General features: G+C 41.5%; 24 protein-coding genes and 4 non-coding genes across 48 annotated transcripts; 19 read left to right on the top strand and 9 right to left on the bottom strand.

Annotated features, from left to right (window-relative positions):
- Positions 1-6,276: 6,276 nt before the first annotated feature.
- LOC117250727 (sodium channel protein type 4 subunit alpha B-like) lies at positions 6,277-49,261 on the top strand. 6 transcript variants are annotated; one of them, XM_078167673.1, is made up of 32 exons: positions 6,277-6,551; positions 8,311-8,497; positions 12,525-12,662; positions 13,054-13,172; positions 15,143-15,232; positions 18,295-18,423; positions 20,766-20,855; positions 22,696-22,781; positions 22,909-23,115; positions 23,207-23,270; positions 23,356-23,497; positions 24,543-24,746; positions 24,829-24,904; positions 25,108-25,295; positions 26,675-26,746; positions 27,123-27,206; positions 28,139-28,495; positions 30,340-30,505; positions 30,723-30,916; positions 31,681-31,756; positions 31,863-32,017; positions 32,658-32,831; positions 33,074-33,196; positions 34,906-35,190; positions 36,449-36,502; positions 36,615-36,750; positions 37,083-37,177; positions 38,453-38,723; positions 42,265-42,877; positions 44,545-44,689; positions 44,787-44,861; positions 46,494-49,261. In XM_078167673.1, exons 1-32 carry the CDS (start codon positions 6,448-6,450, stop codon positions 46,662-46,664), a joined length of 5,070 nt encoding a protein of 1,689 aa, XP_078023799.1. In that variant the 5' UTR covers positions 6,277-6,447; the 3' UTR covers positions 46,665-49,261. The 6 variants fall into 6 exon arrangements, with proteins under 6 accessions (XP_078023799.1, XP_078023803.1, XP_078023800.1 ...); XM_078167674.1 differs by having other exon boundaries at positions 6,278-6,551; positions 24,832-24,904; positions 36,615-36,746; positions 37,076-37,177; XM_078167672.1 differs by having other exon boundaries at positions 6,279-6,551; positions 36,615-36,746; positions 37,076-37,177.
- Positions 49,262-50,450: 1,189 nt separating this feature from the next.
- LOC117262718 (cadherin EGF LAG seven-pass G-type receptor 1-like) lies at positions 50,451-74,278 on the top strand. The gene is made up of 26 exons (XM_078168313.1): positions 50,451-53,978; positions 61,013-61,663; positions 63,030-63,252; positions 63,796-63,911; positions 64,297-64,385; positions 65,969-66,114; positions 67,145-67,308; positions 67,493-67,618; positions 67,733-67,899; positions 68,050-68,235; positions 68,541-68,651; positions 68,916-69,090; positions 69,184-69,325; positions 69,453-69,573; positions 69,651-69,831; positions 70,370-70,471; positions 70,576-70,670; positions 70,748-70,957; positions 71,194-71,374; positions 71,579-71,716; positions 71,798-72,005; positions 72,154-72,321; positions 73,161-73,281; positions 73,368-73,743; positions 73,920-74,032; positions 74,147-74,278. Exons 1-26 carry the CDS (start codon positions 50,480-50,482, stop codon positions 74,276-74,278), a joined length of 7,941 nt encoding a protein of 2,646 aa, XP_078024439.1. The 5' UTR covers positions 50,451-50,479.
- A 73-nt stretch (positions 74,279-74,351) lies between these two features.
- LOC144463441 (cadherin EGF LAG seven-pass G-type receptor 1-like) lies at positions 74,352-82,501 on the top strand. Its single transcript, XM_078167678.1, has 8 exons — positions 74,352-74,452; positions 74,587-74,709; positions 75,028-75,119; positions 76,668-76,774; positions 77,447-77,575; positions 77,830-78,036; positions 78,120-78,429; positions 81,661-82,501. The coding sequence occupies exons 1-8, from the start codon at positions 74,390-74,392 to the stop codon at positions 81,677-81,679; spliced, it is 1,050 nt and encodes a 349-aa protein (XP_078023804.1). The 5' UTR covers positions 74,352-74,389; the 3' UTR covers positions 81,680-82,501.
- Positions 82,502-86,620: 4,119 nt separating this feature from the next.
- On the bottom strand, positions 86,621-87,566 carry LOC117262479 (gamma-crystallin M2-like). Its single transcript, XM_033635468.2, has 3 exons — positions 87,465-87,566; positions 87,109-87,351; positions 86,621-86,951 (listed from the first exon to the last, which is right to left on the bottom strand). The coding sequence occupies exons 1-3, from the start codon at positions 87,492-87,494 to the stop codon at positions 86,673-86,675; spliced, it is 552 nt and encodes a 183-aa protein (XP_033491359.1). The 5' UTR covers positions 87,495-87,566; the 3' UTR covers positions 86,621-86,672.
- A 6,318-nt stretch (positions 87,567-93,884) lies between these two features.
- LOC117261912 (gamma-crystallin M2-like) lies at positions 93,885-96,815 on the bottom strand. The gene is made up of 3 exons (XM_033634503.1): positions 96,739-96,815; positions 95,207-95,449; positions 93,885-94,214 (listed from the first exon to the last, which is right to left on the bottom strand). The coding sequence occupies exons 1-3, from the start codon at positions 96,769-96,771 to the stop codon at positions 93,936-93,938; spliced, it is 555 nt and encodes a 184-aa protein (XP_033490394.1). The 5' UTR covers positions 96,772-96,815; the 3' UTR covers positions 93,885-93,935.
- A 2,308-nt stretch (positions 96,816-99,123) lies between these two features.
- On the top strand, positions 99,124-119,514 carry nup160 (nucleoporin 160). Its single transcript, XM_033635796.2, has 34 exons — positions 99,124-99,241; positions 100,674-100,782; positions 101,113-101,323; positions 101,518-101,740; positions 103,448-103,641; positions 103,824-104,060; positions 105,026-105,123; positions 105,483-105,567; positions 105,858-105,926; positions 106,007-106,090; positions 107,088-107,258; positions 107,362-107,461; positions 107,621-107,786; positions 107,923-108,056; positions 108,155-108,315; positions 108,453-108,589; positions 108,789-108,859; positions 110,421-110,571; positions 110,727-110,796; positions 111,116-111,214; positions 111,301-111,420; positions 112,162-112,257; positions 112,434-112,528; positions 112,714-112,810; positions 114,430-114,535; positions 115,283-115,443; positions 115,573-115,633; positions 116,129-116,239; positions 116,598-116,721; positions 118,063-118,164; positions 118,356-118,497; positions 118,612-118,737; positions 118,972-119,067; positions 119,258-119,514. The coding sequence occupies exons 1-34, from the start codon at positions 99,151-99,153 to the stop codon at positions 119,339-119,341; spliced, it is 4,182 nt and encodes a 1,393-aa protein (XP_033491687.1). The 5' UTR covers positions 99,124-99,150; the 3' UTR covers positions 119,342-119,514.
- Positions 119,515-132,401: 12,887 nt separating this feature from the next.
- LOC117261649 (fibroblast growth factor receptor substrate 2-like) lies at positions 132,402-142,620 on the bottom strand. Its single transcript, XM_033634043.2, has 7 exons — positions 141,743-142,620; positions 138,196-138,284; positions 138,012-138,103; positions 136,175-136,361; positions 134,555-134,689; positions 134,255-134,418; positions 132,402-133,873 (listed from the first exon to the last, which is right to left on the bottom strand). Exons 3-7 carry the CDS (start codon positions 138,075-138,077, stop codon positions 132,827-132,829), a joined length of 1,599 nt encoding a protein of 532 aa, XP_033489934.1. The 5' UTR covers positions 138,078-138,103; positions 138,196-138,284; positions 141,743-142,620; the 3' UTR covers positions 132,402-132,826.
- A 2,545-nt stretch (positions 142,621-145,165) lies between these two features.
- On the bottom strand, positions 145,166-187,287 carry ptprbl (protein tyrosine phosphatase receptor type B, like). 2 transcript variants are annotated; one of them, XM_033635364.2, is made up of 34 exons: positions 187,133-187,287; positions 182,758-183,159; positions 175,901-177,936; positions 173,336-173,600; positions 169,893-170,204; positions 168,965-169,228; positions 168,610-168,873; positions 168,251-168,526; positions 167,827-168,093; positions 166,974-167,240; positions 164,759-165,022; positions 164,271-164,534; positions 163,860-164,123; positions 163,468-163,731; positions 163,109-163,378; positions 162,342-162,605; positions 161,883-162,149; positions 161,458-161,748; positions 160,187-160,465; positions 159,951-160,100; positions 158,119-158,389; positions 157,590-157,696; positions 156,259-156,364; positions 155,661-155,738; positions 152,313-152,330; positions 152,153-152,234; positions 149,253-149,343; positions 149,102-149,178; positions 148,805-148,939; positions 148,599-148,721; positions 147,119-147,282; positions 146,778-146,913; positions 146,281-146,398; positions 145,166-146,184 (listed from the first exon to the last, which is right to left on the bottom strand). In XM_033635364.2, the coding sequence occupies exons 1-34, from the start codon at positions 187,182-187,184 to the stop codon at positions 146,162-146,164; spliced, it is 8,511 nt and encodes a 2,836-aa protein (XP_033491255.2). In that variant the 5' UTR covers positions 187,185-187,287; the 3' UTR covers positions 145,166-146,161. The 2 variants fall into 2 exon arrangements, with proteins under 2 accessions (XP_033491255.2, XP_033491257.2); XM_033635366.2 differs by lacking the exons at positions 175,901-177,936; positions 182,758-183,159; positions 187,133-187,287 and adding an exon at positions 175,118-175,478.
- A 6,444-nt stretch (positions 187,288-193,731) lies between these two features.
- LOC117261972 (leucine-rich repeat-containing G-protein coupled receptor 5-like) lies at positions 193,732-212,185 on the top strand. Its single transcript, XM_078168312.1, has 15 exons — positions 193,732-194,126; positions 196,947-197,018; positions 199,111-199,182; positions 200,668-200,739; positions 201,817-202,032; positions 202,842-202,913; positions 205,129-205,197; positions 205,321-205,392; positions 205,541-205,612; positions 208,187-208,252; positions 208,354-208,425; positions 208,851-208,916; positions 211,085-211,207; positions 211,286-211,338; positions 211,568-212,185. The coding sequence occupies exons 1-15, from the start codon at positions 193,732-193,734 to the stop codon at positions 211,756-211,758; spliced, it is 1,683 nt and encodes a 560-aa protein (XP_078024438.1). The 3' UTR covers positions 211,759-212,185.
- A 1,641-nt stretch (positions 212,186-213,826) lies between these two features.
- zfc3h1 (zinc finger C3H1-type containing) lies at positions 213,827-235,788 on the bottom strand. Of its 2 annotated transcripts, none has more exons than XM_033634939.2 (35): positions 235,078-235,788; positions 233,273-233,707; positions 232,200-232,411; positions 230,596-231,052; positions 230,136-230,365; positions 229,605-229,728; positions 229,120-229,217; positions 228,670-228,861; positions 228,282-228,443; positions 227,408-227,545; positions 227,182-227,300; positions 226,955-227,104; positions 226,616-226,790; positions 225,645-225,773; positions 222,329-222,973; positions 221,889-221,998; positions 221,166-221,297; positions 220,936-221,057; positions 220,756-220,857; positions 220,544-220,675; positions 220,058-220,235; positions 219,429-219,615; positions 218,976-219,164; positions 218,454-218,691; positions 218,220-218,325; positions 217,834-218,032; positions 217,645-217,739; positions 217,442-217,546; positions 217,098-217,202; positions 216,733-216,892; positions 216,536-216,636; positions 216,269-216,370; positions 216,098-216,137; positions 215,786-215,848; positions 213,827-214,633 (listed from the first exon to the last, which is right to left on the bottom strand). In XM_033634939.2, exons 1-35 carry the CDS (start codon positions 235,637-235,639, stop codon positions 214,496-214,498), a joined length of 6,432 nt encoding a protein of 2,143 aa, XP_033490830.2. In that variant the 5' UTR covers positions 235,640-235,788; the 3' UTR covers positions 213,827-214,495. The 2 variants fall into 2 exon arrangements, with proteins under 2 accessions (XP_033490830.2, XP_033490831.2); XM_033634940.2 differs by having other exon boundaries at positions 230,154-230,365.
- A 2,040-nt stretch (positions 235,789-237,828) lies between these two features.
- tbc1d15 (TBC1 domain family, member 15) lies at positions 237,829-250,155 on the top strand. Of its 2 annotated transcripts, none has more exons than XM_033635958.2 (17): positions 237,829-237,900; positions 239,030-239,131; positions 239,269-239,343; positions 240,546-240,687; positions 241,202-241,409; positions 243,604-243,706; positions 243,950-244,144; positions 244,354-244,482; positions 244,657-244,760; positions 245,147-245,241; positions 245,335-245,451; positions 245,591-245,691; positions 245,833-245,932; positions 246,425-246,522; positions 246,688-246,804; positions 247,519-247,605; positions 249,257-250,155. In XM_033635958.2, exons 1-17 carry the CDS (start codon positions 237,877-237,879, stop codon positions 249,434-249,436), a joined length of 1,977 nt encoding a protein of 658 aa, XP_033491849.1. In that variant the 5' UTR covers positions 237,829-237,876; the 3' UTR covers positions 249,437-250,155. The 2 variants fall into 2 exon arrangements, with proteins under 2 accessions (XP_033491849.1, XP_033491848.1); XM_033635957.2 differs by having other exon boundaries at positions 243,947-244,144.
- Positions 250,156-254,455: 4,300 nt separating this feature from the next.
- Positions 254,456-266,237, top strand: tph2 (tryptophan hydroxylase 2 (tryptophan 5-monooxygenase)). 2 transcript variants are annotated; one of them, XM_078167671.1, is made up of 11 exons: positions 254,456-254,762; positions 258,124-258,258; positions 258,349-258,532; positions 258,796-258,896; positions 260,045-260,112; positions 260,403-260,599; positions 260,739-260,874; positions 261,169-261,295; positions 262,073-262,168; positions 262,628-262,761; positions 265,385-266,237. In XM_078167671.1, exons 1-11 carry the CDS (start codon positions 254,601-254,603, stop codon positions 265,557-265,559), a joined length of 1,515 nt encoding a protein of 504 aa, XP_078023797.1. In that variant the 5' UTR covers positions 254,456-254,600; the 3' UTR covers positions 265,560-266,237. The 2 variants fall into 2 exon arrangements, with proteins under 2 accessions (XP_078023797.1, XP_078023796.1); XM_078167670.1 differs by having other exon boundaries at positions 262,574-262,761; positions 265,385-265,687.
- Positions 266,238-268,454: 2,217 nt separating this feature from the next.
- On the top strand, positions 268,455-271,624 carry LOC117262863 (uncharacterized). Its single transcript, XM_033636026.2, has 2 exons — positions 268,455-268,521; positions 270,197-271,624. Exon 2 carries the CDS (start codon positions 270,207-270,209, stop codon positions 271,188-271,190), a length of 984 nt encoding a protein of 327 aa, XP_033491917.2. The 5' UTR covers positions 268,455-268,521; positions 270,197-270,206; the 3' UTR covers positions 271,191-271,624.
- An 11,385-nt stretch (positions 271,625-283,009) lies between these two features.
- On the top strand, positions 283,010-357,212 carry LOC117262070 (carbohydrate sulfotransferase 8). Its single transcript, XM_033634726.2, has 4 exons — positions 283,010-283,265; positions 313,471-313,664; positions 350,518-350,558; positions 350,954-357,212. The coding sequence occupies exons 2-4, from the start codon at positions 313,544-313,546 to the stop codon at positions 351,989-351,991; spliced, it is 1,200 nt and encodes a 399-aa protein (XP_033490617.1). The 5' UTR covers positions 283,010-283,265; positions 313,471-313,543; the 3' UTR covers positions 351,992-357,212.
- Positions 357,213-360,245: 3,033 nt separating this feature from the next.
- LOC117262329 (BTB/POZ domain-containing protein kctd15-like) lies at positions 360,246-369,311 on the top strand. The gene is made up of 5 exons (XM_033635227.2): positions 360,246-361,109; positions 363,499-363,674; positions 364,562-364,706; positions 368,156-368,458; positions 368,705-369,311. The coding sequence occupies exons 1-5, from the start codon at positions 361,083-361,085 to the stop codon at positions 368,864-368,866; spliced, it is 813 nt and encodes a 270-aa protein (XP_033491118.2). The 5' UTR covers positions 360,246-361,082; the 3' UTR covers positions 368,867-369,311.
- A 63-nt stretch (positions 369,312-369,374) lies between these two features.
- On the bottom strand, positions 369,375-398,837 carry LOC117262328 (transcription initiation factor TFIID subunit 4-like). Of its 2 annotated transcripts, none has more exons than XM_033635225.2 (15): positions 397,661-398,837; positions 394,713-394,879; positions 391,471-391,545; positions 390,404-390,595; positions 390,185-390,307; positions 389,752-389,841; positions 389,313-389,495; positions 389,086-389,161; positions 388,891-388,996; positions 386,979-387,148; positions 385,688-385,818; positions 385,414-385,539; positions 384,485-384,541; positions 380,973-381,095; positions 369,375-373,842 (listed from the first exon to the last, which is right to left on the bottom strand). In XM_033635225.2, the coding sequence occupies exons 1-15, from the start codon at positions 398,799-398,801 to the stop codon at positions 373,681-373,683; spliced, it is 2,922 nt and encodes a 973-aa protein (XP_033491116.1). In that variant the 5' UTR covers positions 398,802-398,837; the 3' UTR covers positions 369,375-373,680. The 2 variants fall into 2 exon arrangements, with proteins under 2 accessions (XP_033491116.1, XP_033491117.1); XM_033635226.2 differs by having other exon boundaries at positions 390,404-390,592.
- Positions 398,838-400,280: 1,443 nt separating this feature from the next.
- On the top strand, positions 400,281-418,356 carry lsm14aa (LSM14A mRNA processing body assembly factor a). Of its 9 annotated transcripts, none has more exons than XM_033634534.2 (11): positions 400,299-400,584; positions 404,980-405,143; positions 405,230-405,389; positions 407,238-407,357; positions 408,082-408,300; positions 408,812-408,892; positions 409,389-409,571; positions 412,702-412,876; positions 413,108-413,146; positions 413,517-413,757; positions 416,354-418,356. In XM_033634534.2, the coding sequence occupies exons 1-11, from the start codon at positions 400,464-400,466 to the stop codon at positions 416,375-416,377; spliced, it is 1,527 nt and encodes a 508-aa protein (XP_033490425.1). In that variant the 5' UTR covers positions 400,299-400,463; the 3' UTR covers positions 416,378-418,356. The 9 variants fall into 9 exon arrangements, with proteins under 9 accessions (XP_078023794.1, XP_078023795.1, XP_033490425.1 ...); XM_033634529.2 differs by having other exon boundaries at positions 408,082-408,429; XM_033634530.2 differs by having other exon boundaries at positions 408,082-408,429; positions 416,357-416,458.
- Positions 418,357-423,753: 5,397 nt separating this feature from the next.
- Positions 423,754-441,852, top strand: gpia (glucose-6-phosphate isomerase a). Its single transcript, XM_033635486.2, has 18 exons — positions 423,754-424,099; positions 427,167-427,257; positions 430,833-430,901; positions 433,338-433,457; positions 433,547-433,630; positions 434,738-434,884; positions 434,995-435,066; positions 435,209-435,253; positions 435,880-435,933; positions 436,240-436,300; positions 437,340-437,383; positions 437,825-437,977; positions 438,673-438,802; positions 438,912-438,988; positions 439,166-439,294; positions 439,923-439,998; positions 441,162-441,228; positions 441,493-441,852. Exons 1-18 carry the CDS (start codon positions 423,981-423,983, stop codon positions 441,614-441,616), a joined length of 1,662 nt encoding a protein of 553 aa, XP_033491377.2. The 5' UTR covers positions 423,754-423,980; the 3' UTR covers positions 441,617-441,852.
- Positions 441,853-444,271: 2,419 nt separating this feature from the next.
- Positions 444,272-448,358, top strand: mphosph6 (M-phase phosphoprotein 6). Its single transcript, XM_033635823.2, has 5 exons — positions 444,272-444,458; positions 444,893-445,005; positions 446,697-446,787; positions 447,093-447,196; positions 447,974-448,358. The coding sequence occupies exons 1-5, from the start codon at positions 444,408-444,410 to the stop codon at positions 448,107-448,109; spliced, it is 495 nt and encodes a 164-aa protein (XP_033491714.1). The 5' UTR covers positions 444,272-444,407; the 3' UTR covers positions 448,110-448,358.
- hsd17b2 (hydroxysteroid (17-beta) dehydrogenase 2) lies at positions 448,152-466,167 on the bottom strand. Its single transcript, XM_033635822.2, has 5 exons — positions 462,557-466,167; positions 462,126-462,338; positions 461,049-461,234; positions 449,685-449,822; positions 448,152-449,419 (listed from the first exon to the last, which is right to left on the bottom strand). The coding sequence occupies exons 1-5, from the start codon at positions 463,083-463,085 to the stop codon at positions 449,079-449,081; spliced, it is 1,407 nt and encodes a 468-aa protein (XP_033491713.2). The 5' UTR covers positions 463,086-466,167; the 3' UTR covers positions 448,152-449,078.
- A 139-nt stretch (positions 466,168-466,306) lies between these two features.
- snx20 (sorting nexin 20) lies at positions 466,307-472,699 on the bottom strand. 2 transcript variants are annotated; one of them, XM_078167665.1, is made up of 5 exons: positions 472,567-472,699; positions 472,366-472,442; positions 471,755-471,897; positions 470,581-471,248; positions 466,307-470,541 (listed from the first exon to the last, which is right to left on the bottom strand). In XM_078167665.1, the coding sequence occupies exons 2-5, from the start codon at positions 472,427-472,429 to the stop codon at positions 470,532-470,534; spliced, it is 885 nt and encodes a 294-aa protein (XP_078023791.1). In that variant the 5' UTR covers positions 472,430-472,442; positions 472,567-472,699; the 3' UTR covers positions 466,307-470,531. The 2 variants fall into 2 exon arrangements, with proteins under 2 accessions (XP_078023791.1, XP_033491686.1); XM_033635795.2 differs by having other exon boundaries at positions 466,307-471,248.
- A 1,559-nt stretch (positions 472,700-474,258) lies between these two features.
- LOC117262041 (uncharacterized) lies at positions 474,259-478,748 on the top strand. The gene is made up of 3 exons (XM_033634668.2): positions 474,259-475,786; positions 476,961-477,078; positions 477,204-478,748. Exons 1-3 carry the CDS (start codon positions 475,005-475,007, stop codon positions 477,648-477,650), a joined length of 1,347 nt encoding a protein of 448 aa, XP_033490559.1. The 5' UTR covers positions 474,259-475,004; the 3' UTR covers positions 477,651-478,748.
- A 2,659-nt stretch (positions 478,749-481,407) lies between these two features.
- On the top strand, positions 481,408-496,426 carry rbl2 (retinoblastoma-like 2 (p130)). Of its 2 annotated transcripts, none has more exons than XM_033635731.2 (22): positions 481,408-481,748; positions 483,838-483,968; positions 484,476-484,676; positions 484,828-484,892; positions 486,221-486,349; positions 487,539-487,699; positions 488,014-488,078; positions 488,394-488,565; positions 488,670-488,833; positions 489,183-489,295; positions 489,392-489,495; positions 490,051-490,188; positions 490,482-490,646; positions 490,822-490,930; positions 491,061-491,324; positions 491,397-491,596; positions 491,706-491,882; positions 491,973-492,044; positions 492,601-492,700; positions 493,086-493,333; positions 493,646-493,819; positions 494,255-496,426. In XM_033635731.2, the coding sequence occupies exons 1-22, from the start codon at positions 481,611-481,613 to the stop codon at positions 494,420-494,422; spliced, it is 3,258 nt and encodes a 1,085-aa protein (XP_033491622.1). In that variant the 5' UTR covers positions 481,408-481,610; the 3' UTR covers positions 494,423-496,426. The 2 variants fall into 2 exon arrangements, with proteins under 2 accessions (XP_033491622.1, XP_033491621.1); XM_033635730.2 differs by having other exon boundaries at positions 493,083-493,333.
- Positions 496,427-506,122: 9,696 nt separating this feature from the next.
- On the top strand, positions 506,123-516,251 carry sall1b (spalt-like transcription factor 1b). The gene is made up of 3 exons (XM_033634581.2): positions 506,123-506,201; positions 507,685-510,866; positions 514,543-516,251. The coding sequence occupies exons 1-3, from the start codon at positions 506,132-506,134 to the stop codon at positions 514,807-514,809; spliced, it is 3,519 nt and encodes a 1,172-aa protein (XP_033490472.1). The 5' UTR covers positions 506,123-506,131; the 3' UTR covers positions 514,810-516,251.
- On the top strand, positions 512,280-512,351 carry trnae-uuc (transfer RNA glutamic acid (anticodon UUC)). Its single transcript has one exon. It is a non-coding gene; the product is annotated as a tRNA-Glu (tRNA).
- trnae-uuc (transfer RNA glutamic acid (anticodon UUC)) lies at positions 512,837-512,908 on the top strand. The gene has a single exon. It is a non-coding gene; the product is annotated as a tRNA-Glu (tRNA).
- trnae-uuc (transfer RNA glutamic acid (anticodon UUC)) lies at positions 513,274-513,345 on the top strand. Its single transcript has one exon. It is a non-coding gene; the product is annotated as a tRNA-Glu (tRNA).
- trnae-uuc (transfer RNA glutamic acid (anticodon UUC)) lies at positions 514,303-514,374 on the bottom strand. The gene has a single exon. It is a non-coding gene; the product is annotated as a tRNA-Glu (tRNA).
- Positions 516,252-543,409: the final 27,158 nt, after the last annotated feature.

Genomic DNA, 543,409 nt, shown 5'->3' with positions numbered 1-543,409 from the left:
GCCTGGGAATGCCTCGGGGTTCCCGCGGAAGAGCTGACGGAAGTGGCTGGGGAGAGGACTGTCTGGGCTTCTTTGCTGAGGCTGCTGCCCCTGCGACCCGGACCTGGATAAGCGGAGGACGACAAGTACGAGTAAGTTCACAGATTCAGGAAAACATGCACATGAGCATGGAAACAAGATAATACATAGGTGCATTAAATGTGCATTAAGTAAATAAAAGGGGGGTAAATTAATAAATGAAATTTAAATAAAGGGTGGGACCCATTTTAACCCAGCCCTAATCAGGTCAGTTCAGGCTATGTGCGGGACTTCCGGTTTGGAGAACATGTGAGAGCGGCGTAGTCTCCGTCTCCCGTAACACAACTTTGCAAAAACCCGATTTTTTCTTGTACCCTCAACGACCCAAGTAAGAACTGACACTTTACAAATTCAGAAGAACATCTTGCCATCCGGAATAATGTCAAAAGTAACGAAGTCGTCAAAGAAGAGCGAAGGTGAAACTCTGGGTGCCTGCGCTAACACATGCTTAGCTAGCATCGAAGGTCTGCTGGAAAATCAGAGCTAGCATAGCAGCAGATATTAAAAAAATCCTTCGCTGCCCTGGAGTCAAGCCTGGAAAAGACGCAGACCACGGTGTTAGATCACGGACAACGTATCATCTCGCTGGAAGCCAGTGCCGAGTCAGATGATCAGCGTATTCATACTCTGGAGGCGAAGTGTCTGGCTTTAGCCGATAGCAACAACAAGCTACTAGCGAAGACGTCGGAGCTCGAAAGCCGGAGCCGCAGGAATAATATCCGAGTCATTGGCCTCCCAGAATCAACTGAGGGGCCTACACCCACCATCTTTTTCTCTAAGCTGTTAGTTGAGCTTTTCGGGGAGGAGACCTTAGAATCCCCTCCCAAGATTGACCAAGCGCACAGGGTGCTAACTGCCAAGCCACAGCCAGGTTCGCGGCCGCAGCCTGTGATTATCCGCCTGTACCACTATCGGATTAAGGACCTCATCATACGAGAGGCCCGCAAAAGAAGAGGGAAACTACAATATCATGGAGCCCCCATCCAGATCTTCGAAGACTATGCTCTTTAGGTGGTTGAAGAGCGCGCTAAATATCGGACTGTGATGGCGGAACTGTACAACCTCTCTCTCAGGCCCGCACTACTCTTTCCGGCTCGCCTTCAGGTAACACTCAGTGACGGGACAAAGAAAAGGTTTCCCTCTCCAGAAGAGGCCGCGGTGTTCGCTTCAAGCTACAAGCAGAGCCCGAGGCCTAACTACCTTAGCCGGCTAGGCTAGGAATACACAACACATACCAAGGCAGCTCCAGTAAGACATAAGGTCACCATTAGGTATAATTTTGATCACTAATGCACAAGTCGAAGGTATACAGCTGTTACTGAATCGTAGCCATTGGGATATAACAATTAGCCATGGCTATCGCGCTAGCTGTGCCACTGCCTTGGGCTCCAAAGGGTTAGGCTAACTCACCCAAAGACGATTTCCTGCAGCAAAGCGAGAGTTAATTTTGCATTCGCACAATTTATTTTTCGCTGTTTTTACATGATTTTGCAAACCTTCAAATGACTTATTGCCTTATCCTTTCTTTTTATTTTCTTAAAGCTGCACTTTTTACAGAGAGCTAATACTCTCCATTTAGATGAAGAAACACACAGTAATTTTGAGTTTGACTAAAGTTGAGCTTAACCAAGCTTAGGACTTGGTTTGTTTTGTTCTGAAAGTTTACTTAATACAGTAATAGTAAATAATCATATTTTATACTTTTACTTGGGTCATAGTTTACTATGGAATGTTCTACATATTACATAGAATGTTTTATTTTATATATTTCCTCATCCATGTTGGAAGGGTACACTGATGTATTTTGTTAAATGTCATATCACTTGACGCTGAGAAGGCCTTCGACAGGGTGGAATGGCCCTACCTTTTCTCTTCCTTGCAGCGGTTTGGGTTTAGCACCAGTTTTATTTCCTGGATCAAACTGTTGTACTCCTCTCCCCAGGCGTCAGTGTGCACGAACACACAGCGCTTGGATCCTTTCCCCCTCTCCCGCGGCACACGCCAAGGGTGCCCCCTTTCCCCACTGCTTTTCGCGCTTGCCATTGAACCATTGTCCATAGCATTAAAATCAGAAGGAGGATTCAAAGGAGTATGGAGACATGGAGAGGAACACTGGGTCTCGTTGTATGCCGATGACCTACTTCTGTATGTAAGCGACCCCTTGTCAAGCCTTCCACCTATTCTCTCACTTTTGGAATCTTTCAGCATATTCTCCGGGTATAAATTGAACGTCTCCAAAAGTGAGTGTCTCCCAATAAATCACATGGCTACAGAAATTCCTGCACACCTCATACCATTCAAAACTGCTGTGGTGGGCATAAAATACCTAGGAATAATGGTTACACGATCTATGCGCACACTGAAGGAGCAAAATTTCTCTGTACTGACGGCAACAGTCAAACAAGATCCTCAAAAATGGAACCGTTTACCACTGTCCTTAGCGGGTAGAGTTCAAACAGTAAAAATGAATATCTTACCGAGGTACCTTTACCTCTTTCAGTGCCTACCAATTTACCTTCCTCAATCATTTTTCAATTCTATCAACAGCATCATATCCACATTTGTCTGGGCAGGTAAACGGGCCAGGGCAAATAAATCCTTGCTCCAGAGGAACAGATCATTGGGTGGCCTGGGATTGCCCAACCTCCTTGGGTATTATTGGGCGGCTAACGCTCAAAAGATTTTATTTTGGTTCACGTCACCTCAAAGTAGTTGGTGCCAGTTAGAGGCGAATTCATGTTCCACGTCCCTCCAGGCACTAGTATGTAGCACCCTCCCCCTCTCGCTCGCAAACTTCACATTCAACCCCATTGTAACTAACACATTAAAAATATGGACGCAAATCAGGAGGCGGTTTGGATGGCTCTCCCTTCCCCAAAGCACCTCCCTTTGTAACAATCATTTGTTTGTACCAGCCAAGATTGACTCTCGCTTTGCAGCTCTGGAAGATAAAGGCCTGAGATGCCTGGGAGACTTGTACATAGACGGACTCTTTGCTAGTTTCAACCAACTATGCTCAATCTACAGACTAGGTAATACAGACTTTTTTCGCTTCTTCCAGCTTCGCAACTTTGCAAGAACCTACTCCCCTCAGTTCCCCCAGGCTCCACCCCTCAATGGTATAGACTTGGTGCTCCAGACTAAATCTATGCCTAAGGGCCATGTCTCATATCTCTATAATCTCTTATCACCAACAAACGACTCAGCTGTAAATAAGAGCAGGGCCAACTGGGAAACCGAACTCCAAATAAGCATTTCTGATGCTCAATGGAAAAAAGTGTTGGAAGCAGTTAACTCCTCCTCTAGCTGTGCCAGACTTTCAATTATTCAATTTAAAGTACTCTTTAGACTGCACTATAGTAGAGACAAACTCTTCAAACTTTATCTAGACAGAACTACCGAAGCTTGTGACAGATGCTCCCAGACGCCCTGCAATCTGACACATATGTTCTGGACATGCTCTAAATTGTCTAACTATTGGCATTCATTTTTTAAATCTATTTCTGAGATCCTGGGTATTTCTGTTAGTCCTTCGCCACAGATAGCTATTTTTGGGGTGCCTCCTGATGAACTTGTAACCACATCTATGCAGGACAATGTTATAGCTTTTGCGTCCTTGATTGCACGTAGGAAAATTCTTCTCTTATGGAAATCCTCCCAGCCACCTTCCTTCAAATCCTGGCTACATGACCTACTATTTCTATTGAAGCTGGAGAAAATCAAATTCAACCTTAGAGGCCATCCCGAAAAGTTTTATTCACACTGGAAACCACTACTTGATTATGTCATTAAACTCCCTGCTACCGAAACGTCCCCATGATTCTATGCCTACACCTTGCACGGTCCACCGACCCCCTAGGTATGACCGTCTACACTCCGACTGGTTTAGGAACAGTGGGCAGATCTGTTGAACAAGGAGAGACGCAGGCAGCAAACAAACAACCTATGTGACCCCCTCTTTCTTTCCTTCCCTTTTTTTTAAATTCTATTTTATTTTATTTATTAATTTATTTGTTTACTTTTTTTTTCTTACTATTTAACTGTGTGTATTTTTCTACTCATTTTTTTTATACAAGTACTCACTATTATTTAAATTGATTTGGTTACATCAACCTGTTGATACAAAGATGTAAAGGTCTTTGGGATGGGTGGGGTGGGTGTGGGGATATGCAGAAAAATGAAAATGTAACTCTCTGCAGATGTATCGTTTACTGGAACTGTGAATCAATAAAAAAATATATTAAAAAAAAAATTGCTGTGTGCTCTAAGAATGATAAAAAAAAAAAAAATCAGTTCAGTTCAACTTTATTATCCCGGTGAAGGCGCGCAGCTCAGCAGCCAGACCAACAGATGAAACACAGCGAGGTGGGACAGGGAAGAAAACAGGGTTAGTCACATAACTAAAAACAGTCACAACTTTCAGACACAAATGGTTTGTTGTTGTGAATCAGTAAACATGTTGTAGGTCTTGGAGTTTTTCAGAGGGTTTATTGTAGTTTGAGTTCCTGTTTATTTCTGTGATATAGTTTTACAGTGTGACACTGTTACACTGCAGCAGAATGTGGACCAGTTTTATAAAGAGTCCCAGCAGACGGTCTGACAGGGACTCACAGGCCTGTATGGGGGGCTCAGGATGGAGGGGGCTTTGGCATTCTCTCAGCATGTGTCACCATGGCAACAAGGAGCAGCTCCATATTTGGAACATGTTAAAGAAAAGGGGAGCGTGTGTGTGTGTGTGTGTGTGTGTTACATAGTGTGCGTGTCTGTGTGTTGTTCATGTTGCATAGACACAAATGTGTGTGTGTTTACTACATAGTACGCGTTAGTGCTGGGCGGTATACCGGTTCGTACCAAAAACCGGTATTATTTCGTTATGATATGACTTTTTCACATACCGCAATACCGGTGAATAGCCCAAACAATGTCCGGAACGTGCGCGGCGGGAAGGTGTTTCAGCGGGGACCCATTTCACCGCATTACACCACAGGCGCGCTTGAGCAGGCAAGAGTGAGAGCATATAGAAACGTTTAGAGGCGAGAATGGCTGCCGGAGAGAGTCCTGAAAGTGAAGCAACTGTACACAATGACCCAGAAGAACTCATACCAAAAAGAGCAGTGTTTCCCTATATGCAACTAACAGCGGCGCACCAACGTTTACAATTCTCCTCTGCCCTCTGTATCGCGTACAGCGGCGTTTCACCCCGATGCGCACACACCCACAGACAAAGCGCACACACACAGACAAAGCGCACACACACAGGTGAGCACACTAGAGCACGGCTCGGGCCGCATTTTCCTGACCGAAGACGACCCGTCCTGAGTCCGAGACAGATATAAGCGAGCACAGCACTAATGGAGCGGAGCGTGTGTTGCGTTCAGGCGTTGTCAGATAAATAACAAATTCCGGCACTTGAAAAGGCCATAGCACAACACAGCAGCATGTGAAGTTGGCCGAACCTGAGCAAAATACCGTGAAATACCGTGAAACGGGTATGATTTTTTCTTAAAACTGTGATATGAAAATTTTGTCATACCGCCCAGCCCTAGTATCTGTGTCTGTGTGTGTGTGTGTGTGTGTTAAATAGTGTGTGTCTGTGTTCATGTTGCATAGACACAAATGGCTGTGTTTGTATGTGTGTGTGTCTGTGTGTCTTAGTGTGTGTGCTTGTGCCACAGTGTGTGTGTTACATAATGTGTGCATCTATGTGATGTGTGTTTGTGTTGTTCATGTTGCAAAGATACAAACGTGTGTGTGTGTCTGAGTGTTGTTCATGTTGCATAGACACAAATTGGTGTGTGTGCTTCTGTCACATCGTGTGTGTGCATGTGCATGTGTTGAATATTGGCAGTGAATTAAAGTGTTTTTTGTTGGGAGTCGAAAGCAGACCAAAGTTCTCATTAACAATCAATCCTTGTTTCTTTTCTCTTGTGTGTGTGGGGGTGTGTGTGTGTTACACCATACTTTCACTGTTTCCAGGAAATCGTCGCAGTATTCCGATTAAGACGTGGACAACAGGAAGTCTGTTCGTGTGAAAACAATCTGCTGGGACACTGTGTGTGTTTGTGTGTGTGCGTACTACGATGGTGAACAGATGAATGTTGTCAGTGATATAATGAAATCTGTAAAGCAGAGACATGTAGAGCTGCAGTTTGATCAACATGGCTGCACACATACACACATACACACACACACACACACACACACGCCCCAGCCCTGCAGACAGATGGCTCTGGATGAATGACCTGCACATAAAACCAGTGAGGGAGTGGCATCAGACTCTACAGACAGACAGACAGACAGACAGACAGTCAGACAGAGAGGACGGCTGAGACAGAAACAAGTGGATGCAGAGGACAGTCAGCTGCAGCCATGGGGAGCAGAAAAATGTCCTTTTTTGAGACATGGAGGAGCAAGACGGAGAGAGGAGAACTTCTGCAGAGAGCCAGTCAGCTGAGACTTCTTCCTTCACAGCTGTAAGTCTGATTCTTAGTGATCAATAACATCCATTACTTCAATGGAAACATAACCAGAGCACATGCTACTGCAGGAGAACACTCAGGAGACAACAGTCCTTAAAGTGGTCAAAACAAAATGTATATTAATGGCTGCTGGGTGAATGTTATCAGTTGGTGTTGTGTTCAGATGCAGAAGGAGAAGATGGAATCATAATTTAATCTTAATGCATTCAACATAAAAACAAACCTCCAATTCCAGAAACGCCCTTGCTGCTGTACCCAGTCATGAGGTAAAATTACTCTAAATACTAACAAATAAAAGACGACTCACCAAACAACCAGTGAAGGGTGAAGTGCTGTCATCCTTAGATTTAGGAGGATCTTGAGGTTGTGTTTTAGGCAGTTCATTTCTGTGAGTCAGATCCCGCACTCAGAGGTGTGATGGCATACCCTTCACAGAGTGTGGGGCTGCAATTACCTATTTCACATTTTGAACCATTTCCTCTATCCACTATGGGGCGCTGGAGAATGCACTAATGATACATCATGTTTTTGTAAATCAAATATAGACCACAGCATGTAAATTTCAGGGAAATCAAAAGATGAGTGTCTGATAAGGCGTGCTTCCTGTCGCCACTAGGTGGCGCTATGACTATCACGGAATATTGTCACATGGATGTGTTCAGGGTGGGACTGTTATGAATCATGTAAAGTTTGGTGGACATCCGACCATTTACTCCAAAGACACAGCAATTTCGTATCTCATGGTGAGACATCTAAATTCAACACTCTGCAGTGGGCGTGCCCTTCAATGTGAGAGAGATTTTGTAATAACTTTTGATCACAATTTAGTCAAGCTCACACAAACCAAGTTTGAAGTCAATCTGATTAATTCTGTAGAAGTTTGTTAAAATACAACACGTGGGAAATGCCAAAAATGACCAAGGAATTCAAAATGGCCGACTTCCTGTTGGGTTCAGGAAATAGGTCCAAGAGGCTTTTTTGTGCATCTGGGCATGATACACGTGTGTACCGATTTTCGTGCATGTCGGTGAAACATGCCGCAGAGGCTGCTCCTTAAAGGGGCGAGGCCAAGCCATTTTGTCCCGCCCACTGACGAAAGCCATATCACACGTAAATTTACATAACAACTCATACGCACGCAAAAATTGGCGCGTTTTCAAATATGTTAAAACCCCCAAAACGCCAATTTACTTCTAGGAAAAATAATGATAATTCCTTTAGTTTCAACAGGGCCTTCGCCCGCCAATGGTCGGTGCTCGGGCCCTAGAAATGTGAACTATTAAGTTAGTAACCCGAGACCAGTGTTTTTTAAGGTCAGAGTCTATTTCTGTCACATTTAGTGAAGAGTAATCTGCACAGACAGATGTTTTAATCACACACATATCCTGCTGTGTATGTGTGTTTAATTTATTAACCATATCTACATTGATTGATCAGCTCCCAGTCCGTCTGTGAGCGGCAGATTCCCCTCACTCACTATGATGTGCTGGCAAATAAAATCATTGACCCAATAAATACAAACTCTGTTGATTTTTTTCCATGGAGCTGACATGAAAACTATTTAGGTTCAGTAAAGTCTGCTATCAGTCACCCTGGTGAAGACAGATGACCGGCCGCTGTTCTTTCAACTCTGTGGGAGCTGCTGCTGTATAGTGTATTCACATTCTGTGATTATTTCTCTGTGAAGTAGTTGTTATTGTTAGAGATGTGGCTCGCCATTACTGCACTAGTATCATTCACTATTTCCCCACAGGGAGCAGTTGCTAGGTGACAGTGCAGTTCGGGCAGAGCTGCAGAATACCAGGATTGCGTCTCTGCTGCCCCCTGTTGGTACAGAGGTCTTCAGACGATTGACACCAGCTTCACTGGAGGAGATACAACAACGGCATGAAGCGGAGGAGAAGGAGCGACCGAAGAAGAAGAAGAAGAAGAACGAAAAGGTTCAAAATACCTTTCAGTTGTCAATTACAAGAATCAGATGGTGTTTACATTCTAACCAGCTCACAAGTCAAAACTTTTGACCAGTTGCTGACCAAAGTGACCTGCTGCAGGCTTACAAATGTCTGAAGAAGAAAAACCTCAAAATTAAACCTGCGAGCAGCGATCAATACCTTCCAGCACGTCTGTGGTGCTGACAGGACAATGGTCCTTTGGTCATTTCTACGGCCGCAGCACAACTTAGATGATAATGCCAGTGTGGAGTGCGTGACACTAGAAAAAATGGATTGCAAATGTATTACCATTTCCTGTGTCCACTACCTGGTGCAATTTATGTCATGTTGCTGTATATCAGATGTAGACACACCACGTACATTTCATGCAAGTCGGATATTCTTTAATGTCACATAAGGTTGACTTCCTGTTGTCAGTAGGTGGCGCTATGACTCAGAGTCAGTGCTGGTCTGTAGATGTCCTCAGAAATTTGGGGCTGATATGACAATGTAAAGTAAAGTTACAACAGCTTCCTGTGTCATGTTGAAACAACGCAATTCACTGTTTCGCCATGGTAACAGCTTTACAATAAAGCATCGTCAAGGTCTTCAGGCTTTTCTGAACACATTTGAGGAGGATGTGGTCAACCAGCTAAGAGCAGTACATCAAAGTATGACACATGTCATTCCCTGGTGTCAGTAGATGCAGCTATGACTATAACTCAACACTGGCATGTAGATAGTTTCAGACTCTTATCAGATTTGACCCAATCTGGAAATCCATCAGTTAAAACAAAACAAAACAAAACAATTTCTTCCTTTACCTCTGGAGGCACTGCCCATAGTTTTTCGACTAACAGAAGTGCAGGGGCCTCGGGGGTCGCTCATCCCCTTCACTTCCGGCGGTGCCCCCAGGGAATCGCCTTGTTGTTTACAAATACTTCCAGGTAGAAAACCAGCAGAGTTTAGCTATATATCTATATTTATATATATATCTATATCTATATATCTATATCTATATCTATCTATCTATATATATATATATATATATATATATATATACAGTACAGGCCAAAAGTTTGGACACACCTTCTCATTCAATGCCTTTTCTTTATTTTCATGACTATTTACATTGTAGATTCTCACTGAAGGCATCAAAACTATGAATGAACACATGTGGAGTTATGTACTTAACAAAAAAAGGTGAAATAACTGAAAACATGTTTTATATTCTAGTTTCTCCAAAATAGCCACCCTTTGCTCTGATTACTGCTTTGCACACTCTTGGCATTCTCTCCATGAGCTTCAAGAGGTAGTCACCTGAAATGGTTTTCCAACAGTCTTGAAGGAGTTCCCAGAGGTGTTTAGCACTTGTTGGCCCCTTTGCCTTCACTCTGCGGTCCAGCTCACCCCAAACCATCTCGATTGGGTTCAGGTCCGGTGACTGTGGAGGCCAGGTCATCTGCTGCAGCACTCCATCACTCTCCTTCTTGGTCAAATAGCCCTTACACAGCCTGGAGGTGTGTTTGGGGTCATTGTCCTGTTGAAAAATAAATGATCGTCCAACTAAACGCAAACCGGATGGGATGGCATGTCGCTGCAGGATGCTGTGGTAGCCATGCTGGTTCAGTGTGCCTTCAATTTTGAATAAATCCCCAACAGTGTCACCAGCAAAACACCCCCACACCATCACACCTCCTCCTCCATGCTTCACAGTGGGAACCAGGCATGTGGAATCCATCCGTTCACCTTTTCTGCGTCTCACAAAGACACGGCAGTTGGAACCAAAGATCTCAAATTTGGACTCATCAGACCAAAGCACAGATTTCCACTGGTCTAATGTCCATTCCTTGTGTTTCTTGGCCCAAACAAATCTCTTCTGCTTGTTGCCTCTCCTTAGCAGTGGTTTCCTAGCAGCTATTTGACCATGAAGGCCTGATTGGCGCAGTCTCCTCTTAACAGTTGTTCTAGAGATGGGTCTGCTGCTAGAACTCTGTGTGGCATTCATCTGGTCTCTGATCTGAGCTGCTGTTAACTTGCCATTTCTGAGGCTGGTGACTCGGATGAACTTATCCTCAGAAGCAGAGGTGACTCTTGGTCTTCCTTTCCTGGGTCGGTCCTCATGTGTGCCAGTTTGGTTGTAGCGCTTGATGGTTTTTGCGACTCCACTTGGGGACACATTTAAAGTTTTTGCAATTTTCCAGACTGACTGACCTTCATTTCTTAAAGTAATGATGGCCACTCATTTTTCTTTAGTTAGCTGATTGGTTCTTGCCATAATATGAATTTTAACAGTTGTCCAATAGGGCTGTCGACTGTGTATTAACCTGACTTCTGCACAACACAACTGATGGTCCCAACCCCATTGATAAAGCAAGAAATTCCACTAATTAACCCTGATAAGGCACACCTGTGAAGTGGAAACCATTTCAGGTGACTACCTCTTGAAGCTCATGGAGAGAATGCCAAGAGTGTGCAAAGCAGTAATCAGAGCAAAGGGTGGCTATTTTGAAGAAACTAGAATATAAAACATGTTTTCAGTTATTTCACCTTTTTTTGTTAAGTACATAACTCCACATGTGTTCATTCATAGTTTTGATGCCTTCAGTGAGAATCTACAATGTAAATAGTCATGAAAATAAAGAAAAGGCATTGAATGAGAAGGTGTGTCCAAACTTTTGGCCTGTACTGTATACATATATATATACATATGTATATCACATTTTTCACATCATTATATCACCGATTAGACTAATCTCAGTGGCTGCAGCTGACAGGGACAGCTAACAGCCTAACAGCAGCAGCAAAGCTAACATCAGGATGTCATCTGTTAAAAGCCTCCCGTTGTCGGATATGACATGAAACTACTCCAGTTAGCTCAATCATGTTGTAACTAAGACATCCGCTGGAAAAAAAATGTTTGACGAGACGACGTTTTGGGTGGAGCGGTCGCTATGGACGCGGAGCTTGCTGTTTCTGTAGGTACACATTTCCTGGGGACACCTGTGCGTCTCTGCCCTGCCCCCTTCATTGTGATTGGCTAAAGCGCAGCATCGTTCAAACTCAAAGCCCCGCCCTACTCCCCCCCCCCCCCCCGTAGTCGTCTTTCACACAGGGCTGCCGACAGATTCTACAATGTAACTTGAAGAATCTGTCTTGAGAGATTAGATTTGACCATGTAAGTTGAGATACAAAATGGGTAACTTTCTGTTGGGAGGAGGGTATGGCTCCAAGAGACTTTTTTTTTTGTTTAAGCCTTGGGATGTTTCATGTGCATCCCAAATTTTGTATGTGTAGGTGAAACGAATCATGAGGGCTACTTTATTGAAATGTTGTATGTAGCCATTTTGTGACTCCTGCTCACAAAACCCATAAAAAATCCAATTTACACCAGCTCTGAACTTGCTGATTTTTGTGAGTTTTCAAAAATATGAAAATATGTTCCTCGTTCTTTGGTGTTAGGGCCCTAAGGCCCTGACACACCAAGCCATCGGTCGGCCGTCGGTAGGTGTCTGTGGCCTAAGTCTTTGCTGTCGTAATGTTGCATTGTTGGCCCTCATTGGCCCTTGTCAGCATTTTTTTCAACCAAGTCAGCATGTCGAATCAGCGTCTGAGACAGCAGAGCCCATCAGTGCTCTAAATCACAGAGAGCAGCTGTTCAGCTTGGTGCAGGAGACGAGAAGCGTGTAAACAAACACTAACACTGGCTAACTAGCATCATGACAATTTTCTGGTTCCCTTTTTGAATGACGACTACATACTACTGCCATCTGCTGGTGTAGAGATTTATTTCCTCTCACAGTGGTGCAAAACGTACGTGCTGGTTGGCTGCTGTAGTCTGTGCAGTGTGTTCATGTGCAGGTTTTTGGGAGACACAGGCAATGTGAAACGGCACAACAGTCTGCTGTTGTCACTGTTAGTTCTTCAGTGACGGTTTGGTGTGTATGGGCCATTATACCTGTCTGCACATGACACATACACGGTTTACACAAAAGCCAGATCCTCCTCTCTGTTTGTCTCTCTCTGTGGTTGACAGGTGGCGAAGAGTGACCTGCCCAAACCAGCCAGTGACCTGAAGGCAGGGAAGCAACTCCCATTCTTCTATGGGGACCCGCCCCCTGAGCTTCTGAACACCCCACTGGAGGAGCTGGATCCCTACTACCAGTCAAAGAAGGTCTCTTTCTTTCATTCAAAACAGACTTCTGAAACATGTCATCACTTTAAAACCAGGTTTATAAGATATTCTCATTAAAGTATGAAAACCTGATAAGGCAATTTTCAGAAGGTTTGTGAGCTGTTGCAGAGGGTCGGGGTCACAGACACAACATCACAGTTAAAGATAGACTGTTCTGTTTGCAAACAGTTTCACCAGTGAAAGTGAAAGTCAACCCCAGCTTTGTCCATTTGATGTTTCGCTTCTCTATAATTGTGGTTACTGCTGGATGAGTCTATACATTTGTATTTTGTTTATTTTTTAATCCTACAAAGTATATTTTTGACGAAATGTACTCCTCACTGCCCGTAAGAGACAGGAGTCACTCTGACACCTGTGTGTCTCTCTGCAGACATTCATCGTGCTCGGTAAAGGAAACATCATCCACAGGTTTAATGCTGAGTCGGCCTGTTACCTGTTGAGTCCATTCAACCTGCTGAGGACCGCCGCCATCAAGATCCACATTCACTTATATCCTTTATGATGTCACACTCTGCTCCTCCCTAGCCCAGTAACACCATCCTGATGCCTCGAGCTCAACATTCTGTTTTTGCTCTCAGTATCAGTGTGGCCCCGCTGCCACCCCAAACACTTTCAGTGGGCGGGAGTTCTCGCCTTGACAGACAAACACCTTCAGCAAATCAGCGTAACAAAACACCAGGGAGCAATCTCTTGTTCTTGTATTATTGTTTCTGCAATAACTTCACTTATTGCTGTGTTTACTCCTGCACAACGTGATTTTGCCAAGCAGGACATGCTCCTGGATCAACATCCCACATCACATTCCTGGACCAACATTGCAATCAACCAATTACAGCCCTCTGACATCATCAGTGTGCTGCTCCTATGCTTCTTTTAAAATTTCTTTGTGCTTCTTCAGAGCTAAGCTAATTTTCCAAATTCAAGTTAGTATAAATAAACAAAATCCTCAGTAACATTAAACAAAACCTTTATAAGCTACGACGTTGTTAATGAGTTAGCTTCCTAAGCAGGTAGGCTATGCTAACTAGCTTGCCAATAGGCTTTGTTCACTAACAAAGATTGTGAATATAATTTTCCAGTTGCAAATACCTTTTTATAGCCTATAAAAAAACTCTTGCAAAAATAGTTTAAAATAGGCATTGAAAAAGGAGGGAAAATGTGTCCAGGTCTTTGAAACTGCAAAATGACATTATCTTTACTCTTAATGTTATTAAACAATATTTTAGCCTACTGGTAAGCTTACTCGTTAACATAGCCAACCTACTTTGTAAGCTAACTTGCTAACCCTGCAGTAGCTTATAAGGTTTTTGTTTGATGTCACTGAGGATTTTGTTCATTTGTACTAACTTAAATGTGGAAAATTAGCTTAGCTCTGAAGAAGTGCATAGGAATTTTAAAAGAAGCACAGGAGCAGCACACTGATGATGTCAGAGGGCTGTAATTGGTTGATTGCAAAGTTGGTCCTGGAAGGCATTGTGGGATGTTGATCCAGGGGCATGTCCTACTTGGCAAAATTACGTTGTGCATCAGGCGCTTGTTGCGTTGAGAGCTGCCATTACTGTTCAGCAAGTGGCCTGCATTTTGCGTCATCAGCTACTAAGCAGTCCCTGATTGGCTGCTTACGTTGTCAACTACAGTGCAGATCCCTGATTGGTCCAGATTGGATTATAATTTCTGGAAAGTGTTGGGGTCTGCTCATAATTCCGACATCCCATTATTCCGACATCCCATTGTTCTGAAAATGACCCATTGTTCTGAAATCTCAGTGTTTCGACATCCCATTGTTCCAACCATATTAAACCCATTGTTACGAAGTCCTGTTGTTCCGAAATCTAATTTTTCATTGTTACAAAATAACTGTTTCATGGTTAAGGTCTAGTTAAGTTTAGGCATAAGAAGTATTTGGTTAAGGTTAGGAAAAGGTCATAGTTTGGGTTAAAATTATAACTTTCAACATCGTTTTTACTTCCTCAAAACAGGGCGACCGTTGTCGTCATGGCAACAACACGGTCTCTTGCTGCTTTCCCTTGCTGCTTGCTTTTTCAACTTTTTGCATTGCAACATTGAGATTTCGGAACAACAGGACTTCGGAACAATGGGTTTAATATGGTTGAACCAATGGGATGTCAAAGCATTGAGATTTCGGAACAATGGGTAATTTTCGTAATAATGGGATGTCGAAATAATTGGATGTCGGAATTATGACATGGCACCAAAGTGTTTGGGGTGGCACCGAGTCCAGACTGACACAGAGAGCGAAACAGAATGTTTGGCTTAAGATAGTCTTACCAGGTAAGCTCCTCCCTGACTGGTTAGTGAAACCATCAGACTCTCATATAGTCTTTTCATTATGTCTCTGTTGTCTGGTTTGGGTATACTGCTCTTCATGTATCACTGCTACTGCTGACAATCACACTGTTTGTTTAACATGTTAGTGACTTTTTCCTTAAAACCAAAACTTTATTCCGTTTGTTCATCCTGGTGACGGTTCTGACCAACTGTGTGTTCATGACGATGAGTAATCCTCCAGAATGGAGAGAGATTGCGGAGTGAGTAAACACTCACACACAACACACACATTGGACCTCATGCAGGGAGTGATACTACCCATAGATTTCTGGGATTCACCAATGTTTTCTGATTTTTGCTCTTTTCTTCTATAAGAGAACATTTACGAAGGTCCAGAGCACTCTGACCAAGCTAAGAGGAAAACATCTCGTTTTCACAGTCCACAAAATGTTATGTTTTTGTGTCATTATAATGAATGGATTATTACATTTGTGGGTAGTAGGGAAGTAAATACTGCTATGGTTGGTCCATTGATCCCAATTACTGTAAATTCAGTTACTGTGCGTCCCTTTGCTGTCCAGGGCCAGGGCCCCATTCGCAAGGCTTCCTTGTACTGGGAGTTGCTCCTAGTGACAAAATTCCATGAACATTCTTAGAATTGTGTCATTTTCTTAGAATTTCCCCTTCAAGTTAAGACTAGGTCCTCCATAAAGATAAGAGTTATTCCTAACGACTCTTAAGCCTTAAAAGAGCTCCTAAGGTGAAAAACTTAGCAGGCTCACAAAGGGGCGTGTCTGTGACAACCAATCACATTTGTTAAAAGAATTCATCACACCTAGCAGTGGGGTCAACCACACCTCCTCACCAAGGTAAAAGTTTCTGTCACTTCCTTGCTCGGTGTTCTCTGAACTTTCCTAAATCACTCCTAAGCTAGGACTCCTTACTAAAGTTTGTCACTGAGAGTTTTCTCAGAATGTTTCTGAATACGGCCCCTGACGTTTAGTGGAGTAGAAGTAGAAAGTTGCATGAGATAAAGATATTCAAGTACAGTAACAGTACCTTGAATGTGTACTTTAGTGTAGTACTTGAGTAAATGTGCTCAGTTATACGTCAGGGGCCATTTTCACAAACATTGTGAGAGCACGCTCAGAGAGCTTCTAACTTTGCCTAAAAAAGTTTAGTAAGGAGACTTAACTTAGGAGTGATTTAAAAAAGTTCTCAGAGCAACTCTGACCAAGGAAGGGACAAAGACTTTTATCTTAGTGAGGAGGTGTGGTTGACCTTGTTACAAGGTGTGATGAATTCTTTTAACAGATGTGATTGGTTGTCACGGAGCCTTTGTGAGCCTGCAAGGTGTGGACACCCAGTGGAAATGAGATAAACTGCTGACTGTGAAAGTGTTGTTATTGTGATCACTCTGCTGATAGAAGGTTGAGACAGACTCAAGTCATCACTGCTGCACTGTTGTGTTTTTACAGTTTTCCAAAAATCTCAGTGTTGTGATCATTTTGTTTTTGGCCTTACAGCTTTATTGCATTGGGCAGGAAATGTGTACGTACTCCTAATGAGATCAACCGCAAACATTATTCCTGCACAATCTAATTAGGGACCTCGGCCAAAGGACGAAGTCCCTATTGTTTTTTGTAGCATGTAATTTCTTCACTGTCATCCAGTGTTTGCAGAATATTTTCTCTTCGTGTTTCCACCATATTCTCATCTAATTAAGAAACTGTTAAAAGTACTCCTCCCTGCTCCTAACAGTTTTTCACCTTAGGAGTTCTCTTAAGGGCTAAGCTGCTTTGTGAGTAACATTTATCTTTACAAATACCTAGTCCGAACTTTAAGTAGAAACTTTTAGACTCATAATTCTAAGAATTTTCTTAGAGTTATGTCACTAGAAGCAACTCTTTGTATGATGCAGCTTTGTGGATGTGGCACCAGATGTAAATATTGTACTTTTAACTCCACTGCAATTCTTTCAATTCCACTGCACCATACTTGCCTTTATATAGTGTTTAAGGGGCGTTACCTTTGCTAATGGATTCCCTATGATCATTCAGCACATCTGGTTAAGAGCAGATTGGGATGGTTAAGAACATTTGGTACATCTGAAGTTGACTTCTCTTGTTTTTTTTTCTCAACAGAAACTTACGAGAACATATAACAGAAATTTAAGAGAATGTTGCTGCATGAGGCCCATTAACACACACACACTAACACATACACACACACTCACACAGCATTGATGTGACCCCACAACAAACAAGAAGAAGATGAAGCGTTAAGCAGCTGCTGTCTGGAAATAATTGAACCGATTCACAGAATTAAACTGGAATTTGAAGTAAAAGTCAAAAACAGGCTCAGAAACAAAGAGTCAGTCTGTCCTCAATGTCAGATGGGCGTGATTCACTACGCCGTCATCTCTGAGAAAAAGCAGATTAAAGGTCATTTAAGTTCAATTCAGCTTGAACTGTGACCTCTGTGAAAAGTTTGAGCTCTGACTTGAATCTCTGTCCTCAGGAAGTGAAACACTCTTTTGTCTGTGATGAAGTCTCACAAGACTATAAAATCCTCTTTAAAATTAGTTAGCGCCCGTTAGCACCCCCTACAGGCTGCAGTATTCATCACAGCCACAATCTGAACAAACAACATCCTGGGCCTGGTTGTTCAGAAGTAATCTGATCAGATTTTGGATTGGATCAAATCTTCATAATGGGTTGCTCAGAAGAAAAAAAAAAAGATTCTGAATTCAAATAAAATAATGTAATCCAGTCTTGGTTTTGATCCGGATCAAACATTCAGTGTGTGTTGTTCAAAGCATTTTGGTAGGATTGGGATTTTGATCCAAGAAATCAGGATTATCCTGATCCTAGAATGCTGGATTTAGGGTGGATTTTAGGAACAAAGTGTAATAAAACTTTCAAATTGTTCAATTAAATGTACAATTATTTCAACACATTCTCACTCCAACCTCGTCACTTAACGACATTTTGGTCATAAACATTCCACGTCCACATACGACGTGCAAGGTACCCTGGGTGCGTTGGTTGTTTTTCTGGGACACCATGTCAAGTTCTGCCTTTTTCATGCATTGTCTTCTTTCAAAATACATTTCTGTTTTTACAGGAAATTTACTGTTTACATACAGTCTCTTTCAAAATAAATGCACTATGTTGGTAGCAACTGTTAATCAATTATTAAAATAATTCCTGAATAAACATAAATTGATATTTTTGTTGTAATGGTGTTATATTTGAAATGACTCTCACTGATTAATGTTGTTTTGAAGTGTTTCAGTGTTTTTGTTTTTGTTTTCAAACAGACATGTGTTCACAGCCATCTACACGCTTGAAGTCCTCATAAAGATGATGTCCAGAGGCCTCTGTTTTGGAAGCTTCACTTTCCTCAGAGACCCCTGGAACTGGCTGGACATCCTGGTCGTCCTCACAGGGTAATGTAATATCTCTTACCTCTTCTATGTCTCTATGTATCTTTTAATTTCTTCTACATCTCTTTGTATCTCTTCATCTCTTTCACGTCTCTTTGTATCTCTTCATCTCTTCTATGTCTCTGTCTCTGTCTCTTTGTCTCTTTTACACCTTTTTGTATCTCTTCATCCCTTTCACATCTCTTTGTATCTTTTCATCTCTTTTTGCCTCTTTTTATCTCTCCATGTCTTTGTATCTCTTTTTATCTGTGCTATGTCTCTCTGTATCTCTTCATCTCTTTTTACATCTCTTTGTATCTCTTTTACACCTTTTTATATCTCTTCATCTCTTTATGTCTTTGTATCTCTTCAACTTTTTACACCTCTCTGTCTTTTCATCTGTTTAACGCCTCTTTGTATCTCTACATCATTTTCACATCTCTTTGTATCTTCATCTCTTTATCCCTCTTTTTTCTCTTTGTATCTCTTCATCTCTTTTGCGCCTCTTCATATCTCCATGTTTTCTACGTCTGTGTCTGTGTATGTCTTTACCTCTTTCATGTCTTTTTGTATCGCTTCATCTCTGTCATGTCTCCTTGTAGATCTTCATCTCTTTCGCGCCTCTTCGTATCTCTTCATGTTTTCTGTCTCCCTGTGTATGTCTTGACTATAACTTAATATAACTATATATAACTATATTAGTATAACTATATGAATATGAGAGTATATATGATAATATGACTGTATATAACTTTAAGAATAAAACTATGACTATACAGTCATTCATTCTCTGTAACCACTGGTAAAGGGTTATGAGGGGGAGCTGGAGCCTATCCCAGCTGACATTGGGCAAGAGGCGGGGTTCACCCTGGACAGGTCACCAGACTATCACAGAGCTGACACATAGAGACAGACAACCATTCACACTCACATTCACACCTATGGCCAATTTAGAGTCACCAATTAACCTGCTTGTCTTTGGACTGTGGGAGGAAGCTGGAGTACCTGGAGAAAACCCACACTTACACAGGGAGAACATGTGAACTCTGCACAGAAGGGCTCCCCTTCCCCAGGGTTTGAGGTTGCTGTGAGGTGATAGTGGTAACCACTGTGCCACCATGACTATACATAACTATATGAATATAACTTTATGACTATATAGAACTGTATGACTCTATGAAATCATACAACTATTTATAACTATATGACCATATATAACTGCACAGATTTATATGTAGCTCACATATATACATACAAGTCTGATGCCAAAGAAGTTGAGATGCCATGTAAAGTGTAAATATAAAAAGAATGCAGTGATTTGGAAATCTTATTTGACCTATATTTAATTGAATATTGATATGCCACAAAGACATATTTAATGTACAGTATATGCATGCATTCTAAATTTGATGCCTGTATTGAGTTACAAAAAAGTTGGGACAGAGACAACAAAAAACTGGGAAAGCTGTGAAATGTTAACAAAACATCTTAAACATTTCACAGGTAACAGAGTCAAGTATCATGACTGGGTATGAAAGGGGCATCCTCTAAAGACGCAATTATTCACAAGCAAGGATGGTCATTTACTGAGAAACTGTGTGGTCAAATAGGCCAACAGATTAAGAACAACATTTCTCAATGTACAGTTTCAAGGAATTCATGGATCTCACCTTCTGCAATCCGAATATCACCCAATGATTCAGGCAATCTGGAGAAATCTCTGCATGTGAGAGACCAGCCTGAAAACCAACAACCCAGCACAGCCCTCAGGTGGCACTACATTTGAAACTAACATGACTGTATAAAACATATTTCTACATGGGCTTGGAAACACTTTGGGAAACCATTGTCAGTGAACACAATTTGTCTCTACAAATGCAAGATAAGACTCTACCATGCAGAGTGAGAGCCATATATCAGCAACATCCAGAAATTACACCAACTTCTCTGGACTTGTGTGCTGTGGTCCGACGAGTCCATATTTCAAATTGTTTTCAGAAGTCATTGACGTCGTGTCCTGCGGGCTAATGAGGAAAAGGACCATCCAGATTGTTACAAGCACTGAAGTCGAATATCAAGCAAGAATGGGAAAGAATTTCGATTTTTAAAACTTCAGCCATTAGTGTCCTCAGTTCCCAAACACTTACTGAGTGTTATTAAAAAAAGGTGATGTAACACAGTGGTAAACATGACACTGTCCCAACTTAGTTATAACGTGTTGCAGGCTCAAATTCAGTATGAGAATAAAAACATTAGTTTATCAGTTTGAACATTAATGATATTTTCTTTCTTCTGTATTTAATTGAATATAAGTCACAAAGGATTTGCAAATCATTGAATTCTGTTTTTATTTACATTTTACACAGTGTCCGACCTTTTATGGAAGCAAGGTTGTATTACTTCAATTTCTTCAGAGCCCCCAAGAAGTGGCTGAACTCCATGATCGCTGGCAAGATGTAATAATTAAGAAATCTGATATATGTGTTCATAACAGAGTTCTTGTTCAGAGTCAGTTATTAACAGTTGTTTTGTCTCCCTTTGGTGGTATGGCGTCTCTCTGTATCTCTTAATCTTCTCTATGTCTCTTTGTATCTTTTCATCTCTTTTATGTCTCTTTGTATCTCTTCATCTCTTATTTCTCTCTGTATCTCTTCATCTCTTTTATGTCTCTTTGCATCTCTCCATCTCTTCTATGACTCTTTGTACATTTTCATCTCTTTTAGGTCTCTCTGTATCTCTTAAAGGAGCTGTATGTAAGAAATCTAAAGCAAATAGTCATAAAATCCTTCTAATATGTCACAGAGACTAAGGAATAATGTTCATATAAGATACTGATCTCACCGACAACAATAGTACAGCCAGAATATTTGCATCTAAAAAATTTTTTTGCAGTCCACAAATCATGTTTATGTTTTGAATTTGTGTTTTGGTCTGTTGCGCCACCCACCGCCGTCTACCAGTCACACAGTCAGTAGAGTCTCAGCATCAGTTACAGTTGCGACTGAGCTACAGCAGCACGGCAAAAGCAGCATTAGCAGTGTCCCAGTACATAGCATTAGCAGCCGGCTTCTCCTCAGCTGTATCCCGGCAGCAGTGTTAGCAGCAGAGAAGCCGGACTTGCTCGAACGGTCCGCTGGAAAACCGAAGATCAAGGACGCGGCGACGCAGCCCTGCCACAGCAGCCGCCCGTGAGCAAACAAATCAGTCTCAAGCGTGCTGCTGTCCAGCAACCTCGAATCTGTAGGGGAGGGGGGGCGGACACGACTCGCGGCAGTATTTTGAATTTGAGTGCAGTAACTGTTTTGGCCACATTCTTACATACAGCGCCTTTAAGTCTCTGTATCTCTTCATCCATTTTACATCTCTTTGTATCTCTTCATCTCTTTTCCATCTTTTCCATCTCTTTTACATCTCTTTGTATCTCTTCATCTTATGTCTCTCTGTATCTTTTCATCTCTTATGTCTCTCTGTATCTCTTCATCTCTTTTATGTCTCTTTGTTTCTCTTCATCTCTTTTACCTCTCTTTGCATCTCTTCATTTCTTCTACATCTCTTTGTACCTTTTCATCTCTTTTACATCTCTCTGTATCTCTTAAGTCTCTGTATCTCTCCATCCCTTTTACATCTCTTTGTATCTCTTCATCTCTTTTACATCTTCTTCATCTTTTACGTCTCTTTGTATCTCCTCATATCTTATGTCTCTCTGTATCTCTTCATCTCTTTTATGTCTCTTTGTATCTCTTCATCTCTTTTACCTCTCTCTTTACGTCTCTTTGTATCTCTTCATGTCTCATGTCTCTCTGTATCTTTTCATCTCTTTTAGATTTCTCTGTATCTCTTAAGTCTCTCTGTATCTCGTCATCCATTTTACATCTCTTTGTATCTCTTCATATCTTATGTCTCTCTGTATGTCTTCATCTCTTTTACATCTCTTTGTATCTCTTCATCTCTTTTACATCTTCTTGATCTCTTTTACATCTTTTTGTATCTTATGTCTCTCTGTATCACTTTATCCCTTATGTCTCTCTGTATCTCTTCATCTCTTTTATGTCTCTTTGAATCTCTTCATCTCTTTTACCTCTCTCTGTATCTCTTAAGTATCTCTTCATCTCTTTTACGTCTTTCGGTATCTCCATCTTTGTATCTCTTCATGTCTTATGTCTCTCTGTATCTTATCATCTCTTTTATGTCTCTCTGTATCTCTTCATCACTTTTTCATCTCTTTGTATCTCCAACTGTTTTATGTGATGATGATGATGACAGTGGTGGTGATGCTGATGTGTTTCTGTGTTTCAGATATTTGACATGGATTGTATCTATAAAGACACTTTCTGTGTTGAGAACAGTTACTCGAGTACTGAAGATCATCACAGTCATCCCAGGTGTGTGTGTTTGTGTGTGTGTGAGAGAGAATCTCTATCTCACAAAGAAACTCAAAGAGTTATGAGTTTGTTGTTTTGGAATTTGATTTCTGATGCAGTCGGTTTCTTAAACTCCACCCACTCTCAGGTCTGAAAAAGACTGTCGGAGATGTCGTCCAGTCGTTGAGGAAACTGGCTGATGTCATCACTCTAATGGTGTTCTGGCTCTGTCTCTTGGCTCTGATCGCTCTGCAGCTCTTCATGGGATCTCTAAAGCACAAATGTATTATTTCATCGTGGCTGGCGCCAGCAGGAAGCACTGAGTTTGATTTCACTGAGCATGTTCTCAACACTGGTATGATGATGTAGATTGCTACATTCAGCTGTTGCCCCTCAGCCAGAGGTTGAAGCCTGTCTGTCTGTCTGTCTGTCTGTCTGCCTGGTAGAGAACCAGTACCACCTGCCTGGTCAGTTAGATCCTCTGCTGTGTGGAAACTCCTCTGATTCAGGGTACGTTCACAGCTCTTCAATACAGACACTTCATTATCATCACAATGATAATAGTAAATGATGATGATGATGATGATGTCCTTAGGGCCTGTCCTGAGGGTTACACCTGTCTGAGGGCGGGGAAAAACCCAAACTACGGCTACACCAGCTACGATTCGTTTGGTTGGTCTCTGCTGAACATGGTCCGACTGATGACCCAGGACTTCTGGGAAAACCTGATGCAGCTGGTCAGTAACAGACTGGTCCCAGTAGACGGACAGGCTGGTCCCAGTAACAGACAGACTGGTCCCAGTGCAAAGACTGGTTTAACTGAGTTCACTGATTCCACCTGGAGTCACTTTAAGTTAATATTCTAATTGTTCTCATAGATCTGTCAGGAGAAGGACGGTGTCTTGCTCTCACCTGTCTGTCTTTCTCTCCCGTCTGTCTCGCACCTGTCTGTCTTTTGTCTGTCTGTCTCTCTGGCCCATCTCTCACCTGTCTCTCTTTTCCCTCGTCTGTCTCTCTCACCTGTCCCTTTTTCTCACCCATCTGTCTTTCTCACCTGTCTCTTGTTTTCACCTATTTGTCTCTCACCTGTCTGTCTCTCACCTGTCTGTCTCTTACATGTCCCTTTTTCTCACCTGTCTGTCTATCACCTGTCTCTTGGTCTCACCTATCTGTCTCTGTCATCTCTGTCTCTCAACTATCTGTCTCTCTCATCTGTCTGTCTCTCACCTGTCTGTCTTTCTCTCCTGTCTGTCTCTCACCTGTCAGTCTCTCTCACCTGCCTCTCTTTCTCCCATCTGTCTCTCTTACCTGTCTCTCTCACTTACTCTGTCTCTCTCATATATCTCGCTCTCTCTTACCTGTCTCTCACCTGTCTGTCTGTCTCTTTCACCTGTCTGTCTTTCTCACCTGTCTCTCTTTTCTCACCTTACCTGTCTCTTTCACCTGTCTCTCTTTCTTACCTTTCTCTCATTCTCTCCTACCTGTCTTTCTCACCTATCTGTCTCTCTCTCTCCTATCTATCTCTCTCATTTGTCTGTATCTCACCTGTCGGTATCTCTCACCTGTCTGTCTCTCATCTATCTGTGTCTCTCGCCTGACTCTTCTCACCTCTCTGTCTCTCTCACCTGTGTCTCTTTCTCACCCTATCTGTCTCTCTCTCTCCTATCTGTCTTTCTCATTTGTCTTATCTCACCTGTCAGTATCTCTCACCTGTCAGTATCTCTCACCTGTCTGTCTTTCTCACCCTATCTGTCTCTTTCTCACCTGTCTGTCTCTCTGCAGACGCTCCGATCATCAGGTTCCCACTTCCTGGTCTTCTTCATGGGTATTGTCTTCCCAGGCTGCTTCTGCGTCCTCAGCCTCATCATGGTGATGGTTGCCATGGCCGCTGGTGAGCGGGAGGACGCCGGTGTCGTTGAAGCCAGAGAGGGAGAAGATTTGTTCACTAAGATCGTGGAGGTGCTGAAGAGGAGGGAGGAAGAGGAGGTGAGATTGTTTCACTTTTCAGGCATCGTTCATGTAACTGGTGGATTTAAATGAAGCATTTAAAATGTTATTGTTGTTACAGAAGGCAGCCTGCAGGGCGGCGCTCTCAGAGAAATCAGAGGGTGAAAACAAGAGCCACAAACACACTGATGGAAAAGGTACACACACACACACACACACACACACACACACACACACACTGGCCCATCTAACCCTGAACCTGATCCAGAAGTCTGTAGACAGCAGATATGATTATGAAAGTGTGATTTCAGTGTGTGAAGCTGGTCTCACAGTCAGCGGTGTGTTTCAGGGTTTGATGAGGACCACGTGTCGTTTCCTCTGTGCTGTTTTGTTTTTGCAGACTTCTGCCTGAAGTTGGTCTGTTGTGTCTGTTGCCCGGGGCTCCAACAGTGGCTTCACACCTTCATCACGAACCCATTCTTCGACCTTGGGATTGTCATCTGCCTCATCATTAACACCATTTTTATATCTATGGAGCATTATCCAATGACGGCGGAGTTTGAAGAGCACCTCGCTATAGCACGTCTGGTTAGTGTTAAAGATAAGTTTTGAACAAAACAAGACAGACAGACAGTCAGTGACTTTTACTAACACATGATGCAGGCCTGAGCGTCAAGCTGATTCGTTGAGCCAACACATTTTATTAAAGTGTTTCTACTAAAGTTTTCTTTGTTTTCTTTTCAAGTTACATTGAAGATACACTTAAACAATGTACTGTCACAGTAATCTTTAGGCAGAGCAGGAAACTATGAGATAACTATACAAATACATGTAACTATAAAACTATATGTAACTATAAATTATTTGTAGCTTTACAAATATATTTAACTATATGACTATTTGTAACTATAAGACTATATATAGCTATAAAACTACATGTAACTCTATGACCATTTGTGACTATATGTACACTATATGTACTTATGCAATTATACCTTTAAAACTATATGTAACTATAAAATGATATGTACAAATATTTTATACTATAGGATAATATCTAACTATACAACTATATGCAACTATATCAACTTTACGACTATATGTAACTATCTGATGACGCGTAACTATAAAATTATAGATAATTTTACACCCACCTGCTTACTAGCTTAGGAGAGCTTACCAGAAAATATCAGAGACTATAAAAAGCTATAAAACAACAACAGCTGATGTTGGACTAAGAGTCTCATCCTACTCTCCAATGTGCTATGTGTGAGCTCAGTCCTGCGTGTTCTTTAATGAAGCAATAGGAGAAGATATTCGGTCTCAGTTAATGTAGTTTATTAAGCAGTAAAGGAATAAAATTACAGAGCTCTGGGTCTCAACTTCACGTCCCTGACGAACAACAAAGGTGTGTCAGTTCACGAAGTCTGACCTCCTGTCCTTTCCCTGACCCAGTATATTTGAGCGTAACAGAGTGTCATTGTGCACGCAAGGCGTTGTCCTCTTCTCATTGGCAGTTCCACTTCCTCCTTCACCACACCACGCCCCTGCCTCGTGTTAATCTGACTCCTTCCCGCTGGCGGTGGGGGCGTGGTTCCTGTTTTGAAAGACAAGAGAACAACACAACTCCCTACACGTGCTGTACCTTACTATCTGTATATCACTTTCTATTCTTTTTACCATATATGAAACTAATTATCTAAGCATTGTGGTATGTGCTCCTCAGACTTCATGTCTCTTCCTCTCCTGTACTTCTCCACTTCTGCAAAGCAAACACATTCAGATCAGCTGAAATCATCTCAGTATTCTCATTGTTCACACATCTAAAACTTATATAGTGAAACACAACTTATAGTAAAACACATAAAATCATTCTATTCCCAACACTGAGTACGCTCATAGAGAGTTTACAGATGACCCCTGTACTCTGAACTTTGACCTCTAAACTCACCTCTCACCTCTGCCAGGTCTTCACAGGCATCTTCACAGCTGAGATGATCATCAAGCTTGTTGCCATGGGCCCATGCGGATACTTCAAGGTTAGACTTCCCATTTGTTAAAATGGAGCACATAAAATGAGGAACGGTTAAACGACAGCGACAGCGTTTGAGGAGCCAGACTTGACTTGACATTACATAATGGTGACTGACATCTTTTGTCTAAATATGCATGTTTGTTTTCCTTGTAATTTCTCTCCAAGCAGATCATGGCTGTGTGGAGCAGCTGCATCTCAGCCTCTGCGAGACAGAACCGTGATCAACATCATTAACTTCGATAGAACTGAGGCCACAGTCTGGCTCCTCGAACGCTGTCAATATCGTCATGACTGTTCCGTCTTTTATAATTTCCTTGCTTGTTACAAGCTCTGTGTTCATGACTGACAGCAGTGCGGCTGTTGTGTTGCCATGGTTACAGGTGCCGTGGAACATCTATGACAGCATTATCGTCATAGTGAGTCTGCTGGAGTTGGGATTAGCTGACGTTTTTGGCATAGAACTGGTAAGTGTGACATCATCACTTATTGCAAAACAACCAATCCAATCACTGTCTACCTGTCTTTTATTATTTGTCTCCGTACTTCCTGTCTACATGTCTCCTTACTTTGTGTCTACCTGTCTCCTCACCTGCCTCCTTACTTTGTGTCTACCTGTCTCCTCACCTGCCTCCTTACTTTCTGTCTACCTGTCTCCTCACCTGCCTCCTTACTTTCTGTCTACCTGTCTCCTCACCTGCCTCCTTACTTTCTCTCTGCCTGTCTCCTCACCTGCCTCCTTACTTCCTGTCTACCTGTCTCCTCACCTGCCTCCTTACTTCCTGTCTTCCTGTCTCCTCACCTACCTCCTTACTTCCTGTCTACCTGTCTCCTCACCTGCTTCCTTACTTCCTGTCTCCTCACCTACCTCCTTACTTCCTGTCTACCTGTCTCCTCACCTCCCTCCTTACTTTCTGTCTACCTGTCTCCTCACCTACCTCCTTACTTCCTGTCTACCTGTCTCCTCACCTGTCTCCTTACTTCCTGTCTACCTGTCTCCTCACCTTCCTCCTTACTTTCTATCTTCCTGTCTCCTCACCTGCCTCCTTACTTCCTGTCTGCCTGTCTCCTCACTGAACCTACTTACTTCCTGTCTACCTGTCTCCTCACCTGCCTCCTTACTTTCTATCTTCCTGTCTCCTCACCTGCCTTCTTACTTCCTGTCTACCTGTCTCCTCACCTGCCTCCTTACTTTCTATCTTCCTGTCTCCTCACCTGCCTCCTTACTTTCTGTCTACCTGTCTCCTCACCTGCCTCCTTACTTTCTGTCTACCTGTCTCCTCACCTGCCTACTTACTTCCTGTCTACCTGTCTCCTCACCTGCCTCCTTACTTACTTTATCTGTACCAATACTTTCTGTCAACCTGTCTCCTTACCTCTTTGTCTGTCTGCTGTGCAGTTGCGAGTATTCAGGCTGTCCAGGTGGTGGCCTTCCTTCCACCTGTTGTTAAAGATCATCTGGATGTCACTGAGCGCTCTGAGGAACCTGACTCTTCTTCTGCTCATCATGGTCTTTTTCTTCACCGTGGTCGGCATGCAACTGTTTGGGAGTGACTACAAAGACTGCGTCTGTCGCATCTCAGCGGACTGTGAGCTTCCTCGCTGGCACATGAACGATTTCTTCCACTCCTTCCTTGTTATCATGAGGGTCCTGTATGGAGAGTGGATTGAGCTCATGTGGGACTGCATGGAGGTCTCAAGTCAGGCCATGTGTCTGATCTTCTTCATGATGGTCATGGTCATCGGAAACCTCTTGGTGAGTCTCAGCAGGTTGACACTTTCTGAGCTTAACCTGGTTCCTGTACGCCATTAACCCTCCAGTCCAGCAGGTCAGCTATAGCTACAAACAGATCCAAGTCTAGGGTCAAATGAGTTCTGGGGTTCTGCCTTGAATCTGGCTGACTGGAAACAATAAAGCACTTAATCACGTATGAAATCTTTACACCAACATATACTGTTTCAGGTTTTGAATCTGTTCCCGATTTTAAGTCCTGAATCTATTCCAGGCCTTAAAGGATAACTTCGGTATTTTTCAACCTGGGCCCTATTTCCCCATGTGTATGTGTGCGTATGATTCATAGGTACAACTCGTTCTAAAATTGGTTCAGTATTGAGGGAGGCGGATGCAGCCGGCAGCCGCGAAACGAGCTAAAACGGTAATGGGGGCAAATGTGTCCCGTATAAGTTTGCGCATTAAAAGTGCTTTTTTTCGCCACTGACCGGTTCAGATCGCCAGTGCTAACTCTGTTAATAGCATACTAAGCATTTCCCTTACTCTTCACTTCCTCTGGACTGTGTGACGTCATCTTGAGAGAGCTTTGCTTGTTGCTGGAAGAAAACAGAGAAGCCATGCTGAGCGCCACTCAGAGTGGCGCTGGTTGTCCTGGAGTACAGTTGAGAGTTTTACTGCATTGATTGAAAACAATGGTTCGTGTTTGTGCTTATCCGTATTGCAAGAACAGGATGTCGCGCAACACCCCGTACAGCTTCCATAGGCTGCCGTTGTTGGATGGCGAGATGCTGAAGTTGTGGCTAGTTGTGCTACAAATGGATGCTAACACTCCTGTGCGCCTTGCAGACCATCGGGTCTGCAGTGCTCACTTCTCCCAAGATGACTACTGCTAGCCGAAGACATCCAATCCCGAAACACCTCTTCCTCAAGAAAACGGCTGTCCCACGAGTAGAGAGAGCTACAGACACAGTGGAGCAAAGCTCTTGTGAGATGACATTACACAGCCCAGAGGTAAGGGAAACGCTTAGTATGCTATTTACAGAGATAGCACTGGCGATCTGAACCGGTGAGTGGCGAAAAAAAGCACTTTTAATGCACAAACTTATACGGGACGCATTTGCCCCTGTTACCGTTTTAGCTCGTTTCGCGGCTGCCGGCTGCATCCGCCTCCCTCAATACTGAACCAGTTTTAAAATGAGTTGTACCTATGAGTCATACGCACACATACACATGGGAAATAGGGCCCAGGTTGAAAAATACCGAAGTTATCCTTTAATGCATGACCTGTAGTTGCTCCTGAATCTGTTCCTGAATGTGTCCCTTGCCCTGTTGAAGGTTCTGAATCTGTTCCTGAGTCTGCGCCCAGCATTGTTGCACATCCTGAATCTTTTCCTAGCTTTGTTCCTGGCCTTGTCTCGGGTCTTAAATCTATTCCTGGTCTTGTTGCAGACCCTAAATCAGAGAAGTGCTGACAAAATTAAATGCTGAGGTAGTGGGTGTTAGCAACTTCTTCCAGGTAAAGGAAAGGACTGCCAATGGTTTTTTTGTGCTGTATATTACCCTCGGCAGAGCCTTTTTGTTTGGTGCTGTACAGCCTGCAGAGCCCTGGCATCACTGCAGGTCTTGACTTTGTTACTGGCCTTGTTTTAGGTCCCTGATTCTATCTCTACCCTTGTTGTGGGATGGATCTGAATCCATTCCTGGCTTTGTTGCAGGTCCTAAACATGATCCTGGGCTTGATGCAGATCCCAAATCTGTTTGTTGGCCTTGCTGTAGGCTCTGAATCAGTTTGCTTGCCTTGTTTCAGGACCTGATTCTATTCCTGATGTGGTTTAAGGCCCTGAATGTGTTTCTCTGTCTTGTTTCAGGTCCTGAATCTGTTCCTGACCTTGCTGATGAGCTCCTTCAGCAGTGAGAGTCTGGCAGCTCCAGCAGTAAAAGAATACAACCACCTGCAGACTGCTATAAGTCAGATCAAGAGGGCTGTGTGGACTCTGCTGGGAAAGAAGACCCATATGAACCCAGACCACACGGGTAGGACCAGATCTGGAACTAGACCAAGGACTTCATTATTTACGTATTTTTTGTAGCCTATGTGTTTTTATAGTTCAGGGTGTTTACAGTTTCTGGCTTTTCTGGTGTGTTTTTTTGCTGCTGTTTACTGTGTCTTTAATCTTTTAGATTAAAACTTATAATAATGGATGCAGATCTTAGACTTAATGGCTGGTGATTTACTGTAATTTATTGTTAGCAATCAACAGCAAGGAAGACAAGAAGAAGGATTACATGGCCTTGACTGTTGTGACCTCGGAACAGCCGATGTCAGAGGTCAGGGCCCTCAGCAGTGATCACGACAACCCGACCAGCAAAGACCATAACACCGACTCCCAGTGCGTCCTGGTTGCCGTGAAGATGTCTGAAGATGAAGATGAAAAAGAGAAAAAAGTAAGTCCTATTCTACTCCATTGTAGTATGTGTACTGAAGAAACCAGTTTGAGATGATTTGAGCTTTGTGACATGGTGCGTTATCCTGCTGGAAGTAGCCATCAGAAGATGGGTACACTGTGGTCATAAAGGGATGGACACGGTCAGCAACAATACTCAGGTGGGCTGTGGTGTTTAAACCATGCTCAGCTGGTACTAAGAAAATCTCCCCCACACCATTACACCAGCAGCAGCAGCCTGAACTGTTGATACAAGGCAGGATGGATCCATGCTTTCATGTTGTTTACACCAAATTCTGACCCTACCATCTGAATGTGGCAGCAGAAATCCAGACTCATCAGACCAGGCAACGTTTTTCCAATCTTCTATTGTCCAGTTTTGGTGAGCCTGTGTGAACTGTAGCCTCAGTTTCCTGTTGTTAGCTGACAGGAGTGGCACCTGGTGTGGTCTTCTGCTGCTGTACGGTCTGAACTTCAGCAGGTCGTCTTCACCATGTCTACATGCCTATATGCATCAAGTTGCTGCCACGTGATTGGATGATTAGTTATTTACGTTAACAAGCAGTTGACTAGGTGTACCTAAAAAAGTGGTTGGTGAGTGTATAACCAAGTTATCTTCAAAAACACACTCATATATACAAATAAGTTCCCTCTGTGATACAGACCAGTGGTTCAGACCTCAGCATGTATGACACAGACTGATGATGATGATAATAATGGTGAAAAACTTTATATGTATAAAATCTGTTGAATGTGTCTGTTTAGAAACATCCTGAAGTCCAGCAGCGCAAAGACGATGAAGATGATAAAGGAAACCCACCTGAGGACTGCTGTAGTGACAGTATGAGTCTTTCTGTATAAGTGATGAAGAACAGGAACTGATCAGTGATCAATAACAGCCCTGATAAATCTCTGTGCGTGTGTGTGTGTGTGTGTGTATATTTCAGAGTGTTACCGTTGCTGTCCATGCCTGGACATAGACACATCCCAGGGTGGAGGAAGGGTCTGGTCCAACTTCAGGAGAGCATGTTGCTCCATCATTCAACACAAATACTTTGAGTACTTCGTCATGTTCATCCTCCTGCTGAGCAGTGCAGCTATGGTAAACACAAACATACTAACACTGAGCCTCATTCACCAACTGTTCTCAAGAAGAAATTTCTACTTAGAACGCACTTGTGAAGCACCAACTAGTTCACCTGGTAGAGCGGGTGCCCCATGTACAAAGTAGGGCTGGACAATATATAACAAACAAGACTTTCACCCAAGAGAGCAGTGTTCATGTCCCGTAAGATTCTTAAGCCAAACCCTGTTTTTGTTGCCTAAACCCAACCCAAAAAACAATGCATGCAACAGGCAGAACTTGACATGGTGTCCCAGGACGTCAACAGCTAACGCACCCACAGTACCTTGCATGTTGGATGTGGACGTGGACAGTCCATGACCAAATGTCGATTTGTGACAAGGTCGGAGTGTGAGTGTGTTGCACTCACAAGTTCCCCAGCAACACTAAGAGACACAGAGCTGCTCCTCTGAGTGAAGTCTGGTGTATGAAGTTCAGACACAGTCACACTGGTGTGACATCACAGGCTGCTGCAGGGGACAGGAGCAGCTGTTGAATTCATTTTTTTGTTTAATTCAACTTGTAATAAAGAGTTAGCAACACTTCAGTTGTACAAATCAACCTGTAGAGTGACCTCACACACCTGGTCAGGTGCTAACAAGGCTGTTGGTGTGAACAGATGTTTGAGGACATTTACCTGCATCAGCGTCCGGTCTTAAAGGAGATCCTGTTGAGAGCAGACCAGGTGTTTACCCTCCTGTTCCTGATAGAGATGCTTCTCAAGATCATCGCCTTCGGACTCAAGAAATACTTCACCGACACCTGGTGCTGGCTCGACTTCCTCATCTTAGACGTAAGAACCAAACAAACAACACGATCAATAAAAAGCTGATTATTGCTAATGTATAAATAACTGTCTTTTAATAGCTGCTGGTTTAACAGGTTTGACCTCAAGGTAACTTAACGTGATGGTAACCATAGCAACAGAACCAGTGCTTCTATTGGGAAATAGACAGGTACCAGTGTTGTTTATGCCAGTTAGTACTGGGTAAACTGGTCCCAGTCTTGGTGTTAACACTGTGTTGTGTCTTCCAGGTATTTCTGGTTTCTCTGGCAGCTGACACATTTGGATTCTCTGAACTGGGAGCCATCCAGTCTCTGAGGACCCTGAGGGCTCTGGGGCCCCTGAGGATCCTGTCTCGCGCCAAAGGCCTGAGGGTGAGAATCAATACAAATATCAATAAGTTTACATATTAATCAATACAGATATCACTTTGTTTACATACTAATCAATACAGATATCAACACAGTTATCTACTAATCAACACAGTTATCAGTACATTCACATACTAATCAATACAGATATCAATCAATCAATCAATCAATCAATTTTATTTATAAAGCCCAATATCACAAATCACAATTTGCCTCAGAGGGCTTTACAGCATACGACATCCCTCTGTCCTATCAAAACATTAATATACAATCAATACAGATATCAAGTCATTTACATAACTTATAAGTACAGATATCTATATGTTTACATTCTAATCAATACTGAAATCAATACATTTACATTCCAAACAACAGAGACATTTATACATTTAATTACTAATCAATACAGCTGTCAATATGTTTACAAACCCATCAATACCGACATCAATTAATTTATTTAATAATCAATACCAATATCAATACATTCATGTACATTCTGAATATCAGCATGGCAGTGATGTAGTCGTAGTCTCCTTCTCTACCTGTCTCTGTGTAGGTCCTTACCTGTCTCTCTCTATGTCTCTGTACATGTCTTTACTTGTCTCCTTCTCTACCTGTCTCTGTGCAAGTCTTTACCGGTCTCCTTCTCTACCTGTCTCTGTGTAGGTCCTTACCTGTCTCTCTCTATGTCTCTGTACATGTCTTTACTTGTCTCCTTCTCTACCTGTCTCTGTGCAAGTCTTTACCGGTCTCCTTCTCTACCTGTCTCTGTGTAGGTCCTTACCTGTCTCTCTCTATGTCTCTGTACATGTCTTTACTTGTCTCCTTCTCTACCTGTCTCTGTGCAAGTCTTTACCGGTCTCCTTCTCTACCTGTCTCTGTGTAGGTCCTTACCTGTCTCTCTCTATGTCTCTGTACATGTCTTTACTTGTGTCTCTCTCTACCTGTCTCTGTGCAAGTCTTTATCTGTCTCCTTTTTCACGTGTCTCTGTGCAAGTCTTTACTTGTCTCCTTCTCTACGTGTCTCTGTGCAGGTCCTTACCTGTCTCCTTTTTCACGTGTCTCTGTGCAGGTCCTTACCTGTCTCCTTCTCTACGTGTCTCTGTGCAGGTCCTTACCTGTCTCTCTCTATGTCTCTGTACATGTCTTTACTTGTCTCCTTCTCTACCTGTCTCTGTGCAAGTCTTTACCGGTCTCCTTCTCTACCTGTCTCTGTGTAGGTCCTTACCTGTCTCTCTCTATGTCTCTGTACATGTCTTTACTTGTGTCTCTCTCTACCTGTCTCTGTGCAAGTCTTTATCTGTCTCCTTTTTCACGTGTCTCTGTGCAAGTCTTTACTTGTCTCCTTCTCTACGTGTCTCTGTGCAGGTCCTTACCTGTCTCCTTTTTCACGTGTCTCTGTGCAGGTCCTTACCTGTCTCCTTCTCTACGTGTCTCTGTGCAGGTCCTTACCTGTCTCCTTCTCTACCTGTCTCTGTGCAGGTCCTTACCTGTCTCTCTCTATGTATCTGTACATGTCTTTACCTGTCTCTCTCTACCTGTCTCTCTCTATGTATCTGTACATGTCTTTACCTGTCTCTCTCTACCTGTCTCTGTACAAGTTTTTACCTGTCTCTCTCTACCTGTCTCTGTGCAGGTCCTTACCTGTCTCCTTCTCTACCTGTCTCTGTGCAAGTCTTTACCTGTCTCCTTCTCTGCCTGTCTGTGTGCAGCTGGTGGTGCAGACGATGGTGCGGAGCTTCCCGTTCCTGTTTGACGCGCTGCTGGTCTCTCTGGTCGTCTGTCTGATCTTCAGTATTGGTGGAGCGACACTGTTTGCTGGAAAGTTTTATTACTGCTTCAATGAGACATCGGAGGAGTTTTTCACAGCAGACGTTGTCAACAATCGTACCCAGTGTTTTGAACTGATAATGATGAACTTCACCGAGGTCAGGTGGAAGAACGTGCACTTAAACTTCGACAGCGTGGCAAATGGTTACTTGGCGCTGCTGCACCTGGTCAGTCTGTAGACTCAACACACACACACTGACACACAGGAAGTGAAAGTCTGAGCCACACAGTTTATAGATGAGTCCAGGTTGTAAGTGATCATTACTGTAAAGTCACGTAGAGCACTGTGATATTTATAATAACCAGTTATACGTTGGAAATAATGAACTGTAGTTGAAATAAAAACTAAATTCAGTTTTAACTGGTGACTTAAACTCTTTGGGTCTCATTCAGGAAATGTTAAACCTGTGAATAGATTTGCACATAAAAATCCTTGGTACTAAAAACCTACTGTGGACTCATGAACGAAAATTTGGATTTCATCGTAGACACGTGTGTATGTTCGTTCGTGAATGCCAATCATTAACTGTCACTACCACAGAAGGTCACACCACATTTAGGTCCCCAGATCATCCAATTGGACAATGGGAAAAAAGATGACAAAAGAAGAGATGACATGGGGTGTTTTTCCACTCTGAGTTGAAGCTTTTTCAACTTGAGGAGTTCAGAGTGCTGCCCTTCCACATGCAAATGAGGAAAGCCTGAGGCAGAGGCCAACCTCCCTGCCCTTCCATGCGCCTACATGGAAAGCTTAAGGCAGGGAGAGCAGCAGCAAAGACCCCCCGGGAACAGAACAAAGCAGCATCAGTGACAAACAGAAATGACATTGATAAGTCAGACACAACATGAAAACGAGGAGCTGGGGTGGAGGCAGGTTGCAAAGTGGCTTGCAGAGGGAGTAGCAACAGTAGGCAGGCCAGAGCAGTTTAAATAGGGCGCCCTGAATGAGACTTGCCAATTGGTTGCACAGACAGGAATCATGTGATCTATCAGCTGACTCCCTTCCATCAGTCAGCTGCTCCATCAGTTGATTGGGCTGTTTGAGATCGGCTGATGTTGCTGGGATGTGAGCAGAGCTTGACACCTTGTCCTGCCTGAACTAACACTATGCTCAGTGTCTTTAAACGTTACAGTTACGACTGAAAATGACAACAGAAATAAACAAGTTTGCTGATTTTGTGTTTTCACAGTTCAAACCCATTGCCAGACCATACAGGCAAAAGTTCCCATAAAAAGCGTCATGAGTAGCTCAGTTAAAGTTTGAGATTTCTCCTCTCAGAGATGATCTCTCAGTTTAAAACTTTGTACTTGATGTTTGGCATGAAACCAGTTTAAATCTGAGTTTAGCCTGATAACAGTCCATGTGAGCTGACAAACTTAAATTCAGTGTTTTTACTATGAAGTTCTGTGTCGTTTCTCTGTCAGGCGCTGTCATCAGACTTTTATGATGTCATGTACGCGGCTGTGGACTCCAGATGGGTTGGTACACCAACTGTCAGCTTTACTCGTACCATCACTGATACTGGGACTGATACTGGTCTGTGTGTGTGTGTGTGTGTGTGTGTGTGTGTGTGTGTGTGTGTGTCTGTAGGTGGAATCTCAGCCAGTCTATGAGAATTCGCCGTACATGTACATGTTCTTCATCTTTTTCATCATCATCAGTTCTTTCTTCACCTTAAACTTCTTCATCAGAGCCATCCTGGACAACCTGCAGAGAAACAAGATAGGTCTTTACACTCACTGACACACAGACAGGCTCAGAGACAGACAGACAGGCTGAAAATGGACAGACAGAGACAAACAGACAGAGAAACAGGCTGAAAGACAGACAGACAGACAGACAGACACACAGACACACACAGAGAGACAGCCTGAGAGACACACAGAGAGACAGACACAGACAGACACACACACACACACACACACACACCCACACACACACACACACACACACAGACTGAGAGACACTTGATGTTTATTTTGTGTCTTTACTTGGTGTTTACTTTGTGTCTTTACTTGGTGTTTATTTTGTGTCTTTTTTTCCATCTTTACTCTGCAGGTAAAGATATTTTCATCACTGAAGAGCAGCATAAAGAGTGGATGGCTGTGAAGAAACGTCTGCGGACCCCTCCGAGACCTGTTCCAAGACCTCAGGTGGGTTCACGTCCTTCCTGTCGCTCTGCGTCCACAGTAGAGTTCACATTCAGCCAGCAGTCCTGTTACCATGTCAGCAGAAACCAGGTATCTGTAACCACCTGATCCAGAGGGGTATCCCAGGTAGGAGGTTCAACAAACTCAAAATCCTCTCCCGGCGTAAAGCACTGCGAATTAATTCTGCCTCGATATCGATGGGATTTCCTACATACGGACAGTCCATGTCTGTCTGACAGCTTGCTTCAGGGTCGGCAGTAGGGAGGAGACAGGATGAAATCAGGCTTCTTAACCTGCCAGCGAGCAGGTTAGGTTCACAGTGTCAGTTGCCATGGTGATTGACTCAGAATTTGACTTACCTCTCTTTCTGGAACTGAAAACCCAGAGTTTCCCTCATTTCAGGGTTAACATACTCAGAGTTTTCACTAAACCTGCTTTCTGGAATACCCCCCAGGTGTGTCATCAACTCAAGTTAAGTAGTCATGAGTGTCCTTGCCATAACAGGCAGCAACAGAAGTTACAGAAAAACAACATAGAACAAAAGTCGGCTTTTGTGAATAACATGCACTTTGTTTTATCAGCATTCAAGACGAGCTTTGGATTGTACAGGAACTGTTGAACAGCACTGAATGATTGTTGAATCTCTGAGAGGGCCTGAGTCTGAGCCACGGGGACTTGTCCGTAGTCATTAGTTCAAGGTCCACACAGTTTGATAGATTCAGCGTCATACTTGTGTTTGGCCATGTCGTCGAGCTAGTGTGCTGTCACTGTTAAGTTGCTGTCCATTAGTCACTCACTCTACAGCAGGAAACAGCACTTAAATAAAAGCTTTGTGTCAGAAATTCACTGCACTTAAAAACAAAGTCACTTGCTGTCCATTCAGAATAGACCCGCGACCCACTTTTGGACCATGAACAATTTGTGGACAGTAAATACAAGATGTTTTTCTCTTATCTTGCTAAAAGTTCTCTCAAAAAAAATCTGTTACCTAAGAGAAGAACAAAATGTCACAATGGGCACTTTTCAGCCTCCATACATGCCATCTCTCTGCTTTTCTAGAATCCGCCAAGCGTTGCTAGAACATGTTGGAATGAGTTCTCGAGAGGGGTAAGAAGTTGGAAGGATTTTAGGATATAATGAGACAGCATGAACTGAAGCCCATTGAGTCTCAGCTTAGTGCCTCTTTAACACACTCTTCAGTGTAGGCTGGTAGTGGTCAAATAAACTCTGGTTTCTAAGTTTCTCTGCTCTGATGTTTTCTGGTGTTTTCTTTTTCAGAATGCTTGCCAGGCTTGGCTCTTTGACCTGGTGACTAAACTACCATTTAATATTTTCATGGCGATTGTGATCTGCCTGAACATGGTTCTCCTGATGGTAGAGACAGACCAGATGAGCATACAGGCGGAAATCATCCAGTACTGGTTCCACCTGGTCTTCATCCTCATCTTCCTCATTGAGTTCATTCTGAAGATCATTGCGCTCAGACAACACTACTTCGCCGACGGATGGAATGTGCTCGACTTCTTAGTGCTCATCTTCACCATCGTAGGTGAGTCAGAAAGGTTTCCTGTGATGATGTCATCATCTCCTCATTGCAGAACACTTCGATTCATTTAGATTCATTAAAATTTCCTTTAATTCAACATACAAATTAATCTTGGATCTTAGGAACAAGATCAAATAACATTCTCTTGTTTGGTCAGCGTTGTTTTTAAGGGTCCAAGCAACGAAACTAGCTGCTGGACACAAATGTTTTTGTTCTCATTATTAGGGGTTTAAGCCTGAAGGGCTGAAACCCTGTTGTTTTTGTATGAATTTATTAATTTTTCTTCAGAAATGTTTCTGCAAATTCCCGTAAGATGGTACATCACATGAAATTTTCATCAGTGATTGCAAGTTGTGTGGGAACGCTGCTCGTCAAATATGACCCCAATCGGCCAGATGGCCCTAATTATAGCGCCCAAAAATTAAGTATTGGAAAGGCCACGCCCCTCACACTGTAAGTCCAGTTACCTTGAAATCCGACTTACAGTTCCATGCTTCATGAGCATGTCTCTGAAATGTTTATCAAATTGGTCAACAGGAAGCAACGGTGTTACCAAAGGAGGGTGTAGCCCGGTGGAGATTTGGATGTAAATGTATGAGCATCTGTTCGATTGTCATAAAACATGTTGAATATTTTCAGTGGAGGTGTTGTGAACTGTGAAAGATCTTGATCCAAGCTAGTGTTCAAGTTTTTATTGCTGGCTTGAACCCCGGAGTTGCTACTTGCGGCTTTATTTCTTCTTCTTCCTTTCTTGATATTTTTCTCTGCTGAAAGTGTTTGAGCAGCAAAAATTGGCAGGTTGGTTTCAAATTCCACCCACTTCCCAGGCACAAAAAATGTCACTCAAGGTGGTGCTCTAACAATCAAGGTCATGATTTTGCAAACCGCTTGGCGTAGGGTGCTTTCACACCTGCCCTGTTTGGTTTGGTTCAGTCAAACTCAAGTTTGTTTGCCCCTTATGTGCGGTTCGTTTGGGCAGATGCAAACACAGCAATCACACTCGCTTCCACACCAAAACAACCTGACCAAGACGTTCTTGAAGAGTTTGTCTCGGTCCAGTTACAAACAAAGTTTGGTGCTGTTTGTTTGTGGTGAGAACGTGTTCCGACCTCACAGTCAGATTAAATAAGTAGTTTCTTAATTTCTTATGTTCTTGGGTATTTTTTATGTACAGATATGCACTGATGACTGGTGGGCAATATGTATGTTGATGTAATCCAGTGTCAGTTATCTGATCATGAGATGAGAAGTTAATGTACACTAGGGCTCCTCATAAGGGGTCTGCCCATTGGTCCAACATCCCATTGTTCCGACCATATTAAACCCATTGTTCTGAAGTCCTGTTGTTCCGAAATCATCATGATGCCCTGTGGTTAAGGTCTGGTTAGGTTTAGGCACAAAAACCACTTGGTTAGGGTTAGGAAAAGATCATGGTGTGGGTTAAAATGAAAAAGAAAGTGGCAAACACATAAGCCGTGAGCCTGCTCCGCCTCAAGCCTTTCCCAGCTGACCCAGAGCCGCCGGGAGCCGTTCAGCAGCGCGGAGAGCTCCCTACACAATCCGGAGCCCAGAGTTAATAACAGGACGTTATGGTGTTTCACTCTCTTCTCTCTATGGCACTTGTATCTTGACCAGTAGCCTACTTTTGTTGCATTTGCTGATCCTCTATGGTACACAATACAGCATAGCCTAGTATAATCACATATCGGAACAATGGGACACCGGACTAATGGGATGTCGGACTAATGGGATGTCGGACCAATGGGCTGTCGGACCAATGACATGGACCCCCTCATAACAGTGTGCACTGGAGCCCATTGTAACCACCTTATGCCACTGGCCAGGAGCCATGTCTTCCTGGTGGTGCAGTGCTGGGAATACAGAGGTTTAAGGTTCGAAGCCCTAGGTGGGCATGAAATAAAAATTCTATACAAATTCAATACATTTTCACTGAAGGTCATAAGTCACATCAAATGTTTTGCTTATTGTCAGTTGAAAAAGACACAAGCATTCAAATGATTGCAGTTTGCTCCGACCCCGATAAATGCCTCTTGCAGTATTAATACTTATTTAATTTCTTTTTAACCCAGAATAGTGACCGTTCCCTTTTTTACTTGTAGACCTTTTCCACTCCAGACACTTAAAGACCTTTGGCTGAAGGAGTAAAGCGAGATTTATACTTCTGTGTTAAATTGACACCGTAACTATGATGTAGGCTCAGCGCTGACACAGAGCCTACACCGTAGCCTGACATGCACCTCCCCAGTAACCACACATGGTGGCGACGCAGACCTCCTGTCTGTTTCTGTCAGCTGAAACCTTTTCCCTCAGTGGAAACTAAGCTTTTGTTTAATTTCACAGTTAAGAAACAACAAAATGTGAAGACAATAAAGCCTCCACAAAAATAGCATTTTACGTCTTGTGTGTGATTTATCTTGGCTTCATAGTTGAGGAATGATTCACTCGTTACTAGACTAATTCACACAATGTGAAATGCCATAGGCTTGTGCTAATAACGTTAGTGTGATTTATTTGTTTGGAAAAGGTGTTTAGTATAAGACAGTTGTTCTGTTGGTGAACCTTGTGAGTTGTAATGGAGCTGAATTTTATAACGTTGCCTCTGTTAAATGTTGCTGTTGTCCCTGGTTTCATATGAGAAGAGGAAAAGTCTGCTAGCCGCTAGGATAATTTATAAAATATAAAATGCCATAGGCTTGTGCTAATAATGTTAGCATGTTGTATTGGTGGGGAAAATATGTCCAGATAAAGACAAGTGTTTGTCTGTGAATGCTGCGAGTTATAGTGAAGCTGATTTGTGTACTTGTGTTTGAAATTGTCTCTATTAAGCCATGTTTAATGTGTGTTTAATGTGTATTTTGAATCAACTAAACTTCACAGCACTTCACAGAAACCTTGTTGCCAACCACTGTTTTGGAGGTGTAACTGCAGAGTGACACAGACACACCACCACACAGGTATAAATGCTCACAACGGCGTAGGCGACGTGTATAGGCTACTGCATAGGGTCTGCACAGAGCTGACACACAAGTATAAATCCCACTTTAGTCAACACCCTGGAAATTACATGGAAACCTGGAAGTCACATGGAAACAAGCAGTCAGTCCTAATCCCTCCACACTGGTAATACAGTGATACCGATGGTTAATAGTGGAGCAGCTGTGGCTGTGTAGGTAGAGTGGGTCATCTCTTCCCAGTGGTTCCTGCCCACATGCCAAAGTGTCCTTGAGTAACACACTGAATTGTGGTAGCTTGTGTAATACCTGTGTGAGTGTGTGTGTGTGTGTGAATGGGTGAATGAAATGTGCTTTGGATAAAACTTTGATATAAATATTTAAATGCATGTTGTCCACAGAGCCCACGGGAGAAGTGGTCTGCAATGTATCATGAAGTTGACCCGAGCTGTGAAAACTGTAATGCTGCCTTACTGTGTACTGTTTATTGTAACCATGTCTTTGTCTCCATCTGTCTGTGTCTCCGTCTGTCTGTGTCTCCGTCTGTCTGTGTCTCCGTCTGTCTGTCTCAGGCATGTTCTTGGCTGATTTACTTGAGAGATACTTCATCTCACCTTCTCTTGTAACTGTGCTCCGATTGTTTCGTGTTGGACGTATGCTCCCTCTCATTCGCTTTAGCAGGGGTATCCGGAAGCTGTTATTTGCCTTCATGATGTCACTTCCTGCCTTCATCAACATTGGCCTCCTCCTCTTCATTATCATGTTCACCTCCTCTCTCTTTGGCATGTTTAACTTTGCCTACGCGAAGAGAGGGGCAGCGATTGATGACATTACGAACTTTGAAACATTTTGGAAGAGCATGAGCTGTTTGTTTGTGATGACCACGTCAGCGTCATGGGGCGGTCTGCTGCTTCCACTGATGACCACACCGCCAGACTGTGACCCCCACATGGAGCACCCAGGATCCACGGTCATAGGGGACTGCAGCAACACAACAGCCGCCATCATCTTCTTTGTCATCCACATCACCCTGTCCATTCTGCTGGTGGTCCACCTGTTTGTCGCTGTCGTCCTGGAGACCCTCAAGTCAGAGGACGGAGAGCCACTGAGTGACGATGAACTCCAGATGTTTTATGAAACCTGGAGAAAGTTTGACCCCGAAGCCTCGCAGTTCATATCCTACAGGTGAGTCCAAACTACTACTATGGTTAAATGTGATAAGCCCAAAGGACTGGACGGAGCCCATCGTCAAAACATGCTCACATGTGCAGCACACACTTAATATCAGGTTATGGAAAAAGTATTTCCTTTTGTAGGGATGAATAACCATGTGATGTGTATTAAGGGTTATCATGTCCACCTCATCAGAAACTGGGGAGGGAGGAATATTGGATTTCTCCGCAACGCTAACTTTTTAGCGCATTAGCTTACGTTAGCTTCAATAGCAAAACAAACTGGAGGAAACTGTTCAAGTGTCCGACACTTGAACAAAGACTATCATCAGTCTTTGAGACTGGCAAAGTGTCCTGTGACAAGAGCATACGGGTCGGCCAGTCTGGTCCCATTGGTCAGTGTTTACTTGTATAAGTAATACTCACGGTCTCGGAGAGTGAGTGACCTGACACGGTGCGTTCATGAATTCAGTCTGACGCGCCACACTACAATGAGATCTCTATTGGTCGAAGAAACACAGCGTTATATTTAATAATCATAATATTAATAATAATAATACATTTTATTTAAATGATATGTACTGAAATTTCTACATATGAATTAACCAACAGTTAAAGGAGAAGTCCGGTATTTTGCACTATGAGCCCCATCTCTGAGTTGTTCATGATGAAATAGAGTGGCTAAGACCAAAATTGTGACGATGGCTCCTTTTCTGAGAATTTGTCTTTCCCCTGCCTGACTTAACACTGCTGCCTATGGCCATGTGTGAACCTGTCCTAAACCACCCTAAACGTTCGTTTTCAAAGCCATGAAACTCACCGAGTGGTCAGTGGTGTTTGTTGATGTTCTGATATAAAAATCGTAGCAAACTGTGGTTTCCGTGATGATGTGTTTGACATTTTGTCTAATCCATTGGTTTTCTATAGAAGCCTCATTGTCCTAATCCGCCACTGGAAACAGAAAGGGGGTGTTTACGACAAGGTTGTAGTCATTGTAGTCTTTTAGCTCAGCAAAAGTGCCGGTTCGACAGTGCTGTGTGCGCTCCTGGAGGAAGAACGAAGTTTTGTAATAAGTTTAAACACCTGCACAATGGATTACTCGCTTGTAAACAACCTTCGCAGTACGATGCCTTTGAACACAATACCAACCTTCTTCTTCTGCTTCTTTTCTGTGTGCCATTACATTGCAAAAGTTTCGTGCTGGTTGGCGACACGCACGTAAAGGAGCATTATCGCCATCAAGTGGGCTGGAGTGTGTAACGTTTCAGGGTCAAACAAACGATCAAGCGGAAGTTTACACACGGGTGTGAGGCAGCTGAAAAAACAGTTCCACAATCCAGATGAAAAGCGAAAACACAGATGGAAACCACAGTTTGCTACGATTTTTATGTCAGAACATCAACAAACACCACTGACCACTCGGTGAGTTTCATGGCTTTGAAAACGAACGTTTAGGGTGGTTTTAGGACATGTTCACACATGGCCATAGGCAGCAGCGTTAAGCCAGGCAGGGGAAAGCCAAATTCTCCTAAAAGGAGCAATCTGTTTGCCTCCAGCTAAGCCCCGCCCACCAAAAAACATCATACTGTTGTTTACTAACAGTAAAAGGGTCTGTTGGGTTCTATTGGATTGTACAGTAGAGTCATATTAATGAGTACAGATCTGTTCTGTGTTCCACAGTAAGCTGTCAGATTTCTGCGACGCTCTGAAGGATCCTCTGAGGATTCCAAAACCAAACTCCATTAAACTAATCCACATGGATCTGCCTCTTATGCCTGGAGACAAAATCCACTGTGTGGACGTCCTTTTCGCACTCTCCACGCAGGTAACATCACCTGATAAATCATTATTAGTATTATTATTATTATTATTATTACTGTTGTTGTTGTTATTAATGTTATTATTATTCTATATGCGTGCAGGTGTTTGGTTACTCCGGACAGGCGGACACTCTGAAAGCCAGAATTGAGGAAAAGTTCGTAGACAACCCATCCAAGGTTTTACACTATTCTATTCTATTCTATTCTATTCTATTCTATTCTATCCATTTGAATTGTGTTCTATCCTGTAGCTGTTAGCAGATACCTTAACTGAACCCCAGAGTTTGGCCCCTCACATCCTACTTGTGCATGTAGAGGGTGTTGTAATGTGCTCAGTCAAGAATTATGATAATGAGTTTAGATCTGTCGTCACAGTCAGGACAGTTTTATGTTTATTTTCTGTATGATCACAAAAATCAGTATCAGTCCCTGCAGCTCTGAATTTTGTCTGTTAGGCAGAAAATCAGGTGTCAAGTCTGAAGTTTATGGGAGACAGTTTCAGGGGAGACAAAGACTTCCAGGCATGACTTTATCTGGAAAAACATTCGGGAAGAACAGTGTTAATTCTGACTGCTATTTTGCAAAAATGTTTATTTGTTCTAGTCACGTTTTTGTCATTTATCCTTCATAGTTTTAGTTGACGAAAATTCACAACATTTTAGTCATTATGTTTTTTATCTTCAAACTTATCCAGTTTAGTTGATCAGAAATTAGAATCAAGGTGTATAATAATTTCATTTAGACAAATTTTTCTACAACTACTAATAATTTCTGAACACTTACAAACTGTCATTTCTCCAGCAGAGTTTGACACGTTTAAATGTTGATTTACCAGCACACACTTGCTGATCGTCCTTTGAAAAGCTCAACATCTCTTTATTTAGGTTTTCAAAAACTTTGACACCACAGATATCTAATCTGAGACAAATATTTGTCCCCAGGTTCACTGTAAACTCAGACTTATTGATCTCACTGTTAAGAGGCAGTAAAATAACTTAAGTGAAGCCTGAATTCTTTCTTCATCTGCAACATGTTAGTCTGGAGGTTTAAACTCGTGTCCTTTCACAGAGTTGGTGATTAAAACTAAACTTTCATCTCTGTCAGAGAAAGCTGATCTGAGTTCAGACTGTTAACTTACAGCACAGATAACTGAGCCTCCTACCTGCCTGTCAAACACCATCAATCCATAAACCTTCCCCAAACAGTGAGGACTGAGTGGAGTCCTGTGGGGTCACACGTGAAGTCCGGCAGCTGGTAGCTGCTTGCTCCGCTGCCATTCATCAGCTAACATGCGGAGCTAGCTGCTAACAGCCAGCGCTGCAACTAACAAACTCCACAAATCCATTCAGCAACTCCACCATCCACAGTCAGACACACACAGCTGACTATTTGCTGTTGAATTACAGCTCACAGTTGACACTGCTCCAGTGTGAATGTTTTTGCTAGAGAAACATCCTGGTGCAGACTATTTACTGGAGTTCACCAGCCTGTTGCTCATGCTGCATTTGAAGATAATTGTAAGCACGGTTGTTCTCAGCTTTCAATGTCCAATAGTCCACCATGAACATCTCTGTCTTGTCTTGTCAGTGAAAGAGAAGCATAGATTTCGTCTTGGTTTTTAATATCAAGATCTATTTTTAACACGTCATCGTCTCATTTTTGTCATGGAAAAAAGGTAACTGACAAAAAAACGTTGCCATAGTTTTCGTAATAAACACAGGAGGAAACATCATTATCGTGTCCCCCCACCTTCTGACGCCAAACCTGCACCGCCCCTAACATACAGTTATTGATTATCATTACCTCCAGGTGTCACATGAACCAATCAGCAGCACCCTGCAGAGGAAACAGGAAGACGTGGCGGCAGCAGTGATCCAGAGAGCGTACAGGAAACACATTTTGCAGCACAGAGGTGCAGAGGAGCCGGCGGTGGCGTCTGTGAACGGGGGTGGTGGTGTTTCAGGTGGAGCCTTACAGTAAGTCTCTCCCCCACGCTGCTCTGACTTCCTGCCAGATGAGAACCTGAGGGAGTCTATCATCAGTCTGGACCGCACCTGTGGACCGAGCTCTTAGGTCAGAGACAACACAACTGGAGTTGAAGTTTGCTGCGGACAGCTTCGTTCTGTGCTCTACTTCTGTCTCTAAGAAAACTTTTTATTACTGCGTCGTCACTTCCTGTGTGTCCTAACAGAGCTCAGTCTGTGTTGAGACATCCCAGATGATATTAAACTTTACAATCAACTACTAATCCAGGTTACTATAACATGTACACAACATTTATTATTAATATATCTCAAAAATGTATGATTGTAGACGCTTGGTCCAGGACCAGGTGATATCAGAAAAAAATTCTGACACTGATCGGCATCTCTGTTGATCCCACATTCTTTGTTTTCTGCCTTTATGTTTCCACACTGCTTACTCACGTAATTACACTGTGGAGGGAGGAAAGATTACAGATGTTTCTTAAAAAAATGCATTTATACTTTTTCCAGTGTCAGGGATTGGCCTCCTCCTGATGTTTGAAAAAGTCATCTTAACTGCTGAACTGCCATTCTGAAAATATTTCCCCTTCATACTGGAAATATTACAACTTTGCTCTGGAAATAAGATTTTATTCTGAAAATATTACAACCTTATTATGGAGATATTATGAATTTATTCAGAATATATTATGACGGTACTCTGGAGGAATTAAAACTTTTAAGATTTTTTTATTATAAACTAACTGCACAAGAAAAAGGAACAGTAGCATTAATTTTAACATCAGCATATCAAACTAACATCATTATTAAAGTAATATAAGCATTAAAAAAACACGCATTTCTTTTAAAAGTGATGTTGGCGGGAAGAAAACTAACAGTAATTCAATAATATAAGCATTAAAAAAGGAAATTAATGTTAAAAATAAAATGTTAGCACAGGTATCGGCAACCTTAGCCTCATTTCCACCAAACACTTTGGGTATGGTACCTTTGGAACCAACAGTAACCCTTCAGACATGGTACCTAGACCCCAGTGTTTCCACCACAAACAGTACTCTTAAATGTGGTTGTTGTCACTCACTGCTCTGTCCAGCACTCACTGTATTTCCTCATCACCGGTGACACAGAGGGAAGTCTGCACCTCGTTTATTGTCCACAGAACGAGGCTGCACGTCAGGCTTTGAATGAATGTAGGTATTGCCCGTCTCCAGAATGCAGGAAATCACATCTAGCACATCCAAAATTTTCTGGGGGAGGACAGCCAGACCCCCACTATACCACCATTATCTCTCTCTGTATGGTATTTGTATGTAAGGTATTAGGCCCTATCCATCTCCAGCAGGCGCCCCAGAAATCCGTTAGGATGCGGGGGATCAGGATCACATCTACCAAATTAGTTGACAAACAAAAATTTTATGTGTCGGTCTAAACGACAAAATTGTGGTCGACCCCGCTGAATCTCACTCCAAGGTTTTTTGAAAAGTTGACAGCCCTGCAGTTTACCAATAAAACTCTCCGCAGTATGAACAGTGGTTACATGAACCTCAAAACCAGCCACAACTCAGCCCTGAGCAGAGTGACCGTCCTCTACTGACCAATCAGACTGCAGTGTTCACAGCTCCACCTTTTAGTACCAGATCTGTGTGCTAGGTACCCCAACAGAGGGGGGACCAAACATGGGGACGGTACAGAACTGTTCCATTGGTACCATCCACAACTTTTCACAGTGGAAACAGAAAAAAAGCAACTGAACTGAACCGTACTGTACTTCTCAGTGGAAATGGGGCTCTTTGCTACCAAAAGAGACTTTTAATGAAGGGGAAACAGCCTATTAAGTCTAAATTAGCCTGTACTGATAGTGTAAATGAGCATTTATTCATGTTTTACAACAAGGTGGTGGAACTGCACAGGGCAATGATTATTATGATCATTTGGTGCTTTAACTTTGCAGAGCTGATAGTGAAAGCAAACCTATCTGTCCATGTGATACTAAACTCTCTATTTTATTCCAAGACTTACTTTTTTGGATTTGGCATCCATAGCTAAGCAGCTACGAAGACTCGAGACTCACCACTGCTATCAAGGTTCGGCGAAATTCCAAGGAATAGGTGCCGGGCAGTCGATGTGTTACACACATTTTAGTTGTTGAAAAGTTAAGACATTTTTTTATTTGGTATAGAGGCTTCTTTAGGCCTACAACACTGATATATGATATATACCTGGATTAAACACCTGAGTGGTTCTTTTCTTATTAAAGTAGCTCCCAGTGAGGCCACCAGCTGCTGAACATGCATTAACCACAACATTAATTGTCTCTAGCTGATCAATTGATTGATTATAGGTTATTAACGTCATGCTCTGACAATGTTTAACACGTCATTTAACCAGATACCCTTGCACTACTGTCAGCGTATCATGCAGAAACCCTGTGTCCCCATGTAAGAGATGAACAACTGAGCACTTCTTTTATACTTTTTTATTTGATCTTTTTTACTGTATCTTGTTGTAGCCACAGTGTTGGTATATCGATGCTGTTTCTCTTTATATATAACTTCATACATTACACAAACTCAATAAATGGAGCTCAAAACATTTAATGTTGTCTGATCTTTATTTTACGACTCTAGTCAAGATATTTATAATTACGATTTTGTCTAGTCATTTGATTAACTTTCATTGTATATTACAGAATTGTTTGATTTTATGATCTACGGATCCATTGCTGCTTGATTTTTTTTAACTGTCTCGCAAGGTGTCCTTGAATGTCCTGAAAGGCGACTATAAATATGATGCATTATTATTACTATTATTATTATAATAGAATTTTTACAATTGACATTTTCTGCAAAAATATTGTTTCTGTCACAAAAGTTGTACATTACCTTCTAATAACATAAATCAATTGATTTATGGCCAAAAAAAGTCACTGCATATTTAGTATTTTCAAGAACAATAAAGTTGCAGTAATATTAGTAGTTGAAATATAGCCAGTGATGCATGATGTCCAGCTTAGTGGACAGATGATCAATTGTAATTTCCTCACAACATATAATCAATATTTGGAAAATTTAACTTCTGTACTACTCCTTAGATGTTACTTGATTTTTCCAGATTTTATTTACCTGTCAGGGTCTCCTATTACAGAAGGATTGGCAAGGTATTCTAGAGGGGCGCAACACTATTTGCATTGGTTTTGAGAGATTTGTGTTGCACTGACAACATTTGGCCAGTGGGTGGCAGTGTATGACATCATGCATTTCAGTGGCAAAAATGCAGCGATTTCATTCAACCCCATGCATACACAAGAGAAGTGAGCACAAGAGCTCCATCAGATGAAGTGATGCAAACCATCCTGCTCCCTGTCATTTCAATGACCATCTCCTCTACGATTTCAGGGCATTAAATTGCCAAGAGGGGGAGGCATGAAAAGAAAGATATGCCAAAGGGCGCTGTTCACATTCTCACATTTTCTGCTCTTAAATGGATACCATTATGTGCTGTTTTTTTTTTGTTGTTGTTATTAGTAGTTTGTTATCACTTGTTTTTTATAATGTATTGGTCCTGATCTTTCTGTTCTTCGAGTTCTTAACAATTTGTGAAAAATTTGTGTTTTAATTGTGCAAAATAAATAAACTAGGCTAGAATAATCATTAGGCCATGATAACCCCCCTCAGTGGCCCTAGGCGGGGCCCCGGGCCTCTGATTGGCTGGTCTCGGCCCTGGTGAGCAGCAGCTGGTGGGAGGATGAAAGTTTGAATCAGTGTGAGTGAACCATGGAGAGGAGGAGGAGGAGAGTTAAGTGACTCGGTCATGGATTTCTCTGTGAACTCTGCCTGTTTTTATTGTTTCTACTATTTGTTTCTTCCTCTGCTGCTCGGACCGCCGGACCTTCGGCTCTCTGACGCACTGAAGCCCGGCTCCAGTGAGACCGGCACCGGGTCCATTCTGCTCAACGCCTCGGTGGGACCTGGTTGGATCTATCACATTGACCGGAATTTAACGCCCGTTTCTGTGCGCCGCTTCATCCACATCCACAGACGAACCGGGGTCATTTCTCTCTCTGGAGAACCGGACCGCGCGTCCCGGAGAGGAGACACCGCTCCGCTTTATGTTCAGCTGAGATCCCAGACTGACCCACATGAGTCCATCCTGATCCGCCTCAAGCTGATCCTCCACAGCCGGGGCGCTGTGATCCGACGCGGTGGACAGTCGGTGAGTGTTCACATGAGGCTCCGGTCCTCCCCGGTGCCCCTATGTCTCTCCACACACGACCTGCGGAGCAAAGTTCAGCATCACCTGCCGCACTTCCTGCGCAGACACAAACATTTTCAGATTTCCTGCGCAGTTAAAGGACATAAGAAAAGTTTCTCCGGTGATGTGAGTGCTGAATGTTTGGGGTCTGAGCTGGATGCTGTGTGCGCGCTGCTGGACGTACACGGTCCCCACACCTCCACCCCCGTGCTCCTAAAGCTCCGCCCTGCCTCTCCAGCTTCTGACGTCACTCAGGTGTACTCTGAGCGTAGCAGACGTGCAGCCGTGAACTCAGCTCCTCAGTTCCAGCTGCCCAACTACCAAGTGTCCATACCTGAAAATGAGCCGGCAGGGACCCGAGTCATCACACTAAAAGCTCTGGACGGAGATCTTGGAGCCGCCGGCGAGGTGGACTATGACATCGAGGCTCTGTTCGATAGCCGGTCCAATGACTACTTCCAGATCAACCCGCACACTGGCAGCATCTCCACCCTGCAGCTGCTGGACAGGGAGTTCAAGGACACGCACATTTTCAGGGTTGTCGCCACAGACAATGGCGAGCCAAAGAGGTCATCCATTGCGTACCTCACCATCATGGTCAGCGACACCAATGACCACGGGCCGGTGTTTGAGCAGACAGAGTACAGGGTCAGCCTCAGGGAGAACGTGGAGGCGGGGTTTGAGGTGCTCACGATCAGGGCGACAGATGGAGACGCTCCGTCCAACGCCAATATGATCTACAGGATTGTCAGCGAAGAGGACGCCTTTGAGATCAACCCCAGGACCGGGCTGGTCCGCATCACGGAGCGGCCGGACAGGGAACATGTGTCTCAGTACCAGCTAATGGTGGAGGCCAGCGACCAGGGCAGAAATCCAGGACCCCGCAGCTCATCAGCCACCGTGTTCATCAGCGTGGAGGACGAGAATGACAACTACCCACAGTTCAGCCAGAGACGTTACGTGGTCCAGGTGTTGGAAAGCATGGCGGTGAACACCAGAGTGACTCAGGTGGAAGCCACAGACAAGGATGAGGGCGACAACAGCAAAGTCCACTACAGCATCATCAGCGGCAACGTCAGGGGCCAGTTCTACATACACTCTCTGACCGGTGTCATCGACCTCGTCAGTCCTCTGGACTATGAGACCGTCAGGGAGTACAAACTGCGGGTAAAAGCTCAAGACACGGGCCGCCCTCCGCTCATCAACAGCACCGGGCTTGTGGTCATCCAGGTGGTGGATGTGAACGACAATGCACCTATGTTCGTCAGCACACCGCTCCAGGCCACCGTCCTAGAGAGCGTGGCTGTGGGTCACTCTATAATCCACATCCAGGCCATTGACGCTGACTCTGGTATCAACTCTCACCTGGCGTATCAGCTGACAGACACAGCGCCGGGTTTCCCCTTCATCATCAACAACAATACCGGGTGGGTGACAGTCAACTCAGAGCTTGACAGGGAGACAACTGAGTTTTACACGTTCGGGGTGGAAACGGTAGATCACGGAGTTCCTGCGATGTCATCCTCTGCCTCCGTCAGCGTGACCATCCTTGATGTGAATGATAATGTTCCCACGTTCACTCAGACGCTGTACAACATAAAGATCAGTGAGGACGCTGCGGTGGGAACCAGTGTGCTGCTGCTTTCCGCCACTGACCGTGACACCAACAGCGTTGTGAGCTACCAGATCTCCAGTGGAAACACTAGAAACAGGTTTTCCATCACCAGCCAGAGCGCTGGCGGTTTGATCACCTTGGCGTTGCCGCTTGACTACAAGCAGGAGCGGCAGTATGTCCTGATGGTGACGGCGTCGGACGGCATACACCAGGACACAGTGCAGGTTTATGTCAATGTCACTGACGCCAACACCCACCGGCCAGTGTTCCAGAGCACCAACTACCAGGTGATGCTGAGCGAGGACCAGCCCGTGGGCTCCATCGTGGTCGTCATCAGTGCCACGGATGAAGACACAGGGGAGAACGCTCGCATCACTTACATCATGGAGGATAACGTTCCCCAGTTCAAAATCCACCCAAGCACAGGCGCCATCACCACACAGACCGATATTGACTATGAGGACCAGGCCTCCTACACCCTCGCCATCATCGCCCACGACCATGGCGACCCTCAGAAATCAGACACCACGTATGTTGAGATCATTGTGTTGGACGCTAATGATAACAGTCCACAGTTCCAAAGAAACCTCTACCAGGGCTCTGTGTTCGAAGACGCTCCCGTGTACACCAGCGTCCTGCAGATCTCTGCCTCCGACCGAGACTCAGGGGCCAATGGCAGAGTCAGCTACACCTTCCAGAGCGGTGATGATGGAGACGGAGACTTCTTCATTGAGCCGTACTCCGGCATCATCAGGACAGCCAGGAAACTGGATCGAGAGAATGTGGCGGTGTACCACCTCCGAGCGGTCGCTGTGGACAAAGGTGTCCCCCCTCTCAGAGCAACAGTAGACGTCCATGTGTCCATCCAGGACATCAATGATAATGCTCCTGTGTTTGAGAAAGATGAGATGGATGTATATGTGATGGAGAACAGTCCCGTGGGCTCTGTCATTGCTCGAATCATCGCTACGGATCCTGACGAGGGAATGAATGCTCAAATCCTGTTTCAGATCGTGGATGGGAATATCCCTGAGGTCTTTCAGTTGGACATCTTTAATGGGGACCTCATCGCTCTTGCTGACTTGGATTACGAGTCTAAATCAGAGTACACCATCATCATCCAGGCCACCTCGGCTCCATTAGTGAGCCGGGCCGCTGTTCACATCCACCTGCTGGACGTCAACGACAACATCCCCGTCCTGCGGGACTTTGAGATAATCTTTAACAACTATGTCACCAACCGGTCAGACACCTTCCCTGCCGGAGTGATCGGGTCGGTGCCGGCCCGGGACCCTGATGTGGCGGATAAGCTGAGGTTCAAATTTTTGGAGGGAAACGAGCTCAACCTGCTGATCCTGAACCAGGACAGCGGGGAGGTGCAGCTCAGCAGAGACCTGGACAACAACAGACCTCTGGAGGCCTCAATGAAGATCCAAGTGAGTGGTAAGAAAACTCCCAAACACCTCAGATCAGTTGTAGGGCTTGGGTAGAATTATCGATTCATGCGATTCAAATCTATCTTTATCTGAATGACCCGATATCAATCAATCAATTTCAATCAATTTTATTTATAAAGCCCCCCAAAAAAACCCTTTAACAGGGAAAAAAAAACGGTAGAAACCTCAGGAAGAGCAACTGAGGAGGGATCCCTCTTCCAGGATGGACAGACGAGCAATAGATGTCGTACAGAACAAATCAACATAATAAATTAACAGTATATCGTATGACACAATGAGACAGAGAGAGAGACAGAGAGAGATGCAGGATAGACGGTAATGGCAGTAGCTTACAACAACATTAATGAAAGTAATAATATTGTAATTAATAATAATATATTAATATCTGATAGTATACATGTGTGACAATAATCATATGTGTATAATAACAGTAGAAGTATGACTAATGACTAATGATGGCAGCAGCAGCAGGAGGCATCTGGCAGGACCACGGCAGCAGGACAACCACACACGTCACGCTGTCCAGGCACCACTGCGATATGAGTTAACCTGCGAGACAGTGGAGCACAAAGGCTCCGGAGAAGAAGCCGAGTTAGTGACATGGAGTATAGCCGAGTTAGCAAGATGCAGTAACAGGACACGAGAGAGAAGGAGAGAAGGTGCCCGGTGTATTATAGGGGGTCCTCCGGCAGACTAGGCCTAAGTCAGCCTAACTAGGGGCTGGTACAGGGCAAGCCTGAGCCAGCCCTAACTATAAGCTTTATCAAAGAGGAAAGTCTTAAGTCTAGTCTTAAATGTGGAGATGGTGTCTGCCTCCCGGACTGTAACAGGAAGATGATTCCACAGGAGAGGAGCCTGATAGCTGAAGGCTCTGGCTCCTGATCTACTTTTGGAGACTTTAGGGACCACGAGTAACCCTGCGTTCTCAGAGCGCAGTGTTCTGGTGGGATAATATGGCACTATGAGCTCTCTAAGATATGACGGAGCTTGACCATTTAGAGCTTTATAAGTTAACAGTAGGATTTTAAATTCAATTCTGGATTTTACAGGGAGCCAGTGCAGAGAAGCTAAAACAGGAGAAATATGATCTCGTTTCTTAGTTCCTGTTAGTACACGTGCTGCTGCATTCTGAATTAGCTGGAGAGTTTTTAAGGACTTACTAGAGCTACCTGATAATAGGGAGTTACAGTAATCCAGCCTTGAGGTAACAAAAGCGTGGACCAATTTTTCTGCATCTTTTCGGGTCAGGATAGGCCTAATTTTCGCAATATTACACAGATGAAAAAAATGCAGTCCGTGAGGTTTGTTTTAAATGAGAATTAAAAGACAAATCTTGATCAAATATTACTCCGAGGTTTCTTACAGTAGTGGTAGAGGCCAGAGCAATGCCATCTAGAGAAACTATGTCATCAGATAAAGAGTCTCTGAGTTGTTTGGGGCCAAGAACAATAACTTCAGTTTTGTCTGAATTTAACATCAGGAAATTGGTGCTCATCCAGGTTTTTATGTCTTTACGGCAGTTATGAAGTTTAGTTAATTGATTACTTTCTTCTGGCTTCATCGATAAATACAACTGTGTATCATCCGCATAACAATGGAAATTTACAGAGTGATTTCTAATGATGTTACCTAAAGGAAGCATATATAGAGTAAATAGGATTGGTCCGAGCACAGAACTCCAAAACAAACTTTGGTATGTAAGGATGATTCATTATGAACGTCAACAAACTGAAAACGATCAGATAAAAGATTTAAACCAGCTTAGTGCAGAACCTTTTAGGCCAATTAAGTGATCCAGTCTCTGTATCAGAATTTGATGGTCAATTGTGTCAAATGCCGCACTAAGATCTAATAAAACAAGTACAGAGACAAGTCCTTTGTCTGAAGCAATCAGAAGGTCATTTGTAATTTTAACTAGTGCTGTCTCAGTGCTATGATGCACTCTAAATCCTGACTGAAATTCCTCAAATAAATTATTATCATGGAGAAAATCACACAGCTGGTCTGCGACTACTTTCTCAAGGATCTATCGATTCATAAAATCTGAGATGTGTGAAGCTTTAACCCTGTTAACTAGCTGGTAGTAAATTAAATTATTAATGACCTTATTTGAGAAGCTTTGACATTTCCGGTTCTTTTATCTTTAACCGTTTGGTTACTGCTTTACGTTATGGTGTATTTTGTTACCATGCTGCAGCAGTCGCTCCTCCTGCTGTCTCTGCATCACACAAACACAAAGTAGAGATGCTGCGGTGGAGACAGAGAAGCAAAATGAGGAATATTATTTATTTTATTTAACATTTTAGATTTGTCTCCAGTGAGATATTGATTTTTTTCCTCGTAAAACTTCCAGTCGTAGTTCTCTGAGAATCTCTCTCAGATACTCACAAAAATTGGTGTCCCAACTGAAATATCCTCAATTAAATCAAGTCACATTTAATTGGAAATTGAAGCGAATTGGAACCCTGTGAATCAAAATAGAATTAATTCAGGAAATCAGTGGCGATTTTTTCAAGTATTTCAAGTATATTAAGAGTTTTGAAATAATAAGTTCACAGATTCAGGAAAACATGCACATGAACATGGAAACAAGATAATACATAGGTGCATTAAATGTGCATTAAGTAAATAAAAGGGGGGTAAATTAATAAATGAAATGTAAATAAAGGGTGGGACCCATTTTAACCCAGCCCTAATCAGTTCAGTTCAACTTTATTATCCCGGTGAAAGCACGCAGCTCAGCAGCCAGCCCAACAGATGAAACACAGCGAGGTGGGACAGGGAAGGAAACAGGGTTAGTCACATAACTAAAAACAGTCACAACTTTCAGACACAAATGGTTTGTTGTTGTGAATCAGTAAACATGTTGTAGGTCTTGGAGTTTTTCAGAGGGTTTATTGTAGTTTGAGTTCGTGTTTATTTCTGTGATATAGTTTTACAGTGTGACACTGTTACACTGCAGCAGAATGTGGACCAGTTTTATAAAGAGTCCCAGCAGACGGTCTGACAGGGACTCACAGGCCTGTATGGGGGGCTCAGGATGGAGGGGGCTTTGGCATTCTCTCAGCATGTGTCACCATGGCAACAAGGAGCAGCTCCATATTTGGAACATGTTAAAGAAAAGGGGAGAGTGTGTGTGTGTGTGTGTGTGTGTGTGTGTGTGTGAGTTGGGGGGGCATTTGGAGAAACAGCCTGACACAGATTAGGAGGGGGGGCAGCAGTGTGTTTGTCTTTTGTCCTGATGCAGATTAGAGTGAACTGATCTGTCTCTATGTCAGGACTCAACAACAACATGACACACAAAACAACACACATCAACATGGCATACAACGCACAAAAACGCATACAGTAACACCACGTACAACACAGTCGCTCACATGACTTCAATTTCACTTTGAGCAAATTTCAACCTGACTTAAATTGAGCACTTTAACCAGACATTAACTCAACTTCAACTTGACTTAACCTTTAACTTGAACCTTGTCTTAATGTAACTTTTCTCCCTAATTTAACCTCAACCCATCCCTAAGCTAACTTTTAATCTAATTAAAACCTCAATTTAATGTAAGTATAAATAAACCCTGGCATTAATTGCAACCCAATTTAGATTTTTTACCTAACTCTGTAACTTTAAAGGGGAAGATCACTTAAATTAAGAATTCCAAGATGTTATTTCCATGGCCTGGGAAAGTCCAATCAGTATTTGTGAACATGAGCTGCTCTCTCTCAAAGCCAGGAACCAGAGAAGTAAGGGATGGACAATAACGTTGGCACGTCATTAGTATCAGAATCAGAATCAGCCAACATGCTTTTTCTTAATTTCCACAATAAATGAATATTATATACATTGAAATGCTTTGTATTTCATGTCTCCATCTGCTGGTGGACCATCGTGAGAGCATGCATGCTTAATATGATAAGAGACTTGATGATCACTAAAATTAGGTGGGAGAAAGTGGATATATTATATATATATGTATAAATATATACATATATATATATATATAATATACCCACTTTCTCCCACCTAATTTTAGTTTATTTATATATATATATATATACATATATATACATATATATATACATGTATATATATATACATATATATACATATGTATTATATACATTTCAGCATATCGTTTGAATTTGGAAGAGAGTTTTTCATCTTTACAATATTTTCGGTCTTAGATCATAGGAATGACGTATGAATTTTGAAAATTTCCCCTTTAACTAAACTTTTCTAAACTTTGATCTAATTATAATGTAATTTTTTTTGCCAAAATCTTTAACTTTGACTTAACTTTAACTAAAATTTGACCTAATTATAAGAGATTTTTTTTGCCAAAATAACTAAAATTTGATCTAACTCTAATATTCTTCTTTTTTAATCTAAATATTTAACTTTAACTTAGCCTTAACCAAAATATGATCTAATTGTAACTTATTTATAATAGAATGTTTGCCCAACTCTTTAACTTTAACTAAAATTTGATGTAATTTTGATATTTTTTAATCAAAATCTTTAACTTTAACTTGGCTTAACTACAATTTGATCTAATTATAACTGAATTATAATAGAATTTTTGCAAAGATCTTTAACTTTAACTTTTGCGAAAGTTTGATCTAATCGTAATCTTCCTATGATATAATTTTTTGTCTAACTCTTCAACTTAAACTTCAGCCTAATCTAAGCTTATATCAATTGATCACCTGCAGTGAAAAATGAGCTGCTTTAAAGGTTCAGCTGGTGAGACGTCAGACACCGTCAGACTGGTTTAACTTTGTTTGTTTGTAGTTTGTTTATTTCTGTTTAGGGATGTGATTTGTGATTATTTTCACTGCAGAAACTGGAGCAGCAAATGTTTGATAACGTAATCAAATAAAATATTAAAAACATCGAAGAAAGAAAAATAAATTACAAAAAAACCTCACAACTCAGACTGGTTCAGTCCAGAACACAAAGAGGGAGCGGTTCAGTCCCACAGAGTCTGAAACAGGGTCCAGAATTTAAACAAACTGGTTCAGTTTGGAGACAAAAATCTCTTCTGACGGTGTCTCAGTAAAAATGTTGCGTTTTATGTAACATGAGGACATGTTATCAAACACTTCATGCTGCATTAAAAGTTTTTTTAATGTATATTTAACGGGTTTTTTTTATGCCGACAAACTTTGTCTTTACATTGAGATACTTTTTAACAGGACTTTTTTGTCACTGAATCAAATTCACATTCTTAAATTTGAACTGCTTTTATTGCCTCACTTAAACTGACACTTCAACTGCTTTCAGCCTCAACTATCACTACTGCTCTTCAACTGACAGTTTAACTGCTGTCACTAACTTCAGCTTCCTCTGGCACTTAATTTACACTTCTACACTACGTTCTAACACTTCATCTGACGCTTCAAACCCTCTCGCTGCTTCAAGTTATTAACGTCTCATGCAAACAGTTCACTTTTAGCATATTTCAACTTGTATACTGTGTTTAAGCCTCCGAGTTTCAGTGTCCTTCAGAGAGCGTATCCTTTTATCATTACATGTTGATTTTTGATCGGTGTACAGACTTCATGTCAGATAAACACAGTTTCCTGTCACAGGTGAATCTCAGGTTTCAGATAAATGTTTAAGAACAGGTCACAGGTCAGCGTTTTGTTCTGTAATAACAGAGAGTTCGATTCCTGCAGCTGCTTCAGTCGCATTCATACAAACACAGATTCAGTTTCTAATCCTCCAACTGCAGCTGCTGCTTTGTTTCTGTGTGCGTGTGTGTGTGTGTGTGTGTGTGTGTGTGTGTTAGACATTGATATTAACGTCCTCATAGTGCATGTAGACATGTACAGATTTGCATCGAATGCTTGGACATTAAGAGGGAATTTATTTTCAGGCTGTAAACAGATGCTTTCGTCTTACAGGACCACACTGAGGTTTTTATACAGATTAAATAGAAGATAAACATTATCACTGAAACCTTTTTTTTTGTCTCATGAAATATGTGTTTTAAGACAGAGAGGGGAGGGAGAGAGAGAGACCATTGCAGGGAGAGAGAAAAGCAAACTAAAACTAAAACTAAGTCAGATGTGACAGCAGTCACTCAAAAATCCTTTTTTGTGATTCTTCACTGGACTCTTTACTCTACTGTGACATCATTGTTCACCTCACGTGACATCGTCGTTCACTTCGCTGTGATGTTGTTTGCTAGACTGTGAGGTCTTTGTGTCGCTGTGACATTGTCGTTTACTTCACCGTGAAGCTGTTATTTACGTCACTGTGATGTCAATGTTAACTTCCCTCTGATGCTCACTTCACTGTGACGTTGTTTACTTAACTGTCACATTGTTTACCTAACTGCAACATTTTCTTCACTGTGATGTCATCGTTTACTTCACTGTGATGTTGTTTACCTCATTGTGTCATCTTCATTAGCTTCACTGCAACATTTTCTTCACTGTGACGTTTACTGTGATACTGTTTACTCAACTGTCACATTGTTTACTTCACCGTGACATTGTCGTTTGCTTCACTGTGATGTCGATGTTTGACTGTGTCGTTGGTCTGCTTCTCTAAAACATGACTGTAACCAATCAGAGGCCTCCGTCAGTCACTATGGAACATGTGTGTTGACGTAATGTGAACTGACAGTGTAACAGAGCGGAAAGTTTCTATTGTTCAGTCATTACAGGCGCGCGCGTGTGTGTGTGTGTGTGTGTGTGTGTGTGTGTGTGTGTTGGGATGTGGAGACTAAAACATTGACAAAGACTCAATAATCTGTTGTGATGTTTCAGACAAACTGAGTCTCCTCCGGTCGAACTCTCCTCCTCCTCCTCCTCCTCCTCCTCCTCTTCCTTCTCCTATTATTATTATTACATGAATTCATGTTGGGACTCCTGTGTGTGACTCTTGACAGAGGAGACGTCGGGACTCTGTTTATCTGTCTGTCCTCTGGAGGACTCTGTTGGGACTTTGTTTATCTGTCTGTCCTCTGGAGGACTCTGTCAGGACTCTCTTTGTCTTTCTGTCCCCAGATGGTGTCCACCAGGTGACGGCTGTCTGCTTACTGCGTGTCTCAATCATCACAGACGTCATGTTGACCAACAGTGTCACCGTCCGGTTGGACAACATGTCACAGCAACACTTCCTGTCCCCTCTGTTGTCTCTGTTTGTGGACGCTGTGGCCTCCATCCTTTCCACCCGCCGAGACCATGTCTTCGTCTTTAACATCCAGAACGACTCCCAGGTGGAGGGAAACATCCTGAACGTGACCCTCTCCGCCCTGCAGCAGTCTGAGAACCATGATGCACCTGGAGGAAGTTTCCTTCCATCTGAGACGCTGCAGGAGCAGATTTACCTGAACAGGACTCTGCTGACGCTGCTGTCCAATCAGCACGTGCTGCCGTTTGATGACAACATCTGTCTGCGTGAGCCCTGTGAGAACTACATGAAGTGTGTGTCAGTGCTGAGCTTCCACAGCACGGTGGCGTTCACGGTGTCCGACACGCTGCTGTTCAGGTCCATCCAGCCGGTGGGGGGGGTGAGGTGTCGCTGCCCGCCAGGTTTCACTGGAGACACCTGTGAGACAGAGATCGACCAGTGTTACTCCTCACCATGTCTGAACGGAGGGACATGTCACAGCACAGAGGGAGGATTCAACTGTCAGTGTCCCCACAACTACACCGGTCAGTTACCTTATAAACTGTCAGTGTCCCCACAACAACACCTTTCTGTCAGTGTAACCACAACTACACAGGTCAGTTACCTTATAGACTCACAAGTCAGTCTTTAGACACTTTGCTTAACTAAAGACTGATGACTTTCTCCCTGATTTTGTGTTTAGATGGGCGGATACAATTTCAGAGTTTAAAAAAACTCCTTACGTTGCAGAACCAATAGTAAATCCGCAGGGCGGTCCTTTGGTGGCTCACTGAACTCTTGTGCTCGTAAAAATAGTCTGACTAGAAACATGTGTAGCGGTACAAAATGGCTCAGCCGCGCTCGCAGAAAACACCATCAAAGTTAGTGGATGTTTGTCGCATTTGCGGCGACACATTCTCGCCAACCAAAAGAAACAAACATAATCTTTTAGGGCCATGACTCATCTGTCCGGCCAGACTATAGAGGGAATCGCCTTGTTGTTTACAAATACTTCCAGTTAGAAAACCAGCAGAGTTTAGCTAACGTTACATATATATATATATATATATATATATATATACACATCACATTTTAGACATCATTATATCACCCTTTAGACTATTTTGATGTTTGTAAAGTCTATAAACACAATGTCTGAACAAAGATTACTATTTCTGTGTGCACGTTTTGTAATTATCGTAGATTAGCTGGGCTAACCGTTAGCTGTTAACATTAGCCGTTAGCGGTGTCTGTAATAACTCAGTAACTCAATAAACGATCCGGAAAAAAAAAAAAAAAAATTCCAGCGGATATCTTAGTTACAACATGATTGAGCTAGCAAAGCAGTTTTGTGTTGCTATGTGTGGTATTTATTCAGTTTTGGGAAATCACGATGTTTAGAAAGCATCAGACTGCAGCTGACAGGGACAGCTAACAGCAGCAGCAAAGCTAACATCAGGACGTCATCTGTTAAAAGCCTCCCATCGTCTGATACGACATGAAACTACTCCAGTTAGCTCAATCATGTTGTAACTAAGACATCCGCTGGAAAAAATATTTTTTTCACGGATGAGCACACATTTGATAAAACAGAGTTAAATCACTCGGCATCCATTTTCAAGCTCTCTGTGTGTTTGTTTCCTTGCGGACAAGAAAAGCGGGAGCGCACATTTCCGGGAGGGCGTGTCCTTTTCAAAAATGCAAGAGGCGTTGCTTTGTTGCCGGCCGTTTTCGCCGGTGTGTTAAACACACTTTAGAGAGGAGTGTCCCCAGACTAGTTACCTTATAAACTGTCAGTGTCCCCACAATTACACCAGTCAGTTTAAAGTAATTTAATAAGCTGTCAGTGTCACCACATCTGTTTTAAGTTTAATGATTTGGAGGGAAAATGTCTCTTCTGTCTCTGTCCAGGTGAGCGGTGTCAGGTGGACTCTGGGTCTGGACATTGTGTCTCAGGTGTGTGTAAGAATGGAGGCAGGTGTGTTGACCTGCAGGCGGGTGGATTCATGTGTCGCTGTCCCGATGGAGACTTTCAGACCATGTACTGCGAAGAGACGAGTCGAAGCTTCCCGCGACGATCCTTCGTCACCTACAGAGGCCTAAAACAGAGATTCCACTTCCACATGTCCTTCAGGTGAGACAACCTGTGCTTCCACCTGTCCTTCAGGATAATGGACAAATAAAAATGCATAAAAAGTGACTTGAACTTAACTGATTATAAAAACTGCTGCAGAGTAATTTTCTGTCCATTGACGGAATCATTAATAATTTCAGGTTAGAATATAAGTTTTTATTTTATTTCGTTTTTAGTTTTTATTTTTAGATTGATTGAACTGGGAAAAGCCTCAGCTACCCGGCCCCAGACAGATAATTACTGTATCAGTGAAAGATAATCCACTCTGTATCTGTACTTTAATAAAGACAGACATGCTAAGCTGCGTCCGTTTGTTTCAGGAGGATCTGATCTGAGGTCAGACTCACCTCAGAGACAACAGGAAGTGATGTGGCTCTGTGCTGTCTGACCTCTGACCTCTCTGTCCATTTATCTCTCTCTTCCCTCCATCCTCCTCTTCCTGAACTTTACAGGACATTTTCCTGTGTTGAATAATCACATTCTGTTTGGTTTTGTTATTTTACATGTTGTATGTTGTGTCACATGTGTTGTGTGTTGTGTCAGGTTTGTGAGCAGGGACCGGAATGCTCTGCTGTTATTTAACGGTCGCTTCAATCAGAAACACGACTTCATCGCTCTGGAGATCGTCAACAAACAGATTCAGCTCACCTTTTCTGCAGGTAGAAACTCTTCTTCATCACCTTCACTGGAGCCGAAGATCTTTTATTTCGGTCTACTACCTCAGCACACAGCACTGTATGTCTAATCTGGAATCAGTCCTCACCATCCAGTGTCCTCTTGTGCACACACTGAGAGGCTAATGAGAGGAATTATTGCGGCATCTCGAGATAACAAGGCTCGTTTTCTCAAGATGACTAAATAATTAGCCCATTATCTCGACATTACAATAAATCAAAATTGCGTTAAAATGTAATTAAAAGCATCCTCGGCTTCTGTACTGAGATACAGTGATGAGGTAAATGTGCTCATTTCATCTCCACCAGTCGTTACTTATTAAGCACCTGATATCAGTTTGTTTATTGTTTACTTCTGTGTGCTCTGCAGGAGAAAACAGGACCTCTGTGGAGACGTTTGTGGAGGGTGGAGTCAGTGATGGAGAGTGGCACACAGTTCACCTGCACTACTACAACAAGGTCAGTACTTTACAAGTTCTGTATTAATGCACAGAGATGCCTCCACCATCATATTCACTCTGCAGCTGTCTGACATCTGTCTGACTCAAAGGGATCAGTAAACTGAACCTGAGTGGTCCGACTCAGAGGGATCACTATACTGAAGTGGGGCATCCGACTCAGAGGGACCAGTGATTCAAAATGGAGTGGTCCAACTTGGAGGATTCACTGAACCGAACCAGAGCAGTCCAACTCAAAGGGATCAGTGAACCAAAATGGGGCGGTCCAACTTGGAGGGATCAGTGAACCGAACCTGAGTGGTCAGACTCGCAGGGATCAGTGATTCAAAACGGAACATCTAACTCGGAGGGATGAGGGATTTGAACGGGAGTGGTCCACCTCGAAGAGATCACTATACCATACTGGAGTGTCTGATTCTGTTTGGATCACTGAACCAAATTGGAGTGGTCCGACTCAGGGGGAGATTGGTGGTTCAAAACGGTGTATCCAACTCAGAGGGATCAGTGAACTGATCCAGAGCGGCCCAACTCAGAAGGATCAGTAACCAAATGGAAGCAGTCAGACTCGGCCAGATCACTAAACTAATCTGGAGCTTCTGTCTTGGAGGCATCAGTGAATCGTACCATAGCAGTCTGACTCAGAGGGATCATTGAACCGAACCAGAGCAATCCAACTTTAAGGGATCACCTTACCAAACTGGAGCATCTGACTCGGTTCGGATCACTGAACCAAACCACATCAGTCCTCTGAGGGATCACTGAACCGAAAGGCTGAAGGATTTCCTTTGATTATGAACTCATCGCTCTCTTGTGATGAAACGCAAATAATAAGGAATGAATATGAAGTAGTTTTCTGATGTAGAATTGTACTCTCAATGTTTTAATCAGCAGAGTGTCTCTGGGTGCTGGTGAACTGTTCGATGTGTCTTCTGCAGAAGTGTCCGAGTTCTGTTGTTGTTGAATGTTTAGTTGTAACGTTTAGATGCTGCAGCTCCTATCAAATCACAGTTTACGTACACAGCCTTGGCTCTCCTCTCTGTGACAAAGTTTCTTTCAGTTATTATAATCTTCATTAGTCTGCAGGTATTTTTCCAGGAACTTGGGGCAGGAAATACCAATATGTAAATTCCATGTGGTCGAGCCTTATCTTTTCATCGACATGACTTTAGTTTTACTGTCTGTGGGGAGATTTTTGTCCTCACTGACAGGAAGTAGGAAAACATCATAGGCGTCACAGAGCTGCTGCTTTGGGATGTGGTGAAGGTCTCATCACTCACCCCACTGAATTCTGGGAAGCACCTGCTGACCTGGCAGATCACACACTGACCCTGCAAACACCAGAGGAGAAAACATTGTCATGTAGTCTGACAACATCAAACACCGGATGTTTCACCTCTGCAGCGCCCCCTGCTGGTTTAACATCTTTCATCTCAACAGTTTGTGTTAAATACAGAAAACAGCTGTTGTTTACATGAATGTATTTAATGATCTCTGTTGTAATAATATGAAAGCCACATTACATTTGTACGCTCCTGAATGAAACTTTGCTCCATCACCTCCTCCCTCTGCTCTGTCTCTCTCCAGCCAGCTGTCGGGCGTCTCGGCCCGTCTGCTGAGAAGGTGGCGGTGGTTGCTGTGGACAACTGTGACGTGGAGGTGGCGATTCGTTTTGGCAGCCGGATCACAAACTATTCATGTGCAGCTCAGAGAGCTCAGACTGGACTGAAAAAGTGAGCCAGTGTGTGTGTGTGTGTGTGTGTGTGTATTGTTATGTAAATGATCTCTGACCTCATTCAGTCGCTGTTTTTCAGTTTTTTTTGTATTTTAGTTTCTGGGTCAAAGGTCAGATCTTTTATATTGTGAATATCGACTGAACAGATAAACATCACATCTCATAGTGTTTATAATAAATGTCTCATAGACAATACATGTACATTATACATATCATACATACATTAAGTGTCAGGTCTTGACCCGCAAAGTAATATTAAGATAGATTTGAATATGTAAGTTGATAATTCTTAGCTTTGTATTTGTTAATTTATTTAAATGTTTTTGCCTAATTATTATTAATTAATTATTTTATAAATATATTTTAACCTCCTGAGAACCCAGCTTTTCTTTGGTATGTATTTTTGTTCGAGTATAAAGCCCAGTTCAGACCAAAGATTTGCGAGGAGACTAAACTGTTTTAAACCGTTGCAGAGAAAAGTTGCAGTGGTGTGAACTGGCCGGTCCCGGCCCGAACATGGCTGTGCAAAGGCAAATCATGCAACATATCTTTGAGCCTTGGGATTTGTTTGTTTTGTTACTCTGGATGAATTTTCCTTGCTCTGTAGTCCAAGCTAGGAATGTCCTTTTTGGTTATAGGAAAAGTCTGTCACACCTAATTGGCCTGTGTGAAATGCTGAGATAATACAGTAATAAAGTCCCAATGTCCTCAAATGAGTACTTCCTAATTAACAGCATCTTAGCCTGTTTTATTTACTAAAATTGGTTACATTTGTTGCAGACTGACTTGACAGAAATGACTGCCATCTTATTTGTACATGGATTATTGTAGTGTGCTCTTACTACCACTAGATGTCATCTAAGAGTGTCCACGAACGACGACAACAGATCTAAGTCAAGCAGAGGTATAAGGTGCAGCAGTTCCAAAATGCAATGTCCTCATATGAGGATGCAGTTGTCACAGTAGGTGTGTGTATTAACATCTTGAAATGTGTCTCTAATGCGTGTCATTGTCCCTGTGTCCTGCAGGTCGTTGGATCTGACTGGTCCTCTGCTGCTTGGCGGCGTTCCCGACCTGCCAGAGGATTTTCCCGTCAGGAGTCGAGACTTTGAAGGCTGCATCAAAGATCTGAACATTGATGGACAGCAGGTGGACATGGCTCGATTCATCGCCAACAATGGCACCAAAGCAGGTACAAGATGGAGGAACTCTGCACAAGAACCAGAGACTGTTCACTGACAGGTTCCCTCTTCATGTATGAGGTTGTATCCACGTGGTTGAATGCACCTGTAATTTTCCTCAGTGAAATAAATGTCATGTAGAGTAATGGACAATAAAGAATATTGTATCTGTCTTTTATTGACTGTCTGTCTCAGGCTGTGCAGTGAAGCAAGATTTCTGCAGCAGGACGTCATGTCTGAATGGAGGAGTCTGTGTCAACAGGTGGACATCTTACAGCTGTCAGTGTCCCCTCGGCTTCGGAGGAAAGAACTGTGAACAAGGTAAGACAGGTCCACAGTCATGTTACTTTAACATGTCCACAATCGTGTCCCCTCTGAAGTTTATCATGTCCGCAGCTGTGTCCCCTCTGAAGTGTAACTTTAACATGTCCACAGTCATGCCGACCCCTCTGAAGTTTAACGGCAAGGCGTTGGTGTGGTGGGCGGAGCCACAGGTGACCATCAGTGTGCCGTGGTATTTAAGTCTGATGTTCAGGACGAGACACAGAGCTGGAACTCTGCTGAAGGCTGATGCTGGAGAATCATCCAGGATTCATCTGCTGGTGAGAGGATGAACTGAATTGAATATTAGACCTGGAGCTTCTAGCCTTGTTTTTGTTTTTTTCTTTAATTTTAAAACTGTAAAAAGTAAAAAGTGTGTCTCAACCAGGTGAATGTCCTCTTCTTCTACTCCTCTACCTGTCCTCATCCAGCTCAGCAGCAGTCACCTGAGTTTCCAGGTGTTTGTGGGTGTGAAACGCTTTGCTCTGCTAGACTTCCGTCAGACTCGGGTTGACGATGGAGAGTGGCATCATGTCCTGATGGAGCTGAAGAGCAGCAAAGATGGAAAGGACATCAAATACATGGCGGAGGTGTCTTTGGACTACGGCTTGTTTCAGGTACAAGGACCGAAAACTTAGCCCTGTAGCCAGTTACAGATGTATATCAAAAACTGCTGCAGATTCTCTACACAACACACACTGAGACACTTGAGTAAAATACTGCAATGAAAAGTGGCTCCAGACAGGTTCCCTGTGGCACTCTATGGAGTTAAAATCAGGGTTAGAACATCACATTTAACTTTTCATCCATGAGACAGAGTTGTTCTGTTTGCTGTGAAATCAAAGACCTGCTGGTTTGTTGTTTGAAAACCTCCTGATGACTTCATCGCAGGATGTTTTTTAAACTGTTTCCTGTCCCGCAGTTGTCGGTGGAGATTGGTAACGAGCTGCCAGGTCTCAGGCTGAAGAGTTTATTTGTTGGAGGACTGATGAAGAATGGCTCAGTGGTGAATGGATGGAGAGGCTGCATCCAGGTAAGACTCACCTGTCCACGTTTCATCACAGTAAATACTCTGTACAGGAAGCTGAAGTTTATACACATTTATCAATCCCAATGGACTCTATGGGCCTGTTCTTCGGCTTATCTTCGGTCTGATTATTAAATTATCATGTTGTTAGTTCGTTAGATTTCTGTTTATGGTATAAACATTCAGGCCAGGTGTCCCACCTTGGACTCTGGGTACATGCTAATTATCAGATCCAATCACTCATTCAGTCACTGATCAATGCCTCCTCAGGGTGTGAGAATAGGTGAGACGTCCATGAAGCTGGCTAACATTGACTTGCGGGGTGGTCGGAGGGTTGGGGTTGAGGACGGCTGTGGCACGGTCAACTCGTGTGGAGACGCCGTCTGTCCACCGCATAGTCGCTGCAAGGACCTCTGGGGAGATCACACCTGCACCTGCCAGCCAGGTGATTGTTATCAGCCTGATTATTAGTGAACTGATTGATTGACTGATTGACTGATTGATTGATTGGTCTGTGTCATGATCCATTATTTCCCAGGATTCTTTGGGAGGGACTGTGTGGATGTTTGTCTCTTAAACCCCTGTTTGCACGACTCCACCTGTGTCCACCACCCGAGCTCTCTGCGTGGATACCTCTGTCACTGTGGAGATGGTTACCATGGAGACTATTGTCAGTACAGGTAGGTTAGTTTCTGTACACATATGACCGTATGAGATGATCATCTGTCAGTCTGACAGAAGGATTGATGGATATTTCATTAATATCAGTATTGGTCACTGATGATTATTGTTTTGTGTGGATTTCAGATCAAACATGCCGTGTTCTCGGGGCTGGTGGGGGGGGCCAGTCTGTGGTCCCTGTAACTGTGACGTCTCTAAAGGATTCACCAGAGACTGTAACAAGACTACAGGAGAGTGCGGCTGTAAGGTAATAACTCACACACACTGACTGAACTTGTGTTTTAATTGTAAACTTGTGTTTTCAGTGTGAACTTGTGTTTCCAGGAGAATTACTTCCGTCCAGACGGAGGTTCCTGCCTCCCTTGTGACTGTTTCCAGCTGGGCTCTATGTCTCGGACCTGTGACTCTGAGACTGGTCAGTGTCTTTGCAGGACAGGTGTGGTCGGACGTCAGTGCAACACCTGCGACAACCCATACGCTGAGGTGACACCCAGAGGCTGCGTGGGTATGAACGAAGATTTGATGTTCCAACAGTTTAATCCACTGTGGTTTTATAAGAACAGTTTATGCAGGGATGCAGAAGCTTCCTGGTCACTGACTCAGTTTCATGTCTCCTTCTTTGTCTCCTTTCTTTTTTCTGTGCCTCCTGTCTTTCTAATTTCTAAAATGTCTTTCCTTCTTCCTTGCCTCCTTCCCTGTCCTTCACTTTCTATTCTTATTGTCTTTCCTGCCTCCTTGTTGCCTTTCTTGGCCTTCCTTCTGACCTGTTCCCTTCACTCTCTATTTCTCTGCCTTCTTGGCTTTTTGCCTGAGTCTGTCCTTCCTTCCCTCCATAATTGCCTTCTTGTCCACTCTGCCTCATTTCCTATGTCCTTGCCTGCCTTCTCTCCTCTTTGCTTCCTGACCATATCATTGCCTGACTTTGTGGCTTCCTTCCCCCCTTTCCTGCCCTCTTCCCCCTGTTCAATCCCTTTTCCTTCGTTGACACCTTGTCTCCTGACTCTTTCCTTGGCTCCTCACTGGCCTCCTGTCTCGTCTTACAGTTGTGTACGACGTCTGTCCGAGGGTGTTTGAATCGGGACTCTGGTGGCCGAGGACTAAATTTAATCATCCTGCAGCTGTGAGATGTCCCCGAGGCGCCTCAGGTCAGAATTAACACAAAATACACTGTTAATTAATGTAAAGTGTTTGTTTACAATCAAACTGACCAATCAGAAGCTCTGTCATCTCTTTGGCCACGCCCCCACAGGTACAGCTGTACGTCACTGTGATGAGCACCATGGCTGGCTCAAGCCTCTCCTCTCCAACTGCACCTCACTGAGCTTTAGACACCTCCACATCCAGGTACATTAATGACTGACTGTTTGTTCTTCGCGTATCATGTGCATTCATACTCACCTCTCTGACCTTTGACCTCGCAGGAGGAGGAGCTTCAGAGAAACGAGACAGAGTTGGGCGGTGACAGGTCACGCAGGCTTGCTGCGATGCTGCAGGAGGCGACCAATCAGACGAAAGCTCCTTATGACCATGACCTACAGACGGCGTTTAATCTGCTGAGTGTGGTGCTGCAGCACGAGAGCCAACAACACGGCTTCAAGCTGGCCGCCACGCAGGACCGATACTTCCACCAGGTTACACTTTTATTTCTAATATTTCATTTAAGTTTTAATTAGTACAATCAATCAATCAATCAATCAATAATTCAATTAGTTATTTAAGTGATTTCCTCCAGTTTCCACTCTGTCAAAATGTCATCGTTCAACTGGACGTCTAGATTCTATCTTCTGTTTGATTCTATCTGTTCAGAAACAGTTTGTATTGAACATATTCTGATCCGTCTGATTCCTGTTGAACACCCGGTGTGTAGAATATCGTACAGACCGGTAGCATCCTGTTGGAGCGGAGTGGCGAGCTGCAGCATCAAGTTCAAAGGTCAGAGGGCGGTGCTTTGCGTCTGCTGAGAAGCTTTGAGCTTTATGCCCAAACCCTCGCCATGAACATGAGAAAGACCTACCTGAAGCCCTTCATCATCCTCACTCCCAACATCAGTGAGTCTGACGGCAAAGCTCAACAGTATATGTTATCTACATTAGAAACACAAGATCTTTATATTCAAATTACAGGATATTCAAAAATATAAATGATGATTAATATAAATAAAGCTGCAGGCAACATGGGTGGGTTCAAGCAGACTTGTTATGACTTCAATGAACGCACTTATTCAGTAAACTGTTCTCTGTTTCTGTCCTCAGTTTTCTCTGTGGACTTCCTGGACAGCAGCACAATGAAGCCCCGCCTCTCTGACGTGCAGAGAGAACTTCCTATTGACTTCCAGGCTGCTGTCCATTTCCCACATTTCACTTCACCGGCTGATGTTAACGCTGCTCCAGGTATCAGAAACAGAGTCACTGGGGAAAATAAAACATTTAGTTTCATTCAGTCAAATGTAAATCTTTCCTTCTGATCTGTAGTTTCTACAGAGACACCGGCTGAGCAGCCTGGTGATGTCATTGGTCATGGCAGTGGTGGTGTCAATCAGACTGTGTCGTCTCCCTCTGAGTCTTCTTTTAAAAAGAAGCGTCAGGCTGAGGCACCAAGCTCGCCACTGGTCACTGTGGTGATCGTCTACAGAACTCTGGGAGACCTGCTGCCACAGAGCTACGACCACCAGGGCCAAAGGTACAACACTATCACTATGGCAACAACACTGACAACCACAACAACAAAGATAGCATGATAAAACAACAATAAAAACCACCACAATGGCGACAACAATCAACTACATGTCTGTTGACACAAAGATGTTTTATTATTTGTGTGTGTTCAGAGCGCCAAGTCGATCCGTCATCAACACTCCTGTTGTCACTACAGTGATGTTCAATGAAGGTGTATCCTGGCTCCGACCTCTGGACCGCCCCGTCATCCTGCAGCTCCGCCTACTACAGACAGAGGGGCTGGTGAACCCACGGTGTGTCGTCTGGACTCACTCAGCAGGGTGAGCTATGCTAAGCTAGGCTAACAGTTTCCCCCTGCTTCCAGTAAGTGTGCTAAGCTAGGCTAACAGTTCCCCCGCTTCCATTGTTTGTGCAAAGCCTGACTAACATTGTTGCCCTGCTTCCAGTGTTTGTGCTAAGCTAGGCTAGCAGTTTCCTTCTGCTTCCAGTCTTTGCACCAAGGTAGGCTAACATTGTCGCCCTGCTTCCTGTATGTGCGCTAAGCTAGACTAAAACTTTCCCCCTGCTTCCAGTGTTTTGTGCAAAGCTAGGCTAACACTGTCCCCGTGCGTCCAGTGTTTATGCTAAGCTAGGCTAACAGTTTCCCCTGCTTTCATTGTGTGTGCTAAGCTAAGCTAATAGTTTCCACCTGCTTCCAGTGTGTGTGCTAAGCTAGGCTAACATTTCCCCCTGCTTCCAGTGTGTGTGCTAAATAAGATTGCTAACATTTCCCCCCTGTTTCCAGTGTTTGAGCAAAGCTAGGCTAACAGTTTCCCCTGCTTACAGTGTGTGTGCTTAGTTAGGCTAACAGTTTCCCCCTGCTCCCAGTGTTTGTGCTAAACTAGGCTAACATTTTCCCCTTGCTTCCAGTGTCCTTGCTAAGCTAGGCTAAGATTTCCCCCTTGTTTCCAGTGTCTTTGCTAAGCTAGGCTAACAGTTTCCCCCTGCTTTCAGTGTTTGTGCTAAGCTAGGCTAATAGTTTCCCTTGCTTCCAGTGTGTGTGCTAAATAAAATTGCTAACATTTCCCCCCTGTTTCCAGTGTTTGGGCGAAGCTAGGCTAACAGTTTACCCCTGCTTTCAGTGTTTGTGCTAAGCTAGGCTAACAGTCTGATGTTTCAGGGTGAACGGGTCAGGCGGCTGGTCTTCCACAGGTTGTGATCTGATCAGCAGGAATCAAACTCACATCACCTGTGGCTGTGTTGATGCGTTGAGCGTTGCCGTGGTGATGTCCAGGAGAGAGGTAGGACCCACCTGAGACAGACAGTTTTTGTCCACCCTGAAACCTGGAAAAAGTCTAAATAAAGTTTTATCTGTTTGTGTCATCAGCGTGTGGTCGCTCTTCCTCTGAAACTCGCCACCTTCACTTCCCTCTCCTCCTCGCTGCTCTTCCTCCTCGTCACCTTCGTCCTCCTCTTCATCCTCACAAACCTGCGCTCCAATTTAAATAGAATCCACCTAAACCAGGTGACCTCCGTCTTCCTGTCGCAGCTCATCTTCCTGCTCGCCATAGAGCGAACACAGAACCAGTCTGCCTGTACGCTGGCAGCCATTTTGCTGCATTACTGCTGCATGTGTTCTTTCTGCTGGATGTTAGTGGAGGAGCTGCACGTCTACCGCATGATGACCGAGATCCGCAACATCAACCACCGTCACATGACCTTCTACTATGCTATTGGCTGGGGTGTCCCCGCTGTCATCACAGGTGAGAAGACGACTTACACGTCCAGAAAACAGCCAACATGCAGCCTCACACAATGTCCAAACTGGACTGTTAGAAAACAGGACAGTGAAGGACACAAGGTGGGAGGACAGCAGATGTGAGGACAGCAGGTGGAGTGTATTCCGTGGTTGATTTGTGTCCTCCTGCTTGTCCTGCAGGTGTCTCTGTGTCTCTGGATTCTGATGGTTTTGGGAGCTCCGGGTTCTGCTGGCTGTCTCTCCAGGACTCTGTAATGTGGAGTGTTGTTGGACCCTTCACTGCTGTCCTCATGGTCTGTCCGTCCCTTTACGTCTCACAGTATCACATTCTGAAGGTTTATTTTGTTGTTATTTTCATGGTGCTGTTCTCATCATGGTTTTTAATTGGTTGTCTCTGTCTCCTTCAGGTTACCATGGTGATGTTTGTCCTGGCAGTTAAAGAGTCCAGAGGACAGAGACAGACGAGCTCTGAGACGGCTGAACTCAGGTCAGTTCGATTTTTTAGATTTGAATCTGTTGGCTTTACAGCAGATTGCTGACAAGTGATTCCTCATCTCCTCTTCTCCTTGTTTCCTCTCATCATCTCTTCCTCTCTTTGTTTCCTCTTCTTGTTGCTGTTGCTCCTCAGTGCCTCCTGGCTGTCAGGTGTGATGGCAGTCAACAGTGATGTCATTGCCTTCAACTACCTGTTCTCCATCTTCAGCTGCCTGCAGGTATTTGTCTTATTGTTAATATTATTAAATTGACTGGTGTTTAGCGACCAGGTTACTCAGCGCTTCCCGTCTCTCTTGTCTGTCTCTCACTATTTCATGATATTAACCTCTCCACCCTCCTCTGTGTGTCGCAGGGCGTCTGCTTCTTCTTCTTCTACTGTGTGTTCAACAGAGAGCTGAGGACGAACCTGAAGGAGATTTTCATCAGGAGGAAGAGAAGCAGAGAGCTCAGGAGCCAACACACCACCGGCCTTTCTGTACGTCATGTCATCACAGTAAACACAACAACAATAGTAGTTACTGACACCTATAGATGGGTGGATTACTGAACGGGCCTAGCGAGTACTGGCATGTCAGGAGCCCCCCACCTCCATCCCTGGCCTTCACCTTTAAAATGTCACTCAAATTGACATGTACTGATCAGGAAGAGATTCAGAATAACAACACAGAGATGCAAAGAAACTGCAAAGCCACACTAAGTAACTATCAATCTGTTAACAGATGTCACCTGAGCAGCTCACCTGAGTGTAACTAACTAAGTAACTAACTCAGTCTGTTCACTTTTCTCTCTCCAGCGCTCTCTGAACAGGAAGCAGTCATTCTCTGGAGATGAAGGTCTGTATCGAACCACCATTGGAGAGTCGACGGCATCTCTGAATAGCAGCAGGTGAGCTGATCCTCACCTGGCAAGAAACTTTTTTTTTTTTTGGTTAATATCACAGTTGAAAACAATTTGAACGATTTCAGTGGCAAACAGGAGGAGCTGCCAACAGCCACCGCTGCAACTAACAAACTCCACAAATCCATTCAGCAGCTCCAACATCCACAGTCAGACACACGACTGCTTATTTACTGCTGAATTACAGCTCACAACTCGCACCAACAACTGACGCTGCTCCGGTGTGAGTGTATTTGCTGGCTAGTGAACATCCTGGTGCAGAATATATACATTTACATTTCATCACATCTCGTCTCATCAGCGAAAATGAAACATATGCTGTGTCTCAAATCACGTACTTCTGTACTTACACTTAATATTTTGAGTGCATAAGTGCGTTCACACTGAGAAGTATGGAAAAATGCAGTGCACTATGAGTACCCGGATGATGCACTCAAAACGGTCAAGAAGTTGAGTGTGGAACTATGGACACTTCTTGCCCTCAGTGGTCGCCATCTTGGCTAGGGATGGGCAGCACAAGCAAAAACAATATTCGAAAATCGTGGCAACTTTTCGACAATTTTTCGAATAATCGCGGGGATTTTTCACGGACATTTTTACAGGAAACTACAACGCGGAAGTGTGCTCGACTATGAAAGCCCGAATGACTGTGGACATTCCTCGCGGAGTAGTAGTCTCTGCATGTTTCTCCTGTTTGTAGAAGAGCATCAAACTAGCTGTTAGTCTATCTCACACCGCTGTAGCAATCCTATACTGCCCTCGTGCGGTTAGGAACTGAATTGCATGTCAAATAAAGGGGGGAAATAAGACGGCGAATAGTAATAGTCGCATTAAAAAAATCGATTTTTTAAAAATTAAAACGAAATTCAAAAATCGTGACCCATCCCTAATCTTGGCTACGTAGAGGAATGGGAGGGACCACTTTTCAAACTGGAAATGGCGGCTGAGGACTGTGCGACCATGAACGTCGCTGCATTGTACAAATACATCTGTCTTTTGCACTAAACACCACTATACTGTTGTCGGGTATAAGCCAGCAGTATGTTTATTGGGTTCATTTAGCAGGCTGTAATGATTTCGCATTGCGAACGATAACGCGAATGCTAATGCTAGTTTGCTAACTAGCTAATTTGTCATTTCCGGTAAGTGCACAACAGCTGTGTTTTGGTTGAGACAACACCACCCTGTTGAAATTTGCGCACTACACCAATAAGTACATAGTGCACATAGTATACTACATGGAAGTGCACTAATGGAAGTATGTGATTTGAGACACAGCAATAGATTTCATCTTAGTTTTTATGATCAAGATCTATTTTTAGCTTGTCATCGTTTCGTTTTCATCATGGAAAAAAGGTTGACAAAAAAATTTTAGTCATAGTTTTCGTCATTGAAATTAACACCGGAAGGAATTCCTACAATGCTCCAGGTTTTCACACCTAGGTATGAAAACCTACCCATGGAGCCGGTCTTCAGTCACTATCGGTCACTTCGGCATATGACCATGTGATGTCACTGTTGTATTCTGTTCTGCAGGAACGACTCAGGACTGAAGTGCCCCTCCTCTTCCAGCTCCACCAGGAAGTGTTTCCATGGTAACAACAACTCTGCCACCTTAACCCGAAAACAGTTCAGAAGAAAAGGTTTGTACACTTTTTAACTCTTATAGAAAGAAAAACAGAAACAAAAACAGCATCAGGTGGACTGTATTCATAATCACTACACCACTATAATGTAAATAACCAGCACTGACCAGTGGACTTCACTACAAGCTGATTGGCTGTTGAAACAGGTGACGTGCTTTACGTTCTAAAACTAGCTGCCAGCGATTTGACCAGCTGAGTTGCAGGTGACACCATAAGCCGGCTGAGTTGCAGGTGACACCATCAGCCGGCTTGAGTCAAGGTCAGACCGGCCAGTTCACACCGCTGCAACTTTTCTCTGTAACGTTCTAAAATAATTTCATCTTGTTGTGAATCTTTGGTCTGAACTGGGTTTAAGATAAGGAGCTCCCCGCAGAGAAATCTTATCAAATGGGGGTGTGTGACATAATGTGTATCAGTTTAGGGTCCTTGACATGACAACAGTGACTTAGACAGACATAAAAATTCAGAGAAATCTGAAATGTCACATTAAACCATCTTGTAATTTCACAAACAAGACAGCAGGGGGCATCAGAGAGTTCAAATGAAAACAGCAATCACCAAAACAGGACACTGGGGTTGATACCAGATCACTGAGACGTGACTTGTCAGTTTAATGAGGTGCAGTGTGATCCAGGTCTGATCCTGATCCAGGTGTTTCTGTGATTCCAGACTCTGACAGCAGCTCAGACAGCAGCTCCGACGCTTCCTTTCATTCGTCTGACAGCGAGGATGAACGATTGAAACATCTGCGGAGCAACCAGCGACGACAGGAGGAGAAGAAAAACACCACAGTGCAGGGTAACATACAGAAACAGGAAATCAGTTCATAAAACAGAGGGTGATGGAAACAGTAATCTGTCAATAACAGTTTTTATTGATCAAATTGATCAGGGATTTCAGTCCGAAGAAACTTCCTAAAATCAACAATCAACAATGTTTTATGTTTATTTCCAAACATAAGTTTCTTTTTTATGGTGTTACAAGGCGTTTGATGATATTCATGATGTCACTTCATTACAACAAGTGTAACTCCTCCTCCTCTCCTGTCACAGGTCAAACTCTGTCCAATCACGTGCAGCCTTACTGGCTGGTGGATCCTCCCACAGTCACTGACAGTGAGCGGCACAGTGAAGGAGGTGGAGGAGGTGAAGGTGCGGAGGTGAACCTCAGTGTGGAGACCAGAGTCAACACCGACCAGCTGAACAACAGAGACCTGCCCAGCTCACCTGATAGTAACCAGCAGCCAATGAGACGACGAGGTGAGGATCATGCGAGCTGATGACCAATCAGGACGCTCCTTCTCTGAATGTAACTGATGTCCACCGTGTTTGTTTGTCTTCAGGGATCTTAAAGATGAGGACCCCCTCTCCCCTCAGTCCTCCTTCCGCCACAGTGACAGACATGAACAGAAAGAACCTCCTCATTGAAGCCCCACCCCTCTGCTGCTCCGCCACCTCATCTCCAACCAATCACAGCCTTCGTCAGGCTGTTGCCGGGGGAAACAGAGTTTGCGTTAAAATCGTTCCCCCTCTTTCCCCGCTGCTGCAGACACGCCCACCTCTGTCACCACGGCAACAACACAGTGGAGTCACCATGTTAACCAGGACGAGGCTGATGACTTTGGACAGGAACGAAGAGAAAGACAAGTCAGAGTGAGTTTTTTTAAATACAACTTCAACTTCAGAGTTTCCAGTTGGGATGTTTCGGTGGTATGGGGAGGGCTGTAACTATGGGGGATGGGGCTATTGGTCTTTAATGTTGTTTGGGTGGGTGGAGTGTCTGGTGGCATCGACGTGAACACCAGAACCAAAGGTTTCCCAGCAGAACATTGGATTGTGATTCTGATCATTGTGTGTTTACATGTACAGTATAAACAGCCCGTCCTCATTAAGAATTCATCAAATACCACTGATCTGGACATTAAATATCAATGCACAAAGGCACCTTTAGCAGCGAAGTGATATGCACTGGGCGGCAGCAGCTGTTGACTGCAGCCACCAAATACCAGCACTATGTCAGTGGACGTCAACATAAGATACCGACGCACAAAGGAACCTTTTGTGGCTTTCTCAGCCACACCACCGGCAACTGCTCAGTATAAAGCACAACAAAATACCTATAGGTTGGGCTGGTGGGCAGGTGGATGTTGAGCTTATAGGACTTGTTGTTACAATCCTTAACAGTAATCGCCAGTTCCCTGGTAACTTGTATCTTGAGTGAGACTGCGGTAAGCACTCCCTCCTTCATTGGCTGGTTGGCCCACGACACGTCCAGAGGGCTAGATGACAACACTTGGTGTCCCAGGTGTGCCCACCTCCGCTTTTACCCCTCACGTTGGACATCTTGCAGACCAGTTGGAGTCCTTCCTCTTCATCCCAAAGCCAATTGCTGGTTTGCTCAGCAGCCTCTGATAGTCACTTGATGGCTTGTCAGAAGGCCTGTCCTCAAACCCCCATACTCTACAGAAGCCTGGTTGATGATGTGGCTACAAATCCTCTACACCCAACCTCAACAGGGAGCACCTGGGTACGCCAGCCATTTTGTTCTGCCTCAGCTGCTAAGTCTGTGTACTTCAGGCTTTTGCATTTTTAAGCTTCCCCAACTCCAGCCTTCCATGGTAGTGTTAGTTCCATGATGTACAAGGACTTCTGTGAGGTTGACCACAAGATCAGGTCCGGTCTGAGATTAGTTGTAGTCGTCTCTGGTGAAAAGCTTAGTCTCTGATCCAGGTCAACTTGCATTTTCCAGTCCTGGGCAGTATCCAGGAGGGTTGCTTCCACTTTTGCAGATGGTTATACAGAGTATTGTCCTGCTCTTATGAAGGGGGTGGTGTTTAGGAGTCCAGGCACAGGGGGAGGGAGGGCATTGGTGGTAAGTCTGCGACCTTCCAGGATGATTGCCAGTTGACGTAGGACCTGATTGTGCCTTCATGTGTAGCAGCCTGTGGGATGCAGCTGATCCTGAGCCTGCTGGTGAGGGACCACATGCTGCTGTTGAGCAAGTCTTTGAATACTTAACCAGTTGGTCTGCATACACCTTGAGAATTTGGCCAGAGATGCCATCAGGTCTAGTTGTCTTTTGTGAATGAATCCCTTCAAAGGATCTGCAGATATCGGCCCTGGATTTGACTCATGGGGCTTTTGTAATCAGCTGAGGAGTCGTTCTACAGAGAAGATGTTCAGCTAATCTCTGAGAGATGCAGAAATCACTTCAGCACTGCTGGTTTTTCCTCTTGTAGTCTGTGATGGTTTATAGTCCAGCCTAGGGATGTCACGATTACTTGAAACGCCACGGTTTATTGTTCGTAAAGATTCCTCAACACTGTCACTCTCCAAAGATTATGCCAGGACGCGGAATCATATACAGTAGGTCAGCGCAACTCGCACGGAACGAAAACAAAGTTACATAAGCGGCGTCTCCGAGTGATGAAGTATGGATGAAGAAGACTTCCCCCCCCCAAAAAAATGGATAAAGTCAGCCGTGTGGTATCATTTTGGCTATCGCAAAATGACCGAGGGATCATTGTTGACGACGGCTTTCCAGTTTGTAATACATGCCGCAAAAAAGTCGCGGCCAAAGGATCAAACACGAGCAACATTATACAACACCTGCGGGACAACCACCCGGCTTTACATGCGCAAGTAAAGGTAAATACACAATAACTGGGTTAAAATACGTCAGTCTCAATGTATGTAATGTAACACTGAATTAAAAATTATGTTAGCGTGTCATTTGCAATTAATGGAGTAGTGGTATGATATGAGTTGGGCTTACAGTGCAACGTGACAAGCTAAGGCACGTCTCAAAAACTTTTTTGATGGATAGTGTGCACACAGCGTGAGGTTGTAATGGTTTTGGGTCTGTGTAGTATACGTCCGACCAGCGTTGGGTGTGCTCAACAGACTCAAATCATAACAGGCGCTGCTTGATGACGTTGCTGCTAGGCAACACAGTATACACCATGTTAAAGGCACATTTCATACATTCGACTGTTACAAGTTCAAATCCTTTTTTTAGTCGTCAGACTGTTTCAGTGTCAGTGTGCAATGTGGAAGATATACATAATGTCTTCTAAAGGTCCTCAGTCAGTGAATATTTAGCATTAGTATTACCTTCTTTTGCTTCCTCCCATCTGTGTTGAGTAAATATTGGACTTGTCCTTCCAGCACGATGTCTGTTTCATTTATTATTAACACTGCACGAGATATGCTCTCAATTTATTTGTGTAATTGGAATTTAAAGAGAACAAAAAGCACATCCTAGAAAAAAACTTAGACTGCTGGACCACAAAGAGGCATGTAGTAAACTTTTTGGTTACTTTTCTTTGTTGCTATATTATTTTTGTTATGTTGGCATGGAAATAAATGAAACTTAAAGATCTATAAGGAGTGTTCATGTGATTTTACACATTTATAGTGTGAAATTAATTAATGCATAATAATCGTGATAATCGTAAAACTGTGATTATTTCTCTGACAATAATTGTACCAAGAAAATCTATAATCGTGACATCCCTAGTCCAGCCCACGCTTCTGGTATTGGAGCCCTGGTAGTTGACTCCAGTTTGTCCCTGTATTGTCTCTTTGCACTGCTTATAGCTCTCCGAAGCACATACCTTGACTGCCTGTACACCAAATCACCAGAATTGTAGGGGTCACCCTTGCTATAAGTTTGGCTCTGACTTCCCTGTTAACTCAGGGACTTCTGATTCATGAATGTCAGTACAGTATTCCTTGTTGTGACATCATCAATGCATTTGCTAATGTAGCCAATGACTGGACCCAGGTCAGGGTCTATGATGATGTCCTAAAACACAAACACTGCTCCACCACTGATCTGTATCTGAAATTCCTCTTCATTGATCTGACTTCCTGTCGTTGCAGCGATGAAACTTCCATCTGAAGACTTCTCACCTCTGAGATTTACCTGAAGCTGTGGAAACAGGAACCACAGAAGAAGAGGAAGAAAAAGAAAAAGAAGAACCTGACCTAGATGTTAAAGGTCATGAGGTGAAGGAAAGGTGTGAAGGAGAATTCATCAGGAGTCAGGAAAAGACAGCTGACTGTAATAACGTCATAGACCCTGTAATGATGTGACGGAGGATGTTACTGACATGGGTCTGCTGTGGCCAAACTGCAATGTTCTGAAGATGGACAACTAAACGATTATCTTAGATACTAAATATTGTTATTATTATCATTATTATCATCTTCGATACTTGGCCTCATGTGCGCTTGTGTGTTCTATAAGCATATTGTTTGTTTTCATCAACAGCTGAATGATGCGTCGCTTTAAATGTTGCTGCTGCAGAAACTGTGAAACGTTATGACCTCCTTTCCTTTGGTAAAGGATGCTTCAGTGTCTCCTGTGCTAACGGAGATTAAAAAAGGAAGCGCTGAAGCCCCTAACCTTACCAGCTCCTATCACAGCTGACACTGAGAAATAAACTCTGCTCCACAACAGCTAATGTTGCTATGAAGCTGGAGGTCATTGTTTTGTTTCAGGACAGATATTTTGTGTGCTGACTCTATGCCGGGTTCAAAAGTTCAGGGAAATCTAATGTTATTTTGAAATGAACACATCGGACTGTAGATATTCTGCATATATGTATTATTGCTGTAGATATGTTATATTTTTTATACTTCTGTAAAGCAGACAACTAATGTTTATGTATACATTTTTTACTTTGTTTGGAATTTAACATAAAAGTTTTTGATAAATTAATCATCAGGTGTTCAGACTATGATTTTACACTTAATCTCTATATATTTATATTTATTAACCAGAGTAGACTTTGTTACAGCCGTTTAAAGTTAGTCCTCACTGTAAAGAAAGAAACCAGAAATAAATAAAATAAAGTAAGGAGACTTTAAAAGGCATCGAACTGAAATCTCATCAGGTCAAAACTAATGATATTAATAATAATAAAACATTTTTTATATTTAAAAATTGTATACAAAAAGATGTCACAAAATGAGCTTCACAAAAGATAAGAAATAATGCAATAAATGCAATCAAAAAACACAATAAAAGAGATTTTAAAAATTAATTCAAAAATGAGAAAAATAATAAAAGACAAAATAATAAACAAATCATGATGTTTTATAAGAGTATACCTTAAACTACCAAGCAGTATACAAAGTCTTATTCAGAATGGTGTGTTACTACACTGTTGTAGTTTTACTGCATCAAAAGATACGAGTACTGCCTTTATATGTAACATTTTATTGTTTATTTTCCTTAACCTTTTATTTTTAGACTTAAAGAGTCCCGTAAAATGTATTAACGTAGTTCTTGTTGACATTCAGTTTCTCAGTATTTTCTTTTTTCAGAAAAAAACACTTGAAAGGATTTATTAAGTAGACAAAGGTACATAAGCTGACAAATGTAACAAAAGTATATTAAGTATATAAAATTAATTAATTAATTTAATTAATTAATAAAACAAACAGGCCAACAACATAGGTACAGGAACAGGTTTCAGGGTAAATGGTTCAGGGTCAGGTACAGATACGGGTTTCAGGGTAAATGGTTCAGAATCAGACACAGGGACAGATTTTAAGATAAAGGGTTCACGGTCTGGTACAGGAACAGGTTTCAGGGCAAAGGGTTCAGGGTCAGGTACAGAAACAGGTCTGGAAGTAAAAGGTTCGGGGTCAGTTAAAGGTACAGGTTTCAGGGTAACGGCTTCAGGGTCAGGTAATGCCACATGTTTGCGGGTATAGACTTCAGGGTCAGGTGCAGGAAAAGGATTTGGGGGTAAAGGCTTCGGGTTCAGATACATGAATGGGTTTCAGGGTAAAGAGTTAAGGGTCAGGTAAGGGTACAGGTTTCAGGGTAAAGGGTTCTGGGTCAGGTACAGATATGTGTTTCAGAGTTAATGGTTCAGGATTGGGAACAGGAACAGATTCAACTGTAAAGGGTTCAGGGTCCTGTACAGAAAAGCATAAGGGTATAGTCTTCAGAGTCAGATACAGGAACAGGTTTCAGGGTAAAGAGTTCAGGGTCAGGTAAAGGTATAGATTTCAAGGTAAAGGGGTAAAGCCGTCAGGGTCAGGTACAGGTACAGGTTTGTGGATAAAGGGGTCAGGGTCAGGTTTAGGTTTCAGGGTAAAGGGTTCAGGGTCAGGTACAGGAACAGGTTTTGGGGTAAAGCCTTCAGGGTCAGGTACAGGTATAGGTTTGGGGGTAAAGGCTTTAGGGTTAGGTATAAGAATAGTACGCATAATAAATGCCTGTTGTCATATAGAGCAGTGTTGTTAGGTTAACAGCTCGGGCTGCCCCCGAATTTTCCTAGTCTACTAATAGTTGCGGCCACTTCCTGTTGTCTATCCTTTCAAATTAAATTACCACATGCTCCAGTCATAAAGGTTTGGATTTGTATTGACAAGGCGCATTTGTTTGTTTGTTCCCTTTTTTTTGTGTGTGTGACTAAGCGACCAGTAAAATCTTGCCGACTAATGACCTTTCTGGTCGACTAACATTTGGTCAATGACTGGGGGCAGCCCTAGTATTTACAATATGACATAAATACTTTGTAAAATTCTGTTTCAAATTCTGTAGTTATTGATCTGGTACCCTGCGAATTATTAACAGGGTTTTGTTTGTTTTTTTGTTATCAAATATTTTCTTTTTATTGGAAATCTTGGAAACATGGGCAGTCGTAAATTATATTTTACAAAATTGGGAAACACAAAAAAAACACAAAAATACCACCTGGATTCCTCGATGTGAGTGGGATGTTCGACCAGACTGAGTCCCAGCTGAACTCTGGATCTGGATTCGGTAGGTAAGTCATTCCACCACCTGGTGTCGACAGTTAAGGGTCCATAGGTATGTTCTAACAAATGTAAGTACAGCAATGATACCAGACCCCTGGATGGCCTAACGCTGTTGATTAGCTTATGTAAAGGGTGCATTGCAAGGGGAGTCTGCCAAGGGACCCCATAGGCTTTCATAGATGATCTCAGTTGCAAATAGAAAAAAAGAGGTACCAGGTAAATTAAAACTAGCCCATTCTCACCAAATAAGTCCCCCAGTGTGTGAATCCCTCTAGAGCTCAAACCCGGAAACGTAATAGGACGTCCACCTACTAGAAGACCAAGATTGATGAATGCAGGGGATAGTACATTCCATTTTGAAGTGATCTTACAAAGTTTTTCTGCAGCTCTCCAGACAGTTACTAGCTGGGAGATAATAGGCCCAAAACGAACCCTACATTGATTAATGGTTACATTTGAATATAGAAGATCTCTCAGCTCAATTGGATGAACCAAACTTTTCTCAAGTTCGCGCCATGACACACTGGCTGCTGGGTCAAACCATTTAAGAAGTGGACGTAGTGTGAAAGCCCAGTAGTAAAGTTTGAAATTAGGTAGCGAAAGGCCACCATCAGCTTTAGCTCGCTGTAACAAGGAAATCTTGAGATGGGGGCACTTCCCATGCCAAACAAATTTAGAGACAGCATCATGGAGTTTATTCCAATATTGGTTTGGAGGTGGCAAAATTACAAAATTGACCCAGGGTAGGATATTCATTTTTACAATCTACACTCGGGCTTGGAGCAACTTGGGAAGAGATGACCATCTGTTTAAATCAAGGCAAATTTTGTGGTGGGTATTCTCAAAATTGTGTTTTATAATAGATTGAATGGAGGGGAAAATGTCTATACCTAAATATTTGAACCGTTTCACAATTGGAATTAGAGGTGATAAAGTGGTGGATCTCATCACATCATTCAGTGGCATATTTTGACCAATTTATTTTATAGCCCGAGATGCCACTAAACTGGTCGAAAATAGAAAGCACATGGGCAATCGACTGGGGAGCCTTCTCAACAAACAATAAATTGTCGTCAGCATATAAGCTGATGCGGTGTTGAGTGCCATTAATCGAGATAGGGGAGATCAGAGAGGACTCCCAAATTGTCTGGGCGAGTGGCTCCAGGGAGAGGGCAAATAGGAGTAGACTTAGGGGGCATCCCTGACGAGATCCCTTGCCTATCCTAAATGGCGAGGAGCAGATCTTCCCAGTTAACACCATGGTGGTTGGATTATAGTACAGCACTTTAACCAAACTAATAAATGTGGCACCAAAACCCATTGTTCTAAGCACGGACCACAAATAGGGCCACTCGAGCCGATCAAATGCCTTCATGGCGTCTGACGAGAGCACAGCAGTTGGGGTCAGCAAGTTCACCGCACCATCAATAATTTGCAATAGTCTTCTGACGTTATCGGATGCTAATCTGGACTCAGTAAAACCAGTTTGATCACAGTGGACCAGTTTAGTCATATACCCTTGCAACCGTCGCGCCAGCAAAAATCTTCAGGTCTGAATTTAGGAGAGATATAGGTCTATAATTCGCACAGTCCGTGGGATCCTTGTTCTTTTTTTTAGTAGTAGGGATATAACAGCCGGATTAACATCCCTAGAGAAGGCCCCTTTTTCAATAGCATGTTGGAACATATCTAGCATTGGTGGGCCGAGGCAATCTCAAAATGTAAGATACAATTCAGGCGGTATCCCGTCGAATCCGGGCGACTTGCCTTTACTCATAGCTTGAGCTGCCTCTCTTATTTCCTCCAAGGAAATAGGCACATCCAGGGCTACAGCATCAGTACTGCTGAGCTTTGGTAACTGGATCCTAGACAGGAACTATTAACAGGGTATTAAAAACATTAGTATATGAATATATTTATAGTCCCTCTTCGGTACAAAGTTGTTACCATGTTATTCCCCTACCTCTTGGCTTCTTCCCTGTCGCACTTTTGTCTCTAAGTATTCAGAATTTTATCAAAAATAAAATCAACCTCGATGCAACAGAGCAGGCAGTAAACTGTGTTAAGTCAAACAGAACTTTATTGATACAGCTTTGGTGTTTTCCATGGTGACTCTAATAGTAAGAGTCCATGATGCGCCTCATGCTCATGAACCTCATGTTGTTCATGCCCATGTTCATGAAGTTCCTGTACTCTCCAGGCCTCATGTACATCATCCTGCCTCTGTAGTGGGGCTGCTCGTACATCAGCCAGTGTCCGTCCATCACGTGACAGGACATGCAGTTGGACATGCGGTAACGGTCCATGACGTTGTCGCAGTCATCCATCAGCTCATGCATGTGGCCTCCGAAGTTCTCCCTCTCATAGATCCTCATCCTGTAGGAGCCACGGTGCTGAAACATACAATCAGTCATCAACAGTTATTGCCTGACTGTTGCTATGGCTGCCAGCAACAATACACATTTTTGGTAATATTATAAAGATGAGGTCATGTGTTAGAAGAGACTGGAGTCACATCGGTAGAATGAAAAAGACTGGTTGTGTGCTTACCATGGGGATCATGCGGCAGGACCTGATGCAGTCGTTCATTCCCATCATGCTCTGGTAGTCAGAGTACTCGCCCCTCCTCAGGAAATACTGGTTGCCCATGAAATTGGTGCGATCATAGACCATGAAGCAGCCTCTCTCCACCCTACAGGAGTGACACCTGCTCAGGTAGGAGGACATGTCGGCGCAGTCGCTGCTGCACTCATAGGAACGACCCTGGAAGTTCTTGTCCTCGTAGAAGATGACCTGAGTGGGAGACAGAGAGAGACAGCCGTGAACGTGATATATATATATTTGTATGATGGAATATAAGTTAATAAACCATCTAAATAGCCTGTTCCTTGTTCTAATGTTCTCACCCTGCCCATGTTCATGCTGCTGGAAGTCATGTTGCCTCTCTGGTTGCTCAGCTGGTTGCTGATGCTGCTGTTGTCAGTGGTGGATGTGTGTTACCTGTGGAGCAGCTGCTGCTCTTTATAGCACCTGAGCAACTGAAGCCTTTTGTCCAAACAGCCTGAGCCAGCAGGGCGTCATAAAAGAGACGCTCAGTGTTCGGCATTTCTCTTAGAAACTACAGACAAAGAGCTACAGACAGCAGCTGTGTGTCTCCTTCAGTCCTCTGTTCACTCTGTGCACGATGCTTTCTGGAAACCGGCAGATTGTGTTTTTAACATACGTATATGTCAATATACATACACATACATATACAGTGATGTAAAGAGAGATATTTTAAACATTAATTTTGAAATATAAAGAATCTGAAGACAATTAAACTGGCAGACTGTGTCATATACACAGTTTTAACATTGTTCTCTAAAAAAATAAACAAAAAATTAACTGTTATTTAACTCTCACACCACATAAAGTACAGAACATCAGAATAATTATGGCAAATAACCCTAATATTTGTGTTGAAATTTTGTGTCAGACTTTTAATGAAAACAGGTGGCAGCTATTTACGCAAAAAAAAAAACCAAAAAAAAACTTTCTTTCTTTTACTTCTGTAAGTATAAATATTTAAAAAACAACAGACAAACAGCTCAGTACTGTATTGATTTCATAACTGAACAGAAATGTAAAAAACGTATGAAACAAAACAAGTGTTACTTAAAAGAGAACCATAAACAAAACTGTTAAGTAAATACTAGTCATACATCAGATTACCAAATTATTTATGATGAGAAAACACCATTTTTGACTTAACAGACTTAAACTATGACACATTATAATGTAGTCGTTAATAAACATAAGCTAAAACACATTATAATATAGTCCTAAACAGACATAAACTGTAACTGTAACTCAATATAATGTTGGAAACAGATATCAATCCATTCTAATTAGTTGTGTTATTAGCCATACTCTGATTGGTTTGTTTTCTCATTGATTTGTTTTCTCATTTGTTGTTGTTTATATGTATTCTGGTTGGTTTGTGTTCTAATTGGTTGGTCTGTAGACATTCTCTGATTGGTGCGTATTCTGATTGGTTGCCGTATAGATGTATTCTCATTTTGTGAACTCACAGTCACATCTGGGACCACCAACCACAGATTTCACCAAGTTCCTGCCCTCAGCTGCATCTAAACTCACTAGGGGGGCATTTCATCATACTAGCATGTGTCCTTGCTTCCTTAGGGTGGCTGTAGCTCAGTTGGGTTGACCACTAATCAGGGTCAGATACAACAACACACAAGCCAACAGTTGGCTGTTGGTCAAAGTTGGGCAGTTGGTGAGCGCCTGTGTGGCGTGTCCCGTAGCGTTGCTCCTCGTCACCCCCCATCGTCTTTTTTCCCGCCAATTCAGCATGTTGAATTGCCGTTAGCGACAGTAGACCTGTCTGTGAATGAAATCACTCTGATTGGCAGTTCAGCTCAGTGCATAAGATGAAAAAAAGAAATGAGGAAAGTAAACAAACAGCTACAATCAGGAGGGAGTGAGACCACAACCAGCTTGTTACATAGGTAAAATTAGCTATTGAGCTCTTTTGCCCAAATGTTTCCAGATGGTTTGAGTTATTTTTCACTGGCGGACGGTAAATACGCTCTGTTCTTTCAACACTGGATTGCGTTGTTAATGTGCTAATTCACTAACTAATGTCAAAACAGTGTTCCAGTTTCCCTTTTTGAATGAGGAGAACAGACAACTGCTGGCTGCTGGATTATTTCCTCTCATGCAGGCCCAAAATGTCCATGCTGGTTGACTGTCAGCTGTAGTCTTTGTAGTGTGTTCTTGTGCAACTATTTTGGTCAAAACACGGCGACATCAGGCGATGCAGCAGGGGGCCTTCACAGCCACCAGTTTTCTGAAGTTGGTTTGGTGTGTCAGTTACTTATGATGTGCTGCACAACTGTATCACCTGTCAAACCAAGTGAATATACCCCTTATGTAACATCAATTTCAAAGCCTTCCAGTATCTTTCATAGATAGATAGATAGATAGATAGTGATTGTGATGTGGGAATAAATTGTGTTAATAAAGACTCATGGTGAAGGTGAATCATTATACGTCATGGAACCATAGGCTGTACTGGATGTAACTACGATGATGTCACCCATTGGTTTGTGGACTCCTGTTTTGAAGCGTAGAGTTCAGAATTTCGGCCATTTTGTTTTGGGGAGTTCTTCTGGAGCCAGACATGACAATATTTGGGCGAGAGGGTGGAGCTGCAGAGGAGCGAGGGATGAATCTGACTCAGACTATGGTGACACCTCATGGTCCTTGTCTCCTTGTGGTGCTTTAAGTGATTGGAAGACCCTCCATGATGGCAGAGGGGGGATGATTTCCAGGTAACAGGAGGACTGACCAAAGGATTGGAAATCACTTCAGCTGGTTCCTGAGAACCCGAAGCTCTGCAGTGAGGAACAGGCAACATTATGTGGTTATCGGAGCAGGTGACCTTAGGCTGGAAGAAGGGATTTATTATTGAATCTGACTTGAAACACTTCTACCAACGAACCTTGCAGAGGCTTACTGACTGTATCAGGGTTCAGGACCAAAGCACACTTTTAGGGCTCAGTTATGCTCAACGTTAGATATGTATACACACACAGACGGATGCCTCATTCCCACTTATGTATGTGTATGGAGACGAGGCACTGGGAAGTCCATTCATTCCTACATGATAGCCGATGTGCCTGTGAAACTCCTTTTCTTAGATTTCGGTCAGGGATTTGCCTTGAGTGCGTTAAAAAATTGAACTTTTGTGGTGGACTTTGGAGAGACTGTATGACAGTGTGCTAACTTAGCTAACAGGCTATTTCCTTCAATTCAGTTGCCTGTGTTGATTGTAAAGTGAGTTTGTATGATTGAAAATAACTTGTTTATCTAGTTTTAACACATTGTGAATCTGAGTAATGCTATTTTGCTAAAATATGGTTATACATTATATACAGTCAGAGTGTCATTATGACTTGTTCAGCCGTTCACACATATTTTTGATTAAATATTTTGCAAACATGCCACATACCTGGCAGGTCCTGTTTCTGTCCCGATAATGTCCCAACTGCATATTCCAAACTACTGGTTGGTGAAAAACCATAAACTGTGAAAAACAGAACAAATTCTAAGACAGACAAATTCTATCAGGTTTCTATCCATCTGTAAAGAAATGCACTTCCTTGCGTTGGACACTAGAGGCATCATGTGTATATTTATGGATCTACAGACACCAGTCACATACAGTACAGGCCAAAAGTTTGGACACACCTTCTCATTCAATGCGTTTTCTTTATTTTCATGACTATTTACATTGTAGATTCTCACTGAAGGCATCAAAACTATGAATGAACACATGTGGAGTTATGTACTTAACAAAAAAAGGTGAAATAACTGAAAACATGTTTTATATTCTAGTTTCTTCAAAATAGCCACCCTTTGCTCTGATTACTGCTTTGCACACTCTTGGCATTCTCTCGATGAGCTTCAAGAGGTAGTCACCTGAAATGGTTTTCCAACAGTCTTGAAGGAGTTCCCAGAGGTGTTTAGCACTTGTTGGCCCCTTTGCCTTCACTCTGCGGTCCAGCTCACCCCAAACCATCTCGATTGGGTTCAGGTCCGGTGACTGTGGGGGCCAGGTCATCTGCCGCAGCACTCCATCACTCTCCTTCTTGGTCAAATAGCCCTTACACAGCCTGGAGGTGTGTTTGGGGTCATTGTCCTGTTGAAAAATAAATGATGGTCCAACTAAACGCAAACCGGATGGGATGGCATGTCGCTGCAGGATGCTGTGGTAGCCATGCTGGTTCAGTGTGCCTTCAATTTTGAATAAATCCCCAACAGTGTCACCAGCAAAACACCCCCACACCATCACACCTCCTCCTCCATGCTTCACAGTGGGAACCAGGCATGTGGAATCCATCCGTTCACCTTTTCTGCGTCTCACAAAGACACGGCGGTTGGAACCAAAGATCTCAAATTTGGACTCATCAGACCAAAGCACAGATTTCCACTGGTCTAATGTCCATTCCTTGTGTTTCTTGGCCCAAACAAATCTCTTCTGCTTGTTGCCTCTCCTTAGCAGTGGTTTCCTAGCAGCTATTTGACCATGAAGGCCTGATTGGCGCAGTCTCCTCTTAACAGTTGTTCTAGAGATGGGTCTGCTGCTAGAACTCTGTGTGGCATTCATCTGGTCTCTGATCTGAGCTGCTGTTAACTTGCCATTTCTGAGGCTGGTGACTCGGATGAACTTATCCTCAGAAGCAGAGGTGACTCTTGGTCTTCCTTTCCTGGGTCGGTCCTCATGTGTGCCAGTTTGGTTGTAGCGCTTGATGGTTTTTGCGACTCCACTTGGGGACACATTTAAAGTTTTTGCAATTTTCCGGACTGACTGACCTTCATTTCTTAAAGTAATGATGGCCACTCGTTTTTCTTTAGTTAGCTGATTGGTTCTTGCCATAATATGAATTTTAACAGTTGTCCAATAGGGCTGTCGGCTGTGTATTAACCTGACTTCTGCACAACACAACTGATGGTCCCAACCCCACTGATAAAGCAAGAAATTCCACTAATTAACCCTGATAAGGCACACCTGTGAAGTGGAAACCATTTCAGGTGACTACCTCTTGAAGCTCATGGAGAGAATGCCAAGAGTGTGCAAAGCAGTAATCAGAGCAAAGGGTGGCTATTTTGAAGAAACTAGAATATAAAACATGTTTTCAGTTATTTCACCTTTTTTTGTTAAGTACATAACTCCACATGTGTTCATTCATAGTTTTGATGCCTTCAGTGAGAATCTACAATGTAAATAGTCATGAAAATAAAGAAAACGCATTGAATGAGAAGGTGTGTCCAAACTTTTGGCCTGTACTGTACGTAATTGGAAACAAGACGGGAGCCTTCTGTCCGTTCCGCGTTCATTTCAACAGTATTTGTGCACATTTTCTGAAAGCTTACAGATAGGGACGAAACAGAGACGCACCACCGGAGATCAAGGAGGCAGTGTAACATAATTCAAGCAAGATATGACGGTAGGAGACGACAAAGACATTTTTAAAATGGTGGAATGGAACAAATCGGTAATATAGTGAAAAGAAATCTCCATTCACATGTTGTTAGGTATTTAATGGCCTCGCAAACCACCATGGTCTACTGCAGGGGTGTACAAACTTTTTTGAATGGGGGCCAGATAAAATAATGTGAAAATACCTGGGGGCCAACTGATTCTCGCATCAAATGGGTTTAAAAAAATGTGAGAGAAATGCAACCATTTTTATCTTTTAATGATTTATTACTACTTGATGCCTGTCTACAAACAAACGATAGTCCTATCATTGTGAGGTGAAAGGTAAAAATGCAAAGTGATCTTGCTCGATTAACCATTATTGTGTAAGGGCCACATATGGTATATTTTGAAAGTCAAGCCGAGGGCCAATTAAAATTGGTCTGTGGGCCACAATTGGCCCCTGGGCCAGACTTTGGACATGCCTGGTCTACTGCCTCCTTTAAAAGTTACATTATTTTGACTTCCTCCACCCTTGCCTCATTTTTTTGTTGTCTACACCTTTGACTTTGCCCTCTAGTGCCACCTACTGGCTGTATATACTATCATAAAGGACTCATGGAAGTATTACGGCAGTCACATTTACAATGTTCGAAACTGACGGATCTATTTGTACGCAAAGGGAGAATTAATGAGCCCTTAGTTAGCCCTGAGAATAAAAACTGAATAAAATTTGTGATTTTAGGTGATATAAATAACAATGAGTTTTTATTTGAGAACATGCAGCTAACTCACAACTTCAATTCACAACTCATATTATTTATTTATTTACAGTAGTTCTTAATTAGAGTCACTCTCATTGCTGATTGGATTTTATTGTGAAACATCTGTCAAAGAGATGTTGAGTTTCAATAAGAGTTTAACAATAAAGAAACAGTATTACTGACTCATTATAATGCAGATAATAAAGACCACCTTTAAGTAAATAATGTTGAGGTAAATGAGACAGACAATAAACTCCTGTACTGGAGGCCTCATGTACATCATCCTGCCTCAACAACCAATTGTCATAAAGGAAACTATCACCAATTACATCGCCAACTGTAACCCCATTTTACCTATTTTCAATATTTCTGTACCCTGCAAATTATTTATGAGGTACTTTACTTTTTAAAAATACTGATATATAAATATATTTATAGTCTCTTCTCAGTACAAAGTTGTTACCCTGTTATTCCCCTACCTCTTGGCTTCTTCCCTGTCGCACTTTTGTCTCTAAGTATTCAGAATTTTATCAAAAATAAAATCAACCTCGATGCAACAGAGCAGACAGTAAACTGTGTTCAGTCAAACAGAACTTTATTGATACAGCTTAAGTGTTTCCATGGTGACTCTAATAGTAAGAGTCCATGATGCGCTTCATGCTCATGAACCTCATGTTGTTCATGCCCATGTTCATGAAGTTCCTGTACTCTCCAGGCCTCATGTACATCATCCTGCCTCTGTAGTGGGGCTGCTCGTACATCAGCCAGTGTCCGTCCATCACGTGACAGGACATGCAGTTGGACATGCGGTAACGGTCCATGACGTTGTCGCAGTCGTCCATCAGCTCGTGCATGTGGCCTCCGAAGTTCTCCCTCTCATAGATCCTCATCCTGTAGGAGCCGCGGTGCTGAAACATACAATCAATCATCAGCATTCATATTGTGTTAAGGTTAAAGGCTTGGCCAAAATTATACGGACAGCCAGATAAATACCTGATATAGAGCTGCATTTTAACAATATCATCCTTTAAAATGCAAACAGATTAGCGATCCTTAATGTGTAAAGAAATCATTAAGCTCAAATCTAATTAAATACATTTAATTACATAGTACAATTTAATGAGTGTATGGCTTCTGTCTTAATTTATATTTAATTTGAATTTTTTGACAAATCCATTATTTATCAGTATTATTATAAAACTAATTTCTTTAATTTTCCTCATAAATAAGCTGCTGCTGACACTGACACCTGTCTCTGATTATCTGCTGCAATGCCCTATTTAAACTGCTCTGGCCTGCCTACCCCCTCCACCCCAGCTCCTCCTTTTCATGCTCTGTGTAACTTATCAATGTCATTTCTGTTTGTCATTGATGCTGCTCTGTTCTGTTCCTGGGGGGTCTTTGCTGCTGCTCTCCCTGCCTTAGGCTGTCCATGTAGGTGCGTGGAAGGGCAGGAAGGTGGCCTCTGTCTACCTCAGGCTTTCCTCATTTGCACATGGAAGGGCAGAGAGGTGTGCTCTCTCTGCCTTAGGCTTTCCATGTAGGCACATGGAAGGGCAGCGGGGTGTGCTCTCTCCATCTTAGGGTTTTTGCATAAGCCTAAGAAAGGCAGAGAGGCCCCAGAACAGAGCCATACAACCAAATATAATACTGCAAATGGAAATAAAGTTTTCTTTGACTAAAGTGTTCCTGACTGAACTGATGTTCTACTCAACAACTTAACTTCAGTGTAACTACATGAACTCTGTTTACGCTATGCAGACACACCTTAACACTACAGGTGATGTCATGTGCTTCCTGTTACTTCATTTCTGTCTAATGTCAGTGTTTTTGTTCAATAAGGTTGTATCATCTGATTGTCCTGATCCATAGTAATGAAGAAGACTGGTTGTACGGTTACCATGGGGATCATGCGGCAGGACCTGATGCAGTCGCTCATTCCCATCATGCTCTGGTAGTCAGAGTACTCGCCCCTCCTCAGGAAGAACTGGTTGCCCATGAAGTTTGTGCGATCATAGACCATGAAGCAGCCTCTCTGCACCCTGCAGGAGTGACACCTGCTCAGGTAGGAGGACATGTCGGAGCAGTCGCTGCTGCACTCGTAGGAACGACCCTGGAAGTTCCTGTCCTCGTAGAAGATGACCTGAGAGGGAGACAGAGGACATGTTTTAATGACTGATGGAGATCAGACTCGGTTGGGCTGCGAGAACCTGCAGCAGGAGTCCTGCTAATCCCTCATGTCCATCATGAATCCAGATGAACAGCTACAGATAATGTGTACAGTAACAGTGTTTCTTCATTAAAACAGCACTTGTTTGATCTTAAAATCAAAGTTCTTTGTTGCTCCTCTGCAGCTGCTTCATTATTTTAAAATCGAGATGTGTTACTCATAGATATAATACAGACTTACTGTCATGGTTTCAGACAGCTCGGGATGTTTTATGGACACATTTAGGTTGTTTTTAAAACAGCTCTAAGGAGGAGTTTTTAATTGGATGTCTCTATAAAACCTACAGAAACATCGAGATATGTAATGTGTCTGTTTAATATATGAAATACATTGTGAGACATATTCAATATCTGAATGTATGCTGGTGACTAAAAGAAAGTTGAGTTTGAGAGTCACAAATAGAGGCATGACTTAATCACTATGCATTCTGCAAACAGTTGTGTTTAAAATTGAAAATAGTATTAATTGCTTGTTTGTATGGGTCTATGGATATGTATATATACAGTATGTGCGTATGTGCGTATGTGTATACGTAGATTAATAATACAGTATATGTGTATGTGTCTATGTATGTATACAATATATGTATATGTATGTTTGGATATCTACACTTATCTATATATACATGTACATACACAGTATATATACATATGTGTGTATGTGTATATGTATGTCTATGTGTCTGTATATTTACATATACAGTATATATGTTTGTATATGTATGTGTGTGTGTATGTATATATATATATATATATATATATAACATATACATATTTGTGTATATGCGTCTATGTACATTTATATATACTGTATATATGTATATTCACATTTACAGTTTATGTACATATATGTGAATATGTGTATAATTATATATATACTGTATATGTGTTTGTGAGTGTGTATATGTGGGTGATGTTGATCAGAAGCCTTTGGAGGCAGATTTCTGATTTCAGATTTTGGTTGCAGAAATATAAATGTCGTGACAGAGTTTATAAATATTATGATCCACATATACATGATCCATGAAATAAAGTTTTACCTAAAATTATATTTTTTACCTAGTTATGTGTCAGGTGAAAACCTCATATCTCCAAAGGCTGAAGCTTTGTTCGGAATACTGTGTGTTATCGATCGTCATGTCATGTCTTTCTGAGTGATGTGTGTGAGGAAGTTTGGAAGAAATAGTGCATGCTGGGACTTACCCTGCTCATCATGTTCATGTCGGTGGCGGACATGTTGGCGTGTTGTTGACGTGCTGCTCTGTGCTGACGGAGGTGGAGTGCCTTCCCACCTGCGTGAGCTCATTGCTTTTATACACCTGAGTGTCCCTCACTGCACTGTGTGTCAGAGTGCTGAATCAGCACACACACACAAAGCCTCTTTGAAAGGGTTAACAAAGACTGTGTGAGGCCTTCAGCTGCTGGTTTCATCAACAGCAGCACTTTGTTACGGAGAACAACACACCTGTCTGCACCTTTAACCCATTTTCACCTGACAGCATCATATATGAACTGGTGTGTCATAACACATCTACAGAAACACACTGATGACCATTAATCAACAGTAATAACCTATAGTGAAGTATGAGGAGTCATTCAAACACAAAGGAAACTGTGTCAGAAAATATTTGCCACTCTGTCTGTGGACATGCAAGCTTTTAGGTAGACATTTACTACGATTCCCACAGTGCATTTCTCTAATAAACTTCCAATCTCAGAGCTTTAAATTCTGTAAACCATGAGCTCAAATTAGACTCAAATTACTACACCTACAGTTCCCTTGACCAGAGCTGTACCTGAACTCTAAGTGCAATGTTTGCAAAGTCGAAATAAAGAAAATATTTTAATCTTTGCAGATGATTCTCTTACATGAATAGAAGTTCTGCTGTGTTTTTAACTGACTCCCCTTGACTTTATCATAAACACATGCTTAACACGATACTCTATTATCAGTATAAACATGTTTAACACAGATGCAACTTTATTATAAATATAAACATGTTTAACACGGATGCAACTTTATTATAAATATAAACATGTTTAACACAGATGCTACTTTATTATAAATATAAACATGTTTAACACAGATGCTATTTTATTATAAATATAAACATGTTTAACACGGATGCAACTTTATTATAAATATAAACATGTTTAACACACATTGATCATATTCTTCTTGTTCGTTGTAGTTTGTTTTACTTTATTATAAATATAGCCACACTTTTAACACATGTGTTACATTATAAATATAAAACACGTGTTTAACACACATATTACTTTATTTTATATATATATATATATATAAAACACGGTTTAACACATGTTATATTACGATTCAAAAACACACATTTAACACACGTTACTTTATTATAAATATAAACACATGTTTAACTCACATGTTACTTTATTATAAATATAAACACACGTTTAACACACATGTCACTTTATTATAAATATAATCATATGTTTATCACACGTTACTTTATTAGAAAAATAAATTCACGTTTAACTAACATTACTTTATTGTAAGTATAAACACATGTTAAACATACATGTCACTTTATTATAAATATAAACACATGTCAAACACACATGTTGCATTATCTTAAATATGAACATGTTACATTATAAATATAAACACATGTTTAATACACATATTACAGATATAAACACACGTTTAACACACATATTACTTTATTATAAATATAAACACATGTTTAACACACGTTACTTTATCATTAATACAAACACACATAAAACACACATGTTACATTATAAATATAAACACATGTTTAATATACATATTTATCATAAATATAAACACATGTTTAACACATGTTACTATTACAAATATGAACACATGTTTAACATATACATATTACTTTATTATAAATATAAACACGTGTTTAACAAACATGTGACTTTATTATAAATATAAACACATGTTAAACATATATGTTAATTTATTATAAATACAAACACACAATAAAATACATGTTACATTATCATAAGTATAAACACATGTTTAAAATCCATTTTACCTTATTATATCACATATGTTTAACACACGTTATATTAAACATATAAGCACATGTTTAACACACATATTTGTCATAAATATAAACACACGTTTAACACACGTTACTATTACAAATATAAACACATGTTTAACATACATGTTACTTTATTATAAATATAAACACATGTTAAACATACATGTTATTTTATTATAAATGCAAACACACATTTAACATACATGTTACATTATAAATATAAACATGTTGAACACACATATTACTTTATTATAAATATAAACACACGTTTAACACACGTTTCAATTATCACTAGTGTAAACACATCTTTAAAATATATATTACCTTATTATATCACATACGTTTAACACACGTTATATTATACATATAAGCACATGTTTAAAATAAATGTTACTTTATTGTAAATACATGTTAAAACACATGTGTAACATACATGTTGAGCTTGATCTTCTACATGTGTTTTCCTGCCGGTGTCTCGGTGTCTTGTCTCTTTAAATGTTTGAAAGGCAGCGCGCGGCCTCTCTCCCCCTGACGTCACTCTCGCACGCGGTAAAGAAAGATGGCGGCTGTGTTGGAGCGCAGCTTCATGGAAATATGTGGCTTTGAGAGGGAAACTCTGCACAGGTTTCGAGAAGTGACAGTAAACCTAGGTAACGTTTCTCCTCCGTACAGCTCTGTGTCCTCTGATATGTTTATATTGTAGATTATATATATTATTCATCTGTACTCTGTCCCAACTTGTCAGGACATGCTAACAACAGCTAGCACTGCTAACTCTCTGGCTGGGTAACGTTAGCCGTACATGCTAATGTACCTGGGCTTTGTAAACTGTCAGTGTGTTTGTTGTTTGTGTCCAGAAAACACTCGAATATGTCACATTCACCGCCGTTAGCTCGTGAGCAGGTGACACACCTGTCTGTATGTAGGTGTTCTGTCATTAGTTTCAGCTAACGTTACTTAGCCGGTAGCGTTACACTCGGCAGAACTACATCACGTTAACTAACGATAATAAATGTAATAGCAATAGTAGTAGTAGTTGGTTAATGAGGAGCCAAGTTTAGATACTTTGTACAGGACTGAGTAGATTAGTACTGTATCATGTCTAGCTTAATGTGGGCTGTAAAGTAACTGAAGCTGTCAGATAAATGTAACGTTAGTGCAGTAAAAAGTACAGTATTTCCTGCTTATATGTAGAGGAGTAGAAGTATAAGGTAACGGAAAATGAAACGCTAAGTTAAGGAAGTGTGTCACATTTGTATTGAAGTACCTGAGTAAATGTACTTAGTTACTTTATGGAAACTTCCCAGGACCATTATCTTTGATCACACACATTCTCTGAAACAAGCATGAACACACACCAAACTCTGTGTAATATTAGAGTAATGTAACTGGGTTGGTGAAGCCTGTCTTGTTCCTCTCAAGGCTATTATTAATCCCAAAGGAAATTACACCCGGTTTTGTAAATCTGATGATAAGATATTATTTTTTAGTTACATATTTTAGGGGTGGGCAGAATGGTCCTAAAATAATATCCCAATATTTCAGGGTATTTTTGCAATAACGATATTCTTGACTATATGACAAATAAGTGAAACAAAATAAACAAATAATTTCGGTAATTTTTTTCACTTAAAGCCATGCTTGTTGTTGCTGTGGGTAACAGTATGATGTCAATATAACAAGTCAAAATATCGCAAGTATCACGATATGAATTTTTCATATGATATTACAATGATGGTACATTGGTGTCTTATCTACAGATATTTTAGATAATTTTCAGCCCTCTAAACATTACACATTATTACTGATGATTCCACTTGAATACACAAATAAGAGAAATATATAATTGCAGAGGAAAGAATTTTACAACATGAGATTGACTTGAGGGTTTGTGGACTGTATCGATGGTGCTGATAGCGATTGCAGATTAATATTCAGTGTATTGATTTCATTAGCCCATCACTTGGTTTAGGTGGAAGTTCATTGAGTCTATTTTTTAACTGTCACATGACCCAGTCCTCCTGCTCAGAGTGACGCATTAATATAAGTGTGTGTGTGTGTGTGTCTGTTACCTGTTTGCAGGTGTGAGTGCTCTTCCTGGTGGTGTGAAGTTTCCTGACAGCGCTGGAGCATTTCATTATGAGGAGAGCGGGAAGCTGCTGTCTGTCGCCAGCAACAGATTCATTCACTGGTGAGGATCATCGGCGTCCACACACACGCCCCCCATTTAACAATAACGATCATTATTATATTGTATTACAGGGATTTGTTGAATACTCTGTCCTGATGGATCAATTATGGCACTCAATGATATGTTATACCTGAATAACAGGCGATTGTTATAGACACCACTCTGAACAGAAACGGTTGACAGTTAATTTATTTTTTAATCACTGACCTCAAATTCAGCATTTTATCATGTTGGGAATACTAGAGGAATATAAGTGTCCATGTAAATGTAGTAATGGTGTGGGTCATGTATAAATGTGTGTGTGTTGACACTGACTGTGTGTGTTTGCAGGTCTACGTCAGGTGACACGGTACAGCTGGTGGAGCAGTCTCTGGACACCAACCTGCTCAACAATGCCGTCAGACTCAAGTTGTCCAACTGCACCGTGCTGCCTGGAGGAGTCACCATCCAGGAGACCCTCAACAATGTCATCATCCTCATCAGCACCAATCAGAGCATCCACAGACTGCTGCTGCCCCATCCCACACGCATGTACCGCAGTGTGAGTAAGCCATGACCCCCTATCAAGAATGTTTATCGCCTAGCACTACTGATCGTATCTTGTTATTTCTGTTTTCACTTTTTTTCAGCTCCTTTTTTTTCGTGTTTTCAGCTGTTTCGCACTCATTTGAGAAACACTGCATTAGATAACAGTTGTAATGACAATAGATGCGTTCCTGTGTGTGTCCTATTCAGGAGTTGGTGACGGAGCTCCACATGCAGTCCATCTTCACTGATGTAGGGAAGCTGAGTCTGGAGGACCCGTCTCACAGTGCCATCATCCCCAGCTCAGTGGGACAGACGGGGAGTCCCAGCACCGCCACAGCCTGGATCAGTCAGTCTGGAGAGGCTCACTATGCCCTGGCTTCACCTGCCGGAGGCATCATGGTGCTCTCTCTGCCACCTCATGACACACCAGGTAAAGACCAGTGAGCTGCTCTGCCATGGTCACAACGTGGTCCCAACATGGTCAGAATAAATTGATGTTGGTGAATTTCCATTACCGGGGTGATTGGAATATGATGTCTAGCAGCACCCAAAGAGACTGCTGGGTAGCCAACAATAATAAACCAAAAATAAGATGCAAAAACAGGCTGCATACACACAAACTTAAAAATCACAAAGGATCAGAATCATTTATTGGAATATTTCATTTCATCATGAATCTCAATTATTTTGGCCAGGAGAATCATGACGTGACATTTTCAGATTGTCCCCACATGGTCTCACATCTTAAAGCTCTGGTGTGTTGTGTTGAAGATTGCAAATTGCAACAAGCTGAAACTTCTCCTGGTTAAAATGGAAAAAAAAAAATGGTTTACCAGGTGCCAAATTATCACTAGAAGTCTCTCCCTCTCCAAAATAAATGGACCAGTTTAGGGATGTCAATTTCAGTTAATTTTTCTTTTGTTAGGCCAACACCCATTCACCCGTGACTAACTGGTTAATTTTTAAGGAAACAAAAGACACGAAATTGAGCCACATACTCACTGGGACGGGCTGGGGACAGACCGGAGGATGGACACAATTTTTGGCGTTACTAGCAGTAATGGCTGAATGCACGGTGCTGCTAGCTAGCCACCCTTTTTAACTGTGCGCAGTGCAGTTAACTTGAGAGTAGCAAAATTGACCTGTAGACTGATGTGTAATCGGCAAAAAATATTCTTGCTGGTTAACCGATCAATGGTTAACTTTTGACATCCTTAGAACAGGTGATTAAAACAGTTGAAAACACTAAATAAATAAGTTTAACGTTACAAAACAGTTTCTTTTACACGGTTTGGCTCTTGGGAGACAGACTGATAGCTCAGCATCTTTAGTGTGTTCTGCTTTTTTCTCTGACAACTTCATGTATGCTCACCTTATTTTGGATCCTGGCATTCATTAGGTTTTTTCTTGGAGCTGAGTTATCCATAGAGGTCTCTAACTCTCCAAAAAAACAAACGGACCAGGTGATTTTTAACCAGTAAAAACATTTCAGTTTCACAGAGAAACTGGTGGATGCTGCTTGTTGCAGAGGAGCTGCTAACTACGGTGACCGACATGAAAACATAAATGTCCCTATCTAGAGCCAGTGTTTGAGTTGTCTGTTATGGGCTACTGTAGAAACATGGCGGGTTGCAATCTCTGTAGCCGAGGACATGCTTCCTAGGTAGATATAAACAGCTAATTCTAATGTCATAAAAACAATGATTCTTATTCTCATGGACATTGAGCAAGTTATTCAGGGTTCATATGATCATTAAAACCCTTTTAAAGTTGTGGAATTTGATAAAAAGGAATCTCCAGGCCTGGAGAAGATTTGGAAACATCCATAAACCTTGAAGGTTTTGGGAGAGTCATGGAATTAGCTTTACCAGTGCCTGTGTAATGGAGTATATGTGGTTGAGTTAAGATGGACTGGGTAAAACAAACTAATTTTCTGGCAGATTAGTGATGTTGATCTCAGTGTCTCCAACTTGACAAGTTTCTCACTAGATGTAGTAACTCTCCAGACCTTCTCATGACTTTATTATAAAGAGGTGTCCAGCGACAAATTTACCGACTTATTCATCATCATCATTCATCATAAGTCACTGTTTATAAACTGTGTGTGTGTGTGTGTGTGTGTGTGTGTGTGGTGCAGGCAGCAGTGTGTCGGTGGTGGAGCTGAAGAGGAGCTCCATGATGCAGAGGTTGTCCGGTTGGATGCCCACAGCAATCCGTGGGGAGCAGAGTCCGGCTGACCTGGCCCTCAGTCTGGCTGTCAGAGAGCTGGAGGAAGACTCCTTCATCTTCGCTCTCTGTCACGACCACAAACTGCGTATGTGGTCCTTCAGGGTGAGATCACATAGACATACAAAGCAAAACAATCACTTAATTCAAAATTAACTTTATATTTTTCTGCTGTACTGAACCATGATCCTGTGTTCTGTTGCTCCTCTAATAGATAAAGGTGATGTCAGAAGTACTTGATGTTAATGATATTAATAATAAGTGCTGCATCATTATTTCCCCATCAGGATCAGGCGTGTCTGCTGGAGGCCGACATGTTGGAGTACATGCCGGCCTGCAGAGGAGTGAAGCGTCTGTCCGGTCAGGGTCACCGTCTAAGGCTGGCCTTCTCCTCCAACACTGGCCTCTGTCTGTGCGTTTACCTGGCCGTACCTCAGAGAGGACAGTTCACCGTCCTGCAGCTCGTTGCCACCGACAACAACCGCTACAGCCTGGACCACATCTCCTCTGTCTTCACCACACAGGTTAGAAACTACAGTAAATTAATATACTGAAGTACTTCAGCAGAGTTCACATTAAAAGAATTTACAGACACTTTCGATCAGTGTTGACATTTGACCTAGACTCACAAGTCAGTCTTTAGACGCTTTGCTTAACTAAAGACTGATGACTTTCTCCCTGATTTTGTGTTTAGATGGGCGGATACAATTTCAGAGTTTAAAAAAACTCCCTACGTTGCAGAACCAATAGTAAATCCGCAGGGCGGTCCTTCGGTGGCTCACTGAACTCTTGTGCTCGTAAACATAGTCCGACTGCGTTAAAAGTTTTAAACAAAGTCGCTGTAAGTCCTTCATTTCCACAATCTTGTGGACTGAGCACACGTTTCATAAAACAGAATTAAATCTCTCGGCATCCATTTTCAAGCTCTCTGTGTGTTTGTTTCCTTGCGGACGAGAAAAGGGGGAGCACACATTTCCGGGAGGGCGTGTCCTTTTCAAAAATGCAAGAGGCGTTGCTTTGTTGCTGGCCCTTTTCTCCGTTGCGTTAAACACACTTTAGAGAGGAGTGTCCCCAGACTATCAGAAGGCGGAGATCTCTGATTGTCTGGTCGCGAGACTACATTTGACCAACTTCTGAGAGGTGGAACAGTGACAGTGACATTCACATAACGTAGGAAACAAGCTAACTATGCTAACGATGGGTTTGAAATGTAACAGTAGAGATCAAACAAAAGCCAGAGACTGTATCATAATGTGTTGCTCTAAGCCTCTTAGCAGAAGGCGTAAGATGATGTTATCTCAGAGCGTGACCGGGCAAAGCCTCTCGTCCTCCAGACTCACTGTGGAAGAGAGGAGCGCTCACTCTGCATCTGGACATGAACACCTTTTGACTGAGACGTTTATGACTCATGATTTAAATCTTGGACTTTCAGGGGGCAGCCCTGACTGAAGATAATAACTATATTAAACTATGGCGTGTCTGTCAACAGGAGACTCTGGTGGATTTCGCTCTGACCTCCACAGACATCTGGGGCGTCTGGGTGGACGACTCCAACTCCACTGTGGTCAAATACATCAACTTTGAACAGTAAGTCATCACATGAATGGTTTCCAAACTGAAGTGTTGATGGTCATTACATGAAGCAAGCTCACTAAGACTTACGCTCCATTCACACTGGACTGATGCCTCTGGGCAGGACGTAAGACATAGACCTCAATAACTGTGTGTCCCTTTAAGACTTATACCTCACCAGGAGCAGGAAGTTAAAAGACAAAATAAAAGAGTCGGATGCATCCTTGTTGTTTGATCAGCTGACAGTGAGCTGACAGTCAAACACTGAGCTGTGAGCGTCGTACTGTCGCAGCAGCCTGATCCAGATTTAAACTGTCTGTTCATCATATTAATATTATAACTAATACACACTCTGTTGGCGCGTGTGTTTGCAGTAACACAGCAGGTCAGTGGAACCAGGTGTTTGTTCAGCCTCCACCTGAAGAAGAAGTTCATATCGGAGAGGACCAGGACCCCAGGGTAAGACTGTGACCTCTGACCTCCTCATGGGGACAGATGATAAGTCAAGTTTCACAATAATCAGTGAAATGATTTGATGCAGCTGAGAGCTCGAACCAATTATCAGGTAATCAAGTAGATGTTTGACAGAAAAATGATCAGCGACTAATTTGATATTCATTTAAGTTCGGTAGAAATGTTTAACATTCTGTAGTTTCAGCTCCTGACGTGAGAAAGATTTGATGACGTGTTGTCATGGTTACTCAGCTCTGACTGTTGGATTAAATAAAGTATGTGTTTTGTGTTAACAGGAGACATACCTGGAGGTTCTCTTCTCTCCTCTACGCTTCACAGCTTCAGCCATAGTTAAAGCTCTACAGGTGAGAAACTACCTGCTGTAGTTAGAACATTTGTGTATTTAGTTGTAGCTGATGAACGATGTGTGTTTTGTGTGTTTCAGATTTACCGCAGAGGCTCAGAGAGGATCATCGATCCATCCTGGGACAGTCTGAAGAAGGAGGTGACGGTAGCTGTGGAGAGTGAGGTAATTTACCTCCGACATGGTCTGTTGTTATTACAGCTGTTTTAGAGCACTAAAAGGAAACAGTTCAGTGTTGTGTCGTCTTTTAAAAATCTTAAATATGATTAAGCGGTGACAGTTCAGACCGTGATCTCTGTTTCCTCTTGTCTGTCCTCCTCCTCCCATCTGTCCTCCTCTTGTGTGTCCTCCTTCTATCAATCCCCTCCCGTCTGTCCTCCTGTCTGTCCTCCTGTCTGTCGTCCTCCCATCTGTCCACCTGTCTGTCCTCCTCTCATCTTTACTCCTTCTGTCTATTCCCCTCTTGTCTATCCCCCTCCTGTCTGTCCTCCTTCTGTCTTCCTCCTCCTGTCCGTCCTCCCGTCTCTCCTCCTGTCTACCTCCCTCCCATATTTCCTTCTTTTCTCTATCCTCCTCTTGTGTGTCCTCCTTCTATCAATCCCCCTCCCATCTGACCTCCTGTCTGTCCTCCTCCTTTCTATCCTCCTCCTTTCTATCCTCCTCCTGTCTATTCCCCTCTTGTCTATCCCCCTCCTGTCTATCCCCCTCCTGTCTGTCCTCCTTCTGTCTTCCTCCTCCTGTCCGTCCTCCTGTGTCTCCTCCTGTCTACCCCGTCCCATCTTTCCTTCTTTTCTCTATCCTCCTTCTGTCTGTCCTCCTCCCATCTATCCTCCTCCTGTCTGTCCTCCTCTGTTCTCCTTTCATCTTTCCTCCTTCTGTCTATTCCCCTCTTGTCTATCCCCCTCCTGTCTGTCCTCCTTCTGTCTATCCTCCTCCTGTTTGTGCTCCTTCTGTCCACCCCCTCCCATCTGCACTCCTCCTGTGTCTGTCTTCCTCCTCTCTATCCCCCTCTTGTCTGTCCCTCATTTTATCTATCCTTCTCCTGTCTTTCCTCCTTCTGTCTATCCCCCTCTCGCCTTTCCTCCTGTCCATCCACCTGTTGGGACTCCTCCCCCTGTTTACCCTCCTCCTGTCTGTCCTCCTCCTGTCTGTCCTCCTGCAGCTGCAGAGCAGCGTGACGGAGTTTGAGTTTTCTCAGGAGGAGTACCGTCAGCTGCAGGTGGAGTTCTGGTCCAAGTTCTACGCCTGCTGTCTACAGTACCAGGAGGCTCTTTCTCTGCCTCTGGGTCTGACTGTGAGTCAACACACCAGCATGGTCTGTCTGCTGAAGAAGGTGAGTGTCAGTACCTGCTCATATCGACAGTGCTCTGGTCAGGTGGTGCTCCTACACCTATGGAAACTTAAATAAGTGAGTGTGGAGTCTGTCTGTGTTTCAGGGTTTCGTGTCGTTCCTCCTTCCTTGTTTTGCTGTGGACCATTTGTATCTGTCTTATGATGAGTACCTGTTCTCAGAGGAGGAGACGCCCATCGCAGAAGGTAACTACATCCTTTATAACAGCACAGCTGCTGCTGGAGCTTTACACAACCTTATAATGTTCATTTTACTGTAGTAACCACTGTGAGAGCCGTACTGAGACTTTATGTAAATTGTGTGTGTTATCATTGATATATATGTTATTTAACTGTTGTCCTCAGACCCTGAGGTGGGGCGGGACGTGCTGCAGCTGGTTCAGTGTCTGCGGCTGGTCAGTGATGCAGTATCTGGAGAGATGGCGTATGAGATGGAGAAAGCTCTGGAACACCTGCAGTCACCTGAGAGGGCTGCTGATCTCGTCCTGGAAAACATGCTCTCCAATGACAAGTCAGTCAGCTCACCTGCGACACTCACTTTACCATAAACAATATCGTATATGATGAAGTTATTTCAGAAGCTAACAAAGGGCTGGCACAAACATCAAAGTGGTGTTTTATTTAACGTGACATTGTGTTTGCTGCAGTGACAACGTGATCGAGGACATCCAGAACAAACTACAGGACATTCGTAACCCCATGGCGGCCATGATGACCCTGCTCAGGGAGATGGACCTAGAGACGGAGACAGAGGTCGGAGGAGAAGCACCCCTCACACTTGGTAGGAAACAGCTGATTCACCTGAGAGATGACCTCACACACTCCTGGTTCAGATCATAGACCTGTTTGTGTTTGTCCTCCCTGCTCTGTGTCTCACAGGTCCGAGTCTGAACGTGAGGATCAGCCTGTCTCAGCTGTATGGCAGCAGCTCAGCGGTGTCTGTCGTCTGTCAGGCCGTCTGTCACATGGCCATGACTAGAGCTCTGTTCTGTAGAGACCTGCTGATCCTGCAGAAACTCTACCTGCGCTTCGGAGACAACGTATGTACACACACACATACCTTAACACGCACGAGCATGCTTTGTAATTTAAAGTTTAAATGAAGACCGTCACTGTTTTACATTAAAATTGTATATATATTTTTTTTACTGTGTGTGTGTGTGTGTGTGTGTGTCAGGTGTTTCTGGGTGGGGGAGCTCAGCTGCTGCAGCTCCAGCAGGACCTGATCCCCCGGAGCTCCCACCTCCTCTCCTCTTATTACCTCCTCAAACACATCAGTCAGAGCCTGGCCTCCTCTGTCCCCATGGATATCATGTAAGTACACACAAGTACACAAGCTGTGTACTAGTACACACATACGATACAAAGCTGGTTGAAGCCGGCAAGGTATCACTTTAACTGTGCACCTAAAAGTGGATTTTTGTAAAATAAAATGTGAGCAGGAAGTAACACAAAGTTGAAACACATGTATAAATGTAGAGATGTAAGTTAATTGACCTCTGACCTCCTGCAGAGACGCCAACCTGCAGCACCTCACAGTGTTGGAGCTGTCCGACTCTCCAGCCCTCTCCACCAACAGATCAGGTCAGAGACACTGAACTCACATCGGCATCATCACTCCTGATTTCATTCACTTCTAATTAACTAAACTCTAAACAAGACAAAAAAAAAATAACACATGAATATATGAGGTGATAATAGTGCCTCACATTATGGCCACTGTTTGTATACAGTGATAGTAGTGCCTGAGATGGTGTTCAGTATGTATGAGGTAATAAAAGTACCCAGAACGATGTTCAGTAATTATATTGCCTGATAGGATTTTTAGTGGGTATGAGGTAATAATAGTGCCTCACATGATGGTCACTGTTGTATACAGTGATAGTAGTGCCTGAGATGGTGTTCAGTATGTATGAGATAATAATGTCTGACGTGAAGTTCAGTGTGTATGAGGTAATGATAGTACCCAGCATGGTGTTCAGTGTTTGTATGACGTAATTATATTGCCTGATATGATGTTTAGTGGGTATGAGGTTATAATAGTGCCTGACAAGATGTTTGGTGTGTATGAGGTAGTATTAGTACCCGGTATGATGTTCACTGTGTATGAGGTAAGTTTAGTGCCTGATATGATGTTTAGAGTGTATGAGGTAATAATAGTGCTTTGCATGATGTTCACTGTGTGTATGAGGTAATAATCGTGCCTGATATGATGTTTGGTGTGTGTATCAGGTAATAATACTGCCTGACATGATATTCAATGTGTATGAGGTAATAAAAGTGCTGGACATGATGTTTGGTGTGTGTATGAGGTAATAATACTGCCTGGCAGGATGTTTAGTGTTTATGAGGTAATAATAGAGCCTGGCACTAGGTTTGGTGTGTGTATGAGGTTATAATAGCGCTTGACATAATGTTCAGAGTGTATATAAGGTAATAATAGTGCCTGACATAATGTTAAGAGTGTGTATAAGATAATGATACTGCCTGACATAATGTTCAGAGTGTGTATGAGGTAATAATAGTGCCTGACATGATGTTTGGTGCGTATGAGGTAGTATTAGTACCCGGCATGATGTTCAGTGTGTATGAGGTAAGTTTAGTGCCTGCTATGATGTTTAGAGTGTATGAGTTAATAATAGTGCTTCACATGATGTTCACTGTGTGTATAAGGTAATGATACTGCCTGACATAATGTTCAGTGTGTATGAGGTAAGAAAAGTGCGGGACATGATGTTTGGTGTGTGTATGAGGTAATAATACTGTCTGACATGATATTCAGTGTGTATGAGATAAGAAAAGTGCAGGACATGATGTTTGGTTGTGTGTATGAGGTAATAATACTGCCTGACATGATGTTCAGTGACTATGAGGTAATAATAGTACCCAGCACGATATTCACTGTGTGTATGAAGTAATAATAGTGCCTGACATGATGTTTGGTGTCTATGAGGTAGTTTTAGTACCCGGCATGATGTTCAGCATGTATAAGGTAATAATGGTGCCTGATATGATGTTCACTGTGTGTATGAGGTAATAATGGTGTCGAACATGATGTTCAGTGTGTGTATGAGGTTATAATAGTGCCTGATATGATGTTCGGTGTGTGTATGATGTGATAACAGTACCCTCCGTCTCTCATCAGTGTTGAGCCCTCAGACGGTGGTGGAGCTCTTCTACCAGACTGTGGCCAGGAAGATGATCATCTCTCAGATTTACTCTCAGCAGCAGAGTAACTCTATGCTCCACTGGAGTCACATGATCTCCAACGTGGTCAACCTGCTCGCTCAGCTGCTGTATCCTTCATACACCTGACAACACACTGAACAGATGTTTGTTTTTCACACACACTTGGGATGGCAGTAAATAAACGTTTACATGTGTTTTTTCCGGTGACTTCCTGTATTCATGAGTGCTCTGTGGTTCTTGAATCTTAACCGTTGTCTCCCAGTTGGCCCAGTAACCCTGGTTTCCAGTTTCCTGAGTGTCTGATGACCAACTGTCAGTACACACAGCTGCAGGTGGGTTTGACTGTGTTTATTATATTCTTCATCACAAGAAGCTGACGTCTTCATCCTTGTCTCAACACTCAATCAGGAATAAATCTCTGCAGAAAGGACACACACGATAAATCTGAAGCCTCAGATTGGAGGAGAGCTGCCACAGAGTGCAGTGACATCACAAACTGTTTGCTGTGTTTACCTTCATTACATCACACATGAACAGCTGGCTGCTACAGAATAACCACACACACCTGTGCACACATCAGACTGGTCTGTTATAAGTGTTGTTCAGAAGGAGTGTCTCAGGTATATCCCACCTGTGCGTCTGTGTTTGCAGGAGTACGTGCGGCTGATTGGTCCCTGGTGTCAGGTGAACATCGGATCCTGTCGCTTCGTGCTGGGTCAGTGTTACCTGGCCAACGGGGAGGGCCAGGAGGTGAGTCAGCACAAACCACGCCTGTATCTTGTATCTGTGTTTGTGGCTCTACACATCTGTTGACTCTGTTGTTGTTTTGTCTTCAGGCTCTGCAGTGTTTCCAGGAGGCGGCGACGGAAGTGGAGAAGGAGGAGTTCCTGATGAGACTGACGGGCACTGACGAGGAGGAGGCTGCATCCACCCCCAGATTACAGTACTACAACAAGGTACCCCTTGGGTTCATCCTGATACCTGATCTCGCATCCACGTGTCCTTCAATTGCATCTTAGCTTTGCCCTCATAAGACGCAGGGGAGAGATGTGAGGATGAGACGCGAAGAGAGAAAAAAAAGGAAATATGCCTTTAGAGAAGTGCTATGACGTGCATTCCAGGTGATGGCGGTAGGTGATTACAGTTGGATCCACTGTCAGTCAGCTTTATTAAAACAAAGCTGAAATTATGAAACCCACCAACCAGGCACTCAGGAATGATCAGCCTCACGTGTGACTGAATGGAAATGATGATCGCTAATGTAAAAGAGTTTCTAGCAGAGAGACAGACATTTAATTGTATCAATAAAAAAGTTGACGAGGGAAATAACAGATCATGAGGAGAAAAATCTTTCTAATAAATGAAGAATGTTTGTGGTCCTTTTGTTGCTCAGGTTTTTAAATAAATGGCGAGTGATTGACTTGAGTTTAATCTCTTATCTGTCTGTCGGTAAAAGACTTCCACGAAGGCTGCACTCGTGTATCCTCGCTTCCCTTCCCTCTGTAAGCCTCCTCCCTACTTGACTCCTTGACTCTTCTGAGCCCATTTAACGTATTGAGACGTCCTTTTAAGATGGAGAGTCTCAATCAGTTTCTGGGTCAAGTGATCGAGGATGGAGGATACAGGAGTCAAGGAGGGATATTGGGATAAACCCCTGAAGTAGTCATGTTCACAGCACTAAAACTGTGTGTGTTCAGGTGCTGCGGCTGTTGGAGGATGTGGGTCTACCTGAGCTGGTTATCCAGTTGGCCTCTCTGGCCATAACGGAGGCTGTCAATGACGTCAACAGTCAGGTAACATTATCATGACCTTTATAGTGTGTTTGTGCCTCTGACACATAAAATACCTCGTCCCTCTCAGGATCATTATGTACACATGAAAACTATATGTGTGTGTGTTTTAAGCTTATGTTGTTTGTTTCTACATATTGCTGTTTTAGTTCAGTATATGAATATGAATCTGTCTTCAGGCGGCTCTGTGGACTCGAATATTCAAGCACCACCTGGATCTCGGACACAACAGTGAAGCTTACGAAGCGCTCACACAGAACCCAGACGGCAGCATGTATGTACATGTACACTCATACATTTATACACACACACTTACACACATAAATGTAAGTATGTTTATATGTATTTAGACATGAGCAATATAAAAAATGAGAGTTTGATACATTTTCATTCTGGTCAACAGTTCTTTCTCCTCCGTATAGAATAATTGTATTTACATGTTTCATGTTGTTGTCACAGGCAGCTGGATTGTCTCCGTCAGCTGGTGGTGGTTCTGTGTGAACGTTCCCAGCTCCAGGATTTAGTCCAGTTCTCCTACGTCAACCTGCACGATGAGGTAAAACCTTCACCTGACACTTATACGATCAGATTACAATCAGATCATACAGTCAGATTAATAGTATGGTCACACACACACACGTGTCAAACTGAAATCTAAAATGTGTCAACCCGTTCAGAACCCCATTATGTTCCAAACACACAAAAAAATATTGTAATAATAGATTTCTGCTCTAAATGCCAATTTATTTATGTGTTTATTTTTATTAGGATTCTAAATTATGTGTCCATTATAATGGATGAAGAATATGAACGCAGAAACCACCTGATAGTAAAAATGACAATAAATGGTCTTAACAAATGAACACGAGTTCATTCATTTTCAATAATGGTTAACTCATGTCAACAAATAAACACATTCCACGTACAATTTGTATTGTATTTGTCATCATGAACCTCAAAACCTCTTGAGATGAATATTCTGTGTACATGATCAATAGGATGCATCATAAGCTGATTCTATCATTAGAAAATCAAATCAGAACAGTATTTCCTTATTTTAACAGTATTTGCCTGTTCATTATCGGACATTCAGATTCACCATCCGTTCCAGTCAGGGGCGGCTGCTGGTCTTTCACACAGGGGAAGCTTACTTTAAGTTCACATCATAAAATTTGTCCTATTGTAGCGAGGCAGTAACTTATAAAAGGAACATTTAATTGAAGCCGTTTTTCAACCACACTCATGCCATAGAACCACAGCAGAACACACCTCAAAGGCTCTCTGTCAGAAGACTCCACTCGCAAATATCCACATGGGACTGAGCTCGAAATGCGAAGCGCTGTCAGTCACGAAGGGGTTCAGCCTTTTAGGCAGTTCCTCCAATCATCATGCACACACCGAGCGTCCTCTCCCGCCTACCGCTCCATTAGGTCCCAGGGAAGCTGAGCCTCCCTGGAAGTGACGATTTTGTCGCATTTATCCAATGACCGTCTCGCTTTGCTGCATGAAAAAAAACCTGCTCAGCGCTGTCTCATAAGAATGCTTGGAGGCTCCGCGTCCACCGTGCTGACACGAGAATGTATGACAGGGAGGTCGCGTTTGAAAGCTGGTGATAAACAGCTGACGTTTGATCATAGTCATGATGTGAAACGCATCCTAGCGCACGTTAAATGCAATGTAAATTCTTATTTTAATGTAAATTCAATAGTGCACATTTGACCATTTCTTCTATGAAATTTTAGGGAAGGTTCAGCCTCCCTTGTTGTCTCAGAGCAATCGCCCCTGGTTCCAGTGGATAGATATTTTTTAAATAATCCTCAGTAAAGGCTATGAAAAGTCTTTTATATGATTTTTTTGACATGTATAAGTAATATAACATCTCATGTTTACTTTAAACACATTACTGAAACGTGCCTTGTACTTCCTCTTTGCCTCACTGTCGGCCATGCTTGTAAAAAAAAGTGGGCGTGGCTCTACGGCGGTCCACTTTAGATGATGTGGAACACAGTGATTGGCCTATAGACATCCCACTAATCTTTGAAAGTTTTGTCCATTGATTCGGACAGGGGATCTGAACGGGTTAAAATTTTCAGACTGTTGTATCATTAACTGTTGTGTCTTTGTCGTTAACTGTTGTGTTGTTAACTGAAGGGTTAACTTTCATGTCACCATCAGGTCGTCAGTATCATCGAGTCTCGAGCCAGAGGTTTGGACCTGCTGGCTCATAACTACTACGAGCTGCTGTACGCCTTCCACATCAACAGACACAACTACAGGAAAGGTAAACAAAAGGGTTAATGAGGAACTTTTTAAGTTGAGCCCTAAAGGAGAAATTTGGTGTCTCCTCAGGGACCCAAACTTACATAATACATCATGAATTTCTATAACATCTCTACTGATTAAGAACACATCAAACTATACAGTTAAAATGTGTATGAATAGTTCCCTTTGGAGCAAAATAATGTCTGCAGTCGTGGCTAACGCTGACAAGTAACATTATCTAGCAGCAACACACAAGTCAACAACTAACAGACATGAGAAACAAATGATTCAAATGCTGCACAAATAAACATGACTGACTCTCCGCAGTAAAAACACTCTCATGCCGCTCCTTTGCATTTCAAATGTCTGTGGTGAAGCATCATCTGAGCTGATCACACCAGCGCAGCAAAAACAGCACTCTGCTTCCATTGTAATGAGGAAATAAATTTTCATATCAAAGCATTAAAAAACGTTCCGTGACCTGTTTTGTGTGGCGACCCTAACTTAGGTAAAGACTGCTGTAGATGAACAAACGGAATCTCAGAGTAAATGTGACAAACTGCAGAAAGTTTGATTTAATTTAATTCATCTTTAATTTATTTGATTATTCACAGAAACAGGAACTTACCAGTCCTTATTTAAAAAACATTTGCAGTTTATGGAAAAACTCGAGTTTAGTTTGACGTCATTTTACATCGGTCACACAGGAAATAAACTTTGTGTGTGTCTGTGCTTTGTCTGTGTGTGTGTGTGTGTGTGTGTGTAGCGGGGACGGTGATGTTCGAGTTTGGGATGCGTCTCGGTCGAGAGGTTCGGACTCGTCTTGGCCTTCAGAAGCAGGTGAACTGTTACCTGGCTGCTCTCAACTGTCTCCGCCTCATCAGACCTGAGTACGCCTGGATCGTCCAGCCGGCCTCAGGAGCTGTGGTACTTACACACACACACACACACACACACACACACACACAGTATATGAATCTATATACACAAACGTGTTAATATATATTTTGTTCTGAGTCTGCTTGGTGTAAGTGAAGCTGTGTTTGTTTGTTGCAGTATGAGCGTCCAGGAGCGTCTCCAAAGAGGAACGCTGACGGAGAGTTTTCTTCTGAACCAGGTGACATCATCTGTCTTTAACAAAGCTTTATTAGCAAACCGATGGTAGACAGACAGTGACTGCTCTTCTGGATCATCAGAGCCTTTATTATAACACTAATAATAATTCTTATGATGCTTTTCTAAACAGAGTCACAAAGTGATTAAGCGTAAAAGAAGCAGGACGGTAATTAGCTTACAAGAAGTGTTTTTAAAGTATATTTAAAAACAATCACAACTAAAACAGTTAAAACAAAGTTTATAAAAGGTTTCTGAAATCTAGTTATTAATGACCATTAGTCATAATCATAATAAAATCTAAAAAGAGTCAAATTTTAAACAGTTAACTGGACTTTTCTGTTGAGTTGACTCATGTTAAACAGGAAGTCCTCAGTGCATGTGGTTTACAGTGAGATGCTGCCCCCTACTGGACGAGGACGTAATGTGTCCTAATGATTGAATTGAAGTGGACATCAATTGACCCTTCTTCTTCTGCTGTTTGTGTTTCCTCCTGCAGTCAAACATCAGGTCGACATCCTGGAACTCAAGGACCTTGAGAAGGAGTACATCCTGTCTCGCAGCCGCCTCACCCTCGCCCAGCACCACCCCCCCTCTGCTGCCATCGCTGGTGAGCCAGGACTCCTTAATCACCTACACCCACACCTTCTACACCTTCAACACAACAGTCTCTCTGGAGGAGGGCCTGGAATTTATAAATGTTGTTTTCCAGGCCTGGAGAAATCTGGAGAAAATGATTTTTTTTTTTTTTTTTTCAGTTGAATGTTAAATATTATATAAACGACGTTACTGTTGACTGAGATTATTTAATACATTTTTCCTTTTTTCCTGCCAAATTGAACTTAATCAGCAGATAACTGATAATATAAATAATGTCTGTTGCAGCTGTTCAGATGTTTATACATACTGTATGTAAGTACATTGATATACCAACCCCCCTCACTGTCTGCATGTGTGTGTGTCTGCAGGCAGTGCCTCAGCAGTGGAGATGGTGGCTCTGTTGGTCCAAACAGGACTGTTTGACTCGGCTCTGTCCGTCTGTCAAACCTTTAAACTGAACCTGACTCCAATCTTTGAGGGTCTGGCCTTCAAGTAAGTCATTTTACAAACAGACACACGGACAGGTTTTTCTGTTTCGTTCAAAAAAACATCCCATTGACACACATTATTTTTAACAAATCTCTGCCCAGAGAAAAAAAAACAAAAACAGTGTTTAGATAGGGGATAGGAAGTGGCTGCCTCAGGAAACACTATGTGACTGTCTCTGCGGAGTGATGGTCAGAACACGGGAGGCAGGAATGTCTGTCTACGAATTTATTGCTGAAACTCTCATTAAAGGTTACAGGAACAGGAAGGTGTGGGCTATAGAGAGCAGAACAAATAAGAATGTACGCTGTCAATATTGGTACATAATTGTCATACAATAATAATGTTACAGCTGATCATAATGTTTTTTTTCCCCCGTTAAAGGGTTTTTGGGGAGTTTTTCCTTATCCACTGTGAGGGTCCAAAGGACAGAGGGATGTCGTATGCTGTAAAGCCCTGTGAGGCAAATTGTGATTTGTGATATTGGGCTTTATAAATAAAATTGATTGAGTGATTGATTGAACAACAGAGTGGGAAGATGTACAGTAATAGAATAGATAAACTAGTAGATCAGCAGGATTTAAAGGCACTGCAGTAGATTTCTTTCTGAATGGGAACAATTACCAGGGTGATAGTGCCCTCTTGTGGTGATGCACCTAATATAAAATACACTCCCACTCGCATCAGTTAGCGATATATTTGAACCACCAAACAAAACTTCAACCTGTCTCAGTACGAAGATTAATCTCATCCACAGCGTTGTTCCTGTGGGCTACGGCAACACTAAACCCCTGAGCTTGTCTGAGAAGGACTAAAAGCACAAACCTGCCATTTTTAAATATCCCATGGAGAGAGACTCTCACTGCAGCCTGTTCTATTTTGTTCTGAAAATGTCGGCGTGCAGCCTCGTTCTGTGGACGATAAACAAGGTGCAGACTGATAAAGGAGGAAATCCAGTGAGTGCTGGATGGAGCAGTGAGTGACAACAACCCTGCCCACATTTAAGAGTACTGTTTAAGGTGGAAACGCTAGGGTCTAGGTACCATGTCTGAAGGATTACTGTTGGTTCCAAAGGTACCATACTTAAGTGTTTGGTGGAAACGGGTCTTAATGCAGCAACTGACGACAGTACCAGTATCTTCATAGGCTTACGTCAAAGTTGCCTTTAGGCTGAAGCAGACAGATGTGGTGAACAAAGTAGAGCTCTTGTAGCACCTCTGGGACCCAAAGCTGGATTTGGCCTCTGAAACATATTGAGATTAAAAGACTCAGCTGCTGTCTGATAAAATGAATAAACAAGAAGTGACTTTGTGCTGAAACATGTCTTTTTTGTTGTTGTTTTTTCAGGTGCATTAAGCTTCAGTTTGGGGGGGAGGAGTCTCACAATGAAGCTTGGAGCTGGTTGGCTGCTAATCAGCTGTCATCTGTCGTCAACACCAAAGAGTCCAGGTTTGATTTTTATTCATCTGTTTATGAACTCATTTATATTCATCTCATGGTAATGTGTCATCAGGAGGACTCAAACATTAAAAATCAGAGAAGAAAGAATCATCATGTTTTTAAGTTTTCTTCAGTATCAGAGTAATCCAGTTTCTTCTTGTCCTCTTTGGTTTCTTACCTGTTTCTTTGTCTGTGTACAGTGCCACAGACGAGGCGTGGCGGCTGCTGGCCTCTTACCTGGACAGGTATCCCTCTGCTAACGGACAACACCACCGATGTGTCATCAACAAGCTGCTGTCACATGGCGTCCCTCTGCCTGATTGGCTCGTCAAGTCTTACAAGGTGAGAGTTCAATCAACAGGGAAGAGGGACGGTTTGGCGTAATTTCCCATCAATGCAGCTGTGTTTGTTGCCTGGCAAGGTTATTTTTCAATGATGCAACTGTGTTTGTTACAGGGTGTGGATGCCGCGTCTCTGCTGCGTCTCTACCTGAACTATGACCTCCTGGACGCTGCAGCTGAGCTGGTGTTGGAGTATGTGGACGCTCTGCTCGGGAGAGGACACCAGTATTTTGGAATAGAGGTAAGAACTTTATTTTTATTTATTACCTCTTGAGATTTAAAAACTCCTGACCAAGACAGGCGGCAGCATATCTAAGAGACACATAGAACAAAAATACGATTTCAAAAATATTCAACTCCAAAACAAGCAATATAAAACACAGAAAGAACAAAAGGAGATGACCACAAAGAAAAAAAAAAAGTATGTTAATACAAGCTGTAAGTGAATAATTTTGTGTGTGTGCATGTGTTTCAGAGGCCTCTGTCAGCGACATCGTCTTCAGTCTGGCTGCCGTACACATCGATCGATCAGCTGCTGCAGACTCTGAATGAGACGCAGACCAACAGTAGCGTGAGTCATCTTTACTTCCTGTTACATCTCACTGCATCACTTCCTGTTTACACTTAGAGAAGCTTGTGATTGCTCCATGTGGAAACGTAATTAATACTAAGTGATCTTGGGGAGCTGAACCTGCGACCTGCCGGGCAGCAGTGCCTCGCTCCGTCTGTACTAATGAAACCTTGTCGTTGTCTCGTTTCAGATTTATAATAAAGTTCGAGACAAACTGGACGATTATCACAAACTGGTGGAGCAGACGACCAAACGAAGACTTGTGGCTCGATAATCCTCATCAGGTCACTCCGATCAATCAGGGAGCTGAAACATTAAAACTGATGATGTAAATAAATCCAGTGTTTTGTGGTCAAAGATGTAAATCAGCTGTTTGTGTTAAGTTTTTTATAATAATTTGTACTCGTCATGTTTTCCATCAGAATAAAATTAAAGTGTTTTCTTGCATTTCATCGAGTCTGTCGTCGATTTACATGATTCACTGATTTGTGGATACGAGTGTTGAGTTAGACAAAACAAATCTCACCTCAGAGTCCCCTCAGTAGCTGTTCTGGAGCTTTTGACCATATCACACGATCTTCGTCAGCAGACTCAGTTGTTTAATTTCCATTTTTAGGAGCACTTTCAGGACTTCACGTCAATGTTGGCATCACAGTTTAAACATTTCTAAGAGCACCAACACATCTACTGAGGAAGATCATGTGATACATCCAAAAGCTCCAGTACAGCTACTAAATGCACCGACACATACACACATGAACAGTAGACACACATGCACATGTTCAGACTTTAGATCCTGGGATCTCAAAGTTTTAATGAGTGCCATCTTATATAGCCAGGATATGACTGAGGTAAAAAAAAATTGCACACATAAAACAAAATGTCTTTTTCATTTTATTTTCACATCAAACTTCACAGTTCTCCACTGAAATTGGCAACAATATGTTTTAATTACGTATACAATGTGTTTATGTATTTTTATGACATTGCACTATGACTCTTTTGCATAATGTTTTATGACAGTAAATTATGACTAATTTTTGATGCGCTACACAATGTTTTGAAGTTCTTTCAATCTAACTTTTTTATTCTAATTTGATTTACTTCTATACATACTAAATTGTAACAAATGTTATGTGACATACATGCTATGACTTTTTAAAACGTTTTTATGATATACTTCTCCATGACTTTATGTAAATTCAAGACAACAGAAGTAAAGTATTTCTTAAAATATTGAGATAAAATGGTCAGAATAGTGCATCAACAAAGATAATTGAGAACTACGTCTTGAATGTATGATAAAAAGTCAATAGTAGAGAATAAAAATATAGTATGAAAATTTTAAATAAATGAAAAAAAAGTCAGTATAGTGTGACCGAAATTTGAAAAAAAAAAAAAAGTTCTACTTTGACCCCAAGAAAAGGTCACAATATAGTAAGACCTTGATTTATATAAATATGTCATATGTAACAAGAAAGTAATGGCGTAGTATGACTGCAACTGAATAAACAGAAACAGTCATAGTATAGTATGTCGTCCAAAATCAAGAAAAAAAGGTCAAAGTATAGTATGTCGTCCAAAATCAAGAAAAAAAGGTCAAAGTATAGTATGTCGTCACAAATAATGAAAAAAAATCATGGTATAGTATGTTGTCCAAGATCATGAAAAAAAAAATCATAGTATATAGCATGTTGTCCAAAATCACAAAAAAAGGTCATAGTATAGTATGTCGTCACAAATAATGAAAAAAAAATTATAGTATAGTATGTCGTCCAAAATCATGAAAAAAATGTCATAATATAGCATGTTGTCTAAAATCATGAAAAAAAATCATAGTATAGCATGTTGTCCAAAATCACAAAAAAAGGTCATAGTATATAGCATGTCATCCAAAATCATGAAAAAAAACTCATAGTATAGTATGTCGTCCAAAATCATGAAAAAAAGTCATAGTATAGTATGTTGTCCAAAATCACAAAGAAAGGTCATAGTATAGTATGTTGTCCAAAATCATGAAAAAACGTCATAATAAAGTATGTCGTCCAAAATCATGAAAAAAAGTCATAGTATAGTATGTCGTCCAAACTCATGAAAAAAAAGTCATAGTACAGTATGTCGTCCAAAATCATGAAAAAAAGTCAGTACAGTATGTGGTCCAAAATCATAAAAAAAATGTCATAGTATAGTATGTCGTCCAAAACCATAAAAAAATGTCATAGTATAGTATGTCTTCCAAAATCATGAAAAAAAGTCATAGTATAGTATGTCATCCAAAATCATGAAAAAATGTCATAGTATAGTATGTCGTCCAAAATCATGAAAAAAAGTCATAGTATAGTATAGTATAGTATGTCGTCCAAAATCAGGAAAAAAAACTCATAGTATAGTATGTCGTCCAAAATCATGAAAAAAAGGTCAAAGTATAGTATGTCGTCCAAAATCAAGAAAAAAAGGTCAAAGTATAGTATGTCGTCACAAATAATGAAAAAAAATCATAGTATAGTATGTTGTCCAAGATCATGAAAAAGAAATCATAGTATATAGCATGTTGTCCAAAATCACAAAAAAGGTCATAGTATAGTATGTCGTCACAAATAATGAAAAAAAAATTATAGTATAGTATGTCGTCCAAAATCATGAAAAAAATGTCATAATATAGCATGTCGTCTAAAATCATGAAAAAAAACTCATAGTATAGCATGTTGTCCAAAATCACAAAGAAAGGTCATAGTATAGTATGTTGTCCAAAATCATGAAAAAACATCATAATAAAGCATGTTGTCCAAAATCATGTTAAAAAGTCATAGTATAGCATGTCATCCAAAATCATGAAAAAAGTCATAGTATAGTATGTCGTCCAAAATCATGAAAAAAAAGTCATAGTATAGTATGTCGTCCAAAATCATGAAAAAAAAGTCATAGTATAGCATGTCATCCAAAATCATGAAAAAAAGTCATAGTACAATGTGTCATTAAAAATCATGTTAAAAAGTCATAGTATAGTATGTCGTCCAAAATCATGAAAAAAAAGTCATAGTATAGCATGTCATCCAAAATCATGAAAAAAGTCATAGTATAGTATGTTGTCCAAAATCAGGAAAAAAAACTCATAGTATAGTATGTCGTCCAAAATCATGAAAAAAAGTCATAGTATAGTATGTCGTCCAAAATCAGGAAAAAAAACTCATAGTATAGCATGTCGTCCAAAATCATGAAAAAACGTCATAGTATAGTATGTCATCCAAATTCACAAAAAACCATCATAGTATAGCATGTCATACAAAATGATAAAAAACGTCATAGTATAGCACGTTATACAAAATCACAAAAAAGTCATAGTATAGCATGTTTTCCAAATCACAAAAAAAGTCAGTATGTCATACAAAATCATGTTAAAAAGTCATAGTATAGTATGTCGTCCAAAATCATGAAAAAAAGTCATAGTACAATGTGTCATTAAAAATCATGTTAAAAAGTCATAGTATAGTATGTCGTCCAAAATCATGAAAAAAAAGTCATAGTATAGCATGTCGTCCAAAATCATGAAAAAAGTCATAGTATAGTATGTTGTCCAAAATCAGGAAAAAAAACTCATAGTATAGTATGTCGTCCAAAATCATGAAAAAAAGTCATAGTATAGTATGTCGTCCAAAATCAGGAAAAAAAACTCATAGTATAGTATGTCGTCCAAAATCATGAAAAAAACTCATAGTATAGTATGTCGTCCAAAATCAGGAAAAAAAACTCATAGTATAGCACGTCGTCCAAAATCATGAAAAAAACTCATAGTATATAGTATGTCGTCCAAAATCATGAAAAAAAGTCATAGTATAGCATGTCGTCCAAAATCATGAAAAAACGTCATAGTATAGTATGTCATCCAAATTCACAAAAAACCATCATAGTATAGCATGTCATACAAAATGATAAAAAACGTCATAGTATAGCACGTTATACAAAATCACAAAAAAGTCATAGTATAGCATGTTTTCCAAATCACAAAAAAAGTCAGTATGTCATACAAAATCATGAAAAAAACGTCATAGTATAGTATGTCGTCCAAAATCATGAAAAAACATCATAGTAAAGCATGTCATACAAAATCATGAAAAAGTCATAGTATAGTATGTCATCCAAAATCATAAAAAAACATCATAGTAAAGCATGTCATACAAAATCATGAAAAAGTCATAGTATAGTATGTCATCCAAAATCATGAAAAAATGTCATAGTATAGCATGTCATACAAAATAAAATAAAAAAAGTCATAGTATAGTATGTCGTCCAAAATCATGAAAAAAACGTCATATATGGCACGTCGTCCAAAATCATGAAAAAATGTCATAGTATAGCATGTCATCCAAAATAAAATAGAAAAAGTCATAGTATAGTATGTCTTCCAAAATCGTGAAAAAAATGTCATATATGGCACGTCGTCCAAAATCATTAAAAAAATGTCATAGTATAGTATGTCATCCAAATTCACAAAAAACCATCATAGTATAGCATGTCATACAAAATCATGAAAATAACATCATAGTATAGTATGTTGTCCAAAATCATGAAAAAACGTCATAGTATAGTATGTCATACAAAATCATGTGTATCATAGTGTAGCATGTCGTACAATTTCACAAAAATACATCATAGAATTCAGAATTGGGCTTTTATTGTCCCCAAAGGGCAATTCTTAATCACAGCAATGTATTTGTTTGACACAACAACAAACATAAAAACAACAGCAACAACAGCGACGAGTACGACGTCCCGACAACCCAACAATAAAACTGAACAATAAAAAGACACAGCAAGAACAACACTACGACACACAAACAGTTATTACACTCAACAGGGTCTGCTGTTAAGGGCCGTGATAACTGAGGGGATCAGGCTTCTTCCAAAGGGGGCCCACCTGCACCTCAGAGTCCTATACCTTCGTCCTGAGGGCAGTGGGGCTATATGTCATTAAAATGGCATGCAAACGGTCATAGTATGGTATGGCATCAAAATGATGATAATGATGATGATGATAATGTTGATGATGATGATAATGCCCCCAAAACTTCATAGTATAGTATGTCATGAAATGGCATAAAAATGTCACAGAATATAGTATGAACTAAATTTAATTTCCAAAAAAATGTCAGTATGAATATTTCTGCTGTGAGGGTCCAAAGAACAGAGGGATGTTGTATGTTGTAAAGCCCTCTGAGGCAAATTGTGATTTGTGATATTGGGCTTATAAATAAAATTGATTGATTGATTGATGTAAAAAAAAAAAAGTCATAGTATAGTATGACCTGACTTTATATAAATAGTATAGTATGCCCTTAATCTTTGAAAAATATGTAGTAAAGTATGTAAAAATAAACACGTCATAGTTCAGTATGTCAAAAAAGTCATAGTGTAGTATGACCTTAATTTATATTTAATTGTCACAGTATAGCATGTTAGAAAGATGTCATAGTATACTGGTATGTAAATTTATATAAAGGTCATACTATAGTATTTCAAAAAGCCATAGTACCATGTTTCTTCAATGTACAAAAACAATGATACTAGAGTATGTAATAAAAATAAATATATAGAAGTCAAAGTACTGTACATCAAATTTATTTAAAAAAAAAAACATAGTACAGTATGCTGTCATACTACTGCACTTAAAAATAGTGAGAAAGTCATTGTATCGTATGAAGTAGATTTACATAAAAATCATGTATTACAGCATTTCAAAAAAAATAAAGTTATACTGTAGTATGTCCCAAGTAATAAATAAAAAGTCAGTATATCATTTAAAATTAATATGAATTACTCATAATACAGCACTTATATGAAAAATTCACAATTTATGAAAAAGTCATAGTATTTTTAAAAAAAGCATAGTACAGTATATCATACAAAATGAATGTAAATAAATCATAGTATAGTAAATAAAAAATTAAGTAAAAAATCATCGTCAACAAATATGTGAAAAAGTCATACTAAAGTGTGTCATAAATTTCTCTAAAAATTATATAGTATAGTATGGAATAAAACACAACACAGGTTTAATGCCCCCCCCCAACACACACACACACACACACACACACACAAACACATCCTCAACAACAACAACAAAAACATTTTACAAAGCAAATAATTGAGGGCAACAGAACATATATACTGGCTGATCAGGCTGAATTAAACACACAGGGTACAACTACAACAACTGAAACCAACAAAAGAAAAACCTAACACCCCCCCTTTGATGTCCAAGCTCGTAGTTTGGTCCATGGGATGGTCCTCAGCATAAAGGAAAGCTCCGTCCTTAGCTCCATCATTTGCCAGACTCCAACCAGGAAGTGAACACAGCTTCAGGTCACTCAAAGACAAGGAGGAAGGAATTAATAACTTACAAAATAAAATAGCAACATGACAAAACAATGTAAACTAAATGTGCGCTCTTCATCCAGGAAACAGTGTGGTGACACTGTGCTGATTATTTAATTTTAAACCAAACCGGGTGTCATTTAAGTGCCTGCAAATTAAAGGTAACTGTAATAGTGTCAGCAAATGTGTGAATCATTCAACCTTTTATTATGTGACTGTGGGCACGGCCATCACATACGTCAAAGAAAACTCTATAAAAATGTCATAATACAGAATGGCATTAAAATGATTATAAAAAGTCTTGGTATAGTATGTTGTAAATTTGTATTAAAACAATCAGAGTATATTACGTAAAAAAAAAAAAGTCATGGTATATTATGTCAAAAATTTATATTTAAAAAAATCATAGTACATCATAAAAATGAATATGAATAACTCAGAGTAAAGCTTTTTTTTTTAAATATGTGACAAAGTCATAGTCTAGTACGTCAAAAAAGTCATAGTATAGTATGTTGTAAATTTATATGTATATATGATATATTTATATTTTAAAAAATCATAGTAAAGTATATCATAAATAGTATCAACAAAACCAGCACAGTACACTACAGAATAGCATGTCATAAATTTAAAAAAAAAAAAAAAAAATCAGTGTAGCAGTACCACTCGGTACTGTATAATAGGTGAAAATAATTACTAAAAAAGTCATAATATAGTATGTTGTTAATTTATAATTTAAAATTAAAATTGCACTAAAGTATGTTATAAATAATTAATAAAAAAGTCAAAGTCAAAAAACAAAAAGTCATGATATAGAATGTTTTATGGAATGAATATGAATATCATAGTACTTTTTGTAATGTGGGAAAAGTCCAGTCTAGTACATCAACAAAATAAAGTCCTAGTATAGCATGTTTTAAATGAATATATATATATATATATATATGTATATGAAAAAAAAATCATAGTATAGTCATGGTATAGAATATAAACTAGAAGGGGTATGTCCTAAAATGAATGTAAATAAGTCATAGTACTGTAGAACACTCAAAAAAAAGATTATATTAATCATAAATAATTATTATAGATAAGTATGCCACAAATATAGTATATAAAAAAATCACAGTATATTTTGTCATAAATGATAAATATAAAACAGTCATAGTAATGCATGTCGTAATTTTATTTTAAAAAAAATCATACTATAGCATGTGTGTTTTTTTATTTACTTTTTATGACATTCTACACTGTTACTTTTTTACATTTTTTAATGCTATACTATGACTTATTTATATTGATTTGTGATGACATACTATACTATTACTGTTTTAAAATTGTATATGGCTTGCTATACTTAGACTTTTATATTTATTTTTTGACATACTATACTATGATTTTTTTTAATTAATTTGACATATTTTTAAATACTTTCACAACATGCTATACTATGACCTTTTTATAATTTTTCAATGTACTATACAATTACTTTTTTTCACATAATTATTTTCTGAAGTGCTGCACTGACTTAATTATATTTATGTTTATGACATACTTTACTATCATTTTTTAAGATACGATGCTGTAACTTTTTTATGTTTATTTTTTATGACATACGGTACTTTAAGTTTTTGTAAAAATGTATATATGACTATTTCCACATATTTTTTAGGTGCTACATTATGACATTTTTATATTAATTTATGACATACTATACTATGACTTTTTAAATACTTTGTTATGACATACTAAACTATTACTTTTTATATACATTATTAAATGGCATATTATACTATGGCTTTTTCATGTATTTTTTAATCACATGATGTTATGACTTTTTAAATTTATTTTGTTTTCACATTCTATACTAACTTCATATTTATATTTTTCATGACATACTATGACTGATATGCCTAATTTCACAGCAGTGTTTCTAAAAAAATTGCAAAGCATGTTGCAATATTTACAGCTGTTTTTTTTTTTTTTTTTCAATAACATTGAAATTTTTCAATTGAAACCTGCGAGGTCACACAGAATTCACAGTGATTGGCTGAATTTACGTCAATTTTTGAAATCGCAACTTTTCCACATTCCAGAGACACTGACTAGAACATGATTTTTTTTCAAATAGTTTTTTTATGACACTATACTAGACTATGGCTGTACACTTTTTAACATTCTATACTATGACTTTTTATATATTTTTTGTTATATCCTAGTATTACTTTTTTTATGTAAAATTTTTGAGAAACTATACTTTGACTTCTTTTTAAACTGACACAAGATACTATGGCTTCATAGTTTTATTTTTATGGCATACTGCAATTTGTTTTTCCATATATTTGCTGACATACTATAACTTTTCTATATGTTTTTTACTACATACTCTATTAACATACTATCCTACAATCTCTTCTACATACATATCACTCTGACATGATTTTTTTTATGACTTTACACATGACATACTTTGACTTCTCTTTTTGTGTGATCAAACTTAAGTGTGTCCTAGCTGTATGTTCTGTAACACTGCACCGTCATTGTGAGGACTGTTTACATACCTTGTTTACTGAGCGGAACTCAGAGAATTGCAACCTTAACCTGGTGGAGGGATTTGCATGTTCCTGTGACCCTGGGAGCTGTGTTATTCGGGCTAAGTAGCCCCTGGTAGGGTCTCCCAAGGCAAAGTGGTCCCATGGGAGAGGCTGGACTAATAGCAATTAAAAAGACCTTGTTGACTTTGGCAAAAAGGAGCTGGAGTACCTTGCTCGGAATGAGGAAACTGGGCCGCAGGGGCAGGAGCAGGGGCAGGAGCAGGGGCAGGGGTAGGGCCTGGCGCAGGGGCAGGGACCCACATGTGTTAATACCTGGTGTCACAGACTGGCTCTAGGGACGTGGAATGTCGCCCTCTGGCAAGAGAGGACGTGGAGTGGTACCAACTAGAAATAATTGGACTCACCTCTACACTTTGCAACGGTTCTGGAACCAAATTCCTGGAGAGGTGCTGGATGCGTGTGAGCCCCCAGCTGAGTGCCACTGTGTTGGAGCTCTCCCCAGGAACACAAGGGTCGATTTGATGCGAGAGGTCTTGAGCTTTTGCAACAAACAGCAGTTCAGAGTACCCGGCCTACTTGGAGTCTCTGGGGTTAGTCCTGGAAAGGGTTCTTTTGAGGGACTTCAGTGCTCACGTGGGCAACAATGGAGAAACCTGGAGAGGGGTGATTGAGAGGAACAGCATGCCTGATCTAAACCCGAGTGGTGTTTTGTTATTGGACTTCTGTGCTAGTCATGGATTGGCTGTAACAAACATTGCAGCACAGGGTGGTTCATAAGTGTACTTGGTACCAGAAGACCCTAGGCCAAAAATCAGTTATGGACTCGTGGTTCTGTTGGCTTCATCACACTGTGACCTCCAACATGCACTGGGGCGGTTTGCAGGCAAGAGTGAAGCGGTCGGGATGAGAGTCAGGGCCTCCAAGTGTGAGGCAATGGTTCTCTGCCAGAAACCAGTGGATTGCCCCCTCTGGGTTGAGCAAAATGTCTCAGATTCTTGTGCACAAGTCAAGGTAAAGAGGAGCGTAAGATGGACAAGTAGTTTGGTGCAGCCTCAGCAGTGATGGAGGTGCTGCGCTGGACTGTCACTGTGAAGAAAGAGCTGAGCCTGAAGGCGAAACTTTCGATTTACCGGTTCCTCAATGTCCCAACTCTCAGCTATGGTCATGAGCTTTGGGTAGTGACACAAAGAATCAGATCACTGATACAAGAAGCCAAAATGAGTTTCCTCTATAGGGTGCTGCTGCTCCTGTACGTCAAAGGGGGTCAGCTGAGGTAGTTCAGGCACCTGACCAGGATCCTCCTGGGTGCCTCCCATTGGAGGTTTTCCAGGCTCATCCTATAGGTGGCACTGTGGCGGACCCAGAGCACGCTAGAGGGATAACTCATCTGGTCTGGGAACACCTTGGGATCCTGCAGGGGCTGAAAAGCATTGGTGGAGAGAGGGAAGTCTGGAGTACTTTGCTCAGCCTGCTGTCCCCATGACCTGACATCAGATAAAAGAATGAGAATGGATGGATGGATTTTGGCATTAGTGAGATGTTAAAGATGAATATGAAGTTTCAGTTCAGGGATTCTTCAGTGGGGTGGATGCTTGTTGTCATGGAAACAGCATCCCTTCTCTCTGATCCAAACCGCTCCCCTTAAAATAAAATCTGAAATATTTCATCATAAAAATACATTTAATACCTTCAAGGTTAAATTTTGGAGATAGATTTGGGTTTGTTTGTTTTTTACCAGATTTTCAGAAGTAACATGATTATTTCTTCAGTAGTTCCAATAAAAAACATTCACAGTGAGGCAGTTTATGGGAAAACAAGTTACTGCCAACATTTGCAAATGTAATTTTCAAACACTGGACAAACTCAGCTCTCAGCTCCATGTTGTCCTCATGGTTGAGACAGACTTCAGTAAAACTGGAAGTATAAAAACCAAAAACTATCTTCACAGATCGACAAGAAATGTTTCCTGTAACAACAGCTGTCTACTTCACCAGTCAGACTGTCAACACACAAGATTACCATCACTTGCAGATCACCACTTATCCATTCTGTCACTTCGCAAACAAGTTCCTCAAATGACGCTGTGTTGAGGTTGTATCAGTTAAACTGTAATTACAAGCAGCTGAGTGGGAAAAAAACATCCCGCTCAGCCTTGACTTGTGATTCAACTTCAGTCAAAGACAATTTCTCCCACTCAATGAAAACTACAGATACATTAACAGACAGCTGCGCATGTTGCATCCAAATCCAATATTAACACTAATATAATCAATTCAGCCTGTTCCACAGCAGCTGGCATCTGGTTTCACTTGATAACAAACTGCAAAGAAGCTGATTCACGCTGTTCATCTAGTGTGGCTTTTTATCGTATTCCTTCCCTTTCTGCCGACATCCCCTGAACGCACCACCTAGTCTGGTAATCTGAGAATTTAAACATCATGATGATTTTCAGAGTCAAGTATTTCATTGCTATTCATTTTCCATGACCATTTATCCTGTTGGGGGTCGCAGGGGGCTGGAGTCTATCCCAGCTGACACTGGGTGAGAGGCAGGGTTCACCCTGGACAGGTCACCAGACTATCACAGGGCTGAGACAGAGACAGACAACCATTCACACTCACATTCACAGGCAAAAAAAAAGCTGAGGTACCTGGAGAAAATCCACGCGGACACAGGGAGAACATGCAAACTCCACACAGAAGGGCTCCCCCACCCTGGGTTCAAACCCCCCAACCCTGGATTTGAACCAGGAACCCTGTTACTGCAATCTCAAGGCAACTGAATCGAACACAACTGGACTTGTGTCCAGTCCAGTTGTGTTCGATTCAATTGCCTTGAGATAACTATGACCTGGATGAATGAGAATATCCACAGGCCTGTTACTGCAAGGCAACAATGCTGGATGTGAGACTGCAGGCAGAGCAGATTAAAATATTACTGTTCTACGTGTTTATGCTCATTTAACAGGGGTATTGATTAAGTATTGGCTTTACTCAGAAAGGTTGCATTGCACTACAACAAGCTTAGTTGTCATCAACTCAAGTTATCTTCACTTCTCTGCCTCCATAGCAGCCTCTCTACTCTGCTGGTCACTCGGTTTGTGTGTGAAGGAGCAGCCCCAACACACAGATACCCTCTTTCCGTTGTTACTCCTGGCCACGACGATTAAAGTCATACAGCACCTATTTGCGTTTCCATTGTCAGTTTAAGCACGTTGTGCCATGCCAAGCCGCGCCAGACATGGACCTTTTCAGGAACAGGCCCAAAAGCCAGGCCGCCTGCCCTTAAGTGGGTAGCAGTGACGCCTCACTAACCCCCGACGACCCCTGTTCTCCCCCTCTCTCCTCACCGCTATCTACAGGAGACCAGAGAGAAAGGCACTTTTAAAAGTCTCTCAGTACTTCTTTAACTTCTAACTGAATCTCTGTGGTTTGGAGTTTAGTTTCTCTCCTGCGTCCTGTTTTTCCTTTAGATATCTGCTTTATTTTACTGTTTCATGTTCCCTTTCAGACATATTAGAAGATGTGTGAAGTTGCTGCTGGAAAGCTCAACATCTCCTTATTTTGCTGCTTCACGATAAAAGTTTTTACATAACAAAATAATGTGGGGCTTTTATTGTGAAGAATCTATAGGAAATGAAATGTGTTATTACTGAATAAGCAAAACTTTGTTAGCAGCTTCTTTTCAATAAAGACAAGTCTAATAATACAGCAGGGAGGAAGAGTATGATCAGAAACAGCCACAGTGAGATGTTGAGGAAGAGCTTCAGACAACAGGCTCTTACTGCACCTCTGCAAACAGCTCACCTCCAACAGGTAAACTTCTTTTACCTGCCCTGCTGTGGAAAAACACATGTAGCAAAAATAACAGGGGACTTTAGCTGTGGATCAGCCTGCTGCTTTAAAACGTCAGCCGTCATCAGTTAAAGACACACCTTCAAGGAGGTAGCCATGTTGTAATGGAAATGCAAATCCCTGTTGTGCTGGGCTGACAGCCCAAACCAAACCAACCCAAACCGAGCCAAGCCAAACCAAGCCAGGCCATGACTGTCGAAAAGGGACGAGAGAGCAGGGGAGAGGCTGCAGTGTGATAATAAATTACACAAAAACATTCAAAAGTACAGATAAAAGAACCGGTATCATCGACCAATACTGAAGTCTTTTACTATTTCAGCTCTAGGACTGGTTTAAAAATATTTTAGAAGATCGAGCTCAGATTTTAAGAATCCGGATCATTCAAATTATCAGTTTGAAATGAATGAATCGATTATTTTAACCCAGCCCTATTACTCAATATATCTGACTAATCTGAAAAGTTAACAATGCAATGCTGAGATTCTGGATACGTGTTGTTGTGACGTGTGTGTCTGATCACTGAAGTGAATGATGACCTGAGCCTCTTCTCCACGAGTACAAATAAAAACAGAACAGACATTTATTGTGCCAGAATCTACTGTACATATTCAGAAACATAATGTGGTGTACCATGTCATCCTTAGATACTGAATTACAGCAGCATGTAGTGAATCATATAAAAAGGCTAAATGGAATGCTTTGTTCAGTAATACTGATTTGTACCATATAAGGAGAGGAATGCAGTCCAGTCTCATTAACATCAACCCAACAGAGGTATTACATCACCGTAGGAAGAAACCGCTATATGGCAAGTACCTAGGTTCATTTGTGACAGCCCACTTGCGAAGGTGGCCGCACAGGAAGTCATTAAGTCATGTAAGACTTGGTGGAGTCTGTCACTGTCTCCTTGTGGGAATATAAAGAAGCTCCGTCCGTCTTATCAAACAACACAAATGGTTAACAGGAAGTGGAAGGTGCGTGTCACGCAGTGCTTTTGGTGGGCAGCTCCGTGCTGTTGTGTCGCGTCTTGCGTGACGTGCCGTCGTCTCGCGGCCGGGCCTTCTGCAGGTTGGACATGGCGGCAGTGCGCTCGATGTCGATAAGGGCGTAGAGCTCGGTGCGGCGGGTGGGGGTAGTGGGGGGCAGCGGGGAGGTGGGGGTGCGGGGCGTGTGGGGGTTGCTGCCATCTGAAGCACCCTTGTTCCCCGCACTGTTGTCCATCTCCACCTCGATGTAGTTGAGCGTTTTGGGCGGCTCTGGGTGACCCGGTAGCGGCGGCCGGCGGAAGTCGAAGTTGAAGATGGTCGGTCCATCTGTGCGGCGCCGTGCCGTTTCAGGCCGGTGGGCACTGAGCGGCGCCGTCACATTCTCTGTGTTGACGTAGTTGTGTGAAGACTCAAGGGCAGCGGACAGAGGGTGGGAGTAGGAGTGGTGCAGCAGGCCATGGTGGGGGTGGTGATTGTAGCCATTGAGCGATGGCGTTTTAAGGCCGCTGCAGCCGTTCTCCTCCTCCTCCGAGCTCGGCTTCCTTGCCTCCCACACCGGCGGCAGTGCCGGCAGGTTCTCGTAGTCCAGCAGGGCGGTGCGCCGCTGGGCCGAGTTGTTGACATTCTGCAGGTCGGGGGTGAGGGGGGGCGGGCGGTGGCGGCGAGGAGCTGTGGAGGGATTGGAGGAGGAGCCGTTGGAGAGCTGGGGGGCCGGCTCAGCCTCGGCGGGGGCCTCGGTGTGGCCGTTAGTGTCTCGGGGCTCCTCGGCCTCCTTGGCCTCCTGCTGTCTTTTCTCCTTCTCCATCAGCTGCCTCTGAACAGGGGTGGGGCCCAGCACGAAGCGAACCCCCTGAGGCTCCAGCAGCACCTGGGGCTCCGGCTGAGCAGGCGGGGCCGGCGGCTCGGTGCGGACCCTTGGAGGAGGCGGAGGGGTCGGAGGACACTGAGACTGAGGAGAGGTGGGACTCTCCAGAGGGGTGGTGACAGTTAGAGGGCTGGGCTGGTCCTCCAGGAGCCCCGTGGTGTTCACGTAGGTGTGAACCTGCACGGAGGAAACCACAGCGGGGTCATTACATCATTATGAGAGCATCATTAGATCATTAGATGAGACATTCACCTTGATATTTGTTCTTTGTTTCAATAGAAGTACATTATTTACCGTTACTAATTTTTCAGAGTAATGTTACTGTCTCATCTAAATCTATGTATTTTATTTTGAAAAGCTATAGTTTTGTTGTTAAATAAATAAACACATCCAAGTACTGATTATGTTTCTTCATCTGTGGTTTAACCTTACAGACTGGAGTCAGCTGATAAAAGATATCAACCTGTTAAATCTGATCCAACAGACCAAACACTTCTTGTCTGGATGATTAGTAATGATCAGTATTAATATGGCGAACAGGAAGTGTGTGTGACTCACTGCTTCATCAGCCACCAGCAGAGGGTGAGTGGACTCCTCTCCCACAGAGGGCAGACGGGTGCTGGCCACAGATGGGTGACGGGTGGAGGGGTGAGACGGTGCCTCACCCACAGACGGGATCCTGGTCACACCGTTAGGCACCGTGGGCACAGAGTAACCCAGAGCTGACCACACACACACACGCACGCACAAACAGACACACATGGAGATACGTGCAATTTAATGACTGTAAAGTAATTTCAGGATGCCTCATGTAAAGGGTGTGTGTGTGTGTGTGTGTGTGTGTGTGTGTATGTTTACCTGCAGGAGTGTGTGCTGCCTGGTGGTTGGGCTCCAGCACCGCCTCCTCTACCACGCTGATGCTGTGGCTGTGCATCACCTCCTGCAGCATGTTGAAGATCTCTTCAGCTCGAGAACATTTGAAGGCAAAAATACCTGAAAACACAGAAATAAAACTCAGCTGTCTGTTTGTGTTCATGTTGTTCAGCCTGTCTGGGAGAGCAGGTTAGTGAAAACTCTGAGTTTTCAGTTCCAGTAAGAGAAGTAACTTGAGCCCCTTTTACACAGTCGGTTCAAGGCGGGAATATGGCATCGTTATGCCATGTCACTGTCCTGTATAAGGAGTATAATCGTGGGATGGGGGGACAGAGTTGTCTCGCCTTAAAGCCAGCAATGGAGGTAGTAACAGCACTAAAGCAACATCTGTGTAAAAGGGACAGCCAGCAGGACGTGATCATGGGCAGCAAGGGTGTGATGTATTGACAACATGTTATGTGTGACCCACTGCAGGAGATTTAAAAAGCAGCTGGTGGCAGTTAGCAGATAACTCAAAGATGAACAGCAGCCGAAATTGGGAAAACAATGAGGTAAGGGAGCTCCTTACCCTCCGAGCAGAGCATGAGATTGTTGCCATATAACAGGGACGGTTAGTGATTGTTATGCCATTATTAATGTTTATAAAGAGCTGCCCACGCACACTTAACACATGACTCTAGAAGCTGACAGTTACGTGTCACACCTGTCATGCCTCTTTTGTCTCTGAGATGCTAGCATGCTGTCTAAAATCACACACTGGAGCAGCAAGATGCTCATTGATTCAGTCGGTATCAAAGTGTGGATCAAAGCGGGTTTAGTAAAAACTCTAATTAAGTTAACCCTGAGATGAGGGGAACTCTGGGAACTTTCCGTTTCACAAAGAGGGGTAACTTTAACTCTGGGTCAGTTACTGTGGTACTACGTGAACATTACAACAACTAGCAGGTTTTCTTCAACAAACCCTGAGTTTCTGTCCGTCTCCTCTCTCTGACAGAACCAGACACTGTTTTATTTCCTCATTGATTCAGTCCAAATCAAAGCACTGTTTACTGTATGTCACAATCAAAATCCTGGCTGGATATTGATTTGTTACTCAGGACAATTTCAGCATCAAGTCATAAAACTGTGTTAACTTATTGACACATTTTCCTGCTCTGACTATTTTCTTAAAGATAAATGTGCACGGTCCACATATAGGCCTTAAAATAATCCTGACGAGCTCTGGTGACGTAGCTCACCATCCTAATTATTATCATCTCAACACCCATTGGATTAAAATTAAGGCCCGGCCTATTACTGAGCTGTTGCCATGGTGAATCGTAATATGTGATTGATGATGGCTTTTCTCATTCACCGCAAATGAGCTTAACCCAGAGTGAACATCTTAGAGCTGATTGAACTGACTCTGGTCAGCTGTTTTGGAACCGAAAACACTCAATTTGCCAATCGCAGGGTTCATCGACTCAGAGTTCAGGATCAGACTCAGAGTTAACTACACCTGCTTTCTGGAACAGACCCCTGGACACAGATGATGCAGCAGAACGCCAGGCGTAGTGAAAGTGAAACTCAACCAGACAGTTTTATCGAGTGTCATGTGACACGTACCTTGACCCGTCTGGCAGCGGCGGCCGCTCTCAAATGAGAACAGGTTTGAGTCATAGCCATAGCGCCGTAAGCACAGGTAAGGCCACCGGACATCATCACGGCGATGGGTGTGGAGGACGAGCTCAGCATCGGTTAGCTCCATCACACCTGAGCCCAACTCGTTCCCATCGTCGTCCACGTTTATCACCTATACAGGTAAAATACAATGAGACACAGTCAAAGGCAGGTAACTACAAGAGCAACACACAGTCAGAGACATGTAAACAACAACAGCTACACGCAGTCAGAGGCAGGTACACAACAACAACAACAACACACAGTCAGAGACATGTACACAACAACACACAGACAGAGCCATGTAAACAACAACAGCTACACACAGTCAGAGGCAGGTACACCACAACACACAGTCAGAGGCAGGTACACCACAACAACACCACCACAGTTGGAGGCAGGTACACAACAACAACAACACACAGTCAGAGGGAGGTACACAACAACAACAACAACAACAACAACATCACACAGTCAGAGGGAGGTACACAACAACAACAACAACACAGTCAGAGACAGGTACACTACAACAACAACACAGTCAGAGACAGGTACACAACAACAACAACACAGACAGAGGCAGGTACACAACAACACAGTCAGAGACAGGTACACAACAACAACAACAACAACAACAACAACAACAACAACAACAACACCACCACCACACAGACAGAGGCAGGTACACAACAACAACAACAACAACACCACACAGACAGAGGCAGGTACACAACAACACAGTCAGAGACAGGTACACAACAACAACAACAACAACACACAGACAGACAGAGGCAGGTACACAACAACATCACACAGTCAGAGGGAGGTACACAACAACAACAACAACAACACAGTCAGAGACAGGTACACAACAACGACAACAACAACAACACACAGAGGCAGGTAAACAACAACAACAACACAGTCAGAGACAGGTACACAACAACAACAACAACAACAACAACATACTGTCAGAGAAAGATACACACCACTACCACGACCAACAACAACACAGAGTCAGAGACAAGAAAACAACAACAATAATAAAAATACACAGTCAGAGGCAGGTACAAAACAAATTAACAGTCAGGGGAATGTATACACCGCCAACAACAACATCAACACAGAGTCAGAGACAAGTAAACAACAACAACATACAGTCAGAGGCATGTACACAACAACAACACCACACAGTCAGGGGAATATACACACCACCACCAACATACACTCAGAGACAAGTAAACAACAACAACAACACACAGTCGGAGGCAGGTACACAACAAACGCACACAGTCAGGGGAAGGTACACACCGCCAACAACATACAGTCAAAGGTACACAACAATAACATCACACAGTCAGAGTGTGTGCACAACAACAACACACAGTCAAAGACAAGTGCACAACAACACAGTCAAAGACAAGTACACAACATATATACAGTCAGAAGCAGGTACACAACAACTGCAGCAACAAACAGTCAGAGGCAGGTACAGATCATCAGGCCACGACAGAATAATCCAGGGTGTATGCCGACTGTGATAATACACACCTTGGATTATTCACTGTGATGGTAAATAATCCAGGATGTGTACAGACTGTGACTGTGATGTAAATGATCCAGGATGTGTACAGACTGTGACTGTGATGTAAATGATCCAGGATGTGTACAGACTGCGACTGTGATATTGAGTAATCCAGAATGTGCACCAACTGACTGTGACGGTGAATAATGTGGGTGTATGCTGACTGACTCTGAGGATCCTGCAGAGGCATGAACTCACCTTGAATTTACTTTGATGATTATCTGGAATTGACTCTTTCTCTGGACAGCTTAAACAGCTACCCATGGCTTCTTCAGAGCACCATCTGATTTCTGGGAAACAACAAACACACGTTTAAAAAACATAACAACAACAACAACAACACTGTGATATTGAAGAGACATTTCTGTTGAGGTGTCCTCACCTAGATCCTGCCTCCAGTAGCCCTGGTTCCATCCTCAGAGCCCGAGGGACTCTCATGCTTAAGTTTATCTGTAAACATGAACAGCAGCTCTGCACAGACAGAAAACATCAGAGGTGACATCGTCAGTCATGAGCTACATCGAGTTCATATCACACCTGAAACTGTCAGTCAATAGGGCTGCGTACTGCTCACATCTGAAGTGATACCAGTACTAGCACAATGAATTCTGTACTGGCACCCAACCCTACCTTTTATCCGTACTTTAATCTTTCTGTGGGCTAAAAACAAAACTGTAATTTCTTTATCAAGCTGCAGTCAACAAGCGATTCTTCTCCACTGCTCTTTTCTAATCACACATAAACCTAAGTCTGTCAGTCAGTCTGCCTGCTCCCTTGTGTGTGCATATATGTGTGTCTGCTTGTCTCTTTCACTCTCTGTTAAGACACAACTGACAAATATGTGGATTAAGTATGTAATTTACAAACATCAGTGACACTAGCCTGTTTCTAAAATAAAACAGAATAGAAAACAAACCAGATAGACCCAAACTGTCTGCACTGTAGCAACTGTTTCGACTTGCTGGGAAGCCGACAGAGCTCTGTGGCACTGAGCGGTGCTTCCACCTTATTTCTCAACCCGCCCGGTATTTTTTATGAAAATATTGGCCCTTTAAAGATGTGTCCCAGATTTTTGTCAACTCTCAGATTTCTACGAATACATCATTTAATCAGGCATAAAAAGGGTGAGCTATAGCCTGTGGACTCCTGTCTCACTTCCTGGTTTCCAAAAAGGTGGGACTGCTGCTCAAGTCCTGGTAAACTTTCTACTTTTTGATAAATTAATTAAATAGCATTGCTATCGGGTGTGTCTTAACCTTAGTAAGCCCCTCTAAATCAAAACTAAATAAGAACTGTGGTAAAAATGAGTATTGTCATTTGCATTAGGAGAACTCTTAGCAACTTAAAAAAAAGGCTACTCACTATGGCTGCTGTGAAATTAATAAATATATAACTTTTCATCAACTCCGTCAGATATTACCTCTGACATCCACGCTGACAGATGTAAAATTTCAGTATTTTGTCTCATTCCTGGTTCTAACTGATGGTGTCTGTTGAATTCTGACAGAGGGAAATAGGTCTTTCACAGTTACTGGGATTTTGTTTGAAAGTTTGTCAGGTTGGTTACAGTCTCCCATCTTCTCAAATTTTTTTTAGTTGTCTACGTAACAGCTGATTTCTGTAAAAATCTTAAATAATCCAAAAAAAGGAGAGAAGATTCATGGTCAAAAATGGCTTTCTGTGTTATTCCAGGGTTTTTTTTGTGTACTACTTTATGTTTTTTAAGACATCAACCGAGTTCAATCATTAAATAAATGTTCGTGATGATCTGTAAAAAGTTTCAATAGTGTATGTTGTTTATTGCAAAGCCAAATTACAATATTGGTATTTATTTTCTTAATAAAAAGATTTCAAACATTTGATTATGTTGTATTTAACAACAATTAATAAACATTTCCTTCATATTTTATAATATGATGCCATGACTTTTTGTGTGTCTGACAGAGTTGATAAAATTCATGTTTTCAGCTGCAAAAAAATGCTGTTTAAGAACAAATAAAATCATCACAGGGATTAATAGTCAAGACTTTGATCTTTTAAAATACATTATCCCAGCATAAATTAAGAGTAAAAAATATATATATAAAAAATAAGGTTCTGTCCCAAGTCTCCAGTGTATATCAATATTATTCTAATTGTCATGAAATTATCATATACCTATTATTTCAATTAATATTTTAAAAGGGTTCATATTCTTTATGCCGACTTCTGTTTATTTTTTTTTTGTTTTGGTCAACTTAAAGTCCCAAACTTGACTCGCTATCAAAGAAATAAAACCAAATCATTGCAAGTGTTTTTCATGTTTTTCCTTAAAAATGACAAATGATTGATCAAAACAGTTTCAGTTAATTATCTATCAACCAACTATTTTTTTAATTAACTAACTGTTTCAGTGTGTGTGTAAAGAGTGAAGACCAGAGCTGTTAGTCAATCCACAGAAAATTAAAATCAGTTATTTCTATAATGAATTAACAGTTTCAGTCATTATGCTGAAATGCTCACTGTATCCAGAATCTTAAATGTGTAAACATTCATTATATTTCGCAATAAACTGAATATATCTGGGTTTTAAACATGACAATGTCACTCTGACCCTGGGGGACTGTGAATGACATTTCACTAGATTACAACATTTTATAGTAGGACTCACTTTTCTGACATCTTAAACAGTGATCAGTTTATCATTTGATGAAGAAATCAATTATCAGAGATTATTCCTCAATGAAAATAGTCACTGACTGCAGCTGTGCTCAGTTTTTAAAGGTATAATTCACTCTGACATGTCAGTCCAAAAATCCAAAATGTCCAGTTTATTGTGAAATAAAACAGAAACTCTGACACCAGAAGACGTTTAGTATTTATGCTCATTCATTTGTGTTTGACTAACATTTATATACTTTAGGTTAAATTATTATGAAAATATTCCACAACTAAAAAACACACAATTTATTATTTAAAGCTTCTGAAATATTAGATTGTTGTTTTGTTTTATCGGATGTTTTAGAGTTTTTGACTTTTGCACAGAACAAACAAACATTACTTTGACCTTTGCTGACTTGTGTCATTAATTCAGACACAGACTATATTTCACTTTGCACTGTTCTATATATATTTATACTTGCATTGTCATTGCCCACTGTATCAGCTGCACATATCCCAGTGTATATATCAAACGCTGCTCATGCTGCTTGCAATGTATATGTCTAGCATGTTCATATCTACCCTGTACTATTTATTATTTATATAACCACAACACAGTTGTATATTACTCTGCACATTACTGATTTATACACTTCTGGTTAGAGGCTAATCTGCATTACGGTGTCTCAGTCAGTTCCTGTACTCTGTTCAGTGAAATAAAGTTGAATCTGTTTTAAAATGAATTACAGAAAAGTTAATTCATAAACTTAGTAAACAATGAAAACAGTCATTAGTTAGAGGCCTGCCTGTGATTTCAGGTTTAATGAAGTGTGAGTGGGATACAATGGGACAGTGTTAAATGTTCACTATCACTTTCTGTTAAAGGTCCATACACACTGTGAGTTCCCAGTGTTCCCAGTTAACCGTGTCTGGGTGTTTACCAGCCGAATAAACAGATCCCACGAGCAGCAGCTGGGTTGCCCGTAACTAACTTAGTCACCCTGCTAATTAACTAGCTAACTAACTATAAGTTGGTGTAACTTTACGTTAACATCAGCTCCAGTCTGAATAAGTTAGTAATTAGCCGGAGAGTGATGATAGTGTAATGGCAGCTAGTTAGCACAAAGCTAACTGACCTCTCTGCTGGTTCAATAAGCTAACACTGATTTCAGTTACCTAATTAGCTCCGAGGCTAACTACAGTTAGCGTCCCGACAACACACCAACGCATTCCGCTCCTTGGCCTTGCTCCTACTGTGAATCTGTAACATTTAACAGAGACATACTTACACCGTCAGTGCGTCGGATTACAGCCTCCAAACTTTCCGGACATCCACTCAGTGGTGAGGCAGCTCCAGTAAACCAACAACCAGCTAGCGTTAGCCCGCTGCTACACCAGCAGATCCTCCATCTTTCCTCTGCGCTGCTAGAGCGCCAAAAAAACAATCACAACTTCTTTCAGACGGGTCTAACGCTCCTGTTCGCGCAGATTAAACGACGACAAACGGTTTAAATCCATCGGTAGTACTCCGGGGTTCACTGCGGGGGAAGAGGTTCCGTCCAAAAGCACTTTTTTCTCGGGGAAAACCAAGTTTTGTGCGGTCGGACCGTGTTTTCTGCTGCTAGCCTGTTGGGCTAAATCAACTTGGCTAAACTTCCGAGAGTTCAATGTGGTGGAGAGCCGCAGCTCTGCGCATGCGCGGGTCCTGTGGTTTGGGACAGCCGGGCCTCTCCCAGCAGAGACTTCATAATGAGTGACTAACATCTGGAAATATACATAATTACTCTTCTTTATTATTATTACACAGGGGTGACTCACAACACTTACCAAACACATAAACACCAACTGCTCCTTTTCTCATCAATATTCACTTCAGCTCAACTTTACATTACTGTAGGAAAATATGCTATTTAGTTTCTTACAGCCAAGGCAAGGCAAATGTATTTACATAGCACATTTCATACCCAAAGTGCTTTATAGATTAAACCCTTTCTCCACCAAAATTTGGAGACACTGCAGGTGAATAGGGAAACATTTTTAACTAATACATTGCACAATGAACTTAGAGTAAAGACGGTAAAGATATTGAAATGGCAAGCTCTTTCAGTATTTTTTAAAAGTAAAACCGATTAAACCTTTTTAATCTGTTTTTTTTAATTTTGAGGTGAATTACAGTCTTCATTTAAAGTTTAATCATTGGTTTTTACCTTATCTTATCCCTGCCGTTATTTTTTATTTATCTATTTATTTATATATTTATTTTTATTCTATAAACTTTTAATTAGAGGTTTTTTCCTTAACTTAATTCAAATAGCATCTTTCATACAAACATGCATCTCAAAATGCTTCACATGGCAAAACTGTAATGATACAGACAATTTAAAGGATAAAACAAACAACTATTTCAGTTTTGCTTTGTGAAGCACTTAGAGCTACATGTTTGTATGAAGAGTGTTATATACATGAAGCTAAGTTGAGTTATAGTGAGACAACTATTTTTATATTAAAAGTTTGCTGAAATGTTAATGTTTAAATATTACATGAATAAATGTTTAAATATAACTTTATATGATGTACATTTTGCCATATATTTAGTACTTTGTTGTTCACTTTGAGAAAATGACCTTTAAAGATAGGTATTGCATTGTATTTTTAGACAGAAGACATTAGGGTACAAATTTTAACTAATAGATATCACCATGAAACTTCCCTAGTTGATTACTTACACTAAGACAATTATTTTCTATGTTACAAGATCTCTGAAATGTTATGTTTACATATTCCAATGAGGCATTATCTAGTCAATAATGTGTTTTTCAATACATTTCCACTATAGAAATCTGAACATAAATATGTGTTCTGGACATTTTCTTTCCACTAGTCTGACGTAAGATATGTTATGGAAATATATGGTCAAAATTACGTACAAATATTTAGTTTATAATAAATTTGATAGTGATTCTGACATTATTTTTATCAATAAATGTGAATTTAGCAATAAAAAAAATATTTTGTATTTATCCTGAAGGACGTTGAGCTCTAACTACTTTCTAATTCAACGAACAAAAAAGCAACCGAGACACTTAATATCTTTCTGTTTTATAGTATTTTTGTTTGGTGTGATAAACCCCAGGCTCTTTTCTTATTATTCTATTTGCATGTTCTTATGTTTTATCAAATAAAAAGAGTGACTAACAGAGAGTCATCTCTTTTTTATTATTATTGCATATCTAAAGTACTCAGATCATTTACTGCTGTAAAAGTAGTAATGCCACTCTGTGGAAATACTCCACTACAATTAAAAGTCCTGCATTTAAAACCTCACTGAAGTAAAAGTATAAATAATCAGCAACTTACAGTAGTTAAAGTAAAAGTATGTACATTTTAGTAATCTGTTCCACACTGTCAGTGTTTTGCTGTTATATCTGATGTTCCTGGATTAATATTACTGCAGGCTGTTTTCAGCTCTGTGACGATACATTTTCCAGCTGATCCAAGAGGGTTTATAGAGATTATTTAGCTTAAGAAGGAGGACTATTTTTTCAACACACAGAGGAACACTTCATCCTTCTGTTCATAACAAACATTTCAACATCAGTGCATCTGGAGATACGTGGTTTTCACTGGACAGGAAGTAATAATATTATAACATTAATATAATATTCAACCCTGAGATGGTGTGGAAGTTTAAAGTAACATAATATGGAAATACTTAAAGGGACAGTGCACCCAAAAATGAAAATTCAGCCATTATCTACTCACCCATATGCCGAGGGAGGCTCAGGTGAAGTTATAGAGTCCTCACATCACTTGCAGAGATCCAAGGGGAGAGGGGGTAGCAACACAACTCCACCTAATGGAGGCTGACGGCGCCCCAGATTCAAACGTCCGAAAACACATAATTGAAACCACAAAATATCTCCATACTGCTCGTCCGTAGTGATCCAAGTGTCCTGAAGCCCCGACATAAAAAGTTGTTTGGAAGAACATCATTTGAACTCTGTTTTTAGCCTTATGTTGGGGCTTCAGGACACTTGGATCACTACGGACGAGCAGTATGGAGATATTTTGTGGTTTCAATTATGTGTTTTCGGACGTTTGAATCTGGGGCGCCGTCAGCCTCCATTAGGTGGAGTTGTGCTGCTACCCCCTCTCCCCTGGGATCTCTGCAAGTGATGTGAGGACTCTGAAACTTCACCTGAGCCTCCCTCGGCATATGGGTGAGTAGATAATGGCTGAATTTTCATTTTTGGGTGCACTATCGCTTTAAGTAAAACACAAGTACCTTTAAGCTGTACTTGAGTAAATGTACTTAGTTACACTCTAAAAAATAAACCATAGGGTTGGTGGATGCTTAAAATAAAGACGTTTTCAGCATAAATAATTACTGTTTCAGTCAGTCGAAAACATGTTTGACATTTTTAAATAGAAAGGAATTAAAATAAATTAGATCATCTTAAATAAAATAGTTTGACCATTAAAAATTGCCACAACTTTTCACTACAACATTTTTCGAGGTTGAAGTAAATTAGTTTGTCAGTTAGAGTTGGAACTGCTTTAAAAAGTGCATGCAAATTGTTGCCTTAATTTTTTAAAGTTGAACCAGCGGATTATTTTCTGGAGTGTAGATTCCACCATAAAATATAATAAATGTGACCGTCAGAGCAGCTATGTGTCATTACGGATAAATAATGAGAGAAATAACATATGTCTACTTCTTCTTTGGTGTTTAATTAACCGCTCTCACACACAGCATGTTCTTACAAAATAAAATACAGTTAAAGTGGTAAAAAATAAAATACATTATGCACATTTAAAATGATATCTTACATACATTTATGATTAAAACACACATTTCTCTTGACCCTGCCGAATCAACACTACAAAATTAATGCACTTCTTGAATATTTAAAAGAACATTTTCGTTTTAGCTTCTTTTTAAAAGTGACAGATGTAAAGCTTTTGTGTGTAGTTAAATGTTTCAGTGTAAATGTTTCAGTTTGGGGTATTTTACATGACACGTTTCTGCTTTTCTCACTGATTTAGAGTGCAGTTAAAAACAACATGTGAATCAATTTGTTGTCAATTAAATCTAATAAACAAAAACACTTTCAGAGTGTTTAACTGTCAATAAATAAAACCTGCACATGTGCTCATGAATATTTACTGTCACAGAGGACATCATGACATGGATGGATCATGAGAAGAAGCCACAGCAGACCCTGAACAGTCTGTCCGCCCCTTCACTGACTCATTCATTCATCATCAATCACTTATCATCATATATTAAAAAAGATTAGCTGCTGATTCAGCATGATGCATCATCATCATCATGAATCAGAAAACCACAGCAGGCCTTCAATGTCAAACAGAGTTTACAGAAGCTTGTGATGTTCTCTATGATAACTGCAATGTGCAAATATTAAAGCTCATAAAACACAAAGACGATACATAATTTAAAAAGCAGCAGATATAGAAATATATCATATATATATTTAAAATATATACAAATACACACAGATATAAAGTATATGTACAGTTCTGTTGATATTAATCCTGCATGTTACATAAATAAAGTTTTACTCTGTTTGGAAACATCTGATGTTTCAAATATAAAACACTGATATAAAAATAGAAATTGGGTTTCCCAGTAGTGCTCAACATATTGATCAGTAGTCAAACATATTGATCAGTAGTCAGTACAATCTTTAACGTCTGGTGCACAGCGTCTCTGTGGAAGAAGATCAATTTGTTTATTTATATATATGAGTTATTTTAACTCTAATGTCTCTAGGTGAGCTGCAGGTGGAGTCTGATGGTCACTCACCTCTTTGGGAGCTGTAGTTCACATTTTCATAGATGGGGCAGAGGTTCTCCTGCTCACTGCGGAGCTTCCTGGCTCTGATGACGTCACGAACACACTGATGGAGGTACGCATACTGACCCTGAGGAGGTGGAGGAGAAACTATGTCACATTAACACTGATGGAGGTACACATACCGACACCGAGGGGGTGGAGGAGAAACTATGTCACATTAACTTGTATCAAGGGAATGATGGAATGGCGGAAATGACTCCATAATAAAATAAAATGAAATAAAATAAAATGAAATAAGATAAAATAAAATTAAATTAAATTAAATTAAATTAAATAAAAATAAATTAAATAAAATAAATTTAATTAAAAAAGATAAAATGAAATAAAATTAAATTTAATTAAATTAAATTAAATATGTGTACTGTAGTCCACACATATTTGAGTTTTATCACTGTAAACACACACACTAAAACTCCCATAATCCTTTGCTGACAGCGCTGTCCTACCTCCGTCTGCACCATGTGTGATCGGTGAAGTCTCAGGTCAAAGACAGCGCCGTAGATATCCACCGTGTCCTTGGTGTCCAGCTGCTGCAGAACTCGATCCAGAACGATGAAGGTTCCCGTACGACCCACTCCAGCACTGACACACACACACACACACACAAACACACACACACACACACACACATATCAAACTCCAGTTAAAACACACTGACTGTAACACATAATGAATAACGAGCAGGACTCTGTCTCAGGGACGAGATCAACAGATGATGTAATAAAGTGACTCTACATGTCATGTCGCCTACTCATGTGAAGTTCCTGTTTGAGTCCTTGTTGTGTACCTGCAGTGGACCACAGTCGGTCCCGATCCAGGACTTCTGTTGACGTAATCCCGAACAGTCCGGACGAACTGGATGAGGGACTGCGTGGTCTCTGGGACGCCGTGATCCGGCCACACTGTGTAGTGAAACTGACGGACCAGCCGAGTGAAGCTTAGCTGCTCCTCCTGACACACACAGAGGGTTACAGCATTAAAATGATCCTTCACGTCACTGTCTCAGTTAAACGCCTTGTTTGGTCACCAAGCAGTTAATTTTTATAGAAGTTCTTTGGATATAGAAAACTGGATTGCTGTTTAGATCACATATCGTCACTTGGTCATGGACTTTTCACGTCTACGCACGACGTGCAAGGTACCCTGGGTGTGCTGGTTGTTGACGTTCTGGGACACCGTGTCAAGTTCTGCCCGCTACATGCATTGTCTTCTCTCAAAATACACTTCCATTTCACAGGAAATGTACCATTTACATACAGTCTCTTTCAAAATAAATGCACTTAGTCAGTACAACACCACAAATTTGACCTTTCTTTTCCATCAACAACAAAAACACGTTGTTAGGTTTAGGAAAAAAGAACAGGGTTTGGCTTTAGAATCTTACAGGACACAAACACCGCCCTCTTGGGTGAGAGTCATTGTTTGTTGGACCCATCCATCACCCCTCCCGCCAGCCCCAGTGGGACCTTTGCCACCTTAACTTTCGTCCTTGTCCCGCCTTGTTTCTCCCTGAAGCCGCCGGACGCCGTTAAACTATAATGGCAACCAGCCGCGTATCATATCAACATTATAGAACAGCTTTTTTCTGACGCCGCAAGTCACCGCCCAAGTGTCAGATTTCAACAACTTCAGAATGAGGAACTCTTAAAAACGTTTAAACTTTTGTCATTATGGAGATGCTACATATCGTTAGCTTCATTGATTTCATTTTACTGAAACTATGAGCACCAGAGAAGACCGTGAGTCATTCGCATTGTCCAGCATGACGAAAAAACAAGTGGTGACTCCCTTCCTCTGAAGCTGTCATAAAGTGAGAATATGTGTCAATTCCTCGATTACCCCATAAGTTACTTATATTCCTTTAGGCCGCAAGTTGTGAGCGTTGTTTTAGCAGGATAAAGTGGTGTTGTTTCGGTATGCAGGGTGCCATAAAACAAGTGTTATAACACATAACTGATGTTATATACTTACTTTTATACCAGTAATATACATACTGGTTCAAATAAACGGTCTGATTGTATTTCCCGATCTTTGCTGAGCAACAGTTTTGCATAAAAGAATTAAAGGCCTGTCCCAAATATAAGCCATTTATGCATATAACAGCCTGGGCAACAAACTGAAGTTTTACGGTAATGGTTCCTCTCAAAAACTGGTGGAAACGTGGGCTGGCTCGCCAAATAGCACCAAGGCTCCAAGAGTCCTGAACAGAACCGGTTCAACACCCAGAGTTAATTTGGTGGAACAACTGATGACTGAACATGACGTACGCTGCAGATGCTGAACTCTCGTATGGTCCACTCAGGAAGGACAGACTCCGACAACATCTGGACGATCAGGTCTCCGTAGTACAGAGGGTCGTGATCAAAGGGCCAGTAGTGGTCACACTTCACCTGGACACAGGTGAGGAAGAGGAGCACAGGTTAAGTACCGCTGAGGCTTCACACAGATGACAGGTGGGGCTGTTTACACTCACCCTTCCTTTCTCCACACACTGAGTGACCATCACCATGTTGTGGACATTCTGCTCCCAAACCATCTTCCAGAAATCATCTTTAGTTCCCGGCAGAGGACCCTGCGTGGCGATGTACTCCCGCCGGAAGTTATTCCCCTGAAACACATCATTAACACAGTTGACGGAGCTGACGGAGGTGATGGAAAAGCTACATCATAGGTTTAAATGTGGCTCAGAACAGAGAACAGCTTCAAGTGATGCAATAAGTAGATACAGAGTTTAAAATGATGAGTCGAAGAATGACTGTTTGGATCTTACAGGCATGTAGCTGGCATTGATGTAGTCAGAGCATGGATCATCATCCACGTAAGACAGCTTCACCCTCGTCGAGTCGTCTGAACACAAAAACAGAGTCAGTAACACAGGACTACTTCTGCTTCTTCTCTGTGTGTTAATGTGTGTCACTCACAGGGCAGGATGTTGTTGTAACGGTTCTTGCCACGGTTCTCCGGCAGCAGAGCCGAGTCCAGTGGCTGATTGCGACCGACGTCCTTCAGATCCTGACAGGAGGAAAACAACGACAGTGTTTAACAAGTGGTTAAATCAGACCTAATACACTCTCACACACTCACACCTGGTGGGATGTTCGATTCAAGGTCTGGTTTGGGTCACAAAGAAGTCAGAGGTTCTTTGGTAAAAACGATATACAAGTAAAATAAATGTTATTTTCTTATAGTTCTTTATGGTGAATGTACCTGCACTTGTATAACACCTTTCTAGTCTTCTGACCATTCAAAGCAGTTCACAATTTGGGGTTCAGTATCTTTCCCAAGGAACAAACCGCCGATCTTCTGATTGGTAGATGACCTGCTCTACCTCCTGAGCCACAGCTACCCCATATATACACACCAGCCATTTTATTAGGTACACCTTACTAGTACCAGGTTGGGCCCCTTTTGCCTTCAGAATTGCCTTAATTCTTGGTGACAAGGATTCAACAAAGTGCTGGAAACATTCCTCAGAGATTTTGGTCCATATTGACATGATGACATCACACAGTTGCTGCAGACTTGTTGGCTGCACATCCATGATGAGAATCTCCCGTTCCACCACATCCCAAAGGTGCTCTATTGGACTGAGATCTGGTGACTGTGGAGGCCATTGGAGTACAGTGAACTCATTGTCAGGTTTGAGATGATTTGAGCTTTGTGACATGGTGTGTTATCCTGCTGGAAGTAGCCATCAGAAGATGGGTACACTGTGGTCATAAAGGGATGGACACGGTCAGCAACAATACTCAGGTAGGCTGTGGTGTTTAAACCATGCTCAGTTGGTACTAAGAAAATCTCCCCCACACCATTACACCACCAGCAGCAGCCTGAACCATTGATACAAGGCAGGATGGATCCATGCTTTCATGTTGTTTACACCAAATTCCGACCCTACCATCTGAATGTGGCAGCAGAAATCCAGACTCATCAGACCAGGCAGCGTTTTTCCAATCTTCTATTGTCCAGTTTTGGTGAGCCTGTGTGAAGTGTAGCCTCAGTTTCCTGTTGTTAGCTGACAGGAGCGGCACCTGGTGTGGTCTTCTGCTGCTGTAGCCCATTTGCTTCAAGGTTGGACGTGTTGTTGGTTCAGAGATGGTCTTCTGCACACCTTGGTTGTAACCAGTGGTTATTAGGGTCCGGGCAGCTAAGCTGCCAGGACACTATTGTAATCCTAGGTATTCTTCTTTCTTCTTCCGAGGAAATCATACTTCCCATGGGTGAAAACTCACCAAACTTTGCACAAAGGTCCAGTCTCATGCCAGATATCCTCAGCTGTAAACTCAAGCCAATAGTCCTGATGGTGGCGCTACAGCAAGCGTCTAAAGTTCAAAACTTCATAACAAATCAACCATACGTGCTACAACTTCACAACTTTCATCAAACTGTAGCCCCAATACTGAAGAAACTTTTGTACCTTTAAACCTATTAAAAATTATGAAGTTCATCACTCTGTTTTTTTCAAAAACTGTAAAACTTCTTAAACCTATCTCCTCCCACAATTTTTGCTCAATTGACACCAAACTTGTGACAGAGCATCTTCAGACTGTCCTACAAAAACTGCGTTTCTCAGATTTTTGATTTATCAAAAATTGAGCCTACAGTGCATCAAAATGTTTGACTGTAAACGGTACTGTAAACATATACATGCAAATTCTTGCTAAATAAATCTTCAATGTTCATGAAAAAAATGACAAAAGTCTAGAGTCATGGTAGATGATGTTTGGCAAATTTCAGAATTTTATCTCAAAAACTGAATTTTTGACAGCATTTTGAATTTTGCTCTAATGTGAACAATTGGAGTCAATGTAAAAATGGCATTTTTAAACATCAGTTTTTCACTTATGGAGCAAATCAATCATTGTTACAAACAAATTACCAACATCTCCATGCTGTCTAGATGCAATATGTGTATTTTCAGATTTTTGTTTCGATAACTGAATTTTTTACAGTGGTTTGAAATCTGCTTTTCCATGCATGGACGGCTGCTAAACCTGCACGTCTGGTTTAGTCAATTTGTGAAGCTACACATGAATTGACACTGACTAATTAGCTCAGTGAGATAGAAATTGATTCTTAGTCTCAGAGGTTGTGAGTTCAAGCCTCAGCTGATGCAAAAGGCAGATTGTGTTGCTAAATTCCTAAATGTCTTCCAATTCTTCTGCTTGTTGCTCAGAATTGCCTAAAAATGCCCGGACCCGACCCATCGCTGCGCAGCAGCTATAATTTGAGTTACTTTGCCTTTCTATCATCTTGACATTGGATATTTTCTCTTTCTGGGTCCATCCTCTGTAAACCCTAGAGATGGTTGTGTGTGAAAATCCCAGTAGATCAGCAGTTTCTGAAATACTCAGACCAGCCATGTCTGGCACCAACAACCATGCCACATTCAAAGTCACTTAAATCGCCTTTCTTCCCCATTCTAATGCTCAGTTTGAACTTCAGCAGGTCGTCTTCACCATGTCTACATGCCTAAATGCATTGAGTTACTGCCACGTGATTAGCTAATTAGCTATTTGTGTTAACAAGCAGTTGAGCAGGTGTACCTAATAAAGTGGCCAGTGAGTGTATTTGTGTATTTCTCTTTAAAATATTATTAAATATTATATTAAAAGGCCTCCAGAGGCCACAATACCATTGGAACACTGTGTAATTTAACATGTAAGAACTCTGCTCTGTTTATTTTCATCTCTGTGACTCTTTACTGCAGTAAATACATTCATCCGTCTCATTCTGTTATTATGTGTATTGTGTCACTGGATTGTTTCCACAGAAACAGTCTGACAGTGTTTCATTAGATTGATCTTCTATAATAACTGACCTCGTACTCCTCTGACAGCAGGTAGTTGGAGTCGGCCTGCAGTTTGTTGTAGTGAAAGTCAAAGTTCAGGACCTTGATGGGGCTGAAGGACAGAAACCAAACGTTTTAATAAAGAGGACAAACAGCTGAGTGTAACAGAGGAGACATTTGGATTTCTCACCTTGAGACTCGGCGGTTGCTGGGGAGCAAAAGGAGGAACAGAAGTTAAACATGTGTTCAAACATGTTGATGAATAATGATGATCAGTGTGAGACAAACCTGACACACCTCAGTCTGAGCTAAAGGATTCACAAAGTCAACACAAAGAACCACAAACTGTCTCAGCCTGCAGGGACGAAGGAGTGGTCTTAACTGTTATTAATGTCATTACAATCTGCTCTGTCAGCACAAACAATACCAAACTGATCAATAATCACCCGTTGGATCACTGACTCAAGTCGTTTACTTTAACTTATTTATGATTTATTGTTTTTACTGGCAGTTATTGTTAGTGGTAGTACAGTGTAAGTATACATCTCAGAAGTAACATACCCATTAACATAATAAGTAGTGTTAGTGTAGTATTACACTGTCAGCATTAACTTAAATCTCAGTAATAGAAATAGCATTAGGATTACCTTTGATATTGTCAGTATTAGTTAGTAGTGTTAGTATTAGTATCTGTCCTAGTGTTGTATTATTAATACTCTCAGCATAAGTGTAGTAGTAAACTATTACTGTTAATATTAGAAGTAGTTTCTAAATGTATTAGTGACAGAACTAGATTTTTATTGTTAATACTCTCAGTAGTAGTAAAGTATTACTGTTAGTACTAATAGTTTATAAGTATATGGAAGTAACATAACTAGATTTGTATTATTAATACTCTCGGTATCAGTGTAGTAGTAAAGTATTTCTGCGAGTAATACTATGGGTTTATAAATACATGTAAGTAATAGTATTAGATTTAAATTATTCTCTCAGTATTAATGTAGTAGTGGAGTATTGCTGTTAGTATTAGCAGTAGTTTATAAATATATATTAGTAACATTACTAGATTTTTAAAATCAATATTCTCAGTATCAGTGTAGTGGTTAAGTATTAATGTTAGTATTACTAGAGGTTTACAAGTATATGTAAGTACCAGTATGAGATTTGTATTATTAATACTCTCTGTATTAGTGTAGTAGTAAAGTATTACTGTTAGTATTAGCAGTAGTTTATAAATATACATGAGTAACAGTACTAGATTTGTATTATTAATACTCTCAGTATTAGTGCAGTATTAGTTAGGGATGTTAGTGTTAGTAACTGCACTACAGTTGTATTATTAATACTCTCAGTATTATTGTAATAGTATTACTGTTCATACTAACAGTTTATAAATACATATAAGTAACAGTACTACATTTATATTATTCTCTTAGTATTAATGTAGTGGAGTATTCCTGATAGTATTAGCAGTAGTTTATAAATATGTATTAATAACATGACTAGTTCTGTATTATTAATACTCTCAGTATTAGTGTAGCAGTGAAGCATTGCTGTTTGTATTAGTAGTAGTAAATATATATTAGTAACTGTACTAGAGTGGTATCACTGTTAGTATTAGAAATAGTTCGAAAATATATTTGTAACAGTACTAGAGTTGTATTATACTTACTTTAAGTATTAGTGTGGTAGTAAAGTATTACTGTTAGTACTAATAGTTTAGAAATATATTCAAGTAACGGAACTATATTTATATCATTAATACTCTCAGTATTAGTGCAGTAGTAAAGTACTACTGTTAATAGTAGTTTAAAAATACATTAGTAACAGTACTAAAGTTGTATTATTAATACTCTCAGTATTACTGTTAATGCTCATAGTTTATAAATATATGTAAGTCACAATACTAAACTATGAGCATTAACAGTAATACTGAGAGTATTAGTAATACAACTTTAATAATACTGAGAGTATTAATAATAATGCTCATAGTTTATAAATATATGTAAGTCACAATACTAAATTTATATTATTCTCTCAGTACTAATGTAGTAGTGGAGTATTGCTGTTAGTATTACTATTACGGCACGGTGGTGTGGTGGTTAGCACTGTCGCCTCACAGCAAGAGGGTTGCCAGTTCGATCCCGGGCGTGGGAGCCCTTCTGTGCGGAGTTTGCATGTTCTCCCCATGTCAGCGTGGGTTCTCTCCGGGCATGCCGGCTTCCTCCCACAGTCCAAAGACATGCAGATTGGGGACTAGGTTAATTGGTAACTCTAAATTGTAGGTGTAGGTGTGAATGTGAGCGTGAATGGTTGTTTGTCTCTATGTGCCAGCCCTGTGACAGTCTGGCGACCTGTCCAGGGTGTACCCTGCCTCTCGCCCGATGTCAGCTGAGCTAGGCTCCAGCCCCCCCGCGACCCTCAAGAGGATGAAGCAGTTAGAAGATGAATGAATGAACATTACTAGATTTTAGATTATACATACTTTAAGTATTAGTGTGGTAGTAAAGTATTACTGCTCAAACTAATACTTTATAAATATATCTAAGCAACAGAACTATATTTATATCTCAGTATTAGTGCAGTAAAGTACTACTGTCAGTAGAAGTTTACAAATACATCTTTTTAACATCATGCAGAGGACTGCAGTTGAAAATTAGCCTTTGGCTAACACCGGCACATTTACAGCAATGTTTATTAATGTGCACTATCCTCTAAATAAATAAATAAATAAAATAGTAACAGTACTAGAGTTGTATTATTAATACTCTCAGTATTAGTGCAGCAGTAAAGCATTGCTGTGTGTATTAGCAGAAGTTTATAAATATATACTAGTAACTGTACTAGAGTGGTATCACTGTTAGTATTAGTAATACTAGTATAGTAACACTATATATATTTGTAACAGTGCTAGATTTGTTTAATTAATACTTTCAGTATCAGTGCAGTGGTACAGTAATACTGTTGGTATTAGATGTAAAAAATATAGTAGTAACAGTATAGAGTTGTATGATAAATACTGTAGTAGTTAAGTATTACTGTTAGTATTAGCAGTAGTTTATAAATAAATGTTAGTAACAGTACTAGATTTGTATCATTAATACTCTCAGTATTATCCATCCATCCATCCATCCATCCATTTTCAACCGCTTATCCAAAACCGGGTCGCAGGGGCAGCAGGCTGAGCAAAGTATTACAGACGTCCCTCTCCCCAGCAACACTTTCCAGCTCCTCCTGTGGGACCCCGAGGCATTCCCAGGCCAGATGAGATATGTAATCCCTCCAGTGAGTTCTGGGTCTGCCCCGGGGCCTCCTACCATGTGCCCAACGCTCAGTATTTGTGTAGCAGTAAAATATTACTGTTCATATTAGCAGTAATTTAAAAACATATGTTAGTGACAATACTAGATTTATATTATTACTAATGTTAGTTTGATTAGCAGTTTTAGAGTGAGTATGACTGTGAAAGTAAAGTGGAGTAGTCTTCCCACTTTTAGTACCACCGCACAGTATGTAGTGTAATATGCAGTATTTTTACCCTCTGACTCCCAGGTGGACTCCTGATGTCGATCTTTCTCTCCTCACATTCATCCTGACCGTCGCTCTCTCCTGAACCCTGAAACACAGCAGCATCACACAGGTGTTGTTACCTGTTATTAATCCAGGTGAGGAGGTGAGGGTGGAGGTGGAGCAGCCAGTTTACCTGCTCCACACCTGCTGCACCTTCACATAGTAAGAACACACCTGCACTGTCGTACAATCAGAGCCTCAGACCAGCCTTCATCAAACAGGTAACACAACCTTTAATCAATATAACAAGTTTGATCTTTGTGTCCTAATAACTGGATAAATCGTTTTACATTGTGACAGCTTACATTGAAATCAACGCAAAGCAAGGAGGTGTGTTGTGTTTTCAGTCCAGCAGAGGGCAGCACAGACCTGACAGCTAGAAACACTATAGACTGTGGCTGGACTGAAGGTGCAGACAGTTTGATGTCAGGAGAACTCTACTATGGAGCAGGTGGTGAATAAATGTTTGGACTGCTCTGATGAATTATTTTATTCTTCGTGTTGTGAGCAGTAAATACGGCAGCTGGAGAGTTTGTGTTGAAGTCAGTGTGTTTGCTGATACTCACACTTTGCGAGCCTTCTGTCTGCAGACCAGCAGAGCGGTGACTCCCACCACCATGAGGACGAGGAACATGCCAGCACTGATTCCTTCGATCACACCGCTCAGAGGTTCTGAGGGAGAAAACAACATGTCACTTAAAGGCCTTTAATTCTCCTCAAACTTGAATCCACATGAGAGTTTCATCTGTTTCTATCATGAAGAGAACTGTCAGTGTCCTCCTCATTCAGGAAGAAGAAACTAATTAGCCAACATTCGGCTCATCTACAAATAATATAAATACATAAGCAGACGCATGGTGGATCCTTCGAGAACTGTGAGAGTTCCCTTAATAAATATCCAGGATCAACATGTGGAACTCAACATGGATTGTGACTGGGATCAGTTTAAACAGTGGAAACTGTTTGTAAAGATCAGTCACGAGTAAAGAGAAATCATCTTGGAGTTCTAAGGTTAGCTGTCTCTTTGCTTGTGTTTTAGTTTTGTGTATCTTAAAGGTCCATCAGAGACACAGAGTACAGACTAACTCAGGCTATAAATACTGTAATATGTGGTCTTAGTTTATCATATTTGTCCCTGTAAGAAATGATATTAAATAACTAACATAAATAATTATATTTGTCTGTCTGACTTTTATTTTCCCTGCCTCATCAGTGAGTTTTTTCAATTTCCTTTACTGTGTTCACCACTTGTCTCTTTTTCTGACTCAGAACAACTTAAACATTTGAACCACTTGAAATTTTTGAAACACTTAAAAATTTTCAAGGTGTTTTAAATGCTTCAATTGTTTCAAATGTTTCAAATATTTAAATTGTTTGAAATATTTTTTTAATCTGTCAACCACAAAAAATCGTTATGCACAGAAACCTTGTACACTGATTGAGATGCATTTTATTGGTCTATTCATTGTGAAAATTTGGACTACGTGACAAAATGAAAAGACACATTTCCTCCTTTGCTTCTCTCCTCTACCTATATGACTGTCACCACTCCCTGCCTGTCTTTCATTTGGCACCACAGCTGCATGAAGGGGTGGAGCTGTCTACATTCTGTGCGGTCCACATCCTCCTCCTTTTCATCATTGTCCACCTGAATATTACTATCTGACCTGTTCAAAGTAACTGTCTGAGTCATGAAATGATCCTGTGCGCCCCTTTCCTCTGTCTTGTCGCAGCTGTGTCCCGCCACATTGTCTTCACTGACTCTCGGTCAAACGTCTCTCAAGGCTCTGACAGTTAAGACTTATTTTTAGACTTAGGACAATTTCAGATGAAAAAACGTGTTCGTTTCTGTGTTCACCACTTTTCTTTTTTTCTAGACTGTGTATGTTTGTCTCACCTGGCTCAGTGACCACAGGTAATGACAGGTAAGTGTCACTGTACAGCGGACTGCTGAAGTCTTTATTCTCCTCATCAAACAGCTGAGTGAACGCTCGAACACTGAGCCTGCAGACACAAACAGAGGGCACACAAACCTTCACTTAATAATAATTTCATTAATATATAATTATTATTTGATATGAATGACATTCAGAAACATTTTTAGTGGAGATATTCCGGATCTCTGTCAGTGCTGATCTTCATTTTCCAACATCCGAGATAATGAATAATTTGCAGAAAAGTGGATTTTTACCTTGAAACACAATAAAACAAAACATCTTACTTCTGCTTTCACACCTTCTGACATGTTTACATGGGATACAGTTTGTAAATATAGTAAATATAACAAATAAAAATATGGTTTGTGTTGTGTTGATGATGATGTCATACAGTGATGGTAACATTTATCATACTCGTTGTTGTTGTATTTTCCTTTTGAAAGAGTTTCAATATCACTGGCTGAGTGTCTGCTGTGACGTGTTCAGTACCTGTAGGCAGTTTTAGGTTTTAGCGGTCCGTCACAGAAATGGTTTCGGTCTCTGCTGGTCTCTGGATCCAGGTCTGTGCGCTCACAGGAGCCCCCCAGTGAGTCCATCCCCGTCCCCACAGTGATGTCAAAGCTGTGAGAGCTGCTGTCGGGGCCCTCGGTGCAACGACTGGGGAAGTAACTGGTCTGGTAGGATTTAATGGAGCTGTTGGATTTATACTCCAGGTACGAGGGCAGAGGGTGCTGCTGGTCCGGCTGCTCTTCATCAGCACCTGCAAATATCAAAACACACCTACATTTTAATCACAAACACATGTTTACAAAGAAAACTTTGGGAGGAAGCCAGAGAACATGGAAAAAAAACTGACACTAACACTAGCAATTTTGAGACAAAAAAAAAAATCTCTTAATGGAAAATTTAAAAATAGTGGGTTTGTGTATTTAGTCCTTGACGAGCAAGAGCAGGGGTAAAGAGCTGCCGGAGCGCACAGGATCAACGCTCTGCTAGGTTTATTTTTCCAAGAAAGGATTTGAACATAGAGCATGGCAGCTGAAATTCATATACATTTTTAAACAATCATCACTAAAGCATTTCAAGAGAGACAATAAAAACAAATGGGATGGTCAGAGCTATCATACTGATATTTATAGTAATGCATACCAAAGCATAGCACAGTATAGTAGTATAGTATTGTATCGCATAGCATAGTGCAGTATAGTATAGTATAGTATAGTATAGTATAGCATAGCATAGTGCAGTATAGTGTAGTAACACATAACATAACATAGCATAGCATAGCATAGTGCAGTATAGTGTAGTATCATATAGCAAAGCACAGTATAGTATAGCATAGCACAATGCAGTATAGTATAGTAACACATAACATAACATAGCATAGCATAGTGCAGTATAGTGTAGTAACACATAGCATAGCACAGTATAGCATAGCATAGCACAATGTAGTATAGTATATTAACACATAACATAGCATAGTATAACACAGTGCAGTATAGTATAGTATAGCATAGCATAGTGCAGTATAGTATAGTATAGTATAGTATAGTATAGCATAGTATAGCATAGCATAGTGCAGTATAGTGTAGTAACATATAGCATAGCACAGTATAGTATAGCATAGCACAATGCAGTATAGTATAGTAACACATAACATAACATAGCATAGCATAGTGCAGTACAGTGTAGTAACACATAGCATAGCACAATGTAGTATAGTATATTAACACATAACATAGCATAGCATAGTATAACACAGTGCAGTATAGTATAGTATAGTATAGCATAGCATAGCATAGTGCAGTATAGTATAGTAACACATAACATAGCATAGCATAGTGCAGTATAGTATAGTAACAAATAGCATAGCATAGCATAGTGTAGCATAGTAATGTATAGCATAGCATAGCATAATGCAGTATAGTATAGTAACACATAACATAGCATAGCATAGCATAGTGCAGTATAGTGTAGTAACACATAGCATAGCACAGTATAGCATAGCATAGCACAATGCAGTATAGTATATTAACACATAACATAACATAGCATAGTATAACACAGTGCAGTATAGTATAGTATAGTATAGCATAGCATAGCATAGTGCAGTATAGTATAGTATAGCATAGCATAGCATAGTGCAGTATAGTATAGTAACAAATAGCATAGCATAGCATAGTGCAGTATAGTATAGTATAGTATAGTAACAAATAGCATAGCATAGCATAGTACAGCATAGCATAGCATAGCATAGCATATTGTAGCATAGCATATGCATACACATATAGTGTAGTATGTATATGTAGTACATATCCTACCTTCAGACTCCGTCACCACCACAGTGAAGAACTTGATGGCTCCGTTCACATCACTGAACCAGCTGCAGTTAAACCTGAAGAAGATGGAGGACTTGCTGACCACAGCAGACTTGTCACTGACTCGTGTACTGAGGGGGGGCACCGGAGGACCTGAAGGAGTCATTAACATGTCAAACACAGAAGATAAATGTGTCCTTTATGTCATCACATATGAGAACACGTCACATTGTCCTTACGGTCGATCATGGTGACCACGCTGTACTGAGCCTCCTCACTGGTCGTCTGGTTGGAGATCACCTTAACGGAGATGGTGTAGCGTTTGTGGGGCTCCAGCTGGGTGATGAGGTAGGAGGTGGAGTCTCTGCCGGTGCGTCTGGAGTAGACCAGCACCTGGGAGTCCTGGTGGAGACACTCAATGGTGTAGGAGTCGTAGTCAGCCTCAGGGGGCCCCCAGGAGCAGGAGATGGAGGTGGAGCTCTGAGGACGACAGTGGAGGCTGTGGACTCGCTCCGGTTCTACAGCAAGAGACATAAATACAAATATTCACAATGCAACATTAATACACACAAACTCTGTGAACTCTATGGTAAATCTATCCATTTATCTGAGCCCAGAAATAATTTGACAATGGCAACAGAAAATAATTAAACACAACAGAAGATATTACTGACACACAGGAAACACATTTTTTTCTTTTATTTTCCATTGTTTATAAATACAGTATACATATCTCATTTTACCTTCTTTGGTTTGTTAATTTTTTCTTTAGATTCCCCTTTTTAATTTGATATTTTTTTCCAACTTGTGAACTTGTCTTTTCAGACTTGTGAACGGTAAAAGGTGGTCTCTGGTGACCATACACTGTATAAAAAGATAGAGGATATCACAGCTCCCCAAAACTGAAGCCAAAACATCAGGATCGCCCCCTGGTGGCTGGTTGCAGTATAGGTTATAAACCCCACCCCCTCCATGTTAGTGGATGGGACATGGGCCAAACTAAAACCTCAATGTACACATCAAATAAATAATCCCGAAATATGGTTTCTGTTATTTTAGATAGTTCAGTAAGTTTAGTTTAGTTTAGTAAGTTATTTAATGCTATAAAAAGGGCATTTTACATGATGATTAACAGCTGTGTGTGCCATTAGTGTGTTCGCTGCTAGTAGTGCTGCTCGCGATAGGTCGGACGGGTCTATTGGTGGGAACCTGATATCGTGGACCAGACCACTACTGTGCAGACTCTGGCTGCAAATGACATCACCAGCACAAGATGGCAGCAGCCGTATTCGAGATATTTTGGCTTCATTTTTGTACAGTGGGAGTAAGTGGAGATCCATTGTTATAAACAGTCTATGGTTCAGACTGATGAAGACATCCTAATATTAACAACTAACATTATTTAAATATATTTTGTATTTTCAGTTTGTTTATTCGTTTTAATGTTCTCAGGCCATCTTGAATTTAGAGGGACAAACAGAGCATTATAAATTGAAGTGCTGCCACCTACTGGTCCGGATGCTTTTGTAGATGGGTGTGCTATAGGTGGGTGTGGCCCCGGGCTGCGTGGCCCCGCTGACACTGCGGAGGCTGAAAGTGTAGAGTCGTCCGGGGAACATCCCTCTCAGGATGCGGCTGCCAGAGGTTCGGCTGTGGTACGGGTTGATAACGGACAGTCGGTCCCGAGGGGTCCACTGCAGGTCAAAGTCGTCATAGTCGGAGTCGATGGGGCCGCTCCAGGTGATCTCCAGGGAGGTGTTGGTGATCCCCGCGAACAGGAAGGAGGTGGGAGGTTTGGGAGCTGAGGAGGAGAGAAAGAACGAACAGATCAGATAGAAACTCTGATGATGGAGGGGACTCTGCACCTTAACTTCATGTCTAAGACTTCCATGCTATTCCATGATATTCCAGGACCATCATGCTGTGACGTCTCACCAGTCCTTCCCAGTGTGCTGGCTCTGTTGGTAAGTTCTCCGCTGACACTCAGCACCTCGGCCCGGTACAGTCGACCCGGTACCAGGCCTAAGAAGACAAACTCTGTGACCTCTGAGCCCAGCTTCTTTTCGGCCCGCTGAGAGCCGTCAGGGTTGTAGAGAAACAGCAGGTATCCGCTCAAATCACCACCGCCATGATCCCAGTTCACCCGCAGAGCATCAGACTGGTTTCCAGTGTGAGCCTTCAGAGACACCACAGCTGCAGGGACTGAAGACGAGATACAGGGCAAAGGGTTCAATTACAGCCTCTTCATAAACCTGTAAGTCCAAACTGAGGAAATACTGCTACAAATGTCTCAGCTTAATAATTATAATAAAAATAATAATAAAAGCACAATAAAAAGAAGGAGATTATTAAAACTATAACAAGTTCCTCCAGTCTTAATAGACAAACTCTCACCTGTCCTGGCCCAGACAGCTGACTGGTTGCTCTGCTCTCCGCTGTGGGTCACCACCACCATCCTGTACGGAGCTCCAGGTCTGAGACCCTGGAAGGAGCACTGCTGACTGCTGGGCTGTCCACGCCGTTTCTCCTGCAGCGCGTCGTCACTCTTGTACAAGAACATCTCATAAAGGTCGAACTCTCCGTCAGGTGGGGACCAGCTGAAGGACAGACTGGTGGTGGTGTTGGCTTTGACGGAGAGATCAGTGACGGCGGCAGGACCTGACAGGAAGGACATGAGACTGTTTTAACCATCACCGTGTTCTTTAACTTTTAATGGAAATGTCAGCACTTAATTATCAACTGTCAAAATATAAAAACTAATTTTCTCTACAAATTATTGCTTTTTTGACTTTTTAATTATTTTTTGTCTTTTTAAAATTAAATTTTCAATTAAAATTATGACTTCATTCATGATCAGCTTATTAACCAGAATTTATTCATATTATTACCTTTTTTTCTGGAAATAGTGCAACTTCTTTTCTTAATAAATTACCTTTTTCCCCTAGAATATAAAGTTTTTATTTGTCAAAATATTTCAACCTCTTTTTGTGACAAATTCTAAATTTATTCTCAAGAAAAATTGACTTAAATTTGACTTCTGAAATATTACTACACTTTCCTGTCTTTAAATATTCCAGCTGTTGTTTTGTTGACTGACAGCGACTCCACTACTGATCTAGAAAAGCACCTGTACCTTCTGAGTAAGAAACAGGAAGCCTTACGTGTCTGAGCCTCAGCGCTGACCCCTACGCTGTGGACCCCTCCGCTGGTGGTCTGAACCAGGACTCTATACTTCTTGCCCGGGGTGAGGCCGTCGAACCTGCACCTGGTGTGTCCGGACAGCTGAGAGGAGTTTGTCACCAGACTTCCTCGTTCATCCAGAACCTGCAGGACGTATCCGTCAGACACACCCAGAGCTTCCTGCCAGCTCACCTGCAGGCTGCAGGTGGAGTGGAGGTCCTCCACCTGGAGACCCGTCACTGCAGAGGGAACTGAACACAGGTATACAACTCAGTATACAGCAGTTACAGTATCAGTATATCATATTATACGTGAAGAGCAGTGCAGTACAGTGTCGTACCTGTGCGTCCTGTGGCCGTGTTGTTGTTGAGCAGCTCTCCGCTCACAGACTGAACCGTCACTCTGTACATCTGTCCAGGCTGCAGGGAGCCAAACATCACCTCGTTGTGGTGTTTGAGGACGGGCCGGACGTCCAGCTGTCTGTCCTGTCGGTAAAGGAACACCGAGTATCCGTCCACATCGCCCTGACCGGGAGTCCAGCTCACCTTCAGACTGCTGCTGTGTCCGCTGTTACTGACGTGGATGTTCTTCACTTTACTGGGAACTGAGGAGGGAAGAAACGCTTTAGACCACGGCAGCTTCTGTTCTGTTATGACCTGTACGATTAAAGAGCTGTAACACACTGTAACACCAGAAAGATCTTGTCCCCCTTCACTTGCGTCCTAATCTGACCTGTGCGGCCCTCGATGAACTGGGCCTTCTGGTTGGGTCCGCTGAAGGTGGAAACCAGGATCTTGTAGAGCCGTCCAGGTGTGAGCGATGACAGCACACATTCGTCCACACCACTGCCAAGAGTGATCGGGGGAAACACCTTCATGTCGTTGAACAGCAGCTGCACCTCGTAGTGATCCACGTCACCCGGAGGAGAGGACCACGTCACCCGCAGGTCCTCGGTACCCTGTCCAGCTAAAGCCAGGGACCGGACCGCCGCTGGGACTGCAGGACGGACAGCAGAGGAAGTGTTAGTCTGTCTGCAGACAACTGCCTCGCTTCTGAACTCAAAAAGTAATAGTTTCAATGTCATGGTCAGAAAATCATAACTTTACATGTTGTTATATATGAGAGGGGTCAAAGGTCACTCACAGGTCCTGCCGTGGGTGGAGGCGCTGGTTTCATACTTCCCGCTCCAGGTGCTCACCAGCACCGTGTAGAGTCTGCCGGGCACCAGGCCGGTAAACACACACTCGTTCTGCGTCTTTAGAACCGTCTTGTTTTGCAGGAACATGTTGTTGTGTTTGATGAACACCTGGTAGAAGTCAAAGTCTCCAGCGGCATGACGCCAGTACACCTTCAGGTAGTCGTCACGAGCGGAGTGGGTTGCTGTCGGGTTCTGGACCTGCGACGGCTCTGAGAGAGGAAGGCGTTAAAGCAAACCATTAAATAATCGATAAAGTTTGTAATGTTGTGTCATGCGCACATCCAGCCAGCACGGGGTTAATGAAACACCACATGTTCATATAAAGCTACACTACTGTTTTGTTCACTGTTATCTTCAAAGTCAGTTTGACCCTCAGTGGCAGCTGTACACAGACCGACCTGCAGTCAGCAGATACAGTAAGTGATGTACATACGTGTTCTCTCCTGGATGAAGGTGTGGTTCAGGTAGGTACCGCTGCGGGAGGTGATGGAGATGTTGTAGAGACGTCCGGACACCAGAGAGTTAAACACACACTCTGGACTGGATTTAGAGACAGAGACAGTGTGAAGTGTCTTCTGGTGGTCACTCAGCGTCACCAGATAACTGTCCACGTCACCTGGAGCCGCACGCCACGACACACTCAGGAAGTCCATGCGACCGTTGTTACTGACTGTGACCTCACCCACTGCAGCTGGGACTGAGGGGAGACAGGAGGGGAGACAGAGAGTTTTATTATTATTTACATTTTAGATTTCAAAACTGGATCTTGTTCACAGATGAAAGGTAATCAATATTTTATTTAAAAAAAAACACCTGAAGTGTCTCATCTATGAAGGCAGGACTTGTACCAGAATATTTCTACACTGTGGTGTCACTACCTTTTCTGAAGTAAAATATCTGAGCAGCTTTCTTTTCCCTCCTCTGTTCTTTATGGTATTTTATGGTTTTGCGTTTTCTGTGAAGTTACTAATTCTGGTTTTGATGAAAGTCATGTTCATTTATTTATTTATTTATTTATGGTAGGCCTACCAAGAGTAAAGAAACACTGAGTAACATGAACAGGTAAATCTTCTTGTTCTTTTAGAGTCAGATGTTTCATCTCAACTGGTTAGTTTAACTTAGCAAAAAGACTGAAAACAGGGGGAAACGGCTAGGTTAGCATTAAGACACGAAACAGGGAAACTGCTAGCTCAGCTTAGCAAAAAGAATGTAAAAAGGGGAACAGCTAGCTTATCATGAAGACTGGAAACAGGGGTAAACAACTAACTTAGCATAAAGACTGGGAACAAAAAAAAAACAGCTATCCTAGCTTAGCATAAAGACTGGAAACAGGGAAACTGCTAGCTTAGCTTAGCATAAAGACTGGAAACAGGGAAACTGCTAGCTCAAGTTAGAATAAAGACTGGAAATGGGGAAACAGCTAGTTTAGCATGAAGATTGGAAACACGGAACCAGCTAGCTTAGCTTAGCTTAGCATAAAGACTGGGAACAGCTAGCTTAGCTCAGTATAAAGACAGGAACTAGAGGTAAACAGCTAGTCTGGCTCTGCAAACAAGTGCAGTTCCCGAAATGTTAAACTATGTCTTTAGAGATCAAGACTTTGTTCTTCCGAAATGAAGAGTAAAACAAGAAATAAATATTAACATCCTCTTTTAATAAAATGTTTAAGAACTTCTTAATTTTTCTTTATACAAAAAATCTCTTTGATCCCACTGATTATTTTTTGATGAAATTTTATTTTTTGGACCTGCTTCTTTTACTGCAGGTATAGATGAGTGTATGTCTTTATTATATTATCACAGGTGGAAAAAGAAGAAGAAGAGGACAGAGTAACAGTGATGTGAAATAAAATGTAAAATAAACCAGTTTCACAATCATCAGAGATAAAGATGACATTCCTCTGAAGAATAAATCACACAGAATCTAAAAATGTTAATATCCAGTGTTGGTCCTGCTCTTCAACTAAATATCATTTATCCTCAGTTTGATTTTAATAGCGTTTACTACAAAGTTTTAGGATGAATCATTTCAGTCTAATAAAAACTCTCTCATGCCCTCACATTTTATTTTATTTTGGTTTCTTTCATCTTTAAAGGTCCTCCATGACTGAGAAAATATTTTCCAGCAGTAAAATGTTAAGCGTTCGTCTTGTAATTTAACAATGAAGCTCGTCCTCGTCCTAACAGGAAGTCTCTAACGGACGGGAAGTCTCTGACTGACGGGAAGTCTCTGACTGATGGACCTTCACAGGTTTTTTTGTGTTGCTGTCGACACTTCCTGAACATTCCAGACAAATTCCTGCTTTTCAATAATATCCTGCACACACACACAAACGCACGCACTCTCTCTCTCACACACACACACACACACGGGGGGGGGGGTCTCAGATCAACATTATATTATTATTATTATATTATTATTATTATAACGGTGTCAGATCAACATTAAACACAAGGCCATTGTGTTGTTGTGATTATATGTTGTTATATAATGTGTTGAACAAACAACAAAGATAAATAACTCAATGTCTTTTTAATCTGCAGACAGCAGTGAACCTGAGGAGTCTAATCTGGGGATAAATTATGTAAATAATGTATGGTGTATGTTGTCCTCCCAGCTGTCCCCAGATGTGTCCCCCTCAGTCTTACCGGTGCGGCCCTCTGCCACAGCCTGTCTGGAGATCTGTCCGGCTCTGATGGTGGTTAACACCACCTTGTAGAGAGCTCCGGGTCTCAGAGTGTGGAAGGTGATGCTGGTGGCATCAGCCTCCACGCTCTCGTTCTTGATGACACTGCTGTCATGGACCAGCAGGACACGGTACGAGTCCAGGTCTCCGGAGGCTCGCTCCCACTGCGTCTGCAGGCTGTCGGTGCTGCCGAGGTTAGAGACCTGCAGCGTGGTGACTTGAGCCGGACCTGACAGGAACCACAGAGAGACTTAATGAACTGACAGAAGAGATGTCATGTAAATATTTTACGGGGTGTGTTGTCGTATCCTCCTGAGACTCAAACCTTTGTTTGGTATGTTTTTTAATTTCTCCTAGTTATTTGGGATCAGTAGGACCTGATAAGCATAAAAAATAAACATTGTCATTCTGTAATTAAGTCCCAATGTCCTCAAACGAGCACTTACTGATTAATAGCATTTTTAGCTTGTTTGCTAAAATTGGTCAAATTTGTTGCCGTATCAAACTACAAACATTATTAATCACAAATAAACAAGTTTCAACCATAAAATGTGATCAGGTTTTGGACCTTGTCACTTTTGTGTCGGGATTGGCTGCAGACTGACTTGGCAGAGATGGCTGCCATCTTGTTTTTACATGGATTAGTGTATTGAGCTCCTACTACCACTAGATGCCACTGTCCCTGAACGAGGACAACAGGTCTAAGTTAAGCAGAATGAAGTATAAGGTCAAGTAAACCCAAAATGTGACGACGACACAGGGTCTCAGGACGATATGGCAGAAAAAAACATATAATGTGAATAACTCAGACGTACTGGTCCGTGCGGTCACAGAGGCAGAGCTGGTCAGATTGCCAGAGTTGGTTGTCACGGTGACGGTGTACAGGCGTCCTGAGGTGAGGATGTTAAAGGTGCAGTCTCTAGCGTCCCAGGGGAGAATCCTCTGAGCCACGACGGTGGCGGGGTCCGCCTCTATGACGACTACAGTGAAGTCGTCCCACTCACCGACTGGTCGACTCCACTTGACACTCAGAGTGGTGTCATCAGTGTGACGGATGAGCAGCTGCTGCACGGGACGAGGGGCTGCAGCAACAAATCAAATAATAATAAACTAAATATGTTGTTGTTTTTTTAATCTTTATGTTTTTTTTTCTTTGACGTTCTAAACATGTGGCGGTCAGACTCTGTGACAAACACACTCTTAACATGACAGTGACAGAAGGTGAGGATGTGAACTGACCCAGTCGTCCTTCGCAGCGCACCGTGTTACTCAGACTGCCACTGTGAACCGTGACCTCTGCCCCGTAGAGTCGACCCGGCACCAGGCCGAGGCCGAAGGTGGAGAAGGCGTGCTGTCTGCTAGGTTTACTGATGGTCCGGTTCACCAGAACCTCTGAGCTGTTCCTCAGCAGGATGCTGTAGTTCTCCCAGTCTCCTCTGGGGGGTGTCCAGCTGAGCATCAGTGTCCTGCCATTACCCAGAGGCGTCATGGAGAGAGACGACACCGGCTGAGGGACTGACACACGATGGGGAACTGTCATTAAAACACAGACCACAGACTGATACACCTGTCAGCTCATGTTGATCCTGAACACGTACCTGTCCTCCCACTAGTCCTGGTCTCTGAGCTCCGTCCTCCAGCCATGGTCTTTACACACAGCTGGTAGCTGCGACCGGGGGTCAGACCCTCAAACACCACCTGAGTGATGTTGGCAGGCAGGAGGCGCTCCTGTGGCGTCCACCCCACAGCGGTCAGGGTCACCAGGTAGGCGTCCACACCTCCTTCAGGTGACAGCCAGGAGGCCTGCAGACTGTCTGAGCTGCCATTGTTGTCCAGCTGCAGATCTGAGACCAGTGCTGGGACTGAAAGGGTTAAAGAAAGATACAGATTATAAACTTAACTTTATTCTATCTCATGTCTTACAAAGCTGCTTCTGCATCCCTTAATATCCACCTGTGACAGCCTGTATGGAGGCAGAGCTCTGCAGGCCGACAGCCTCCGTTACCACGGTGACGTTGTACAGAGTTCCTGGCTGCAGGCTGTCCAGCTCAGCGGAGGTCACTGAGTTTGGCAGAGTGATGTTCTTCAACAGAACGGCTTCCTGATCTGTCAGCAGAACCCTGAACTGCTCAGCTCTGCCCGGACCGACCTGCCAGGAGACACTGAGGCTGTCTGCGGACAAGGACGCCACCTGGAGGCTGCGGACAGGGGACGGAGCTGCAGGACAGAGACAGGAATACAGTTTATGATGAGTCATAGAGGGATGTGTCTGTGTGTCTGCAGATGTTCGAACGCAGCAACAACTGTTCATGTGATTAAAATAGAAGATAATAAAACTGATCTACATGCAGAGGAGAGATACGTTTTTTAATTTAAAATGTAGATTGACACAATCATAAACATTAAAAAAAAAACACAATCTGAAGAGTAACAGTGTTGATGTTATGTATTGTGTTGCATGACGTTGAGTAATGGCCAGAAAACATTAATATGTTGACCTTTGACCTATTGGATATGAAATGTCATCACTTTGGTATTTGATTTGTGCCAAATTTGAGAAAACTCCCTCAAGACCTCCTCAGATATCACGTTCACAAGAATGAGACAGTTGTAAGATCACACTGACCTTTGACCTTTGAGCACCAATATCTAATCAGTTCACTGCTGAGTCACAGTGGATGTCGGTGCCAAATCTTTAAAAATTCCCTCAAGGTGTTCTTGAGATATCGCATTTACAAAAACGGGACATACAGACCGACGGACAACCGAGGCAACATTAATGCCTCCAGGCGCAGCTATCACCAAGGTGGAGGCACTATGAATGACAGTGTTCAGGTGTGAGAGGAGCATGATGGGTACTGTGGTGAGGACTGTGTCTCACCTGTAGCTGCTGTCCTCTGAACAGGTGGAGCACTCTTGTTCCCGGCTGTAGCCACCACGCTGATGGTGTACAGAGTCCCAGGGACCAGGGAGATGAAACCAGACTGGGGAGCTGCAGAATCCATGATTCTGGTCCTGCGGGTGGATCTGGAGCTGGAGTCTGCCAGAGTCACATCATACCAGTCCACATGACCAGCAGAACGAGACCAGGACACCCGCAAACCTGGAGCACCTCTGTGAACCACAGACTGGCTTCTGTACTCAGGCTGAAGCTTGTCCAGCTGGACGTCCAACCAGGCTGGACCGACCGGCTCTGAGTGAGGACAGAGGACAGGGTCAGAGGACAGAGGTCATCGATCCATCTTTATAATCTCTTAAACCAACAGAGAGATTTCATACACATCTAAGATCATCATGAAGTCTGAGTGACACATGTAAAAAGTAAGGAATCCCACACTCTGTGCATCACCTGAACTCACCATATAAACACCACAGGGCTACAGTCAAATTATTATTTATTTAGATTATATTAGATAATCACATTTCAGCAATTATAATTCCATAACTCATTCATCATATTTAATCCCTGCAAATAGGGATTAAAGGCAGAATAATTAATAATAATAATAATAATAATTCTTATCTATCCAATAATCAGTGCAATAATTTAACTGTGCGTTATTCTTTTCAGTATCCCAAAATGTATTCTTACCAACACCACACTTGAATGTATATTTAAATTGTACAAAATATTGTACATATTATTTCTTTTTCACACATATATATAGTAGTACACTGCAGCATAATACACATATTTTTATATCTTTACAAATTTTTCATACTATTATACAAACGTTTATATTTTTACATAATTCTTATTTTTATACTTCTTATTTCTACTTTCTTATAAACCTCTATATTTCCCCCTGGGGATGTTTTTCTGATTCAAAAAATTGTCAAAAAACAAAAAGAAATAAAAAATAAAAACAAGAAAAAGAGGCATCCTGTGATTTATCTGAAACACTTTTACTTGACTTGGATGTTAAAGGTCATGAGGTGAAAGAGAACTCATGAGGAAAAAACACTGATCCACTCAGAAAATCTCACTACACACACACACACACACACACATACACACACACACTATATCATTATATAATGATAATCAATAATCCAGAGTACAAACAGGTGACATGAACTCTTCTGTAAAATCTCACACTTCACTGAAGTTGTTGTCACACTGAAACTGAACTCCGTTCTTGTGTGTGTGTGTGTGTGTGTGTGTGTGTGTGTGTGTATCCTGTGTTTGTCCCGCAGCTGAAGGCCAACAGCAGCAGAAGATGGCTGAAGGTCGATAAGATTGTTTTAAAGAATGAGACGTTTTCATCGAGCTGGACAGGAAACAGAAAAAAAACAGAGAGGGTGGGGCCGGATGAGGAGAACGACCCCCCCCCCCCCCCCCACCAATGCTGAACTGTGACCTGTTCTTAATAATGCTTCCTCCCTGAGGAGACTTCACTGCTTCCTGTTGGCAGCTCAGTGACACCCTGAGGACAAAATGTCCGACTCTTAACGCCACAAATTCAAACGCCTCGAGAAACATTTTGTTCCAAAGTGAGAAGTGAAATCAGAGGCGGAGGAAGTGTTTACATATTTACATCCTAAAAATACTCGCCTACATGTAAAAGTCCTGCATTAAAAAACCTTGCTGATGTGAAAGTATCTAAGTATAGTCAGCAGATTAAAGTTAAAGTCAGCATGTTGCAGTAAACTGTTCCATACTGTCAGTGTTTTTTTTTTGGATTAATATTACTGCTGCATTATTGTGTATGTGTCATTTTCCTGATGTAGATGTTTAAGTGACGATGCATTTACAGATTGCAGTTATCATCTGATCTGACATCTGTCTGACAGCCACATCACCTCTGTGCAATCTGTGTGTGAAGAGGAGGAGGAGGTCTGTGAGCTGAGATGAAGAGCACTGACTAGCTGAGGTCTCATTTACAAAACAGTGTGTAGGATCCATACAAGAAATGTACGCACAGAAAAAAGCTAAAAACGGTGTGCGACCAAGAAATATTCGACAGTTTCTACAATCAGGCTTCCACCTCACCATCTGCATCGCAAATTTCCTGTCACCAGAATCTTCATAAGCATGGGTCAAAGTCTCTCACATCAAGTCTGTTTTTATAGATCACAACTTTTGCATGGGAAGTGACGTACGCCACTTTCAGGCCTCGTTTTGTGCATACGCAATGTTTGTAAATAAGACCCCAGGTCAGGGTTTATACTGTAAAACTTAAAAATACAAGCCCAGTCCCTTTTAATAGCCCGCTGTGGCGACACATTTTGGCCTGTCTTAATTAGAGGCCTGGTCTGGTTGCTAAGCAGTTCCTTTTTATAGAAGTTCTTCGGATGTATAGAGCCAAGTTGTTGCCTACCCACCTGAGCTAATGTTACTTAGCTGCTTAGATTGTACATACAAATATAACTGTTTAAACTTTTGTCAGTATGGAGATGCTACACATCATTGGCTCAGTAAAGATTCTCCACAATTCAACTGTTCAGTTTATTTTACCGGAACAATGAGCACCAGAGATTTACTGGCACTATGAAAACAAAGGTGACTCCTTTCCTCTGAGGCGACCATAAATTAGTAAGTTATTTATATTCCTTTAGTCCGTAAGTTTCCACTGATGAAAAGAATCAAAAGGGTTTCTCATAAAGATTAATCCAAGTTGTGAGTATTGTTTTAACAGGATAAGGTGGTGTTGGGTCTGTATGACGGGTGCCGTAATCCTCGAGTGCTGTAACTCTCTCTCTGATGCCTTGTCTGTTGGAGTGAGATTAAATGAAAGACGGACAGTTTGAGTCTGATCGTTTAAAAATAATAAAGTCATGAACCTGTTTTATTAAAGCCTAAGTCAGTGGTTCCCAACTGGTGGGTTGCGGTCCAAAAGTGGAACACTGGTCCATTCTAAATGGACCGTAATTGACTTGCAGACCTTTTCCTGAAGTGCCGTTTGCTGCTGTGTGAGTGACTAATGGACAGCTACTGGACAGAGACGGCAAAGTAGCTCAATGACATGACCAAATGCAAGTATGACACCAAAAAAGCCTTTACCAGGAAAAAAAATGGTAGAAACTTCAGGAAGAGCAACTGAGGAGGGATCCCTCTTCCAGAACGGACAGACGTGCAATAGATGTTGTACAGAACAGATCAACATAATAGATGTACAGTGATCCATGTGATGATATGATGCATTAAGAGAGACAGAGACAGAGAGAGAAAGGGAGACGGAGACAACTAATGACTAAGGAGAAATCTGCTCGATCCGTTGGGAACCGATGGCCTAAGTTTCAGTTCATGTTGAAGGAACAAAGTTTACAGAAGCAGAAACTTGATGTCTAATAATGCAAATATACATGTGAGCTCTGTCTGACCTGTGCGCACAGACGCATCGCTCCTCTCTCCATCAGTCCTGGAGATGACCGTTAAACCGTACAGAGTCCCAGGATCCAGTCCCGTGATGTGACAGGTGAAGCTGCTGCTGTTCTCTCCATCCGGGTCACAGTGAGCAGGCTGAGGCTGGGATGCGTTGTCAGTGGACAGGCTGAAGTCACAGGACAGGCCGGCGGTGATGAACGTCACCACGACAGAATTAGAAGTCGAGCTGATGTCCGTGAAGTTTACAGAGCAGAGGGAGGCCTGAAACAGGAAGTGACATCATCACATGTGAGACTGGGTGATTGTAACTGACTCATTGTGTTAGTATTACTAAGTAGGGCTGCCCCCTAATAGTCGAACCATACCGTAGTCGACCAGGAAGGTCATTAGTCAGCAAGATTTCATTGGTTGCTTAGTCGCAGAAAAAACAACAAACATGAAACTCTATTAGGAGTTGTGCCTTGTCAAAATAAATCTAAACCTATATGACTGGACCATTCAGGAATTTAATCTGAAAGGACAGACACAGGAAGTGTCCACACTCAGCAGTCAGACAGGAGTCAGGTTAATTTCCAGGGCTGGTACCTGCGGTTATTCCACAGGCTAGTTAATAACATGTCGGGCAGGAAATCCAAAGTGTGGGATCATTTTGAGAAGGTGAAGGACGAACCCAAGGTGATATGTAAACTCATCTTCATTGGTCGACTACAAACATGACGTATCATCTGAAACATGGAAGTAGCTACATGCCCATTAGCCCACAGCGTCATTAACAGGCGGCTCGCTCAGTGTGTGACATGGACTTGTAGATAAAATATAGGCCTATATTAATGAAGGTTCATTAGTATGCTTTTGTATTTCTCTGTATTGTAGCACAGTGTTAACAATGTTACTGATACTATTCTTTCTCACACCTTCAACTCAAACCATTGTGTTGCCCCGCCCAAAATATATCTTTTAATTATTAAATTAATATCACAAACATGCAGGCGACTAGTCGACTAATGGCCCTAAATGACGACTATTGGTCAACTAGGAAAATTATAAGTCGGGACCAATTGAGGTTACTCTGGAGAATGCAAATTGGATGGTATTTGTCATTGTTTTGTATTGTTTCAGTAATAATAATAAACATACATTTGGATAAAGCGAGCATATTTGTCCACTCCCATGTTGATAAGAAGGTAAATTAGAACGCATAAAAAAATTTGCAATTAATCGCGAGTCAACTATGGACAATCACGCGATTAATCATGATTAAATATTTTAATCAATTGACAGTCCTAAAATTAATATAAAAACATTAGAAAAATATGTGTTATTAAACAAAGAAAATCAATGAACTCAAAGTAATAGACAAACTCGGGGGGGCAGCATGATGATCATTAATCAATGACGTCACGTTAGCTCCTCTGCAGCACTCCAGTGATTACATCATCATGTGAACACGAACAATCGGAGCAGCATCTGAAATTTGTTTCCTTATTACATCATTTCATATTTAATGAGTTAAAGGTTGCATTAACATCTGCACAATAACTAGAATTATCATTATAATCATTGTGTTTTAATTATGAGAGATTTAAGTGCATCTCAGCAAACATGATCTTCAGGTGTTTCGAGGAAACAGAGACAGAGTCTATAGACAGCAGGATTCATGTTACATGACATTATATTCTGCCTCTCAGGGCCCCCTGTGGCCCTTCAGGCCCCTGGTGCCCCACACATCAGCCTGTTCTGCTCTGACAGACTCCAAACACACAGATCTGGTGACTCACCCCGTTTACACTCCAAAATAAAAGTATCCAACACGTGGTGGCGCATGAGAACATCGCGGCCTCTGATTTAAATCCGTCCGGTCAGTTAATGAAACATGAAGACGTTTCATCCCCACAGGAGCTGACATACCGACAAGTTTCACTTAGAAAACTGCGCCTCTGGACCAGACTCCAACCACATCTACACCTTCATCCTCACAGCCTGCAGCTTCTCCTCGACTGATGGGGTTTGGTTTTATTAACAAAAAGATCTGGAGTTTTTCTTTTTTATAAATCACGCATCGTCCTGCAGATTTTCCTCACATTCATCACACAGTGTGGACCCTTCTCTCTTCATCCATCAGTGAACTCTCAGAGGCAGCAGGCCAGTCCGGCTCCCTGCAGACCCGCACCCCGCCCTGCCTTCCTTCCTGCCCGCCTCGGACTTTCTCTGACGACCTTTAGCATCAAACTGAGCTCCATCAATCACAACGCAACTATTGTTATAGTTATCCAATCAGGAGGCGGCCTCAGATCCTGTGCCACAAAGAGGCTCCAATAATAGAAACATCTGGAGGAATAATCTCAGCAAAGATATTTAATAAACTTATATTTTATAGGAGAGGCAGTGTGAACTGACCTGATGCGGCTTTGTAGGATTTAACTCTTGGTTCCTGATGTACAGTCTTACACACACTCAGGGTGTAAAAACACAGTGACATCAGGTCCTGATTCAAATATCTACACCTTTAAAATGAAACATTTAGCAAACAGATTCAAATGTAAAGCAACAGCAACACTCACAGGTGAAGAGGTGGTTGATCCTGAAGTCGTAGGTGCAGGTGTAGTTGGAGGAGGAGGAGCAGCTGTGGTTGTTCTGGCTGTTGTTGTAGCAACAGGTGTCATACTGGTTGTGGTTGTGGGTTGAGTGGTCTTGATGGTTGTTGTCATGGCTGCACTTTCTGTTGTTGTAGGTGTGGTAGTGGGCGTGGTTGTCGTCGTAGGAGTGTTTGTTGGACTTGTAGGTGGGACTGTTAGAGTTGAGGTGGTGAGCCATCCAGGAGGCACTGCCCCGGCTGTTGGAGACATCGTGGTGCTCACTGAGAGTGTTGTATGAACTGTAGAGAGCGTTGGCAGTGTCGAGGTGACTGTGGACGGAGTCTGGGAAATGGTGGATGGAGGTGGAGGGGTGGATGGTGGCTGTGTCTCCATGATGGATGTAGAGGTCTTATCTGTTGTTGAAGGTATGCGAGCAGTTGTAGGAAGAGGGGTAGTTGTAGGTGGAGGGATAGTTGTAGGAGGGGTTATCGTTGTAGGAGGAGGTGTGGTCATAGGAGGAGATGTAGTGCTGGTGGATGCAGGTGAAAGGTTGTTGTTAGTAGTTGTACAAGTTGTGTCAGAAACAGCAGATGAACCAACGTTAGCACCAGAGGTCACCTCAGAGGTGGTGGTGACCTCTGTGGTGACATCAGCAGTGACCTCAGAGGTGACGCCAAAAACTGTGGAGGACACCAGTGTCACAGCTGCAGTTTCAGACTCAGGATCATTTCTAATAGAGGAGGAGGACATGGTGGAGGAGGAAGAGGAGGAAGAAGAAGACATAGTGGAGGAGGAGGAGAAGGAGGAGGAGGAGGAGGAGGAGGAGGAGGAAGAAGAGGACGTGGTGGAGGAGGAGGAAGGGGAAGACACCAGAGTCACAACTGCAGTTTTTGACCCAGGACCATTTCCAATGGAGGAGGAGGAGGAGGAGGAGGAGGAAGAAGAGGACATGGTGGAGGAGGAGGACGTGGTGGAGGAGGAGGAAGGGGAAGACACCAGAGTCACAACTGCAGTTTTTGACCCAGGACCATTTCCAATAGAGGAGGAGGAGGAGGAGGAGGAGGAGGAGGAGGAGGAGGAGGAGGAAGGGGAAGACACCACAGTCACAACTGTAGTTTTTGACGCAGGACCATTTCCAATAGAGGAGGAGGAGGAGGAGGAGGAGGAGGAGGAGGAAGGGGAAGACACCACAGTCACAACTGCAGTTTTTGACGCAGGACCATTTCCAATAGAGGAGGAGGAGGAGGAGGAGGAGGAGGAGGAGGAAGGGGAAGACACCACAGTCACAACTGTAGTTTTTGACCCAGGACCATTTCCAATAGAGGAGGAGGAGGAGGAGGAGGAGGAGGAGGAGGAAGGGGAAGACACCAGAGTCACAACTGCAGTTTTTGACCCAGGACCATTTCCAATAGAGGAGGAGGAGGAGGAGGAGGAGGAGGAGAAAGGGGAAGACACAACAGTCACAACTGCAGTTTTTGACCCAGGACCATTTCCAATAGAGGAGGAGGAGGACATTGTGGAGGTGGAGGAGGAGGAGGAGGAGGAGGAGGAGGAGGACATGGTGGAAAAGGAAGAGGAGGAGGAGGCAGTGGAAACTTCTCGGTGTTCTGATATTGTCTCTGCTTCAGTCCTGAGCTGAATCACTGTATCTGGCGAGCTCTCTGATTCATGTGAGGATCGGTCTGTGGTGGACGCAGCTGGACTGGAGGAGACAACATGGCTGCCGTTTAGAGCTGACAGCTCCGTGACCGCAGTCGAAACGTCAGGACTGAAGTCTGTAGTGACGGACCTCCTGGTTCGAGGGTTGGTGATGTCGTTCTTGTGCGTTGAAGCTCTGTCGGTTATTGAACTGTGGGCTTGTGAGGCCGTGACTTGTCTGGTGGTGCGGTGGGTTTTTACCGTGTCTGATACTCGGTCATTAGTGAGGGTCACTGCAGGACCTGTGATGGTGTAGACGGTGCTGGAGTGTCCCAGGGGTTTATGTGTGGAGGAATAAAAGATGGTGGAGACAGAAGTAGTGTCTGAAAAACAAGGAGTAAAGATTGTGAGTGAAATGATTATAAAAACATAAACAAAAATATTTACAGAGCAACTTAACTTCATTTTATCATCACACATTTTTACGCATATGAACCCGACACACACATCTCTAAATTTCTCTTTAACCTCCTGCAGCCCTATGAGGACACTAAGGTTTACGTCAGCTCTACGCAGACCCTACACTGTAGCCTACGCTGTTGTGAGCATTTATACTTGTGCGGTGTGTCTGTGTCACTGTACAGTTACACCTCCAAAACACTGGTTGGCGGTGGAGGTTTCTGTGAAGTGCTGTAAAGTTTAGCTGATTGAAAACACACATTAAACACACATTAAACATGGCTTAATAGAGACCTTTTCAAACACAAGTACACAAATCAACTTCACTATAACTCGTAGCATTCACAGACAAACACTTGTCTTTATCTGGACATATTTTCCCCACAAATACAACATGCTAATGTTTTTAGCACAAGTCTATGGCATTTTACATTGTATAAATTAGCCTAGCAGCTAGCAGACTTTTCTTCATCTCATATGAAGCCAGGGACAACAGCAACATTTAACAAAGGTAATGTTACAAAATTCGGCTCCATTCCAACTCATAAGGTTCACAGACAAAGTAACTATCTTATATTTAACATGTTTTCCAGACAAATACAACATGCTAACATTATTAGCACAAGCCTATGGCATTTTACATTGTATAAATTAGCCTAGCGACGAGCAATGATTTCCTCTTCTCATATGAAGTCAGGATAAATCACACAAGACTTGAAATGCTATTTTGTGGAGGCTTTATTGTCTTCATTATTTATTGTTTCTTATCTGTGAAACAAAAGTAAATAAAAGCTTTGTTTCCACTGAGGGAAATGGTTTCAGCTTACAAAAATTGACTATGTTGAATTGTCTGTGTTGCCGTGACATGTAGTTACATTTCTGGGGAGGTGCATGTCAGGCTACGGCTTAGTACGGCGTAGGCTCCACATCAACGCAGAGCCTAAGCTGTAGATGCAATGCCGAATTGACACAGAGGTATAAATCCCGCATTATACTTAATCTGCTCAACTTAGATCTGATGTCCGAAATAAGAAAACCATGGTGCAGATGGGTTTTCCTTTTTAAGGACATACATAGCAAATGGCATCGTTTTAATACTAATAATATTCTCTGTTTTTATTATTCATCTTTGAATACAGATATATTTCCAAGGTGGCAATCTGAGACAATGAAATGCAAATGCCTGCTCTCTCCAGGGGCCCCAGTGCAATCACACTGCCTGCACTGTCTATATTTAACCCCCTGGTCACCATCACTAAATTCTTGACTCAGAGATGAGACAAACTGCACGCTGCTTCCTGACCAATCACAGTCTGCGGTCTCTCAGGAAGGGGTTGCCAGGGACCAACATCCACAAATACAAATAAACAATGTAAACAAATAATAGCATATGAAGTTGTGTGTTTGATGCTGGCTGTGTTCAGAAAAGCCTAAAAGAAAAAAGACAAACGATGGTCACCTTTTCTCTGTTCCACCCAGAGCTACTCAGCGGTACGTAGTACGAGCACTTCTACATTTTACTGTTTGGTGCACTGTGACTTTTTCTTTTCACCAGCTGCTGGTGCTCTTGGGCTCTCTGGGCCACTCATAATGTCCCTAAATTAACTGCATTACCCAGGGGGCTTGGGGCCACTATGTGGTGCACCTCCTTGATTCACCTGTTAGCCAACTAATGTAATGTTAGCATCAGCAAAACTACCTGCAGCTTTCACCACCGCAAGTGATGGTTCACCCGCCACCAGTGAACCAATTTATGAAACGACTTCAGGTCCCATTATGGTTCACTACAGGGGATAAAACCGTCAACTGTCTAATAACAGTTAGCAATATTTAAATTATTTTCCCACTGTTAATGTCTGTCGGCCTCAGACTGCGTCCACACTGGTAAGCTTCATTTTAAAATGACACACACAAGCATTTTAGATCCATTACGGAAATAATCTCCATGCTAAAAATCCCTCAACAACAAACAAACTGTAGCAGCATACAGTATGTGCAAATTTGCAAATTTCTTTTCCTTCTTCTCTTTCTTCTTCTTCTTTTGTTCTGTGCCCAGGATGGCTGTTGCTTTTCATTTTCTCTTACTCTAGCGCTCTCCAAATACACTCCACTCCATCATAACCATCAACGCTCATGCATGTTCTGACTGTGATGAATTTAGGAGTCATTTTTTTCAGAGTGATTCTCAACTGATGATTTCAGCACTACTAAAGTGCAGATGTAGATGAGAAAGGTATGCAGGTGTTCAGTATGTGAGTGCCACCAAGTTTCTTCTTCTTATTTGTCAGCCTGGCTGAGACTCCGACAGGAAGTACAGAGCTGCTGACGTTCTTCCTATTCTTCTGAGTGAACCAGCAGACAGCAGCAACAAACAATGTGAGGAGGGAAGTCTTGGACTCACACTCACTTCCTGTTTAACAGGTATCACACCAGGTAAACTTCAGGAACACACTTCATTGTTTCGCAGAACCTTGACAGGAAGTGATGTCACGACCTCAGCTCTCCAAACAAGATTTATTAAAAAATGGATTAAACTTAAACTTTAATGACTCTCTGTCATCTCAGCAGCAGTGGAAGAACTACTCAAATCTTTTACAGCAAGAGCGAGTCAGTCCCTGTCGACTTTCGTGTTAAAATGACTAACTCTACAGCAGAAACAAACAGTTTCAGTCTGATCTCTGTAATTCATGACTTGTCATTCGTGATTTTAAATGAGACTTGTAAAGAGCATCCCATCTTATTCGACAGCAAATATTCTCTAAACATAACCTTGAAATGAAATAGCTCCGTGGAAGTACACAAATGGCAACGAACTTGCCAACACAAGACCCAATGCCTCCTTGGACCAGAGTACTGCCAAGAGCCCAGCTGAGAAGACCCCACTCTCAGCAGATTCAGGAGAGATGGACATTCCTGGTGTGAAATCAGATGTCCTTTTCTCACTTAAAGTGGACATTTCAATGGGGACAAAGTCAGAGCTTAAAAGCGACCTCACTTAAGATTTCAACTCTCAAGAATGAGTTGACAGTTACACATAATTAGAGGTAAGGATGTTGAGTGACTCGCTGTCTACAAGACATCACTACAGTTTACAGCCTCTTTTACACTGCCTTTTCAAGGCGGGAATATCACACCATTATTCTGCCTCACCATTCTGTGTAAAAGGTACAATCGCAGGATGGGAGGACGGAGTTGTGCACTTTCAAGCCAAGTAGAGGTAGTGACAGTGCCAAATTAACGCCTGTGTAAAATGGACGGCTAGCAGGATGGGGCCATGGACGGGACCAGTCTGAAGTGTTGATGACGGATAATGTGTGCAGCCAACTGCCAGGTGATTTACAAAACAGCTGGCCAACACATTCTCACTTTGACCTCGTAACATTTCGATGTTTGGTCATAGACCTCCCACGTCTACATACGATGTACAAGGTACCCTGGATGCATTGGTTGTTGAAGTCCTGGGACACCAGCTCAAGTTCTGCCTGTTACATGCATTGTCTCAGGAAATTTAACATTTACATACAGTCTCTTTCAAAATAAAAGCACTACATCAGTACAACACTGCGAATTGAAGTTTTTTTTTTTTTTCCCTCCAACAACTAACACATGTGGTTAGTTTTAGGAAAAAAGAACAGGGTCTGGCTTTTTAATCTTACAGGATGAGAACACCACTCTCCCGGGTGAAAGTTGGTGTATGTTGAACCCATCCTCCACCCCTCCCACCTGCCCGACTTGGACTGTCACTGCCTTAACTTTCCTTCATGTCACTGTGCATATCCCCCTGACACCGCCAAGCACTATCAAACTACAACAGCGACCGCTGTGTATCGTGTCGATGTTAAAGGACGGCTTTTTTCGTCAGTGTCTGATGCTGCAAGTCACCGCCCAAGCGTTAGATTTCGACAACTTCAGAGTGTGACCGTCTTGAGCTGGCAGCAGTTAGCAGTTTGCAGCTAACTCAAAGAAGAAGATTAGAAACCAAAAATGTCAACAAACTGGGAAAACAACGAGGTCTGGGAGCTCCTTACCCTCCGAGCAGAAGACGAGATTAGCCGCCATCTAACAGGGACAATAACTCATTTTTATTGACCTGTTATGCCATTGTTATTGTTTAGAAAGCACTGCTGCCGCCATTGTTTGGTTCTGCGTAAAAAGTATGGCAGTCAAATGGATGCATTAATTTCAATTAATTAATCACAAAAAAAAAATAATGCGTTAAGAAAATTAACATTGATTAATCACGTTCCGTGGTGCCCTTTGACCAGGTGCGTCATTGAAGGCCACAGTGGCTTTGTCACATGATGGAGGCAGCCGAGACGATGCTGCTTGGCCCCATGAATGAAACATCTAAAAAAACGTCCAGATGGAACTGTTGATAGGAGCACTGTTCTCTGCAAATTCTGCAGTCAGGAATTTTCGTACCATCGGAGTACCTCAAGCCTGAAATATCACCTAAACGGCAAGCATTTAGCAGAATCTGTAAGTCCGAGCTAGCACAGCCTCTGATGCTAGCACTAGCAGACAGCCTTGTCGAGCCACACTCGACCTACCTGTGACCGACTAACTAACTCCCTTACAAAATGGAATGCAGGCCAGTTTCAATGGTAGAGGACAGGGGGACAATTGTGTCCAAAATCAATGATCATTTGTGACATCACACTGGGTGTGGCTACAGGTGCAACACCTGTGACCTCACCCTGGTGTTGAGTTAAAGTTAAGGGCAGGTGTGTCGTGGTTCCTCTCACCTGTTTGGGGACATAAAGACGTCATCAGCTCATTCCCTCCTGAGTCAACTTCATACTTCCTCCACTTTGAAGCCTGCAGGTTTTCTCCAATCGTGACGCGTGATCCCATTTTCCTCAGGTACATGTGAGTGTCAGCCAATCCAAATGCTCTGGTGGTGTTGTAGCACCTCCACGCTGGCGCTGTGCTGCAGTCGCTCAGTTTAGCAAGGCGGGCATGGCGCGGCAGCTGGGAGCTGGGGTCGGCCCAGAGACACCGGGAGGACTGAGTGTGAAGCAGCCTGGCTCCGCTCAGCCACGCCCACTGCTGGCCGGGGTTAGTGGCATCACAGTGTCCCAGGAAGACCACGTGATTTCGGGTGAAGAGACACAACCTCTTTGGGGTCAGCACGATGAGGAAACCAGCTGAGGAGAGACGAGTTCATATCAGTTCATCAAAAGATCATTTCATAATAATAATAATAAAGTGTCAGTGTAACTAAGACGTGCAGACAGTTTTGCTTTAATGTTTCAGATGATACTTTCTGACTTTGGCCTCCACCTAAACACAGAAGAGGTGATTGGATTTTTGTTTGAGGAGCAGCTACTTGTTGTACATCTAATTTCTGCTGAAGAACAGGGAAAGTTCTTCAGCAGAAAGCAGTTGTACAACAAGTCACATCTGTTGGTGACGTCTTTGGATCATTCAGAGTGATCAGGATGATGGATGGATCATCTTTAGGAGCGCACACTGACTTGATTCACCTCTATCATATCGGATGGCATCAAAAGTTTCTGTCTAGATGTATAGGTTCTCTATTCGACTATGGATTCATCACCCTCATTAAATCAAACCATCTCTACAGGGTCTAATCGCCAAAGACTTTCCACATTCTTATTCATACGTTCACATGTTAATAAATATTCTTTTACCATAAAAACGAGTCTCTACTGATTGAAATAGCAAAAACCTCTCTATACTGATGTCACTTTTAGCTCAGTCATACCTACATGTAAGTTAAGTCATGGCTGACGGTGAATTTTTGCATAGTATTTACAATATTTCTACATTTTCCGTTGTAAGATTATTGTTTAAAGCTCATGCCACTGACATTTCACTGTCTCACAGTCCGAAACACTTCTGGTCCTGTTTCATCTCATATGATATGAAGTACTTCATTCATGGTTCTGGTGATTCATTTTTTTCCATAACCACGTATCCCACTGGGGGTCGTGGGGGGCTGGAGCCTATCCCAGCTGACATTAGGCGAGAGGCAGGCTACACCCTGGACAGGTCGCCAGACTATCACAGGGTTAGGTTCTTAGTCACTCATAATTAACACCCCCGCCTCGTTCACATGAAGGTGCTTGTGGCTGGATAGGAAAACCCAGAGTTGACTCAGCCGGTTATCCAGACGACCAGTGTTAGGGTTAGTCAGACCAGATAACAAGAAGATATCCTGGGTAAGTTGGACTGGCTTCGTAATACAGGCCTAAAGTAAGGGGGAAAATATGTTTGTTTGTTGTAATGTCTATCTTGTTTTATATATATTATATTTTATTCCCATATTTTAACTTCTACACATTTCATGTTTGCAACTGAGATTTTCATTTTGACCTGCGTGTGTTACTTTTTATAGATTTCAGATAAAAATGATCTGTTGGAGGAGCCTGAGAACAAAGAATTGCCAATTGACTGCTTCACTGTACGTCACTTCCCACGCAAAGATGTGATCTATAAAAACAGACTTGATGGGAGAAACTCTGACCCATGCTTACAAACATTTTGGAGACGGGAAATTGATGACACAGATGGTGAGGTGGAAGCCTGATTGTAGAAACTGACAAATATTCATTGGCACACGCCATTTTTGTTTTTCTCTGTATGCACATTTTTAGTGTGGATCCTACACACTGTTTTATAAATGAGACCCCAGGTTAGACTCTCATCGCTCTGATGGATGTTTATCACAAGCTCTGTCGCATTAAAATCAGCTTTAAAACAAGCAGTCAGATGTTTTTATGAACAACAAAAGACTCATAAATGAATGAATTAAAATGTTGGACTTATCTGTTTGTAAGATCAGCACTGTGGCGTAACAGTAGGAGAAAATGTCAGATTTCCCCTTTCATGCAAGAATTATGATGACTTCAGTCAAGATTTTTTTTTCCTAAGTGTTTTTATTCCTCTTTAGGCATTAAGAAAAGGAAGTTAAATTATGATAAATATGCATTTTTCTAGGAGTTTTCCTTATGTCCACTCAGATGGACAGTGTGCACTCGAGTTTAACTGAAGAAACCTAAACCCATGAATACATGGATATTTTAAGTGAAACTATAAAATACATTCTTAATGCTGTTACACAAGTGTGTTCACATGACATTTTAACATACTCTCTACTCCTCCCTTCTGTCCTTCCCTTCCTCACTCAACAGTAATAGTATTAACTGTAGTTGAAGTGCAGCCAGTTTAGTGGACAGATGATAAATTGTAATTTTCTCTCAACATAAAATCAGTCACTTGAATTTTCTACACCTGTGTTACTCCTTAGATGTTACTTAATATTACCAACTTCTGTTTACCTGCAAGGGTCTCCTTTTGTAGAAGGATTGTCAAGATATTCCTGAGCTACACAACATTTCTTGCATTCTGTCGGCCATTTTGGTTTTGAGAGATTTGTATGGCACACCTGGCCAGTGGGTGACGAGGTGTGGCGTCATGCACCAGGGTCCCCTGTAGTGACTTATATGCAAGTATTGCATCAAAACTCATTCATGCACATTGTGTGAAATCCTCTTCATGTCATCTTCAACAGTCACAAAACTTTCCTGATAAAACTGGTTCAAGTTCAGTAGATATTTAATAGTGACTATAGGCCAATAATAATAATTAATCTTCTACACAGTCATGTTTCAACACTTTCAACAAACAGAAATATGTTGGAGCACAGTTAGCAGGTTTCATGTCACGTCCGGTTGCAAACAAAAACAGCTCAACGTGTGACTTTGATTTCTCTGTGAAGCTGAAGGTTCTTTTGTTAGCAGTCATCACAGCACATACGTGTTATGGTTGATAGCTGTTAGCGTCATCTAATTTATTCCTAATCTTGAAAGAAGAGGACATTGAATTATGGTTATGATTATGATTGTTATGATTTTATTTATCACATTTATTATTATTTATCACAACTTAAAGGACAAGTTCACCATTTTTCCAGTCATGGTCAGGCATTCATGTGAACACAGCAATATTATTATTATCACTAAATATTGTATATTACTTATCATCTCCATTTTCTACATTTAATAATCAATAATAAGTGATGGCGTATTATTATAGATGAAACCAACCAGCAGTTTATAAAGTCATTAAAATTAATTGAACTGATACACACATTAATGCATCTATAATAATAATCCAATATTATGATATATTATCATGCATAATGGGTACTTTTAGTACTTCAAGTATATTTTAATTCTAATATAGATAATTATATAGAACTTTAACTTGTAACAGAGTACTTACACACTTTGGTGTGATAACTTTTACTAGAGTAAGCGAGGAAATGATGTAAAAGTACTTCTTACAATAAAACCCTCATTTAGTTAATTCATTTATATATTATTAATATTGTCAGTTTTGATTTCATGTTCACATTCAGAAAACACAGGCATCATTATTATTATTATTACTATTATTATTAATAACAATAATACTGTGTGATTATTTAGTTTATACAGGGTATCAATAAAACATTTGTTGGGTAGTAGCTGTACCGTGTGTACAAGAATAAGAATTAAAAAATAGCAACACTTTAGAAATGACCCTGCATTGAGTTTTTAATACGTTTTTTTCCGGGTACAGTGTTAGATTATTACTGTATATTATTACTAAAGATGCAGTAAAAGACTCAGTACTGAAGTACTATATTATGATTTATTAATAATATAAAAAGTTTGTAAAATGGTATATTTTTATTATTCTTATTCTTAGTCTTATTATGGTTTTAACATTTTGTGGATGCCTTTTAATGAAACATCTTTTGGCTGCTGGCTGCTGTTTGGACTTCTTCAATATGTTCTGTGTATTTTAAGAACTTACAGAGTCTTTTAGTTTTTGCTCCTTCAAAGGTTTAATTTGTTTCCTGGACTTCTTCTTGTGTACCCAGTAAGACCACAACAAAGTATTAGTATATAGTGTATAACTAACCTGGAGCTTCTCACAGAATCTGAATTCAAAAACCTTCATGAAAGAAGTTTGAGGACGTTCATAGTCAGTCACACAGATCACATCCCATGCAGTACATGTTAGAGTGTCAAAGAGTTCTTTATCTATCCTGATCCTGATTCTGACACCGAACCACCACCACCAACACAATATCAGTGCAGTACTCACACAAGCAGCTGGATCTCAGGAGAATGAATAAAAGCAGAATCAGGGCGTTCATGTTTCTTCGTGCGTCCTCCAGCTTCAGATGAGCAGAATAGAAGAGCTGAAGGGAAGTGCGTCTTTGTGAGGAGGAAAAAGTCAGCGAGCAGCGCTTCCTTCTATTCAACTGCTGTGGAGGTTTGGTGGTGAACAAGTCGTCGGAAATACCAGAGTGCATCCCACATGTGCAGTTGTTCTAATAAACCTGCAGAAGAAGAAAACACCCAGCAGGGAAAGCTCCCACAAACACTATCAGTTATCTAACTTTAGACAACAACAACAACAACAACAATAACAATAACAATACACAAAGAGCTCATGTGTTGTTTTTATTAAGCTTTAACAACATTCAACACAGATCTAATGATTTCCTGTTTAAAGTCTAATCATCTGCATAAAGTCTGACAACAATAATTTAATATGTAGAATTATTTCACATTCAGAGCAGACAGAGCAGTAAAAACATGGCAGTTTGTTTTCTGGATCATATTTTCAGCAGATTGCTAGAGAAACAAGGAAATGTTTAGAATGTCAGGAGTGCCAGAATAAGTGACAATAAATACAAAAATATTGCAAACTTTTTTCCTGTCCATTATTCTGTACATATTCCACAAAGTCTGGAGATTACTAAGGCCAAGATATCCCTTAGGAAAGTCACATTAAAGTTAACCTCTTGCTGGGGCAGCAGCTAAAAATTCAAAATGTTTGTAATATAAAAAAATAGCCAGGCGTCTGCAGTGATGCAGGCACTGCATCGGACTATCATGGTGAAGAGGGAGCTGAGCTGGAAGGCAACTTTTGATTTACTGGTCCATCTACGTCCCAACCCTCACCTATGGTCATGAGCTCTGGGTAATGACTGAAAGAATGAGATTGCGGGTACAAGTGGCCGAAATGAGTTTCCTCCGTGGGGTGACTGGGCTCAGCCTTAGAGATAGGGTGAGGAGCTCGGACATCCGGAGGGAGCTCGGAGTAGAGCTGCTGCTCCTTCGTGTCAAAAGGGGTCAGTTGAGGTGGTTCGGGCATCTGATCAGGATCTTCCTGGGCGCCTCCTGTTAGAGGTGTTCCAGGCATGTCCCACTGGTAGGAGGACCCGGGGCAGACCCAGAACACGCTGGAGGGATTACATATCTCATCTGGCCTGGGAACACCTCGGGGTCCCCCAGGAGGAGCTGGAAAGTGTTGCTGGGGAGAGGGACGTCTGGGGTGCTTTGCTTGGCCTGCTGCCGCCACAACCCAGCTTAGGATAAGTGGATGATGACAGATAAAAAAATGATATCATATCATAGCATATCATATCATATAAGACAAGTTGAGTACTTCTTTATCACATCATGTGTAAAATTACTAAGTGATGAAAATACCATTAAATATAATAAAATAAACTTTGTGGAGAAATTGACTTTTACATGAAAACATTAACATGATCAGTGAGTGAGGAAACATAACCTGTAATATAGACAACTATGTTACTGACCGTGTCCATTATGTTAGCCTTTGTTAACCCTTTGTTATCATCTAAAAGAAAAAGGGTACGTCTTTCTATTCTTTGTTTTTCGTATATATGCCTTTTTTTATTTTAAAGACTGAAATAACATTTTCTAATGACACATGTTCTTATTGTGTAATTTTTTAACAATCTTTAGTCTTTGGGGGGGTTGAAGTGTTTGAGTTCAGTTTCTTTAGATCTTCACCAGCTGCTCTAACATCAGCCTGAGGTCCACATGATGGATTTATATTACCTTGATAAAAAAAATTAAACAAAACAACATGATACACATTGTGAGTGAGTCTTTGGATTTTAAGTTTTGTTTTTGAAAGAGAAACTTTTCAGCATTCAGTCATTATAAAAGACTAAACTCTCTCTTTAGGTTTCATTGTTCTCTGCAGTTTCGTTATTGTCTCAAACTTCACACGCTCACCTTCTTCCTGCTCTTATCTTCAGCCGTAATGCTCCTTTACTACCTCCCCTCCCCCGCTCCTCCTCTCCACTGACATCCTGTCCTGGTCAGGAGGAAGAGGAGAAAAAGAAGGAAGAGGAGGAAGAGGAGGAAGAGGAGGAAGATGTCCTCCACCCTCCACATCCTGACTTTAGCCTTCACACTGAACCAACACACTGACTGATTCTATTTGAAAAGAACAGAATACCTTCAGTGTCTCTGCACAAGTACAACAAGTCAGTTTGCAACTTCCACATCAATTCTGTAATAAATTCAAAAAGTTATGACAATAATATAGTGGCAATGAAGTTAAAACATTAGAAACAGTGATTATCAGGTAACACTGAAACATTAAACTGACGCAAACAGTTCAGAGGTGAAATTCAGTATTAAAACCTGAACAGTGCAAATAGCAGACACAAAGTAAAAACAGTTTATCAGCCCGAGTTCATCACAGTCAGCCGTCACTTCTAATGAAGTCAGCTTGTATCAGACGAGTTACGGGCCAGACAGTAATTAGATTTCATGGAATTCAACTTTATATTTTTATTTCAATTGTAATTAATATAGTTCAATTTCATCAAATTCAAGTCCTTCTCCATAAAGTTAAAGTCTTTTTTTAATAAGTTTGTAGTTTGTTTAATCCGTTCATAGTTTGTTTAATAAGTTTCTAGTTTGTTTTTCAGTATGTAGTTTGTTTAATTATAGTTTGTGTAATCAGTTTGTAGTTTTTTTCATCAGTTTGTAGTTTGTTTGATTACAGTTTGTTTAATCAGTTTGTAGGGTTGTTTTAAAATCAGTTTGTAGTTTGTTTAATTATAGTTTGTTTAATCAGTTTGTAGGGTTGTTTTAAAATCAGTTTGTAGTTTGTTTAATTATAGTTTGTTTAATCAGTTTGTAGTATGTTGAATAAGTTTTTCCAGAAGTTTGTAGTTTGTTTAATAATAGTTTGTTTAATCCATTTGTAGTTTGTTTAATTATAGTTTGTTAATCAGTTTTTAGTTTTTTTAATCACTTTGTAGTTGGTGGTTTATTTAATTAGTTTGTATAGTCCTGATACATGTGTGATTATACTGAGCTTTGTTTTAAATTGATTTTAATATCAACTGTTAGCCAAAAAAAAAGACTGAAAAACAGGACCTTCGTTAGCTACGTCTGATCACAAGACTCAAACTGAATCTGCTGATTTATTTAATTTTATTTTATGTTATTTATTTATTTATTGTTACAGTTTTCAGTGGTGATCTAGAATGAAAATCTACAGAAATTCTGCTGCTGCAGAATTCATGTGGGCCTGCTGCTGGTCACACATTGTTAATGATCAAAGAACAGACATGATACAGAAACTAGGAGCACAGACCTCCCCCAAGGCCAACAGTCCCTATGCCTTCTGTGATATACAAATCTGCAACAGCAACCACTGTATATGTCTGGATATATTTACAAAAGTGGAACCTCAGCTGTGCAATGATTATGTACTTCTTCTAAACTGGAAATATTTCATGTACTTAAAAGGTAGAGTCTGTGATTCTGGAGAGAGACTGTTGATATTTGAACTCAACAACCCCCCCCCCCTCCCATCATTTACATCATTTACACAACTTTCACTGCCTTTGTCTCTATCATCCATGACCTCTCCCCTGTCCCGTGCACGACCACCAACACACCATGTTGCTGATTGGCTGGAATATTGTTGTGTGTTTTGGTTCAAACTGCTTTGTTTGTTTCCAGTTACAGGGACAAAGACTGCACACAGAATGGACAGCCGGTGGACTGTGAAGAAATATTCACTGGATTCTGGAGTAAAACCACTCACTGCACCTTTAACATAAATTTGTGAAAACCAGAAAACACTTTATTACCATGTCAGTATGTACAAATATCAAAACTTGGACTGAAGTAACATCATGAACACAGTAGCTTGTTATCAACAACAGTCTGGTCACAAGGGAGACATTTTTACATTGAGTCAGATTTAATGTATTGTCTTTGGTGGAGTTTATTGCAGTTTCATTATATGTTTATGTTTCCACAGCCACACCTCTATGAAAACATTGTTACAGAGCAGCTTCATGTGTCGTCTGCCTCAGAGGATTACTGTTACCTGTCAGTGTGGACTGTGATATGGAGTGCGTGTTTGGTCTCTACTGAACTTTACTACCATCTACTGGATTCTAACATCGATGGCATTTATTCCACCAAATCTCACAATGCTAACCAAAGTAAAAACTATTTTGATCTGTTCCAAAATTTACTGGGTCCCTCTCTTCAGCCCCTGCTACATACAAGTTTCATGAAAATAGGGTCAGTATTTTTTTTCTGCTGACAAACAAACACACAAACAAACAAACTGAACTGAAAACTGAATTTTAACATCACTGCATAATGACTACATTCACCTTTGATACTTAAAGTACATTTTGCTAATAATAACTTCAGTACGTTTTCATTAAGTAACACTTTGAGGTGTGTGTATTGTGTGCAGTGTATCGTGTCAGGTCCTCACTTGTGTGTTTAATCTCTGATGAAAAGTGTTGTGTTGAAGGAAGTTCCACCCTCAGCAGGAAGTCGTGCTGTTTAACCTTGACAAACCCAGAGTATACACACATGTATACACATTTTTGCTACATTGTGAGGACTCCCGACTAGGAGGGGACACATGGGGACACACACGTGACGCAATTATGATTGTGATTATTATGAATACTGTCTATAAGAGGCTCTTACCTGCTTATTTTTAAGCTAGCATAACCATGTCATCATTGTTTACCATATTCAATGGTCTAAAAATGACACCGGGCTGCTACAGTATAACCATTCAGACCTCTACACACATCAAACTGGTGGGATATAACTCAGATACTCATCACAGCCTCTTTTCAACCTACTTTTTATCTTTAACACACATTGCAGTGCAAATGCTGTTGTGTTATCTTAATTACCAAACTATGTGATCATGTACAAGGTTGCAGATTCATCAGCGTATCTGTCCTGCTGCCTTCAGATGCTGCAGAAATGTCATGAACTTAAGAAGAGGCTTTTGCACTGCGTTCTGGCAAAGCCTACCTTTTTCTTTAGCGTTAGCATTTAGCAATTAAAGTTATTTAGCCCCCATCCTCAACAGTGTTGGGGCTAGTGTGTTGCAAAAGTAACAAAAGTTGTTACGTGTTACTCAAGTAACACCACCTGCAAAAACTGTTGACTGCTGAGCCAGAAAATGGAGTGTTAACTGTTCTCTACCTCCTCATCAGACACTTCAGAGCATCCATCGGTCCCCACAGAGGTCAGAGGTCACTTCCATCTGTCCTCAGAGATCTGGGTGTGTTCAAGGTCCTCATCATTGGCTGAGGAAGTGTCTCACTGCAGAGGGAGAAGAGGCTTCCTGAATAGAAAGTCAACCTGCAACGAAAGACGAAGAGGAAGAGCTTTATGACTGTGCGTGTGTATGCAGTTTTTTTGTGTAAACTTTGTTGAGCTTCATCTGAACAGTTTTTAAATGATTATATTAAATGTCAGACTTTGATTAATGATCAGATTAAAGTTCAGTGTGACATTCGAGCAGCTTCAGTCAGATTCTGAACGATTTTCTGTTTCTGTTTGTTTGTTTCAATCTTTCTAAGTGTAACACCAAAGTTCACTTTTAACAACCAGTGTGGGTCAAAATGCCATAACAGGTTTTTATTAAATTCAGTGTTGCCGTAGCCCACAGGAACAACGCTCTGCAATGCTTTTTCCCCCCCAAGTGAGGATTAGATTATATGCAGTTCACATGACCAGGCCGAAATTAATACATATAAACGCTTAAAGATCCACTCATTACTAAAAGTATATGTCATGAAAAAACTAAACTAATGGTCAAAGTTGTCACATTGAAATTTAAGGTGTTTGATGGATTCACGTCATCAACTCATGCACTGAGTAACATAACAAGTAAACATTCCACCTTAAGTTGCTGGCAGTCGGCCCAGTGATTGAAGTTTCTTTTCTCAGTCTACAGCTGCTGTGAGAGGCAGCAAAACATCCTTTCATTTTATAGTTACAGTCTACTAATAAAACTCCATGGCATTAGCTTCTAGCTCTATTCACCAATCAACAGACTGCAGTGTTCACAGCTCCACCTTTTAGTACCAGATCTGTGTGCTAGGTACCCCAACAGAGGGGGGACCAAAAATGGGGACGGTACGGAACATTTCCATTGGTACCATCCACAACTTTTCACAGTGGAAACAGAAAAAAAAAATTGTACCAAACTGAACTGAACTGAACTGTATTGTGCTGCTCAGTGGAAACAGGACTTTTGCTGTTGGTGGACCCATATTTTGAAAATTTCATTTTTGCAATCAGAAATAGTACAACTTCAATATTTACTCTTAAAAACCAATACCTCAGGGTGTGTTTGCTACCTTTACAATAAAATCTATTTAGAACACAAGGTTTGTTCGGCTTACCAGGCCAGCATGTGCACAGGACCACACACCTGTGGTCCATGAGCCTCTTAACAGCTCAGGTGCTCTCACTTTGATTGGCCAAATTTCACCTGGGTCCTAGTGTCCCCGTTTGATGATGCAGACATCAGGATACACTTTGACTCTGATTGGACGGTCCAGGAGGCTATAATAAAGTGGGATGATCCTCGAAAGTGCTCTGCAGTACTCATCAAACACCAGAAGATGGCGGCACAGCATCCCAAGTATCGGCCCCCCCACACCCCCACCGTCATCCCCACCGTCATCCCCCATCACATCTGTCTGTAGCTGCTTCACTGCAGCTACGGCCCAGACCAGACAGGAAGCGGCTGTGCTGCAGTTCAGTTCCTCTGCAGGTACAATGCACCTTCTGCCTCTGGTTCTCATGTTGGTTGGGATTGTTGAAGGTGGGGGGGCGGTCAGAGGTGGAGGTGTGAGCAGCGACTGTCCAGCTGTGTGCAGGTGTGAAAGTGTCGGGATGCTCCAGAGAGTCGACTGTGTGGATGTTGGTCTGAGATCAGTTCCCTCCAACCTGAGCAGCTTCACGTCCTCTCTGTGAGTACAAACTTTACTCAACTATAGTAACAGTAATGTTGTAAAGTCTCCGTCCACCCTGTCATCACTGTTCACTCTTTAATTTATTTATGTTTTATAGTGAGTCAGGAGTCTGTTGATTTTTTTCATGACAACAGGTTTCTCTTTATTTCTTTTCCTTTATTTAATCAGCTCAAAGTTAAAAAGACACACAGGTCATTTATGATATTTATATTTTTCCTTACATTTAAGTTTAAATTATACACATATATGTATATATATATATATAACAAGAGAACTACATTATTGAGTATTGTGAGTATACTGTTCTCGGCTCCAAGTAGAATTTCACCACAGGTAAGTTAAAGTTAAACTACACTGATGACATTCAAATTATTGTTTGCTTAATGTAAGTGTGTTAAGTGACACATGTATGAAGAGAGCAAAATAGAGTAATCAGCACACAGTGTGGGGTACAGGAAACACACCAACACACTGTTTCACTGTTTTTTAAGTCACAAGCATTGACATTTTTTGATCTGGTCAAATTTAAAACAGCAATAATCATGTTTAAAGCAAGAAATAATTCACTTAGGGGCAAAATTCAAAAATGTTTTGTGACACAGAGGGGGGTTATAATCTAACAGGAGAATTTAATGAAAAAAAAAACACAATGTGTTCGTACAGCTAGACGAGCCTGTGTATTTCAGTGTTTGGGGTGGAACAAAGCACAAATATAAATCAATTTAAAAAACTATACTAACAAGATATTTTGGCAGATATATAGATGAGGAAAGGTTGTGCATATTTATTTTGTAACACTAGGTGGTACTTGGACTGTAAATAAACTGGGTTTATTACTTATTTATTTAATTAGGTGGTAAATAGACTGGGGATAGTTGTATATTAGTTGTAAATACATTTTGGAATTTGTTGAAATAATATGCGAATTAAAAGAAAAAATGTAAGAAATGGGTAGGGACATATATGTTTTACTTCTGCCTACTCCTTTTTATCTTTGTCTTGTTTGTTTTTATTATGTTTTTTCATTTTTGACATAAAGTCATCTATTCATTCATTCATTCAGAAAAGTGTTTGCAGAGTGAATAATATATAATAATATATAATACGGGGTAAAATATACTGAAACACTGAAACAAATACAGTTTAATGTTTATGTAAAATCTATGTTTGGCAGTAAAACTTTCATTGCAGTCTTGTGTTTGTCTTTATTAACTTTAAAACTTTTTTTGGTTCTGCTAAATTTATTGCAACACAAAATCACTTTTTTTATTTTGATTTTATTATTTATGTGAAAGATGTTTTCTTCAACAGATGACTGATGCAGATTCATGTTTTACTGAAAGTACGACAGACAACTTGATTCCTTCAGTAAGATTTATTAATCATAATTAAACTTATTTTTACTATAATTTAATGTAGTTTGAAATATAAATATAGACATGTGAGGGTGATGGTTTGTTTTGAGAATGTTTGAAATGTTTGAAATGTGTTGACACAATAAAATCTGGTCTTCACTCGAGATAAATAAAGTTCTATCTTTAGTTTTAATGCTGAACTCTTTGTATTTTCAGAAAAGATATTTTTTTATCATTTTATCACTGGGTTGGTTTATTAAAATAAACCAACCCAGAAAAAGTCAGAGCTTACATTTAGTTTAAGTTAAATAGATTTATTATCATTAAAAAGAAGATGCACAAAGATGAAGAAAAAAACAGAAGTGCGCGTCGTCTTCAGATCCTCATCATCTGCATCATTATCTCCCTTTTAATGGACATTCCTGAAATATTTTAGAATATTTGATGGAGTTACAATAAAACACAAACTAATAGAAGAAGAAATGGGATAAATAGATAATAAAGAAAACAGACCACCAGGCTGTAATCATGTCAGTAACAATCAGAGTAACTCAGTCCGACACTGTTAACGTAGGCCTATATATATCATAAATATTTTTATATAGCAGTTAAATATTTGAAACATGTCATGTATTTTTTGTAGCAAACAACAGTTAACAGCTGATTAGTTTATTACATTTTATCAATTTAAGTTTAGTTACATTTTAGTGGATTTTAAATTCAGAAAATACAAAGTGAACTCACAGAGAAAAAGAAAAGACTCCAAAGATAATATTCAAAAAGTCTCACACACAGTGAATTTATCCAGGTTTGTAAAATGTAATAAACAGTTTAGTGACGTATTGGCTCAAAGGTAAAAAATAATAATTATAAAAGATTAAAAAAAAAGGAGAGCAACTGAAAAGCATCTTTAACGACACGGACAAAATGAAACACATCGTTTGTCTGTTAAAGGTTGTTCCAGTCGTTTATCTTTATGAATAGTTTTTATTAAACACTGAGAATAAATAAAATGAGCTGTTAGTGATTATTTTATTTATTGAGACTTTCAAAGAAAAACTGAAAAATGTGTTGTTTACAAAATCAGTTTCAGTTCAGAGATTTTATATATTCTGTTATTTTCTCATTAAATACACAAAATACACCCACAAACTAATGATTTTATTCATCATTATTATTATTATCATTACAATCAAATGTATAAGTGGTGTTTTAAAGACAATTAATGAAATTCTTTGATTTTGTGAAATTACAATTCCTGACAGAAAATTAAAAAAATGAACTGCAGCTTTATTTATTTATTAATTCTTTACTTTTGTTTTTAACTTTACTTCTTCATGATGAACTGATGATGATGATGATGATGATGATGAGTCCTTCACACATGTATAAACCAGTATAAACCAGTGTTCTCTGACCAGCAGACAGCAGAGTGTGATGATACGTGTTTTTGTTGTTTCAGAGATTTGAGTATGAACGAGCTGTCGGAGCTTTCAGCCCACACCTTCACAAACCTCCACCTCCTCCATGAGCTGTGAGTAAATCTCCTTTACCCTTACCTCCACCTCCATCTTCACATCCCCTTTCATCCTTACCTCCACCTCCATCTTCACCTCCTCCTTCACCCTTACCTCCACCTCCATCTTCACCTCCTCCTTCACTTTCACTTCCACCTTCACCCTTACCTTCACCTCTACGTCCAACTTCACCTCCTTCTCCACTTTCACTTCCACCTCCACCTTCACCCTTACCTCTACCTTCACCTCCACCTCGTTCTCCTCCACCACCTCCACTTTAACCTCCTCCTCCACTTCAACCTCCTCTCCCACCTTCACCTCTACTTTCTCCTCCTCCTTCTCCACCTTCACCCTTACCTTCACCTCCACCTTCACCTCTTCCTCCACCTTCTCCTCCACCTGCACCTTCCCCTCAGCTTAGGGAACATGTACCGTCATGTTGTTTCATCCTGTTCTGGTTCACAGTCTGTTCACATTTATCAGTGTTCTTCTTCATCATTTACTGAATTCAAGTTTCATCCAAGATTTCAACAGAATCTACGGAAACTATTGAAACTAAAACACAACTGGGTATATCTAAAGAGCTTCAGTCAAACATGATGGAAATGTCTCCTCGTCATGTTTTAATCATTTATCCACTCAGTCTGTTTCTGATTTTATCCCCACAGATACTGTTATGGTTTAGTTTTAATTTCTGTGTTTCCACTCTGATTTTTTTAGGCACAAATTGAGACTTTTTTTTGTTTAAAACAGTCTGGGTCGTGTCACTGTTTTCAGCCTTTTATTGACTCACTGATTCCATTATTGGTAAAAGCAGATGAAGCGACAGTGAAAGGACTCGATGTTCGTCCCTTTCATTACTGTGAGGTGATGACAACATGATGATGTCATTTTTGGGTTGTTTTACTTTAATCATTCAGTGTGTGGATATACAAAAATGAGAAGCACAAACATGATGAACTGACAGAGAACGCTAAATGTGTGTGTGTGTGTGTGTGTGTGTGTGTGTGTGTGTGTGTGTGTGTGTGTGTGTTTTATAGATGCAGGATATTAAAACAACAGCATGATATAAGTTTGAGTCGTGGTGACTTCACTTAGAGAGCCAACACAAACACAAACACACACACGCACACACACAGGAGGAAACAATGAGAAAGGATAATAAATAATATGAAAATAAATAAATCCACAAAACTAAACTGAAAACACAGAGAGACTTTAACAAAGACAAAACAAGAGGGGGACATTGTGGGAAAACCACTTTCAGATGGGGTGAGCGGGTGCAGAGGAAGCAAAACACAAGAACGAAACCTATCAAATCAACAGTTTGTTTCTGACTCCATATAATGATAATAATAATACTAATAATACTAATACTACTACTAGTAATAATGATAATAATCTGGTCTGTACACACGATGTCTATTGCACGTCTGTCCATCCTGGAAGAGGGATCCCTCCTCAGTTGCTCTTCCTGAGGTTTCTACCATTTTTTTTCCCTGTTAAAGAATTTTGGGGGGAGTTTTTCCTTATCCGCTGTGAGGGTTCAACGGACAGAGGGATGTCGAATGCTGTTAAGCCCTCTGAGGCAAATTGTGATTTGTGATATTGGGCTTTATAGATAAAATTGAATTGAAGACTTTCAACTAATCAGAACAAATGTTAGTATAGTAGTAAAGACAACAGAACTGAAGAGAAGACTAAATTTAAAAATGTGCTTCTTCATTTAGAAATTAATCATTTTAAAGATATTAATAAACTTATTGGACTGTTCTTGTTTCTGTAACTGAATGTAAATGAGCAAAGAGGTCAACTTAAAGTGAAAGAGTGGGAAATGACAAAACCAGGTGTGTGTGTCTGTGTGTATTGTGAGGACATAAATCTGTTAATACTGTGGGGACTCGCAGTCATTTGGGGACAAAACGCAAATAATTGAATTTTAGTGGAAAGTGGGTTAGGGAAATTCTCCAGGAAATGAATGTAAGTCCATTTAAAGTCTGAAGTGATTGAAACACGACTGTGTGTGCTTGTGTGTGTATGTGTGTGTGTGTGTGTGTGTTTTATCAATCGGCATTAACTGTGTTTAATCATGTCGGTGTCGTTCTGCAGTCGGCTGGCAGGAAACAGCTTGACGAAGATTCCAAAAGATTTCTTCAGAGGACTTCTCAGTCTGAAGCTGCTGTATGTAAACATATATTCATATATAAATACTATACAGCCTTCTGTTTACATAATTCATATGTCGGGTTTTGCTTTCGCTTTACTTTAAAATATCCTCATGACTTTATAAAATGACAGGCTGCTGCAAACACTCGATATTATATTAAAACAGAATTAAACTAAAATTAATTGTTCTGAGAATTTTCCAACACTACAGTTTAATGCTGTTTTTTTATTGTAATGACTTCAGTTATATGAGCTGACACATTTTGTTTTCAGTAAAAAGTAAAACTGTACGTAACCTATAAATTTATTTTATAGTCTGTTCATTAAGTTACAGCAGTGACTGAAGAGTTGTGGAGAAAAGTTTCTTGTTTTAATTAGGTTCATTGATTCTGTGAAAGAACGAGAAAGTTTCACAATGTAAAAAATAAAAATGTGAAAAGAAGAAAAGTTTCTTGCGAAATAAAAAAGGGAATAAACTGGAATGTGGTAACGATGAAAAAGTATGCAAAATATTTTCTTACGGCATCTCATTAAAACACAAAATGTTGTAAACATGTTTAACATCAGTCCAACTTACTATGTGATGACGAGAAAAGTTTCTTCTTATCAAGTAATTCAGTCAATTAATGATTCAGTCAACAATTTGTTTTAATGAAATTCTTTACTTTTGTGACAAAACAAGAAACAAAATAAAATGTGATAAGAAGAAAAGTTTCTTTTAAAAAAAGAATACATTGGTGTAAACTATTAATGGTACAGAGCATATCAATATTTTGTAGTAAGGTCTCATTAAAACACAATATGTCTTAAACATATAAACATGTTACACAATATTATTATAGGATGAGGAGAAAAGTTTCTTCTTTTAAAGTTATTAATCAAATTAATATTTCACTCATCGACTAGTTGTTTTATGGAAGTGTATTGCTGCAATGCCAGGAAAAAAAAAAAACACTGATCAGTATCAGGTAATAATGTAAAATGTTTTTTGTTATAACCAAACAAATAGTATATTGTTATAACTAGAAAAGATTCCTTCTTTCTTTTCTTCTTTCTTTCTTTATTTTATTTTTATTTTTTTATATTATAAAAAGAAATGTTTCCTTCTTTCTGTCTTTTATTATTATTTTTATTTCTTATGCTATTCAAAGAAAACTTTCTTTTTCTGGCATGGCAGCAATATGTTTCCTCTTTTTTTTTTTAAATTGCAAATCTTTTATTTTGTGAAAAAAAAGAAGGTTTACACTACTGGTATAATAAAACTCTGATTATTCTTATGTCTGAACAACATTACATCATCATTTCATAAGATTATCAATAAAATCATTTTCATCATGTTCATATTTCATCATATGATAAATGTTGTACATGTTTAATAAACATCATTTAGCTTTCAAGTTTATTAAGAACAAGTAGAGAGTGATGGTTTTACTGAAATATGTTTGCTGAGATCTGTATGTTTTTGTTTATGTTTTGGTTGTCGGTCTGGTCTCGTCACAGAACTCTGCAGAACAATGGACTGAAGAGAGTTCCCTCTGAAGCTCTACACAACCTCAAGAACCTGCGCTCTCTGTGAGTCATGAGACAATCACACAATAAACAATGGACATGATTTTAATCATCTTATCATTTATTGTATCAGTCTAATACACAGACCAGCAGAGATCACATGAGTTACGTTGTTTACCTGTCAGAAATGAAAACAGGCTGGACAGAATACTGGAGACCTCTGACTCTCATGATTGAGGATTATGATGATTATCAAGTTGTCCTTCTGCCGAAACCTGAACAAACCAAACTGTAACCATAGCTGCCTCTGATGAGAAACAATGGAAACATGTCATTTCTAACTAACCGACAGTTAACACCTCTCTGTTGTTCAGAAGTGCCAACCTCTGCTTCACACTTCACAGCAGCAGCAGCAGGAGGTGGTGGAGGTGGTGGGTGGTGGTGGGAGGTGGATGGTGGGTATCGGCCACATGCCAGCTGCCTGTTTGTGGTTGTGCCAGGAGGCTTTGTCAGACTGTCAACACCATAAATGACTACCATGCTGCCAAAGAATGTGTGGACCTCCCTGATCGACAGAGACCAGTGTTGTACTGTTCATCTGAACAACAGCAGCGTCACACAACAACAACAAAAGATCCAACGTGACAACAATAGAGTCTGTCTGCAACGTCACACAACAACAAAACATCCAACACGACAACAACGGCGTCTGTCTACAGCGTCACACACAGAACAACAGCAACAAAACATCCAACATGTTCACATTTAAATACACATTGAATTTATTCTTCAAAATATTTTGCCAAGAAGTAAAAGAAAATTTAGCCCCTAAGAAAAAGGTGAAAATAATATGACACCAAGTGAGTCATTTAAAGTGTGTGATATAAATATTAAAATAATAAACTTAATTTCTTTAGCACAATTCAGGCACAAAATGCAACAGAGTGCTCCACATATAAACAAATAACCATGACATTTACAATGAAATAACAATTAAATCAAATTAAAAACAAAAAGTCAAAATAAGATAATTGAAGATGAAACCCCCAACAGAAAATCAAAAACTATAATATGTTTATTCATATTGCATCTTTGAATACAACATTACAAAATGCTTTACGAACATCTTGTCTTTTCCAGACGTCTGGATGCTAACTCCATCTCCCGCCTGCCGGCCACCTCCTTCAAAGGTCTGTGGTCTCTGCGTCACCTGTGGCTGGATGATAACGTTCTGACAGAGGTTCCCGTTCTGGCTCTCAGGGATCTGACGGAGCTGCAGGCTCTGACTCTCGCCCTTAACAACATCAGCTACGTCCCTGACGGAGCGTTCAGCTCCCTCAGCCAGCTGCTGGTGCTGTGAGTCTCTCTGGGTTCACGAATATCCAGAACAAATTATTATTATCATTATTATTATCTCTATCATTATTATTATTATTATTATTATTAATGTCCTTATTATTATTATTATTATTACTATTATTATTGACTCTGTACAAGGTCACTGGATTCATTCATTTTAGCAGAATGTTAGTAGACTATTACACTACATGTTATTTTAATAATTAATGATGAATAAAAAAAATGTTCCTCCAGCTTGGTCATACAGTCATAATTAGCTGTGTTTGCAAGTGGGAAGCTGGGTAGTTATTGCAGGGACTGTCGTGCCAAAGGAATTGATTGATAGATTGATTGAGAACTGTAAAATCAATTTTGCACAAACAGCAGAAATTAATGAGGGAGGTGGGAAATGAGACAAAGTCCAAATTGTAACCAAGAATCAAAACTGGACAGAATTAAATATAAAAACAGACAACAGAATGAAATAAAAGACTGGAGAGCACCACCTACAGAAACTAAAGATAGCAGGACGTCCCAGTGCTGATCACATTATTTGACTGATGAGTCATCACTGGGAAGTTCAGTGTAGAAACTAAGAAAAAAAATACAAACAAGCTAGTTTACACGAGTATATTCTAAAATGTTAAAAGAAAAAGAAAAAAAGAAAGACATACATTTTTAAGGGTATTTTTGGTCATTTTATGTCTTAATTAGACAACAGAAGAGAGATGACAAGAAATGGGAGGAGAGAAAATACGTTAGTTTTTTGTGATCAGATTCAAACACATAATGTATTATATTTTGTACATTTTGTTATTTTTCTAAAGGCATCTCCATGACAACCGCATCCACTCTTTGGGCCAGAGGAGTTTTGATGGACTGCACAACCTGGAGACGCTGTAAGTCTGAAGTTAATTAGAGTTTAATTAGAGTTAAATAATAAGAGTATTATTAGATTTCTTTATTCACATGTTAGTCTTTTTCCCTATCATTATTATTATTATTATTAATATGTTAAAAATAATTCAATTAATATAGCTTTATTGGCATGAACAAAGATGTGTAACTGCCAAACATTTCATAAAAAACAATAAATGAATAAATAAACAAAAATAAAAACAAAATAAATAAAAATAGAAAATAAGTTAATAAATAATTAAATACAAGTTAAAATAAACTTTAAATAAGATAAACTTTCCTTTTGATTCTGATATTTTAAACATTAACGTTGGATTATTTGTTTCTGATTTAAATTAGAATGACCGAAAAGTAAACTGTTTAGAAACTTGAATCTTTCAGAAACTGAATCTTTCTAATTTTACAACTACTGAATAAAGAACTTTAATAACTTTGAATAATTCATTTTCTCCTGATATTATTTGGAGTTTTTAGACAAGATTAAAGATTAACTGACTTAATATTTAAATGAATCAACAACATTTCAGGACGGCTTCGTGGGAGGCTTTTTGAGGCTCTGTAACTTTAAAGAATTTGAGCCCAGATGTCAAATGAGTGGTAATGTTGATTTCTGACTCTGTAAATACAGTATCTGGAGAATTTAAAAAAAAAAAAAAAGCTAACAGTACTCAAGTAGAAACAGAAATGAAAGTGTGTAATACACACCACAGAAAAAATATTTAAACACAAGATGATCAACAAATATAAAACTGAAGTATGAACACCAGAGTGTACAGGTAATGTATTTGGGATATTTGTGCAGACAAAAGGTCTATATGATGTTTATATACTTAGTTCTGTCAGTTACTTATTGCTCTGTATGATTTAAAGGGAGTTGACAAAAACAATGAATGTTAAAAGGCTTCAGCCTACCCCTAGTCGGTCATGTTTTGTTTTGTTTTCTTTCTTTTTTTATTATTTTCATCACGCTAAAAATATCATTACCTTAATGTTTATGTATTGTATCTACCAGTATACTTGTGTTTTATAGGTTTGAAAATTAACAAACCAAACTAAACTAAACTAAACTACAAGTACACCCCTATATTGAAAATAAATTACAAATAATCTAGTTGAATCTAGTAGGTTTTGAAAGACAACATTTAACCAGAATTTAAAGTCGAGTATATTTTGTATTGTGGAGTCAGCGGGTGCAGCCGTCCTCGTCTTAACATGTAAACTCTGTGGGTTAATCCTTTAATTGAGCCACCAGTGCAGTTCAAACAACATCACAGTGTGTGGGCAGAGCTCGCAATTACCTCCAACTCCTGCACTCTGCACGTGCTCCCATCACTGGGAGGATAACCAGTAAGGAAGAGGAGGAGGAGATAAAATGATAAATATAAAGACATGTTACAGATTAAACTTCCCAACAATATAATCATTAAGTAATATAATATTTTATATGATTATTAAATGTCATTGAATGCAGGACTTTAACTTAATCATGTATATTTATATTGCAATGTTGCTACTTCTCCTGGATCTGTATCCTTCCTCTACCCCTGTTCAACACTAAAAAAGGCTTTTATTTTGAAAAGGCTAGTGTCAGACGTAGATGTGACGGTGTGAACTGGACTGAACTGAAGTCAGTCTGCGTACAGTGTGTAGGTTACTGTGGCATCTTTACAGCAGAAATGCATCTGGCTGGCATTTATCTAGATTGGTCTATTACTACGTAGAGCTGTACGAGATAGATCCGCCTGCGGTCTCTTTGTTTCTCTGCAGACGTACACATAAAGACACTGTAGCCCGACACACACCAGTCATTTTATTTCATCAAAGCCTCTGAGGTCACTATAAAAAACACTTCCTCTATATCTCCATTATCAAAAGTTCCATATTGAATTTTAGCCACGTGTACAGGAGCGCACGACAGACACAATTTAAACAATAAAATTACTTTGAATCAATAGCATTACGTAGAAGATTAATACTGAATATGTGAGTTTAAGCAGATTTTAATTGAAATTATCCTTAATGATGTTACAGCTTAACATCACATAAAAATATAAAGATCTGATACTTTTTAATAGATAATAATAATTTTTGCAGTTTTACTTCGAGAGCACTGGCCATGTCTATGATTGATGACATTTACACTGAATATTAATTGTTCTGATTGATGACGCTGATGTAAAGTTTGTGTTTCTGCAGAGATCTGAGTTTTAACCGGATCAACAGTTTTCCTACAGCCATAAAAACCCTGAACAACCTGAGAGACCTGTGAGGACACTACACACACATACACACACACAACGAAATTTTAAATTTAATTAATGCAGTTCATCGATTAACTACTAACGCTACATATAAAATAAAAGATTGTTGTATGTTTTTTTTCTACAGGAATCTTCAGAACAACAACATTTCAGTCATCCCCGAAAACATTTTCTCTGGAAATCCTTCCATCGAGACCATGTGGGGACCTTCAACTTCATGTTTGATCACTTGTTTAAAGACTTTAACACTCAGACCATAATTATTTATACCTGGAATGATAAAATAGTTTAAGGTTCTTGCTGCCACTAAACGGTGAGGATGTGTACTCTCATCTTTTTCTTGACAGAAATATTCAGAACAATCCTCTTCACGCTGTGGGACACTCGTCCTTCCAGCTGCTGCCGGCACTCCAGACACTGTATGTACACATGGTCCTCATCATGCACTCTATACCTGTATGTATGTATGTATACACAGCATTCATTATACACCCTACTCCTGGATTCATACAACATACACAGTACATCTGCTGTATGTATGCTAATGTATGGTCATTATACACACTATAGCAGTATTTATAGACCATACACACCACGTGGATTTATACATCATAGACTTCCAAATAAGTTCAAAAACAGACACCACAAAGGGAGATATGATAAACTTGCTGACTCACTGTTTGATGATCCAGGGTGTTTTGGTCGATTTAAGAGTTGACTGATTTGCAGGATGTGTGGAGAGTTGCAGGGGAACGCTCTTGACATTCCCCAAATAAACAGGCCTTTACAAAATCAAATTTCAAGTCAGTGGGCTATTAAACGATTTCATCAAACAATAGTGGTTAAAGACCATAACCCCGTGGCATCTTCCACACTCACTTCAGCACACCTGCATTTAATTACAGGTTCCCAAGATGCCAGGTGAAGTGATGCATTAAAGCGACTCAAAAAGTAATAGGCAATTATAGCTGCTGCGCAGCAATGGTCGGGGCAATTTTAGGCAAAATTAGGCAATTCTGAGCAACACACACTGAAACAAAGCATATCACAACATAGAAGTTACATCATATAATTATGGCATGCCCTTCAAACTGTGCATGAGTGGCTGAAGTGATCAGACTCATAATATACAAAGGAAAGAAAAAAACTCAAGAACAAGAAAGTAAGAATAACATTAACTGCTAGCAATTATGAACAAACTGGCCTGATCTAGCTTAAAGCTAAACATTATTCATGGTGACAAAGATGAAAACATTTTTTAAAATGTAAAAGTAGCTACTGAATAGACTCTGCATATTGACTGATAGCTAAGCCAAATAACAGGGAAAAGAGATAAGGGATAACAGGGAAAAGTGTTGATAAAGAGTATTTGTCTCTCCGCAAAACTGCCTGGATCATAATTATTTTAACCTTGGTAGTCTCTAATCCACATAGCATGATGCCTGAACATAGGATTTTCACATTAGAATGTCCATTCTGCCTTAGCTGAGGCTTGAACTCACAACTTCTGAGACTGAGGACCATCTTCTATCTCACTGAGCTAATTGGCAAGTGACAGTTCAGGTGTGGCTTCACAAATTTCAAAGTGAAAGTTCCAAAGCTGTAGCACGTATGGTTGATTTGTTGTGAATTTTCGAAGTTTTGACATTTAGAGGCTTGCTGTAGCGCCACCATCAGGACTAGTCTTGTGTTTCCAGTTGAGGACATCTGGCATGGGACTGGACCTTTATGAAAATTTTGGGTAGATTTCTCATATGGAAATGTTGCACAAGCTGAGGCTTGAACTGACAATGTTCAACACCAAGAACCATCCTCTATCTCAATGAGCTAATTGGCAAACATAACTGTCACATGTAGTTTCACAAATTGACTAAGCCAGTCACCTGTGTGCAAGACAGCAGCTGTTAGTGTGTAAAGGCAGATTTCAAACGGCTGTCAAAAATTCAGTTATTAAGACAAAAATACGAAAATACACAAATTGCATCTAGACAGCATGGAGATGTTGGTAATTTGTTTTTAACAATGATTGATTTGCTCCATAAGTGAAAAACTGATGTTTAAAAATGCCATTTTTGCATTAACTCCAATTGTTCACATTAGAGCAAAATTCAAAATGCTGTCAAAAATTCAGTTTTTGAGATAAAATTCTGATATTTTCCACACATCATCTACCATGACTCCAAAATTTTGTCATTTTTTTAATGAACATTGAAAATGTATTTAGCAAGAATTTGCAAGTATATGTTTACAATACCATTTACAGTCAAACATTTTGATGCACTGTAGTCTCAATTTTCGATAAATCAAAAATATGTGTGGATCATTTGTGTAGGACAGTCTGAAGATGCTCTGTAGCAAGTTTGGTGTCAATTGAGCAAAAATTGTGGGAGGAGATAGGTTTAAGAAGTTTTACAGTTTTTGAAAACAAACAGAGTGATGAACTTCATAATTTGCAATTGGTCTAAATGTACAAAAGTTTCTTCGGTATTGGGGCTACAGTTTGATGAAAGTTGTGAAGTTGTAGCACGTATGGTTGATTTGTTGTGAATTTTGAACTTTAGAGGCTTGCTGTAGCGCCACCATCAGGACTATTGGCCTGTTTTTGCAACTGAGGCAATCTGGCATGAGACTGGACCTTTGTACAAAGTTTGGTGATTTTTCACGCATGGCAAGTATGATTTCCTCGGAAGAAGAAGAAGAAGAAGAATACCTAGGATTACAATAGTGTCCGGGCAGCTAACTAGGACTTGCTAGAAATGGCTCTAACAGTATTATACACAGTCCTCATTATATACACTGTACCTGCTGTATGTATCTACAGTCCCCATTATACACTCTATACTTGTACTTTTTAGCAGTAATGTAATTCAAAGTGATTTCAGTCATTTTATTTTATTTTTTAAATATATAGGAATGCTTGCAAACAGGAGGTATAACTAATCATATTTCGAATAACACTGAGAAAAACCAGTTGTTTGTGTTTCTTGCCTCAGGTCTCTGAGTGGAAGCAGCATCACAGAGTTACCAGACTTCACTGGGACCAACAGACTGGAAACCCTGTGAGTCCAGTTAAATAAACAACCAAATCGCATTTTAGTCTTTGAAAATGCTCTGAGAATTACAGGCTGGGTGAATTAAATTGAGTGTTTGATTTGTTCAGCTCCATCACAGGCAGCCACCTCTCCACCTTACCTGACAACATGTGTGAGGAGCTGCCCCACCTGCACAAACTGTAAGAGTCGTCTCACCTCATTTAACTTATTTATTTATGTATATATAGAGGGCAGTGTATCTACATTAATACTGTAACACTGATGTTGCTTAACTGCAGAGTTTTATCTGACACAGCTAAAAACAAAACTGCTAAATGATGAAAAGCTTCAGTACAAAGTGAGGTTATAATAAAAATACGAGAGAAAGGAAAATAGGAAATGCATCACACCACGCTGTCTAAATAATCTTTTAAAAAAACAACAATCAGACCAGGCTTGTTTTATTTTGACCCAGTAACGCCAGTAAGATGTGAATGTGTGAATGATGTGACAGTGGTGACAATGTAACAGAGTATACGTTTGTGTTTAGGCCATAAACTTTAATTTCAGGGGTTTATTTTATGCTTTTATCTATTTAACTGTCTGTCTGTCTGTCTGTCTGCAGTGATCTGTCCCACAATCTGATCCAGAGTCTGCCAAACTTCAGCAGCTGCAGAAAGATACAAAACATGTGAGAGTTTTCATTTTTCCGGTTTTCTTTTGTCTGTGCTCCACATCAGACTCTATGGTGATCTGTGATTCTCAACTCTGAAAGCAGATGTTTTTCAGCCCCCCTCCTGCCACTCACTCTACCCTCACCAACTGCATCACTGAAATAAAATCCTGGCTGCAAACCAACTTCCTCAAACTTAACTATGACAAATAAGAAGTCATCATCATCAGTCCCAAATCTCTTCTTAAATCCACCCATAACTTCTCCCTCTCCATCAACGTCTCCTCTGTGCTAAACTCCCCCCTTGTCCGTAACCTTGGTGTCATCTTTGACCAAACCCTCTCCTTCCACCAACACATCAAACACATCATCAAAACAGCCTTCTTCCATCTCAAAAGCATTGCCCACCTCCGTCCATCCCTCTCCTCCTCAGCTGCAGAGACTCTCATTCACGCATTCATCACTTCCAGACTTGATTACTGCAACAGTCTCCTCTATGGTTCTTCATCCAAAACACTCAAGAGACTACAGTACATCCGGAATTCAATTGCTTGTCTTCTCGCACCACATCGCCCCCTGTCCTCCATAACCTCCACTGGCTCCGCATCCCTTAGCGTATCCACTTCAAACTCCTCATCATCACTTTCAAAGTCCTCCAACAACCTGGCTCCCCTCTACCTATCTGAGCACCTCCACCGGCACACTTCCTCCCACACTCTCACTCAGGTCTGCTGATGCCAACCTCCTCTCCCTCGTCCCCACCAGGACTAACAACCACACCTGGGGGGACAGGGCCTTCTCCATTGCTGCTCCACCCTCTGGAACTTACTCCCTAAAGACATCAGAGACTCCCCCTCACTCTCCACCTTTAAGAAAACCCTCAAAACACACCTTTCAAAACTGCCTCCTCTTAAAACTGTTCTTGTCCCTCTCTATTATTTCATCTTTGTTGTTGTTGTTGTTGTTGTTGTTCTCTGTACAGTACCTTTGGGTGTCCAGAAAAGTGCTATAAATCTAGTGAATTATCATGAGGGTCCGGGCAGCTAAGCTGCCAGGACACTATTGTAATCCTAGGTATTCTTCTTTCTTCTTCCGAGGAAATCATACTTCCCATGGGTGAAAACTCACCAAACTTTGCACAAAGGTCCAGTCTCATGCCAGATATCCTCAGCTGTAAACTCAAGCCAATAGTCCTGATGGTGGCGCTACAGCAAGCGTCTAAAGTTCAAAACTTTGACAATTCCTAACAAATCAACCATACGTGCTACAACTTCACAACTTTCATCAAACTGTAGCCCCAATACTGAAGAAACTTTTGTACATTTAAACCTATTAAAAATTATGAAGTTCATCACTCTGTTTTTTTCAAAAACTGTAAAACTTCTTAAACCTATCTGCTCCCACAATTTTTGCTCAATTGACACCAAACTTGTGACAGAGCATCTTCAGACTGTCCTACAAAAACTATGTTTCTCAGATTTTTGATTTATCAAAAATTGAGCCTACAGTGCATCAAAATGTTTGACTGTAAACGGTACTGTAAACATATACATGCAAATTCTTGCTAAATAAATCTTCAATGTTCATGAAAAAAAAGACAAAATTCTAGAGTCATTGTAGATGATGTGTGGCAAATTTCAGAATTTTATCTCAAAAACTGAATTTTTGACAGCATTTTGAATTTTGCTCTAATGTGAACAATTGGAGTCAATGTAAAAATGGCAATTTTAAACATCAGTTTTTCACTTATGGAGCAAATCAATCATTGTTACAAACAAATTACCAACATCTCCATGCTGTCTAGATGCAATATGTGTATTTTCAGATTTTTGTTTCGATAATTGAATTTTTTTACAGTGGTTTGAAATCTGCTTTTCCATGCATGGACGGCTGCTAAACCTGCACGTCTGGCTTAGTCAATCTGTGAAGCTACATATGAATTGTCACTGACTGATTAGCTCAGTGAGATAGAAATTGATTCTTAGTCTCAGAGGTTGTGAGTTCAAGCCTCAGCTAATGCAAAAGGCAGATTGTGTTGCTAAATGTCTTCCATTTCTTCTGCTTGTTGCTCAGAATTGCCTAAAAATGCCTGGACCCGACCCATCGCTGCGCAGCAGCTATAATTATTATTATTATAATAAAGAATCTCAGATCCTCCTTTCACTAACAAACTGTGTCTCCGTCAGCGATCTGTCCTCCAACCAGCTCTCCTCCGTCTCTCTGATGAGTCTCACTCACCTGAAACTGTCTGGACACCTGCAGCTGAGAGTCGCCCACCAACACGAGCACCAACACAGACTCAGACTCAGGTAACAACACACACTCAGGTAACAGTATTCACTTCCTGTCTTCACGTGCTCTTGTTTGATTGGCTGTGTTGTTCACAGGTCAACCAATCAGCTGTTCACCTGTGTGTGTCTTCACTGTGAGGACGGCGGCAGTAAGAGAACTCTGTTTCATTCTAGTCAAATGCAGTCTGTAGCAACATTTTTCTCCAGATATGCTAAGCAGTAAATGCAAACATACAACAACCATGGAGGGAGAAAAACGCCAGAGAAGAAGAAACACTTCCTGCTTTTAGACCAAATAGTTCCAGGAACCAAAGAGTCAGTTTTATGTTCATTGTCTCTTTGATAGACATCACAGCTACTTCCTGTCTCCTCCTGCAGGTCTGTCCACATGTTGCCTGGACTCGGTGTCTCTCTGGCTGCTTCATCTCATCTTCATCATCTCCATCTTCTTTAACCTGCTGCCCCTGGTCTTCCTCCTACTTCTCCTCCTTCCTACTCCCAGGACCTCCTCATTGCTCTCTGTGGATTCAGCATGGACACTGATCCAGGATCTGGACTCTGTCCTCTGAGGTCTTCATCACAGCGGAGAACAGACCTGCTCTTTTATCATCTCTTCTTGTGATGGTCATTTCTGCCGCCTCTCCTGAGTCACTGTAAAAACTACAGGAAGTGAACTGCAGCTGGAGATATGGTGACATCCAGGTGGACTCTGGGACACTGTGACGTCACTGCAGTGATGTGGGGAGAGGGCTTTTACAAGTTTCTACAGTTCCCATTCCTTTATTGGTCTTCAGTCCATGTAATATTTAATATCATGTCTGATTTATACTTGAATTGCTATATGTGTACCCCTTTGCATTTGTTATATTTTTCCACATAAAATAAAGAGGGTCAATCAGTATCACTCTTATCATGAAAATCTGGCAAGCAGACCAGATAGACACCCATATTGTTGGGAAAGCTTTGTTTAGCATGTAGCATTGTGCTGATACTGTATAAACCATTTCAAAATATACAGGTGTCATATTTCTTCTTATTCATTGTAAGCCTGTGGTCAGTAGGTACTCATCATGATCATTTAAGAGGATAACTATAATATCTGTTTTTATTCTGATATTAAACTAAAAAAAAAACCTCAATGTTATTTGGCTCTCAACAGGCAGGACACAGTGGCAAAGTATCTGTCCACTGTGACCAATCAGAAACTGAGAAAGACTTTAACTGCGTACAGACTCAGGCAGACCTGGCTGCCGAGAGAAGACAGGCTGTGTCGACTCTGAGAATTACAGTTCTTTACAAAAATTAAATGTAAAATCCAGGACTTTGATTCACTCTCTGATCAGACTAAAAATGCAACGTGTACATGGAGAAAATAGTGTCAGCACTATAGATGCAGCAAGATATGTCAGTGCATGTCACAGCCGGAGAGACAACCAACACAACAACATATAACAGCATCAAAGCTGTTTCTTTATTGATCCTAAAACATCAATTACTTATATACACACAGATTAGTTTGGTCTTGCGCAGTGGTTTCCAACTGATGGGTCATGGTCCAAAAGTGGGTCACAGGCCCATTCTGAATGGACCTCAAGTGACTCGCAAATGTGTGGTTTGTAAAACAAAACAACACACTTTACATTTAAGTGCAGTGAATGTCCAGCACAGAGCTTTTATTTTGAAGTGCAATTACCTGCTTTAGATTGAGTGACTAATGGACTGCTACTTGACAGACAGCAAACTTCACTATTTCACTACAAATATACGTCTATAACACTTTTAACTGTTGAATATTGGTATCTATTTCAAATGTGAAATTTGTTTTCAAAAAAAGACTAACATACAAACAAGCAGATGGACAGAAAAAAATATTTACAAATAATGAAAAGCATTATGAAAAGCAATTGTCAGTGTATACTTTGATTTACAAATTCAAAAAGGAATGGAAGTATTAACTTATTAAAACCCACCCCTTTTTCATGAGTAATTGAGTGAAATAAAACAGCTTCCTTATATAAATAAACTTATACCTAAGACTTTTCTAAATATACCATTGTTAATTTGTTTAATTTTGTCACACAAAAATAACCAATGTATATGTTAAAAGTTCATGGTTTTATCCACAAACACAGCTGCTCCTCCTCCAGCTTCGTTTTGTCCATTTATGTACCTGTGTTCATAACCAGCCAGCTCAAAGTCCATCCCTTTTTCCATGTTGACCCACGTAGATATAGCAATTATGTTGAATAGTAGTGAAAATTGATTTAAATATTCTTTGATGTTATTGAAATTTGCATACAGGCTTCTGCTGTTAAAGTGGATAATTGATTATTTAAATCTGACTTGATGTTGTGGTTATACTATTCATAAATGAAGTAACAGCAGTTATTGTTGACTGTTACTGTCAATATGATGCCCTCTAAAAAAAAAAAGGCAGCACCCACTATGACATTAAACGTGTCAGATTATTATACACTATAATATTCTTTAATCTTTTTTAACGGTGTAGTTTTTTCATGTGATGTCAGAGGCACAGTTGTAACATCTAACTTGACATGTGACATTTCAAAGAGAAAACGATTAATGTGTGAACTGAAGGAATAATTTAAGACACAATAAAAACTCCAGAGACGTGTCTTTAATCTTTAGAAAATAATTTAATAACATTTGAATGCAACATATAAAAAACAACAGTGGAAGGACTCCTCTCCTCTCTAATACTCTTGAATCATTATCATGTGGTAGAAGTCTGACAAAAAGAAAACATGGTGGTGCGGCAGAGTCCTGCAGCGGATCAGTCTCTGGGGCTCAGAATGTCTCTCAGACGGACGAAGCCAAATGGAAAAGATTCAGTTTGATCGCGTTAACAAAAGAAAAGTCTTGTGTTTCCTCAGGAGACAAAGAAAAGACAACGTGCAGATGTTGCAGCATCACTACAGGAGGGAAAACTTCCTTTAAAAACACACACAGGGGGTCAAACACCACAGTGAGATGTCCCCTCCCCCACCTCCCCACCCCACCCTCAGGTAAAACCAAATCAAAAGGGAGGAAATGAATCCAAATGAAAAGTGACAGAAACAAAACAGGGAGGACATGAATCAAAGAGAATGTCACTCAGCAGCAGGTCGATACTTACGTCCATGATGTCATATAAGCAGCTCCAGACATGGTGTCCCCGAGGAGGTGTGTGTGGGGGGGGGGGGGGGGGGGGGGGGGGGACGGGGCGTCTGTCTTACCTCGTCTGATCTGTCTGCTCTCACTTTATCATCTACATCACTGTGTTTATTTATTGTGTTTGAGTTTGAGTCACTGATGTTCAGTGTGCTCTGCACACGTCTCTACACTGAGCGGCTCACTGAGACTCACTCCCACCTGCTGACACCTGTCCACCAGCGTCCTCAGTCTGTCTGAGCTCCGTCCTTCGGCCGCTTCAAACAGTAGGCGCTGCACAGGGGGACAGACAGGGAGAGGGAGGGGTGGGGGCACAGAGAGAAGGGGGAGGACAGAGAGAGAGAGAGAGAGAGAGAGAGAGAGAGAGAGAGAGAGGACACAGGGAAAGAGGGGGACGCAGAGGGAAGAGGGGATAGACACACACATGGGGGGGGGGGGGGGGGGGGCAAAGAAAGATAGGGGACAGACACAAAGATGGGGACAAGCACAGAGAATGGGAGAGGGGGCACACAGAGAAAGAGGGGGACAGACAGGAAGAGAGGGGACACAGCAAGAGAGCCAGGGAGAGAGGAAGGACAAAGAGGGACAGAGAGAGAGAGTAAGGGGATAGACACACGCATGAAAGGGGGACAAAGAAAGACAGGGGACAGACACAAAGACAGGGGTACATGGAGAGAAAGGGGACAAGCACAGAGAATGGGCGGACAGAGAGGAAGAAGGGGGGCACAGACAGAGATGGGGCAAAGAGAGAAAGAGGGGGGACACAGATGGAGAGGAAGGCGACGGACAGACGGAGAGAGGGGGGAGAACAAAGAGAGACAGAAGGACAGAAAGAGAGGGGAGATGAACAGGAAGAGAGGAGAGGGACACAGAGGGACAATAGAACACAGAAAGAGGGGGACAGAGACACAGAGAGAGGTGGGAGAGACAGAGAGATTGAAGAGAGGGGGACACAGGGAGAGTGGGGACAGACAGAGAGAGAGAGGGGTGAGGACGGGGGAGGGCAGCAGGTGAACATGCATGTATACAGGTGAGGTGCAAAGAACATGAAGGCCTCGTCACACGTGTCACTTCCTGTGTCTCATGTGAAGATTAAAAAAATTCAGAGTAAAGGAAAATAAACAAATGTGTTTGTGTTTGTCAACCTGAGGCACAACTAAAGATGTGCCTCCAAAAGGCTTTCTGTGTGTTTGGAACCTTAAACTGGTGAGTCCCTACAGGCGGGACGTGATGAACTGATCTGAGTTCAGGAGGAGAAACATGAGCTTCAGTCTGCTGACAGTTGCACAATGTTTATGATACACTCTGCACAGATTTAAGACTCAATCTGTCTCCACACAGGAGCTAGATCCACCTTTAGACACAGGAAGTGACCGTGTGTGTGTGTGTGTGTGTGTGTGTGTGTGTGTGAAGGGGGTGTATTACATGTTTCCAGAGGGCAGCACACAGTGGAAGGGTTTGGAGAGCCTGCTGATACAGAAGTCGAACCTACAATAGAAACACAGTGACATGAAAGAGAAAGAAACAGCAGACGTCGGAGCATCGAGTCAGTTCACAAACAAACAAACAAATACACAGACAAACAAACACAGTGTGAGAAGTCAGAGGTTTTGTCCTGTTGAAACACATAAAAACTTTCTATAAAACCTGCAGGGAAGAAACAACATCATCATCAGACACGTCCAGCCAAACTTCACTTTCATGAGGTTTTCACAGCAGTCTGTCGGACTGACTCACCTCAGATGGCTCCTTCAGCTCCCTCTCCACTGATATCGCTCTGAGAGAAACAGCACACACACTCTATCAGCTCCTCAAGGCTTTGTCATCATCGTCATCATCACACACGCATTCTGTCTGCCGGTTTCACTGTTACACTGAACTCATCTGTTTTTTGTGTGTTTCACTCACATGTTCCAGTAGGTCAAACACTTGGGAGCAAGACTGCTCAGCATCCTGACCTGGAACTTCAGGTGTTCAATGTTCCCGTCCTGCCACTCCTGATACAGCAACCTGTGGAGCAACACAGCAACTCAGGAAGCAACAACAACGACAACACATCAGTAAACCACCAGCCTGTATACTGGGACAGCTGGACTGGTTTCTTGGTGTTAGACGGCAGAGTGTTGACCTGCTGTTACAGACTGTGTGTGTGTGTGTGTGTGTGTGTGTGTGTACCTCAGGCCCAGTTCAGTGTTGTTGGGCATGGCATATCTTAATCTCTCCAGAACAAGTGCATGCTGGGACTGCGGCAGACAGCTCAGGTAGAGCATCACCACCTGAAGAGCCAATCAGCACAGAGCATTTACATCTTTAACAGGTCAACTGTCTCATGGTACAGACAGACAGACAGACAGACAAGACAGGTGTCTCACCTTGTTGTGGAAGCTGTAGCAGCTCCAGAACTCTGCCGGGTTGAAGGGAACCTCCAGTCGAGATGGGACGGTGCTGAGACAGCGGTAGACCAGATCTGAGAACAGTTTGGACTGACTGTTGGACGGACCTTGGACCTGCTGACTGCTGAACACCAGGTAACTGAGGACAGAGACACAGCGAGACATCACAGGTGATTCAACACCAGGTGACTGAGGACTGACACGCAGCGAGACGTCACAGGGGTGATTGACAGGGGAGACAAAGCAGGTTCAAAGCTAGAAAATGTTTAAGTGACAGAAACTGGACCCTTAGCTGTAACAGCAGGTCAAAACTGAACATGAAACCATCAACAGGTGACACTCACTCCATCCAGAGTTTGTGAAGCTCCTCCAGTTTCATGGCTGAGCCCAGCGCTCTCTCGAAGGCGTCCACCGTGTCATCCACAGAGCCGTGCAGCCACTGCCAGCGACTGAAGCAACAAACAAAAACAATTCAACATATCATAATAACATTATTTAACATGTCATTTACAGACTGCAACTAATACAGAAGATTCTGTTCTGTAGATTTATATTAAAAAACAAAAAAAGGTTTTCAGTCAGATTTAAAGCAGCTGTGAAAAGTCTGGAACAAAATCCTCCCTCACATGTCTGCTGTATACCTCCTGATCAATCAAGATGATTCAATAATAAGAAGATGAAGACCCACCAGTGGATGAGGTGGAGGTATGGCATCTGTTCACTGAGCTGCTCCTGAAGCTCCCTGATGACGGGACCTCTCAGCAGCCCCTCAGTGGGGAAACCAAGGATATGTCTGATTGGAGGAAAACACCAGACTGTAACTCCTCTACAGTCCTCGTTGTGTTCAACATTCATATCTATTAAATATAAACATCATCACAGTTCACACACCTCAGAACGTCCACGGGTTTCCTCTGACTCTGCTGGTCCTCACACAGCGACAGGATGAACACTCGAAACAGAGGAGCGATGGCACTTGACTTCTCCTGTCACACATTTACACAACACTCTTCTCAGTCATGCTGTCTGTAAAGATCTCCATGGCAACAGCAACATGTGACAGTGACCAGCTGAGCTCACCTGAGCCATGAGGAACTTGCAGGAATGGTAGAAGACCTCCGCGTTGTTGGGACACTCTGCCAGAGCCTGCAGCCACATGTTGACCGCCTGATTTTCATCTCCCCTCCTGATGTGGAGCTCAGCCAGAGCGTCTCTCATAGCGCACGACTCGGGACAAGACTCCAGCAGAGACTCGCACAGAGCCACGCCCTCGTCCAACCTCAAGGGACACAACATAAACATAAAGATGGCACCAATTTTGTCCAATCACTGCCAACTTACTGCAAATTTGATTATTTAAAATGTGTAAACTCTCATTTCATCGTAGAGCTGCGTGCAGCACGTTGATTCATTCACTCCCCCTCTCTCTTACACCTTGTGCAGATGTAAGAAAGTGATGAGCTTACCTGTCCAGCAGCTTGTTGAGGAAGATGAGGTTGGTGTGGAGAGGAAGGCAGGCCAGCATCCTCTCACTCTGAGACAGAGACTCATCGCTGCACTGATGGATGGCGTCTGACAGGGAACCGTCACACATTTATCATCATTAATATCATATCAATAAAACAGCTCAATGTTGTCATTAACAAATGACACTACACACACCACAGTTCTGTTTGTGATTTACGACATCACAGTTGTACCTTGGAAGAGAGCGATGAGGATGTGGAGCGGCGTGCTGATGTCCTGTGGCGTCCTCCAGGGCAGCAGGAAGGACTCTCTGCTGACCAGTCTGGAGGGGCCGGACTCTGCCGGGTCGAACAGGCTCAACGGCAGCCGGTCGAACTCTGTCAGGTGGATGTAGGAGAGCCAGAGCAGTGCCCGGTCGCTGGCCGTCAGGTGCTCAGCGATGCTCCTTTCGTGGGCCGACTTCAACGCATTCTGCACACAAACACAAACCGTCTTTAGTTTTTAATTTTAGTGGTCATTTAACTGCTCTGTGCTTTGGTTTGTGGTAGTGCACCCCTGAATGAAAGACCTCCACAGCTAAAGAGAAATCTTCATCTCACACATACGGAGTTAAAGCGCCACATTCAGAGTTCATATAAATTGTTGAAGGTTTCTTCCTCTCAATAACTGTGTACAGACTCACAGCTGATGCAGAAACAGAGCTACAGCCTATCGGCGCACCGTTTTTGTGTGTCTAGTCTGGGGTGATGCATCACCTGGAGAATAGCTAGGGCGCTCTCCATGCGGCCTGTAAACAGGTTGAGGTTGACTCTGTAAAGCAGAGCCTCCATCAGCTGGAAGGACAGCTTGTCTGTGACACCAGAAGAAGCTTCAGAGAGGAGGAACTGCAGCAGACGATCACATACGTAGTCCTTCCCCTCGAACGAGCTCTCCAGGTTTAAATACTGTCAGAGGAAAACATCAACACATAAACAGCTGCGAACTGCACACAGACCAGCTTTGTTTCACTTTCAGATCAGATTCTTTGGCAAACAGTAAACCATGAGCATAAGACCTGTAAAACTTTAAGTAATGAGTCTTGGTTGTGCAAACACGGATTTACATACATGAAACTGTCAGCTATGTAATGTCTGCAGCTGCTAATAAAAAACTCACTAGTGAAATATTCACAGTCAACACGCTATCGAGCCGTGATCCTGGGGACTTACTTTCCACCACACTAGGTAGTGGGGCGCGTGCTCCACAGCCATCTCACACATCTCCTGCACCTCCTCCCTGCTGCCCCGCCTGGAGAACAGCGACAGATAGTGGCTCCACACCTCCGGGTCATCACAGTTAGTCTCCAGAGAGCGAGACAACGTGTTCAGGGCGGCTTCTAAACACTCTGCTGCAGACCTGCACAAGAACATCATACTGTCAACTACAGGAGTGTTCCTGATGTATTAGAATCCAAACATACAAATTTAAAATACACATTTGTTTAGTCAAACAGCAGGAAAGCTGTAGCATCACACACAAATACCGTCATATTCTGTACACCCAGATGAAATATCAGAAAGGTACCACCACAACTTAACGCCACATACGTTCAGATTCACCAAAGTCACACATAACACAAACTGGCTGACCTAGGTAGCTCCTGTGTTCTGACAGGTAAAATTCAAAAGCTCTTAACTGTCCTCTTCAGTTGTTATTATTATCACTCCAACCTACGTCACTGCTTTTTACGAACAGCTGAGTGGGTGTTTCCATTTGAAAAACCCTGAAAGAGGCAGATGAGTCAACCTTTGAAGCAGTTAAGATGAGGTGATGAAGCAGCAGCTGGTGTGTGACCTACGTTTCATTCTGACTGAGGTATTTGAAGGCTAATTTGATCCACAGCTGAGTGTCACAGGGACTCTCCAGGACACTGCTCTCCAGGTTTGATATGTCGTCCGTCTCACTGACAAAATAACGTTTGTCCTCTGATGTGACGCAAACGTCCAGAGCAGACATGTTGGTCCTGGAGACGCCATCTGGACACAAAGACAGACAGGCAGCTGATGTTAATACGGTATAACATATATAATTTCAAGTTATAGTGACAGCCTGCGTTTGAAGTGTGTCTATGAAATACAAATTTAAAGCACCAACTTTAATCTGGAGACCAACAAACACGACATGACTGGAGGACACGTTTGTTTTTTCTCCGTCCGGCTTCACTTACAACAGTCTGTGACTCTGAGCGTCTCATCAATGGGATCACTTTCATGACTTCATAATCACGTTCATTAAAGCTCTCGTTCTCTGAGGAAACAACCTGAAAGCTGTTCCTCTTCCTCACCAAGTCTCCCTGGCGGCGTCATCTCTCCTCCTGCAGACTCGTCCTCGCTGTCATCCTCTGGCCTGAAACTGCTCTGCGCAGACGGCTTCGGCCTCCACGTCCTCGTGTCTTTACAGGTGGTGAATGGAGGGACTGAAGGAGGACACAGAGGTCAGAGGACAGGACACACTTTCTCTGATGATGATGACGATGAAAGTTAAAAGTTCACTCACCGTGTCGTTTGCTTTCGTTGACCTTGCTGACGAGGAGGACGGCCTTCTGGTCGACCCCCATGCGGTCTTTGTTCGTGCCAAACAGCTTCTTCATGTACTTTTCTACAGAAGCACAGAGAACAAATGAATCAAGTGTCCACGACTGTCTGAGACACACTAACGTATTACTGTGAGGCCAACCTGTGGCGACACTGATGTCCTCGTCTGAGCTGGTCTCAGAACAGCCGATCAGAGACAGATTGTATGACAGGATGTCCTGGAAAAGTTGGTTTCCAGTCAAAGTGCAGTTCCTCATGTGCTGCCTGCAGTGCACAAAGACAAATACACAGATATATGTATATCATAAAACCATAAAGGACACAGTAATATCAATAATAATGACAATAATGATAATAATGATATGTTTTCACCATCTGCAGTCGTCGTCGTTGCAGGTTCCTGTGAGATCAAAGCGACAGAAACACTTTTTTGGTTCGATGGTGTTGCTATATGTGACGGAGCTCAGAGACAACTTCTCCTTGGTCCTGTAATACGGACTGAACCTGAGACACACACAGGATAGACATTATACAAAACAGGCAAAACAAAGGCACAAAACATGTGGATTTAGGGTGGCTGTAACTGAAACTATAAACACTGCACAAACATACAAACTTTGCACAGAATAAGCCTTAGTTTTAATTCCCCCGTCATCCCAGTCACACATCCCCATGACTATTAAGTTTACACTTGTGAACTTCAAATGTGTCATACTAATCTTCTACTTCTAGTAGTCTGTAAAAATATGAAGACATATACATGGGCTGCCCTTACAGATTTGTGTGTATCATAGCAGGCTGGACTGTGACTTCCTCTCTACTTCCGTATATTTTTATTGCAGCTGTTTGTTTTCTTTTATCAATTTTATTGTTTCTATTAATACGGAGGCCCAGAAGGTCACACTGGGATGTTTTGGTTTCAGGCTGAGCTGTGTTATGATGCAGTATTATCTATCATCAGCACAGTGTCAGTGGGTGACTGCTTAAGTGACAACTCTGAGTTGCCCTATATAATGTAATGTAATACAATATAAAACTATGCAATACAATATAATATAATAAAATATAACATCACACGATATGATGTAAATGTACCTGTATGACCTGAAGACCAACAGAGGGCTGTGATATGACCCAAAGGGAACAGGCTTCAGCTCAGAGCTCCCTGATTGGTTCGTTACTGTGTCGACCTCCATGGCGACCACCTGCACAGAGACGGAGAGATCATGTAAACACAGTGAGACATATCTACATGAAAACTTCAGATTATTTTAACACTTTGTTTCAAATATAGAAACTAAAATATGATGTGACAATAAAAACACTGAAACTGCATCTATAAAAACACCATCATGACATCTGTTTGGACTCAAGTCTGACCTCACGACCTCCTGCAGAAGCCACCAGACCACGTTTAAGACTTTTTTCAAACTTAACTGAACTCTGTGCTTTTCAGGACTTTCCCACACCTGTAGACATCCTCACAGATCAAATAAACTGTTTTAGGAAAAGCTGTTTAAAGTTGTGCTAGTCACCTTTTTATTGGCGGGGTTGTGGACATGTCCACCCACTCTCTGCAGCTCCCTCTGCAACAGCTCTCCCAGTCGGGGCTGCTGCTGGTACCTCAGCTTCAGAGCCTCCATGTCCTGCCCTGCAAACACCTCTGCAGGCAGCGTGCAGCTGGCTGACATCTTGGCGGAGGTCTGGGCAGAGGTTTTGGCAGGTTTGGAGCTGGTTTCTTTCGCTGGAGGGGAGCTCAGCTGCTCCAGGTGGGGTTTGGTGAAGGAGCAGCTGGACTGACGGAGGGAGTTTCGGCGGCTTCCTCTTGCAGTAGGTGCCGATTCTGACTCATGATCATCGGCCTCTGTGACGTCTTCGCTGTCCAGGGTGAGTTTGTCCTGGGTGAGGTCGTGCAGGGAGGGCTGGGGCAGAGAGAAGGGGGTGGAGGGAGGTGGGATCTGGGTCTGACGCTCAGGAGGGGTGGAGGCTCGTAGCAGTGGCTCCACAGGCAGCTCTAATGTCAACCCTTTGTTGTGTAGAGCCTGAGCCTCCTTCAGCTTCTGGATCTTCAGGGCGTACTCTGACTCCAGCTGCTGCAACCGCTGCTTCTGAGCGATCAGCTCCGCAAAGTGGCGTTCCGATCCACGAGGAGCTCCGTCCAGACGCTGCAGCTTATTGGGCTGAGAGGGGAAAAAGAGACATTAGTGTCCACACGCCTTTCTGAATTTAGAGCTGACAAAGACACCTGGTGTGACTAATTCAAACACTGTTTTCTGTTCATGTAAACAGAACAACAATTGTACAACAATAACTCTGCCGGACTACAAACTGCAGCATCATTTCATATACTGTCTGTAATCACTCAGATCAAATTGTTTTTTAAATGCAGTTTCACTGCTCAGAAAGTTCATGTGATCATACATGAAGGTTACCCTGAAGACTTTTTGTTAACACATAATTTCAGTGTTCGTACAGGCACATATTTGTCTTTGTTCAGTAAATATTGAAATGATCTTAATACATCTTTGACTTCATGTGTGGGAGCTGTAGATTTGAATCCACACATCAGCTACCTGCTCAGGTAAACTTGAGATTTTTATGAAGTCATGTTAGTAGGCTGTTAAACGAGTTAAGCTAACGTAAGCTGACTGTGCATTCACTCCATCAACTGCTCAATGAGGCTAAAGCTAACAGTCGATTATAGAAATAAGTGTTTAAACTAACGAGTCAAGAACACCTAAAACGCCATTTACCCTTGTCACTGACCAAACACCACAGCAAGGTAATAACAGACAGGTATAATAACAGACAGGTACACAGCAACTAACGCTAACGTGTTATTAACGCAGAGAACTAACGTTAGCTAACTGCGCGTTTACTCCATCAGCTGCTCAGTGAGGCTAAAGCTAACTGTCGAATATAGAAATAATACGTGTTTAAATAAACGAGTTATGAAGACCTAAACCGCCATTTACCTTTGTTGCTGATCAACACCTCAGCAAGGTAATAACAGACAGGTGACGTTATAATAACAGACAGGTATACAGCAGCTAACGCTACTCGTTAGCAGAGAACCAATGTTATCAAACTATACGTTAGCACCGAGCTAACGTTACCGGGTTATATCTAACGGCGGCTCGCTGTAACTTATTACCGTTTAAATGTGCCGTTAACACATCAGTTACGGTCACGATAATCTCCTCTCGGGGTCAGCCGGTGGAACAACAGGCTGTCCGGTAACGGTAACGTTAGTAAATGTTCCGTTATTATTCCGTTATTATTAGGGGTGAGAGCCAGTGGCTAACAGGTGTGAGAGCCAGATGCTAACAGGTTGAGAGCCAGTGGCTAACAGGTTGAGAGCCAGTGGCTAACAGGCGTGAGAGCCAGATGCGAACAGGTGTGAGAGCCAGTGGCTAACAGGTGTGAGAGCCAGTGGCTAACAGGTTGAGAGCCAGTGGCTAACAGGTGTGAGAGCCAGATGCTAACAGGTGTGAGAGCCAGATGCTAACAGGTTGAGAGCCAGTGGCTAACAGGTGTGAGAGCCAGTGGCTAACAGGTGTGAGAGCCAGTGGCTAACAGGTGTGAGAGCCAGAGGCTAACAGGTTTAGAGCCAGTGGCTAACAGGTGTGAGAGCCAGTGGCTAACAGGTGTGAGAGCCAGAGGCTAACAGGTGTGAGAGCCAGATGCTAACAGGTTGAGAGCCAGTGGCTAACAGGTGTGAGAGCCAGTGGCTAACAGGTGTGAGAGCCAGATGCTAACAGGTTGAGAGCCAGTGGCTAACAGGTGTGAGAGCCAGATGCTAACAGGTTGAGAGCCAGATGCTAACAGATTGAGAGCCAGTGGCTAACAGGTTGAGAGCCAGATGCTAACAGGTGTGAGAGCCAGTGGCTAACAGGTTGAGAGCCAGTGGCTAACAGGTGTGAGAGCCAGATGCTAACAGGTTGAGAGCCAGTGGCTAACAGGTATGAGAGCCAGTGGCTAACAGGTGTGAGTGCCAGATGCGAACAGGTTGAGAGCCAGTGGCTAACAGGTTGAGAGCCAGATGCTAACAGGTTGAGAGCCAGTGGCTAACAGGGTGAGAGCCAGTGGCTAACAGGTTGAGAGCCAGTGGCTAACAGGTTTAGGGCCAGTGGCTAACGGGTGAGAGCCAGATGCTAACAGGTTTAGAGCCAGTGGCTAACAGGGTGAGAGCCAGATGCTAACAGGTTGAGAGCCAGATGCTAATAGGGTGAGAGCCAGTGGCTAACAGGGGTGAGAGCCAGAGGCTAACAGGGTGAGAGCCAGTGGCTAACAGGGGTGAGAGCCAGATGCTAACAGGTTGAGAGCCAGATGCTAACAGGGTGAGAGCCAGTGGCTAACAGGGTGAGAGCCAGTGGCTAACAGGGGTGAGAGCCAGATGCTAACAGGTTGAGAGCCAGGTGCTAACAGGGGTGAGAGCCAGAGGCTAACAGGTGTCTCTCAGTCAGGTGTGAAATGACTCCTGAGACATCACAGATACATCATGAGGTATAAATCAGCATTTTTCAATAAAACAGTCTTTACTTACAAGTCATTTCACAAAGAAATCAGGTCAAAGACTAATATGGTGCTGCCTGATCCCTGAGCTCAAAGACAAGTTTATTATGGACCCAGTCAGAGTTTGTTCCTTTAGATCGAGTCCCTCACTGTCTCCAGAGAGGATGAAGCTGTTGTGATCATCATTCCCTTTGCATAAACAGCAGCATGTAAATGTTATTGTGTCACTGAGCTGTAGTTCTTCATCTCTGCCTGCCTCATTATTGAAACAACACTCAGTCAGAGAGCTGCAAAGTAACACCATCAGTCTAACTTTAAAATCAGTGTTCTTCTCACCAGAGTCTGGCTGGAATCTGTTCTGCGTTTTGGTCCTCTGCCTGCAGCCAGCTGAGCCTCAGTCAGCTCCTTCTCCAACCGTGCAGCCACAGACTTCTTTATGGACACCCGATGTTCAACACGATGCACCTGCACAGGAGGAGGAGGATGTCAGGTGGGATATGAACAAGCAGGACTCAAGTACCAGTACAGATGTGTTTGTAAAGTTTCCTCACAACAGCAACATGTTTGGTTCAGAGCTTCATCTCAACGTGTCCACAGGTCAAAGGCATTGATATCAGTAACTACATATAATCAGTGTTGGTGCAAATGTCAGAAAAAACAAATAATGTGGAGAATGTCTTTCATATTTCTTTGATTTTAATTTCCCATCACGCTCTCTTGTTATTTCCAGTGTGCATTTTGTCTGTGTTATTGGCATTCATTCAAGTTTGCACGTGCTGATAATCTGAGGAGGTCAACACTGTTGCACCGCTTTATGTTGTTATCACTAATGACTACACCAGGGGCACGGTCACACATGAGCTAAATTAACATTGGTAAATATTTGCCTGCCATTCACTTCCATTCAATGCCAGCAGAGCAGCAAATAAAGCATTTCCTTCCAGTGGCAAAGCAAATTCTCATCTTCATATCACAGAGTTCAACTCTGACCGGCAAAGTCGCAGCCTAACCAACAGCAATGATGTATGTGTGGAGGAGACAGGGATTGTTGCTGTGTTTAACCAGATAATATTGTATGAGAAAAGGAAAATGCTCCACAGGAGAGATACTGCCTGGCTGGCACTGAGTCAGGAGACAGGCAATGCAAGAAAATGGAAAATGTACCAATAATATCATAGCTAGCTAGCTAACACTGGCTAGAAGGGCTAGCGTTAGTTTATATTTCAGTCCAGACCTGTATTGATTATGTGATATGAACTATTTCTAACAGTATAAGTTCACAGCTCAGACTGTGAGGCCACTCCCACCTGCTCCTGCAGCTTCTTCAGCAGCGTCTTGTTGGCACTGACGATCTTCTCTGACGCCTGCAGCTGCTCTCTCAGTTTGGACACTTTGGTCTCAGCAGCCTTCAGAGACTCTCTCTTCTTAAGCTCCTGGTGGAGCAGCTGTCTGAGGATGGCCTCGTCTCGCTGCAGCAGCTCCCTGAGACACACATGGAGAGACTATGATTTAACATTGTTACCTGACAACAAACAGGTTAATTTACAGACCAGCATGAAGCAGCATTAGACTGATTGTTCCAGAGCCACAGTGATATTGATCTCTACCATGCTGATCACCTGGTCGCCCTGTGATGAAGCTCTCACCTGTGTTTGCTGAGTTTCTGCTCTGCTTCAGACACTTTCAGCTCTGTGGAGGACTTCACTGATGGATCCAGCACAGATTCAGAGACAGCAGGAGAGCCGGAGCCACGAGGACTCGGACTGTGATCCTTCAGCATCTTCTGCTTCTCCCGGCTGCAAAGAAAAGGTTAAACATCTGACATGTTCCCACAGCAAAATGTGATGCTGTCTCTGGTTGGTGTTGTATTTACCTGGCGATTTCCTCTTTGAGCAGGCGGTACTCTGCTCTCTTAGCTTCAGGTAAAGCCTCTGGAGTTCTGAGTGGGTTGTTCTCCTTCTCAGAGCCCGACGCTGCTTTAGGCTTCGCTGCCTGGACCACACACAGACAGCAAAACTAGGGTCAGTGATTAGTTATCCACACGTGATACACAATAGTGTTTGTGAGAGCCACATGCAGCAGCAGAGAGTGGGACTGACCTCCACTGTTCTCCGGGCCTCCTTGATCATGAACTCCAGTCCTCCAAACGCTGACTGAGAGGAGCTGCAGGCATCCATGTCTGAGTCACTGTCATCAGAGTCTTTGAGAGAAACCACCACTGACTTGTGTCGAGGCAGCTGGAGGGGGAAACACAGCCAGGTGAGACACTGATCATCATCATCATTAATGATAGGAATGGATGAGCCTGAGGTCTCTGTAAAGTTGGATTTATACTTGTCCACCAGCTCTATGCAGAGCCTTCGCCGTAGCCTATGTTGTTGTGAGCATTTATACTTTGTGTGGTGGTGTGTCTGTGTCTCAAAACACACCCAAAACACACTTTAAACATGGATTAGTAGAGACAATATCAAACACAAATCAGCTTCACTATAACTCTCAGCATTCACAGACAAAGCATTTGTCTTTTGCTGGACACATTTTCCCCACAAATACAACATGCTAACATTAATAGCACAAGCCTATGGCATTTTACAGTGTATAAATTAGCCTAGCGACCAGCAGAGATTTCCTCTACTCATAGGAAGCCAGGATAAATCACACACAAGACTTAAAATGCTATTTTTATGGAGACTTAATTGTCTTCACAATTTATTGTTTCTGATCTGTGAAATTAAACTAAATCAAAGCTTTGTTTCCACTGAGGGAAATGGTTTCAGTTTACAGAAATAGACAGGAGGTCTGCATCTCTGTGACACGCAGTTGCATTTCTGGGGAGGTGCACATCAGGCTACCCTGTAACTTAATAGGTATGGCGTCGATCCAACGCAGAAGTATAAATCCCATATAAGTCTATGAATGAACACTCTGTGTGTGTGACTGTGGTAACTGAATATGAGAGTGTGAGGCTGTTACCATCAGCGGAGCTCTGGCAGCGTGATGTCCTCTACTGAACTTGTTGCTTCTTGACTGAGTGACGGTGTTCAGACTGACAGTGCTCAGGTTGCCTCTGATTGGCTGCTGCATGCCTGCAGCCAGCGGACAGCTGGGAGACGGAGGACCGCTGGAGGTCTTCTCCTGCAGAGAGAGAGGAAACACATCATGGACTTAGCAGAGGTATGAATGCACTGTGATCTGTATTTATCAAAACAGAACATCAGTCCTGACTGACTGAAGACTGCTGGTGTGTTTTACTTCATTTCATCGGCTGTGTGAATGGACTTCAGGCTGTCAAACACTGACTGACTCTGAAATACTGATCAGGCTGATGGAGTAACACCAGCAGCAGCAGCAGCACAATCACCTCTGTGGCTGTCACTCTCTTGTTGGCCATCGACATCAGACAGGTCTCTCTGAGTAGCATCTCCTCCTCCTCTTCCTCATCAGCAAAGGGAGGTTTGGGAGGAGGCTCTGGCTCGTCTGGTGGAGGGGGGAGAGGTGGAGGTGGAGGAGGAACACCGGACAATATGGGGGAGAGGAACGGCTGAGAGAAATCCTGACAGAGAGAGAGAGAGAGAGAGAGAGAGAGAGAGAGAGAGAGAGAGAGAGAGAGAGATTGTTCAAAGAGGGGCAATCAGACAGCAGTGTCAGGTAAGGGACATTTATGTCAGCACTTTTAAACACTGGCAGTTTGTGACTATTCCTAAAAGTAAAAAAAAAGCATATTTTCTATTTATACAGGAGAGAAGTGAACAACTGCAGTGTCACTTATTTGGAGCTCAGTGACATCACAGAGATGAAGCAGAGAGCGTACCGGTCCAAACTGAAGAGCGTCGCCGACGTACAGAGACATGGGAGGGAAACACACTGCATCGTCTGCAATCAGCGGGTTGTTGTGTGTCGGAGACGAGACTGAAACAACAAACAGGAAGAGCTTTTTTATAGATTATAATGTAAACAGGAAGTCTGAACAGCTGTGTTGTGTAGACTTATGATGAAGAGGACATGTGAACCTGCTCTCCACACAGTACTCATGTGACAGTGAATGAATGACATATTATTGATCTGTATATTTAAGTATATTTAGTAGTAAAGTTACTACTATATTGCTATTACTATTACAAATAGTTTCTACAACTTGTAAATGATGTGAGCAGCACAGTAGTATCTGATAAACCATAAATGTTTCTGACACATCGAATAAACAACTGCAGCTCCTGATTTGCGACATGAAGCTGATCATTTCTTTGGAGAACAGTCACCAGACAGACAGTCACAAGACCTCGAGACTCTTCTCACCTGGTGATCCCGTCTCACTGTCCGTGTCCATGGCAACCTCATCGTAGTTGTCGTATTGGTAGAGGTTCCCAGAGGCATCCAGTCCCTGTTTACCTGCACTTTTCCTGTGTTCTCCATCTCTGGACTGAACAACACAAACACACAGCCTGTCACTCTTCTTATGTGGTGTTTCTTACAACTGAGAGCACACGAAGAAGAAACTTATGGACCAGTAACTCTTTAAAGGTTCAGTGTGTTTGATTTAGGGGAATATATTGGCAGATATGGAATATAAGAAGTATGTTTTCTTTAGTGTATAATCACCTGAATATGAGAAGAGCCGATAACTTGGTTCCTGGTAAAAACCTCCTGACAATGAAAGCTATACATATATATATCTTATGACAAGGAGAAGTTTCAGCTTGTTGCAGTCTGCAGTCCTCACAGCCATTAAATCCTCCTAAATCTTACACACTGGACCTTTAAATTGAGAAACTAACAGGCAGAATATTGATGTGTACTTGTCTCTGAGACTGAGGCGATAACACTGACCAGTTTGTGCCGTCTCACCTGGCTGCGCGTCCTCGTCTTCCCTCCCACCAGCTTCATGAAGCGGTTGTACTGCTCGTCCTGATTGGACAGATCCCGGATTCGTCGGATCTCGTCTTCTCGTTTTCGTCGCTCCTCCTCTTCCTGTCGACGTTTCTCCTCCTGCTCTCTTTGCTGCTGCAGCTTCCACGTCCTCAGCTGTTGTTTCCTGAACGCTTGCTTCGCCGCTGAGCCTGAGACACAATGTTTTTATTATTACTATTAGTCATGTTTCCACTGTGTCCATGGTTGCTGGTGAAGCCGTAGTCTGCGTGCAGGACTCAGGACACAGCCTATGCAGCAGCTATTATCTACATTAAGTTATAATAACTACCTTGACCATGTGTTAAGTATTGTATTATATACAGTAGCCTGGCCTGGTTGCAGATGTGAGCATGTGACTGCAGGTTTGGACCCGTCTCACCTGGGCTGATCATCTTCTTGGCTGCGTGAGGTTTCCCTGGAGCTCGCCCTCTCTCCGGCGGAGCTTTGGGTCCAGGTTTAGGACTGGCTTTGGGCCTGTCTCTCTCCTGAGGCCGCTCTCTGTCTCTGTCTGCAGCTCTGGACCCACTCTTAGTTCTGTCCCGCTCCCTTTCCAGAGGTTTGGACCTGGTTCTGCTCCTGTCTGCAGTAGCAGCGGCGGCAGCAGCAGCAGCTGCAGCAGTGGAGGCAGACCTGGTGGTGACTCTCTGCCTGCTCAGAGGAGCAGCAGCTCCAGAGCTGGAGCTCTTCTCCTGAACCGCTTTTGTGATCCGGTCTTTGCTCTTCTTCATCACCTGCTGCTCCTTCTGCTGCCACTTCTTACTGGCCGACTGCAGAGCGAGGAGGCGCAGCTGCAGCTCTGACAGCTCCTCCTCCTCCACTCGCACCACTGGCTGCTCCTAAAACACATTCAAATACAGAGTTTCAGAGATTCATTACATATTAAAAATATTCTTTATAATTAAAGAACATATTTTGGTATATTTCAGCCAGGTGCAGATCCCTGAGCAGTCAACTCCCTGTGTTTACTTTGAGTTACAAACAAGAGTGAGAAAATGGAGCAGCTCGTTCTCATTTCTCTGAATCTCTACAGCAGAGTGACACAGCAGACCTTTAAAGGGACAGTTCATATTTTTTAAAGTGGGGTTGTATGAGGTACTTATCCACAGACAGTATATTACCAACAGTAGATGTCTGTCGGCACACCCCTGGTTTGGTGAAGCAGGCAGGAGCCCAACACAAGAGCTAAGGGATGTGCTGCTGGGACAGGGGGCAGCAGCATTGTAGTCCTTATACTTATTATCAGTTCAAGTGCGCGCTACATCGAGAGTATTTTCACTGCTTTACTTTACAGCCAGGCAGTGACTTCCTATGGGGAAATGAAGTCGTCAGGTCGCTTTCTTCAAAGCCAGAATCCATTGAGAAAACAGTGATTTAACATAGCTGAACACAGGAGCTATTAGTCTACCACTACCTCAACCACTTAGTTTGTTTGTGTTATTGTGTGACTTTGGTGTTGTAAAGGGTGAGTTTAGACTTACCAAAGTCACACAATGACACTAACTAAGTAACTGCTCAAGGTAGCAGTAGACCAGCAGCTCACGTGTTGAGCAATTACGGTTTTTGTCAACAGAGTCTGATGGGTCTGATGAAAGCAAAAATGGGCTGCTAATCGCCCTCCACAGCAGTACATTGCTTAGCTTCCATGTCAGACTACAGCCTGTTTCTCCAAACTGGGTGCTATGAATTAGTACCCCATATAATCCCACTTCCAAAATTCTGAACTATTCCTTTAATAACAGCTGTGATCTCTGAGATACAATTAAGAGCTCACAGTTATACCCAGGACACTCATAAATGTTTCACCTCTTAAAAAATAACTTTTCAAATGTGTTTGCTGCTTCACAAAATCATTAAAGATGAAGAAAACTAGAAGCTGCCACACCAACTATCTCAACTATGTAATTCCTTGTGCGTTTCCTTCCAGTAACACAAATATCACCTCCTCCTTTTTCTGCTCCTCCTCCTCCTCCTCCTCCTCCTCACCTTGTCTATCATGACAACAGAGTCCTCGCTGGAGGTCGATGATCTCCGACTCGAACACGTCAGCTTAGTTTCCTCCTTATCGTTTTTAAGCATTTCCTCTCCACTGCACTCAGACGTCTCCGTCTTTTTCTTCGTGCCCTCTGACTCTTCTTCAGCTTTTTGTTCCGTTTCTGCTCCATCTTGTGTCATTCTTTCTTCTCCTTCTTCACCACCTGATGACGCACACAGGAAGTGAAACCACACTTATTATTTGAGCTTCAACAGTTCACTTTAAATACAGATTTTTTAAATTATAACTTTCAATTTGTGATTGCTCTCTTATTTAACTTTGTGTCTGTGAGAATCTGTTTGTGATGCCTGAGAATTATCTGACATTAAAACTACAGCAGTAAATCATCACAGCTGAGCAGCTTGAAAAGTGACACACATGGCTCATCAAATACCACAAATTCATTGGATGTTAATCAACTTATCGACTCTTTTCTCTTCTTTTGGTTACTGATTATTTCTCTGATTGTTTGGTCGATCAAATCTCAGATCATAGTGACAAACAGACAAAATGTCACTTCTGTCTGAACTTGTTTAACATGTCAACAATTTGTTTAAGTTGCTGCACATGACTTTCTGGCTTCAAATATTTATTCTTTGGAGACTTTGACACTGAACGAACACTTTCCATCTTACACATATGTTGTAACTACTCCTGTTCTACTCGATCTCTTTCTAATGCACCAATCTAAGGTGCCAATGGGATGGCGTTTCACTGGAGTGAAAAAAAAATGAGTGTCAAAGATCTCAGAGGTAAATATAATAAGATATTCTGACTGTTTTATTTTCCCAAGAAGGATTATTCTAACTTCCATTCAACTTTTAAATGGGAAAATGTTAATATTCATTTAAGATGTAAAAATAAAGCTGTTGTATGATGTCTTCATTATTTAATAATTTTTAGTAAGCTTGATTTTTTTCAGTAATATATCCATGCCATGAACTGGGAGGTTCTTGTGAGTTGGTATGGATCGACCCATGTGACAAATAAAACTGACTGACTGATTAACTGATTGACTGCTCACCCTCATCCTCAGCGTGGCTTCCTCCCTCCTGCTCCACCCACTTCTTCTTCAGCTCCTGCAGACTGACAGGAGGAGGGAGTTTCTGACGGAGTGGTTTAATGTTGAACGCCTGGAACACTTTCTTCTCTGATGCTTCCTCTGCTGCTGCTACTGCTGCTGCTGCTGCAGCCTGAGCTGGATCAGGTACTGGTTCAGATACTGTTTCAGGTACTGGTTTGGTCTCTGTGATACTGGCAGTGTGGTCTGGGGTCTGGTCTCTGGCGGGGGACACTTTGGGCTCCAGAGCCATCGTCTCCTCTTTGCGGATGCACTCCAGCTCCAGCTGGATCTGCTTATACTTGGAGAGTAAGTCCTCGAAGGACTCGTCAACACTGTTCTCTGGTTTGGAAACACTGTGAGCAGCTTTCCTTCCCTGGTTCCTCCCCTGCTGCTTCTCTGAGGCCTCGCATTAAGGAAAGATTATCTGAACATCTTTTTTCAACGCTTTCATTGATGTCACATTCAGTTTGCAGTCACAGAGGAAACAGAAAATATTCATTAGTGATCTTCCTGAAAAAAAGACTCAAATGATTAATCCATTATCAAGATTACTGATGTTATTTCAACAGAAACAGTTTCATAGTAAAACCTTTGGCTGTTACAAAGACACATGGATCCTGTTTAGGGACTGTTTGTTACTTTATAATGGGGGAGGGGGTGGTGCAAAACGGGGGAGGCATGTCAAGTAATTTTTTAAGCACTGGGAAGCTTGTGTTTTATATTTTGGCCAAGGAAAGGGTCATACAATTTTAAATGGTTGTATTTTGTGTTAATTCTAAATACCCTCTGAACCCCTAAACATGCCAGCAGGTTAGGAAGGTTTGTTTTCTTTAAAAATTGCCAAAATCACATTTTTCATCACAGCATGAAACTGTGAAAACAGAAATTAACAATCAAGTTTTGATGGTCCTTGAACATGTCGTGCATAACGAACACTTCTGTCAGGAAACATAACCAAATCAAAGCTTAAAATAGCAATATTTCATTAAAAAAATCACTTCATCTACATGTGTCATCATACAGTTTACAACCAAGGCCTTTTTAATTCAACTCCAGGGTTTCTATTCAACTTCTGTCCGCCATGTCAAGCTGCTGATCTTATTCTAGCTGGCCTGTTGTGTACAGTTTATTTGGGAAAATTGTCACTGTTCACATGTTGCTAATGTCAGCTGTGTGTGAGCTGTGTGTGAGCTGTAATGAGCGCGTACCCGGAATACATTTTGTTGCTTTTGTGTTGAAGCACAGGTGGCTGTCATGCACCATTATTCTGCTGAAGTGCACTCACAGCTTGTGTGATCATGATGCAATGTGTAGGGAGGATTTGCATTTTGCTGAAGAAGTTTCCTGTTTGTTCTAGTGATTAGTCTCTCACTCCCTCAGTGCCGTTTGCTCGTTGTGCTGGCTTAAATTCCAACATTTGGTGTAAATAATAAAAATGTTTAGGGCCTACTTAGGGTGGGGGATAAGATTAAAGGAACAAAACAATAACAGTCACACCCCAGCAACTCCTCTCCTTGTATAAATAAAGAACAGTCCCTTGATGTTACAGAGAATCAGTAAGAAGGCAACCTTTGTACTTTTATATAAGATTTTAAATGCAGTACTTTAAATAGAAACAGCATTAATATGGAAGGTTTATAATTATGACATTAATGTCTCTGGTTGTGTCTCATCAAACATTAAACAGTCTGGCCTGTAATCAGATAATTCAATCACTGTGTGTTTATGTTGTGGTAAATCAATTAGCACACTGAATGAGAGGATACGTTTTCTCATGGGAGAGTCTTTCTTGTTACCGTGGCTCTCTCCGGGCCCGTAACGACCGGGGGGACCTCTGGTGTTACCACCGCCCCGGTTGCCACGGTTCCAGCCCCCGCGTCCACCGTTCGGCATGGCTCGGTGCCTGAACCGGCCCAGGGCGCCGTGGCTCCGTTCCCAGAAGCTGGTCCTCGGGCTCGGCTCGCCGTGAGGACCGAGCCCCGGGGGCAGCAGCAGCGGAGGAGGCGGCGGAGTGGACGGAGCCGGAGGCCGGTCGGGCCCGCTCGGCCCGCACTGCTGCCGGTGGCTCGGGGGGAACGGGCCGTGTCCGTGAGGTCCGCGGTTGTACGGCATCATGAGGCGAAAGTCTGGCGGCTGGTGACCCAGGTGTGGCGGCATGTCGTGCGGGTGTTGGCGAGGTTTCCGTGTCCGTGGAGGAGCGCCGCGGCCGGGCCTGCTACCATCCCCCCGCCGGAGTGGCACACTTTCCTCGGTTTCATCATCGCAGATCTCTCCGTCCTCCAGCTCGCCCTCCTCTCTGGGAGAACCGCTCCTCGTGTTTAGATCCATCTTTTAATAATGTCCAATGTGACCAGCGAGCTGCCGGCTGTAAACTCACCGGGCTGAAACCGTTAGATTCATGTTTCACCGGACACACAGTCGGTCCGTTCTGACGGTTAGCTAACAGCTAGCTTCTTCTCTGCTGCTCTCACCCAACTCTCACGATACACCACGAGACTGACGAGAAAGGAAGCTGCCCATATAAGGAGAAGTGACTCATTATTCCCAATGTGGGAAAGTTTATGCACAGTAATAAAATAATAAAACTAGAATCTTAAATGTTATATTATATTATATTATATTATATTATATAGATTTCTTTCAGGGAGTTCCTTCAATTTTTTTCACAAATATTAATAATATATTTCTCATTATACATCCAGGATATTACCCTGCCAATCACTATATGGAGGGTTTTTTTTTTTCATTTTGTTCTCACGGCAACAAGATGGTCATGATCTTTAATGACTTTATATGACTATGGGAAAATGTGGTTTTTGGTTTCTTCTTTAAGTAAAGACATTTGATAATGATGTGGGCATTTTAGCTATGAATAAAACTTTTTTGAAGGATGTTGAGCAAATGTGAAACTACAACAAAAATAACGGTGAATAACGGTTTTACAGTATTTTTGTCTAGTGTGATATACCCCTAGCTCTGTTCATACTGTTCTTTTGTTTCATCTTAAAAAAAGAGGAGAAAGACCAGTCTGAGTTTTAATTTAGAGGTACTTGGTCTTTACTTGTATATTTTTTTTTACTGTTGCTTTGTACTTCTACTCCACTACATCTCAGGGGAAAATATTGTACTTTTTACTGCACTACCTTTATCTGACAGCTTTAGTTTCTTTACAGATTCAGAATATCTATACAAATATAATCAATTATAAATATTTTAATATATATAATATAATAAACTACCCAGCAATATAAAAAGTCATTAAAATGTGCCTCACCTTTACCAGCTGCAACATTTAAGTGATAAACAAATAAACACATCAATGATTATAATACAATAATATTAATCTGCAGAATGAGTACTTTTAGTTTTGGTACTTTATTTTGATGCAAATTTTACACTTTCACTTATATAAGATTTTGACTGCCGGTCTTTTACATGTAGTATTTCTGTACTGTGGTACTTCAATATGGCGTCTGAGTACTTCTTCCACCCCTGCTGTTTTAATCAAGGATGTTTGACTGGTGAGGGATCTGTCATTGCACTTTCAGTCAGTCTGTCAAAACAACTGCTGCAAAACTATTTCTCTCAGGATAACAAGGATTTATGTTATGTTATGTTATGTTATCTAATCTAATCTTATCTTACCTTATCTTATCTTATCATAAGAGCAAAGAGTTGTTTTCTTCTCTATGGCTTTATTTTAGAAGCAGAAAAAGACGTTTCTGGCACAGCTCCACCTTCCATGGTGCATGAAGTAGAGAAAAAGTAGGTAAGAGCTAAAACACTTGTAGTGTGCAAAACAACTTTATTATTAGACCAACATGTTTCAGCTTGTGGCCTTCAAGATAACCCCGGTGAATAATAAGAGATATAGAAGAGCAGACAAGCTAAATTAATAAAACAGCTAAAAACTTCACAAGAGGCACTAAAGATAAAATTACAGTAGTGCTTAATATGTATGCAAACAAACAGAGTCCACCAGAATAATGTATAATGTGATTAAGTAATGATATTCACTGTTGATTTTCACTGGCAACAACTGCTCTTGTAATTGTTGTTCATTTGACAGTAAAGAACCTTGACCCTTAGTTCAAGTTCAAGTTCTTTATTTAGGCTTCCGAGAAGCAGTCATTGAGCTCAGGCTCCCTCCAAAAATACTCGTTATGTATTAAAAAGTATACATTTTATGTATCAAGAGAAGAGGAAGATCTCACAAGTGAAAGCAAAAATGAAAATCAAAGCATAGTACAATAGAAATAAGTATAACATTAATAAGATATAGAAAAAAGTAATATAAACAGAATGTAAACAGGAGGGTATAAGTAAATAGATAAATACTTTATTAATCCCAGTGGGTGGGGGGAAAGTTACACTTAATAAAATAAAATAAAAAAGACGAAGAATGAACTACAAGTGATATGTTTTATCTTTAAAGGAAATAAAAATAAATAAATAACTGAAGATGCAGTGCGCATGCGTACCGGAAGCTGACTTGTCAGTTTTGTTTTGGAAATTGACAGGCACGTGAGACGCTGACGTCACTCGGAGAGATCGCAGGAGGCGACATGGCGGCGGATTCTGCTCCGAAGGTAAAAAAACATGTTTAAGAACTGGTTTAAAGACTCTGCCACAGGCTGTTAGTCTCAGATCTCACCGGGGTTGCATATCTGCGTCAGTCCGTATGGCTGTTACCCAGGTTACAGCTGCGGGTTCGCGAGCTAAGCAGCGGAGCAGTTAGCTGAAGTTAGCTCGAGTTAGCCGCTGTGCTAACGTTAGCTATATTGTAACGACATCATCACAGCAGCAGCAGGAGGAGGAGGAGGAGGACATGCCACGACAGCATTACAGTGAACTGTATATTTAGTTTTTGGATGCATATCGCGGCCCGTGAGCTCCTACATGACATGCTAAAAGCTATGCTAGCATTAGCATGTTGCTAACAAAGCCAGCTGACGGTTGTTGACACAGTGGGCCCCTGAGAATTGGTCAACAGTTATCTTGTAGGTGTGGAGACAGATTAGTTTCACTATTGTTTGTGTGAACAGCTGACAGTCTGTGTGTTTATGTATAATCTGTAAATATAAAACAACTTCCATAAATACAAAAAGAGATTTGTAAACTCAGAAAACTAATTTGCAAGTATGATAGTGTTCTGTAAATACACAAATATGGAAATAAGTTTGTCTCAGTGTTTCTGCTGTGGGAGTTCAATAGGCTCTGTGTAAATGATTAACCTATACATTTAAAACAGATTTGTATCTTTAAAAAACATTTTTGCAAATCTAAAACTGATTTGCAAATACACAAACTTATTCTAAAACAAAAGAAAGACTCAGTTTGCTTAAATTGGAAATATGCAAGCCTAGAATTAAGACTCACAAATAAAAATCTGATTCTGAAATATCTGTTTGAAAGTTGTAGATGTTAGGGAGATATTCACATATGTTTTTTTTTGTATATTTGTAAAATCTTTTTTAGATTTTATAAATCTTTTTTTGTATTTGTGAAAGGTGCTTTATAGTTACAGATTACACATTAACATGTGGATTGTCAATCTGTTCACACAAATACCACTGAGATGAATCTATCTTGATGGTAGGCTACAGAGTTTTAATGATTCTCTTGTGTTTTACAAAAAGTGTAAAGACATGACTGTTATTTCCTGCTTCCTGTTCAAACTGAACTGAAGCTAATGTCAACATAACATCTGTCCCGCAGGTTCTATTTGAACTTGAAGGAGTCTTCATCCATCCGAGCAGTGATGAAGACGGCATCGAGCAGGATTTACTCGTTTCGGGGTCACTTCGGATTGTTGACAAAGTAAAACAGTTCATAGATCACACATTCCTCTCCATGTGTCTTATTACTGTGTCATAATAATACTGTGTGTTTTGGCTCATGGCTCCTGGTTTGCTGGTTGTAATAACTTGAGGACATTTTGTGTGTGCACATGTCAGGATGCTGAAATCATGGTGGAGTACAGACCTCTGGAAGATACAGTCGACCCTTCAAACATGCTGTGTGCTGGAAAGGTTTGTCTCACTGTTTCTCTTTTCATTTTCATAACACATATAACTACATACTACTAGGGCTGGGCAACATAACTACTCCGTGCAGTATATCAATATATTTTAAAACAAGATACAGATTTAGACAACACTGTTTATATCGATATTGGGTCAAGTTGCATTACATAACGCTCACCAGTGTCCATCTCTCCTCTCTCACACTTTCCACACAGCTCCACCCCACTCACTCACTCACTCACAAGTTCTACAGCAACGCTAAGAGAGACGCAGTGCTGCTACTCTGTTTAATATGTCTGCGAATTAGTCAACAGCGCGACATCAGTTGATATGTTGCACATGCTACCCTAAATCAATCTGTAAGATAAATAAAATGGCCGCAGTAGCACAGGTGCAGTACAGCGCTTTGCTGCATGTGTGGGAGACAGGGCTGCTTGACTGTGTCAAATGAGCGTTTGTGTGTGAGGTGGATCATAGCGTGTCCCCGTTCTCCTTGGACATGGAGACAGCACCTGGATGGAGGCGACAGATCTATTTAAAAAAATGCAGTGACAACACAGACGTTTCATATACAAGATGTATATAATGAGGGCAAAGTGTCTCTCGCTCCTTCCCTCCCTCGGCCTCTCTGTTGATGCTCTGTGAATAACTAAGATTAATAGCCTGAATAAATATCTCAAATGTGGCTTTGACTTGCAACTGAAAACATGTTGCCCATTTTGTAGAAAGTACTAAGATATATATCGTGTATCGCCAGTCAGCCCGTAAATACAGAGATGTGAATATTTGTCCATATCGCCCAGCCCTATATACTACATATATGACTACATAGTACACATTTAACAACATATACACTACATATATACACGCTATATATATATAGCTACATGCTTCATATTATACTACATAAATAACTACAGATAATCTACATGTATAACTACAGGTACACCTAATATGTAACAGCGGATACACAATCTTTATAACTACATACTACGTATACCTACATAACCTAACATACATAACATGAAACAGAGGTCCGCTGGCTCCAGCTGGGATCAGTGTGGTTCATGCTCAGGACCTCAACACTCAGACCACCAGGGAGTACCAGCCCTCCACTTTCTTACTGGTTCAGTTCATAATTTCCATCCACGATGGAAACTAGAAGCAGTTTTACATCTGAGAAAATGTGACTCTATGTGTTTCATCAGGACTCCAGTTCAGTCATGGAGTGGGACCAGTGTTCTGGTGAGAAGTCCCACCAACTGTTAGAAACACAGCAGAGCTACGAGACAGAGTGGGACATGATCAACGCCGTGTCCTTCAAGAAGAAGACCTGCACGAATGGAGAGGGTGAGTTCTCTTTATCTACTTTAATATCCTTAAAAAAACAGATGACGATACCAGTTTCGTTTATTAATTCTGTTTGTTAATATCATGCCAGCTGTATGTTCAGATGTTCATGTGGTGAATGAGTTTATTCAAACATTAACAGTAAATTACTGCGTCATTTATTTTAGGGCATGTTTCTGTATTATTTGGACTACGTGTTCTCATAAAACATCCTGACAGTAAAAGCTGAAATCTGTTTTTTATTGGAGGAAATGAAAGTGTTAGTGTCACCTGACAGACACGTTTCACTGCATTTCACAACATGTGAATGCAGCTGAGCAGTTAACTCTTTCAGTGCCACGCTGTTTATACTAATTTACATACAGATGTCCTGATCTGAGTCCTGTCATATTGATGATGTGATCTGATATTTCTATTTACCTCTCAGTCTTGGTTAAATATACTTATAGTAGAGTGCGGTAAAGAAAAGCTGCAGCACCAGTGTAGGGTCTGATCCCTGCTCCTGGTCTTTCAGGCTCTCTAAACCACAGCCATGAGAAGAGCAAGTGGGCGTTCAGCTTCAGTGTGGGCGACCTCAGGTCCATCACAGTGAAGGAGGAAGGTTGGACCTTTCTGCTCCTCAGACTGAAGGAGTCCCACTCTTCCCTGCCTGCTCTGCACTTCCACCAGGGCGGCAGCAAACAGTTCCTGGACTGCCTGAGGAGGTTCGCCCTGCTCACAGAGTAAGTACACAATACCACCAATGTATGAATGGCTGGGCTCTGATTGGTGAAGTGTACTGGTGCTGTGAGGTAATTGGTGGTGCTAACATGGCTAACAAGCTAACAACAACATCAGTGTGATATATCTGATGCTATTGATTATATGTTTGTTGAAATATCAAGGACATCTTTTCAGTGTAAATCCAGTTAGTAATCAGGAATATTCTGATAATAATGATTGAATAAAGACAAAACAGAGCACAACATAAGTTTTGCACTTTGACAAATGTAACTGTGATCACTGAAAAAGTGCAACTCCTGCCTATAGGGTAAAGTTTTAAGGTCCAGTGTGAAGGAGTTAGGGGGATAAATTGGCAGAAATTAAATACAGTATAATAAGTATCTTTTATTAATTGTGTAATCATCTGAAAATACATGTCATGTGTTTTTTTTGCTCCCTCAAATTTATTGTTTTGAATGCAGACGTGCAGCAGGCAGGCTCAAATGCCAGAGTGATGTTGTCATGGCACGCACACCTTCCCAAGCGCCTATTTTTCAGGGCGTGATGGTTGCGCCCTAAGATAAACAGAGTTTTATAAACAGAACTTTTGGAATGTAGCTACACGCACTGCATGTCATGTGACAAGGAACAACCAATCACAGGCAACAGATATCTTTCCCTTCTCCTGTAAATATGGAGAAGAAATTAATCATTTTAGTGCAGGACTACCTGGAGGTTCCAGAGCTTGATCTGTCCCCTGGCCTAAAACACACTTTCAAAACAATGCCAGGAAGAAGATCAGCTCTGCACTCGCTCTGGCACAAACCAAACACTGGCTCGATATAGAACCATTTGAATTTTTGCGTCGGCCATTGTAGTTAGCAGCCCCTCTTTGACAAGCAGTGTCAGCGAAACAGATTTTTTTAACATAAAACAGCTTTGTTCAGCGATTCTACCATTTTAAATCACCTGGTTCATTTGTTTTGGAGAGGAAGAGACCTCTGTGGATAATTCAGCTGCTCCTGATCAATGACCACTGAAACTTCTCCTAACCAGGAGAAGTTTCAGCTGGTTGAAATCTGCAGTCCTCATCACTAGATGCTACTAAATCCCCATAAACCTCACACACTGGACCTTTAAGTTTAAAGCATCGAGGGAAAACCACAAAAAGACCAAACAACACACTGGATCAGTTTGATCTGCAGATTACAGCATTTATTAATGTTTTATGTATTTTATTTCTAGCTGTAATACAAATTATCATAATCAACTCTATTATGTCTTTATTTCACTTTAATGGAGAAAATTCTCTGCAGATTGTTTAAAGTGAGCTTTACTGTAGACGTGGGTCTCTACAGTTTGAGAATAAATAAATAAATGTCTGTTGTCATCGTCCAAAGGAACCATGAAACAACAACAACAGTAAACTAACTGTTTTCCTGGGTGAGGCCTTTATATTATTGTCTTAGTTACTGCCGCTGTGTGCTGTGATGTTAAAGCCTCAGTGGACCCAGTCTCACATTCAGGACACATTGTTCTCTCTGAACCAGATATCATGTGACATGACTCTGCTGACGACACTCACTGTGTGTCTCTATCTCGCTGCTGATAGCTGTTATTAAAGTTCTTATCGAAGCCTTTCATAATGAAATCGTCCGGATTAAGTGCCAGGTATTTTCTGACTCAGAGCACCAGTAACACCAGCAGCACCAGTGTGACGTCCTGCTGACTGTCTGTCTCTTGATTGGCTGTTAAAGTCTGCAGAGATCAATGAAAAGGTTGAGTCACTGTTTCTGGGTTTTGTTTTGAAGTAACCTGCTTCCAGAGAATTGCATACATTCAAATAAAATATGGTGTTAAAAATTAATCGTAAAGTGAAATAAAACTCAACAATCAAAGCTTTAAGAAAGAAAGAAAAAATATTAAAAAGCTATTTTTTTAAAAACAAATTATACATTTTTGATATATTTTTAATTTTAATTTTAAAAATAAGTTTAATTTTCTTTATTTTAGATAAACTTGTTCTTATTTATTCACACTTTATTTGCACAGAAGCTAAAACCAGGTAAAAAATTGCTGATTCATTTTCTGTTGATTAATTGAGACACTGATGTCAGTTAAGTAGTCTTTAATAAGTCAGTGGAAACAGTGAGAGGTCAGATCACACTGACTACCTGTGTTTATCTGTAAACGTACGTGTGTTATTGTGTGCAGGTCTACAGGAGATGAAACGTGTCTGTTGGTCAGCACTCCAAACAAAGCTCTGTCTCAGTCCTTTGAGAACCTTCTGGATGACAACAACTTCGGCCTCGTTCATGTAAGAAACTAATTCTCTCTAAAACACAACGTAGGCAGGTTTTTGATTCCTCCTCATGTCAACATGAGCTTTATATTTAGTGATATTTTCTCCAGATAAATCCAGGTTGGAGGGGGTTGTAGGTGGTTGAAGGTGATAGTGAGTGGATGGAGGTGGCTGTAAGTGGGAGTAATCTGTGAAACACTGTGATGATGAAGCATTAAACATGAGTTGGATACTAAGAGAACAGTTATTTTCCAGCAGAAATTCAGGAAGGACCCGTACGTCACCACATTGGGCGGCTTCTCCAAAGTCACCAACTACATCTTTGACGCTTTTCGGGGGACAGAGGAGCAGCACCAGCGCCCCCCGGAGGAGGTGGCCGACCTGCTGGGTGAAGTCATCCCGGGACTGGAGATCAACCAGCAGGAGGAGCCCGGTTTCGAAGTCATCACCAGGGTGAGACGAGGCTCACACTCACACTGCTGTTCATTATTGTTAGATGTATGTCATCGTCCCTGATGTTTCCACAGACCAACAAACAGTCATGAAGGTGGAGACAGACACTCTACATCTGTTTGTCATGTGTTCTTTGTTTAACAGACACAACATGTTTGTTTGCATGAAGCACCTCTGATTCTATGTCCGTCTCACCTTTGTCCCTACAGATCGACCTGGGGATGAGGCCTCAGGTGACGAGGAGGGAGCCGCTGTCAGCAGAGGAGTGGGGCAAACATCAGGATCCAGAGGGGAGGATGATCAACATCCCACTGCTTAAACAAATCATCTTCAAGGGGGCAAGTTGACTTTATTATTATCATCTCAGTCAGTCTGAGTACTGTTACTTCACCGTCAGTCTATTCTGTTTAGATCAGCAATTAGCGATAATCTCTGATTGAAACGACTCCTCTGACCACATCATCAACATCCACTGTGTTGGTATGAGGTCTCATCCTGTCCTGTCTCTGCAGGGACTTTGTCACGCTGTGAGGAAAGAAGCCTGGAAGTTTCTTTTGGGATACTTTCCGTGGGACAGCACGCTGGAGGAGAGGAAAGTCCTGCAGAGGGCCAAAACGTACGACTGCTAACACTTTATCACTAGCTTCCTTTACACTTCCTGTTCAAGTGGGAAATTTTATGCCATATTCTGCCTCACCGCTTTTTATGAATGGGGAATGGGCGGGACAGAGTTGTCTCGCCTTTAAGCTGGCAGCGGAGGTAGTAACAGCCCCGAATAAATGTCTGTGTAAAAGGGACAGCCATTGACGAGCCCGTGGGCAGGAATGATGTGACGTAAATTTGAATAGCAGCTAGCAGCAGTTAGCATTAGCATTTAGCATTTTTCTTTATTTTATAGATGAACCTGTTGATCAGTTAACAGGTTGATATTAATATCCTGTATATACATACACTGAATATGATGCTGATGGAAGATGTTGATATGCGTCTTTTCGCTGACAGTGACGAGTACTTCAGGATGAAGCTGCAGTGGAAGTCAGTCAGTGAGGAGCAGGAAAGGAGGAACTCCAGACTGAGAGACTACAGGAGTCTGATAGGTGACTGATCACTCCTCCCTCTCCTCTCAGTTCATTTTATTTTATTTTAAATCATGAAACATGATAATAAGACTGTGTGTCTGCTGCTTGCAGAGAAAGACGTGAACCGGACAGACAGAACCAACAGGTTCTATGAAGGCATTGATAACCCCGGGCTGGTCCTGCTCCACGACATCCTCATGACCTACTGCATGTTCGACTTTGACTTGGGTGAGTTCATCACACTCACTCCTCCTGTGGATCAGTGACGAATCATAAGAGACTTTTCCATCGTCTTCTCTTCTTCTTCTTCTGCACTGACCACCTGCTTCTACATATGATACTAATATTCATGTTTGTGTGTCGTCAGGTTACGTTCAAGGGATGAGCGACCTGCTGTCTCCAATCCTCTACGTGATGGAGAACGAGGTCGACGCTTTCTGGTGTTTTGTTTCCTTCATGGACCAAATGGTGAGTTCACTTTTACTTTGAAGGCCTGACGTCACAGAACTAAAAGACTCACACTAAGATGAGACAGACTTCAGCATCTTTCTATATAACGTATATATTTGGATGTTTTAGATTGACTTGTGTGTGTTTGTTGTTTTGCAGCACCAGAATTTTGAGGAGCAGATGCAGGGCATGAAGACTCAGCTGATACAGCTCAGTACTCTGCTCAGACTGCTGGATCTGGCCTTCTGGAACTACCTCGGTATGTCCAACTCTGCAGTGTGTCAGATTAGACTCGGTCTCTTAAAGCTCTCAGATGCTCAACATCACATCACACCTTCCTACAGGCATTATACTGCTCTGTTCATTTAGGAGGCACGTCTGTCTTTAATATAATTATTAGGTCAGTGATGTAAAGATTGATTATGGGGAGCACTCAAAACAAAAGCCGTATTTCAGTTGTGTATAACCACCTCTTTTAAGACACATAAAAGCTTTTAAATTCAGTTTCTCCAGCTTGTGTGAACCACAGACATTATTTCAGACGTGACCAAAAACACATTCAGAAACCCACTGACTTTGAAGAGGGAACTGAGAGTGCCAACATGCTAACTCATTTCTGGTTTTTAGGACTCCTTCCTGTAACACTATGTTGGTAAAGTTAAAGTGAAACAGAGCAGCTGTGGTGGGACTGTATCCAAGAAGGAGAACAAGCTAACATGAGAGTGTGACTGTGTTTCTGTTTTGTCTGCAGAGGCTCAGGATTCAGGTTATCTGTACTTCTGTTTCCGCTGGTTGCTGATCAGATTCAAGAGAGAGCTCAGCTTCCAGGACGTCTTGCGACTCTGGGAGGTGAGTTTCTTCTTCTGTGGTGGATCTGGATCAATGCTCACTCATGTGGTTGATGTCTGTCACAGTTAAGTTGTTACCATTATGAAGTTCTGTGATGCCTGCATGTAACCGTAGCAACATACAGATAATAAACGGCACCTGTATCTACCTGTGTGTCGTCCTCAGGTGATGTGGACCGGTCTGCCCTGTGAGAACTTCCATCTGCTGGTCTGCTGCGCCATCCTGGACTCAGAGAAACAGAAAATCATGGAGGAGAACTACGGCTTCAACGAAATCCTCAAGGTGAGCTGATGCTGCTGCTGCATCCGACGTAAGGCTGTTGACTAAAAGTGTTTTTGTCACTGACAGGCTCAGATTGTTATTCTAAGCATGTGACAACATTATGGGAAAGGATCCCTACAGAGATAGATGTCTGTGTTACAGAGTAAGATCCTTTTTGTTTAACCAGAAACAGCCGTGAAATCACCATCACCAAACCCACTGGACTCTATTTGAAAAAACAATGATTTTAGCATTGTAAAACACAAGTCATTTAAAGTTGAGAGAAACAAAAGAAAATTCAGAGAAACCACCTTGGTTCATCTCTCTACTGTTCCAACAATCACCAACTCTGGTTTGGTTAAAAGAAACCCTTAATCCCTCCAGCTGGATGTGAGAATGTGTTGGCACCATACATGCTAAAATTACAGTGTCTGGTGGGTTTGGTGATGGTACTTTCATGGCTGTTTTCTAGTGGAACAAAAAGGATCCTCTTCTTTAACAAAAAGAATAACGATCTGAGCCTGTCAGTGGCAAAAACAAACACTTTTAATGGACTTACACTAAAAGTGCGAACGTTCCCCGAGTGGTTCCATTCCAAAAACTGTTCCTATCATTCACTTAGACACAAAAACATGGAGAAATTGGGTCCAGGTTAAGAAGGGACCCTCTCAGTGTTTCTGTAGAAAGAAACATTGAAATCTAAACTGAACTGACATCAGTTTGTTTGTGTTGCAGCACATTAATGAACTTTCCATGAAGCTGGACATCGAGGAGATCCTTCAGAAAGCAGAAGGCATCAGTCTGCAGATAAAGAACTGCAAGGTACGTTCAACAACAATTATTCATTTAAATAACACCAGAACACACACTTATTATCACAACTTTATTTGTTTGCGTTCTGGAAATTCAGCCAACCCCTGTGAATTATGTGCAACTTTGCGATTTTGTCCAATGACTGCAACTTTACCCCAAATTTGACTCTTTAAAACAGGTAAAATCTCATTTTATTGTCGAGCCATATTGTTATATATATTGGTTTTGTACTTTGTCCAATTTTGTGTCGGGATCAGCTGCAGACTGACTTGGCAGAGATGGCTGCCATCTTGTTTTTACATGGATTAGTGTATTGTGCTCTTACTACCACTAGATGACACAAAAAAGTGTCCACGAATGAGGACAACAGGTCTAAGTTAAAGGGAAATTTCGGTTTATTTCAACCCGTCTCCTATCGTCCTAAATTTGGTTCAAGTGACTAGTGACATACAAATAATAGTTAGCATGTTAGCCGTTAGCCTAGATACAGCCGTAGCGTCAGACCTGTTAAAACGTAAGTGAACGGGCATCTCTTCAAGTGCAAAGTTAGTCCACTAAACAAGCTTTTTTTCCACAAAGACCGCCTCATATCGTTAGGATAAATGTCAGAGAACATATAGAAAACAACATGTAAACGTGTTGTCTTACCTTACCGGTGTGCTGCCATGTTTGTTTACCATTTAACTCTGCTTTCCAAAGCGCGGCCAAAATATCGCGAGAACAAGCAGCGATCTCATAGCGTGCCTAAACAAGCAGCAACAGCTGGAAGGCAGAACCGGACGGTCGCCTGAACGGAGGAGAGAGAGAGAGGCGCAACAGGTAACGTTAGAGGACGAGAGAGGAGGAATGGCTGCCACAAGGCTGCATAGCTCTGGAGATTGGTGGTGTACCTGTGAATGCTGTGCCCCAGTGCCCACAGAAGAGGAATGCCTCTGTTGCAAGGAATGAGACCAGTTGCAGCCTTATTTTCAAGGTCTGGATGTGACCGAGGACGAGACAGACTCCACCTGGAGTAGTATCCAGCTGGGCTTTATCTAGAGCTGGTGAGATATATTTCGGCTGCGCTTTGGAAAGCAGAGCTAGAGGGATAAATAAACATGGCAGCACACCGGTAAGGTAAGACAACACGTTTACATGTCGTTTTCTATATGTTCTCTGACATTTATCCTAACGATATGAGGCGGTCTTTGTGGAAAAAAAGCTTGTTTAGTGGACTAACTTTGCACTTGAAGGGATGCCCTTTCACTTACATTTTAACAGGTCTGACGCTACTATGCACCCCGGCTGTATCTAGGCTAACGGCTAACATGCTAACTATTATCTGTATGTCACCTGTCACTTGAAACAAATTTAGGACGATAGGAGATGGGTTGAAGTAAACCGAAATTTCCCTTTAAGTAGAATGAAGTATAAGGTCAAGTAAACCAAAAATGTGACTTAGAGGACACATGGTCTCAGGAGGACTCTGAATCTGTGGCAGCGTTAAAACTACTTTTGCAATTTTCACTTGCCCCCATGATTTCATTGCAAGAAAACCTGTCTAAAAACATCACAACATTCATAGCAACTCTTTAGAAAAGCAAAACAAAAACAGCCTGCGAAATCCTGGAATGATTGAAGGAGTGTAGCAGTAACTGTGTATGTTGTGCGTCCCCTTCAGGACTTGCCCCAGTCCGTCAGCGTCATCCTGGGCCTGGACTCGGAGCTCAGTGAGCCGACAGACTGTGGAACTCCTCCGGCTCTCAGACCCTCACAGCGAGCCTCACAGGATGCCTGCTCCAATGGACTCTTGAGACAAAGCAGCTCCCATAACGGCTGCAAAGTTGCCTTCATATCGTAGTGAACAGCTGATCCGACCAGAGACTGACTCAGTGTGTCAGCAGGAGGACGCACGTTGCCACGACAACAGAGACGAGGAGGAGGAGGAGGAGGAGGAGGAGGAGGATGTAAAAAGGATTTAAGATTATTCAGAATCTTATTTTTGTAATTTCTTGTACCATATTGTCTCTTTCATTCAGATAGTCATTCCTTCTCTCCTGATAGTGATGTTTTCTAAAGCTCCATTCACACACGCTTTAACCATGTGACAGGATATTATGGTCTGTTACAGATATGGACATTCAGCAGGACAGAGACAGACAGATTAAGGAGAGCTGAAGGGGAGGCAGAGAGCCTGCAGAAGGTGAATCAAAACTCTCCCTCCTTCATAACTCAGACATGAAACATGATGATATCACTCAGTGGGACTGATCATTAGAGCGAACGTCCATAAAACTCAGAGATCCACTTTAAAAATCAGAGGACAGGATTTAAACAATAAATAATTCTCACAGCAGGTGTGTGTGGGCGTCACATGACCCTCCTTCAGTATTAATCATCTCATATGAAATTGAATAAAAGCAAATGTTCATGTTGATTTCCTCTGATGGGATGAAAATGTGTTTTTATATTCTCTCATTTTAGGGAATAAAAATGCTGCGTTGTTGTTGGGAGTTAAATGAGAAGAGAAAGATTGACGGGTTTAATAAGGTTCACAGATTAAAGGATTATTCTGCTTCATCACAACTTCAGTCTTATTTCCACAGCCTCACGTCTGATGACATCACACACAGTTTCATCCTCATGAGCTGCACATGTAAAAACACTTGTAAGATAACCTGTGCAGGATTTTTCTGTAAACAACTGGTGTTTCTCAAAGTCAAGGATCCTTCCTAGGTAGGACGAGTCCTTCCTAGGAAGGATCCTACAGAGGCAAGGCAAGACTCCTTCCCTAGCATCTAGTGAACACATACTGGAGCAAGCTAGCGGGTGTCCTCAGATATATGTCATCAATGCTCAGCAAACTGAGGAGGTTTCAGACTACTGTGATTATTATGGCACTCTCTAATGTTGTTTTACAATTTGAACAAATGTATCTATTGTCAGTCACGTGACTTTTAGGGAGAATATATTTCTGGATTAAATTTTATAAACCAAACAGGTAAATGAAACTTTTGTGGCACTTAGCGCCCCACCTTTAACGTCACAGAGTCATGTGATCACAGCAGGGACAGTGTAAGACTCAGGTTGTAATACTACTTATCTCTTTACAGTCCTTCAGATCTCAGTCCTGGCTTGCTTGTTGACACCTGTGGTTCCCAATGAAACAGCAGGTGTGTTTTAACACTGCAGTAGACACCCCCTAACCCTAACCCTTACAGAGCAGCCAAACAAACTGAGGCTGCTTTAATAATAAATTTCACCCTGCACTCAGTGACAGGTGGAGATGGAGATAAAGGTGTGCACCACCACCATCACCTCTGACACTTTGAGCGTCCTGTGGCTGCTTCACAATAAAAGCCAGTTTTAAAGTGTTTAATGTGAAGCAGCAGTGATGAGAGTCCAGGGTTTGATTTCATCTGACGCAGCTCACACATTGATGATGATGATGATGATGATGACGACGCAGAGCTCTGTCATGTTTCTGCTGCAGGTTTAAACTTTGTGTAAATCAGTCACTTTGGGCAATGAAAGGATTTCAGGAGCTCTTTTACTTCTCATTGTTAAATCATGTCTAGCATCTCAGCTCCTTGTTTTGTATGTTTGTTTTTGATGAAATTCACAGGAACAACTTTATGATCTCAACAATAATCTTTGTTTTGTTTTCATCTCGTGTTGCTATAAGGTCACTGAACAGGTTTAAATGTGACAATAGTTGAATTCAGATAGTCAGTTCATGATGACACAGCGTCTTTATGTAAGCTGTATTTAAACTCTCACATTTACAGAGCTCCACTATGGTGCCTGAGCAAAATATGTCCGCCTCAACACAGCCAAAGAATCCAATGTCCACCGAAAAATATTCCAGGCCCCGGGGCCTCCTACCTGTTGGACGTGCCCGTAACACCCCTAACAGGAGGGGCCCTGGAGGCATCCTGATCAGATGCTCAAACCACCTCAACTGACCCCTTTCAACACAAAGGAGCAGCAGCTCTACTCCGAGCTCCCTCCGGATGTCCGAGCTCCTCACCCTATCTCTAAGGCTGAGCCCAGCCACCCCACAGAGGAAACTCAGTCACTACCCAGAGCTCATGACCATAGGTGAGGGTTGGGACGTAGATGGACCAGTAAATCGAAAGCTTCGCCCTCCGGCTCAGCTCCGTCTTCACCATGACAGTCAGGCGCAGCACCTGCATCACTGCAGAAGTCGCATCTAACCGCTGATCCATCTCGCGCTCCATTCTACCCTCACTCACACACCATTATTTCTGAACCTGACCTGAGGTCAGACTGATGCCACTCACATCTCCTTCTTCAGCCATCATCACGATACATCCAAAAATCATCACACACAGAAAATCGTTAAAGAAACATTTACACTCTTTTACTAATGATTCACATCCTGACAAACATCAACAGATAACCTCCCTCCTGCCCATTCCAAAAACAACAAAACAAAGACAAACAGACAAGATGGCGATGACCAAAATGACAACCTTGAGGCTTCAAAACAAGAGTCCACAAACCAATGATCCCTTAAACCACATCCAAAGCCCCCAACAGTCTGTGGAGTCCGTCAGTTTCAGAGTGTGATCCGAGTGTGAACTGACACAGACGTACAAACATAAAACTCCAGACACAGACAAAATGTTGATGCTGTCTTTTTACTGCAGGAGACAAACAAGTGAAGTTAAAGGACCCGATGGTGTGAGCTGAAACTCCTCAACATTAAATATACATACTAACATGAAACATCGACAGTGTTAGAGAAGATAAAAGTCAATATTAAAGAAGACAAAACAATCATTAATATTCACATGATTTTGTTTGATTTAAATGTCAGACTGAGTGAGGAGCTGCTCGTCTCCAAATGTCACTTAAGCTGCTTTCATGTGTGTGATGGACGAGTCTTCCTCCTCTTCCTCTTCCTCCTCCTTTGATGGAAGACATTTGGCGTTGCAGGCCGAGGAGACGGAGGAAAGGTATCACCTGCTATCTGCTCATAAAGCTTCTTCATCAGAGCAAGAAGAAAGCAGCCGCAGCTCCTCCTGCCCGCTCACCGCTCTTTCATTTCCTGTCTGACAGGAAATTGAGTGAGCAGGCAGGTGATAGCAGCAACTTATCCAGTCTCCATCTCAGAGGCTTTTATTGAGGTGGAGGCTGCTTTGTGAGGAGGGACTGTCACTCAGCTCCACCTGCCCACAGTGAGCTCAGTGAGGCGAGGTGGAGGCTCAGCAGAGCAGCCGTCTGACGCTCATTATAGAAACAACACAAACATGGTCATGAAGGAAAAACCACAGAAACAGGCTGAAAAACATCAGCAGAGAAAAATCATGAAGACAGATCCACATCAGAGCTCGCTGAGGAGAACTCACACACACAGCTCACTGTGAATGAGGCACATTAAAAAACAGCTCTGAAAAGTTGCTTCACACTTTACAGCTACAAACTGAGCTTTTATCTCATTTTAAAATCATATTTTTTGTGTTTAAATCTGGTCTGTTTGCTAAATGTCATGTGACACAATAAATGCAACATCCTTTTAAAATTTAGGCCACTTATCTGTCAATAATTTGACAGTAAAATTTGTGCTGAAAAAGAAAATGATTTTCATAAAACTTTTTTTTTAGCTGTTACTGTTAACAAAAGTCAAACCAAAATATAACATATTAATCAGCTTTAGAGAAGCTGGGAGGTTATCTTTGGACAGAGCTAGGCTGTTTACAGTCTTCATGCTAAGCTAAGATAGCTTTTTCCATCTGCTTACAGACTTTATGCTAACATAAGTTAGCTGTTTGCCCCTGTTGACAGTCTTTCTTGATTAGCTAAGCTAGCTGTTTCCATTTGTTTCCAGTCTTAATGCTAAACTAAGCTAGCTGTTTCAAGTCTTTATGCTATGCTAAGCTAGTTGTTTCGATCTGTTTCCAGTCTTAATGCTAAACTAAGCTAGCTGTTTCAAGTCTTTATGCTATGCTAAGCTAGCTGTTTCGAGCTGTTTCCAGTCTTTATGCTAAACTAGCCGTTTCAAGTCATTACGCTAAGCTAAGTTAACTGTTCCCAGCTGTTTACAGGCTTTATGCTAAACTAAGCTATCTGTTTCAAGCATTTATGCTATACTAAGCTAGCTGTTCTCATCCCCTTCCAGTCTTTATGCTAAGCTAAGACCTTTGTTTCAATCTGTTTACAGTTTTTATGCTAAGTTGAGCTAGCTGTTTACAGTCTTTGTGCTAAGATAGGCTAGCTGTTTTAATCTGTCTCCAGTATTTAAGCTAAATTAAGCTAGCTCTTTCAATCTGTTTACAGTCTTTGTGCTAAGATAGGCTAGCTGTTTTAATCTGTCTCCAGTATTTAAGCTAAATTAAGCTAGCTCTTTCAATCTGTTTACAGTCTTTATGCTAAGATAGGCTAGCTGTTTTAATCTGTCTCCAGTCTTTAAACTAAGCTAAGATAAGCTAGCTGGATCATTCTGTTTACAGTCTTAATGCTAAGCTAACTAGCTTCATGTTTAGTGTACAGACATTACAGTGTAGTTGGTGTGATCATGTGACTCAGAGAGAAAGAGGGAGGATTGAAGTAAATGTTGAACTGTTGAGCTCTCATGAATCAGCTGTGTGTGTGTGTGTGTGTGTGTGTGTGTGTTACTTCTCTGTTGTTTATGGTCCTGTCAGATGTCAGCATGATGCCAACAGGTGAACATAGTAAACATTATATACCTGTTTTACAGTCTGTTTATTTTTAATGTCTTTTTTTAATTTCATCATAATATCTGTATTTTTATTCTGCAGGTATAGAATGAATGTTTATAAAGTTTATTCAGGAGAGAAATCTTCAGTGTATCAGCAGCAGAAGGAGGAGCTGCTCCTCTTCCCACCTTCCTCCCTCCCTGTGTCAGTATTTAAGAGGAGGCGTGCCAGTGTGGGGTCGGCGTCGGGCCGACACAGTGTGTGAGTGCAGCATCGTTGTGAGGAGCGTCAGAGTGAGGTGTCAGGCTGGAGCCCTGGTACTCCTACACCCACTGGTTCCCCATGGCCTCGTCCCATGTGATGAAGCCCGGCCCCATGGAGCCGGTGCCCCGCATGCAGCCAGCCATGATGATGTTCTCCAGCAAGTACTGGTCCAAGAGGGGGCTGTCCCTGGACTCGGCCATGTTCCACCAGCAGCAGCAGAGACACACCGGGGGGCAGATGGTGAGTACCCCTCTTCATCATCATCCTCTTCCTCTGCAGGTTTTCTTGGTGTTCAGACTGAAGGTACACAAAGTTTGAGATTCTGTCTTTCTACTCTCTGTTTGGATTCATTTAGAGTCACCAATTAACCTGTACAGTCCAAAGACATGCAGGTTAATTGGTGACTCTAAATTTGACTCTAAATTGTCCGTAGGAGTGAATGTGAGTGTGAATGATTGTCTGTCTCTATGTGTCAGCCCTGTGATAGTCTGGTGACCTGTCCAGGGTGTACCCTGCCTCTCACCCAATGTCAGCTGGGATAGGCTCCAGCTCCCCCGCGACCCCTAACAGGATAAGTAAATTAATGAATGAAAGACGTTTCAAGTCATTTAATAGCTTTACATAGAGGTCGTAAATGCCCCAAATATTTGATCTAATTTCATTTCTTTTAATTTCTTTTTGTCAAAATAAGTAGAGCTCTTCTGTATAAAAGTCCACTTTAAATCTTTAAACCTTCCGCTGTACTTAAAACTGTACTCGTCGTCGTCCTCCGCTTATGCGGGTCCGGGTCGCGGGGGCAGCATCCTCAGCAAAGAAGCCCAGACAGTCCTCTCCCCAGCCACTTCCATCAGCTCTTCCACGGGAACCCCGAGGCGCTCCCAGGCCAGCCGGGTGATGTAGTCCCTCCAGCGTGTTCTGGGGCGGCCCCGAGGTCTCCTTACTAAAACTGTATTTTTACTTTATACGTTCATTACCTGTAGAGGAACCTTACTCACTCTAATGACCATGTCACCTACAGAAAATCTCTGACTGCACAGGACCACATATAAAATACTGACCTTTATAGTCAGCTGCAATGCTTCAGTCAGCAGAAGATAATGTATCAAACAATCAGTGTTAAATTTTGTTAGAAAATATTTTGAAAAGGTTTTAAAAAGGCTTAAATTTAAGTGTGGTATTTGCAGACACCCTGATACACTTCAAAACAAACAATTGATGTTCAGCTGAAATAAAAAACATCTAAAACTTGAGGTTTAAATTCCTGTCATAATTTTAAACCTTTTCTTTTGTAGCACAAAATCATTTATTATTTCAGCAATCAACAGCTGACGGTATCTTTTCCTTCACGCTGATGAAACACGTAACGAACATGGTTTCAGCTCTGAGGAAACAAAGTGTTTGATGATCCCGTCGATATGAGTCACACCGACGGACGTCTGACAGCAGCTGAGAGGAAATTAAAGTGTGTCCACAGCAGATAACAGCTGATTGATGCTGAAGCTTATCAATACATCAGCTCCATATTTACATTCATGAAGCTTCGCATATCACACTGTGTTTACGTTTACAGTGGAAACTTTAGCAAACCAATGATTAATTAATAACACAACCTGATACACAAATATGATTTACATAAAACAATAGAAACAAAGATGGAGGAAGAAAATCAACAGAAGATAAAAACATATAAAGAAAACAGTATTTTTTTTGAACAGGTTTTAGGGTTTATTTATTTCATATATTCTTCAGAGAACCTTGTGATTTGTTGTCTGCATTTACGTTTGTTTACAACATGTTGTTTGTTGATGTTGTGTCTGTTTGTCCTCTCTCTTTTGAAGACTGTGTGAAGACAACATGGACAATAAACTGACCTACATCAGCTGTCATTTCAATATATTTCTTTATAATTCAAATGGTTACAGCTTTCATCTTTGGTCAAACATTGTTTCACATTACGAACCTTTTTTCTGTCGCTAACAACAGGCGACATTTAATATCAGTGTCATGAGAAATGGAAATTAATAGTATGAGGTTACATACTGATAAATGGTAAAATGGACTGCACTTGAAAGTGCTATTTACACTACACGCCACATTCACCCATACACACACTGGTTGCCGAGGCTACATGGTGCCACCTGCTACTCAGTAACCATTCCCATGCTCTCACAAACCGATGGAACAGCCATCAGGAGCAATTTGGGGTTCAGTATCTTGCCCAGGGACACTTCGCCATGCAGGCTGGAGGAGCCAGAGATCGAACCACACATTTTCTGATTGCACGAATAACCAGGCAACATATTACAATACTAATAACTATCAGGAGAAGGTCATCATGCTGCAGGTTCATCAGTCAGTGTGAGAGAAGAGCTTCACTCTGGTTTCTGTTATTGAGCTTGACAAGTGTCACCTTACATGAAACTGTTTATATGCTTCTGCGCTGGCGTAATGTTTTCAGGTTGTCCATCTCATTCATTCTACAATGCAATGCAATCCAAATTTGGCTTCAAATTCAACGTCTACTTTACTCAGCAATGAACTGATTAGATTGTTGTGGTCATAGGTCAAAGGTCAAGGTCACCTCACCTATCTCATTTTCGTTGACTTGGATTCAAGTATGAACCATAGACTGTGTAAATAATGGCTGTAGCTTCCATGACACCAACAACTGGTTTATGGACTGCCATTTTGAAGCGTTGAGGTCAGCTTCTCAGCCGTCACCATCTTGGCTTTTTGGAGCCAGAAGTGACCATATTTGCACAAGAGGTTGGAGCTTTGGAGCAGCGAGGGGTGGGTCTGACTTTTACAGACCGTAGCCTCACAGACAGCTTGTCACACAAAACAGCCATGCCCTTAAATATGTGTAACTTTGGGCCTTGATAAAATGTAAACCGGTGAGTTATATAAAAATAAATCCCGCTGTACAGCTGTCATGGATGTTGAAATTAGCTGTAAGACCAAAATCTTTTTTGTACCAGGCTGTAAACATGTTTATTTCTGCTGTACAGTTGGGCATTGTAACATGGGGGTCTCTGGGGATTGACTCTGTGTTGGAGCCAGCCTCAAGTGGCCGTTTGATGAACTGCACTTTTTGGCACTTCAGTGTTGACTTCATTTTTCAGCCTTTGCCACTTGGGATGAACTGATCAGATTTTGGCGGTCAAGGACATCTGTCTCCTTTTGAGAACGCAATATCTCAAAAACACCTTAGAGAACTTTAGAATACCTTAGAAGATTTGGCACAGTTGGACCTTAAGCCCCTCTTCAGAATCTCCTCTGTGCCCAATATGCCCAAGACTGCACAACAAACCCTTGCTTTTACCACCTTACTCACCAGGAGACTTGTTCTCCTTAAGTGGACGCACTCCTCTCCTCCTATGCACAATAGATGGGCTCATGAGACACTGCATTAGGCTCAGATCAGATTCTCTGTGAGTGGATCCCTTAATTAAGATGTTCTACTTAATTTAGCAACCCTTTTCAATACATATAGAGACTCACTGACTATCAGTGAAGTTACTGATGACTAACTGAGCCCTCCCAAAAGTGTTTGTTTAGTCTGTTTACACTATGTGTTGTTGTTGATGTTGTCTGTGTTCAGTCGAGGCGTCCGTCCTTCTGTCCCATCAATGAGACACCGGACAAAGAGGGCGCTGAAGAGAGTGGGAAGACGGCGGTGGTGTTCTCTCTGAAGAATGAGGTTGGCTGTCTGGTCAAAGCTCTGCGACTCTTCCAGGTGACACTTTTGCTTCCTGTTTCCTATTAACACCTTCCCTTATTATTGATTATTGATTATAGTGACGTCTGATGTTGATTTAATCTGCAGGAGAAGCGAGTGAACCTGAGCCACATCGAGTCTCGGATGTCAAAGCGAGTGTTGAACGAGGTGGAGATCTATGCCGACTGCAACTGCAGTAAAAAAGAGTTCAACGAGCTGCTGCAGCTTCTCAAAGATCACGTCAACATCATCTCCTTCAACACACCTGCACACGTGTGGTCAGCTGAGGCAGGTAGGAGCACCTGAGCTGTACCTGTGCACACTTTCTGATATTTGTGATCAATCAAACCCTCTGAGGTGTCCTGATGTTCAGTCATTATTATTCTCATTTCACTTTTATCATAAACACAAACATCCAAACTGGACCTCAGAGATTCTCACTGAATATATTTAACTGAACAATCACCATAAACTTGATGTAGTTTGAGGACCAAAGTGCAGGAGTTAACTTATATCTGTGTTATTGTTGTTGTTGTTGTTGTTGTTGTTGATCAGATGGAGACGAAGTTCCCTGGTTCCCCATGAAGATCGCTGAGTTGGATCAGTGTTCTCACAGAGTGTTGATGTACGGATCAGAGCTGGACGCTGACCATCCTGTGAGTTCTCCTTAACATACCATATTATATATACTGTACATTATATTATATACGTGTTACATGTTTCATATGCGAGAGCTGAAGGTTGATTGTTTGTCCAGCAGAACACACAAAACATTATAACAATATATAACAACATATTATCAAAGTATAAAGAACCAAAGCAGACAAACTGAAGGAGGATGCGAGAAGGTTATGACTCCATCAGTCTGATCCAGGGGAAGGCAACTTGCAGCTCATGAGCCACATGCAGCTCTTTAGCCTCTCTCCAGTTGCTCTATGTGGCTTTGACAAAAAAAAAATTATGCAAATGAATAACGGTTATTTTTTTAAACACTTTGATTTTTACTTATTTTGTAGGCCTAAATTGATTCTTACATTCTTCAACTGTAAAAATGTGTTGCCTGTACACAGCCTATACACTATGCCAGTTAAAATGTGCATCATACGTCTGTGGCGTGGCGTGGCGCCTTTTCCTCTAAAAACATCACTAGCAATGGCTACAATAGTCTTGAGTCTCTGTTAGGGTTTTGTTTGCTTTCATTGGCAATGCTGCAAAGTTAAAATACCGAATAATCATAAATTACCCACTGCAGAGCAGCCACCTTGTGCTCATTTAGATCTATTAGTAATCTCTTTTTTGGCCAAAATGGCTCTTGATTGTAAAGGTTGCCGACCCCTGGTCTGATCAACCAGCAGATTATAAACTCTGTCTCTCTTCTCTCTGTAATGAGCTCCAGAGTGTTTCTTTATTTCCTGACTCTGACATTAAGGTGAAGAAATACTGAGTCCTTCTTTTTTTATATGTTTTGCTAAAACTGGAATAATCTATCAAATATTCACTGTGGGTTTGCAACTGTGGGAGAAAAGGTCAGGACCTCAGTGTCTGCTCGTCTGGTTAATGCTTAATATCAATCACATTAATTACTGGTGGTTATTTTATTTTAATGTGGTTCTTTAAAGACTCCAACAGAGGTGACTCTAAACTGAAGGAGTGTGTCAGAGAGGAGTAAGAGGAAGGTTGAAGACAACATTCATGACTCTGTGAAGCTGAAAATATGACACGTCTTCTGTTAATAAAGGTTAAAATGGTTGGATGAGTCTTTTATGTCTCTAGCTGACCTCTGTGACCTCTTCCTCCCTGTCAGGGCTTTAAGGATGAAGTTTACCGTCAGAGGAGGAAATACTTTGTGGAAGTGGCCATGAACTATAAATTGTAAGTATCATGAAGTTTTCCCAGGTTTTTAATGGTTGAAATTTCTGTTCAGGTGACGTCTCAAACACGTTTTTAGTACTTCATGTAGAATGAAACTCAGTGAACACATAAAGGACCAAAGTTTGACTCAAAGTGACCGGTCTTCGTCTAAACGTCACTGTAAACAGTTTGAACAAGAGAGTCTGTGGCCTGAAACATGAGTGGCAGGCAGACAGTACATGGTTGAGGTGACACAGCATAAACATGTAAACACATGTAAACATTCAGCTGCGTATGTGCGTGCTCCTCAGCGGGCAGCCCATCCCTCGAATCGAGTACACCCAGGAGGAGGTGAAGACGTGGGGGGTGGTGTTCAGAGAGCTGACCAAGCTGTACCCGACTCACGCCTGCAGAGAATACCTGAAGAACCTGCCGCTGCTCAGCAAACACTGCGGTTACCGTGACGACAACATCCCCCAGCTGGAGGACGTGTCCCGGTTCCTCAGAGGTTTGTCTCAACATTAATCAGAGTCTGCAGGACGTCTGTGCTCTCAGAGGGACTTTGTTTAATGGAAATGTGAATCTATGTCAGTATAAATAATCTATAATCAATAATAACAACTGATGACTGTCTGTGTGTGTTTCAGAGAGGTCTGGTTTCACGGTGCGACCGGTCGCAGGTTATTTGTCTCCCAGAGACTTCCTGGCTGGTTTGGCCTACAGAGTGTTTAACTGCACTCAGTACGTTCGTCACAGCACCGACCCGCTCTACACACCTGAGCCGTGAGTACACCTGCACACACACACTCTCAGTCAGTGTTCAAACAAAAATAAAGAGACCTTCAGACAGCTATCAGGACGTCTTAAGCTGTCACATGGAGGCTCCAGGCACACTACTGCAACTGTTTACATTACATACACTGCTACATGTAGCTACATGCTAACGTCAGGGAAACATGTCTTCTTGTTGCTGATGTTGGTTAAAAATTCATATTCCTGATGTTCTTCTGACGTTGTGTCGATGTTGTACTGATGTTCTCATGATATGCTTATGCCATGCTGATGTCATGTGTGCAGGGACACGTGTCACGAGCTGTTGGGTCACGTTCCTCTGCTGGCTGATCCAAAGTTCGCTCAGTTCTCTCAGGAGATCGGTCTGGCTTCTCTTGGAGCGACTGATGAAGACGTTCAGAAACTGGCCACAGTGAGTCACAGCTGCTCCTCATATTAATGATAATATCAGTGTCTGATGGTACATCTGGTCACGTGACTCTCCTCAGTTATTCACACTACAAGCAACAACACAACAGCATGACTAGCTACGTTGACGTAGTTTCGTTGTCACAGGCTTTTGTGTGCCTGTTATTTGCCTCAAAGCACCTCAACCGCACATCATCAAATGTTCATATCTGGTCAGAAAATATCCTTGTTTTTGATCAGTGTGTGAGCCCCCTTTTAACACCACATGTTCCTGCCCCATTGCATCGCTGTCTGCACATAAAGCTAGCATAGCATCAGCTAACTGAGCTAAATAACACAGCACTACAGCTAAAAACATAAAAACAAAAACATATGATTGGTTGACGCTTCACTGCATCACTGGAGCACGTCAGACGTCAGTTTGCAGCCTCATGTCACCGACTTCCATCGAAAATGTCTCGTAGCCTGTTGCTGTGTTGCTAGTAGAGTGAACACAACATTAGAGCCCCATCAGCATCAGTTTAATGATGTCAAATCCTTCAACTCCATGCTGGTTTTAGGATGAAGACAAATGTCAGTTTCTTCCAACATAATGTCATTTTATGTTTCAAATAATGTGCAGTTTTATAGTTTGTCTGTTTTTGCAGATTTTTACCCCAAATAAGGCAAATTAAACTTCTTTACAACTATAAACTAACTATATATTACAACATGTTACTGTACTCCTCCTCGGTACTCTGCTCTTCAAATGAGTGTGTTGTGTGTTGTGTGTTTTGAACAGTGTTATTTCTTCACAATCGAGTTTGGACTCTGCAAACAGGATGGTCAGCTGAGAGCTTACGGAGCCGGTTTACTGTCGTCTATAGGAGAGCTGAGGGTAACACATGCACACGCACACTAACAAGTTATTCTTTATCGATTAATCTGTCAGTTATTTTCTTTTAAAATGTTGAATTGTCTACAGAATGTCACAAAATAGTTAAAAATATGTACATGTGTAGATGTATTGAGATGTCTTGATTTGTTGATTTGTTGGACCAAATGTCTAAAACAAAAAGATAATAATTTACTGTAAAAGAGAAGAGAGAAAAACCCAAATTCTTCACTGTTGAAACAATAACTAATACAAATCATAAACTTTATTTATATAGAACGACATTACAGAGTTTTTTCACATGGGGAAATATGATGAAAACGTTAAAACACTGTATTAAAACCCCACAGATAAAAGTACAGAGAATGAAACTTTGGACCAACAACAGACTTTTTAACATAAAAACAGATTTCCAGAGGTGATGTCAGAGATGCTGCTGCTGTTTGGCTGTTTGTTTCCCAGCATGCCCTGTCAGATGAGGCCTGTGTGAAGATGTTCGACCCGAAGACGACCTGTAACCAGGAGTGTCTCATCACCACCTTCCAGGAGGTTTACTTTGTGTCTGAGAGTTTCGAGGAGGCCAAAGAGAAGATGAGGTGACGCTCGCACAGAAAACATCCTGTAAACTGCATGTTTACATGTTCATACTCAGAGTTATTGTCTCATCAACACATGATGAAAATTATTGGTATTGGTAATACAGTTTATCCACTAACCGCGCTGAGGTCTTAACAACAACAGACACAACACGTTCAGGTGACCCGTAGGTCCCTGGATCAATCACAGTCTGACTGTCTGAGGGACAAAACACATCAGAAAGGGCAAAAAGAAAATTGTTACACAAGAACAAGTTCTATCCATCCATCCATTTTCATCCGCTTATCCGGGGCCGAGTCACGGGGGGGGGCAGCGGGTTGAGCAAAGTACCCCAAAAAGGTCCCTCTCCCCAGCAGCACTTTCCAGCTCCTCCTGGGGGACCCCAAGGTGTTCTCAGGCCAGATGAGATATGTAATCCCTCCAGCATGTTCTGGGTCTGCCCCGGGGCCTCCTACCAGTGGGACGTGCCCGGAACACCTCTAACAGGAGGATCCTGATCAGATGTCCAAACCACCTCAACTGACCCCTTTACACGTGAAGGAGCAGCGGCTTTACTCCGAGCTCCCTCCTGATGTCTGAGCTCCTCACCCTATCTCTAAGGCTGAGCCCAGCCACCCTACGGAGGAAACTCATTTCAGCCTTCTGAAATGAAGCCTTCTTTTGGTCACTACCCAGAGCTCATGACCATAGGTGAGGGTTGGGATGTAGTTGGAGCAGTAAATCAACAGCTTTGCCTTCTGGCTCAGCTCCCTCTTCACCACGACAGTCCGGTGCAATACCTGCATCACTGCTGACGCCGCACAACACCACCTGTCCATCTCATCCTCCATTCTACCCTCACTCATCAACAAGATACTTAAACTCCTTCTGTTGGGGCAGTAACTCCCTCCAAACACAGAGGCGGCAATCCAGCGTTTTCTGGCAGAGAATCACGGCCTCAGACCTGGAGGTGCTGACACTCATCCTGACCGCTTCACACTTAGCTGCAAACTGCATCACCTGATAACCAATCAGCTTTTTATTAATCTCTCAAGAAAGATTCTGCAATTTACATTGTAAAGGATTCCAGATTGGCTTTTTATTAGTTTTTTGTTTTAGCTGATCTGCCTGCAGATATCTGCCGATAGAGATCAGTAATCAGTGAGCAGTGCAGATGAAGTCTTGCCTCAGATATCTGCTACACCAACGCAACACATTCTCACTCCATCACATATCGACATTTGGTCATGTTCTGCCTGTTACATGCATTGTCTTCTTTCAAAATACATATACAACGCAAATTTATGTGTTTTTTTTTTTCCTCCAACAACTGATGCTGATGGTTGGGTTTAGAAAAAAAGAACAGGGTTTGGCTTTCTAATCTTGCGGGACGTGAACACTGCTCTCCCGGGTAAAAGTTGGACCCATCCACCACCCGTTCTGCCCTACCCTACTTGGACTTTCGCCACTTTAACTTTGGTACTTGTCCCACCACGTTTCCCCCTGACAAAGTTAAAGGACGGCTTTTACCGTCAGTGTCTGAAACCCCAAGCCACTGCCCAGGCACCAGATTTCGACAACTTCGGAGTGAGACCAGGTTGGCAACACTGAACTCCTGAAATATCAGCTGTTGCCTTCAGAGGCTAAATTATCATCAAACCGATGGGTGATGGGTTCAGAGATCTAAGGATCGTCGGTCTGATCCCTGTCTCCTCCTGTCAGTGTCCTGGTCTACAACAGGAACCTAACCTGCAGACTGGGGCCTCTCAGAACCTGGTAGAACCAGATGTTGTCAGCTCCACTGTGTGGGAACCAGAACATTTAATAATCAACCTCATTTAAACCACCAACTACCAGCTCAGTGGCCTTGTGGTAGAGTGTCTGCCCTGAGACTGGGAGGTCGTGGGTTCGATCCCCGGCCGGGTCATACCAAAGACTATAAAAATGGGACCCATTGCCTCCCTGCTTGGCACTCAGCATCAGGGGTTGGAATTGGGGGGTTAGATCACCACATGATTCCCAAGCGCGGCACCGCTGCTGCTCACCGCTCCCTCAGGGGATGGGTCAAATGCGGAGAACAAATTTCACACACTCAGGTGTGTGACAATCAGTGGAACTTTACTTTAAACCTTCAGTTTGTCAGCAGAGCTGCGTTCAGCTGTGAGAAGATGTGGAGCTCATGCATGTGTTAACATCAGTATGGTTAGATGAACAGAACATTAGACTGACCCCAGATCAGCTCTCAGAGCCGGCTGTCAGCTCGCCCTCTGTCTGCCCCGTCAAACTAAAACATCCTGCTGCTCCATTTCCTCCTGAAGAGAAGACGAAGAAACATCTGTTAGAGAACAGACTGTCGGACACACTGCGCACATGTCTGAGCTTTAGATTCTTCAAGATTAAATCAAATGTAGAGATGCAGCATGACTGAGAAAGTTACTGAGAGATGTAATTTAACATTTAACACTCTGAATATCTGAATCAGAATATCACCTGTGCACTAAAACTCTCATGTTTGATAATGAACCTGCTATTTCCTGCTGAGAGTCCCTGAACTTGGACTCAGTATCAGCTCCTGACCAGAGGTCAGGTTCAGGAACCTGTCTCGTGGTCGTGGTGCTGACGGTGTCTCCTCTCTCCTCACAGGGAGTTTGCTAAGACGATCAAGCGTCCGTTCTCGGTGTACTACAACCCATACACTCAGAGCATCGACCTGCTCAAAGACACCCGCGGCATCGAGAACGTGGTGCAGGACCTGCGCAGCGACCTCAACACCGTGTGTGACGCTCTGGGCAAGATGAACACCTACATGGGCATCTGACACGTCACACCTGAGTCACCGCTGAGCTCTGATTGGTTTAAAACATCACATCACACCTGTGTTTGTTTCTCTGAGCTCTGATTGGTTCAAAACATCAGTGACACGTACCTGTAACAGAAACGTGTAAATAAGATTTACTACATTCCACATGACAGTGTTGCTGTCTAACTGTGGAGGACAGAAGCTGCCAAAATTGTAAATAAATAAATGACTCTTAACGTGCCATTAAATGTAACAAAAATAATATTATAAAGAAACATAGACATTGTATTAATTCCTCTATTTATTTACTTTCCTAATTAGTTTTCCCTTTTATTTATTTATTTGTATTAATGTTGTAATTTATTTATTTGTTGATTCTGGCAGGTTCCATCCTCCATACCTAATCAATCAGCTGTAATAAAGGGGTGATAAACTGTCAGTAAAGGCTGTAATCATGCTTAATAACGTCATTCACTGATGCTTTATAGATAGTATTATTATTATGAACAGTTACTTTTGATCCAGGTTGTGAAAAGCTGCTGCTGTAAATCCTTTCTTTCAGGTAATAATAATAAATGTTTTCCGTTGTGAAGAGAGCGGAGCCAAACTTTGACGTGAGCAGCTTTCGGTCATGTTGCTTCAGTTTTGTGCTGTCAGTTGGTTTTTCAAAATAAAACAGCATAAATGTGTATTTAACCCTGATGTTGTGATGAAGATAAATGGTCGTCTTCATCTCATCTCAAGACTACACAACACCATTCAAATCCTTTATATGTGTGTGAATATATACATATATTAAAGGTCCAGTGTGAAGGATTTATAGGGATTATGTTGATAGAAATAGAAAACAATAATATAATATAATATAATATAATATAATATAATATAATATAATAATGGTTCTTTCTTGAGTGTATAATCACTTGAAAATAAGAATCCCCATGTTGCACCACCATGTTTCTACAGTAGCCTAGAACCGACAAACCAAACACTGACTCTAGATAGAGACATTCAAGTTTTCATATCAGCCACCATAGTTTCATTTCTCAACCTCACTGCTAGCTGTCACTAAATCCTACAGACTGGAGCTTATAAGAAGTTATGATATATAGTTTAAATAAATTATTATATATATATTTAAAGAAGTTATTGTAGATATGTTTAAAAAAACTTATTATATATATATTTTTTAAAAGTTATTATATATTTAAAGCCCCTACAAGGAACTTTCATTTTGAGTTGATTTTGGCGACCCTGTGGACAAAAGCGGTAGTGTTTTGCCGGAATGAAGCCTACATTTCCCATGAGCTCTAGCACGTATTGTCGTAAAGACGCTTACCTGGCTCGCACATGTGTTTGCTTTGGGGATGAATGAAACAACAAGACGGGAAAACTTTGCCCCCGCTCCTATCGGGGATCCCAGCTCCACCTCTGCCACGCCCCAGCTCCACCTCTGCCGCGTCCCAGCTCCACCTCTCCGGCGTAAGCGCCACCGCTGCCGGGGTAAATGCAGCGGTTGGCTGGTAAGGCTGAAGGCCTGTTTGGCGAGCACTTCCACGGCTTCTTGGACTGAGTATGGAGCGGTGCCTCGCCTCTTTATTTCTCGGCACTTGCTGGACCCTGTCGACGCCTGGCTGGTACCTGTCGTCGGCACACCGATGGTCTCATTTGCTGTTGTAGGTCACGCACAGACATCAGCAGAAACAAGAGACTTTTGCATATCCAGTTAAAAGTTCCTTATAGCGGCTTTAAAGAAGATGTCATATATGTCTTTAACCCTTTGAAATTGGAGTGATATCTCCTTTCTTGTGCTGTTTTCAGACGCCATTCATAAGTATTCAAACCTTTGACCTCTGAGCAAACTGGTGCAATGTCTTTGAAAAACATGGGAAAAAAGGAAATGAGCAACTTGCCAAAAAAATTAAGAGATTTAGTAAGTTATTTCTCAAAGGCTAGGGAGGGGAAAGATAGGGAAAAACTATATTTCTAAGTATCATTATTATATATATTTAAAATTATGTTGCAGAATTATACTTTAATTTTCAAGCTTTTTTCCAAGTCATTTCCTTTTTTGTTTGTTTCTTTCTTTTTTCTTTCTTTTTTTTTAAACAAATTTTCCCGTTTTTGATTTTCTCTTTTTGCTAACTCATTTTTTGGCTCATTTCATCTTTTGTTGCTCATTGCTTTTTTCCCATGTTTTTGAAGGAAAAAAAGGCAATTTGCTTCAGTTTCAAACGGTTAAAGAAGTTATATGTTTAAAGAAATTTTTGAGCAAATACATGCTGACGAAAAAGGGAAACAGACAGTTACAATTCACTAATGTTTTCTGTCAAGGTTTGTATATAGACTCCAGTAAGGAACAGAATAAAATAGATTTACTCTGAGGTTAAGGGAGAATGGAGATGGGCTGCGGCAGGGAGCAGGGAGTGTTGGCTGATGGGAGGTGTGAAGGGAACGGTGTAGTCGAGTGCAGAGAGAATAGCAAAGTGATAGAGCAGGCAGGTAGATGAAGATGAAGATGAGGATCTTTGAGTGTTGATTATAGAGTATGTGACACATGTAAAGTTGTGTTTGACAGACAGCAGGTCCGTCATCATGGCGTCCTGACTGGTTATAAACTGAACATGTTCAGAGTGTAGAAATCAAACAACATGCTGAAACCAGTCCAATAAAACAGGAAGTGATCATTCTGTGTCTTTTAGAGTCACTGAGATAATTGATGATCAGCAGTAATCATCAGGCCTCGTCCCTCAGAGGGAGCTTCAGGTTAACACTGACGACGTTCAGAAATATGAGGTGAGGACATTTGCATGCTGGACGCAAAGATTGTTTTGTAACAAATGCGTCTGTATGCAAACGTCCTGCGGGGCGGTGGGAGGGTCTGCTGCGTCTTTATAAAGGATGAAGAGGAGCAGAGAGACTCCTCACTGAGCTGCAGACATCTATCTTCATCATCATCATCATCCTCTGCATCCTCAAGGTCAGTTCAATCAACACACAGAACAACATGAAATACTCTCCACTTTACTCTGTTCATAGCAAATATAACTTATTGATCATCATTGATAACAACCTGTTTAACACATCAGACAATAGAAAACAGTAACAGTATTTACAATGTGGAGTTTTTGGAGGGAAAACTTAATGAAATGTGACGTACATGTTTCTAATCAGAGTTTGAATTCGCACATAAAAATAACATTTAACTGGGCATGAAGTTCCACAGAAAAATAAAACACAGACACTAAAAATTCTATTTTATTTTGGGTTTCTGATGGGTTGTTCAGTGACAGATTTCAGATTGAATCTCTTTTAACTGACAGGATTTTTCAGTCTCAACTTTCTTTGTTTTAAAGAAAATCAGCAGAGAGTAAAAACAGATGTCACGCACTCACAGTTTGAGGGTTTCAGGGGAAAGTATGCAGATCATATGTAAATCACTCTCTCCTCGTCCATCGCCTTCAAACCTCCTCAAACCTCCACACCAAACTGGAAACCACCGACACTGAGAAAAAAGAGTGACGTGTAGAAAACATCAGAATGTAAAACAATAATCTCATAATCAGACTTCAAAGTTTTATTTTCAGTGATTGAAAGTGATTTTCCTGCCCCACCAGAAACACCAGAAACTTGGATTAAAAAGTCTAAGGCTGTGTCGGCAATCACTAACTACCCACTATATAGTCCACTATAGTGAGGTCGCCATTCTGTAGTGCTGTCCAAATGTATAGTAGGAATTATTATACCCTATACAGGGGACTCTGAGTATCTGATTGTCATTAACGAAGCATTATATCCCATCATGCATTGCACCAAAGAAATGGACAGGCTATATGGGATGGACAATGAAATGGTTCAACCTATGATGACATGTTGAAGTTTGTTTTACCAGTTTCCTTGTCATGTATTTAAACCAGTGGTTCCCAACCCTTTCCTTGAGGGACCCTTATTTCAACCATTGTAGACTTTGGATCAACCACAAACATGATTCTGTAGCATTTCACTTACTCACTGTCATCCAGAGTTTGGAGAATATTTCTCCGACCTCTTTGTGTTTCCACCATTTTCTCCTCTGATTAAGAAACTCTTAAGCCTCTGAAAAGTCTTCCTCCCTGCTCCCAACAGTTTTTCACCACAGGAGCTCTTTTAAGGTCGAAGAAGTTTTGTGAATAACTTTTATCTTTACAAAGACCTAGACTTAACTTCAAGGGGAAATTCTAGGAGCAACTCTTTGTACGAGGAAGCTTTGTGAATATGGCCCCTGATGTCCTGAGCTGTTGGACGCCTCAAAGGCATCACAGAGATGAAATGAAATGAATTGCAGAGCACCTGATGCTCCGACATTAATAATTCATGCTGTCAATTTATCATAACTCATCACCTTCATGCCTTCAGTGTTTGTTCCCTTCACTCTGTCACTGTGTAAACATGACGGTGTGTTTTATCTTTGATATTCCTTTATAATGTATTTGTTGTGGAGGATCATGGACGTTTTCTTCTTCTTTAGCTGCACTGAAAGCACTGAAGGCTGTCCTCTACAGGAGCAAAGATGATGATGATGATGATGATGATGATGATGATGAGAGTGTGAATGAGTTTAGTTTTTTGGTGCTAATTTCCTGTGCAGATAATAACTTTTCTTCCTCCGTCCTCAGACTGGTCGTGATGGGAAACAGCAGCACAACGTCTCCTCCATCGTCTGTCAATGACTCCAACATCAGCTCCAACCACTCCATCAGCGGGAGCCACTCCTTCAGCCACTTCTGGTCTATGCTCTTGTCCTCTATGGACAGTTACACTGAGATGATGACCCAGTGTCATCTGGAAACTGGTAAACTGGGCTGGTTAGTGGTGAAGATCTTCATACTGGTGACGGCCCTCCCAGCTAATGCAGGTTTGATGTGGCTGCTGCTGAAGAGGAGGCGAGCCATGACAGCGTCGGAGGTGCTGGGACTCAACGTGTCCCTCATGGACGTCCTGTACTCTCTCTGCCTGCCTCTAGACATTTACTCCACCCTACATGAGACCTCTCAGATGACCAGCTCCGTCAGAGAGGCCCTGTTTGCACTCAACCTGTTTGGCTGCCCGCTGCTGTTGACCTTCATGTGTTTGGAACGCTACGTGGCGGCAGCTCGGCCTGTCCTCTACATCAGGCTGGGGAGGTGGGAGTACCGGGCCATGCTGTGTGCCTGTGCCTGGCTACTCACCCTGGCCGTGGCCCTGTTGGGGTACTTCGTCCAGATGTTCACCATGGCTCTGTCCATGTCCCTCACCATCTCGCTGCTCTTCCTGCTCATGCTGCTGTGTCTGCTGGGGATCGTGTGGGTGTTGTGTCAGAGTGGACCGGGCGAAGCTTCAGGATCCAGCGTGCCGCTTAAGAGACGTGCTCTGAAGAACATCGTGGTGGTGATGGTGCCGTCAGTCGTGGCGTACTCTCCTCTGGTGGCTCTGGTCCCGTACGTGTCTGTGATCGTCTCCCAGTCCACAGAGAACGTCAGCCCCACACAGTGTACCGTCCTGCAGGTCCTGCTGCTCTTCCCAAACTTCGGCCTGTTCATCGGCCCCATGTTCTACCTGTCCCGCTTCAGACGGGCGAGCTGCTGGGCCAAAGTGCAACAGAGCCCCAACTCCAAAACACAGACCGAGTAGATCACCTCTTTATGTAGACCCTTTAGCTGTTAGTAAACCGTATGATGTTTTTTGGTGGGCGGGGCTTAGCTGGAGGCCAAACATTTCTCCACAGGCATTAGCTAGAGCTAGCTAGCAAGTTCTGTTGGCTTGTTTTAGACAATGTAGGAGGATGATGTGAGTGGTGCATTTGGAAATATTCATGTCGGAGCGCACTCAACAAGACGACATTTTAAGACTCCTATGTAGCCACAGCCCTGTGGGGGGAGTCGTGTTTTGCCTCCAACTAACAAACTGACGTCACGGTGATGTCAGCCCTGAAAGGGTCGGTAGGATAGAAATGTGTTTGAACATGTAGGTCTGCAGCTAATGATGATCTCATTATTTATTCAGTAGGTGTGATTGTATTTAAATCTGTGCAGAATAAACCTGAGTGGAAAGTAAACTGTAAATGTTGTGGCATCTTCTTCTGTGGTGCTTTAATTAAAGAAACCTGAGAGTAGTTTTAACATTAGAATCAGGAGAAGACGAAGAGTCCATCTCCACCAGCTCAGCTCACAAAACCACTCATGCAAATAAACGTCAGCTGCGGATGCTGTGAACTTCCTGTCATATTGTTCCTCTGTGTAAAATACAGATTTATTTACAAGTTTTCTACATGAATCAAACATGTTAAGTCAGATCAAATATTTCTGTGACCTCCACACTTCCGTCCTCGCCGACCGTCTCCTGCAGCCGAGGTCGACTCAGCGCCATCCACAGACTCTGCTTCAGCTCCAGGACCTGCGACACGTACTCCTGCAAAATGAGACCACATTAAACTTTTATCATGTCTCATATCAAACTGCTGCAGGAAACATCACACACATTATTATAAGAGGAAGAATCTGAAAGGTGGGTGTTTGATCCAGAGCAGGTGTTTGTGGAGTAGAGAGAAATCAAATAAATAAATGAATGAATAAATAAACAAATAAATAAAGAACTATAATATCAAAATATACTATTAAAAAGAGATGTTGACATGTTGCAGATGTTGACATGTTGCAGATGTTGACGTGTTGCAGATGTTGACATGTTGCAAATGTTGACATGTTGCAGATGATGCTGTACATGTTGCAGATGTTGACGTGTTGCAGATGTTGACACATTGCAAATGTTGACATATTGTAGATGATGTTGCACATGTTGCAGATGTTGACATGTTGCAGATGTTGACGTGTTGCAGGTGTTGACATGTTGCAGATGTTGACGTGTTGCAGGTGTTGACATGTTGCAGATGTTGATGTGTTGCAGGTGTTGACATGTTGCAGATGTTGACATGTTGCAGATGTTGACGTGTTGCAGGTGTTGACATGTTGCAGATGTTGACACATTACAAATGTTGACATGTTGCAGATGCTGTTGCAGATGCTGACGTGTTGCAGGTGTTGACATGTTGCAGGTATTGATGTGTTGCAGGTGTTGACATGTTGCGGGTGTTGATGTGTTGCAGGTGTTGACATGTTGCAGATGTTGACATGTTGCAGATGTTGATGTGTTGCAGGTGTTGACATGTTGCAGATGTTGACACGTTACAAATGTTGACATGTTGCAGATGCTGTTGCAGATGCTGACATGTTGCAGGTGTTGACATGTTGCAGGTGTTGACGTGTTGCGGGTGTTGATGTGTTGCAGGTGTTGACATGTTGCGGGTGTTGATGTGTTGCAGGTGTTGATGTGTTGCAGGTGTTGACGTGTTGCAGGTGTTGATATGTCATAAGTGTTGACATGTTGCAGATGTGGATGTGTTGCAGGTGTTGACGTGTTGCAGGTGTTGATATGTCATAAGTGTTGACATTGTGCAGATGTTGATGTGTTGCAGGTGTTGACGTGTTGCACATGTTGACAAGCTGCAAAAGTTGACATGTTGCAGGTGTTGACGTGTTGCACATGTTGACATGTTGCAGGTGTTGACGTGTTGCAAATATTGACAGGTTGCAGGTGTTGACGTGTTGCAGGTGTTGACATGTTGCAGGTGTTGCCGTGTTGCAGGTGTTGACATGTTGCAGGTGTTGACGTGTTGCAGGTGTTGACGTGTTGCAAATATTGACAGGTTGCAGGTGTTGACGTGTTGCAGGTGTTGACATGTTGCAGGTGTTGATGTGTTGCAGGTGTTGACATGTTGCAGGTGTTGACGTGTTGCAAATGTTGACAGGTTGCAGGTGTTGACAGGTTGCAGGTGTTGACGTGTCGCAGGTGTTGAGGTTAATAAAATGTCTCACAGCAGGACTGGCAGAGGACAGGTTAGCGAGGACAGACGGCTGCAGCACTGAGTAATAGATCTGTCTGTAACGCTCCACACTCAGACCGTGGATCCGGATGGACTCCTGATCAGCTGATGTCTCATCATCATCATCCATCAGCTGGTTCCTCTTCCTCTTCTTCTCCTGTTTATCCTGCTGCTCAGCTTTAAAGCTGCTGTTCCCACATGCTGACATCACTTCCTGTTCAGAGGGAGACACAAAGGACAACCATGAGTCAAGGCAAATAACCTGCTGCTCTTTTTACTCAACTACTCAGTGATGGGAAGGTTACTTTTAAAATGTAAGAGGTTACAGATTACTAGTTAGCCTAAGATATATATCTATTTTAATTACTTATTCAAAGTAATGTAACTTATCACATTTGATTACTTTTCTAACAAATCATTAGAAGTGAGAAGAAGTCATTCCTGCACAAAGCAGAGACTCAAAGCAACAGAATGAATGTCAAATCCTACGTGTAAACCTTTTACTGAAAAGAATAAATTCAGATAACCCCCTTTGTAACCGCCATTTTGATCAGTAACTGTAATTTGTGATGTGTCTCACCTGTGGACCAGAGGACTCTGGTTGTGACTGGAGATCAGGTTGAGCTGCAGCAGGTTGGACCTCACTGACTGTCTCCTCACACTCACACTCTGACATCTGTCTCTGTGTGGAAATGTTTCACTTTAACATACTTTTGATAAGTTTGTAATCAGCTGTTATACTGATATTTTTCTCTCCTTGTATTATAACTGTTTGATACACTCTACTATCACATACTCATACAGCCTGGCAGCGATCAGCAGCTTCACTCTACACTTCCATGTGTTTTAATTTGTTGTGATCTCACTTCATTACAACTGACACTTATTTAGACCTTCATTATCAAAAGACAAAATATGTTTTTAGTGAAGTTTAACATGTTTCTTACCTTCTCCATCTTTGGATGCTGCTCTCTGCAAATGTAGCTGCTGGTTTGAAACTGATTTCAATTTGAAAAAAGACAAAAAAAACATTCTGTATATTCAGTCCTGGAAACTTTCAGAACTCTGAGGTAAAAACACAACTTAAAAAATAACATTTCAACCTGATTCATTACATTAAACTGATAAGATGGAGCACTCTGACCGTATCCAGGACGTAAATGGGGATCAAGAATAACGTGGTTATATATATATACAGTACAGGCCAAAAGTTTGGACACACCTTCTCATTTAATGCGTTTTCTTTATTTTCATGACTATTTACATTGTAGATTCTCACTGAAGGCATCAAAACTATGAATGAACACATGTGGAGTTATGTACTTAACAAAAAAAGGTGAAATAACTGAAAACATGTTTTATATTCTAGTTTCTTCAAAATAGCCACCCTTTGCTCTGATTACTGCTTTGCACACTCTTGGCATTCTCTCCATGAGCTTCAAGAGGTAGTCACCTGAAATGGTTTCCACTTCACAGGTGTGCCTTATCAGGGTTAATTAGTGGAATTTCTTGCTTTATCAATGGGGTTGGGACCATCAGTTGTGTTGTGCAGAAGTCAGGTTAATACACAGCCGACAGCCCTATTGGACAACTGTTAAAATTCATATTATGGCAAGAACCAATCAGCTAACTAAAGAAAAACGAGTGGCCATCATTACTTTAAGAAATGAAGGCCAGTCAGTCCGGAAAATTGCAAAAACTTTAAATGTGTCCCCAAGTGGAGTCGCAAAAACCATCAAGCGCTACAACCAAACTGGCACACATGAGGACCGACCCAGGAAAGGAAGACCAAGAGTCACCTCTGCTTCTGAGGATAAGTTCATCCGAGTCACCAGCCTCAGAAATGGCAAGTTAACAGCAGCTCAGATCAGAGACCAGATGAATGCCACACAGAGTTCTAGCAGCAGACCCATCTCTAGAACAACTGTTAAGAGGAGACTGCGCCAATCAGGCCTTCATGGTCAAATAGCTGCTAGGAAACCACTGCTAAGGAGAGGCAACAAGCAGAAGAGATTTGTTTGGGCCAAGAAACACAAGGAATGGACATTAGACCAGTGGAAATCTGTGCTTTGGTCTGATGAGTCCAAATTTGAGATCTTTGGTTCCAACCGCCGTGTCTTTGTGAGACGCAGAAAAGGTGAACGGATGGATTCCACATGCCTGGTTCCCACTGTGAAGCATGGAGGAGGAGGTGTGATGGTGTGGGGGTGTTTTGCTGGTGACACTGTTGGGGATTTATTCAAAATTGAAGGCACACTGAACCAGCATGGCTACCACAGCATCCTGCAGCGACATGCCATCCCATCCGGTTTGCGTTTAGTTGGACGATCATTTATTTTTCAACCGGACAATGACCCCAAACACACCTCCAGGCTGTGTAAGGGCTATTTGACCAAGAAGGAGAGTGATGGACCTGAACCCAGTCGAGATGGTTTGGGGTGAGCTGGACTGCAGAGTGAAGGCAAAGGGGCCAACAAGTGCTAAACACCTCTGGGAACTCCTTCAAGACTGTTGGAAAACCATTTCAGGTGACTACCTCTTGAAGCTCATGGAGAGAATGCCAAGAGTGTGCAAAGCAGTAATCAGAGCAAAGGGTGGCTATTTTGAAGAAACTAGAATATAAAACATGTTTTCAGTTATTTCACCTTTTTTTGTTAAGTACATAACTCCACATGTGTTCATTCATAATTTTGATGCCTTCAGTGAGAATTTACAATGTAAATAGTCATGAAAATAAAGAAAACGCATTGAATGAGAAGGTGTGTCCAAACTTTTGGCCTGTACTGTATTTAAAATGATGTTACAGAAAATAGATATAGATATTATTTAATTTAATCATTAGCAACGTTCTTCATAATTTTGTAATTATGGTGCAGACTTCATAATAAAAGCCTCTCTGTAGTGTAGACTTCATAATAAGAGCCTCTCTGTAGTGCAGACTTCATAATAAGAGTGTCTCTGTAGTGTAGACTTCATAATAAGAGTGTCTCTGTAGTGCAGACTTCATAATAAGAGTGTCTCTGTAGTGTAGACTTCATAATAAGAGTGTCTCTGTAGTGTAGACTTCATAATAAGAGTGTCTCTGTAGTGCAGACTTCATAATAAAAGCCTCTCTGTAGTGTAGACTTCATAATAAGAGTGTCTCTGTAGTGCAGACTTCATAATAAAAGCCTCTCTGTAGTGTAGACTTCATAATAAGAGTGTCTCTGTAGTGCAGACTTCATAATAAAAGCCTCTCTGTGGTGCAGACTTCATAATAAGAGCCTCTCTGGAGTGTAGACTTCATAATAAAAGCCTCTCTGTGGTGCAGACTTCGTAATAAGAGCCTCTCTGTAGTGTAGACTTCATAATAAGAGTGTCTCTGTAGTGCAGACTTCATAATAAGAGCCTCTCTGTAGTGCAGACTTCATAATAAGAGTGTCTCTGTAGTGTAGACTTCATAATAAGAGTGTCTCTGTAGTGCAGACTTCATAATAAAAGCCTCTCTGTAGTGTAGACTTCATAATAAGAGTGTCTCTGTAGTGCAGACTTCATAATAAAAGCCTCTCTGTGGTGCAGACTTCATAATAAGAGCCTCTCTGGAGTGTAGACTTCATAATAAAAGCCTCTCTGTGGTGCAGACTTCGTAATAAGAGCCTCTCTGTAGTGTAGACTTCATAATAAGAGTGTCTCTGTAGTGCAGACTTCATAATAAGAGCCTCTCTGTAGTGCAGACTTCATAATAAGAGTGTCTCTGTAGTGTAGACTTCACAATAAAAGCCTCTCTGTGGTGCAGACTTCATAATAAGAGCCTCTCTGTAGTGTAGACTTCATAATAAGAGTGTCTCTGTAGTGCAGACTTCATAATAAAAGCCTCTCTGTGGTGTAGACTTCATAATAAGAGCCTCTCTGTAGTGCAGACTTCATAATAAGAGTGTCTCTGTAGTGTAGACTTCATAATAAAAGCCTCTCTGTGGTGCAGACTTCATAATAAGAGCCTCTCTGTAGTGTAGACTTCATAATAAGAGTGTCTCTGTAGTGCAGACTTCATAATAAAAGCCTCTCTGTGGTGCAGACTTCATAATAAGAGCCTCTCTGGAGTGTAGACTTCATAATAAAAGCCTCTCTGTGGTGCAGACTTCGTAATAAGAGCCTCTCTGTAGTGTAGACTTCATAATAAGAGTGTCTCTGTAGTGCAGACTTCATAATAAAAGCCTCTCTGTGGTGCAGACTTCATAATAAGAGCCTCTCTGGAGTGTAGACTTCATAATAAAAGCCTCTCTGTGGTGCAGACTTCGTAATAAGAGCCTCTCTGTAGTGTAGACTTCATAATAAGAGTGTCTCTGTAGTGCAGACTTCATAATAAAAGCCTCTCTGTGGTGCAGACTTCATAATAAGAGCCTCTCTGGAGTGTAGACTTCAGAATACGAGCGTCTCTGTAGTGCAGACATCTGTAGTGCAGAGTTCATAATAAAAGCCTCTCTGTGGTGCAGACTTCATAATAAAAGCCTCTCTGTAGTGCAAACTTCAGAATAAGAGCCTCTATGTGGTGCAGACTTCATAATAAAAGCCTCTCTGTAGTGCAGACTTCATAATAAGAGCCTCTCTGTAGTGCAGACTTCATAATAAAAGCCTCTCTGTAGTGCAAACTTCAGAATAAGAGCCTCTATGTGGTGCAGACTTCATAATAAAAGCCTCTCTGTAGTGCAGACTTCATAATAAGAGCCTCTCTGTAGTGCAGACTTCATAATAAAAGCCTCTCTGTAGTGTAAACTTAATAATAAAAGCCTTTCTGTGGTGCAGACTTCAGAATAAGTGCGTCTCTGAGGACATGAGAGGACAGAATAATTGAGTCCCCTGTTGTGACGGAGGAGCTGTGGACAGTGCTGTGTCTCATTAAATCAATGGTCCATTGTCAGCAGGAGTTGATTACTCTCAGTACACAGCGGTGAAATATGAGGCTCCACTAATGTGTGTATTCTCCCTGCAGCCGCGCTCGATGAAGCCCACCACAGAAGAAGAAAAACAGGTGAATTAGCCGTTGAGTCGGATCAATAAGTGCCACCACAGAGGAGAACACTATCTGTTATCTCTGCCCTGTGGACACGTCTTCATCCAGGACTTAATGAACTCAGCTGCGTCTCCTCACAGACCAGCAGCTTCTACTGCACATCACTGGTTTCCACTTCCACCAGTATCTCACAGCACCACCAGGGGGAGACAGAGGACAGAGTGAGACTGGCTCTGTCTCATACTGACACACAGAACACACTGTCTAAAAGTATGTGGACAATATTTTTATGTTGACATCTATCTATCTATCTATCTATCTACACTAACCATCCACTTTATTAGGTACACCTGTTCAACTGCTTGTTAACACATGGTTTGACTTGACTTTGAATCACCTCCTCTTCTGCTCCGACCAGCTGCTTCTATATATGATACTAATATTCACACAACCAGACAAACTTGGATGAAGCTTTGTTATTGTCATGCTAAAAGAGGAAACACAAACTGTTGACATAAAGTTGGAAATAGACAGTTGTCTAGAATATCACTGTGTGCTGCAGGAAGAGGTCCGCACCCTGAAGAACAGACCCAGGACTGAGAGTACACAAAAGAATACACACAGTGGGTGTCCACATACTTTTGTCCATATAGCAAAGTGATTCGTGAGCAGAGTGGTAACTTGACTCCTCAATGTTTACAGTTCCTGAGCAGCTGTCTGCAGGTCTGAACAGGTAAGGTGCACCCATCTGTACCTGAGCAGGACTTCATGATGTGTTCATGGGACTCTCACAGTAACTGTTCCTGAAGGCCACACTTATGCTGCATGTGGGTCACTCATCATCTCACACACAACTTTTAAAACTTGCTTTTACCTTACCTGCATAACTAACTTTTATTTAATCTCGCTGTCCAATTTTTAAAGCTCCTGTGTCTTGCATCAGTCTTTATTTTCATCTTTCATGAATCACAATGTCTTACTGCTTTTGGTATAAAATGTACTTTAAGAAATAAGTTTTCCTTTTCTTTATCTTGCATTTCCAGTTTACTGATCTTGTATCTGTCTAGACAAACAGTGAACCATTTATCTGCCAATCACTTCTGTGTAGTATCTCTGCTGGTTGCCTAGCAACCTCATGGCCATGACAAAGTAGTAACTGAGTCCAGATGCTGTCCAGCAAGAAACATTTACCGAGCCAGCTGTCTTCTTCTGTTTCCAGTCTTGATGCTATGCTGTTTAGCTATTTCCCCTTTTCCAGTCTTTAGGTTAAGCTAAGCTAGCTGCCCCCCATTTCCCGCCTTTATGCTAGGCTAAGATTGCTGTTTCCCTGATTCTAGTCTTTATGCTAAGCTAAGATAGTTGTTACTCCCTTCCCAGTCTTTATGCTAAGAAAAGCTAGCTGTTTCCATAGTTTCAAGTCTTTATGCTAAGCTATTTGTTTACCCCTGTTTCCGGACTTTATGCTAAGCTAAGAAAGCTGGCTCCCTGTTTCCCGTGTTTATGCTGAGTTAAGATAACTTTTTCATCCTTTATGCTAAATTAAGCTATCTGTTTCCCCATTTTCAGTCTTTTCGCGAGGCTAAAACAGCTGATTTCCCTTTTTTATGGCTTTCAGTCTTCATGCCAAGTTAAGCTAGCTGTCTCCCTCTATTTCCTGTTTATATGCTAAGCTAAGATAGCTGTTACCCCTTTTCCAGTCTCTATGCTAAGCTAAACTAAGCTAAACTATCTGTTTCCCTGTTTCTAGTCTTTGTGCTAAGCTATCTGTTTCCCTGATTCCAGTCTTCATGCAAAGAAAAGCTAGCTATTTTCACAGTTTCCAATCTTTATGCTAAGGTATTTGTTTGCCCCTGATTCCAGACTTTATGCTAAGCCAAGCTAGCTATTTCCCCAGTCTCCATTCTTAATGCTAAACTATCCATTACCCCATTTTCAGTCTCTAGGGTAAGCTACATAGCTGGCTCCCTGATTCCAGTGTTTATGCTGAGTTAAGATAATTTCTTCATCCTTTATGCTAAATTAACTGTTTCCCGATTTTCAGTCTTTTTGCTAGGCCAAGACAGCTGTTTTCCCATTTCAATTCTTTTATGCCAAGCTAAGCTAACTGTCTCCCCAATTCTAATCTTTATGCTAAACTTAAATAGCTCATACCTCTTTCCAGTCTTTATGCTGTTTCTGTTTCCCATCTTTATGCTAAGTTACGCAAGCTGTTTCCCCCGTTTCCAGTCTTTACGCTAGCTATCTGTTTCCGCCTGTTTTCTGTCTTTTTGCTAAACTATAGTAGTTGTTAGCCCCAGTTTCCAGTCTTTAAGCTAAACTAAACTAGTTGTTTCCCCTAGTTTCCAGTATTTATGCTAAGCTAAGTGTTTCAGCCCAGTTTTCAGTCCTTTTTTCTAAGCTAAGAAAGTTGTTTTCCCTTATCCAGTCTTTATGCTAAGCTAAGCTAGCTTTTTACCCTTTTCCAGTCTTTGTGCTAAACTAAAATAGCTATTACCCCTTTTCCACTCTTTATGCTAAGCTTAGATAGCTGTTTCCCTCTGTTTCTGGTCTTTATGCTTTATGCTTATTTACTGAGGATAACCCAGTTTATAATGACATGACCCCCCTGTGGCGCCACCATCGGGACAGTCTGTGTAACGAGCTTTAGAGGCTCACAGAGACTTCACCTGTCAGTCAGAGTGATGTTCCTCTTCAACACCTGTTCATCTGACTGAAGCCACAAATCAAACTGACACATATTTTAACATGCAGGAGGTGAGCTGCAGGTTACAGCTGCTGAGTAACAAACAGATATGATACATGTGATGTATCTGAAGCTGTGGCAGTGTGAACATATCAGATCACACAACAACAACAAGCTGCTACAACATGTTTGAAATCAATACAACAGCAAACATGCTGCTAACACCCAGCACAGACAGCTGCACACAAGGTCACCTACTGTACCAGGCTACTATATATAGTGGAGGGTACATGTGGGCACACTTACTTTAGAAGAACTTTTCATACTTTAAATACATTTTGTAAGCACAGTTTTGAAAGTGGGACATTTCCTTGTAATAAAGTATTATCTAGACCTGAGTAGTTTCTGAAGCACTGCTGGTGTTACAAAGTGTGCACGTCAATGAATGAAACATGAGAGTTTTTATCATACTGCCGGTGATGTGTCGGTGTTCCTCTCCGGTGCACTGATCTGACACCTGCCCGCCCGCCTGCTCTCATCCCCGGCTCTCTGAAGCTCTGAGCGGCGCCGTTGCCTGGCAGAGGCGGCGGTGCCGGCGGAGTCCCCGGGGACCCCCCTCAACACCACCCCCCTCCACTCTCCCCCGGTAAACAGAGAAGACACACACACACACACACACACACGCGCGCGCGCGCGCCACTGCTGCTGGTTCATGCGTACAGTCAAGTCACCACAATAAGAGCTGCTGTTTCCGGTGAGATGAAAATAAAAGTCTTCTTCTGATATTAAGTATTTTAGATGTAGTTAAAACTAACGACGAAACAACATTGTTCTATTATTACCAACAGGCTTTTATGATAACTATAAAAATATATTGTCTAAATAATGTGAATATTGTATACATATGTTTTTTAATGTCACCACTCTAATTTATTTAATGTATTATTTTTTTTATTACATTTAAAGAGTTATTTTTATCTTTTCTTATCTCTCTCTCTATTTACTGATCTACTTTTTTTTTTAAAAAAAGGGTTCTACTTATTGTTTATATGTTTACCGTCGTTGTTTTGAATGTATTTCATCTGTTTCCTCACATTTATTATGAATATGATATAAATTATATTTATATCGCATATATTTAAATTCACATTATGATTGATTTTATTTATTTTGCATAAAAACACATTTATATACAAGAATATATTTAGAAATAGGCTGTAGCCTATCTACTATTCTATAAACATTTCAGGACTGCAGTCAAATATAATCTGACAATTACCATAACAATAATTTTTTTTTATTTAAAGAGCACTTTTCATAGTACTCATAGACACTTTACATTAGTTAGAAAGTTAGAAATTATCATAAAAAACACTAACATATACACATTATTCACATTCATAATACAAAAATAAAATTTAAATAAAATACCCAAAACCTACAAAAAAAGCAATAATGTTAAAATATAAGATGTCTCGGAAATATTATAATGTTCTCACAATAATAAAAAGCTTTTTAAAAAAAGATCAGTTTTGAGAAGTAAACCACACCCCTTTTTAAACTATAAAAAGTCAATACAATACATATATATATATATATATATATATATATATATATATTTCGGAAAAGACAAAAATGTTAATGTTAATACTATTATTATTATTATTATTATTATTATTATTATTATTATTATTATTACTATTAAAATCACATTTTAATACGGAGGTACTCACATTAAAAACAAATATTTTATTCAAATTTTATCACATTTCTGAATGGCTAACGGACTAGTGGACATGCTATTGGACGTTTATTGTGAAGGTCAAACAGCTGAACTTCCGGTTTCTTCCTCCTTCTCTCCCGTGAACTTGACGCTCCATCTTGTCCGCTCCCCTCGCCCGTCCACCGGGAACACACTTCAGCTCTCCGTCCGCCGCAAGTTTGGGCGTTTTCCCTCCCGGTGCTCCGCTCTCATCACACACACCGGACATTTCACCGGAAAAACTACAGACTAACGGTTTTCACGCGGCCTTTTTGTCGCCGTTATTTTTCTTCTTCTTCTTGGAGACACGGAGGTTGAACAGAACCGGAGAAGACGACTTTCCAACGGACCGGTAAACTCCGCCGACAGCGTCCATGCTGGTCCCCACACAGGTGAGTGGAACCGGGGGAATGATCCGGTTTAACGGGCGGGTTTCTGTGTTTGATTTGTTTATGTTCACTTTATCTCAGCTAACGTGTCTCTGCTGCTTTCTGCCTCCTGCACCGTTTATTTTAACGTCTCTTTAGTTTTATATTTCAGTTTATTTATTCATATTTTTTTATCTTTGTATTATTTTACATACTTAGAGTCACATTTCTCTTATATATTCCCATCCTGCTGTAATATTATGTTATCTAAAATAATATTTTTATTCTTTATTGTGATTTTATCAAAAAAAAATCATATTGACCTGATGGTGTTTGTAATATAGATATATAAATATATAAATATATGAACCTGTGCTGTAGTGACTGACACATGTTGGTATTTAATTTTTGATGACAAGTTGAACTTGATCTCATGACAGTGTAAAAACCCACAGGTGATTTATGTTTTAATTCTGTTGAGTTTTTCAGAATATTTCTTATTAATTAAAGTATATTGTCTGTGTTCTTGGTGGGTTGCAGTCTGTGATTTTCATCCATTCATCAGACGTGGAGCTTTGATAAAACTATTATTTAAAAAAACTATAAAGTTAAGTGGACTTGGGGGAAAACAGGTTAGATCCAGGAAACAATCTGTTAAAGAGGAATAGAAAACTGCTGAAGAGGAATTTGATATGAAATCTAAATATGGGGAAATGAAATTGTTTGCAGCAGATTTGGCAGGTCTGAGAGCAACAGTTTGAGTCTTTTCGCTGTGTTTTATCAGTCTTGCAGTCTAAACTTAGTTCTGCCTACATGCAGCGGAGGTGCCGACTCCACCTGTCTGCTTTTAAACCAGTTGTTTGTGATGGTGTGCACCTGCTCAGCTGGCTGTTTGAACACAGTGTGGATGTTGGTGTTGTGTGTTGAGAGGAAACACAGGTGGAGTTACTGATGGGAAATGGAAGAAAAGAAGGTTTTTAGCAGCAACACACACAGGTTTGTGCTGTAATGCCAAAGCGTCTTGGATTTTATTTTTGTCTCAAGCTTGTAGCTTCTGGTTTTATTCCTCCACACAGGCGATAGATGTGGCCGGAAGCATTATGTTCAGGGTTGGGTTGTCCGTCTTACTCTCATGACCGTGATATCCTTGAGGGAGCCGTGCGTGAGGGAACTTCTTCAAATTTGTCTACTTGGACCTAACGATGAATTGGTTAGATTTCGGTGGTCAAAGGTCAAAGGTCAAGGCCACTGGTACCTCCTCCATGTCATTCTTGTGAATGCGATATCTCAAGAAAAAACAGAGGGAATTTCGTCAACATTTGAGTCAATGATGAACTCATTTTGTGAATACAATATCTCAAGAGGGCAGAATTTGCTCAAATTTGGCACAAATGCATGCACGGCGGCACGATGGTGCAGTGGTTAGCATTGACGCCTCACAACTAGACGGTTTCTGGTTCACACCTGGGGTGGGGGAGCCCCTCTGCGCAGAGTTGGCATGTTCTCCCTGTGTCAGCGTGGGTTTTCTCCAGGTACTTCGGCTTCCTCCCACAGTCCAAAGACATACAGGTTAACTGGTGACTCTAAATTGGCCGTAGGTGTTTAAAGCTGTGCTCATTGTAACTCATTTATATACTGTTATGTAGGTTAATCTACAGCAATGCATTAAGAAGTCAACCTTTCATGGTGTCAGAAAAACAACCCTGTTTTCAGCTGTGTGACGATGCTTTTTGCAGCTGATCCGAGATGGGTTTTAAACAGTTTATTTAGGGCTAGAGAATAGGAGAATTTTCTCATCACAGAAAGGAACACTTCATCCGTCAGATTATCACAAACATTCAACATCAAGGCATCTGGAGATACATGGTTTGCACCAATGATCTGAGTGATGGATGTTTAGGGGCCATAAGATGTGAGAACTGTGTGGAGGCATTAAAGGAGAGAGATAATGATGTGACAACAGGCAAAATGTAGTAAGAGAGGAGCTTCATCCATTCATTCTGTATTCAGAGCAAATATCTCTGTTTCTTACTGGAGGATCAGACAGATATCATACCCCACCTGTCACACACTGAGGAGGAGGAGGAGGAGGAGGAGGAGGAGGATCCATCTGCTGGTTGGTCTCCTCTGTCAGAGAGGAGGTGAACGAGCTGCTCTGTGATCGTACTGAATTATTTCTCTCCTCGCTGCTAAAAATAACCAACTGTCCTGAACACCTCGCAGCGCACGCGCACACACACACACACACACACACAGATTGTAATTCTATACTTGTCCCCTCAGTGACATAATACATCCCTGATTCTAACCTTCATCATTAAACCAAGTCTTTAAATCCACCTCTCTGACCTCACTTTAAAAAAACCTCCTCACTCCACCTGTTTAAACTCCTGTGGTCCTCACAAAGAGGAGTCATTTCCTGACACATAACCCCCTCACACAAACCAGATATAACATGTTAATCAGCTTTAGAGGAGCTGGGAGGTGGATGTTACCTGTAGACAGAGCTAGGCTAGCTGTTTCCATCTGTTTCCAGTCTTTATGCTAAGCTAAGCTAACTAGCTGTAGCCTTATATTAAGTGTATAGACATGAGAGTGGACTCAATCTGAACATGTGACTCTCAGAGAGGACGAGGAAGATTTAACTAAATGTTGAACTGTTCCTTTAAATGCTTAATAAAGACAGCAACTGTTTCATGTGTAAAAAGGGCTAAAGATAGACACACACACACAAACACACACCCCATGTGAATACTTTTAGAAGTAAACATACACAAGAGAAGAGTCACAACCACAGAAGGTCACTAACACACATTGCTGCACACACTCACACACACACACACACACTGAGGATGGACATGTTAAACCTATTGATCACTAAAGGATTACTAAATAAACACTGTTTTGTTGTCAGTAAATTTATGTAAAGAAAACATTGACAGTGTTTTTGCGTTTTATCCCGAGTTCAAACCTCTGCCTTTCTGACACGTAGAAGAAGAGTACACTTGCAAGATAAATGTGACACTTTCTAATGTCACAATGGAGGGACAACTACGCAGGTTGATTTTAGTGCTGCTCATCGTGGACTATATTGCTGTCATTGTTCATTTTAGTCAAACCATACAGTTTGAAAACGAGGCGCGGCTCCAACTAGAAAACAATGTTTTGATGCATTGGATGTGCTGAATGTGCATATTAAGGCAGTACAGGAGGAGATGCACATTAATAATCCTCCAGGACTGTAACATGCTCATGTTTAACCCAAACAATGTGTCATGTGACTGCAGTTGCTTCAGATCCAGGCCGGAACACGTTCTCACCACAAACAAACTGCACCAGAGTTCATTTGGAACCGCACTGAGACCACCTCTTCAAGAAGGTCTCTGTCCGATTGTTTTGGTGAGCACCCTAAGAGATAGGTCTGTAACAATACATTGCATCACTGATCCAATATCATTGATGCAAAAACATGAAAACATTAATACATGTTTTCACCTTTAAGATGCGCCTTTACTTTGAAATCCCATGACGTGTCTGTGTCACCATTTACATCCAAGCACACCTGCTTCATAAACATTTAGACAGTGTTACCCAGTTAGCACCGGGCAGGTGATGGTAAACAGACAAGAATAATACAATGAGGATATTTATTGATATTAGCTCATATTGATCAGGCCTCTGAATTAATTACAATCGAAATTTTATAGTTTGTGATATTAGCAAATATTGTTTTGTTGTCCAGAGAATCAATATTGTTGTTTCCTAACGATACACCTGCACTAAGTGTATTTACAGGGACATAAATAAGCTGTTTATGATCAGGTTTTTGAAGTTTATGTGTTTGAGCATGCAAACACCATGTCCTGTTTTCAGGGAGCAGAATCCTATCTGCAGTACTCAGACAGAAATGGGGATACTGTTGCACATATACATCTTACCCTGGATACTGAGCCCTGCCAGCTACCTGTGCAGGTGTGATTTCAGCCAGGTGACGTCAACACAAACGATGGCTGTAGCCAAAGTGTCTCACATATCTGAGGAGATGAAGAGATTTGTCTTTAATGAAAGAGGCTGTTTATCTTCATCCACTACTCCCCTGTCCGTGGTCACAGTGACAGGCTGACTCTGGTGTGGAGGACAGTGTCATAATATTTCAGGAATAGCTCAGTGTGTGTGTGTGTGTGTGTGTGTGTGTGTGTGTGTGTGTGTGTGGTCGAGAGAGAGAGAGAGAGAGAGAGAGAGAGAGAGAGAGAGACTGACTGTGTGTGTGCCCAGATAAGAAAGCTGTTAGCGATGGTAGCGGGGAAGAAATTAACAGTAAAGTTGCCAAGTGAAGTAAAGTTGCATGAACAGACTTTACAGAATTTAACCAGGATACTCGTGTCCATATAAACACATTCGATGCCAATAAATAGTAAAATAAGTTACATGAGCAGTGATATTTTAAACCATCACCATGTCACATCCAGTAAACTGAAAATTTCTACTCATGAAGTCTTAAACATTATGTGATGAGCGTGTTAAATATGAGCTGGCTTGAAGGGCACCATGAAGTGTCCCTGTATTCAGAGGTGATTATAGTTGTGTCCGCTGTGTGATGGCTGTGGTGACACGATGACAAACTGTAGTGATGTCAACAGCAGCCTCATCGATGATAGTGTGAGTGTGGTCAGACCTCCATCACGTCTTACAGGTGAATCCTACCTGTTACAGAGTCACTCAGTCATCATGGTGGTTCACACAGAGCAGGGTCACCTAAACCAGGGCTGGGTGTCATTTAAATAATTATAATACAAGTGTTCACCCACAAAATGACCATATCAGTTAGTCAGTCAGTGATTTCATTAAGGAAGATTTGTTTTTCTTGCATGTCTCCACGGAAAACAGCCAACATATTGATTGGTTGATTGTAGGGCTGCCACGATTAGTCGACTAATCCATGACTAATCGACTATTAAAATAATCGGTGACTATTTTAGTAGTCGACTAATTGATTTGCGTCATTTTTCATAGAAAAGTTTTATAAAAGTACTCCAAAATACTCATACTGCAGCTTCTTACATTCAGATATTGGCAGCTTTACACACTCTCCCGTGACAGTGAACTAAAACCCTTTGGCGTGAGTACGAAACAAGACATTAGATGACGTAATTTTCGGGTTTGGGAGAGACAGACTGACATTTTTCAACATTTTAACACATTTTTCGATGAAATGATTAGTCGACTAATCGAAGAAATAATCGACAGATTAGTCGACAATGAAAATAATCGTTAGTGGCAGCCCTAGTTGATTGACAGGGGACCATTAATAATGACAGCATAACTATACTGAAACGTCTTTTTACACCCTTTCACACAACTCGTGCAGTATAATCCAAGTCTCATTTATCCAGTCAGATACTCAGGACTTCACAAACACATGACTTTTACCTAGAAAACATTATGATTTAAAACTGAACTGAAATTGAAACCTATCTAAGCTCTCATCAGAGCCAGCAGACTCCAATACTAAGGCACCGTATCATTACCCTCTCATGCCAGAGTTGTCGAGCAGCCGGATATGCTCTCTACTGTTGCTCCAGGACTAAACATGTCATTTGTCCTCATAACAGGGAGGATCTGAGGGAACAAACCATTGTATCATTTATTATATATACACTGATCTGGCAAAGCATTAAAACCACTGGATGGTGAAGTCAGTAACATTGATCATCTTGTTACAATACAATGTTCTGAAGGGAAACGATTGGTTCTGCCATTCCTGTGGATACCACCTGACACGCTCCACCTACCCAAACACCATTACAGACCAACTACCCCCCTCCCAATATATCAATCAATCAATCAATTTTATTTATAAAGCCGAATATCACAAATCACAATTTGCCTCACAGGGCTTTACAGCATATGACATCCCACTGTCCTTATGACCCTCACAGCGGATAAGGAAAAACTCCCCAAAAAAACCTTTAACAGGGGAAAAAAGAGTAGAAACCTCAGGAAGAGCAACAGAGGAGGAATCCCTCTTCCAGGATGGACAGACGTGCAATAGATGTCGTACAGAACAGAACAACATAATATATTAACAGTAATCTGTATGACACAATGAGACAGAAAGAGCGAGAGTGAGAGAGAGAGAGAGAGAGAGAGAGAGAGAGATGCAGGACAGATGGTAATGACAGTAGCTTACAACAACATTAATGAAAGTAATGATATAATAATATTAGAATTATAGTTCTGGCTACTGTGGTACAATAAGTTGAAAGTATATATTAATATCTGATAGTATACATGTGTGACAATAATCATATGTGTATAATAACAGTAGAAGTATGACTAATGACTAATGATAACAGCAGCAGCAGGAGGCATCTGGCAGGACCACAGCAGCAGCACAACCACACACGTCACGCTATCCAGGCACCGCTGCGGTATGAGTTAATCTGAGAGACCGTGGAGCACAAAGGCTCCGGAGAAGAAGCCGAGTTAGTGACATGGAGTATAGCCGAGTTAGCAAAATGCAGTAACAGGACGAGAGAGAGAGAGAAGGAGAGAAGGTGCCCGGTGTATTATAGGGGGTCCTCCGGCAGACTAGGCCTAAGTCAGCCTAACTAGGGGCTGGTACAAGGCAAGCCTGAGCCAGCCCTAACTATAAGCTTTATCAAAGAGGAAAGTCTTAAGTCTAGTCTTAAATGTGGAGACGGTGTCTGCCTCCCGGACCGCAACAGGAAGATGATTCCACAGGAGAGGAGCCTCATAGCTGAAGGCTCTGGCTCCTGATCTACTTTTGGAGACTATAGGCCCGTTTCCACTGCAGGAATTTCGAGGTAATTTTATGGGTCCGGGGCCGTTGGTGCGTGTCTCTACCACAGGAACCACCCCCGAAGGACAGAGTTCCGGAACTTTTACAGGGGCTAAACAAGTCCCTGCCTCGGAGTAGGTACTCAGGACGGCCCTGAGAAACTCCTGGCTGGGGCTTGGGGATTACTTGGTGCTGACTGGATATACTCAAGGCAGGATGTGACGTTTTGTAATTAATAACATGGTTATCGTAGATTAGCTGGGCTAACTGTTAGCTGTTAGCGGTGTCTGTAATAACTCAATAAATGGTCCGTGAAAAAAATATTTTTTCCAGCAGATATCTTAGTTACAACATGATTGAGCTAGCAAAGCAGTTTTGTGTTGCTATGTGTGGTATTTATTCAGTTTTGGGAAATCACGATGTCTAGAAAGCATCAGCTGACAGGGACAGCTAAAAGCAGCAGCAAAGCTAACATCAGGACGTCATCTGTGAAAAGCCTCCCGTTGTCGGATACGACATGAAACTACTCCAGTTAGCTCAATCATGTTGTAACTAAGACATCCGCTGGAAGAAATATTTTTTTCACGGACCGTGACTGGAGTTATTACAGACACCGCTAACGGCTAACGGCAGCCCTACATCGCCCCGGTCAAAATGGTCGCACAACGATTACGTCACATACACAGCCTGGTAACTTTACAGGAACCTTCCTCCTACTCCGCTCTCTCAGTGGAGACACGGCGGTTGAGAGGGCCGAGCGAGAGGACGTTCCTGTAGTAGTTCCTACCCCCCAAATTGTACCAGGAACTTCTTCAGTGGAAACGGGCCTTTTAGGGACCACGAGTAATCCTGTATTCTCAGAGCCTAGTGTTCTGGTGGGATAATATGGCACTATGAGTTCTTTTAGATATGACAGAGCCTGACCATTTAGAGCTTTTTAAGTTAACAGTAGGATTTTAAATTCAATTCTGGATTTTACAGGGAGCCAGTGCAGAGAAGCTAAAACAGGAGAAATATGATCTTGTTTCTTAGTTCCTGTCAGTACACGTGCTGCTGCATTCTGAATTAGCTGGAGAGTTTTTAAAGGCTTACTAGAGCTACCTGATAATAGAGAGTTACAGTAATCCAGCCTAGAGGTAACAAAAGCTTGGACCAATTTTTCTGCATCTTTTTGGGTCAGGATAGGCCCAATTTTCGCAATATTACGCAGATGAAAAAATGCAGTCCTTGAGGTTTGTTTTAAATGAGAATTAAAAGACAAATCTTGATCAAATATTACCATGCTACACCACAAAAACTGCTCAGTAATGGGCCGAAGCTCGATCAAATTGGGATCTGGGGAATTGTAAGGCATAATGGACGCCTTGACCTGTTTCTCATGTTCCCCGGGCCATTCCTGAACAGTTTATGTAGTGTGACATGGTGCATATCAGGGATATATACACACATAGATGTGTATGTGGCTATAAATATCAAAGTTTCCTACTTGTATAACAGTTGGACCACTTCTTGGCTCTGACTGGAGTTACCTGGTGTCAGTCAAACCTGCCAACATGAAGACAATCACATTAAAGAAGAGGAGGACATGTGGAGGGAAAATCAGATGATATATAATAAAAAAAGTAAACTCATCAGATTTAACAGTTTGACTTAATTGAATTCTGTCAGTCAATCTGAAGAAAAGATTACAGCTGTCAGATTTTAGTCAAGTGATTATTCAATATGATTTTAATATAATAAACTCTCATGCAGTGTAGAGCAGCCACTCAGACAAAGATTTTTACCTCATTACACCCATAGACTGTAAAAATAATGGACATAGCTACTGTGATGTCACCCATTTGTTTGCGGACTTTGTTTTGAAGCCTCGAGTTTGGCATTACAGCCATCGCTGTCTTGGTTTTTCGGAGCCAGAGGTGATCATATTCAGACAAGATGGTGAAGCAGTGTAGGAGTGAGGGCTGGATCTGACTGAGTGGCCTGAAGTTACAGAAAAATTCAGCCCCTGTACAGTTATTATGAATGTTGAAACTAGCTATAGAGACCGAAACCGTATTTTGTACCAGGCTGTGAACATGTTTATTTCTGCTGTAAAGTTGGACATTTTAATATGGTGGTCTGTGGGGATTGACTCGCTCTTGCCTCAAGTGGCCATTTGAGGAACTGCAGTTTAGGGACTTCAGTGTTGACTTCATTTTTTAGCTGCAGAGTTGCTGCTTGACACTTTTTAGCCCTTTTTACACAGAGATCGAGCTATAAAGCCAGTATGAAGTCCCTTATTCATGGCGCCTTTGCATTTTTACACAGAACCAAACTACGGTGGCATCATGCCGCTCTCATGTGTGACTTTAGACCGCATGCCAGCATCACAGAATCAAAAGAGACCTGTCGAGCATGACATGTAACTCAACAGCGTTGGCCTGTTGTGTGACATATAGCACACACGTTTGTGGTGCTTAACAATCATTTATCGTCCCTGTTATGTGGCGGCTGATCTCGTACTTTGCTCCGAGGTTGAGGACCTCATTGTTTTCCCAATTTGCGGACATTTCCAGCCACTGTTCTTCTTTGAAATAGCCTCTAGATGCTGCCAGTTACCTTTTAAATCTCCCACGGTGGGTCGCACACATAACACATCATCAAAACGTCACACCTGCTCATGATCTGGTCCTGCAGGCTGTCCCATTTATACAGAGGTCAGGAACAACTCTGTCCCCCTTATTCTGCCATCATACCTTTTATACAGAAGGGCGAGGTGGCATAACAGCGTGGTATCTCTGCCTTAAACAGGCAGTGTAAAAGGAGCTTTGGTCTTTGAGTGGATCTGAGTGAACTTCCTGTGAGCTCTCAGTAACATGATGTATCACAGTCACATAAACACATTACTGCTTTGACTGTGGCTGCTCTGTATCCATGGAGCATCAGTCTTTATTATCCATTGCAGTGTCTCAGAGCTGACATCTAACAGATCCAGGTCTTGTGTTAACACCAGGTTACAGCATCATGGTTCAGTGCTGACCTGCACCTGAGGTGATGGTTTAATTTTTCCTAATTTAAAAAAATGAGTATTTACACTGTGAATGATGTTGTATCACAGCACTGATGCATTAAATTGTAATGATTAATTTAAAACCTCATTATGTTCATTTTTAGCTGAAGTACCGACTCCACATTGAGATGGATGTTTGTGATTCTCAGCTGTGCTTCACGTTTGTGTGCTGCAATTTCCTTTGATTCGCAGAGAGGTGGTAAACATACATTTTTCTCTTTAGAGGAATATGAAGCGTATGATTTAACACAGTGTCCTCGTGAGCTGCAGCAGCTGCTCTCTTCCTCCCTCTGAACTGTTCTTCACTGAATCACTATCAGGATTCAATTACCATAAGCACCTTTAATGTGAACATGCAGAGGAAACACTATCCCTCCACCCACACTAATGAGAAAAACCACACTCCTCCATCCTCCGCCTGCCACCTCAAATAATCTACAAAGGCCAGTTATTTATGGGGCGGGACACATTAATAATACATTAAAGAAGGAGCTGTCTGTCTGTCTGTCAGTGACCTTTCTATCTGTCTCTCTGCCTCGTGTTGGACTGAAGTGAACGCTCCTGTTACAGATGGATGTTTGTAATGACTTCCTCCATCTCCACTGAAACAAGACTCCAGGGACCAACATGCATCTTTTAGTGTTATGCTAATGGAGACGAGCTTCCACACACAGCAGCCCCCCTCAGACAGAACTGAGACTGCTCCTCAACACTGATCCTTTGTCTTACTTCTGTTTGGGGAATGATCATGCTCAAGGTTTAGAACTACAGTTCCCATATTTGGGGATGTAAACAGGAAGTGTTTTGTCTCTCTTTGCTGTAGTGAACTGCAGGATATCCAGAACAAACCGTACTAACAAAATGATCACAATGATAATCACAAGAAATCATCGTACAACAATTATTTATGATTTGAAATAATATATAAAAAAGACAAAAAGTAAGATAAAGTAAGGGCTTAAAAGTAAAAGAGACAGAAGTGTGTGTTTCTGATTCAAGAGGATTTATTAGTCTGTTTTTAAGGGGGCTGTGAAAGGAAATATGATGTCACCATGGAGTCAGTGAGTTAGCTGTGAGCACTGTTTTTATGCCTCCACACCATAGACTGTAAAACTAATGGATGCAGCCACAGTGACATCACCCACAGGTTTATGGACTCCTGTTGGCTGTCTCCATCTTGGTATTTTGGAGCCAGAAGTGATCATATCTTGGCAATAGGTTGGAGCTGTAGAGGAGTGAGGGGTGGATCTGACTGAGAAGCTCAAAGCAGCCGCGACCTTAATTATGCGTAACATCGTTAAGCCTTAATTAAATGTAAATGAGTGAGTTATAGGAAAATTCATACCTTTTAAAGTTGTTATTGAGGAGGAATTTAGCTATAAAGACCCAAACTGTTTTTTGGACCAGGCTGTAAACATGTTTACTTCTGCTGTAAAGTTTGGCATTTTAACATGGGCGTCTAAGGGGATTGACTCACACTTGGAGCCAGCCTCTAGTGGCCATCAGAGGAACTTAAAGGGATAGTGCACCCAAAAATGAAAATTCAGCCATTATCTGCTCACCCATATGCCGAGGGAGGCTCAGGTGAAGTTTTAGAGTCCTCACATCCCTTGCGGAGATGGGGGTAGCAACAAAACTCCACCTAATGGAGGCTGACGGCGCCCCAGATTAAAACGTCCAAAAAAACACATAATTGAAACCACAGAATACCTCCATACTGCTCGTCCGTAGTGATCCATGTGTCCTGAAGTCCCGACATAAAAAGTTGTTTGAAAAAACGTCATTTGAACTCTTTTTAGCCCCATCTCCGCAAGGGATGTGAGGACTCTAAAACTTCACCTGAGCCTCTCCTTGCCACTTGCTCCATGCTGACAACAGCAGTGGCCAGGGACATTATGTTCTTGGCAGTACATCCATCCATCATGTTTTTTTAAAAAATTCCGTGATAACGTTATACAAATATAATTGGTTCCAACGGGCAGGTCAAAAAATGACAAGGCAGCATTCAGAGTAAGTTATTTATTTATTTTTTTAAAGATATTTTTTTGGGGCATTTTTAGCCTTTATTTGACAGGACAGACAAGTGTGAAGGGGTAGAGAGAGAGAGAGGGAGTTACATGCAGCAAAGGGCCACAGGCTGGAGTTGAACCCGTGCCGCTGCGGCAACAGCCTTGTACATGGGGTGCCTGCTCCACCACTAAGCCACCAACGCCCCCAGTTATTAATACTTAGGCCCACAGAAATATGCATGCAGTCATCCATCTTAAGTGGGATGTATACTTCTGCGTCAAATCAACGTAAGCCCCGCATAGACATGAATCCACCCCTGATTTTTCTTTTCAAAACGAAAATATCACTTTGTTTCATAACAAGTAGTTTGCTTTAACGTGTTGATTTTGAGGAACGGGCTGACTGTGCCTGTGTCAGGAAGGATTTGACCCCTCTGTTCCCTTCTCTACAGCTTGTCTCACATTGGAGACTCTTGATACAGACTTGCACTGATGTATGCATTTCATTAAATGTGCATATAAATCCTTACGTCTCAACTTTGCATTTGATAATCTGCTCATTTTAGTTAGGCCTATATCCATATCTTTAATATTCCTTTCTGTATACATCTATGTTTTAATTTGTTGTAGTTGCATTATAATCATACGAATTGTGATTAGCTGCAAATAGGTTTTGTTTTATAGGCCATTGGACATAATGAGTACTTACTGATACTAATGCTTTTGTACCTTTATTTTAATAGAATATTTCAACAGTGTGTCATCAGTCTTTTTTATTTATTTGCTGTGTATAATCATATGATACGAAAGACAAATATATGTTTGCACAGGCTTGTGGATCAAAGTTTATACATGTTTATGATGTTTGACTTGGTTAATACTGTCCGTTATTCATTTCATAGTCTACCAAAGGATTATCTTCTCATAAGAAGTGCTTGGTATCGATCAGCATTTTAATCTTTAGGAAGAAATCCTAACTAGATAATTAAAACAGTAGATGATAAAGAGGAGGAGTATGTGTGGACCCACTTTAACAAACCTTTATGATCAAGGAGAAGTCAGGACACTGCAGCTGCTTTACTTTTTGCCTCCTCTGTGACCTCACCCATCGCTCTCCTTCATCTTTTAAACCAGTTCATGTGCTTCTGGGGCACAATTTTGAGTTATGAATGATAGTGAGTCATAGTATTTTGGTATTATTGAGTTATTAAAGCTACTACTGTAATCGCTACACTATAAACATTAGCATGTTGTGGTTGTGGGGAAAATCGTGTTTGATAGTGTTGCTATTATTCAGCCTTATTTATTTGTTTTGGTGTGTTTTGAATCAATCAGACTTTACAGCACTTCACAGAAACCCCTCCGTCAATTAGTGTTTCAGAGACTTAACTTCAGAGCGACACAGACGCCACAGCACAAGTAAACATGCTCACAGCTTGTAGGCCCCTTGCGTAGGCTCCAGGTAGAGATGATACACAGCTATAAATCCACCCTTACACTCATTATTTTCCATTAAGGAGTAAAGTAGGCTGAGAGGATCCAGGACGCTCTGGGCGGAGAAGACAAAAAGAAGCTGTGCAGTGAAAACAGCCCGAGTCATTTTTCTACCTGTGAATGTGTTGTGATGATTCAGCACTGAAGGGCACAAAGTGAAGGTGCTGCAGCGAAGCTCCTTCTAATATAACGTGCAGGAAATACAAAACTCCTCCAGCTACTCTGTTTCTACACTCGCTGATACGTCTCCAGTAACATCCTCCGACTGCAGCTGCGGAACACAGAGGGCTGCGAGGACCCGATCAGTTTCGTTATTGATTAATCTGCAGACTGTTTTCTTTATTAATTGATTAATCGTTTGTTATATGTCTGAAAATAGTAAAAAAAAATACTCATCATTATCTCTCAGAGCAGAACACAACTTATTCAGAATATAACCTCAATGATTAGTCTATGAATTGATTAGTCGATCAATGGAAAATGAACAAGCTTTTCTTAGTTTATTGATTGAAATTGTTAAATTTGTGCTTAAAACAAACGATTAATCAGTGATTAAAACAGTAGCTGATTAACCTTCAGTTGATGGACTGTATTAGTGAATAATAATCAGAGTGATGGGACGTCAAATCCTCATAGAGTCAGACATGTTTCCTGTTGACCTTTGACACCTGAGAGTCTCAGCTGGGCCGAGGGCTCTTTGATCAGATGAAGCGTCCACAGCTCAGGGACCCGCGGTGGAGGATTAACATGACAGATGGAGAACTCACTCAGAGATCAATATCTATCTGTGTCGTCTGCAGACAAACAGCAGCATCCATCACACACTCCGTCCACCAGCACCGCTCCATGAGCTGCCTCCCTCCGCTCATCAACGCTCTGAAACAGGAAACGATTGGTGATATTGAACTGTTGGAGACGTGTTGAGCTGTATCAATATTGTGACTCTTTATAAGAGACTGAGTCAGGCGGGAGAAGTGTGAAGATTCTGATCCAAGAGTTTAACAAGAGAGACTAAAAGTTAAACACTTCTCGTCTACATCTGGAGCCCCAGAAATGTCAGAAAGGATTGTAGCTGATCTGGTTACATCGAGGCAGCAGGCTGAAGGTGTGATGAAGAGGAGGCACTGAGGAAGGCTGAAAAGCTGCTTCAAACAGGGTCATTACAGAGCTCCTACAGTCAGACACTCATTCATCACAATATGTCTCTTTGTACATCACACAATGTACACAGTGTACACAATATACACTTGTCCACTGGGTTCTGACTGAGTAGGAGGCTGAGGTTAAACACACTGCTGCTACACACTACACACAGCAACAACTACCACTGCTAACACTACTAACTCATCCCTACTACACACTCTCATCCCTACTACACACTCATCTCTACACACTCAGCTCTACACACTCTCATCCTACTACACACTCTCATCCCTACTACACACTCATCTCTACACACTCTCATCCTACTCCACACTCTCATCCCTACTACACACTCATCTCTACACACTCATCCCTATTACACACTCTCATCCCTACTACACACTCATCTCTACACACTCATCCCTACACTCTCATCCTACTACACATTCATCCCTACTACACACTCATCTCTACACTCTCATCTCTACACTCTCATCCTACTACACACTCATCCCTACTACACACTCTCATCCCTACTACACACTCATCTCTACACACTCATCCCTACTACACACTCATCTCTACACACTCATCTCTAAACTCTGATCTCTACACTCTCATCCTATTACACACTCATCCCTACTACACACTCTCATCTCTACTACACACTCATCTCTACACACTCATCTCTACACACTCATCCTACTACACACTCACCCCTACTACACACTCTCATCCCTACTACACACTCATCTCTACACACTCATCCCTACACTCTCATCCTACTACACACTCTCATCCCTACTACACACTCATCTCTACACACTCATCCTACTACACACTCATCCCTACTACACACTCTCATCCCTACTACACACTCATCTCTACACACTCATCCCTACACTCTCATCCTACTACACACTCTCATCCCTACTACACACACTCATCCCTACTACACACTCATCTCTACACACTCTCATCCCTACTACACACTCATCTCTACACACTCTCATCCCTACTACACACTCATCCCTACTACACACTCTCATCCTACTACACACTCATCTCTACACACTCATCCTACTACACACTCATCCCTACTACACACTCTCATCCCTACTACACACTCATCTCTACACACTCTCATCCCTACTACACACTCATCTCTAAACTCTCATCTCTACACTCTCATCCTACTACACACTCATCCCTATTACACACTCATCCCTACTACACACTCATCTCTACACACTCATCCCTACTACACACTCTCATCCCTACTACACATTCATCTCTACACACTCATCCCTACTACACACTCTCATCCCTACTACACATTCATCTCTACACACTCATCCCTACTACACACTCATCTCTACACACTCATCCCTACTACACACTCTCATCCTACTACACACTCTCATCCCTACTACACACTCATCTCTACACACTCATCCCTATTACACACTCTCATCCCTACTACACACTCATCTCTACACACTCATCCCTACTACACACTCTCATCCCTACTACACACTCATCTCTACACACTCTCATCCCTACTACACACTCATCTCTAAACTCTCATCTCTACACTCTCATCCTACTACACACTCATCCCTATTACACACTCATCCCTACTACACACTCATCTCTACACACTCATCCCTACTACACACTCTCATCCCTACTACACATTCATCTCTACACACTCATCCCTACTACACACTCTCATCCCTACTACACATTCATCTCTACACACTCATCCCTACTACACACTCATCTCTACACACTCATCCCTACTACACACTCTCATCCTACTACACACTCTCATCCCTACTACACACTCATCTCTACACACTCTCATCCCAACTACACACTCATCTCTACACATTTATCCCTATTACACACTCTCATCCCAACTACACACTCATCTCTACACACGCATCCCTATTACACACTCTCATCCCTATTACACACTCTCATCCCAACTACACACTCATCTCTACACACTCATTTCTACACACTCATCTCTACACATCCATAACTACACACTCTCATCTCTACTAGCTCGTCTACTACACAGTAATGTCTACACACTCATCTCTACACATTCATTTCCATTAACTCATGTCTACTACACAAATATCAACACTCACCTGTACACACTCATTTCTACACACTCATCAGTCAGTGCAGGTTGACCTCACTGTGCTTCAGTGACTCAGGACTCTCCTGGTAATTTACCCATCATGCTGCGTCATCTTCTGACCACCAGTTTGAATTATTTTTACTTTGATCTTTTCTGTCTTTGAATACTACGATTCCCATGATCCTCAGCTGCTGTTGCTGTGATGAAGAAGACTGTCAGAGGTGTGAATCAGAGCGACAGTCCATTTAAAACAATTTGTTTTTTTAAATTGTTAATAAAACACATCGTCGTGGTTACCGAATTAATTCAGGCCTGATCCAGATGGAGAAAGTGAAATTGATTTAATTCCTCATTATGGTAAAGAGTATTAAAGCTGTTATTGAGGCTGCTGATAGCCTGACTTTATTATAAGACACTTCCTGTTGGTTTCTCCTCCAAACTGTCACCAATCTGTCTTTTTTTTTTTTTTTTTTAAGTAAAGTAGGGACAAAATGAGGGAAAGATGGCCTGACGATGATTAAATATTAAAAACCAGTGAGCTCAGACTTCATTTAGCTGCTCAGGACCAACACATTCAACCTCTGCCCACCTCAGCACACAACACGATGATGATGATCTGAATAAACACAGATAGACGTGGAGTTTTTGCAGTATATCCCATAAGATTACAGTCTCATCAGGGAATGAAGGATTAATCTACTTAGCTCCTGTTGAAGAGGCTACAGGCCCTTTATTGTGGCGGAGGAGGTGGCTTATCAACTCATCGGATTTACAGATTATATTCCTGATTATATTTACGGTACTTTTATATTTCTGTCCGTTGCAATCATCCAGCTGGATTTACAGAATATTTCCCATGAGGTGTTTGAGTTAGACAAACGTTTGATTAGAAACTCCAGTGAGCAGCTGTTTGAAATGAAACTGTGTTTGTGAGGTGTTTTTAAAGATCTTCAGTGGGGACCAATGGGATTGGAGCTGAGAGCCACAGACAGGAAGTCAGACTGTTGAGAGACAGACGGACGTGTTGTTGGTCTGAGTCCAGACGAGTAACAGCAGACTGATCCTTTAATGCATTTAAACTGTATCTGTGTTGACCTACAAACTAAATTTCTCTCAGGAGGACACACTCCGCTCATTATTATTATTATTATTATTATTCTTTAATGAAAAATAAAGAAAACAAAGAAATGAACAGCTGACTCTGATTCCAGGCTGCAAATTAAAACCAACTGATGTGTAAACTCCAGTTTCCAAATAACCCAAATGACTTTATTAATGAATTCGCCACTATAAAATGAGCTAAATGTTTTTCATTACTCAAAAGTTAATTTCAGAAAGCGGTTGTAGGCAAATGGAGGGAGACTAAGTACACATACAGTTGTTAAAAACATCGAGAGCTATAAATCTGTAAAGTTAATCATGCTGTGACTTGCAGTTTTCTGCTCGGTCACCTTAATTTCAGGGACAACAAGGGACGTTTGTGTCCCCGAGCTCTCGGTACAATGTCTCACCCTGGACGCTGCTGCTGCTGCTGCTGCTGTGTGCATACATGATTCTCCAGAGTGGAGGCTTCACAGAAGGAGAGGAGACAAAGTGTCCTTGGCCTCCTGCTGAACTCTGAAGAATTAGTGCCAAATGATTTCTGTGAGTTGAGTCCAATCTGTCGTTACACTGAATAGAGCTCGTTTCTGTCCTCCTTCCTCAACTCTTTATTGCTGCGCAGAGCAAAGTGAAAGACACAGTTTTTCATTTCCAACTGTAAAGACACCACAAAGCATTGTATTGATGATGATGATGTTGCTGCAGAAGGATCTGTGATTAGAGACTTTCTATCTGAGAGGATAAAAACAGATCAAATGTCTTTAAGACGTGTATTTGTTTAAAAATCAATTTGTACTGTCAAGACTCTGAAGTGGCCTTAAATTAAATACTCTATACTTTAAAGAACACTTTTCATTTCATTTATTTGACTCATGACCTCCCCCAGTAGCCAGTAATTCTTTTTAACTGCAATACAGAGCGGATATCTTCCTAACTCCCCATACACCTGATTATTGCAGGTTATAGATATCTGTTGGTAGTATCCGAGTCTTGAAAAATACTGAAAGGACGTCTTCCAAACCTTATCCTCAATCATCAACTTTGGCCTGCAACCCAACCTTCTGGTTGCCCTCTGATGATGAGATGATGATGTACTGTATACTTGACTCTGATCCAATGGCGTACACTGTCTTTCGCCTCTCTGCTGGCCAGACAGGCAGTTCTAGTCAGATGGAGGGACGCTGCCCCGCCCACTCATGCCCAGTGGCTGACGGACATTACGTCTTAATCTTGAAAACATATGTTACTCAATTGGTAACTCAGATGAAAAATTCCAAAAGGTGCGTGGCCCCTTTCTGAAGTACTTCCAGAGCTTGGATTTTGTGTTTGTCTCTTGTTCTTGTTGTTTTTTGTCAGTGTCTGATAAAGTACCCCATTATTCTGAACCTGCCTTTTACATAGGCATCTCTCCTTCTCTCTTTTAATATTAAACCTGACTTTCAGCTGTCATTTCTGCACTAGTCAGGAGATGGAGGACCGTCCTATTGACGATCTTCCGGATGTTATTTGGTGTTAGTGAGAATGGGGAGGATTGTGACTGGATGTCATGCTTTGTTCCTCGTCATATATATGGGCTTCGTTGAGTTTGATTCTTGCTGTGAATATACATTGTGTAAAATATTCTCGATTTTTTTTTTAAAAAGTACAGATATTATACCAGGAAATGACTTTGGTAGAAGTTAAAGTTGAATGTTAGAATAGTAAAAGTCTTTAAGTGTCTGATATTCACTGTACTTAACTATTAAAAATAATTTTATGATCTTAAAAGTACTTAAATATTAAAAGTATAAGTATAAGTTTGTTAATGTTTGTAATAGAAAAGCAAGTTAGAATAGTTAAGATTATTAAGTATATTTCTTCTTAACATGTACACAACCCAAAAAATGGAGTGCATATTACATGTAAAGAAAAATGAGGTCCGCTTCACAACTTAAGGGATTTAAAAAACAAAATCCAGTTTTTCCTGCCTCCTATTCCTTCATCCGTCCATCCATCTCTTCCTCCGTCCTTCATCCTTTACTTCCCTATATTGTATGTGATGCAGATGCTTTGGGTAAATGTGTGCTTTTAGTAAAAGTATGCATTTTATTTAGGAAATATAGTGGAGAAAAAGTGGACAGTTGGCAGAAAAAGTACAGACACTCCCACAAAATACTTGCATACTGTAAAGAAATATAATTACTTTGGTACATTACACTACTGAATATGTAACACCAGTGACTCAGAGAGAGAAGAGGTCCACCTGCACATCAGCTGGTGTTAATGCAGAGACAGGTGACAGGTGCACACAGGCGTTCTCTAATAACAAGAGGAAGGTAGTTACTGCAGTTATCCTGTAGTCAGCAGTGACTGAGACAGCGGTTCATGCATCCAATTAACTGACTTTAAAACATGAGGTCTTCTTCACAGCCTCGAGACAGATTCATTCAGTTTGAGTCAAAACTTTACCTCCTTCTATTGTCCATATATAATTCACTGTTACTTCTCTTTATCTCTGATGTCCATTCAGAGTAAAGGTCCAGAAATCCACATAGAAATCATAGAAAAAAGAACCGTAATGTTTTTAAGTTTTCTTCAGAATCAAAGTATCCAGTGAGTTGTCTGTACATCCATGGGTACGCTGCAGACAGGTGCTGCTCACACATCATTCAGCTCACTGTGAATGGACAAACATTGATTATATGGAAACTAATATGGGATAAACGTGGCTCAATGTGCAGGCAGGATGGATTCATGCTTTCATGTTGTTTGCGCCAAATTCTGACCCTACCATCTGAATGTGGCAGCAGAAATCCAGACTCATCAGACCAGTCAACGTTTTTCCAATCTTCTATTGTCCAGTTTTGGTGAGCCTGTGTGAATTGTAGCCTCAGTTTCCTGTTGTTAGCTGACAGGAGTGGCACCTGGTGTGGTCTTCTGCTGCTGTAGCCCATCTGCTTCAAGGTTGGACATGTTGTTGGTTCAGAGATGGTCTTCTGCAGACCTTGGTTGGAACCAGTGGTTATTTGAGTTACTGTTGCCTTTCTATCATCTTGAACCAGTCTGGCCATTCTCCTCTGACCTCTGGCATCAACAAGGCATTTTGGCTCACTGGATATTTTCTCTTTTTGGGACCATCCTCTGTAAATCCTAGAGATGGTTGTGTGTGAAAATCCCAGTAAATACTCAGACCAGCCCGTCTGGCACCAACAACCATGCCACGTTCAGTCACTTAAATCACCTTTCTTCCCCATTCTGATGCTCAGTTTGAACTTCAGCAGGTTGTCTTGACCATGTCTACATGCCTAAATGTATTGAGCTGCTGCCACGTGATTGGCTGATAAGCTCTTTGCGTTAACAAGCAGTTGAACAGGTGTACCTAATAAAGTGGCCGGTGAGTGTATGTTACTATACAAGTGAAAAATGTCCGCCCAGAAGTTCCTGAGTTTGAGGCAAGACCAGAAGAGATAACCTAAGGTCCCCATGCCTGTTTTACACTTGTCACAGCAGACAGAGGGGAATATTCTGTTCAGTTTAGCCTTGGAGAAATGCAGGCGACGAATGACTGTAACTGAATACCTTGAAGTCTAGCATTAATGGAACATTTTTTAATTCTTTGTAACCCTCTCGCCTGTATCCTTCGACCAAGTCTCTTTAATACGGAGAAAAAGGGTTGCCAGAGTAAAGAGACAGACAAAATTGGAGATCAAATGTTTGGACGTGGGAGCTCTAGTCATGAGGTCATAAAAGTCGTGTTGTGTGGGCAGTGTGTCAAAATTAGGTACTCGCTGTCTCACCAGATTTGTAATTTGGAGGTAACTGAAAAAGTGACCAGGAGGGAGATTTAATTTGGCCTGGATACTGGCAGCAAAAACATTTTTCTGTCCACTATTCAACGCCATAACTCAGGAACAGAAGGGGAGACATTTGGTCAGATACTGAATTGGTGACACTGATCTGGAAACTGTGCCAATTGTATAGATCGTCTCTTCTGCCGGGGAGAAAGATGTGTTTGAAGCATCCATGTTTTCACAGACATGGATGTAATCTGTAACTGCAACTTGACTGGTTCACCGAGGCATTCAGCCGCGAGGCGATAATTCTAGTTTCCTCCCCGAAACCTTTTGATGCAGCATCAGAAAACTCTTTTCTGATCCATGACAGCGTTAATTCAGACTCATGTTCCACTGAAAACAGACAGACTATGGATCTGTGTCACTTTATTATGGTGCTTTTAGTTTCAATACAAAGAAAAGAGGCTGGAGCTTCTCTGCCTTCACTCAGACTCTGAATCCATTTCAGAGCAGAACAAAAGCTCAGAAGCTTCATCTGTGCAACAAAAGAGCTGCTGTATGTCTGATTCTCTGTGACTGAGGACCCTCAAACTTCATCTCATTAAATATTCTGAACCGACACACAAGCTTGGCCGATCACATGAGGAATATATATCATATACTCAATATATGGACGTTAATAATTTAGTGCAGCAGCCAGTTTACTTAGGCAAGATTAACAAGCTTCACACATCCACAGGGAGAAGCGTATATTAAAAGATCAATGTCGGATTTTATTAACTGATATTGATCGATATGAATCAATTATTTTAGCCCAGCCCTGATCTACATACATATAAACTGAGTGTCAGATGGAGACCTGTGGTTCTGCTGTAACATCAGAGACGAGCAGGGGTGGTTTGAGGGTTCAGCTGACGTCCTGTAGAGCTGAAACATTTGATTTATCAGTCTGTTGTTTAACGGGAAAAAAATAATAATTTAAGTGGTGTTCTATTGTCTTATTTGTCAGCTGTGAGGATTTGATGCTTTTCTTTGTCTCTTGTGACAGTGAACTGAATATCTTTGTGCTTGAGAATATTAACAAAACTTGATTTATAAAAGACATCTCATACAAAAAGCTGCAAAACAGTGAGCTTCACAAAACCTGAAGACATCACAGAAAGACGTAAGAGCATTACAAACAACAGAAAGGATAATTTAAAAACAAAAATAAATTATGTAGGCTACTAAAAGTGTTTAAATTTCAAGGTTGTCACACACTGTGGTGGAGCAGACAAGACTAATACAGAACAGGTGTAAAGGGAAGACTCTGGGAACAGGGAAGGACTAACGAGACAGGTGTGATAGAAAACAGGCGGGAAAACACACAAAGACAGAAAGTAAAACCAGACACAACACATGAGGAGAGAATATACAAAATAAAAACAGAAACATGAATGAATAAAACAAGGAACACAAACAGAAAACTCCAATGTGTGTTTTGAATTAAAGCTGCCACTGTATTCTATAATATTCTATATTCTAACATTTTATAAACCAGACGTTTAATCAATCCATTAGTCGATAATGAAAGGAATTCACCTTCAGAGCTTACCCAGTGGTCCGGGGCAAGTATAATGCCATGTCAGGCTAATAAATCATGCAGCTCACTGCCCAACTGGGGAAGTGATGGAAAAGGATTAAATTATAAGGCTGGAGACGAACAGCCTCCCGTTGTCTCAGGGACAATAGAAAATGTGTGTGGGATGAACAGAGTTCTTCTCTGGAGACGCCTTCAGGACCAAAGGGAGCGTTGTGCATGAAGTGATGTATAACTATGGAATAGCAGTGAAGTGTAAAAATATGAAAGGATGCACGATGCGGTACACTCACAGTTATTACTGAGCTGAATTTAATGCTTGTGTTAAATGATGATGCATGATTTATGGCTGTTGGGAGGAGTTTGTCTTCAGAGCTTTAAGCCATGGTTTAGGTTAAACTGAAAAGATTTCTCACAGAAAGGTTGCTCTGACAGAAAGCCCTTATGGTTAGCTTATCCCATGAGCTATTTTATGTGTTAGTGGAGTCAGTTTCAAGTTAACTTTACTGCACTTAGTATTTATGTGTTGTTTTTATCTTTTATGGCCCAAAGAAGACAGGGGTGGCAGCTTCCTCTGTAACAGATTGTGTTAAATGGCTGTATTATATCGTCTCATATTGATCACAGGCCCCTAAATCGAATCGAAACTGTATTGTGGCAGACTTTGTAATATCGACAAAGAATCAATATGATATTGCATCATGATGAAACTGGTGATTTACACCCCTAATAATAAAGCTACATTATGAACAACGTGTTGAAATCAGAAATCAGAGGAAGAGCTAGTTACTAAACCTCAGTGATAAAACCTTCATTAAAGCAGCTGTGCGGAACTTTTCGTTTTCGTTGATTATAGTGCTCCCTTTGGTCGCAGCGGTATGACACCCACAGCCTGGTGTCATAAAATCTTGACTGCAACTGGCAATTACCGCATGCATTTGTTTTGGAGAGCGAGATGATTAACTAACGTCAGGTCAGTCCAGTCCAGTCAGTGGAAAGAGCAAAATGACTCAGTAAATTCTCCTGTCGTGTTTCTGTTCTGATCTAATCCTAATACAGCAAAGCTGTTACCTGCAGCCTTCGCTTGCGCTACTAACATTAGGTCAGTCCAAGTAATTAGTGGAAACATGCTAGCATGCTAACGTTACACAAGTTAGTAGTAAAGTAAGACCTGTTCATAAATGTTCTGGTGTAGCTCTGAATTTCTTATAAACTGAGGACATCTGCCTGCTGTGTATTTGTGTTCATGGTCACAGTCACAGATAATTTTGTGGCGTTTGTTGTAACGTTACTAGACAAAAGCGGCTCACATCAGCTAACGTTAAATTTAGCTTGCTTATAACTTCCATGTCGTCATATATTGAAGTGAAAAAACGTCTAACAAGTTGAGGTATATTCTCTAAATAAAAACAAAAATTACATAGCTGTCGATTAGGAAAAGGGCCAACTCGGGATCAGTTTTAAAACCTTTCAAATCTCTCAGCTCTCTCCACTTGGTGAATGCCCGACCGAGGTTTACACGCATTTGGGCTCGAGCCCTATCACTGTCCCATTTAGCCTTCTTCTGTTCTTCTGTTCTTCTTTTTCTTTTAGATGGTGCTCCTTCTTTATCCGCCATGACATCGAAAGTACAACCAAGTCCTTATAGATACATCTGGTAAAACTGTTATGTGTTCAGCAATGCCGGTTGCGTACCGCTTACTTGGAGAACACTCTCTGTAAACATGGTTCCTTCTTCTTCTGTGGTTTATTGACTGCGGGCCGCTGCGGGCGTGCAGAATCACTTCCGCCTCGGGTGCCATATACTGGTTTGCTGACTTCCGCTGTCCGTCCGACCCGCACGAGGCTACGCTAAATAGCCATATAGAGAAAGGCTTTTTTGTCGCTGTTGGGTTCAAATAAATATGCGGATTTTCAAGGAGGGGTGATACGAACTAGGGGAAGTTTTATTAATGGTAAAAAGTTCCGCACAGCTGCTTTAATGTGTTTCTTTAACTGGAAAAACTGGATCAGATTTCAAGCCTCACCAGTCTCTGAAACATCAGACCAACACAGCAGCTTCTGCTGCCCAGTAAGACCAGTGAGACCAGTGACGAGTCCTTCAACATCAGTCAGAGCAGGAACACCAGTTTGTCTTCTGACTCCAAAGACTGAAGAAGTTTCAGAGACTCATCAGTCACTTCCAAATATATTTTGGTGTTACTTACCCTGACCTCAGGTCAGCCAGTGTTTTATACTTAGTTCAGCAGCTGCTGCACGAAATAGACCTCAGTGTCACAGAGGGGGGAGGTGAACTCAACTTTGTCAACAGACACCTACAAGATAATGTGGAGAAGTTTAGTTGTGAAAATCACCTGAGTTATTATTGTTGTTGTTGTTCTTTTTTATGACAAAGAGAGAAATTAATTTACCAGCTGACTCTGATTCCAGGCTACAAATTAAAATCAACTTATTTTATGTCCAAAAGAATCTGAGATTATGTTCTAGCTTCTTGAAAATTTAAACTGATTCTGCAGTTTTGAGTTGTTTGTCGCCCAAAACAAGATATTTGTATACAATTTCAATTTATCACCCTAGAGACCAAATGATTAATAGAGAAAATAATGCACAGATTAGTGGAAGATTACTGAAGGTTTCCATTAGATGCACCTCTACACAGATTTAAACATAAAGGAGTTTAGGTCTGACACAACTTATAAAAATGTAAATCTTATTATGTCAACACCCACCACCTGTTCATCAGAACATAAACAACTATAAAACAGAGACTTCTTAACTGTTGGTGTTAAACATGGATTTGTTTTCTTAATAATAATTCAGTATAATGTTGTGGTCCAGTCAGATCTCCTGAGCTCTTTAGTGATTGATGCAACTATAATTAAATTCATTTATCAAACTGAAGCCATCTGGACTTTCTGTCTGGTCACAAATCATCTTTAGCGCAATGAGGTCAAACTCTGAGACCTGACTGACAAACACACTAATAACTTTATATCAGAGGTTTTTATCTGCTTAAAGCAGCTGTAAGGTATTATTATGACAGGGTGTTGAGTGTCGCTGGTAGAGAAAGATCAGCTGAATCTTCATAGAACTTTATGGTGACTTTCAGCTCATTGTTTACCTGTCCGACCACAACTGTACTGTTCTGGTTCACTCTCAGGGTGCTTTCACACCTGCCCTATTTGGTTCAGTTCAATCAAACTCAAGTTCATTTGCCCCCTAAGGGCAGTTCATTTGGGCAGGTGTGAACACAGCAATCACACTCAGGTGCGCATCAAAACAACCAGACTGAGACCTTCGTGAAAAGGTGGTCTCAATCCGGTTACAAATGAACTCTGGTGCGGTTGGTTTGTGGTGAGAACGAGTTCCGACCTGGATGTAAACCAACTGCAGTCACATGACACATTGTTTAGGTTAAACATGAGCATGTTACAGTTCTGGAGGATTATTAATGTGCACCTCCTCCTGTACTGCCTTAATATGAACATTCAGCACATCCAATGCATCAAAACATTGTTTTCTAGTTGGAGCTGCGCCTCGTTTTCAAACTGTATGGTTTGACTAAAATGAACAATGACAGCAATATAGTCCACGATGAGCAGCGCTAAAATCAACCTGCGTAGTTGTCCCTCCATTGTGACATTAGAAAGTGTCACATTTATCTTGCAAGTGTACTCTTCTTCAACGTTTGCTTTACTTCCTGGATTTTTATCACAATGAGGTATTGAAGCCGTGTTCGGCGTGATGATGTTCTGTAGTCTCATGTAGCCACTTGTTAGCAACCGCCAACACCTAAAGGCTTTAAAATATATATGAGCAGGGTAATTACTGATGTATTTTATGTCGTAGAACAAAATGTTAAAGTCTCTTCAGCTGTGTGATCTTATTTCAGGCATCTAACCAAAAAATTCCATTCAAAAAACCTGTTGGCTTCAACAGGACGTACTAACATACTGGCTCATCTCTGGGTTTGAGGACTCATTCCAGCACCACTTTGTATTGGACTTTCATCAAGTGACACAAACACAAAGACTCCTGATGAATCATCATTTTAATCTGTAACCGCTGGATGTGGAAATAACGTTCAACACATCAACTTAAAGGTCATAATGTGTTAATGTTGACTTCACTACAGAAACATAAGTTGGTGACGTTTTAAGGGCCCTTTAGCTGTTTTATTGGAGGTGCTCTGGTATCTTTCAGTCCTCATCGGCCAAAAGTAATTTAGAGATTCAGTTAAATTAGACATTTGTTGGTGTTTACTCCCATCATGGCTGCTCAGTGAGCTGAGGTTGGAGGAAAGCAGGAGGCTTCATCAATCCTCTGAGCTGCTGTTTCACGAATTAATATCTGCTCAGCCTGCAGTGTGAACCTGTGTGTGTGTGTGTGTGTGTGTGTGTGTGTGTGTACCTGCATAGGTTATTTCCATAGCAACCATAGAGTCGCACCTGCTGAGGGAAGCTGTTTGAGTGCACTCCAGAGAAACAGATGTTCCTGCATGGCCCCATGGGAACAGGAAGCGTGAAGTCAGCAGATTCTTCAGCAGTAAACACACACGCACGTACAGTCAGTGTACAGTGTGTCCAAACACGGTTTTATTTAGAGACTGTCCTCGCCCCAAAAAAACAGCCGAATCAGTTGTTTCAGCAAATGCCCCTAAACTACATCTGTTAATGTCACAGTGAGAGCGCCCTCCAGTGGTCGGAGGAGTTATGACTCTTCAGAAGAAGGTTATGGTGTTAATTCTGCAGTTGTTCAAACACTCAAACACACCTCTGCAATGTGGAGAGAGCCTACAGGTGTATCTGTCTGTGAACGATTTGTCACCTGCAATTTGATTTTTGGAGGCTTTAAACTGAAAACGGTTTCTCACGGTGACGTCATTAAATGTCCTGTTTAAGACAACAACAGTTTAAAACTCTAAAGAGATTTAGTTTAATGTGAAATAAAGCAGACAACAAGAAAGAAATCCAGGAAATACACTCAGTTAATAAACGAATCGTTTCAGCTCTGTATCATGTTTCTCTAACTTTAATAGTGTTAACTTTAACCCTTATGAGTAGAGGTGAGTCCAGAGTCACTTGCCATGTTTCCATCAGCCTGTTTAGATGCACATCTAGAAGTATCGTATCGAAAAATTATGATGGAAATGCCAAAATTCGAATTAAAATCCCCTGTTTCGCACAAACTAAAATACACTCGCTTTAGCCGGGTTTTGGTTGATTCGAAAAAATGTTGATTTGCAAAACGGGGGATGGAAACAGTTATGTTCAAATTAATGGTAATATCCACACTCCAGGTCAGGAAGGCGGTAATGCATTTACAAGCTGGTTGCCAACCGCCAGAAAACGTAGAAGAAGAAGAATGCAAGATTTGTTTTGTTTCAGGTTCTGTGGAAAACTCACAAAAAACTAATGCGCATTTCCCAATGATTCTAATCACTTTTGGATGGAAACATAGCTACTGTTCAGTGTGAGTTTGATACAGCAGGAAAAAATAACTCATCAGTATCTCCTAGTTATTGTGTATGTAGAACAGACGGTAGAACAAAGTCAGACACAATCCTCCCTGTGGGAACATTTTGTTAAACTATTTCCATGATAAAAATAAGGAACATTACAAACACTTGTGTATCGTAATGTACTAACATTGAACAAACACTTTCCCATAATGCAACAGGTCACAACAGGCTGTAACACTGAAAAGCTTCCCTTGTGAAATCAAACTGAAAATACTAAATAAATAATAAAAACTAAATTGTGCATTAGGAGGAGTGTTTCAGTTGTTCCACCTTTGTTTAATCATTCGAAACAACAAAATATTTATCATCCTGGTGAGCGTCACATCTGGGTGAGGATGTTAAATGTGTGTTAGCATGTTGGATGTGTTTCCATTTACAACGCAGACACGCTGTCCTCGCCTTACACAACTGTCTCTTCGTTGTTCTTGTAGCTGACCTGCAGGAACCTGTCTTCCAGCTCCGCCTTTTCATCTGTGTGACTGACTCACAGCCAATCAAATCGTTGCGCTAACCTCAGCACATTTTGCAAACAGCGTACGGCTAAAACAAAAAACAGCCACACTGCTACAGCCTTACTGTGACAATTCGGTTCAAATACAGGAATCCTTACACTTGTACTGTTAGAGCTGCACTGTAAGAGCCGTACCATGACAGCCAGAACAATACAGCTGTACTTTTACAGCCGTATTGCTAAAGCCGTACTGTGACAGTTTGGTTCCAATACAGAAATCTTTACAGCCACACTGTTACAGCAGTACTGCTTCAGCCAGACCACTACAGCTGTAATGTTATAGCCGAACTGTTACAGCTGGACATTGACGGTTTGGTTCAAATACAGAAATCATTACAGCCGTGGTTATTATGATCGTCTCTCTAAGCAGGTAATGTGCGTGTCTGAACATGCTACCAACAGTGTTCAAATAAACACAAGAAATGTGTGCTCTAGAGAAAGGATCAGCACTCAGTGAATAACCTCCTAAGCCCTATGATAAGCTGTTATGGCAAGGCTTAACTATACAGACCAGTGAGCAGTGATAACTAACACGTATTTGGAGTCATCAGGTGGGAACCTCCTTTCACCAGTGTTTCGTCTAGTTGGTCCCACGACACCTCCAGGAGGCTAGACAGTGATCTCTGGCGTCCCAGAGACACTCCCCTAATGCCAGCTCTCACTGCTCCCCACACCAACCCAACAACCTCCTTTACCTTACTTACACGTGGCTTTCTCAGCCCAAACAGCACTGCCACCTTCAACAACCCCAGAGATATAACAAGTCACAGACAGATGATGATCCTGCTGAGGTCAGATCATAACGTTACAATCGCTGTATGTTGTGTTTTAATTTGGAGGAGCTGTTGACTGTTTGTGTGTCGTGGTCTCATCTTCCTCCTCACAGTGTGAACCTCGCAGCTCATGCAGATGTTAACAGATGTTAGTGTCTGAACAGGAATGTGACAACTTCTAGTTTCTCTGCAACATTTTAATGATCAGTCAGCTGATCTCAGTACAGCAGAGCCTAACTGGAGTCATGTTCCCTCCTCAGCTGTGAAGCCTCACATGTTGATACGTGTAACGAACAGTTTGTTCCCTCCTCTGTGTCTGCAGGCTGTGCAGTGGTGGCTGATCTGGGGTCAGCCTGGTGGACTTTAGGCTGCAGGACTGTGCGCTGCGAGTGGTCATGAAGCTGCCCTGCTCCCTGTACGGCTCCCTGTGGTTCCTCTTGCTGCTGGGAGCCGGATCTCTGCTGCTGCTCGTCCGCCTGCAGGACCTCACCGAGGTGGTGCTGCAGCAGACCCCAGGTCAGTGCTGCCTCTGAGCTCCGCTGGCTGCTGATCAGTTTGAACTGGAGGCAAACACAGTGTTAACCACATTCTCTCACATCTCTCACTACATTTCTGTCTCTCTCCCTCTTCCTCCTCCATTTGACGATCACAGTTCTGACTTGTGAGCATAAAAATGATTAAAACGCCTGCAGTGCTGATGTTCTGTTCTGCTGTTGATGTTGGTTATTTTGATGCTTTTAGCACCCGCCGTGGTGTCTGCAGCTCTCTTTCTCTATCTGTTTTTTTTAATTAATTGTCTCTTTTTTGGTTAAAGCTTGTAGGTCTGCACTGAGGAAGCAATTTTAAGTTGTGTTATTAGTTATAGTTATATAGTTATACACACATACTGCAAAGTGTTTGTGGAGGAGATTTTGAAACTGTGAGGGGTTTTTACAGGGGAGAGGTGGGAGAGAGGTGAGGTAAAGTTACTGTGTGTGGTGAAAGGGGCAGGTGCATGCAGGTGTTCTGTAATGTCAGCAGGATGTTAGGTAGTGGTGGGCAATACCACAAAATTTGGTTTCAATCAGATACTAAATAAAACAGGGCAAGAACCACCAATATCAATACTCATACAATACTTTTTATTATCAAAAGTGGCTTTTTTATTTTGGGCTGGGAGTGGTATGTCATGACTTATGAGGTGAACCAACCAACGCTGAAGACCTGATTGGACTAAAATATTAATTCACTAGGCTACTATATATACCTGGAATATTCCTCGTCTAAGCTGCTCGAAAGAGACTCTCCCAGTGAACTCTGTCTCTGTGTCAGAGGTCTGGACGCTGAGGCATTTCTCTTCTCCTCCCTTGTTTTTAGTTGCAGCTCCAAGTTCTGTTTCTCATGTTTTTTTCCTCTTTCATTAATCCATCACTGCTATTATGTGTCGGATAAAACTAGTCAGGCTCGAACATACTATCCTCATTGAATGTCCTACTGTAACGTGGATGCGCACGCCATTCTATTCACAGTACAATTACGGTCCATGTCTACCCTGGAAATCCAGAGTTCTTGCAAGAGCATAATTTGAATTTGCTCAGTGAGTCACTCTGACAATCAGTAATGATGCTCATTACCCATGCCGTTGGAGCCGAGTTGCACCAATCACATCGGTGTATCTTATAGGCGGGCCAGAGGCAAGCTAAACAGATGACGACGCTGAGCGCTGCGACGAAGAGGTCCTTAATCAGTCAGTAAACACTGCAAGATGGCTACGGATGAACACCAGTTGTTTGAAACAGCTTTGGCTGCTACAATGAACGAGTTAGACTTGGCTTTTTCTCTAAAAGAGGAACAGAAGACGGCGCTCTTTCCTTTGCAAGAAGGACGTTTTTGCTGTTTTGCCGATGGATATGGCAAGAGTCTAATCTACCAGTTAGCTCCGCTGGTAGCTAAGCTCTGGATACGTCACCCCGTGTATTGTTCTGATTGGTCGTAGTGTTATCCAATTGCGTGCAGTGATATTTTCTAGGGATGCACTGAAATGAAAATTTTTGGCCGAAGCCGAATAATATTAAACGCTTGGCCGAATACCGAGTACCGAATATCGTTGTTTAGTTTTTCATTAGTTTTTGCAGATGAACCCCCTCCAGATTAGTGTTGTCACGGTACCAAAATTGGGACCCACGGTACGATACCAGTGAAAATATCATGGTTCTGAGTAGTATTACGATACCACGGCAAAAATGAGGCAGATGTGCCTTTTGTCATTTATAAAAAGATAAATCACTTTTCTATAATACATCAATGATATTTCAGTGGAATAAATTACTTACTGACTTATTCATACTTCAAAAACAGCATCAATCAGTGATGAACATAGGGGGGATCAAAATAAAATAAATAAATAAAATAAGAATCAACCAGCCACCCTCCTCCCCTGACAGTCCCTTCATAAGTAATGAACAGTCCCTAAAGTGCGGTGAGGTTTGTGGACCGTTACTGACACAAAGACAGAAATGTGAAAGGCTCGTTTCTCCTCTGACATGTCACATACCTGTGTGCCGCCACGGCTCAGCTGTTCAGGTACTTCTGGGCAGTCATCACGCCAAGAAGAGGATATTATTGGAGCCGACTTCTCCGTCGCCGGTAAGCCGATGGCCGCCGTATTTGACAAGAATGCATTACTGTCTGTGTCTGTGACCCCGTTCAACCCACAACCAGTTAGATTCGCCTTTCGTTTCTGCTGCTGGTTGAAATCTGTAGGCTGCTCGCACAGCGTGCTGAATGATTTAAGCCTATTTTGCTCGCTCAAAACTATTTTTAGTCGCAAATGCGAGTGCCGTCACGGACGGATCGCCACACTGCCGACATTTTACTCCGCCTGTCACAGCACGCTGTTTGATTGCATTATCAAAACACGCCGCTATTATTCGGCCTTGCTTTTCACTTATTCCACCGAATACCGAATGTGTGTTTTTTGCAATATTCAGTTACCGAATATTCGGTGCATCCCAAATATTTTAAAATGCATGCTTGGTGCTGCCCCTCGAGTTGGGTCATTTGCATTACTCATAGCCAGACCCTAAATCTTTCTAGATTTGGGTCTGGATTTCCAGGCTAATCAGCCCCCAGCAGTAAACAGGAGGGCTGGGAGGTGGCGTCATGATCCTCCTACTGCCGGTATCTGGTGAAACTAAAAAGATGCAGCAGGAGTGAATCGTTTAAGTGCAGACAGCACAAAAGCAGTGGAGAAGCAAAGAGTACATGCACTAGATGTGCTCGGTTTTACTTTTGAAATACAAATATGTACGATGTGGAAGAGATTAACTAATCTCTTTTTTTGGTATTGATCCTGTTCACCCTAAGATCGATCTTCTTGTATCAAGAGTTTCAGTATTTTAGGATCAAGCCACCCATCCCTTATGTGAGGTATCTTAATCAGGTGCTGCAGCAGAGATGTACAGATCATGGAGGAGGTAAAGAAACTTCTTCTCCTCACTGATTGAAATGTGAACACAGACATGAAGCACATGTTGATATCATTCAGTGTGACCGCTCATTATCTCTGATGTCCATAAAGAATAAACGGCCGTAAATCCACTTAGAAACATAATGATTCTTGTTTCTATGATTTCTAAGTTTTCTTCAGCATCAGAGTAATCCAGTGACAGTTGTCTGTATGTCCACTGGGACACTGCAAACAGGAGCTGCCCACACGTCCTTCAGCTCACTGTGCATGGACACTCTTTGACACAGTGTCAGACTTCATATCTATGTACAGTTTATAGAAAATGAGTTAGTATTTGATGGTGAAGTGAGATGTTGTTCTAGTGGGAGAAGTCAGAATCAAATTTCGATCAGGAGAGACTTGTTCTGAGAGAAAAGAATATTTATTTACATGTGCACATAAGTATGAGAAATGTGAAAAGTCTTGTGATTTGACCCCATGGTGATGTTATCTATTCCAGGAGGGTGGTAAAGATGTGGTAGATTAGGGAACTCCCCATATGGAGTCTGGATGCTGGTGGTGGTAACTGTGATGATGAGATGAAGAGGGAGCTGAGGATCTGGATGTAAAGAGGAGTGGGCTTTGAAGAGCTTGTCCTGGGCTCTGGATAAGGTGACTGGAGGTGAACGGGGTGGATTGACGATTCCACCTAAAATGACAGCTGACAGGAGCAGAGAGGAAAACAGATTTAAAGTTTAGCAGCAGCAACATGAATGACTGAAGGAGATTGTGGCAAAGTTTGACTGGCTAACCAATATCTGCTTTTGTTCTGTTATTCTCTAAGAAATGCACATTTCTGCACAGACCACTAAAGAAATGTGTGATAATATTATTATTGAATAACAATGTGTCTGAGAAGTGAGAAACGAAACCTGCTTATAAAATAGACCCTTCAGTTAGTGTTTGTGTCAGAGCTGACCTGAGTTCAGTGGTGTCTCAGTCTATTGGCTCTCCTCTCTCATCACACTAACACGTCTTTTCTCCAGCTCGCAAGAAGCTGCAGAACAGGCCGTAATTGTTGTGTTGTGTCTCAGCGTGTGTTCGGTAATAAAGCTCCCATCAGGCTGTTTTAATGTGTCCATGTGAAAACACTGATGATGTCGGCAAATCACACACGCAAACATTTACAAGACTCAACTCTTTATTAACACACCGAGTTTGTTCTGGTTCATGTCGGACTTCTGATTTCACTAATTAGTCCCTACAGAGGCAACATGGAGTAATCATTATTCTCAGCACCAGTCAGTAAAACAAACACAGTGATGATGTTTGCATGCACAGAATATTCTGATTTCTGCCCTCACTCTGTAAAATACAACATTTTAACTAAGCTGTTTACATGGCTAATGAAAATGAATATTCCACTAATACTCATGTTTACATGCATCCGTGCACACTCTGATTAACGTACCCTAACGTGTCGTTTATCACGTTAAAATATACATAAGTAGAACGGCTGGAGCTGTATGTCATTTTGCTTCTTTGCATTGAAATGGATTATTTCAGTTTTCCACCAGTGGTTGAATTATTGGGCCGTGTGAACACAGCTTTTCGCTTTCATTCCTTCATCCACCTTCTTTAAAAAGGTCGGCGTTGTGATATTTGTGCATATCTAAAAACCTGTTGATATACAGGTCTTTCATAATGTTTAAAGTGGGTGTGTTTCTCCTTCAGACCAGAAATACGGGCTTCTCTTCTGGATATACATCTCTATCTCACAGGGCTGGGTGATATGGAGAAAATCAAATATCACGATATTTTTGTCCACCTTAATAATCATTAGTAATGTGGATATGATGACAAATTTTGTAAAAGCAAATACCAGAACAGTTAAAACAGTCCGGTAAGTTCAGATTATTGCATCACTTGTGTAAAACCAGGAGAAGACAAAACTTGGGATGTTACGATATTCAAATCTAAGACGATATCTAGTCTTATATCATGATATTGATATTATACCAATATATTGCCCAGTCCTACTACCCCAGCCTTCAAACTGTTGGTGAGTTGGTTTTTGTAAAACATTTCCATGACCATGCACAACACGCAAGAGGCTGTGTGTGTCACAAACTGCAGTAACAACTCCAGTTACAGCTGTATAAAGAATGCTCCTAAAACCTGAACAATATCATCAGACCCCACACATCTTCATCAGAAAATGCTTAATTCATAAAAAGGCCTAATTCAGAATATCCAAACAGAATATGCTGTTTACAAGAGCTGCATTAAATTTAGAATATTGTCATCATGTCGGAATGATAGTGAACCATGCATATAAACGTAGCCAGTGTCGCCTGATAGTGTCGTACAGTTTGTAGTTCTTCTACACACAAATAAAAACAACTTCAGGATCCTATGGTGACATCTCAAAATAAATATTCTGGTGAAGTCAGAGTGAGCCTCGCTGCTGTTGCTGGTTAGTTAACTGTTAGTGGGATGGAGATATGTGACAACAGGTGACGACAAATAACAGACCTTTAGCCTTGTTAGCATGTTAGCTAACGGTGAGCTACATAATATATATAATGAAATCATAAATATTAAACTGTTTATGAATGAAACAACCGGACAGGAAGCTTATATGAATCAATGCATACATGATGAATCATATCAAAGTCATAAAGAAGTTTATTGATTATCACAGCAGAGATATTAAAGATAATGATCCTGTTACATAATGTGTGTATACTAGTGACATTTTATACAAGCAGAATCTTAATGTGACTCTTCAGTGTTTGAGTTGTAGAGCTGAAACAATCAGTCGATTCATAAGATAAGATAACATTCGCCTTTATAGTCTCCCTTTGTCTTGGACATTTGAGAGAACACAGGCGACAAAGCCACACACAACATGATACTCAGTTAATGATTTTCAGTCTAGATTGGTTATCACATGATCAGTTCACTGTTGCCAACTCCTCAGTAAGAAAAGTAGCTATTGGCTGTCCTAAAAGTCGCTAGAAGTCGCTAAATGACGTCATTGCCTAATTTGCATAATTATCCATATGCATGTAATTGTAATGGCTGCTGTAGGAGAGAGGAATAACGTCGTGGGAGAGACAAAAACTGAGTAAAAAAACCACCCTGAATATGTTTAGAACTACAAATGAACCTTCTTTCAGTGATTTATATTAGACAAAGAAAATTTTACATTTACATCCCGCCCTGACTGTAAACCAGGTCAGGATCAGAGCGATAGATCAAACAGCGGCGGTTCCTCGCATGCGCGATTCACTTGCAGTCTGGACGTGGAGGGGTTAACGTCTCCTGCTCTGACTGCTGCTGGGAGGGAGGACTGGGCCGTCTGTGAGTGATTTGGGGCGAGAGAGGAGCCCACGGCAGCATCCGCTGCCCATTGAGAAGAATAAGAATGATACGTGCTCTCACAACAGGGTCTCCAGAAGTCTTCAATAACATCAGAAAAAGTCGCTAGATTTGTCGCTAGTCGCTTTTTTGAAAAAGAGTCGCTAGAGGGGTCTGAGAAGTCGCTAAATATAGCGACAAAGTCGCTAAGTTGGCTACACTGGATCAGTTCAGTTATTCTCTGAGTCCAGAGGTGACAATCTGCTGCTTTTCTTGTCATGTAGGTATTTATTTGTGTTGCGGACTGTTGGTCAAATAAAAAATGAATCTTAGGACATCAAGGGTCTCATTTATGAACATTGCATTCACACAAAATGAGGCCTGAAAGAGGCATACGCCACTTCCTACGCAAAAACTGTGATCTGTAACAACAGACTTGATGGGAGAAACTTTGACCCATGCTTATGAACATTTTGGAGTAAGGAAATTGGCGATGCAGTTGGTGAGGTGGAAGGTGTTACTATTATTATTATTATAATCATTATTATTTCATGAAACAATTGCGTGTTTCATAGTTCGATTATTTTGTTTCCTGTTGGTGTTGAAACTGTAAAGTAAGTTAATTTCTGTGGAAATGAGGAAAGTGAACTTCATGAAAACGCGAAGCAGAAACCAAACAAAGAACCATCAGTTTGTTTTTACAGTGAAGCATCTGTTCAGTCTCCGTCTTTAAAACCGGCAGCAGCAGAATAATTCCTCCTGACCGCGACAGATGGTTCTCTGTGTGTCATCACTGAAACACTTTCCGCTCCGTGCACTGAAGGTTTACCTGATGAGGTCTGTCACATGTCTGTGAAGTGGTTGTAAACTCAGTGTTGAACCTGAAGGCAGCACACAGGAAGCCATAGATCCATCATTTTAAATATATATCCTGAGTTTTAGTGATGACATTTTGTTCTGAAGAAGCTTTAAATTGACAGATCGAATGTGTACGGCTGCTTGGCACTTACTTAAATCATATGTGAACTAAATGTCTGCACTGTGAGTTCTTTATTTTCTTCATCAGATGAACATTTACCTGTTTATAAATAATGAACCACATTTATTGAGATGTTTCAGTTACAGACACAACCAACATGTTTCTGTTTTTGCACACTGATCAGATAAAATTTTTACAGAGGAAACATTTGATGTGTCAGATATTAATTATTATTTATTCAGCTCTGGTTAAAGCAAAGAAACAAGCTGTTGTTTGTTCTGGATGCTGAGTCGATGTTTTAAAAGAGCAGCTGCTCCTGCAACATGTGACTGTATGAGCTCATGTTCAGCTTCAGGACGACAGTGATGAGAAGGACCAGAGACGGATCGATACTTTGATCAGCCAGTGGACTCACTCAGCCTCGCACCTCATTAAGGTGCCCTCTTGAATCTGCACAGTGAGTGTGGAGGAGCGGGACAGTGAGGCTGACGCATTGATCAGACGATGACCTGATCAGAAACACTGTGCTCTGACTGAGCTCTCTGTGATGAACTTCACCAGCAGCATTTTATACTCTACAGTCTTACCACAGAAAGAGCCAGTCCTGTCATCATGTTAGAAATCTGCAGTAATCCATGAATGCATGGAAAACCTGACAGACTGAATGATTCTGTGACTTCCTGGAGCAGCAGATTCATGAAGTCTTTCATACTCTTCTGCAGAGACATTCAGAACTCAGAGTTTCAAACACACCTGGTGATGATCCTGAGAGGAAGACTGTTGTTTATATCTCTTGATCCAGCAGCGGCTGCAGCAGCAGGTCTGTGTTTCTGTGAGCTGATGTATCGTCTGTGTCATCGTATTCCAGTCGTCCTCCCACAGACATGAAAATGTCTTGAACTGATGAAAAAATATCACCCTCACACTCCAGCTGCACAATTCATCAGAAAACTCCTCAAAGTCAAAAACTGACCGCAGCAAAATTTTATTATCACCAACAAATCAAGTCACATGTTGGAATTTTATTTGTTAATTTATTTGCAGGGTCTCAGTTCGTTTCAGAGCCTGGAGGGTGAGGTGGGGGGTGACGGCAGCAAATGTACTTGTGGCCATCTGTGCGCCCATGGGTGTGTAGGTCTTAAAATGAGGTGTGGTCAGGCACTTTGAAGCAGCAGAAAGCAGTTAATCCAAAGTCAGGATGGTGCAGTATTTTCCTGCTGTTTAAAGGGCACATTATACAGATAGTAAAACGCGCCTACATAGGCAGGTTCACAACACGTGTACACTCTGCTTGTCACACACATGGGGACGCATGGATGGGTCGCTGGTGGGTGAAATAATCCATCATTAATGAGGGAAATGTGAATGACATTATGTAAAATGTGAACGTAGCAGAGAGCAGAGCAGAGCTGCCGTCACGGTCCACATTAAGAGAGATACTATGCACATTTACACACGGGAAGCAGCGACACTTCGTTGATTATTTCAGATGCTAAAAGTGTAGTTATGCTTCCTTCATCAAGTTTGTAACTACAGTTTTTAGTTTTGATATTTGCTGCAGTGCCGATACTGCTCTGACTGCGTTACTCTCTGCAGAAAACCACAAAGAAACATTAACAACCACAGAGACACATTAACAACCACAGAAGGCATTTAACAACTACAAAGAGACATTAAACAACCACAGAGACATTTAACAACTACAAAGAGACATTAAATGACCACAAAGAGACATTTAATGACCACAGAGGGACATAAGGCAACCACAAAGAGACATTAAACGACCGCAAAGAGACATTAAACGACCACAAAGAGACATTAAATGACCACAGAGAGACATAAGACAACCACAAAGAGACATTAAACGACCACAAAGAGGCATTAAACAACCACAAAGAGACATTAAATGACCACAGTGACATAAGACAACCACAAAGAGACATTAAACGACTATAAAGAGACATTAAACAACCACAAAGAGACATTAAATGACCACAGAGAGACATAAGACAACCACAAAGAGACATTAAATGACCACAAAAAGACATTAAATGACCACAGAGGGACATAAGACAACCACAAAGAGACATTAAATGACCACAAAGAGACATTAAACGACCACAAAGAGACATTAAATGACCACAGAGAGACATAAGACAACCACAAAGAGACATTAAACGACCACAAAGAGACATTAAACGACCACAGTGACATAAGACAACCACAAAGAGACATTAAACGACCACAGAGAGACATAAGACAACCACAAAGAGACATTAAATGACCACAGTGACATTAAATGACCACAAAGAGACATTAAACGACCACAGTGACATAAGACAAACACAGAGACATTAAACAACCACAGAGACATTAAACAACCACAAAGAGACATTAAATGACCACAGAGAGACATAAGACAACCACAAAGAGACATTAAACGACCATAGTGACATTAAACGACCACAAAGAGACATTAAACGACCACAAAGAGACATTAAATGATCACAAAGAGACATTTAACAACCACAAAAAGACATTTAACAACTACAAAGACACATTTAACAACCACAAGGAGACATTAAACGACCACAAAGAGACATTAAATGACCACAGAGAGACATAAGCCAACTACAAAGAGACATTTAGGAACCACACACAGATATAAAACAACCACAAAGAGACTTTTAAGAACCACAAAGAGACAATAAACAATCACAAAGAGACATTAACCAACTACAAAGAGACATTAAATACTGTCAATGAGACATAAAACAACCACAGAGAGACATAAAACAACCACAAAGAGATATTAAACAACCACAGAGAGACATTAACCAGCTACAAAGAGACATTAAATGTCAATGAGACATAAAACAACCACAGAGAGACATAAAACAACTACAAAGGGATATTAAATAATGTCAGTAAGACATAAAACAACCACAAATAGACATCTAATAACATTGCAGAGACAAACAACCAGAAAGACACATTTAACAACTACAAAGAGGCATTAAACGACCTCAAAGACAGACAGACAGACAGACAGACAGACAAAGTGGTGTCTTCATGTATCAGAGTTTGACGGCTGCAGATCTCAGTGTGTGTTTGTTCTCAGGATGGTTCCAGCCTGTTAGTTTGTTTTCTGTGATAAATATATCAGGTATCACATTGATTAGAGTATTATGTTCTCTGTCAGCCGGCCTCACCGTCCAAACACAAACTAAAATTAGAGACAGTCTCCTCCGTCATTGATTGTCTCCTCGTTTCTCTCATGAATGATCAGATATCACTAACACCTGATTGATCAGTGAGTCATTGATTCCAGCGTGCTCACAGAGTGTCCAATCAGATTACAAACAGCTGTCATCGTTTACACATGATTGTTTTTCTTTAATTGGATCGACGTTTCTCAGTTAAAGCTGTGAAGCTGGAGCACTTCTCCTCCGTGACGTCCAGCAGATATTTATGAGAGAATACTTTTGCTGCTGATACTTTAACGTCATGAAGGAACAGTTTATAAATGCTGCTGTAGCCCTTCAGGAAGCTTTAGTGTGTTTAAATTAAAATGCTTCAGTCTCAGAGAGCATCACATGTAAATGTTTGTTTAGTAAAGACCCTCAGCAGCTCCAATGATAGATAAGTTGCAGTAGTGTGTGTGTGTGTGTGTGTGTGTGTGTGTTCACGGTAAATGATGTGTAGGCTCCCTCCCTGCGCTGCAGATTCAATTTCCTCCCGTAAGTGACTTAATGTAATTTGAAAGTTTGTCTGCAGGAGTGTGACATGTGATGAGCGGCCTATTTCAGTCCAAACAAAAACATGTCACAGCACGCCTCAGCCTCATTTCAACTGTGCTCTTTAATTAATGTTCTCACACAGTCGCACACACACATTATTCTGTTTAGTGTCTCCAGTCGAAGCTTTGTGTTGTTTTGTGTTGAATCCGTCAGATGTCTTAATGCAGAGGTGTAAAAATCATACGCACACTTCACTGAAGTTGGAAACACAGAGGAGCTGCGGACGTTTGTCTCGTCTCACTCTCTGTTTCCCACACATCCAAACCATGGTGTTTATCTTTGTTTTAACTTAAAGCACTGTGACATCATCGCAGTATAAACACGTTGGTCTAACATGCGATCATCATGTGATCAGAGGAGAGAACACTGACTGACAGTTTCTTCAAAGATGAAGCGACAATAAAGCAGCCGTGCAGCGCTCAACAACACTGATGATGTTTCTGTAAAACTTTATGAACAACGTCAAACAGGACGGAGTCTGAACATCAGGCAGAGAGAAGGAGGCAGTGGACTGTTGAAGATTATAATGACTACACATCAGTCCACCATGTCTGTTTGTAGCTGCTTTGTGTGTCTGCTGTTGTTTTTAGGGTTCGGACTCAGAATTTTCCTAGTCGATCAACAGTCGTCATTTAGGGCCATTAGTCGACTGGTCGCCCGCATGTTTATGATATTAATTTAATTATCAAACTATATATTTTGGGCGGGGCAACACAATGGTTTGAGTTGAAGGTGTGAGAAAGAATAGTATCAGTAACATTGTTAACACTGTGCTACATTACAGAGAAATACAAAACCGTACTAATGAACCTTCATTAATATAGGCCTATATTTTATCTACAAGTGCACGTCACACACTGAGCGAGCCGCCTGTTAATGACGCTGTGGGCTAATGGGCATGTAGCTACTTCCATGTTTCAGATGATACGTCATGTTTGTAGTCGACCAATGAAGATGAGTTTACATATCACCTTGGGTTCGTCCTTCACCTTCTCAAAATGATCCCACACTTTGGATTTCCTGCCCGACATGTTATTAACTAGGCTGTGGAATAACTGCAGGTACCAGCCCTGGAAATTAACCTGACTCCTGTCTGACTGCTGAGCGTGGACACTTCCTGTGTCTGTCCTTTCAAATTAAATTCCCACATGGTCCAGTCAGATACGTTTTGATTTATTCTGACAAGGCGCAGCTCCTAATAGAGTTTTACTTTTTTGGGTTTGTTTTCTGCGACGAAGCAACCAATGAAATCTTGCCGACTAATGACCTTTCTGGTCAGCTAATGTTTGGTCGCGTATTAGGGGGCAGCCTTAGTTATTTTTCATTTTTGCAGTTGTTTTGCATCTTTGTAGGTGTGTGTCTATTTGCAGTTAGGCATCTTTGCAGTTGATTTTTGCAGTCATTTTGAGTCCTTTTCAATTTTTTGCATCTCTTTGTGGTCAATTTTCTTTTACTTTCTGGTCAATTTGAGTCTTTGCAGTTGTTTTGTGTGTATATGTGGTTGTTTTGAATCTTTGTGGTGGTTTTGCGTGTCTTTAAAGTCATCTTACATTTCTTTTTAAACATGTTTTTATTGTTTTTGTTTTATTGTTTTGTCATTTTTGTCTTTATGGTTAATTTGTGTCTTTGTAGTTGGGCTTTTTTGTTCTTTACTGCAGTTTGTGCCCTGTGGTCTTATATTTTTGTAGTTTGCACTGACACATTTTCAGTTCCATAAATGATGTAGCTTTGCAGTTTTTCATTTCAAGCATTTAGACTTTAATGGCAGTGTGACTTTTGCAGAATCTCAGGACAATTAAGTGGCTGATTTCTTAGAAAACATGAGTCTTGTGTTGTGGTAACAGAGGATGACATTAAAGCGTGTTGTTAATTTGATGTTTCAGAACAGACATTTACAAACCGATCGTTCGCTGGTCTGACCTGGTTTCATCAGCGTGAGTGTTTTCTCACTGTGCTCATGTGTGTGAATTATACAACACACATTTGAACAGGTAAATAAGTAACCATGGCAACCATCAATTGAAGTTGAAGGAAAAGAAACTCACGGTTACATTAATATGCGAATCAGAAAATCAGTGCGTTGGAGTATTTCTTTTCGAGCAGAGATCAAAAGATCATCAACACGTCGCAGCTGCCTCCACTTTATTCTACATCTCATATCTTTGTATTATCTCTCAGGAGCGTCTGTGATGGAGCCTCCTGCTCTCACACATCAACAACCACCAACAACATACATGTGTCATCTCTGATCAGTTTAACACAGACATCTGCAGCTGAGAGGATGAGCAAGAGATTAAATATAAGATGGAACTTTATAATAAAATGTTAAGAGGATCTTCTGTAAAGTAAATTTTAATGAGTTGAGATTTATTCACATGTTAATGATCCTTTCACCTCAGCGTTATTAATGAATGATTGATCATCTACCTGATGTTTAATAATGATGGCAGAGATATCACAGCTGGTGATGGTTTACAGAAATGTGATGAACTAATGAGACGGTGCTATAAATAACACCAGAACCCAACTGCCAGAATAAAAGTTGGCATTGGAAATTTCTGCAAACCACAGATATGTTACATGTGTACATTATTATGCAGTCATAATAATGTACATCATGTTTGTGCTGAGGATTAGGGCTGAATGCAATGCAATGACACACCGTCACAGAATACTGTCCGTCTCCATCCAAGCTGCACTCAAACATTGTTCCAAAATTAGTCCGAGTTTGAGAGAGAGACTGAATAAGTAACAGATAATGTAAAGAAGTAACCCCGTAACATTTTCACTGGCCTCCATGCTGCTTTCTGCTGTTTACTAGCATGATTTCCGGCCTGACTGTGACATTTGGTGACTGTGGCAAGAAGTTTGTGCTCTAGAGAAAGGATCAGCGCTCAGTGAATAACCTCCTAAGCCCTATGAGCTTAACTATAAGTAATAATGAGCTATATTGGCAAGGCTTAACTATACAGACCAGTGAGCAGTGATAACTAACATGTCTTTGGGGTCATCAGGTGGGAACCTTCTTTCACCAGTGTTTCGTCTAGTTGGTCCCACGACACCTCCAGGAGGCTAGACAGTGATCTCCGGCGTCCCAGCGACACTCCCCTAATGCCAGCTCTCACTGCTCCCCGCACCAACCCAACAACCTCCTTTACCTTACTTACACATGGCTTTCTCAGCCCAAACAGCACTGCCACCTTCAACAAACCCAGGCTCCGCTGATGTGAGCTCCAGGTAGAAACAGTGCTGATACTACCTTTCCTAACACATTCACCACACTCTATTTCACACGCTACATGTCATAACTCCAATATAAGCTAAAGTTAAAGGAGATAGAGAAGATAAACTCACAGAATCAGCAAACACACTCACCTTGCAGCATGGTCTCAAACAAAAGGGATTCAAATAGGCCACTCCCACACTTACATAACCTTCCTCTTCCTGGATTCCTGACGAAAGAGCGGGTCGTCCACTAATCGGAAGATCCGTGGTTCAATCCCCTGCTTCTCTAGTACACATTAAAGTATCCTTTGGCGAGATACTGATCCCCAAATTGCTCCCAATGGCTGTTTCATCGGTGTGTGAGAGAGTATTAATGGTTACTGAGTGGCAGGTGGCACCATGTATGGTAGCCCCGGCCACCAGTGTGTGAATGTGACATGTAGTGCAAAAGTGCTTTGAGTGGTTGGAAGACTAGAATGGTGCTACACAAGTGCAGTCAATTTACCATTTTACCTGCACAGGCTCTGGACCTCTGGCAATAGGTAAGCAGACTATTGCCTGTTTGTAACGGGTTTTCCCGCACTTAAAAAACCTGCTTACATGCACTAATTTTGGTGGCAAAGGGGTGTATTTTTGGCACCCATAAGCTCTGATAGAGCAGGGGCCCCATCATGTCCTTGCCACAACTGTTGCGGGTTTTTGGTGGCTGTGGCTCAGAAGGTAGAGCTGGCTATCCACTAATCGGAAGCTCAGCTGTTCGATCCTCAGCTCCTCCAGTCTGCATGTGGAAGTATCCTTGAGCAAGATAGTGAACCCCAAATTGCTCTCGATGGCTGTTCTATTGGCGTGTGAGTGTGTTTATAACCAAGTAGCAGGTGGCACCCTGTATGGTAGCCTCAGCCACCAGTGTGACTCATAGTGTAAAAAGCACTTTGAGTGGTTGGAAGACTAGAAAGGTGCTATGCAAGTGCAGGTCCATTTACCAACCCTGGTCTTTGGCTGCATGTCATCCCCTCAACTTCAGCGTTCCTGTCTAATAAGGGATGCACCGAATATCGGTAACCGAATATATTCGGTCACCGAATATATTCGGTAACCGAATATATTCGGCCGAATATTGCAAAAAACCACACATTCGGTATTCGGTGGAATAAGTGAAAAGCAAGACCGAATAATAGCGGCGTGTTTTGATAACGCAATCAAATGGCACTCACATTTGCGACTAAAAATAGTTTTGAGCGAGCAAAATAGGCTTAAATCATTCAGCACGCTGTGCGAGCAGCCTACAGATTTCAATCACCAGCAGAAACAAAAGGCGAATCTCATCGGTTGTGGGTTGAACGGGGGTCACAGACACAGTATTCCTGTCAAATACGGCAGCCATCGGCTTACCGGCAACGGACAAGTCAGTTCCAATAATATCCTCTTCTTATTGTCATGACTGCCCAGAAGTACCTGAACAGCCGAGCCAGCCAAACACAGGTATGTGACGTGTCAGAGGAGAAACGAGCTGTTCACGGCCCACAAATCTCACTGCAGTTTAGGGACTGTTCTTTACTTATGAAGGGACTGTCAGGGGAGGAGGGTGGCTGGTTGATTCTTATTTTATTTATTTATTTTATTTTGATCCCCCCTATGTTCATCACTTATTGATGCTGTTTTTGAAGTATGAATAAGTCAGTAAGTAATTTATTCCGTTGAAATATCATTGATGTATTATAGAAAAGTGATTTATCTTTTTATAAATGACAAAAGGCACATCTGCCTCATTTTCGCTGTGGTATCATGATACTACTCAGATCCATGATATTTTCATTGGTATCGCACAGTGGGCCCCAATTTTGGTACCGTGACAACACTAATCTGGAGGGGGTTCATCTGCAAAAACTAATGAAAAACTAAACAATGATATTCGGTATTCGGTACTCGGTACTCGGCCAAGCATTTAATAATATTCGGCTTCGGTCACAAATTTTCATTTCGGTGCATCCCTATGTCTAATAAAGGCAAAATAATCTTTAAAAAGGAAAAAGGAGTGCATTCAGTGTTCATTTGAGCCACTCTATCTGACGTCATCACATGTAACAAGTAGAAAATACAATTAATCATCACACACTGTTTTTTGATACAGACTTTTTAATGACTTCTGGCAGAGCAGATGGTCTGTTCGTCACAGGTTCGATCCCCAGCTCCTCCTGTCCACATGTTAAAGTGTCTGTGATCACAGGCTGTGAAGCTCTGTGTGTGTTTGTTATGCTCGGCATCACACGGCTCATTAAAACATCATGTTGTTTCAACATCCTCAGTAATAATGTCTCCGAGCTGTTTCCTCTATCTACACACACACACACACACACACACACACGAGCACACACACGCACATTGACTCAGCAGTGATGATGATGATGAAGGTGAAGGTGAGCAGGAATGTATGAAGACTCCTCTCTGACCTCCGGCAGCAGCTCGTTGCTATCAGGACGCAGCTTCTTATTTTATTACATTATGAGCAGGAGGTCATGTGGTGTGTGTGTGTGTGTGTGTGTGTGTGTGTGTGTCGGGGAGGTCACATGTCCCCCTGAACATGATTAGATATGAATATTAAACAGACATCAGCCTGTAGGTGTTTGTTAGTGTCATGTTATGATGTGGACACATAAAGACTCGGTGACCTCCTGATGATGATGATGATGATGATGATGATGATGAGGAGGAGACATCCAGCAGCACACTGTTGATCACACACTGCCGTCTTTGTGTGAGGGCGCCTACACACGCACACACAGACAGAAGGAACATTGAGATGCCAGTTCAGACATCTCGTCTTCTTCTTTCCTGCTGCCCACACTCTGCTGCTGGGCGGGGGCATTGACTCCCACTTCCTGCTCTGAGCTGCATGCTAACTATCTGTATGGACAATACATGTCAGTGTGTCCTGAGTCCGTTCATATCAGAGCTTTATCTTCGCAGAGGAAGAACTCTGTCCAACTTCACTGAACTCACCGCAGCCATCAGTCCATTCATTCATTTGTTGACCCACAGAAAGCAATCTGCATCTTCAGAGACTAAGACACAGCTGCAGCTAACCTTTATCTCTATTATTGATAATTGATTGATCATTAACTTTATGTTCAAGCAAGAATGACCCAAATATTAGTGATGATTTTCTAATTTTCTCTGTTTGATTTCACAGTAAACATCTGAATCCCTCTTCTAACTGTGCACTACTCATTTCCTGTTTGACTGGGAACTAGTACACAGTACAGAAGCGAAAGACGCTCTGACGTCTGTTTCTGCACTTCTCTTTTTTTTTTCTTTATTAAACCAGGTAAATAAAATCTGTCACACACGTCCCATTTTCCTTTAAAACAGACATAAACTCAGAGATGGTAACGGCCTCTGACAGTTTGTGTCTGTCCATCAGGAGGAAGACAGCAGCTTAACTTAGAAACCATCCTACAGGAAACACATTGACTTGTACAGCTCTGAACTTTAAGGCTAACAGCCTGTTTACTTCCCTTTGATGGATCCACATCAATAAAAGATGTGTTAGCTTTATAACAAACGAGGCAGCAGCTGCTGCAGATGGACACACAGGACGACACAGAGCCGAGAGCCAGGTTCATTCACATTCACACAGCAGCACACACAGACAGAGTGGTTGCAACAGGACGCCGCACATTTTAACACCACCGCCCACAAACACACACACACACAGACTCACACGGCAATAACAACAACAACAACAGCAACAACAACAACAACTCTTCACACTATAACACCCCCCACACACACACATGCAGCAACAACAACAGCAACTCTTTACACTGTAACACCCCCCCACACATACACACATGCAGCAACAACAACAGCAACTCTTTACACTGTAACACCCCCCCACACATACACACATGCAGCAACAACAACAGCAACTCTTTACACTGTAACACCCCCCACACATACACACACATGCAACAACTCTTTACACTATAACACCCCCCACACACACACATGCAGCAACAACAACAGCAACTCTTTACACTATAACACCCCCCCACACACACACACGCAACAACAACTCTTTACACTATAACACCCCCCACACACACACATGCAGTAACAACAGCAACTCTTTACACTGTAACACCCCCCCCCACACACACACACACACATGCAACAACTCTTTACACTGTAACAACCCTCACACACACACACGCAACAACAGCAACTCTTTACACTATAACCCCCCCCACACACACACACACACACGCAACAACAGCAACTCTTTACAGCATAACAACCCTCCCCCCCCACCCACACACGCAACAACAGCAACTCTTTACAGTATAACAACCCTCCCCCCCACACACACACACGCAACAGCAACCCTTTACAGTATAACAACCCTCCCCACACACACACACACGCAACAACAGCAACTCTTTACAGTATAACAACCCTCCCCCCCCCACACACACACACACGCAACAACAGCAACTCTTTACAGTATAATAACCCCCCCCACACACACACACACACGCGCAACAACAGCAACTCTTGACACTGTAACAACCCCCACCACGCGCGCACACACACACACACACACACACACACACACACACACTCACACACAAACAACAAAACAACAATTCTTAAGACCCTCCCCCAACACACACATGCATGCAATAGCAATGGCAATAACAATGGCAACAGTATGACAACAACAACAATAACAACAACAAGGAGACATTCTGAGCCTCAATAAAGTCTAAATATTAATACTTTAAACATGAAAAAATGTTTATTTTAATGGATTTTTCTCTCTTGTTATTTTTCTTTGTCTTACTTCTTTTTGGGAGATAATGACACTTTAAGGTTTGAACTACAGCTCCCATGATGCTTTTTTGGATGTACAACCTGTGTGTCCATTCACAGTGAGCAGAACGATGTGTGAGCAGCTCCTGTTTGCAGTGTACCCATGAATGTACGCACAACTATCACATGATTAATTTGATGCTAATGAAAAGTTGTAATTCCTCCTCTTCTGTGATTCCTAAGTGGATTTATGGAGGTTTATTCTGGATGGACTTCAGACATAATGAGAAGTCACACTGAATGATATCAACATGTGTTTCATGTCTTCACTGAGTGATGAAGAAGTTATGAAAAGGAGACTTTTGGCCTGAGCTGCATCAGTCTGCCTCTCAGTGTTGTAAAGTATCTGAACCTTCTCCAGGATCTGTGTGTCTCTGCTGCAGCTCCACCGGCTGACAAACTACAATCACCAACTTCCTGTTGTTTTCACCTGTGCCTTTCACCTCGTACAGTGTCACCTCTCCTGTGCCTCTCCTGCGAGGATGGGAAGGACCCTGTTCTTCCTCGTTCCCTCTGGATCCTCCTTTTCCTTGTGGTTCTTTGGGCCCTCCTGAATAAAAGGAGTTCAGTGTGAATTCAGTAGGCAGGGGGATGAGGAGAACATTGTTCCTCCTGGTTCTGTGGTTCCTGACAACTATAGGGAGTTCAGTGTGAGTTCAGCAGGTGGGAGGATGTAAATCTGTCTGTCACTCGTCTTTAAATAATTCTGCTGAGTCAGACGAACATGACAACAGCAGCTGCAGCACCCTGACACCTCAGCAGGATGTGTGTGTGTGCTCCTGTGATGCTAACACAATGCTAACACAATGCTAACAGCTCCTGCGGGTTTACAGTATTAATGTAAGAATGGATGTGGAGTGTGGAGCCGGGAGATACAGAGAGGCTTCAGTGTGTGTGTTACTGATGACTGAAGAAGAAGTGTGTGTGTGTGTGTGTGTGTGGGTGTGTGTGTGTGTGTGTGTGTGTGTTGAGGTGTGTGTGTGAGCAGAGTTGTGATGTATTGTTCACAGAGCAGCAGCGACTGCAGTATCAGCTGATTAGACAGAAACAGTTTCTACAGGCCGACCTATAAACACACCTTCGCTCTGCTGGATGTTCATTTCTCTTTCAGATGTGTTTTTGTGGTTTGATTCTGTCATAAAACAACAAATATTCCTAGACAAACATACAGATATAATCCTACATGAAGACGCAGAGAAACTAAACAAACACAGTTTAACAAACTATCAAACTAACTGTTGTTGTTCTGAGTTCAGTTTAATTGATCCAGATCAAGAAAACCTCTGATCCACTTTAGTCTTGGTTCATGTTCACACTGAGTTATTGTGTCTGTTGTGGCAGGTGATGGGGGGTCAGTGTACTGGGAGCAGCAATGGAGAAGGCCCTGTCCCCCCAGGATTTGTGCTTGGTCCAGGTGGGAGAGGGGCAAGAGGTTGGCATCGGCACAGCGGAGTGTGCAGGTGGGAGAGTGACGATGGGGGAGCTCAGACAGGTAGTGTAGGGCCTGGTTATTCAGGCTTTGTATGTTATGAGGAGGATTTTGAAGTGGATTCTCTGGGGGATGGTGAGCCAGTGGAGGTTATGGAGAACGGGGGGTGATGTGGTCACAGGTGGACGAGTAGCCGAGCAGCAGAGTTTTGGATATACTGGAGCTTATTGAGGATTTGTGAAGATGAGCCATAGAGTAGACTGTTGCAGTAGCCCAGACGGGAGGTGATGAAGGCGTGGATGAGGGTTTGTGCAGCTGAGAAGGAGAGGGATGGACGGAGGCGGGCGATGTTCTTGAGGTGAAAGAAGGCTGTTTTGGTGATGTGTTTAATGTGAAGGTCGAAGGAGAGGGATTGATCAAGAGTGATGCCAAGATTTCGGATGGGAGGGGAGGTGGATACTGTGGAGCCGTTGATGTTGAGGGTGAAGTTATGGGTGGATTTGGTTAAAAGCTTTTAAGTTTTGTCAACATCACTTTTTTAAACGGTCATATTATTTGACAGTGGACACATTAAAAAGCATAAATTAGGAGGTTTCTATCGATATTTTTTTTATGCTTGCATGATAAAAACTCCTGGAGATATTAATCCAAATAAATGACATATTTATCAAAATCCTGCCGGGCTCCGCTGGCGCAGATTTCACTGAAGAGGCCCCAACTTTCACTTCCAGCAAATCATGCACAAAGAATTGTGGGTACTGTATAATTGTTGAGGATACACACATGCATCTGAATGAAGGATTTAGTTTAGAAATTGAAGGATCCTTGACACTGGAACAGTCCTAAAGCAGGATTTGAAGACGTAGCATCCTTGAAATTCAGCCATATAAGGATCTGTCCTTGACTTTGAGAAACAACCAGTGTCTCAGGACCTCATGGAACCAGAAGGACACAGAGAGACTGAAGCGTCCTCTGCAGGACAGACAGACAGTGTCTCAGTAAGAGGATCTCACAGAGCAGTAAAGACAGACATGACATCATGATATGAATACGTAAAACTCTGAGCTGAGGACACGTCCTGTGTTTATTCTGCAGACGACTTCTGATCATCAGACAGTGAATCGTTTTTATCTGTCTGCTCAGTGAAGAGTCCCAGTACACTGTAAAAAATGTTTGATTCAGTCTCACGTTCGGCCTTCAGGACGTACAAACAAAACAACAAAGAAATCAGTTCAGACTCAGTGAAACTCTTCATCTTGTTCCCACCGAGAGCTGCACAGATCCGTCCGTCAACAGAAAACTAGATTTTAATCATCAGTGAATCATTGAAGTCTTTTGTTAAAGTCATTTGTTGTTTGCAGCTTCTTTTTATACAGTAACCTGAAAATCACACTGAAACATATTTGATTCATAAATATATGCATATAGTGTTGTGAGGTGTGACAGTTTAGTTAACCTCAGATGATAAACAGCAGGAGAAAGAGTATCTCTCACACACACACACACACACATATGCACACTTCAGATGAGGTCACCTGAATGTTTTTATGACCTCAGATCAGTACTTGTCTTTTTGCCGCAGTAAAAACCTTCCTGCAGCTCTGAACCCTTTCTATTATATTTTTTATATCTGATATTACTGTGTGATGAAGACGTGTGTGGAGCGTCTGTGTGAAGATATCTGTTAGAATGACCTCATGTTTGCAAAGCCTCATGGGAGCCAGGTGATAAATCCAGGTGTATTTTTAGAGGCTTACCTCAGTGCTGCCGCTGCGGTGGGTGTTAATGCGATCCCCTTCTTCATCATCTTCATCCTCCAGATGTGTGAGTCTGTGAATAATCTCCTTTAATGAGAAGCAACACTAATGAGCTGCAGCGACTCTTATACAGCAGGATTTATACATCTGTAGGACACACAGTGAACAGCAACATGCAGCACTACTACATACATGCAGGTACTCTCAGGTTTGAAGTATTCTTCCAGATATTGTCTGCCTCTCAGAAATGCTCACTGTTATTTCCTACAGTCTGAGGTGACGTCTTCAAATGTCTTAATTTGTCCAAAACTCACATTTGTTCAGTTTACTGTGAAATAAAACCAGAGGTGAGGAAAGATTTTCATCTTTTACTTATCTAAAAACAGCAGCATCACACTGTGAAAATACTTACAATACATGCTGTGTTCAAAATCAGCAACAAAAAGTACTTAAGAAAAGATAAGGCTTTCTTGGTCCTCAGAGGGGAAACTGAGGTGTGGAGGAGGAGGAGGAGGAGAAGAAGGAGGAAGAGGAGGAGGAGGAGGAGGAAGAAGCTTAATATGTAAATACTCAAGCAAAGTACAAGTACATCAAATTGTACTTAAGTGCCATCTTGAGTAAATATATAAGAGGCGAGCAGAAGGAGTGAGGTGAGCTGTGGTGTCATCTTAATGTTGAGCAGCACGCTGCGTCTCCTCTGGTTCATGCTGTTCTTCATGTTGACTTTTTAAATGTCCTTCAGAGGAAGTGATGCAGTGACTCACTGTCTGTCCTCATGTTTACTTTGAGAAGACATCAGCAGATCAGAGTCCCTCAGAGAGTTACAGTCAGCTCGCACACATTAATATCACTGACACGCCAACCATCACACACACACACCCACATAACAGCCATCAAAACTGTATGTACAGCATGGTCAGTACAGAGTGGTGCAGGAATGAGTCCTAAAGCCCAGAAATAACTTCCTGTTCCCTCGTCTTGAGGTCAGTGGGGTTTTGAAAGGGACTTTTACATTTTGTTCTGACATTAAATACATAAGTAACGGCATCACGCCAAACACAGCTTTACAGCCTTGTTGTAGTGATTATAAAGTCATGTGACTGTGTACTTTGTTTATAGCCTTACGTTAGCTTTTTACCTCTGGCGATTGCATTTAGACTTCAAAAATCATAAAAGTGGTTTTCATCAGTGAAGATTATCTTGCCGAACAAAATGTGTAAGTATCATAAACTTTTGTTTCCCACTGCGCTTACTGTCTGCAGTAATCCAAAATCCAATGCAGAAATCCTGCAGACTTTTTGACGAGGGAACCAGGGTAACACTTACTTCTGTGTCCGCCTATCAAAAAGCATCACCCCTGCACCACTCTATTATGGGATGGTTTAATCACAGATGTGTCGTGTGATCTGATGAGAAACAGAGATTCACTGAGATGATTCAGGTCATTTGTCTTTTACCTCACTGCTCACAAGTTTTTAAAATAACTTGAAGGGATCAGGACTTTTTGTTTATTTATGATTTAAAGGTCACATATTACGCAAAATGCACTTTACCATGGGTTTCTGACAAAAGTGTGTGTCCATAGCCTGTCTACAGAGCCCTCAAAAATGAGAAAAGTCCATCCTCTCCCTCTTTTGTTTGCTCCACCTCTCAGAAAACTCACACAGGCAAATCTGAGATTTTCCCTGCATAACATCATACGGGGAAATAACACCTCCCCAGGATGGGTAACACTTGCTCTGCTAGGTGTTCGTTCTGCCCACTGAACATGTCTCACTGCCGGCCTTGTTCATCACCTCACAAACGGCGGCTCTGGTAAAACAAAGACGATGCAGGTGCGAGCAAAAGCCTTTTTCTCACTCCCTGCGTCTGAGGATCTGAAGACCCAGCGGATTAATTTTTTTTATGTAAATATTCCCACAATAGTGTTGAATGTGTGTGCTAAACCATTTCATTTCAAACTGCTTTCTCAACAAGAGCCGGTACAAAGCAGGATTCACTACATTCCTGAAGATAAAGCATGGATCAGTACTGACTGTCTGTGACCTAACTTCAAATGTGGGAGCTTTAGGTTTTACCATTTTCTGTTCATCTATTGATGAGCTCTTTTTTACTGTCTTCCAACATTTTATTGAAGACATGATGAGCTGGTGAATTGTTAAGTAATAAGCAGATTCATTGATAGTGAAATAATAGTTAGTTACAGCTCTCATAGTCACATATTATTCCATCAGTTTTCACGGTACAATAAGCATCTCAGAAAATATTGCGTTTTTTATGGTATCACACTGTTACAGCATTATTATTGTTCTAATTCAAAATGACGCTTAAAGGAATGAAAACAGAAGGGTTATCTTTGGTTGAACAAACATTTTATTACTATTATTGAAACTTAAAACCATTTTATAAGTAAAAGTTTGTGTAAAAAGTAAAATAAAGTTGAGATTGATTGCTTCAACCCTGTTTGAGACCATTTTTTAAAATGGAAGTTTGTGTAAAAAGTCTCTCCTTTGAAAATAACTAAAATAAAGCTGAGATTCTTTGTCCAGTTGCATTTTTTTTTTCAATATCATAGATAAGCAAATGAAAACGGTATGATAACCGTCAATTAGGTTTACCAGTATACAGTTGCAACCCTAGTTCCTGTCTTTGGTGTCTTAGAGTTTCTGTTTTTTGTTTGAAATCCCAGTGAACTGCAAATTTTAACAAGACACTTTAAGACATCAGCTCTAAAACTGTTTCAGTGATTTCTGACATTTTGATGACCAAGTTATGAATCCATTCATGGAGGAAGTAATCACTGATGACTAAAGGAATGAATTGTTGCAGCTCTGTGACATATTCAGACAAATACCACTTCATATGTCATGTCTATATAAATTTAAAAATAGAACTTCCTGCTTCTTCTCAGAGTAAACTGATTACATTTACATTTAAATAGGTCAACTTGGATATTTGATAACACAAATAATCAAAGAAGTGATTGAGAAAATGTTCTGCAGATGAATCTGTAAAGAAAATAATCCTTAGTTGTAATTTAAAACATTTTTCTGTCTATATTAAGAACTGAAATCAGTTATTAAATCTAAATTGAGTGCAGTGTGATGCAGTGAATATGTGAACATGTGTCTGGCTGCTGCAGGCTTTATTTTATTGGTCCTGACCTCTGTGCACAGGATCAATACAGAACACAAAGACATGTTTCATTTGGAGACAGTCTTAATCTTTCCAAACTGTGCTGCTGTAACGTGGAGCTCATTCATGGCGAATGCTCTGACACTAAACCTCCAGTGAAGATCACAGTTTAATCTGACTCGTCTCACAGGAGGACTCGTCTCTCTGAGGACCTCTTTATTTCCACCGGCTGATAAAAAGCAGTGAAGCCCTGAGGCCGAGCTCAGCAGATCTGAGGCCAGCAGAGCCGAACTCAATACAGAGGAAGGAGAGATATGTGGGGACTGATTATGGACTCATGTCTGAACAGGATCTGGTAACTGATGTAAGATTTATGTCTCATAGAAAGATGAAGAACCAGGTGTGTTAATCCCTGTGACTCCTCCCTCTGCTTCACACATTAGAAACAACTCACGTGTCTGTCGCTGCATTAACAAAATTACTTGTGTTATAAATAAACAGATATTAAAGTGGACTATCAGTATACTGCTCAAACACAACACATGGCTTCACACTTTTAGTTTCAGTGTTTCTGAGGTTGAGAGCTCGAGCTGATCTAAAGGCTCAGACACACCAAACCGACTTCAGGGAACTACAGAATCCCCCTGCTGCTTCGTCTACACAATGCCTGTGTCTCGGCCAAAAAGTTGCACATGAACACACCGCAAAGACTTGAACCGCCGAACTTGGCAACAAATAACTCTCCACACCAGCAGATGGCGCTCATCTGTAATCATACAACAAGGGAAACTGGAGGTTGTCATGACCCTTCAAGCTGCCTAAATTCATGTTTATTTGTCATCCCTGTTTCTTGTTTTATTTTGAAAACCATTGTCCGAACCATAGTCTCGTTTCAGATCCCACGTCCTGTCAAGTTTCCCTCCTTTATGATTAGTTGCCCCGCCCCAATGTGTTTCACCTGTGTCTCATTGTCTCCCTTGTCTTAGTTTGTTTAAATCCCTGTCTTCCCCTCCTTTGTCGCCAGATCGTCTTTACTTTTTTGGGAAAGTTAGAGCGTTGCCCTTGTGTTCCTTCTGAGTATGTTTTTGACTGTTTTTTACCTTTGCCTGTGTAACTGATCACCTGTGTACCGACTTGAGCCTTATCGAAGACCTTGAACTTTTATCCAAGTCTGTGAGTCTACTTTGTGAGTCCATCGGCAGTTTGTAGTTGACAGAAGACCGTCTTAATGCTAGTTAGCCAGTTTGGACATTAACAAAACAATCTGATGTTGAACGAACAAAGCATATATGTCATGCGCCAGTTACGACAACACAAACCATCAGGAAATTTTTCTGCTTACCTTATGTAACAAGTTTGTTTTGGTCTCACTCCCTCTTGATGTTAGCTCTTTGTTTACTTTCCTCACTTCCGTTTCTCTTCTTGTGCGCTGAGCTGAACTACCAGTCAGAGTGATTTCATTCACCAATGGGCTCCGCCGAAGCCAACGCTGATTCAACATGATGAATTGACAGAAAAAAAGCCAACCTAGTGCCAACAAGGGCCAATGGTGTGGGACACGCCGTAGCAACAAGGGCCACAGACACTCACTGTTGGCCGACCGTTGGCTTGGTGTCAGGGCCACAAGAGAGTTTGCTGTTTCCTGTTTGAGAGCTTCCTGTGATCTTTTTGATGGTGTCTCTGCCCGTTTGATGTGTGACGTATCATATTTTACTTTTCTTTGTGAATCCTGTTTTGTTATTGTTGAAAATCATGTTAAGGATGTCACCTCATTTAAGGATAAAAGTAGATGGTTTTAGTTCTCCTTTGCTTCCTTCAGACCTGTGAACAATTTATAAAACACTGACATGAAATAAACCTTCAGTTGAGTCTGAGCTCCTGAAAGCTCACTGTGGAGATACGAGCTCTCCCTGTGACAGCGATGATGCACAGTGCCATCATTAGCGAGCTGCGTTCTCAGGTCAGCGCGGCCTCAGCTGTGCTATAGTACGGCTGAGGCTGATTGGCTACAGCAGGTGCTGAGCTCCGTGAAAATGCGGCATGCTGGGTAATTAAGTGTAGTCCTGTGGGAGGCGGGGTCAGGAGTCAGTAAACACACCTGTACAGCCTCAGCTGCTGTTCGGCTAGAGTTAGCAAAGTTAGCACTTCTCTGCAAAAGTTGTTGCTGCAGCAGTTTGTGGAGTCACTGTGTGTGTGTGTGTGTGTGTGTGTGTGTGTGTGTGTGTGCTACAGTGCAGCACCATGTGACTGAATACAGAAAGTGATGTCAGTTTAACAGGATACAGGTTAATTAACTGATGTCAGAGCTGGATCAAAACATCATTTATGACAGGACAGTTGGATCAGTCTGAGGCAGCTGTTCCTAATAAACTGATTACATCAAATAAATACTATTACGTATTAAATCCACAACAGACACTAACCTGCAGGGTGCCCAGTAGCTCAGTGGATAGAGCGGGCACCCCATGTACAAATGCTGTGTCCTTGCCATAGTGACCACGGGCTCGATTCCAGCTCGTGTCCCTTCGCTGCATGGCGCCCCTCACTCTGCCCCCTTCACGCTTCAAACTGTCCTGTCATTGAAGACAAAACAGGCCAAAAAAATAGCCTTAAAAAATGTACCTGCTGTATTCATCTTTAATAATAATTCACTTCAAATAATGAATTCAACATAATGTTAACTACAGCGCTGTTGAAACATAAAGGTTTGTAGAAACATCCAATGCCAACATTAATTCTGCTGATTGAGTTGAAGAGGAAGCTACGAATGTTGTGGTGGAAGGGCTGAGAAATGTCAAACATAGCGAGGCAAACGGCAAGGGGACAAAGCTGGGGTTGACTTTTACTTTCACTGGTCATTCTGTAAAAAAAAAACAAAAAACAAAACATCATCCTGCAGAGTTTATCTTGAAGATTAATAATGATACTGATTAACAAACCATATTCTGTGACCTTCATCATCAGTTGGTCTCTCAGGACCTGAACTTGCATTTTGGGTGATCCGATCACAGGTGGACAGTACTAAATACAAGTGTAAACAGCCACCAAGACGCATTGTGATCCGAACACCACTTGCCGAGGTAGTCTGGGATGCATTTGACCACATGTCTTTTGCAGTGTAAACACTGATGCGTCCTGATGCGTCCCCAACATGGACTGCATCATCAGTACAGGACATGGAGGTTCTTTTGGTGACAGTGCACTAAGGAGCCGCACTCATGTAGCGTTTTTTGTGCCCTCCAATCCATTGTTTTCAATGTAGACGCACGGCAGGCATGCTCAAACACCAGAGCAACACTGTCACGGTGTGCATGCGTTTCCGAGCATCTATTTTTCAGGTCACGATGGCTGCACCCTGAGAGTTCAACCAATCACAACTGGCAGATATCTTTCCCTTCCTCTGTAAATAACAGTCTGTGATAAATATGGAGAGGTTAATCAGTTTAATGCAGGGCTGCCAGAGCTCAACATCCTTCCCACAGACTGTATTTTTGGCCTAATACACACCTACAAAACAACACCTGGAAGAAGATGAAAGCTGGCACAGAAAAGGCACAAGAGTAGCACCTAACACGCGACCTTGTTAAAGGCGGATAAAGATGTGGCATGTGTACGGGCCCTAGTGCTTTACTGTGTAACAGCCATTTTGAGATCCATCGTTTTGCCCTGTGGAACGAGATGTGTTGAAGTCTGCCGACAGTGATTATCCCAGCTGTACTGACACAACCACTAACGTGACTAATGAGCATGCTACAGAGCAGCTAGCAGCTAGTGTTGACGTAATAACTGTGCACGGGGCAGTAAAGAGTGGTCAGCTGGAGACGCATTACAGACACAGGTGTGAAAGGCGATGTGTCTCAGCTGTCCACTTGTGATCAGATCACTCACTCATGTTAATAGCAGGTCTAAACAGGGTCTCAGGTCTTCTGTACCGCACTCTACACTGAAAACTAAAAGTGATCGTGAGATAGTGGCTGTAACTCTTCAGAAGTGTTTTCGTCAGCAAGTCTTTAAAATCAGTTGAAGACCTGTCCTATTAAAATGTCCTTTATCCCTCAGATGTCTGCTGTTCCTGTCTGTGTTTGCTTCAGACTGCTCAGCTCAGTTTTCTTTTACTTTGATCTCTTCTGTTTTTATTCTTGAACGCTTTCCTTTTAAATTGCCTTTGTTTTTATTGACTGTGTGTTTTAATGGTCTTCTTTGGTGAAGTACTTTGTGGATTTTATCTCTGTGAAAGGTCCTTTACCACATAAATGTATTATCATTATTAATACTAATCATAGACGTCTTCTTTGTCTCTTCTCAGTGACGTAGTTTGAACATTCAGACTGATATTAATGTTGTGTTTTTATGTGTGAACAGTAAAGTTAACTCTGACTAATAGTAATACTAACTGATAAATGAGTAAACAGTGTTTGAGTGTTTCTTAGCTTCAGTACCACTCCAGAGTAAATCCTCTGTGCAGGAACTTTCATCAGCTCTGAGCGGACACTGGAGGAGTGACTGTGATGTATCACCAGCTGCTCCTGCAGACCTCCTCCTCCACCTCCACCTTAGCACCATCTGTGGGGGTGTACTTTTTTATTTATTTATGGTTTATCTGATAGGCACAGATACAGAAAACACAGACAAACAGCTATGTCATCAGAGTATCTAACGACACTTCGTTTCGGCTCCAGGTCGTCTGCAGAGGAGCTGGTGGTGCTCGTGACCCCATGACGCTGTGCTTTCCTCCTCTACTGTCACTGCGACAGACAGTCTGCGTCCGAAAAGTGATTTTAACCTTTAACACTCAGGAAATCTGCACATTTAATGTTCAACAACCTGCTGCAGTTTGTTCTAAGTGTTTGTGACGTCCGTCATATCACACAGTCGCTGTGTTTAGAGTTCAGCTTTAATAATAACTCACACACTGTTTATCTTAATATGATGTCATCGCATCACACACATGCATGATGTCTACAGCGGTGGACACGAAGATATACACAAACACATGAACACACACACACACACACACACACCTTCTCTCTGTCAGCTGGACTTGGCTGCTGTCTGAGTTCAGTCCGTCAGCAGCAGCAGGTTCTGGCACCTAATCGATGGTGGACGACCTCCGTGTAGGTCAACACACACTGACACACACACGCACACACACACACACACACACACACACACACACATACACATTCTCACATATCAGACTTGATTGAGGAGGTCAGAGGAAGTCTGATGAAGAATAAACAACTACAGGTCCAACACCAATAAAACCAACAACACATGCACACGCACACACACTTTACTCAGTGACTTTTAAAGGACCATTACAGTGTTTTTAAAATTTTTAACCCCACAAAGAAAGAGCTCAAACAGTTAAACATAAATCTCTGAGAGTTGCATGATCAGATTACTTCACCTCTCATGTCTGTATCCTAACTGTGAAGCTACGCTAAATTTCATGACTGTCCCTCGCACTCGCCTTAAGACCTGTAGAGATCGTACCTTTGCAGCCGTGGCACCTAAATATTAGAATGCTTTGCCTGTTTTCTCACGGTCTGCTGACTCTGTGATTTCTTTTAAAAGCCAGCTATTAAAATAGCAATATCCTGGTGTGTAAGTCCGACTTTGAGAAATTCCATTTCATACAGTTTCAGTCAGACTAACATGTTAACATCTATTTTAAAAGTCCAGTTTAAGTCGGATTTACACAATAAATCAATCTTCTCTAATGTCGTGAATGTACTGACTACTGATGAACATGTTATATCTTGTGTGTTTCATCTATAGTGTCTACAGGCTCATAGCTGGTTGCCTGGCAACTGGTACAGTTGGCTGTTGTCCCCAACAACAGATGAAATGAGCTCATTGAGAATTATTAACAGGGTTTTTTTTTCAGTCTTATAACGTCAGTTTGTTTTGGTTTGACAGTTTTAGAGAGGAACAATCTCAGCAGGAGTTTTCCGACTGACACTTTATGATTCTACATTTTAATCAGACGACACTCATCATTTAAAACCAGTTTGAGACACATGATGTGTTTGTGAATTGGCTCAGATCTCCATGTCGTGCAGAAGTGAAAATTTAATGTTAGTAGTTAGTGTTAATTAAAATAAGTCATTATTGACTTTGGTAGTTGTTTAATATGTTTTCAGGCTGTTTAATCAAATAAAGGTGAGTGATTTCAGTCCATCAAAGAGTCAAACTCTGCAGTCAGGTTACTGTGTTCGTTTCATCAGCAAACAGTGTTTCACGTGTAGTTTAAAGAGACGCTATTAACCCTTTGTGTCCCATTATCACTCTGTAACCTACAGTACAACATCCTGCTGAGAACAGATTCAGATCCACTCATGATAAGATAAGATAAGATAAGATAAGATAAGATAAGATAAGGTAAGAGAAGATAATCCTTTATTCGTCCCAGCAGGGAAATTTGCAGCATTACAGCAGCAGAGGGATAATGCAAACAGGAAGCAACACAAAAGCAATATATAAGTACATATTTGTAAATAGAAAAGTACAGGTTGGTGTAATTAGCAAACAGTACAAAACACAATGCAATATAATAAGAAATCCATCCATTTTCATCCGCTTATCCGGGGCCGGTTCACGGGGGTAGCAAGCAAAGAAAAGCACCCCAGACGTCCCTCTCCCCAGCAACACTTTCCAGCTCCTCCTGGGGGACCCCAAGGTATTCCCAGGCCAGATGACATATGTGATCCCTCCAGCGTGTCCTGGGTCTACCCCAGGGCCTCTTACCAGTGGGACTTGCCTGGAACACCAGCAGGCACCCAGGAGGCATCCTGATCAGATGCCTGAACCACCTCAACTGACCCCTTTCAATGTGAAGGAGCAGCGGCTCTACTCTGAGCTCTCTCTGGATGTTTGAGCTCCTCACCCTATCTCTAAGGCTGAGCCCAGCCACCCCACAGAGGAAACTCATTTCGGCCACTTGTATCTGCGACGTCATTATTGCAGTCACTACCCAGAGCTCATGACCATAGGTGAGGGTTGGGACACAGATGGACCAGTAAATAAAGCTTCATCTTCCAGCTCAGCTCCCCGTTCACAACAACAGTCCAGCGCAGCACCTGCTCCACCACAGATGCCGCCCCGAACCACCAATCCATCTCATGCTCCATTCTACCCTCACTCATGAACAAGACCCTGAGATACTTTCACAGCACCATAACCGTCTCAGATTCTACGTCTACTTACATTTTTTTTCAATATCTTAGATAAGCAAATGTACACGGTATGATAACAGTGAACTTATATATCACAGTATACCTTGAAGCCAGTTAATCACTCCAACCCTACTTTGACCAATCAGAGCTCAGACAGCTGTATGCAGTAAACATGGTGAAGAGAAAGAGGAGTGAACAGAGTCTTTTCAGAATCTATTGTTTGTTTATGTTCTTGTTCCCAGAAGTCTGTCTTTAATCGACATCATGCACATTGTGAAAGTCGAGGACCGATGTGTAGTCTGTCATGTCTCTCAGCACAGTCACGACAAGAAGTTATGACTCTATAATCTCCTGATCTGACACAGTGATCATTGAAACAGACAGAGACATGATGCAGCCTGAACCTGATGTCAGATATTGTTACATTAAATTAATGAATGATGATGTGGATCAGTCAGACACTGAATGTGAACACGACTGTCGTCATGGAGTCAGGTTGTGTTTTTGCTGCTGCCACGTTCAGCTGTGATCTCAGGATCAGTCGGATGTTTGCTTTGTGTTGTGCTCACGGTGAGGTGCAGTCTGGGTAATAAATAACCAGGAGGAGCATGATGCCGCTAACCTTCAGAGTCAGGAAGCTGCTGAGAGGCCATCTGGAGCTCTGTGTCAGTGTGTGTGTGTGTGTGTGTGTGTGTGTGTGTGTTTCCTAGTTAAGATTCAGTGATGCTGCCAGAGTTATTTAGAGCATCATCTGCCTCCTGTTGAGTGTTGTCAACAGAGTGTGTGTTCACTTCGTCTGTTCAGAGAAACTCACACACTCATTACAGGAAGGAGGTTCCTTTCAAAATAAGACAACATCACACTGTCACTTAACATGTGAACTTATGGAAACACGTGACTGATGCAGTGTGATGTCAGCTCAGTAACTCATCAGGTTCTGAAACATTTTAGTTTTTTAAAGCGTTAAAAAAACAGGTAGAGTACAGCGTACCTGAGCAGGTAGAGTACAGAGTACCTGAGCAGGTAGAGTACAGAGTACCTGATCAGGTAGAGTACAGAGTACCTGAGCAGGTAGAGTACAGAGTACCTGAGCAGGTAGAGTACAGGGTACCTCAGCAGGTAGAGTACAGAGTACCTGAGCAGGTAGAGTACAGAGTACCTGAGCAGGTAGAATACAGTGTACCTCAGCAGGTAGAGTACAGTGTACCTGAGCAGGTAGAATACAGCATACCTGAGCAGGTAGAGTACAGTGTACCTGAGCAGGTAGAGTACAGAGTACCTGAGCAGGTAGAGTACAGCATACCTGAGCAGGTAGAGTACAGGGTACCTGAGCAGGTAGAGTACAGAGTACCTGAGCAGGTAGAGTACAGAGTACCTGAGCAGGTAGAGTACAGAGTACCTGAGCAGGTAGAGTACAGCATACCTGAGCAGGTAGAGTACAGGGTACCTGAGCAGGTAGAGTACAGCATACCTGAGCAGGTAGAGTACAGCGTACCTGAGCAGGTAGAGTACAGAGTACCTGAGCAAGTAGAGTACAGTGTACCTGAGCAGGTAGAGTACAGCGTACCTGAGCAGGTAGAGTACAGAGTACCTGAGCAGGTAGAGTACAGCGTACCTCAGCAGGTAGAGTACAGCGTACCTGAGCAGGTAGAATACAGCGTACCTCAGCAGGTAGAGTACAGAGTACCTGAGCAGGTAGAGTACAGCGTACCTCAGCAGGTAGAGTACAGGGTACCTGAGCAGGTAGAGTACAGCGTACCTGAGCAGGTAGAGTACAGAGTACCTGAGCAGGTAGAGTACAGAGTACTTGAGCAGGTAGAGTACAGAGTACCTGAGCAGGTAGAGTACAGAGTACCTGAGCAGGTAGAGTACAGCGTACCTGAGCAGGTAGAATACAGCGTACCTCAGCAGGTAGAGTACAGAGTACCTGAGCAGGTAGAGTACAGCGTACCTCAGCAGGTAGAGTACAGGGTACCTGAGCAGGTAGAGTACAGCGTACCTGAGCAGGTAGAGTACAGAGTACCTGAGCAGGTAGAGTACAGAGTACTTGAGCAGGTAGAGTACAGAGTACCTGAGCAGGTAGAGTACAGAGTACTTGAGCAGGTAGAGTACAGAGTACCTGAGCAGGTAGAGTACAGAGTACTTGAGCAGGTAGAGTACAGAGTACCTGAGCAGGTAGAGTACAGAGTACCTGAGCAGGTAGAGTACAGAGTACTTGAGCAGGTAGAGTACAGAGTACCTGAGCAGGTAGAGTACAGAGTACCTGAGCAGGTAGAGTACAGAGTACTTGAGCAGGTAGAGTTGCAACTAGTTTATCAAATCAGTCATTTTACAGCCTTTGAACTGAGATGATTTTTTAATCAGGCTGCACCTAAAGATCAGTGTCATTGTCAGTTTGTCTGATGATTGTTTTCTAAGTTTAGTTGTTTAGTCTGTCAGATGTCAGAAAATGAAAACATCCAGTGAAAAACATACACCACAATTTCTGAATTCATGATAGTTGCCAATTATTTTTCTGTCAACTGATTAATCGATTAATTTAATCATCACTGCAGCTCAAACTCATAATGAAAATAATTTGTTTCAGCCACAGTCTGAAGAAGAAGAAAAAGAAATCCATGGCGGACATTTTATCAGTAATTTCTGACATTTATTTAACAGTGAATGGATTAATTGAGAAACTCAGCAGCTGATGAATCAGGTTATAAAAGAAGAGCTGCAGAAGGTTCAGGTGAGGGATGAGTCTCTGTGAGGACGCTGTCAGACCTTCACCTGGATTAAAGCATTTATTATTCACACACACACACACACACACACACACACACACACACCATCAGTCTGTCTTTGTCTGGCGCGTGCGCACACACACACACACACACACACACACACACACACAGCTCCATCTGTAATACACTCCATCTCTCGTGCTGCCTTTGGGGCAGCTGCCTCTCCACAATGTTTCAGCTCCACTGCACAAACATGTTTCCTGTAAGACGACGCTCAGCAGATAAAAACCCATCATCACAGACATTTGTTTATTCATTTATTCACTTTAACCCATTCATCCAGACCACAGTGTCCACAGTGCTGCCGTGTGTCGGTCCTCAGGAGGAGCCTCAGGCTGTGGACTAACTGACTCATCCTGCCGTTTAACAGTGTAAAGACACACCGGTGGTCCACACACACTCGGGTCACGTCAGGTGTTCCCTCACTGTTAGCTTTAGCATTTAGCTTTCTGTTACAGTGGAACAAACTACACGTTCATCTGTGTCATGACTGTGTGGGGGGTTACATCACATTCATCCCAGCATGCCTCTGTGCACCTTCTACCTGAACAGACGTTACAATAAAAGCACCTCTGGGAGATTTACATCCTGTGAGACTTATTTCATTGTAAGTTGTGGGAAAAGATTAAGTTTTTTAATTTTTCCACTGTAAATATTTAATGTAATGTATTTCGAAAATGAAAAAACACATTTAGGTGTGAAGACAAAACTTTAGATGAAAACATTTATCACATTTACTTGTTTTACTTGTACATTTAAAGTGTAAATAGCTTTAACTCCTCATTATGACTGCACAGTATAACGTCTATAGAATAAAGAACATCAGTGTTGTGATTGGTTCCCTATGAGCCTCACTGTCTCTGTGAAGTTCCGTCTACCACCGGGTTCGATCTCCCGGGAAAACGAAGGCTCCGTTAAGGGCACAAAGGAAGTAGGTCAACCACTGAGCAACTAAAACAGGAATAAGATGGCGCTTCAGTTTTCCCCTGGTAGCTATTAGTAGCTATCCTCCGATACCAAAGAGAGTCACTGTCAGATCTCTACACGTTCTAACATCAGTAGGAACAAACTGTGTTGGTGGTAGTTAAACTCAAACAGGAAGAGATCCGGTCGTCTTGGTGATGTCAGCACCAATGATAACACCACTCAGAGACACTAGAGGCTGTAAAAGTTGAAAAGTTTCTTAATAAACTGTCTGCTCCTGCTGATAAACATTTAAATATCACAGTTTTGGATTCAAATAACTGGTTTGATTATCTTTCTGCTGCTTTACTCTGATGACGTGATGTAAATGTGAGGTTATTGTCCAGGTAATGATCCTGCTGAAGGTTAATCTGTCTCCAGATCTGTCGTCCTCTGGTATCAGCAGCTCTCATTATCAAAGGTCTCATGTGTTGTTTGTCTCTGTGTCTCTGCAGGTGTTAACGTGCTGGTGGCTCCCAGGTGGCCTGTTGAGAAGGTGAGCCAGCTGCAGCTCTGACTCCTCACACTGGGGACACACAGGCTGAGGGCATACAGACAGGCTGAGGACACACAGACAGACTGAGGACAGACTAGCTGGGGACACACAGACAGGCTGGGGACTCGCAGTCTGAGGACCAGACAGACTCAGAAGGGGACACAAAGGGGGACAGCTACACCTGCTGGAAGCTCAGAGCATTACAGCACATGCACACTGTACAGACGGTCCTCAGTCAGTCTTCAGGTCAGAGACAGAGATTCAGGTTCATGTCGGCACTGATCTTTCAACCGATCTCAGATCAAACTCCACACTGAGCAGGTGTCACTGTTATTATAATGACATAATTTACATCATAATTGACATAATAATTAAAGTGTGTGTGTGTGTTGTAGGATGTGGTGACGGACAGCGCAGCAGCTGCAGATCAGCCTGCAGAGAAGTTTGAAGTCTCCTCTGAGTCTCTGTCGGAGCTTCAGGACTCAGTCGGCTCCAAACAGCCGGTCACCAAACGTCACAGGAAGTTGCTCCTGAAGAATCCCAACTCTTCCAGCGCTCCTGCAGGTGGAGAGGAGAAGCTACAGCTGCTGCAGCATCAGAGGCTGGCAGAGACGCAGGCGTCCCGGCGCCGCCTGCTGGCTGACGTCTGTGCCAAATACCAGCCAGGCGTCACTGAGCGGCGTGTGTCTCAGCGGCAGGTGTCCCGGGTGTACGTGGAGGACCGGTCCAGGCTGCTGTACTGCGAGGTGCCCAAAGCCGGCTGCTCCAACTGGAAGCGGGTGCTGATGGTGTTGGGTGGCAGCGCCACCTCCACACGAGACATTCCTCATGACGCGGCGCATTATGCCAACCACCTGCGGCGGCTGGAGAGCTACGACCGCGCTGGCATCGCAGAGAGACTTCGCTTCTACACCAAAGTGTTGTTCGTCAGGGAGCCCTTTGAGCGTCTGGTGTCGGCCTTCCGGGACAAGTTTGAGAGTCCAAACTCGTACTACCACCCAGTCTTTGGACGCCCAATCATCTCCAGATACCGCGCCAATGCCACGCGCACTGCCCTGCGCACAGGTGCCGGTGTCACCTTCAGGGAGTTCGTGCAGTACCTGCTGGATGTGCGGCGGCCGGTGGGGATGGACATCCACTGGGAGCCCATCAGTCAGCTGTGTAACCCCTGCCTCCTCAGGTACAACTTCATCGGCAAGTTTGAGAACCTGGAGGAAGAAGCCAACTTCCTGCTGCAGAACGTCGGCGCACCGAGGAACCTCACGTTCCCCGACTTCAAAGACAGGAACCCCCGAGCTGAGAGGACTTCCTCCAAAATCACCCAGAGGTATTTCTCACAGCTCAACGCCACCGAGCGGCAGAAGGCCTTCGACTTCTACTACATGGACTACCTGATGTTCAACTACCCCAAACCGTTCAAAGACCTGCACTGAGGACGGGACTAGACCTGGGGGGGTCACTGAGGACAGGACCTGGGGGAGGGGTGGGGCCTGAGTCCATGACCTGGGGAGGGCGGGGTAATACTGGTGAAGCTAAGTGACTTAATCAAGTTATTGTTTGTATTCTTTCTGTTCCAGGTGCTCCGTGTCTCAGTCGCTCAGTTTAACTCTTTGACAGTCTCTGAATCGTGGTGATGACTTTTTTTTTACCCACAATGCAGCAGGTGTGACAGGAACAACAACACTCTGACATGTCTTATATGCTGCACATCACTGAGACTTTAAATATGCACTATGGTTAACGTGTGTCTGATCTGTTTGTGAAACTGTTTTTATTTTTCTGTCGCAGAATCAGAGGAGTTCAGGTACAGACTCATCAACTGAACACCAGCTCTGATCCACAGTTTGACGTCGCGTCTCTAAAACAAACATCACAATCTCTTTATTTGTCATTCTTTATATAAACACAAACCAGACGTGACCGACTGTCAGCTGGAGAACATTTCTCTATCAGTTCTTTCATAAATATAGTTCATAACCTCAAATTATTTCAAAAATATTCAGCTTACTTTGATTCAAAAAAATTCAAGATGCTGAAACATCAAATGTTTTGTATTTTTGTTGAGAACTTTCCGAAGTGATCAATCAGTTATCAGAATAACTGTCAGTTAATATGTAGGTATGAAATATAATAAACATAATAATATGTTAAAGCAGTGGCTCCCAACTGGTCATTAGTTCAAAGTCCACACAGTTAAATATACTCGGTGTCATACTTGGTTTGGCGGTGTCGTCGAGTTAGCTACTTGTCAGAGACAGCAAACTGTCTGTTAGTTTCTCACTCTACAGCAGCAAACGGCATTTCAAAATAAAAGTTCTGTGCTAGAAATTCAACATGACACATCTGTAAGTCGCTTGCAGTCCATTCAGAATTGACCCATGACCCACTTTTGGACCACGACCCACCAGGTGGGAACCACTGTGTTAAAGTATCTGCTGTTAATATACTGTGTGTGCTGTATGTAATAATATACACACACTATACCTAATAACACAATGAAATATAGGTATATAATAAAAATAAAAGAGACCACTCTGATATAACATATAATATTATATAACACTATATTAGTAATATAGTATTTTCATATACTTATATCAGTAATATAATGTAAAATAAAATAGTGTTATATGTGCTACTACTCCTTATACTACTACTATCATAGTAATAATGACAATGGTGATAAATAATCAGGGATACAATAATCATAATGAGCAAAGGCTGAGCTTTTATTTTGACATTTTATTTTGTACAGATGACAGGAAGTCACATACTAACACACTGCCTACTACATACTTAGTCAGCATGTGCTGCATACTGCCCACCAAATTAACCGTTAAAGATCCGTGTGTAAGATTTAGGAGGATTTAGTGGCGTATAGAGGTGAGGATTTCAGATTTTAACCAGCAATCAGTGATCATTGTTGAGGAGGTTTTTACCATGAGCCAAATTATCCTCTGAGGTCTCTTCCTCTCTAAAACAAACTTCCTACTTAGAGCCGGTGTTTGGTTTGTCTATTCTGGGCTTCTGTAGAAACATGATGTTGCAACATGGTGACCTCTGTAGAAGAGGACCCGCTCCCTATGTAGATATAAACGGCTCATTCTAAGCTAACAAAAACTCAAAGATTCATATTTTCAATTGATTACATGTAACACACTGGACCTTTACGTACGCAGACTGTTCAGTATACTCTAATTACATGACTGCATCACATGACTGGTGGCCAGTCTGACCCGGCCAGCAGCTCACACACCTCGGACAGTTTTCTATCATTACGTAAACTAAATGACTCCTGAGTTAGAGACATGTTTTATGGATACTTCTTATTATATTCAATGGATAACAATAATAATAGAGAACAGCTGATAAACTGGAAAATTAGCCCAAATGTTGAACCCAGTAACTGCAGGATGTTTGAGTAAAATGCATCAGAGATGAGTTTTCCTGATATTTTTAGGATTTTTTGAATACGTTTTTATGATTATATTGTTTTTTTGTTGTTTGTTTTATTCTGTTTTTGACAGAATGAGTGTTCTATGAACTCTTTGTTTTAACTGTGTATTTTTCTAATGCAGGATGAGGCTGTTTAACAGAGACAGAAGGCTTTCTGTATATGTTGTGTGTTCAGGTCTTCACCCTGTCCTCATCCTGGGCGATCTTATTTTAATTTTCTAAACTTAAAAAATAACAATTTCATTTACTGTAGAACTTAAATTAGTAGCCCGGGCTATTATTGTCTTAAATCACTGACATCAAGAGGCCTATATTTGGGACAGGCCTTTAATTCCCTTTCACACAAAACTGTTGTTCAGCAAAGATCAGGAAATACGATCACATTTTTTATTTAAACCAGTATGACTTTTACTGAGTTCTGAATCATTCATTTGATCTAGCTTTGACAGGCCATAAGAGAGAGTGAGAGCTACAGCACTCGAGGATTACAGCACCCAGCATACTGACACAACACCACTTTATCCTGTTAAAACAATCCTCACAACTTGGGTTAATTTTTATGTAAAATCCTTCTGATTCTTTTGATCTGACGACTCTTACGGACTAAAGGAATATGAACAACTTACAGGGTAATCAAGGTATGGACACATAATTTGAGGTAGCTAACAACCTGGTTTTAAACATCCGAAGAACTTCTATAGAAACATGTACTCCTTGGCAACCAGACCAGGCCTCTAATTGAGACAGGCCTTTATTTGTCAAAGTGTATAGCTACACCGGGCTAGTAAAAGGGACTGGGCGGTTAATTGGAGTTTTACAGTTTTCTTCACAGAAATATATATATATAAAAATAACTGAAGTTTTGGTGACCCCTGGTGGGAGTCGGGACCCCCATGTTGGGAACCAGTGATTTAGGTGTTTTCACATATGGTCCTTTTAAAGCAAACTGACCTCAGTCCTCTTAGGATGTTTTCACACTTGGACTCAGAGTGGTGACTCAGCATTTTTGCACATATGTGAACACTACAAGAGAACTCAGACCCCTCTGAAGCAAACAGAAGTCAGACCCCTTTGAAGCGAACAGAACTCAGACCCCTTTGAAGCAAACAGAACTCAGACCCCTTTGAAGCGAACAGAAGTCAGACCCCTTTGAAGCGAACAGAACTCAGACCCCTTTGAAGCAAACAGAACTCAGACCCCTTTGAAGCGAACAGAAGTCAGACCCCTCTGAAGCGAACAGAACTCAGACCCCTCTGAAGCGAACAGAACTCAGACCCCTCTGCAGCGAACAGAACTCAGACCCCTCTGCAGCAAACAAAAGTCAGACCCCTTTGAAGCGAACAGAAGTCAGACCCCTTTGAAGCGAACAGAACTCAGACCCCTTTGAAGCAAACAGAACTCAGACCCCTTTGAAGCGAACAGAACTCAGACCCCTTTGAAGCGAACAGAACTCAGACCCCTTTGAAGCGAACAGAACTCAGACCCCTCTGAAGCGAACAGAACTCAGACCCCTCTGCAGCGAACAGAACTCAGACCCCTCTGAAGCAAACAGAACTCAGACCCCTTTGAAGCGAACAGAAGTCAGACCCCTTTGAAGCGAACAGAACTCAGACCCCTTTGAAGCAAACAGAACTCAGACCCCTTTGAAGCGAACAGAACTCAGACCCCTTTGAAGCGAACAGAACTCAGACCCCTTTGAAGCGAACAGAACTCAGACCCCTCTGAAGCGAACAGAACTCAGACCCCTCTGAAGCGAACAGAACTCAGACCCCTCTGCAGCGAACAGAACTCAGACCCCTCTGAAGCGAACAGAACTCAGACCCCTCTGCAGCGAACAGAACTCAGACCCCTCTGAAGCAAACAGAACTCAGACCCCTTTGAAGCGAACAGAAGTCAGACCCCTCTGAAGCGAACAGAACTCAAATCCATCTGAAGCGAACAGAAGTCAGACCCCTCTGAAGCAAACAGAACTCAGACCCCTTTGAAGCGAACAGAAGTCAGACCCCTTTGAAGCGAACAGAACTCAGACCCCTCTGAAGCGAACAGAACTCAGACCCCTCTGAAGCGAACAGAACTCAGACCCCTCTGCAGCGAACAGAACTCAGACCCCTCTGAAGCAAACAGAACTCAAATCCATCTGAAGCGAACAGAACTCAGACCAGTTCACTTAACATGTGCCTTGTGAACACAAAGCGCTCCAGGTTCACTTTGCTCTCTGCCGTTGTATTGAGCCCTCTAGATCACATCCTGTTGACCTGGGACTCTTGAAAAACAGATGAAACCACATCGGCCGTAACGCTTGCAAGGATGCAGGACGAGGAGTGGTTTGGTGCACAGAAGATACTGCACGTCTCCAGATGTGGACTGTAGAATACATCAAACAGCAACAGTCTACAGCACAGAAACACTAAGGTTTCCCTCCAATATTAAGTTAATTTGAAAGCGAGGGGCTTCATAGCCGCACTGCAGCGCCACATCAAAGTAAAAACCAAACTACATCAGTATATTAAATATAGGCTTTAGTGTGAGCACAAAGAGGACTGAGTCCCTTTTCTGTTGGTTCGCTTTAAGAGGACTGAGATCTGTTTGTTCTAAAAGGACTATGTGAAAACACCCAAAGAGACCATGTGGATAGGAGTGGGTATGGAGGGGTTAATCATCACCAGAACAATAATCATGATCATTTTAAATCTGTCCTCGTGTAGTGGACATCTATCGATCCAGCTGTGGACAGTTTGAACATCTTGTCTTCTGTTTTTTTGCTTTAATGACTTCTGTGAAGTTTGTTTTAGATTCTTTTCTCTGATACTTTGTCCACATGAACATGTCTAACTGAGACACACCTGACACGACATAAAGACAGCTACGTCTCCTTTTCTTTGTCTCTTTACAGGAGAGAGACACATGACGTCGTGTTTTATTACAGTTCAGTTTTCTCTGAAACAAACTGGAGTTTAATCCTCAGTGTGACACAAAGGGACAAAGATGTGTTTAAATGTGGACGCAGTCTGTTTCTGTACCTGAGACTGTCTTTAAACTTCCAGACTGAGTGGACGTGATGGAAACAGGTGACACGTTGTGCCTCTGTGAGAGTGAATCAGCTGACGTCAGATGGACATACGGAGACGACCTCAAAGCCTTAACACTGCCATTTCACCTTCATGTGAATATTAATAAATGTGTCTTTTTATCCACAAACTGAGACCTGATGGTTTTTATTTGTCAATGACACTAAGTTTATCATCAGATCAATAAATGTATTCTGTCTTTAATGTTTCAGTTTCCCTCCAGGATCGAGCACATGACGAGGATCAAACACTGACAGTCACACTGAGCCTTTGAATTAAAGGCACTCCAGCTGAACTACACTCAGTGGCCACTTTATTAGGTACACCTGTATAATGTAATCCTACAGCTCAGCCACGAATTCTCCCTTGACAGAGATGATGATGTCACTATTTATTTATTATGTTTAAATAAGGAAGAGGTGACTTTGTTGGGGACTATTTTCAGCAGCGGATTAATCTACATTTGGTGCTGTAGAGAGTACAAGCAGGACGATGTGTGTGTTGATGGTGATGAAGGAACATGTCAGTGACATCGTGATGTGATTTGGAGGAGGAGGAAGAAGATGGGTTGATCAGCAGACTCCTCTTCATCACTAAAATGTGACTCTTCAGTGACATCTAGCGGCAGCCGCAGGAACTGCAGGTGAAACCTTTAATATTTAACATTCAAAGTTTCACCCACGTTTTTAAATTGTGTTAAACTGGAAACATTTCTGTGAACTTTTTTATTCCCTCCTCATTCTTCCCTCCTCTTACTCCTTCTTTATCCTTCCCTCCTCTTCCTCCCCTCCTCCTCACTTCATCTTCCTCCCCTCTTCATCCTCCCCTCTTCGTTCTTCTCTTCTCATCCTCCTCTTTATCTTCCCCTTCTCTTCCTCCTTTCCTCCTTATACTCAAATTTCTCACCAACCTTACTCTTCCTCCCCTCCTCTTCCTCTCTCTTCATCCACCTCTCCTCTTCCGCTTTCCCTCTTCTTCCTCCCCTCTTCCTTCTCCCCTCTTTATCCTCCTCCCTTGATCCTTGTCTTTCTCCTCCTGTCCTCTTCATCCTCCCCTCCTCTTCCTCCTTCCCTGCTCTTCCCCACTCTTTATCCTCCCCTCCTCTTCTTTCCCTCTTCCTCTGGTCCTCCTCCTCTTCCTCCCCCTCCTCTTTCTCCTCTCTCCATCCTCCCCTTTTAATCCTCCCTCCATCTTCCTCTCTTCTTTATCCTCCTCTTCTTCCCCTACTCATCCTTCCCTCTTCGTTCTTCTCTCCTCATCCCCCTCTCCTTATCGATCCCTCCTCTTCCTCCTCTCTTCTCAACTCTTCCACCATTCCTCATCTTCATCTTCCTCTTCCTCCCCTCCCCTTCTGTCCCTTTTCCTCTGCCCCTCCCTATCCTACTCCCTTGATCCTCGCCTCCGCATCCTCCCCTCTTCCTCCCCCTCCTCCCCTGCTCCTCTTCCTCCCCTCCCCTCCTCCCCTCTTCCTCGCTGTATACAGAGGAGTCACAGAGTAGGAGCCTGGTGGTGCCTCTGGCGGGTTTAGGAGATATTTAAATCTTTAAATTCCAACACGCTCCTCTCGTTCTTCGTCTAATTGAAGTAACTGCAGGCTTCTTTAATTAGAGACAGAATCAAGTCAGTGAAGGAGCTGCTGCTGCGGGCTGTGTGTGTGTGTGTGTGTGTGTGTGTGTGTGTGTGTTCAATGTAACTTGTTCAGTGTGTCTCAGTAACACACATGAGTTTCCCATCAGCCCCTGTTGTATCACAGAGTGTCACAGGGAAACCCCTCACACAGTCCAGCACCAGGTCTTCAAACCACAGATATGGTTTCGAACCCAGGGTGGGGAGCCCTTCAGTGCGGAGTTTGCATGTTCTCCCTGTGTCAGCGTGGGTTTCCTCCAGGTGCTCCAGCTTCCTCCCACAGTCCAAAGACATGCAGGTTAATTGGTGACTCTAATTGTCCGTAGGTGTGAATGTGAGTGTGAATGATTGTCTGTCTCTATGTGTCAGCCCTGTGATAGTCTGGAGACCTGTCCAGGGTGAACCCTGCCTCTCACCCAGTGTCAGCTGGGATAGGCTCCAGCCCCCCTGTGATCCCAAACAGGATAAGCTGTTACGAAAAATGAATGAATGAATGAATTTGATTAACTCATGAAAAACAGAAATGTCTTGTTATCAGCTGTGGACCCTCAGATTTACCTGGAGACCCTCTGAGGGAGCGCGAGCCTCATGGTGGGAACCACTGGTTCCTCTGCAGGGGGCGACAGTGAGCACAAAGTTACAGGTTTCACAAAGTCTGAAGGTTTCTGAAAGCTCAAACTCTTTTAATCTGCGCAATATGTTTATTTGTTGTATTTATTTCTTCAATTATTGGCTCGTCTGTCCTCAGGGTGCAATGATTAGCTATGATTGTATGAACATCATGAACATATGTTTTCTGAACTGTGTGGTTTGATCATCAGTAGTTGTGTCTCACAGCTCAGTGCTGCAGCTCATGTGTTTGATATCTCAAGTTTTATTTGTGTTGTATGTTTATTGTTTCTCTGCATGTGTCAGTTATTGTTTATTTGCTGTTCTGTTTCTCTGCGTGGTGCGTTCACTGTCTTCAGAGTGACTGTTTTGTTGCTCTCTTGTACAATGATTAGTGCAACTTTAACTTCACTTGATTTAAAACCACAGGGCATTTAAAGAGAAAAAAAACTTCCTGACAACATCAGAATATTTCACATATGAATCAGAGCCAAGCTGCCATATTCATGAAGGTTTAAGTATGATACTGTGTCAGTTGTAGCCGTGACAGAAATTCTGCACACTGAAAATGTTTGAGCCTGCAGGATCTTCATCAGACAAACAGGCTGAATTACTGACAGGACATCACGTGACATACAACATGATACTCACAGACTATCAGTGAGTGATGTACAGAAGGCAGAGTGATGGAGGTGAAACAGTTTCATCTGTACTTCACCTTAAAACAAGACAAAAGCTTTTTTTATATCAGTTGTGACATTAATTCATTTAATTCTACAGATTTAAATCAGACTGATTGTGTGTGTGTGTGTGTGTGTGTGTGTGTGTGTGTGTGTGTGTGTGTTTAGTTGTAGCTGCAGCAGTACAGGTGATGGGAGTCTGAGTGGATGGATGTGACAGCCAGCAGCCACACGAACACATCACATCCCGGCTTGGTGTCTCTGCGTAAAGCAGCGCGCACCGCAGCACAAAATGGTTCCTGCATATGAACGGACCAAAGCTTTGCTGACTTTCAGCCTTCTTCCTCCTCATCGTCACAGACACATCAGCAGCTGCAGCTGCAGCTGTAGCAGCACGGAGACGCTTCAGACTGAGCCGAGAGATGAGGAGAATTAAACGGATCTGTGTGCGCAGCCCCCCGGCGCACATCTCCATCTACCAGTGCGCAATAATTGAAATGGCGCATTTGGCCGCAGGCTGCTGGAGGGGCATAATGCATGACGATAGACGTCATTTGGCTCCAGAGCCAGAGGGATGTTTGATGTTGCTAAAATATATGAGAGGTCGGCAGAGAGACGTGGATGTGCAGGCAGACAGGAGGAGGAAGAGACAGCAGCTCCAGACTGAATCCAGCGTGAAGACAACAGGACGGATTTATGTTCACAGCCTCGCGTTATTGATGGATATTTAATTCTTCTGATAAATCATCTTTCTGTCACAGCAGGCGGAGGATCTATTTACTGTCCTTGGTTGACAGAAACGAGTTGGGGCGAGAGAAAAGAACAAACCGCCCCGCGTTATTGTAACCTAATCCTGCCCCCGGGGGTCTGAAGGGCCCCGGGCTCCCTGCTCCTCTTTCAGCCCTCCTCTTTATTCTTCTGGAGGAGACACGGACAGGCTTGTTCACCTCCTTCTGCTTCACACACACACTCTCTCACACGCACACACACACCGGAGAAGACAGCCTGGCGAGGACGTGAACTGAAGACCAGCCGGTATCCGCACATTTCAAACCACGGGACGGAGCAGACAGACGCCGGTCTCCATGTCGTCTGTGTCGGTGTCCTCTCAGGTAAGAGCACGCTGCTTTACGCCGAGCACGCCACGCACATCTTAACGTGAGATTTACACGCAAAATTTTCACGTTTACGTTGTAAAACCCCGAAATCCCGAGGACATTCCCCGGGGTTTCGACTGGCCCCGATATGCGCTGTTTCACCAAACTCCTTTTAAAATACCACCATTTTAAGTCTTTGTTGGTATCTGCACACTTATGTACAAGAAATACAGCAACGCTTGATATTTTCTATAATGGCTTCAAACAGTATTTAATTCGGCATGCATTATTTGTTCCAAAACAGAGCCAGTTTCAATAAGACGTGAACTTTTGCTGCTGGCTAGCTTGTTTTTCCGGCCATCTTTCCCCCGCGAACACGCCGTTTTAAACGGCAGAGATCAGTGTGGCTCTGCGGTAAAAGTAAAATATATCAAAACTAAGCTTTAATTCGTAGTCTAGTCATATGCCGAATTGACCAGAAGGCCGTACACTACAGAAAAACACTCTTAAATCGGGTGAGGCCACACTCAACGTCTGCTTATTAGCAAGGCCGCGTTAAATGTTGAGGTTTCAAGATGGAGTCTGGCGTGTGGCGTTGTTCCCACACAAGCTCGAGCGGCGTTCATTAGGACCAGGTGTGCAGGACCACAGACGCTGAAGCAGGTCTCTGTGTGTCCCACAGGCAGCATGAGTTGATTGATAGTTCAGAGGTTTACTTTGAAAACTTGCTTTTTCATCAGCTGTTGTTTTCCTGAAACTTAATCTCATCAGCCGACTGAGCTGTGTGTGTGTGCGCGCGCGCGTGTGTTCACAGAACTGTCCATCACACTGAGTGACTGCAGCTTCCTGTTTGTCTGTCTGCTGTCTTGATTTATTTGCTGTGTGCTGACTCTTCAAGATGTGATGGCCTCCTGCAGATCACTCAGCTGATTGAAATGTGTCTCAGCCCTGAGATAATTTATATAATAATTACACTGTGTGACTTTATATGTGGAGCCTGTAATCAGCATAAACCTGCACTCTGTTATTTCCTGTGATTTTAACATTGAGCCTGGTGCAGCTGAACGGCTGCAGACAGACAGACAGACAGACAGACAGACGGAGGAGAGGAGGGGGGGCAGTGTTTGTCAGTTTGGCCCGGGGCAGCGTGCCGGCCGCAGGGCAGAGACACTGAAAGCTGCAGCCGCCTCCTGTTCACCTTTCATGCTTCAAAGCTCCTCTTTACAACCCACAAACCTACTGTGAGGAGGAGGAGGAGGAGGAGGGGGGTTCAATTAATCCAGAGTAAGGCAACCCCCCCACCCCCACCTACCCCAGGTCATCCTCTGTTTCATCAGTCTGCTGCACCCTCCATTAACATCACATCATCCACCACTTCACTGATACTACAGTACAGCACTACCACTGCAATCTCTCAGCTTCATGTAGTTACAGTATCATTGTCATGTGACCAACAGGTGACCTCTACATTTACTGGACTGGTTATAGTAGGACATCATTGGTTGCCGTGGTGATACTTTATTTGTAAAGTCTCAGGTTGTTGTATTTCTGTGTGTTAACAACGGTCGTTAACCTTGTAGTGTCCACAGACTTTTTAGCTGAACTGTGAGTTTAGTCTGTTTCCTGGTTGACTGTAGTGAAGCTTCACTGATGGAGGAGGGTTATATTTATTATTAATAATCAGCTGTATGACAGTAAACATGTCGGCACAACAATGTTCACTCCAACTGCATGTTATAGACCTGTGATTGGCCAACGTTTCCCATCAGAGGATAGATCTTCTGAAGCCTGAAACAGAGCCAAGAGGAGGTGCAGACATCTAGTGTTCTCTCAGTCCACTTGAATTATAATGTGCTCAAAGGTTATTATGGGATATGGCAACACCTGCTTTAACTGACCTATGTTTGACTTTTATCTGAGTACATTTTTACTCAAGTACTTTTACTTAAGTAAAATTTCTTTAAACTAGCAGTACCTTTACTAGACTAGAGGAGAGCTGCGTTTAAAATTCTAAATGAAACGATAAAACTCATTCAGAGGCCGTTTCCAGCTTCGATCTGTAGTTCTGAATGTGAAACTCAGCGAGGACCAATAAGAGGATTTTGTTTCACTGACACTTCAGAGTTCAGACCAGTCGATCTGCACCAGGGGCTTCTGGGAAATAAAGTTTAAAAAGAAACTAGCAGAGTTCAGAGCAGTGAGGTGACTCCCCAGCAGTGTTACACCCTGCCTGGCTTAACACTGCTGCCTATGGCCATGTGTGAACCTGTCCTAAAACCACCCTAAACGTTGGTTTTCAAAGCCATGAAAGTCACCGAGTGGTCACTGGTGTTCGTTGATGTTCTGACAAAAATCATAGCTAACTGTGGTTTCCATGTAATAACCCTGTTCTCACCTGTCGTAGGAGGGGCGGAGCATGTCCAGGATGTCTCTGAGCCGCTCACCTGTGTCCCCCATGACCGCTCAGGGCATCCCGTCCCCCGCCCAGCTCACCAAGGCCAACGCCCCCGTGCACATCGACGTGGGAGGGCACATGTACACCAGCAGCCTGGCGACACTCACCAAATACCCCGAGTCCAGGTAAGACCAACTTTTAATTTGTGACATGACCAGGTGTGAACAGCAGCAGGGTTCAGAGTCACTGAGTCATGTGACTGCTCTGAAGACTTGAAGTTAACTTTCTGTTTCTGTACTCTGAGATAAATCAGCTCCACTCTAGCATGCTCACGTCACAGCTGAAACAGTTATCTGGAAAATGTAGTTTCCTCTCACTGCTGCTGTCTGAGCACAATGTGTATTTCTGTTTCTGTGCGCACAGACTCACCGTACACGAAGAATGTGACTGTTCATTTATAATAAAAGCACTAAAGGCAGCAGAATAGTCTCAGCTTATTAACTTCCTGTCCCTCGTTCTTTGTGTTTCCACTCTGTGAGGATAAAGACGGAGTCGTGTTAGAGACAGGAGGAGAAAAGGGAGAATTTAATTGGGTTTTGAAGGACAGAGACAGAGAGAGGAGGTGATGCGGAGGTCTGCAGGGAGGACTGACCTGAGGTCAGAAACTCCTCATCCTGCAGAGTCTCTGTGCAAACAGATGTGTAGACGTCAGCACTTCGCTGAGTTTAACTGAGACATTAAGTGTGGAACATTTTCCTCTTTAGAGGAAACAACAGATCCTGCAGCTTTAACAAAGTCCTCTCACACAGTCAACTGAATTATGAGCTGATGAATGATGAGACATGAAATGATGTGTGTTTAGTATTAATTGATTTTTAGGGCTGTAGCTAAAGAAAGAGATTATTTCTCTAATTTATAAATTTGCAGATTATTCTCTTGATTATTTGATTCTGAAAAACAGAACAGTCATGATTACAAATGTCCATTTTCAAAGAGATTCATATATATATCCAGTATCTTGAGGTTCTTGTATAGGTTTAGCCCTCAGCTCTGTGACTCTGTGTCTCTGCAGGATCAGTCGTCTGTTTAACGGCACCGAGCCCATCGTGTTGGACAGTCTGAAGCAGCACTACTTCATCGACAGAGACGGAGACATCTTCCGCTACATCCTCAGCTTCCTGCGGACCTGCAAGCTGCTGCTGCCTGAAGACTTCAAGGTACTTTCACTGGAAAACTGTCACAAAGAAACCATGAATATGATCGTAATAATCTGAAGCTGTTTAACATCTAAACTTAACATATCAAAGATTTATGTCTTCTGAACCGAGACATTAAACTGATAATGTTCAGATACTCTAAAGAGAGTTTCATTAATGTTACTGTAACATGACTGGTACAGTGTGAAGCTTTACGCATCTGAACTTTGACCCATGTAGTCTGACCTCTTGTCTGACACACATGAAGCTGGGCATATGGATTGATTTGGGGGTTGATGGATGGATTAATGGATTGATAGATGGATTAAGGTTGATGGATTGATTTGGGCATTGGTAAATTCAGGGAAGGATGGATTGATTCAGGGATTAATGATTTGATGGGAGACAAAAGATAAGACGGTGATAAGGTGGAAAGGAGGTTTCTCTCTAATTCAGTCAGAATTTAAGTATGAGCTGCTCTTTATTTAATGTGCCACTGATGCATGTTTGGTTTGAAACACACAACGGCTGTTGGTGCTGGCAATGTGCTGAATGTTTATCGTCGTCTTTTCCTCATTTTTTTTTACGTTCTTTCTTCTTTTGTTTCCCCAAAATAATGCCCAAATATGTGTGCTGAAAAGTCGATCTCAGGTCAGAGGGTCACAGACAGACAAACTCATGAAGTTTATTGTTATTACTCGAGGATGCCTCTCGTCTTTCCTGGGGTCTTGCACACTGAAATACAGTAGAAAGAGTCAGAATGCTAGCGTGACAGCTAAATAATATAAATTAAGGATGATGTAATGATAGACTAGGCAGTACAATTAAACACAGCAACAGAAAGAGAAAGACACTTGCAGACATAAAGTGATAATGATGCAAGACCCTTCACTAAGCCCCGCCCCTTTGTGATGCTCCAACAAGCTGTCGCAGTCCGTATGGAGCCCACACTGTAACTAACTGAAGAAATATTATCATATTTTGGAAAACGGAACCAGTGATTCCAGAGAGAAGCAGACAGAGGGGTCTACAGTCTGTGTTTGAAGGATATATCCAGGATGTCAAACTGACTCAGCAGCAACAACAGGTTAAAAAGACAAAGATAGTTAGAAGCTAAAGCCGAACTATAGGCCACAGATCACAGTGTAAAAGTGAACCACCACATCACTGCTGATCGCCACACAAGACAATGAATATAAAGGGAAACTTCGCTGATACTGAACCAGCTGTGTGGCATCACAGTGTGTGCAGATGAACTGTGATTGGCTTCACTCCCGTGTTGCTGCCAGCACCCGAATGTTCATCTGCACACACTGTGATGCCACACAGCTGGTTCAGTATCAGCAAAGTTTCCCTGCTTCCCTTCACTGGTTCCTGTACAGCAGGGTCGGTCTTTGTTTCACTGTTATAATCATCAAAAAGCAAAAGCAGCATGTGTATACATTCAGTAGGCTATATCTTCAGTAGCTAGCTAGCTAACCCTACACTTTAAAGGGTTTGAGTTTGGTTTTGGAACAGGGAAGAAACGTTTATCTTTTTCCAACCTCTCCAGGTAACGAGTATCATTAATACACGACGTGCCCCAGGCACAACATTTAGCTCCAAATCCTCAAAACCAGCCTGAAAATGAAGGAAATCTAAACAATTGCATTAGAGTCAATGTTGAACCCTGGTCTTAGCCCCCCGTCCATATTTACCATATTTTTACCAACAAGAAAACAAGCTAATGAGAAACACATTTAAACAACTGTTATCATTTTATCTTGTGTGTTCTCCACCGTACCCGTCAATGCTCCAGCATGTTCTGACTGTGAAACCTCTCTGATGAACACATGAAGGTGAACTGCATTACCACGACTAGATGTAGACCCCCGAATACAGCCCAACCGTTAGCATCAGATCTTTTGGAGGCGCCTGTCGCCTTTAGGAAGTTTCAGCACTGTGTGTAATGATGAGTTGTAATCTGTGTGTGTAATAACGAGCTGTAGTCTCAAAGATGTAGTTAAAAAAAAAAAAAAGAACGACCTTCAGGTCAAACATCTGATTTGTGTTCGTTAGCTTTAACAAACAGCAGCGAGTCTTTGAACACATTCTGACACTTTAATCAGCACCGCCGGCTGCAGAGATCCATCCAGTGTCGCTTACAGCACAGTGTGTGTTTTACTAAATTAGTGTGTGTGTGTGTGTGTGTGTGTGTGTGTGTGTGTGTGTGTGTGTGGGCATATTGCATCCCTCTCATCATCCTCCCTGTAGTTAGCGAGTGCTGCCTCTGTTATTCTGCTCAGAATGACTAAAAAGCCCCGCAGACACAACCCCTCTTTATAAAACACATCTATGCCTCGCTTCCAGTCTGTGGTGGGGGGGTGAGGAGGGGGTGAGGAGGGGGTGAGGAGGAGGAGTGAAGGAGGCGAGGCTTTGATACAGCGTGAGGCCTGGGGCCAACAGCAGCTCTCTGTCAGCAGCAGTGTGGAGTAAAAAGCTTCTTCTCTTTCTGTGTTTCACCGGAGGAGGAAGCAGCAATCAGCTCAGTGAGAGGAGATATAATGACACAGAAGTGACGCTTCCTTACAGCTCAGGTTTATATCTGTTAACAAGTCACTGATGGTGACTAGGAGCAGAGGTCAGCTCAGGTTTATATCATGGTTACAGTGTGTGTTGTCATGGTTACTGTGAGTCTTGTCATGGTTACGGTGAGTGTTGTCATGGTTACAGTGAGCATTGTCATGGTTACAGTTAGCGTTGTCATGGTTACAGTGAGCCTTGTCATGGTTACAGTGTGTCTTGTCATGGTAACATGGTTACAGTGAGCGTTGTCATGGTTACAGTGAGCCTTGTCATGGTTACGGTGTGCGTTGTCATGGTTACAGTGTGCGCTGTCATGGTCACAGTGAGTCGTCATGGTTACATGGTTACAGTGTGCTTTGTCATGGTTACAGTGAGTCTTGTCATGGTTACATGGTTACAGTGTGTCTTGTCATGGTTACAGTGTGCGTTGTCATGGTTTCATTGAGGGTTGTCATGGTAACATGGTTACAGTGAGCGTTGTCATGGTTACAGTGAGTCTTGACATGGTTACAGTGAGCCTTGTCATGGTTACAGTGTGCGTTGTCATGGTTACAGTGTGCGCTGTCATGGTCACAGTGAGTCTTGTCATGGTTACATGGTTACAGTGTGTCTTGTCATGGTTACAGTGTGCTTTGTCATGGTTACAGTGAGTCTTGTCATGGTTACATGGTTACAGTGTGTCTTGTCATGGTTACAGTGTGTGTTGTCATGGTTTCATTGAGGGTTGTCATGTTCACATGGTTACAGTGTGTGTTGTCATGGTTACATGGTTACAGAGCGTCTTGACATGGTCACATGATAACAGTGATCATTGTCATGGTTACATTGCCTCTCCAGGGAATGACTGTAAGTTGTCTTCAGGTGGTCCCATCTCTAACCCCGTCCCCTGGCTGTGTCTTTGTCAGGACTTCCCCCAGCTGTACGAGGAGGCTCGGTACTACCAGCTGACTCCGATGGTGCGGGAGTTGGAGCGCTGGCAGGCAGAGCGAGAGGCCCAGCGGGCGGTGCCCTGCGAATGTCTGGTAGTTCGCATCACGCCAGATCTTGGCGAGAGGATTGCTCTGAGTGGAGAAAAGGTCCTGATTGAGGAGATCTTTCCAGAGACCGGAGACGTCATGTGTAACTCTGTCAACGCCGGCTGGAATCAGGACCCCACCCATGTCATCCGCTTCCCACTAAACGGATACTGCAGGCTCAACTCTGTGCAGGTCAGTGCTACACCTGGACTACATCAGCTCACACCTGTACTGTACTACTGATCTGTACTACATCTGTACTTCATCTGTATTACACCTGTTTTACATGTGCAATACACCTGTATTACAGGTGTAGTACACCTATGCTGCATCTGTACTACATCTTTAATACACCTGGACTACTATACTACACCTGTTCATCTATATAACACATGGACTACATCTGTACTCAAACAGCTGCTCACCATCTGTCTGCAGGTCCTGGAGCGTCTGTTTCAGAAGGGCTTCACCATGAAGGCGTCCTGTGGTGGGGGCGTCGACTCCTCCCAATTTAGCGAGTACGTCCTGTGTCGGGACCTGCGGCACAGCCAGTCCATCACCAGCACCCCGATCCGGATCAAACAGGAGCCTCTGGACTAACAGCACCACACTTTATTAACAGTTTACTCGCACCTGGATCCTGCAGACGTCTCCAGCAGCTCAGACCTGAAAACTTGAAACTTGACAGGAAACCTCTGACCTCTGCAGACATCTGGAAGTTAAAATACACTTTGAGAGAGTTTCAGTTCAGATTGAATGTTTTTCATTTTGAGCCCGATGATGATGATGATGCAACACGGTAACAAGTCAAATGTACATAAAACTGCCAAATGTAAATATTTGTAAGAATAATTTGATCCTCAGCTTGTTTGGTGAATATCGTTCTGTGTATAAAATGATTGCAAAGGTCATTTTTATAAGTGTGTACGGATAATTTAATTCTTTTTATAAAAACTGCCATTTTGAAAATGTATATTTAATGTGTTTGTTAGCTCGTGTCACTATTTTTCATTTGTACAGATGTATTGATAAAAAGATAAAAAGCTCTCCATGTCTTCACTTTTAATTTATGAGGATCAAATTCTGTTCAAAAACAAAGCAAACCAGGTTCTTTATCATTTTCTTTATTTAATTTTTTTTGCAAAGGTACAAACAACTGTAAAATTGCATTGCCTGAAATGCGTCAGGATTGAATACAGAATGTAGGAAATATAAATAGTCGCAAAAATTGTGTCCTTCCAACAGATGATACTTTAGCCGGGTGCTCTGAAGACTCTGACTGAATATACAGTACATACACCACAGCTGCAATTATCAGTTAGAGCTATAGACTATACAAACCAAATGCCCGATATGAGGGGAAAAACATTTAAAGCGTTAAAAACCTTCAATGTACACACCCTTTCCAAAAAAGTCATCTTAAAAACTTTCAACCGCAAACCGTGAAGCGAAACTGCATATTCAACTACTCTGACAAATGTATGTGTCCAACAGTACGAGGATTTTCAGACTGTCATTTGAATTCTAACATTTCACCTTCGCACATTGAGCTAAAAGTGAAATCACACGTCAGGCGGGATGAAGAAGAGGAGGAGGAGGGTATTGCAGGAATGTTTGATGTGAAGTTATATGGTTGTTAGCCTTCATGAACATAGCCTGAGTGAGTTTTCACTGTAGGAGAACCAGCTCCCTGTGATGACTGTTAACTTCAAAACTGTGAATCATTGTTAAAGGGACAGTTCAACATTTAGTGAAATCCTCTTTCTCTCAACTGTACTCTAAATATGAAGCTACAGACAACAGCTTTAGCATAAAGACTAGCAACAGGGAAACAGCTAGCTTATCATAAAGACTGGAGACTAGCTTCACATAAAGACTGGAAATGGGGAAACAGCTAGCCTGGCTTTGTTCAAAGGTAAAAAAAAAAAAATCCACCTACCAGCTCCTCTGAAGCTCACTGATTTAACAATCTCATCCTTTAATAAACAAACAAATCAAAGTGTCAAATATATTTCTTATTTAATGTATTAAACTATACTACAACTAACAGTTTATTTAACAAGGCTATGTGCAGTTTTAACGTCTGACCAATCTCTATAAACAGATTCTGCACTTTTATGCGTAATCTGTAGGCAACAAGACAAGATTTTGGTATCGGAGGCATTCTGGTTGTCATTTGTAGTCTGAGTAATATTGACCAATCACATGTGAATGAGCTTTGGTGTCATGCGGCTAAACAGGATGTGTGGAGAGCAAACCAGGCCAAATGCGTTGGTTGAAAAGCAATCTGGGAACCCATCGACTAACACATGACTAACAGAGATTAGTCCAAATGTTGCCTGGACCTACAACACCTACACTTAAGTAGCCTAGCTAATCAGACTATAAACAATAACCAGTACACAGAAAAAGAAGTCATGGCCTGGATATCTGCCAGCAACACCAAAGCCCCCTAAACATGCCAATTGGTTTTGAGATAAACGGCTGATCTGGGTATGTGGGTATGTGGTGGCTTGAAGTGATGACACCTATTAAAAACAGGAAATTTACTTATTTATCAGTTTAGGTGGGTTTTGTTACATTTAGACAGAACCAGGCTAGCTGTTTCCTCCTGTTTCAAGTGTTTATGCTAAGCTAGGTTTGCTGTTTCCCCTAGTTCCGGTCTTAACGCTAAGCTAAGCTAAACTAAGCTAAGCTAAGCTAATCTGTTTCCCTGTTTCTAGTCTTGATGCTAAGCTAAGATAGCTGCTTCCACTTGTTTCCAATCTTAATGAAAAGCTAAGCTAGCTGTTTGCACCAGACCCCCAGAAGTGCACCAGGCTCAAACAGACACAAACAGTAATACTGTAATTTCTGGGGTCCGTCACACGATGCTATTGGGCCCCAAAAAATTTTCCCCCAGAGACTTCAGTGTATACATTTTTTTTTTAACGTCACAACCCCTGTGTAACATTTGAAAAGTCTAAAAGAGCTGCAAGATTAAGCTGTTTTTTCCCCATTCAAGTTAGCAACATGCTAAACTGGAAGTCAGCCACTTGGGCGTGCTCAGCGGCAATAAGTCTTAGGTGCCCCTGCTCCATGGGCCCAATGATGCGGAAGCAGTGCTGATCATCCGGGTGATTTTAATACCATGGAAACGAGCTTTTTTCGCTTCATGCACCACTGAACAACTTTTATGGGAATGACTGGGGGCCTGCCGTCAATGCTGTATCCTGGACTATTAATATATCCAGGGTTTCCTTCCCGTTAACAATAGTAATGCTAAGCTAAGCTAACTATTTCCCCTGTTTCCAGTATTTATGCTAAGCTAAGCTAAGCAGCTGTTGGCTGTAGCTTCATCAGAGTGGTATCAATCTGAATATGTGACTCTGAGAGAAAGAGAAGAAGAGGATTTACCAAAATTCGGAATTGTTCTTTTAACCTTTCATGTCTGTCGGCTGTTACCACGATGACCATGATTAACACTGACTCTACTCGCACACACGCACACACACCGAAACACACACACACACATTAAAATGATCTGGCAGCTGTTTCACCTCCGTCTGTCGACCATCGAAGCTTCACAGTTCTCGCGGTTCACTTTCCTCTGACAACACGACGCTCAATAAAACTCAGGATCCTCGACTTAAAATGCAATAGTGACGGCTGAATGTGTGACAGATCTGAGAGCGGAAAAAACTTTAAAAAATAAACTGAAGAGCCCATGAGCACGGCGGCGTCCTGAGTGGGCTGCAAAGAGAAAGATGGGACTCTAAAGGCACCTGTTCAGGTACAGCGCTGGAGCCACACACTGACAACGATCCTGTCAGTGGCGGCAGCTCGCTGACAGAGTCGAGCTTCAGAGCTGCACATCACTCACTGCAACATGTTCGAGATCAAAGATGAACTCCAGTGATTCTCCAGATCAGCTCTACGAATTTTAAAAGTGGTATTAAGTCTTAAGTGTCTCCAGAGGGATCTGTGAGAGTCTGATAAATGTCCAAACGTGCATTGTGGGTAATGAAGGTGCAAGGTCTTGACCAGGGAGGAGAATGTGTGGAATAAAAAGAGCATATCTCTGGGTCTGCTGATCTGACAGAGTTTGAAGCTGAGAAATTATAAACTGCTCCACACAGACAGTGTTTACAGTCAGGAGACAGGACGACGTCATGGTAACACTGCATTCAAGAGTCGGATCTATTGAAGTGGGGTTGTATGAGATACTTATTGGAGAAGCAGGCTGGAGTCTGACATGAAAGCTAACCAACATACAGCTGTGGATGGGAGCAGCGACAAAACTTATTTTAGCCACTTCAGAATATCAGTATCAGTTAAAGGGTACGCTATATTTAGAATATTTTCACTGCTTTACCTTTCCATATGACAGCCTGTTCCGACAGGGAAGCTGTTAACGGCTTCAATTCCTCATTTATGCTCTTGTCAAAGCTACCAGACTCCACTTAGAAAAGCATTCATTTTAGTTTGGTGAATATGGGAGCTGCTGGTCTACTGCTGCCTTGATTAGTTTGTTAGTTTGTGTTAATGTGTGATTTCGGTGAATCCAAACTAACCCTTTAAGTTCCCAAACTTGGAAAATAGCACAAACTAACTGACTGATTGAGGCAGCACTACACCAGTAGCTCCTGTGTTTAAATGTGTTAAATCACTGTTTTTCTCAATGGAGTCTGGCTTTTAAGAGAGTAATATAGCGGCTTTATTTTCCTTTTGGAGATCACTGTATGACATTAAGGTAAAGCAGTGCAAATATTCTAAATATAATGTACAATTAAACTGATAACGATTTTTTTTAGGTGGAACTTTTTTTAGGCGTCTTAAATGTTTTGTTGCTGACCCCTCCACAGCAGTACATTCTTTAGCTTCTGTGTCAGACTCTAGCCTGCTTCTCTAAACTGGGGCGTGCCGACTTACATCTCCTGTATGTAATATACTGACTACGGGTAAGTACCCCATACAACCCCACTTTAAAAAATCTGAACTAACCCTTTAAACCATAACGAGCAGCCAAGTGGGGAAAAATGTTCATGTCAGCCTCAACAAGAAACAACAGAGGTGTCAAAAACCTAATTAAGAAACTCATTCAGAGCCAAATATTAATTCTACTGCTGCACTTCCTGCTGTGACCTGGACTTCAACGTTAAATCAGTGGAGTTCTCTTTAACAAACACAGAGCTGAGAGTGATGTGCAGCCTGACAGAAGATACCTGAAGGAGCTGAAGATGAGACTTTTCAGAGAAGTTGTAGAAGTGGCGGTTCAGGTGAAAGAGGACAAAGTGAAGGTTGAAAGATGCTGCAGGGACTGACAGAGGGAGTGTGAAACACCTCTGAGGACGTGAGGACATGAGGACCGGAGGTTGAAGTGTAATCCAGTTTGTGATCTGCAGTGGGCCGAGTGCTCCTCCAGGAGGGACTCCTCATTTCAGCAGCGCCTTGTAGAGCATTAGAGAGCGAGCGGTGGAGCGGTCCTGCTCCAGACAGAAGATGAAGTCCCTGAGGTTAACTCGTGTGATCCGCTGACGAAGCTGCTGCCGGGACGAGGTGGCCGAAGAGGAGCCTGCACCCGAGCCTGAAGCCACCTGAAGGGAGGGACAGAGCGGCATTAGATACCTGAGTGTAGGTGGCGGGGTCCGACATTCAGTGAGGCAACACAGGACATGGAACAATTAATCAATCAACTAATTAATCAACAGAATATTTTTCAGCAGCCATTTTGATTATGTTATTGTCCAGGTTGTTTTTGGAGGATCTATTGTTTTCCTTTTTATACATCACAGAAAATTGTTTCGTGTTGATCAGAAGTTTGATTAGTCCATTAATTGATTGCTCTTCAAAATGCCAGATATTTCCTGAAGTCACAGTGACGTCTGGGGCTGGAGACTGTTGGTAATTCAATTTCAATTCAAATGGCTTTATTGGCATGAGGTAACAGGAGACTCTTACGAACACTGTGACAAAGCTAACTGTTAGCAACACTCGGCGAGCATTAGCTGACGGTTATAAACAAGTTTAATAAAGAGCTGTTTCGGTGTTGGTATGAGATTCACGGCTCGGTGTCGGATGTTAACCGCTGCTGTGGGGTTTCAGACAAAGCTGCAAAACATGACAAGTAGGATATGAGGTCACCTTGTGCACAAAAGTGTCCTACAACGCTGCATGGAACATTATCAACAGCTGATTGTCAGCGATTATCTGCTGCTGTTTGTAAAGCTGATGAAGAGTTTCGATCAGTGTGGGAATAGTTGGTTCAACTCTTGGGTAATATTTGGAGCTGCAGGTGTTTCTATTATTTTGTCCAGCCCTGATGCACATGAAAGCCTCTCTCAGGACTTCCTAATCATCCGTAAAAACATTAGCTGAGATCTCCCACACTGTTTAATCTGTCAGTGAGTCCAGACCTGCAGGAGCATCACCACACCTTCACGTCTCAGGTGTGTCTGCAGCCTGCGGCCAGGTAACGCCCGGCTCCCCTCCGCCTGCAGCTATTCCTCCTGACGTTGCTCCAACAAGCCCTGTTTCCCAACACAGCAGTACGTTATACAAACACTGACTCAGGCTTCTTCCCACACTGTTTGAAGACATGCGAATGAACCACTTCCTGGATTAGCCCAGAGGAGATTATGGGACAAAACCAGTTCACCTGATGGTCAAAAACAAGTCTGTAAACTGGTCTGTGGAATAACCACCGGTTCTCTACGTGGCACAGAGAGATGTTAGAGCTTCTGTTTTCTCCATGAGCAGAGCCGCAGGGCCGAGACAACACCAGACTGACCGAACACCAGACTCTCTGTTACTTTTAGATTTTATGATGTCAGGAGGTGATCACAGCGCTCTACTGTCTGTCGACGTCATCTACTACAGCACCAACAACACAGAGGAGGACATTTGGGCACTTCAGCCATTTTGAAGTTTTTGAAAAACACCTTTTTGACATCTCCGACGAAACTCAGTTTATGTCTACAGAAGCACTTCAAACATATCCTGGAAGTTTTATCTGAAGCCACAAATAGTTGGTGCTCCAGATGGCATAACACAAATCAGACTATAAATCGGAAATAGTTTGTCCAATCACTACAAAACTCACAGGATATGTTCCATAACAGTGTTGAACCACGTGTGTAAAATTATTTTGTAATCACTAAATGGGGGGGGTCCACCAGCTCCAAACAAGTGCATTGACCTTTCTCAAAATTTGGCCATAAATCAGTGAGAGTTTGTCCAAACATCACCAAACTCAGTGGATATTCATGATTAAACTGTTGAAGCATTTCCCAGGAATGTTTTCAAAACTGACCAATAGGGTGTGATGGTACTGCTGAACAAGGGTGTGGCCTGGTAGAGATCTAGGCGTAAAAAAATTAGTTCAATCGTTATAAAACCTGCAAGTTATCTTTAATGCAAGTGTTGTGAACTGTCAAAGGACTCAATCCTTATTAAGGTCTAATGGTCCATGTTGGATAGAGCCCTAGATTCACCACTTGCAGCTGTATTTTATTTGTTTTTCTTCAGTAACTACATCTCTGAGTTTTGGGTGGTTGGCAGAACACAACAAGACATTTAAAAACATCTCTCACTATTTTCTGTCATTGTATAGACCAGGGGTAGGCAACCTGCGGCTCTGGAGCCATATGCGACTCTTTAGCTCCTCTCCAGTGGCTCTCTGTGGCTTTGACAAAAAAAAAGTCACATGAAAATGAATATCTTTTTCATCATTGTTGTAGGCCTAAAGAAATCTTTAAATTCTCCAGGTGTAAAAATGTGTAGACTATGTACAGAATTTATATATATATATATATATATATATATGAATAAAAAGAGTAAGTTCTAACATTTCGACCACTAAAATGTGCGTCAAATGTCCACAGCCTGGAGCCTTTTCCCAGGGTTCTTACACATTTGGAATTTCAAAATTCCATACTTTTCCAAACCTTAATTTCCAGACTTCTCTGCGTTTTTTTTTTCCTTCAGAGAATATGCGACATCTGAGTAAACATATTAATGTATCATATTTCACATCATATTTAATTATTCTTAATAGGCGATTGTAGCCAAGCACCATAATGGCATGCAATAAAAACTCAGGTAAGTTCAGTGTCTGGGCTGAGGCAAAAAGGTTGGGACTCTGGGTGCAAGTGATGCAGTAACGAGATGTCGGTGTTTTTTCCTTTCATGTGGCTCAGAATCGCCTTCTCCCCATGTTGGCGATGTCAAATGATTTCACACAAAGCTTGCATCTAGCTCTGTGTGTGAGTTGGGAATCCTTGGCCAACCAGTATTTATATACGGTATTGTCAAGCCATCCATCCAAAAACTTGCATCTACCCATTGTGAACCACGTGAAACTCGTCTTCTTGTCAAAGGTGCAGTGTTGGAGTGAAACTTGATACCTGGGGGGCTGGAGGAGGGTCATGGGGCAGCAGACTGGACATACCACTTGTCAATCAGGTAAAAGGGGCGGTCTGTTTTCTGAGACGTTTGCTCTCACACTAACTGTGCTTGGCCCGGCATAAAACACGATCCGGATTGATTAAATTATTTTTGGAAATACCTAATTTTCTATTAATCTATTTATCTATTTATCTATTAATTGAAAACAGTATTTTAGAACAGTGGTAATAGTCTGGAAACATAAATATTTTTCCATACTTTAATTTTCATTTTCCATACTTTTTAATACCTGGAAATTGATCAAATTTGTTTCCATACTTTTCCATACTTTTCCATACTTGTGTAGGAACCCTGTTTTCCTCTAAATTTTGCCAAACCTCAGTCTAGTCTTGAGCCTCCCCATCTAGGCTAGCAATGGATTCCAAATCCATAAAAGTCTCAGAGGAAAAAGTCAAATTTAATATTAAGTGGACAGATTTGTTTGCTTTCACCGCCAACACTGCAATGTACCAAATGATCATAAATAGCCCACTGCTGAGGAGCCATCTTGTGGTAAAACATATTTCTGAATACTAATTTAGACTTATTTTCATTGCTGATAGGCTAATTCAGACCTAATACACAGTGTTACCATGAGGCTCAAATATGTTTTGCGGCTCCAGGCAGATTGTTTTAAATTTTATTTGGTCAAAAATGGCTCTTTTGATAGTTAAGGTTGCCCTTAGTTTCTTGGTTGACTAATTAATCATTTAATCTATACCAGGGGTACCAACTGGCTGATTAACTGATAATGAAAATATGACAGAACCACTGATTTATTAGCTGACGATGAGTATCGGCCAATATTCTCCTTGTTGACTGCCACTGCCCTGTCTGCAAACAAAATGACATTCACCCTGACAGTGGTCGATGTTTTTCTGTTGTGTCACAGGCTAAAAAGCAGAGCTCCACACTAATGGCGTCCCACTGTCCGGGGGACAATAGGAATTCATTGGTATTGGTTTCAGCCCCAGAATGTCACAGTTGGTGCGTCCCTTGGAACTACAGCTCTACGTGAGTCAGGTAACTAACTAAACCTGACCTGGTTACTGAGGCCTGAGGTTTAAAGCTAACAGGCTCTCTCTCTCTGTAGTTAATGTGTGTGTTTTAAACCCAGTGCAGTGAATGTAAGGTTCAGCGTGAGCTGCTGCTGCTGCTGCTGCTCAGTGCAGGAGGACAGCCTGCAGGTAGAGCTGACAGCACAGGATAGGAATGAAGCTCCAGGTCCACACAGGAACACAATCAGAGCATTATGAAGCCACACGGCCTGCAGGCACACATACACACGCACAAACACACACACATACTATACTGCTACTGACTTTAACATCACTAAATATGCAACATAACATGGTCAAATATCCAAATTTGGCTCAAATTTGAACTGAATTTTAACAGAAAACAATCAAACTAAAACCAGACTGAAGTCTTGTCTCCATCCTCAAGTCTACTGTGTGAATATTAGTGTCATATACTGAGGCAGCTGGTCGGAGCAGAAGAAGAGGAGAGAGTCAAAGAGCTCCAGTAAAAGCTCTAACAATGGTGGGAAGCACTGAAAGAACAGGATATATTAATAAATAATTCTGGGTCATATCGTCCCGCCTAGTTTCCCATCACACTGTGGTCAGCATGACAGTGGAACAGGTGATAAATATTATTCTCTCTGGTTTTAAAAAGTCTCAAATCTCACTGTGTGAAAGCCACAGAGACTCTGCTGGAGACCTGAGGAGGTAAAAAGGTGATGCAGGTTATTTGTTGTTTCTTCAGTGAGGATAACAGAGCTGCTGCGTTGTTACTGTGTATTCATAACAGGCTGCAGGCCCGGGGCGATGGAGGAGGGTGGGACTATCTGAAGCCTGATCGGGCCTGCAGTGTGGAGCTAAAGGGCGTACTGCAGCAGCCCGAGGGCAGATTAGATAGAAGGAGCTCAGACAACACATAACACTTTGTGCTGCTGCTGCTGTGTGGATAAAAGGAGAAACAGACTGAGTGGATAGCTGATGAAAACGTGACGAGGAGACTGTAGAAACATTCCCATCTCGTTCTCCATGGTTTGAGCTTTGACTGGAGCTCTTTGAATCACCTCGACCAACTGCCTTTATGTATGATACTAATATTCACACCACAGAATCCAGTCAGGGTTTAGTTTCAACAGTTTCTGGTTTCTGCCCCCAAGTGGACAAAAAAAAAATCACTTCCTGCAGGTTTAAGGTGTGTGGCCCTTGTCTGTTTTTCTGCTGACTGTCTTAAAAAAAACTGAATCAAAGCTCTGAAGACTTTTAGAGACGAGCAGAAACTCTGAACTTTACCTCATTATAATTATGTTATACACAGCTGTAACGACAGAGCGCTACGATCCAGACAGAAACCATCACTCACTGCAGGCCAGCACATAGCTCACATATCCCAGAGTTCATTGCCCCCCATCAGAGGATTAAGCGACCCCCAAAATGTTGGATTTCTCCGCAGGGCCCCCAGACCCCCCCCCTCAACCCCATCACTCTGCCGTCTTTGTCTGGGCCTGCCGGAGGGCGAGCCTCTGGCAGGATGTGTGGGGAGAGAGAAAGAGCATGTGGGTGAGGGTGGGGCGAGCACGAGGCAGGCACCCCCCTGAGGCCATGACCCCCCCCACCACCACCACCACCTCACCCATCCAACACCCAGCCCCGAGCTCATTTCTGCAGAACTCAAATCTATGGCTGCCCTCAGGGGGGAGACGGGGGGTGGGGGGTACAGGGAGAAATGGGGGAGGGAAGGGGGGGAGTCACACCCACAACAAACCTTCAGGCAGACACTGACCCCCTTCACTCAACTGTGGTCACACTCACTGCCTGGATTACAGACTGTGTGTGTGTTGATGGAAAAGGTCATGAGTGTATGTGTGTCTCTGCACACACACACGCACACATGCACACACACAGTGACATTAATGTCAGACCTCTGACAGACAGACAAACAGCAGACCTGACTGACCCTCTCTACTATAACCTTTTGGTAATTTAAAGTCACTCTAACTTAAAGTCACGACTTCAGTCTGAAACATTTCTGTTTCACGTTCAGCCCGACACTCTGATCTGAAAGACGTCACATTTTAACATCACTGATTTCCTGCTGAGCATCAGAGGACAGACGGGGCTTTTTACACTGTCCCTTCTTTATGCCACCTTTGCTTTTTTACACTGAACCAATCAACGATGGCATCATGCCACTGCCGGTATCTCAGAAGCAAAAGGGGCGTGACAGATGTGACATGTAACACAACAGCAGCAGGCTCTAGTGTGACATATAACTGACATGTCAGCAGCGCTTTCTAAACTACAACAATGGCCTTAATATGGCAGTAACAATCATCTACCGTCTCTGTTATATGGAGGCTCATCTTACCCTCTGCTGGAGGGTTAAGAGCTCCCTTTCCGAATTGTTTCCCCAATGTGTGGACATTTTTCAGCTGCTGTTCTTCTTCTTTGAGCTAGCTGCTAACTGCTAACAGCTACTTTAAGAGAGTCATAGTTACTCGCGCCATCTTATCTGGTGCTTATCTGGCGTGGCCTCAAATAAGACTCTGCAAATGCCATTCACTTCAACTAGTAGAGTGCCTTCACATGCGGCCTGCCCATAGGGTGGAAACCCTAGGTACTACCATGTCTGAAGCAACCTCATTGGGAAGATGGGAGTAGTGGGGTACGGGTACCCCTACTCAGTGTGTTTCCCTTTGAGACCCAAGGACAGCCAGGACCATTACCACACGATTGACACACCTACATGCACGCCAGTGCTCTTAGGTCCAGCTAACTAAGACATCTTGTCTGTCGTACATCCCCTGAACGTGGGGTCTGGAGATCAGGCAGAACACCCTACACTATGAGCAGCCTCTAGATCCAGAGTCTGGGAACCACAGTTAATTACGCTGTGGGCGGGTGCTACCAGACAGCCACCCAAAGTAAAGCACATACTTTTTAAACCGTTCATACTGAGGTCGTTTCGGCGCTGATACTACCTCTGTTCCCAGCTAAGAGGCCAGACAACTTTGTCACCCCATTCCATGATTGTACCTTTTATACAGCACGAAAAGGTGGCATAACAATGTAAAATTCCCGCCTTGAAGAGGCAGTGTAAAAGGGGCTTGTGACACAATCACAATCTGTCCTGAAGACATATTTTCAATGTAGATTACTGTATGTCCTCCATAACGAAAAGGAGTCCAGTCAGTGTCCAGTATGACCAAGATGATAACTGCTATATGATGGGACTGCTTCCTGTAACCGTTTCTCTGATGTCTTACCTCTGTGCCGGACGTGGAGCCTCCTGGTGAGTCCAGCTTGCGTTTCTTGCGAGGCCCGATGGCAGCGAGAGCCGTTAGGTTGGCGTCTCGCTGTCTCATCTGAGCCAACTCCTGCTGCTGCATCTGTGGAAAAAGACAGAGCAGAGAGACGTCACCTTAACAGTTAACATTTGTTCATTAACAGAATCAGCCATGATGATGACATTTTATAGTGTAGATGTATAGTTAAAAGCATTTATACGCAATTAAAACAAGATCTGAAGTTTAAGGTCTTTTGCAGATTATTCCATGTATAAGGAGCACTGTAAGAGGGCGACATTCTTCATAGTTCAGTTCTGATCAAATGACTGTGAAGCTACAACCTATTCTGTGAGCGAGTACCAAGGTTAATTTTCTTTTAAATCACACATCTTAGATCTCAGTATACTGAATGTTTTTAGTTTTGGTTGAACAAAACAAAACATTTGAAGACATTAAGTTAATTTTTTGGACATTTTATATTATCAGATAATTCGTAATGAAAATAATTGCTAGTTGCTGCTTTACTCTTCACAACTACTCAGACTAAAACATATTAATGTTGTCCTTCAGGAACAGCAGACAGGTCATTATCATCACAGCTGTTTGAATTCAGTGTGTGTGTGTGTGTGTGTGTGTGTGTGTGTGTGTGTGTGTGTGTTGGACAGAGGATGTAATTAGAGGCAACATTTACACTCTCATTAACACACTGTAAAGATGATGAGAAGAGAAGGAGGGCACATGGTGTGTATACACACAAACACACATACACAGCTGTCTTTTTATATTTGTGAGGAACCCTCACTGACTTGGTGCATTCACTGACCTTAACTATCACAGCCACATGTCTAATCCCATACTACTAAGATTGTTTTATTTCCCTAAAGCTGAACCAGAATCCTTTTAATACCTTGTTTTAAGACTTTTATAAGGATGTTTTATATTATTTTAGCTGTGAATGACGAACTGCACCCTCAGGATGGAGATCACCTCTGTAAATCGAACCTGAACCTTTAAACAAACTCTGGGAAAAAAAAAACTTTTTCACTATTTTTCTGACATTTTATAAACCCAACCATGACATCAGTTCACAAAGAAAAGAACCAGCAAATTAATTAAAAATGAAAATAATTGTTAGCTGCAGCGCAAGATCTGATTACACAATTACTCACATCTGATTCAAATCAGTCAACACGTGTTACATGTGTTAGCATCATGCTACACGTTAGCTTCATGTTACATGTGTCATTTCATATTACATGTTAGCTTCATGCTACACATGTTAGCTTCACGTTACATGCGTTGGTTTCATACTACATGTTATCTTTATGCTACATGTGTCAGTTTCATTTTACATGTGTTTGATTCATACTACACTGAGGTTCATGCTACACGTCTTAGCTACATGACACTCGTGTTAGCTTCACACTACAAGTATTAGCTTCATGCTACATCTGTTAGGTTCATGCTACATGTGTTTGTTTAATGCAACGCATGTTTGACTCATACTACACGTTAGTTTCATGCTATCTGTGTTAGCTTTATATAACGCGTGTTAGCTTTATACTACAAGTGTTAGCTTGATGTTACATCTGCTAGCTTCATGCTACATTTGTTGGCTTCATGCTATGTGTGTTAGCTTCATACTACACCTTAATTTCATTTTATGCGTGTTAACTTGGTAATACACGTTAGCTTCATATTACGAATGTTAGCTTAATGCTTCATGTATTAGCCTCATGCTTCAAGTGTTAGCTTCATGTTACATTTGTTTGCTTTATGTTACATGTGTTAGTCTCATACTACACGCGGGGTCATCCCTATGTTTCCCGGGTTCTATGTTCCCCGCTTACCACCCAAAAAGGTTCTATGTTTCCCGGGTTCTATGTTCCCTGCTCAACCAAAAAGGGTTCTATGTTTCCTGCTTGGTTGAGTGGGGAACATAGAACCCGGGAAACATAGAACCTTTTTTGTGTAAGCGGGGAACATAGAACCTTTTTTGCAGGGTTAAGTGGGGAATATAGAACCCGGGAAACATAGAACCCAGGAATCATAGATACGCTCCCCTACACGTTGCCTTCCTGCCACACGTGTTAGCTTTATGATGCACATGTTACCTTTATGTTACACATGGCTTCATGGTACATGTGTTAGCTTTATGCTACAAGTTTAAGCTTCATGTTACATGCGTTTGGTTCATACTAAAAGTGTTTTAAGTTTAATCCTACACTTGTTAACTTCATGTTACACCCGTTAGCCTCAAGCTACATGTGTTAGTTCCATGTTACTGGTTGTGCAGTTTCTATGAGACAGCAGAAGTTTGTAATTTAGTAAAACATGGCCGTGTGATTGTATCATCACAGTCACAGTCATACATGACCTCTTCAGGCTCAGACCGCTCTGACATGTCTCCACCTGGCTCTCACTGCTCCTTCCCTCAGGCCGCAGCAGAGCACAGTCTTATGGGTAATGACCTCTGACCTCAGCAGGCCTCAGGGTCTGCCTAAGGTCTGAGCAGTGACTCTGCCGCCGCCTGGCTGTGGCCTCGGGGCGTCACTGAGGGAGGACAAAGCCTCCACACAGAGAGGATGTGTCAGCTGGGTTCATGTATGAATATAAAAAAGGGCGGGGGACGGGTGGAGCTGCAGAGTTTACATGCACACAGTAAAGAGACAGACAATACTGCCGGTTAAAAACAGGACTGACAGAGTGTTTTCAGAAGCTTTTGTTCAGTCGTCTCTTATTTTAATCGACCCAGCTGTTCACACAGTCCGAGGAGCAGCTCACACTGTACTCACTTGAATATATATTTCTACACCTCAGGTCTGTTTTCTTTTGTTTTACACAATAACGTCAGTGACTGTCTGTTTACCTACACTCAGTATTGAACCTGAACACATCCTGAATCTGTAGCTTCAGGCGTTAAAATATGAGGATGAAGTTTACCTGCTGAAGAGAAGATGAGCACACAGGTGAAAGAAATAGTGTTTGAATAATTAAATCTATTTCTGCTCGTCTCTGTTGGATTGCTTGATTCCATCCAGACTTTATTTCTTTTCATGATTTATTGTATTGTATTTAATCATTTTACTACATATTCTGATGTTGCACTTGTAAGTGGCCTCAAATTCTGAACTATACAAGTTTCTAATGGTCATTTTTTGTACATTTTTTCCACTTAATTTCATCTTTACTTGTTTATATAACTTTCTAATTTTAGATTGATTTTTTAGAATTGTTTTAATTAAATTTATGTTTTGGCTGTAACACCCATTGTCTCCTCATGGGGATCAATAAAGTTTTATTTTTAGTCATTATTATTATCTATGTTTCCAAGACAGGTGGACAAACTCCAGCTGCTGAAGGTCATGTCATATGACTGAAAGCTCTTGAACTAAATATTAAAGGGACCTGGAGGTGAACCAGCTTCAAACAGTGAACACTTTTTGACTGATGTGTGTATGCAAAAGAACACTTTATACGAGGGAACAAACCTCTTTAGCTTTCTGCTTCAGACGAGCCTGTTCAGGATCCTCCTGTCTGGCACGACTCTGGAAATAAAACACAGGCTCAGTTAGAGTTTTAGGACATGAAGATGGAGAACACAGGGAGAGCACATGTGACTATAAAATGACTTCCTGACAAATTAATATCAAACACATTATCATCACTGAACTGAGGTTGAAGCCATAATTATAATCATGTTGTTATTGAGAGACAGTTTAATGTGAATATAATGAAGAAAATTTCTATAATAGAAACACGATCACCTCCTCAATGGCACCTCTGTCATTAGCTCTGTGTGTGTGTGTGTGAGTGGGTGTGTGTAATGATGTCTGCAGAAGGTCAATTCAGTAATTAACTATGCTTTCATGTGTCTCACACACGCACAGACTGCACTGATGATGATGATGATGATGCTTTCTCAAGACAGTTTACAATGACTTCACAGAGCTTCATTCACTCTGGTTCATTTTCTCTCTTTTACTCGTGTTTATTCACTCACATGCTGCGGATTTATTAAAATTAACTACATTTATATTTATCTTTGCTTTATTAAAAAAACCTACGCTGGTTTTTAAGATTTTTAAATCTTTTAAATGAAGCAATAAGTCAAAAATCCAAACTCTGATCCTCAAATAAATCTGAAAATGTTGTTAAATAAAATATTAATTTATTACATTTATTTATTACATTTATATTTATTAATCAATTTATTAAAAAATTAAAAACATTAAAAATTAATTAAATATTTATTTATTCTAATTTTTTTTTACTGTATTTCAATTTACTCTTTTTAAAACTTTCAAGACTTTTTGTTAAAAAAAGTGATCACTGGACATTTTTATGACAGAAGTTAAGAGATCATAAGTGTGTGTATAAGTGTGTGTGTGTGTGTGTGTGTGTGTGTGTGAGTGTATACCTTGGCAGCCTTGAGCAGAATCTCTCTCTCTTGTTCGTCTTTCCTCTGTTTCTCCATCCTCTCCAGCTGCTCGAAGAAACGAAGCTGTGAGCGAACGTCTGACGTCTGTTCGTGATTCTCTTCATCCTGGAGGAGGAGGAGGAGGAGGAAGATTAAGAAAGGAGAGCACGTTGTTTCTTCCTGTTTTGTGTGTAATCATGGTCATCCTGTGCATCACTCTGTAATAAAGGTGAGGTTTCCCTCTGTGACTCAGTGTGAGACAGCTGGTTCTCACCTTCCCTCCGTCTGTGCGGTGCTGAGCGACGGCTGAAACCTTCTCCAGCAGGGAGCGCAATCTGGACTGGGTGGCGTGGGAGATGAGGTTCACCACCTCCAGAGGCACCTCGCTCACGCCCAGCTTCTTAGCTGAGGACCAGAGGAGAGAAAGTCAGATAAGAGGACAGATAAACAGATAAGCATGCCTTTCAGGTATCAGGAGTCTAAACTGTTCAGATTTTCTCTGATGTGTTTGTGCAGTGAGTCCAGCTCTGACAGGAAACACAGATGAGTGCAGAGGAGCTGGGCCGACAGAAAATTTGCTTGAAACATGACACAATCAATTAATGATTATTAAAATAGTTGCCAATTAATTTCCCGACACAATTTCCACTGACTAATTGCTTTAACTCAAAACAGTTCCCTCTACATTTCTGTCTCACTACAGATCTGCTCTGCTCACTGTAACTCTTTCAGCTCCTCTCCTTACTACCACCACTCCTCCTCCTCCTCCTCCTCCTCTCTGGAGAGGAAGATGTAAATGTCTCCGCAGGACTCAGTGTCCCTTGAGGCTGTTTTCCCTTTTAGCTTTGTAATCAGGGAAAATACCCTTGCTGATGTCGATACATGTTACCATGGTTACACAGAAGCCTTAGCATAAATAGATTTTAAGCCGTACAAAGACCATTTTTAAGATCGTGGACAGATTTCAGAATCAGCAGATGGATTTATTGGTAGTTTAGCTTTTTAAAGCACATCACATCACATATCTGCTGTCATAAAATCATCTGGTTCATTTGCTTTCACACCACAAACGAACCGCACCAGAGTTCATTTGAAACCAGACCGAGACCACCTCTTCAAGAAGGTCCGGCTGTATTGGTGCCACCAGAGTGCGACTGCTGTGTTCACACCTGCCCAAACGAACCGCACATATGGGGGCTAACAAACTTGAGTTTGAATCAACCGAACCAAACAGGGCAGGTGTGAAAGCAATCTAATAGGCTGTGTAATTACTCACTACCTCTATATAGGCAGTAGTGAGTAGTGAATGAGTGAATGATTTCGGACACAGCCATACTGTCACTGTGACTGTTAGAGCTGATCTTTGTGAACAGGACTGTGCTTGCAGTGAGCCTCATTTGCATAGAAAGGGGACAATGTGCAAATAGCACCTTAGGGCTACATTTCACTCTATGTGGTGCACTGAGTATTATACAGTTTACTTTTTGTCTTATTTGTGAAGGTTTAGAGGCTGCAGACGCTTCTCCCAATACTGATGTCACAAGCCAGGCGTCAGGTGACAGTACCTGTGTCCAGGATGCGGCGGTGCAGCAGGCCAGTGGGCAGGAAGGACTCGTCTTTACAGGAGCGGATCTTCGTGCCCACGAGCTCCGAGCTGGTTGCTAGGATGCGGGCGTTTTCCTCGTTAAGGTTGACGCCGGCCATGGACGCCACGTCGTTGATGTCGTCGTCATCTCTGTTGGGAGACAGTCAGAGAAAAGACTTGTTAAAGCTCACATCAAACAGCAGCAGAAAGTCTCCCAGTTACCACAATAACCAGCTGAAGGTAAAGTCTCCCACTATGTTAAACTTCCAGTCTTTAAAATATTGATTGGTTAAAACTGTTCAAAGGCTGCATCACATCTTTCAAAACTTTATTTTTCTGTCACACAGAATTATGCAGCCTTGTTTGTGTTTGAAAAACTGAACTATGAGCCATTTTTATTCTTCTTTCGTTGAGAGTGAGTTTATTTATTTCTGTCCCCAGAAAGCTGGATCTAAGTTAGAAATAATAACCCAGAGGTTCCTTTAAAAGTTGGTTCTTATATTGGTACATGAAGAAAGCTTCATCACTTCATCCTCTTGTAGATCTAAAATATCAGGACTGACACTATGGAGCCTCCAATAAAAGCATTTCAAATGCTTGAATGTGTTTAATGTAGATAATTCAGGTGTAGATGAGCTCTGTGAGGAGGAAGCTGCAGTAAACTCAGTCCTGCAGAGGGTCAGTCACACATCATGACAGCTGGAACACTGCTGAGATATTAATGTGTCTGCATTTATCAGCACTGTGTGCACATGCTGCCCTCTTCTGGCTGATCTCTGAACTACACCACTGACCAAATGCTTCTGTCGGGTATGGAGGACATAAGTGCCAAAATAAAAAATATATAAAGAAATACATATATGTATGTAGAAAATAGTACAAAAATAAATGAGTTTGGGGAAATAAATAGGGGCAAATGCAAAAGGAAAGTAATACAGAAATAAATCAATAAATACTTAAATACAAAATTAATTTATTTAAGAATGAATAATTTAAAAATAAATTTAAAATAAATCAAAAAGTAAATGTGAACATGTAATATTAATATTAATACTTAAAAAAATAATACAAATAATATATAAATTGGGGAATTAATACGAAGACGAATAAATAAAAATGCAAATTAATACAGAAATAGCAATTTAAGTCATGTTTTATTACTTAATGGCTACATTTATTTTTAATATTATTTTTGGTACATGAGAAAAGAGTTTCTAGCCTCCGGTAGACAGCAGGTTTCACTATATTAAAGTAATAATCATGAGAACATTTATCAATCAGTCTGTTGTCACAAATGTTATGAAGCTCAAGACAAACTCAGGTTCTATTTATCTGACCTGCTCCAGTATTTTCATTTCATCTACATTTTTTCAAAGCATTTACTTCCATTTTAACTGATTTTATTTTATTTTTTTATTGTTTTATCTTGCTTTAATTGTCTTATGTAAATCGCTTTTAATTGTTTATGTGTTTGATAGAAGCACATGATCCTGATTTAATTAGGTCACCAAACTTAAGGCCTTTACACACAGGGGTTGTGTGATTAATTTGCACGTCAGTACACTTTTTAAAACTGTTTTCTTTGTCTTGAGTACTTACATATGTGAATACTAGCAGGGGGAAAAGAGATGTAATTATGGTAGAGAACGAGGTCAATTTTTCTGAGCTTTCACACCGGCATAAACCAATCCAAACTGTGCAGAATGGACGTCATGTCACGGACCTGTTACAACTGTTGTAAATTTGCATCCCTGGCAAACTGAAAAGTTCTGGTGCGACGTACTCGCAGGCCAGTATTTTGCATTTTCATGTAATTTATCTGTCCCACCCTTCGCTGTGTAAAGAACCTCATCTGTGCAAAACTAATTCCAGCCAGTGAGTGTATACTCCACCTGAATGTCCCGCCCCCCGGGTCGCTCAGCTTCCTCTGATTGGCCTGAGCTGCCAGGTTCACAGGACTTTTGCCAATTATAGTTGTGGGTCCTCTGACAAGTGTACCTGAAGAGAAACGCATGTAATATTAATGACCTGCTGACATATGAGCATAATAATGTTGACTGTGATGGAGTCAGAGAGAAGACACTCACCTGGAGTTCTGAGAGTCTGACTGAAGACTACAGGCGTACGAGTCTGAACCGTCTGGACTCCTGCTCTGCCCACAGCCTGAACAAACATTACAGCAACATTAAAATAACATTAATGTCAGGGTTTGAGGTTCATTATCATTATTATTATTAATTAACTGAAATGTTGCCGGGGTATTAGAGTGTAAGTGTCTGTCGGTTGTTGTTTCAGTGTGACTGTGTGCTGGTACCAGAGTGTTTGTGATGGGTGTGTTGAGTCTGACAGTGCTGCCGGCCGGACTGATGGGCAGCCGCGGCCTGATGGTGGCGGTGGTGACGGAGCCGGGGGCAACAGGTGGAGGCACCGAGGTGCTGGGGGTCACCAGAGACTGCTGGCTGTTGAGCAGAGACTGACGCAGAGCGGGGAGGCTTTTCTGTGGGCAGACAACATGTCAGGGATGAACAGCTGATGGTGAAGTCAGTGTGAAAGAGTAGTCTGATCTTTTACTGAAGTGAAAGTACAGACGCCATGGTGTAAATATATTATTGTAAATATATTATTCATTAGCTGATTATATTTTGTATAAATAATCTGGGGTACAGGTTACTTCACAGACTGTAGTAGTGTAAAGTAGCACCAATGATACAGTAGCAGCAGTAGCAGGAGTGACAAAGTAGTAGTAGTAGTACCTTGAGGAAGGGGATGAGGTAGGGCTGTGGAGAGGACTTCAGCTCAGCCTGCAGCCGAGTGGTGAACTCCTCAGGCTCAATCTTTGCATCCTGAAATTACATTATAATAAAACATAATTACACACACACACACACACACACACGCACAATAAAATGTATTGTATAACAATAAAATAATTATACACACAGAAATTATAACTTATATTATGACACAATAATAAATAAATTAATAAAATAGAGATAAAAAACATAATAATAAAGACTAGAGCAGGTCCTGCACCAGGGCCTTATGCCATAAAATAAAACAATATAAAACAAAACAAAACAAAACAAAATAAAATAAAATAAAACAAAATAATAAAAGTAATAATAAAAAATAATAACAACAAAAATAATAATATTAATATTAATATTAATATTAATAGAGACGTACGAGCAGGTCCTGCACCAGGGCCTTCACATTCTTGGAGGTATCTGGGGAGGGCGAGTTGTGGGACGCTAGCTTGATGAGCGTGGCGAGGAAGTTCTTACACTTCTTCACGTTTTCCTGCATCTCCTGTTAAAAACACACGGATGAGTCAGCCGCTCCACACAGAGTCACTGTCATTGTTATAATTAAGAAGTGCATGAGCACAGAAAACAGGAAGTGGACCTGTGACACAACGGTGACTCTGGCAGGGGGTGTGGGGGTCGGAGCAGGCGTGGTGCTGGTCAGGGGGGTGGACGGGACACCGGCGGGTTTGGCCACAGGTGTCCCCCCAGCTGTAATCACCGTCTGGGCCTTCTGAGGCGGGGTCATCTTCACCGACACCGCTGCACCGCCGGGGGCCACTGTGATGGCCTTCTGGAGGCAGAGGAGCACCGTCAGGGAGAGAAACCATCGGACAGATCAGATTTAATGATAGTAGTTATTAATAAGAAGCTCTTTCTTCCACAGAGGGATGTACGACAGGATCAGAGACTGTTTTTATATTTAATGCTGCTGTATTAGAGGTTGGATGAAGGGTAGTTGGTGGTGGAAGTGCAGAACAGAAGTGGGAACTTTCCTACAGTGAGTATCAGTGCGTTCATTACTGAGAGTTCCTCTGACTCCTGTTTGAACTCTTTGCAGTCACTTTTCATCGATCTTGTACTTTGTATTAACTCTCACTACATGTTTAATCCTCCTCTCTGTAGGAACAGAAGCAGAGACATTTACACTCACGCTGTACAGATCAACTAAGTGACCACAAGCTCACATGTTCCATGACTGTGGGAACCCTGTAAATATGATGTCATCACATAGTTTGTGTAAAGTGCCAACACTCCACAAGCTGTCAGTCATCATATTGAACCTGCTCCTTATCAGATAAACAGTTGTGATTGGTCCCAACCGGAGTCAGGTCTGCTGATATCTGTCTCAACAAAGGAGGACCAGACACATCTGTCAGAGTCAGGCCTGCAGCTCATGTTGTATTTACTCATGATAATTCATATGAACAGTGAAACAGGTTTTCCCTGCTGTAATTACTCCTGCTGTTCAGACTGGATATTAACATGTCTCTTCATAATGTGAGTTAATAAAAAAGATGGAGGTAAACATCGTCGTTAACGTCATCTTTCATCAGGTCAGTCGAGAGGTCAAACTGCAGAAATGCAGCGTTCATGTTTCAAAGTGTTAATGTGTGTGAACGCAGCCTGAGAGCAGCTAAATGTATGACACAGACAGGTAACACACACCTGTACGGTGGTGGTGGAGGGAGGCTGAACCATTCTCGTCTGAGTGGGGGTCGCCAGGCGGACGGTCTGAGGAGCCTGCACACAACAGAGAGGGAGAAAACATGAGGTCATGTAGCAGCAGAGCATCATGGGAAACCTTATGATGGTCATTTAAATTCATATATAAACATTAAGGATCAATGACCAGTAAAATGACATCAGCTGGTTTTTAGACTGGGACATGATTTTCTTCTGATCTGCTGATTCTGTTTCTGATTCACTGATTCATCATTGAAATAAAATGTCCAAAACAACTTCCTAACACCCAACAGGATCATATCACATGTTCAAAAAATCAGAAATATCCAGTTTACTGTGAGATCAGATAAAATCCTTACAGTTCAGATGATGGAAGCAGCAAGTATTCGACATGTTTGTATGAAAAATTACTCTGATGATTAAGTGATTATTAAAAGTTTCCTGTTGATGAACTAATTCAGAGGTAGACAAATATTTTTGATTGCAGGCCATACATACAAAAATAAGGAGTCATAGGCCAAACAATAGTAAATGCCTAGCTTGAGACCAGTTACACAGCAAGAATTTCAGAGTTTCTAACCCAGTACACTTATTCATTTTCTATTAAAACTACTGCGCAACACTACTAACAGTTTGATGTTTGCCACTGCAGTAGTTTATTAGTGTGCACATATATTACAAAAAGTAAATCTGCTGCCATGTTTACTCAAGTAAATGTATCTCATGACTAGTAATCAATCACTGTAGGGGAGGTAGTGACATCTAGTGTTCAAATTAAGAAGTGCAATAACAGGGCTTGCTTATATTGTGCGTTCCAATACCCAAACTACCATTACTATATAGTTCACCAGAAAAAGATGTAGTGTGTCCCAAAACAAAGTATGTCAGATGCAGTACGCCAAAAATACCAGGATGTTCTACTACACCCGGTGCAGGCTGCAAGCCAGCATGCTTTTCTGGCTATTCTGACCCACAATCCTCTGCGCAGCGGACGACATGTCACATTGACTGAGCTGCAAACTAATGACAATTGATTGACAGCTGTCAGAAGTCACAATGACGGACGACAGCAAATTCAAGTAAATGATAACCAGCTGACTAATAATAACAGGAATATTAATTGTTTAAGTGAACAAAATAATCATACATATTAAAAACAACACTAGGACGTAACTATAAAAACGACAGAGAACTGCAGATATAATTTCACTGACGCAAATATAAAATGTTAAAATCTACAATCTGTGCAGTTACAATTTTACAGTTAAACCACACACATCGCAAAGTAACAACAGCAGAGCTCTCCGGGTTGACCTCCATCTCTGGTGAACTCAGTAAGTGGCGTTTTATTATCTCCAAGGTTACGGATATAAAAGCAAGAGGGTCAAAGTTCAGGGCATAATGTTATGAGGAAGCGGTATGTCCCAATTGTGTGCATGCATACTGCATGCAACAGTACGTACTTTTTGCGATTTGGAACGCACCCACAGTAGTTGTTCAAGATGACAGTGACATGTACATATGATACAATATATTAGATGCTCAAGCCATATTCAAGTTTATTTTTAAAATTTGGTCACAAACCATTTAAAAAATGGGTTTGGCCATCCCTGAACTAACTGATTAATCACTGCAGCTCTTTTTTGCACCAAAACTCCCAAATAACATCATGAAAACAATATTTGTACGTGAAAGAATGCAACAGGTGAAACAGTACAGATGTCCCGATCCTGATCCCAGTCCTTTAACTCTGAGTCCCATCAGATATTTAAAGCTACAGTAGGTAACTTTTGAATCTGAAGCCGTCACTACATTCACACAGTAGCACATGAGACAGATAGTGTGTGGAAAAATCTTGTCCCTCCTCCTCAGTTGCCTCTGGTGGCCTTACCACACATGAACACAAACAACTGGTCAGACCTGAGGAGTCTCTGACGCAGCTGTCAGTCCTGTCAATCACTGCTGGTGAACTGCAGTCAGGCTGTCAAACTAGGCAGCGGTGTGATCAAATATGAATCACGATTCTGAGGAAAAAATAGGGAGTGCTACACTGGGTTAAGGTTCTATGTAGTTAGCTTTGAAAAGGTCAGGTTCACATAAAGATAAAAAACAATGACTGTGTAAAAATCCATGGCACAGGCAGGCAGTCCAAAAAGGTACCTGAGGCACTCTGACTGTTGTTAAAAATCCTTTACTAATACATAAATGAACCAACGTGTGTGATGAAGACTCTCCAGTCGAAGTAAAGGGTTTTTAACTACGCCTGCCTGTACCATGGACTTTAACACTGAGTGAACTGACCAGTCTTTGTTTTTTATCTTCATGAATCAAGATTTTGCTGCCTATTTCTCCCCTCAAATGTTTTCAGAAACATATTTTAGTGTTACTGTCCAGCTGTCAAATGAGAACGTTTGTGATCCGGCCACTTCACAGCTAAAGAGTCACTAACATATATATCTGGAAACATCCGAGATGAGAGATAGGCAGTACAGTAACAGACTTGATTCATATGTGATCAGCGCTGCATGGTTCGACAGTTTCACCACAGTTCACGAGACATGACTGAAAGCTGCGTTAGAGACTCCTTGGCTCTGACTGGTTGCCTGTGGTCAGACACAGTGCAGCAAAATCTAGATAATGCCATTAGACGTGCAATGAGCAGGAGAAGGAACATCATTTGCTGGTTCATCAGCTGGTTATCATTGAAAAAAATATGACTCCATTATAGAGTACTTCATTTGATACCCATAATGTGAACATGGTGGCATGTAGTAAAGCCATACTTTCTTGTCTTGGTGGCATCTCACATGAACTGCTGCTAACTCTGTCAATAGACTGTGTGGGTTTTAACTGCTGCTGTGGGAGTGTAGGCTCAATGCTTGGGGACAGTTGTGAGAGTTCGCCCAGCTGCACACACTGTGACAGGGCTAACTGTTAGCATCACACAGATAACATTACTTCACGGTTGTTAATGGGTTTAATAACAGAGAACAGAGTCGTGCCCCATTGGTGTCAGAGTGAGGTATCATTTGACTACAGACATTTAGATACTACTTGGTCCTGGGTTGTTTCAGTTGATACCTTAAAGCAGGATTTCCAACACATTCACATTCTGTGCTCTGATTGATGAAACCAGGATCCTCTTTGTAACAGTGACAAAGTTTCCTTTCCATCAGCATGGTGGCACCCTGAGACCTTCAGACCCTGATGGGTAGCAGACTTACCGTGGTGGCGGTGCTGACCCGGATGGCAGTCCCAGCTGTCGGCGTGGCGGGTCTCTGTGTGATGTTGGCCACCGCTTGTCCCTGCTGCGTCTTGGCCTGAGCCTGGGCGAGAACCTGCTGAGGCACCATCACCAGCTGACCCGTCTCCGTCCGCACCAGGACCATACCTGAAGGACACAGGAAACAGGAAGTTAGTACCTTTACCTGACAGAAACACCAGAGAGCTACAGAGCTGAGATCAAGTAGCATATAGCTATTCGTCTATTTTGATAATCAATTTGATGTTTTAGTGAAGAGGTGTCCAAAATTTTTTGAATCGGCACCAGATGCTTCTCGCATCAAGCAAGTTATTAAAACAAAAAAAAAACAAACATACAAATTAAATTAATCTCAGTGAAAATGATTAAATTTTCCACCACTCCTGAGAGCAGTGGCCCTGCCCGGTCGACTTTGTTGGTGTTTGTGTTGTTACCATCAGTACATTTCACTGCAGAATAAAGTCAAATTAATAAACCTGCACACGTCGACTTCAGAGCTCCTAAAAGCATTTTGTCTGCTAAACTGGCTCTTAAATTTCTCCAAAATCTCACACAATAAACACTTTGTGTCACCAGTTGCTCTCTGGAGCTGCCACACAGCTGAAACTACATCTTCATCACCGCAAAACTACAAACTACATTTAACCACACAATGCTTTTTCATCTCATCATCAGCCTTCTGGTGTTTGTGTCAATTCTAGGGATGCACCAGTTCATCACCTGAACACTGGTATAGGCTGATATTCACCTTGTTGACCATCTTATTCTTATGGATGGAAGTGGCAGAGTTTATCTGTTGTGTCACATCAATTTTGCACCGGATAAAAAGCAGGACGCACGACTAACGGCCACAAAATTAAATTAGTAAGCAGGTACAAGAAGAATACAGCGACCGTTTGACAGATCGGCTCTGTGATCTCACTGTTGTGTGATGAGATGGCTAGTAGCAGTCAGCATCCTGTCGTCCCAGAGACAATAGAAAACGTGTTTGGGATGAACAGACATCGTCCCCAGGATGTCTTCAGGACGAAAAGATAAAGTAAACTCACTATTGACACGTCAGAAGACTCACTCTATGAGCCCTTTGAATTTGTGCTCATTCAAAGGTAGTGTAATGCTCTAAAACTAATTCAATTCATAAGGTAGATTTGTTGTTTCCCTGGCACAAAAGGTGGAATAAATAAAAACAAAAACAAGATAAAAACATTGGTATCAGCCCAGAACTTCAAAACCGGTGTACCCCTAGTTAGTTTTTGTCCTTGATCCATTTGTAGATGTGTAAAGTCACGATTTTTTTAATATCAGCTCACCTACCAATTATTTTCTTAATATCTGATTAATGGTTTTGTCAATAAAATGACAGAAACTTGTGAAAAACTTTGGTTACAAATGTCCAGTTGTCCAAAGTGACGTCTTTAGAGCTGCAACTATCAGTGACTTAATCTATTATTCAATTAAAAAATAATCGGCTGCTATTTTGATCATCATTTAAGTCATTTTTCAAGCAAAAATATTATATTTCCAGGTTCTGCTGTTTTCCTTGGTTTCACATGATAGTAAATTCTATATCTTTGGGTTTGGAAATGTTGGTTGGACAAAACAGACATGATGATGTCACTGTAAGCTCCAGGACATTGTAACTGGCTTTTATCACTGTGCACTAAAGTTCTTTATAGACCAAACTATTAATAAAGAAAATAATCTCCAGACGAATCAGTAAAAAACATCATCATTAGCCCTACAAGTCTTTCAGTGTCTTTGCTCCGTCCCACCAACAGTCCAAAACTCAAATACATTTAGTTTAATAAGAAAAATATACAAAGAAAAACAGCAAATCCTGATATTTAAGAAGCTGGAATCAGGGACTGTTTGTTATTGATGATAAATTAATGAAATAAAATGACAACAACAACTATTTGATTATCAAAATAGCTGCTAATTAATTCTCTGATGATCGACTGATCAGTTAAACGATTAACTGTTTCAGCTCTGGTCACAGCAGCTGTGACATGACGATAAATTTGTCCTAAACTTTCAGATTCTGACAGTATGTTGCTGCAGTTTGTCTTCAGGTACACGACCACCATTTTGGATAAATGACCAAATATTTTATCACAATACGCTCACGACTCTGGGACCCAAAATCTCAAAAGGGTAAAGAGTCCTCTGGTCCCAGTTTGTTCCTCTCAAGTGTTCCCATCACATTCCAGCCACAGAGACAGAGAGGTAAATATTCAGTGAAGGTGTCTGACATCACGTCCTGCTGCTCTGAAGGTTTCAAATAAATCCTCAAAGACACTGTAAACAAAATATTCAGTCTGCTGCAACATGAACAACAGTTTTAACATGTTGTGTATTTGTTTTCTGAACTAAACAAAGATGGAGGCCGGAAACAACACGTCTCTCTCGGCTATTCCTATGATGTGGACCAACATTTATAAATCTGTTGTCAGTCATATAGTGATGTTTCTTTTGAGTATTATACATTTTTATAGAAAACACATGCTCATAGTTGGCTTGTGCTTTACATTCATTGCTGTGTCATTTCCATTTACCCTGACAGGAAACACAGTCACAACTTAAACTCTTGTTCATGTTGTAGCAGACAGATTGTTACAAACTATTTTTACAGGGCATATTTTCATGTCAGCGGCCATCTTTGTTTGGAAGAAACAGAAAAACATGTTAAAAGTGTTGTTCTGTTGCAGCAGATGTTTGAGGAGTCTTTGAGGCTTCAGTAGGAACCTTCAGAGCAGCAGGACCTGATGGTAAACACCTCCACTCTGACATCATCTGACCTGAGAGTGACAAACAGGGACCACAGGGACCTGAGAGGAAACACCACCCAACAACAGGTGAGTCCTCTCAGGTGGAGGTGAGGGAGACTTATCCTTGTGTGTGTGTGCTCACCGGGAGGCATGGAGAAGCCAGGGGGCAGCTGGATGGTGGTCTGCTGCTGAGGCCGGACAGCCAGCGGCTGCTGAGGAGCTGCCGCCCGGGTGGAGGTCGCCACCAGCCCGGGTCTCTGCTGCTGGATGGAGGTGGCCACCACAGGGGCACCAGGTACCGGCGGCCTCACCACGGCTACCCCGTTCACTGTAGGCTTCAGGGTGACCGCAGCTGTAGTGGTCCCAGCCTGGCTGATGGGGGACTGGGCTGCAGCGGGCGGAGGGGTGCTGGCCAGGATGACAGAGTTTCCAGAGACAGGCTGGCTGGGCACCAACATCTTGGTGTGCATCAGAGGGGTGCTGTGGTTCACGACCTGAGGGCTGGAGGCTGACGGAGAGGGCGCACCCTGGGTCACCAGCTGGGCACCCTTGGGGTCCACTCCGTTCTGGGCCACCGGGCTGGGGTGCCTCTGCAGAGTTACAGCGGGAGACGCCACTGAGGGCTGGGGGAAGTTAGGCTGTGAAGCCATGGGGGCGATGATCGCGGAGCCCCCGGCACTGACAGTACTTATAACCGTGCTGGCCCCGGTTTGTGGAGGGACCACGGGCGAGTTCACCAACTTTACAGCTCCAGCGCTGCCGTTTAAACTTTGTAATCCGGGAGAAGCGGTCCCGATAGCCTCCGCCGCGGGGGCGATGTTAGTGCTGGGAGCCGCGCTCGGACCCAGGACGGCAGCCCGGTGGAAGCTAGCAGCGGCGGGCTGAGTGGTCAAAGTTACGGGTCCCGGTACCGGGGAGATAGTGGGAGGAGATGCTCCAACTGTTTGCAGACTAGCTCCAGCGGTGATCACGGCCCCGGTGGCGACAGAGGAGGTAGAGGAGGTGAGGGCTTTGCCGGGCTCATTAGCGCCGGGCTCCCGGGTTAACCCCGCTTTTGGATGCCCTTGTTGCGGCTGCTCCAGAGACCCCACTTGATCGCGCACTTTCCCTGAGAACTGACCGGCAGCCGACGGAGCTCCCTCCCGTTTCCCGTCGGAATAAGAAGCAGCGGGAGCCTTTCTGTCGCCGAGCTGTGATTCCAGAGAGCCAACTAAGTCGCTAACTGCTTTCTCATCCACCTCATTGAAGAGCATGTCCTCCAGTGGGTCGGAGGCTCCCGCCATCTTTGATGTTAGACCGTTGTGCAAATCGTATTTTAGAATGTACGCATGCGCGGAGGATCCGACTTGTTTTCGAGCATAGAAACACTGGAGATAGATTGTATGTGTGTTAGCGGTGGCGCCATGTACAGGTGTGATCTGCAGGTATAACTCACTTTGACCAGTCTTTACTGTCAGCCACCAGCAGTGGAGGACGAAAAATCATGTAAATATTAAGAAATAAATTAATACAGTCATACACAAATAAATTAGACTAATAAATACATACGGTAATAAATTAAAAAATGCTGCAACAAAAAAATAAATATGGAAATATTTAGAGACATCAATAATAAAGTTGATAATTATACGGGACATAAATCATTTTTCGTCCTACATAACCAGTGGTGAAAGAAGTACTCAGATATTACAACAAAAAGTCCTGCATTTAAAATCTTACTTAAATAAAAGTACAAATTATTAGCATCAAAATACACCACCAACAGTGACAGTGCTCATTATGCAGAATTGCCCATTTTAGAATAATATATGTTATATTATTGTAATGTAACTATTGATGCATTAACTTATTAATCATTGTAATTTTGCAGCCGGTAAAGGTGGAGGGTTTTTTTTATTACTTCACAAGAGATAAGCGATAGGACAGACTTTGTTGTCATCCATCTATATACTGTGCAGTAGAGGAATGAAACTATGTTTCCCTGGCTGTGAAGCAAAACAAAAGAAAAAACAAATGGACATTAGATGCAAAAATTATATACAAAAACAGGTATAAACATTTAGTGCAATACAGAAAATGATAGAAACGTATTAATACAAGAAGTGTCAATTTAGATACGGGTAATGTCAGTTAATACAAACATGTAAAGTGCAATATATGCTATTTTAACACAAACACATAGGCTATATAATACACCATTATATATTAGTTATTAGTTGGTTTATATTTTGTATTAATAATCTGAATCTGTAAAGGAACTGAGGCTGTCAGATCAGATAATGTAATGCAGTAATAAGTAAAATATTTTCCTTTGAAATGTAGCTTAATGGAGTAGAAGTATAAAGTAGGCCTACCAGAAAATGTTCTGTTTTGTAATTGTATTTTTAATTCAATAGTATCTTTTAGCAGATAAATTATTCTCTGTTTCCGTCGCGGGGACTACAGATGAAAATTAGCCTATTGTTAACTCTAGTGTAGCTAAGTAGCTGTGCACTGTCCCTGTTAAATAAAATAAAATAAAATAAAATAAAAACACTTAAGTAAACTACAAGTGGCTCAGAACTGTACTTAACACATCACTTGGATATATGTTCTTAGTTACCTTTCACAACGCTATTAAAACCATAGTAATATAAACACTTATTGTTGGTATGGAGGATGTATGTGATGATGTTGATGTGGAGCTCACACACTGGTCGTGTTTGCTCTTCTATCCCACACAGATCTAGATCTCGCGGCGGAGCGTAAACGCGCGAGATTACGAGTTCACGTTAGCCCCCGCGCTCTCAGCCATTCGATGGAGGGTAAGGTAGCCATGTTGTAGTCGGTGGAAAGAAAGCACAAACCGGACAAACTCGGTGCAGACTCCGTTACTGTCGAACACACGGCTCGTAGCGGCCGTCCATCCTGTTTTCTGATCGGACTGCCTACCTGTAGCAGACACCATGAGCGGCGGGACGCCTTACCTGGGCAGCAAAATCAGCCTGATCTCGAAGGCCGAGATCCGCTACGAAGGGATCCTGTACACCATCGACACCGAGAACTCCACCGTGGCTCTGGCCAAAGGTAGCAGCTAGGCTAATGCTAACACCAGCTAGCATCCGCCACTGTTGTTGACGTGTGTCTTCATGTTTTTAAAGTAACAATTAAAGTGTCATTTAGTGCCAGACCGACGTCAAACAGTCGGGCTAGTAAACTTATATTTAAGTTAAATTAAAATTAAATTACAGGTTCAAATCCAGAGCGTGAACAAATCAATCACGTTAGCCAAGTGACTAGCGTTAGCTCGCTACGACAAGCTAATAGCGTAACCATTATGATGCAGTACGCTATGATGCTAAAACTAATTAAGCTAATGGCAACGTAACTTCGTCCCGTTTTATGATTTTATTACAGAAACGTATATTATCACTTCAACATATAATTAAACGACTTTCCGATAACTTTTGAAGATACGTCTAAGCTCTTAATATTAACCCGTGTTTGCAACATGAGTCAGCTTTCCAACTTGTCTGCTAGCATAACTTAAACCCAATGGCTTTACTATTAATATTCATTATTTTTATTACATAACACATTTTAAATACACGGAAGGTTGAATACAGTATTGATATACTTACGTGTCCGAGTAAAAAAAACTAAACTGAAGCAAAACAGTAACAAATAAAAAAGCTAAAGCGAACGAAATGTAATAAGAAAAAGACATTTATATTTACATGTTCTTGGTTTTCAAATAAAATTTAAGGTTAGTACATTCAAGCTCTATAACTTTCTAAAATCTTACATCTTTACCTTCACACCATTATCAAAAAAATGCCCTGTATGACATCTCAAAACTCAAATAGCTGGCAAATAATTTTTTATTGATCAATCCATTACTTGTTACAGCTTTAGGAAAATGCTCATACACATATAGAAAACATGTTGTTCAAAAGTGCTAAGGTCTGATATGAGGGTGGGTTAGATACTATTAAAAATATATTAAACAAAGGTTTAAAGGAGGTTACCCAAAAGCAGCTGCAGTGATGACAGTCATGATAGTGGGATATTCTCGTTTTTGCAACATGTGTCAGCTTTTCAACCTGTCAGCTAGCATTAGCAAGTTGGCTAGCTGCATGTAATTAAAATGTGGTCTGTTCACAAATAGGTTTTCACATAACGTATTAGGAATTAGCCTTGGTGTTTTGGTGTATAACAGTAAATACAGTAAGAGAAAATAAAAGAAATAACAAAATGCTGCAACATTTAAGAAACATAATAGAATATGTTTCCACAGCGAAGAGATACACAGTTTTGTGCAGGTATGTGCAGAGGTTCACAGCATAGACAATATATGCAATGTACAGAGATGATTACTTGCAACCCTAAAATGAAGACGTAAGTGTAATGTCCACTGACAGCGGCTAACTTTTCTCTCTTACATGTGCTAAGGAAGAGGCTTAAGTGTCTGCGTGTCTGGCAGGCCCAACACCTTACGTCATTCACTGTGCACTCACTTCACCTGGTTCACCAACAACAGATTATGATGACGACAAACTGTTTAATTACACTTCATCTCAGCAGCCTTTATCCCTCTGATGAGCAGCCAAATACAGCACATTGTGACAGTAAAGTACACATCATACCTGGTACACTGAGGATTAGAATACTTTACAAATCGGGTAATTCAAGTTTCAAGTTCTTTATTGTCATCTGCGAAACACTTACAGAGCAACAGTTGTTGGCAATTAACATCTTAGATCTCAGGCTCCCTCCAACGAAGCTCATTAAGTATTTGTAAAGAAGAAAATAACACAAGTTAAAAAAAAGAGAGAATCTAAGACATGAAATAGTGCCCATGTTCAAATATAGGGATGAAATATAAAATAAATTAATAACTCATGTTGTCCCTAAATGTAAGAGGGTTAGCATATTTGATGAAGTTGATGTATTTGTATGATTCTTGCACTTTTTTGGCTGTACACACATGGTTGAATGCACTTAATGTAAGTTACGTTGGTTAAACACATTAGCATTGAATTGATGTGATGTAAAAAAAACAAAGTATTAGAAGAAAGTAAAGTGAGAGAAATCTGGGACACATTCACAAACTATAAGTTAGGGATGTAACGATATGGAAAATTTGATATCTCGATTATAGTGACCAAATTATCACGGTAAACGATAATATTGCAATATTTTTTTAAGCACTGTAAAATGTCCAATAAATAGATACATTGAAATAACTTCACTAAATCTTGTAACTTCTTTATCATACTAAAATGTTAACAGCCAAAATCTTATATTAAAATGAAACTTTCACATTAAAGGGGCAAGGGATTGGCACAGCAACAGAAAATTTTATTTTAAAAAATTAACAAAATATGTAAACACATTACAGGAGCAAAGCTTATTTGTCTGGTGCATTTTACCAGTCAGCAAAATATGTAAACAATTTATATATTAATTATTTATTTATTAGCACGAGAGGAAAAATATATATAAAACAAAACAATGCAAGAGTAGAACAAAAAACATACAATATATAGAATAGATATCACAAATGTGCAGGAGAAACCAAAAAAAACCCTAAGGGCAATGGTCATCATTACACAGAATAATTCACACATTAGAAGTGTGCATGTGAGTCAGAGGATTACCTGTAAGTTATGAGAAAAGGAGTGCATGCTCTCGGTCAAAGGTTAACACGGCAGCGTTTTATGTTGTTTCCTTGAGCTTATGTCGAGAAAGCATAACTGGCTGTCTATATTGATTCTAGCTCGCCATACAATAACCATAATCACAGTGATTCAATCATAGTTGATCTCAATTAGCGTTACGTTACATCGGTTTATATTCTGTCGGCTCCGCTCAGTGTTTACAGCTCCGTTTAATTTTGAAACACCTAACAACATAGCTGCTAATATGGCTATTAGCTAATCAGCTAGTATTAGCTCCTAAGTGTCTTAAACGAAAACGGAAAACCTAGTCGCTGTTGAGGAGGACAGATACGGCTCAAATGTCCCGTATACATCGAGAGTTGCACATTATGACAATCTTAGTAAAACCGAAGTCCCTCACACAATAACTGACGTTTGCATAGCATAAATTGCATTGGCTGTAAAAGCTGTGGATGATGGTCACGGAGATGAGCCAGCAGATTTCTAGTGTTGCTACCCTTCGCAGCAACTTTCTTTCTGCATGTTCTGCACACGGGATAGTTGTCCTCCACCAGCTGTCCCTCGGCATTCTTCAGAATCCCAAAGTACGCCCAGACCTCAGACTGTGTGCGTTTAGTTGGGGGGAAAATGTCCTGAGTGCCGCTTCCGCCATGTTTTCATTCTTTGTGTTTACACATGCTACGCATTCACGCAGCGCCTGCATCGCGAGACTTGAATGAGGCTGTTATTACATATCCTGATAATCCACCGCGATAATGCAATTAATTTAAACATAAACGGTCATTCTTACCGTGTAAAAATTAACCGAAATTTAAGTTTAAGTTTATTTACTTTATTAATCCCCTGAGGGGAACTTCAATGTTTTCACTCTTGCTTGTCAATTACACACAGGTCTGAAAGACACACACATGCACAAACAGGACCTATACATGCACAAAGTGGAGAGATGTCAGAGTGAGGGGGCTGCCCTTTGGTCAGGCGCCCCGAGCGGTTGGGGGGTTCGGTGCCTTGCTCAAGGGCACCTTGGCAGTGCCCGTAATATCGGTAATCGTTACATCCCTACTATAAGTAGACTGGGGATTAAATTAACTGTTTTCGCTAGAGATTAAGAGACTAAACTAATTGACAGAACATTTTCAACTAATTTGTTCATTAATTAATTGTTTAAGTCATTTACAAGCTTAATATTTTCTACTTCCAGCATCTTCTCTGCGAGTATTTGCTGCTTCTGTTTGTCTCATGAGATAGTAAAATGAGCATTAGTGGTTTTGAACTGATTGTCAGAGAAAAACAAGCAATATAAAGACAGTACAATGTGCTTTGGGGAACTGCAGTGGTTATCCATGACAGTTTTGTGATACACTCGCATATCTAAACATATGATACCTCTAGGGCTGCTACTAACAATAGTTTCCAAACTGTAGCCTCTGCTCATGTCTTCAAATGTCTTGTTTTGTCTGTTCAGCAGTCCAAAGCTGAACATTCAAATTTAAGAATTAGAAATACTGCAGTAGCACTCTTTATGAGAGCAGCACAAGCACATGTTGTCAGATGTTATATATTTATATGGTAGTGATACTTTTCACCAGAGAGCCGCCATAATTGAACATTCCTCAATTTAGATTTTGTACAGTCTGACACACAGTGTGTGAGTATAATTTAACTTAACTCGTCCATATCAGATGAGCACTAAAGAGCGCTCAATGAAATATAAGAACAGCTTGGTGGAGTGAATGTTTTGTTGACATGTCATTGTCCTTTGACCCGTGATGCTAACTGGAAGCTCCTTTCTCCTTGTCAGTGCGTTCATTTGGCACAGAGGACAGACCCACAGACAGGCCCATCCCTCCTCGAGATGACACCTTTGAGTACATCATCTTCAGAGGCAGCGACATCAAGGACCTGACTGTGTGTGAGCCGCCCAAACCAACATGCTCTCTTCCTCAGGACCCTGCCATTGTTCAGGTACATCTCCTTCACACAAACACCAGTGTTACTAGGTGAAGACTTTTTAAAGCTCACAGTGTAACGTGAACTGTCTTCTCCCTCAGTCGTCCATGAGCTCCAGCTCCTCGTCTTCTGCTGCCGCTGCTCCAACCCCGTTCCAGTCCGCTGGTTCCTACGGCCTCTTCAACCGAGCTCCAGTTCCTGCCTATAACCAGTTCAGCACCAGCCCCCTGGTTTCCCCTCAGTTTGGACCAGTTGGTGTCGGTAAGTTCTTCTCTTGTGTTTATGGGTCGAACTATAAAAGACACTAGGGGTGCAGGGCCCCAGCTGGGCATGATATCCAAGGGTTCAGGGTCTCTCTGTGGCTCCTGTACCACGTCAAGCATGCCAGAGAGACTGAGGAGGGTTTGTTCATGGCATCAGCGTGACTTTAAACAGTTGAGGCCTCACGTTCCTCCTCTACATGTGTAGTGACATTGATTAGTCGTTACTTTGGGTTGTGTTGGTTACAGAATCTTGATTTTAAATTTGCTGTCTGACACATACATACTCTCTGTAAGTTAAAGAAGCTATATGTAAGAAATCTAAAGCAAATAGTCATAAAATCCTTCGAATATGTCACAGAGACTAAGGAATAATGTTCATATAACATACTGATCTCACCGACAACAATAGTACAGCCAGAATATTCACATTTAAAAAAAAATTTTACATCCCGCAAATCATGTTTTATGTTTTGAATTTGTGTTTTGGTCTGTTGCGCCACCCACTGCCGTCTACCAGTTACGCAGTCAGTAGAGTCTCCACATCAGTTAAAGTTACGACTGAGTTACCGCAGCACGGCAAGCAGCATTAGCAGTGTCCCAGGACATAGCATTAGCAGTCTCCTCAGCTGTATCCCGGCAGCAACGTTAGCAGCAGAGAAGCCGGACTTGCTTGAACGGTCCGCTGGAAAACGGAAGATCAAGAATGCGGCAACACGGCCCTGCCACGGCAGCCGCCCGTGGGCAAACAAATCAGTCTCCAGCGTGCTGCTGTCCAGCAACCTCGAATCTGTAGGGGAGGGGGGGCGGACACAACTCGCGGCAGTATTTTGAATTTGAGTGCAGTAACCGTTTTGGCCGCATTCTTACGTACAGCGCCTTTTAATACAAGCTTTATTGAGGGGTTAATTGATTCTATAGTTTAAGAGCAGTAGCAAGTGTACAATTATTGCTTATAGTATTAAAATTCTCACGTTTATTGAAGACACTCCAGAGGATGCAACTGTTACTGAACTGGAAGTTTTCTGCAGCTGTTTCTGTAAAATTATATTGACTGTTTGGAGACAAAGTCAACAGCTTAACCAGCCACAGTAGACTAGTTTATTGTGGAAATGTTCTTGTTCTTCAATGTTCTTCACAATAAAATTGAGCTGTAACAGCTTGGGAATTTTAAGATTTAATACTTACGGTTTTCTGAGATCTTTCTGGAGGCATTTGATCGCTAATGCCAATAATTTTAATTTTTCATATTTGAGCAGCTCCTACATTTGAGTGGTGTCCATCAACAACTCAAATCTACTGAATTTAATCTGCATTAGAGCTGCTTAGTTTATTGACATAAATTTAATCTTTTTATTCATTTTAAGATAAAAAGTCCAACATTTTCTGCTTCCAGCTCCTTAAATGTGAGGATATTATACTTTTCTGTGTCACACATGATAGTTTACTGAATATCTGTGTAGCTTCAGACAAAACTGACATTCATTTTTCACTGTTTTTAGACAGTTTATTGCCAATTATTAATTGTAATGACAGTAATGATTAGCTGCAGCTGTAGTCTGTAAACTGTCTGGTTTGAGTTTACTTTATTCTATCAGTTTTAAAACACACTGCAGACTCTGAACCTGTTTAGATTTAGTGTATTGTCTGATTTTTGGGACATGCTGACAGTTAAGACACTTAACATCATTGGTTAGTTGATGGTATTATACCAGGTGTGGTTTACACTCCCACAGGTGGGTTAGAGTTAGGGTTTGGTATACAGCCATGCAGAACAGCAAGGTGCATTTAAAGGAACCACGAGTGTTGTTGCCCTCAATGGTCTGTTCCTGCTGTTCCTCCCATACAGGACGATCAGTGCCCTCCTTTGTGAGCAGTACGAGCACAGCCTCGACCCAGTCTCAGAGCACTGCTATTGGCTCTGCTCTGTCCTCTGAATATCGCTCTCTGGGTCCGTTTGTAACCGAAGGTAAAGACCTACAGGAAGCTGTTTGAAAAGGGAATCACAGATCTGTGTGTCTACTCACCACACCGGGTGGTACTAAATTACTCCTGACTCTATCATTTACACAAGTGAAAACTCTGCACTAATAATATCTGGTGAAATACTGCTTTACTTACAGACACAGCGTTTGATGGGTTTTCACTGTAAATGTATGAACTCCTTCTTTCTTCGTATGTTTAAATCAAGAACACTCTTACTGACATATTGTGTTTCCACTTTGTGATAGAAAGTAATGACTGAAATTAATCTTTGCAGAATGCTTCCACTATCAGAAGTAGTAAATTGAGACTATTGGGCTTGAATTTAATAGCATGCTCCTCACAGTAACGTGCATGTCCTGTTGAATCAGTTCTGTGTCAGATTAAAGCTCGAGACTTTGATGGGAGCGTTTGTAAAGTATTGAACTGTTATCAGAGAACCTTCCTCAGTGAGGTGGTCTCACACATGTAGCTCAGTTCATCTGGTTCACACCAAGAAACAAAGGAGCATCCAGAGGTTCAGCTCCTGCTGGGTGTAGTTTGAAATGAACCCAGCTAGCTTGTTTCCCTTTAAACAGTGAGAATGACCTCTGTCTCTGAGCTGTTTTTGGTCCGATCAATGCTGACTAATGATCAGGTTGATTTAGTTAAGTCACTGTGAGCAGTGTGCACCACTAACCCCAATCCCTGCCCTGGTTTTCCCCCACCAGGCCGCAGCAGCCCCACCCTGGACCCTTTGCGGAAGAGCCCCACCCTGGAGCAGGTGATCCAAACTTCCCCGTCGGCTCCGTCAGCCCCGACCACTACCACCACAGCCCCAGCCCCTGGCCTGGGACGCAGGAGCCCCACCCACGGTCGCACGGCCCCCTCCAGTGCCGGTCAGGGCATCCAGAAGGTCCAGCACCAGGAAGGCGTGGACACGAGGAGGGGTGAGACTGTCAGGGGAGGCCGCAGCAGCCAGGGCTGGTCTGCACCCCGAACCATCTCCGCCTCTCACATCACTGCTGTAGATAGGGCTTCCACTGCAGGGCTTACCCACTCTATCTTTAGCCACCCAGGTGAGAGCTCAGACCAGAGATCAGCACATAGTGTGATCTGTGCTGCTGTCTTATATAGAGTTATATTTATTATTCATTTCTGAGAGCACAGTGGATATTTTCAATAGAAGAAAATGATTCAAGACGAGCAAACCAATCTATTCTCTGCTCATTTTATTTAAAATGTCCCTGTACTTGCTCAGGAGTGAGGCACAAATAAAACTCTGTAGTTATCTGGTAAAGAATCATTTCCACGTTGTGTGATATGTTAACATTTTGTTCCAGAGGTCCCACATTTGAAAGCGTTGTGCCTTTATCTGAAGGTAGGAGACTAGTGGCAGCAGGACTGTTTCTCTTGACTGTTGACGTTGTTTTGGAAGACTAAAAGACTCTGCTGTTCCAGGCACAGACGTCCAGAAAGCCCCCAAACCAGAGTCTGAGCAGGCGCGAGGTGAAGGCAGGGATACCAGTAAACGTTCCACAGGTTAAACCCTCCTCTGCTCTGACACCATCCTCAACAGCCCATTCAGACTCTGCATGCCTGTACAGCTTTCCTTTCAGACAGTGGAGCCCATAAACTCATCGACCCCGATCATCCCTCTTTGACGTGTTTTTCTTTGCTAGTGAACGTGTGTGCAGATTGACATGCTGTTCATGTCAATGGACTCGAGGCGATGAGACACAACGGTGTTTTCATGCTCAGCGAATACCTGAGCATGCTATCTGAATTATTTACTGCATTTCCTCCATGTTTGATGTGACTGGTGTAAAGCTAACCTCTGAAGCCAAGCTGCGTTCATGCCACTTGGCTCTTTGCTAACTCATTTTGAAAGACTGAGAACTCTTTTACCATAGTGGATGTGTGCCTTGGTTTACTACCTCATGTGTTGTCATGAAATTAGTTTGTGTTTACTGGTGTTTTTATTCTGCACCACTCTTTTATTATGAAAGCTAATGTATCCTGTTATTGTGTCATTTAGCGGCTGCTGGAGCACCGGCTAACCGGCGTGGTCGAGGGGGTGGACACCGTGGCAGAGGGCGCTTCAATGTTCGCCGAGACGGACCCATGAAGTTCGAGAAAGACTTTGACTTTGAGAGCGCCAACGCCCAGTTCAACAAGGAGGAGATCGACAGGGAGTTCCAGAGCAAGCTCAAATTAAAAGGTATTTGCTGGAAATATATAATATTTTAAACCATGTTAGCAGCGTCCAGGCTGAAGCATGTCAACAACTGTTGCTCATATTTTTCCTAGGAGTGAGGTATTGACTGACTGAAAATGTACATGAATGAAGTAGGGTTGTAGTCAACCAAAGAAAATCTTGGCCGCACATAATCTTCAACTAATCGATTAGTTGTGGGAGAAAAAAAAATCTGCACGTTATTTTTATTTCTGCGATGTTGTCTGTGTCACTCTGCAGTTACACCTCCAAAACACTAGTTGGCGGTGGAGGATTGTGTTAAGTGCTGTAAAGTTTAGTTCAAATCAACCTTTATTTATATAGTTGATTCAAAACACACATTAAACACACATTAAATATGGCTTAATAGAGACAGTTTCAAACACAAGTACACAAATTGGTTTCACTATAAATAGCAGAATTGACAGACAAACACTTGTCTATATCTGGACACATTTCCCCCACCAATACAACGTGCTAAAGTTATTAGCACAAGTTTATGGCATTTTACATTGTATAAACTAGCCTAGCATCTAGCGATCTTTTCCTCTTCTCATATAAAACCAAGGACAACAACAACATATAACAAAGGTAACGGTACATAATTTGGCTCCATAACAACTCACAACATTCACTGACAAAAAAACTGTCTTATGCTAAACACGTTTTCCAAGCAAATACAACATGCTAACGTTATTAGCGCCAGCCTATGGCATTTTACATGGTATACATTAGCCTAGCGACAAGCGGAGATTTCAGAGTATAAATCCCTGAAGGATAAATCACACACACGACTTAAAATGCTATTGTAGTGGAGGCTTTACTGTCTTCACAATTTATTGTTTCTTATCTGTGAAATACAAGTAAATACAAGCTCCGTTTCCACTGAGGTTTCAGCTTACAGAAACTGACAGGAGGTCTGCATGTCTGCGTCACCGCGACGCTGAGCATTAGGGTGGGCGAGTCCAATTTTCTGTCAATCACGGGGGTGTTTTGAAAACACCCCCATTTTCACAGGTAACTTAGCCTGCCCCCCCCCAGGAAATAATGGATTAATCCTGGAAAGCTGTTGATGTAGCACTTGAAAGTAACACAGCAATTATTTGACTAATGAGAATTTGTTCGGATGAGAGCATAGCGACCAAATAATCGACTAGTCGGCCAGGAGACTACAGCCCTAGAATGAAGTGCTGCTAAATTAGATCTGATGCCAGCAGGGCCACCCTCCCCGAAAGTCCAAGTCTCAAATTAGCAGTTGAAGACTCCCGAGTCAGCTAACTTTCTTTAAGTCAAGCAGTCTATTTTGTTTGCTTGTTTGTTTATTGTCAGTCAGTGTTCATTGTACAATTTTGCTGCAGAGTGAGCGCTCCTCTTCTCACGGTGCTGTTCGGTAAAGGCAGCTGTTGACCCAGACTCGGGTTGAGTCTGAGTAGTCCCTATCACAGTGCCTGTTCAAGGGAGGGATTTTGCACAATTGTTATGCCTTCCTGCTCTGTGTGAAAGGTACAATCGCAGAATGGGGGGGGCAGAGATGTCTTTAAGCCAGGAGTGGAAGTCGTAACACCAAAACAATGTCTGTATGAAAGGGACATACAGCAGGATAGGACCGTGGACAGATGGGTGTGACGTTTTGACAATGTGTTATGTGTGTGACCCACTGTGGGAGATTTAAAAGTAGTAGTTAGCAGCTAACTCGAAGAATAACAGCAGCCGGAAATGTCCGCAAATTGGGAAAACAATGGGGTTTGGGAGCTCCTTACCCTCTGATCTGAGGATGAGATCATCCGCCATATAACAGGGACAGTAAATGATTGGTATTGCCATGTTAATGCCATTATAATTGTTTATAAAGCGCTGCTGTCGCATATGTTATGTCACATTAGAGGCCAATGCTGTTGTGTTACACATCACAACCCCCTCTTTTGCTTCTGGGGTGCCAGCATGCTGTCTAAAATCACACAGTGGAGCAGCCTGATGCTGCTGTTATTTGGTTCTGTCTTAAAAAAAAATAAAAAATGCAAAGACAGCGTAAAGAAGGGACTTTGTGGCGGCTCTATACTGCGACCTCTGTGTAAAAAGAGCTAGTGAGACGGAGGCAGCTGCCCCGAGGAAGCGAGGCTGGTCAGGCTATGAGATAATGTTATCTTCTCTTTTCTCCTTTAAAAGTGGTAAATTTACAGCGCACAGCAACTTAATGTGTTAATCGGCTTTCATTTGTTATCTAGTGGTGACAAAAAATGTTGTTGCATATTTCTGAGCCATCACTTTTGTTGTTAGCATACATTAGCACTGAGGGCTAACCTGGTTTGTTTACTGCATTACATGAATGTCTCTGTCACCCTGAATGTCCTGCTTAATCCTGTTCAAACTCTGCATGGGAAAAAAATAAATAGTCGAATATTCGTATTTTAACAGCCAAATCTGATTCAACTGACATAACTCTGAGTAAGGTGCAGCTCTAGATTCCAGACTGTTTTGACTTGTGTTGATAATGTCAAGTAAAAGAAAACAGTTTTCTGTTGAACTTTGGGAAACATGAGCTTTTATTCATACAGCAAAAATGACAAAACGTCGGATAAATATCCTGATGTTGTCAGCTCAACAAAAAGATGGGTGATTGAGTGAGAGATGAAAAAGATCAGTGTGAAGGATTTAGAAACCTTCAACTTCCCTTGGGTGGATCATCGCTTTGAACAGATTTTAAAAAAAGGCCAAAAGTGTGTGGAAAAACAACCGTTTGTTGTTTTCATCCTATGGGGCTGAGAGTTAAAGTAACTCAAAAGTAAATTTTAATTAGCGTTTTTTTTGTGTGTGTGTTGTGATCTCCACTGTGTCCCAGTGTGTCTGATGAATCAGCTGCAGCAGATGTCTGTATTAATGTTCATTTCCTTATGTCATATTTTGGGCTTGTAAAAAGGAACGCAGAAGAGTACATATTAATGAGACCAAACATGCCGTTTTCTTTCATGTCATTGGTCCAAAACTTCAGTGTTGTCCTTAAGTAAATACAGACAAACACAATTTGACATATCCTCCGTCTTGTTTCCTCATGTTAAATTCTCAAAGCTCGTTATCACGTCAGAAGTGTGACTGTGTTCATTCTGTCGTCTCTCAGATGAGAAGACTGAGAAGTCGGAGAAAGCGGTGAACGGAGAGGATAAGGGCGACTCAGGTGTGGAAACCCAGAACAGCGAAGGTAACGCTGATGAAGAGGGTGACCCACTCGGCCCCAACTGCTACTACGACAAGTCCAAGTCCTTCTTCGACAACATCTCCTGTGATGACACCAGGTACAAGTCCCAGTTGGTCTTTACAAGTATCAGTCAGTCCGTAAGAGTCCCAGTCAGACACCTTGTGGTGTGGGCTTAAATTTAAGGACACATTGAGACATGTGACCGTCTTCATCATTTCACAGATGTCTCCATCATTGTTTCTGACCGTCCTCTGCCTCCACTGTGAAAGTGATGATAGATGTTTCTGTTACAATCTCATGACTCTGTTGTCTGTTTTCTTTTCACCAGGAAAGCAAATGAGAAGTCTGGAGTCTCAGGTTTCCCAAGGTGAGTGTTCATCTTGTCAAGGGGCTCTGGGGGCTCTGGGGGCTCTGGCAGCCTCCTCATAGGTGGAGGAATTCATTTGAGGTGCATTTGTAGCTGATGGTGTCTGTGTTGTATTGGTGAGTGATGGAGATTTCTGTTTGGAGTTGATCTCTATTGATTCTGACAGTGACAGATAATAAAGCAGAACCTCCATGTAAATATAATAAATCATAAATTAGCAGCATTCAGCTGTTAAAAATAACTTTATGGAGGTGCAGTTCATAGTCTCATTGTTATGCAGCTCTACATGATGCAGAATATGAGTGAGTTTTTAACACCACCCATCTGTAGCTGCTCCTCATCACCTCCTCTTCACCTCCTCATCCTGCAGGGAGCGGAGGCAGACCTGGGCAGAGGAGAGGAGGATGAATGCCGAGACGTTCGGCATCCCCCTCCGTCAGGGCCGAGGCCGCGGAGGTTACCGTGGACGTGGAGGTATGGGCTTCCGCGGAGGTCGGGGTCGTTCGGCTAGCCGAGGGTCCTTCGGGCCGCCACAGGGAGGCGGCGGCTTCAGGGGAGGATACAGAGGAAACCAGGCTGGACGAGAGTTCGCCGACTTATCAGCATACAGGGTAAAGTCTACTGAACCGTTTTTTTCTTTGTGACGTCATTGTCGTGAGGTAATGCAGAGCACACCACTGAAAATCTACACTTTAACTGCATCCCCAGACAATGATAATGCACTAATATGTTTCATACTGTACTGTGAATAGCATCGTCCACGGTTTGTAGCGTAAGAGATGAAACTGTGACTAAAGATTGTTGTCAGGATCTTTTTATTTATTTTGACACTATTAATGAATCATTTATTTTACAAAATATCTGAAAATATCTGTCATCATGAAGTCTTAGAATCCATCGCAGTTAACCCAACAACCACTGCCACTGTTACACTGATCAACACTGAAGTAGTAATAATAGTAACTAGTAGTAGTACAGCTCTCAGGGTACATCGTCAGGTTTTGGGGTCTCGAGGAAAGAATGACTTTCTGTGAAAAAGTAAAATAACTTTGAAACACTATTAAGTAGATGAGTAGATGCTGTAGTAAAGAGATTCTGACTCTTTTAATATTTGGGTAACTTGTTTTGTCTGAAACTAAATCATTTTCAATCCACAATGATAAAAGCAGCAAATCCTGATATTCTGAGAAGCCGTAGAAATAGACAAATGTCCTCTGATGACCTGAACCATTAATCAATAATTAATGTCATTTGATTAATAGCAGGGTCTGTAATTAACACCTGTCAAGCACCAAATGCAGGTTGATTTTCCCCTTGACGAGTAAATTTCTGAAGGCTATCCACCACACTGGAGGGTAAATGTATGTACCAAAATAGTCATGTAACTGATTACTATGTTGAGAGTCTACAGTGTTTTGGTGTCATTTACGGGCGTGCTGCTCTGCTGTCAGTGTCAGAGTTTGACACACAATCACACACACAGATTACAGATTTGTCTTTACGCATGTTACCTTTCACAAGAAAAGCCCTAGACCTATGCACTGCATCACTGCTCACCAGCAGGACCTTATTCACAAGCTGAGACTGTGGAGATGGGTTAAACAATATATTGAAAATGACTTGCCTTCTTTAAAGGGGAAATTTACCTAAACTCAGAATTCCAGTGTGTTATTTTCAAGGCTTAGAAAAGTTCAATCAGTATCTGTGAACAGTAGCATCTCTCTCTCTTTAAGCCAGAAACCAGAGAAGGAAGTCTCAAATTTGTGATGTCATTGGGAAGGGGTGTCCAAACTTTTTTGACTGGGGGCCAGATTAGATAATGTGAAAATACCTGAGGGGGCCAGCTGCTTCTTGTATCATATGGGTTATTAAAAAATGACAAGACAAACGCAACTGATTAATCTTTCAGTGAAAATGTATTCAACTCTCCTCCGCTCCTGAGAGTGGTGGTCCTTTATACTTATTTGCTGTGGCCATATCTGCTACTTAGCAGGAAATGTCTACGATTAGGTATTTGCTTGTTTACCATCGATTTACTAAAACACATTACTTTTACCTGTGTAGTTCCTACTTGATGCATGTCTACTGTACAATAGTTTTGCCATAGTGAGGTGAAGGGAATATGATCTTGCTTGATTAACCAGTATTGTGTGACGGGTTAGGGTTAGTATAATATGAAAGTCAAGTCAAGGGCTGGTAAAAATTGGTCCGTGGGCCAAGATTGGCCCCTGGGTAGTTGGCTTTGGACATGCCTGTCATAGGGTATATAAAGTCTGAAGCTTCTCTATAGACAATAAATGGGACCCACAGAATGTTAGTTTTCTTTTTTTATAACTAAATGATCTTTATAATATTGTATTCATCATTCATTGTCTGTGCAGCAGCTCCAGACTTTGTTCCCTGACACCACAAGTTAGAGTTTTGGGAGAGTCTGTATTATCTCTCTGTCTCATTGTGTCATACGGATTACTGTTAATTTATCATGCTGATCTGTTCTATATGACATCTATTGCACGTCTGTCCGTCCTGGAAGAGGGATCCCTCCTCAGTTGCTCTTACTGAGGTTTCTACCCCCCCCCCCCCCCCGTTAAAGGGTTTTTTTTGGGGGAGTTTTTCCTTATCCGCTGCAAGGGTCCTAAGGACAGAGGGATGTCGTATGCTGTAAAGCCCTGTGAGGCAAACTGTGATTTGTGATATTGGGCTTTATAAATAAAATTGATTGATTGATGACTGTTGTAGACCATAGGAATAACATACATGAATTTTCAAAATGGGCATAGTTCTTACTCAACATAATACCTCATTATGTCAATGAAATGCACCAAATCAAATGAAATTTCTTATTTATGCTGTTAATTGGTCATTGGATTTTTTCATTTACCAGTCCTCTTGGCCGGTCACTCAAAAAGTTAATTTCGGACACTAGAATCAACCCAACCCATAAAATTAATTTTTTTAGAGCAGTATCAAGGACTATAATAAGAGTATTACGTTAAGTATTCATCATCCTCAGAATATGGACTGATGATAAATATTTTGATATATTTAAATTCTAGGAGGTGGTCAGGTTTTAAAAATCAAAGTCAAAATCTTTAAGTCTTTAATGTCTTCCTGCCTGAACACACATTTGCTCAGTGAAAAATATGTGATGTATAAAATGTGTTTTAATCCTAAATGTCTTTTGTTTTTATTTCCCTTTTGTTCCAGAAGGACAACAAAGTGGCTGCGTAGTGTCGACAGGAGGAAGCTTCTCCAGAAAGGTGGAACTTCTTCACGCTTCAGTGGAAAACAAATAGTTTTGGTTGACTAAAATAATGAAGATTGTCTACTAGTTGTATATTTGTCACCAGCACTGGGGGTAGACTGCTCGAACACAACGGTGGAAACAACAACAACAACAACAACAAGAAAAACATTCTAAAAAAAAAAGTCCAGATCTCAACAAAATAATTTCCAGGTGGCTGAAATAATTATGTATAAATGTCATATTTCAGAGGGATGTTTTTTGTTTTTAATGAATTATGTCCCCGGCCCCTTTCCTAAACCTGTCTTTGATAATATTTTGTTAGCTGTCAGGGGTTGTTTGACTGACACATAGCTTTATTTGGGGGGTGGGTTCAACATATCCTGTAAGTGCAGCACCGGAACAGCCCACAGGATCTCAGTCACACCTTTCTAACATGTATTTTTCTACTACTACATAGACTCTTCATCATCCTGTTGTCACTGTCACGTCTCTCCCACCTCTTCAGTGCTCGTGATCTTTCACCTCAAACCTCTCTCACAGTCGCTTTCAGCTCCGCAGCTTCCTTTCCTCTCTCATTCGATCTTTAAAGTGTTGACTCGTGTTTCACATCTTGACATTAGCGTAGGGAGCAACATGTGTACTCAACTGGTTTTTGTGGTAGTTTTTACTCCCAGTCCACAAGCTAACTGGGTCACAGATGGATCATAGGTCAAATTTCAGAAGTTTTCTTTGGATATTTTTCATTTATTTCTCTGTGATTTGCTTCATTCATGAGTTGCTGGTGCTTAAAGGGGCTTCGGTTAGTTCGAGCTGTAGTGTAAAATCTTAATATTAACTAGCTTAAAGCCTCTCAGCTGATAGGCCTCATAGATATGGAAGATTTAAAATGCCCAAAGTAAAACAAATCAGATTAACTGGGTCATAAAAATACCATTATTGAACTTAACTCTTTAATGAGTTGTTTTTTTATTGTAAAAAATCCAATCACAACAGAGGAGTGTAATGTTTCAGTGATGTCCAGCAGAGAGCAGCACAAACCTGCCAGTACTAGACAATATACACTGTCATGAGGACGAGAGAGTTTGTTTTTAGAGATGGAAAACTGCGTGGGTGCTTGAAGAGATAATTTATTAAGTACAATTGCAACGTTTCCGCAGTTTCATCAAAATCTCATGTCAGTTGACTTTGTAATAAATACATCACTTTGATTTCTGTGTTGTGATTTGATTTTTACGAAGATAAATTTGTCTCAAATTGTGTGAATGGACCAACAATCGGTATGTTAATGTGTAATCTGTGAATATAAGACACCCTCCAAGAAGACAAAAAAAGATTTGTAAACTCAAAACTATTTTGCAAATATAAAACGTATAAAAAAAAATTCAGTCAAAGGCCACAAAAAAACTGCAAATTTGCAAATATAAAATTACAAAATATATAAAACATAATACATAAAAAATAACATTTGCAAATATAAAATGGACATGGAAATACACAAATAAAAAATCTGTGAAAGCATTTAATTAACAAATAAACAAAAAGCATAGGTGAATATTTTCCAAACAAGTTTAAAAAAAGATATTTGTGAATCTCAATTCAAAGATAGCAGATTTGTATTTCACGCACACTCTGTTTTTCCATTTTATATTTGCAATTTAAAAGATATATATAATTTTCGGGAATTTGTGTATTTGTACATCTGTTTTATATCTGCAAAATAGTTTTTGGTGTTTACGAATCTTTTTTTCATTTGTGGAAGTTGTACAGATTACACATTTACACACAGACTGTCAGTCTGGTCACAGCTATTGAGACAAATTGATCTCCATAGACTAGATGTGGAAAATTCATGTCACAATGAAAAACATTTCTTCCAGTTATTAAAGACAAAAACGCCAAACATGTTTTCTTGTAACATGTTTTTCTTTGAATTATGACAGTAACTGCACACATATAAAAGAAATACAAATATTAAGTAATATTATTATTTAACTTACTTGGTTAGATTTATTTTGGGCATTTAAAATCTTCCGTAGCCGAAGGTGTTTGCACTTTTCCAGGTGATATTACTCGTTCATACGGTCTGTACGTTCAGCTGCTGCTGCTTCCTGAGACACACTAATTTATACATTCAAGCTGAATAAAACCCACAGGTCCCATTTCATCCACCTGTTACAGTACAACTTCACGTTTAATGCCACTAACTTTGTCCCGCGGCACTGCACGGTGGTGGACAGCCCGCTAAAGCTACAGGAAGTGATGTCAACTATAAATAGAAAATAAGCAGAGTAGAAACAAATGCTAGCTGTCTGCGTGTAGCAACATAGTTTTCTAGCAATACTCCTACTTCTCTTTGAGGTTACGAAAGATTGGGTCTGATGAGTTATGACTGAATAATCTGACGCCGTCTCGGCCTGGCATGATTTAAGTACTTTAAAACTCTTTCAGAGGGTGTGATGTTTTTTGTTTTATTTTTTTTAAATCTGATTTGGCAGGAAATGTATAGAGTTGCACTTTTAATGCTGTTTTCTGTTCATTTGTCCTGAGATTGTATTCAGATAACATAGACTCTGTAGTGTCATGATAACTGACTCCACTGAGAATCAATAGGCTAAAAGACACGTGAATATTGTTGTCAGCAGACCTGGGTCAAACACTGTCAACAAGGATGGCTAGGTCTGTTTGGTTTGGGCTATTTTCATAAGAGAAAAGCCGTAAAACTGACTTTCCAGCTGATCTTCAGCATCTTGAACACTTGCAGTAGCTTAAAATGTATAAAGTAAAATGAAGTTGTGTGTTGACCCGGGTCTGCTCCCCTAAAGTTGTGTCTGCTTCATGGCTTTGACTCCAGAACAAAAGAAATTCTAATGAAAAGATGTCAGGCTGGCATGCAAAGCTACCTTTAAAGTACTTAATTGTGCTCAGGAAATGTAGAGAAAATGTTTTCTTGATTCGCCTTAATGCTCGAGATTAACAGCTAACATCGCATCAGAGAAGAGACAAATGTAAAGACAAGAGATTTAAGACTTTATTGCACACGGCTTTTTAAAATCTTGACAAGTGGAATTGAACTTTAACGTGTTCCCTCACTGCTGTAGAAGCTGTTCCTTCGCATTAAGGCACTAAAACTGTTAGTTTCACCCGTGTGAGAGTTTTTGAGAGCTTTGAGAAAAACTGGAGCTGGACACAAGAAGAAAAGCTGCAGCTCTCAGACAGATATGACATGTTCTCGTGTTTCACCACAATAAATATAAACTCTTACTTTGTTTGACTCTAAGTAATACATTTAAATGATGTGTTATAAAACTCAAAGTAAAATAAAATCATCTTGCAAAACTTTCTACTTCCTTATTTTGGCTTTTAATAATGAATTAGAAAGTAAGATATTCACTCTCACTCTCTCAATGTAACTATCTTGTCATTATGTTTTTACATTTGGCTTCAAAATGCATCATTTAAATTTGATTAATGCATTTAAAATAGCTTTTTATCAGATTAATGCATGAATTGATTCATAAGTAAGCACTGTAAATGTCTATAATTATTGTGGGGGTACAGTCGAGGCTCTGTTACGATATATTTATCTTCAGAAAAATCAAACCGCAGCAGACGGACGCTTCAGTTTTGGGATACGTTGGTGTCAAACGTGGCTGAAAGCTGCAAACTTTTCTTCATGTGTCCAAACTCATTGTGTATCCAGGTGTCCAGTGCAGGACAGAAACCCTAATTTGTTTTACTTTGTTTTGGGAGACATTTCAGAGAGTCGTCGATCACAGACAGCAGTGGTTCTCAGACGTTCAGGTGTCACGTCAGAGCTGGAAAGAAAGGACAAATGTCAAAGCTTCTGTCAGAGCTGGATTACAAGGGCCTGAAAGCTCTCAGCTCACTGTGGCCAAGTAGTTTGTGGTAACTTGATCAATAATGCTGACAAAGAAAGCCCATTATAAACTGAAATGACCAGAGTCTCAAAGGGACAAACCAGATATAACATGACCCAGAAACGGAAAATACAGTGAAGACCTTAAAAAAAAAAAAAGAACAACCTCTAAAGATTTTAAGGCATGTGGCTGGTTATGACAGATGCAGGTTAGCAGTGTTTTGTGACAATAAAGAGTGAACATATCAGAAACCTTAAAGTGAACAAAAACTCTTGGTAAGGGTGGTGGAAAAAACAAAAATCCAGAACAGCTTGAGATCATCAACACCAACCTTTAACAATCTTAATTTAAGAGCACCATGAGCTTTTGTTACAGCTGTTTGTATGGTTTGTGTCTTTATGCTAAGCTAAGCTAGCAGTTTCCCTGTTTCCAGTCTCTATACTAACTTAACTAGCTGCTGGCTGTAGCTTTGAGTTTACCGTAGACATAAAACAAGGTTTCACCCTAAAGCAGGATTTATATTTATTTACGCTGCTGTGAGCATTTATACTTGTGTGGTGGTGTGTCTGTGTCACTCTGTAGTTACATCTCCAAAACACTAGTTGGCGATGAGGTTTCTTAAGTGCTATAAAGTTACATTGATTCAAAACACACATTAAACATGGCTTAATAGAGACACTTTCAAACACAAGTACACAAATCGGCTTCACTATAACTCGCAGCATTCACAGACAAAGCACTTGTCTTTATCTGGACACATTTTCCCCACAAATACAACATGCTAACGTTATTAGCACAAGCCTATGGCATTTTACATAATACGAATTAGCCTAGCGACGAGCAGACTTTTCCCTCTTATATGAAGCCAGGGACAACAGCAACATGTAACAAAGGAAATGGCACAAGATTCGGCTCCTTTACAACTCACAAGGTTTACTGACAAAATAACAGTCTTACACCTTACACATTATTCCCCACAAATACAACATGCTAACGTGTAGTTTGATACAGAAGAAAATCGCAAAACTCCCTTCAAAAATCAGTGATTTTAGGTTTCCTTCCTGTGTCTGGACATTACATGTTGATACTGAAACGCCATCTTAATTTATTCAGAATTGTTCTAGTTTTTTATTTAATTCAGCTAAGGATTTTCCGTTAACATTCTTGATGCTAAGCTAAACTAACCAGCTGTAGCTTGAAATTGAGCGCACAGACATGAGAGTGGTACTAATGTGAATGTCTGATTCTCAGAAGGAAAGAAAAGAAATGTTGAACTGTCCCTTTAAATTATTTCAGTTTATATTGGTATTTCATGGTGCATTTTACTAATTTGTGTGTTCTTTATTATGTTACCACAAACTATTTACTGACAGGTACATCCACAGCGTACAGAGACTGGGAGAAATGGGGGAGCTGGGTCAGTAGAGGTGCCTGGTGTTAATGCTGCTCTGCATATTGGGAATAAATATACTTATAACTGATTCACTGTCCATGTTTTGTAAAAGTTAAAGGCACATTTGAGGCTCCTCTGATACAAAGTTGAGAACCACTGAGATGTAAGGAGTGTGTGTTATTGTCTGATTGGAAAGATGCTGTGGGAGGAGGTGATGGAGGGGGGGTCATGTGCCTGGATATTTAAAGGAAGCCCTTTCACGTGAGGTTTTGACCAGTGATGTAAACAAACGCACACCAACACTACACGATGCTCGTATTTATCCGTGGCCACAACAGCGGGTGGAATAAAAAAAATAATAGTTTTGAGGTTGTTGATGCAATAACTGAAGTGGCGGTTTGAGCATCAGGAGGTTGCGTTTGCTTCTGGCTTCTGGCTTCCTGTAACACTCTCTGGAGTCACAGCCACCTGTTTTTGTCTTTGAGCCCAGCATGACGTCCTCCTCTGTGGGCCTCAGTGGACTGGGGTTTTTATTAAGAGCAAATAATAAACAGTTGTTCATTAGTTTGTGTCGGCCTCAGTCTCGTCTTTACAGGTGTGGAGGGGGAGTGACAAAAGACACGTAGATGCCTGAAGGTGGGCGGTCTTCTTCCTGAAACATAATCACCTTAAGTATGTCAGAGTCTACTGTCCAGTCGCTCTGTCTGCAGTAAACACTTCCTTCAGGCTCGGATTAACATTCCCTGCATGACCAGAGAAAGAACCTGAGACCAGCTTTTATACCAAATGTAGTCTACATACTGGTCTCACTTTCTGACCACAGCAGCCTGTACTATACACTCACCAGCCACTTTATTAGGTACACCTTGCTAGTACCAGGCTGGACCCCTTTTGCCTTCAGACCTGCCTTAATTCTTGGTGTCATAGATTCAGAAGAAGAAGGTGCTGGAAACATTCCTCAGAGATTTTGGTCCATATTGACATGATGACATCACACAGTTGCTGCAGATTTGACCAGTTTGAGATGATTTGAGCTTTGTGACATGGTGCGTTATCCTGCTGGAAGTAGCCATCAGAAGATGGGTACACTGTGGTCATAAAGGGATGGACATGGTCAGCAACAATACTCAGGTCGGCTATGGTGTTTAAACCATGCTCAGTTGGTAAGAAAAAGTAAGAAAATCTCCCCCACACCATTACACCAGCAGCAGCAGCCTGAACCGTTGATATAAGGCAGGATGGATCCATGCCTCCAAATTCTGACCCTACCATCTGAATGTGGCATCAGAAATCCAGACTCATCAGACCAGGCAACGTTTTTCCAATCTTCTATTGTCCAGCACTAATCTGCCTCCATACAGAGTCCCATCAGTAATTCCCATTTTACATATATGTATTATTACTGGCATTAATCTTTCTTCATATGCATTTTATCAGCCATGTACACTTCCTCTTAAAATAATGAAGAAATAGTCTGTTGCCATTAATTGTCTTCCATATGCATATATGCAGTCATTTCCAATTTACTAAGCCATTATAGGTCTGTGTTACTGGCACTAATCTCTCTCCAAGTCCCCACACAGTCCCTGTATAGTGAGCATGATCACTTTGAGTTCACATAATTAAGATATGTTCTGTATTATTGCCACTTATCCGCCTCCATACACATATTCAGCTGAGTCATATTAAGCAGGCCTTCCTTCAGTTTACAAAATTATTATGCAATCTGTATTATAAGCACTCGTTTTAAGAAAAATGAAAAGAAAAAAAACACTAAAAGCTGACAAATGTCATGAATTGCATCAGCTAAAAGTAGACTAAAACTATGAAGGATGAATATGACTAAAATGTAACTAAAACTAATTAGCATTCTTTTCTTAAGACTAAGACTAAATCTGAAATAGTTGTCAAAATTAACACCGTTAAAGAAAAGTCTGTATTATCTAATAATCTTCCTCCATAATCTTCCTCCACACATACATACGGTAGCATCAGAGATTGTAATTCCCACCTTACACAACTGAGCCCCAGGTCTATATTACCGGCACTGATCCCCCTCCATACAGCCCCATACAGTCCCAGTATCAGCACACTGGGTGGAGTTTCAACTAGCGGGGCGGAGTGAGGCCTCATTGGTGCAGACTGTCCCAACCATCCGGCCCCTGTCAGCTGTGCAGCTGCACCGTCTTCATCTCCTCCTTCTCCTCCTCATCACCGCTACCACACGGAGACAAGTCCACCGCCTCTGAGGTCGGAGTAACACGGAGGACCAGCCCGCTGCCAGTATCACCAGCACCACCAGTAACAACCACCATCATGGCGCTCACTAACGACTCCAACTACAAGAAGCTGGAGCAGTGGTACAAAGCTAACGCGGGCAGCCTCAGCATGAGGGACATGTTCGAGTCCGACAAGGACAGGTTCAGCACATTCAGGTGAGACACTTTATTAGCACCTGAGAGTGGAGACATGATGAGGAGCGTGAGGAGGAGGAGGATGATGATGATGATGATGATGATGATGAAGAAGGAAGGTGGGCGTGATGCCCATAGAGTTGCACTTTGCAGCAACGTGACAGGCCTTCACTACAGCACCGTAAATCACAGTTGTAACGTTACAAATAAACCTGCTCCTTACATCAGCATTTTTATGTATTGACTTTGGCGTGTTGCGTTCAAGTGTTTCCCTACAAACAGAGTTAAACCTGTGAACACTCCTCCTGTGTTTGACTCACAAGGTCATCCTCTCATATCGGTACTTTTCCGCTTCAGTCTCCAAACCGGAATCGTTCCCAGACATGATATTCAGACCTGTTCCCACACGTCAGGTAAACTCACTCACCTGTGTGTCGCAAAGAGTGTAAAACAGCTCGCAGGCCTCATGCCGACAGCCAATTAAACCACTTAGCTAATGTTAGCCGACGTGCTAATGTCAACTGCGTCCATTATCGGACAGATGGCTCCGGGGATATTTCCGCGTTACAGTTTTCTCCATAAACGTGTTAAATGTTTAATAAAAGCACCGTGACATTAATGTGTAGTATTAATATATGTTGTCTGCTTATAGTTAATGTGATAAAGGATGATTTATACGCGGCTAACGCTAGCTAAAACTAAAACGCTAGCTTAAAATGCGTTATTTGACAATGATGTAAAACTGCAATAAATTAACCTTTTAAAAGCAGGTTTTATTAATTAATGTCTTATTTTTCTTAATTTAAACGTTAAACATGTCACACAATACCTTAAAAGACATATATTGTTTAATATGTGTTAAACGTGATAGGTAAAAGTGGCTAACACAAGCTAGTTTAAGCTAACGCCAAGTTTGATAAACCTGTTGAACTCCAGGTGTATTAATTTCAAGCTTCCGGTGTGTTCATGTCAACCTGTCCGCTCAGTGTGAGCTGCATGCGGGGCAGGAGGTGTCCGATAATGGATGCTGGACGGTTCATGCAACAGTTCGGCTTCTTCTGTTCAAACCACAGCCCAGAGGTTCATTCATAATTTAGACTATTAACACAGCTCGTTGATTTAAACATGGATACGGTGTAAAGGTGTTTATCAGGCGGGGTTATAGTGCAGCTGCACGAGGCTGGATGTCTGCTGGGTGTCTGCTGCGGTCACCGGGGAGTCTGCCTCCGTCCTGCGGCTCGCTGTGCCTCATTTACGGAGGCTACGTGCGCTGCGGCACATCCTCCAAGGATGCATGAGTCATTTAGTGTCTTAGAGGGGAAACTATACTGTAATAAATGCAACTGATAGTAATATTGCGGCATCCATAAGGCCTCGTGCATCAGTCTGTGATTTGTATTTATCATCCATTTAATTAATGTTTTAGCAACCTGTTGTGTCCTGCCTTCAAAATTTATCTTAAATATACTTAAAGCATCAAAAAGTAAAAGTATTCATCATGCAGAATGATATATATGATATTATTATATTATGATTATTGATACATTAATTAAATAATCACTTAAATGTTGCAGCTGGTAAAGGTGGAGCTCATTTTAATGACTTCATATACTGCTGCATAGTTAAATCTATCATAATGCATCATCATTTAACATTGATTATCGTTGGTATTCATAATCTGAATCTGTAAAGTAACTAAAGCTGTCGGATACATATAATAAAAAGTACAATATGTACCTCTGACATGTAGTGGAGAAGTATTAAAATGCAGAATATGGAAATACTCCAGCAAAGCACATGTACCTGAGTGAATGTACTTAGTTACATTCCCTCACTGGTAACTGCTTTGGTTCATCTGTGTTTATATTTAACAGTGTAGAGATCAATCTGTAGCAAGCACTGGGAGTATACAGTATTGCATGTTGTGTAAAGGTACACAGTACATCGTGTACTTTTATGCTGGATTTATAAATGTCCACACTGATTGCAGTAGTTCTCAAAACCACACCCAAAGTATGCAGTCATTTATTGTCGCCAATGAAGCTGCAGCAGTTAGTCAGTTAATGGATTGATTGACAGCTGTAAAGTGTAAAAAATGAATGCTTTTCTTTGTAATTTATAATAACAATAAATTTGAGTTTAGAGTATTGGTGGAATATAAGCCTTCTTAATTCATCACCTTGGATTTGTGTGATTATAATATAATAATAATAAATGTTATTTCAGCTCTACAAGCAGATAGAGCGTCAACTAATGACTCTTGATTAATCTGCTGGTCATTTTCTCCATTAAATAATGAATCATTTTGTCTGTTGTTTGAGATCCACTTTACTGAGGTATGAAACAGTTAAATTTTTTTTTTTTTGCGCAATAAAATATTTAAATAATTAAACACTTCTCAAAATAATTCATTTTTTAATCAGCTAATAGTCTTAGCCCTCTGCGTGTCCTCCTGTCTTGGTAGCTGCACTCCTATTGATCGATAGGATTTAAAAGCTGCAGGCTTTCAGAGTCGCTTCATCTCTGACTGGCCATTTTCAATTTTGTACATTTTGTTCTAGGTTATTTATATGATTTCTCTTTCAGTCGGTGATACGTTTTCTCTGTAAACGTACATTATTCGTTAGAAAATAACACATGCAGCCATCTGTTTTCTGTCTTTTCTTTTTATGATGAATTGATATATTTTTAGACTATAGATTGAGAGAAATTTCCATCACACTTTCCCACTTTGTTCTCTTTTGTGTGATTAATTGGTTATTTCAAATATATAAATATAAATAATAAGCTGGGAGCATTTATGTTATCTGACCAACCGTCCAAAAGTCAGAGATATTTGAGTTACATGAATAAAAGCAGCAAATCAAAACATTTGAGAAGATTAATCAATGACAAAAACAGTTTATTCCTTATGGAAATGTCTGATTAATTAGCTGTTAATTGACTCATTGTTTCAGCAGATGCAGATGTGTATATAATGACTGTAAAACTTCACACACAGACGTGCTGGATGCTAATGAAATAAAAGTCGTTCTTATAAATATAGTTATTTATGTGCTAATAGTTTCTCTGACTGTGTTTCTGACAGCACAACTCTAGAGACGGACGATGGAGAAATCTTGCTGGACTACTCCAAGAATCTCATCAACCAGGAAGTGATGGACATGCTGATCGCCATGGTAGAAAACAACACACACACAAACAAACAAACAAACAAACACAAACACACACTGTGCTACATCTGTCTCTTCTAATAAGCCTTAAGCCTCTCCTCTCATTGTAACGCAGCCTGAGCTTCTCTTAAAGATGTTAATCAGCTGTGACTCTGTAAACATGCTGCTGGTTCGCTGCAGAGGCACACAGGTGTATATGTGGGGACAGGTGAGGTTACTGGTGAGGTTATAGGTGATGTCTGGGCTCATGTGTATCAAGCTGAAAGTTATCCTCAGTCTAAAACACTCAGACAAAGAGTGAAAGTTACTGATGAAGCTTCAGCACTGACTCTCAGCAGGAGACAGACAAATCCTGGACAGAGTGAGACATCACTGAGTCCACATGGACGTTACGGGCCTCTGAAGGCAGCCCAAAAAAGCTGTGTGGGACTAAACACTGACTCACATCATTAAAATAGTTCAGTTCCACTTCAAAGATTCGCGTTTGACTGTTTATTCTTCCACAAAACAGGTTAAAATCCAATTATAGGGACGCTTCACTGATTTTCAACCAGCTTTGTATCATAACAATGTGGGTAGTGTGTGTAAGTGAACTGTGGTGAACTTCCCTCCATCTAACGAGCGCCCAGATCTCCCTGCTCCCCTTCCTCACGTCCGCATTTTCGTACTGCCCACCACCCCATGCTGCCACCACAGACACAGAAAATAGAGGCAGAAATCTGATCAGACAGTAAGACTACACGGTGCTGAGCAAATACAAACCAAGATTATGTTACTGTATTGCCTATTTCTTACCTTAAATGTTCCTTAAAACATATTTTAGTGCCCTGTTTAGCTGTAATACGAGAGTCTGTGAACAGGAAGTGGGCGCCATACTGTTCCCTGCACAGTGGAAACTAAGCGGCGCTGATTAAATATAAACCAAGATTCTGTTACTGCGTTGTCTGTTTCTCTCCTCAAATGTTTTCAGAAACATGTTAGAGCTCACCATTTAACTGTAATATGAGATTGTTTGTTAGCAGCCGGCCGCCAGTGTGTCAAACCGATAAGGTGGCATTACATCACAGCAAAGCAAACGCCACAGTCCCTTTCACTCTGGTCATATAGCACTAATTTGAAAACTATTTCTGTCTCGTTACTGCAGCGACAGCCTCGTTTTATGAAAAAAAGACCATCTTTCCAGTGGTGAAATACCTCTTTACTTCTTAAGAGGAAGTGGTAAATGTAATCAGATACAACCACAGCCTCTGAACACACACCCCACCTGTAATGACAATGCAGTGAACAAGACAAGACTACAAAACATTACAGATGTGATGTTTACATGACACCTGGTTATTGATCTCCCCGTTTACATGAACATAACAGTCATCAGGTGTTTGATCATCATCTGAACTACTTATTTCTGTGAGCAGAGAATGACCTATGATTTCTATCAGAGTTCTCTAGGTGACTTATTCAGGTTTCTGAACGAGAATATGATGTTTACCTGTACAACACGAAACAGGGATACTCCAAAACCTGATCCGAACCAGGACACTTGTGTGCATACAAACACACTCAGTACATTTACATGACATTAGAGACATTTATTGTGTTTGTCCAACTAAAACCAGACTTTCAAAATGCGCTTTTTTGAAATTGTACAAAAATCGAATTTCTCAAAGATAATAAGATTGAGAGTTGAATTCCTCCTGCATGTATACAGTCAATAAGACCCAAACTGGCGCAGGCGCTCTGTGCAGGCTCCACAGTTTCCACCCCAGGCTTTGACCCGAGATTGAATAGCAGTAAATGCGTAACAGAAGAAGAAGAAGAAAGAACATGGCGAATTGTACACCCAGAGACTTGAATTTTTGGGTGGATGAGGGGACACAGTTTATGATGTGTCATCTGAAAGAGTTAAATATTTAACAGCACGAACAAGATATACAGAGCTGTCAAGATGTCCACCATGGAACCGGTTTGCTGCTAGCTAATGGTGGCTAACTTGTTTGTCTGTATATCACCACCTATTGTAGCGGAGTCGGACATACTTTGGTCAATAAATCGACTCCCGTCCGGTCCCGTGCTTGTATACTGGGACAAAGACAGTAGTCCAGTTAAATGGTCTAATTGAGTTTTAAGCCAAACGTAACATGCAAGGAGCATATAACAGAACAGCTTATTCTCACTGAACAGTTTGTATGATATCCTACGAATGTGCGCCCCATGAATGACGTTACGTCCTTAACATACAGTAATACATGTATAATTAATGAAAAGTTACTGTGGTTAGGTTTAGGAAAAGAAACATGGTGTAGATGTACAGTAAAATGATTCAAAGTTAACATGGATCCCAATATGCGACTCCAGGGAAAAGTTCTGGTCAAAAGTCAGTTTTTTTGTGACCTATCCAGCAACCCAACCTGCCGCCTTGCAGGTGCTTGAGACTGCTTCCTTGTTTACTGCTGTCAGCACATTGGTCATGTGATCGCAGCTATTCAAAATATGTGGGATTTGTAAAAATTTAGGTGCATCATGTTTCCTAGGAAAACATACAAAAAATTGCGAGAACAGACTGAAATAGAATAGAATAGAAATCACTAAATATACCTATTGACATTTATCTTTAGGCCAGTGTGAAAGTTGTTGTCGTCCTGGTTCCCTTGTCAAAAGCCTTTGGATTTTGGATTATAGCAGAAAATAAGCTCTGTGGTGAACAAACATTTATGATACATCTTCAGAAATACACACCACTTTCATGATTTTTGAAGCTTAAATGCACTCGGAAGTAAAAAGCTTACGTTAGGATACAGACAAACTACACTGTGGTCGTGTGATTTAACATCCCTACATCAACGATGCCGTTAAGCAGTGGTCATTAAGCCACTTGTCATTAACCACCTTTTTTAACATACATAAAGCTTCAAAATTCATGAACTGGGTCTTCACTGATGTATTTTATGTCACAGAACAAAATATTAAAGTCTTTTAACTGTAGCTCAACTTAACTGTGTATGTAAATATACTGATTGTCTGACACAAAGTGGAGATTCTGATGGTAGTTGTAATTTTCTGACAGCTGCAGTTTGAAATAAACACACACAGCCTCTTCTTCTCTTCACCACCCAGCTCCTGTGCACCTGACCCCTTTATGTTCTTCACATGCAGGAAACATTAGAATCCGTATTATTATTGAGCTGTTGTTGTGAAATATGCTTTAACAAAGGTTTGATTCACAGCAGTGACTTCCTGCTCCGAGAAGAGAGATAAAAACTGATCTGAACTCTGTTGCTCAAACGAGCACAATGAAACAGGAAGATTTCAACACTTTATTTTGAAAGAATAAACTCCTCATATCACGGTTGGCTCGCTGAAGCATTGTCTCGCAGAATGTGGTCACACAGCTCGCAGCACTTCCTCCTTACATTACTGAGAACAAGAGATTTCTAAACACACACTGTTTGGTCACATTCACTCACTGTTGCTGTAATAATGTGTTCATGTGTTCCTAGATGTGGGGCTGAATGTATTCATGTGTTCCTAGATGTGGGGCTGAATGTGTTAATGTGTTAACTGTATGTTTATAATGTTCACAGGCCAAGTCGAGGGGAGTGGAGGAGGCCAGAGAGAAGATGTTCTCTGGAGAGAAAATCAACTTTACTGAGGTACAAAAACACAGCACGAAGACTGATTTTAACAAGTTCCTGAACACATCATGCAGACTGATTTGAACACGTTCATAGAGTCTGTAAATATTCCTGAACACATCATGAAGACTGGCTTAAACACGTCCCTGAACACATCATGAAGACTGATTTGAACACGTTCATAGAGTCTGTAAATATTCCTGAACACATCATGAAGACTGGCTTAAACACGTCCCTGAACACCTCATGAAGACTGACTTTAACATGTTCCTGAACACATCACGAAGACTGACTTTAACATGTCCCCGAACACATCATGAAGACTGATTTTAACATGTTCATAGTCTGTAATTGTTCCTGAACACATCATGAAGACTGATTTGAACATGTTCACAGAGTCTGTAAATGTCCCTGAACACATCATGAAAACGCCCTTTAACATGTCCCTGAACACATTGTGAAGACTCCCTCTAACATGTTCCTGAACACATCACTAAGACTGACTTTAACATGTCCCTGCCTGAACACATGTAGACTGATTTTAACACGCTCATAGTCTGTAAATGTTCCTGAACACATCATGAAGACTGATTTGAACATGTTCATAGTCTGTAAATGTCCCTGAACATGTCCCTGAACACATCATGAAGACTCCCTTTAACATGTCTCTGAACATATTATGAAGACTACCTCTAACATGTTCCTGAACACATCACTAAGACTGACTTTAACATGTCCCTGAACACATCATGAAGACTGATTTTAACACGTTCATAGTCTGTAAATGTTCCTGAACGCATCATGAAGACTGATTTGAACATGTTCATAGTCTGTAAATGTCCCTGAACATGTCCCTGAACACATCATGAAGACTCCCTTTAACATTTCTCTGAACACATTATGAAGACTACCTCTAACATGTTCCTGAACACATCACTAAGACTGACTTTTACATGTCCCTGAACACATCATGAAGACTGACTTTAACGTGCCCCTAAACATGTCATGAAGACTGATTTTAACACATTCATAGAGTCTTTATATGTCCTTGAACAAATCAGAAAGACTTAATGTTACACATTCATAGTCTTTAAATGTTCCTGAACACATCATGAAGACTGACTTTAACCTGCAGCTTTAACTCCACTGCCAGGATGTTTAGTCATTAGTAACTGATGCTGTGCAGCCAAGCATCCAAATCATCCACATCCAAAGCTCTTTATCTGACATGTAATTTGAGATGCCAAAGTTTCCAGCGATATCAGATATGTCAGCCTGAATTGTAGGGAATGTTTAATAAAATGACACATGACACCTGTAAATATTCTTGGCCTTTAGTTTGTCAATTTCACAGAGTGTAAATGTCATAAAGCTTCTCATGTAGAGCTGGAACATGATGATACAACACAGATAAAATACCCTCAGACAGTGACATGAGATGATTTCCAACCTTAAAGCTGTTAAAGGCAAAATTAGATTTGACAACTGGATGTTGTTAATGAGCTTGTGCTTTTCCTGCTGTGGCGAGTCCTAATGTCTGCTGAAGAATCAGTCTACAGAGTATACTGCTGAGTGTTTAGTCTCAGAGCTCACACAGAGTCGTCTCCAGAGAAGAAGCTGTAAAAACCTGATGATACGTCAGTTAGTGCAGAGACCATAACAACTGGCCCTAAATCATCCGTCACAGTGTGTCCACACATGATTCATGAGTAGGATGCAAAGTCTGCACGAGGCACCTTTATATTCACTCTAATATTAGAGAAGATCACAGTTATCAACAAGGTTCCCAAGGTCATGGAAAACCTGGAAAAGTCATGGAATTTCAATCATGTTTTGTGTCATCTCTCCCTCCATGTATGTCAGGTAGCTGAAATTATGCTTGAACAGAGTTTGAATCTGATAGGTTTGAAACATTTCAGGCAAGTGGAGCAAGAAGAAAAAAAAAAAAACATATTGGTCCTTAAAGTCATGGAAACATTTTGAAATTCTGTCCATGAAATATGGGCACCTTGTTATCAGCAGATTCCTGAAGGCAACGAGCAGCAGACAAAAGCTTACCTCACAGTGACTGCACATATTAACACACACACACAGGGCGGTCAGAGTGGAGTTGCGTAACGTCCTCCTCAGTGACTTTGCAGTTTTGGCTGCAGACACACCGATCAGCGATGACAGAGTTGAGGAGCAGATAGAATATTAATCACATACATAATCTGCTCATCTGCTGATGTTTTTGTCTGATTAATTGATTATTTTTTGACTTTATAAAATGTCAAGAATAATATTTTACTCCTCACTCAAGTTATGGAATACATGTCTTGTTTTGTGTTGCAAACACTCCAAAAACCCAAAGTTGATTGTGGATCTAGACTCATATAAAACACAGTAAAGTAACTGTGATGAGATGTGGTCATCAGTCATTAAATTATTGATTGATATGGTGTGTGTGTGCAGGGTCGTGCTGTGCTCCATGTCGCTCTGCGTAATCGCTCCAACACGCCGATCCACGTCGACGGCAAAGACGTGATGCCAGAGGTGAACCGAGTGCTGGACAAGATGAAGTCCTTCTGTCATGTACGTATGGTCGTTACTGCACGGAGTGTTTTTCATGAGTTATGAAGTTTCACGTAAAGGTTGTGACCTTCAGTGTTGTGTGTTCACAGAGGGTTCGCAGCGGGGAGTGGAAAGGCTTCAGTGGGAAGAGCATCACAGACGTTGTGAACATCGGCATCGGAGGCTCCGACCTGGTGAGTCAAACACCTGAGATGTTACCTGTTTAGAACGGGACAGTATGAAAGGTTGATAATGCCACTGAAAAAACCACAACAATAGTGTTTTAACAAAAGGTGAGTCACAGGAGAAAATTGAACCAGAGTATATCATCTACGTTCATAATAAAAACAGTTTCAGTTTGATTTCCTGAACATGCAGCACGTTGTGTTCAGGGGCCTCCAGTGCAGCACTGAGCATTATTTAGACCCTGAGTCATGAATGTTTAACTGATAGTAGAGCTGTGATTCATGCAGCTATAGTATTTAAACCACTCAGACCTCTGTGTGTGTCTGTAGGAATGAGTCACAGCAGATCAGCCCTGCTGTGTGGACAGAAAACTGAAGGTTTGATTATAGAACAGACTGTAGTCATTTTTTCACACGAGTCAGATCAGGAGGTGATGGTAAATTTTTTTTAAATATAATCTAAACAGTGACGGAGCTGCCATTTGCTACAGTAGTAGTTTACTGTCCAGCAGTGATGTAACAGGTACAAAGTGCAGTAAAGTCACACAAACTGTCTCTGACAGAAGATAGACTTTATGTTTTTAAATGAGCTGTAATACAGAGAATATGTGCTCACCTCTGATGTCACAAACCTGCAAACAAACCGTGTACAAGGTCCTGTACTCAGCTGCAACTGTAACTGTGTTGTAATGCGTTCAGGGCCCTCCGATGGTGACGGAGACTCAGAAGCTGTACCAGGCTGTAGCTGTGTAATGGTGTATTCAGGGCCCTCTGATGGTGACAGAGGCTCTGCATGTGTGCTTGGCTAAAACTGTTTTTTTGGTGCCTTCAGGGCCCTCTGATGGTGACAAAGACTCTGAAGCCATAGTCAGTTGTAACTGTAACTGTATTCTGGTGCATTCAGGGCCCTCTGAAGGTGACGGGGGCTCTGAAGCTGTACTCAACTGTAACTTTGTTGTGGTGCATTCAGGGTCCTTTGATCAGGACAGAGACAATATAGTTGCACTCAGCTGAAACTGTATCTATGTTGTGGTGTGTTCAGGGCCCTCTGATGGTGTCCAAGACAATGAAGCCATGCTCGACTTGGCTGTAACTGTGTTGTGGTGGTGTGTTCAGGGTCCTCTGATGGTGACGGAGGCTCTGAAGCCGTACTCAGAGGGTGGACCGAAGGTGTGGTTCGTCTCCAACATTGACGGGACTCACATGGCCAAGACGCTTGCTCAACTCAACGCAGAGACCACCCTCTTCATCATCGCCTCCAAGGTGACCTCACACACACACACACACACACACACACACACACTTGCTTCACACCAGCTGTTTGTCTATAAGCCAGCTGCTGTCTCACTCTGTCTCACACTTCTTTCTTCCAGACGTTCACCACTCAGGAGACCATCACCAACGCAGAGTCTGCCAGGGACTGGCTCCTCAAGGCAGCCAATGATGTGAGTCCATTTGTTCCCTGACAGCTGATTGGAGGACACTTTAGTCAGTGTATTTCTCTGTGACAGGACACTGGCTGCAGGGCAGGACATGTCTGTCCAAATGTCTCGTCACATTTCCGTCATCTCTTCTTGTCCTCCACAGAAATCTGCTGTCGCCAAACATTTCGTAGCTCTGTCCACCAACGCAGTAAGTGACCGTTAAAACTGTTTTTCATCAACTCTGACTGGTTAAAGAAACTTTATATAATATAATCATAATGTGTAATATTAATTATATACATTAATTATTATCAGTGATCAGTTCTGTTTAAATCTGTTATCAGGTGTTTTATTACATAACAGTTAAAGTGTTTGTGTCTGTGAGCAGTTCATCTTATCAGACAGCTGATTACTGAAATATGTCAATAATGTTTCCTCTCTTGTTTCTTCTCTTCATCTGTTTCCTCTCCTCCTCTCTTCTTTTCTTTTCCTTTCATTTCCTTTCCTTTCCCCCTCCTCGCTTCTCTCTCCCTTTCTCTTCTTTCCACCTCTATTGTTTGCTTTCCTTTCCTTTCCTTTCCTTTCTGTTCCTTTCCTTTCCTTCTCTCCTTTCCTTCCTTTTCTTTCCCTTCCTTTCCCTTCTTTTTCTTTCCTTTTCTCTCCTCCCCTCCTCCTCTCTTCTCTCTCCTTTTCTCCTCTATTGTTACCTTCTCTTCTTTCCTTTCTTTTACTTTTACTTCACTTTTCTTTTCTTCTCCTCTCCTCTCGTCCTCTCCCCTCTTTTCTTTTCCTCCCCTTGCCTCTCTCCTCTCCTCTCCTCTCCTCTCCTCCTAGGCCAAAGTGAAGGATTTTGGCATCGACACAGCGAACATGTTTGAGTTCTGGGATGTGAGTCTGCCCTAATTTTATTGCCTGATGATGATGATGATGATGATGATGTGTGATGTCATGAGCTTCATGATGCACAGCTGACGTTCAGCAGCATGTGTTAAAACCTGTTCAGAGTGTTCGGTTGGTGACGTTTAAAGTTCAAACTGTGACAGTCTGAACTTTGTAATATTAACTGTAACGTTTACCGTCACCGACCTGTTGCTAAAATATTTGACATGTCTCGATGCTTGTTGTTGATGTGATGCCCTGGCTGCGCTCTGATTGGTGGAATGACTGTGTGATGTCATGTTTGCTCCTCCTCAGTGGGTCGGAGGTCGTTACTCTCTGTGGTCAGCCATCGGTCTGTCCATCGCTCTGCACATAGGTATGTCTGCTGACTTTAACCTTTACTCAACCCTCAGACCAGACCAGACTGGGTATTGATTACTGCTGTATTGATTAAAAGCTCCTCACAAGTTTAAAGAGTAACTTTCAACCTGGACCCCAGTTTCCCATGTTTTTTGTGTCTAAGTAACTAACAGGAACAATACTTTTTGAAACCGGTCCAGTATTGAAAGAGAGAGTGCTGCAGCAGCAGCAGTGAAGCAGACTGCGATGTAACCACTCAGGGTATGCTTACACTGGCAGTGTACACCCACCATAACTGACTCTTAGAATAACCATCTGAGCCTGTCAGTGACAAAAGCAAACACTTTTGGTGGACATACATTGACAGTGTGAACATGATCTGAGTGGTTACATTGCAGCCTGTTTCACTGCTGCTGGCTGCAGAGCTCTCTCTCAATACTGGGCCAATTTTAAAAGCTATTGTCCCCATCAGTCACCTAGACACAGAAATATGAGAAAATAGGGTCCAGGTTGGAAATACTGACTCTGAAATGTATCAATAAGCAGATTTTTCTCTTATTAAGAATAACACACTTCCAAACATCATAAAGCAGACATGACATGGAATATAGTGAACTTTGTCGTATAAAAACAGATGTGGTTACATAGGTGTGTATAGAATAATTGATACCCAGCCTCAGTTTCAGCTTCAGTCTCTGCTGATTTTATCAGTGAATGTTTAAATCAGCAGTCGTTGCATGTTGCTGCATGAAGAGACTCATTGTCTTTGGTTCTGAAACACAACAGGAAGTTAGTTCTTGTAGTTCGGCTGATGATTTGATATCATTCAGTGTGACGGATGCTTCCTCGTGGTGTCATCATTGGTGTTACTCTGTTACTCAACATTTTTGGTTATATTTATGTTTTGATTTCCATCATCAACTCTTTGTTTCAGATTTGATATTTCCATAAACCTTTTTATCTCCATCACGGTTTTAAGTTTTTCCTTATTGTCAGTCTGTGTTCATCACCATCTGTATCACACATGACCTTTGACCTGTGTGTGTGTGTTTCAGGCTTTGAAAACTTCGAGCAGCTTCTTGCAGGAGCTCACTGGATGGTAGGAGAACATTTGTTTCTATGAATAACATTTTATCAGATGTTGCTTCATGTTTCTATTCAGAGAACAAAAAGTGAAATTCAGTCAGCAAATATGTTTTATTAAAGAACTGCTGAGTTCATGTCACAGACACTTCAATATTTACATTTTCTCTTTCTGTTCAAGCACAAGAACTTAATCTTTGAAAACATGTTCATCGTGTTCAGAGCTAAGAAGCTGCTGAACGAATAACACATTTTATTTATACAAACATTTCACACACTGAATGTAATTTAAAGATTCTTGATACAAGAACCTTTGATGAATCACGTGAACTCTATCATTAGATGATTTCTGCGCTCAGATCCGTGCTGGTTTGTACATTAGTTTAGTAAATGAGGTCCAGTGTCTTGGTTTGTCTGTCCTTGTGTCCACATTAACCAGACTGTCTCTCCTCTGCAGGACAACCACTTCCGCAGCACCCCTCTGGAGAAGAACGTCCCCGTCCTGCTGGCTGTTCTGGGCGTCTGGTACATCAACTTCTTCCAGGCTGAGACTCACGCCATGCTGCCCTATGACCAGTACATGCACCGCTTCGCTGCATACTTCCAACAGGTTAGTGTGAGGAGGGGAGGGGGGTCAGAGACCATCTGTTCAGAGGGAGGAGACGCTGAGGAAACACTGTGACATGATGCTTTTATCCAAAACAACACATTTAACTGTCATCAGTCTTAATCAGATATTATTAACACAACAGGAGGAGGTGAGCAATAAAATCTTCACTGTGTTCATTTTTAAATTCACTCCTTGTTCAGGAGATTTGAACCCCTGAGGCGAGCTAACAGATGCAACGCTGTGAGTCAGAGAAATGTTAGAATAATTTACATAATGACTTTAAAAGAGACGAGACGGTGGCGCTGCAACAAAAGGTCACTGTCATCGTTCAGTCTTATTATGAATTTATATTAAAAAGATACGGTATTATTTTCTGAACCTGCTGCTCCAACACTGAAGCTGAATGTTGAGATCACATTTTTATGACTGTAACTTTACATCAAATGAAAATATCCTCAGTATCTTTATCATTTTAGTCAGATTTGGTTTCTTTTGCTTGAACTACGTTGCACCAGTCTCGTGTTTTTTGGTGGTACTGCTCCGTTGTGTCTGTATACGAAAGCTTTAAGAAAAGGCGCACAAAAACAAAAGACATGAACGCAGAGTACAAAGAGAAGACTCTGTCAGTGTCCGTATACCTATATAATGTTGAGTGTAGACAGAGTCCTCATTGTGACCTTCTGTTTGGTCGTCAGGGCGACATGGAGTCTAATGGGAAGTACATCACCAAAGATGGCGTCCGCGTCAACTACCACACTGGACCAATCGTGTGGGGCGAACCTGGGACCAACGGACAGCACGCCTTCTACCAGCTCATCCACCAAGGTGACCACACACACGCACACACACACACACACACACACACACACACACAGACACACCTACACGTATAATGATCCGTGAAGAGTTAACAGACTTGTTTCTTCTTTTTCAGGAACTCGTATGATTCCCGCTGACTTTCTCATTCCCGCTCAGTCTCAGCATCCAATCAGAGACAACCTCCACCACAAGGTAACGCCCACTCTGTCTCTTGTTGTCTCTCCTTCTCTGTCTCTCTCTTATGTTTCAATTTCAGAATCATGAGCTGTAGTTTGAAATACTTAAGTCTGCTGCTGCTGATGATGTATTGTTGACATGTTGACGACTGTGTGTGTGTGTGTGTGTGTGTGTGTGTGTGTGTGTGTTCAGATTCTGGTGGCGAACTTCCTGGCTCAGACAGAAGCACTGATGAAGGGAAAGACTCCAGACGAGGCCCGTAAGGAGCTGGAGGCCGCAGGCATGAAGGGAGACGCTCTGCAGAAGCTGTTGCCTCACAAAGTAACACATCAATCAATCAATCAATCAATCAATTAACCAACCACATGTTTGTTTAGGTGCAAACTCACTTTATCTTCCATCACAATGAAATGTAGTTACTGATCACTTCTCTTGTGTCGGTGTGAAACACTCTGAAGATCTTTTAGTTTCCACGTGACTCATTAAATAAATTAAAGTTTTGTGGTCACATGAGAAGAGAAACATTGAGATACCACACTGTAACTGAGAACACAAACTGGGTGATGACAAAGTGAAGAAGATGTCGGGCCTTTCCCAAACCACCCCCTACACCCTCTCCCTATCCACTCCCACTCCATTTCCGCGTTCACATGGTGTCCCAAACTCGCTGCTGAGTTTACACCTTACACCCTACACACAAACAGAGTGACACTCCAAGTACCGAGTGGGAGTGAATAGGGTCTGGTTGCCGTAAAACATAAAAATGTAACTCTTAAGACGTGGTGGTCGTCATATTTGTGAAGGAGGTCAGTAAACAAGTTCCTCATGAGGGTTAATAAAGAGGTCAGAGTTAGAAAACACCTGTCTTGCTCATCAGAACTTTAATGTCTGTTAAAGGATTAAAACACAGACTCTCTAAACTCTGATTTCTTCTGTTTCTCTTTTAAAGGTGTTTGAGGGAAACAAGCCAAGTAACTCCATCGTTTTCAAGAAGCTGAGCCCGTTCACACTGGGAGCTCTGGTTGGTGAGTACTGGGAGTTCTCTTAATTACGTCATCTGAACTAAATACAGAAAACAAACTCGGGGTCCAAAGGTGAAGAGCTGCACTTAAAACTGACCTGTCTTAGTTTAAATAACATGTTGAAGCTCAGAAGCTGCAGGTGTTTGTTCAGTCACCTGACGGCCACCAGAGGTCACTACGGCACATGCAGGTTTAGTTACACACTGAAACGTAATGTGAGGTTTTAAGGCCACAGTGTGAATTTAAATTATAGTGACAATCACAGCATTATGAGTGTTATGAAGGTTTTAAATATGAACCATTCTAATAATGAGTCACACCTTTCTGCATTAAAGGGAAGTTTAGATGTTTTAAAGTGGGTCTAGATGGAGTACTTCTCCATAGACGGTATATTACATACAGTAGATGTCAGTCGGCATGCCAGCAATCTCCCACTGTGGGTCGTACATGTAACAACCGCCCATGATTCTGTCCTGCTGGCTGTCCCATATACACAGACATCATTTCAGCACTGTTACTACAACTGATGCCGGCTTGAAGGCAACACAACTGAGGGAGTCTCAAGCTCAGCACGTAGAGTGTCCGCCTCATGTAGGCTGAGTCCTTTGCAGTGGCTCGGGTTCATTTGCTGCGTGTCATCCCCATTCTCTGTCCCCCTTTCCTGTCACTCTCTAGCTGCACTGTACTAAGGTAGTAAAGGCCCCAAAAGATAATCCTTAAAAAAAGGCAATACAACTCTGTCCCCCAATTCTGTGATTGTACCTTTTTTAAAAAGTACGGTGAGGCAGCATGATAATGTGAAAGTCCTGCCTTGAAAGAAGCATCATAAAAGACACAAAACAACTTCAAAAAGGTGCAAACAACTAAAAAGGACCAAAACCAGCACGAAGTCTGTGTGTCTTTCTCCTGTGTAGGAGAGGTGGTGGGGCCTTTTGCGTATCTTTGCCCAGGGGCCCACTGTCTCTTAATCTGTCCATGCATGAAACAGAAAATTGTTAAATAAGTTAACTAGCAAACGTCTGTTTAACTGTAGCTCCTCCTGCTGAGGATCTCAAGAAAATTAATAACTTCATTATGTCCAGCTGCAGTTTATCTGAACAGTGACAGTGAAGGCAGCACAAAGCTTCATGTTTCATGTGTTTAATGCAAAGACTCTTGTTTTCTAGCGATGTACGAACACAAGATCTTCGTGCAGGGCGTCATGTGGGACATCAACAGCTACGATCAGTGGGGGTGAGTTTAATGTCAAACATCTTAACTCAGAGTTCACTCACTAACGTCTTCTGATGTCTCAGTCAGCAGATCAAAACTGTGATGTGTTGTATTTAATAAAGACACAAGAAACTAAATAACATGAAGTTTGTATGTGGCATTTATCAGGTACATCAGTTGTTGACGTGTTTACAGAGAGGTTAGGTTGATTTAAATGTACACAGTGTGTTGGCGGTGCAGGTGACCAACATTAAATACTAAATATCTTTCTGTCTCCGCCGGCAGCGTTGAACTCGGGAAGCAGCTGGCAAAGAAGATCGAGCCTGAGCTGAAGGACGACTCCGAAGTCACCTCCCACGACTCTTCCACCAACGGCCTCATCAACTTCCTGAAGAAGAACTTTGTCTGAACTGTCCTTGTCCTCCTCATCCTCCTCACCCTCGTCCTCCTCTGCTGGCCCCTTGCACCTTGTAGTCCTCCCTCATTGGCTAAAACCCTGTGCTGGTGTGAGAACGAGCACTTTGTGTCTGTAGACGTGTTGCTTTCTTGTGGAGGACAGAGAAGTGTGCAGATGTTACTGTAGGTGACGACACTTTAACATAGCCTGCACTGACTTTCAAAATAAAAGTCCTGTTTGTCACTGAAGCTCGGTGTGGTGTTGTGATTGTACAGTGATGATTAAAGAGGAGGATAAACTCACTTTATCTTCAGTTTGGTACGGACTGACACAGAGTTGCAGGACTCCGCTGCAACTCTGTGTCAATCCGTACCAAACTGAAGAAGCTTCTTAGATGAGAGGTGAAACATCTTCAAGGAACTCAAGCAAGTCCAGTTGCCTACAATGCAGCACTTAAGATTACCATGATCTGGATGACTAAGAATCTTCACCAATATGTTATCAATAATTGTGTCAATTATTTTCTTGTTTAATTGTTTTGTTCAGAAGATTATCAGTTTAAAAGAGTTGTTATTTGTCACATTTGAAAAGCTGAAACCAGAGAATGTTTTGGGGCACTTTTGCATGATAAAATAAATAAAATGGAAGTAAATAAATGAATCAGTTATCAGAACAGCTGCAGATCAATTTTCTGTTGAACAGCTGACAGTTGCAGCTCTAAAACAGAGCAGCTTGTGATTATGTTTAATGGTGAAATATTCAGCCAGTTAACTAACGGACATTTTGGACTGTTCGTGAAACACAACAAGACGTCTGAAGACATCAACAAGAACTCATAATGAACATATTTCACTGTTAAATTACATTTTATCAACTCAACGATTAATCTTTAGTAAGTAATAGAATGGAAAGGAACAAAACTGAGAATGCTAAAAGACAGTAGTGGGAAGTAAGATGTATGTCAGTTGTACCACAGACCATTAAAACACTCTGTCTCATGCAGACTGTTAAGGGACTGTTCATTATTTGTAAGGGGGAGAAGGTGGTGCGAAAAGGTGAAGGTTTGTCAACTGATTTTTAAAGCACTGTGGAGGGACTTTTTTTTGCAAAGAGGAGGGGCACACAAATTTAGATGGTTGTACACTGTATTTATTTTACCAACATTTTTTAAAGAAAAGATGCCTTCCAACCCCTCCACCAAAATTACACTATTGCAGAATTACAGAAACTGTAAAAACAGAAATTACCACAGAGCAAGTTCATAATTATGTCGTCTTATCTTCCATTTTGATATGAGTCCATAACTGGTCCCAAGGAGACACTCCTTTCTCCCGAACTCATAAGATGCCCTCATATGATAGGGTCTCTGTTGTCTTCCAGTGTCTTAGAATAACTCGACAGACAGTTATTAGACCCACAGTAACAACAGGAAATACAAACTTGGATACGTTCGCTCTGTGACTATGTGACCCTGTAGAATGATGTATGAGGACATGTTTTTGTGTGTTAGTTTGTATTCCTTCTCTTTCAATCTAGACTTAACTGTTAATTTTTCTTCATGTACTGGAGTCCACCTCCACATTATAAAAAAAAAAAACGTGCCTTGTATTCTTGTATGCCTTGAAAATAATATACGTATGCCATGTGCCAAGCCTTTCAAACCAATAAAAACTTGAATTATAAAAAACACATACAAAAACAGAGAGTATCATTGGATTTTCAACTTTACGATGCTCTTTGGGTGCGTCTTATGCTGCAAACGCTTCCATAAGATCCATAAGCAAATCTGAGCTTAAAATAGTGATATTTCATCACTTTATTCTACGTCTCATTTAATATCACAAACTAATCAGCACGCAGGACAAAGGTGAAAAAACAATGTTTTTTTAACTCCAGGATTTTGTCATAAACCTTTAGCTTTTAGCCTCAAACACCAAAGGGTAAGATTTAAAAATCTAATTTATGGTGGAGGGAGGGTCATGCATATTCTGCTAGTCACGTAGGGAGGCTCAAGGAAAAATATCTGTAGCTTTAGGGAGGTTAAAAAAGTAAAACAAAAATGAAGAAGTCACACTCCAGCTTTACTTGCCTCTGACAAGTATAGAACAGTCCCTAAATGTTGGAAAAGTTGAAATTGAAACAGTGGATTTGCACTTCTATCATTTAAAATATCATCAGTGGTGGTGTTGTTTTTTTTCGCTTGACATTTTTTTTAATTCAGTCAAATGTAGTCATATCAGAGAACAAACAAACATGATGTATCACATAACAAATGTAAGCTTTGCGTCGACCTTGTTCATATTATAGACACAGGCAACACAGACACAGGCACCCAAATAACTTCATTCGTATATGCAATCACCCATATATTTAAAATATCTTAAGTTTTTGATTCCTTAGAGAAATTAAGATAATTACCAAAATTCTGATTTTGACCAAGTTGAGGACTTTGTTGTACAATGATGAACACACTGTGGGCCTGTACATGTTTTATTATCTTTAAATACATAATATGTGTTGGAAATATTTCTCACAAGCCATGAAGACAGAACTCGTCATATAATTTTATTACTAGTGCGATCATAACTTTGTTTTCAAAGCTAAAGATATTCCTGTCTTCTTTAACATCAGTGATATCAGCGGTAGATTAGCCGGACTGCTCAGTGATCAAAGCTGCTCTGCGTTCGACTGCTTCTGTCTGAGTTTTATCAGCATCTGCGTGGAGCCACTGCGCGTGCTTTTAGCCAAAAAAATTAACTTCAGACTGTCTCGTGCTGCTGTAGTTTAGTTTGTTAACAGTTTAATGATGGCCAGCGACTCTGTGAAACTCTCCAAAAACCTCTTACGCATGAAGGTAAGTGGAGCTAACGCACTGGAGAAGGTGTTAGCCGTGTGTTAGCTAGCTTTAGCTCTCAAGAGTAGAACGACGCTCCAAATCTCATTCAGAAATCAGATGATAATTGTTTTCCTGCTCTTTGGAAAGCTGTTACACGTGACAGACATCAACGTTATGCATGTTTATGTCGAGTTTGAGCCAGTTATTAGTTCCGCATATAGTTGAGCTACCAAATGGGGTTTAAATTTAGCCAAAGTAGCAAATAATCTGGCTCACACCGTCTTTCCTGCTTATGTTGTTGAATGGATGCCACCACAAAATAAGTACAATTTTAAATGAGCTTCTGTTGATTAGAAGGAAACGTGTTTAGCTTATCTAAATTACCACCATTTTACCCACCCCTGCAAATATACTGTTTGGGATTAAGTTGAAGTGTGGTCTTGTTTGCACAGTTCATGCAGAGAGGTCTGGATGCTGAGACGAAGAAGCAGCTGGAGGAAGATGAGAAGAGGATCATCAGTGATGAGCACTGGTATCTGGACCTGCCAGAGCTTAAAGCCAGAGAGTAGGTGTCAACTAATACATGCATACAGCCTCAGTACTTTACATTCACTCTTGATACAGAGGGTTTCTTGCCAAACTTTATTCAGAAATCTGCCAGTTTATTTTGATAATTTAAGTTGGCAAATTTACACATCAAATAAAAATTTAGTAATGACCTAGAGCAATGTACGAAGGTAATTTGTACAAAGGTAAAGTGTAGTATGATTGATTGATAGATAGATAGATAGATAGATAGATAGATAGATAGATAGAAACCAAGTTAAAAGTAAAGTATTTAAAGGGCCAGTGTGTAATATTTGGCATGGTTTATTGTCAAATCTGAATCTGAATATTCTACCCATTAATATGTTTATATAAGTGTATAATCGCTATAAAATAAAATTCGTTTGGTTTTCGTAGCCTTATAATTATGCTTTTATATATATATATATATAGCAAGGGCCTTGCTTTAGAGAGGTCGCCATCTTGCGCCGCCATGTATGTAAGGCAGACCGAGCGGACAATCCAGCCAGCCAGAGAACGCGTTTTGCGTGTATAAATAAACCAACGAAGACAGCGGAAGGAAGGAAGAAGGAGGAGGAAACAGCAGAGAGTGTTAGTAGTTCGTCGATAGAGAGTAGTGAAAAGTTTTTTTAGTTATAAAGTTTGCGAATGGACCACACTTACCACGCAACAGGAGAGAATGAACCCGATCTGTCATCTGCGAGGAAAAGAAGACGCAACTTCACTCCTTGTGATGCACTCTCTGCGGCGCTTTTCCTCCTGGTGATATATCTCCCCAACAATGGTAGCAGTAGCACCGAATCCCATTCTGTGCATTCAGCCTCTCTTCTCGCCAGCTCAGCATCAAACACATGGAGTTCCTCATCTGTATGCTCCGGCTCAAACAGGTATGGCTCTGGGTCTGTGTCCGCTACAAGAAACTCTTCAAAATCGCGTTCAAAGTCGTCCATTGCAGCTACTATAGTCCGGAGATATTGCTAGGCTAAATAAACAGCTGAGCTCTGTTTACCGGCTACGCTGTCAGTCAGTGTGCAGGCTGGAGATTGGTGGAGCAGAGAGGGGAGGGGGTACCCGCTTGGTACTGTAAACGAGTATGTGTGTATGGAGTGTGTGTGTTACGCTAGAAGAGTCAGAGTTTGGGATGGAGTCTTTTACCCCCTGGAGTGTTACCGGAGTTTTTGGAGTGCTCAAATAAACGGGCCTTTTTCCCGAACGCTCCTCTGGTCTCCTGCTCGTGAGGGATTCATTACAATATCGTAACATGGTTTAGATTTCTAAATAAACATTCACCTCGTCGCTAGATAGACCTACTCTTGAAAAACGCGTGCGCAAGGCTTTTTGTCCCTACGAGGCCACTGTCATTTACCCGACGGGAGGGGTGTGTGAGTGAGCCCTGCAATCTAGAATTTGACCACTGATGTCACTGTTTTCAACGGTTTTCAACCCATTTTACACAGTGGCCCTTTAAGCATGTGCATTTATACCAGTGTGAGTGGGTATGAGAGGGATATTTTACACTTTGCTCTCAGTCTATGAGGTTGTTGATATTTAATAATCAAATTGAAACTAATGCAGTCTGATATAAACAAACCCACCTGTCATGAAGTTTCAGAGGAGTTAACGTCATGATAACTTTAGAGGTGCTGCTGTGTTGGATCTTTCTAATCTGTTGTCTCTTTCCTCTCTCAGGAGTCTGATCATAGAGGAGAAGAGTTTTGTTCCCTGTGAAGACCTGAAGTACGGTCGCATCTCCTTCAAGGGTTTTAATCCAGAAGTCGAGGTCTGTTGTCATTTTTTAATCTGTCACATCCTCTGCTCCCTCCAGTCTTCTCACTGGTGTTTCTCTGCATAACTGTTGCTTTCAGGGAAATCAGAATGTTTTGGTGTTGTCGGGTATAAAAACATAAATTTATCTCCAGAATATCAGAAACATTTTGATGTTTTTGTGAAAAGACAAACTTTTCCCAAAGAAGCTGCAAATTAAACAATAAACATTTAGGATGAAAACCTAAACTATAAATGCGACCATGTTTGATTTAAAATGTGGAGCCGTTCACGATGTTGATTGTTTTGCGTTTGTGACAGAAACTGATGGCTTTGATGAATCCAAAAGATGAAGAGGAGAAACAGGAAGAAGAAGACATCAGCCGGATGCAGACGGACGTCACAGATGAGGAAATGGCTCTCAGGTACAAACACAGGAACAATTGTTTGTTGTTGTGCTTTTAAATGTAAGCAGAGAGATTTTATTTAATTTGAGGTGTTTGACTTTGTTTTCGGATTGGCCATTTAATTAAAGGCAGTGTAAGATTTAGGGGGATTTAGTTGCCTCCAGTGGTGAGGATTGAAAATTTCAACCAGCTAAAACTTCTCCTGGTTAGAGTTCCTTCAGTGTTCATTGTTCAGGAGGTTTTTACTGGGAGCTGAATTATCCATAGAGGTCTCTTCCTCTCCAAAACAAACGGACCAGGTGATTTAAACCAGTAAAAACACAGAATAAAGCAGTTAAAAAAAATAAAAATGCTAACTACTGCACCACCATGCTGCCAATATATCCCCCTAAATCCTACACACTGGACCTTTTAAGTTTTATATTTCCTGTTTGTGTCTTGTCATGATAACTTGCACACATGTATATGTTTGTACCTGCTGTTGATTTATGGTAAAAACAATCATCAGTGTTGTGTACTGTAAATTAAAAGTAATTTTTATTTTATTTTATGTTATTTTATTTTATTTCATTGTTTTGTTTCATTTTACAAGTAGTCTAATTTCAAAAAAGTATCCAACAATAATTTGGAGGACCCCTGCAGTAACTTTGAGGACCCCTGAGGGGTTGCAGACCACCTGTTGAAGACCTATGTCATAAAGAATATACTTATTTTAACAAGCTGAGCTGCTGTGCTTCGTGTGTAACTTTAATTTTGCATTTCTTCTTTCTCCTTATGTTTCTTCTCTTTCTTCAGGTACGAAAGTTTAGTTGAAAGCATGAAGAAGAAGTTTGCAAAGAAGCGCGAGAGAGCAACGATAGAAGAGGATGACGTAAACCAAAACGTTGTAGAAACCAACACAAAGAGAGCCTTTCTGAAACCTCAGGACTGACACCAACATGTGACGGACTTTTTTTATGTAAAGGACTCAAAACAGAACTTTTTTTTTTATTATTACATCAGAAACGACACAGAGAACATCCATGAGCAGAATGTTTAGTGTTTTAAGGCTGACTGGATGTTATACATCCTGTTTTTTAAAAGAAAAGATGTGTCTTTGAGAGGCTGTCAGAGGTGTGAACACAGTGTTTTTACAGTCTGTGCTGCGTGATGAGACCTGCATTAAATGCATCGCTCAGTGTGTTCGTGCGTCATGTGTCATGTATATATCTGTGGTTTCTTTAAATGGCCCTTAAAGGAGGAGTTCAGCGTTTTGGGAAAGACACTTCTTCTATCTCTGGCTGAGAGTTATGCCTGGTTCACACTACACGATATCAGCCCGATTATATCGTGACACTGTCGTATGGTGTCGGCTTGGATCATGAACAACAATGAGTGTGGTACGCGATAATCCATTGTTTCATCTCGTGTAGTGTGTCATAGTAGATGGCAACCAATGCTGCATCTGGGACAGCATAAGACATTCTAACAGAAAGTCTAGCATATTTGATTTTCTTTTTGTCATTCACGACTTCTCGCATCACAGCCAGTCACTTTGACCAAGAGAAACAGCGATTTTTAGATATTTCGTGTAGGGAAGTTACTGCAACAGAGTAAAAAGGGAAAAATGATGGTATGGAACAGCAGACGCACTGAAGCAACCTGGTGAGTACTGCCATTAGCACAGAAACAATCGCCTAATCTAACATAGTGGCTGTCACAATGAACAAAAATGTCGTGTAGCATGAACCAGGCATTAGATGTTTAAGATTTTTTTTTTTTAGTTTTATTGACAGTCTCCTCTCTGACCTCTGTCACCCAAAAAATAATGTAATGTGTCTTTAAAGGAAAGTTTCACATCTCTCAAGTTGATTAGTGAAGCTGAAGCCACCAGCAGCAGATAATGTTTTTCCCATGAGCCTCAGCTCCTGTTGAGCGCTGCCGGTTTACAGTCAGTGAGTTTAACGATCTTCATGATGATGCGGTCGGACACAGTGGTGGAGCAGCAGCGCTGGAGAAGTGGGAGAAACCATGCCATCTGTCCGGGCCTGTACATGGTTTTGGGATGGGCTGACAGCAGAGCGTGACGCATGTCCTCCACCACGGGAGACAGGTCCGCTGGACACTGACTGGACATTTTGGACAGATTACTGGGGAGAGACGAGATGTACACCTCCCCATAGTCCTCTCTGACTTCAGAAGAAACAGATGAGAGGATCTCGTCTGTGTAGCGAGAGACGGCGTCGCTGTTCCCAAAGATTTCTGACAAGAAGAAATACAAAGATTTATCAGCAAACTACACAGCTGTACGAGAGACATCACAATAATTCAAGATGATAACAGTGTGGGAGAAACAGGGTGAGGTTAATGGCAGTTTAATTTTCCCCTTCCTGTAAAAATCATAATACATTTATTCATAAAGAACATTTCATACATTAATATCCAATACAATGTGTCTCTTAAATCACAAATGAACACATTTAAAATCTGACTGTGATCATCAGGAAACCGTTCAGATCAGACCTACTTGTTCTGAATCCTGTAGGTTGAATTAAAGCCACTTTGACTCCCCACTCAGACAACTCCATTCTCATCACATTGGAGAAATTGCTCAGTGCTGCCTTTGAGGCTCCGTAAGCAGCGAACATCGGAATTGGCACCTCACCTGTACGACAAACCATTAACTATTAACACATCGTTCATGCACCATGATTAACCTGTTACTGTGTTAATACACCATCAGTCTATATGCCGTTTACATGCCATTAATATGTTGCCAATATGCCTGTAAGAAAGTCTACTGTTATCTGTTTTCATTGTTATAAGTGTTTTCAAGCCCCCTCTGTAATTGTGAGTTTTTCTGACTTGCTGTAGTTTGATCCTGACACACTTGCTGTAGTTGATGATGTCATACCTCGTTAAGGCTAGACCCATGCGCATTTTCCATGGATGAGCAGCTGTGGATGCTTGTTGTGTGCGTTCATGCACAAACGTGAGTCTCAAACTCTTTTGCTAATGGTAGACCACCCCATATTGTTGGTACAAATACTGCCTGATATATTATCAGCCCTGTAATCGTTCTTTGAGTGCTTTCTGTTGTTTCTGGGTTTAATGCATAATTTTCTTGGTACATGGTTCAGAGCATGTGGACAGGGTGACATATTTCTTGCTAATATAGCCTATTTGACTTTATGTTTCGATATTATGAGTGTCAAACATGATGAATGGGCCTATGGGGTTTGGTAACTTGTTGCTTCTTTGATAATTGTGTACATAAGCATATGTCCTCATTATTTTAGCGGTATTTCGCCATGTGGCCGTTTCTAGTACTGCAGTGACGCCATTTTGCCAATAGAGGGCACTGTTGACCACAGAATCATTCATTATGGCCAGTAATTGAGGTGCAATGTATGTCCAGTTAATTTAGTGTGTAAACCAGGTTGTTTAGATGTAAATTGAACAGTCCATTTTTGGTTAATTATTTAAGATGAATAATAATAATATGTTTCGGATTTATATAAAATAATATGTCATTGAAGATTAATACTATATTTTATTTCTTCTGTTTCCTTTAGTACCACACACACACCCTCATCTGTATCCACAATACCTTGTGCTCATCCCTGACCTGTAATTGCCCACTGTGATCATTAAAGTTTTTGGATGGAACGCTCCCTGCCCTACTCTCTGATCGGAGTCCCTGTCCTTAAAGCAACTATCACGCCAGCATCCCAGAGATACTATCTCTTTCACAATGCCATTAATACACTGTTATCGCACTATTAATATACCGTTATCATGCCATCAAGATATCATTTAAACGCTATCAATATGCCATTAATATGCCATGTGTACGCCATTGATATTTCATAAATACAGTTAACCATTAATATACTGTTAACACATCATTAATGCACCATTATTACACTATTAATGCACCTTTATTATGCCACTGAGATGTCATTTAAACGCAATAAATACATTTGGGGTGTTGCAGCCATTTTTAACTCTAGCCTGTTAATCAGCCCTAAACCTAAACTAGATTAGACTGTTAGATTGTTTTTTCACTCCCATTACTATTCCTCTTTGTCTTCGATGTCTTTGCTGATAATTGTTGTTTTATTTGATGTGTTTGAACTGTCTCTGTAAAGTGACTTTGAGAACTTTGAAAAGCGCTTTTTAAATAAAATGTATTATTATTATTATTATTATTATTATAATTCATTTGAAAGCCTCGTTCTTAGTCTTTTACATCCGACCTGGAAAACCTCACAGCCACTTCTATTTGTTATAGTGTACCGTGCTCCTGGCCCGTATTCTGAATTTGTATCTGAATTCTCAGAGTTTTTATCCAGTTTAGTTCTTAAATCAGATAAAGTTATTATTGTAGGCGATTTTAACATTCATGTCGACGTTGATAATGACTCCCTGGCTACCGCGTTTATCTCATTAATAGACTCCATTGGCTTCAGTCAGGGTGTACATGAACCCACTCATTGTTTTAACCATACCCTCGATCTAGTTCTGACGTATGGAATTGAAATTGATAACCTAACAGTCTTTCCACAGAATCCCTCGCTATCGGATCATTATCTGATTACTTTTGATTTCTTTTTACTCAATTACACGCCACTCAGCAACAGTTACTATACTAGATGTTTATCAGATAGTGCTGTCGCAAAATTTAAGGAAATGATTACTCCGTTGTTAAATTCAATACCAAGTCCTTCAGTAACAGAGGTTTCCCGTGCCGACTTTAACCTCTCCCGAATTGATCATTTTGTCGATAGCGCCGTAGGCTCACTGCAAACAACACTCGACTCTGTAGCTCCTCTTAAAAAGAAGTTAACAAAGCAAAGAAAGTTCGCTCCTTGGTATAACTCTCAAACCCGTAAGTTAAAACAAATATCGCAAAAATTTGAAAGGAATTGGCGATTAACCAAACTGGAAGAATCTCGTTTAATCTGGGCAGACAGTCTCAAAACGTATAAGAGGGGCCTCTGCAATGCCAGAGCAAACTATTACTCAGCTTTAATTGAAGAAAACAAGAATAACCCCAGGTTTCTTTTCAGCACTGTAGCCAGGCTGACTGAGAGTCAAAGCTCTATTGAGCCTTGTATTCCTTTAGCCCTTAGCAGTAATGATTTTATGAGCTTTTTTAATGACAAAATTCTAACTATTAGAGGCAGAATTCATGACCTCCTGCCTTCAGATAGTACCTATCTAACCTCAAACACAGCTGTAGAACCTAATATATATTTAGATTGCTTCTCCGCAATTTCTCTTCAAGAATTGACCGCAGTGATTTCTTCATCTAAATCATCAACGTGTCTCTTAGACACCATCCCAACTAGGCTACTTAAGGAGGTCTTACCTTTAGTTAACACTCATATATTAGATATGATCAATATATCCTTATTAACAGGCTATGTACCACAGTCTTTTAAGGTAGCTGTAATTAAACCTCTACTAAAAAAGCCCACCCTGGATCCAGAGGTGTTAGCCAACTATAGACCAATATCTAATCTTCCCTTTATGTCAAAGATCCTTGAGAAAGTAGTCGCAGACCAGCTGTGTGATTTTCTCCATGATAATAATTTATTTGAGGAGTTTCAGTCAGGATTTAGAGTGCATCATAGCACTGAGACAGCACTAGTTAAAATTACAAATGACCTTCTGATTGCTTCAGACAAAGGACTTGTCTCTGTACTTGTTTTATTAGATCTTAGTGCAGTGTTTGACACTATTGACCATCAAATTCTGCTACAGAGACTGGAACACTTAATTGGCCTAAAAGGTTCTGCACTAAGCTGGTTTAAATCTTATTTATCTGATCGTTTTCAGTTTGTTGACATTCATAATGAATCATCCTTACGTACTAAAGTTTGTTTTGGAGTTCCGCATGGTTCTGTGCTCGGACCAATCCTATTTACTCTATATATGCTTCCTTTAGGTAACATCATTAGAAATCACTCTATAAATTTCCATTGTTATGCGGATGATACTCAGTTGTATTTATCGATGAAGCCAGAAGAAAGTAATCAATTAACTAAACTCCATAACTGCCTTAAAGACATAAAAACCTGGATGAGCACCAATTTCCTGATGTTAAATTCAGACAAAACTGAAATTATTGTTCCTGGCCCCAAACAACTCAGAGACTCTTTATCTGATGACATAGTTTCTCTAGATGGCATTGCTCTGGCCTCTACCACTACCGTAAGAAACCTCGGAGTAATATTTGATCAAGATTTGTCTTTTAATTCTCATTTAAAACAAACCTCATGGACTGCATTTTTTCATCTGCGTAATATTGCGAAAATTAGGCCTATCCTGACCCGAAAAGATGCAGAAAAATTGGTCCACACTTTTGTTACCTCAAGGCTAGATTACTGTAACTCTCTATTATCAGGTAGCTCTAGTAAGTCCTTAAAAACTCTCCAGCTAATTCAGAATGCAGCAGCACGTGTACTAACAGGAACTAAGAAACGTGATCATATTTCTCCTGTTTTAGCTTCTCTGCACTGGCTCCCTGTAAAATCCAGAATTTAATTTAAAATCCTACTGTTAACTTATAAAGCTCTAAATGGTCAAGCTCCGTCATATCTTAGAGAGCTCATAGTGCCATATTATCCCACCAGAACACTGCGCTCTGAGAACGCAGGGTTACTCGTGGTCCCTAAAGTCTCCAAAAGTAGATCAGGAGCCAGAGCCTTCAGCTATCAGGCTCCTCTCCTGTGGAATCATCTTCCTGTTGCGGTCCGGGAGGCAGACACCGTCTCCACATTTAAGACTAGACTTAAGACTTTCCTCTTTGATAAAGCTTATAGTTAGGGCTGGCTCAGGCTTGCCCTGTACCAGCCCCTAGTTAGGCTGACTTAGGCCTAGTCTGCCGGAGGACCCCCCTATAATACACCGGGCACCTTCTCTCCTTCTCTCTCTCTCTCTCTCTCTCTCTCTCTCTCTCTCTCTCTCTCTCTCTGTCTTATCCTATTACTGCATCTTGCTAACTCGGCCATTCTGGATGTCACTAACTCGGCTTCTTCTCCGGAGCCTTTGTGCTCCACTGTCTCTCAGGTTAACTCATACCGCAGCGGTGCCTGGACAGTGTGACGTGTGTGGTTGTGCTGCTGCCGTGGTCCTGCCAGATGCCTCCTGCTGTTGCTGCTGCCATCATTAGTCATTAGTCATACTTCTACTGTTATTATACACATATGATTATTGTCACACATGTATACTGCCAGATATTAATATATACTTTCAACATATTGTACCACAGTAGCCAGAACTATAACTATAATATTATTACTTTCATTAATGTTGTTGTAAGCTACTGTCATTACCGTCTGTCCTGCATCTCTCTCTCTCTCTCTCTCTCTCTCTCTCTCTCTCTCTCTCTCTCTCTGTCTCTTTTTCTGTCTCATTGTGTCATACGGATTACTGTTAATTTATTATGCTGATCTGTTCTGTACGACATCTATTGCACGTCTGTCTGTCCTGGAAGAGGGATCCCTCCTCATTGTCATCATCTAAATAAAATTGAATTGAATTGATTGATCATCAATATGCCATATATACAGCATTAATATGCCATTACACTATTAATACACCATTAATATGCCATCAAGATGCCATTTAAACACCATCAATACATCATCAATATGCCATTAATATGCCATCAATATGCCACCATTATGCCTGTGGATATTCTCATTCATCCAGGTCATAGTTATCTCAAGGCAAGTGAATCGAACGCAACTGGACTTGGTTTTGTCTTAGAAGACGTTTCACCTCTTATCCAAGAGGCTTCATCAGTTCATGCTTGTCTGACTAGGCTGGAACTAGTCTGACAAACTGGTGTGGAAGCACCCAGGTATTTAACCTCTGAGGAGGTCTTCACAAGGCCAATGATGTCACTGGTTCGTTAGTGCTCCAATAGTGTGTCAACGACGGTCGTTGAAACTCCTGCTGCAACGGTGGTCGATGGAGTCGTTAGAGTCACATGAGGCCATTTGTGAACGACCATTGTTTTTAGAGGTTAAGTTACCTCCTGGGCAAGGATGAAAGGACAGCATTATAGATGGGGGATAGGTGGTGTTGCAGACCTCCTCCTCTACTGAGAGATGGTTTTTCCAATTTCACATAGATGGCTTCTTTTACACCTCTTTCAAACCAGCGGTCTTCCCTGTCAAAAATGTGCACATTGCTGTCTTCGAAGGAGTGTACTTTCTCCTTGAGGTGTAGATAGACAGCTGAGTCTTGCCCTGACAAGTTAGCCCTTCTGTGTTGGGCCATGCCTTTGTTTAGTGGTTGTTTTGTTTCACCAATGTACAAGTCTGGGCATTCCTCACTGCATTGTACAGCGTACACTAGGTTGCTCTTCTGAGTGTGTGGTGTACGGTCTTTTGGGTGTACCAGTCTTTGTCTGAGTGTGTTACTGGGTTTGAAATACACAGGGATGTGGTGTTTGCTGAAAATCCTCCTGAGTTTTTCAGATACCCCAGATACATAGGGGATGACAATGTTATTGCGCTTGCTCTTTTCTTCCTCACCCACCTTGTTCTTTCTGGAACAGGCTGCTGATTTCACAAAGGTCCAACTCAGGTAACCACAAGTTTTTAGAGCCTCCCTCAGATGTTCATGCTCCTTCCCCTGGGCCTGAGTGCTGGTAGGTACGTTATCAGCTCTGTGTTGTAGGGTCCTGATAACACCTAGCTTGTGTTCCAGTGGGTGGTGAGAATCGAACAGTAAGTATTGGTCTGTGTGAGTGGGTTTCCTGTATACCCCAATGTGGAGGCCTCTGTCCTCTGTAATGTGCACGTCACAATCCAAGAAGGGCAAACTATTCTCCTTAACATCTTCTCTTGTGAACTTGATGTTTCTGTCCACTGAATTGATGTGTTCAGTGAAAGCTTGTACCTCTTGAGTTTTGATTTTAACCCATGTGTCATCCACATATCTGAACCAGTGGCTCGGTGCTGTTTCCTCAAAGGAGTTCAAGGCTCTGTATTATACATCCTCCATGTACAGGTTACCCACAATGGGAGATACCGGTGAGCCCATGGCACAGCCATGTTTCTGTCTGTAAAAATTGCCATTGTATTTGAAATAGGTAGTGCTCAGGCAGAGCTCCAGTAGTTGGCATATCTGGTCTGGGCTGAGCTTGGTTCTGTCATGGAGGGTGTTGTCATGTATCAACCGTTGCCTGACTGTTTCCAAAGCCTCCATGGTTGGAATGCAAGTGAACAGGGAAGTCACATCATAGGATACCATGGTATCATCTGGATCCATTTTAAACCTCTTACTTTGTTCACAAAGTCTATGGAGTTCTGAATATGGTGGGGCGTATTGCCCACCAAGGGAGCCAGGATGTTGGCTAAATGTTTGGCAATGTTATACATGACCGAGTTAATGCTGCTGACAATGAGTCTGAGGGGGGCCCCTTCTTTGTGAATCTTGGGGAGCCCATATATGCACGGGATGGCATCTTGGGGGTACAGACGGTGATATTGTAGGCGATCAATGGTGCCCTCTTTCTGTAGTTTTTGTAGGCATTCTATTGTCTTTTTTTTTGTATCCACAGGTTGGGTCTCATTTCAGCAATTCATAGGTGTTAGTATCACTGAGTAGTGTAGAGACCTTATTGTGGTAGTCAGGTGTATTGAGAACTACCATACATCTCCCTTTATCTGCTGGAAGGATGGTAATGTTTGGATCCTTGCTCAGGGATGTCACGGCTTTCCTTTCCTCAGTAGTGAGATTGGAGGGTGGGGGCTTAGCACTGGACAGAGCTGCTGACACTTTTAACCTAAGCTGCTCGGCTTCGGTTTCTGTCAAGTTGTTTTTCCTTATAGCTGATTCTGTAGCTGTGATCAGATCAACTATAGGTAATTGCTGTGGTGTCATGGCAAAGTTCAGTCCTTTGGCTAAGACCCCTCTCTCTGGGTGGGTAAGTTCCCTGTCTGACAAGTTCTTTACCCATCTGTCATGCGTTTCATCTTGTGTGGGATTGTCAGTCGTTTGCCTCCAAGTAAGGATTTCTGTCTTGTTAGTGTTGCTTCGTATTTGTAGGTTATGGAATTTCCTTTTTTGTCTTTCTTTGCTCTTGGTGTGTTGAGATAGTTGTGCTTTATTTGTGAAGTCAATGATCTTTCCAAGGACGGCCTCAGGTAAGAGGGATGTTAGTTTTTGGAGTAAGTGGTCAGCTTTCTCCTTCAGCCCTTCAGTGATGAAATGGGCCTGTCTCACTCTCTCATTTAATAGCTGGTTTTGTGCCTTTTCCATGATCTTGTCCACTCTATAGCCCTTCATAGTGGAACGTAGGCATAGGCTTGTTGGTATTAGCCTGTTTTGTCTGCATCTCAAATTAAACCGTAGGTGGTTTCTGTAATCTGCAATCTTCCGAGCCATCCTTTCATATTCCCGCACCATTTTGAGGGTGTCAACCCCAAATTGTTCTGCAACATGCCTGCGGATATTCTCATTCATCCAGGTCATAGTTATCTCAAGGCAATTGAATCGAACGCAACTGGAAAACTGGTGTGGAAGCACCCAGGTATTATACCTGGGTGCTTCCACACCAGTTTGTCAAACTAGTTCCAGCCTAGTCAGAGAAGCATGAACTGATGAAGCCTCTTGGATAAGAGGTGAAACGTCTTCTAAGACAAAACCAAGTCCAGTTGCGTTCGATTCAGTTGCCTTGAGATGCCACCATTATGCAATGTATAATCTGTTAACACACCATTAATGCACCATTATTACACTATTAATACTGTAAATATGCCATCAAGGTGCCATTTATACACCATCAATACGCCATCAATATGTCCTCAATATGCCATGTAGACGCCATTAATATGCCATTTATATACTGTTAGCACATCATTAATGCACCATTATTACACTATAAATACACCCCCAAAGTCAGTTTGCTTTTTTTGAGGGCATATAGCCCATAGCAAATGGCACCAGTTTTATTTCAATGTGAGTTCTTCTTTGAGCACCGATGTTGTTCTGAGGTGGCAGTCTGAATAATTCACAAGGGCGACCACCTCCCACCCCATGGGCCCCAGTGCAACTGCACTGCCTGCCCTGACCATATTTACGCCCCTGGTAGGTTGTTTATATAAAAAGAGAAGAGAAGTGGTCCCAATGTTGAGCCCTGGGGCACATCTCTTTGCTGAATCAACAAATCAGATTTATTCTAATGCAGGACAACACAATTATTTGTGTTATTAAGGTATGAATTGAATCAAAGAACTGCCCTTTTAGAGAGGCTGATAGCATGGAGTTTAACTGAAAGCAAATGACGATCAACGTCATCAAAAGTTTTAGTCAAATCTGGGGCGTCATTGGCTTAGTGGTAGAGCAGGCGCCCCATGTACAAGGCTGTTGCCGCAGCGGCCCGGGTTCAACTCCAGCCTGTGGCCCTTTACTGCATGTCACTCCCTCTCTCTCTCTCCCCCTTCACACTTGTCTGTCCTATCCATTAAAGGCTAAAAAATATGCTCAAATATCTTTAAGAAAAAAAAAAAAAAAAAAAAGTTTTAGTCAAATCCACAAAAATTGCACCTGTGAGATGTGCCACTGATATGCTGTGAATACACCTTCAAAAGCTGATCAAAAGCATTCAAAATGTTGCTTAAGTAAATTTTCCAAACAAAGTTTACTGAAAGTATTAACAGTACTTGCTCTGCTGACCTGCAGCTTTGGAAGGGTTTTATCATTTTCCGTGGTCTAGAAAAGTTCAACCAATATTTGCAAACATAACCTTCTCTCTCTCTCTCTCTCTCTCTCTCTCTCAATTTCAATTTCAATTTCAATTTCAATAAGCTTTATTGGCATGACTGTAGATTAACAATATTGCCAAAGACATTAAAAATTTACAAATAAAGTACAATAATAAAAGTAAGTCAGAAAACTATAAAAAAAAAAAGATTAAATATATGATATATAATACAAAATACACCAATCTACAATACAATACACCAATATATAATATAGAAAAAAAAATGAATAAAGAAAAATGTAGGTTGTGAGTTACAAGGACTGTAAATATAGACAGGTGTGTCAGGTGTTGTGATGGTTGTCCCTCAGGCTGTGGCATAACCTGACATATTTTGCTGCTGCTAAGCTGCTGACTCTGTTCTCTCCAAGGATGTGTTGCATTTTAGTTTGATCAGGCAGAGAATCAAAGTCAGTGACTTTATGTTTTATTTTTGAGAGGAAGTCGGCTCTGAGGTGTTCATACTTGCTGCAGTGCAACAGGAAGTGTGTCTCTGTCTCCGCTTGTCTGTGTGGACAGAGCTCACACAACCTGTCCTCTCTGGGCAGCCATGTCTGCCTGTGTCTGCCCGTCTCTATGGCCAAGCTGTGGTCACTGAGTCTGTACATGGTCAAAGTCTTCCTCAGTTTCTCATCAGTCACGGTGCTCAGATATTCTGCCACCGTGTACTGTCTGTTTAGAGCCAAATAACACTGAAGTTTGCTTTGCATTTTTGTGGTCGATGTCCAATAGTTAATGTAATGTTCTTTTTGTTTCTCTATAATTTGGTGGGTCCAGATTGTGTGAGGGCTGTCCTGAGGTCTTGTGCTGTTAGAGGAGCTGAGCCTCAGGACCAGCTGGCTGAGGGGGCTCTTCTCCATGCTCTCCTCTTGGCATTGTAGAGCTTTGTAGTGGTAGGAGTTGGGGTCACTTGTTTTAAGGTGTTTATAAAATTTGATGGCTCTTTTTTGAATTCTAATTAAAAGGGGGAATTGGCCTAGCTCAGCTCGGCACCCGTTGTTGGGGGTGTTCCTGTGCACTCTGAGGATGCTCTTGCAAATCTCTGTATGCAGGATTTCGATGGGGTGTTTGTCCCATTTTTCAAAATCTTGATTTGCAAGAGGACCCCACACCTCACTACCATACAGAATAATTGGTTCAATTATAGATTTGAATATTTTGAGCCAGATTCTAATGGGTATATTAATGTTTGAAGATTTCTTTATAGCATAGAAAGCCCTTCTTCCCCTCTCTCTGAGATCATCAACAGCCAGGTTAAAGTTTCCCGTGGACGTGATGTGTAGTCCTAAGTATGTGTAGTTGTGTGTGTGCTCCACCTCATGAGAGCCCAGGAAAAACCTGGTTTGGTCTCCCTGACCCCTGGGTCGTTTCTGGAATATCATAATTTTGGTTTTGTCCAGATTAACTGTCAGGGCCCAGGTCTGACAGAAGGTTTGCAGGTGATCCAGTTGCTGTTGTAGTGCTTCATTTGATGGAGCCAGCAATATGAGATCATCTGCAAAAAGTAGGCATTTAACCTGTGTGTCAGACAGAGTGAGACCAGGGATGTCAGATAGTTCTAGTGATTTGGCCAATTCATCGATATAAATGTTGAAGAGGGTGGGGCTGAGACTGCAGCCCTGTTTTACTCCTCTACTCTGGGGGAAGAAATCTGTTTCCATGTTGTTATATTATTATGTTATATTATATATTCCATGTCTCTCTCTCTCTCTCTCTCTCTCTCGGTCTCTCTCTCTCTCTGTCTCTCTCTCTCTGTCTCTGTCTCTCTCTCTCTTAAAACCAAGAACAAGAGAAGTAAGCCTCAAACTTGTGATGTCATAGTGCATAAAGTCTAGAGCTGCTCCATAGACAATTAATATTCTGTTGTATTATTTTAAGTAAAAAGAAACTGTACCCATATACTGAGAACATTCCCCTGGATGCTCACAATGTCACCTTGAACATCTTTCACCATTCATTGTCTATGGAGGAGCTCCAGACTTTACACCCTATGACATCACAAGTTTGAGTTTTAGCTCTCTAGTTTTTGGATTTGGGAGTCATGTTAACTAATATTTTTGGACTGTCTCAGACCACAGGGTTAAATAAACAAGTACTGGGACGTACCTGCCATACTGGACACATTGACAATGCGTCCTCTGGACCTCCTCAGCAGAGGGAGGAACACCTGAGTCATCATCACAGCAGACAGGAAGTTCACGTCCATACAGTGTCTGTACGCTTTGAATGAGGTGAGCTCCGCGTCCACAGGACAGTAGAGGACTCCTGCGTTATTCACCAAACCCCACAGACCTGCAGGGACATGAGACATGAGACACAAGACTTCTGGTGAATTAATTCATAATTTAATGTTTTGTTGTTTTATATTTAGGATTTTTTTTGTTAATGAAAGTCAAGAATGAATCCCACCAAATATCTGCATGTGCATATAAAGCAAAATTATTTTTAGTTTCTTCACATAAAAGTCAGCTGGACAGATATACGAATACTTTTTTTGTTATCATTAATATTTTTTGTTGAACTTTTTTTGCCTTTTTTTTCTAGCATAAACAGTGTCACAGAGTGTTAATAAATCAAATATATGTACATACACGAGGATAAAAATAAATAAATAAATAAAAACATAAAAATAAACACAATATGTAAATAAAATAATAATATAGAAAAAATAAATTATAAAATAAAAATATATAGAGATAAATAAATAAAAAAAATGTATAAATAACAATTCGTAAAAGATTCTTAAAATTAAAAAAAATTATATTCCTACATAAATATGCACCACAGTCTTTGATTTACAATCAACAGATCAGCTCTCAGACACTAAAAAATATATTTATGGTGATTTTTGATTTCTCTGATTTTGAATATGGTAATATGGTAGATGTTGTTTTTCCCTGGTTTTAAAGGCTGCATTACAGAAAAGTGCTGTAAATTTTTAACTGAGTCACTGTGTCCACACTGATAATGATTTATCAAAAAAAATCTCATTGTGTAAATATTTAGTCAAAGCACCGTTCGTCAACCCTACAACATTGTTACAATAGCAATATCGATAAATATCTGATTGTTTCCATGTTGACCAGCACTGCTGTACATTTCACTAAACCTCAGTCCACTCCACACACTGTACCAGTGTGTTTACCAGCAGCAGCCGTCAGGTGTGTGTGTGTTCAGTCTCACCTGTGTCAGCCACCTGAGCACAGATGTACCTGTGTGCCGTCTCTATCTGGGAGCTGTCAGTGACATCAAGCTGCAGGACCTGCAGGTTTTCATGCCCGCATTCTCTCAGCTGCTGAGCTCCAGCTCCGTTCACATCCAGCACGCCAGCAAACACCATCACTCCGCCCTCACTGAGCCGGTTGGCCAGGGCGTGTCCGAAACCTGAGTCACAGCCTTTCAGAGGAAAAGATATAAAGTGTGCTCAGCAACAGAATCAAATTATTATAAACTATTAGAACTTTTGATTGTCACGTTGGAAATTCACAAACTACCCGGCACTATATGAAGTTATTAAAGTGACCTCCACCTTTACCAGCTGCATGATGAACACATTAATGCATCCAAACATGACCATTATGACTCTTTGTGTTGGCATGACAGGTGTGTCTCACCTGTGATCAGCACTGCTCTGCCCTGTCCTGGCAGCAGCTCCCCTTTCCTGTCAGTCCCACAGATCAGGATCAAGCTGCAGCCGAGGAGGACAGACCCACAGACACCTGGAGGAACAGTGAAAAACAGAGCAGCCCCACCAAGAGCCCCAAGGGCCCAGAGGAGGGCTCCGACAATACCTGGCCGGTTTCCAGCTCTACAGTCCTCTTTAAACCTCCACAGCACAGTGAAGAAGTACACAGCTGCAGCTACAGCACAGAAACATGAAGTGATGTCCATCCTCCACCTGTCTGATCGTGTTTCTCTCTCAGCTGTTTCACCTGTGTGTCTGGTGCAAGGAGCAATCTGAAAGTCTTTACACCTCCGGTCCTGCCCTCTCTCTGTGCCACCTGCACACAGGTATGTTGTGCTCCTGCCAACAACTGTTTTTTCTGAAACCTGTTCCTTTTCTGCAGCCGCACACAGTTGGGAGTCACTAGGACATCTGATACAGTCAGATCCACCTCTGAACAACACACTGATATGGATCATACACACTGGTGCAGATCACAGACCAGTCTTTGTCTGTAGATGTCAGCATTTTTTCTCCTGATTTTATTTCTCTGCAGTGAGAACATCTTTCACGTAAAGTCAATTGTAGTTGTGTAACCCAATGTGATAAATCACATTTACAGTCCATGCAGCTCATGACACCCTCTGTCCTTTGACCCTACATACACATCAAACCTTTATTACAGCTGGAGATCCTCAGGGCGGACAGTAACTGAGCACAGTAATCCCACGAGTGTACTATAGTGCAGTTTTGAGGTACTTTAATTGAGTATTTTAATTCAATAATAATAATAATACAACTTCAGAGCTGCAAAACAAAGACTGATGCAAGAAACAGGGACATTGAAAACAAGTCAGATATTAAAATTAATAAAAGTTAAGGCTAAGAAATAAATGGAGCTAAGGTGAAGTTCAGTTTAGGACTAGATGTTACAATCCTTGATGCACATATTTGAGACTATGAGTGGGAGTAATGGTGCTGTCTGGGGGTCCGAGGGGGAGCCAAAGGGTTGGATAGATAGAAAAGTAAGAAACATTGAAGACTAAAGTGAAAAGATACATTTTTAGCTTTCTTTTAAAAATATTTGGTGACCTAGCTTCCCTGATATCTATAGGTGGTGTGTTTCATAGCTTTGGGGCTTAACTGACAAAGTCTGCATCCTTGATCTTCTTCCGGCTGTTTCTGGGAACCTCCAATAAACGAGTAGCAGATGACTGCAGTGTTGTTGGAGGCAAATACTTAACAAGGAGTTAGCAATGTAGCTCAGTCCCAGCCCATGTAGGGCTTTGTATACAAGGAGAAGGAGCTTAAAATCAATTCTAACAACAGGAAGTGACAGGAAGTCAGTGCAGAGCAGCTCAGGCTGGCTTGATGTGCTCTCTACTCTTGGTTCTGGTTAATAGCCGAGCTGCAGAGTTTTGAATGAGGTGAAGCCGCTCAGTGGTGTTTTTTGGGAGGCCAGTAAAGTGTGTGTTACAGTAGTCTAGGCAAATTGAAATAAAGGCATGCATCAGTTTCTCTGGATCTTTTTCAGTTACAAATGGTCGTATCTTAGCGATGTTTCTGAGGTGGAAAAATTATGTTTTCGTCACCTTGTTAATGTGGGACTGGCTTAGCTTAGCTTAGATCTGAATCAAGGATCACGCCAAGACTTGTAACTTCAGATTCAATCCAGGAAGGTAAATTACCCAGATTATTAATTAGCATTTCTGTTTTTGTTTTTGGGCCAACAAGCAGGATTTCAGTTTTGTCTTCATCCATTTATTTATTGTCAAGAGGCAGATAGTGATAGAGTTTATGGCTGCGGCATCGTTTGGTTCAGCAGAGATGTACAGTTGTGTGTCATCAGCATAACTAGAAAAACAGAGAACACTGTGTTCTCTAATGATGTCACCAAGTGGCAGCATACACAATAATAATAGTGGGAATAATATTGGACCAGTGACCTCTCTTTCTGGGTTGCGCAACACCAAAACTCGCTTACGAAGCCTCTGCAGCCCACTTCAGCTGGAACTGAGATTAAAATGTGGTTAATGTTTGAAAAGGTGAGTTTTAAGTTTTGTTCTAAAAGTTGTAGTTTGTTGCATTTGAACAGCGATGCGCTCACGTACTGAAGTTGATTCAAACAATGATGCATTTACTTGCTGTTGTGTGTAATGAAGTGCATGAACCTATTGTTCCATTGACCTGTAGTCTGTTTTCCAGCTGTCCATCATGTGTTGAAATCGCACTGTATATTTGTTATCATGTTGTTTCTCCAGTTTACAGCCTGTAAATGATCCACAATCTGTCTGTCACACCTCTGTGTATTTTACTGATGTTCTGTTGTTGTGTTCACAGTGCAGAGAATGTGAAGTCACACCAAGTGGGATGGGCGTGCCATCTTGTTAGGTCAGTGCCCTGCTATCTCGGTCACCAAAGTGTATGGACTCAGTGCAAAAACGAGATAGTTTGCAGTGTGCAGGTATGTGAGTGGAGGAAGTGTATCAGCCTAGCTTGGATCCGAGTTGTTAATTGTGATTAGTTTGTCCATATAACGTTGTTTTACCACTGTAGCAGGCACAGGTAACACACAAGCAGCAGCTTCAGGGGCTGAAAAATGAAGTCAATACTGGAGTGCCAAAAACTGCAGTTCCTCTAATGGCCACTTGAGGTTGGCTCCAAGAGTGAGTCAGTCCCCATAGACCCTCATGTTCAAATCCCCACATTTACAGCAGAAATAAACATGTTTACAGCCTGGTACAAAAAACATTCATGACAACTGTGCATAGGTGAATTTTTTTTATCTCACCTGTTTACATTTTATTGAGGCTTAAAGTTAGGCATAATTAATGACAGGGCTGATTTGAGTGACAGGCTGTCTGATGATAGTGTCCTTAGCTTCTCAGTCAGATCCACCCTTTCACCCAAATATGGTCATTTCTGGCTCCTGATAACCAAGATGGCAACGACTGAAATGCCGAAGGCTTCAAAATGGGAGTCCACAAACCAGTGGGTGATGTTATGGTAGCTACGTCCATTATTTTTGCAGTCTGTGATAACACAGTGCATGCCTCACAAGATGGCACCCTCATCCAAAAAAATGTACATGGTGTGACGTCAACTTTACATTCTCTATTAGGAAGTTAACTTTGATATGCTGCAGTATCCACGATTCACTAGCAAGGACCACGTCACAACAATATGTCGTTTAAATGTTTAATTGTAGTTGTTGAGGACTGGTGAATGGATGTGGGGGTGAAGGTGGAAGAGGGGTGTCTTCTGATAGGTTGATCTGGGAGGATGTACTGGAGATCGGTTTGAGGGAGACTTAGTGTGGGGGTTTCGTCTCAGGTGTATTTCCGCCTGAGATGATTACAGGCCCCAAGACGGTACCTAGAGTAAGACATGGGAGAGGTATGCACCAGATGAATAAGAAGAGATGAGGGGATGAAGGAATGATGGATTAAAGGAAGGGAAACAGAGGGTTGGTCTACAAATCTGAGACAAACAGAGCAGGTTGACCAGGTATAGGCAGGCTTGGCACGTAATCAGAAGTATGGTGGAGACGTGGCCCTGCTCCCAAACACACGTTAACAAATTAACTTCATTAATAACAGCTGATTTTCAGGACAACAGCACGACCTCAAGTGTGACATTGCTTCTTTTCAACAGTTCTACAAGCGTTTACAAGTTAAAAAGAATGAGTCACAACGGGTGAAGATTTGTTTGTTTATTTGATCATTTATCGCCTCTTTGACTGGACTGTCGCCAAGCAACACATTAACATTCCTGCACGCTTGCTTTGTGTGGGTCTACATGTTACCACAGACCAGCTGCTTTGTATCATGTTTTATCTGTAAGTTTCCATTTATTGTGCAACCAGTGAAAAAAGAATGTTGACAGTCACCTTTGTGTGATTCAAATGAGTTAACAGCTGAACAGAAAGTACATTATGATATCAGCTGTTGTCATATGAGCACAGATGGAGGTTTGCACTGAAGTATCCAGGTTTCTTTCCATCCCTTAATCCTCTTCTGACGACCATTTAGTATTTAACTCAAACGTTATTTGTGGAAATCTGGATGTTTGCGGTGCAAAATTTCTTACGATGACTCTTAATGCAGGATAATCAACGTTTAATGAAATTAACAGTTTAGAACACCTGTAAAGCAGAGTGAAACATTCATAGTTAAAAGTCCCTGTGCTGTTATACTCTGTATCAGCAATACACATTATATTTATCCACCTGAGACCCTGTGTCTTCACACGAGGACGTCCATTTAGGATTCACTGCACCTTATAGTTAATCTACTTAAAGGACAACTTAGGTATTTTTCATCCTGGGCTCTATTTCCCCATGTTTATGTGTGCGTATGATTCATGGGTACCACTCGTTCTAAAATTGGTTCAGTATTGAGCCGCGAAACGAGCTAAAACGGTAATGGGGGCAAATGTGTCCCGTATAAAAGTGCTTTTTTTCGCCACTGACTGGTTCAGATCACCAGTGCTATCTCTGTAAATAGCATATGGTAGCGGCCCTGGGGCAGTGGTGAGGGTGAAGGAGTGGAGTCAGCTGTCAGTCAGTGTTGGAGCAGAAAGGCGGAAGGCGTCCCCGCTTGGTATTGTAAATGAGTATGTGTGTGTGATGTGTTACGCTAGAAGAGTCAGAGGACGGAGTCTTTTACGTGCTACCCCCTGGAGTGTTAGCGGAGTTTTTGGAGTGCTCAAATAAACGGGCCTTTTTCCCAAACGCAAGAACAGGATGTCGCGCAACACCCGGTACAGCTTTCATAGGCTGCCTTTGTCGGACGGCGAGATGCTGAAGTTGTGGCTAGTTGTGCTACAAATGGATGCTAACACTCCTGTCCAGACACTGCGCGTTGCAGACCATCGGGTCTGCAGTGCTCACTTCTCCCAAGATGACTACTGCCAGCCGAAGAAGAGAAGACATCCAATCCCGAAACACCTCTTCCTCAAGAAAACGGCTGTCCACGAGTAGAGAGAGCTACAGACACAGTGGAGCAAAGCTCTCGTGACATCACACAGCCCAGAGGTAAGGGAGAGGCTAAGTTAGTATGCTATTTACAGAGATAACACTGGCGATCTGAACCGGTCAGTGGCGAAAAAACACACAATTCACACACACATACTCATTTACAATACCGAGCGGGGACGCCTTCCGCCTCTCTGCTCCTACACTGACTGACAGCTGACTCCACTCATTCACACTCACCACTGCCCCAGGGCCGCTACCATATGCTATCTACAGAGATAACACTGGCGATCTGAACCGGTCAGTGGCGAAAAAAGCACTTTTATACGGGACACATTTGCCCCCATTACCGTTTTAGCTCGTTTCGCGGCTCAATACTGAACCAATTTTAGAACGAGTGGTACCTATGAATCATATGCACACATACACATGGGGAAATAGAGCCCAGGTTGAAAAATACCGAAGTTGTCCTTTAACTTAGACCTGTTGTCCTTGTTCATGGACAGTTTTTTGTGCCATCTAGTGGTAGTAAGAGCACAATATACTAATCCATGTAAAAACAAGATGGCAGCCATCTCTGCCAAGTCAGTCTGTAGCAGATCCCGACACAAAATTGGACAAGGTACAAAACCTGATCACATTTTTACAATTGAAACTTGTTTATATATGATTAATTAAGTTTGCAGTTTGATATACCAACACATTTTACCAGTTTTAGCAACAATAACAAGCTAAGACACTGTTAATTAGGACATACTTGTTTGAAGATGTTGGGAATTTATCATCAGCTTGTTTGAGGACATTGGGACTTTACTGTCATTAACAATGTTTAGTTTTTATACTTATCAGGTCCTACTGATCCCAAATAGTGGGGAGAAATTAAAAATACATACCAAACAAAAGTTCAGGTCTCAGGATGTTATGATATTCATGGGTTAATCATTTCATTTCAGCAAAACAAAAGATTTATACAGAAACAACAGAATAACAAAGTGAATCTGAACTTTTGAAAACTCAGAAACCAAAATTAGTGCCACAAAAAGCAGAGACACAAGAGTGTCAGTTTTCACTGTATGTGTATAACTGGAGCTTTCATATGTATCACATGATCTTCTTCAGCAGATGGAGCTGTTCACATTTCCAATTTTCTGAGCACTGTAATGACTTCTCTTCCCTGTTGGTTTAAAAGCTCTCAGCTTGAGGAAGAACATGTGATCTGTTAGAGAGCTCCAGAACAGACTCAACTGCTGTTTCAGTTTGAGCTGAGAATGAAGAACATTCAGCCTCATTCATCAGAATCTATTTGGACCAAATGTTTCCTCAGTGCATTCAATTTATTCTTCATGTTAAAACCCAAACTCTTACTCAGAGTTCACAGTGTATCATTAATCAATATTAGACTGACAGGGTTACGGGGATGGGTTACACTGGGTGTTTTCAGACCTAGAGTTGTCTTGCTTTGGTCTGAATCAGGGACTAGTTTTGTTCCACAGTTGCATAATTGCCTAGAGTTGATTCACGTTCTCACGACAGCATTTTCAAGCAGATCAGATAAAATGCCTTGCACGAGAAAGCTGCTTTTGATTGGTCAGAATTTCCACGTGGGAAAAATCCAGGAAGTAAAGCAAACGTTGAAGAAGTGTACACTTGCAAGATAAATGTGACACTTTCTAATGTCACAATGGAGGGACAACTACGCAGGTTGATTTTAGCGCTGCTCATCGTGGACTATATTGCTGTCATTGTTCATTTTAGTCAAACCATACAGTTTGAAAACGAGGCGTGGCTCCAACTTTTTTTTCCCCGTTAAAGGGTTTTTTTTGGGGAGTTTTTCCTTATCCGCTGCGAGGGTCATAAGGACAGAGGGATGTCGTATGCTGTAAAGCCCTGTGAGGCAAATTGTGATTTGTGATATTGGGCTTTATAAATAAAATTGATTGAATTGATTGAACTAGAAAACAATGTTTTGATGCATTGGATGTACTGAATGTGCATATTAAGGCAGTACAGGAGGAGGTGCACATTAATAATCCTCCAGGACTGTAACATGCTCATGTTTAACCCAAACAATGTGTCATGTGACTGCAGTTGGTTCACATCCAGGTCAGAACACCTTCTCACCACAAAGGAACTGCACCACTGCAGTTCATTTATAACCGGACTGAGACCACCTCTTCAAGAAGGTCTTGGTTCAGTTGTTTTGGTGCACACCCCAGTGCGATTGCTGTGTTCACACCTGCCCGAAACAGACTACTTAGGGGGCGAATTAACCTGAGTTCAATTGAACCGAATCAAACAGGGCAGGTTCGAAAGCACCCTGAGAGGTTTGCCTTTGTTCTCTTGTAAAAAAAAAAAAAAAAAAAAAAAAAAGCAAACACACACACACACACACACACACACACACACACACACACACAAAGTGAAGCAGGTTGGGTAACTTTTTCGGGGAGTTCCAGTTTTTGTTTTGTTGAAATCACTGTATCCTCTGCACAGATCAGTCAACACACATTAGTTCCTCTGCAGACATGGTGATGCACATTCACTTTGTTCACCACAGATAGTAGTGACAGTTTGCACACACTGAAATAAATTATTTATAGTATGAAGGACAGATCATGCAACTCTCACTTACACTTACAGCTCAGCTGTGGTTTGATGTCTCAGTCATTTTCTACCAAACGTCCTGATTTCCTGCAGAACTCCGAATCTGACCGAGAAAGATTTACTGACAAAAGACGAGCAAGTTATGGATCACTGATTCAGCTCAGCTCCAGAGTTTGTTGGTTTGGTTTGTCCCACTCACCTGGATTGTCCTCTGGTCAACTCATGGACCACGAACTCCTCCAAAGACTCCAGGGAACTGATGGACCACTAACCCTTTCAAAGCCTTGGGAACTGGTGGACCACTAACTTCTTCAGAGACTCTGAAACAAGTGGACTACTAACTCTTTCAGAGACTCAGGGGAACTGTTGGACCACTAACTCTTTCAGAGACTCAGGGGAACTGTTGGACCACTAACTCTTTCAGAGAGCGAGGGGACACCTCACCCCTCTCAGCGTCCCTTAGGACAGTCAGCTCCTCCTGTAACTGAGCGACAGGACGTCCCAGCTGATAACCCAGATCCACCAGCAGATCCAGCAGTGCAGCTCTGTAGTTTTTAAGTCCGTAGCGTCTCACTGGAGGCAAGGCTCTCTGAGCAGCAGCAGAGGCCTTTTCTGGTTCCTCCAGGTCCCGGTAACAGACTGCGAGGGCAGAGAGGGTGGGTACAATCAGGGTGGGGTTCTGCCAAGGTAACAACTTCTCTTCCACCTCTAACACATTCTGCAGCTGCTCCACAGCAGGCTTAAACTGTCCTGCTCGCAACAGATCGTGTGCTCGTTTCTGCTCCTGCTCAGTGAAGAACTTGGCGAAATGAGGAGAATGCCGAACGCAGCGAACACTGTAAAGTTTAGCCAGGTAGTCCTGGAGGCCAAGGCGACGCTCTGAGATTATTTCAGGGCTGAAGTTCCCGCTCAGGTGTTTTCGGGGGAGAACTACATCCTCCAGCTCCTCCTCAAACTCCTCCAGCAGTTTGTGGTGGAAGCGGGAAAAGTCGCTGTAACGGCGCTCCACAGGCACACGGTGGGAATCGAAGCTGCCAGAGCGCATCACCACAATCTCATACACCTGAAGATGAACAGGAAGCATTAAAACAAAACGTTAGAGCAAGGAGTCATTGATGTGTATCTGGAAACTGTATCACGTCCAGACATTCTTGAAAGGCTGAACAAGACTTTAAAATCACATTAATATGAGACAAAACTAACGTAAGATTAAAATAAATATTTGGTGGTTGCAACAATTGCAGAAGTTAATTACGCAAACTACATCTTGTTTCTGCTTTTAGTTTTTTTATGCAGATGAAACAAAAAAAGATGCAGTATGTTGATCAGTGAGCTTTAGAGGAACTAGTAGTAGTTCCACTGTTTCCAGTCTTAATACTAAGCTAGCTGTTTCCCTTAGTTTCAAGTCTTTATTATAAGCTAAGCTAGCTGCTTCCCTCGGTTTCCAGTTTCACCCTCTCCCCAGTCTTTAGGGTAAGCTAGCTGCAGATCCACTGAGGCTACCTGTACTAAATGTGTGATATTTTATGTGTGTGTGTGTGTGTGTGTGTGTGTGTTTCAGTGTCTCACCACATATTTTGACAGAACATGATGAATAATACGAGTCGATGGGATTTCAAACAGCAGCCTGACGGGTCGCTCTCTCTTCTTCACTTCCCTCAAGTTCTGCTGCAGCTCCTTAGTGGTCAAACTGGAACAACTGGGGGGTTCATCTACACACACACACACACACACACACACACACACACACGCACACAATGTTTAGACTCTAGCTTACATACATTTATAAAGTTTTCTTCAATAAATAGCTTGTAGTTTTAAATGAAACTGTTACCCTGTAACACCATTAAACATGTCCATTTATTTGGTCCGTTTATCAGTTTGGTGAATATTATCTAATCCTGGGGATAACTAAGACATCACACCCAAATGTTTACAGCAGAAACAATAAAGTTCAAGAGCAGTAAAGTTCTCTGTGATCTAAAAATTCCACATTTTGGTAAATCCTCTTTTTCTCTTCCTCTCTGAGAGTCAGATGCTCATACTGATACCACTCACACGTCTGGACACATGGTATAAAAACACAGATGAAGTAATTATTAAACTGAAAGTATGTATATATATTTTAATGATTGTGTAAAAAGTACAGTCTATATCAGAATAAGATGGTGAGTCAGAACCTGAAGACAGAGTCCTTATGTGTGTCTCAGTCCGGTTTTCAGTGCCCCTCTGTGGCTCTGCCATCACACCCAAACAGCTGATTCATAACATGCAGAACATCGAGAGACAGTCACCATTAATAAAACTGTCTCAAACATCCCAACAGATCTGATTAAAAGAAATGTGACTCAATGATCACACAGACAGATAAATAAACTCACCTTCTCTTCCCTCAGTTCAGCAAGAGTTTGTCCTGAGAAAACATACAGTATAAAGGGTGTGTTTGTGCTGAGAGACGTGCAGAGAGAGGAGGAAGTTCCTCAGTGGATAAATTCATACCAGCAAGAGTGAAAAACAGAAAATGTGAAGGGGAAGTGAAACTAAAGAGAAGTGTGGGGTGGACTGTGAGTGTCTGGTTAGCATTAAAACATGCACATAAAGCTACACACTGATCAAACATGTAGCTCAGTGTTTGTCTTATGGCCCCAGTGGTACCAGCCAGGTGGTATTTACCTCTATGTGAAAGAGTTCAGATCATCACCACAATTAATCTGAGAGAAAATATAATCATTTTTAATGAGTAATTAACTTGACCGATTCAGAAGTGTCACCCTGTGTCTCTCTGCAGGAACCTGACAACAAACTTCTCCCTCCCACATTACATCATGTGTTAACAGACATGTTTCCTTCAGCTGCAGTTCCTCTCTGTTCGTTGGGTGGAGACACATTCGAAGATGTTTCATCTCAGTTTATTTTCATACCCGGTGACATTTCAGTCTTTATATGTGCTGAAGATGTGCATTTGACAATAGTGAAGGTTCACTGTGATGGATTGACCAACGCAAAATGTTACAGTGACACTTAACAAATGAATGAAAACACACACTAACGTCACACAACAACAACAAAATGTAGCAAACACAGTTAAAAATTACAGTTACAAAACAATCCAAACATTTTAGAAACAAAACACATAATTTGATTTTATTTACACATTGCATTGCGATTAAAGGTTCAATTAAAAAAATCAGGGATAGTGTGATGATTTAACAGAGAGCTTTGGCAAAAAGTTTATCTTCTTTGAGGCAGCATTCAAAAGAAGAAGAATTTTAAGGTATTTAAAGGTTTTTGATGCACATGAGGACATTACATTTTGGGATTTCTGCATCTTAACTTTAACCCGTTGTCCTCATTCATGGAAACATTTATGCGCCATCTAGTGGTAGCAAAAGCACAATGTAGTTAGTGACCTTCCAAAAAAACAGAAGAGACAGAATTCATCTCTTTGCTTCATTCTTGTAATTGAGAAACCTAAGCTTTCCACAATTTATTTCTATAGTTCAATGCAATTAAAAAAATGTTGTTAGGTGTGTACTTTATATTCTTATGTTCATATGACATAGAATTAAATGCTAAAACAAACATACAACTCCTGTCAGACAAGGGTCATGTGACATTTATTTTATGTCTGATTTTTAAAAATGTTTATGATACTGTATTGTACTAAACCAGGGGTATCAAACATGTGGCCTGGGGGTCAGAACCGGCCCACTGGATGACTTTGCACACCTGATATTGATGCACTTGTGATGGCTGAGAGCTGTCAGGTTTAAACAGTGAGTAAATCTGATCTTTGAGACAACAATGAATTCTTACTGTTTTCAGATTTAAAGATACTGAACATTGTGCAACATGTTATCAACCAGCAGCTTCGGTCTAAAAGAATCTGTCTCAGACTTCTATCTTAAAACAATATGGGTGGAAACCTGCTGCTGAGGCACTGACAAAACTTCAGACTGTAAATGGATTGTAAGGCAGGAGATGACTTCACCGTCTTCTTCAATAGCTTCCACTTTATGTGTTAGACTGACTGAATGTGGAAAAACTGAGACGTTGAATTTTCATATATTTTTCTAAGGATATTGCAGGCTGTCCATCATCTGTTTTGTAAATGGATGAATGTTTTTAGAAGGGGTTGTTACTTTTGGGGTATTAGGAAGTGGTTTTACTGGTCCAGCCCAGTGGAGATCAAACTGGGCTGTAAGTGGCCCCTGAACTAAAATGAGTCTGAGACACCTGTACTAAAATAAAAGTTTTGAGTGCAAGCTTTTTCCCAAAGAAAATCTAAGTTGGGTGAGCGCATACCCAACAGCTGGGGTCTCAGGAAGATATAAAATATAAATGGGGTCTCCTTTACCATCAAGATAATGATGATCGGACTCATTTGGCTATTTATAAAACAAAACACACAATATAATTACTCATTCTTATTTCATTTATAACGCTACAACCATTTCATTGTATATTGTATATATTTCAGATTGTCTACTTTACTACTAGGCTACATAGTAGTCAATGTGTATGTTTATCTTTGTTTATCTTTGTTGTCCATGTTTTGACCTGTGTGTATATGCTGTGTATTTACATTGGCAGAAACCTGAGTTACATTAAAGCTGATTCTGACTTTGAAACATAATTAATCATAGAAATAAAATCAATGTATTTCTATAAGATTGATTCATAAGATCTAAGCTCTGATTCACACTCCTCACCAGCAGGTGTCGGTACTGCGCCGGAAACGGTTCCTGTCTGACCGCCGTTAAAACCACCAAAGAAGAAGAAGAAGAAGAAGAAGAAGTTTGTTTACCGCCAGTTCAAAATGGAGCCGAACCCGGAGGATCCTCCTTCACTAACGGCAGCGTTACTTTACTCCGTGCTGAGCCTGAATGTCCCTCCGTCGGTCGGTAACCAGATGTTCGAGCTGTACCGGGTCCAGACGGCCCTGCTGAGGCGGAGGAGGGTCCGGGAGAGGATGGAGCGGGACCGGCGGCGGCGGCAGTACCTCCGGAGGAGGAGGGCGTTCATTCTGTCCTCCATCACTGCGATCCTGAGCCTCATCACCACCACCACCAACAGACACGTCTGGGTCCTGAACAGGAGCCCCGGGCAGACCTTCTGGTCTTCAGCCGAATCGTTTGACGATGAGGAGTGGAAGGCGCAGTTCCGTGTGTCCCGGGACACCTTTGACTACCTGCTGGAGCGGATTGGACCGGCCATCAAACGACGCAGGACCAACTACCGGGTCCCGATCGAGCCGCGCCGCAGACTGGCCATCACGCTGTGGTGGTTCGCCCGGTCCGGGGAGTACCGCTCCATCGCCAGCATGTTCGGGGTGGGGATAGCGACCGTGTGTGTCATCGTGCGGCAGGTGATCTCAGCCATACTGGACCGGCTGTACCGGCGCGTCGTGTCGCTGCCGAGCGGACAGCGGCTGGAGGACACCATCAGGGCCTTCAAGGACCGCTGCTACCCGCAGTGTGCCGGGGCCATCGGCGGGACTCACATCCCCATCGCCCCACCGAGGGACAATCCGGACGACTACCTGAACAGGAAGGGGTGGCACTCAGTGATCCTGCAGGCTGTGGTGGACCACAACATCTGGTAAACACTGCTTACTAACAAGTACCCAAGTACTGTACTCAAGTAAACATCTGAGGTAGTTGAGTATTCATGCTACTTTGTTCTACTGCATTACATTTATCTGACAGCTCTACAGATTAAAACACTTCAAGAGTTCATAAAATCTGATGTTAAAACAGTTTGTCTAAGTCCATCTGAAACCATTAGTCCAATAATCAATCAGTGGATTGACTCAATATTAATGCAAAACTTGAAAAATATTAATAATTCCCCATTTATTTTATTGCATATTTAAAATTGTAATAATATTGTATCATGGATCTTCTAGTGATTCCCACCCCTATTACCAAGTAGCATAGGTTTTCACTTACAAGAAATCTGATTTGTTTTTTGATGCACATATTAAACATACAAATAAACATATTTAGAGGAAGTAAAAATAAGGCAAAGTACTGCAACACTTCACAACATAAACATAGACAGAAAAGTTATAATGAATATGATGACGCTACAATATAATGTACTATAACATAAAAATATAAAACAATATGTACAGTATAGCTGTTTCAAAAATAAATACGCTGTACAGTTTTGTGCAGGATGTGCAAAATATCAGTCAGGGGTTGTGCAAAAGTTACGGTAGAGCAAGAAAGTCCAATATGCAGAGACAGTGGCGCAGCAGGGGGATAAGAGTCCATGTTAGTGAGGGTCACGACTCACAAGCCTTGTCAATGGGGCCCACTGCAGTCAGGAATGAGCTGTTTTTGTGGTGTGAGGTTTTGGTCCTGATGGACAGCAGCCTCCTGCCATAGGGGAGTGCAACAAAGAGTTTGTGTGCGGGGTTGGAGGCTATCTGTCCTGTCTGCCTCGAGGTCCTGGAAGTTCCTCCAGGTCCTGAGGGGACAGCTGTTTACAGCCAATCACTTGCTCAGCAAAGCATATGATACACTGCAGCCTGCCCTTGTCCTTGGCAGTGACAGTAGCGTACCAGGTGGTGATAGAGGAGGTGAGGATGGACTCAGTGATGGCAGTGTAGAAGTGCACCATCACTGTCTTTGGCAGGATTTTAAATGAATTGTTTTTACTTGTGATGAAGTATTTTTACATTCTGATATTGGTAGTTTTATGTCAGTGAAAGTTTTTTTAAATTGAAGCAACCAACATGACTTGAACATGTACTTTTTGTCCCTCACAGTTTCACTGACGTGTACGCTGGCTGGCCTGGAAGTACGAGCAGCTCCACTGTGCTCTCCAGCTCAGACCTGTACCTGAAAGCAGAGGACCGCCCTGATGGTTACCTGTTCCCCAGACAGGTGAGTGCACAGTCCCTTTTCACCACCTCCTTGCATGTCGAACAGCATCAGTCAGAGTGCTGAGGGGGGCGGGGAAGCATCTGATCCACTCAATCAGAATATTAAAAGTGAAGTCTCCCTTTCAGAGGTCTGTCATGTCTGATGGAGTGGAGATCCCCATCCACCTGATCGGTGATGCGTCGTTCCCTCTAAAGCCGTGGCTCATGAAGGGATATTGCCAGGAACACCAGCTGTCTCCTGAGCAGCGTCGCTTCACCTACACCCTCAACTCCGCCCGCTCCGTGGTTGACACCGCATTCACACGGCTGAAAGGACGCTGGAGGTGCCTGCTGAAAAAGAGCGACATCGACGTCTCCATGATGCCCAGAGTTGTGGCCGCGTGCTGCGTTCTGCACAACATCTGTGAAATCAGAGGGGACAGTTTCCTCCCTGAGTGGAACTTTGAGATTGCTCCTTCTGGTAATTATCTAAGACAGCCTGAAACAGAACCGTATGAAGGAGACACGTACTGCACTGCTGAGGTCATCAGAGACATTGTGACTTATAACCTGTTGACGATACTGCAGTACTGAAGGTGTGACTGCAGCTCAGACAAAAGACTTGATGTCATTGATCCAACACTGGTCACTTGATTTATTTTAAAAGCACTAGATCTCCAGGGGATCTGGGGTCAGTACATAAAGCAACTTAGTCTGCATCTTACTTGGTCACCTGTCTCCACTGAGTCTGACATCAGTGACCCTGGATATTACCCGGTATCATGAAGCTGGGTGTCAACTTCAGACCTTCATCATCAGAACCATGAATCAAGCACTTACTATGATATGAGATAAAACAGTGATACCTGCAGGAGAATTCTGTTACAGCAACAGAAAACAAGTGATACTCAGTGAGGTGAAACATAAACAATATTATCACCAGAGTAAAATAAGAAGATGCAGAAACATCTGCTGAGGCAGAAAGAAGCTTCAGTGACGCCTAAAGCCCTGGTTTCACACCTCAATGTCACAAACCCAACAGCACGGCTGTTTGTCATGTTCACACAGAGTGATCAGAAAACTTGGACAAAATGAAACTGTGCTGAAAATTTGTCAGTTACTGATCAGCATTATGCACATTTTGGGTCATTTTAGAATTCATAAGCTAGGATGGATTTTTTTTTAAAAACTTATGTTAAGCTACTTTTATTGGGAAAAGCGCATTTGCCCCTGTTATATTTACATTACATTGTATGTTTTCTTATTGTGCAAATGAACCTTTCTCAAAGCGTTTTCATATTTCTTGTTGCAGGCTACATTTTTATCAAAATTATGCTTTCAAAAAGTGGTGGGGACAGGGTGTCTGCAGGTCCTTTAAATGTCTCAAAATTTCTGAAATTCAATTTTATAAATATAAGGCCTTTAAAGTCATTAAATATTCTTAAATTGTAATTTAATGCAATGTAATTGCCACAAACATTTATCTTATTTAATTAATCCATTTTAATTTCTTTTGGTTAAATGAGTCGAGCTTTTCTGTGTTTAAGTCCACATTTATGTCACAAATCTTTGTAAACCTACTACTGAACCTCATACTGGCTTTTTACTTTGTACTTGCACTTATCTGTTGGAAAAAATGTATTAACCTAACTCACTCTAATAATCACATTGCTACATAAAATCTACCTCTGCACAGGACTCATTTATTTTTCACTTATTTTATTCATTTAACAGTGACAGTGCACAGCTACTTAGCTGCACCAGAGTTAGCTAAAAGATCATTTTCATCTGTAGTCCCTGGGCAGGAAATAATGGAGAATAATTTCTCTGCTTAAAGGCACTATTATATAAAAAAACACAATTACAAAATACAACATTTTCATGACACAATGGCTTCAGCAGTAAGACAGCACAATAACAACTCATAACAACAATAACACGACAATACTAAGATACCACAACAACAACAACAACGATAAACTACAACATTAGGATATAAAAAGATTTCATAGTGTTAGTGTTTTGAGTTTATGTGTAATGGGTACATAATTGGATTGATTTTAGCCATGATTTCATCTTGAATTTAAATTCAATTGAATTTGAATCTTATCTCACTTCAAAGCTGTCAAAGGTCAGTAGATTGTGCCTTTGATTGATGTTACAGTGATGAAATTAAGTGTCTGATACCTGTTGACATATCCCCAGCGTCCCCTGTGTAAATGAGACCCATGATTGTGAATGCAGGAATTTTACTCATAATCAAGTATTCTTTATATTTAGAGCTACTGTTGCAGAAGCTAAAGATTGTAATTATTTCTTCCACCACTGTCTTTTAATGTAGTTGTACCCAAATAACGAGCGTTTCAGTCAGGTGTACTATGAAAAGGACAGATTACAGCAAACTTTCGGTGTCTGTGAAGATGGATTTTTGACGTACAGTACAGGCCAAAAGTTTGGACACACCTTCTCATTCAATGCGTTTTCTTTATTTTCATGACTATTTACATTGTAGATTCTCACTGAAGGCATCAAAACTATGAATGAACACATGTGGAGTTATGTACTTAACAAAAAAAGGTGAAATAACTGAAAACATGTTTTATATTCTAGTTTCTTCAAAATAGCCACCCTTTGCTCTGATTACTGCTTTGCACACTCTTGGAATTCTCTCCATGAGCTTCAAGAGGTAGTCACCTGAAATGGTTTCCACTTCACAGGTGTGCCTTATCAGGGTTAATTAGTGGAATTTCTTGCTTTATCAATGGGGTTGGGACCATCAGTTGTGTTGTGCAGAAGTCAGGTTAATACACAGCCGACAGCCCTATTGGACAACTGTTAAAATTCATATTATGGCAAGAACCAATCAGCTAACTAAAGAAAAACGAGTGGCCATCATTACTTTAAGAAATGAAGGTCAGTCAGTCCGGAAAATTGCAAAAACTTTAAATGTGTCCCCAAGTGGAGTTGCAAAAACCATCAAGCGCTACAACGAAACTGGCACACATGAGGACCGACCCAGGAAAGGAAGACCAAGAGTCACCTCTGCTTCTGAGGATAAGTTCATCCGAGTCACCAGCCTCAGAAATGGCAAGTTAACAGCAGCTCAGATCAGAGACCAGATGAATGCCACACAGAGTTCTAGCAGCAGACCCATCTCTAGAACAACTGTTAAGAGGAGACTGCGCCAATCAGGCCTTCATGGTCAAATAGCTGCTAGGAAACCACTGCTAAGGAGAGGCAACAAGCAGAAGAGATTTGTTTGGGCCAAGAAACACAAGGAATGGACATTAGCCCAGTGGAAATCTGTGCTTTGGTCTGATGAGTCCAAATTTGAGATCTTTGGTTCCAACCGCCGTGTCTTTGTGAGACGCAGAAAAGGTGAACGGATGGATTCCACATGCCTGGTTCCCACTGTGAAGCATGGAGGAGGAGGTGTGATGGTGTGGGGGTGTTTTGCTGGTGACACTGTTGGGGATTTATTCAAAATTGAAGGCACACTGAACCAGCATGGCTACCACAGCATCCTGCAGCGACATGCCATCCCATCCGGTTTGCGTTTAGTTGGACGATCATTTATTTTTCAACAGGACAATGACCCCAAACACACCTCCAGGCTGTGTAAGGGCTATTTGACCAAGAAGGAGAGTGATGGAGTGCTGCGGCAGATGACCTGGCCTCCACAGTCACCGGACCTGAACCCAATCGAGATGGTTTGGGGTGAGCTGGACCACAGAGTGAAGGCAAAGGGGCCAACAAGTGCTAAACACCTCTGGGAATTCCTTCAAGACTGTTGGAAAACCATTTCAGGTGACTACCTCTTGAAGCTCATGGAGAGAATGCCAAGAGTGTGCAAAGCAGTAATCAGAGCAAAGGGTGGCTATTTTGAAGAAACTAGAATATAAAACATGTTTTCAGTTATTTTACCTTTTTTTCTTAAGTACATAACTCCACATGTGTTCATTCATAGTTTTGGCCTGTACTGTATATCAGTTTAATTTAAGGAGCCAAAGACTGAATTTAAAACTAAAACTGTTTATAAAGTTGTTATAAAGACGTTTAAATGGTCGTAGGTTTTGTTTTTTAAAAAACACTTTTCAAAGATGTTTTATCTGTTTTTCAGACGGACGTCGTGACAACTGCCGTGAACTGCTCTCTGACTCAACTAAAAACAAAAACAACCGGAAGTAGTAGTATTTTGATTGACAGGTCGACCCACCCATTCATGCTCAGCTACGCACGTTTAGTGGGCTGTTGCTCAGATACGCTCGTTCTTCTATTCTCTACGTAAAGCTACGCACTAAAGTGACGTCTCACGCTGTGGCTCGTGGCCCTCCTACGCCCGCAGCGGCCGCGCGCCGTAGTACCTGTCAGTCAAAGGACATTTAAATGGCTTCACTGTACAGCGCCGTTTACCTCACTGCACGGTAATAACGCTGTTACGGTGTTATTCAGGCAAACAGCTGCGCGGACACCGTCTGTGTTTACCGTCGGAGGTTCTCTCCTTAATCTAAACCCAAATTTTAACCTTTAAATTTGTTCAGAAAGCCAAAAACAATGAGCGACGAGGACGACTTTTTGCAGAAAGCCCGAGCCGGGTTTGAAGATCTGTGTCGGGCTTTAAATATGGACGAAGAGGCGAGCACCGAGGCGTGGAAAACCTACGAAAACATCAGCAGAAACTTTACATTAGAGGTAAAAACTATAATTAATCTGTTATGCTGATTAATAACGTGTCGTTGTTGTTTCTGCCGCTGCTTCCCGGTGTCCATATTTAACGCTACTGTAACGTTACTGCTAGCTAACGTTGGGTTAATCTAACAATGCTAACGGTTCTTTCAGTCCACTTTATGTCGTTTTACTTTGACAACATAATACAGACGTCAATGTTAAATAACAGTCATGGGTTTGAATGACTTGTGTAAACACCAAACCGCCATTTATGGCTGTAAATATGACACTAAGCCTTCTACAAACACGTTACTGACATGTTAAACCAACATACTGTAAACATGATATAAAGATATGCAGTGCTGCGAGCTGCTGGGATGTAAAACTGTAAATGTGATGACATGACACGGTAATAATAGCACTGTATGGTGACATTACATGACGATAATAACACCGTGAGGTGCAGGAAGCCACTAGAGGGGAGGATTTCCAACATGACTCAGTGTAACTGAATACACCACACTGACTGATGATTAATGACACTACCTGCTTATTTAATACGTGTATTTATAGAGCACTTCAGCCTGTGATCCCTCTGCACACTGCTGCAAAGCAACTACTGTAACTACTGTGTACTTAAGTGCAGCTTTAAGGTACTTCTGTGTCTACTGATTGGTATTTTATACTTTTACTCCAATACATTTCTGAGGGAAATATATGGGGATAGATTTGTCTCAGAAAACTAATTTGCAAAATAAAATGGACCTGCAAATACACAAACAAATTCCAGAAATTAAAACCATTCATTCAAGCAAATATTTGTGAATGCAGTTTTTATTTGTGAATCTCAATTCTGTGCTTGCCGATTTGTATTTTAGGGGGGGGTTCTATCTATTTGCAGATCCGTTTTATATTTGCAAAATAGTTTTTTTGAGTTTACTTTGTTTTTGTATTTATGGAAGATGTTTTAAATTTACAGATTGCACAGTAACACACAGGTTGTTTCTAGGGAAGAGGAGGCCTCAGCTCCTCCTCCCTACAAACAGTCGAGGCTATAATGAGAACGATTACATCATTTTCATTTTCTGCTGTCATTAAATTATTTATTTTATTTGTTCATTCTTTACCACAGTAAAAGTGCTGATACTACATTGTGAAAAATACTTACTTACTTGCATTCAAAACCTTACTAAAGTAAAATTATGTAGTTATAATGAACGAGATGTAGGCCTAGTTAAAGTAGGAGTAGGAAGACACTGAGCTGCATTAATGTGTATGTTGCATTTTACTGCTTTAGATTTTTTGAAGAATGCATTTATCACATTTTTCATGAACAACATAGAGCAAACCAGCTTAGACATAATATGACAAAATGAGCAGGGAAAAATAAGAATCTAAAAATTAAAAAAAAGATTGTGGGCATTATATCCATCCCCAACCCTCAGCACCCCGACAACACAGAGGTAGCATCAAACAAATGATGCAAAAAGCAAGATTACAGTAAGACTGATTTCAAGGATATGTACAGAGACTGGCTAAGCCGATTTAGGAAACCCTTGTAATGACAGTGCAGGTTCAAATGTATTTTAAGTAGGGGTCCCAAACATTATAAAAAGTGTCCACTGAGGTGTGAAGAATACAAGAGATGTGTCACTGGGAACACACTGCAGTATAAGACTGTGATATGACTTTTCCATTAAAGCAGCATCCTTGATAGAAAAGAGCGAAATATTTTTCCTAGCAGCAAAAGTCAAAAGATTTAAGAGCCTCTTGTGTTTGATATTTATAATATGACCATCTGGGAGAGAAGTAGGAGGCACTCAGGGTCAAATTCTGTTTGAACACCAAATATAACACACAGTTCATCAACAGAACTGGACTAATAGCTTTGTAGCTGCTGTAGATGTTTAAAGCTGTGCTCATTTTAACTCATTAGTTCATCATATTCCATATAACATCATCATGTGTTTGTTGCGTGACTGCCCTGTGAGAACCACAAATCTTTTTATGATGTCAGCTCTGTGACAATGCATTGTCCAGCTGATCCAAGAGGGTTTTTAAAGACTTTATTTAACTTAATTTTTAACACCTTCTTTTACTTGGTTATGTGCAGGGCAGCGAGCTGCACTGGCTGGCCTGTGCTCTGTACGTGGCCTGCAGGTCATCAGTGCCGACGGTGGGGAAAGGCACTGCTGAGGGGAACTACGTGTCTCTGACCAGAATCCTACGCTGCTCAGAGATGAGGTAGGCCCGTAATGCACCTGTGCACTCACCTGAACGTCTGTCCTGTGTGTGTTTTCTGTCCTGTGTGTGTTTTCTTACATTTTACATCCATTAATTCAGAAAATAATGGATGAATCTGCAATAAAAGCAGTTTTTGTTGCAGCTGTACTATATTCATATTTCAACATCTGACCTTGAGTTTAGTCTTAAAATAAAATCATTTCAAACTGAAACGTGATTATTATGTTTGCTGATTTATTTGTCCTCTGGAATATAAAACAAAATTGTGGTTCTTAAAGACGTGAACTGTGTTCCAGCTGGATAAAGTCTGTTTCTTTGCTTGAGTCCAGCACCTGTAATCAATGAATCAGTGTGTACAGGTCTTTGAGTTACAGTTTGAATGTTTATCCTGATGGTATAAATGTTGGGAAGAGAAGTGGATCATTAGTCAGATATATAAACATCAGTCACTGTTCAGTCATTGTCTCTGCGTTTGCTGTAACCCTCCTCTGTTCTCTTTTCTTGCAGCCTGATAGAGTTTTTCAGTAAGATGAAGAAGTGGCAGGACATGGCCAACCTGCCGCAGGATTTCCGTCAGAGCACCAACAAGCTGGAGAGAAACTTCACCGTGTCGGCGGTCATCTTTAAGAAGTACGTTCCCATCTTCAAAGCCATCTTCAAGGCGCCGTCAGACGAGCCGCCCCGAGTTCACCGCAGCCGCAAACAGAGGTGGGACACAGTGACCTTTGACCTCAGCAGAATATATGGTCTATCACCACAAAATGTGTGACATAAGTGATGCAGTAACTAATTTATTGTAAAGCTGATGTATTTTAGGGTCCGTGATTGATTTTATTCCCTTCATGTGTTTCCTCTGCAGACGCCATCCCTGCACTGTGACTGAGGTCTTCAACTTCTGCTGGGTTTTATTTGTTCATGCTAAAGGTAAAGATTAATTTATTCCTTACTCCATTCAGAGTAGAGTTGCTGCATCAACAGAGGCCCATGGTGCGAGAGAATTTTAATGTAAAGACTGAGAAACCTGACATTAAAGGACATATTCAGTCCATCTTTTAAAAAAACATGTCACCTCTGATAAATGCACTGCACTCTATGTGAGTAAATGAAGCATGTTTGGTTTTTGAGTTCACCAGAAATTTTGAGAATTATTTATGCTCACATAGCGTGTGCTGTGCTAGTTTAGTTTCTGGATTTATTTACTTTATTATCCACAGAACAAAGTGTTTGACATCTGTAAAGTTATACACATCTGGACCACATCTGAGTCACAGAGCATCTGATTACCAAAACATTAACACTTGACAATATCTGAAAAAACTCAGAAGGGGGTGTAGTTGTGTTTTTGTGTTCTGTTTTGTTATTTTTATTTATTTGTAATTCTCTGCTTTCATGATTTGCTGAGTATTTTTGCATTTGGTATTTTCTTTTATTCATTGGAGCCTTTTTGGTTCACTTTTATTGTGTTATGATTTGTACTGTTATTTTAAAATGTTGGCGGACCCCAGGAAGAATAGCTGCAGCCCTGCTGTAGCTAATGGGGATCCTAATAAACAATAAACAATAAACACACAGTACTGCCCTGTGGTGATGCCTAAAATAGTTAAAAAACAAAAACTTCTGATCTGGATAAAAAAATATTTCTGCTGCACCATTAAAAATAGATTTTACCTGTTTCTTCAGTTGTGACTGTATTTTCTGTCCAGGTAGCTGTAAAATGACATACAGCAGTTTTTTTGAAGTTCAAGCAAAGTTAGAGTGTTTTTTTTAATGATTATATAAAATATTAGAAAGAAACATTAACATGTACCAAAATAATTAATAATAAGTTTTAAGTTTTGGTTCAAGTTGCACAAATTGTGCATCCCTGGCCAACTGTCTTTGTTGAGTTTAAAAAACAAAGTCACATCTTTGGAAAGAAATCTTGCTCTTGTTGCAGCATACAGATTTTTTTTAAAATCCAGATGGTTTAAGAAGTTTTTGAGGATCCAGTTAAAACCACCAGAACAACATGATGTTAAACATGTTCTGAGTTTTTATGCTGGATATTAATACATGAGAGGAACAAACTGGAACAGCTCTGAAGTGCTTAAATCCATGTTAATCTCCCCACTTGTGTGTATCTGATGTCTTGACGACAGGAGAGTCCAGTTGAAACCTGCCTGTGTAGATTTGGCAGTAATACACTGCCAGCGTAGCCTGAAGACATGATAATTCCTCATGTGGTGTCATGTTGTTGTCTCTCCCTTGTTCAGGGAACTTCCCCATGATCAGTGATGACCTGGTGAACTCGTATCACCTCTTGCTGTGTGCCCTCGACCTCGTCTTCACCAACGCTCTGCTGTGCAACGCCAGGAAGGACCTGCTCAACCCCAGCTTCAGAGGTACCTCACTCTGCACCAGCGTCAACATTCTGCGCCCTCATAACATCTGATCTTCTGAGGATCTCATCCGTGTAGCTTTAGCTCTGAAGCAGAAAGAGACATCCTCTCACTTTAAGCTTCTTCCTGCTCACTAAAACATCAAAGTAACGAAAAAGGAAAACCTTCTAAAATACTGATCTCATGTCAAGCAGCTATAATCTGTTTTGTTCAACAGCATATCAGCTTATAAAATGATGATATGTTAATGTATTTACTGCTTGTTTTGGCTGAAAACTAGAGGTTTAAAAAACGTTCATGTTCATGATTGATCAGATAGAAACATATTTTTGCCAGTCAAATATATGAACCACATCCCCTCCACACACTATGTCTCAAAGCTCAAAGTAAATGTGGTCACAGAGTTGTGAAACACATTGTAGAGTCGTAAAATTAAATCAGCCGTGGCATGTAGGAAGCCTGCTTATCAGTGCGGTACGGCACTAAATCAAAGGTGTGAAATAAATCGGTTTTGCTTTTTGTGCTGAACGAATTCCAGCAGTGTATATCAATGCTGTCCTGTCTCCCTGTTGACACCTCCTGTTTCCTCAACTCCACCTCTCTTTCCAAACATGCTGTGTATTGAAGTGGAGAACCTGTTGAGAGAGGAAACTGTGCTGACACCACGTCAAACTGTATTCAGACAGGAAACTAGCTTTTTTTCTTTTCTACATGTTGGTTTGAAAATCTTAAATTACACCAGAGAATTTAAGATGCAGTGAAACCGTGTTGGTCTCCTGATGTCCTGTGAAGGAGGACGATGGGATTCAACAGACGAAAATACAGTTAAAGAACATGTTGAATATGAAATAATCAATGTGAATGGCAGAAAGATAAAAAAAACAAAAAGACAAAATAGAATTTAAAGTTTCTATATGCAACAATCAGAGCATTAATACAGCAGCAACTTCTGTTTGCTATGTAAAGATATAGTGGAGTATATTGAATACACTGAAGTGATTTCTCCCTGTGCGATACAACAACAAGGAAGTCTTTGTTACAGATTAAAAACATGTTTATTATCACATTTACCAATCTTTTAGATGACTGAAATGTTTCATCAGACTCTGCTGTAACTGCACGAGTAGTTATCTACTGATCCAGTTATCCGTCTGATCATCAGGTGACTGTACCTCTGTCTCATGTCCTGCAGGTCTCCCAGAGGACTTCAGCAGTAAAGACTTCAGGCCGTCTGCAGGTCCGTACTGCTTCATAGAGCAGCTGTGTGAGCTGCATGACGGTCTGGTGCTGGAGGCCAAAGGAGTCAAAGAACACTTCTGGAAACCTTTCATCAAGAAACTCTTCCACAAGAGGGTGAGACACTGTGCTCTTCCATCATCGCTTAATATCTTTATTTAAATGTTTCTGATTTCACTGTTAATGTCCCAACAACACCTCACCTGTTATTTCACTTGATTTATCAAATTATGTTATGGTTATATTTGTTTTCCACAGAACAGTTAAATCAACTAAACATCATAATATTTAGAGTCTTCATCATAATTCTCGTTTTCTATTTTTGACAGTTAGGAAGGATACCAGGGAAACATACACACACACACACACACACACACACACACACACACACACACACACTGGTCTGATGGTGTGTATGGTCTCTCCCACAGATCATCAGAGGAAAAGAGGACAGTCTGACTGGCTTTCTGGATCCGATGAACTTTGGAGACAGTTTGTGAGTGCTGGCTGTCGTCACACTGCACCACTGTGGTTTAAAATCCCATCTTCATGTTCTGTCATGTGTTCATAATGTGCTCTGTATGCTGTGGCTGCTCACATGTCATCCAGCACACTGTGAATGGACACACTTTGACTATATGGAAAGTTATGTTGTCTGAAAACCCTCTTTGAATCCATGGTAACATGAGACTCTCTGTTGACATCCCCCAGAGCATTAGGGGAACTATAGGTCCAAAACTCGGGGTTACTTCTCTTGATTTTGCTCAGTGTCAGCCTTTGAAAACTCTAATCTGCTGAACTCTTCCCACAGTTTGTCTCTGACTCGGGTGTATGAGGAACATGTTCTGGCCACCGGCAGTCTGGATGAGAGGATCTTCACCGGTGAGGGGGCAAGCGAGGACATCGGCACCCCGGGGCCCTGCCTGTGTGAGGGGGTGGAGAACCAGGATAGCGCCACCTACAGGCTTCACACCAGCCTCACTGTGAGATTAATGTCAAACTCTTCTAAAGCAGCATCATTTAAACAGTGTCTTGTGTTTTTTAATCTGACCTCTGGGTTTTATTATTGTGTCTCTCCTCTTATCAGGCGTCGGCTCTGAAGGTGTCTACTCCTCTGACAGGGAGGAAGTACGTTCAGGAGAACAGCTTGGCGTCTCCGGTCTCATCCGCCATGAAGAGTGTCGGGCGACTCCACACCCTGCTGTCAGGAACCAAACAGGGGCCGAGTGCTAAGCTCACAGAAACTCTCAGGTGTGTTTCTGTCAGTTCAAACAGTTTACTCTGAACACAGTCTGTGAGTTAACAGTATAACTTAAACAGGTTGCATCATACAAGTTAGTCACAAAGATGCAGAGTTAAGATATAATTTAAAATGTACACCTCCACGAGCAGGTGTAAGTCATTCATGATTAATTGTCTCCACGCCGGCAATTCTCGTGGTCAGATCCATTATGTTTTTGGGTTGTTCAACATCCATCCGTCTGTTTGTCTGTTGTTTTCTCGTGAAAGCAATATCTTAAAAATACTGCTCCCTTGTAGAGCACAGAGTCTCAGGTGTTAAATCTTCTGCAGTGCAATGACAGAACCTTTCTTCCTGTAGGACCTGTGCCAGAGACCCCAGTGATGTCATCAAACAGCGCCTGAAGGACATGTTCGAGCTCCTCTGTCAACATTACGAGGGCAGCGGGGCCGAGAACAGGGGGATGGAGAAAGGTACACACACACACACACACACACACACACACACAAACACAGAAAACATGAGCACATGATAGACTTATTTTCTCTAAATAAACTTCCTGTTCACAGACATGGCAGTGAAGTACTTCCACTTGGCAGAGGCGCTCTACTACAGGATCCTGGAGTCCATCATCGAGAGAGAGAAGATGATCCTGGGAGACGCCGACCTGTCGGTGAGTATCTGCTTCTGGAGAATGATGCAGTTGTGAAGCCTGGGACAGGAAGGGTTTCTGAATCTGTATATCCTAAATAATGTGCAGATCCTTAAACGACTCAGGCCACCTTTAAAAGCAGCTGTAATTATCTACTGCCTTCTAATATTGAGTTTATCACTTTTATTTGTTTTTTTATCTTTTTTATTTTTACATTTTATGTCAATAGTGTACATGCTCACATTTTCTCATATTTAGTCATTTCAAATTTATATGTCTCTGCAGCTCTTTGAAACTGGCTCCTAAATGAGTGATGCGTATAAATGCATTTGCATTGACATGGACATTTAAAAGGACTCTGTTCCTATTGAACTAGCTCTTGTACATTATTCTAATATTTACTCTGGAAAGAAACAGATTTTTTTTTTTTTACAAATGGACACCTGTCAGTTAAAGCTTGTTCTTTACCTCTTAGGTTTGAATGAACAGAGAATAGAAATGTGTAATACTGAGATTATAGAGGAACAAATCCATAATTTCTCAGTTGACTGTGGTGTGTGTGTGTGTGCGTTTCAGTGTATTCTGGAGCAGGACATCTTCCATCGCTCCCTGCTGGCCTGCTGTCTGGAGATCGTTGTCTTCTCCTACAGACCTCCAGGAGATTTCCCCAACCTGATCTCCATCTTCCAGCTCCCCGCCTATCACTTCTACAAGGTATCAATAATCACTTCTGTCACACTGTATGTCAATATGTTTGTGTCTGTGTGTGTGTGCTTGTTTTTTATTTTTAGTAACAAAGCCTGCAACAGGTAACATAAATAATCACAAATAACACATATAAATGAAGACAGCTCACTGAAATTATGTGAAAATACTTTTCGGTTTAGCGCAGCATCTGAAGTGATGCAGGCGCTGTAAAACATGAAACATTCTTTGTTACATGAAAAACATGTAACATTAAAGAAAATTCGATTTGTGTGTGTCCGTGTGTGTGTGTGTGTGTGCAGGTGATTGAGGTGTTGGTGCGGTCAGAGCAGGGTCTGTTTCGGGAGGTGGTAAAGCACCTGAACCAGGTGGAGGAGCAGGTTCTGGAGAGCCTGGCCTGGACCAGCGATTCCCCGCTGTGGGAAAGCCTCCGTACATCCAAAGACCCCGTCCCCGCCTGCCAGCAGGTCCCTTAAAGTCATATTCATGTCATAATTATGTAAATATAATTATTAGACATGTAGGTTTTAGTATTCTTCAGTGTTTGTACGCGTACATTTAAATATTTTTCTGTTGTTGACGTATTTATGAAAACAGAAGCTTCAGCTGTTTGTGAGTGTTTGTTGTGTGGATGTGTTTCAGGTGATGCCTCCACAGTATCTGGAACAAAGCGACGAGAGCAGCAGCGGCAGCGTTCCCGTCACTCCAATCAACCACGGAGCTGACCTCAACGCCAACAGCACTGTCAAAGGTGTGTGTTTGAATTTATTTAACGCTGTTACTCCAGATATATTTCTTTACCCATCAGGCTGGGAAAACATGTTGTTTGTTTATAGATGTAAATAATCATTCCGCTTCCCCTTCTCCTCCTCCTCCTGCAGGCATGTCCCCCTCCCCCACCACCCTGCTGGACCGGTACAGTTCTCCTCCCACCGGCTTGCATCGTCGCCGCCTGTTTGTTGACCCGGTGGACGGCGAACCTGGAGTCACCTCCAGCACCTCCACCAGCACAGCGCCACCCACTGTGACCAAGACCGGCCAGCCCAGCCTTGTCACGACCATCCCAGCCGGGCAGACTGTGGTCACCATGGCAACCGCCACTGTTACTGCCAACAACGGGCAGACAGTCACCATACCTGTGCATGGTGAGGGAATGTTACACTGACTATGAGACATGAGTGACATGAGTGACAGACACTGACCTCTGACCTCTGCAGGTATAGCCAATGAGAGCGGAGGCATCACCTTCATCCCGGTCCAGGTGAGCGTGACCGGACAGGGTGGAGCTACGCTGCAGCCGCTGTCTGCACAGACTCTGACAGGCACCCTCACTGTCCAATCACCCGTCACCAAACCAGCTGTCAAACCAGCCAGCAGGCCGCTGAGGAAAGGCTCGCTGTCGCTGTTCTTCAGGAAGGTACATGTTGCATGTTTTGCTGTTTTATAGTCACTGTTGTGTGATTATTCTTTCAAAGGTGAAAGGTGGATACTAATGAAGTGGAGTTGTGATATTTCTTCTCTCACAGGTATACCACCTGGCCAGCGTGCGCCTCAGAGATCTTTGTGCCAAACTGGACATCTCATCAGATCTGAGGAGGAAGATCTGGACATGTTTTGAATATTCTTTGGTTCACTGTACTGAGCTGATGATGGACCGTCACCTGGACCAGCTCCTCATGTGTGCTGTTTACGTCATGGCAAAGGTCCGTCTGTCTCTGTGTGTACATATATCTGTGTACTCTGTATGTGTTTCTCTGTGTTGAAGTAAATGTACATGTGTTGGGTTTTGTCAGGTGACCAAAGAAGACAAATCCTTCCAGAACATTATGAAGTGTTACCGCACGCAGCCTCAGGCCAGCAGCAATGTAAGAACCTCTCAGTCAGCTCGACTGCTCCCTACACACGAAGAAAACATGTTTACCATCCAAACTATTTACAGTTTGATGAATCATTAGATCATTTCTTCAAATAAACGTCCTCTGACCTGGTAGAGTTGGGTAAAAGACAGGCTTTACTTCAGTAAGAGTAGTAATACCACAGTGTAGAAATATACAAATGAAGTCCTGCATTCTAAATGTTACTTTAGTGAAAGTACAAAAGTAAAAGTACTCATCATGTAGAATTTTATATATTCTATTGCTGTATTATGATTATTGATTCATTAATGTGTTCATTACTTTAATGTTGCAGCGCTTATTGTATTGACTTTATGTACTGCTGGGTAGTTTTATCTATAAGAACACATCATTGTTTATTATTTATTATATTTTGTATTATAATCTGAATCTGTAAAGTAACTAAAGCTGTCAGATACATGTAGTGCAGTCAAAAGTACAGCATTTGGAAATACTTAAGTAGAGTACAACTACTTCAGAATTGGATTTAAGGGTGTGTGTGTGTGTGTGTGTGTGTGTGTTTCAGGTGTACAGGAGTGTGTTGATCTCAGGGAGGAGGAGACGACACTCAGGCAGCAACGACACCAACAAACACAACTCACCTGCAGACACCACCCAGGATCCAGGTAAGAAAACACCTGTTTTAAAACTCTCTGCTATCTTTAATGTTAAAGTGAATGAACAGCCACATTTATAATTTAATTAGTGGACTTGAGTCGCATGTTTTGGACTTGAGTCAGAATTAAGTCACAAATTTGATGACTTTCGACTCTGCTTGACAAAATAAAAAAAGACTTGCAACTCGACTTGCACTTCAACACCAGTTACTTGTACTTCGACTTGAGCCTTTTGATTTGGAAATACTTGCTACTTTCCTCCCAACCCCAAAGATTACAAATTCACACAAAACATTAATAAATGCAGCTTAAAAGTTTATTCATCCAACATTTATGTGAGGAAGAACATTTATTGTTTCCTTGTTTGTTACTAACTGATGTCTCCTCTCAGCAGGTGGAGACATCAGTCCAGTTTCTATCCGCTCCAGCAGCACCATGCCCACCCCCCAGCCTGGCAGTGCCCCCTCCACCCCCACCAACACCTCCAACAAGAACTCCTCCTCCTCTTCTTCCTCCTCCTCCTTCACAGTGGGTGACGGAGAAGAGGAGCGAGGAGACCTGATCCACTTCTACAATAACGTTTACATCAAACAGATGAGACACTTCGCTCTGAGATACTCAGCCAGCTCGCCGTCTGCAGGGGTACAAACACTTCACATCTACAGACATACATGTGTAGTATACACAGGGGCATGTGGTGCTTTTTTATGTATGTTTACCTGATTATTTACTGATAGTAAAACATGTTGAGTGTCTGAAGGAGATGTTACAGGGAACAGGGTTGTCCACTGAGTCAAAGATTCATACAGATAGTTTTGGCGACCCAGTGCCTTTCTTCAGTTGTGAAGCTCCAGAGTCTCACTGCTCTGAAGTTTTTCATGCTTCATGTGATGAATTTAGGGAACACAAAGCTGTTCAAAGTTCAAAATGAAACACTGCTCTGTATGTTTGCAGGTGGAAACCCCCCCTCTGTGTCCGTACCCCACCCTGAGGACAGGCTCCCCTCGTCGCATGCTTCTGTCCAGCAAACACTCCATCTACATCTCACCTCACAAGACAGGCACCGTCCCCACACCGCCCACCCCCAGAGACAAGATTTACTACTATATCTGCAGCAGCCCCCCCAACGTGAGACCCCACACACCCTTACACACACTGTACTACACTGTATATCTTCACAGTACACATATAAATGACACGTGTGCTGTGGGGAACAGACTGATGAAGATGTTGTTGAGTGACCGAAGATCAAACTTTATCCAGAGGTTAAAACTTCTGCAGCAGCTGCACCACAAAGAAGGAAACAGCACAAATACATAGAGAGCAACAGTTATAAACAATAAAGATTATCAGTAAGGTCATGGAGCAGAGGCTAGACAAGGGAAATATGAAAAAAGGTAAGGTCATGACTTCAGTGACAACATTCAAGAAGCCAGACGAGCATCTCAAATCACACTTTAACCCATCATTATCTTGTTGTTTTAACTTCAGATTAAAAAACACATGTTGATTGACTTGATTCTGACTCTGTGACCTCTGACCCTTTGACCTCTGACCTCTCAGCGTCTGCAGGAGATCAACAGTATGATCCGCACCGGAGAGACACCGACCAGGAAGCGCAGCCTGCCTCTGGAGGATGAGACGTCCCCCAAGAGGGTCTGTCCAGATAACCACTCTGCTCTGCTCCGCCGCCTGCAGGATGTCGCCAACGACCGCAGCTCCTCCCACTGAGACCACACACATACACAGAATATATCACCATTATGACACACCAACACCATCATGCCCCACCTTCACTGTCCCGTCATACATAGTCAGACTTTGTAGGAGCACATTGGTCACTTCCTGCAGTGATAATAGACTTTGTAGTTGTACAAACTGTTCCTGTCCGTGATGTTCTGCTTTCTGAACGTCTGGCTGAGCAGCTCAAAGCTACAAACTGACGCCAAGTTGTTTTGTAACGTGGTAGCAGTGATCTGGAGGCAGCTCCTCTGGCTCTGCTGCACTACAGAGTTCCAGTAAAAGTTGTCTTGCTTTTTGAGGGAAGAGCCAGAAGTTTTCAAACTGTGAGGCTCCTCCCTGAGGCGGGGTGAGGATGGGAGACCGGTGAGGGACAGGTGCATGAAGGTGTTTTAACAACAACAGGAAGTTAGTTTGTCAGCTGATTTGACTGCTCACCAGCACAGTCAGCAGGTGGAGCTGCAGCAGAGAAAAAAAAAAAGAGAACAGAACAGAACCAGCTTAAGAACCAGAGGTAATATGGTGGAGAAGGGAGTATGTCCATAAATCCACTTAGGGGCTGTTCTGTACTTATCAGAGGAGGGGGGTGGCTCGGGTGTGACTTAACTCTTTTTAACCCTCCCTAAAGCTACAAATATTTTTCCTTTGGCCTCTCTGAATGACTGTCAGAGATTGCACAACCCTCCCTCCACCATGAATTTATTAGATTTTTGAAAATTACTCTTTGAGAAATTTGAAAGTTAAAAGTGAACGACGAAAAACTGTCTTTTTCAGTCTTGTCGTGCATGCTGGTTAGTTCATGTAGGTGGTTTAATTTTGTGATTTTGATGAGTATCACTATTTTAAGCTCAAATTTATTTCGTTTTTTTTTTTCTGAAAACATGCCTTTTCAGAAAAATCTGTGGTAAAATAAATACAAAATACAACCACTTAATTTTTTTTATGCCCCTCCCCTAAGCCAAAATTAAAAAACACAAGTCCCTCCCCAGTGCTTACGAAATTATTGGACATGCCTCCATCTTTTTGCACCACCCCCTCCTCTCTCATAAATAACGAACAGTCCCTTAGAAATCATAGAAAGAACAGTCTGCAGAACTGAGAATCATCATGTTTTTAAGTTTTTCTGCAGACTCAGTGATCATTGTCTGTAAATCTGTTTGTACACTGCAGACACACATACGCTGCTCACACATCACTCAGCTCACTGTGAATCGACACACTTTGACCACAGATAACAGCAGCGATCAATACGTGATCAATCATCAAACACATTTCTTCTGCACTGCATTGTGTCTGAATGGAGCCGTCAGTATTCTGTCGCTGATTTCTGAACTCTCTGAGTGTGAAACTTTTCATTCCATCCGTTTATTATCCGATACGAGATGAATGTATTTTAGGATTTTATTACTGAACATGTTTTTACTGAAGTGAAGGTGTGATGAAGTTTGTGAAGGCTCAACAGGATGATGTCGCTCTGATGCTTTACTTTGTGTTCTTAAAATGTTTTTACATGTAGTCTTATTAGTTACCATGTTTTCTATGATACTAATAACTGAATATGATTTAATCTGGAGGCTTAAAAGTTTATAAAGAGTTTCATTTCAACAGAGAGTTTATCCATCGTTAGATTTCACCCTGATGTTTGTAATCATGACCATTTAAAGGGCTCGACACTGATTCATCATGTTTAAAGTGATGTTAATGGTCCCAGCAGCAGATTTCAGTCTCAGTGAAACTCTCTGTGTTTGACTCTTTGTTTACTTCCTGTTATCATGTGTTGTAACTCGACCCTCACCGACTGTCCTGATGAGAAGTGTGTAAATATTTGTATAAAAACAGAGAAGTTATTTTATGGAGGTGATGTAAGTTAAGTGCCTTTATTTTTTACTCCTGAATCTGTTTGTTTGTTTGTTTGTTTACACCTGACAAAGTTTATTAGATTTTCTTGATTGTAAAAAAAAACAAAAACTGATGGAATAAAATGTCTAAAGTGAACTGGTTGTTTCTGTGTGTCTCCACCAGAGGGCGCTGTTAGGAAACATGAATGACGTTTTGACACTGTCCGGCCTCCATGACTTTATGAGTCTACATGAATTTATTAAACAAGTTCAAAAGTATAAAACCAGCAACAACTTTCACTCACTTTACTTGAATTAAATAATGATAAAACATTGTCTATTGAAGAACAATAACCTCGTCCTCCAGACTAAATTACACAAGTCAAAATTAACACATTCATCTGAAGCTGCAACAGTCAAAGTAAAACTGTATTTAAAACAGACGTTGTGTTAGTGGAAACCAGACAGACTGTAACTGTGGAGGATCTGATCATCATGTGTTGAACTCAGACTGATGGAGCTGAAGTTTACTGTCTGTGAAGAGACTGAACCAGCGTCAGCAGGTGATTTCATTTTCATTTTCATGTTTATTTGATAGGGACAGATACATATACATAGAGAATTGCACAGTAATTAACCAATGCAATGTATCACAGCATTTATAGCTACTGCTAATTTCCAATGCCCGTCCCTAGAAGGGCCTTTAAAAAAAGAAAACATACAAAACAACATACACAACAACAACAAATACACATATTTACATACAGATACACATTCATATTGTTTACCTACCCTACCCTGGCTGACACAGGATGGTCGTCAGCTGACTGAGTTCACCTAGGACTCACAGGTTAAAGAAGCTGCTCCATGTGCTCCTGCAGCTGACATCCACCCATTACCTCCTCCAACACTGTCAACTCCTTCACCACCATCAGCACCTCCACCTCCATCACCATCACCTCCTCCTGCAGCACCTCCTCGAAAGCTTTCCCCAGTCAGTGCTGAGGAGTTACTCTGAGAGCTGCCAGTTAGTTCACACTGGAGGAAGATGAAATACAGCAAAGCCAGAGGTGGGAACAAGTCAGTGTTTTCCAAGTCACAAGTAAGTCTCAAGTCTTTGTGCTCAAGTCTCAAGTCAAGACAGACAAGTCCCAACTGAAGACTGTCAGGTCCCAAGTCAAGCCTTAAGTGAAGACTATCAAGCCCTAAGTCAAGTCCCAGGTGAAGACCATCAACTCTCAAGTCAAGTCCCAAGTCAAGACTAACAAGCATCAAGTAAAGTCCCGAGTCAGGATAGGCAAGTCTCAAGTGAAGACTGTCAAGCCCTAAGTCAAGTCCCAAGTGAAGACTGTCAAGTCCCAAGTGAAGATTGACAAGCCATAAGTCAAGTTCCAGGAGAAGACTGTCAGCTCTCGAGTCAAGTCCCAAGTCAAGACTAACAAGCATCAAGGCAAGTCCCAAGTCAAGACTGTCAAGTCCTAACTCAAGTACCAAGTCAAGACTGTCAAGTCCTAACTCAAGTACCAAGTCAAGACAGGCAAGTCCCAAGTCAAGACAGGCAAGTCCCAAGTCAAGTCTCATGTGAAAACGGTCAAGTCCCAAGTCAAGTACCAAGTCAAGACAGGGAAGTCCCAAGTCAAGTCCCAAGTCAAGACAGGCAAGTCCCAAGTGAAGACTGTAAAGTCCTAACTCAAGTCCCAAATGAAGACTGTCAAGTCCCAAATGAAGACTGTCAAGTCCTAAGGCAAGATCCAAGTGAAAACAGGCAAGTCCCATGTCAAGTCCCAAATCAAGACAGGCAAGTCCCAAGTGAAGACTGTAAAGTCCTAACTCAAGTCCCAAGTGAAGACTGTAAAGTCCTAACTCAAGTCCCAAGTGAAGACTGTCAAGTCCCAAATGAAGACTGTCAAGTCCTAAGGCAAATCCCAAGTTAAGACAGGCAAGTCCCAAGTCTAGTACCAAGTCAAGACAGGTAAGTCCCAAGTGAAGACTGTCAAGTCCCAAGTCAAGTCTCGTGTGAAAACGGTCAAATCCCAGGTCAAGTACCAAGTCAAGACAGACAAGTCCCAAGTCAAGTCCCAAATGAAGACTGTCAAGTCCCAAGTGAAGGCTGTCAAGCCATAAGTCAAGTTCCAGGTGAAGACTGTCAGCTCTCGAGTCAAGTCCCAAGTCAAGACTGTCAAGTCCTAACTCAAGTCCCAAGTCAAGACAGACAAATCCCAAGTCAAGTCTCATGTGAAAACGGTCAAGTCCCAAGTCAAGTACCAAGTCAAGACAGGGAAGTCCCATGTCAAGTCCCAAGTCAAGACAGACAAGTCCCAAGTCAAGACTGTCAAGTCCTAACTCAAGTCCCAACTGAAGACTGTCAAGTCCTAAGGCAAGATCCAAGTGGAAACAGGCAAGTCCCGTGTCAAGTCCCAACTCAAGACAAGCAAGTCACAAGTGAAGACTGTCAAGTCCTAACTCAAGTCCCAAGTGAAGACTGTCAAGTCCTAAGGCAAGTCCCACGTTAAGACAGGCAAGTCCCAAGTCTAGTATCAAGTCAAGACAGGTAAGTCCCAAGTCCTAAATGTTGAATTTCAAGTCCTAAACAAGTCATAATGCGCTCTTCATCAAATGTAATGCCAATATTAAATTAACAGAGATCACAAATGCATCATTTGCTGTAAAAAGTTTCTTAGCCGCTAAGCTAACGTTAGCTAAACATTAGCATGCTAACTATGTCAGTATCAGTCTCGACTTAAAGTTCTTTGTGCAACTTTAAATGTAGACTGAAGTTGTCTTTGTGACTCAAGTGTTGAGGTGTTAAATGAAGCCCAGAGTCTGGACTGACAGGCCTCATGTTTCAGGCCTGACAGGGTCATTTGCATGTAGAGGAACAAAGTTTGGTCCAGCTGAGTTCATGTTGTAAACTGACACTGGCAGAGTCGTATAACACCGAGAGCTGCTGGCGGGACCTCTGAGATTTATTAACATCACAAACTGCACCTTCACTCCTCCGACATGACTGATGCAGTAAATCTGCTTCATGTTCGTCTGAGCTGTTCTCGCTCTGACTGATGAATGAGAAAGTCAAAGTGACGTCAGCAGGTGGATGAGGAGGCTTCACAGGTCTGAACTTTCATTCATGTTGATGTAGATATTCTTTTACCTTGTCGTTGAATGCCTCCCTGAGCTAGTCAAGTGCAGTTACAGTTTACATCCATGTCTGTGAAAACATGAAACAACACATACATCTTTCTCCCATAGCAAAGAAGAAGGGGAACTTTATCTGTATGCAAAAGAGTAAATAGACCATTTTATACACTAACACACTAGAAAACAAGTCCTTTGAAGGGATAGTTTAGCATTTTAGGAAATATGTTCATGCTGGTTTCTGGTGATGATGAGACTCCATGATGTCACGCTTCTGTTAACTGATATGTTTTGTTTTTATTTATAATTAGAGTTATTAGTGTAAAAGCCGGCTGGACAATAAAGTCACTGTGTCTGTAGCTTTTTTGTTTTGAGACTGTCGACACTCAGCAGCAGTGACGAACACTTTCTGTTCAACATATAATTGTGCTGCATTAGTCATCTGTCTGTAAGAGGGGGTTGTGGGGGGTGGGGGGTCTTTAATACAATAGACTCACAGTGTGTTGACACCACACTCATCATCATCATCATGGTCATCCTCTTTATCAAAAATACAGTAGACGTTTGCTGCTTGGTTCTGATGGTTGTTGAGATACAAAGTTAACACCAACACCATCACTGTTGCCAAAATCTGAACCCGCTCCGACTCAACAGATATGAAAACATCTCTCAGTTTCACTGCAGACGAGTTCTGAATTATCAGCTCTCATAATCTGTGCACAAATATCTTCCCCATGACACACAGCTCTCGTGGTTTTTGTGTAGTGTAGAAGAAAAATAAAGAAGATGTTCAAATTAAAAGTGTCCAAAGTTCTAAATAATGAGGTAAACATATTTGACAGTATTCCCTGTGAGTAAAAACCTCAGGCTTCAGACCGTTCTGAGTACTCTGTTTCCAACGGGACAAGCTGATGTCAGCTGGTGATGGATTTCTCAGCCTGTTCTCAATCCATGTCATCAAATACTGCTGCTTTGTCAGTGACCTTGGCTTGGTTTGGTTCCATTCGTCTGAAGTTTATTTTGAAAATAAAAACTGTCTGCATTAATTGAACACAAACTGTACATTTCCTGTAAAAACAGAAGTTTATTTTGAAAAGTCACAACACATGTAACAAGTGTAAATTGACATGCAGTCTCTGAATATCCAAAACTGATGCAGGACAATATTGAGTAGGGTTGGGTCGGTTCTCGGTAATACCAATTCGGTTCCGTACTCCGTCTTGCACCGGGTTTTTTTTTTAGACCGACCTGACTGCATACTCGGGCGGAACGTACACAGAGCGGACGCCACAGAGGTCCACCCGGTAAAAGTGGACGTCTGCAAGCCCTGTGCGCGCAAAGCACGACCGCGTGGACTCTGCTCCGCGCACCAGTGTCACACAAAAGACTGTTCTGCATGTATTTTTCACATTGCGGGGATTTTTCACGGACATTTTTACACGGAGTCTGCTCCGCTTATAGTACACCCGAGTCTGTGGGCACCTGTGTCTGCCTCTTCACCAAGCGCACAGCAAGCAGGAGAGAGAGGGGGGTGGGGCAGGGACTGAGCTAGAGGATGCGAGTGCGCATGCACCGAGGCCTCTACTGTAGCCTGGAGTTTGTTTAATAGTGACGGGGAGTCGATAATGGCAGACAATTTAGTCTCGACGAAATCAAAGAATGCGTCACTATAGCAACACTTTGGCTTTGAGCCAGACGAAGGAGGCAACCCTTGATTGCACTGATTGAGTAAGCTGCAAAATTTATTTGTAAGGAATAAAAGAAACAACTTGTTACTGTCACTCTGTTGTCCTACTATGGCAAGCTGTTTTAACATTTAATCACTAAGTCCGGCTATCCAGAATTACCATTATAGATATCTATAACGTCATTTTGACTAGTAGTAATGTCATTGTGACTAGTATAAATTTTAATTTAAGATATCTGTACCGCCATTCTGACTAGTCAAAACTGAATTACAGATATCGGTAACGTCATTCTGACTAGTCAAAACTACAGTTACAGAAATTACCATTGTAGATATCTATAATGTCATTTTGACTAGTAGTAATGTCATTGTGACTAGTATGAATTTACCATTGTAGATATCTATAACGTCATTTTGACTAGTAGTAATGTCATTGTGACTAGTATGAATTTTAATTTAAGATATCTGTACCGCCATTCTGACTAGTCAAAACTGAATTACAGATATCGGTAACGTCATTCTGACTAGTTAAAAACTACAGTTACAGATATCTGTAATTCAGTTTTGACTAGTAAGATTCAAACTATTTTTGCCATTCATGTGTATGGGGTTTGTCATTATAGATATCTACAATTACATTATGACTATCTATAATTCCAGTTTGAGATATCTACAACGTCATTTTGACTAGTCATAATTCAGTTGCGGATATCTACAACGTCATTTTGACTAGTCATAATTCAGTTACAGATATCTACAACGTCATTTTGACTAGTCATAATTCGAATTCAAGATATCTACAACGTCATTCTGACTATCTGAAACTCAATTCAAGATATCTAGAAAGGACCACGTAGATATCTTCAATTGATGATAATTAAAGATATCTTGAACTTGAATTATGACTAGTCAAAATTAAAATGTAGATATCTCAAACTGGAATTACAGATATCCACAATTCAGTTGCAGATATCCAAAATAACAATTGCAGATATCCACAACTACATTGGAGATATCTATAATGACAAACCCCATACACATGAATGGCAAAAATAGTTTGAATCTTACTAGTCAAAACTAAATAATACCTGTAATTAGAGTTTTGACTAGTCAAAACTAAATTACAGATATCTTGAATAAGAGTTTTGACTAGGCAAAATTATGTTGCAGATATCAGATATGAATATCCAGTCTAGCTATTAAACGTTAAAACGGCTTGCCATAGTCCTACGGTCGTTTTTTATTTTAAATGAGTCAATTGCGCCCCCAAGTGGCGAAAGTCCGGTATTACCGACTTGATGCGGTATTTTACAAAAACTGGACCGTTTTTTGTTTTTTTTTCTCATACTGACCCAACCCTAGTATCGAGCACATTATATTTGGATGTGTTGCTCCCCTGACAAAGCAATATTTCACAGATTGGGATGAGAGCGCGTTGGACTTCTCAATGTGTTTGCATCCCAAGTTGTCACAAATCACCACGTTGTCAGTGGACTCTCACGACTATGTATTACGTGCTAGGTACCCTCCAGTGTCTCCTGCTGATGTTCTGGGACACCGCAACCAATGTCAGGACATAAACAAAAGCACATGGTTAGGTTTGGAAGAAAAACATCATAGTTTGGGTTTGCATTCATATGGGAAGCAAACACTGGGCTCCTGGGTGAAAGTCTGGGATTTGTTGGACACATCCACCTCCACTCCTGCCCACCTTATGGGAACTTGCTAGCTCCTTATAATCTGTGTTACCATTAGCATTTCAAACTGATACCATCCTGTGGTGTATCATACTACTGCGACATGTGCTGTGTGGCCGCATTACAAACTGACGCCGCCCAGCATATCATACCACAATGAAAGGTGGCTTTTGGCGTCGGTGGCTGATGCAGAAATCACAGACAAAGAAGTATCTGATGGCTTTAGAATGAGAGCAGGCTGGATTTCTTGATATGATCATCTGCTCCAGGCACGCTACTGCAAGTGTTTACATTACATACACTGCTACATGTCGCTACATGCTAACGTCAGGGAAACATGTCATCTTATTACTGATGTTTATTTTAGATCATATTCCTGCTGGAACAATTTATTGGCTTTTATTGGTGATTTTTAACGGTACAAAGTACTACTTTTTTCTGTTACGTTCATTCCTCCAGGTGCAATGAAGGTGCAAAGACACTGAGATAAACGCTGACCAATCAGAGCAGACTGGGCTTTTCAGGGGGCAGGTCTTTAAGAGACGGCAGTAAAACAGAGCTTCTCAGCCAGATACAGGTGTTCTAGCACAGACAGGATGAGGAGAATGAAGTGTTTTTTGAACATTAAAGCATGTGAACATGTTCTAGTACAAACCCAAAATACAGCGTATGATCCTGAAAATGAACATAATAGGTCCTCTTTAAATTTGATCCTGTCTCTGACCGACTGCCTGCTGCTTCATGTATTAATGCAATGATTCACAGTGAGGTCAGCAAATGAATCTGATGTGTCATGATGATTCATAGGATTAAGAAAAAACGTGTTCCTGCTGTACAAAGTGTTTCTTTTTGTGTCTCTTCTCTATTTTTTGCTTTTTTTAATTGATTTATTTATTCTTCAGGCCTCTAGAAATATGTTTAAATGTTCAGTTTGGGGTCTCAGAGACATCGGTCCTCATTATTTGTGTGCGTATGTGTTTATTTTGATTGAGAAACATGTCACTATGATAAATATAGAACATCACCAGACCTCTCATCTAAAAGAGGATGTTTCTTCCAGATAATATTTCATCACTGACAACATTTGAATCTTCCTGTCACCTCAGAGCAACTTTAATGAAATGTGTAGAAACCAAAGAAAATGAGCAGTTAAATTAAATACTAATATAAATCACAGTGTAGCTACTGAAAGTGTCTTTTATAATGAAAAGCAGTTAACTGTTTTACCTCTTCCAAATATCAGAATTCATTTTTTAAAATGATTCACACACTTGTACCTCAGGTTGTGTATCACACCTGAGCAGACAGGAAGTGAGGTCTACTCAGTGTTGGTGTGAGTTTCCCTGTTGGCCCCTGGAGTAGGTTGCTAACGGCCCCGGGGTCTGAGCTTCTGAGAAGTTTTCATATCTAATAACAGAGTACCTGAGAGAACACCTGGATGAACCTACACACACACACACCTGAGACACACAGGTGTGAATCACATGACTTCAGAGACCAGCAGCTGAGTGAACTCCTCACCTCTCAGGTTACTGAGCGCTAAACAACAAACAGCAGACACATGAAGAGTTAATCATAAAAACATAAACTTGAATGTTGAGGCTAACTGATGGATATTAATAAATAGCAGCAGATTTTATAGTCGATTATAAAAATGTTAAAGGTACTGAATGTAACGTTCAGAAAATCCTTGTTATTAGTGACCCCTCTCTCTGAGGACGTTCAGTGACCTGCAGTCAGCATCCTGTTGTTCACACTGTGCAGCCATTAGCTGTCTGGGCATCGACCAAAACAGTGACAAACACAAGTCTGACCGTGGCTGACCATGATCATATTGATAGAAAGCCAACACATTCTCACTCCGACCATGTCACATGTTGACGTTTGGACTTTCCACGTCTACATATGACATGCAAGGTACCCTGGGTGCGTTGGTTGTTGACGTTGTGGGAAGCCATGTCAAGTTCTGCCTGTTACATGCCTTGTCTTCTTTCAAAATACACTTCTGTTTTCACAGGAAATGTAACGTTTACATACAGTCTCTTTCAAAATAAAAGCACTACTACGTTTTTTTCCTTCAACAAAAACAAAAAACCATGCTTGGGTTTAGGCCAAAAAACTGGGTTTATCTTTAGAATCTTATGGGATGTGAACACTGCTCTCTTGGGTGAAAGTCGGTGTTTGTTGGACCCATCTGCCACCTCTCCCACCTGCACCACTGGGACTTTCGCCACCTTAACTTTCGTCCTTGTCCCACCGCATTTCCCGCTTAAACTATAACGGCGACCGGCCGTATATCATGCCGATGCTTTTTCCGTTGGTGTCTGATGCCTCACTCCCCACCACTAGGACTACCCTAGCCCTAGTGTATCAACTCGAATTCAGTCAATGCAAGCCCACTGGGGTTCATGGTGGGCTGGTGGCCAGCGGCAGCACTGCATCTAACCCTTGTATGGCAGCAACAGAAAGTCTTCTGATCTGGCGAGGAGTCGGGATGTAGAGAAGGTGGTCCCCCTGTCACACTCTGGCGAAATACGAGTTGCTACAGGGTGCTAAATGAAAGTCCGTCAGTGACGGACTGCCACTGCAAAATGTATAGAAGCACAACATGTGTGAACTGGACTCCATTTGTAAGCTAGCATTACTGTTGCACACTAGCTGAAGTCACTCAAGAACATCCTTTGGATTTTTCCGTAACTTTTGTCACCAGTCCTTTACATAGAAAATCAGTCCAGAGGCTGTTATTGGCAACTGAAACAGTTGGGAAGGTCACAGTTTTTAAGTTACGTTACAACCTGTTCACCCATTGGAAATTAAAAATTATGAATACATGTAAACACGTTATATACAGAACCTTAAAACAATCTAGTTTCAGAAAATGTCAGAAGCAAACTTTAAGTCTCAGTTAATGTCTGTGCTTCTTAACATATTATTTATTGCTCACATGCAGGTACTTTTTATGAATATACGTGTACACACAGTAAAAACAGTGTGTGTAAAATTTAGTTAACACTGTCATTTAAACTCAGACAGGGACACACAGCCTCCAGCTTTTCTGATATTTTCATAAAACATTTTTTTCTTCCTTTTGATAACAAGAAAATGACTAACAATACATTAAACTGAAACTATATCATTGTGATTTTAGTTGGAATTTGAACAGTGACAAACTCAAATTTACACACTGAGATAAATAGGTGTGTGTGTGTGTGTGTGTGTGTGTGTGTGTGTGTGTGGTGGGTGTGGTTTGTTATGACAAATACTGTATTTTCTATGCTCTCTCTCGTCTCTCTCGTCTCTCTGTCTCTGTCTTTGTCTCATTCAGTCAGTCAGAGTTGGAAACATGTCACGGAGGAAACAGCTGAAACCACAGCAGGTCCACACTGATGATTTATCTCTGCGCAGACACACCGGTGAGTTATTTTAATGCAGAATATTTATCATAATGTTTGAGGAAAACAATCTGTGCAGTTTATCTTTATGGGAATTATTGGAAAAATAACTTGTTTATTAGCAGAAGTTGTGGATGTAAAGTAAAATCAGTCATTTTCTATCATTCAGTATTATTTTATTTTTACAGTATTCCTATCACATAAAACCTAATGATCAGTGGTAGAATTACTGTACATCTATAGTTCAGTATACAGTAGTACTACAGTGCAAGTTTATTTATGTTGTTGATCTGTTGTGTTTTTCTTGATTAATTTGAATATTATTGAACCTTGTTTCAATAAGAGAGTTAAATCTGCTCTGTTAAAGTTTGAATTAAACTTCAACATATTTAAATTTAAACTCTGAAAAACAGTGAGTTCTATAAATAATAAGACTGGCGTTAATTCTTAATTAAAACATTTTGAGTTCACTCAGGTGAGAAATTGGTGTGATGATGTTTCAGACTAATCTTAAATTAAAATTAGTCTGATTTGCTGCCGGTCCAGTCACTGACGTTAGACTTTGTTTGAGATTCCTGTTGAAAAAGAGAGACGAGTGTTCATGAACAGCTCTGTAACTTGTAAATTATACACGTAAACAGATTGTTTCAAATCATATTAAAGCACTGGGGAGGGACTAGTGCTTTTTATTTTGGCTTAAAGGAGGGACATTCATCTTTATATGGTTGTATTTGGTATTTCAAAGGGAGCTGACAAAAACAATGAATGTTAAAAGGGTAGGTGTGATAAGCTGAAGCTTCAGCCTACACCTTTTCGGTCCTGGTTTGTTTTGTTTTTGTTTACCCTTTTTAATGCTAAATTAAGCATAATCAACATTAAGTATTAACTTAACTTTTATGTATTGTCTATCTACCAGTACATTTGAGTTTTATAAGTTGGAAAATGACTAAGCTAAACTAAACTAAACTGTTTATTAAACAACCCTCTTAATCCTAAATGCCACTGTCATGTTTTCTTCAAAAATCACCAAAATTATATAACTTATCACAGCAAGAAACTGTACAAACAGACATTATCGATGGATTTTCAAATTTCCGATGGTCCTTAAACATATCATGTCATCAAAATCATTTTATTCTGCGTCTCATTAAAGTTTTAAATAGTAAAATTATGTGATTTGTGAGGAGGATTTGTGATAACTCACACTCCTGTTGTTTGCTTGTTGCATTGGCTCCAATATTTTTATTTGGTGTAAATATAAAAAATATGGTTATTGATGGTAAAGGGAAGGACATTGATTTTCCTCCAGTCACTCAGTGAAGCTCAAGGAAAAATATTTGTAGCTTCAGAGTGTCAAGATAATGGCAAAAAAAAAAAAAAACACCTCAGCCACCCTCTGATAAAGAAAGCCCAGTCTATTATGAATGCTTTTTAAAATGTTGCAGAAAAGTGCAGCAAATTATTATAATGATGATAATAATTTTCATTCTGAAATCTGTTTCAGATGATGTGTCTCTCAGTGCGGACTCTCCTCCTGCAGTGGATCTCTGTGTTCATGTCTGCAGCCGATGCTGTGCTGAGTTTACTGCGCTGTCAGATCTGCAACAACATCAAACCGCCTGCTCTCCAAATCCACCAGTTCTGATCGTGAATGAGGACGAGGATCTGCAATCCATCTGGTCACCAGCCAGCCCATCACAGGACAGATCCAACAGAAGCGCAGATTTCATGGATTGTTTTAGCAGAAGTAGACATGCAGAAAGTCCCTCAAGCTCCAGCAGTAACCAGAGTGTCAGTGGCACTGAATGTAAAACTGATGATGACCTTTGTACCTCGGATTTCCCAGAATCCTTACCTCAGCAGGGCTGCTCATCCGACCCAGCAGGATACTCGTGGATGAAGAGCAACGTCGTTATTGAAAACCTGGAGAGCACTAAAGTGGCCGTGGCTCAGTTTTCACAGCTGATGCACTCGGACAGCTGCCGCAGTCAGACCAACATCTCGTCTCTGCTGCAGCAGCTCCTCGCCCTGCAGATACAACAGGTCCACCAGCTGCAGCTCATTGATCAAATCCGTCACCATGTTCTGTTGTTTGCTTCTCACCAGGCTGAAACACCAGAGACCCTGATGATCTGCACCAAGGAGCTGCCGTCTTCAAAATCCACCAATCAGCTCAAGGCTCTCGGCACTCATCTGTCTCAGCAGCTAGCTGCAGCTGCAGGGTTAGCCAAAAGCTTATCGACTCAATCTGCTAACATCAGTGGCTACAAACAGTTCACAGTCACAGAGCAGCTAAATCAAAGTCAACCTGACAGCAAAGATGTGATGTCAGAGTCCTCAGAGAGTCTTAATGAGCTCATGACGACAGCAGCTCATGAGCGCATTTCTAAAACACAACACATGGACTCCCAACTTAGTTTCTTGTCCCAAACCAAGATGTCCTCTTTGATGTTTAGTAATAATTGCTTCATCAGTAAGACTTCTGAGAACTCTCATGCACCTCACCCTTCATCCCGCAGTGAGCATACAGAGTCTATACCAAACATCAGTGCAATCGTGGAGGATCTGGATGCCCTGGCAGCTTTGGCCCAGCAGAGCAAATGCAAGAATCTGAAGCATTCTGCAGCCACGCCTTCAAAAGAGTTTCTCTTCAAACACAGATGCAGATTTTGCAGCAAAGGTTTTGGGAGCGACAGTGCCTTGCAAATTCATCTGCGATCCCACACTGGAGAGCGGCCATACAAATGCAACGTCTGTGGAAACAGGTTCTCCACCCGGGGGAACCTAAAGGTTCATTTTCAGAGGCACAAAGAGAGGTACCCACACATCCAGATGAACCCTTATTTTGCTCCAGGGCACCTGGACAAAATCCAAACCAATGCTGGGATTTATTTTGGTATGTTACCAGAGAAAGCAGCTTTAAGATGGCTTGATAGGTCACCTTCCAAAACCACAATGACCTCTGGTTCTCTGGAGAAGCCGCACTCAACCAACCTGTCCTCTCTCATCAAGAAAGAGGAGAACCTTATCTCTGTACCCCTTCCACTTACTCAAGGGGATCTTTACTTTGATTCAGCTGCAAGCATGGACTTCAGGTCAAAAGCAAAATCTACAAAGATGCCAGCCTCAGTGGAGACCAGGCAACAAAGAACAATGAGTCTTCAAAGTGAAGGTGTAAAACCATCTTTTAACTTTGTCTCTAAAATGATGACCACAAAGTCAGAGGAGTTGGTCGCTGTCAAACTCAATCCATTCATCCATCCCAGTTCCACCTCATTTTCAGGATTCCTTTCACTAAAACACTCAACACCAAACATCAAACTCCAGCTGCCATCTGACACCACTGACCAAAAAGTGTCAGACCCAAACGAGTGTGTCATCTGCCACCGCATCCTCAGCTGTCAGAGCGCTCTGAGGATGCACTATCGAACACATACAGGGGAGCGTCCTTACCGGTGTAAACTTTGTGGCCGAGCTTTCACAACCAAAGGAAACCTGAAGACGCACCAGGCTGTTCACCGTGCTACCGCCCCACTGAGGGCCCAGCACTCGTGCCCTATCTGCCAAAGGAAGTTCACGAATGCTGTTGTCTTGCAGCAACATGTGCACATGCACATGGAAGGTCTCTTACCCAGTGCAGACCGTACAAATCAGACATACTCAGTGGATTGCAACGAAGGATTCAGGGACAAAACAAAATTGAATCACAGGAAGAACATCTCAGAAGACAATAATGGGGACTTTTGTGACAACCAGCAGTCTAGATTCAAATCCTTATCCCTCTGTTTGGCCCCATCGTTTGGTAAAAATCTAACTGATGCTAACAAGAGGCCACATGGGGAGCTGCAGTTCAAATGGATCAAAACAGAGAGACCAGAAGGATCCAATGACACAAATAACCAACATGCTGCTGAAGCCAGTCAGTGGATTGGTACATTTCCCATGTCCAACATTTCAGCTTCCAAGCAGTCTCTGTCTCCTAATGGACAAACTTCAATGTATTTTAAAACTGTAAGGCTTGAAGAGCCACTCCAGACGTGGCTCGACTCAGCCACTTTAACTCTCCATGCATCTGCTGCAGCGCCCACCGACCTTACCTTATTTAACCATGCCGAAGATTCTCCAAACTTTATTCACAGTCTCAGAGAAAAGGGAGTCCTGAAGAACACGTATTGTGATATATGTGGGAAGACTTTTGCCTGTCAAAGTGCCTTGGATATCCACTACAGAAGCCACACTAAGGAGAGACCGTTTATCTGCACAACATGCAACAGGGGCTTTTCCACTAAAGGGAATCTCAAGCAGCACATGCTCACACATCAAATGAGGGTCTTCCCATCACATCTCTTCGAACCTTCCAATCCTAACCAAGCACCCAACCATAACAGCTCCATGTTATCCATCGGCTCACCAGCTGTGAAGACAGAGACTGCTGCTGTCCTGAACTCCTCCTTTAGGAATGGCGAGGACCTTCCTGGTCATTCCCAGAGCTGTTCTGTTTTAGAGTCTTCTGTATGTGCTGTAGCACCACCTCGCCGGACACCCAAACAACACCACTGCAAGACTTGTGGGAAGAGCTTCTCCTCCTCTAGTGCTCTGCAGATCCATGAGAGGACTCACACTGGGGAGAGGCCATTTGCCTGTGCTGTCTGTGGACGAGCTTTTACTACCAAAGGAAATCTAAAGGTTGGTTTCACCTGCGTATATACTGTATTTAAAGGGCTTTTCTACTACAGGAACTTAAAGACCCATAACTTCCCAAAGGTTCTGCTTTAGTTTCCACTGTTCTCCCTGTACTTGGGGGACAAGTTCCTGAACCTAAATCATCAACTCAGCAAACACAGCAATTGATAATGGAGGACATGTGTTAAGAGAAGTTTCAATATACAGGCAGTATTCTGATTCAGAGCAGTCAGTCCAGTTTTCAGTCACATAGCTAAACTTTCCTAACAAACAATGTATAAAAAAGGGCAATGTTTGTCCCGGTATTCAAAGCAACATCGCCTTTTTAGTGGCGTATATCAACAAAATCCTGGTTTGTAAACACAATAAAACACAAGGTAGAACCTAGAACCAAGGCTGCTGTTAAATAGTCCTTACTACCTAAGATGGTTCCTACCTGAGTGAAATGACTTGGAGGTATCTGAGTGTTCATCGTGATAAGAGCTAGTGGAATTGTCTAAATGTGAAAGAAAGGAGCTTCAGGGATTCCTTTCTTATATCTATCTTTCCTTCACCACCTCATGATGATTTCCATTGAGGTCAAGGAAAAGTGGTCAGGAAAGGTCATAGAAGGTCATTTTTTATTTTGACAATTCGCCTGCAGCCTTAAAATCTTTGCACCCATATTGGCAGTGATGTGGTGGTAGTTGACGATGTAGGTGTACTATTAGGCAGATGCATTGGTTACAAAGAAGGAAGTAGATACACTCTCCTATATATCCCAGTATCTTTTTGGCTGATAGGTGGGTATACTATGAATGGCCAGAAAAAGAGGTGGGTATACCCCGTATACCTGCATATACCCTCCAGTACACCACTGCATATTGGTCAGTTCACAGTCCCTGGGAAATGAGCGTGTCCCTTTCAAGTACATAGTGCTGGCACAGCTTTGCCTGATTTGAAGGCTTAAAACCTGAGCAGACTTTGATACAACATCTGAGCCCAGGTCATTTCTGATCCACTTCCAGGTCTAGTGGTCAGGATTCTTGGATTTCACCCAGAGGGTCTGGGTTCAATTTCTGGTATGGGAATCATTATTTAACCAGCATGAATCTGTAGAGATGCCTGCATACAGTCCTCCTAAATACTTCTGTATTTGGACTATTCAGCTGTGAAACTGGTTTTGAGTGGAGTTGAAGCCAGACAGAGGACATCAGGTTTTTCTTGTTGTGTCATGCCACATCACCCCCTTACAGCAGTCCTCAAACTGCTGGCTGTGATGTTAAGCTGTATCAAATGACTCACTCTAGAATACAATGTTTGATATAAGTCTTGTAGAGCTCAGATTGTCAGAGTTCATGTACTTGCCTGAATCATGTTTCAGGCCTTCAGACTATGAACTGATTCAGAAAGTAGTCCTATTTAGCAGTGAATCAGTCCCATATGGTCTAGCGGTTAGGATTCCTGGTTTTCACCCAGGCGGCCCGGGTTCAACTCCCGGTATGGGAATCTATGTTTAACCAGCTTGGATCTGTAAAACATACAGTCCTAACCACCGCAATTGAAAGTATCTACAGTAAACTAGAGTTAACTCTAACCAGATTACCTCTGGCTCAGCAGCCATGTTTCAATGGTGTCATACAGCTAATAGATAGTTTCCATCGTCTTGGACACACCCACTGATGTCATCATGGTGAGCACGAAGAATCCGATTTTTTTGGCTCCAGCTGGGAACCAACTTTTTCGGGTTCTGAGTCAATATCATTTTCGTCAAAATGCTCTGAATGGTTCAAAATTAGGTGCGGGAACCTGAACGGAACCAGTTCCATGTTGGCGGAAAAGGAGTATCTGTGAAAGTACTGCAAGAACTGATGTCACCTCCTGCATGACATTCATTCAACATATTTACAGTTCTGCTTGACAAATGTCTTTTGACTCTGCATGTTTCTTGCCATGTGATGCACTTTAAATCGCTGTGGGCTCTCTAAAAGAAGTCCCATATGGTCTAGCGGTTAGGATTCCTGGTTTTCACCCAGGCGGCCTGGGTTCAACTCCCAGTATGGGAATCAACATTTAACCAACATGAATCTGTAAAACATACAGTTCTAACCACTGTAATTGAGAGTACCTATACTACAGTTAACCCTAACCAGATTGCCTCTGGCTCAGCAGGCATGTGTCAATGGTGTCAACTTTTTTGGGTTCTGAGCCAATATAATTTTAGTTAAAATGCTCTGAATGGTTCAGAATTAGGTGCGGGAACCCGAACAGAACGGTTCCATGTTGGCGGAAAAGGGGTATCTGTTAAAGTATTGCGAGAACTGATGTCAGCATCAGCATATTTACAGTTCTGCTTGACAAATGTCTTTTGACTCTGCATGTTTCTTGCCACCTGCTACACTGTAAATCACTGTGGGGTGTCTATGAGAAGTCCCATATGGTCTAGCGGTTAGGATTCCTGGTTTTCACCCAGGCGGCCCGGGTTCAACTCCCGGTATGGGAATCACTGTTTAGCCAGCATGGAATTGAAGAGAAACTTTACATTAGAGCTATAAAAGATCAGACTGATGGTGGTGACTCTGTTGAAGTGCACGAACTGTGGTCTCATTGTAAATTGTAGTGTTAACAGTCTTGTGTTAAAACAGTTCAGAAAGCTGTGATGGTGTAGGCCTGTTGTTGTGACAATGCAATATGATCTAGAAAGTCCAGTTAATAACAGAATGATACTTTCTTTAATCTTTCGTTTTGACAATTGCAAAGTAAACAGCAGAAACACAGAATTCACTTTAGAGTCCTGCGCCGGGTTGGATACCCACGGTATCTGCAAGTACCTGCCGAGTAAACCACAAAAACATTTTTCAGTAGATAAAAAATATATTCATATAAATTCATGGGCATGAGTAAATATGAACTAAACGCAGCTTGGGCAGATTCTGGAGCTGAGGATCCAGGTGACTGAGGCCAATGGGGCAGTTACTGTGGATATCTGGACTGATGATTACCGCAAATTACAGCAACAACAGGTGGGAGCTTACTGAGCAGGCTCTTTGCACATCTGAGTGGGACACTACATTATGTAAAACAACATAACAAAAACAGTGCGTTTAATCATGGGTCAGGTCGTGGGACTTCTATTGACAGGTCGAAGTGTGTACAGATTGGCTTGGTTCAGGTACTGATCTTTGCAGGCGTGGGCAGATGTGGGTTTGCAAAACTGCACCGATGCAGAACTCTGATTCATGTTACAAAGTTATTTACCACACTGTGTTTGCATGTCTTTGATTGACCAATGTAGCATCTCATCTGTTGAAGTTGCACTGCTGTAGACGAAGAGCCCGGTTGCATTTTTTAGCTTGACGACTGTGTTAACTGTTTTCAAGGTGTTAGAGGGTTACCGTTTTCACACAGAGCTACAATCATTATCAGTGTCTCATCAGAACTGTCCCTGACTAAAGTTTCATTCCCATACCGGGAGTCGAACCCGGGCCGCCTGGGTGAAAACCAGGAATCCTAACCGCTAGACCATATGGGAACTGCTGTCTAAATTATATCACCTCCAATGATAAAACTCACATTAAAATGACTAATGTCAGAGATTTCAACATTACAGCAGAAATAAAATAAAATAAGTTTTGTTGGAGATCTAACGAAGGGCACATCAGCATGTCCTAAATGGTAACCACTGCCTGTCCTGTTGCAGGTTCATATGGGCACTCACATGTGGAACAGCACCCCCAGCAGGAGAGGACGGAGACTGTCTGTGGACAGATCATTTGGATTCGGGAATCGTCCTGTTAAACTTCCTGAGCCGCCACAGAAGAATCCTTCCATGGTTTCCAACAGCAGAGACTCAGTTTACCACTGTAACCAAAGTCCAGAGCTTTTCTCTGCAGGTTTAAAGACGAATGATGTTCGTGTGATTCAGAGTGGACGTCCGTGTTTCTCCTCAGGACACCTGAAGGACTGAAGCAGACACCTGAAGAAAACACAGGTGTAAACTTCAGCATATGGACCGCAATGAGCCTCCTGCTGTTAGAGGGAGGAATAACTGTTGAAAAGTAGTCCAGTCACCAGTAGAAAATGTTGGCGTTGTACATTTCTGCAAACTACTAATACGTTACATCTGTACGTTTCATATGTATCATGTCAAGGTTTCTAAAGTTTGTAGTGTATGAGCTGACTTTGTCATCAGGAGGTGGAGGGGATGGTCTAGGATGTGAAACCTAGGAGGCACAAACAAACAACAAAACCAATAGTTTTTTACCAAGACCTCACTGTGTTTCCAGTGGATTTTTGGTCACTAAATGTGGGTGTTTTTAGCGACCCATCACTGTGTTTCCAGCGGGGATTGTTCCCCCAAAACCCTTTTATTTTAAGCCCAAACATGATCTTTTCCTAACCATCACCAAGTGGTTTTGTGCCCAAACATTACCACACATTAACCACAACGTTGTTGAAACCTTAAGTTTCGTCGTATCCACTACATACTACCATATAACATACCATACAAGGTATCCCTGGTTTGCAGAAATATACAATGCCAACATTTATTCTGTGATTGGGTTGTGAAAAGACACCAAAAGACAGATAAATAATTTATGGACATTAACACTGTGCATCTTTTTGTGCTGGGCTTCTAATTATGTATATAAATGTTAATATATTGAATGCAATGAGCACATTTTTTTCTATTTATTGGTTTTATACAGTTTTGCTGTGTGAGTTTACAGCTGAGTAAGAAGTATAATGTCATCATGCGCAATAGATTTTTAAAGCTGCTGGTGTGTGCGACTGTCAGTCTACAGGTTATCTGTGTGTGAGATTTCTGCTTCAGTCAGATTCTGCCGGTCAGTATTGGGTTTCTGTGATTCTCTGATTTCATCACTTATAATTACTGATCTGTTAACAACAGGCCATTGTTTCTCATTCATAGTGAAAGCCCTTTGAAGGGAGCTTATCAACAGGGAAGCTGAAACCAAAGGACATGTGACTTCACATATCAGGAGGCGAGCCCAGGCCACTTGGGTGAAAACCAGAAACATAACAAAATGTTAATTTAAACAGTGGTGTGCTAAACACTCTCTTGTGTTATGCAGACACATTGCTTTTTAATATGAGGGGGTTTCATTTAAATCAATTCACAGAGGCTTTATTGGCATGAGAAATATATGTTTACATTACCAAAGCAAGTGTGAAATAAAAGCGAAACTGTACGCACAATAAGTAAACATTGACCAGAATTTGGTTTTTATACGTCACTAAGACTTCTAACACCTCTGACACACCCACCGAACAAGAGGAAACATACCTGAAAGTTTAAAACCATTTCAAAGAAACAATTCGTTCAATCTAGAAACAGTAGGAAAATGGTGCACACCATTTTCAGATTGAACATGCCCCAGGATTCCCACAAGCCCCAGATGTTGGCTGGTTAAAGGTCACAGCTCGACAGAAGAGTGTCTGAGAGTTTTCTGTGCTCATAAAGTTCAAGTTGAAAAACTTTATATTTGTAACATCAGCTGCTGCAGTGAGCTGATTTATTTTGAGGAGTAAACTCTGACAGAAGATGAAAGTAATGCTGAATGAGAGTTTGTGCTGAGTTACAGAAGTTGCAGAGGAAGTGATGTCATGATGTCAGCTCTCTTCACTGTGGCATATTAATATCCTGCCTATAAAACAAACATCACATGTCCAGCTGATGTCATGTGTTCATACCACGGTCACTCGTCAGTCTCTCAGTCAGACTGATGAGTTCAGCTCCCACACAGAGAACTAAAGCCTGAAACAAAACCTAGACAAAGCCTCGCGCAGAGATAGATATCTGCAACAGACAGACAGGACTCACTGCTGCACACACACACACACACACACACACACACCGTCACAGCTGACTGACACAAACACTGAAGACAAACTGAATCTGCTGAAGAAGCAGAGACTCCACCGACTGACTGTTACTGTAAAATACACTTAAAATTCATTACTTTATATGACTTTGTAATTTGTTTAAGACCTTTATGGAGCCACCAGACAAAGACAGAGTCTATAAATTCAAGCATTGCTCATTTAAAACTACTGTATGCATTTGTGGGATGTTTTCAAAGATTTATGTCTTCAGTAGGAACAATGAGCTTTGAGCTGAGAGACAGGCAGGAAGTCAGACAGCACTGAGAGATGGACTATTTTAGCTTTATCTTTATTTTGTTTTATTTTTTTTTAACAATAAAGATAATAGCATCAGTCTGTCCTGTTTGGACCCAGTTGGATTAATATGTCTAACTCTCCCTCTTAATGCTTCACAGAAAAAAAGACTTATTTCTTTAGGAATATGTTTATAAAATGTTTCGTATACAACACAGAACAAAACAGCTCAGACATGACAAATGAACAGAGTAGGTAAAAATAAGAAATAAAAACAATAACAGTGGCCCTTATATCCCCAGCCCTCACCACCTCTACACCAGAGAGACGCTACATCAGATCCGTTATAGAACTGCAACTCAACCTACTGCAAAAAAAAAAAATGGCATTGTACATTTATACAAACAATAGATACATTACATTTATACAATACTATGCAGCACATACGTCGAAACTTTACATTTCAGCAATGCCTGTTAATGTGTGGTGAGATTTAGGGTCAAAAACCTCTTGCTTATGGTTCGGAAAATGATCATGATTTGGCAGTAAATACCTGCTTGTTGTGATACTATCCCCTCTGGAAACACAGCAATGACTCTTTAAAAAAACAATCACTTCTGTTGTTCGTTGGTCTCTAACAGTGGTTTGGAGCTCGGCAGGTGTCTTGGTTAAAATCATACTTGACTCAACTTGACTGTTTTAAAATAAGAGGAATTCATTACCGGAATTATATTCCTGTGGGGCAACCCAGTCGCCAGAATAAATTTTGGCAATTTTACGTTTCTGCAAACCACAGATGTGTTACATTTGTACGTTATGTTTCAACAATGCTGTGATTAGAGTGTGGTTATGTTTAGGTACATGTTTTGGCCAAAGATACCTGGTTTTGGTGACACAATCCTGGCTGGAGAAGCCGGTGATGTGTCTATCAACCCCGCCTCACTCTGAAGTTGTCAAAAACCGACACTTGCTCAAGTGACTTCTGGCATCAGACAGATGAAAAAAGCCGTCCTTTCACATCGGCATGATACATGGCTGGTTGCTGTTGTTTTTTAATGGCGCCCAGTGGCATCAGGGGGAAATGCAGCAACAAACAACAACAAAAGTTGGTGGTGGAAGATCGAGTAGGAGGGTTGCTGGATGGGTCAAGAAACATGGACTTTCACCTGGAGGCTGGTGTTTGCTTCCTGTAAGACTGTAAAGTCAAACCCTGTTCTTTTTTCCTGAACCCACTGTTAGCAAAACGTAACCATGTGCAGTTGTTGTTGACATAGTGTGTTTATTTTAAAAGAGAAAGGCAGAACTTGACACAGTGTCCCAGAACATCAACAACCAATGCACCCAGGGTACCTTGCACGTCATATGTCAATGTGGAAAGCCTGTGACCAAATATGGACATGTGATGAGGTCGGAGTGAGAATGTGATGTCTCTGTAAACAATTGTTTTTTGTGGCACAATTCCCAGTGGAAAAACAACAACGGTTGCCACACAACAACCACATTTGGTGTCTAAAAAGCTGCAAGAAACACAGCAATGACTCACTGAAAAACAACTGTTTTTGTTGGTTTTAAAAAGTGGTCTGCAACTTGGCAGGCGTCTCTCCTGTGTGTCATGCCATCCACTATCCCCTCCGCCTCCTGATGACAAAGTCATATAGTACAAACTTTACAAACGTTGATTTAATACATTTTCAACTGTCGACTTTTTCTGAAGATTTTGCCATGACTTTATTTGTTAGAGCAGCATTTTGATAAATAATATTCCTCCAAGCAGCAAAAGTCAGGTCTTGTGTTTGATATTTAGTTTTTTTTAATCATTTCATTTAATTATTTTATTGTCCTCATGATGATATCACAAAGCTGCAGCAGAAACGCCTGGATGTCCACAGAGAGCAGACCCACCCTGCTGCCTGTGTTCACATGTGTAGAGTAGTGTAGTGTAGTGTGTAGTGTGTAATCCTGTGGTACAGGAGCGAGGCAGCACAAAGCTACCAGCAGCTTACTTAAAAAAAACAAAGGTGCTTTTCTAATGATTGCATATTTCACACCAAAACTGCCAGCTCAGCATGCTGTTTGCAAGAAGGCATTTCCTTTGTGAGCATTTCAGCAGTGATCACGGCACCTTTGTTGGCCCTACAATGGAAATATTCAATAACAAGAAGACCTGCCAAATCTGCGACGGCCCCCGGCCCCGTCCAGCCCCGCTGCCCGATGATCACACTGTGATTATTATCATAAAGCAGAGGCCAGCCCGTCACAGTGGAACGCAGATTCAGCTCTGTCCTCATGTTTGTCCACAGGTGGACACAAGTCAGTCAAGTCTCAAGTCTTTCTATGAAGTCCTGAGTGGAGACCGACAAGTCCTAAATGATAAATGCTTTTTACACCTTGTGTTTATTGCTTTCAAATGAATCAGAATCAGATGTATGGCCCAGCTATGTGAACAAACACAAGGAGTCAGACACAGAAATAAACATACAGCTGAAACAACGACAATAAAGCTGGACAAAATAAAGCAAAGAGACTTCACCTCCTGAGACCACAGCTTTTGTTTGGTATGCATTTTTTATTTCTTCTAGTTATTTGGGATCAGTAGGACCTGATGTGTATAAAAAAACTAAGCACCGTCTTTGAACAGTCAGTGATTTGGAAAAGAAATAAAAACAATGCCGTAATGTAATAGTGCAGAGAATCAAAGAATCAACAAGGACGGTTCAGCAGTTCTGTACAGAGTTCAAAGTCAGTGTCGACTCCACTACTATTTTTTTTTGTCTGCAGTTTTTAATGTTTCCGTCCTGTAAATGATCCGAGCGGCAGAACAGATGAACTGATGATTAAATGACACATTGAATGAGCATCTGCAGCTCCAGATTCACATCATGAAGCTGATCAAGGTCTAACTGACCACAGATCAGCTGATCAAGAGTCACCACTCTGTCCCAGTCACCTGACTCTCTCACTTCCTGCTCACCTGTGTCCACTTTTCCTCATCAGCCTTGTCAGACATTTCCACCTGTTTAGTGTCAGGTTTTTGGTGTTGTTTTCCATCCTCTGTGACCCTGAGCCCTGTACTGGTCTCTGTACCTGCCTGTGTGCACCCTTTTCCTGTTTATCTGTGGACCATCAGTCACTTCTGTCTGGAATTTCTACTAATGCCAGGTATCTGCACGTAATATTATATTTTAATTTCAAAGAGGTGGATGCAGAAGAAATAAATTCAGATATATGATTTTCAAAGTGAAATATTTTAATACTATGAATTCAGTGGTTTTTAAATTCCAGTATCAAGTATTCAGTGACTGTTAACGTCCCATGTTTGCTTCAGTAGAGGAGCAGCTTCTTTAACAGATGACAGTAATTAAGATGTAAATGATGAGACGTGTCTCTGTGTGTTTTTCCTGCGTGAACCTCCTCTACATGTCTGACTTTATCTCTGTCAGTGTTTCAGCAGCAGCTCGTCCTATCACAGCGGCTCATCTCCTGATAAATGTTCCCTGTTTCAGCCATTTGCATAAACTCACAAATCACTTCACACTGTTTCCTGTTAAACAGCTCAGACATTAATGTTGCTCTGCCTCCTGAATACGCTCATCATGAACCTTTTGTACAGCAGTGATCGACCTCAGTACTGTTACTTTATTTAAAAGTCCAGTGTGTGAGATTTAGTGGCATCTAGTGGTGAGGATTGCAGATTGCAACCAGCTGAAACCTTTCCTGGTAAGAACTCTTTCAGTGCTCAGGATGTTTTTGCTGGAAACTGACTTATCTGCAAAGAATAATTAATTGTGTAAGAATTAGGCTTCAGATAATATATCAATTATGAATCACTCATTTGATGTAGCTCTGACAGGGAGCGAGAGTTACGGCACTCAAGGATTACGACACCCGGCATATCAACACAACACCACTTTATCCTGTTAAAACAATACTCACAACATGGATTAATTTTGTAAAACCCTTTTTATCTGAGGACCTTAGGGACTAAAGAAATATGAATAACTTGCAGGGTAATCAAGGAATGGACACATAATTTAAGGCAGCCAACAACCCAACAGGCATCTAATAGAGACAGGCGTTAATTTGTCAAAAAGTCCACACTGGGCTAGTGAAAGAGACTGGCCTTTTAATTTAAGTGTTACGGTATGTTTTACATAGCTTTCCAACTTTTTTGGAATCAGGGTGGTAAATCAACCCGGTCTCACTCTGAAAATCCGGCACTTGGGCAGTGACTTGCGGCATTGGACACTGAGGAAAAAAAGCCGCCCTTTAACGATGGCAAGATATGTGGCCAGTTGCCGTTATAGTTTAACGGAGCTCAGTGGTGTCAGGGGTAAATGTGGTGGGACAACAATGAAAGTTAAGGTGGCAAAAGTGCGAGTAGGGTGGGAGAGACGGTTGGTAAAAGGGTCAAACAAGCACCAACTTTTCCCAGGGAGAGCAGTGTTTGTGTCCTGTAAGATTATAAAGCCAAAGCCTGTTATTTTTTCCTAAACCTAACCACGTGCGTTTGCTGCTGAAGGAAAAAACAGGTCAATTCACAGTGTTGTACATAAGTAGTGCGTTTATTTTGAAAGAGACTGTATCTAAACAGTAAATTTCCTGTGAAGACTGAAGTTTATTTTGAAAGAAGACAGGCTGAACTTGACATGGCATGCCAGAATGTCAACAACCAACACACCCAGGGTACCTTGCAAGCTGTATCTCGATGTGGAAGTCCATGACCAAACATAGATATGTGATGAGGTCAGAGTGAGGATGTGCTGGGTAAATCAGTGGCATGAAAATATAGAAACTCTTTCTGTTCCCCCAAAAACAACAATTTTCCACAATTCAGCAAAAAGATGATTTTGCACAACACTTCCTCTTTTCTGACCCCTGATATGTTTGATATAAAACACGATGTGTAGGAAAAGTTAACTTTAAAATCTGACTTTGTGTTTCAGCATTGACTTCATTACAGAATCTAAATCTGATCGTATGTTTACAGCTGTTTACATGTGCGGAGAGCACACAGGAATATGAACATCCTGTAAAACTCAGTGTGATGCATTCAATGACAAACAGACTTCCAGCTATCATCACATATGATCACAAACCTTTATTATAAATATGCAGATCTCCTTCCTCCTCCTCCTCCTTCCCCATGAGGTCATACGGCTCCCTGAACGTCAAGAGACGAGTCATAAATCATCATCTGTGTGTCACTGTGAGACCAAATATTCATCAGTGATGAGTCTGAACGCTCAGTGACCTCTGACGGGAAGTGTGCATTCACATTCATTAAAGGTTCATATTTTACCCCTTATCACAGTCAGTCTGAGCTTATCTCCACTCTGCATCATATTCATACATTACGTATCATGTTTAACCTCCAACAGATGCAACGTCCCCGAACGCAAGACAGAAATTATACAAGGACAAAAAACACACAGAGGAAGTTCAGACATCAGTCAGAGACACGACAGGACAGTAAACTACAGTGAACTCTGCAGCAAAGACACTAAAATCATGATTGGTTTTAAAGTTCAGGACGTCCATTAAAGAAACTGATTGTGTTAGTACATTAACATTAAAACATGGGTTCACATGGTGTTTCTAATTTCTATAGCCATTGAGGTGTCTAAAGTCAGCGCGTGGAAGTGGGCCTGTAGGCTCCCGACCTTGAACCTCTTGTCTCTTGTCAGTTGTCCTCAGACGTACAGTACAGGCCAAAAGTTTGGACACACCTTCTCATTCAATGCATTTTCTTTATTTTCATGACTATTTACATTGTAGATTCTCACTGAAGGCATCAAAACTATGAATGAACACATGTGGAGTTATGTACTTAACAAAAAAAAGGTGAAATAACTGAAAACATGTTTTATATTCTAGTTTCTTCAAAATAGCCACCCTTTGCTCTGATTACTGCTTTGCACACTCTCGGCATTCTCTCCATGAGCTTCAAGAGGTAGTCACCTGAAATGGTTTTCCAACAGTCTTGAAGGAGTTCCCAGAGGTGTTTAGCACTTGTTGGCCCCTTTGCCTTCACTCTGCGGTCCAGCTCACCCCAAACCATCTCGATTGGGTTCAGGTCCGGTGACTGTGGAGGCCAGGTCATCTGCCGCAGCACTCCATCACTCTCCTTCTTGGTCAAATAGCCCTTACACAGCCTGGAGGTGTGTTTGGGGTCATTGTCCTGTTGAAAAATAAATGATGGTCCAACTAAACGCAAACCGGATGGGATGGCATGTCGCTGCAGGATGCTGTGGTAGCCATGCTGGTTCAGTGTGCCTTCAATTTTGAATAAATCCCCAACAGTGTCACCAGCAAAACACCCCCACACCATCACACCTCCTCCTCCATGCTTCACAGTGGGAACCAGGCATGTGGAATCCATCCGTTCACCTTTTCTGCGTCTCACAAAGACACGGCAGTTGGAACCAAAGATCTCAAATTTGGACTCATCAGACCAAAGCACAGATTTCCACTGGTCTAATGTCCATTCCTTGTGTTTCTTGGCCCAAACAAATCTCTTCTGCTTGTTGCCTCTCCTTAGCAGTGGTTTCCTAGCAGCTATTTGACCATGAAGGCCTGATTGGCGCAGTCTCCTCTTAACAGTTGTTCTAGAGATGGGTCTGCTGCTAGAACTCTGTGTGGCATTCATCTGGTCTCTGATCTGAGCTGCTGTTAACTTGCGATTTCTGAGGCTGGTGACTCGGATGAACTTATCCTCAGAAGCAGAGGTGACTCTTGGTCTTCCTTTCCTGGGTCGGTCCTCATGTGTGCCAGTTTCGTTGTAGCGCTTGATGGTTTTTGCAACTCCACTTGGGGACACATTTAAAGTTTTTGCAATTTTCCGGACTGACTGACCTTCATTTCTTAAAGTAATGATGGCCACTCGTTTTTCTTTAGTTAGCTGATTGGTTCTTGCCATAATATGAATTTTAACAGTTGTCCAATAGGGCTGTCGGCTGTGTATTAACCTGACTTCTGCACAACACAACTGATGGTCCCAACTCCATTGATAAAGCAAGAAATTCCACTAATTAACCCTGATAAGGCACACCTGTGAAGTGGAAACCATTTCAGGTGACTACCTCTTGAAGCTCATGGAGAGAATGCCAAGAGTGTGCAAAGCAGTAATCAGAGCAAAGGGTGGCTATTTTGAAGAAACTAGAATATAAAACATGTTTTCAGTTATTTCACCTTTTTTTGTTAAGTACATAACTCCACATGTGTTCATTCATAGTTTTGATGCCTTCAGTGAGAATCTACAATGTAAATAGTCATGAAAATAAAGAAAACGCATTGAATGAGAAGGTGTGTCCAAACTTTTGGCCTGTACTGTAGATTTTGATATCTTAAGCTCAGCTGGTAAATACTTAAAGAAACACTGGAAACAGGCAAAGTCCGATGCAATCAAGTTTAATGTGTCAACAGGCTTTAACACATACAACTTAGCGAGTCAGACTCCAGAGTGTGACTGAAAAACTGCTCTCTGGTGGTGGAGATTCAAATGAGTCTCCACCTCTTTTTGCTAATCCTTCCCACTCAAGTCCAATTCTATTGGTGGAAAACTTTCCTTTGTGTCCAATTCTGATTGGGCCCGTTTTTAATGGTGTAATGCAGCCTGGAATTTCCCAAATCTTCTACCCTTAGGTCTGGTTTCGCTCTCACTCTATTTTTAAAAAACATGTGAATTTTGGGGACTTTTTCATACAGTCCTCAGTGCTCTCATTCTTATACAAAGTGAACCTTTAGAACACAATATGTGAATGTGTGTGTGTTATAACATTTGAATATGTGTTTCATCATTAAACAAGACATAATTTGTTATAGGTGTGTTCTTTTCAGTAGGTGCATACAACAATGTTTTATCATATTCCGATGCAGATCAAGGAGTTTTATAACATGAAACATGATTATATAATCCTTTTGTCTCTTAATCAACTTATGTATCTTAACCTTGTTACTTGATTTGTTGGGCACGAACTTTTACACTACACCACCACAGAATGAGGTTCATCATCATGTGTTGTTACCCTCCCTCTCTTGTGAAATCAAAGCTGTGCGTCTGGATCACGGGTTTGTTTTGAACTTCATCAAACAGACGAGACGTTTTCTCTGAGGTGTTATTAGGCTCCATGATCGTCTGTCAGTCTGTCATCACAGGATGATGACATCATCTCCGCGCCAGCTGTCTGAACTCAACAACAGTGTCGTCATGTCTGATGGATTCAACAATAATAGATCATGTGCTGTGATGTGTTCTTTCTGATGTGCATGTACACCTGATGTAGAAGTGTTACTGCTGAATACATGATGTACAGTGTGTGTGTGTGTGTGTGTGTGTGTGTGCAGGCACGTGTTGATTGCTACAGTATGAGTACTTCGGTGTTTAGGTTACATGTATGTGTTAATATACTGTGTATATTTACAGTGGCATGCAAAAGTTTGGGCACCCCTGGTCAAAATCTCTTTTACTGCAAATAGTTATGTGAGTAGAAGATGAACTGATCTTCAAAAGGCATCAGGTTAAAGATGAAACATCAACACTTTAGGCTAGATTACTGTATTGATTTTTTTTTTTTGTAATTTTAGATGCAAAAACCAGGGCACATTTGAGCTCCCACATAACTTTTACCAGGGTCTCAGATGTTAATTAGCTTTTTAGGGCTCTGACTTGTTCACAGTCATCGTTAGGAAAAGCCAGGTGATGCAAATTTCAAAGCTTTATAAATAGTCTGACTCCTGAAACCTTGTCCCAACAATCAGCAGCCATGGGCTCCTCTAAACAGCTGCCTAGCACTCTGAAAACTAAAATACTTGATGCCCACAAAGCAGCAAAGCAGGACAAGACTATAAGAAGATAGCAAAGTGTTTTCAGAGTGTTTCCTCACTTCGTAATGTCATTAAGTAATGGCAGTTAATGAGAGCTGTGGAGGTCATCAACGTTTGGTCATGGACTTTCCATGTCCAGATATGATGTGAAAGGTGCCCTGGATGTGTTGGTTGTTGACGTTCTGGGACGCTGTGTCAAGTTCAGCCTTGTCTTCTTTCAAGATACACTTCTGTTTTCACAGGAAATTTAACGTTTACATACAGTCTCTTTCAAAATAAAAGCACTACATTGGTAAAACAGCAAATTGTCATTTTTTCCCCTTTAACAACTAACGCACGTGGTTGGTTTTAGGAAAAAAGGATAAGGTTTGGGGGCATCAGTGGTTTAGTGGATAGAGCAGGCGCCCCATATTGGCTGTCGCCGCAGCAGCCCGGGTTCGAGTCCAGCCTGTGGCCCTCTGCTGCATGTCATTCCCTCTCTCTCTCTCTCTCTCCCCCCTTCACACTTGGCTATCCTATCCATTAAAGGCAGAATACCCAAAAACATGTCTTAAAAAAAAAAAAAAAAAGGGTTTTCGCTTTATAATCTTATGGGATGCAAACACTGCTCTCCAGGGTGAAAATCGGTTTGTTGGACCCATTCACCACTCCTCCCATCGTCCCAGCGTTTGTGTCCCGCCGTGTTTCCCCATGTCGCTATAGCCTATCGGTGACTGGCCGTGTATCATGCCAACGTTAAAGGATGGCTTTTTTGACAGTGTCTGATGCCACAGGTCACTGCCCAAGCGCCGGATTTCGACGACCTCGGAGTGAGACCGGATTGCAAGTTGAGGTTTGTGAAAACTTTCTGAGAGAACTGTTTGTAGGTTTGCTAAAGAGACAAATTAAACCCCCGTTTGACTGCAAAAGACCTGCAGGAAGATATATCAGACTCTGGAGTGGTGGTGCACTGTTCTTCTCTGCACAAATGTGTGTTAAAACATTTTCAAAAGACAGAAACAAAAGCCTGATTATTAATTTATCACCTGGATTTCTAAAATATCAATTTTCATAGTCATCACCATGACTTCATTTAAGGTGGAAATATTACACAATAAACTCCGTTATTACGCTTTATGGAAACTGTGATGCATTACATTCATAAATTAAAGACATCCAGCGAGTAGGCTGAGCTAAACTAAGCTGTTTCCTTTCATAAACCCTCAAACTTCAGACAGACATAAAAAATAAAAAATAAACCTCCCATAATATGAGTTTGTCCTGATCCAGCAGAGCGTCACTGATGTTTTGAATCTCTCTGAGACTCTGCGAAGTGTGTGAAAATAAAATAAAGAGTCCATAAACTTAAATTGTTGATTTAAAGGATAAAAGCTGGAGGTGAATGTGTTGGTGATGACATCATGGTTCACTGTGACCTTTAACTTAAAGTGATCATGTTTGTGTTTGATCAGAGGAGCTCTCTCCTCCTTTCTGTTCAGCTGATTGATTATTGATCAGAGGACACATGATGTTTCCATTAGAGATGAACTTCATTTGTTTACCAATCAATCTCACAATGCCTCTGACATTTGACGTGACCTTTTTCACACGTTCGTGTCCAAATGACTCCCATGATGCATCAGACACACACAGAGTTTAATGTGTTTATTGTGGGTCGATATGTGTATCTCATCCGCAAGACTCATACTTTTAAGGGTCCAGTGTGTAAGACTCAGTGATGTGTAGCGGTGAGGATTGCAGATTTCAACCAGCTGAAACTTCTCCTGGTTAGAATTCCTTCAGTGCTTATTGGTCAGGAGGTTTTTCTAGGAGCTGAATTATCTACAGAGGTCTCTTCCTCTCTGAAACAAGCAGACCAGGTGAATTAAACTGGTAAAAACATTGAATAAAGCTGTTTTACATTAACAAAAGTGGTGTTATTCCGATGCTCTGGTTGCAGAGGGGCTGCTAAGTCTGGTGGCCGATGTGAAAATATGATATCTGGAGTCAGTGAGATGCCTCACTGGTTTTCATACATCCCAGAGACTCTGGGAATTTCATGTTTATCTTATGCACCAATATTCCAAAGCAAATTCCTCACAGGTAAAAACCTACTTGTCTGATTCTGATTCTGACAGAAAAGAGACATAAAATCAGTGTTAAACCTGAAGTCTGTGTGTTTTTATTCTGTCTCCTGTCAGACAGAAACTCAGAGGTGGAGTCAGTCAGCTGACTGAGTCTGTGACTGTACAGCATTGGGAACAAACAGAGAGCTGTTCTCCAGCTGGTACAGAGTCAGAGCCTCAGAAATGTATAAAAACTGATAAATAAATGCATCAGCCTGCTTTGTTAAAACAACAGCAGCACGGCCTCAGAGAAATGTCTTTGTTTCCATCACAACAGCTCGTTTATCTGCGTATGTTGTGTATGAAAGAGACGCTGATGTTCACAGACTGACGATTGTTTCATAAATGGACTCCAGTGTGAAGAGAAGGCTGTTACTGTGTTATGACTCATGTGTTATTAATGCACTGAAATATACAAAACATGATGTGTATTTATCAGGATATGTTTTCTATATTTCAGTCCATTTAGTGCAAATCCCCTTTATTTAGCCAGTTAAAATATGGAGGACAGAGGCTGAAAAAATGATAAATAAATAAAAATACATAAATAAATAAATGCTTCCATAAATGAATTGATATGCCATTAAATGTACTAAAAAGAATGTTAAAAATAATTGTTGACATTATTTAAAAAATTAAACAAAAATTGATATTTCTGTCTTAATTTGCTTATTTTTATTTATCTTTTACTATTTTCTTATTTAATTTCGCCATTTTCATTTATTTATTTATTTATTTATTTTTTTATATATTTAATACCCCCCTCTATTTATTTTTGCATTTATTTTCTATTTTATTTTAAAAATGTATTTATTCATCTTTAAAATTATGTTTTATCATATTTTTGATTTAATTTCAATGTATTACTTCTGGTATTAAAAGTCTTGTTCTAAAAATAACTTTAAAAATAATTGTAGACATTAATTAAAAGAAGTTACAAAGACTGATATTTTGTTTTCTTTTTAAATTTTTTTCAATTCCCCTAGTTACGTACTTTCATATTTAATTTCCCCTTTTATTTATTTATTTTTATTATTTTTCTTTTATCTATTTGTTCATTTTTTTGCATTTATTTTCTATTTTATTCTTAAAATATGACAAGATGCAGAAGAAGAAGAAGAAGAAGAAGAAGGAGAAGAAGGAGAAGGAGCAGGAAAATAAGCAGTAGAAGAAGAAGAAGCAGGAAAAGAAGCAGAAGAAGAAGGTCGCACCTGAGCAGTTTGGATCTGAATGGTGGGAGGGACACACTGGGCTGAAAGACACTAATGACAGGTGAACACTGCTGCTACACACATCAAGGAGGACCATCATCACGCGACCTCAGGTGAGTGTTTGTGACGTCATAACCAAACCAGAAACTCACCTTCTGTTACTGATGGAAAACAAATCTGAAGAACTGAGTCTCCTTATCGCACCGTGGAGATGTTAATGGTCCAATGGCGACACTTGGTGGTCAAATGTGGTACTACAGCTTCATGGATTATCAGCAATAAAACATCTCTAACTGATGTTGATCTGATATCTGCTCTGTTTTATAAATGAAGTAATAAAAAATCATTTGTAACAATATTTAGAATATTTCTCAGTAACCGTTCAGAGGTCAGTATAATAAATATATTTACACATTATTTTGGTATCAGTGTAACAAAACCTCTGACACACACATGGTGACTGCTGGTCGTCCTTTTTGTATTCTATATTTTGAGTCCTTGAGTGTTGAGTGAGAATTTACAGCCTTAAATGTTAAGCAAAAACCAAAACAAATTCCTTGTAAGTGAAAACCTACTTGGAAATAAATCCTTTAATGATTCTGATTCTAACTCAGAAAGAAAAGACAAAGTCGAACAAAAGAAATGTAAAAAAATAATCAATGACCAGATCAAATATAAAGTGAACTATATAAATTTAGGCCAAACAAACTCAGACTGTCGATAAACAGGCAAAAGTAGAATTGCAGTGATGAGTCGATCAACAGAATATTTGCTGGTTTCCTTCATCGTCTTTCATGTCAAACTAAATATTTTTTGGTTTCTGACTTTTGATCAGACAAATCAGAGAAACCTGAAACTGCCAATTTGGAGCTTTCTGAAGTTATAATGAACATTTTTCTGATATTTTACAGATTATACAATTGATTAATCAATAGTGAAAATCAGTGTTAATTTCTTTGACGAAATCTATGATGAAAACTTTTCGTCAGCCACCTTTTTTCCATGGCAAAAACGAGACGATGATGAGCTAAAAAGAGATCTTGATATTAAAAACTAAGATTTAATCTGTTACATTTTCATTGACAAGACGAAACGTGGCAAAAATGTTCATGGTGGACTATCGGGCATTGAAAGCTGAGAATGTAATGATCTTAAAATGCAGCATGAGCGACAGGCTGGCAAACTCCAGTAAATAGTCTGCACCAGGGTGTTTCACTAGCCAGCAAACACATTCACAACGGAGCAGCGTCAGTGGTTAGTGAGTTGTGAGCTGTGAGCTGTAATTCAACTAATCAGCTGTGTGTGTCTGACTGTGGATGGTGGAGCTGCTGAATGGATTTGTAGAGTTTGTTAGTTGCAGCGGTGCCTGTTAGCAGCTAGCTCCACCTTTTAGCCACTTAATAGTAGCGGAGCAAGCAGCCACCGGCGGCCGGTCTTCACATCGGATCCCTGTGGGACTCCTCTCAGTCCAGACCGTCTCAGGAAGGTTTATGGATTGAGGGTGTTTGACAGGCAGGTAGGAGGCTCAGTTATCTCTGAGTGTAGCTGTGCTGTAAGTTAACAGTCTGAACTCAGATCAGCTTTCTCTGACAGAGATGAAAGTTTAGTTTTAATCACCAACTCTGTGAAAGGACACGAGTTTAAACCTCCAGACTAACATGTTGCAGATGAAGAAAGAATTCAGGCTTCACTTAAGTTATTTTTCTGCTTCTTAACGGTGAGATCAATAAGTCAGAGTTTACAGCGAACCTGGGGACAAATAGTTGTCTCAGATTAGATATCTGTGGTGTCAAAGTTTTCGAAAGCCTAAATAGAGAAATGTTGAGCTTTTCAAATGACGATCAGCAAGTGTGTGCTCGTAAATCAACATTTAAACGTGTCAAACTCTGCTGGAGAAATGACAGTTCAGAAATTATTTGTGTTTGTAGAAAAATTTGTCTTAACGAAATTTTATACAACCTGTCACCTTGATTCTAATTTCTGATAATAAAGTAGCCTTACTAGATTAGTTTAAAGATAAACCAAAACACATAGAAAACATAATAACTAACGTAATGACTAGAATGTTTTGAGTTTTTGTCGACTAAAACTAGACTAAAACTATGAAGTATAAAAATGACTAAAATGTGACTAAAACTAAAAAGCATTTTTATCTCAAGACCAAACCTAAAATAGCTGTCAAAATGAACACTGGTGAAAATAATTGTTAGTTACAGTCTAAAGAAAATCCATCAAATAAAAATATGACACAAAAAGCATCTTGGTTGTGATGAAGCCATGTCACACAGTTTGTGTCTGCGACGCTTCATTAGAAGTGAAAATGACAGAAAACAGGTCAAACAGGTGAAGTCAGTCCGTGCTGTTTCCTTGGAGTCGTGAGGCTGATCTGAGTCCAGCACCTCGCTCCAGGTTTTAAGGATCCAGCTCCTCGACAGCAAGCCGAGGTGTTGACAGCACTGATCCGGGCCGACCTGCGGGCCGACCTGCGGGCCTGCAGGAGGCGGCGCTCCCAGCAGAGATGACATCTGAAGCTTCAGAGGAATGCTGCAGTCTGATCCACTCTGAGGTCTGCAGTCTGAGCCGCCGCTGTTCCCAGCATGCATCTGAGTGACTCAGGTGGAGCGTGAGGCCGAGCCGTCTGCTGTGGGGACGCTCGGTCTGCAGGGGGCCCTCTTCCTCCGGGCTGCTGCAGCTCAGACCCCCGAGACTCCCAACAAATGTCCACAGACAAAGACTTAGAGGAAGGAAGACAAATCAAAGACTCCTTCATTCACTCCATGTTTATACTGTAGAGTTTATAAAAATATATTTATCTTTATTTATTTAGCACATGATTTTATCCAAAGTGACGTCTACTGAAATCCACTGTAGCTCAGACAACTTCAAGTTAATTCACCCCAAAATTTCTGAACTTATTCAACACATAACATGAACTTTCTTCTTACAATGATAAGTGAATGTAGTGTACACTGAACTCATCACACTATGTTTCTAAAAACAGAACGAACTCATGGAAACTTGCATTCTGATTTTCATACATGTTAATATAATTCATCGTTCTTTCTTTTCTTAATGATTAAAACCACATTAAAGCCATTGACTGTAAAAATAATGGATGTGCTCATCGACTTTACATTGTGATGATGTCACAGATTTTTAGGATAGTTTTTATAAATATAAAACCTCCAAGGATCAAAAATCCAGAACTGAAAGATTCATAATTGACCTTGTTTGCAGTTCAAGGTGTTCTGTCAACAGTTTTACAAATGTGTCTTTTACAGTGGTGGTCTATGGGGAGTGGCCACTGGAACAAACTGGCTGCAATGCTGAGCAGGTTTTTTGGGCATTTCAGCCATCACTATCTTGGTTTTTTGGAGCCAGAAGTGACCATATTTGGGTGGGAGGTTGGAGCTGTGGAGGAGTTAGAGGTGGATCTGACACATAGACTGTAGCAATGCCTCAAAGACAGCCTGTCACTTAAGTGGCCCTGCCCTTAAATTTACGTGACGTTAAGGCTTAACAAAATGTAAACAGGTAAGATATTTAAAAATTCATCTTCCACCTATAGTTGTCACGAGTGTTGAAATTAGCTATAGAGACCAAAACTGTTTTTTGTACCAGGCTGTAAACGTGTTTTTATTTGCTGTAAAGTTGGACATTTTAACATGGGGGTCTATGGGGATTGACTCACTCTTGGAGCCAGCCTCTAGTGGCCATTAGAGGAACTGCGGTTTTTGGCACTTCATTAGCCCCTTTTACACTGCCAAATTTTCTGCGAATATTGGGCCGTTTTACTGGCCAGCTGTGAGTGTTTATACACACAGAATCGGAAAGGCGGGTTGTTCCAAGGTTATTTCCTAGTTTAAACAGACCGAGGCGCCCTTCCACAACAGGAGGGGCTGTTGAAGACTTGTGGGAGGAGCTGTTGATGACGCCGCACGTGCGACCCACTGGCGGTGGATAAACAGGAAACAGCTGATAGCAGGAATTAGCGAACAGCTAGTAGCAAGAGGGAAATGCAAACCTGACAGACACTGTAAAGATGAGCAACTGGGGAGACAAGGAATTGCGCGCCCTCCTTGTCCTCGCAAACAAAGAGTCCATTAACCGTCAGATGACGGGGACGGTGAAGAACGGGCCGATTTACAAGAGAATCACCGTCTGACTAATGCTGCCTGACCAGCCGCGGCTTCCCTCCCACGTCACTGTTTACGTCACACGCTGAGCTACACATTTTTTTACTTGCTCACACCCCCCATTGCCCCGAAACAGGCACATTCTGTATAAACAAAAGTAGGTAGGCGGCATTTTGCTGCACTCCCTGATTTTGTTTTTATACTGCCAATGCTGGAAGAAGACTGATTGGGCTTTCCTGCAAATTTGCACAATTCCTATTTAAAAAGGGCTTCATTTTTTCTGTCTCTGAGGTTGCTGCTTGGTTGAAGCTCAGTATCAAATTTAGTTCAATTCACCTAAACTTGTTATTGTCAACAGGAGAAGCTGTCCATGTTGTGATGACACTGATTCAACAGTTTATCTTAAATTATTGTGAAGAACTGACCTCTAAATCTGTGAAAGTCTGATTGTGACAGTTTCCAGTGAAACTAAATAGTTCAGGTGTTGGTTGAGTTTAATATCTTGAATTTGAGATGAGTTTTAGACGACTTGGAACTCATTATTGAAGTTTAGGTCAGTAAAGTCTCAGTTTTAAGAGAGCAGCAAACTCACATTATGATGCTGAAGTGAGAGGTGACACATTCAGATGAGTCTTGATGTCTGTTTGAGTAGAAACTGCACTTTAACTGCCACTGCCACTTCTTCAGCTGTCTACTGTGTCACCAGAGACAGGATAGCTCATTTTTTGGATGCAGATTGGCCGATGGACACTTGATGTTGCTGGCTATGTTTCATTTAATTATTAGACTGATGACACAGGAAGTGAGATTATGTTGTTCACCTGAATTGATGCGTTTTGATGTCAGTGTGAAACAGTAAATCCTGTTAATCTGCAGAAGAAGAAGCTGCCAGGTATGTATTGATCTCATTTACCTGATGTGATCAGTGTCAACAGTGATGCACCTGACAGCTTTAAAGGACCAGTTCAGTGTGATGATGTCAGCACTGTAGACAGTGGTAAACGGAGGTCTGCGTAAACAGTGCCCTGTTTAAACAGAGGTCTGTTGGTAGTTTTGGATGTCAGGTGTTTGTGGTTGTTTACTTGTCATTACAAAAGGTTAGCGGTGGCTAGGCTAACAGGATGTCACCTAGTAAAACACATGGAGTAGCTTCCTGCTGTGTGATATTCAACAGTAAGGGTCACTGGAGGAATGACTGCAAGCAAATGGCACCATCTGTCACACAGCTTCAGCCAAATCTCCAGCGGCCTGCAGGAGGAGACGCAGCACCACCTTTATTCACACCTTCAGCCTGACATGCTGCACGCTCTGCTCTCATCAAGGCTTCACATTCACATCACATTTTATATTTTATGCTCTCATTAATTTGATTTCATTATCTGACTGGAGTACAGTACACTAATGATTTAAGTCTCTTTAATTAGAGCTGCAACAACTAGTTAATTAGGTAAAGAAAAATTAATCTGCAACTGCAACGTGATGATCCAGTCACTCAGATGAGAGAATTCACTGCTTTTTTTGGTCTTAAATTACAATAAAGTGAATATTTTGGTGTGTTGTTGGAACAAAAGACATTTGCAGATGTTACTTTGTGCTTTAGAATATATTAATAAGCATTTTTCACTGTTTCTGTGACATTTTATACTCCAATAATCAGCAGATGAATCATTATCACAATTAAATTCATAGTAATATGTCATTTATTGCATATCACAATGAGTAGATGATAAGTTATTGTCATTATTACGGAGATGATAAACTATCATGTATAACTAGGTATATAATGGTATTCTGCTCTGCTATACAAGATGTTTATTTACAATATAAAGTCATGAAACACACTCAGAGCTGACAGTAGGGGGCGCTCCAAGCAAAGTAAAGTGAGGCGAAGCTGCCGTGAATAAAACATGAGGTGTTATTGTATTTGCATGACCTCATTCTGTTTATTCTCTAGACTCTAGACAAGCTTCACATTACAAAAAATTAAAGTAAATTAAATGCTTAGTCTGGATTTAGTTTGTTATATCTATCTATATATATTAAAATACATTTAATTTGTAAAATATAGAATTTATTATGATTTTCAAGAAGCTGATTGAAGAGATTTAAGATGGCAAATCGTCCTTACTACGATCTGATTTTTATTTAATTTAATTGTTTATTTAACAGGGACAATACAGAATAAATTTACTGCACCCTAAACGTTTATTTAAATCTGTAGTCTGAGGGCGGAGGTCACCAGTGATGAACAGGTCGACACAGCAACAGATAATTTAAACACTTTGAGAACAAACAGGCTTTTAAATTAATGTTACACTGAGGGAAGAAAAAGACAAAAGTAACTAACAACAAATTAATCAAATACCTGATTAGTTTTTCATCTTGTAATATATTTTATAAATAATGGCATGAGAAGTTTTTATTTATGTTCACTGCAGACACGTTGACGTGTGACAGCAGGAAAATCACAGGTGTGAATTATGACCTGAACATTGACTGGTTTTACTGGGACACTTGAACAGAATGGAGCCACCATTATTATTATTATCAACGTCTAATTATCTGTGTTAATGTGTAAAAACACTAATAAATAGGGGTGCACGATAATATCGGCACCAGTATCAGCCGATATTTGCATTAAAATGAAATATCGGAATCTGAATCATCTTCTGTCTTTTTTAAGAAAAAGAGAGAGGCGACTGGTTGCTCTGTGTAATCAAATGTAGATGAAAACCTTGTGTCGGGAACTCATGGAGAACAGGAAACAACCGGATACACAGAGAGGCGATCCAGGCACAAGTATTTAAAAGCCTTTAGTTTAGTGGTTAAATCATTAAAAAATGTTTCGACCACTGCAGGTCTTCACCAGGGCTTTAAAAACAAGTTTTTACATCTATTTTACAAATTTCTGAAACTACAGATAATTTAAAAACAACAACACACGCTTAAAACATAGGCTGTGAAGTGTTATTTTTCTTAGGGCTTTTCAAATTTAAAAGGAAACGTTCTTTATAGATGCAGATAAATCAGACAATGAAATAACAGTACTACACATTACAAACACGGATAGGCTGCATGGTCTTAAACCAGGGTGTCACATAAGTAGGCCTACATAGATGAAAATGCTTGTAAAAATGAAAATAAACTGGGGTACAAGCATACAACAGAACAGGTATATTCAGTCAGAGTTGCATAATTTTCAATAATATATGGATATATTGATATTGTTATAGATTATCGGCAAAATGAGTTGATCAATCATCCTGAGATCCTGTGTCTTCATATGAGGACATCACATTTTGGGTTTACTGACCTTTATTTTATTCTGCTTATCTTAGACTTGTTGACCTCGTTCATGGACACTCTTATGTGCCATCTAGTGGCAGTAAGAGCACAATACACTAATCCATGTAAAAACAAGATGGCAGCCATCTCTGCCAAGTCAGTCTGCAGCCGATCCCGACTCAAAGGTGGACAAAACCTGATCACATTTTATGGTTGAAACTTGTTTATTTATGATTAATAATGTTTGACCAATGTTAGCAACAATAACAAGCTAAGACTCTGTTAATTAGAAGTACTCATTTGAGGACATTGGGACTTTATTATTGTGGCCAATGTTGTGTTTTTTATATTTATGGGGTCCTACTGATCCCAAATATCTGGGAGAAATTAAAAATGCTTACCAAATAAAAGTTCGCGTCTTGGAAGGTTAAATCGGCATATGGGATACTGGCCAAAAATCCAATATCATGCATCTCTACTAATTAGTATACAGAATTACATCTTTGTTGGTATCAGGAAACATATATTTGTTCAGTTTACAGAATATCATTTGTTCCAGGTAGCTAAAATAACACGTAATAATCACGTAAACAAAAAAAAAAAAAAAAAGATGATAAAGTTTTTACATTTTGGGTCAAGTTGTACAATTTAAGCAAAGACGCCATCTTTGTTTGTCGTAAACAGTTACAACTTGGAAACATGTTAAAATCTTGTTCATATTTCAGCCAACAGAATATTTATTTTCTGTAGGAATTCTGTACAAACCAAAAGGAAGTGAAGGTAAACAGCTTCCTGTATTTCTCTGAGACTCTGATGTGATGTTCACACATGATGTGAGGAACAAAGTGGAGCACCAGCTCTGTGGATGTGAACACGCAGCAGACTGGTTTAGTCCCAGTGGCTGCAGCGAGCATCACTGGGGACACTGGTGTATTTTGAGGGACAGCAGCACATTACGGGGAGCTGCAGGGAGCTGCTGTCTGCTGGTCTGGTCTGCCTGTGAGCCCAGCTGTTGTGGCTGATGGTGGGATGAGGCAGGAGGGTTGAGTGACATCTGGTCCAGTCCTGGGGGTTAGACGGCCCACGGCTGGGCCTCTCGCTGGCTCGCCGACACGCTCGCTGCTGTCTGACAGCATTTAGCTCGGTGTAAACACGCAGCTGGAAGCAAGAGGCTTACAGGAAGCAGGCTGTTCGGGGGGGGGGCTGACATGTTGTGTTTGTGTCGAAAAAAAAAAATCCTAACGGGTTGAATTTAGCAGAATATCAGTGCCTGGAGTTAAAACTGAGGACTCACACAGATCTGCTGCTCGCTAATACTCTTCTCTATGAAACTGTCGGTTCTAAAACCACCACTTCATGTCAGTATTATTATTTTCTTTAATTGCAGTTTGTGCAGAATTTAGGCTATTTTCAAAACTCCCATTTTTTCATTTTCATTTTTTCAACAATTCAACACAGCTTCCTGTTTCTAATATTAAAAATGAAATCTACTTTGTTTTATTCTTGAAATCTAACCCTAACCCTGTTCTGTAAAAGCAGCTCTCACCTCTGGAGTCCTTTTAGAAAAGCAACTTTTAATGTTTAAATGAAAAAGTAGAATATGGAGGCTCATGCATGCCTTTAAAAAACAGGTGCTGAGGAATACATTTTCCATAGTAATAATATTTAGTGGTATAGCACTTATCCAAACAAGGTTACAAAGTGCTTCACAAAATGCATAAAAAAAGACAACAAAACAATTCGATATTTAAAAAAAAATGTTACCAGCTAAGAAAGAAAGCTAGCATTGGGCAGGCTTGAGGATCTCAGGTCATGACCTTGAGCACAGGTAGTCAGAAGCTCAGCTATATAACTCGGCGCTAAAACATGTTGAGCTTTAAAAGTTATTGGAAATAATCTAAAAATCAATCAGGCAGTGGGGGGTGGTGAGAGTCGCAGTGATATGTGACCTACGATAGGTGACGGAAAGAGAATTCCCGCACACTGTCCTGTGACTTGCAATAAACATTATTAAGCAGCCAGTGTTTCAGTCCTCAGACTTGGACTTTACCCGATGAAGGTCTGAGGACCTGAACGTTGCTTGTTTGATAAAGTTTACTGCAATTAACAGTAGGACAGTGTGTCAGGACTCGCTTTTCTTCACCTGCATGAAAAAGATAAACATATAGTTTCTCCTTAAGCAGCAGCTATAATACAAAGACATATTATACTCATATTACAGTGAGACATAGATAAACCATGATTTTCTGTCTGTCTGACAATGGAAATATCTAATAACCTGAGTGACATACTCACTACTGTAAATATTTAGTATTTCTCTAAAACATGAAAAACTCATGACTAAATAAGCAGCAATCAAAGTGACGGTCTGACTTCGAAGTTGTTGTTTATAAAGAATTTAAACAAGAATCAAAAAATCAGGGTGGAAAATACTCAATTACAAGCAGGGTAGAAAATTAACACCAACCAGCCAAATAAATAAACACTGGTAATATTGAGAGGCTGGTAGATTTTGGAATCCAGCAGTCACAGTGTCAGGTGGACAAAAAAGTTCATTTAGACACATTTAGACTGAAAAGTAACAGTAAACAAGTACTGCAGTACTGGCTGTAAAATCATAAATGATTCAAATCTCTCCTCTCAGACTCTGTGGAAGAAAAGCAATGAAAATTTGTATTAAAATTAAAACATTATTTCAGATCAGTTGAAGGACACAGACGTTAAATACTGTCTCCAAATCCAGAGCCTCTTTCCAGATTTATTCAAAGACAGTAACAGAGTCACAAGGAGCAGTGTGGGTGGCAGCTGTAAAATACCTTATTGTAAATGTAAATTTGGAGAATCAGCTTTTTCCATAAAGGGATGAAGTCACTGAAATCACATGACCAACTAAAATCAAACTGAATACAGATTTACATCCTTCACAACAAAGGTCAAGTGCTGGTTAAAAGCAAAGCAGAGCTGCACGCACTCTCAGCTGAGTGTGCTCTAACTTTTAAGAGGTATTAGTGTGAGTGTACTGGTATATTGTGCTTTGTGTATTGTATTGTGCCTTCCATGTTCAGTGTATTGTGGTTGTATGATGTTTTAGACTTTATATATTTAATAACGTTTTAGATGTACATGTAAAAGCCCAACTAGGGACAAGAGTTGAAAATTAGCAACAGCTATAAACTCTCTGTTAGTCCCGTACTCTGTATTGGAACTATGTTAAATTGCATCGTCCCATCAAAATAAATAAATAAAAACAAAAATAAATAAATAAAATGAAATAAAATAAAAAATAAAATAACCAATCTTATAAACAAAATATAAGATAACTAAATAACTAACTAAATAAATAAAATAATAAAATAATGTGTTAAGTCAATTTAGATAATTTTTTTTCCACGGCAGCCTGAAAAAAGAAAAAAAAAAAAAAGAAAAAATTACTTTACAGCCAGTACTTGTTTACTTTTACTTTTTAGACTAAATGCGATTGCAGAATTTTTATTCTGAAGTGTATTTGTGTTTTTCTGTTGGCAGTTTTGGGATTTGTAAATATTTTTCTTTTTTACTAAAGAGCAATGTTTTGGAGTTTGCAAATAAAATTGAATGATAATGCTTTCAATTTTTGGGGATTTAAAGGGGAAAAAAATAAATTATCAAGTAAAAAAAAATCCTGTTTTTCTGTTAAGATGTGTGAGAAGTTGAGATTTTGGAGACAACAGCTGTATTTTACATAACATCTGGAAAGAAACCAGTAATTCCAGATAAATGTAGTGAAGTAAAGCCCCCAGATGGGAATACTCTGTAATGCTTCAGTCCCACTGCAGGAAATCTACAGCTGACAGATAAACATGAACAACCCTCAGAATAAAAACTTTCTCCACGGGGCTGAGCGTCCTCAGTGCTCACAGCATCCTCTTCCTCCTCCTGAACATAAAAACATGAAACATGAAACATGAAGCGTGGACCCTTTCAGCCTCGCAGATTAAACTCTCTCACACACATACTGATACACACACACACACTCAGTGTTTGTTGCTGTAGGATCAGGATCAAATCCGCCCGCTTCAAAAGAGAAGCAACTCCATCTGAAATTTACACAATTAATTCCTCAAAGATGCCCCAAGAAAATGTGAGAGATGTGAGAAATGTGAGAAATGTAAAAGATTTAAGCTTCTTAACTGCCGATGTTCTCGCTGCTGAAATTGAACCGCTTCCAGCTTTTTCCTCCCGTTTGTCAGAGCAGCTGTTAGAGCTCAATGGGCAGATTAATGCTACCTACTGCTGCACTCTGTGTGTGTGTGTGTATGTGTGTGTGTGTGACATGTTGATATAAAGACCTGCTGCTCTCTACACACAGGTCGACTCTCCTGTTGTTACAAAATGAAACTCTGTAGGCTTAAAGAGAATAAATCACTCTCTTTACATCAGAGGTGTCCAAACTACGGCCGGCGGGCCATGTGGCGGCAATCACCAGAATGAATGTTGGCATCGTACATTTCTACAAACCATTGATGTGTTACATTTGTACAAGGGCTGGGTATCGCCACGGATTTCCCGATTTGATTCCAAATCTATTCGATTGGGGATATTTCAGTTACAAAACCAATTTTTGCTAGAATGTGAATGAGAAAACGTATACATTAAAAATATCTGTCTTGGATTTTATGAATCAATATCAAGTCATTCAAATGAAAATCGATTTGAATCGGGTGAATTGATTATTTTAACCCAGCCCTAGTTTGTACATTATTATGTAGCGGATACGTTTAAACTTTAAGTTTCAACAACACTTTAGGCACAAAAGTCACTTGGTTGTGGTCAGGAAAAGATTGTGCTTGGGCTTAAAATACCTGGTTTTGGGGCACAAACCGTGGGGGAAAAGTAACGATGCCTCTGTAAAAAACATCCGCTTTTTGTGGCACTATCCCTGCAAGAAAAACAGCAATGGTTCACGAAGAATCACCCATGTTTGATGGCAAAACAACAACTGGTTTTGTTGTTTATTTGAATAGTGGTCTCTCCTTGGTATCACACCATCCACCATCCCATCCACCTCCTGCTGACAAAGTCAGCTCATATGCTACATCGCTTTAGAAACATTGATATGAGACATATGAAACGTAAAAATTTAACAAAGTGTAAAACTTCAATTAGTAGCCCGGGCTATTATTTCCTTAAATCACTGAACTCATCAGACCTATATTTGGGACAGGCCTTTAATTCCTTTAACACAAAACTGTTGATCAGCAAAGATCAAGAAATACAATCAAATTGTTTATTTAAACCAGTATGAATATTACTTATTTAAAAATAAGGCTTAGATAATATATGAGTTATGAATCATTCATTTGATCTAGCTCCATAATTTTTTATGAAGAACTTGTTTGATTCCTTTGATCTGAGGACTGTTATGGACTAAAGGAATGTGAATAACCTATAGAGTAATTCAGGAATGGGCACATAATTTAAGGTAGATCCAAACAACTTCTTAAAAAAAATGAACTGCATGGCAACCAGATCAAGCATCTAATCTAATGGAGACAGGCATTTGTTTGTCAAAATGTGAAGCCACACTGGTCTAGTAAAAGGGACTGGGCGTTAAATTGAAGTTTTACGGTATTTTTTTCTGGAGACTGGGCTGTCCCAGCACCTTCATTTAAACTCGGTCTCCTAAAAATGATATCTACATGTAACTAATTTCCAACTGCAAACACATTTTTAAGAAAACGTATTACATTTTCTATCAACATAATGACGAAATGTCAATAAATGTGTACGTTTCATTTGTTTTTCCCCTGCAGTGTGAGACGTGAATGTGTCACCTCATTCACCCAAAACAATGAGTGTAATCGACAGATTACGTTTTTTAATTTCCTGATTTATAAACACAGTTTCTAGTAGATGGGGCTGCTGAATGGCCGGTGAGTTATTTTAAAATTAAATCTATATTTGTCTCGCTGCAGTTCTTCTTGTGAACACCAGGTGTCACTATTACTATACGTGTTGATAGCAGATTGATTTCCACCGCAAATTGATGCGGAAAAATTTGCCAGAACGCAGATCTCCGATGCTTAATTTTCCTCCCGACCTTCAGCTACCTGTGTCCCATCAAATGTTGAAAGAAACTCCTCTGCGATGAGTTATTAGATTAGTGTTGAGAGGTTCCAGTGTTATGTTAACTCAGTATACCTTTAAATGTTCCAGTGTGTTGAGTATGTAGAGTTTTTGAGTTGTGGTTGTTTAACACCTGTCAGCGATATGTGGCTCATAAGTTGATGTAAAGCAATATGTCTCATTATCCTCCCAAAATATGAAGCTGTTCGGCGCATATAGCTGATAACTTATGAAATCAAGACATGTTAACTTACTGTGATAATTGTGTTAATGCTGTGTTTTTATTATTTCACGTGTTTTAAGGAATGGTAGATTTTTGTTGTGTTACGACAGCGGCAGAAATAAGAAACAACTTGAAGACGATAAAATTATTTAAAGGTTCAGTGTGTAGGATTTAGGCGAATATAATATAAGTATGTTTTCTTTAGGGTGTAATCACCTGAAAATAAGAATCTTTGTGTCTTAATTACGTTAGATTGAGCTGTTTATATCTACACAGGGAGCAGGTCTTCGTCTACGGAGATTGCCATTTTACACTGCCATGTTGACTGACGGAATTTTAACCAGGAGAAGTTTCAGCTGGTTGCAATGTGTAATCTTCACCACTAGATGCCACTAAATCCCCCTAAATCTTACACAGTGGACCTTTAAATCACAATGCAGAACAGGCTGGACCGAGAAGATTTGGCGCCTTAGGCAAGCTTCCCCTGGATATCTGCAGATTTCACATAGATAAATTGAAGACTTTTTAAGACCTTTTT

Source organism: Epinephelus lanceolatus, chromosome 5 (genome assembly GCF_041903045.1).
Source record: "Epinephelus lanceolatus isolate andai-2023 chromosome 5, ASM4190304v1, whole genome shotgun sequence".
In the NCBI taxonomy this organism is placed as follows: Eukaryota; Metazoa; Chordata; class Actinopteri; order Perciformes; family Serranidae; genus Epinephelus; species Epinephelus lanceolatus.
Note: the sequence above shows the minus strand (reverse complement) of the source record. Positions and strands in the feature narration are given on the sequence as shown.

Coding starts and splice junctions, on each gene's coding strand:
- gpia (XM_033635486.2), top strand. CDS start 423,981: ATGGCGCTCACTAACGACTCCAACTACAAGAAGCTGGAGCAGTGGTAC. Junction 433,631..434,737: donor GCATCGGAGGCTCCGACCTG/GTGAGTCAAACA, acceptor TGGTGTGTTCAG/GGTCCTCTGATGGTGACGGA. Junction 434,885..434,994: donor TCTTCATCATCGCCTCCAAG/GTGACCTCACAC, acceptor TCTTTCTTCCAG/ACGTTCACCACTCAGGAGAC.
- LOC117262070 (XM_033634726.2), top strand. CDS start 313,544: ATGAAGCTGCCCTGCTCCCTGTACGGCTCCCTGTGGTTCCTCTTGCTG. Junction 313,665..350,517: donor GGTGCTGCAGCAGACCCCAG/GTCAGTGCTGCC, acceptor GTGTCTCTGCAG/GTGTTAACGTGCTGGTGGCT. Junction 350,559..350,953: donor CCAGGTGGCCTGTTGAGAAG/GTGAGCCAGCTG, acceptor TGTGTGTTGTAG/GATGTGGTGACGGACAGCGC.
- LOC117262718 (XM_078168313.1), top strand. CDS start 50,480: ATGGATTTCTCTGTGAACTCTGCCTGTTTTTATTGTTTCTACTATTTG. Junction 69,326..69,452: donor GGAGACTATTGTCAGTACAG/GTAGGTTAGTTT, acceptor TGTGGATTTCAG/ATCAAACATGCCGTGTTCTC. Junction 73,744..73,919: donor TGTCCCCGCTGTCATCACAG/GTGAGAAGACGA, acceptor CTTGTCCTGCAG/GTGTCTCTGTGTCTCTGGAT.
- zfc3h1 (XM_033634939.2), bottom strand. CDS start 235,639: ATGGATCTAAACACGAGGAGCGGTTCTCCCAGAGAGGAGGGCGAGCTG. Junction 219,165..219,428: donor ACTACCTAGTGTGGTGGAAA/GTAAGTCCCCAG, acceptor TTCCTCTGACAG/TATTTAAACCTGGAGAGCTC. Junction 218,326..218,453: donor CCTCATCGCTCTCTTCCAAG/GTACAACTGTGA, acceptor GTTCCCTGTCAG/ACGCCATCCATCAGTGCAGC.
- LOC117261649 (XM_033634043.2), bottom strand. CDS start 138,077: ATGGGTAGCTGTTTAAGCTGTCCAGAGAAAGAGTCAATTCCAGATAAT. Junction 134,690..136,174: donor CCGCTGCCAGACGGGTCAAG/GTACGTGTCACA, acceptor CTGTGTTTTCAG/GTATTTTTGCCTTCAAATGT. Junction 133,874..134,254: donor TGCTGGTGGCTGATGAAGCA/GTGAGTCACACA, acceptor TCCTCCGTGCAG/GTTCACACCTACGTGAACAC.
- LOC117250727 (XM_078167672.1), top strand. CDS start 6,448: ATGGGGAGCAGAAAAATGTCCTTTTTTGAGACATGGAGGAGCAAGACG. Junction 6,552..8,310: donor AGACTTCTTCCTTCACAGCT/GTAAGTCTGATT, acceptor ATTTCCCCACAG/GGAGCAGTTGCTAGGTGACA. Junction 24,747..24,828: donor AGAGGAGGGAGGAAGAGGAG/GTGAGATTGTTT, acceptor TTGTTGTTACAG/AAGGCAGCCTGCAGGGCGGC.
- LOC144463441 (XM_078167678.1), top strand. CDS start 74,390: ATGGCAGTCAACAGTGATGTCATTGCCTTCAACTACCTGTTCTCCATC. Junction 75,120..76,667: donor GCATCTCTGAATAGCAGCAG/GTGAGCTGATCC, acceptor TCTGTTCTGCAG/GAACGACTCAGGACTGAAGT. Junction 77,576..77,829: donor GAAAAACACCACAGTGCAGG/GTAACATACAGA, acceptor CTCCTGTCACAG/GTCAAACTCTGTCCAATCAC.
- rbl2 (XM_033635730.2), top strand. CDS start 481,611: ATGAGCGACGAGGACGACTTTTTGCAGAAAGCCCGAGCCGGGTTTGAA. Junction 488,079..488,393: donor ATGAACTTTGGAGACAGTTT/GTGAGTGCTGGC, acceptor CTCTTCCCACAG/TTTGTCTCTGACTCGGGTGT. Junction 493,820..494,254: donor TCTGCAGCAGCCCCCCCAAC/GTGAGACCCCAC, acceptor CTGACCTCTCAG/CGTCTGCAGGAGATCAACAG.
- ptprbl (XM_033635364.2), bottom strand. CDS start 187,184: ATGAACGCCCTGATTCTGCTTTTATTCATTCTCCTGAGATCCAGCTGC. Junction 163,732..163,859: donor GTTCATCGAGGGCCGCACAG/GTCAGATTAGGA, acceptor TTCCCTCCTCAG/TTCCCAGTAAAGTGAAGAAC. Junction 163,379..163,467: donor CACGGCCACAGGACGCACAG/GTACGACACTGT, acceptor ACCTGTGTTCAG/TTCCCTCTGCAGTGACGGGT.
- hsd17b2 (XM_033635822.2), bottom strand. CDS start 463,085: ATGATCCATATCAGTGTGTTGTTCAGAGGTGGATCTGACTGTATCAGA. Junction 462,339..462,556: donor CAGAGCAGTGCTGATCACAG/GTGAGACACACC, acceptor TTCCTCTGAAAG/GCTGTGACTCAGGTTTCGGA. Junction 461,235..462,125: donor TGCTCAGGTGGCTGACACAG/GTGAGACTGAAC, acceptor ATGTCCCTGCAG/GTCTGTGGGGTTTGGTGAAT.
- LOC117261912 (XM_033634503.1), bottom strand. CDS start 96,771: ATGTCCGCCACCGACATGAACATGATGAGCAGG. Junction 95,450..96,738: donor ACATGAACATGATGAGCAGG/GTAAGTCCCAGC, acceptor TCTCCCTCTCAG/GTCATCTTCTACGAGGACAG. Junction 94,215..95,206: donor CCTGCCGCATGATCCCCATG/GTAACCGTACAA, acceptor TGTATGTTTCAG/CACCGCGGCTCCTACAGGAT.
- LOC117262479 (XM_033635468.2), bottom strand. CDS start 87,494: ATGACTTCCAGCAGCATGAACATGGGCAGG. Junction 87,352..87,464: donor GCAGCATGAACATGGGCAGG/GTGAGAACATTA, acceptor TCTCCCACTCAG/GTCATCTTCTACGAGGACAA. Junction 86,952..87,108: donor CCTGCCGCATGATCCCCATG/GTAAGCACACAA, acceptor TGTATGTTTCAG/CACCGTGGCTCCTACAGGAT.
- sall1b (XM_033634581.2), top strand. CDS start 506,132: ATGTCACGGAGGAAACAGCTGAAACCACAGCAGGTCCACACTGATGAT. Junction 506,202..507,684: donor ATCTCTGCGCAGACACACCG/GTGAGTTATTTT, acceptor AATCTGTTTCAG/ATGATGTGTCTCTCAGTGCG. Junction 510,867..514,542: donor CTACCAAAGGAAATCTAAAG/GTTGGTTTCACC, acceptor GTCCTGTTGCAG/GTTCATATGGGCACTCACAT.
- LOC117262328 (XM_033635225.2), bottom strand. CDS start 398,801: ATGGCGGGAGCCTCCGACCCACTGGAGGACATGCTCTTCAATGAGGTG. Junction 389,496..389,751: donor ACCTCATCCCCTTCCTCAAG/GTACTACTACTA, acceptor GTCTGCCCACAG/AAAAGCCTCCCCGCTCTGCG. Junction 384,542..385,413: donor TTCTGCTCAAGGCTGCCAAG/GTATACACTCAC, acceptor TTTTATTTCCAG/AGTCGTGCCAGACAGGAGGA.
- tph2 (XM_078167670.1), top strand. CDS start 254,601: ATGGCCTCGTCCCATGTGATGAAGCCCGGCCCCATGGAGCCGGTGCCC. Junction 258,533..258,795: donor CGTGTGGTCAGCTGAGGCAG/GTAGGAGCACCT, acceptor GTTGTTGATCAG/ATGGAGACGAAGTTCCCTGG. Junction 262,762..265,384: donor GAGGCCAAAGAGAAGATGAG/GTGACGCTCGCA, acceptor CTCTCCTCACAG/GGAGTTTGCTAAGACGATCA.
- LOC117262863 (XM_033636026.2), top strand. CDS start 270,207: ATGGGAAACAGCAGCACAACGTCTCCTCCATCGTCTGTCAATGACTCC.
- LOC117262041 (XM_033634668.2), top strand. CDS start 475,005: ATGGAGCCGAACCCGGAGGATCCTCCTTCACTAACGGCAGCGTTACTT. Junction 475,787..476,960: donor GTGGTGGACCACAACATCTG/GTAAACACTGCT, acceptor TGTCCCTCACAG/TTTCACTGACGTGTACGCTG. Junction 477,079..477,203: donor GTTACCTGTTCCCCAGACAG/GTGAGTGCACAG, acceptor TCTCCCTTTCAG/AGGTCTGTCATGTCTGATGG.
- LOC117262329 (XM_033635227.2), top strand. CDS start 361,083: ATGTCGTCTGTGTCGGTGTCCTCTCAG. Junction 363,675..364,561: donor ACCAAATACCCCGAGTCCAG/GTAAGACCAACT, acceptor GTGTCTCTGCAG/GATCAGTCGTCTGTTTAACG. Junction 364,707..368,155: donor TGCTGCCTGAAGACTTCAAG/GTACTTTCACTG, acceptor TGTCTTTGTCAG/GACTTCCCCCAGCTGTACGA.
- snx20 (XM_078167665.1), bottom strand. CDS start 472,429: ATGGCAGAGCCACAGAGGGGCACTGAAAACCGGACTGAGACACACATA. Junction 471,898..472,365: donor CATAAGGACTCTGTCTTCAG/GTTCTGACTCAC, acceptor GTGTGTGTGTAG/ATGAACCCCCCAGTTGTTCC. Junction 471,249..471,754: donor ATGTTCTGTCAAAATATGTG/GTGAGACACTGA, acceptor GTTCATCTTCAG/GTGTATGAGATTGTGGTGAT.
- LOC117261972 (XM_078168312.1), top strand. CDS start 193,732: ATGATCCTCGAAAGTGCTCTGCAGTACTCATCAAACACCAGAAGATGG. Junction 208,253..208,353: donor ACCAACAGACTGGAAACCCT/GTGAGTCCAGTT, acceptor TGATTTGTTCAG/CTCCATCACAGGCAGCCACC. Junction 211,339..211,567: donor TCACTGTGAGGACGGCGGCA/GTAAGAGAACTC, acceptor CTCCTCCTGCAG/GTCTGTCCACATGTTGCCTG.
- tbc1d15 (XM_033635957.2), top strand. CDS start 237,877: ATGGCGGCGGATTCTGCTCCGAAG. Junction 240,688..241,201: donor GACCTGCACGAATGGAGAGG/GTGAGTTCTCTT, acceptor CTGGTCTTTCAG/GCTCTCTAAACCACAGCCAT. Junction 244,483..244,656: donor AACAAATCATCTTCAAGGGG/GCAAGTTGACTT, acceptor CTGTCTCTGCAG/GGACTTTGTCACGCTGTGAG.
- lsm14aa (XM_033634529.2), top strand. CDS start 400,464: ATGAGCGGCGGGACGCCTTACCTGGGCAGCAAAATCAGCCTGATCTCG. Junction 408,893..409,388: donor TACCAGTAAACGTTCCACAG/GTTAAACCCTCC, acceptor TGTGTCATTTAG/CGGCTGCTGGAGCACCGGCT. Junction 413,147..413,516: donor GGAGTCTCAGGTTTCCCAAG/GTGAGTGTTCAT, acceptor CTCATCCTGCAG/GGAGCGGAGGCAGACCTGGG.
- nup160 (XM_033635796.2), top strand. CDS start 99,151: ATGGCGGCTGTGTTGGAGCGCAGCTTCATGGAAATATGTGGCTTTGAG. Junction 107,462..107,620: donor GGAGACGCCCATCGCAGAAG/GTAACTACATCC, acceptor TGTTGTCCTCAG/ACCCTGAGGTGGGGCGGGAC. Junction 119,068..119,257: donor AGACGCAGACCAACAGTAGC/GTGAGTCATCTT, acceptor GTCTCGTTTCAG/ATTTATAATAAAGTTCGAGA.
- mphosph6 (XM_033635823.2), top strand. CDS start 444,408: ATGATGGCCAGCGACTCTGTGAAACTCTCCAAAAACCTCTTACGCATG. Junction 444,459..444,892: donor AAAACCTCTTACGCATGAAG/GTAAGTGGAGCT, acceptor TTGTTTGCACAG/TTCATGCAGAGAGGTCTGGA. Junction 445,006..446,696: donor CCAGAGCTTAAAGCCAGAGA/GTAGGTGTCAAC, acceptor TTCCTCTCTCAG/GAGTCTGATCATAGAGGAGA.